The sequence below is a fragment of the Nomia melanderi genome, chromosome 4, assembly GCF_051020985.1.
Source record: "Nomia melanderi isolate GNS246 chromosome 4, iyNomMela1, whole genome shotgun sequence".
NCBI lineage: Eukaryota > Metazoa > Arthropoda > Insecta > Hymenoptera > Halictidae > Nomia > Nomia melanderi.
In genome coordinates, this window is record NC_135002.1 from 3,265,771 (window position 1) to 3,714,540 (window position 448,770).

The 448,770-nt window shown below is 42.8% G+C and overlaps 23 protein-coding genes and 1 long non-coding RNA gene across 47 annotated transcripts; 10 read left to right on the plus strand and 14 right to left on the minus strand.

The window, feature by feature from the left end:
- The first annotated feature begins 4,026 nt into the window (after positions 1-4,026).
- Positions 4,027-18,795, plus strand: verm (LDLa and CE4_CDA_like_1 domain-containing protein vermiform). 2 transcript variants are annotated; one of them, XM_031993988.2, is made up of 6 exons: positions 4,027-4,274; positions 6,872-7,004; positions 8,795-8,907; positions 14,101-14,250; positions 15,222-16,144; positions 17,709-18,795. In XM_031993988.2, exons 1-6 carry the CDS (start codon positions 4,226-4,228, stop codon positions 17,940-17,942), a joined length of 1,602 nt encoding a protein of 533 aa, XP_031849848.1. In that variant the 5' UTR covers positions 4,027-4,225; the 3' UTR covers positions 17,943-18,795. The 2 variants fall into 2 exon arrangements, with proteins under 2 accessions (XP_031849848.1, XP_031849847.1); XM_031993987.2 differs by lacking the exon at positions 8,795-8,907 and adding an exon at positions 8,593-8,723 and having other exon boundaries at positions 4,029-4,274.
- Positions 18,796-19,920: 1,125 nt separating this feature from the next.
- Positions 19,921-22,741, minus strand: LOC116434960 (guanine nucleotide-exchange factor SEC12). The gene is made up of 4 exons (XM_031993939.2): positions 22,341-22,741; positions 21,876-22,255; positions 21,092-21,786; positions 19,921-21,009 (listed from the first exon to the last, which is right to left on the minus strand). The coding sequence occupies exons 1-4, from the start codon at positions 22,476-22,478 to the stop codon at positions 20,924-20,926; spliced, it is 1,299 nt and encodes a 432-aa protein (XP_031849799.1). The 5' UTR covers positions 22,479-22,741; the 3' UTR covers positions 19,921-20,923.
- A 272-nt stretch (positions 22,742-23,013) lies between these two features.
- Positions 23,014-25,353, plus strand: ND-51 (NADH dehydrogenase (ubiquinone) 51 kDa subunit). The gene is made up of 7 exons (XM_031993937.2): positions 23,014-23,264; positions 23,446-23,513; positions 23,606-24,274; positions 24,351-24,583; positions 24,655-24,858; positions 24,938-25,138; positions 25,246-25,353. Exons 1-6 carry the CDS (start codon positions 23,216-23,218, stop codon positions 25,128-25,130), a joined length of 1,416 nt encoding a protein of 471 aa, XP_031849797.1. The 5' UTR covers positions 23,014-23,215; the 3' UTR covers positions 25,131-25,138; positions 25,246-25,353.
- A 186-nt stretch (positions 25,354-25,539) lies between these two features.
- LOC116434958 (pseudouridylate synthase RPUSD2) lies at positions 25,540-290,940 on the minus strand. Of its 2 annotated transcripts, XM_076366768.1 has the most exons (8): positions 290,780-290,940; positions 289,237-289,452; positions 126,210-126,314; positions 112,501-112,588; positions 77,856-78,078; positions 40,236-40,323; positions 30,429-30,605; positions 25,540-30,292 (listed from the first exon to the last, which is right to left on the minus strand). In XM_076366768.1, exons 2-8 carry the CDS (start codon positions 289,417-289,419, stop codon positions 29,543-29,545), a joined length of 1,614 nt encoding a protein of 537 aa, XP_076222883.1. In that variant the 5' UTR covers positions 289,420-289,452; positions 290,780-290,940; the 3' UTR covers positions 25,540-29,542. The 2 variants fall into 2 exon arrangements, with proteins under 2 accessions (XP_076222883.1, XP_076222884.1); XM_076366769.1 differs by lacking the exons at positions 289,237-289,452; positions 290,780-290,940 and adding an exon at positions 236,288-237,143.
- Positions 290,941-291,138: 198 nt separating this feature from the next.
- On the minus strand, positions 291,139-293,300 carry nesd (SHC binding and spindle associated nessun dorma). Of its 2 annotated transcripts, XM_031993895.2 has the most exons (5): positions 293,154-293,300; positions 292,181-293,098; positions 291,911-292,115; positions 291,579-291,842; positions 291,139-291,503 (listed from the first exon to the last, which is right to left on the minus strand). In XM_031993895.2, exons 2-5 carry the CDS (start codon positions 293,083-293,085, stop codon positions 291,246-291,248), a joined length of 1,632 nt encoding a protein of 543 aa, XP_031849755.1. In that variant the 5' UTR covers positions 293,086-293,098; positions 293,154-293,300; the 3' UTR covers positions 291,139-291,245. The 2 variants fall into 2 exon arrangements, with proteins under 2 accessions (XP_031849755.1, XP_031849754.1); XM_031993894.2 differs by having other exon boundaries at positions 291,139-291,842.
- A 163-nt stretch (positions 293,301-293,463) lies between these two features.
- Positions 293,464-294,636, plus strand: LOC116434937 (ADP-ribosylation factor-like protein 2-binding protein). Of its 2 annotated transcripts, none has more exons than XM_031993896.2 (6): positions 293,464-293,612; positions 293,751-293,858; positions 293,915-294,021; positions 294,093-294,178; positions 294,268-294,364; positions 294,438-294,636. In XM_031993896.2, exons 1-6 carry the CDS (start codon positions 293,594-293,596, stop codon positions 294,525-294,527), a joined length of 507 nt encoding a protein of 168 aa, XP_031849756.1. In that variant the 5' UTR covers positions 293,464-293,593; the 3' UTR covers positions 294,528-294,636. The 2 variants fall into 2 exon arrangements, with proteins under 2 accessions (XP_031849756.1, XP_031849758.1); XM_031993898.2 differs by having other exon boundaries at positions 293,918-294,021.
- LOC116434935 (nuclear pore complex protein Nup93) lies at positions 294,555-298,073 on the minus strand. Of its 2 annotated transcripts, XM_031993893.2 has the most exons (8): positions 297,802-298,073; positions 297,357-297,537; positions 296,313-297,276; positions 295,916-296,240; positions 295,501-295,851; positions 295,314-295,431; positions 294,823-295,148; positions 294,555-294,757 (listed from the first exon to the last, which is right to left on the minus strand). In XM_031993893.2, the coding sequence occupies exons 1-7, from the start codon at positions 298,026-298,028 to the stop codon at positions 294,837-294,839; spliced, it is 2,478 nt and encodes an 825-aa protein (XP_031849753.1). In that variant the 5' UTR covers positions 298,029-298,073; the 3' UTR covers positions 294,555-294,757; positions 294,823-294,836. The 2 variants fall into 2 exon arrangements, with proteins under 2 accessions (XP_031849753.1, XP_031849752.1); XM_031993892.2 differs by having other exon boundaries at positions 294,555-295,148.
- A 281-nt stretch (positions 298,074-298,354) lies between these two features.
- Positions 298,355-303,056, plus strand: CYLD (ubiquitin carboxyl-terminal hydrolase CYLD). Of its 3 annotated transcripts, none has more exons than XM_031993906.2 (12): positions 298,355-298,546; positions 298,769-299,109; positions 299,204-299,345; positions 299,422-299,658; positions 300,204-300,379; positions 300,456-300,575; positions 300,647-300,870; positions 300,933-301,105; positions 301,179-301,475; positions 301,564-301,679; positions 301,746-301,962; positions 302,049-303,056. In XM_031993906.2, exons 2-12 carry the CDS (start codon positions 298,975-298,977, stop codon positions 302,237-302,239), a joined length of 2,028 nt encoding a protein of 675 aa, XP_031849766.1. In that variant the 5' UTR covers positions 298,355-298,546; positions 298,769-298,974; the 3' UTR covers positions 302,240-303,056. The 3 variants fall into 3 exon arrangements, with proteins under 3 accessions (XP_031849766.1, XP_031849765.1, XP_031849764.1); XM_031993905.2 differs by having other exon boundaries at positions 298,355-298,501; XM_031993904.2 differs by having other exon boundaries at positions 298,355-299,109.
- Maf1 (repressor of RNA polymerase III transcription Maf1) lies at positions 302,386-305,568 on the minus strand. Of its 2 annotated transcripts, XM_076366771.1 has the most exons (6): positions 305,410-305,568; positions 304,491-305,332; positions 304,255-304,404; positions 303,832-304,113; positions 303,638-303,757; positions 302,386-303,559 (listed from the first exon to the last, which is right to left on the minus strand). In XM_076366771.1, the coding sequence occupies exons 2-6, from the start codon at positions 304,571-304,573 to the stop codon at positions 303,490-303,492; spliced, it is 705 nt and encodes a 234-aa protein (XP_076222886.1). In that variant the 5' UTR covers positions 304,574-305,332; positions 305,410-305,568; the 3' UTR covers positions 302,386-303,489. The 2 variants fall into 2 exon arrangements, with proteins under 2 accessions (XP_076222886.1, XP_076222887.1); XM_076366772.1 differs by having other exon boundaries at positions 304,264-304,404; positions 304,491-305,484.
- A 50-nt stretch (positions 305,569-305,618) lies between these two features.
- On the plus strand, positions 305,619-311,556 carry Wdr59 (WD repeat domain 59). Of its 3 annotated transcripts, XM_031993902.2 has the most exons (21): positions 305,619-305,836; positions 305,961-306,010; positions 306,219-306,354; positions 306,420-306,633; positions 306,720-306,853; positions 306,955-307,104; positions 307,176-307,335; positions 307,403-307,482; positions 307,554-307,620; positions 307,690-307,898; positions 307,958-308,221; positions 308,302-308,452; positions 308,518-308,711; positions 308,789-308,922; positions 308,999-309,208; positions 309,490-309,616; positions 310,319-310,348; positions 310,447-310,485; positions 310,744-310,904; positions 310,985-311,238; positions 311,319-311,556. In XM_031993902.2, the coding sequence occupies exons 1-21, from the start codon at positions 305,783-305,785 to the stop codon at positions 311,456-311,458; spliced, it is 2,958 nt and encodes a 985-aa protein (XP_031849762.1). In that variant the 5' UTR covers positions 305,619-305,782; the 3' UTR covers positions 311,459-311,556. The 3 variants fall into 3 exon arrangements, with proteins under 3 accessions (XP_031849762.1, XP_076222881.1, XP_076222882.1); XM_076366766.1 differs by lacking the exon at positions 310,447-310,485; XM_076366767.1 differs by lacking the exons at positions 310,319-310,348; positions 310,447-310,485.
- Positions 311,557-312,226: 670 nt separating this feature from the next.
- On the minus strand, positions 312,227-315,773 carry Ahcy (adenosylhomocysteinase). The gene is made up of 6 exons (XM_031993915.2): positions 315,600-315,773; positions 314,806-314,996; positions 313,558-313,899; positions 313,157-313,372; positions 312,836-313,062; positions 312,227-312,637 (listed from the first exon to the last, which is right to left on the minus strand). Exons 1-6 carry the CDS (start codon positions 315,625-315,627, stop codon positions 312,340-312,342), a joined length of 1,302 nt encoding a protein of 433 aa, XP_031849775.1. The 5' UTR covers positions 315,628-315,773; the 3' UTR covers positions 312,227-312,339.
- A 99-nt stretch (positions 315,774-315,872) lies between these two features.
- LOC116434948 (leucine-rich repeat-containing protein 23) lies at positions 315,873-317,198 on the minus strand. The gene is made up of 2 exons (XM_031993916.1): positions 316,720-317,198; positions 315,873-316,626 (listed from the first exon to the last, which is right to left on the minus strand). Exons 1-2 carry the CDS (start codon positions 317,083-317,085, stop codon positions 316,003-316,005), a joined length of 990 nt encoding a protein of 329 aa, XP_031849776.1. The 5' UTR covers positions 317,086-317,198; the 3' UTR covers positions 315,873-316,002.
- Positions 317,199-317,428: 230 nt separating this feature from the next.
- LOC116434945 (protein claret segregational) lies at positions 317,429-320,296 on the plus strand. Of its 3 annotated transcripts, none has more exons than XM_031993913.2 (5): positions 317,429-317,797; positions 318,107-319,083; positions 319,159-319,456; positions 319,532-319,806; positions 319,876-320,296. In XM_031993913.2, the coding sequence occupies exons 2-5, from the start codon at positions 318,107-318,109 to the stop codon at positions 320,294-320,296; spliced, it is 1,971 nt and encodes a 656-aa protein (XP_031849773.1). In that variant the 5' UTR covers positions 317,429-317,797. The 3 variants fall into 3 exon arrangements, with proteins under 3 accessions (XP_031849773.1, XP_031849770.1, XP_031849772.1); XM_031993910.2 differs by having other exon boundaries at positions 317,432-317,809; XM_031993912.2 differs by having other exon boundaries at positions 317,432-317,722.
- On the minus strand, positions 319,130-321,891 carry LOC116434949 (uncharacterized). Of its 2 annotated transcripts, none has more exons than XM_031993917.2 (3): positions 321,753-321,891; positions 321,456-321,693; positions 319,130-321,389 (listed from the first exon to the last, which is right to left on the minus strand). In XM_031993917.2, exons 1-3 carry the CDS (start codon positions 321,889-321,891, stop codon positions 320,843-320,845), a joined length of 924 nt encoding a protein of 307 aa, XP_031849777.1. In that variant the 3' UTR covers positions 319,130-320,842. The 2 variants fall into 2 exon arrangements, with proteins under 2 accessions (XP_031849777.1, XP_076222885.1); XM_076366770.1 differs by having other exon boundaries at positions 319,130-321,392.
- Positions 321,892-323,877: 1,986 nt separating this feature from the next.
- LOC116434953 (uncharacterized) lies at positions 323,878-324,533 on the plus strand. Its single transcript, XM_031993928.2, has 2 exons — positions 323,878-324,045; positions 324,115-324,533. Exons 1-2 carry the CDS (start codon positions 323,878-323,880, stop codon positions 324,529-324,531), a joined length of 585 nt encoding a protein of 194 aa, XP_031849788.2. The 3' UTR covers positions 324,532-324,533.
- Positions 324,534-324,612: 79 nt separating this feature from the next.
- Positions 324,613-325,502, minus strand: Coa8 (Cytochrome c oxidase assembly factor 8). Its single transcript, XM_031993921.2, has 3 exons — positions 325,353-325,502; positions 325,081-325,278; positions 324,613-325,006 (listed from the first exon to the last, which is right to left on the minus strand). The coding sequence occupies exons 1-3, from the start codon at positions 325,443-325,445 to the stop codon at positions 324,806-324,808; spliced, it is 492 nt and encodes a 163-aa protein (XP_031849781.1). The 5' UTR covers positions 325,446-325,502; the 3' UTR covers positions 324,613-324,805.
- A 79-nt stretch (positions 325,503-325,581) lies between these two features.
- Marf (Mitochondrial assembly regulatory factor) lies at positions 325,582-331,048 on the minus strand. 3 transcript variants are annotated; one of them, XM_031993908.2, is made up of 13 exons: positions 330,868-331,048; positions 330,303-330,385; positions 329,615-329,900; positions 329,346-329,472; positions 328,886-329,279; positions 328,703-328,810; positions 328,016-328,169; positions 327,799-327,937; positions 327,410-327,723; positions 327,049-327,344; positions 326,766-326,933; positions 326,498-326,694; positions 325,582-326,411 (listed from the first exon to the last, which is right to left on the minus strand). In XM_031993908.2, exons 3-13 carry the CDS (start codon positions 329,790-329,792, stop codon positions 326,207-326,209), a joined length of 2,280 nt encoding a protein of 759 aa, XP_031849768.1. In that variant the 5' UTR covers positions 329,793-329,900; positions 330,303-330,385; positions 330,868-331,048; the 3' UTR covers positions 325,582-326,206. The 3 variants fall into 3 exon arrangements, with proteins under 3 accessions (XP_031849768.1, XP_031849769.1, XP_031849767.1); XM_031993909.2 differs by lacking the exon at positions 330,303-330,385 and having other exon boundaries at positions 330,819-331,048; XM_031993907.2 differs by lacking the exon at positions 330,303-330,385 and having other exon boundaries at positions 330,868-331,046.
- A 632-nt stretch (positions 331,049-331,680) lies between these two features.
- Positions 331,681-332,618, minus strand: LOC143174158 (thioredoxin, mitochondrial-like). Its single transcript, XM_076366773.1, has one exon. The coding sequence runs from the start codon at positions 332,616-332,618 to the stop codon at positions 332,181-332,183; it is 438 nt and encodes a 145-aa protein (XP_076222888.1). The 3' UTR covers positions 331,681-332,180.
- On the minus strand, positions 332,615-334,169 carry LOC116434952 (uncharacterized). 6 transcript variants are annotated; one of them, XM_031993927.2, is made up of 4 exons: positions 334,063-334,169; positions 333,139-333,343; positions 332,847-332,996; positions 332,615-332,763 (listed from the first exon to the last, which is right to left on the minus strand). In XM_031993927.2, the coding sequence occupies exons 2-3, from the start codon at positions 333,337-333,339 to the stop codon at positions 332,856-332,858; spliced, it is 342 nt and encodes a 113-aa protein (XP_031849787.2). In that variant the 5' UTR covers positions 333,340-333,343; positions 334,063-334,169; the 3' UTR covers positions 332,615-332,763; positions 332,847-332,855. The 6 variants fall into 6 exon arrangements, with proteins under 6 accessions (XP_031849787.2, XP_031849784.2, XP_031849782.2 ...); XM_031993924.2 differs by lacking the exon at positions 334,063-334,169 and adding an exon at positions 333,897-334,053; XM_031993922.2 differs by lacking the exon at positions 334,063-334,169 and adding an exon at positions 333,763-334,051.
- Positions 334,164-337,481, plus strand: Nsun5 (Nop2/Sun-like domain containing protein 5). Its single transcript, XM_031993914.2, has 6 exons — positions 334,164-334,437; positions 334,671-334,935; positions 335,805-336,061; positions 336,133-336,248; positions 336,318-336,490; positions 336,562-337,481. Exons 1-6 carry the CDS (start codon positions 334,312-334,314, stop codon positions 337,362-337,364), a joined length of 1,740 nt encoding a protein of 579 aa, XP_031849774.1. The 5' UTR covers positions 334,164-334,311; the 3' UTR covers positions 337,365-337,481.
- Positions 337,482-342,791: 5,310 nt separating this feature from the next.
- DCX-EMAP (Doublecortin-domain-containing echinoderm-microtubule-associated protein) lies at positions 342,792-369,022 on the plus strand. 2 transcript variants are annotated; one of them, XM_031993890.2, is made up of 17 exons: positions 342,792-342,968; positions 343,988-344,210; positions 344,939-345,500; positions 345,950-346,127; positions 361,030-361,263; positions 361,538-361,654; positions 363,003-363,234; positions 363,493-363,788; positions 364,117-364,281; positions 364,358-364,453; positions 364,531-364,668; positions 364,807-365,067; positions 365,139-365,396; positions 365,515-365,677; positions 365,771-365,953; positions 366,105-366,200; positions 366,300-369,022. In XM_031993890.2, exons 2-17 carry the CDS (start codon positions 344,075-344,077, stop codon positions 366,566-366,568), a joined length of 3,384 nt encoding a protein of 1,127 aa, XP_031849750.1. In that variant the 5' UTR covers positions 342,792-342,968; positions 343,988-344,074; the 3' UTR covers positions 366,569-369,022. The 2 variants fall into 2 exon arrangements, with proteins under 2 accessions (XP_031849750.1, XP_076222832.1); XM_076366717.1 differs by lacking the exons at positions 342,792-342,968; positions 343,988-344,210; positions 344,939-345,500; positions 345,950-346,127 and adding an exon at positions 360,343-360,931.
- On the minus strand, positions 350,067-350,979 carry LOC143174425 (uncharacterized). The gene is made up of 3 exons (XR_012998367.1): positions 350,817-350,979; positions 350,618-350,713; positions 350,067-350,435 (listed from the first exon to the last, which is right to left on the minus strand). It is a non-coding gene; the product is annotated as an uncharacterized LOC143174425 (long non-coding RNA).
- Positions 369,023-369,174: 152 nt separating the features above from the next.
- On the minus strand, positions 369,175-375,884 carry LOC116434940 (7SK snRNA methylphosphate capping enzyme). Of its 2 annotated transcripts, none has more exons than XR_012998331.1 (5): positions 375,396-375,883; positions 373,504-374,803; positions 373,207-373,425; positions 370,586-373,125; positions 369,175-370,219 (listed from the first exon to the last, which is right to left on the minus strand). XR_012998331.1 is itself a non-coding variant. In XM_076366507.1 (5 exons), exons 2-5 carry the CDS (start codon positions 374,791-374,793, stop codon positions 370,180-370,182), a joined length of 2,436 nt encoding a protein of 811 aa, XP_076222622.1. In that variant the 5' UTR covers positions 374,794-374,803; positions 375,396-375,884; the 3' UTR covers positions 369,175-370,179. The 2 variants fall into 2 exon arrangements, 1 of the variants encoding a protein (XP_076222622.1); XM_076366507.1 differs by having other exon boundaries at positions 372,239-373,125; positions 375,396-375,884.
- Positions 375,885-376,828: 944 nt separating this feature from the next.
- On the plus strand, positions 376,829-378,865 carry LOC116434941 (uncharacterized). Of its 2 annotated transcripts, XM_076366508.1 has the most exons (6): positions 376,829-376,954; positions 377,032-377,458; positions 377,758-377,958; positions 378,045-378,238; positions 378,307-378,414; positions 378,494-378,865. In XM_076366508.1, exons 1-6 carry the CDS (start codon positions 376,829-376,831, stop codon positions 378,806-378,808), a joined length of 1,371 nt encoding a protein of 456 aa, XP_076222623.1. In that variant the 3' UTR covers positions 378,809-378,865. The 2 variants fall into 2 exon arrangements, with proteins under 2 accessions (XP_076222623.1, XP_076222624.1); XM_076366509.1 differs by lacking the exon at positions 378,307-378,414.
- The last annotated feature ends 69,905 nt before the right edge of the window (positions 378,866-448,770 follow it).

Here is a 448,770-nt window from a genome sequence, read left to right on the forward strand (position 1 = left end):
TTCCATCTATCCTGAACCTAATACACCTTCTTCAATTATCCACGTATTTCACCAGCTTTCTTTCCGCTCGAGCGCGTCCAAAGAAGCAACTCTAATTTTATTCCCATTGTTAATTAAATGTTGCGCGGAAAGATTTAGAGATTGCGTTCCATTCTATTCACAAATTAATTTATACAGCTGTGCAAGATGATTGTTCATTACTGCAGGAAATTCTGGATCTCGGATCTGCTTAAACCACTTCGGAGAACGATGATTTTAATATCATTCATTTTCTCAATTTAATCATATATTATATCAAATATTATTTAACAATTTACAGTGAACGTACAATACAAAATTATTATTATAACTACATAATATTTCAACAAATATCTAAAATATTAGCCAAAAATTATAAATACACTGCTTCGCAATTAAAAATACATTGCTTCACTTAATGTATTCCCTAACTTTACATGTCTCCCATGTTTCATATTCCTAATTATTACAAACTACATTTCCCAATTATTCCAAACTCCACGTTCACAGCCATTCGCAATTCAAACCAACCAACTCCCCAATTTCTTTCACACATCGATACAACAAATCATTTAATCACTAAAACAGTAAAAACTCAGCACTTCCCTTTCTTTCTATCGTTTAAGCAATTCATACATAATTAACTTCATCTGTTAAAAACGTAGAAGAAAGAGAATTTTATTAACAGTATAATTATTTCTTGACAACTCACAATAAAACTAAAACAACGCACACACTATTTATATACTCAGATGCTCTTGTCTCACTCAACACTTTCTAGAACATTCATTACTCATTAACTTCACATATATTTGGAATATCCTAGATTCATAAAAAAACGAACATTAATAACACATAAAGAAAATCAATATAATCTCTAATATTCCAATTTGAACATTCATTCAAAACGCGCACAGTCGCGTCATTCATCTGCACGCACATTCACTCATCAATATATTCACACACTCAAATGCATCCATTCCCACAAAAGTGTACTACATTCCAAAGAATCTTCTTGGGGTTAAACCACCCCACACACCCCGATTTAATCAAATCATCCGCATTCTCCTTGTTAATCACCGAAACCGCTCACGTATCAAACTGCATCCATCACGCACATTTATTTCTATTTTACCATTCGTTCTCTAACGTTTGAGCAAGTCGCCCCGAAGCGTCGAAAAGCCGCGCGATGTATTCATAGCGCTGCGCCAGGGATCGAACACGATACTGTTATTAAGCATTATCTGCAACAGGTTCGTTTTATCTCGGAATTTATTGATATTCCCGGCGAGCGTCGGATAAAACCCGGCCGAGTCCTTCTTCCCCGGGCATTATTCGTCGTCCGTGGCGGGGACGTGTCAAGATAAAAGTGAAACACGACCCCGGGAAACCCGACGACACCGTGCCCGATCGATCTGGACTGTTGTGGGCTCGTCTACGCAAATTTTTTCGTGTCGCAACGGCCGAACGCTATTGGGAACGAGCGTGCCGTGAATCCGTTTTCCCGGCGAGGCTTCGCAGAAATTTCGTGGACGTCATCGCGACGCGAAGAAACTTGCTCGTTTTAAAATCATTCCCTGGAGTCGTTCTCTCCGCTTTGCGCGCGGCGTGGAATTTTTGCGGAATTAAAACAAAATGCGAATTACGACATCGATGATTCATCGGCGTGGTTTTGTAAGGACGATGAGTCGAAAAGAATCACGGTTTGTTTGCGAAAGGGTACTTCTTGATGCTAGATGATCCTGGTTACGGTTTTCGCCAGTCATGCGATGAAACACTTTTGACAGATCATGGAGGAATGCGTAGTCGGGCTGCTTTGGGTTTGGAGTGTATTATTTAGAGGAAATTGTTATTGAAATCTTGATATATTTTGAGTAGAAAGTAGTTTGAGAAAATTATTCGATTTTCCGCACATCGAAATTTTGTGCTAAGAAGGAAAATAATAGATCGAAGAAACGTCGAGTGCAAAGGGTTAATAGTGTCCATACCCAAAAATGTTATTTCTTTTGATATCAAAATAATTATGAAATACTACATATAGTTAGAAATAACATTAACAACAGCATTCGTTAAAGAGTACTATCGTTTCCCGAATCATCGCTCGCATTGTCTCCGCGACTGTTCGCAAACGCGAACCGATAACAGCGGCGTCATTGCGTTTCCCGTCGGATTGTGGTGTTCTGACGCAACGGTCCGTCTCGCAGAAGTTATTTCGCCGGCAACGACGACGACGGCTAACCTTTTACCGCGTAAACCGCAAATTTATCGGCCACCGGGTGCATCCCGGCTGCTAAGGCTCGAAGAAATGAACGCGAGTTGCGTAAAACGCGCGGCTGAACGACAAAAGGGTACGACAATGGCTTTTCATTTCCTCGAAACTGCGCGCTGGACGCTCGCCGTGAATAATTCACGCACCTCCGTTCACACCGGGCTTAAAGGGGTAGTTAAATACCTAAGTAACTCGCAAAATATTATCAACTTTTATAAACTCTTTCATAACAAGCTTATTTCACGCTGAAACTACCGCACCCGACAAAATGGCGAGTCCCAATTGTCTTACTTCGCAATTATTGATATCTTTAAAGTGTTAAACATCTAAACTGACTTTGAAAATTAATAGTTTCAATTAAATACTGTTACAAATATGTGAAGAAACTGAAGAAAACCTATTGCAACCATTTTTATAGGGATTACGTATTAACTGTATTAACCCTTTGCACTCGACAGGCGCCTTTCACTCGCCATTTGATTCAACCCAACGAAATTATAAAACTTAAAATTCAATAATAAATTTTCTATAATCTACCAACACATGGAACATCGAAATAAAATAGTTTCGTCACTTAATTTGCGCAAGGTGTTGTTTTATATTAATTGTAACGAATACCATTGATATTTCGTCAGAATATAAGGAATATTTATTGCGAAAAATATTCTCGAGTGCAAAGGGTTAAACGCTTGGTGATTCTAGTGTTACTTAGTAGCTTATTTATTGTAGTTCCTTTTTAATTCTCGCTGTTACCTTGTTCAGAATAAACGTGTCTTCGATGCAAATGGTCGAAGCATTCAGAGTGGATGAGAAGGAAAAAATCAAAAATGTACTTAATTAAAATGATATTTTTATGATGAGTTTATTACTGTCTTTTCATTAAGAAATTATTGGAAAAGAGACTCTGCAGTGCGCAGTTCTTGAATTCCGGAAGAACGATCGATCGAAAGGCAAACCGCGATCGAGCGGTCGATTCCCTGTCATCCTAGATTTCTTCTAATGACAGGGACAAAGAAAATCGGCATGTAGAAGAAACGTGCACGAGATCGCCACTAGAAAACTAGGGGAGCCGAAGAAAGTGGAACAAAAGTTACAATATTCGGGACACGGGGAATTTTTCTCCGTCATTTCGGATGAGCACGGACTTTCTCGACGATCGTTCCAGGATCGCTTCAATCACGCAGTGGATGAAATAATACGAAACCGTCTAAAACCCAAATAAACGTCCTTCAATGCTAGCATAATAAGGCGCGAAAGTTTTACATAACTTTGCATACGCATAAATTAAATTGACAATTAATTTTTGCAACGCAGCTTTCATCTAATTTCCATCCGCAGCCACCACTAATTACATAGTCCTTGGAAACGTGTTTCTGCACAATGCTACAATCTAGTAATTCATTTTTCATATTGCGTCCCGGAAACATTAACAATATTCGATCTACTTAATCGTCTAAATGTATCATATAATTGAATATTTTAAAAAAGAAGTATATTATTAATGTTCCAAAATATTAAATATAGAATATTGAAAGTAGAATTTTTAGCAGCAATACTTTCGAAGATGCTGAAATTTGCAAAAAATCGAACAAAAGAGTTAATCACCCGCCTATAAACATCTCGTGGCTAACGCAGAATTCCAGCCGTCAACTATCGGGAGTCAACAGCGTTTGCTCGTTTTTCTGCGCAGAGGGACAAACAAAGATCGAGATAAAATGGAATTTATCGAATGGCACCAGTGTTGGTTCGAACAGGGGCCGAAGGATCGGTCCGTTTTACGACGTGGAAAAGATGGCAGCACCGTCCGGAAGGTGAAAGTCCTTCGGCGAAGAGGAAGGAGTGGTGGTGCACATATAGAGGGGCGAGAGGGCGCGGCTTGTCCAGACACTCTTTGTCCCGACGACGACGACCACGGCGACGACGACGACGACGTTCACCATGTCGCCGAAGTTCCTGTTCCTTCTTGGATCCCTATTTCTATTCGCCGGTGAGTACAGACAAACATTCTCTTCCGTCTTCCCTCTCGAAAAAATTCGACTTTCCAATTACAAACTTAACTCCCGCGATCGACTCTTTCTTCGATCCACAAACATCTTGAACATCTTACCTCCGAGCGAATCTTTCTTAGACGCTTCGCGTTAAAGTCTACCGCAATTCTCTGGTAGCCGATCTTCAGCTAGTTTTACGAGACTGCGTTCAATGATCCAGATTTTCTTGAAAGTTTCGAGGTAAAAGGCCCCGTTCACGTAGGAATGTAATTCTTCAGTGAAAGTCATCCGAAATGATCGGGAATTCGTCTCGATAGAGACGAGTTCTCTCTCGAAAGACGTGTTCTGGTTCCGATCCGGTGTTTACTGGCGGTGAAAGTTGTTTTCGACGGTCTGGAGTGCACGTTTACCGGGAGCATTCGCGGTATTGAGGCAAAGTTTAGTTTTGAGAAAGGATTCTTCAGTCTCATCGACTCTTTTCCTTTCGTTTGGCGAGTGTTCTACATTGCTCTAAAATATGTTGAACTCTTTTAAATAATACGAAGGTAACGTGCATGGTATGCTTGAAAAGATAGTTGAGTTGTTGGAGAAGTGAACAATATGCACGGAAACACCGAGACACTTTTGTAGTAATTAACTCAAGGTTTTGAACGTTGCGACGTCAGGCGCGCCGCTAGAGGCCCGGAGACTTCAACGCCCGGACAGGCGAGCAACCGCGGAACGCCGCAGCGGCATTTCACGCGTTTTCTTTCGTTCAATCACAATTCACCTCCATAAAATCGATATCCTTTCAATATTCAGTCCGTTCGGAATCGTTCCATTCAATTTTCACCATTTAAACTCCACGGAATTCAATCCGCAACACTCGTTTTCTTCTTTAATCTCTGTTAATCCTCCGCGAGTCTATACAGGGCCGATTCGACGCAGCTGTAGAATTTATTCGTCGAAGCGATTATGCATGTATACAGTTAGCCATACATCCGGTCTATTCAATGGGAAATCTGAATAAAAGTTCACGCAGAATTTCATTGTGCTTTGCAATCGCTTCTGTCGGCAGCGGTGAATACCTAACCTCTCGATGAAGCCTTCGCGAATAAAAGGATCAATCAACTGTTTTCAAATTTACAAGTAAAAGAATACGAATTTCAGAGTTAACCTTAAAGAAACAAGATTTCCTTTTAAAATTGAACTTGAAATAGAAATACAATTGAACTCGGATTACTTTCTTTTCAAAATTAAACGTACAATGACAGAAGTTCTTTCCAAAATTAAACGTAAAACAAAAATTCCTTCGAAAATGAGACTGAAAGAGTTAAAAACACTTTTCAAAGTTAAAGTCGAAGAGGCAGAAGGCTCTTGTCAGGAGTTACCGGGGCCGACGCGAAAGTTCATCGAAAGACGACGCGTCCGGCGGTCCGGAAGCGGCGATCACGATCGCAGATCACGATCGCGGGACGCGCGCGGGATCGAGAAAAGGCACGCTCGGCGTTTCAGACGAAGTTCGGTCGGCCGTATGTCTCGACGAAAAGCGATAAGGATAGGAGGGACGGGGCGCGGGGGGAACCCACTTTGGAGAACCGGCGTCGCTTCCCTCCCCACCCCCGCCCCGTTGCCCTGACATTTCCAAGACTTTCTACTTCTACGGGGGTTCACCGACCCCGGCGTGTTCTCTGTCGCTACGATCTCCCGGGAGATCGTGGCTCTCGCGGCGATCGCGACATTTTCCGCGGCAAATCCCACCGCGCGACGAGAGCCTGCCCTTTTTATTCAAATGTCAGAAACTGCCGCCGCCGCCACGATTGTCCTTTGGATCCTTCGCTTCGATCGGAGATCGTTCGCTTCGTTGAGTTTCATAAAGATCGGAGATACTCCGCGGCATTCTTGATCGTTCTCTGTTCTAAATTGTTAGAAGTTCGCGTCGGAGAAGGGATCGTCGAGGAAAATCGAGCGTACAGGTGGCTTTATTCGAGGATTTTCTGTTGTTTAGTTGTATGATCTCCTATTTTGTGGTGATGGGTATTTTAACGTTTAATATTCGTGTTTTGAAATTTTAGTCGATTTAGAGAAGGTGGTTTTTAGAGCTTGTTTCTGGGATTTAAACAAATCAGATTTGTTTTCTTAGTTACGATTTAATATGTTTCTGTGATTTAGAAGACGATTGATCGAAGCTGATCGTATTAACTTTCTTGATATCTTACTCTTGATTTTATGTTCGTATACTGTCAGGGAAACCGGTTCTGTGCACGTTCATCCAAGAAAAAGAAAGAATCTAATGCCTTTCGAAATGGAAGGAACAAATTATCGGCGTCTGGTCCAGAAACTTTTTCTTCAGGAGCGTAGAAAGGCGCGAAGGATATTGATTATGCGGTCATGTTAGAGATCGTGCTCGTGAATCGAGAGTCGTTTATGTAATCGTGGGTAGAAAGTACGTAATTGTCGACTGCGGGGATAGGGAAATGGGACGTTCGCGTCTTTCCTGTGAACGATTAATTCCCTTCGAGAATTAATTCTTCGGGAATTAATTTAACACTGTATAGAATGAAGATGATTAATATTACTCTGTTGTGCATCTTCTGATGGTGTTTATTGGTTTCAGGCACACAAGTGAGAGCTCAAGATGACGAGGGCGCCGACGGAATCGACGCGAACGCTGAAGAACTGTGTCAGGACCGGCCAGGGGATGAATACTTCCGGTTGAACACTGAGGGTGACTGTCGCGATGTCGTAAGGTAAATTTTAGACCATTAGCTTCTATTCTCAGCCCTTCTTTTAATCCCTAGTGTTGGATGATCGAGTCGAAATCGCTTGATGAAGATTTTGAGTTAATAAACTTTGGAACTTTGGAACTTCGTAATTTTTTAAGTTTGTAACTTTGTAACTTTATAGCTTTGTAATTTTGTAATTTTGTATACTTGAAACTTTGAAACGTTGAAACGTTGAAACTTTGAAACTTTGAAACTTTGAAACTTTGTAGCTTTGTAACTTTGAAACTTTATAATTTTGTAAGTTTGTAACTTTGAAACTTTGTAACTTTGTAACTTCGTAACTTCGCAAATTCAGAACTTCGTTACTTAACAACGTTGCAACTCCGTAATTTCTTCAATTTATAATGACCACGCCAAACAAGCGCCCTATTCATTAACTAATCTTCAAAATAGTATTTAGCAAATTTCACATATTTTCCAGCGAAAATTATTAAATTTTCTCAAATATCAGGACAGTACACGCACGTTAAAGAAACGATAGTTCTCAATATCATCATTCCAACTGGTTAACTCTTAGAATCTCTCTTTCCGCTGTAACCCAAATACCGTTTCCCGATCAACGAGCAATCGGCTCGCGGTGAAAGGGTTAAAAGAAGGGTCGCAAGAAGTCCGAGCCGATTCAGGCCGCGATCGTGTCGCGCCGCGGTAAAAGTAACCCTGAAGGACGTCGTTGGAGAATGAGAAACGCGCGAGTTAACGGTAAAGCCGCGGTCCGACGAGCGAGTCAGGAATTAAAATGGCGAATTCCTCCGGTTCCTCGCCGATCGAATTCCGCGTCCGAAGGTTCAAGGCGAGCCTGATACCGGATACAGGACTCGCCTTCCAGCTTTAATGGCGGCAGACCTGTGCTATCCTGACTCACTCGGATGGATAGAGCGTGTATTTCCGTCATCAAGGACGCGCCGACGAAAATATCCTACGAACAAGAACAACTCTCGACGATCCTTGCCGGCGATCCTTCGGTACGCTGCTCGGAATCACCGAGAATGGATCTGCTTCGTCGAAGTATTTTAATTCGAATGTTGCTAACTTCTAATTTGAATTCTTGATCGGGGACATAGAGTTTCTAGTTTATGCTTCAGTTGAGTATTGATCTCTGTGTGAAGCAGTCAAGTAATTGTTTATTTCGAGCAAGGAATTGCTATATAATTTTGATATATATTCTAGCATAATTGATAGTTTTATCCTACTGAATACATTTCAAATAGATATTTCTAATTATAGACAACTATTCATTCAATTTATCTCAATTTCCCCACTTCCTTCTGTGCAATTCAACTTCGTAACCTCTGGTAATCTCAAATTAAAAGACAGATAGTAACTCTTGAAACGTTCCATTAAGTTCGTTAAATTCACGAAAATACAAGAATGGCAGAACAAAAAAGACCAGCCTTGAACAACATTCGAATCGCTCTGAGGGAGCACCTTGAAAGTTAACAAGGCCGCCGGGCCACCTTGAAAAACGAGCGAACCGTCGCGAAACGGGCGGAGAGGAGTGGAGGAAAGGGGAACAGGCAGGAAAGACAAAAACCGTGCGTGAAATTGACCACAGATGCGACAAAGCCACCGAGATCGGCGTGACCAGGTTGGCGACGGTGCGTTGCCCGACCGGGCTGGCGTTCGACATCGAGAGGCAGACCTGCGACTGGAAGACGAACGTGAAGAACTGCGAGCAGCTCGAGAGTAAGCACGAACACGTCCGACCGCATTGACTAAAGAACGCCCCGTTTTTCTTTCTGTTCCGGCTCGAACAGGTGCACGAAGTCCGGCCTGAAGCAAATCACGTGCCCCAGCGGACTGGCCTTTGACTTGGACAAACAGACCTGCGACTGGAAGGGCAAAGTCACCAACTGTGACAAGCTCGAGAGTAAGTCGAGATGCAACGACCAGGCCGAACCGGGCGAACGATCTCCGTTACCGGCGCTCTGTTCCTCGTAAATCTGCGTTTATCGCCTGTCCTCCCAGAATTGACCGTGATTTAAGAGCGACTACCGTTTGAGAGATTATATATCGATATAAACAGTTTGCAAAGGCTTTTGACCAGTTAACTGTGGAACTTAGTTGGAGAAACCTCTCGTTCTGCGAAATAAAGTCGAAAAATGGAGCGTGTACTCGTCGAACGCAGGACGAATGCACGTAGAGCATATTTTAATGAAAGATCGAAGCGAATCAAAGAATTACGTGTTTATGTGAAAAACATAATACACGTCAAACACAGTTAACTGGTTAACGAGTTGTTTTTGAGTTGAATTCTTAAAATCGTGAGAGATAGTTGAATTATGTAGTTCCTTTTAGAATTTTTCTGTCTGATATCTTTATTTTCAGTGTATTATCTCAATTTCTTCACGATTTGTCCATTTGTTTTGTTTTTATTTGGATTGAGTATTCGTGTTTATTTGGATTTTAGGAGACGTTTTGGAAATTTTTGATTGAATGATTTAGTTTTCTGAGAGATTGAAGGAGTTTGCAGAGGTACAGGTTTTACGAACGCATTTACTGGGAAGAAGCGCTGTTGCCCGGGCATTGTCGCTGCATTTTCAATTCGAGGATGCAGCGAAATGTCGCGGGGAAGATGGAGGAGCCCGGTTCCTTCGTAGACTCGCAACGTAGCTCGCACCATTCGTAATTCTACTAACGCACGATTGTCCTGATGTATTTATTTGAACTCATCCTACGCTCTCGTCTCCTCGTCTCGCCCCGATACCGTCGACGTTTACGCACTTGTAGCTTGTCGACGAATTTGATAGTCAGTACAGTAAAATTTCGTCGATGAAGTTCGGTAAAATCTCTGTTTTACTTGGATCTACACGAACGAAGCTTAAAAACATCCGTGTGATTTCAATTTCTGTGTATTAATCGATGAAAATTGTATACCTACGCGAACATATGCAGCTGTTAGATATTTCAATTGGCTTTCTTCGTCAGAATAATGATTTCCTTAATGAACTACATTTTATACGCTGTATTCGACAGTTCCTGAATTGTTTTCGATACGTGTAATCCAATTTCCTGTACTGACTTCGCGGCGTTCTCTCTTTTTTACGTCGTACCTCGCTGCAAGAAGGTTACGCGACCGCCGTAAAAATGGCCGCCGCACGCGCGACTCGAGCGTAAAGTGAAAATCTGCCGACGTTGCGTGTTCATAATTATTCGAACGAACGGCTCGTACGAGCAGTAGCTCAATTACAGCTTTCTAGATTTCCTAATTAACAAGCTTACTCTCGGAAGATAAATATGCTTCTTCTTTCCTGAATCTTTTTGTATTTATTTAAGCAAGGTGAAAACCTTTGATGCGGTCAACTCCGCCATTTCGACATAAAATACTTGCTCCCTTCTCTTCAGTAATCTGATTAAATTCTCGATTAATGTTTAATTCTTACATCGAAATATTCAATATTAAAGACACTAACGAAAATTAATCTATAGCAAAAATTCTTCATCCTACTCGTTCGATTCTTTATAACTTCATTCTCCATGTTCAAAATTCTACTTTCTAAAGGTTAAACCTTAAAGCTTCTTTATTAATCTCCTTACATTTCCACAACTGAAAAATTAAAAAGTTATACTTATAATTAAAAATACCGTTTCTACATCAATTTCTCAACGTATCAAGTCACGAGGATTTTACCTACTCCCTTCAATTAAAAGAAACTGTTGAAAAGTCGAACAATTCGATTTCGGTGATAGAATTTACGGTTCTGGTTCGAATAACTCTGAACAACCGTCGCGCACGGCGCGAGTCACTTTCGAGAGACGCTGTAACCTCCGGTCCGGCCACTTTCGATTCGCCGGTCGGAAAGGACTGGTTTCGATTTTGAGCGAAAGTGTGCACGGCCGAGCGCGGGGCACGGAGACGAGAAGCTCTCGAGCGGTCGCTCTCGAATTATTCTAACCCAGTTTCGAAGCCACCCACCTCTTCCTGCTGCCCGGCTAGCTCTCGGTGTTCCATCGACTCACCTTGCTCGACTAACAACCGTGAAAATGTGAACACACGCACTCACCGCTGCGATCCGTGGAAAACCGCTTCGTCGATCCGTTGTATCGCTTGCTTGACTCTCGAACGATCGCGTGCCGACGTCGACTCGGAGAACACATCGTGAATTCATGGAGCAACGGGATACTTTTATATTTCACGAATAAATTTCAAGCTGAGAACTTGATTTTCCAACGTTCTAGCCAGCAACAGTTCGAAGATCTCGATTCTGAAATGTGAAGGGATCACGTTTACGCAACTGTTTCCGCGGAATTCGCACTTTTTCGCGGACTTTCGAGGTTCCATATGTGACCGCTAGTATTCTCTTCAATATCATTACTGCAACGCGTCTTCGATTCGATAGAGTAGAGTTTCATATCTGAAAAATCGGCAATCCACTAAGAAAGCTACGAACATCGATTATACTTCCTTATATCAGTCGAATCAAAAAGAAACCTAAATTTTAACCGAGTCGATCAACAGTTTTTCTGCATAACTCAGTGCACACGAAAAAAACAATCCCAACAAGACCAAGGAAAACACCGTAGAAAAAGTCCGTAGAATTTACGAAATCCCCGTGTCGCAACGAGCGCGCCGCGTTTTACCCCTTTTTTTCTCGAGCGAGAAAAACCCGCCGGCTCTCGAAAGTATCGTAACGTTCGGCCGTTTTTCGCTTCGGCAACGAACAAAAGGAAAAGTATATACGTGCGTCGTAAATATTGCTCCACACGGTGTTCACGCCGGTCGTTCTCTCGTAATCGACGCTGGCACGCAATCGCTGTTTAGCTTTACAATAAAATCCGCTCACACCTGTACAGATTATTGAATACACGCCCACACACACACGTACACGGACACACACGCGTACGTCCATACGGAGGCACGCATACGCGGGCATAATACGCGTGTAAAATTCTTTTCTCCTCGCTCCAGGTACGAGGTAGCACGTTCTCGATCGCTGATCTTGCTCCTTTTTTTTCTCTTTTTCTTCTTCTTCTTCCACCTCTTCTTCTTCATCTTTTTCTCTCTTTCATTTTACAATCTCCGCCTCTGTCCCATCTGTTCTCTTCGCTGTTCGCTGTCTCTCTTCCGCCGCATCTAGATCGGTTTCGCTTCGACGATCTGGCCTCCTTTACACTCCGAGCTCCCTTCGTTGCCTCGGTCGAGGCTCGTTCGCTTTTGCCGCGAGTAGTGCGGCGCGATCGATCATTAATCTTTCTCACCGACTATCTCTTTCCTCCTTTTTCATTCTGTTTCTGTTTCCCTTTCCCTCCGCCTCCGTCCTTTCTCACCGTCTTTATTCCACTCGCTCCCGCTGTCTCTACGTATTCCAATTTTCATCTCGTCCTCGCAGCCATCATCCAGCCGGCCCGTCACAGGCTTTTCTCATCACTTCTCTCATCACTTCTCTCTTTCTCTTCTGTCGGGACCTCTTTCTCACGCCTAGACGAAGAGACTCGTCTATTTCAGACGTTCACTCGTTCGCGTCTCGATTCAATTGCTCCAATTTGCTCGATGCGTAATGAAAGCGTTCCGCTGTAAATATTCCTCGGTAAATCTTGCGCGTTGTTACTGTAGAACTACTAGTTTGCTTACATTGTTCTTTGGTACATTATTTTCACTTAATTGGAAAGTTTTCGAAAATCCGAAGCACCTGCCATTTTGAACACGAGTAGAAGATTAGTGACCTACTTTACCGATAGTCGATAGTTGCACCTCCATTTTGTGTATTCCGTTTATAAAGATGAAAGTTCAAAACTTAAAACGACAAAAAGAACGAGATTCTCGTCTAAACGAATTAATGCACACAACGACGTTTAATTGTGTTTACTAATAATTAATAAACAATGAAAAATCGGAGCAGTTGAGTCCTGTCCATCCACTCTCTACGCAATCGGACCCAAACGTTTTCTGTTCTTTAAAAAACGGAGGAGAATCCGTGTCTCTCGAATTCTTTCGCTATCTGTTCTCGCCTCCAGCCAGTGTTCGTCGCTATCATTTACCAAATCGCCTAAATACTGCCACGCGTTCGCCTGCGTGCGAATCGTTGCGAGCCCACGAAGAGCCGATCGATCGCACGATCTCGAGGATACAAGTTTCCCTTTCATCGAATTCCGAGTCGTTCTTCGGAAGAAGAAATCTCGAATTCTCGCTCCTATCGCTGGATCGTTCAGCATCTTCCCGTCGCAAGCTGCCAAGCAACAAAGCCAAATTCGTCTCTGAACGAAAGGAAAACGGGAATCGTCGAGCAGACAAACATGTTTCTGGGGCAGTGGCGTAGGAACAGTTGAATCACTCGATGTATACATAACGCCAGGTTGACGAAAGAAGTCACACGTGTATATATAAAGGTTTGCGTGTACATATTAGATGACACAGCCGGTCGACGACAGATTGTAATTCTCCCCAGGAAACGTAATTAGTTTGATTACTAAGTATTTGAGTTGAATGGTACCGTAGCTTTGGACTTGGGTAAACATTAATTCAGCACGACCACGATTTTAACCCTTTGACAATGCTGCAGAAATCTTTGATTCCGAACGTTGATCGTCGTGATCATATTAATTGGCGTTGTGATTGTTCTCTACAAGGACTGTCCGTTGCAAAGGGTTAACAACGTTGTGTTTGAGACGAGTCTCGTGATTGGTATAAATTATTATGAATTCCTTGGAAATTAAAAGAAGCGAACAGTCAGATAAACATATTAATTCTTAATATTTCAAAGAAAATTGTCATAATTATTTTTGAAAATTCCTTTTCTTAATACTTAACACTTATATAAATTAAACATCGGCATTTCAATTTTGAGAAATAAAAAAACAATTGATATTTTAGAATATTCATTTGTCTCTTTACTCTGTTCTATTTTTATCGTTTAATTATTTTTATCCCGGTCGCGTGGCTCGTCCTTCGATCCAGGTAGATTGTGGTTCCTGCGCCGCTGTGTAATCTCTGTATATAAATTGGGGAGAAATGAAAGTAGAACTACGACACCCTGCGGTAAACGTCAAACGGACCAGTAGTAACGATGTGGTTGGTGTATCGAGGTCGCGGGAACCGGCCCGCTAACGAGTATTACGTTTGCAGAGCCACGTAAGGTCTTGCCCATCCTGAGGACCGACGAACCGGTCTGCCCCGAGGGGAAATTGTCGTGCGGTAACGGCGAGTGCGTCGACAAGGAGCTCTTCTGCAACGGTAAACCGGACTGCAAGGACGAATCCGATGAGAATGCCTGCAGTAAGTACTACTACCATCGAATCGATACCCAAGAAGATCCAAGACTCCTAAAGTCCTCATAATTATAACACTTAAGGATATCGGAGTTCAATGATTCGATGATTTAAGAATTTAGGAACCGAAGGATCTCAGTCTTAAAGAATTGAAGTTCTAAAAGTTCAACGCCTTTATAATCTAATATCTCAATGATCGAAGAATTCTATGGTTGAAAGCCTCCAAGGTTTAACAATTTTATACTCCAGTATCTCAAAGGTCTAAGAATTCTATGGTTCAAAGTCTCCAAAGTTTAAGAATTTTATACTCCAGTATCTCAAAGGTCTAAGAATTCTATGGTTCAAAGTCTCCAAGGTTTAAAAATACTATACTCCGATATCTCAAAGGTCCAAGAATTCTAAGCTCCAGAGTCTCAAAGATTCGTTACTTCTACAGTCCACAGTCTCAAAACTCTAAGATACTATAATCTAATATCTCAATGATCCAAGAATTCTATGGTTCACAGCCTCCAAGGTTTAACAATTCTATGCTCCAGTATCTCAAAGGTCCAATTCTAAGGTCCAGAGTCTCAAAGATTCGTTACTTCTACAGTCCATAGTCTCAAAACTCTAAAACGTTATAACCCAACATCTCAAAACTTAAATTCTACACTCCAGTATCTGAAGAATCCAAAAATTCTAAGGTTCACAGTCTCAAAGGCCTGAAACTTCAACAGTCTGGAGTCCCAAAACTCTAAGACGCTATAATCCAACATCTCAAAACTTAAATTCTACAGTCCAGTATCTGAAGAATCCAAAAATCCCAAGGTTCACAGTCCCTAACTCCTAAAACTTGTACAGTCCAGAGTCTCAAGAGTCTACCATCTGAAAACTTAAAAAATCCTGTAGTCCCAAGCCAAAAAGGTCCAAAAATCCCGCAGTGAAACCCAAATCGGCACTGCCGAATGACCCGAAACTGACCAGCATCTCCCATTTCAGCCGTGGAAACCGATCCGAACCGCGCGCCGGACTGCGACCCGACTCAGTGTGTCCTGCCGGACTGCTACTGTTCGGCGGACGGCACGAGAATCCCGGGCAACATCGAGCCCAGCCAGGTGCCGCAGATGATCACGATCACCTTCAACGGTGCGGTGAACGTGGACAACATCGACCTGTACGAGGAAGTGTTCAACGGGCAACGTCAGAACCCTAACGGCTGCCAGATCCGAGGCACCTTCTTCGTGTCGCACAAGTACACGAACTACTCGGCCGTGCAAGATCTGCACCGCAGAGGCCACGAGATCGCGGTGTTCTCCTTGACCCACAAAGACGACCCGCAGTACTGGACCCAGGGCACCTACGATGACTGGCTGGCCGAGATGGCCGGCGCCAGGCTGATCGTCGAGAGATTCGCCAACATCACCGACGGCTCGATCATCGGGATGAGGGCTCCTTACCTGCGAGTAGGGGGCAACAAGCAGTTCGAGATGATGGCCGACCAATTCTTCGTCTACGACGCCTCCATCACCGCCTCGCTGGGCCGCGTCCCGATTTGGCCTTACACTCTGTACTTCAGGATGCCGCACAAGTGCAACGGCAACGGCGGCAACTGCCCGTCCAGGTCGCACCCCGTCTGGGAGATGGTGATGAACGAACTCGACCGAAGAGACGACCCCACGTTCGACGAGTCGCTGCCCGGTTGCCACATGGTCGACTCCTGCTCCAACATCCAGACCGGCGAACAGTTCGCCAGGCTGCTCAGGCATAACTTCAACAGGCACTTCAACAGCAACCGTGCCCCGCTTGGTCTTCACTTCCACGCGTCCTGGCTGAAGAGCAAGAAGGAGTACAGAGAGGAGCTGATCAAGTTCATCGAGGAGATGCTCGCCAGGAGCGACGTGTACTTCGTTACCATGGTTCAGGTTGGTTTTCTGAGTCTCGTTTTATTTTTCCTCTGTATTCTTCCTTTGCTTCTGGTGAATTTTATTTGTATCAATTCTGCAGGCTAGGAATCAGTACTTGCCAGAGAGAATGAGATGTCTTTTCCTCTGTTTTCTGTTCTTTTTTGTCTAGCGTTTTGTATTTTTCGTGTTTATTTAGTAAGTGGAACATGTGTTTGTGGCGGAAGATATTAATGTCAGTTAGAGAACGTTTCCGTTCCTCGAGGTTGATGAGAAATTACTTTGTCCGTCCTTTATGAATGATATTCCGTTAATATTTCAGTTTAATTGAGACCTAGATAAATATAGGTTCAGGAGATTTGCTCATCAAGGCGGTTCCCCGTCCCACGTATCGCTTCGCTGGAACTATTACGACCGCCTTGGATCATTTCAATTTATTTCCGCTGCACAATCCCGCCGCATCATCGCGTTTCTCGTTCGTGAACCTGTCATAACCCGAATTGTGGTCTTATTTCCCTTTACATCGATTTATTTTCCAATCTGACCACTCATTCTCTTCAGTCTCTCTCTCTCTCTCTCGCTCCGGCGGAATCCATTTGCTCGTGAGCTCTCACGATCAGCTCGTGATTCATCAAGATTTCTTCTCCATTTTTTATTTCTCAATGGAGTTTTTGTTCTATTGTACGCCGAGACTGAGAAACGATTAATCAAACTGCTGTTGTAATCGTTTCTCTTGTAATACTGATTGTTGACACAACAATCGTTACTACTTATCATCTATTGCGGCGATTAACCCTCTTAAATTCAAATAATTAGTACTCGCATGCCCTCGAACTTCATTCGAATGTTAACATTCATCTAGCCAAATATTCTAATCATTACTCGTCATTCTTTAAATTTTTCAAATGTACAGACTACAGTTCAAAACTAATCACTTCCAAAATACCTAAATTAATTACCTCACATTAAATATTCCGTTCAAATAAAATTCACAGAACCGAACAGAGAATCTCTACTCCCACGAAATAAGTTATTTACAATTAACATTAATTAACCCTTTACAGACGATTCTGTGAAACATACGAAACCTTTAAACGAAGCTCAATTATACATCAGTTCCTCAGATAATACAAAAAAGGAACTATGTGATCTCAATCTGAATCTCTCCTAATTAAATCATTTGTTCGTAGCGTTTCCTAAAAATAGGAAAAATGCAAATGCCGTACTCCGAGAACTACCGTCCCAGTCAAAATGGCTGCTTTCGATTCTTTTGTTTAGCAATTATTGATATCTTCGAAGCATTGAATATTCGAAATGATCTTGAAAATAAATAGCTTCGTTTCAGTACTATAATGAATATCTGAAGAAACTGAAAATAATTTATTGTTACAATTTTTATAAGGATTACATATCAATCATTTAAATGCTCGGTAGTTCTAGTGTTAAGATCCATCAAAATATTTAACATTCTAACCGGTGCAATATTCAAGCCTACAGAGTTCAAAGGGTTAAGAATCCAACATGAAAAGATCAAACGCTCGCTCGGAACGTTGTCTGACCACACGCCTTCCCGTTCTACTCGCAGGTAATCAAGTGGATGCAGACGCCAACCGAGCTGTCAGCCCTGCGAGACTTCCAAGACTGGAAGGAGACCTGCGACGAGAAAGGTCAACCGTACTGTTCCCTTCCCAACGCTTGCCCCTTGACCACCAGGGAGCTGCCGGGCGAAACCCTCCGCCTGTTCACCTGCATGGAGTGCCCGAACTACTACCCATGGCTGCTCGACCCCACCGGCGACGGGTTCACCGCGAACAAATGAGCGGCCCGTACGATAGATCGGTCGGTCGTAGGTCGCGCGGACTCTAGGAAAACGCGCACGTCGGCCGCCGAGGAGGATCTTCCATTGGAGAGAAACGCGGGGCGAACGTTTCGCGACGCGCGATCGTTTCTTGCCAATGGGGTTCGGGCATCCCTCGAATCGAATTCTGACGCGAAATCGGCGGATATAAGAAAACAGGATACTCAACCAATACTCAAATGGATATCGAAGAAAGGAACACACGAACACTTTGGAAAACAACTAGACGTCTTAGGAGTCAGCTAGAATAGCTCAATACTTTTTAGAAAATATTTAGTTGACATGTTTTTCCCTCAATCTTAGAATCTTCTTGGACTACGAATTCTAGGATCTCTACAGAATTTTGCTAACGTTTTAATGAAGTAGAATGTTTGAAATACTCAGAAAATAGGATCATTGAGACAGATTGATAAATTAATGAGTCACATGGGATTATTAATCGAAATTTCTGGAATCACGAGTAGAATGAATTATCAGTTTAGTCGTAAAAGAAAGGATTGATTGTCGCGTCAGGATCTCCCGGCAGGTGTTCGCGAAACGTTTCGATCGCCGGTTGCGAATGAGAAGGACTCGCTTCTTGAGCGGAAGGGGCGAGCCCTGCGAGAGGACACTCGAACTTTGTACATAACCACCGTATACCTTGCCCTCCCCGATATCCCCTGTCCCTGCAGAATTCCGGCGTCGTCGGTGGATCCCGAGGATCGATCGTTGCCTCGAAGGATCGAACACTCGGAGGACACCGTGACGCCGGGTCGTCCCCTGGTTACACGTTTAGCGATTAAGAGGCGCGCGAGAGGTTAACGTAATTTCTAGAGTATTTCCTTAAAGTATTTCTGAATAAAAGTTTTACGAAAGAAAAAAGAGAACGTCACGCTTGGTGTCCCTTCTGCCTTCATCCCGTCGAACAGGTTACGGAACGAAGACATTGGAAGCTTGGATTACGTTGGCTACTAGCTTTGCCATCGACGAATATCAATCTCGAGTCAACGAGTAATACCGTGGGTGTAACAGTCGGAGTTTCTACGAGTTTATAGACGGCAAATATTACGTCTGACGAAAGTTCCGTTTAGAGGGTCGTTAATGTTCAAATTAAAATGTCACGCGCATTGAATAACCACGATTCGACGAGCGACGGATTCCTTTGCCCCCGGTGAATTACCGGGGAAATTTTCGCTTGAACTTTTACTTTCACTTTCACGAATCCCGATTTTTTCGCGTTCGCGTGGGGGTTCTCGAGCGAAGGAAGTGGATAAGAAGCCGAGAATTAAAGTTTAATTGCAGGCTGCGCGGTTTTACGCTCGGCGGTGTAAAAGTTTGAAACAGGATTCGACGTTGGGGGACTTTCCATCGGCGTATCCTGCGCCAGGATGGGGCAGGCGCGAGGTTTTATTATTGCCTGTCGGTAGCCTTGAAAGCAATCGACAGGCGCCGACGTTTGGCTCGTAAAATGTCATTTCTGACTCGTCCCCCGTTGTATTCCGTGGCCTGCGGGCTCCTTTCGATTTCGGACGGCATTCCTTTTCGGCCACGAGGCCTCATTCACCGATCGAAAAGGCGGGGGACATTCCTTGCACTTTCCACGAGCGGACTCGCGACGGATCCTGCTCGACCGAAAGGCTCTCGGCATTGTTTTAGAGTTGCACGCGTTAGAGTTTCGAATGAGAACGGGAAATAGTTTGGGAAAATTCGTATTTTGATGATTAACGTGGACTTTTGGAGGTGATGGAGATATTTGAAGATGATGGAATGTTCAAATTTGGAAATGTGTAAACTGTCGAGCTTTGAAATTTAAAAATCGTCAATCCTTCGATCATTCGAGCGTTGATATTTTCAAAATTCAGAGATGGTTGATGATATTTTATAACTAGGTGATTATGGACCTAATTTCATAGAAATATCGGAAACTTTCGTGGAGACGCTGAAATGACAGAACAAGAAATTCTGAATAGAATTTACGAAATGCGTGTGCACTTGTGAAAGGTCTTTAATGTTCTCATAAGTTACAGTTCATTTACGTTAACAAAATGTACATACCTACTTATGTCCCTATATACAACCCGTCGTATAAGTTTGATTTACGATTCGGTGGAGCAATTCCATTAACGAAAGCAAAACAGAGTCAATCAGAAACACACAGGTACTACTACAATTGTAACAATATCGTATGGCATTCTCTTCCCCTGTGGAAAATTCTCGTTTCGTTTCGCGTGAGAAAAAAAGAAACGACGAAACGCTATGTACCGTACGAGCGTGTGCAGTTTATACGGGACCGGTTCACCTTGATCTGTCTTTTTTAAAAACAAAATCCGACGACTTACGATAAAACAAGGGATACAAGAAAAAGGGGGGGGGGGGGTAATGGAATAAAAACGGAGGTAAACGTTTAACGTTAAATAATGTACATAAAGTGTAACGTATAGTTGGCTAAATTCTGTACACGGAAATATCATACAGAGTAGAATTAAATAAATGCGATTGCAATAGCAAGACAAATTCTCAAACATATTATACACGAAGAAACTCGTACAAATTGGTCTCGGTGTTTGTCAAAAAATAGTCTCTAATACACGGAAAACATTGAGCTCCAGACATCGGGGTCTAGGGAATTGAAAAAATTAATAAAAATATTCTATTTACAATAATGCTTGCCGAACGGTGCAATGTAACTGTTTATCACAGCAGAATTAGGTTCAACGTTGTTTAAATAACGGGAGGTCCGAGAGAACGATGCTTGCTGCCTCCTAGCTGGGAAATTGTAAATAATTATGTGCAGATGCGTGCACGCGCGTTTCCATATGAACGAACTACTCCGTCTTTTCCCCTATAAGTAATTTTTACGACCTAGGAAAGGCATGTGAGAAACTTCGATGTTCGATCTGATCTTAGGTAACCCTAGAGAAAGTATTGCTTCTCCTAATTGTGTCAAAAATATACGTTTTGGGTCATATCCCGAGGTAACTGCAAAAAATGAATGCACCACAGATACTTAGGATGATCACTATAATGACGAACCAGAATGGCAGTGTGTCTAAAAAGAAAATATATATGTTGCTAATACTATATTCCTCCATCTTTCTTAATCTCTAATTTAAAGCATATTAATTACTCACGTCTAAAAGGTATACTATGTATGCAGATTTTGTTGTCCACGGATATACTAACAACAGCAGTCTCTGTGTTACTGGTAATTGCTGGGCCGTCCAGTTTAGTTGGCAAGAACTCTAAACCAGTTACAAACATGCTGTGTGCACCAGGTACGTGCAAAGCTCTCCTCAAACTGAAGGCAACATAAATGTCAACGGTTCCAGAGAACATTGTTCCAACTGCCAAGAACTTTCCATCGTCTGATACTGCCAAGGCTGATAAAGTTTCCTTGTAGGGAGCCATTTTCACTATAGCCCCTGTATCAATGTCCCACATCTGTAGGAAACTCAGATTCTTCCCAACCACTGCATTGGAAAGCATGAACAATTGTGTTTTTGATTTGACCTCCTCCAATTTCCGAAACCGACATCTTTTATACATATATTTCAATGCATTAGGAGGTGACCATGTCAGTTCTTTTTCCTTATTCCCACTGGACACGTTCCATATGAAAGCTTTGCCATCTTTTGCAATGCTTGCAACTAGCGTGCCATCTGGACTGAAATCTATATCATCAATTTCTTTAGTATGTGCATCTAGATCATGCAATTTATGTAACTGTGGAAATTTCCATAGCCTGACATGACCATCTGTTCCACCAGTAGCCATGAATTTTCCATTTAAGCTTATTCTGACAATTCTTTGAAGAGGCTCCTCTTCACTGTTATTAAGAGGGGAAATATAAAAGTTATATATTTGTATACTTTAGAATGCAAAGAATAACATTTGTATTATAAGGGTAATAACTACCTAAAATCTGTCTGTACACTGTCAGCAGGCTTCACAATCAATTGTAGCTTCTTGTGTTTAACATTAGAATTTTCATTCTTGATCTCTTCTATTCTATCTCTTGTAGTATTGCTTTCCTCTACTTTCTCTGCACTTTTCCTATGCTTGAGACCTTCCCTCGTATTATCACTAGTTTCTTTAATGATTTCTCCATTCTCTACAGTGACCACTTTAGTATTAACATTATACAATTGACAATGGCTCTCTTGGCCAGCAGTGATCCATGTTCTTTTGCCATCAGTGTAAGCAGTGCAGTTCATTACAACACTGGGACCGGTCTCGTGCCTAGTAACTTCTTCTGCCACAAACTGTGATCCATTATGCGACAACTCGAATATCTCCTGCAACAACATGATTTGACACATTAGTAGTGACTCGTTAATTTGATTGTTCTTTCAGTATCAAGAACTCCAAAACAATACTCACAAATCCATTAGCCACACCTGTCTTCGAGGAACCTCCACCACCACCTACAAGGATGTGCCTGTTCGTTAACATCTGCAGGGTGTACAGGGGAAAGTTCACCCTTGCCAGGAGACCACAGTTTTTCCTCCTGGATGGCATGATGTCAGATGAGCTTTTCTCGACCTACGAACGTTCCCGCTTTCTGGCCACTGCTCTTCAGATAAATATCTATTGATAGCCAAGTACCATGACCAGCTAGAAAAGCGGGTTGCTGTTGAGTTTCCCCATCACGTAACGAGAAATCTGTTTTCACCAACCATCGCACAACGTTCAAGGTGCGACAGGCACAACCAACGGAAGTCGACACGATCCTCTGGTGAAATAAATGACAAAACAGCGATGAACACGTATTCAATCTCGAAGTCTGTTTTAGATTTCCACCACGAGATGACAGTATCGTTGTGTTCTGTGTTAAAGAGATCTTTACGACGAGTTAATTCCATGTCATCATTCCACATTGATTATTGAATCTATTTTGATTCAATTATATTGAATTTATTATTAAATTGTTGAATTTATTAACCAATATTTAAGAATTTAAAGAGATGGTGGAGCTGAACACATTATACTAACTCCATCTAACAACATTGGTGAAAAACTAGACAAAAGACTTGAGCACTTTACCATCGATGGCGCCACACCCTTCATCAGTTATATGTTTTTAGTCATATAAAGTAGGATTTATTAACTTATATTGTTGTAATTAATAATAGTTATTGCGCACAATTGGTATAAAAACCTTTAAAACTATATAACGCATTGACATAGGAAATTTATTAAAAATGAAATACTAGAGATTTGCAACGAACTGTAAGTAGTCGTTCGCTGACGGCAAGATGGCTGGTGCCATAGTGCGTTGTTTTCAGGTTCCGAGGAGACAATTGGGTAAGTTTTGACGTTAGTGCTTTGTTTTTAGAATATAAAAAGTGTTTCAACCACATGAAACAATTGACAACTTATTACACATTAAATTTTCATTACTTCTTAACGCTTAACGGGGTTTTCAACATTTTATACGAACGTTGATGCAAGGTTATGTAATTAAAGGGATTCGCTGATGTTTAAGGTCTCCTTGGACCTGCTTTAGCCAACCAGCAGCAGAGAACGTTAGCCGATGCCGCGCCAGAAGGGAAGGTATGGTTTCTTTCATTTCCACATGTGATTCTGTCATTATACAATCTCTTGACATAGATTTGGATGTACCATAGTCTTGCTTCCATTTGTAGAAAAAAGGTGGCCCACTGGCTGACCAGGACCGTATCTTCACCAACTTGTACGGCAGACATGACTGGAGATTAAAGGGTGCTCTAAAGAGAGGGGATTGGTACAAAACCAAAGAAATTATAGACAAGGGTGCAGATTGGATCATCAATGAGATAAAGGTTTCTGGGTTGAGAGGCAGAGGAGGTGCTGGTTTCCCATCTGGCATGAAGTGGTCTTTCATGAATAAGCCATCAGACGGAAGACCAAAGTATCTAGTAGTTAATGGAGATGAAGGAGAACCCGGTACCTGCAAGGATCGTGAAATTTTACGTCATGATCCCCATAAGCTTGTCGAAGGTTGCCTCATTGCTGGTCGTGCAATGGGAGCTTGTGCTGCATATATCTACATTCGTGGTGAATTTTACAATGAGGCATCTAACATGCAAGTGGCCATTGCAGAAGCTTATCAAGCTGGTCTCATTGGCAAGAATGCCTGTGGGTCTGGTTATGATTTCGACATCTTTGTCCAACGTGGAGCTGGAGCATATATTTGCGGGGAAGAGACAGCTCTAATAGAGTCTATCGAGGGAAAACAGGGAAAGCCTAGATTAAAGCCACCTTTCCCAGCTGATGTTGGCTTGTTCGGATGTCCTACAACTGTTACTAATGTTGAAACAGTTGCTGTGGCTCCTGTACGTATTTAGCATTATTCAGGTATAATCAACATACAAATGCTGTTGTTTCTATAATTAAAATTCTTCTGTATAGACTATTTGCCGGCGAGGTGGAGCTTGGTTCGCGTCATTCGGTCGTGTACGTAACCACGGTACGAAATTGTTCAACATTTCGGGCCACGTAAACAAACCATGCACGGTAGAAGAAGAAATGTCCATTCCTTTGAAAGAACTACTCGAAAGGCACGCTGGCGGGGTAATCGGTGGATGGGACAACTTGCTTGGTGTGATCCCTGGTGGATCATCCACTCCTGTCATTCCGAAAAGGTACTTATTTTCAAAGGTACTTATTATTGAGAAATGACTAGAAACCTTCAACTACTTAAACAACATTCCAGCGTTTGCGACACAGTATTATTGGACTTTGACGATCTCGTGAGAGTTCAGAGCTCGTTCGGTACAGCAGCTGTGATCGTGATGAACAAACAGACGGACATCATCAAAGGTATCACGCGTCTACTCAGTTTTTACAAGCACGAATCCTGCGGGCAGTGTACACCGTGCCGCGAAGGCGTCAGCTGGATGCACAAAATCTTGCAAAGGTATAACCTGATCGTATATTTGAACGTCAGTGTTCATTGTAAACTTTAGAGAGATACCAGTAAAGACAAACTTCTTCAGATTCGTGGAGGGGAAAGCCGAGGAGCACGAGATCGACATGTTGTGGGAGTTAACCAAACAAATTGAACTGCACACTATCTGTGCTTTAGCAGACGGCGCCGCGTGGCCTGTGCAGGGTCTGATCAGGCATTTCCGACCAGAAATAGAAGCGCGCATTAGACAGCGCAAACAAAGCGCTGCCGCTGCTAATTGAACATACAGGTAGTGACTAGACAAATCGAATTTTCCAAAGTTTATTACGCGCCGAACCAACGGAAGAAAGAGAGTGCGGATTCTATAAACCTGTAAGATTTTATATTTATTTTCAGTGTACATAGCGAATCCACTGTGCGGTGTAGTCGCGTATCCTATGTAATTCCGCCGGACTCTGGTTAAATCTAAGTGGTTCGGTGAATAAAACATGTAGAAAAATTGAAGTTAATCTCTTCTTTTCAGCGTGACTTAATCCTTTACATCGACTAACGTAAATGTATGCATGAGAACTTGTATAATTCTCTTCACTTAGATTCATCAGAAACATTTGCAATGACACCGCGTGTTCGAATTTTTTTAGGAACCCGCCGTGTAGGACACATGGAAATAAAACTATCTGGCGAGGGATATACCGAACGATACTTTGCGTTTATTCGTCCATTATACAAGAAAAAATTCTCTAGCTCTAACGTTCCGCTGACTACGGTACAGATAATAATGTCGCTCGGATACGGTACAATGTGCGTATACAATATATATATATCGTATACAATACAAATATATATATGTATATACATACAAAAGCGTTCGCTCGATTTACAGACCGATGATTTTCATACGTACACACACATGCGCGCGCGCGCGCGCACACATACACACGCTCTGTCGCTCTTTCACTCTGTTTGCCATTCTAATCGGGACTGTCTTTTTTTTTTAATAAGGATATCGTTCTCCTTTTCTATTTTCTTTTTTTTGTTCGTTTTCTCGTGTATTTTTGTAATCGTCTTGCTCTCTCCGCCTCTGTTCCGTCAATGTCAAGTTACTTTTTACTTAAATAAAATTAAGCTAGCCGTTACATTCGGAATAACTCTCGACAAGGTATCCCGGGTGAGTTAGTAAGCGCACACACTGTCTTTTATGATAGGTCCATTGTTACGTTATCTCCCTCCTACCTCTATCTATCTAAAAATCTCTTGTCCACCGTTATTTCTCTCTCTGTTTTCGCGTCTCGCTCTCAAGGACCCACGGAGTGGCGACGAGAGGCCCCAGCGCGCGGTTCAGCAACATCCACCTGACACGCCTCGGATCCGGGAATCAATTTTTATTCTCTTCTAAAGGCTCGTTCGCAACGGTTATACACAATTATTACAAAGCTCTTATATAAAAGGAGGTTTTTGTTCCCTTCGCGCGACGCAGACGCAATCCCGTTACGTTTCGCAGATTCGAATCACCGTTCCCGACCGTTCGCTTATCACCTATGTAACCAGAATACATACAAAATCGCAAATTTCGTATTACAATTAACTAAAGAACGCTGGAATCATAAACAACTACAAATGTGATCGGGAATCGAATAACGATTCCTCGAAGGAGAAAAAAAAAACAGGACCATTGTAGAAAGGGAATAGGATAAAGGTATAACGCAAACGATTACTGGTCTTAAATTACCGATCGCTGTCACAGAAGTAATTACAAGTCGGCGGATAAAATTAATCGACTTCTCAAGGTCCCAAAAGATTTGTCCCGGTGGTGTTCACCGTAAAGGTTCCCTTCTCTCGTTCTCTTATTTAACCAGACTAATTGAAACAGCTAGCTAAAGAGGATCCTCTAAATGAGCACCACCAATCCATCCCTACCACAACGCTCGACTCGACTGTGCGGTGGGAGTAGATTCAGCGACCTTGAGCAGCGTGTCTGTTTTCGAGCGCAGTTATAGAGAGAACTCCCGTCGCCTTTCGCGGTGTATCCGTCGCACAATAAAACCCTCTATGTCATTCGGTGCGCGGCCCTGCTAGAGGAGACGCGCGTGGCTCGTAGCAAAATAATGTACGACGTTAATCTTGTTATTTCACATGGTTCGATTGTACTTGTCGCAAGTCCTCGCACGGACACGTCGAAACAAGGTACACGTACACGATATGATTGAAACGAAGCTCTCTCTCTTTCTCTCTTCCTCTCGCTCTCTCTTTCTCTCTTAATTTCACTCTCTTTCTCTCCTCACGGTTCGCTCTCTCATTCTCTCTCACTCTCACTCTCTCTTTCTCAATCTCTCTCGCCCTCCTTCTCTCTCTCTCTCTCGCCGGACGCTCGCGTTCTTTGGCATGATCGTTGGCTATCCCTCTGGCAAGATCACGCTTTTACAATCGTTTTCGGAGACCCATGCCGCTGGACCTGTGCCACTATTTAGTATCTTGTATCATGTAATTAAGTATATATATATACTGTATTGAATATATAATATACAATATATGTATATATAATCAGCCATAAAAATAGACGCGATTCTATTGCAGTTTCCTACGTCAGCCCCCTTTCGCCTGCGCGGCTCTCGAGGACGATCACTGAATGCCAGTCGGCGACGATTCACCCTCGTCTTTCAGAATCATCCTGCATTCTCTCTCTCTTTCTCTCTTCCTCTCTCTCTCTATCGCTCTCTCTTTTTTTCTCTCTTCCTCTCACTCTATCACTTTCCCTTTCTTTTTCTCACTCTTCCTCTCGCTTTCTCTTTCTTGCACTCTCTCTCTCTCTCTCTCTCTCTCTCTCTCTCTCTCTCTCTCTCTCTCTCTCTTCCTCTCGCTCTCTCATTCTCTCTCTTTCTCTCTTTCATCTACCTATCTACCTATTAATCTATCTCTGATCGCGGGAAGATGCACGGCTGGTTTCGTCTTCGATGAGTTGAACAAGCTGCGCGAGGTCTTTCGCAAGAACCTGTTAACCGGGACAGACGCCGCTTGTCTTTTCAATTGTACAATGATCTTTCGGTTCCCATTTTCTTCGTCTCTCATTTACATAGGCGAACATCCTTGTACTCGATTGTGTATTGTAACGCTCGCATACCCTGTCCGCGCAGTGTTCGCGATAATACAAATAGTTCGGTTAACAGGAGGACGCGCGGCTCGCGGGATCTTCGACCCGCGCCATTTTGTTCTCGTTAGATCGGCCGAATCGGTGAAGAGCGGGCGGCAGCAGGTTTTCTTTTTCCTTGACGGATACCAGGTCAGCCTGCAAGCTCGCTCTACGCTAATCCTTCCTCGTGTCGTTAAATTATTATAGATTTTGTTAAAATTATCGAGATTAGCCGGAAACTTGCAGACCGACTCGATACGTAGGCAAAAATACGTAAGGATATTGTCCATCGACTGGTACAATAGAGTCAATTCCGGTTCTTAATTAGAAACGAAGTCGAGAAAGTACTGTAATTAAAAAAAACTGAATGACACGAATTAGATAATCCATTAGACTTTAACACGTTCGCTAGCGTCACATATTTGTGGCCGTAATTCTATGTTTTACACAATGAAAACGAAATTGATCCTATATTGTTATTAGAAATGGTAAACTACGACATTACATTTAGGAACTCAACGACTGTTTAGATTTATTAGATCGAAAATATGCAATAGCGAACGTGTTAACCAATCTCCGCAGTGGTGAACAACAATTCTGACTCCATTTATCAGGATGACACGCCGAGGAATCGCGTGGACGAGACGAGGGTCCTAGAAACAGCGGATCCAAGAGTGTCAAAGAGATCACGGACACGGCGAGCAAGCTTGTCCCAAAGATTAGAACCCAATTCCGTGCTCGATGCCATCTTGGAAATACGAAGGACCCGCGGTCCCCGTCATAAATCAAGGAAACGAACGATGCGGATCCATCCGGGCTACCACGGCTGACGGTTGCATCAATCTTCCCTCGCGTGCTCCGATGGCAGTGACTTCTCGATCCGTTTCCATACAGGGTGTCCTTGTTTCGCACGAGAATCGCACAACGTCGGACACCTCGTGCAACCAGCCCAGGATCGTCCCATTGGTACAAGCCGTCATTCCTCGAATCTCGATCCATCAGGGACGACGCCTGATCCTCGGTTCCCCCCATTCCTTCCCACCTACATACCCCATAATCCATCGACAACTTAAATTACCAAGAAAAGTTTCAACCGTCTTCACAGCTGCCTACGACTCTAACCTAGAAGGACCCGACGATCGGCTAACAAAACAGAAACCGAAGGCCTCAGAATCAGGATCAGCGCTAGACCTCGTCTAGCAGCTAGCCCAGACGTCGTCCCCTAGGGGTTCAACCGCGCCAGAGCCGCAATCCTAAAGTAACTCTCTCCGAATCTGCCCGTCGCAGCGTCCTGAAGAAACCCTCGACTATTAGGGGGGAGGCAGGGTGGACACCTGGCAGGCTCGTCGACGGCACACCGACGTCCCGGGTGTCCCGTCGCGGGTCCAGCGACCCGGTCGCGAGGGGGTTTTACAATTGTTTCTTTTTCTCTTGGGTACATGTACGATGGTCGAGATCGCTCGCTGGCGGATGGAAGGCACGGGGTAAGGATATCAAAAAGGGGTACGAAGGGCGATGACATCTTCTGTTTCTCCGTCGATGGTGCGGTGGCTGCGGCGTCGGGAACTATCGTTCCTCCTCGGCCCAGTCGCTGGCGGCCCACGCCGGCAGCGGGGTCTCGTACTCCCAGCCGGGGCCGCAGTAGCGCCACGCGTGCAGATACATGACCAGGTCGGATGGCTTCGGGTCCCTGTACTTCACTTTGCACTCGTAGCAGTGCGGGTCGACGGTCATCTTGTCGTTCGCGAAGCTGGAGTCCGGCGGCTCGGACCCTGTCTGCGTGCCCACCGTCACCTTCAGCGACTGCTCCTGCTGCTGCTGCTGCTCCTCCTCGCCCAGGCCCGGAGTGGAGGACGGCGAGCCGTCCTTGTCGTTGCTCAACACACGATCCTCCATGTCCAGCTTCGGCTTGAACAGGCTCATCTCCGAGTCGCCGTCCATGCCCAGCCAGTTCTCCGCGTTGTGGATGCTGATCAGATCCCGGACCAGCTCCTGGTCCGTCTTCTCGATGTTCCCGCCCTTCCCCTTCTGCGGCCCGAACACCACGTGGTTGTAGAGCGGGTCGTTCACCACCGGGTAGCCCAGGTACTGCAGGTGCACGCGGATCTGGTGCATGCGACCGGTCTGCGGCTTGCACAACACCACCGAGGACTTGCCGTTGTAGCTGAGCCGCTTGAAGCGCGTGATGCAGTCCTTCCCCTTCTCCGACACCTTGCACACGCCGATCTTGTAGGACACCACCTCGATCGGCTCCGAGCACACCACCTCCTCCTCGGGGAACTCGCCCTCCACTCGACAGACGTACTGCTTGTGCACCTGAAATCGTGATGACGAGTTTTAGGGGATGCTCCTGATTTTGGAACGATTCTGTGCTCGATTCTGTGTTCATGGCGCGACGAAGATGGAGAGCGAACGAGCTTCCATAAAAGATTGAGAGAATTGCGACACGAACCTGCCGGTTTCTTATCTGTTGCTCCATCTGCCTCGCTTTCTTCGGCGTCCTACCGAAAAGGAGAATACCGCTGGTCAGTCTGTCCAACCTGTGGATCGTCCTGAGGTTCTTCAAGTTGTACTCCTTCGCCAGAATGAATACCACGGTGTTGTGCCGGTACCGTCCGCACGGATGCACCTGTAACCCCATGAGCAATTCTAGTTAATAATTGTAACGTGTGAATCTGGGATTCGAAATGAACAGAGGAAAGGAGATTGGGGATTACTGAAAGGTTAGTAAATGGATAAATAGTGAATCAGAAGATATTTTCACCTCCAAAGAACCGTTTTCACCATTTCACCTATGAAATATGTATCCAATCATGAATTTCTATCATGGTTTCACCAATATTTCATCAACTTTAACCAGAAGCTTAAACCTACAGCTTCTTTAACTCTAAAAGCCAAATTCTGCCAATTTCTAGCATTTCGAATGGTTTGTTTAATAACAAAGACAAATGATATTGAACAATAATTAATGATTTAGTATTAAATTAGTCGTATTACGCTATGATCTAGCTACGTACTAAATATTTTTATCTACATTAAGTTCGTTGTAATTGTTTCTCAGCAATTTGGAAGCTCTAGTCATCGGTGACCCTCGCAGCAGTCAACATCAAACGAATATATTTTATAACTTTCTAGTTACAATGACGTTGAACTTTCACACCTGAGCGTATAAAAGTTCAAGTTTACCGATTACTTAATTTTATTCACTTTCAGTGCAAAATTAAATAAATCAACAGGATGCCAATATACTGATATGTGACTTTAACGTTACATGAGTTTACAAAGGGCTAAAATTGATTCGCAGTTGCTGAAAGGTGACATTAAAAATTGTTCGGAGTTAAGGGTTAAACGGTAGACTAAAAATCCATTGTCGCCGGCGCTCAATGTGTTAATCCGTCTACAAAAAAATGGTTTCTCAAACAATTCCGTACACGAGGCACCTGTACAATCTCCCTAACAGCAACGTAAGAAGTCCGAAGCCAATTATGCCGCCCAGTATAGCCGCCATTAACCCCCGTCCCATTTCCATTCCATCAAATCAAGGAACAGCAACGGACACCCTTAAAAACCGGGCAAAACGACCGGTCGGAAGGCCTCACGCACGCGAACGTTCGACCATCCGTCGGGGACAGGTCGACGGGTCTCGCGTTAAAAATGGCATTTTGTAATAAAGCGCCTAGGGGAGTGGGTGGCGTGCGCTGGTCGACCAGCAAAGCGTCCGAACGATCGACCGTTCCCGACGAGCTTTTTAAATTAAAAGGCGGCCGCCGCGCTCGTTTCTCTCTCGGACGAGGTAGATCCTAGGCACCGGGCAATTCCATCGGGCCATTAGAATATTACCGTCGCACCCCCTCGGCCTCTCAACCCCTTCCTCGAGCCAGTTTCGCTCGCAAACCGGCGCGGAACACCGCGTGACGAGCGAACACGTGCAGCGCGCGGATAAAATACGGCTTTAACCCTGCCGCGGTCTTCGGGTCTATTTGACCCAATCACTTTCCCATTTTTCTTTTACCACCGATCCGTCCGGTTATGCCTCCACACGTCAATCGTAGTCTCGTTTCCATCGCGATCATCTGAATTTGAGGGGCGAGAGTCTGGAGAGTCGGGGATTTTCGGAGCGTTGAGAATTTGGAGAATTTTCTCGAACTCTGAGAGCTCGGAGAATTTTTCGAACTCTGAGAGAACTTGGAGAATTTTGAGAATTCTGAGACAGCTCGGAGAATTTGGAGAATTTTCTCGAACTCTGAGAATTTGGAGAATTTTCTCGAACTGAGAGCTCCGAGAATTTTTCGAACTCTGAGAGAACTTGGAGAATTTTGAGGATTCTGAGAGAGCTCGGAGAATTTTTCGAACTCTGAGAGAGCTTGAAGAATTTTTGAGAATCTTGTGAATTCAGGGAATTTTATGGAATAGATGAAATAAATTGAGAATCACAGCAGCGTTGAACAGTAATTATACTTACACTCGATATTTCACTTCGAATTTTTTCGAATATTTTATCCATTTCAATCTATCTTCGTTGCAAATATAAAGCTTTCAGAATCCCTGTTCAAACATTGATCTAGTGAAACATTGCTACGCTAATTTTTACCAACAGTTAGAATAGAACTGCATCAATATCTTCCACTGAATTCTACAAAAGCTGCTACAATGTCGGATATTTCATTAACCCTAATCGGATGCGACTTTGAGTGACATTTGAACTTTTTACTGAAATCTTTTGATTATTTCATATTGCATTTCCAAAAGTTTTTGTGCACTTGAAATTTGTATATAACATTGTACACCGAAAGAATTTGTTCATTAAGGGGTTAAGTAACACAGTAATCTCAACAATCAATGTTACGTATAGTGACATAAATTGACCTCAGTGAAAATTGCCATTCGCACGATTCAGTTCTCCGAAAATTGGCCGGCGCGATTAGCGTTAATATTCTCCCGCGCGTTTCACGCGATTCGCCACTCGAGTCCCCCATAAACGCATGAAAAATCCGCAGTCTAATTATCAATCTGCGAGCACGTGCACACACGGTTCGCCGGCACGTGCAAACACGGCACGCGATTCCGCGCGACCCATTTCTCCCGGGTCGTTCGGAAACGCGGCTGGAAATAAAAACAGGGTGCACCGACAAAGGAGGAAACGGTTCCGGCGGTGGCCGCGCGGCCATGTTTGCGCGGCCGCTCTGTGGACAGACCGCGGCTGATCCGGAACAGTCAAGCCAACCCCCGAAAAATACGCCAACTATCCCTGTCCCGCGCCGCCGATCACTCTCCCCCGACCATGAACGGGCTTCCGATAATTGTTTGCGCTGCCCGGCACTGGGACAGGAGATTTAACGCGTTGTTTGGAATGTCGCACGCCTCTCGGCCGCGATCAACCCCGATACAGAGAATTATTCTTGTCGGCGATTTCACCGATCACGGGGAACCGTTTCTCCCGTGGAAATTCGTTTCTTTCTCGACACGTGGGTTTTCGGAAATTTTTGGAGATGAGGTAATTTTTGGAAGAGGGATGGAGAGAATTTGTAGTTGGGAATTATGTGGAATCGTTGGATGAAGGTTTTGAGTTTGAAGGTTGGGGGATGAGTTGATTTTTGGAAGAGGGATGGAGAGGATTTTCGTTTCTTTCTCGACACTCAGCGTTCTAGGGATGGAGAGAATTTGTACTTGGGAATTATGTGGACTGGTTGGAAGGTTTTAAGTCTGAATTTTGGGGGATAAGTTGATTTTTGGAAGAGAGATGGAGAGGATTTTCGTTTCTTTCTCGACACTCGGCGTTCTAGGGATGGGTTTTTGGGAATTTTGGGGCATGAAGTGATTTTTGGAAGAGGGATGGAGAGAATTTGTACTTGGGAATTATGTGAAATCGTTGGATAAAGGTTTTGACTCTAAAGTTTGGGGGATGAATTGACTTTTGAGCTACGATTTTTATCTTGTAATTTGGAAGCTCTGGTCATGGGTGACGTGGCAGTCAACGTGTTAACCCTTAGCAGTCCTATGCCGATTCAGACTCTCTATTTTATTGAGAGTTGTAAAATTGTACCATTTACAGGTAACATTTCAATTGCTCCCAAATATTGAATAAATAAATACATCATATTAAGCTATAATTAAATCAACTAACATCGACGCGAACCTAAAACTGAGAAACCAAAAGCACCTCGTACCGCAAAGGGTTAACCATCGTTCACAAAACAAAATAATTCCACCAGCAACAAAACTACACCCTCCGCCAGAAACCCCATAACCCGTCCAACGATTCTCGAACCCGTATTCAAAACTTCCTCCCGCCATAATGCCGCGCGCCCTCGAAGTTACAAGCATAACTTCCCCCGACGCTTGAAACAAGCGCGCGAGCTTGTAGCTCGGAGTTTAATCGTCCCGTAAAAAAGGAGCGCAAGCTTGTGACGCGACGCGAGCGTTCTCTTCACGAGGGCCGGGATCGCGGCGCAATAAAGGACTCGTTCGGACGTCCTCGAAGGTCCTCGGACGTGTCGACGGCCGGACATCGCGGGGAACTGTTTAAGGCGTGAACGGCGTATAAACGGGATAATAAACAGGAAGTAGCGGCTCGTAAAGACCGGCTGACAGCCGAGCTGACAACGAGTGGCCACTCGATTCCCCGGATGATCCTGTTCACGTCCCACCCTCCAGCTTCCGAACGCTTGACCCGATCGCTGACAATCTCCCGGACGAGTCTCTCCAACGTTCCGCCACCGGCCTGCCTCCTCTCGGGTCAAACTATATTTTTTCCGAGGTTTTATTAGGCTAAGAGGCTTTCTCCCGGACGGACTTATTTTCTGTAAGGCGATCGGGGAACGCTCCGTCGCTCGCTACTCGTTTTATTTCCGTCGAACGAGATTTGTGGAAGTTTCTTCGTTTGTTGAATAAGGGAACTCCAGGGGATTCGGGGGAATTGGGGTTGCGCGGTTTTGCCAAATTTTCTGTGGGTAACAGGAGATTTTTGGATGTTGTCTGAGGTTTTTTTGAACTGTGTAATTTTGGATGTTTTATTGGAGTTTGTTTAATTTAGTGCTTGAGTTCTGAAGTTTGTGGTTTAGTGATGATATTGGGGTAGTTTGAGAGTGTTAAGATTCATTGAAACATTTAATATTCTAATTGATGCAATATTGGAGCCTACAGAGTTCAAAAGGTTAACACTGGAACTACCGAGCATTTAATACGATTAACATGCAATTCCCATAACAATTGTAACAATAGATTATTTTCAGTTTCTTCAGACATTCATTATGGTACTGAAATGAAGCTATTTATTTTCAAAATCATTTCGAATATTCGATGCTTCGAAGATATCAATAATTGCTAAACAAAAAAGTCGAAACCAGTCATTTTAACTGGTACGGTAGTTCTAGTGTTAAAGAAACTACCCTAAAATCATTCGATTTTCCACAGTCCGAATTTTTTACTAAGAAGGAAAATAAAAGATCAAAGAAATGTTGCATTTCTAATCTTCGCTGGGATACTATAAAAATTAGTTGCAGTTGCTGATTACAAAACCATCTGTGTATATCGTGTATTATTATTATTATTTTAGATTCAGTGGGATTTTGAGTCTATCGGAAGTGCTGGTGAATAGGGCAGGATTATACTGCAGCTTTTTTCAGTGAATACTTTTCGAAAAGATTCAGCGATGTGAATGATCGTGATGTAACAAGAATAATTATGATAATCTCGCCTCTGGCGCGGACAACGGGACAAAATGTGTTCGATGGAGAGTGAGGAGCTTGAGAAACAGTAAAACGAGAGTAAAACGAGCAATGCAATGTGAAAGGTGCAGAGAAGAAAGGAGTATAAATTAATTAGTAAATAAATGAGGTGAAACGAAGTGCCAACGGGGACTGTGAGCTTCGGCGAATAAGCGCTCTTATTAAACCAAACACGGATATAACTCGATAAAAGTACAAAAGGCGACGTGAGAGACGCAAACAGAGAGTTTTAATAAACCAGAGGAAACAAGACACCGATGGTTCCCGTCTAAAAACGGAGAAGAATGGATAATAGAAAGAAAATAAAATAAATTTTGTTTATTCTTTATTCCTCTTACGAATATTACCATTAATCTCCTGGATTTCCGAATTACTACTACGTGGTTAATGGCAATTAATCCCGATTATAACAGAGTAAATTAAAAAAATTCGCAGATGAGAGTTAGTGATATTCCAATGAATTTAAAGCACCAGTATACTTTAGAATTAAACTGTGTTCGACGTGAAATAAAAATTACATTATTTCAATCAGTAAATTTTTATCTTGAAAGATTGGATGTTCCAATTCGAATTACGAAGAGAAAAGAAAGAATACAGTAGGTTTCCTGATTCCTTACTTGTTTTACTTTTCTATCGCGACACTCATCTGTCGCCGCCACTTTCCTCAAACTCCATTTCCATAATTTCAATATTTCACGATTCTCGCGAAAATAATCGTTATTTAAACACCACGCTAGCAACTATTCGATTCGAAACTGACCAATTAATTCTCTTTCAAAAACATTCCATCTCGAATATTTATTCCAACAACCGAATCACGTTCACACGATCGTCCATCAAAACATCGAACCACCAAAGAGACCACCCAACTTCAAAAATCACTAAAAAACGTATTAAAAACCAATGCAATAAATAAAATTCCTCAAAGAGTAGCAACAGTAAACGGTAAACTGTTACAGATCTAGGCATCAAAATGGCGCGGGTTTTTCAGGCGAGCCGACACAAAAGCGCGGGAAAACGGTGGCATTGTCGTTCCCCTCCGCCAGCGTCGCGGGCGCGTAATTAAATGATCGTTTCGCGGCGGCGAGAATGTTTCTGCAGCGATTAACTGAACGGGCTGAATGGTAATTAAGCGTCGTACGATGTTTCGCGTAGTTTCTCTTTGGCGTCGGTCCGCGCGCGCGACGCGGGCCCCCGTAAATTAAACGGAGAACGCGGAACAAAAAGCCTCCGGTTCCCGGGCGCCGTCGAACGGATGGAAAACCGGCGGGCCGCCGTGTAAAGCTCCCTGTTGTTTCCCTCGTCCACCGGCGAGTGTTTCAATTCATTAAAAAATAATTAATCCCTCTGTTGAAAGCAGCGCCGACTTCGCGCGCCGCGGAACGTAACGAGCGGGACCGCGGGGAACACCGTAAATTAGAAATTTCTGTTTTCCGCGTTGCCGGCATTCGGAAGTAACGAAGCTGTAACGCTAGATTCACCGACGTTCCCGCTGCACGTTACCGAATAATGTTTATAACATTCGACATAGGTCAAATTAACTCGTTCCGCGGATCTAGTATCGAAGGTAACGAACGCTGATTGGACGCTGTTTATTGCTGTTTATTTGTTATTGGGCGTGCAGGTTTGGCAGTGATTTATGCTGACGTTGATGATGAACTCGATTAACTAATCCCGTTTGATCAACGCTGATTTTGACTTTAGTTTATGAATTCTTTCGGTTGAATTCATTTATTTAGTTGATTTCACTTAGTAGAAAATTTGGTGAATTTCGAAACTTTCGTGACTTGAGTCGAATTCTTTGGCAACTGCACTCATTAAGGTTTAGCGTACAAGGAAATTCAATTAACTTCGAAACCTTCACCTGTCACTTTTCGCGAAACCGTATGTTAATTAAAATTATTCAAATATCAAAAATTTCCAAGTAACCGGTGATTTCTTAAATCTTCCACGCACTTCTATAACATTTACTAAATTAAACAAAAATCTCAAATCTCAGTCATTATTTGAGCAAAGCTTCGAAAGTGAATTGTCCGCCATCCATCATTTCCGAAACGAACGTCGAAATCGAGCTTGTTAATCGATTACCGTACGCAACAACGATACTATCATCGTCGGCATCGAATGAACTCTCGTCGCCGGTTTGCGAAACCGTGAATACCTTCTCCCGTTGACATTTCCAGTGGCTGTCAGCCGGCCGGAACGATTTGCCACGGGCCGAACATAACAACGCGTCGCCGCCATTAATCCGTGCCCTTTCGAGCGGCTCGGCGATCGCGTCCCGCCTCCGCGTAATTCACGCGAGGCCTGTAATCTTTCAATTATAACGCGATTAAGGCGAAAGGAAAAAGGAGGAGGAGGAGAAGACGAAGAAAAAGAGGAGAAAGACGGCCGTGCAAACAGGGGTAACGAGAGTCCATTCTGCAACCGTTGCACGGTTAATTTGCCGCCATTATCCGCGATGCGTTCGCCGGTCGTTAACGGTGGAAGGACGCCGGATGAAATTTATCGAGAAAGAATTATCGTTACGCCGTTGAACGACGGAACGGCGAACGATAATATAATTCCCGTTGGAATTCACGGAATTAGAATTCGTCCGATCGATTGGTCCGCCGTTTCTAGTCAGTTTTAGCATCTAATTGACATTTCCTGAGAAATAGACGATTGACTCGAAGACGGGAAGAAATGACGAGGTTTACTGAAATTTTAGTGGAATAAGGTTGATCATTGTCAGATATTACTGACACTCTAGTGAATAGGAACTGTTTAACACTAGGTTTACAAGTTATAGACACTATTTGGTATATATTTTCGTCGAAATTGATTCATTTGATTGATGCAATTATATCAATATGTACTTTGATTAATTATATTTAAATCTCAACTTCCAAAATCCGAATGGACGAAAATGAATTTTTCTAGTAGTAGAATAAACCGCACAGTAAATGTAAACCTAGTGTTAAGGTTAAATAGGTTTACTTTATGTAGTAATTTACTATTTAATTTCTTAGGCATCGAATGTTTAGAGAATTATATTATCGAAGACTTTATAGTAGTGACGTTATATATTATAAATCAAATATGGCCGCCGGGAAAACGGTTCTTTCTCTGCTAGTCTACAAAGATTTCGTTCGAATAAATATTCTAAAAGTTTACTATATTTTTATATGAAATAATTAATAATACTTTAGGTGTTAATAATCGAGTCCAAGGATTTAGTTAAAAGAGAAACGGCAATCTTACGTTAATGAACACAACGACGACCAGCGCGTCGGTCGAGGAATAAACAAAACTCGAGGAAGAGAAAGGAATCATCAGCGGGAATGATTAGCAACCGGACAAGAATAATGCGTGAAGCGTGTTAAACCGGAGTCACCGCGTAAAAATGCATTGCAAAACCACGAAGGTTAACCGCGATGAGTAAACGGTTACCGACGTTCGGCCTCGAGGATGCTGGAATAAGAAAAAATTTCGTTGAAATCCATCCGCGAGGCGCGTGCGTGCGGTTAATTGCCAGCCAAAGAAACGGAGACTTACCGTGTAGAGAAGACGTGAGAGGGGAATAGTGGGGGGGATTCGGACGACGATTGTGCGGGCGGCCATCTTGGACGCTGTGGTCTTTAGAATTGCTTTCTTTGTGTTGAAAGTTTCATCGGTTGTCGAGAGCTGATCTCGAATATTCGCGGGCGAATTGTTGGAAAGAAATAAAATATTCGGAGGGAGAGTTCGATTACGAAAGCGAAACTGGTTGGGAAGTCGTTTGAAAATTGATCGTCATGTCGGAGATTACGATTTTTGAGTTTTAAGGCTTGAATAGTTACGGATTTGGAAGTTTGATAGCTTGATAGTTTGATAGTTTGATAGTTTGAGAATTTGGTAGCTTGTAAACTTTGAGAATTCGATATTGATAAGATATTGATAAGAATTCGGGTTTGATAATTCGATAGTTTGAGAATTTGGTAACTTGTAAACTTTGAGAATTAGATATTGATAAGAATTCGAGTTTGAGAATTTGGTATCTTGAAAACTTGAACACGAAAGTTTGAAAACACTTGAAAGTACGAAAACTTGGAAACTTGGAGCTTGAGAGTATAAAAGTTTGAAAATCCGAAAAATTCGAAAACTCGTGAAATCAAAGACAAATTCGAAAATGCAAAAGCTCGAAAGTTTAAAAATTCGAAAACTCGGTAGCTGTAGAGCTTGATATCTCGAAAATCTGGAAATTGCGAAGCTCAAAAATTGATCAAGCGAAATATTGAAATCCGGAAGGTAAATTTAGAACGATTAAAAATAAATCTGACAAATTACTGGCAAATCGGAGGATCGACGAGACATCGACAACCGAACGCGAGATCGAAGCCAAGGATTCGAAGCGAGCGCGTGATCGCGGGAAGGGCCTTCGGTACCAAAAATAAATCGGTCGGCGCGAACAATCGCCGTCATTCGGACAATCGTCGTCGCCGTCGGAAAGCAGAGGCGATGCGACAAGAAGAAGCGTTTTGGCAGTACAGTCCTGGCAGTACACCACTTACAGGGATGGAGGCGGGCTTGTTGACCACGACGACGTCCTCGTCCATGTGTATCACCGTGATCGGCTCCGAGGTGACAGGCACCTCGTGTCTGCAACACACCAATCGCAACCAGCTTAACGTGGCTTTGTTCTTCTAACGCGTGTCTCCCTTCTTTCTCTCTCATTCTCTCTTTTTTCTCTCATTCTCTCTCGCTTTCATAGACACGCACACACACGCACACACACGCACACACGTTGACACAGAAGTGTCCTAGATGAAGCTTCTAATACTATAATCGGAAATAAAGTAGAATTTCTTATAAGAAACTTTATAGAGTATTTCAGGAAAGATTGATACTGAAGATAGAATCAGTCGTGTTCTAGGAAACTGATTTGTATCTTATTCAATCGACTATCGCATCGATCGATCAGATTTCGAAATTTAAATGTGACGAAGAGAAGTCAAACGAGTTTTGTTCAATTGTAGCTTTGTGTGACAGATGCAAGAAGTAACGCGATGTTAATGATTTTATTTTGATAGTCGTTAGAATTCGTACAGTATCAATTTTTCATAGAAAGAATGTGGTTCAGGCACATGTGGCGATACGGTAGAACAAAACTTGATTCATTTGATGGATCGTTAATCATGGGAGCGTATAGTGCAGCTCGGTTTGAAGTACTGTTGCGTGAGCTGGATTGTTAGGCTGCGGGTATTTTTATGCATCTGTTCTGTTATTATCGAAATTATGCATAATAAGAACTAGAAGAGATCGCGATAAGGAAGCAGTGAATTTATGGTACCTTTTTCTTATCTTCGATCGGAGTTATGCGTTGCCTAGAACCGCTTTAACGAACGAGATTCCATTGAATGGCTCCGTAAACGGACAACGATCGTGCCCCTTCGATTATTAACGACGTTCATAAATAGCTGGATCTGTTTGCCGCGGAATCAACAATGCTACATCTAGACGGCTGAGAGCTATCGACGCGCCGCACCGTTAAAATGGCCGCTCGACGGCATCGGCTCGGCGCGTGTAATAGAAATAAAACACGCTCGTCGTTCGCCCCAATTTCATCTGTGCGAAGCGTATAAAGTAATTATATTTATAAGGCTATTCTTGATTTCTTTAAATACACCGGAATCGTTCGAAATTTCATTAAAAATTGAGAGTTGTATTTATAGTGAATGTCAATAGCTGAAATACTAAATAATAAACTATTCACGAATGTTTCACGACGGCAAACGGAAAATAAATTCCAAAAGATATTTTCATTGAGGGGAAAGATTAAATCACGAGAGACTAATAATATCCAAAGTAATATCTAAAGCATCCAATTATCCAACCTTCGATTACCCAAAGATCAATTCTCTTCCTATACTGTAATAATCAAATACAAAACCAGATCATTCCCTTAAACAATCATAAACAAAAAATTAACCCTTCAGTCAGCAGCAGTAAAAATGGTTTCGATTTTTGTTTCACAATTACTACTATCTTAACATCTAACATTCGAAATGATCTTGGAAATAAATAGTATCACTACAATGAATGTCTAAAGAAACCGAAAGTAATCTGATAGAATTTTTATAGAAATTACATATCAGTCGTATCAACCCTTTGCACTCGAAAGTTTTTGCCTTAATATTCAACATTTTCCAACAACAAGATACAGTCAGCATCGTTCGAAACTAATTCAACAATAATTCACAGATAAGCAACAAAGCTTATCTCAATATTTCACATTGCAATAGAAAGTTTCATTTAAAATACTAAATATTCACTTGATAATTTTGCAGTATCGAATGGTGACTTAGAGTCGCCTCTCGAGTGCAAAGGGTTAAATCCTCGGTAGTTCCAGCGTTAACGCGAAGGAGATTCTCTAAAATATACGAAAGCTTCAGCAGATGAAGCCGAATTACTCAACTGCTTAATTAATATAAAAAAAGGAAACTACGTACTGATCCTTGCTGTTCGAGTAATCAAATTCGTCCACGACTCAGTTCTTTAAACACGAAACTTTCATCTCGCCGAAACGTAGACATTCGTCCGCGAAGGGTTAATCTGCTGCTCGTTCCGAAAGTCATCGATCCGCTGGCAAAAGGGAAGGACACCGTTCCGAGAGCGAAAGCGCCGAACGAAAGTGGAGACCGCGGTCGCGATGGAGCAACCCTTTTACCCGGCAGGAAGCTAAACAGGTTAATGGCGAAACGCGGTCCGCCGCCGCGCGGGGAGCGGGGGCGGGGGAGGCGCGGAAAGGGGTTGCGAAAGAAACCACCGAGGAACGGGACAAAGGAGCGAGAGACGGAGACGCAGAAACACGACAGGTGGCTACGTACGTGCACGCTGCGACTCCAATTACACGTTCCATCTACCTAATGCATTCCACTCCGTGGAACTGCAGTCGTCGCGATGCACGAGCATTCTCTCTCCTCGCGGACAATAAGGAAGCCTCAAACCGTGGAAGGCCGGGAGCGAGAGGAGAGAGAGAAAGCGAGAGAGAGGAAGCCTCGCCGCGGCGACAGCAGCGAATTTTCGAATGCTTTTCTTCTTCCCTCCTCGCCGGCGCGCCGCCATTTTCCTCTCCGCTTCTCGTCGTTCGCGTGTCTTCTTCCTTTCTTCGACCCCTGTCGTGTCCGCTTCCTTTCTCTCGCTTCTTCTGATTTTTTACCCCTTCGACTTCCTTGCTCGAGGACTCTTACTCTAGAGGACTTCTGATGATGGATGCGGAGGGATGTCTCTTGGGAATTTTCTTTGGGATATTGTGGATTTTGGAGATCTAATTAGTTTGGGTTCTTTAGTATTTGGTTCTTGATTGGTGGTTTTTGTTGTTTGTGGATTGATACGGGGTGTTAGGATTTTATTTAATTGCTGGAGTTTAACCAGTTAACTGTGTTCATGTTTTGAATAAATATCTAATTATTAAACTTAACATTAGCGTTAACGTACCAATAAATAATATTATAACCATGTTGAACCTCTTGGCTACTGTCGGCTAAGGGTGCTTGAAAAATTTGGTTTCTATTTTTCATTATCAACAATAATCAAAGCTCGCCTAGACCTGGCGCGAGTGAATCTTAATTCAACGATTACATCTTCAGTCATATATTCTATAAAAGTGACTAATGTTTAGCGTATGTTAGGGTTAGACGTATAGTTTAGTTCCTGGTGAATATTTCGGAGATTTCGAGAAATCTGTCAGGGGTTAATGAAAGTGCAAGGCGGAGAGCAGCTCGAAGTTATTACACCAGTCCCGCGGCCTTGGCGGGTACAAAAGGAGCCGTTGAAAGGACCTCGGGAGGTCCTCTTCTTGCATTCACGTCCAAAATTCGAGGAGCTTGTTACGGAATGTACCTGGCCGTGTAACGAACTTTTTTCGGGATGCTCGCAATGCGACCGAAAGAATTTCTGAATGTAATTCGCCTTTTCGCTGCGAGAAGAAGAAGAAGAGGAGGAAGCGAGGAGTTCTTATCAGTTTCTTCCGGGGATGTTCCAGATCGCGAGGTTCCCTTTCGCAAAATGAGTTTCGCGATAGTTCCGGGGAACTTCGGTGGAAATGATTGTGACGAGATCGTCTGATAAAAAGGAACAATAAATGGTAAAAGAAACGTGGACGAGCGGAGGGGGGACGAGCCGGACAGTTCGGAGTAAAGTTTCCATCGCCGCGGAGGATCCGATAATTACCCGGCTCGATATTAATTGCTGTTATTATTAATCAGGCGAGAGGCCTCGGAGAAGGAACTTTTTCACCGTAACTTTCGGATCGCGCGATGCTGGAACAAACACCGGGTAATATACAATTAAAACTTCAATTAGTTTCGTTCCGTGCTCGGGGCTGCGCGGCGCTTCGAATTCTTGCCTAAACATGGAGGGAGATATAAATATTCTCTTGGAAAAATATGTTGCTCTTGATGAAGCCGCTCGTTGTGTTAATAGGAATGATTGGAGGTATGAAACATTGATTGGCGAAATTCCTGTGGTACTTAATAACTGAATGATCGTAAATTATTACAATCTTAATTACGAATAATTGATAATTTTAATCATGGATTAATAACCTTAATTATTACATAGATTCAATGTAATATCGATAGTTTAATGTCCAGGCAACCTTGACAGAAAATTACATTACCGGGTAATTTTCAGGAAACTGTAACGATGGCAATTTTCAGTGAAATCAATTTATATCATTATATATATGAACAATTCAGATATATTATTATGTAATATATTTTAATCAATTTGAATCGAATTGAATATTATGCTATGGTAATTAGCAAAGTTACATAGCTAGTTTTCATAGAAAAACGAGATTTCTCGTCGCCAGTACGGAAGCTTTCCATCACTTAAAACTGTTTAACTTAAAATGATCTTGAAAATAGTTTCACGAATACTATAATGAACGTCGGGAGAAACAAAAATACTCAATCATCACAATTTCCACAGCAACTACACACGAATCCTACTAAACGGTCGGTTCCAGCGTAAAATCCTCGAAAAAATCAAATTGCGAACAACTCGCGACAGCATTCAATCGAAACAATTCATTTCGAAAATCATTTCTTTTTCCAAGACAGCAATACCCGACAATCCTTCAACGATCCCCCATCAATATTCCAATAACGCGCCGGAAACGCGACAAACGAGCCCAATAATCCGAAAACAGAGGAACACGTTCATCGAATCGGTCCGCGAACGAGGATTCAAAAAACGTTTAAAAATAAACGCATGTCCAGAATTCCCTCGTTACATTAACTCCGCGCCGGCTGTTCCGTTCGGCGGAGTGTCGCTTTAATCGGCTGTGGCTCGATTAGCGTGTAATTCGAGCAGAATCAGCGGCCAGGCTCTGTTTTTATCGAACGACCGACCGACCGACCGACTGTTTCGAGGCCAATTACTATGCGCGACGCGATCTTAATGACCCGCGTCGACGCTGTCGTCGCCGCCGCCGCCGCCGTCGTCGTCTGGATTAATAGTGATCCCGGCTGAGCCCCCAAGTTTATAGCGGGGCCACTATTATTATAGATATTGAAAATGTGGATCTTCAGTAGAAAGAGAATCAGGAAACAATATATATGTATTTAACGAGATAAAGAAACAATATGGACGACACGTGAAAATACAACTTAATACCACGAAGGCCAACACGACTCTATCACGCACAAAAATGTTCTTCTCGCACGCATTCCCGCTCGCTTTTAACGCACACCCCCATTCGCTGTCTTTCTCACCCTTGCACCCTTCTCGCTCGCATCTTTCGTCCATAGTCAAAATTCACGCAGTCGCATGCACGCTTTCCTCGCGGTCCTCTCCAGACACTCTTCCTCGTATTCTTTCAGCCACTCGAGATTTTCTAAACGCAGTCGCACTATTTTCCAAACATCCCGGCGCCGGTCCGTCGCAGTACGACCTGGTCGCCCTTACGCACGCGCAACGAACCATTCATCCTACAATACTTCAACCTACGCTAAATAATTCTGGACACTACAATTATATCCGCGATTTTTCAGTGGACGGGTTCGACCGGGATTTCCGCGGGCTAAACAAGCCGGCCGTGGAGTAACTTCGACCGAGGATTTCGCGGTCCGCATTCCTGTTATCCGAAGCCCGTAAATCCGCCGGCCGAAGTTTCACGGGCCACGGGAAAATAGAAGAGTTCACTTGGCTGCCCTCCGTTCACGGAGCATACTTCCCTTCTACGGAGATTGCTTCTCCTCCTTTTTCATCGTTCCTCCTCGTTTTTCTTGCCGGCTTTTCGTCTATGTAGGTCTCCGCATCGCGGGTGTATCGTTAACACTTGGACTACCGCGCGATCGAATCGATACGATCCGATTGTCGCGAGAACTTATGAGTATGTGCTGGGTTTTTCGAAGGACCACCCAATGGTGGGAATAAATGACTGATTGACTGATAGATGAGCTGATTCTCAACTGAGTCTGATCGAAGCCGAGCTGATTCTCAACTGATTCTGACTTGATTCTAAACTGAAAGGCTGTGCTTCTCGAAAATTGCGAAATTCGATGTGTCCAGTTTTAGTGAAATTTTTGTTATTGTCTTGTGGAAGTATTGTGTTATTAGTATTGATTGTAGAGTAAAGGTAGAGTTAGAAAACTGGTTAACACGTTGAGTGCCCCAATCAAATCGACTTAGTTTAGTTCGCTCAATTAAACGATGATTATTCGGAAATATTTCCATATTATAAATAATGCCATCGAATCGTGTTAAAACCGCTCGATTGTCTGTTCTTTTAGAAAAATCGAACGCTAAAAGTGACTGATGCTTCCATTCCTCTGTTTCTTTAAGAAAGATAGCTATGTACTGATCAAAATCATGAAATTATTACGTAGATGTTAATCAAACCGTGTTAAAGAGAATAGCTCGAAGAACACCTCGAAGAAAGTTCTACCTAACCTCAGCGAATAATTCCGTCCAATTTGGTAATCTCGCCGACATCGAAGATAAATCACGTTAACCAATGTCAGAGCAACTTCTTAAACGGCTCGACGGAGGGAAAAAAAGAGAAAAGGAAACGGCCATTCAGAGATCGTTGCGCAAAAGACGCTTCGGGGCCAGACGGGCGCTCGTGATTCTAGGACGAGGAATCTCGGAATTATTTATAACAACCGGCGTTACGCAATCGAAGCATGGACAGAGGAGAGATTTGATTCGATACGAACGCGCATTGTCGTAACGGGCTTGTCTAACGAGCGCAGGCTTCCGTCACGCGTCACACTACCAGCCAGCTAAATTAAACGGCGAAGGATAATAAATAAGTGGAACTCCTTCCGAGATCGCGCCGCTGCCAAGAAGCCGACGGGCCAAACCCCTGGCTCGCCGCGATCTCTGTTTCGCAGAACTATAGAAAATTATTGTTCGTGTTTACCACTAAAATTCTCGCCTATGCAATATTCCGACGAATCACCGTGCGGTGAATTATATTTTTCGAGTACTCCCGTATTAACCTCTTAAGCACGAGGTATACCCAATTGTACTACCCTAATTGTATTACTAATTATTATTCTAAACTGTAAAGTATATTTGTTGAAGAAAAGAAATAAGTAAAATAGCGATAGGTACATAGATAGGAAATAGCATAAGATAGATAAACATAGCAGAATAAATAAATAAGTAAATATAACGAAAAAAAGATACAAGAAAATATATGAATAAGTATCACAGAGATAAATAAATGAATAATAGCAAATAGATAAATAAATGAAAATAGTCAACAGATGCGTCAACTATTGTACATCCAATGAAAACCAAGATCAAGCAGGAGCAAAACTTGCAAAACAAAGATCACAAAATGTTGATGTCAGCTTGTCTATTCATCTTCCGCGAATACTGTTCAATATCGAACACTTCCACATATTTCGAGGGTTCGCCGTGTACAGGATTTCACGTTAGCAAACGCAACGAGATTCCGGTGTTTGTTTAAATAACAGTGGAAATTGCGGCGTGTTTGGAATCTGAATTCCGGGGAGACCGTCGCGTCGTCCCGGCCCGAGCGACGGAGATAAAAGGGCGTTCCGGAAAATCCTGCCGGAATATTACAACGTTTTATGCTCGCGGCTGCACACGTGGTACGTGCTTGTAATGCTAGATTGATGTCTTGATATCCGGCCGAGATGGATGGCCGTAGGATACGATAAAGTTTCCAGCCGGTGAAAGTTGTCTGTCGCATCGGCTTCTGACCGGGGAGCACGTTTTTTCTGCTGCACGGGACTCCGTGGAAAAATAAGATTCCCCTCTCCCCCTTTCCTTCGTCGATCGTTGGTAAAATATACTTGAATAACAGGGAACGTCTCTTTTCGCTAGCGTTTCACGGAAAAAGCTGACGCGAGACGGACTCGATCGTAATTTCTGAATTCATTTAACCCTTTGCACTCGAGAGTATTTTTCTCGATAAATATTCATTATTTTCTGATGAAATGTCAATGATATTTTTTGCAACTAACTCACAGAAATACCTTGTATAAATTGAGTGACAGAACTACTTTATTTTGAAAATTTAATATTGAATTTTAAGTTTTATCGTTTCGTTCGGTCAAATCAAAGGGTTAATACTAGAACTACCGATTTAATACGATTGACATGTAAAATTGACATTTTCTCTATAAAAATTGCAATAGATTATTTTAAGTTTCTTTGGATATTCATCATAGTACTAAGTGAAACTATTTTCAAAATCATTTTGGATATTCAATGCTTTAAAGATATCAATAATTGAGAAACAGAAAAACTAAACCAGTCATTTTGACTGACACGGTAGTTGTAGTGTCAAGTGCGAACCATTCGTAAGACTAACATTTTTTTGATACTGTGTTTTAAGAACCGTAGTTAGAATATTTGCACAAATCTTTATTAAGATGAAATATTAATAGAAAAGTTAACATTCGAGATCTTTCTGCGTCTAATCTTTTATCGATTATCGTCAACTGTGTTATACTCTTCTATATTCATTCCTTTGTTTATCTGAGTTTTAAAAGTGAATCGTGAGAAAATCGTTAATTTTCGAATTTCGGAGACTAGAAATTGAGAGATTTCGATCTGTCAACGTTCCAAGAAGTTTAGTTTTTAAGAAACGCGTGAAATTTCGTGATGATGGGACGGAGCGCTCAAAAGCGGTGTCCGCCATGTTGCCTCGGGGCCGCCATGTTCTTTCCGCGTCTGTTCGATCGAGGATCGTCCATTATTTCGCGCGATATCAACGGGAAACCGGATCACCGAGCACACCACCGGCCCGGGAAATGATAATCGATACAACGTAAACGGGCCAGGTGACCTGTTTCAGCCAGAATTAAGGAGATCCGAATATCGATGACCCGGATAATGATAAATGCGTTTAGCGATTTCCACGCGGGTTATTCCCGCGACGATCCGCGCCGTTCGTTTTCAATCGGCGCGCGGCAAATCGTCCCCCCTTTTTTCCCCGTTGTTCCTTTATTTATTTTCGTTTTTAGAAAAAAAAAACAAAAAACAGCGGAGCGTAAAACGCTCGGAAACATCGTTCGATTTATTCGAGTGTGCGATCTACGGCGGCCATGTTGGACACGCTCGCGGCGGAATAATGGGTTCCGGCTTGGAAACAGCTCTCGGATTAATATCAACGATGCTTTTAACCGCTGGTTCTTTATCGGATAAGTTTCGACGGGGAACGGGCATTTTTATTATTAACTAAAACACGGGTTTCGGTGGCGGTTTAATGAAAATTCTCTAAATACGCGCGTCAACGTTCGAAGCTGACAGTCGGAGGATTAAAGTTTCAAAATGCTGGCTAAAGGGAACGAAAGATTGTCAAAGAAGATATCGGTCGACGTATTGTTAAATAAAATATCTTTTCATCAAAAACGCAATATTTCTCAATTCCGCGCGAAACATTTTCGCAAAGTTATAAACGGTCCATTCAATTGCCGAGGAGATTAACCGAAACGAAAAATACAAATATTCCATAAAACTGCGTGTATGAAGAGCCAATAACGGTAAAAAAAATTTCGAAATATTCAAAAAGCTTGGCGAGTCGTGCAAACCGTTGCTGTAACTATATAATTCACTTCGCACAACTCGAATCAAATCTGAACGGAAAATCCCCGTAGCTGCAGTTGGAGTGGCGAGACGGGTCGTACTCGACCCGGTCGTCGGTTGACCGAGGATCAACCATGAAATCCTCGTTGCAGATGAATTATAATCTAATATCGCGGCCGAGCAACCAGTTCACCTCGTAGATTCAGCCCGTAAGCGACCCGGCTGGAACAAAAGCCAAGCAAACGCGACATCCTTCGCGCGATATTGCGAGGATATTTCAAGCCGCGGACTTAGTTGACAAACTCGCGCTCGTTTTCCAGCCCCGTGGCCCGTCGCGGAATATATATCGCGAGACGCTGCTCTCTATGATAAAGCTATGATAGACTGTTACGAGCTCGGATCGGAAAACGCGACGCTGCGGAAACATTGGACGATTCTTTCGTAGAACAACATTTTTACGGTACTCTCAACGTGAATTATTAATAAAAATCGGAATAAGACGAAATTACATTCGTTTCATGTCGATTTCAATGCCTGAACAAACAACAAGCTAAAAACTAATTAAACCCCATGAATTTCAACGAAATTCACCGTTTTCCCAGACGTTGCATTTCATGAATCCATAAAACTCCACGAAATGATCATCTCTGGAGACAGAGAACCAGATTTTTCGAGCACCGTTAAACGCCCCAGTAATTAATGATCGAATTTCGGAAAGTCTTCTTAGCGAGTCTTCGTCACGAACAGAAGCTACCGTCGATATTTCATGTTCCGAGCTTCAGCGAGACAGTCAAGACGTTTCTCTCACATCGACAGTTGACAGTGAAAGACCGATAAACCTAGCGATAAGCTTGCCTCGAGGAATTTGACTGGCGACTGAAAGATTCTTCGATTTCAGATAATTTAGTGGTCTTTGGGTATATTTCTGTTGAAAATCGGAATTCATCCACGATTGGCTAAAGATTCTGTAGGACCTTTCCAGAGAATTAGATCCCTTCTAGAAATTAGATCGTAAACCTAGCGTTAATGAAATCAGCATTGATTATATTTTCCGATTGAGAAGCTTCGGTCCCGGTAAGCACGTTTTGATTCGAACGGAGATTGAATGGGGCTCGGAGGATCACGGGTAGGAAACCGGGACTAAGCGCGGGACTGTCCTCTGATTTAGCCCAGCGAAATGCGTTTCTAATTCACTGCTAAAGGCTACTCTTGTGCGAAATTGCGCGACGTGTCCGACGGAAGTGGATCGTTCGCCTACGGTGCCGCTTCCAGCTAATAGAATCATCCTACCCAATTTCCCGTGTCACCGGGGACGCGCACGAGGACGTCCCCGGATCGACGATCCTGCCGGGATGCAAGCCTTCCAACGGACAGGACCTTCGCCCACCCGCGCCCCCCTTGAATTAATGTTTCTAATAAGCCCTGAATCGATACAAAGGAATCGACTCGAATTATTCCTACCCCGGCGAGGGGGACGCGTAACCAAATGACAGACCATTATCGTGTTATCCATATTTATCGTGTCGTTTCGAGGGTAATTTCTTCTGACTGACAACTTAAGTGTTCGATTGATGAACAATTGATGAACGTCTCTGATCGTGAGCATTGCTATTTTTATCATTACTGTTATATTGTTTCCTAGCGTTCGCTTTTATCGTTTATTCATTGAAATTGCTTCTTTTCGCGACGCGCTGAGCTTTTACGGATAGGAACTTTCAACGCTTTGTTGTAAAACGAACTCTTTCGATAACTTAACTCTTGATCTCAAACAATCGAATCTATCGAAAACATTCCAGGAATATTCGAATCAACTAAATGTTGAGCTTCAATTTCCAAGGAACATCGGCGTCTTGAAACTTCCTGCGTGGATTTTAATTAGATCGATCTCGTAAGTGATTTCTAAAGATTGATTGTCCAAGGAGCACACGATGCTGTTTGATCTCTGAATCCACGAATGATCTATTGTTAAGTGTCTCCATCGCGTAATGGGATCTTACGTCTAAAGCTATTAGACCGTGAGAATTATATATCACCGGAGAACGAGCGGCAAAGAGGAAGTTATGGGTCTCGGACCGGGTCCAAGGGATCCGCGCGGATTGCCACCCGGGTCCGGGCTCGCGATAGAAATACAGAATTTTCATCGAAGCAAACATTAACCGGTCCAGACGGGCACCGTGCGCACGCTGACATTTGAAAAGTGCAACACTCGGTGCGGCCGCGACGGCCGTGCACCTTCCAAATTTAACGCGGGTCACATACCGGCGTGACACACATCTCCATTGAAATGCCCGCGTGCACGCCGCGCGGACCGAGCCGGACAGCTGCGGAACAGTGATTGCCCCGAGGAAAAATCTGCATTTATACGAAAAGTAAAAGGGAAACCGGCGGATCTAATAACGTTCGCGTTTCACTGACAGACGGAAAATATCAGGATGTTACAAGAGATCTCTCGGAAACTGTTTGCCTCTGAAATGTACGTTGTTTAGAAAATTCTGTTGTCGAATTACTGTTTCAACCCTTAGCAGGTTGTTTTGTAATCTATCAGCAACTGCTAATTTTTATAGTATTCCCAGCGAAAATTAGAAATGCACATTTCTTCGATCTTTTATTTTCCTTCTCAGTGCGAAATCTGGATCTATGGGAAATCTAATAATTTTAGGGTAGTTTTTTCAAGATTCATTAAAATATTTAATACTATAACTGCTGCAACATTGGAGCCTACAGAGTTCAAAAGGTTAGATGTTTGATGATTCAGTAGCTTAGCAGTAGCTAGTTCTCATGGAATAGAGGAACATGGACTGATTCGTATTAATTAAGACGAAGGTGTAACAAAGTAATTAATATCCGATTGTTATAACGTTTCACAGATCTTTTATTTTCTTTCTCAGTGCAAAATTGGGATGTATGGAAAATAATTTTAGGATAGTTTCTTTAAGATTCATTAAAATATTTAATATTAATGTGTAATATTGGAGCCAAGAGTTCAAAGGGTTAAAGGAAACATTAGAGTCTCAGGATATAGAATTCCATTCTTCCCCTGTTAATCAGTAATTTGCAGATGATCGTTGAATGGCATGACTAATTTATTAAATTGCAGTTACAGTAGGCTTGTCCGAGAGTAAAGACTGAACAAATTGTTTCTAAAAAGATCATACAATCATCTTCCTCACTACTATCAACGATACTTCGCTATACCATACAAACCACACGCAGTTCGAGTAACGCGTTATTTTCACCTGTGACACACCCCTCGCGGCGCACCCTTAAAACAACGAGGCCACACGATTCTACAGTTCCTCCCCTATAAAACACGCGCTCGTAGAAGTCGCGGCCATAACGGTGGCGCTCGACAAAACTAAAACGTAGAGTGCACTCCATCGTTTACGCGCGGCATCGCCGATCGTTCGCGCGACTTTTCTGCTTCCTTCTCGAAATAAAAACTCGTAGACGGTCTCGTTATCTTTCTACGCCGAGTCCCGCCTCGGTAGAAGTTGCACCCGAAGTGTCCGAGAAAAATTGCGATTCATAGTTGCAGCGATCGAGGCGGCGCGTCTGCAACTGTTTACCGAGCTCCCGGCATTCTCGTCCGATTTTCTTGTTCCCCGGTTGTCGCCGGCTCTCGCTCGATTTTTAACGATCCAATAACTCCGAAACTCCGCTCGAAATCGTCGCGAGTCCGCGAACGGGCCACCGGGTTCGATTAGTTCAATCATAACTTGAGCAATCACGAGTTGCGGCCGGGAAGGACCTCTTCCTGCTTCGCCCCTTCTCGCTTGACGAGCGACCGAGGGTTGAAACTTGCGGAGATAAGGGTAGCTCCGCGGTCGATTCCTCCGCGGTTATCTCGAGTCGGTGAATCGGCCGGCCAGAACGTCGCCGAGGAATCGTGTTCTACGGGCACGAACGCTGACCCGTACGGACACTCCGGCGTTCACGAGCACGGGTTGATTAGGGGTGGTTAGGAATATTCGGTTAGGGGCTGTTATTTCCTCGGTGATACTCGGAGGTTGATTCTCTGCGACGGAATCCTTCCTAAGTAACGATCGAATCTTCGGAATTCCGATACCCCGCTGGCACTGAGGATTCAGACACCCGGTATATACAGGGTGGAAATTATATAGCGTCACAGTCGAATATCTCCGAAAATATTGATTATACGCAGAAATGTTTCAGACGAAAGTTGTTCGATACCGAGGGGACATCACGTGGAACTTTTATCTTTCCTGGACACTCCAAGGTGAGGTGAAGGTCATCTTACTTTTTTTAACCCTTTGCACTCCGTTGGCTCTGCTATGGAAATCGACTGGTATGGAAATCGAATCGGAAATAACACAAATCCAAAGTAAAATTCACAAAATCGAATTCCTTATTCTCTTCCGTAAGTTAGAAATTTTGTTTTAATCGATGCTCAAAAATATATCAATATAACCACCAACGCTCGCGTTTTTAGTAGCTGAAATTTAGCCGGCGTTCAATGCGTTAACACTAAAACTACCGGACGGGTCAAAATGATTCCTGATTCCTTCTTGCAGATGTTAAAAAGATAACAAATGCTCTTCTGAGAAATTATTAAAGAAATTAGCAACGCGCGAACTGAATTCTAAATCAAGTTCCAATGGATACTCTCGTAATTCCTACACACAAATTTCAAACCGTCAACCTATCTACTCGGTTTCAGTGTTAACCTCATTATAACACCCCATTCCTCAAAACCACAAACTCCTAAACCCCTGAAACCAAACAAAGAGTTTCCCCATCACAAGATGTCCAGCTCCCAGCGTCCAACCATATCAGAGACCAACGACCCAGCAAAAATCCGAGGCGAGACGAAAACCGATCAATTACACGCGCATTCCTGAAGCCAGCCATCAAGCAGCAGATGGCCACCAGAAGAAAGGTTAGAGTCCGTCATCCGCAGCTCCGGTTCCGTTGGAACTAATAATAATTTCATTCTCAATTTCCCCGGGGGCCGATCAAAGCGATCGGCCCGCCAGCGACGAGCGAGGAGGACTCTCGCTTTGTCCCGGCGAGTCGTAATCCTGTGCATTTAATTGCGCCCCGACCGAAGGATTCTTTATCCGGCTCAATTACCAGGCGCAGCGGCTGTCCAATTACCCGTTACAACGTTTCGGAGCATCCGGAAGCTACGCGCGCGCGCTGGTCTTGTTAAGGCGAGTCGAGAGTTCCTCCAAGTGGCCCTCTTCCTAGGGAGATAACGGTCGATAAGAAAGGAATAAAAATAATCGGCGTGCAGCCGCCTCCGCGTTTCCCAGCGCCTGGTGTTTCGTTGCCCTCCCGGCGTTCGGCGATCCCGGAATTTTTAATCTATCCGCCGGCTCCGTGTTCCGGCGCATAAATAATTGGGAGCCTCCTTCCAGGCTCATTTTCATGCGAATAAAAATCGTCCGTATCCCCTTTCAATGCGCAAGGGTTCTATGGGTTCTCAATGGACGCTGCCGCGGGATAATGGAGACGCCTCGAGCTAGCCAGCTCTGCGTCGCGTTGCGTTATTCATCGGCCGATGCGTCGCGGGACTTAGCTTTCGGTTTTCTTGTGTAAATCGCGGACTACGTTTAGGGAGCGGCTCCGTTCGGGACTTCGGCGAGAGGTGGACGGAGGGTGGGAAGCTTCGTAGATACCGTGGAATTCTGGTTCTCTTTTGCTGATGGGCTTCTTGCGAGATTCGTGGCGGTTTCTCGTGTTTCGTCGTTGGGATCCTTGTGAAGCTGTTGGTTTGTAGATTGGTTATTTGATTTTATGGATTAGGTAGAGAAGTGTACTCTGGGTTTAGAGGTCGTTGGAAATCGGAGGTTGGACTGGTGATAATTTGGGGTTTGAGATTGCTTGAGTTGATCTTTTGTTTTGCGTTTGTGGTAAGAGTTACTGGGTTAGATTAGAGATTACTCGTGAAGAGGTGTTGTCTGTTATTGAGCATTTAGGCAGAATGTTGCGTCGACGCGTATTTGTAAGAAAGTGTATTGAAACCATGAAAACAGTGAAACTAAATTCAACTAAGCTAGATTAATTACTTTTATAGAATATATGAATGAAGATGTAATCGTTGAATTGAGATTCACTCACGCCAGATCTAAGCGATCTTTGATTATTGTTAATAATGAAAGATAGAAACCAAATTTTTCGAGCGCCTTTAGCCGACAGTAGCCAAGAGGTTAAATATGGTTATAATATTATTTATTGATACGTTAACGCTAATGTTAAGTTTAACCCCTTGCCCTATGATTTCTTTCTCAACTCTGATCGATACGGCTACTTCGTCATTAATAATTTCTTAGAAAAAGAGAAAAATTCTAAGCATATGTTTACGTCCTTTTAAGTATAATAATTGATTACAGAGGAATAATGTTTACTTCGAATTCGAATGCACTGAGTAATACATATATTTGTTGAATCACGTTGAAAATCTTCACGAGTCTCACTCGTTGTAGGACAAGGGGTTAACGTTCCATGGATAGACTGTTTCAAAAGTCTTCGTCTAAACGAAATGGAAGTGTTGCTGTAAGGAAAATGGTATTCTAGGTCGGTTGCACACGTTTGTCAGTCAGGGAGCTATCAAAGTCTCTGGTCGTCGTCCGAAAGTCAAACAGGAGAGCCGTACTTGTTGCTGGAATCGACGAGGGCGGATCGGCGACAGTGTTTGGCGACGGTGGCTGCCAAGAAACACAACGGCAAGACGAGGAACGCTGTTCGGACAGCCTGCGAACCGTCGCGGAAGCGAACTTGTTGCTGAGTTTGGCAGCGGCTACTGGCAAGAAGTTACGCGGACGTTCGGTTAGCTGTTGCTCCCTTAAATTTACACCCCGCCGGCTGTAACTCAACCGCGCGCACTGGAAATTCGTCCCTGGACGAGAAATTGCGCTCGTCGCCCGTGGAATTCCGATGAATCTCCACCGTACCCGTGTTTATTGCCTTCGCAGGCTTACGCCGAAACTCCGTCTGCTCGACAATCTTTGCTTAAAAGGCACTGGATCGCAAGGTTCTCGGTTTTGCATTGATCCTGGGATATTGCTCAGGTTTATTTGAAATTTGGAGAACTTCCTTTGAGGATTGATCAAGTGAAACATGAAGAATAAGGTGTTTCAAAATAAAAAGCCACTGAATCGAAAGGTTCTCAATTCAGAATTGATCTTGGGATCTGCCTCAAATTTATTTGGAATTTGGAAAACTTCCTTCGAGGATTAATCAAACGAAATGTGAAGAATAAGGTGTTTGAAACTAAAAAGCCATTGGATCTCAAGGTTCTGAATTCAGCATTCATTCTGGGATCTTGCTTGAATTTATTTGGAATTTGGAGAACTTCCTTCGAGGATTAATCAAACGAAAAGTGAAGAATAAGGTGTTTGAAACTAAAAAGCCACTGGATCTCAAGGTTCTGAATTCAGCATTCATTCTGGGATCTTGCTTGAATTTATTTGGAATTTGGAGAACTTCCTTCGAGGATTAATCAAACGAAATGTGAAGAATAAGGTGTTTCAAAATAAAAAGCCACTAAATCGCAAGATTCTCGGTTTACTATTGATCCTGGAATGTGCTTCAAATTTATTTGGAATTTGGAGAACTTCCTTCGAGGATTAATCAAACGAAATGTGAAGAATAAGGAGTTCCAAAGTAAAAACTTCAAGACTTATTGAATCGAAATTATCTAGAACAACTTAAAGTAGAACTCGCAGTCAAATCACAATAATTCTCCTAAGGACAATCCAATGAAAATGACATCGTTGCATCCACACAATGAAAAAGTTCCGCGAAAACAAACTAAATCTCACCCCTCACTCAGTGAAACTTACAAACCGAAATAAATTAAACCGTCCGCTAATAAAAAATCGCCCCATTAATCTTCCCCGGAGTATTATAGACAGCGCCACGTTTCTCTCTCCGCGAATAATCCGACGGTTTGCATTACACGGCCTAATAAATCCCTCGCGCCGGCCGCAACAAACGGATTCCCAGGCCGGCCGACGCACAATCGCGCAACAAGAATAAAACAAAAAAAGAAGGACGCGTAAGCCCGCGCGTTTCCCGATCCGCGGATTTCATTCTTCCCGGCAGCTTTCCCGTCCCCGTTCGCCATTCCCGGCGATCGATGCCTCGATTCTGTCTCCGCCGGTTTCCACGAGATGCGGGAACAATGCCGCGCGCGAGAAAAGAAGAGAAAGAGAGATACAGAGAGAGAGGAGGAGGAGGAGGAATGGAAGAAACCGGTGGAAATTAAGGGGACGCGCAAACGCGACTTAACCGGAAGAGAAATCAGCCGCGGAACGAGTCCCGTCGAATACTCTGTAATATGTAAACCGGAGGAACGAGAGGCAAAAAGCTGGAGGAAAAGGAACAATCGTTTCTGTCGAGTCCCTTTGCGGATACTCCCTCGCTTCTGATGATTTTCAAACATCGGAACGTTGCTGGGAAAATAATGGACGGAATCTGGGAGGATCCTCTGAAGAAATGGAGAGGAAGCGGCTGTGACGAGAGGACGTCGGATTTATTTTAACGTCTCGCGATTAACGTACTGTTAATGTTTTCCGCACTGGTTGGGAGAAATATCGATTTGATGTGGAGGCTTAGCTGTGGAATTTTGATAATTAGCAGAGTATTGAGAAAAATATTCGATTCTATTATAGATGTTAACCCTTTGCGGACGAAGATTCTTTATAGTATACGAAACCTAATGCAGATCCTGTTAAATTACACATCGAATGCTTAATCCTTTGCACTCGCATGTTTTTCACTAGAAATATTGAACAGTTTCCAATGAGTTACAGATGATATTCTTTAAGACGAATTCAACGAGGGAACGTACATAAATTAAGAAGCAAAGTTACTATTTCAATATTTCAAATATTCATGGATTGTAAGAAGCTTAATATTATATGTAAGACTTTATGATTCTGGTGTATCAAATTGTATGGTGACTGAGAGTCGCCTCTCGAGTCATCAGAAAATAATGAACATTTGTCAAGAAAAATATTCTCGAGTGCAAAGGGTTAAAACAGGTGGAGGTTGCAATAAAACAGAATGTCGAGTCTGACTCGACATAGGACTGCTAAGGGTTAAAGTCGTTTTGACCTCTACGGTTCGCGAGAATTTTAATACGAAAAAGTTACCACACGGTCGCGAGGAAATTCGCGGTAGGCAATGCGTCAGGCAGCCAGACGCGACGGCGAGAGAGACTGATGCAGGGTACGTGCGAGTCGAGTTAGCTCCGCGAGACGGCAAAAATATTTGGCTGATGGCGCGGGGTTGGAGGGCGGTTGAAGGGTCGTTGAATTTTAGATGGCGAGATGTCGGAGCGGGCTGATTCGGGCCCGATAACAGGAATTGGATGGCCGGGGTAATAGTGTGAAGGGGGCTTTCTTGTACGGATACTTTCGGGGTGGGAATTTGTAGCTTGTGGTAGTCGCGATTGCGGAATCTATGGGGTGAAGTCTTCCGTTGCGAGGTATTTAGAAAATATGTCTTTACGTAATCAGTCTTATATAATTTAATACGTTCGTTTCATATAAGAATTTAATGCATTAATTTAGTATATTTACTGTATTTATTACTGAATTATTAAATTATTATTATTACTACTACTGAATTATTAGACACATTATTTGGAATAACCGCTTATCAGTATCACTGTTCCAATAGGAAAGAAAGGTCATAAGAATCTACATTGTTAATAGAAATGAAAGATTTTCTTATTACTTGCTAACGCGATAAACTTGCATTAATTAACTACATTCACTATATTTGATAATTCAGTAATACAATATCTAACCTCCTTTCATCAGTATCATTGTTCAAATAAAGAAAAATCAAAAGAACCCACATTACCAATACAAACGAAACTAGCCTATTGCTAACGTGATAAACCTACTAAATCTAACAATTCAGTAATACAATATCTAACTTCCTTTCCTCATATCATCGTTCAAATGAGGAAAAATCAAAAGAACCCACATTACCAATACCAATAAAACTAGCCCATTGCTAACGCGATAAACTCTGAAACGCTTCGAACGCCTTCGAAGCCGCAGCTCTCACGGCTAAATCCTCGAATCCCCTAAAACCTCGGCGGAACAGCAGCTCGCCGAAGATCGCAAGAAAATCCAAGGTGAGGAACGGGAGGTGACGTAACAATTTGCTTAACGAAGCCGGTCGGCCGGCGTCGGTTAATCTTCGGACACGTAACGGCTCCCCGCTCTAGCCGGCTTAGTTATAGCCGTAGGCCAACAGGGGGTAGCCTAGGGAACAGGCATAGAGGATAGACCGCGGGGCTCGCACGTAAGTGTGTTGCGGGTCGAGGGCGAGCCTCGGCGACAGGTTGATTTATTAGGCTCGGACCTGCCACGCGATAATATCAGCAAGGATCGCGAGTTGTTTTTGGGCTGCGCGCGATATCTGTTACAGTCGGAAGGCAGGCAGGCAGGCCGCCCCCTGCGGATCCCGGGCCTGACCTTTCGCGCACGCAGCGCTGCACGCACCCACGAGCTGAGTCCCTGGGATCGATCCCCTCGTCCCAGTAATTCCGTTCCGGCGTCCTCGATTAAATTCCCGCGATATTTCGGCCCTCGATCCGCCCGAGAACGGTCTTCGGGCTGCGACACAACCGGCTGGAAAGGTTAATTATCAACGGGATGCTCCGAGGGTTCAACGGGAGACGGTTGACGCGCGAGGGAATTGTTTCTTCTTTAACCCCTTGTACTATGATCTTGAGCGACTGATAAATCTACGTTGTTATTGATAATTTAGTAAATAGAGAATTCGTTATTTTGTTTATTTTAGTTTTCTCTGGTATTTAGTATTTCTTTAGTTATTTTAAAATTCTTTAGTATTTAGTATTTCTTTAGTTATTTTAATATTCTTTAGTATTTAGTATTTCTTTAGTACTTCTTTAGTTATTTTAATATTCTTTAGTATTTAGTATTTCTTTAGTATTTCTTAAGTATTTTAATACTGTATATCAACTCTACCACCGGTGATACATATGTGAACGCGTTAACGGCGATTTTTTGGTCAAATTCGGTTGTTCGGTGTTTATTATTGATAGTTATTTTTTGACAATTTCCCAGCGTTAATGAGGTCAACTAAAAATTATGACGCTTGAGAATAAGATCACAATATAGAATTCACAGTATAGGTCTATGGGATTTTTTGAAAGAAATTTGAAAATACCGTGGAACGACTGTTGTTCACTGATAATCAACTGAAGTATTCCCAACTGACACAGTTCCGTGTGACCAGTCGCAAATGTGTCAACGCGGACCCGGTGCACTCGTAAACGCGAAGGTAACGGCGGCGACAAGTGGAAAATGATAAAAATATAACGCTAAAGCGGCGCCGGTGGCCAGTTACAGGACTCGTAACGTGCGGACTGCTTCTACAAAATGGCGGAGCGTCGTCGGAGTCAAACGGGCGTCGTTCGACTCGCTGGAAGCATTAACAGGAATGACAGGGGAACGCGAATATCAGCGGAAAAATGTCGCGCGAATTTCTAGTTAAAGCGGATCGATGGAACCTGGAAAATTGTCTCGGCGCTCCGCGCGTTCCTCGTCGGTTCGAGTCGATCCGAAGGGAAATTCGAACGGAAACGCTGCCGGATCGCGGGATACTTCGCCTTTCACCTTTACACTTTGTCCTGTGTACTCGAATATTTTACCAGGGAAATGTCTAAAATAATGAGAACCGTGCAACGATGATTTTTTAATGGAAACTCGCGTGAAAATAAACGAATCTTCCTTATGAGGAAACTTGAATTTATTTCGTAAGAGAAAGGGATGTTGATCGATTGGTTGTTAACCCTTTGAACTCTGTAGGCTCCAATATTGCACATTAATATTAAATATTTTATTGAATCTTAACACTAGAACTACCGAGCATTTAATACGATTAATATGCAATTCCTATAACAATTGTAACAATAGATTATTTTCAGTTTCTTCAGACATTCATTATAGTACTCAAATGAAGCTATTTGTTTTCAAAAACATTTCGAATATTCAATGCTTCGAAGATATCAATAATTGCTAAACAAAAAAATCGAATCATTTTGACTGGTATAGTAGTGTTGAAGAAACTACCCTAAAATTATTCGATTTTCCACGCATCCAAATTTCGCACTGAAAAGGAAAATAAAAGATCGAAGAAATGATGCATTTCTAATTTTCACTAGGAATACCATAAAAATTATCAGTTGCTGATAGATTACAAAAAACCTGGAGTGCCAAGGGTTAAATATTTGATCGGTAGATCGTCCTGCGAGTACGAATTTCCGAAAACTAATTTACTCAACCTGGCAGCAAATAGAATTCCGTTGATCGTGGAGTTCCATTAGTGTTGGTACCTCTCAACGTTTTTACCATATTGTTGGGATTCGTTGAATATTTGTAGAAACTACAGATCCCTGAGGAATAATAATAAAGTAAGAATATTGAACGCAACGTTATAAGTCTCTGAAAGTTTCCGAGAATTCGAGCTGAGAATTAATTTCCAATGAAACGTTGCTCGTTTCTCCGGCTGCCGATTCGATCGAGAAATATCGAGCAAACGAAATCAGGTCGAAACTTTTGAACGATCCGGTAGTTTCACTTTTCCCGGGGGTTTCTTCGTTTCCCAGGGACGTCGCTCCGCTTTCTGGAGCCGCTCGCCGATATTCAGATCGCCGGCCGCGAAATCTATAAATTATGAATTATGCGCCTCGCATCGGAAAACTGTCGGCCCGGACTGTATATTATTCTCGACGAGACGCGGCCGCGGGCTCAATGGATCCGCAAATATTATCTCGAAGCCCGGCCGGCTCATGGTACATTTATTTTTATTGCCAGAAAACTCAGCCGAGATTCCGCGCGAACGTGTTTAACGCACGATGTCGCTCTGTAAGTTCGTAACTCGTTACAGTGTCAGTCACCGTTATATTACAACGTAAATATTCTCAGTGATCCATCTGCCAAAGTAAATTCGAAATAGTTCAGAGTTTGCGGTACAGTAATTAACCGGTTAAGTGTGTTTGACGACTATAACCGTCATGGAGATGTGGCAGAATTTTGTGTCATGACGACTATAGACCAACTACGAACTCAATGGAACCGCAACATTATGAAATAAACAAATATCAATCTGGAAATTGAGAAATTAGAAAATAATATTTCCAAAGTCCAATATGCGTCGATTTCAACTTTTCAATTTTTTAACTTTTAAACTATTAAGGCTTTGAGGTTTTAAAGTTTTAAGGTTTTAACGTTTTAACGTTTACGTTCCGTGAACCTAGTGTTAAGATATCGGAAATTTAGATAAAACACATCAGGAAATTTTGGCAATTAGAATTAGAGTCAATCATCTACGAAATTAAATTCGGAAGAACTGAACGTTTGTGTGATACATTAAAATATTGTGAACTAAAAATTAAATACTAAATTCGAAGCTCGCGTTGCAATGTTGAACTCCGATATAAAATCAAATTTCATAATTATAATCATTAATAAACATTCTACTCCTTTGTTCCTCTGTTCCGCTATGAGCATATCCTCAGCGTAATTGATTCCGCAGTCGCGATTACACGCGTTTCCGGCGGGGAGGATTTTATTAGCGGAAGTACTTCCGTAAAAGCGATTTCCCTCTTTCCATCTCGTATTTTTCAATTCTATGTTCGAGTGGAACGGCCGGGGATACAAAGCGAAGGTTTAGAAAGACAATGCAACAGTCGGGGAACGGATCAAAGGCTTCGATGGAACGGAACGGAAAGGAGAACGAATTGTTCTTGATTTTTTTTCCTATCCCCGGTAAAAGGGGTGGGAAGGAATACTGGAAAAGCTTCGAATAATTTGACGCGCAACACTGGTACGCTCCCCGATCCGAATTTAGCGGTCCCCGGCTCATGAATTGGATTGACCCCATAAAATGTGGCTCCCCCCCCGCATTTACATACTTTTATCGGAATCTATTGCCCCGGCTGAATCGGTATCTTTTTTTTTTTCCTTATCCGGATACAACCCCCGCTCCGCTATTTTGCAAGGGATTTCGTCGAACGGAAGCGAAAGCATCTTACGTTTTGGCGGGGCGCATTGAATTAAGAATTTAAGAGCTGCGGCAAACGTAAAACAGATGAGCCACGGCGTATGCACGTACGCCGCGCGGAATAGAGAAAGTATTCTGTACCGAAATTCTCGGGAATGCATTCGCGTACGAACCTTCTGAATATATTATTCGTCATTGTACACTGTTTTACATACGTCCGCGGACGGAATGTATTTTTATGCTATCGGTTATATTAAATGCAAGCGATGGAATCTAGAATGAATGCGGATCGGAACGAGGACGAGTAGTGAATAGAAAGTGCAGTAAGCTTGCAATGTTTCTTGTTGTTTCACTATTACGTGATTCGGTGATTGTATGGGAATATTTTATTGGAAAGCTAATTGGGGAACACGATTTGAAGCTTTGGAATTTTGGAATTTTGGAACCTTAACCCCTTGCTGTACAATGACGAGTGAGACTCGTGATGAAGATTTCTAGACTAATTTGACAACAATCAATGTTGTTCATTATCCACGAATCAAAGCGCATAGCTATTTCGCTATTATCAATGTGTTGCCTTCAAATGAAACTTGCACTTGAAGTAGAATGGAAAATTTTGCTACTTTTCTTCTAAATTGGCGATAGTAAAATGTTACACGAGCTTAGTAGCGGAAATAAATTGTACGTCAAGGGGTTGAAGGGTTAAAACGTTGAAACGTTAGAATATTAAAACGCTGAAACGTTAAAACGTTAAAACGTTAAAACGTTAAAACTTTAAAACTTTAAAATTTTAAAACTTTAAAACTTTAAAACTTTAAAACGTTAAAACGTTAAAATCTTGAAACCTTGAAACCTTGATACGATAAAATCTTGAAACGTTAAAACGTTAAAACGTTATAACTTTAAACCGTTAAAACCTTAAAACCTTGAAACCTTGATACGTTAAAATCTTGAAACGCTAAAACGTTAGAACCTTAAAACCTTAAAACCTTAAAACTTTAGAACCTCAAAACCTTAATATTTTAAAAGTTAAAAAATTGAGAAGTATAAAAGTTGAAAAGTTGAAAAGTTAAAAAATTGGAAGGTATAAAAGTTTAAAAGTTTAAAAGTTGAAAACCTTAAAACCTTAAAACCTTAAAACTACAGAAGGTACTCCACACTTCAAAAGATCCACGGAACACCCAGTTCCACGACCCAACATAAACGCAAAATTCAAAAAAGAAACAATCAACCCCTATCTCACGAAAGACATCAGAAGCCTCCAGACTGTTGAAACACTGTTGAAGCAAATACTAGAAAATAGCTGCACCCAGGCGGTTCGCCGCATTGCTAAGTCGATTAAAAAGCCCGAAGTAACACGACTCGGTTGTTCTCCGAGCTGTTCCACCGCGGAATCGGCCATTGTTCCGAAGTAATTTGCATTTCATCAGTACACCGAATTAGTTTCCGCATATATTAGGCGTCCGTCCGATGGACACACGACACCGCGAGCGGAGACGTCGGCCAGGCCGCACGGACGACAACCCCTTCGCAGCCAACTTGGAATTACGACGTACCCCTAGCAAGATTAATTATCCGGCCGGTGAATTTATTTATCCCCCCTCCGCTATCGAGATTTTGCTCTCTCACGGATGATAAATCGCCGGCGTCACGTCGTTGACGGAATCTCCGCGCGGATGATTCCTTTCGAGCGCGTTTCCCTCGAACGGATCGCGATCTTAGAGACGTTACACCCCGTGCACACGGCCGAAAGAAGCGGCCAATGATATTCAAAGCGCCCCCAAAGACCGCCGAGCGACTATTGTTGACCAGCTACGTTTCGGAGTATTGTGACGAGGAGACGGTTATTAATTGAACCGACGTCTGACGAGGATGTTCTACGGAAGCACGAGCTGGAAGCGAGTGAAAGCTGGTGTTATCTCTGAAGAGGAATTCTGAAGTTCTTAGGAGACTTCGGAGTTCGAAGTCTTTTATTCTCCTTCTTAGTGTAAAATTTGGATGTGTGGAAAATCGAATAATTCTTAGTTTCTTCAAGATTCATTAAAATATTTAATATTATAACTGGTGCAGTATTATCTCTGAAGAGGAATTCTGAAGTTCTTGGGAAACCTCGGAGTTCGAAGTCTTTTATTCTCCTTCTTAGTGTAAAATTTGGATGTGTGGAAAATGGAATAATTTTTGGTTTCTTCAAGATTCATTAAAATATTTAATATTATAACTGGTGCAGTATTATCTCTGAAGAGGAATTCTGAAGTTCTTAGGAGAAGTTTTAAGATCGTCGGGTTTGAATATCGGAGCATTTTAGGGAGCGGGAAATGTAATAAGTGGAAAGCTTCGGAGCTTGAAATTTCGGGAAATTACGGAATTTCGGGATTCGGGGAGCCGTGGAAGCGAGTATTTGGGGATTTGGGAAGTTGAAGGTCTGGGCGCTTGGGTGTGGAGATTTGGCGATGTGCGAATTCGAAGATTTGAAAATTTGAAAATTTGAAAACTTGGATATTTGAAGGCTTAGAAATTTGGATAGTTGAAAGCTTGAAGATTTGGAAATTTGGATATTTGAAGGCTAGAAAATTTGGAAATTTGGATATTTGAAGGCTTGAAAATTTGGAAATTTGAAAACTTGGATATTTGAAGGCTTGAAAATTTGAAACTTTAGATATTTGAAAGCTTGAAAATTTGGAAATTTGAAAATTTGGATGTTTGAAGGCTTGAAAATTTAAAAATTTGAAAACTTGGATATTTGAAGGCTTGGAAATTAAAAAATTTGAAGACTCTACAATTCAACTCTTCGAATACTCAAACAAAAACTCATGCTTCATCAAAATATCCAAAAACCCAAAAATCTGGAAAACAATGATTCCAAAAATCGAACGATCCTACTCCCAACTGCAACCCCTAAAACCTTCAAAGCTCCAAACCGAAGAAATCGGAAACCTCGTAGCGTCAAACAACAGTCGAGTAGAAAAATTTCGATCCTGGAAAACCGGGACAACGGTACGCCGATAAACGCGGAGGAGTTGAAGTCGACAGCAATTAGAAAGACGAGGCGTAGTTTCAGTGTTAACAAAACTCTATCGGCCGTTGAATTGCTCGCTCGTTAAACGTCGCTCGTAATAATAACCGTCGAAAAACGGGTCTCTAATAAACCGCTCAAGGAACACTCGAAACGTGATTAAAGTGCAGTTGACGTTTCGCCGGGTCTTGCACCTGTAGCTCCGCTCTGTTTCCGGCGGCGGGGGGATAGGAGGAATTCGTCTCCAGCCCCGGAACCTCCCTTAAATGCACGGAATTAACGCGACCCTCTCGGTACACAATCCTCGAAAACTTCAGTCGACCGATGTTCGACAATTCCTTATGCAGCCCGTCTACGACCCCATGAAATCCGTAATGCAATTACGTGAAACGTTTCGGTCGCCGTGAACATTCTTTTTCCCTGTGATTGCTTCGATGAACGAGGGAGAAATATAGTTCGCTTAATCAGAAGCTTTTCCGCACCGGCGACGGTCTATCCTTTTTTCCCCTCTTATACCCGGAGGTTTTTGTTCGTTTCACCTGTGAAGCCGATGTAGTGCATTTATATTACAAAGTATTGCATTACAGAGTAAAGTTCAAAATAGAATATTTCGATAAAATTAGTATTGCATTACAAAGTAAAGTTCAAAATAGAATATTTCAATAAAATTAGTATTGCATTACAAAGTGAAGTTCAAAATGGAATATTTCAATAAAATTAGTATTGCATTACAAAATAAAGTTCAAAATAGAATATTTCAATAAAATTAGTTGCCCCTAGTTAACCCTCTGTAGTTAACCCTCTGAACTCGAGAGGCGACTCTCTGTTACCATTTGATTCGATATAATAAAATTACAAAGTGTTACATATAATATTAAGTTTCAATATGTGAAACTTTTATATGAAATAGCTTTGTTTCTTAATTTACGTATGATTTCTGATAACTTCGCCTCTCTTCAGACAGTGTCGAATATTTATATTGGAAAGCTTTCGAGAGCAAAGGGTTAATGGATCACGAGAAAATTACTTTAACCCTTTGTGGACGAAGATTCTTTGAAATGTAGCAAACCTTCAACAGATAAAGCTAAATTCATCAATTGTATAATTGATCAAACAAAAGAAAACTGCGTGGTTCTCTTGCTATTCGAGTAATTGAATCATTGCTTAGTTACTTAGTCTTCGAAATATGAAAATTTAATCTCACCGGAATGTCGACATTCATCGTCACGATACTGATATTACTAAACTTCCAATTTGAACATGATATTCATTTTTATATCATCTTTAATTAACTTAAATTCTCTCTGGTCGTTGAAATCTATTCGCAACTTTTACCTTGCACTTTTTCACTTTATTCCCCTCAGCTCTAATAAAAATTCGCGTTAAGCTAAAGAACGATGAACCAGAGCAGACCGGGGGAAATATGGAAGGTTATAAAACGTCACATTTATTTTTCCAGCCAGATGAATTCTGGCCGGGTGTACGACACGCGAAATAAAATGATCGCGATTAAAATTCACCGTCGGAGGGACAGAAGCGGCTGGTAAGTCGAGGAAATTAACGTCGACCGGAGCCCGCGTAACTTTCGCCGAAAGTTTATCCCGGCCGGTGGATGTTTGACAATTCGTTACGTAAACGACGATCCCCCGTAGATTCCCACGACCGATTTCGTCTGGAATATCATTTCCATAATTTCCAGCGGCGGCTATGAAACGTCGCGCGGCCGGAACGTGATCGAGGCATTACCGTCGAACTTTACGTAACGTAGATCCTTCTCATTTTTTTCCTTCCCTCTATCTTTTCCTCTGTGTTCGTTTCCACCACTTTATTCTTTTGTTCCTTCTTCTCTTTTTGACAAATGGACCGACGCTTCTTAACTTTAATAACTTAACTTATAATATTGATGTATAACATGATGCAATACGGAGCTGGTGATTTTCGATTAAATTTAGAATCAGATTCCAGAGACATTGAATTTTGAAGTTTGTTGTGTGTGCAGCAAAAGCAAATTATATTGAATTTGATTAGATTAGGTTCTGGTATTTCAAACTGTATTTTATTAACATTCCTTTGGAACTGATGATATTCAGTAACGTATAACGAATGGTTAAATATTCCTGAATACTCTACTAATTTATCGTCTGAATTTCAGGTTTATTGATCGCAAAGTGTTTTCTGTTTCTCGATCGCAGGTCCTTGGGTATCTAGGATGGCCGCGTTAGGATCCGCGCCGGTATCGGCCGTAAAATATTAAAACGAACCAGCTGGCAGCCTGTCAAGAATCTGAAACGGAACTCTCATCGCGCGGCATTACGTCAAACGGTGCACCAAAGTCGGGCAACAAAAGCCTTTTGTCGCTGGGTACAGATGTTGCGACGCGAAGACGTCTTGTTAAAGATACCGTTCGATCGATCAACGGAAAGATGGCGTTATATCAGCTTCCACTAGCAATCAGCATCCTCGAGAGTAATCGATAGAGTAGAATTCCATTTATTCGAACCAGATTTATCTCAGTGAAACTTAAGTATCAGTTTCCATTAATTTTCCAAGTATTCATTTCTTCCAAGATTGAGTTGTACTATAAATAATAAAACACGTTCGATCCTGATATCTTTCTTATTCAAATCAATTTGGAAGACTTCGTTAAGTGACTGTTTTTACCAATTGTTTCATTAAATTCATATTTCTTGAGTTTTCGTTATTTCGAGCTTTCAAATTACTTCACAATAGTTATAATTTATATAGTTATAATAGTAGATTTTTCTTTATTTCATTTTCTATGAACATCTTCAGTTCATTCACTAGTAGGAATTCATATAAATGGAATTCTTCTGGAACTGTAGATCGAACGAAGATTTTCTTCGACACGAGAAACGTAGAAAACTTCGTTCGACTTCCTTTGACATCTATCGTCATGTCCTTCTCTCCGATTTTGTAATTCCAATCTTTTCCACTATATTTAGCGGAGAGAGAGACCTGTGCCGCAGAAGTTTTCAACGGCGAGATCCATTCAGCAACGGGTAATTTTAATTCTGGCGAGTTTGTTTTTCTTGGAGGGTGAATCGAGTTTTATCAATTTCTTGCAGCTCGTCATTTGTTTAGAATCAATATTATGTGACAACGTTTCGGTTCTTGTTTAATGGATTTTTTGTTTGAGTATACTAGTTATTTTCCTTCTTTTTCCGTGACTGTCTTATTGCTAGATATAGTTGTGAACAACATTCAAATATGAATTCAAATTTTTAAACAGCATTCAAATACGAATTCAAATTTTTAACCCTTGTAGCAGTCCTATGTCAAGTCAGACTCGACATTCTATTTTATTGTAAACACCTCTACCTGTTTCAACAATTTTTTCTATATTTATTTATATAGTATCACAATTGTACCATTTAAAGGTAACATCTCAGACTCCCAAATATTCTTGAATAAATAAATAGACCGTCATATATTAAGCTGCCACTGAATGAACCAACGTCGACGTGAACCTCAAAGTGAGAAACCAAGAAACTTCGGAAAGGGTTAAAACAGCATTCAAATTTAATTGAAAAATACTTTTTAATTTACAAATATAGAATTCAAAGCCACGATCTCAAGGAACTCAACAAATTCGAAGGAAAAAACGAGAAACAAATATTCCCTGGGCTCGAACCGAGATCCTGTAGATTAGAAATCGAACTCCCTACCGACTCCACCAAACATACTTTACAGCTTCACTCCTCTATTTCTAATATACATACAAAAATTTCGATTCTACGAGCCTCCTAACTTCACCCAATAAATACAGCTGTCTCCCTGAATAATTCCCCGAGCTACTAACACACAGGAATCCTTCGCTTCCGCGACGATACACACTTCTCTTCGAAAAACCGTATTCCGCGAGTCTCCAAGAATCTCGCGGCCGGTTCGACAGTACGAATTAATTGAATCACTTAAGGTAATTCGTACCGGCAACTTTTTCGCAGGGGCCCGCATGAAATTCAAAGTTGCCACGGGGATTCCGGGAACGTCCGAGCCTGCTAGCGGAGATTAAGAGACTGACTGGATGGCATTAACTTCGCGGAGGGATATCAAGTTCGGCGCGCATTAGGCAAAGAGCATTAACGGAAAAGAATATGAAATTAAATTTCATCCCGCCGGATAAGGATCTGCGAAACGAAGAGCTGGAGAATCTATCGACTTCCGTCTACGCGAAAAATCGACAGAGATACGCGAAATAAACTTTCTCCAAACGGAAACGTGTAAAACAGAATTTTTTTCATGTTTCAGGGTAAAATTCGAAAAGTTGAGCACAGCAGTTATCGAACTACTAACGAGGCATCGAATAAAAAATATTCTACATTTTTCGCTTAGTTTCTCATGCAGAAATAATCTATACTGTCTACGTTAAATATATTTAATCGGTGTAACTGGGAAAAATTGTTTCTCGTTCTTTGTTCATTTTTTTGCAGTTAGAATTATGTAGATGAACTGTCTATGGATGTTTGTAACTGTAATTAATTATATGCTCGATTGAACCATCAGTGACACCTTGTAGATCGAGACAAGTTAATATAATTCCGTATTGCCCGAAGGACTATCGCGTTACCAAGTTTTCCTCGGCCTCGTGCCGCGGGACCCAGCAATTAATTCAAGAATGCCACGGCAAATTAATCCTCGTTATCGCTCGAAGACGATCTCTATCGCGGCTGACGTAAGCATCCGCGTTTTATTGTTCACCGCCGGTAGGATCACGGGTAGGCTGACCCGAATGATCTATCCGTGCGCTCGCGACCTTCACCCGCGGGAGCGTGTTCTCCGTTGCAAGATTGTTGCTTGAACAGATTCTTATTACACGGAGATGGCGAGTTGGTTGGCTAGTACGCACTAGTAGAGCTTATGTGTTTACGAGATAATGGGATGGTTACTAGAAATGCTTCAGATTTAGTATGATAAGATTCATTAGATTTAGAGAATTATGGATATTGAATCTCACGCCAGTGTTATTCTTTATAGTTGCTATATAATTTATCGGTGCAACTGATGTTACTATTAATTGCTATTAATTGGAATTTCAGTTATTAGTTACTATTGGTTGTGATTTCAATTAGTAGTAGTTGTATTTTCAGTTATTATTAGTTATTATTTGTTGTGATTTTAATTAGTAGTAGTTGCAATTTCAATTACTAGATAGTATTGGTTGCGATTTCAATTAGTAGTAGTTGCAATTTCAATTACTACTAATTACTATCGGTTACGATTTCAATTAGTAGTAGTTGCAATTTCAATTACTAGATACTATTGATTACGATTTCAACTAGTAATAATTGCAATTTCAATTATTATTAGTTATTATATGTTATGATTTCAATGGTTAGCTATAATGTCAATCATTACTAGTTACCACCATTTACTACACAACATTACAATTACTGTTACAATAACGAATAACGATCAGTTACAATCAAAACGGTGGTGTCACTGTTGCCGTAACCATGCAATCGGCCATCACATCTGACCTATTCCCTTGCCCCTATTTTTTCAGCTCGGCGACAGTCGATCAACTTTTCATCTCCTTATAATACGTCCTTCCTTCTTCTCTTCCTTCCTTTCAGCGCTGCTAGAACACTACTGACCTGGATATTATACGCGATCTCTGTTTTCTCTCTTTTTATCTGTTTCCGACTCCGATCGACGGAATAATTTCAATGTCACGCGGGAGAACGAGATTCGCGCGCGAATATTATGCAACGGAACGATGGACGAGCGATCGGAGGCGACGCCGGGAGAAACCGGGGCCGCCGAAGGCTGGCGAAAGAGTTAATTGACCGATGCGATACGCTAATTGGGAAGATTCTGGCGCAACGTTGTTGCGCAAAGCCAGCTGATCGTTCAGGAGGATCTCCTCGTTGTGTAACTAATATGCGCGTTCCTGGATTTCGTGTTTGACCGGCGTTTAACGATGGAATGGACGATTCGAACGATCGCGGGGAGGTCAGCTCGTCCGCCATATTGATCCTAACCTCTACAAGACATTCTCAGCTTCTCGTGAAGAAAACTCGCAATAAATTCACTAAAATCAAACAGAACCGTAAAACTAGAAATCTGTAAATGTTCGAGTCACATTCTTAACAAGCTTTGGAGATAAAATATACATGCCGAATAATTCAGAAAATCCTGGATTCATATCTCATCCTTTACACGGTTATCCATACATCATTCTCGTTCCATTCGTTTTGAAATATAGAAAATCGTCCTTGAATCGTGTCGAAACACAGAAAATCAGAGCATCTGTTTTCCTGTTAACTGAAAATCATTCTCGCTGAGTGTACTCTTGCCAAGTTTCTCCTACAAAAGAGTGCAACTGGAATACTACCGAAAGAGGGAGGACACTATCGACGATATCCTTTCGATCTAAATCTCCTCAATTCCGAAACTATCCTTGAAAAACAAAGGTAACCGCTAAAAATAGAGCCGATCGAATAAAAAGAGTCCCCGCGAGCGGGACATTAAATTCTTCGCCGTGCATCTATTACTCAACATTCAACGACGAGGGGTGGGCGAGGGGAGGGGGCGGAAGGAGCAATAAAAAATAGCGAGTTATTTGTCGTTGTCGGCTAATGCACGACTGCGACAATGGGAACGCTGTCGGCGGAGCCCTGGGCGAAAGGTATGCGCATAATTCGCATAATAAAACGCGGCGGACGTGTTAACAGGTTCAAATTCACGGAAGAGAATGGACGTCTTCCGGAAGCCGCGTCGGGAGAAAGAACGTTTTTCTATGGTGGGGCGGCCTTGGAGCCGACGGCAAAAATCGGGAGCCTTGTCCCGGTAAACGATAACTGCGAGCTGATAAAGTTGCGGTTCTACTGGATGCGTATTGCTACGAGCTGCCACTGGCGGTACTCGATACGACGAGGAAATCAATTATGCATGTTTCTGATGGTGTGTTTTTATTGGGTGGAAGAATAGAGTAATAGGAGTCTATGGAAAAGTATAGGCAAGTGAGAAGTGAGAACTGTAGGAAATTATGGAGAATTGTGGAGAATTATCGAGAAGTATAGAGAAGTATAGAGAACTATAAGGAAGTGTAGAGAAGTATAGAGAACTATAGAGAAATATAGGGTATAGAGAAATATAGGGAACTATAGAGAAATATAGAAAACTATAGGGAACTATAGATGACTATAGAGAACTATAGAGAACTATGGACAATTATAGAGAACTGTGGAGAATTATGGATAACTATAGAGAACTATCGAGAACTATAGAGAACTATAGAGAATTATAGAGAACTATAGATAACTATAGAGAACTATAGAGAACTATAGAGAACTATAGAGAACTATAGAGAACTATAGAGAATTATAGAAAAGCATAGAAAACTACAGAGAACTATAGACAACTATGGAAAATTATAGAAAAGTATAGAAAACTACAGATGACTATAGAGACCTATGTAAAACTCCAAAGAACTATAGAAACCCCTAGAGTACTACAGAGAACTACAGAAAACTACAAAGAACTATAAAAAAATCTCCAAAACCATATGAACACATCTACATTTCATTTGCATTCAATACAGTTTTATTTACCTTACATCTACTACTTCCCAGAATATAATTTCCTTTCTATTCATCACATATTACACAGCGATATTCAAATATTTCTTCATTACAACGTCAGTTCGTTTGAATAGGCGACCAGCGTAACCACAAGCTAACGCGTTCGCCAACCGGCAGACGACACGTTCGAACGACGACGATTCCACGAGCACGGATTCCTCTGATATCCGTGCCAAGGATATCGCAAGAGACGCGCGGTTCCTCCGTGAAGGCGAGGATAACGGGAGCCCATTGTCGCGGGTACTTAGAAACACTCGGCGCATACAGCCGCACGGGAGTTTTACTCTAGAGAGCTTATACTCTCCAGCTCTTTCGATCCGATATTTCCTGAAAGTGGTTCCTTGGAAGCGATTCTGTTCGATGTATCAGGCCCTAAAGAGGATCTACGAGCATCTCGATTGTTGTTCAATTTGGAAGAAGAGATTGTCAATGGAGGATAATGCTTTTGTTTTAGTCCCTCAACGAAATTTCAAGATTGCCGATTTCTACGCGACGAGATGCCATTTTTGTGTCAACGTAGGTTTCCTGTTGGTTTTCGGAAATTTGAGAACTAAGATCATTTCGCTTAATTTTGGACATTTTCGTAGTGTTTCGATGTATGTTGTGACACTGCGAATTAAGTTTGATGAATATTTGAACGTAGAAAGCAATATAGCACTTCGAAGATAAATGCGAGCTATCGAACATGTTTCAGCACAGTTGCTGCATTCGTAGATTGATTTAATCGTGGTTCAATTTCATCGTTGTCTAATAATAACTCCTCTGTACTATGGATTGGTAAAAAGTATCAAACAAAGTGTCGACGTTCTCGTTTCGCTTCGAATCTCAAAGCAAGTTCTTTTACGATACCATTATCTAAAAACCTGTCCATGGAACCGATGCGCAAAAACCTTCGGTTTAATGTCTAATTTATGTGTCTCGCAGTGACGTTCAAGATGATAGGGAAAAACTACTTGTATAAAGAGAGAAACTATTAAGACATAAATAGTACGTCTATTAACATTGCTGTTATTCGTCATTCTATCTTCGTTCGATTTCGAGAATCAGTAACTTCCGTTTCATCCAATCACAAGTAATGAATAATGGATAACGAATAACTAGCTAATCGACTGTCGTGAATTTCAATTCGTGTGACGGTTATCTACCTTAACACTAGAACTACCGAGTATTTAACCTTTTGCCTTTCAGTCGCCATTTGACCCAAGAAAATTGTAAAATTGAAAATTCAATATTAAATTTTATATAATGTACGAACACATGGAACATCAAAATAAAATAGTTCTGTCACTCAATTTATGCAAGGTACTTCTTTATGTTAATTGCAAAAAATATCATTGACATTTCATCAAAAGATAATGAATATTGAGAAAAATATTTTCGAGTGCAAAGGGTTAATACGATTAATATGCAATTCCTATAAAAATGGTAACAATAGATTATTCTCAGTTCCTTCAGACATTCATTGCAGCACTCAAGTGGAACCATTTATTTTCAAAATCATTTCGAATATTCAATGCTTCGAAGATACCAATAATTGCTAAACAAGAAAATCGAAACCAGTCATTCTGACTGGGACGGTAGTTCCAGTGTTAAATAACCACTTACGCGAATGCTTCTTTCAAGTTCTCCGCTCGATTGTTTACAACAGCAGAGAAACGATCCCGCGAAACTGGAACAACCAACAAACGATCCATCCAAACCCGCGGGAACCCGACGGCGGCCGAGCATTTTCGAAAGCCGAGCGCGCGACGGGCGTAAAAAAAAAAGCGTCGAAGTTTACAAATGGTAATTTCAAGTCCGCGCTCGCGCGCGCGCGCGCGGTGACACAAAAAATCAACCCTGTCCCGCTTTCGGCTTACATATCCCCGCGTTCGCGGCGTATAAATATTACAACGGGAAATATTGGCTGTCACGAGCGCGCGCAGCGGTTCTCATTCACCGATGAAAAGCAAATAACGGGGAAACAAAAGCGACGAACGGAAACAAATAAACAATGAATTCCCTCCGCAGATGTTCGATTCTCTGGCGAGGGAAGCTTGCGCGGGAAAAAAAAGGAGAATATTTCGAACGCGTTTTCCAATGTTTTCGGCCATCAGCAAACGTCGAAATGAATGGACCGCTGAACGAGGACCGAAGGATTTCCGAATCGCTGTGATTCGCGACGAAGAAGGATCTGTAGATTTGTCTAAAAGTAAAATCTTCGTTCTGATATAGAATACAGTGTGAATTTCGGAGATGAAATTGATGATTTGATTTAATTGCACTGCTTCGGACGAACGGCTTTTGTGATTTCAAGGGAATAGTGCGAAGGATTTTCGAATCCGATTTATGAGGAAGGATTTATAGATTTGTCTAAAAATAAAATCTTCGCCCTAATATAGAATAAAATCTTAGCTTCGAAGATAAAATTGATGACTTTATTTCATTACACTGCTTCGAAAAATTATCTTCTATGTCCCTAAGGGAATAATACAACGAAAAATGCACAATTTAGGGAATTCAACCAGAAATATATACTTTTATTCGGTACTTCCTCCGAGTGCTCTATTTTCCGTCCTCTTTTCGCCGATCCGGATACCAACTTGTGAATCCAGGATCTCGAAGGCCAGCAGAGTGCAAAGGAGACGCGACGCTGCTCGACTAGAGCGGAGGATCGTGAGTTTTTGGTTAGACCCTCCCGGATCGATCTCGATCGGCTCATTAGGCGTCTAATTGCCAGTGAATAATTCGATTGTTCTTTTCAACGAGGACGCCGAGTCCTCGATCGACGCTTCCGATGGTGAAATGAACGGGAAGAGACACACACATCGAAAGAAAATATGAATGAAATATTCAATCATTATAGATTATTTAAACGTCGGAATTCTTTCCAAACGTACCGACACCTGGAAAATGTGACGAATAAAACTATAAAAAGCAGACGTTAGACGTGAATCGTTACTATCTACGTAATCGGTGGACATTCCTGTTTCTCACGAGTCAGCGCAAAGACGATCAGTTTGGCAGCCGACCGACAACGTACACTACGTACAGCCACCGACAAAAGTATTCGAACGATATACGTGCTTAGACACGATAAACCACAATTTGTCTGCACACTGCTCAATATTTCTTTAATTCTATTGCATTCGTACACCACGAATGATTTTCAATAAATAACAGTATACGGTATACAAACTATTCGACACTCACCATACCAGTCAAAAATCGATCAAAAATCGGTTAAAAATCGGTAAAGAACTCTAAATTCCGCGTTTTCTATACACTATACTATCCGATTAATCAGTTTCCAAATCATCGTCTGTCCTTTACTTTCCACTGAAAAGAATTCGTCACCTAACGTGTTCACCTTCATCCTGCAGCCAGTTATTCGACTGATAAGGAAAAGTGCCGGCGCGGTTAGCGTTAACGATAACGCATCTCTCCCGGCGGCGTTCGATTACTTCCGTCGCCGACTGTACACGCAGGTCCGCGTGATTCCCTCTTACCTGTGAACAACGTTCGCCAGCAGATCATTGTGCCGCAATCTGTAATCGACGTCCACCTTCTGGTAGTTCACCGTCAGAGTCCCGGCCCGGATGCACCGTTCGTACTCCTCCGCGGGGTGCGCGCGGAACTCCCTCGCGAACACCTCGAGGATCTTCTCGCCGACCCATCTTCCTTTCGTGAAGGTGGTGAACGTGAAGTAGTAAGGGTAGACTTTCCGCAGACCTGCGAACACGAGGACACGCTCGCGATTAAACTCCGTTTATGAGCCCCCGGGAATTTGTCCCCGTTTTATTGTTTCCCGTACGCAGAGGGAAGACGCGGTCGCTCGTAAACGCGACAAGTTGTAGCCGGAGAACGCGGAACTGGCGATTCGAACGGTAAAACGAGAAAAACAGTTCGTAGGAATGCTGTCAATGAGAGGTAGAGAAGTAGATCATCGAATTCTGGTTTTCATTGGCAAGTAACATCGTTTTGGAGGAATCATTGAGGAACTTACGGTTGAAGGTAGGATATAGGTTTCCGAGAGGTACTATGCGTTGCAGGGAACCTGGCACTTTCGTCTGAGTGGTCAGACGCGAAGACGCACGCCTTCTTCGCGTGAATATTCGGTTCTGGTGTATGATTGGCTGAGGCGCTCGCGCGACGGAGTGGGAGAGGCGGTTCTAGACTCGCGATTGGAGTTCTCGAATGACTGTCTCCGCCTCTGTGACGTCGAAAGTGCCAGGTTCCCAGCAACGGTAGATTTGTTTCAGTTTCAGTGAAATAGTTTTAATTGACTAAAGTAGCTTCCAAGCGATTGATATACAATAATTCCGTCGTAGACAGAAGTACACGAATTGAGTTATAAACCATTGAATAACCGAATAACCCGAGTCGCCTAATTTCCAGCCAATCAAGATTCCTAGCCGAAGAATGGAATTCCGCTTCACCTGCTCGAGCCGCTTCAAGAAATTCCGATTTCGCGCGAACGTCTGCGCGGCATAACTCACGGCGAACAAATCTGCGAGTCCGAGTTACGGTGACGATAAAACAAGCGAGGCGGGCCGGTGTGCGTTCTAAAACGAGCGACGAAGAAAACGACACAATCGTTTCCCGCCGTTTAAACCCGTCAATGCCCGGCGCCACTCGCGCGCCCGCTTATCGCCGCTTTGCGCGGCCGTCACCCGGCGTGTATTAATAAACAAATAAATTTATCGCGCGATATATAATCGGCGTACGCGGAACGCCGCGGCCGGCTGACGTGCACATTCGTCGCGTCTCCAGCGGGAACAACAGGTGCAGCGCGCGCGAGATAATAAATCGCGAGCATCGCGGACGAGTCCGCGCGTTTCGCTCGTTTACGTAAGCCGAAAGCGGAAGAGGGACATCTGGTACGCGCCGGGGGAATACAGAGAGAGAGGGCACGGTGCCGATTGCGCGGAGGGAAAATGTCGGGAGCATTGTCCTCGAGCTATAATCGCGATAAGAAGATTAATTGTTCTATTAATCGCAGCGTTTGACAATGGGGATCGCGCGTGAAACGGAGATTTCCGAGAGATCGTCGTTGTATACACTCGTTGAGTCTTGATAATCCTTTGGAGGATTTATTTTGTCACGATGGTAGAAGAGTTAAGAGTAAGAGTGACGCAAACAGTGTTACTATTTGTTGAAACTACGTAGATTTAGGGGGAGAGAAAGTTTGATTCGTATTGACGATTATAAACACTATTTGGTAAATATTTGGGATTTTGATGTATACAGATATAAATCCGACTGGTCTGCTTTTGAAGCTATAATTTTCAAGATCTATAGGGACGAATATCAATTTCTCTGCGAACGATTGGATACAGTGTACAGCGACTGTCCGCGGATCCAGCGTTGAAGATGAAATGCACAGGAAATAATAAAGCAATCCCGGTTAGCCATCCAAATCCTGGCGCGTCCAGCGATCCCGGCGTCACGATCTTTAAATAGGGTCGCGTGGCGTCGTACGCGCGATTGTTTCGTAATTAATTACAAATTGGCACGGAGTCCGCGCCAGCGGATCGCGCCCGCCCGAAAATAAGCCGGGGGATCGCGCCAATCGCGCGGATCCGCGATAAATCCAGAGGAGACCGATTAAACGGATTTTTCTTCGCCCGCCGCCCCGGCTCTTGGCCGACTACCAACCTCGGGAACTCGTATTCTGGACTTTCAAGGACGATTTATTGCTATTATTTATTACTATTATTTATCCGACAGTCGGGCAGAAACGCCCCGCGCCGATGCTTATAATTAACACCGCAACGCGGAAACGGCTCCATTATGTAATTATAGCGGTATCGTGTTGGAATAAAGTGGCCATTCAACGGGGCGTCTATAACATGTTGCGATACGGCCGCCGAAGAGGCGAGCGACAGTTGACGTTGATCGATTCTTACGGATTAATCGAACGTTATTGCGCTTAATTATTCGATGCAACGACGCAACGGGAACCATTGGATTTTGATAACCGTTGTCCGGTGATTATTCGTGTCGTTGATAATTGTTCCACATCGGGGAATGAGGATATCAATCACCGTTTACCACCGCGAAATTGTATTATGAACTTTCAAAGGCGACGTGTGGATTTTACTTATTTATTCGTTAATAAACGAGACGCCTTTGTGCACGTCCAATTATCGGAGTAACGCAGAAATTGAATTTATTACATAATTACAGCGGTCGCGTTGGAGCGAAGCGTTTGCTCATTGTGGCGCCACCTAGTCGAGTATAATCATCGACAAGATGGCCGACGGTTGCGGGTATCAGTCAGGCTTTCGGGTGAAATAATGCTTCGTTCGCACGCAATACGTAACATTTATGATTCTTTCGGATATGAAATATGTGATAGAAACATTGGCCGTTATTTGATATGCAAAAGATCGATATTATACACGAAATAAGAACTTCCAAGGGTAAAACGCACGTCCGTCACGATGGAGGCCGAGTCTCCAAGAACCGAGTTCCACGGATTTATTTTTAAACGTCCGACCAATGTGAAAACGTGTCTTAAAACGAAGTAATTATTTAGGTACCTGCAAACGGGGGGCGGCTTAAAGTAGAACGTCGTTCCTCGAAGTCGGACCAACGAAGGATATATTTTTAATTGGAACGATTCCGCAACAAGCGCGACGGGCGCGACGAAACAAAACGGCGAAGCCCGTCCAACTGTACGCGCCGGATATTCAGGTCCGCCCGAAGGAATTCCTATTGTCTCTTTCCGTTTAATTCGTCGCGGATCGTGAAGACCGTGCTCTAAACGCCCGGGCAATATGCGAAACGAGATTTTAACCGGCCCGCGGATGATACTCGGCGGCGAATTTTCATACGTAATTTGATTATGTTCCATGTTAATTTGCGTTCATTAAAGCCCACCCTCTTAATAGGATTCGTTCCCGTTTCGATGCGGAAGGCGGGCGAGGCGGGGGCTCGTATTTCATTACAACGATATTTCATCAGAAGCTTGTCAACAGTTTCGTTCCGTGTAATCCCAATTTCACGACGATACCTCGCCGCGCGACAATTTCGCAAATTGCGTGGGCAATAAAGTGCTGGGATAAAGAACGCCGCGATAGAATTACGTCGCTCGCCTTGCTTCAGCGGTCTACGCTGGATATTTCCCTGTATAATATTCATTTTTCTAATCGATTCGCCTATTTCTCGGAGAGAAAGATTATATCCTCTAACAACGTTCAGCGTCTACAATTTTAATCACGCGGATTCTCTTTTATCTTCCTCGATTTGTATAAATCAACTCTGTCCGATGATCCTCGCGCGTTCGCGTTATACTCCAATGAAACAAATATGACAAACTATTTCCACGAAGGATAAAAATCGACGGAACACTCTGCGCGCGTTTAAATCAAATAAAAGACACTATCCGCGCCGACACCGTCAACGTTCACCTCCATTTGCCCGTCAACCGAACGAAATGAAACGTTTCACGCATCCGTGTCAACGTCACCGCTCGATTCCCAATGAACACACCGAATGAAACAGCCTGTACAAGAGATATTACGTTTCGGCGTGTCACTCAGCCAACAAAACGGGAACTGTCGATCGTTTTAACGCTCCAGTTGCTCGGGCCGCGGGAAAAACGCGGACGGACGCGTCCGCGCGCGAGTTCACGCGACGCCGAGCACAGCTCGCCGCGTTTGGGGGGGGTGAGCGAGGGAAGACGAGGGGCAAGAAAAAAGGAAAAGATAGAGGAGGCTCCCGGGCGTCTCCCGAAAACCTCGCCGCGCGAACCGACCGTTCTTTCGCTAACGATTCGCGCACCACTGCCGCCCGGAATCTCCGCCGCGGTGGTTCCCTTTCGCTCGGGGCTTGAAAATTAATCTGACTTTTCGGAAGATCATCCCCTGCCAACCCTCAAACCCGCGGTACACGCTCCAACTACGCTCGGAGTCGGTTTGAGACGAAGATCGGATGGGATGCTGGAATCCACCGAGTCGATCTTGGGCTCTTTTTTCCTTTGCGTCTTTGAGGGAAAGCTGCTTCCAGGGAAAGTTCCAATGTGTATAAGCTTCAAAGGTGAATGGTTCGGAGATCTGTCCGTGGTGTTGGAGTTTGCTTCTGTTTTTTGGGGTGGAGGGTCTTCGATAGTGGGAATTCGGTGATTACGGAAATGGAGGGTTTTGTTTGCAATGGTTTTTCAAGGTGTGAGACATTTTCCGGTGAAATTTGGTAGGTATATATAGTATTCTTTACTTTTCACTCGTATACTCAGGTTTTACTCATATTTGATGACTCTTTCGTACTATGTTTCCAGTCTTTATTCAAATTCCTTGCACTATCTACTCACATTCTTTCCACTTTCCACTCAAATCTTCCACACTTCTACTCGAACATTCATTATTCTACTCATATACTCTCATTCTTTTCTATTCCATTCTACTTACACCTTCATTCCCCACTTTTCCGTCGCCTACTCCAATCTTATCCTCACACATTCCTCCCCTATCACTCACACGCCTCCCAACTCTTCCGCACACTCTTCCCCCGAAGCACACAACACTCCCTGAACTCTCCCATACGACCAGGAATTACCGTACCCCATTAACCCCATTAAGCCCGCTGAAGGACCAGTTACTCAGGCCAAGGACTACCCGAGTTTCCCGCGGTCCAGGGCGGGCAGGAGGCGAGCAAGAAAGATTTTCCGGTAGCGCGGACGTTAAAGAGCGCCGACTTTAAAACGCCGAGCGGCCGGCAAAACGAGCAGCGAGCCGAGAGCGTCTTGTTACGGGACGACTGCGTCTCGCCGGTCACGGAATCGAACGCTTTCAGCCCGGGCCGCTCCCTCCCCCGTCCGCAGTCCCATCAAGGGATGAAGTTACAAAGGGCCTCGGAATCCGGCGAGTCGCTCGACTCCATTTTCGCAATTAAAATCATTTTAATTAAACATCTGGATAGGTTCGATCGGCTCGGCGAGCCGGAACGTCTCGAAAAGACCGCGCGGATGAAAGGTGACGGGATGAGGGGCGGGAGCGGGGGCGAGCGGAGGGCGTGTCGGGGGCGCCGGGCTTTTTCCTTTTCACCGAAGAAAAAGATTACCCTGCAATTTATGGAGCGACGTTCGAGAGGGTGTGTCATCGAATCGAGAGCGTCCGCGCGATCTTTAAAGCGTGAAAGGGACGGGGCGCGGCGGGGACGGCGGGGGGCGAGAAGATTTTTCTTGGCCGCTGCAAGCGGGAGAGCCGGGCTGCTCTTGATCGACGCTTTAATTAATTGAAACGCCGCGTCGAGATCCTGCGAGCGCGCGACACGCCGCCGTGATTCTTTTCCTTCGATGTTTACGGATCGCTGTTTCGCCGTTTTGGCAGTCGATGTCGCGAGTAATTGGGACAGTCGGGACGCGATCCTTTCTGGGGAATTCTCGCTCGCCGCGGGACGGCCTCGGGGAATGGAGAATATTGTGACTGACGGGGTTTACCGTCGGACTGCCGCGAACTTTGGTCATGAATATTAATTCGCGTATCGATCGTTATAAGTATTAATTTCGGTGTCAATCATTATGAATATTAATTCGGATGCGAGTCGTTATAAATATTCATTGCTATGGAAGTGCGGGGGCGATTCGCAGGTGTTTAGTGAACTTTGGGTTTCTCGGATAAGAGATCTATGAGGGATGAACATTTAACACGATGACAATTACTACGCATTTTCCTCCATCGATACCCTCGTTCCAGAGATTCAAAAGCATTTTCAAAACATTTTTTTAAGAATCAGAAAACTGTGTTAACCCTAAACCTACCAAAAAACCCAAACTATTCCTGGTTTTTTCATTCTGCAATTATTACAAAGGCAACAGATATTTCTGAAGAATGATTAACCCATTCGAGACCGATTGTACACCGTGTGTATAATAATAATAATGAGCATTTATCAGTTATTCTGAGTACAGTAGTCGAGATAAGACTTTTTTTAAATTAATAGTGTCTGTAAAGCACAGAAAAGCAAAATAAACATACTCACCAGCAGTGAGTGAGAAAATCTAGTGAGAAAATCTATGCAGTGCAAAATTAATAAATATCCACATATTAATACGAATCAACAACATATTCAATAGTTTAAATAATTTCATCGAACAAATATATTTTGTAACTTTCAAGTTACAACGACGTTAAACTTTCACGCCTGGGCATATAAAAGTTTAACTTAACTGATTACTTAATTTTATTCACCACTTTCAGTGCAAAATGAAATAAATCAACAAGATGCCAATACACTGATATGTTACTTCAAAGTTACACAGGCCTACAGAGGGTTAATTGGAGAACCCCGTGGCAGAATTTCGCTCCTTCGAAAAAGATCGCCGTCTCGAATGGGTTAAAGGAGCCGATTCAGTGATACGCGAGGTGAATTATAAATCTATTAAAGTCTCAACGGATGCACTCTTGAAGTTTCCACGGAGGAATCTCAAAGGGCCGAGTTACATGGCCGGTAGTTTAGACTCCGAACACCGAACCTCGAAGCATCGAACGTTTCCCGTATCATTTCCTCGTTACCCGATACACCGTCCGCCGGAGGAACCGACTCGCAGCCGGCGTATGCCCCGGAAGAATCCCCTTTAATACACTGGAAAAATTCTGCGCGGGTCGAACGATCTAATTTGTTGGTTCCAATCGATACCGGATGGGATACGAAACAAGACGAACGGCGAGGAAAAAGGAGGAAAGGGAAACTCCGACGACGACGTCGAGAGAGAGAACCAGAGTGGAAAGGGTGAAGCTGGAGGGCCGAGAAAAATCGAAGGGAAAGAAGCCCGGAGATTCCTCGGCATTCCGGTGCAATCGTCCACGGAATTGCAGCGATCTGTGCAACCAGGAATTACTCGCGGAAACCAATCGGCCGGTCCCTTTTAGCCGGTCACCCGATCGCCGGGGATTCCTGCTGAATTAAAGGGAAATCCTAACTGCGAATTTCGACGGGCCTGCAGAGAGGCGACCCCTAAAACTCGCCGGGACGTGAAAAGCCGCCGGGAGGGACGACGGGAAGGGAATGAAACGAAAGGACGATCGCGGGGAATAATGCCGAGCACGCTTTTCTCCTGTCTCCGTCCGTTATCGCCGATTCTCGATTCCGTGCTTGTTGTTGCCGCCTTTATGGCAGTCTCTTGCGCGCGCAATGTTCAGTTTAACCTTCCGACTGCGTGTTTTCGGAAGGGTTCGAGGCTCGAAGGTTCGAATTCTCGCTCGGAAACTTTCGGAGATTTATGAAACGTTAGCAGGGATCTGTAGTTTTTAGAAATATTCAACGATTCGAAACGAATCCCAACAATATGGTGGAAACGTTGGAAGGTCCGAACGCTAATGGAACTCCACGATCAACGGAATTCTATTTGCTGCGAGAGTAGATTAGTTTTCGGAAATTCGTACTCGCAAAAGGATCTACCGATCAAATATTTAACCCTTAGCACTCTAGGTTGCTTTGTAATCTATCAGCAACTGCTAATTTTTATGGTATCCGTAGCGAAAATTAGAAATGCTGTAACATTTCTTTGATCTCTTGTTTTCCTTCTAAATCAGAAATTTGGATGTGTGGAAAATCGAAGAATTGTAGGATAGTTTCTTTAAGATTCATTGAAATATTTAATATAAATGGTGCAATATTGGAGCCTACAGAGTTCAGAGGGTTGATATGGTAAAAATTATAAGATGGGACTTCGATGTTACGTTGGAATGGAATTTAAATGAGTCGATTTGTCGGACTTGGTTTAACTTCTTGGCTACCAGTAAATGTCATAGACAATAATTGCAGCGAAGTTAGATCTGTCGTGAGCGAACCATTCAACAATTACATTCCGTTAGTGATATATTATATAAGTGTGATTGCTTTACATTGATTTCCTTTAGTTCAATTCAGTGATTGACGGTTTCTGAAGAATTTCTTAGAAATACGCAACATTCGGCTGTAGAAAGGGTCGAAGGTTAAGTTGGAAATAAGGGAGGAAACGTGAAAAAATTCGTAGCTTTGCTGTGAAAGTGCTTTAAGTATCATTATTGTTATTATCATTATTAAATTTAGTGAACAGCATAGTTATCTTAGCGTTCTGTTCCTACGACGATTTCGCTTCCTTTCTTCTCGCGAACCCGTGCAACTCGATTCCAAGCTTACACGTGTTTCAATCTGATCTTCGCGTAAGAATTACAGAATGAAACGGGAGCAAATAATTCTCGCGATTAAGATCATTTGGCGTTAAAGAAATATGAGAAGGTATGAGTAGTGTATGCCGAAGATATGGTAATCGGCGGGACAGAAATAGGTGGCGGATCAGATTAAACTATTAATACGGCTCTTATCTGTTCTTTATATAAGGCGAGTCACGCAAACACGTCCGCATAAATATCTCTGTCGCTTGGAGTCTGATTTATAATTTCGAATTTACTTCGAATGGAGTCGAAATAAAGCGGCCCCGCAGAAACACGTCGAATACTTGTTCCGCGGTGCCGCGAACGAAGAGGAGATTTATACAGTCTTATTTAACGCGAACTACATCATACATACTCGCTGTTAAGCATTATTATTTAACGTTATACCAAGAATTACGATCGGCCCGAGCGGACTGGCTCGTCGTTTCACCTTCCTTGCGAGACCACTTGGCACAAAAGCCGCTCGTTTCGTGTCACGAGCTCGCTCGCTACCACATTATTGTTTTCGTCTTCTCTTAAATCTCTCCAGCCGACGTAGTCTTTCGGTTTATTTTTCAATACGGCCTTCGAATTATAATACTACACGGATTACTGCCAACAAACCTGTAAACCGGCAGATGGCGGAAAATTATCGGACAAAATCTAGAACAGAACAGCCGAGTAAAACGTAGTTCGCGAGCCTTTACTCTCTTAATCGCGATTCATAAGCGTTTCGACTCTTCTCGCGTCCATAGACTCATTTCCCATTGTTTCTACACGGTTCCTTTGAACATTTCCATAGTTATTTTCCCTTATTTCTACATAGCATCCACCATTCCATGGAAAATTCAATCGTCAAACACTTCCAAACATCAAACCACTATCGTCTACCAAATCTTTCCAATACAATTCCCCTTAACAATCACTGTATCTCTATCACAACACCTAATCCACGAACTCCAGATTCCAAAAAGAAACCTGACACCTAACCAAAACCTGTTCGTAGCCCAGAAACCAACGAGATCACCCGAGGAGCCGAAAAACCTCGACCGTCCCATCGAACGATTTCCCGGGCGTACCCGAAATTCCCGGCAATCGACGGGCCACCCTTCGCCGCCGCCTATCCGAGAACAAAAGGGGATGATCGGTAAAGGAGGACGAGTTCAAATGGCAGAAGGGATCGCGAAAATCGCGGCCGATTCCGGTTAAGAAGCCTCGCGGCTTCTCTCGCGAAATAAAGGGGCAACGGCGCGGCGGCCGGGGGAGGGGGCGGAGCGGTGGTTAAGAAGAAAAGGGCGGCGGCGGCGGAGGGGGAGGGACACAGAACACTCGAGGGCCGTGGATCTGGATTACGCGGCGAGCGTGAAACGTGCCAAGAGGCGCAAAACCGACGGCAGAGGTGGCGAAAGGGGATTCCGAAGGTTCTTCAGAGATCGTCGGAAGGTTCCTCCTCCTCCTCCTCCTTCTCCGCCGCCCCCCTCCCCCGGCCCTTTTGCAACCACGCGAACAGGGGGAGAGAGATCGTCGAGTAGACAATGCGTCGTCGTCCTATGTGACGCGAGTTTAAGCCTCCTCCGGAAACTTTGTCAGTTTCCTCGATGAGGGCGAGGGGCGAGGCTGAAGGGGCGGGCTGGAAAGGGGGTGGAGAGGAAACGCTTTTCGCCAGCGAACGGTAAAAGGAGGTCTCGACGATTTGCCTCGTGCTCGATTTGGCCTGCATTCGCGAAATTCATTAGCGGGGGAGGGACACGCCGGGATCCTCTCGGCGATCGATTCGGCACCGTTAATCGACGCGCGACTGTGTCTTCGAGCGTTTTGTCTCGGCTGGGTTTTGTTTGGCAGAGTGAAAGGAGATTTGTTTCTTTTTTTAGTTTCTTGTTTGGGGATTGTAGACGTTAACCCTTTGAGGACCGAGAGCTCTTCACCGATTCGTTCCAGCAGGTTCGCGCTGGATTCGCAAGTCGCTTATCCGCTTGGTAGCGTTTACTTTGGAAAACATTTATGATTTTACTAACGTAATGTACTTATATAAAATAAAATTGTAAAGTTTTTTAAACGTTGACACAAAGCGATGTCGAGAAAAACAAGACATAGGACCGCGAAGGGTTAAGGGGTGAATGTGTTGATGTGTGTTAGGGTTTTTATAGATGATTTAGTATTTATTGAGTTGCATTTTATTTGTTTTTTAATCTTCTTGTGTAGGTTTTACTGTTTTCTGTATTGTAATGGCAGTAATTTGTTGACAATGGTAATCTCGTAGTAATACATTTTCAACGTAGATGTATTAAAACCTAACAGCCAATTTTAATTTGCACCGAGCAAATGTTTACCGCACACGCGTACCGGGCATGTACTTTTTTTCATTTGGTCATTCACGGAGCCCGAGGTGTTCTACGCTAATTACATTTTAATTCAACCCTCGCCACTCCGCGAAATAATAGACTGTCCCCTAAGGACCGGAAGCTTGTTATTCTCGAGCAGAAAAATGAGGATGATTCGCCGACCCCTCAATATCCGAGCGACATCGTTACTCACTGCTTACGTAAATGCGTTAAATCACGAAGAAACTGTACATAACTCTTTCCAGTAGATGAATAATAAAGCGGAAAAGTTTCGAAGCCTGTTAATAGGTACTTTAAATTCAGAACGTTCTCCCTTGTCACTGGTTTTCGTAAAAAAGAACAGAATTGCCCTGGAAATTCTACGTTCACCGGGAATTACAGTGAAACACAAGTCATATCATTTATGTAACACTATTTGTATCATTATTTATATAATATTATTTGTATCATTATTTATATCATTATTATACACTGGTTTTTGTAAAAAAGAACAGAATTACCCTGGAAATTCTACATTCACCGGGAATTACAGTGAAACACAAGTAATATCATTTATGTAACACTATTTGTATCATTATTTATATAATATTATTTGTATCATTATTTATATAATATTACTTGCACCTAAAAATGATAACTACAGCATTATATTACGACAAAGAAGATTATATTGCAATAAAAGTGAAAAATAGTAAGCGAATAAAATAGATTTTCTATACCTCTATTTCACGTGTAATTTACCTGTCAGTTACACAATGAAACGAATATTCATCAGAAACCAGTATATTACCGTACACCATTTACCACGACAACAATAACTCGCCACCCTGTCCTTTCTTCCGTTAAAACCACCATATTGTACACACGCGAACTTCATAAAAAATAACGAACCACTTTCCGTTAGAAAAACAATACAAATTCCCGTATTCTTCTCCCTGTTACACAATCCGGCCATTGTCCGGGCATCGGAACCAAAAAAAAAAAAAAAATTCGTTAGAAAAAAAACAACAATGGATTACGTTTCGCCAGATGAACAATATAAATCGTTCGCATACCTCTCGTTTAATAAATCCCCTTTCCCTAAACCCGCGCGCTAAACGAAAAATCCACCGTATAAAAAAAAGAGAAATTCGAACTCTCCACTGTCGACCGTATTCGAAAAATAAAAAACAAAACAAAACAAAACGAAGTCACCAGAAAGTGGATCGAGATCCGACCCCTGTAACGTTCCTAGCGGAGGGACCGTTCGCGGTTCACGCGAGAATTCGTTTTTCTCTCTTTTAACGGACAAATTTCTGTTATTGCCTGTACAACATTATTTGAAAGTTCCGTTTTTTGGAATTTAACGATCTCGTAATGAGACTCCCGGAAAGAGTTTAATGACTTTTCGCCTGTACAGTTTCGATGGGACTCCGGAATCTAATATTTTCGAGGGTGTAGTAATTGGAACATTTGTAATTATATGTTCTATAATATTGTCACAGTCGGAAGATAATGAGAAAATGTTGCAGTTGAGAAAGTTGAAACTCTCGAAGTATACTCTACTAAATAATTGTCTAGTAGGAAAGCTAGATAGTACCTATCAGAAACTATAGACTATTAACACTAGAACTACCGTACCAGTCAAAATTACTGGTTTCAATTTTTTTGTTTGCTAAATTATGTATTAAACGTATAATTGATAGAACAAAAGGAGACTACGCGCTGATCTCTTGCTATTCGAGTAACTAAATCATTTCTTTGCGATTTAGTCCTCCAAATATGAATGTTCCACCAAGAACAACACAGCAAAGGGTTAAACGAAGGAACTACTAACCACCGAAGTTCACACCACTGAATATAATCCTCGTGTCACTATTATTTACCCACCAGCATCACGGAAACCGTTCCCGGATTCAGTCATCTTCCCGCGGCAGCCCGAAAGAAACGCGAAGAACCGTTCGTCAATGATCACCGGGGCGCGACATTAAATTTCCATGATCGTTACGAATTCAGCGAGGGGTTCGCCGATGAAATATGCCGCGCGGCGGCCGCGTTGTTTCGCCGCGGACCGAAAACCGAGCCGGGCGCCGCTGAATTATGCATCGGGAGCCGCGCGGAAAGCGATCCGCAACAGGCCGCTGCGGAATTCCGGGCGATTTGCGGCCGGTCCCGGCCGGAGAAAGTTCCCGCGCGCTCGTGGAATCCCGTTATCGACGAGACGCGGGAACAAAACTGGCTCGATCGGCCGCGAGGGGTGAATTCTGGCCGAAGGGGAGCCCCGGCGAGGACAATTACCGGGCGTAATCGATGGATCGCGGCTCCGGTGCTCCGCAATTACCGGTCGCGCGGCTGTTTTGAGCCTCGGTGAATTTTCATCGGAGTTCGTTACGCCGGAATCTCGCGGAGTTTGACGGCCGACGTCTTCGAAACGGAAATCCTCCCCTGTTTCACCGGTTAACTGTGTTTCACGAGTATACTCGTCATCTTAACCCTTTGCACTCGAAAGCTGACTGTCGGTCACCGTTAAATTCGATATACACGATTACAAAGTGTCGTATATAATATTAAGTTTCGTATAATGCATCGATGTGTGAAATATTTATATAACATAGCTTTGATTCTCGAGTTATGTTTTCTGATTCGTTAGTTTCAAAGAGAGTCGTGTATGTTTTATCGGAAAGCGTTTTCTAGTGGAAAATTTCCGAGTGCAAAGGGTTAACACATTAAAAATGTATCGATATAACCACCGACGCTCGCGTTTTTAGTCGCTGAAATTTAGCCGGCGTACAATGTGTTAAAACTCTTAATGGTTTTTCAATGATGGATTATTTAGTTTTTCAGACGAACGTGTACTTCTTCTTCACTTCGCTTTAGTTTTTCATTGGGATATATTTTACGTGCATTTGGCCTGCATTTAACGAGTATACACTTCATTATTTGATTCTATTGCGTGCGCGATGACTGATGAGGGTTTGGATGAATATTTAGGTTTCATCTGGTTTGATGGATAAGGGAGCTTGACGTTGAATGGACGGAGGTTTTGTGGATTTTTGTTTTTGGCTTTCCTTTAGAAGTAGGGATGATAGTTTTTGGACTGAATTGACCAAGGGTAGGTTTTTGATCATTTCAATTCTTTTGCACTAGTGTATATTAAAAGGTAAAGAGTTCTTTTAGATTATACATCTAATTTAGGCAATAGAATCTAGCAAACAAGAATAAGAATAAACAATCGAAAGAACCGATTCCAACCACTGCCAATACTAAACAATTCTTAAAAACATTCTAAACCCTACGACCAACAAATCCGGAATATTCTACAACCGACGCGCGGCGATCGAATAATTCTGCATTCTACAATACCCGATAACTGCATACTCTACAATATCCGATAATTCTATACTGTCCGACATCCAATAATCTCATAACCAAAACTCCATTCAGCCCCCCCGAAAAGCCGAATCCCCGAACTTCCGTTAAAAAGAGAATCCGCCACACTCTCCGAGCGAACTTCAAAGACAAGCTCCGAACAAAATGCGTCGGGGAAAAACTCCGCGGATGATAAATGCGCGGCCGCGAGCGAGCGAGAGCGTCCGACGGAAAATCGATGCGCGGCTCGCGCGAATTTCCTCTCCCCGGGCACAATGGAAAATTCATGGAGGCCCTAACGGTCGTCGGGAATTGTTGGCCGATAATGTTGTCGCGGGCCAAGGGGCGACAAAGACTCGAGGAGAGTATCTCGGAGCGGAATGCACCCGGCTACCGGGTATGCAATTAACACCCTTCCACCGACGCATTGTTAACACGCCCATCTAGATTGTTTCGCCATGATAAATGACCAGGTGTCTAAGTCGTGCGCCGCTAAACTATTTCAATTTGTCCGTGAACAGCCCCGGGGGTGGGGCGGGGGGTGTCCGGGCGTGTTGTGCCGCGGAATTGTGAGATCAGCGCTGACGACAACGCCGCGAGAACAGAGGAGCCGACCGGTCGAATGGGACTGTTAATTGATCGCTTCATTGCTCGATGAGAATATTCCCTCTTCTCTGGGGCTGGATCCTATCGGGGGTAAATTCTTGATGATTTTGTTGAATCATTTACGGGCGTATCGACGGCTCTTTAGAGGGGCTTTCGTTGAGCCGTGAAGGGGATGTGATTTTGAATGATATATTGGTATGGAGATCGGTATTCTGAACGTCGAGTGTAGGGATTTTCTTATAGTTTGTTATAGTGATTGTTAACCCTTTGATTTATTAAGATCGTTGGAAATGTACAGAACCTTTTGCAAATTCTGCTAAACCCTTCGACAATATTTTTCATTACAAATATTTATTACTTTCTGACTGAATATTAACGATATTTTTCGCAACTAACGCGATTGCCTAAGAGGTTAATTGAGAGAATCCTAGTGACTGAATTTGGGCGGGGGTCACCGGTGACCCACGGCATTCAACGCGCTAATTAAAGAGAAATCGAAAAGAGGGAGACACCTGTCACACCGAAGCTCGAAAAGAAACTCAACGTTCCCCAAAGCTATTCAACGGCGTTCGAGGCGTCAATTAGGCCGTCGGAGTTCCAGGTAGCGGTTATCAGCGATCTATTCGCGGTAGAGGGTTGTATCGAGTCCGAAAGCGAGTGGATAGATCGTCGCGTTCGCGCGCGAGTCCCGGGACACGCTTTACGGCTCGTGACGAACCTTCATTGGCCGGCCGGCGTTGCTTTGAATTTTATTCCCTATCGATCTCGCCGCGCGCGTACGCGTACACACGCCGGTCTCGCCCCCGTCGCTGTCCCATAAAGAGGGAAATATCGCGGCCGCGGTAGGAAAAAATTGCCCGGCTTCTCCTATCCATCGACGAAAGGAACGGAGAAGGGAAACGGGGGCGGAGAGGCTTCCCCCGGTTGAAAAATTCAGTTTTATCGCGGCGGAGCCTCGTCGTCGCCGGCAAAGCAGCCGCGAGAATTTATCCGCGGCTGAATTTTACAGGGAACCGTCGACTTCGACCCTTTGCGATCGTGTAATCAGTTTTATTCACGGCCGTGCTTCTTTGTCGAGATATTCGTAACCCTTTGCGTTCATGTTTGGAAGGCGCGAACGAATGATTCGATGATGATAGGACGAAACGAACGTATACGTGTATAAATGTAAGATGTATCGAAGTATGCACGCATTCGGAGAGAGTATTCAATATACAAAAGTGTAATAATAAGTGTAATAATAAGTAAAATAATAATACTGTTATGTAATGTATCTTAACCCTTTGCACTCGAAAGTTTTTCACTAGACATATTCAATATCCTGCGATAAGATACAGACGATATTCTTTGAAATTAATTGACGACAAAACATATATAAGTTAAGAAGGATAGTTATTTTATTTCAATATTCCACATATTGATGCATCATGCAAAGCTTAATATTATATACAAGACTTTATAATTTTGCAAATCAAATCAAGTGACTAAGAGTCATCTCTCGAGTGCAAAGGGTTAAGTAGACAATCAATTCGAATGAAATTCAATATTTCTCTCAATACTGTGGTAATTAGCGAAGTTCCATAGACGAGTGTCTCTTTAGAAAAACGAGATTTCTTGATACCACTATATAATGCGTTAAATTCGTGTATTTGCGCAGACGCAAGGCTAGGAGACCCTTCGAATCTCAAGGAACAGTGTTGTTCCAGTTTTCATGAAAGATTCGAAATAAGTGACTCTAATTGCTGGGTAGTTTTAGCGTAAATCCGACGAAGAGCGAGCCTAGTCGTCTGCAGTTCGGAATTTTTAATAACCGTCCGAGAATTAATTCGTCCAGGTTTCCCTTGACGACGACGATGATGTTGCTCGCGTTTATCGCGCAGCGAAATTGTTCTGTTAATTATTCCGCGGATCATCTACGGAGATATTGAGCGAGTATTATTAGCAGGCGGGATCGTTGCCGGGGCGCTTCAGTTTTGTTGGAATTTCCTGCGGTAATTGGCGCCGCGACTTTTAAGTATTGGCTTCGATGAAGCGCATTATGACTTGAAAATGGAAATAATGGATAAATTGCTATGGAGTGTTCGGAACACGTACAATAACTTCGTAATATGAAGTTATTTCGGCGTTTCGGCGCAGCGAAGTTATTCTGAATTTTTCTCTGCGCGTTACAGGGGATAATGTAAATTACGGAACTATCGGGCTCCCGCAACCACAGGAATTTTATTTCGAATTCCTAGTGATACGCGTACTGTGAATTGAGAACTAATGTTATAAAGAATCCTTTATACGAGATCGACTTTTCTCTTGGTTTAATTTTTAGGCGATGGTTTGTAGGAGGAATAAACCTAAAGAACAAGATAAGGAGGTGAGAACGAAGTCATCTGCTCTAGTTCCTCCACAATAATCCAAAAACGTTGTCAGAATTCAATGAAATATTAAATCTTGCAATCGAGTCGACTTCAACAATTGAATTTAAAAATATCGAAAACTAATTGAATATTAATCGTACAAGAACAAAATAAGGGGATGAAAACGAAATCGTCTGTCTGCATAGAAATTGAATTTAAAAAATCAAGAACTAATTAAGAATTCATCACACAACTAGATAAGACGGTAGAAACGAAGTCATCCATCTGCTCCAGTTCCCCCACAATAATCCAACGTTTCCATAAAAATCGAATGAATCCTGCAATCGAGTCAACTTCAAAAATTGAATTTAAAAAATCAAGAGCTAATTAAAAATCCATCACACAATTAGATAAGAGGGTAGAATCGAAATCATCCATCTGCTCCAGTTCCCCCACAATAATCCATCGTTTCCATAAAAATCGAATGAATCCTGCAATCGAGTCTTCGAAAATTGAATTTGAAAAATCAAGAACTAATTAAAAATCCACCACACCCCTAGATAAGAGGGTAGAAACGAAGTCATCCATTTCCTCTAGTTCCTCCACAATAATCCAACGTTCCCATAAAACTCGAACAAATCCTGCAATCGAGTCTTCAAAAATTGAATTCAAAAAATCCAGAACTAATCGAAAATTGATCGGGCAAGGACACACGTCGAGACAAGGGGTGATCGCGAAGCGTTCGCGAATGCTGCTCGAGACCGCGTCAACCCCTCGCGGCCCGCCGAACGAGAATAATCGTCTGCGTCTGCGAAATTCATGAACAGCCGCGAGATATCGTTAAATATTTGTGCCGGGTGTTATCGAGATGCCCGTGAACGCGCCACTTTCTCCGTTCCCCGCCCCCGCCGTCCGTCGTGCAACGAGAATTTCGTATATCTCGCCCTCCACCCCCGCCCGACCCCTTCGCCAGACAGTCTGCTGGCGAGATAAAAAAGCCCCGAGGGCAATTTGCATTCCTGTATATTTTACAGGAAATTTTTTCTTCTTCCGTTCCTCTTATTTGCGGCGACGCCAACGACGTAAGGTACACGCGACTCGTATTTATGATAATGGAAAATTAACATTTATTTCCTGGAAGAGCGTACCGTAAGTTTTACTGCCCTTCGGTTTTTACGGTGCTGTCTCAGAAGCGACGATTTAACCCTTTGCACTCGACAGTTTTCCACTGGAAATCTGCGATATTTCACGATGAGATGTCAACGACGTTCTTCAATAACGAAAAAACGTAGGTAAATTAAGAGTAGCTATTTTTTTTCAATATGTCGCATTTCGATAAATTGTAAACTTAATATTATATATATAACACTTTGTAATTTTGTTATATCAAATGAAATGGTGACTGAGAGTCAACTCTCGAGTGCAAAGGGTTAACATCTTAAAAACATTGAATATTTGAAATGATTTTGGAAATAAATAGTTTCACTTGAGTACTATGATGAATATCCAAAGAAACTGAAAATAATCTATTGTTACAATTTTTATAGAGATTACATATCAATCGCACTAAATGCTCGGTAGTAGTGTTAAAAGTTCGAAGTTTGGTTTCCGAAGTAGACTAGTAGGATTCTTCGATTTCCAGAAGGGATCGCAATGAACTTAGCACGGAATTTTATAAGAACAAGGAAATATTCTCGTCGGAAGTAATGGAATTAGAACTAAGTAGCTTCTTCGTAAATTACTGCGCCGGATTAACGAAGGCTAACGAAGCTTGCATTTCACGCGGAAGAATAATCGACAAAGTTAATCATCGTTTCATTTTTATCCCCGAGAATAAAAATTTTTCATCAATACAATATCACCTGTTAATTAACTTTCAAACGCGCCAAATATTCTGAGTCTCCCACAGTGCAAAACCAGAATCTGTTCAACTCTCGGTCCTCCTGAAACTCTTGCACGCCGGAACTATAATTCGAAACTCTCGAATCTTTGAAAAATAAGCCGATCAAACGAAAATCCCTCGCGAGAGAGGGCGAGTTGCATGAATAATTCTCCCCGCTAATTCCCACGGAGTCGTTCCACCTGAAAGGAAGTTTTATTTTTACTTGCAGCGTGCACTGTTCGCCGTCGCGCCATTATCGCGGCGGGTTGCATTATTAACCCGGTGACCGCCGCCGCCTATTCAATATTGCATTTTAGAATCGTGCCGCGCCGCCATCAACGGCCGCGTGTTTGCCTGGAGGATCAGGAGGGGAGCGGAGGAGCGTGCGGCAACAGTATCGATACTGATATCTACTAAAACAAACTCGGAGGACTTTTCACCGGCGCCGCGCCGAAGCGTGTAATACAGGGGTGGCCAAACCGCGGCACGCGCGCCGAACGTCGATTTTTAGGCGATTACGAGTGGCGCATTGCATTTGTTTATTATATATTTATTATTTTCAACACTTTGCGGATATTAACACTAAAACGAGCAATTGACTTTTGAAAATTTCGTTATAGAAACTCCAAGCGCAGATTTTAACACTAAAATTACCAGAGGGGTCAAATGACCCATGCCTGATGTCTTCTTTGTGGAATGATTAGAAAGGCAACAAATGTTTCTCTGAGGAATTATTAGAGAAATTAATTTACTACGCACATTGAATTGTAAATCTATTAAAGTCTGAATAGATGCACTCTTGGAGTTTCTATAGCGAAATTTTCAAAAGTCAATTGAAGTGCTCGGTAGTTTTAGTGTTGATTGATTTATAATTCAATTTGCGTAGTGTTAAATGAATTTCCTGAAATTATGAAGTTTGATGTTTAATGCTAAACTTTGTACAACGCATCACTATGTGAAATATCAAAGCAAAATACTCTTATCCCTTAATTTATCGATTAAATTATTCACATTAGTCTCAACAAGCATCGTCTAGATTTTATCAAAGAATGTTGAATATTTCTAGGAAAAAACTTACGAGTGCAAAGGGTTAATTTGCGTATATACAAAAATTAGAAAATATCAATTTGACTGCTCTAATTCTAGTGCTAACATCAACTCGACTCATAAAATTCTATCTTGAATATAATAAAAAAAATATATAAGAAATATTTAATTATTTATATATAATTATATATAAGAAATATTTAAAAATATTATACTCTATATTTTCATTACTTTAGCATAGAACTGTTGTACTTAGATCAACGTGTCAATTACTACAGCGCCGTCGATCCTAACATTTCATCTATCGTGTTACCTTCCCTCGTTGTCTAATAAACTATTCATATTCCCACGTTGTCTACTCAATTTTATCTTAACAAATCGCGTACCGGTAACGAGAAGTCTCGTTTTCATATAAAGTCTTAGCCATGCAACTTCGTTAATTACCATTGAAAAAAACTATAGAATTTAATTTGAATCGATTATCTATTTATGGTATGCAAAAGGTTGGCCACCCCTGGCGTAATAAGTTCGACCCGTCGTAAAACTCGTGGATTGCCCTGGGATGAACACGTACCCGGCGCAGACCGGCCCGCTGGGAAAGTGAATTTGAGTACGGCTTTAAATTTCAGGCGAGCACGGATCGGGGAACATTCTTTTTTCCCGGAAGACGATTTTCGATCTAATGTAACTTTGAGCAGCTGCAGAATTTTATCTAAAAGGCTCTTCTTTTATTCAAGCCCGCCGCGGATCGACGCCATTTTCTGGGAGCACGTCGCCATTTTTATATACCCGTGTTACGACAAAACGCCGCCACTTCTTCTAAGTGTTTCGTTTTTATTTCATTCTGTATGTTTGAAATGTTGTTGACGCGTTGGTTGCCACGGAGAAAATAATTATCATTTATTAGACAACTAATGTCGAACACGAATGTTCAAATAATTAGACGATAGTGTGGGAATGGATGTATTCGAGTGATGAATGTGTGTGCAATAGATGAATGACGCGACTGTGTGTGTGAAAGCGTTGGAATATATTCTAGATTATATTGATTTTCTCCATATGTTAATGATGTTCTTTTTTTTAAGAATCTAGAATATTCCAAATATATGTGATGTTGATGCATGGTGATGAAAGAATGTTCTAGAAAGTGTGTGTAGTTCTAGTGTTAATACAAATTTGATTTAGCGAATGTGGAAATATGGGAACCTGATTTTATACTTTGGAGATTGAATGCATCGAAGCTGACGAAATTTGAAACGGATTAACCCTTTGCGGACGAATGTCGACACTTCGGAGACATGAAGTGTTCACATTTGGAAGACAGTCGCAGAGGAATGATTTAATTACTCTGACAGCAAGAGATCAGTAGTTTCCTTTTTTTCTATTAATGAAGTAATTGATTAATTAAGAAATATACAGAATCTTCAACAACTGAAGTTAAATTAAATATTTCAAAGTATCTTCGTCTGCAAAGGGTTAAACTTCAAGATTGATTTAATAAAGCGTAATGATGAAAGTATGAGTGAATCCAGATTTCAACTGATACTCTTGTTAACTCGTGCAAAAATAGGATTAGAAATGGAAATTTCATTGTTCGTTGCTTCTATCGTGAGATTCAAGGACGCGATCTATCCAGTTAGGATCCACCGGCAGGCAATCGTTCCAGCAAGTGGTACAAGTCAGCCTGACGTCGGACACTAGTTCGATCGCTTGTTTTCAGCCGGTCGCGCTGGGAACTATAATATTTACGAGCGTTGTTTATCGACGGTCTTCTCATACGCTACACCGGAGGAGCAAAATAGGACGGAGCGACGGATTCCCTCGGAGACGATATTTTTCTATTCCCGCTCGCGACAGCCGCGGGCGCTCGCCCCCCGGAAATCTGGAATCGAGGCAAACAAACGTGTCCTCGAACGCAAATTGGAAATTGTGTCTTTAGAGGTGGGTCCACATAATTATTCTGCTATCAGTGAAGATATTCCTGAAGAGGAACGTCATCAATGACAATAATTCTCAGTAACGATACTTGCTCAATAGTATATAACAGAATATTGAAGTGAAACGAGGTGTTCCTTTGCATCGTTTTGCGTTGTTTTAGCTGGAAACTTATATGTTTTTTCCATAATTATTTAACACTGGATTTAGGGAACACGTCAATTTGACGCAAATTGGAAATTGTGTCTTTAAAGTTAAAATTTTCGTCACGTCTTATACGATATTGTAGTATGTATCGATATGTTAATGATTAATCAAAGAAAAGTAGTATTTAATTTATACCGAGAAAAATATAAATAACACTTAGATTTCTCGAATTCAGTTCAAAATTCTCGTCACGAGTTTGATACGATATTGTAGTATATCGATATAAATAACATAAAAATAACGAAAAAAATATAAATAACACTTAGATCTCTCGAATTCAGTTCAAAATTCTCGTCACGAGTCCGATACGATATTGTAGGTGAAAGGGTTAAGCATTCGATGTGCAATTCTCCAGGATCTACCTCAGTGTTCGTCTCCTAAAAATAATCTTCGTCCGCAAAGGGTTAAAACGTCGTAATTATGAATGCATAAAGTTACCCGATCTCCGCGTCCGACCGCCATTACCAGCGATATCATGTTTCATTCGGAATCGTTTGATTACGGAGTTGGCACGGCCGAGTCGCAGTCACGTGGCCATTAATCACCACTAAAATATCACTAGATAAACGTTATTTAGGGACATCGCTGGGAAAATACGTCCGCCGGAATCCTTCATTGAAACTTAACGCCGGCACGAGCCCGCATCTAATTTATACGTGCATATTTAAAATAGGTTACGCGACCAGATTACCGTCACGTGACCCGGCCAGCACGCGGCCGGCGCTGAATGTCCCTAGATATCGGCGATCCGAGGGACACGCGACAGGATTTATTCTCTTTCGCCTGTTTTATCTCGCCGCATCGACTCGCGGGGCGACACTCGCGTTTCGTTCCCTCCGTGTCCATGGATTTCGACGGCAAACAAACGCCGCACATCGAATTACACGGGGTCCTTGTAAAGGGGAGATCTCGAGCTACAAATCCGCGGCGGATTCGGTTCGAGAAAAAATTCGTCGACGTTCGTAGAGACGTTCGAATATGAAAAATCGGGGGAAAAGATCGAGAAAACGTACGTTCACTTGCACACCTGTTATATGAAGGAAAATCCTTGTAGGGAAAAATGGCTTATGGGGTGTGAAAGCTGAAGCTGCACGCTTTAAAATGAGGTGAAAGAAAATTTGCTGCGACTGTTTATTGCAGAGTGACGGAAGTTCAAAGGTAGATCTTCCGATTGAAATTCCGCAATTTTTCGATTTTATCGAGCTATGCATTTTTGTAGATAAAGTCATTATTTAATCTCCGTTAGAATAAAAACATTATTCGAACCGTTACACATTCCCAAGTTACTACTTTTAACCCTTTGCACTCCAGAGGCGCCTCTCACTCAAATGACTTTTGATGATAAACTTTGTACAATGCATCAATGTACGAAATAATGAAAGAAAATGGTTCTCTTCCTCGACGAATGCGAGATTTCTCAACTCAATCTAAGAAAATGTCATCTGTATCTCATTAGAAAATACTGAGTATTTCCAGTGAAAAACTACTGGAGTGCAAAGGGTTCAATTCCTCTAGAATCCTCTAAGAAATGAAGGAAATTGTACGCTTCATTGCAAAATAAATTGGAAACCATGTGAATTGTAATCATTACACCTGCAAGTAAATTACAATGAATAATTCTACACTGTGATCACTGTGAGATACCTAGATTCACAAGAGAACCCCGGGAATTCTGAATATTCGACGCGAATCCATTACACATTCACAAGTTACTACTTTTAAATTCCTCTAGAATCTTCTAAAAAACGAAGAAAATTGTACAGTTCATCGCAAAATAAATAGGAAACCATGTAAATTGCAATCATTACACCAAGTAACGATTACAATGAATAATTCTTCACTGTGATCACTGTGAGATACCCAGATTCACAAGGGAACCCCGGGAATTCAGAATATTCGACGCGAATCCAGCGAAAGCATCGCGCAGGGATGAAATCGTTGATTTTAGCGCGCGTTATCATCGGATCGTAGGAGAGGAGAGACCGGCGCGCCCCTCGCAGCGTATCATTAGGAGCCGCGGGACGCTAAATCGCGCCGCTCTATCTAGCCGGCGGCGTCTTGAACGCCTCCCCGGCCGACCCTAATCTTATCTGACCGTGAATTATACGCGGCGGACAGAAGCCACGAATTTACCGGGCGCCGTCGAGATTACGGGGTCTCGCGTGAGCACCGGCGACAGCGTTCCCCGCGTGACAGTGTCCTCTTCGCTGTCAGGAACGCTGTCGCGGTTAACACTTTGACTGCCGGGAGAATCGCACGCGGAAGTTGATGCACTCCTGGATGTAACTTGGAAATTGCGGAATGCAAGTTTCGGCGGGGTGTAACTGTCGGCGAATGTTTGAACGGGGATGAAGCTTTCGCTGTGTGGTTGGAAACGAAGTTGGTGTATAATTATAGCGTTACCATTGTAGTATCTAGAATTTTTACCGGCGAATCCATAATCCAGTTCGAATTAAATCGCACGCGTGCCAATCGCGTTTTTCTTTCTCTGCGTTTATTAATTCTTATTCATTTCATTAATTCTTATTCATTCGACATATTTCAGTTACACCTGTCACATTAATTGTTCACCGTGCCCGACGCGTTAGGAATTCACAAAATTCCAGTCCGGCGATTACGCCAGATCTACTCCGCCGTGAATAATTCAACCGCGGGTGAAGGAGTTACGCCGTGCAAATAAAATATTAATTTAACAACACCCGCGAAGGTTGTAAATTGTTCAAAATGAAATATTCGCCGTCGCCGGCTGTAATTCCTCCTCGATTTACGCGAACAGAATATCCTCATTCGTTGAACCTCGCTCGACCTCGGAATCGCGAGTTTAATTCATTGGTAATTTAGTAGTAATTTAAATTCGATCGCCGGCGAATTACGATCGGACCACAACTGAACTCGATTACAACTGAACCGCGATTAAATCACGACGAAATTATAACTGAATCGCAACTAAATCGACAAAAAATTAACGTCAACCCCTTGATTATTGCAAAGGGTTGAATACTAATATATTTATTCTTAGCTCTTAGGGTTAATTCATTCTCAAACTAACAAACGCTCAATTCGAAGGGTTACTTTATTCTCAAACTAATAAACGTTCAAATCAAAGGGATAATTTATTCTTCGACTAACAAACGCTCAAATCAAGAAGTTAATTCATTTTCAAACTATCAAACGGTCAAATCAAAGGGATAATTCATTCTCAAACTAACAAACGCTCAAATCGAAGGGTTACTTTATTCTCCGACTAACAAACGCTCAAATCAAAAGGTTAATTAATTCTTCAATTAACAAACGTTCAAATCAAATGGTCAATTCATTCTTCAACTAACAAATATTCAAATCAAAGGGAAAATTCATTCTTCAACTAACAAACGTTCAAATCAAAGGGTCAATTCATTCTTCAACCAACAAACATTCACAGAATCCTCCAAAAACCGGAACAAATATCAAAGTATCAACTAAACCACCAATCGAACCAAACGACAAAGCAGAAATCGTTCGAGACGAGTAGCCGGATCGACGAACACTAATTGCTGAGCGTTCGTGGATCGCGTCGTGCCTCGGGGGTAGAATAATCGCGCGCTTTGCCGCGCCGGGGACAAGCGTGCCACGTCAAAGGGAAGAATCGGTTGAAAGGGGGGTGGGGCGGAGGGGCGCGGAGGAAATCGTCTGAAATGTAAAACCGGCGGACGAGTTCGGCGAGCATCTGTTGAAAACTGGCCGCAAACTCGTCGGATTGTCTACGGTCGCCCGAGGAGGGATTCGCCTCGAATGAAGACGACGATAACGACGACAACGATGCTCGGGGAGGAGAGCTTCCGGTGGCACAATAAAACCGAGGCAACGATCGGCGCGGCCGGAGAGACTCGCGGAAATAGTTTTCCATTTTCGAGTGTCGGTAAGCGCGGCGGAAAAACTCGACCGTCGACGAGCGGCCCTCGAATTCGATGAGAATCGTTTGTTTATCTGCGGCTCGGCGCGATAACGACCGCGCCGCCAGCTTCGAAAGCGATCTTCGGATGGGAACCTCGAAAACGTGGAAGAGTTTTTAGGATTATCGGAGTTGTTCGGGATTTTGGCATTGTTGGAGTTTTTGTTGGGGGTTTTGGGATTGTTGGAGTTTTTGTTGGGGATTTTGGGATTACTGGAGTTTTTGTTGGGGATTTTGGGATTGTTGGAGTTTTTGTTGGAGATTTTGTGATTGTTGGACTTTTGTTGGGGATTTTGTGATTGCTGGAGTTTTTGTTGGGGATTTTGTGATTGTTGGAATTTTTGTTGAGAATTTTGTGACTGTTGGAATTTTTGTTGGGGGTGGTTTTGTGATTGTTAGAGTTTTTGTTGGAAACTTCGTGATTGTTGGAATTTTTGTTGGAGATTTTGTGATTGTAGAAGTTTTCGTACGGAATTTTGTAATCGTTATTGATTAAAACATGTCCGAAATTTGTTTCTAAGTATAGTACGCTGACCCAGGCAATGTTCTGTTCATTTCGCTAATACTGGATGTCAGTTAATATTAATTACCAACATTCGAATAGTTAATAATATTCTAATGCTTAATAATACAATAATATCTAACACGGTTGAAATTTCCAGCATTCGATTATCCAGTTCACGATTATTCCGAACGAAATTCTAGCGCGCCGTTTCAGAAATTAATCCGAATTCGAATTTCACGGCGGCGAGAGCTGAACAAACGTTTAAACTCGAATTTACATTTGTCGGCTAACATATGAATTTAAATTTCAACGTTGGCACGTAGGATCGGGCTTATCCGTTAGAACGTGAATTTAAATTCGAATAAGTCCGTTACCGATTTGAATTTAAATTTGAGCGCCGCCGTCGCGGTATAAATTCGACGGTTAAAATTTGAATATAAATTTGCGCGCTAATGGATGTTAAACAAATGTAACGCGGTCGCTATACGTGTAAACCGTTTACTTCGACAAAACAAATTTAAAATGTTACATTACAATATTCCGAAAAATTTCGAAATTTCAAAATATCAAGTCGAGTTAACTATAAATCAAATGTAACTATTAAAATAACAATAATAATAACAACATCGTATTATTGATGAATGTTATCATTATTCTTATTCGATATAGCAAATCGCTTCAACTATGAACATTCGATTGAACGAAATTTATTAGAAGATTAACACGCTGAAGAAATCAAATGTAACTGTATTAAAATAACAATAATAATAACAACATTTTATTATTGATGAATGTTATCATTATTCTTATTCGATGTAGCAAATATCTCCAAGTATGAGCATTCGATTGAATGAAATCTATTAGAAGATTAACACGCGAGATTAACACGCTAAAGAGAATTTCAACAAAACAAATGGCCACCCGGTACATTTACAGCCGCAGACAAGCCCGTCACAGTTTTTACGACGTGTGACGGCCCGTTGGGCGCTCGCCTACCAGTTCTACTTTAATAACAAGAAACGGTCGGAGGAAAGAGTCTACTTCGCTTCATTGTACCCGGGTTTACAGAGAAAGTAATAATGGCGGGAATCCTTCCCGCGGGCCACATAAAAAGATACATTAACGACACAGTTTCCGGCGAGATTAAGTGCTGGGAATTAACCGAAAAACAGAAGTACCCGTCCGCGAAACAAAGAATAACAATGCTATCCAGAATCATCTGACGAGCCGGGAAATACTTGAAACTTTAATCTTCTCGTCCGGTTCGAAGGTAATGAAGATTATTCGGGATTGAACGTGTTAAACATTCTCTTAAATATTAACATTGTATATATTATGTGTCTAGTTTTCAATGAACCTGATGGAATATCAGGAATTTCGAGAAATTTCTATATTATTAATTAATTAGACCAAGTGAAATCTGAATAATTTCACGCTTGTAGCTTTTAGAAAGAAAAATTAAATGGCTGGATTAAATGCTCGGTAGTTGTACTGTTAATATTAATAATAAAAGAACATTTTAGTTCACTGGTAATAGAAAAGTGTTCTTTCCCTGTGATTCCTTATTCTCCGCAGAGCAATATTCAAATTCCTCGAAAGTCGATTTAAGAATTTCCGCCGCGATGTTGCGAGAGAAAGGGTTGAACGTAACTCCGGACCCGTCCGCGGGAATTCGACCTCCGATTCGCCCCGTTCGGGGCGACGTTCAATTTCCCACGACATTCGAACATCTTTAAGATCCGATGAAAAGAGAACGAGGGAGTCTCGCGGCGCGCCGCCCTTAAAATTTCAATTCCGAAGTTGCGAATTCAACTTGAACCCTGACCCGATACCTCCGGCTCGAGAATCTTCCGCTCGAGGAAATGAGGATAAATAAGACCGAAGATCCTCGAGGATCCAATAAGATCTTCGACCGGGTTCCCCGAAAATGCCCGCGAGAACGCGAGGGAGGAGATCGCTTTCGATGAAACGTAAGAAAAGGAAAGTCGAGCGCGCGTTGTCCGCCGTAAGCGTTTCGACACGTGCTGCAATTTGATCGGAGGTATTGCAGAGGATCCCTTGGGGATACATAGAACCTAACATAGAAGAAACCTACGGTATTAATTCTGAGAACAATTTCTAATCGACGATCTTTACCTCGAACTTAACATTTCCAACTTTTCGTTTCAATTTTTACTTAAAATTTACAATCTTCAACTCTTCATTCTATAAACGAAGAGGTCACGAAGGTTTAACCCTTCGCGGACGAAGATTCTTCGAAATGTACAAAACCTTTAAGAGAGATAGACAAATTATATATCAATCGCTTAACTAATAGAAAAAAGGGAAACTACGTGCTGATCTGTCGCTATTAAATCTTTTCTCTGCGACTTGGTCTTCCAAATATGAACATTTCATCTCGTCGAAACGACGTTCGTCCGAAAGATTAACAACCTTCAGCCGTTTCAATCTACACTTAACCTTTCCCAATTGAAACCGAGTTCCAAAGAAACTTAATTATCGAAGCCACTAACATTATACACCGTCACCTTCCCTATAAGCAACATCGCAACACCAGCAGGTACCAACAACGCAGCGAAATCACACGACACCGACACCGGTTGAGAACCACTGTCAAGACCTCTCTCTGGCGAAAACTAGCTCCAACGAGCCATCCAGCCCGAGAACCTCGTTCAACCTCGTCCAACCATCGAAATCCCGTGAACACTATAAACCAAGGATGCGAAGAACCGAATAAAAAACGCGGAACTCCCGATCAGCCTGCTAAATCGGAAGCCAGATCCTGAGGAGAGGGCTCAGCATAAGGAAGCTTGTTTAAAAGGGAAGCCAAGAGCAGGACAGGGGGATGAGGGGCGAGTTGCTGGTAGTTAGCGGGAACGAGAGAGCGGAACGCGAGAAGAGGATCGCGAGGGGGGCCGGCGGGGACGGGGGGAGAGGAAGTATCGTGAGCCAAGGATACCTCCGGCCAATAGCACACTCTTGGCTCCTACGGCTTCGAGATAGGATCGGATCTAGATTTGAATCACGTACAAGCTCCACCCACACACCGTTCCCCTTACGTCCCGCGGCTCACCGTGGCTGTATACACGTGTATCAGCGATGTCGGGGGTCTGATCGGCGTGGCAGGGTATGTATGAAGCTCCCGGCGTGCGCGCGGCCGGCGTAAACGGCGGACCGACGTGGCTCAGATAACGGGGGCCGCCGGTTCAATGCGACCGGTTACGAGCCGCGCCGATCGATCTAATTGTCCCGCGAATCCCGCGCGACTAGACGGTTCCGCGTACCAATGCGAGCAGATAGCAGCCGAGCTGATCCTCGCCGAGGACTCGCGCTTCTGCTTGGGATTCGGCGGACGGGAACGGTGTCGGATTTACGGTTGATTTTAACACGTTGAACTCTGTAGGCTCCGATATTGCACCAGGAATAATATTAAATGTTTTAATGAATCTTAACATTAGAACTACCGAGCATTTAACACTAGAACTACCGCGGATTTGAAACGATTGATATGTAATTCCTATGAGAATTGTAACAATAAATTATTTTCAGTTTCTTCAGACATTCATTATAGTACTCAAATGAAGCTATTTATTTTCAAAATCATTTCGAATATTCAATGCTTCGAAGATGTCAATAATTGATAAACAAAACAATCGAAATTAGTCATTTTGACTGGAACGGTAGTTCTAGTGTTAAAGAAACTACCCTAAAATTATTATAGGTTCACCGTGTGAAATCAAGTGGTGAGTGAGTCACCTCTCGAGTGCAAAGGGTTAAGAAAGAATTCTCGTCGGAAATTCTCTAAGTGGATCAATTAAGAATACCAGAACGCGTCGTTGAATTATTCAAATATTCCTTGCATTCGTTTCTTTTGACATTCTTACTGCTATTCTTTGAAACCTTTCACTTCCCTTTTTATAAATTCGAAGTTCTATGAAGAGGAATCGTTGGTCTCGAGCTCACGGGTCACCCGGTGTACACCGACAGCAAGCGAAGGGTCAGAAAAACAGACAGTCGACGGATATCGCGCGCCGCTTCGATGGATCGATCTAGACGGCGTTGTTAAGCGGACGCCAGCCGAGGTCTGCCGGTTATTACAAAATCCAGCGAGCTTAAATTAATATCCCGATGGAGACTCGCTGCGACTCGATTTATCGGGTGTCAATATGTCCTGTAATTAAAGTACAACCTCGCGGCGACGCGGCGTTGCGTTCCGCGCTTCGTGCCGCGCGAGCTATCGACATTCCGCGAGATTCCTTTTAATAGCGACTCCGTAATTCCTTCGAGGTAAAAATGCCGACGAAAATAAACAGCAATTTAATACTGTTCCCCGATCCTCCATCTTCCATCTACCAGCAATGCAAATCAAATTAAGCGTTACTTCCTCGAAGAACTTACTCTGCGAGACAAAAGCTTATAATCATGCCTTACTAAGTAATCACGGCAAAATGAAGCGTTCCTCGTTACGAAACGGATGATTCTGAGAAAATTCCGCTTCCATATTTCAAGCGAAGAAGCTTAACCCTTTGCGCTTCAGAGGCTCCTCTGTCAATAAATGATTTGACACAGCAAAAGTAAACTTTGATATTTAATACTAAATTTTCTATGATGCATCAATGTACTAAATATCGAAAAATAGTCCTCTCCCTTAATGCACGTGAGATGAATCTGAGAAAATGTCATCTGTATCTCATTAGAAAATATTGAATATTTCCGGTGAAAAACTTCTGGAGTGCAAAGGATTAAACTCTAAAAAATAATCGTTTAATCAGTTAAGTGTGGAATTTAGTTTGAAAAATCTCTCCTTGCGTAATAAAATCACTTAAAATATATCGTAACAAAAAACTAAAGCGAAACGAAGAATTACATGTTTGTCTAAGAAAATAAATAATCCATCGTTGAAAAAGTTAGCAGCATTAAGAGTTTTAACACACTGCACGCCGGCTAAATTTCAGCTACTAAAAACGCGAGCGTCTAACCTACGGAAAAGAATAAGGAATTCGATTTTGTAAATTTTACTTTGGCTTCGTGTCAAAGATATTTAAAATGTTACATTACCGTAGGATCAGCAATCAAACGATAGTGTTAAGATGACGTGTATACTCGTCAAACACAGTTAACTGGTTAAGAAAGACTGAAATATTACAAAAAGAGTTACCCAACGGGACACTCGAGGAACCGCGGAATCCAAGGGAGCCGGCACGAAAATCCCCGTGCAAACATCCCCGCCGGAAGTAAGTTTCCAGCGGCGGGAATCGGCCGAAGTTCCCGCGAAGGAGGTTCGATATACTATCGATCGTTTGGAAGTTCATTATTGCTGGAGTTCAGAGTCTCTCTTGCGCGGCTCGCGATAACGGGGGAGTCAAAAGGAACGCGGAGTAAGGAGTCGGTCTCCAAGAGAACAAGCTGACAGAGGGAAGAAGAGGGAGGAAGAGGAAGAAAGAAAGAGAGAGAGAGAGAGAGGGAGAGTGGGATCGAGAAGGAGGGGGTGGAAACGATAGGGGCGGTAAAAGGGGAAGAGGAAGAATCGATCGAATATTTAGAGCCGGCGTTCGACGCGTATCGACAACCGATATCTGCTCCACATTCGAATAATAGACTCGCACGGCCGCGCGACGTGCCGCCGGGCCATCCTCCCCCGCCGAAACAAAGGCCTATTAATGCCACTCGAAAGACACACGCCCCCGACAGGGCGCGCGAGACGCGTTCCCTTCGCGCGAGGGAATCGCATTCTCATTACTGAGATTCCGAGGCGAAAGAAAGCTGACGGATGTGGGCTTGTAGACGAGGGTTGGAAGATTCTGGGAGAATCAGGGGGTTGTTGTAAAGAACTGTCAGGTGATTATTGGAATCGTCTTGGATCGTTGTGGTAAGCATTCCAGAAAATTTAGGGAAAATCGAGGTTAATTCTGTAACGAGAAAACGGGAGGAAAGGTGTAAAGAACGGCGAAAGAAAGAAAGTGTGGAGTTCCTAGGGGTTGTTTTTGGAATTAGTGTGTTGGGAGAGGTGGTAGTTACTAGTTAGAGGGCTAAAGATTGCAGAAGGTTTCTATTTGTTCGTGGTATTCGGTGAATGGAGGCGGAATCGTGTTGGTTACAGTGGAAATTGGAGGATTTAGCTATCTTTAGAGGGTTGCTATTATTATGTAGCGAAGTATACGCGAAATAGACAGGGATAATGGAGTAGGTGATAGAATTTTGAGTCAGAAGAGTGCGCAATGAAAGCGAAAGTGCAGGCAGGAATTCTGGAAACGATTTTTCCCATCTTCCCGTTCGGTTCCGCTGGTACGGCGTGACGAGCGTTAACTACGCCGCCGAGCGCGGAAGGGGCGAGAATCCTCGTCGGATTACCGGCCGGATCGCGCCCATTCACGGGATTATCCGCGATTACCCGGGAACAGTGCCGGCAAACCTGCAGTTACCGGTGTAAGGTCGACGGGAACGGGGATGAAGCGATCAATGGTGTCGCGGGCGCGCTCGTTCACCCTCGTTCCTGTTGCTAAACACTTTCACAGCGCGGCAGATATCGGGGGAGCGAACCGTAGACCGTGATGAGTTCGTTGGTAACGGTTGGTAATTATGTGCAGTCTGGTTTCAGTGGAATTCGGAGGTTTTGGTCGCGTTTGGGGAACAGAGATAGTTGAGATTGTTCGCGTGCGGTTTCGGCTGGTATTTCATTTATTAAGCAGCACTGTGGAATCATGGTTATCGGTTTTTAGGAATATTTATGTTATGGTGGTGCGGCTTTGTCATGATCGGTGGCTCTACGATGTGTAATTTTGCAAGATTTTCTGGAGATATTTCGGGACTTTTGGGCGGAGCTTACAGGTGGGCGGAGTAACCGATCGATGGAGATAGAATGAGAACGCCAGGTGATTCTTGGATAATATTCAAAAGTTCGGGGAGAATATTCCAGAACCGCGAGCGATATAGTCGAGAGAGGAAGGAAGCAACAGGCTGGCCGAATGGAGCAATAAAGGAGTAATTCCACGAACGCCTCCGTCGCGTTTCAAGATTAAATATTGTTTCCGGAAGTCCTTAGGAGAGTATGATCCACAGGTATTCGCTCGAGTTCTTCAGGAACACAATTCTTCAGTGCTAATAGGCGGCGCATAGGAAAGAAGGGCGGAGCATTAGCAAGAAGGGCGGTAACGGGCGGAGCTAAGAAAGAAACAACACCGATTGCCCAATAGATCCTCGAGATCTCAAGAAAACAATCTTCTCACAATCAATAGGACAAAAAGACTACAAAACATCAAACTCAACGTTCCAAAATCCAGAAACACATTAGTAGGCGGAGTTACCCAATGGGCGTGGACAACAAAAGCAAAACACGCCCACTACCTTTCCCTAAATCCCACCCAACTATTCATTCTCCAACAAATTCCCCAAAAACCCTATTCTATCTTCAAACAAACAGAAAGAATATCCTCTTACAACCCTCCCACACCCGCACACAGTAAAACAACCCTCTACGAAGCATCACAGTCGACGCGAATCGTGTCCGACGTCGATTCAGGTGACGGTCCCGATCGGGCCGACAGCGGATTCTCGATTCCCCGGCCGAAAACAGGTCCGTCGGCTAATTGGCCGCGAATGAAGCCCGGCCGGGCGTGCCGATGATCGATCAACGATCATAAATCCCGCCCCCCTTAACCGTTAATTGCACGTGCACGTCAAAACGTAACGTAACCGCGCCGGAGGGAGAGGCGCGGCCCGGCAATTTTCCGCGGGACAATTTATCGGATAATATCGGGCGCGCGCGTGTCCCGGGGATAACCAGCGGCAGCTCCCAGATTAAACATAAAACGATTCCGCGCGGAGGAGCCGCCGCCGTCTGGCGGGGGTGGATTATATACTGACCGTTTTCTACGTAATAGCTGGTCTCGTTGTACCGCTCGTCCGTGAATCCCGGCCTCTTCGCTTTCAAGGCTTTCGTTTCCAATTTCGCCTGGAACAAAGGGAGCGATAGATAAGTGAACGGTGTGCGTAGTCCCGCTGGCCGACCGGCCGGCTGACACATGGCTGAAATGGCGGGAGAATCTGGGGATTTAACGGGATCCAGCTGGTCAGAGTATTCTTTGATCGTTCGGGGGTATCCAGTGATTAACATTTCTGGAGATACGGGGATTCCAGGGGTTCGGGGATCATTAGGATTTCTGGGGTATCAATGGATTAACCCCTTGTCCTACAACGAGTGAGACTCGTAGCGAAGATTTTAAACAAGATTTAGCAAATATATGTATTGCAAAGTTCATTCGAATGCGAAGTAAATATTATTCCTCTGTAATCAACTATTATACTTAAAAAGAATAATAAATCTCTCTTTTTCCAATAAATTATTAACGACAGAGAAAAATTCTAAGCATACATTATGCCTATATTTCCTTTTAAGTATAATAGTTGATTTTGCCATTAATAATTTATTGGAAAAAGAGAAAAATTCTAAGCATACGTTATGACCATATTTTCTTTCAAGTATAATAGTTGATTACAGAGGAATAATATTTTCTGGGAAACGGAGGCCCAGTGTTGGAAAAGCCACGTTTTTCATTTCTAGATAGAAGCAGTCACGGATAAAAATAGAACAAAAAAGTATCAAAACTACAGTATCAAAATTATATAGGAAGACCAAACGTCAAGAGCAAAAATTAGAAAAATTATATATGAAAATTGCACAGTCGTAGAATTACTTCGCGTTGGAAAAAAGTAGAAGTAGTCACGGATAAAAATAGAATCGCCACAGAAATAAGGTTACGTCAGCGATAAGGCGGTCGTAATAATTTGGAACGGCATTTATCATCGACGGTTACTCATCCAGTAGATAGTGACCGATGTGGTCAGCCGCGGGCTCCGCGTTCCAATGGCCGGTCGATACGGCACGGTGAACGGCAGGGAAAAAAGTATCGGTATCAGACGCAGTCCCGCGGTAAAAGGAGAACTTCCTCGAACTCGGCGTGCACAGGTCTTTTCATCTTTTTCCACGTTCTCGTTCTGTTTGCAACTTCGGAAAGGGCGACAACTTTGATTGCTTCCGAGGAAAAAAACCGTCCAATCGAACGCTAGAGGAAGTTGACACATTGTTGACCGGTGACGAGTTAACTCGTGTTCGCACTGGCATCGGCTATTTCAATTTTTCAAGTGCAGTGTAGAATATTCCAAAAGCGAAATGTTAAAATTTGTTTAAAAGATATGCACGAAGTTTCGTTTCAATTCATTACGTACAATAATGATATATTGAAGATTATTCAGATTGTTTCACTTTCGTATTTAATTACGGAATAATAATAATATACTGTCAACAATGTGTTAAAAGGGACAACTATTTAATACAAATATATATTCAATTTATCATATTATGACTAATCATTCCTTTCCTAACTGAAAATTACAAGTTCCCATTTTCTAAACAATATTTTACACTAATCACGCTAAGAATATTATCATATCAATAATATTATAAATATAGTGAAAATGATATTATACAATATTAACCTAATATTTGAAAATTTTCTGACGAGATAAAGACGATATTTTGTGAAACTAACTCGAAGAGGAATTAAAGGTACATTAAAGAACAAAGCTATTTTATTTCGATATTTCCAAATTGGTGCGTCACACGAGGTATAATATTAAATATCAAATTTTATAGATGCTCCTTAATAAATGTTTCAATTGCAATTCAATTTCAATCGCATCAAAATAAGAATGATCTACAACGTACGAAAAAGTAAAAACCTACATAGCCACAATTGCACTCATGAAACGTATCTTTCCTTTGTTTCGCGATATACAAATTACACAACGGTGGCGCATAATGCGCTTCTGATGCAAATGGGTTAATAATTGCTCCACTATCTCTCCTATTTCTCATACACCCAACAAAATTGTCGGTTCAGTCGCCAAGAAAATGAATGTCCAAGTTCCTACGAGAAACGGCGTCGCCCGAATTCGCGTGACGGCGATCAAACCGTAAATAGCGATCTAAGTAACATTGACGGATAAAAATGAAATATTCAGAAGAAACGGTGTCGTTCCTCCGCGATAAGCGATATTTCACCGGCGTGTACAGGAACGGCGCTCGACGAGCGAAACATCGAGCGGAGCATCGACAGCGGAACATTTCGACGACTCTTTCACCGAATTTCCTGCGAAATTGTTTGGACTGCGAGCGCCAAGCGCGCCGCCTATCACCGCGCGAGCGACAATGAAAGAATTATTGGCACGGGATCGAAGAGAGAATTAGTGTCAGCGGTGGGTAAATTTATTTTGGACGGCCGAGCGACGCGGCGGCTGCTATAATTGAAGGCTGGCCGCGCGCGCGGAACACTGGAAACGCCATCGCGCCGCTCTGTCCGCGGCAAACAAAGCCAAGATTGTTCCGTTCGGCGCAACGATTTGTGTTCCTTCGACCCGGAAATGATCCCGACGCGTAACCGTACAATCGATCCTCTTCCAGTATTTTTTCCCGTTGCTTTCGCCGAGGAATTCACCGTTCGACGCTTTGATCGTTTAGTTGTCTTGGTTTTCTGTGAACTGTTGTTCGAATCTCGATAATTGTAACGCGTTTGTGTTGTTGATAATTGCGGCACGATCTGACATGAGAGATTAACCCCTTGCACTCGGGAGGTGTGTCACCAGTTGATTTCCTACAGTGAAGCTATGAAATTTATTTAATATTATACTTCATATGATGCATTAATCTGAGGAATATCGACGTAAAATAGCTTTGTCCGTCAATTCACGTGAATTTCTCGTCGAGTTGGTTTTATGAAATATCGTCTTCATCGGAAAATGTTGAAATATTTCCAGTGAAAAAGTTCGGAGTGCAAAGGTTAAGGAAACTTAGAGTTTGTTAGATCTTTGTGAGATTAAGGTATTTAACACTAGGTTTACGGGCATTTACTGTACACTTGATTCTATTATTCCTAAAAGAATTGATGCTCGTTTATTTAGATTGTGGAAACTGGAGATTCGACAGTAGGTAATTGGGCTCCTAATTTCTAAGATCTAAACGAATGAATATTCATTTTGCTAGGAACAACAGCATAAACCGTACAATGAACGTCCGTAAACCTAGTGTTAAAGATACGAGAAAGTAAATTAAATATACGACAGTCAAAATTGATAGATAATGAAATTTAGAACTATACTATCTTATCAATCAGTCGATAAAAATAACATCATAATTATTGGAATCTAATGAATTTGATTTATTGAAGCACTAACTGAGGCTCTGAATTTCGCCTCCACATTGTCTCTTCGAAACCAGAATTAAAATGGGAAGAATAATCGCGTCTAAAATGGTCCAAAGATAAAAATATTCTTCATCAATTAAAAATAAAATTATCAGTTAAAAATATTCTTAGATCACGAACACCTCCAGAAAAACGAAGGAAAAGGGTGGAAGATCGAAATACAGCTCACGAGGAAATGAGAAGCTGATTGGGTTGAAGGAGACCCGAAGAACGCAGCGCAGTTGAAATTATTAGCAGTTTGCATAGCTGCCGCGAGCTCGCGGCGAAAACAATTTTAATTAGACCGTCTTCTAATAAAGCACTCTCGCTGCGCGGCCGTTCGTAGGATCCGTTCCTGCCGAAAGAACCTATTAAACGAAAGGTGGACGAATTCATTTAGGATTTCCCCTGGAAAATAACGACACCGAGGGGACACAATCCGCGTTAATTCGCGAGGGTTCGCGTGACAAACACGATTAATTAACGTTCCGCTGATTCCAATTTCAAGTGTCCCTCCCGCGAGATGCTTAGCGCTCCTTGGCTTTCCGCGCGAAAAACCGGACCGTTTTTCCATTTCGAATTTGCATACTCCGCTGCAGCGTCTTCAACAGTTTCAATTACTCCGAATGAAGAAACACTTAACTCCGTGGGGGAGGAACTATTAAGCTGGTGATTTGATAAAGTCATTCGCGAAATGAAAAATAGAAATGTCGATGAAATTGTATTTATAGATGAAAAAGGAATCGAGTGATTCAAGAGAAAAATTTGGAAAAATATTTCACTGTGTATATCGTGAAGTGGATACTTTTGTTTATAGAAGTAATGAATAATTATTATTACTGATTTAATAGTAACCTCTTGAAACTTGAAAAATTATGAAATTTAACGCTGTTTCTACCGAAGGTGTCAGAAGAGACTTTCGAAATTTTCGTTTGAAATTATTTTCTCATTTTAATAATCTTTCCTCGATTAAATTTTCGACGTTTCCTATAGTTAATTCTATAATCGTTATTGGAAAATTCGACAGGTCGATTCTGAGTATACGAGGTAACTTGGGGAAGAATTTTAATTGAAAATTTCGGAAGATGTCTTTTGACAGCAAAATAGAAATAGTGTTAATATTCAATATTAAACTTTCTACGATACATCAGTTTGTAAAATATTCAAACAAAATAGTTTCTCGTTAATTTCTAGAAACTTCATCTCATCAATGTGAAAACATTTCTATGAAGCTTCCGAGCGCAGATTTTTGCACTCCAAAAATTTGTCATTAGAAATATTCGGTTTATTTCTATGAGATATGGATGACATTTTTTTCAACTAACTTAACGAGGAATCTATTCACAAAATAAGGGAAACAATGGTACTTTATTTCCCCATTTCACGTATCGACAGATTACTCAAGACTTAATGTTAAATACGGAATTTTACAATTTTGATGCACCAATCGAGTGGCGACTGAGAGGCACCTTTGCTGAGATCAAACTTCCATATTTAGAATACCCAGTTGCGAACGAATGATTTAACTGTTCGAACAGCAAGCAATCACTACACAGTTTCCCCATTCTCTAAGAATCAAGCATTCATCGTTTAACTTAGCAGAATTTGCAAAAGATTCTGTACACTTTCAACAATCTTCGTCAGAAGATTAAACTATTCAATTTTGATTTGCTTAATGACCCGCTCAGTTGACGGGCCGGGGAAACACGCGTTAAACGAACAAAACCCGACGCGAATTAATTGGTCCACGAAACGAATAATTAGTTTCGCCGGAAACGCGATCGGTTCGTGATTATCGATTCCATCGAAATGCCGGGATCGCGTGGCGTCCATTACGGGGAACGGAGGAAAATTACACCGGGAGGATATTAATATCTGTTAATCATCGCGGATAATTAAAGGCGCGAAACGAGACAGCGGGACGGCCGGTTCTCTCGCGCGGAAACGCTGGCCCCCCGGTCGCGCAGTTCGCCGCTGGTTGCGTTAATGGGCCCTAATATCTCGCCGCGCGCCGCGCGTTTTAATTAAGACAATAATCAGCCGAAACATCGGGGCCGAGGGCCGCATGGAAATCCGATTGAGCCGGACGCGTAACACGAATTCGCGACGCGCGAACAATTCCTGTCAAATCGATCCGGCCGCGGAGCGACGGCAACGGCTGGCAAGGTATTCCAGTTGAAACGGGGATATCTCGATCGTGCCGGACCAGGAATAATTAATACGCCCCCGCGTAAACGGGCCGGAAAATGGTTAGAAGGCTTCGAACCGGATACGAGGCGCGGTGAGGCCGAACGGCCGTGTTCTGCGGAAAACTTTAACCGTTTGACTCTCGAATCAAGCGTAGCATCTAGTCGAAACAATGTTTCGTGAGAACATTGTTCGCGTTAGAACTACCGAGTAATACGATTAACCCTTTGTTTCACCCGATTAACGGATGTTTCTTACTAGAAATATTTAATATTTATTTGCGAGGCGAAGACGATCTTTGAGACTAATTCGAGGAGAAATCACCGGTACATTGAGGAATAAAGCTGTTTTATTACAATGCTTCACGTATCGAGGCATTATGCAAAGTTTAACGTTAAATATCAGATTCTGTAGTTTTAGTGTGTCAAATCAAGTGGCGACTGAGAGTCACCTCTCGAGTGCAAAGGGTTAATTTTCGAGAAACTGAATTGCGACTGGCAATTTTCAGTGAGATCAATTCACATCATTATACACAGAGAAACTCAGATATATTGTTATGTATATATTTCAAATAGATAATCAATTCGAATCGAATATTTCTTTAAATGCTCTGGTAATTAGCAAAGTTGCATAGCTGAGTGTCTTTATTAAAAACAACATTTCTCGTTACCAGTACGCAATGTGTTAATGTGTTACTCTTTTTGTATGTAAGTAATCCAAGTAATACATTTTGTATCTCGTTGTTGCCTACTGTAAATTGGAATTACTGTAATTGGACCTACTGGAATGATTAGCATTTTCTATTACGAAATCAGGAGACGACGAAAGGAATTAGAGGATGGTAAATGAAAGGTTTGGATTGATCGATTAGAGATAATTGTCCGATGTAAATGTACAGTAATGGCTGCATATTAATCTTGTATAATTAAGGACAAGATTGAAGGTACTTTCAGTGGAACAAAGACGTCGCGATTAAACTGAGGAAGAATGATCGACAGCTATTATACTAATATCAGCTTAGCATTCGAGCTTGTTACGCCTGAGAACTTTGTCCTTTCACGGCTGAAAGGAAGTTTCGGAGAAAGGACCCTCGAGGACGCGAGCCTAAATGCCAGGACTGCCGGGTAAAGGTTCTGGTGTCACGAAGAAACCTTTGGAACCGAGTGAATGCTTTTCGACAAAAAGAGAAATGGCACATTGAAAATGATCTGGAAAAAGTGATGAAGATCCAATGATGCGATGCGGCGATATTTGATTAATCGAATTTTCTTAATCAGTTTCAACTCTGTCAGACAGAACCAACCTTACAATTAACCTCTTAATGTCGTGTCAATCTAGTGTCGAAGGTTTGAGAATTCAATTTGGTAAATGTGAATACCATCGACGTATATATTATTTAATATTCTAACACAATAGAGGATATTAATTATTCTAACATCAATATTTAACGTTCAAGGTGAATGTAGACGTTCAATGTCTATCAAATTTCCTTCGACCTAATTTCGACAGGAATCCAAAGAAATTCACGTGTTGTTAACCCTTTGAACAAAATGATCAAATTTAGAATTGAGTATCAAATTTTATATAATGCATCGACACATGGAAATAAACTAGTTCTGTCACTTAATTTATACAAGGTATTTATGTTAGTTGTAAAACATATCATTGATATTTAATCAGAAAATAATGAATATTTGTCGAGGAAAATATTCTCGAGTGCAAAGGGTTAACTTATTAATCGCCCACTTTTCACTTAGCAACGTATAGCGTTATTCCTATTGTTGTTTAGCAAGTCTTGAAGTGTAGTGATTTTTCGTTTTTATAAAACAAAGTTTTTAACCAAATCAATTGAATAAGCTCAATTGAAGATAATGGGAGAGGTTGTAGCTACAGTTGTTTTTAGTTTGCCTAAGTGTTGATCATTAAAATCGTGAATAGAAGAAATCTCGAAAGCTTGAAGTTTTCAATTGTATCCTCTACAATTCGACTTCTAATTCTACTAAAATTCCTATTCCTTTTTTCAGACTTCCAATGTCCATTCCCAAAATCCCTTCGCATCAGTCCCGAATCGGCAAATCAAACACACTCGATCAGCTTGTCACGTAGCTCCAAAAATTGGCAAAATTCGGGCGACGAGTGTCCGTGGCGGAGCTAAAGTGCCTCCAGAAGTTCCGCTGGTTTCCCTCTTTAGGAGGTGGCCACGAAAAACGAGGCGATCGGATCCATTTGCGGCCAACAGAAGAAAAATCTCATCAGCCTGAGCGAGCGGCGAACCTCGAGCTAAGGGCCAGGGGTTAACTCCTTGCTGACCATTTCCTCGGCAGTATTTCGGAGTCTTACCAAAACTACTTTGTCCTTAATAATCAGCCAAGAGAACAGGAGTTTCTACATCGATAGTACATCTACGTCTACTTTGACTGTTAAATATTACTAAGCAGACAGAGAATTTTATTTGAATCAAACAAATGAACGCTAAACGTTAGCAAACACACTGTGGAAACTCCAACATAACTCGACCTCGTTACAAGTTTAAAAATTCCAAGCTCCAAATTCCAAATATTCACTTTTCGTTTTACTTTGAATTTTCCAGGCCTGTCTTCAGAACAGAGCCACAAATCAGAAATGAAGTTATTCAGAAATGAATTCTAATAAACACTCAATCTTAACCCTTTGCACTCGAGAGGTGACTCAGTCACCATGTGTTTCGATACAACAAAACTATGAAGCTGAATATTTAATATTTCAAATTAAAGTTTGCATTGCTACGTGAAGTATTTAAATAAAACACCTCTGTTGCTTAATTTATCTATGAATTATTAAATTAGTTTCAAACAGTATGACCAAGAATCGCATTCTACATCTGATACAAGGGGTTGAAGGTGATCGCGGGAATAAAACACCCCTGTTAATCTATGAATCATCGTTAAATCAGTTTCAAACACTATATCTCGTTGAATATTTCCATTGAGAAACTTTCGAGCGCGGGTTAAGTTCAAGAATCGCATTCTACATCTGATATATGGCAAAGGGTTGAAGGTGATCGCGGGAAGTTCGGAAAGGAGGCACCATCGACTGGCCAACGGCAACACACCGTGACTATGTAGCCAGGGTTGGCGGCGCAGGGTGAGGGGGAGGAGGACGAAGGGCCGGTCGATACAGCCGAAAGTCCAGAACGGGGTGAGCGGCGCGAAAATTCGTGCGGATGGAAACATAAGTCAGCCTCGCCGGGCAGGGGATGGCGAAGCGAGGGGGTCGCAGTCGCGTGGAACGGCAGCTAGCCGAGCCGAGGGGTGGTTTCTTGCTCCGTTTTTTTCCTCTGGCCCTCTTTCCCCCGTTTATTTTCAGCCCGCGGAGTTTCGACGTCGTGTCTGAACCTCGGAACACTTTATTCCGCGCGATCGAACCACCCTCGTTCGACCCCTCCCTCTCGCCCGGACGTCGTCACCCTCCGAAGACGGGAAATATTAATGAAGTCGGCCTGCTCGAGTGGGACTGCAGCTCGGGAGCAAGGTTTTTTGGAATTTTCGGGGGATGTTTAACCCTTGCACTCGAGAGGTGACTTTAGAACACTTGATTTCGTGCGGTGGAACTATAGAAGTTGATGTTTAACCCTTTGCACTTGAAAATTTTTCAATAGAAATGTTCAACATTTTCTGGCGAGACATAGGTGATATTGTTTGAAACTAGTTTAATAATTCATAGATAAATTAAGCGACAGAGGTGTTTTATTTAACTATTTCACGTAGCAGTGCCAAATTTAATCTGAAATATTAGATATTCAACTTCATAGTTTTGTTGTATCGAATCGAAAATTTTCCTATCGAAAAAGGGTTAACATCTTTTGACGAGATATTCTTTGAAACTAACTCGAACAAGAATCAAGTATATTGAGGAACAAAGCTATTTTATTCCAATATTTCACGTATCCAAGCATTATACAAAGTTTAGTGTTAAATATCAGATTTTGCAAAGGGTTAATATTGAACTGTGGTCAATATCATCTATGTGTACATTAATTTATTTATATTTAATTATTACATTTGGTCAATTTCATCGGTGCTTGAAATTGTGAGGAAAAAGACTGTGTTCCTGAATGTACTTGTGACCTCTTTGAGTCCATTTCGAAATATCGTCGTTGTCTACTTAGAAAATGAGATTCTCGTTAGATAATCTTCAGGAATGTGAACGTTTACTGTGTGGATGGTTATGTTTCGAGAACTGAGTTGATTCTGGAGGATCGTCTGAATGTGGGTTTCTAAGGAGGATGTTACAGAAGCTGGAAGCATAGTTTGTATACTTTAAGCTTGTTCAAGGTTCAACCTAGAGCGCATAAAGATTTGCTAAACTAGATGGAAGTTTTGAGTGAAATTTGGAACATGGAATTTTTATAGTTTCACGATCGTAAATTTGAGAGTACTCCCGTGTACGGCGTCTAATGCATCGGGCATAAATCTCGCAGCTCGCTGCAGGGCTTCTCGCGCAGATATCTATGTAGCGATCGAAACGTATTTATTAAAGGAAATACTGAAGCGATCGTTTAAACTGAGCGGTAAAACTTTACGTTACGTCACAATAAAGACTACTATCACGATAAGCGCTGGCTAGTGGAATCACGGAGGAGAGCGGTCGTCAAAGTAACAAGATACGTCGTAAATGGATCAAATCCACATTCCAACGATAACGCGTTCTCGTTGCAGGTTCTCGCTGTAATACGGGAAAATTGCTAAGTGCACTGGCTATCGCAAGCTCCTAAAATTCGTTGTACCATAAAGATTCGTATTACTTTTCATTCTATTCGAAACTATATAGAACAATGTTCAAAGAAGATGATTCCATCAAATTACGCGCACAGTTAATTGCACAGATATTCAGGATTAAATCGTCCTGCGAACAGATGAAATTACGAAATTAACTGTCAACCGGAGCATTTTCGAAAGCAAAAACCCATCGAACTATCATCCCGGGGCGAAAATCGGTGGCGCTAAACATCCCAGAAACAGAGGCGACGAGTGAGGGCACGATGACTACTTGACCCGCGGCAAATTCGATTTAATGTATTCGCGCGACCGTAAATCAACGTCGTTCGTCCAATTTAGCAGAACGCTAGCCTCGCCGTCGTGCTAATGACGTTTAAACGGTAATTAAATTTACATTAACGAAAGAGGGAGAACAGTTAATAGCCAATGACACGCTTGTCTCGCGGACCATTCGCGTCAATCCGCGCGCCGTTCGGCCGAAAAACGATTGATTCATTTATTTACGAAGAATCCGCGCTCGTTGCAACGACCGGGACCGTCAAAGGATTCCATTAACGTCGATTCCCGCGGGTATGCAGAAAAATTAGCGCGTCGACGCCAGGCCGCGTATCGTTTTCCATGTTTGAGCGGCCGCGGTGAAACTGGTTTCCCTCCCGCCGCATAAACTCGCGAAAACGCGCGAATATTGTTTTCGACTAAACGAATCCAATCGGACCGTTTTGATCAAATATTTGCGCGCCGCGGTAATTGATAGCGACGACGCAAACAACATTGAAACGGGAATGCTTGATGTTTCGACGGGAATCGAATTTGCACGGGAATCGGCGGCGCGCGCGGCGGCCATTTTGTCGGGTTATGGCTCCTTCGCGTCGGTACAATCGAATATTCGATTTAACGAGATTTAAACGAGGAAACTCTTGTCGAACCGATCGAAACGTTTGCGGGGAAGCTTCGTTGATGCGATAAGACTGTTTTGGCGTTGAGAAAAACGTAGGAGCTTTGTTTATAATTAAGAAACGGCGCTGTTACGGGAACCGTGGTAATGGCGGATCATTTCGAACGCGAGAGTTTCTTGTCACGGTGAATAAAGAATCATTTATATCCTTTTTTGCTGATGGTTGTTTATCCCGTTTTTTCGATACACAGCGAGTTCGCCATGTTTCAACTCCACGGATCGACTTGAAATTAATTGCTCAAGGTGGCGCTTAAAGTCTTAACTCGAGACGGTTCCGGCGCCATTGTTAATCCGCCATTAATCTACGGGGAGACGCTCGGGAATTCGAAATAAATTCGTCGCCGAGGAACAAATACGATTCTGATGGCACGTTCAATCTTGTTCATTGATGTTTATTGCGAATTTCAATTGTTGTTCTTCGCTCTGACTCTTAATTACGAGGACGATCGCTGCGCAAACAGGCGATATACAGTTTAAGGAACTTCCGTGCTTTTCGACGAGGCTAGTATTTTATTTGCCGAATCGTCCGACTTCGATACTCTTCGAAGAGAGCGTGAGAGGCAGAATTTTTCTCACGAGGACGCGAGGCATCAGCAACAGGCGGCAACAAACAGCCGAGTGCTGCTCTCCGAGCCGAGCGTCCTTTGATCCCGCGAGTACACAGGATAAACTCGTAGCCATAAGTGTTATAATTCCCAAAAACAACTAACGCAAAATAAACTTCTGTCCCCGCACGAACTTCATAACATCCGCGCTAATATAAAAATACGAAACTAAACGTACCTTTCTCTACGCCCGAAAGACAATTCGAAGAAAGTGTAAAGCATCACAAGAAACGAATCTCAGAAACTACCGATGAAAATTCTCGTTTTCCAAATTCCACGTTCCACTCTGACGAAAAGCAGACTTTCAAGCGTCGTTGAACTTTTGTGAAACATGTTCTTTCGCTGTTTAACCTCTTGCGCTGCAAAGACGCTGCGCAAGACTTTGTCAAATCTCTAAATTTCCAGCGCAAGTGGTTAAATTCGACAGGGGGGAGAGTCAGCGAGACGAGCGACGAAAAATGAAGGAAACGCGCGCGGAATCGTTGTTGGAAACGGAGGAAAACGGAGGCGAGGGCTGGCGTCGAATTTCGAAAGGTAAGCGGGCGTTTATTCCGTTAATGACGACTGGCCCGTTCCCCGTTGGATTAATGAGAACGTGGCCCGTGACGGCGCCAGGATGCTCTCCGCCGTCGAATATCGACGAGAACGACCGAGATACGCGACAAGTGGATGAAATACGCGTTCCGTCTCGGACCTGTTCCGCCGATTTCGCCGGCTAAGGAGCTGGCATCGGTTGGCCCCGCGGTTTCAAAATAGAATTTCGAGAGGCCTCATACACGCTCCATTCTTTTTTCTTTCCTTCTTCAACGCTCGGACGCGCACCGTCCGCCTCGGACACGGTTCTTCTTACATAACCCCTTGGCCTATGACTTCTTTCTCAACTCTGGTACTGCTGCTTTGTCGTTAAGAATTTAGTGGAGAAAGAGGAAAACAAATATATATATTACTCAGTTCATTCGAATGCAAAGTAAATATTATTCCTCTGTAATCGAGTGTTATACTTGAAAGAAAATATAGGCATAATGTATGCTTAGAATTTTTCTCCGTTATTAATAATTTATTGGAAAAAGAGAAAAATTCTAAGCATACGTTATTCCTATATTTCCTTTTAAGTATAATAGTTGATTTTGTCATTAATAATTTATTGGAAAAAGAGAAAAATTCTAAGCATATGTTAGGTGCTTTATCTAAATTTCCATTTGAATCTCTAATTTCATTTTGTCTGTCACTGAAGTTTAATTTCGCTCGCGGATTAATTTACGCGAGTTTGTATTTCCTTACACGCAGTGTAGCAGCAATTACGTTCTTATCTGCGCGACAGTTCTTCTAGTAATCGTGTCTAGGATCTCCCGGCACTTTTTGAAACGAGGCTATTTGAATTTGTATAATTTACAGGCATTCTGCTGGGAAGGAAATGTGGGATTCTTCCATTTAGCGTCGTTCTCTAAAAAGAAAGCACGCAGCTCGAGAGAAGAGCAAACGCAGAATGAATTACGTATGTTCCGGTTACCGTTCCTCGGTACTGAGTGAAAATATTCTAAAACGTTTCCTTTTCACGTTCTTCCCGCGCGGTTCACGCCACTTTAACTTCTCGCCTTGCTGCGTCCGACGAGACTCGCGGGGAACGTTTCCGATTCGATCTAACAAACGCGAATACCACTCGTTTATCATAAATTTATATTTTCATAAATTCATCCTGAAAGATCTTCGTGTCTCGATCAATTATTCCGCGAGTTACAATATTGATTCATTTTTTCGAGGAAATTTCCATGTTTGACGGTGGGAGTTTCTAAGGAAGCTGTTCGTTAATTGTTTATCTCGTGGAACTCACCTTCTTCAAGTCCTTGCTGGCGTCGGCTTCCTCGGCTTTCCGCTTCTCCGAGATCTTCGGCGTCGGGACGGCGATCGTCGCCTCTCGCAGTGGTTTCAGATCAACCTGAAACAAGAATGAATGAACGTTAGAAGATATAATTAACCAACACGTTCCGTCTATAACAGTTCGTTTCCAAAGAGAAATCGGAATCTTTCTCGCAAATGAAAATTAACTTTAAATTCAACAGCTCTAGTCTTCTGAAAGTATTACCAGATTAATTCTAATCTTAGATAATATTCATTATTTCATTCTGACTGGTAGTTCTAGTGTTAAAGAATTTACATTGATTCTGTAAATCTACTGTTAAACAATTATAGAAAAAACATGTAACAACGATTGCACTGTAGTTCCTAAAACACAACGCAAAAAGACGCAAAAAGATGCAAAGAGACGCTGTGTCTCGCGAAGAAAACTACGAAAAAGGTCCCCCAAAGTCTCTCAACCGAGTCGATATTTTAATTAAAAAGAAAAAACAAATAACAACGATTCTACAGTAGTTCCCATCTAAAACACAACGCAAAAAGATGAAAATAGACGCAAAAGGACGCAAAAAGATGCAAAAAACCCAAAGAGACACTGTGTTTCACGAAGATAACTACGAAAAAGGTCCCCCAAAGTCCCTCAACCGAGTCGATATTTTAATTAAAAAAAAAAAACAAATAACAACGATTCTACTGTACTTCCCACCTAAAACACAACGAAAAAAGACGCAAAGAGACGCTGCGTTTCACGAAGAAAACTACGAAAAAGGTTCCCCAAAGTCCCTCAACCGAGTCGATATTTCAATTAAAAATTAACAGAGCAGCCCGCGAGCGAGGAGTTCGAGACGAGTCGGAGCTCTAATATTGACAAGACGTCGCATTGTCGTAAACGCGGCCGCGGCCGAAGGGGTTCCGCGCGCATCGATTCACGGTAATCGGTTTAACTCGTCCCTGCTTTACGCGCAGCCCCGCACATGCTAATTTCTCGTTAGCGGCGCTGGTCAAATAGAGAGAGAGTGAGAGAGAGAGAGATGAGAGACGAACGGACGGACGGACGGACGGACGGACAGCGTGTGGAGAGGCACGGGCACCGATTTACCGGACGCTCGGTAATTCGGGCAGCGGCGTAATGGCGTGAATCGGCGAAAGGCCCGGTTAATCGATGTCGCGCGACCCGCGTTAATATAATTAGATCCTTCGATCCCGGCCCGTCCTTGCCTAATCACTTTACGCAACCGCCATTCATGAGCAATCGCTGGCTACAGTAGATCCGTAAGACATCTGATTATTCGGAGCCTCTTTTATTCGATGGAGGAATTTTTGTTTCAATTATTTTCTTTGGTTCCGTTCGATTTCATTGAAATGGGGATAATGGTGTATTGATTGGTTTGTATGTTGAAAGGATTTTAGAAGGGTTTGAGAGGATGTTGGATGATTGTTGTGTGATAATTTGAGGGTTGCAGAATATTCCTAATATTTAATGTTTAACTTAATGATAGAGATATTGCAATCACATATTGTTTAAATATTTAACTATTTATTTCAACGTCACTTGAAAGAATATTCGAAAGCAAAGATTCTCACAGTACATTTTAAGGGTTGCAGAATATCCCAACTCAAGACTCCGATAAATTCTGAATTATTGAAAAATAATTTCAATGCGCTGAAGTTAAACATTTTATTATATATTATGTTATATTATATTATTATTATTACTATATTATTTTTTCTGATATTTAAAGAGCGAAATAGCAAATCCGTTGAGGGCCACGCAGAAGAATCCCGAGCCGGGGGTGCTAAAAAATAGCACTCTGACGCACTAAGGGTGTCAGGGAAGAAAAAGTTAGCACCTCGCCGCAGCGTGGAACGATCGGAACTTCTAAAATTATTTCGCAGCTAATTACATTGCAAACGATTCTCTAATTACATTGACGAGCACGGGTTTAAAGGGGACGGGGCGGTGAACTCTGATCCCGAAAAGTGTAATGGCGGCGAGCCGGGTCGGATCGAGGGGCCCGATCGAGTCCGATTTACGACGCGGACTGGTTTCCTGAAAAGTTCCACGGGCCGCGAATGCCCGGTAATTAGGTGTCGAAGTTTTAATGGCGCGTTAAGGCTTCCTTTGGACAAGAACGGCAAAGATTAATGGATCGAAGATTTAACAGCCAGCTGGCTGGCAGGCCGGCCGAACGGCCGAGGCCAAGATTAAGCGACTGGATATTAACTCGGTTATTAAAACTCAGGAAAACTGCGATCCCGTTGCTTGCCACGGCCCAGTGAAATCTTCATTCGTGAACCTGCTGATTAATTGGTCGACCTGGCCAGTTAGTGGAACGCAAGTACGCGGTTAATCGTGTTTTTTCCGGAAGTTTGTTCGCAGGTTACGTTCTTGGACTTAGGGGAGTTTATGTTGGGGTTGATGATTTTACCGTTGACTGGGGTTAAGTGATTTCGGAATTGTTTGCGATATAGTAATTATATTATCGTGATTATTGGAATTATTGGAAGATGATTATATATTGTACACTTCTAACTAGAATTTGAATGATTTCCAAGTTTCACCAGGTTAGAATTAACGCATTGCGTAGTGGCGACGAGAGTAATCGTTTTTATATAAAGACACTTAGCTATGAAATTTTGCTAATTACTGTAGTGCTTGGAAAAGTATGAAATTTGATTCAAATTGATTATTACATAACAATATGATATCTGAGTTTTTGTATGGATAGTGATATAAGCTGATCTCATTGAAAATTTCGCTAACCTAATGAGGTTAACCCTTTCACTCTCAGTCACCACTTGATTTTATATAGCGAAACTATGACACTGAATATTTAGTATTTTAAATGAAACTTTCCATTACTATGGGAGATATTTAAATAACATTACTTCGTCGCTTAATTTAAGGGTTAACGAAGTTACTCGGAATTCCCCATAGTTCGCAATACAATCCACTATCCGCAATCCCGAAGTTCCGCGCACCAACCAGAAACACGAACGCCTCGCGTTGTACGATTACACGGATCGATGGAAATTAAAAATTCCGTTTGACACGGGTATCCGCAGTCGGCGGGATCGCGGATGACGTCGGTCGCGCCGTCGCATCGTCGCGCCGGTGGTCCGGCCGCGTCGTCGTATCGTTTACGACGAGCGGACCGTTCGTGTTTACACGCAATCAACTCGATTCTCCCGACCGCGCGGCAGATTACAGGATTTTACCGTGTCATTACGGGACCGCGCATCGATGACTCCGTTATACCGCAGCTTTCCCCTGCTCGGATTAACGCGTTAATGACCGGGGACGTCTTCGCGTGCTTTGGAAAGCGACACGGTTCGAATAAAGCGTACGCCCATTGTACGCGTTATTGCATTCCGACGAGATATTCGAATGTATTAACCCTTTGCGGTCGAAGATTCTCTGAAAGGTACAAAACCTTCGGCAGATGAAGTTAAATACACCGATTGCTTAATTAACACGTTGAGCGCCGTGTCAGTCACTGGAGACTGACGCTTCTGAATGACTAGTGCAAAGTACTCCGATTGTCACGAGCACTTTTGAGTATACGCTGAGTTTTTCGAAGGACCACCCAATGTTGGGACTAAATGACTGATTGACTGATAGCTGAGCTGATTCTCGACTGAGTCTGATTGAAGCTGAGTTGATTCTCAACTGATTCTCACCCAATGTTGGGACTAAATGACTGACTGACTGATAGCTGAGCTGATTCTCAACTGAGTCTGACTGAAGCTGAGTTGATTCTCAACTGATTCTCACCCAATGTTGGGACTAAATGACTGACTGACTGATAGCTGAGCTGATTCTCAACTGAGTCTGACTGAAGCTGAGCTGATTTTCAACTGATTCTCACCCAATGTTGGGACTAAATGACTGATCGACTGATAGCTGAGCTGATTCTCAACTGTTATTAAAATACGTGTAAGTTTATTTGTAATGAACGTAAATACGTATAATTATAATTTATTAACACGCCAAATGTATGAACAATGCAGGAGTTTTCAAAGGAAACACATTATGAGTGAAGGAAATAACTGATGATACTGTTACTCTTGCTTTCCCTTCCTTGGATCAACACATTAATGACCTGCGACGTCTTTATACGTCTTTAGAAAGTGATACAATTAAAATCTGCTATATACAGGTAACCCCTTGCGTAACACAGGTACCGTGTTACAGGAAACAAATTAACGCAAGAAAGTACCACGTCCCGAATACTTAAAGAAAACTAGACTATTTTCATTCCGTAATTAAAAGTATTATACACTATAAAAGTATTATAATTTTTGACACAAAAAATCTTCTATCCCCCTTTAAAATTGTTATTAATTATAAAATGCTTTACGAAGATCGACATGCTGCTTATCAAGTCGAAATATTTAATCATTTCCAGGAAATCAATGCAGAATAATATTAACAGTTTGTAACTAGTTTTCAGAATGTTATATAATGGTATCACAAATTCTGTAAATAATCATTTATTATAATTTACTTAATTACGTGATTAATTTAATTGCAAACATAATACTATAGTTACGCGATATATTTATTTATTCATTTAAAATTCTGAATTAATCAGAAAAATTGATTATATCCTTAAAAAATATTTCGCAGTAAATTCACAGAGTGTTATATGAAAGTCAAAGTGAACACATTCCAATCGAAATTAACAATCTACATTTATTCTGGCACGAGTTTCTTAGCGTCGACGATTATGAAAAATCGTCGACCACTTTTAATTCCCTCTTTCACCGCCGCGTGAATTACGGATTGTCGACGTACCCTGACTAAGGAGAAACGGACGGTTCGTGGTCAGACCTCTGCGTAGGAGGAAACGTAACTGGGTCAAGGTCCGTTTTCGCGGATTCGATTAATTCCGCGTCGAATGACGTTAATAGCGATCGTCCCTTACCAGGTGTCTCGTGAAAAATGAATTTTCGTACGTCTCTTCTTTTCGCTGAATGACTATTAACGATCGAGCGATGAACGATAAAATATTGAACGATTAACACTGGAACTACCGATCGTTTAATACGATTGATATGTAACCTCTATAAAAATTGTAATATTATTTTCAGTTTCTTTGGATGTTCATTATAATACTCAAGTGAAACTATTCATTTCCAAAATCATTTCTGAAACCAGTCACTTTGATCGGTACGGTAATTCTAGTATCGAGGAAGGAAACTTTAACTAAGATGAAGCTAAATTATATATCAGTCACTCGAACAACAGAAAAATAGAAAACTATGTGCTGATCCCTTGCTATTGCAGTAATTAAATCATTTGTCGACTGCCAAATATGGAAATTTCATCTCGTCGAAACGTCGACGTTCGTCCGCAAAGGGTTAATACAAAAGTTTAATTACATCACTATGATGTTAAAACAACGTTTGACTTTAGAAATAACGTTCGTTGACTTTTACGGTTGGTCGAGTCCACAGCAATTAGTCATTAGAAACGTTCTCTCAATCTTCCAAGGAACGAAGATTTACAAACGAAACGTTGCAAGAACAAAGGCAACATATAAAAAACTTCATATCCTACTTCTCAAAGTTAACGCGAAGCCATTCCGCTGCCCATTTATCCAACGACCATTGTTTCTATATTTCATTGTTCCCACGGACCTGAGACGATAACGGCGAACGATCAATTGTTAAGAACAACGTATACGCAGAAGCATTTTTCCCGTGAAACGCGGGATGCCCGAAAGAAATCGCGCACGGCGAAAGTTCGATTTTGCGTGATCCGAATTACATAAGGCCAAGGTTTACATAAATCGATCCCACGAATCCATTACGCCTACAGGTTGTGATGCAACCCGTAAATCCCATTACACGAGTGCTCCCCATACGCGAAAACCACTCGAAACGTTTTAACGACGATCGATGCCTTCGATTGGACCTCCCCTAGAATTTGTTGAAAATTATTTCTTCAATTACCGTGCATTTAATACGCTTAATATGTAATCTTGATAAAAATTGTAACAATAAATTATCTTCAGTTTCTTCGAACCTTCGATATAGTATTAGTGAAGCTATTTTCAAGATCATTACGAATATTCAAAATTGTAACAGATCTTCAGTTTCTTCGAACCTTCGATATAGTATTCAAGTGAAGCTATTTTCAAGATCATTTCGAACATTCAATGCTTTTACAGTATCGATAATTGCGAAATTAAAAAACCGATACCAGTGATTCCGACCGGTACGGTAGTTCTAGCGTTGATTCATTGCGATCTCCCAAGCGCCGATCTCCACCTTTGAAAATTTCGAGTCGAGCATTAATCGCGCGATCGTTAACGCAGATATTTATTCGAGCCATCGGTCGCGCATATTCCCTCTCAATTATCGCCTGATTACGTGTAACAATTCAATAACACTTCAATCAACGCTAATCGTCGAATCGATGAATATTTCCGATCGGCGCGTCGATTTATTCCGCCGCCGGTTAATCCGTTCGCGCGCGGCTGCGATTATAACCAATTTATCGGCGCGGCCGCCGCGCAGCGTTGTAATCGCGAGCAATTATCGTATCGCGGCGGGCTGCAGATGCGATTCACCGATTCGGTGCGCGAAGCGATCCTCGACGATCGCGCGACGGGGAAGAAAACGTACGGCAACATGTGCGCGCGTCGCGAAGGAAACAACACGGGGGGAAAAAACGGGGAAAAACGAGCGGAGTAATAAAAGCGAACGTGATTAACCTGCTTACAGCTCCTATAATTCACCGGGTCGCTCTTGCCGCGTTCGCGTTTCGCGTAACACGCGGATTCCTTTTTAGAAAATCGGCCGCGCCGATCAAAGACCCCCCGGCGTGCCACCAATTAAACAGCTGCGCGAGATTTATCTTTCTTAACGAGTCTGTTAACCCCTTTAACTTATGACGTCGAGCCGAACCGGTGGAGGGCACTTCCAATTTACGCTCCCAGGGACGAGCGTTCGCGAGATTATTCTTTTGTTCGAGGTATTTACTGTTTTCTCAAGTTATTTCTGGAGTGTGGATATCGGAGGTTTGTAAATGCTGATAATTTGTGATTTTTTTGGGTGAATTCGAGAAGGTGAATAGTACTGTTTGTGGAGTTACTTCGGGGTTGTGAAGATTGAAGGTTTACTATGAATCTTATGTTTATTTGTGAATTTTCTGTGTAGTATTGTTTAACGCTAGAACTACCGAGCATTTAATACGATGGATATGGAATTCCTATAAAAATTGTAACAATAGATTATTTTCAGTTTCTTCGAACATTCATTATAGTACTGAAATGAAACTACTTTCCAAATCATTTCGGATATTCGATGCTTCGAAGATATCAATAATTGCTAAACAAAAAAATCGCAACCAGTCATTCTGACTGGGACGATAGTTCTAGTGAAGCGATATTTTAGAGATGTGAGTGTCAAAATTTTAGTGAATCTTCTGTTGAATATGTGAATTTTTGTAACGATAGATTTTATTTATTGATATTTGATAATATTGTAATAGCGATGAAATAACTATCATCGATTTAATTAAAAATAAATTGGGATAAGACCGATTCTTCTCGACATTCTTCCCGAGACATCGAATACAATTTCCATCGCGGATTAAGCGAGAAAGGGATACTTAACGCGGGGAAGTCTGAATTACCGAGCCGACTCGACAGGACGATCAATATCGAGAATTCGGATCGTCCAAGTGAACGTCTACGATATTTTCGTCTACATTCCAGTAAGCGATACCTTTACCCCCGTATGTTCGAGGTTAATAATACTCCACTAAAATTATTACGCGTTCCCTGATTATTCAACTTCGTCACGCACAATTCCATTTTACTTCGTTCACATTTCCATCGTGCCACAATTGTTCTACCAATACGGAAGCCAACAAAGCGACATATGAATTTCCACGTAGCAATTCAACTCAGAAGTTTCCAATATCTCAATATTTCACATGAAATTCCAGCATCTATCTTGCTTTCGAGTCAATAAAATGTCTGTAATTAAAGAACAATCTATTTTGAATGATACCACGCCTTTCATATATATTTTCTATAATATCCCAGTACATACAGAAAAGTATTAGTAGATTTCCAAGATAATACTAACAATTACAACGATAAAAAAATGAAATAATAATTAACAAAGAATATTCCATAATATTCCAGTACTTTCGGAAAAGTAACTTTCTAAGAGAATGGTAGCAGCAACGAACTATCTCTACCATTGTTATCATAAATCACCGCTTAAATCGATGAAAAGAGAAGTGTATCTAACGCGCAGAATGAATAAATCGTTAAAAAATTGAAACATAGGAAGTACTCTCTCCTATCTGACTGGAATCAATTAATTCTACACCGTAATTGTTCGAATCCGGGAGCGTCGAGTAGGATTTGGTCACCGGTGACCCAGTGGCGCTCGGGTTCCCGTCCGTCTCGGTCTATTTATACACCGGCTACTACCTTAACAATATATAATGCACAGATTATCGGGACCAGTTTATTATTGTTTACGGTGCCGTTATTAATATTCATTCGGCGACCGTTATAATTAACCCTCGGCGAAGGTACTTGTTACACAACCGGCGGACCGCGGCGAATTTGACCCCGATGGAAAGAGAACTGGGTGAAACACGCGGCGCGCGCGCGCGCCGCGCGCTTCGTTCGGACCCGGCGCATACAGAGACAACGAAAATCGAGCAGTGGTTACGACGATCATCGCGAATAAACTCACCGATTAACGACGAGCCCGGTTATCGACGGGAGCCGGCGTTACTGGGACGCTACAATTTTTCGATGGGATTCAACCGTTTGGATGCTAAACAACTTTTGTGGATATTTAGCAAAAATGAAGTGATTGGGTTCCTACAGTCAGCAGTCAACCGACCCAAAACAACAAACAAAGAAACAAAGAACACCTATCACTAATAGCAATCGACCCAAAACAAGAAACAAAGAAACAAAGAACACCCATCACTAATAGCAACTGACCAAAACAACAAAGATACAAAGTACACCCATTACCAACAGCAACCGAACCAAAACAACAAAGGTACAAAGAACACCTATCATCCATAACAAGAAAGAAAGAAACATCAGAAGAGTCCCTACAACCAACAGTCAGCTGATCCAAAACAATAAAGACTCCATGAACACCTATCATCCACAGCAACCGACGCAAAACAACAAACAAAGCAACAAAGAACACCCATCACCTACAACAAGAAAGAAAGAAACATCAGAAGCGTCCTTACAACCAACAGTCAGCAGATCCAAAACAACAAAGAGCCCACGAACCCCCATCACCCACAGCGACCAACCCACAGCAACAAAGAAAGCCCAAGAGGCTCCCCTGCAACCAACAGCAACCGGCGCAAAACAACAAAGAAACAAAAAAAACACCCATCACCCCCAACAAAAAAGAAACATAAGCAGAGTCCCTAAAACCACCAGCAACCGACGCAGAACAACAAAGACCCCACGACCCCCCATCACCCCCAGCAACAAAGGAAGCCCAAGAAGCTCCCCTGCAAGCAACATCAACAGAAGCAAAGCAGCAGAGAAAGAGCCACGTATCGCCAGCAGCAATCCGGAGCAAGCAAGACAGAGAAAGTGGCGGCGGTATCCAAGCAACAGATATCATTAGGCGGTAACGCAAGCCAGCAGGGAGAGACGCAGACTGGCGTCGACGGCGTCGACGGCGTCGGGCAGGTGCACGCGAATAAAGGATTCGCGTTCCTTCGAACGTCGGGGGCGCGACCGGCGTTCCTCTCCCCCTGCGCCCTTTGTCGGAGCGCCGGTTATGGTGTGCAGGATAACGCAGCCTGGGACCTAACCCGGTGCCGAGGGGCACCGCAATGCAGGCAAGGGCGTTGTCAGGGGCGACCCTAGCGACCGTAAGACCTGATTCGCGCCGAACTAAACCGGCCCTGGGCTCGGTAGAGCGAGGCCGGCGGCGCTTTCCCTCCCCCTCTCTCTCTTTCTCTCGCTCTAGCCGCGATTCGGCCGCGAAATAATAGCCGACACCGGCCGCACCGGCATATTGATCCTCGATTTCGACGACGATTCGAGTCGAGTCGAGTCGAGTCGAACCGCCGCTCGCTCGCTCTCGCTCACCTGGACGAGCGAGCCATCCCCGGTGATATTCGTGTTTCCATGTAGGAGCGACGCGGCACCGTGCTATCCGATTCGCTGCCGGGGTATTACCCAGTATCCTGTGTACACCGATTCCAATACGGTGCGCTTGGATTTGGCGGAATATTGTTGGCGGTTAATGGATGTTTTTTGGCGATTGTTCTCTTGACGTTCGGCTTTGCTTGTGATTGATTTTTTAGGGTGATCGATGAAGGGTGTTGGTTGAGGTGAATTGGGAAATTTGGATGTTTCGGATGGTTGTGCGAATAATTAGTATTTTTTAACCAGTTTACTGTGGAATTTAGTTGGGAAAACCTATCGTTCTACGCGCAATATAATAAAAAAAATGGAGCGTGTACTCATTGAAGGACGAATGCACGTAGAGTATATTTTAATGGCAATGCAAAGCGAAACAAAGGATTACATGTTTATGTGAAAAAATAAAGAATTATTCGCTGAAAGAATTGGTATCGTGTCGAGCTTTACGATGCCGTGTATACTCGTCAAACACAGTTAACTGGTTAAGGAATGTTGTATTAAAAGTATTTGTCTCTTTTGTAGAAATAAAGATTGATAGCAGAAGAGATATTAGATATAAAGGAGCGTCTTCTTGCTTTCCCTATTCCGTTATTTGATTTTCGATTGAAAATATCCAGCGTGGATATTGCACTCCAGATGTTCTTTCTCTTGAAATATAAATGGCCGGCGATCTCGGATTTTCTGTAATGCCATACGCGCTGAATATACAAGGATCAGTTGGTCTAGGTTTAACCCTTGAAATTTCATATTTGGAAGACGGTTGTTTTGTCATCTATCAGCAACTGCAACTAATTTTTATAGTATTCCTAGCGAAAATTAAAAATGCTATAACATTCTTCGATCTTTTATTTTCCTTAGTACAAAATTTGGATATGTGGGAAATCGAATAATTTTAGGGTAGTTTCTTCAAGATTCATTAAAATATTTAATATTATAACTGGTGCGATATTGAAGCCTACAGAGTTCAAAGGGCTAAATCGCAAATGATTTAATTACTCGAACAGCAAGAGATCAGCGCTTAGTTTCCTTTTTTCTTATTAATTAAGCAACTGATATATAATTTAGCTTCATCCATTAAAGGTTTCGTATATTTCAAAGAATCTTCGTCTACGAAAGGGTTAAAAGGGTCAGAAAACTTCGCCGACATTCGGCGAAGGAAGTCCACCGAAACCCAGCGCATCCGGTGAACTTGTTTGCCCTGGAAAGGAATCCGGAAACTGCAACGAAGAACAAGGAGAAACATCCACTCGTAATGAAAAAAAAGTGGGGGAAACGGGATCTACGGGTACACGGCCCGGGCAAAAGGTGCTCCTCGAAAAAGTCCAACTTGTCTGGAACAACGAGGACTTGATAACGAACAGCACTCGTTAATTTCAGCGTTCGCAGGAAGCAACTTTCGCCGAACAAAGAAATCGAAAATGCTTGTTGTTCTGCGTTGCAGGGAAACGCTCGGGGAACTTGCGATTCGAAGTTGGAAAATTGTAGATAAAAAATAAATAACCTCCCGAGTTTAACCATTGTCACACTGACGTTGCACTAATGCAGAACAATCGAAAATTATTCTGCAATCACCGAGTCGCTTTTTTAACCCTTTGCACTCGGAAGTACTTCGCTAGATATATTTAACACTTTCTAACTAGATGAAGACGATGTTATTTTAAATGAACTCGAAGAGATCACAAGTGAATTGAGGAACAAAGCTTTTTTATCCCAATATTTCACACACCGATGCATCATACATAGTTCAATATTAAATATCAAATTTTATAGTTTCGCGTCAAATCAAGTGACTCGTTACCTCCCGAGTGCGAAGGGTAAATTCGCAACGAAACAATTTCATCCACTCGTCAAATAAAACCGTACGCCGGGAACACCGGCAGGAAGCGTAAAAAGAGACGTAAACAAGAGCGCGCTGGAAAAAACGGAGGAAGAAGGGTAACGGGCCGCGTAACGAGCACGGCGACGCGAAGTTTTCGACGCGTGTCCCTTTCCGCGGAGCGGTCCGCGCCGTTACGCTCGGAAATCGGCTGGAAAATGAGCAGTAAAAATATCCCGTTCGACCGTGTTCGAATAAGCGCGGATACGCCCCTGTTGCCGCGGATATCCTCTTCCGTTCTCCGTTCCCTCCCCTGCTCGCCCGTAACTTTCCCTTTTCCCCATCGAACAGGTTCCCGCGGAGGACTCCGCGTTCGGTCCCGTCGCTCGGAATGGTAATGGCTCTTGATTCATCTCGCGCTCCGCGAAGATCGAACTGGAAATGTTGGGAACAACGTAATTGGAGAATCGGAAGAATCGGACTCGCGCCCGGCTGCCCGGTTTCCCGACACTTTCGCGCCGCTGTCCGATCGTCGAGTTTGCTTGTAATTGACTTACGTCGGCGACGGTCCACGGTGATTCGGTAATGTCGGACCGACGGGTACGAGTGGAGTTTCGTTCGATTTAGTCCGTTGAGAACGAACGGTGATTCTTGAACGCTGTAGATCGACTCTGTTTTATTAGTATTTATTAGGAGTTTTATTATTAGGAGTATAATAAGTTCCGTGTAAATTGGGATTGAATATTGATGTACTCTTTGTGAATTTCTTCGATGTCGCTGCTTCCGAGTTGATAGAAGGAATGGTATTATGATTATTCTAATCTTCTTCGAACCCTGTTTCAAATCGCATATACTCTATCATTCTAAATTCTAACCAAACAGCCTATATATATATTATTCCAAATATATATTCTAAATCAATACAAGATTTCCAAATATATATTATATATACTATATATATTATTCCAAACAGCCTATAATTACTTAACACGTTGATCGCCGCACGATTTCATACAGCAAAATACATAAAATGGAAAAAATATAATATCAAATCATTTCGTTGAATTGTATTATTATAATTATACGTTCATCTAGCTGAATGTCACAGTATTATGTAGCATTATTTATAACATAGAAATGTTTCATATAATCGTCGTTTCACCGGTTTTTTCACCGGCGACCTCCATGGCATTCAACGTGTTAATACAGAATGTTCATTTTCTAACTACTTTTCTCCACTCCCTTTCCAACGAACGCAATTCAACGGTGCACCAGGAACAATCAACACGAAGGAATAATGAAGAAATAATGAAAAGTGTAAGAAAACATGCAACGTGCGTATCATAAGGATATGCGAGTTTTTGAATGCGTTGTTCTTGAACGAACGACGAAAAAGAAAGAAAGGAGCAAGGGCAGTTGGCGATGAGCATTTACATCAAGAAGAACTTCGTCGACGAAATAAATTATTATTGACCAAATAAGTCCTTATAAAAGTAACAGAGAATAATAACGTAGAGGGTTCGCCCTTTCGCTTGTCGATACTTGGGGGCCTGAGAGATAGTCCAGGCCCGTTGACAAATTTATGACCAAGGGGACCACCATGACCCAGGTCACCTACGCTCTCGACTGAGTTTTCCTTTTTGTCAAAGCAGCGGAGGAACATCAATTCCTCCATTCCTCGTTAGAACCACGTCGCCTAGTGAATATACTTAACCCGACCACGGACTTAGTTTTCATTTTAATAGCCCCACAATAAAGAACAATAAAGAAGAACGGAAGAACGATAAAGGAAACGTACAGCGTACTCACGAGCGACCGATCCATCATCGCGCGCCCAGCAGTTTCATTTCGCGGACAGTTATCGGGTTCAAATTACGCGCCCTTTGAATTCCACCCTGTCCCCGGTAATGCGCGCGGACATTTATCCGGGACGGAACAACCGCAGCAGTGTGTCACCGAGAAATACAGCCGCGGAACGCTCCGCGGACATCAACCGACCCTCGTTTAAGCCGCGCCACCCCCGTTCGCCCCACTTTTTCATAGCTCGTTCCGCGGCCGCCGCTCGAGGGCCGACATAAATCGAGCCGCGATACAATTAATCCCCATCGACGCGACAATATTCGGACGGTCGTCGCGCGCTCGTTTGTTACCCGCCGCGCGGAAATCCTGGCTCGAACCGCGTCTTTGTTTCCGGTCGAATCGACACGCGTTACTGTTAACGCGCTATCGTTAACCCTAGCGCCACGTGTTCTTCCCCTTTGAACTCCGTAGGCTCGAATATTGCACCGGTTGTATCAAATATATCAAGAAATTGATACGCTATTTTATTACTGATATGAAACACATTTTCAAATTTTACTACCTTTGCGTTGTTTATATTACCTATTAAAGTATCGTTTATTTTACCTTTATCTCCTGTAAGAACGTCTGTTATAAAATTGCAAGAGCAGTGCTTCTCTGCTGAAGAAGTGATTATAGGCATCCATTGTTTTAAATTCTCTTCTGCATCTTCCTAAGGAAATCAACGTTGAATATCGTCCGTTCCTTCGAATGTTCGTTTTATTGAATTATAATTGAATTATAACTCAATAGCTGTATTCTTGGAGTTCCTATACGAAAATTGGGAAATATCAGTTCGACTGCTCGGTAGTTTCATTGTTAACATCGATTCGATTCATAAAATTCTATCTTAAGTGTTCCTCGACTATAGAAAGGAATAACAATACTCGTCTTCGATTTTACGCATGTGAATGATTATGCACGATAATATACGTGCTTTCACCAAGAAACAACAGAACTTTGCCAACGACACCACCAACGATAAATGGCAATAGCTTCGCATAATACAGGCTTGGCGGCGAATGTGTTAAGTTATCGAGTTTCATCGAGGAAAAAAAAAACGGCCGCGCCGCGTCCCCATTGCGGATCAAGTCAATTTTCAAAATGGCGGGCGGGCAAGAGTCGCGCGACGGAAAAACAATATTTATCGACGCTGTTGGCCGAGCCGTGATAATTAATAGCGCGGGTAAATTGCCATTTCGGTGCGGCGGCGATTATTACTCCTTCTTCGACACCGATTTATCATGTCCGCGTGCGCGCGTCACGCGCATCGTTAATCTCCGGCCGCGGAATGGAAAAGAAACAGCCGGGCCCGCGCTCGCTAATTCTCCTAATTACCGTCCGGCAAATATTAGCTCCGGAATCGACAGCGAGTCCTCCCGTTCCGGCTCGCCGCCCCTGTCGCGGCTCGATCGACACTCAACTTAATGATTCAGACTGCGGATCTTCGTGCAAACATATAGGGTGTTCGCAAATGATCCGGCCACTTTTAACTTGATTAAAAAGTACGGTAATGTATAGCGGTGTATTGGTAATTTGGGGAGCGTTGTTGTGTTCGTTGATTGGAACAGTTGGTCGTTGTTTGTATTGATATTTGGAAAGCGGATACTTCGGAGGTATAATATTTCGGGTATTAATATTGGTAATATTGTGAGTATTGTTATTGGAAGATTGTTTGTATTGGAAGTGGTTACTTTGTTATTTAAACGATTTATTATGATTTGTATTGATATCGTGAAAACGGAGATTTCGGAGGTATAATATTCCGGGTAATAATATTGGTAATATTGTTAGTATTATTATTAAAAAATCGTTTATATTGGAAGTGGTTACTTTGTTATGTAACAATAAATTATTTTCGGTTTCTTAAAACATTCATTATAGTATTCAAGCGAAGCTATTTATTTTCAAGATCATTTCAGATATTCAACGCTTTTAAGATATCGATAATTCCAGAACAAAACAATCGAAACCAGTCGTTTCGACTGTTACGTAGTTCTAGTGTTAACACGTTGAATGCCACGGGGGTCACCGGTGACCCGCAACCAAATCGAATTACTATAGTTCCCTCAATTAAACCACGATTATTTGAAAACATTACTATATTATAAATAATGCTAACTAATGCGGTGACTTTCCGATGAACCTGCGATAATAACATTCAATCAAATGATTCAATATTATATTGTTTCCATTTCAAGTATTTCGTACCACGAAATCTTGCGCGCATTCAACGCGTTAAACTGTTGCTTTTCCTTCAGTCCACGTTTGTTTCTCAATATTATCTGATACGTACGAGGATCGAATAAAAGTTCGCTTCTTTCCAGGGGAAACGTTTCCCTCGGAATGTCTCTCGTGCGCCCTTAACTCGCGGGAACGGGTTGCGCAGCGAAAGAGAGTCGCGTCACGTAATAGGCCGCGGGAAATTCATTAAATATTCGTCGCTGTAACGGCGGGACAAAAGTGGAGCGCTAATGGTTACGAAGTTTATGCATCTTGTTACATTATATCTTCATGGGGGCTGGTTTTTCCTTAGCCATTAACGATCGCCCGACGGAAACTTCGTAGATTCCCGGTGAAACGAAACGTATCGCTCGATCGTGAGGCACATACTGCGAACAGTTGTCCGAACATTCACCGATCCCTATTTAACCCTTTGCGAGAATATTTTTCTCAACAAATATTCATTATCTTCTGATTAAATATCAAAGACGTTTCACAACTAACATAAAGAAATACCTTGTATAAGTTAAGCGACAGAGCTAGTTTATTTCGATGTTCCATGTGTCGATAGATTATATAAAATTCGATATTGAATTCTAAATTCGATCATTTTGTTCGATCAAATCAAATGGCGGAAGTTTTTCACTGGAAATATTTAATATTTTATGATGAGATACAGACGACATTGTTTGAAATTTAACGATCATTCACGGATAAATTAAGCGACAAAGTGATTTTATTTGAATTTTTATTTAACATTCATCTGATGAGATACAGACGATATTCTGTGAAACTAACTCGAAGAGGAATCATATGTACATCGAGGAACAAAGCTATTTTATTTCAATATTTCCAAATTGGTGCATTATTGGAGGTATAACATTAAATATCAAATTTTATAGTTGCACTGTATGAAATCAAGTGGTGAATGGCAGTCAAGAGTTAACAATGAATATTTATAATTTTCGACTAACATTGCGTAAAGTAGACTTAAACTTAAACATCAGTGCTACTGGATTATTTCTTTACTTCATTTAATTACAATGTAACCTTAAAGGTGAAGCAAAGTTTAATTCAACCCTTAACACAAAGACTATCCTTTAATATCTTGATTACACTCTAAACTAAAAAAATGATCGTTTCAACGTACATTCGAAGATTCTCCTAATTAACCATCTGTCGAAATGGATTATCAATGTTTATTAGTGAATAAATAGTTTCGTTAACTACGGTATTAATGGAATGAAATTTTAAATTCGATTGAATCGTTACTCGGTTGGTCACGTTGGATCGATTATTGAATAAGGGAATCTATCTTGACGTACATTCACGTCGGATCGACGTACATCGGGGAGCGCGGAGACAACCGACATCCTTACCTCCCTCGACCGTAGGAAAAGGGAAGGTTCGCAAGGTAGAAAAGTTCGGAGAGGCCGAGGAGTTCCGGCTATAATCGGATTGGTTCCAGCCGAATCTTCGAGTTTTCCAAATCTACCATTAGCTCGTCCGGGGTATCCGCAAACTTTTCAAGAATATTAGTTTCCGAAGAGACCGCAACCTGTTTATGGCACTGGGAACGTCTCGCGGATTTACGGCCAATTTCGAAACTTCTCGCTCCCCGCCGGGATAAACCGACAGAAACTATCGAACACGTATTAAAAATAGAAACTCACCGATGAAGAGGAGGATACCAAATATACCGTCGAACGAAGTCCTCCGGAGTGCATCCTCTAATCATCGGAGAGCCCACCGGTGTCGAAAGTAAAATACGAATCGCACTGAATCGAATAATTCCGTAGAAATCGAATCGAACTGAATCGAACTGCCAACGTCGAAACTATAGAAGAAAGAGAATTTGATTGGAAACAGTATAATTATTTCTGGACAACTGACAGTAAAACGTGAGAAAGATCGATCTCTAGAAAAGTCGAACAAGCTAAAAAGGAAATGAAGATTATTTAACCCTTTGCACTCGAAAGGTGACTCTCGGTCACTCGATTTGACACAGCAAAACTACGAAGTTGAATATTTACTATTTCAAATGAAACTTTGTATCGCGATGTGAAATATTTAAATAAAATAGCTTTGTCGCTTAATGTATCTGTGAATTATCGTTAAATCGGTTTCAAACAGTGTCGTCTTCGTCTCATCGGACGACGTTCAAATATTTCTACTGAAAAACTTCGGAGTGCAAGGGGTTAATCTCAACTGGAAACTGTCGTCGTACCGATTTCCATTGAACCGAATCGGTAACGATTAAAGCTCGCAGCGAGAAATCATCGGGAATCGGCGAACCTCGTTCCCGAGAATTCGCGCGGAAATCCAGCTCGAACGGTACGCGAGGTTCTTCGGCGCGGCGCGTTTTTCAGCGGCGCGGGGAGCAATCATTCTTGTTTATTCGAAAACAAACCTAATCACTCGCGATTGTCGCGGCGGATCGATCGAGCCTAATCGGCCGAAAGCCGGCATTGAAATCATCCGGGATTCCGGGGGCCGCCATTGTTCGCCGGGCCTGCCGCGGAATACAAATCGATCGTTAACGCGATCGACGTTTCGCGCGTCGCTCCGCCGTCCTCGGAATCCCGCCATTCAATTTCGACTAATCGCCGCCGAAAACGCGGCGTCCTGCCGACAGCGTGACGCGTCGCGGCCGGAATACGAAACAAGAAAATCGCTGACTCCGTACGGAAAAAGACGGGGAAACAATGGGGGAAGAAAGGACTCCGCGATCAAAGGTGTTCCGTCGACTTCGTTGTACGGTTGCGTCTCTTTCCAGTAAAAACTTTGAATCTGCTGTTGACCATTTGCAGTCGAGAGGTGACAAGTCACCACTTGACTTGACGCGGTAGAACTGTAAAATATATTTAACCCTCGGCGGACGAAGATTCTTTGAAATGTAGGAAACCTTCAACGGATGAAGCTAAATTATATGTTGATTGCTTAAATGATAGGATAAACAGAAACTACATGCTAATCTCTTGCTGTCCAAGTAATTGGGTCATTCGCCTGCGACTCAGTCTTCCAAATGTGAACGTTTCATTTCGCCGAAATGTCTGAAAGAGGGGAAAGTGTGCGACTAAGGAGATTAAGCTTGCGAGAAGTGAAAGTTGTTTTGAAATGGTCTTGGAAATTGAGGGATGGAATTTATGGAGTTTGGAGAAGGTTAGAATGTAGAGTATATGGAATCTGGAAGATTTTCGGATTTGGAAATTAGGGCTTAGGGAAGCTTGGAATTCGGGGCATACGGAATTTAGGGGAGATTTTGGGATGTATGAAGTTTTAAATAATTGCGTTGTTATCGTTTAGAAACGTTCTTCTATGACAGCACTCGAAATCGAGTTTGTCAATTTATTTTACAGTCGTCGGTATTCATCGAAGTTTAAACGCGTTATAAAAACGAGATTACTTCTCAGTTATTGTCAAATTAATTGTCGAGTAACAAAGTATCGAAGTCCCACGACCGCGATAAACTCGACACAGCGGTGCCGCGCAATATAAATCAACGATTCCCCGGTATTGAAACATCCACGCGCCGATCGCGACAGGAACAGAGCCAAACATCTCGTTAAAATCGCGTTCATCCGGCGCCGTTCGTTCTCCGTATGCGTATAAAAATCAATAGCCGTTGTAATTGGTCCGCGGCAGTATTTCCTCGGCCGGCGAGATGAACGCAGGTGGCGTCGGGCCGGAAAGTCGCCGGGAAAAACGAGCGGAGGCCGGCCAGCGGGCCGAAATTGCGAAATTTTGGACCGGAAAACGGGCAAACAGCAGGAATTACGGGCGGCGGAATTAAAACCGCGTCGTTCCGCGGAAAACTTCATCGACGAGCATCGCCGGACAATAGGGAGCGGGAAAAACGGGCGGGAAAACCGAAGAGAATTTCCTTCGAGCGATTTCGCGAGGCGAATGCGATAAATTTCCATTGCAAACGACGATCGGCAACGATTCCGTTCGCGTAGCGCAAGTGGAAAATGGACGACGCGTGGCTGCCTCGGGAAAACGTAACCCTTCGTTAGATCGGTCGCAAAACTGAAAAGGAACGGGCAGAAAAGTGAACGGAAGTGAAAATTCACGAGATTGGGAAACTCCTCTCTTCGTTCGCGTGGTTTTTTACTTTACACTTAACGGACCGGCCACGTAAATTTACGTTTTCCCATTGTGACTTCCTGGGATGGGCCACGTAGATTTACGGTTTAACCCTTTGCACTCGAGAGGTGACTCTCGCTCACCATTTGATTTGATATAAAATTACAAAGTATTATATATGATATTAATTTTTGTACAATGTGAAGTATTTATATAAAATAGCTTTGTTTCTTAGTTTTCTTAGTTTCTTGTTTTTTAGTTTAGTGAAAAGCTTCCGAGTGCAAAGGGTTAAATATACCTAATATAGGCAAATAAATTTACCCCAAATATACCCGTGAATTTTGTACAATGCATCAATATGTGAAATATTTACATAAAATAGCTTTGTTTCTTAGTTTACGTATGTTTTCTCACTAGTTCGTTTCAAATAATGTCTACGTTTCATCGGAAAGTGTCGAATGTTTCTGGTGAAAAGCTTTCGAGTGCAAAGGGTTAAATATACCTAAAATATAGGTAAATAAATATACCCTAAATATACCCGGAAACTGGAAAAACAAGGTAGATTCGACTCGTCCGTTAATTCTAAGTTCCTTTTCGCCCGGTAAACGATAAAATTACATACTCAATCAACTGTAAAACTCTTTAGGCGAACAACAATACCATTCGCGTATTGTTTACAGGCAATAACAATTTCCGCGATCGGAATCACAGTATAAAGACGTTTACACGGAATAAGATTCTCTTTTGTTCCCCGGAATATCGTTGTTACACCGTTTTATTCAACTACACGGAACAAACGCGTGTTCCTGAAACTTGCGCCAGCTTCTCTTTCCAATATTTTATTTTGCTTCTCCAGCGATACACTCTATTTTCACGGTCTCCATTCGTTTCAAACGAACCCACGCGAAATGGATACTCGGCGTAAACGAAGGGACGGGCGCGCGCGCGTACCTTTTTTCCCGTTCGTTTATTACCGGCCGTTAATAAACCGGGAAAGGGACGCGACGATGAATAACCGTCGCGGGAAATCGGCCGGCGATTCGCGTTCGGGACGGTATCGGCCGCGGAATCAACGCGGAATCATATTTTTCCGATGGCACTCTGGGGGGAGATTCGTTTGAATGAATAAAAAGAGAAAAAAAAAAAATATATATATATATCGGGGCAAGCGGAAAGGCCGAATGATTCGGTTCACGGGGAACGGGATCCCATGTGCCGCGTGGCGGCAATAAATACGCGGGAATGGATATAAAACGCGACGGCGAACTTTAAACGACGCTCGGATTACTTCGCGCGAAACAATCGCCGCGAAGCGGCCGGGGGAACGCCGACAAAATGGCGGAGATAAGCGGCCCGTTCGACTCCCTGTTGAATTTACGGCGGAACTTCGTCGAACCTTCTACCGGGCCGGACGATAAAACACGGGGACACGGAGATGAATTCTTGACGACGCGGGATTCCGCCCTCGGGATACGAGTGGGCGGACATCTGTAACTTTTGTCGCAAATTCGGTTCCCGTTGCCGGAGCGGTCCGACGCCGTTCGGTTCGCCGAACACGATGTTTTCGGGAGTATGGATATTATAGTGTTACTATATTGTAGATAATTCGTCTGAAACATCTCTGCGTGTAATCAACATTTTCGGAGATATTCGACTGTGACGCTTTATAATTTCCACGCGGTATAATTTATCTCTATCTCTTGAAGTTTCGTACATTTCAAAGAATCTTTATCCGCAAAGGGTTAACCCTTTGCACTCGAGAGGTGACTCACGGCTTGATTTCATACAGTGAAACTATAAAATTTGATATTTAATATTATACCACGTATAATGCACCAATTTGAGAAGTATCGAAGTAAAATAACTTTGTTCCTCGATGTACGTGTGACTTCTCTTCGAGTTAATTTCACAAAATATCGTCTCTATCTCATCAGCGAATATTAAAGTATTTCTAGTGAAAAATTGCCGGGTGCAAAGGGTTGATAAAATAAAGCTGAAGCTATGGTCAAAATATAAAACACGTAAAAAGTAGTTTCACAGCATGTCGTTCACTCACACTTACATTCACTCTTTTTAAAAATACCATAATCTGCGCTAAAAATTCCAGATACTACAATATCTGCGATTTCTCTTCGGTTACGGTCTTCTTTGTCCGTTAATTCGAGAAATTGGTAAAACGTAATCAATTTTCATTGTAAAAATGAAATTATTGTTCGTTTTATTATATAGAGATATTGGTTGACTGCAGGATATAGAATTCATATTGTATTTACGACAGTGATGTGTTAAATAAACGAATTATCGGAATCTCCATACTTTTCTGTTTTCGATTCGGTTCATGGCTGATATTTATTTCGTTCGGTTATTTGTTTATATTTATACGCGTTCGACAATATTTTATTGGACCGTTTCTGAAAATAATATTCTACCTGCGCGATGCGGAACGTAATCTGATCGAGTTAATCACATTTCCCGGCGATACATTGTTACCCGGAGAAATAAAATTTAAAAACTGACGTCACCGGATCGCTAAATCATGCCGAGCGTTTATTCCTGTTCGTTACGATACGCAACGCGACAGAATAATTTTGCAGCGTGAATATAAATCGAATCGTGCAAATGCGTCGCTTCGATATTTTTGCAGATAGATTGATCACGGAAAAAAGTATATTATCGCGATGTCAGAGGTGACGCGCAATGCGACGATGTCGAAAGAATGTTTTAAATAATTCTCTGTTATGTTTTACGAAAATCTACCTATAGTAATTCGATTCGGTTGGGGGTCACCGGTGACCCCATGGCATTCAACGTGTTAATCTACGCTAAAAACTCTAGATACTACAATATCGATATTACTCGGTAATTCTAACGTGAACAATGTTTTCACCTGCGTGCCCCTGAATCGTCGGAAACGGTCGAAACATCGTTTCGATAAGAGGTTACGGTCGATTCGGGGTCAGCCGAGCGAGAAGCATATTCTTCGCCCTCGGCGGACGTCGTTTGTCCGTCGCTTAACGGCGGATTCGATTTAATTCCGTGGGAGTGTCGTTAATTCGTAAATCGTTCGTAACGGTCACCGAGGCGGGACGAGAAAGAAGCGAAACCGACGAGAGCGATGGCGAGGAAGATTAATGTAAACGCAGAGAAAGAAAAACGCGATTGGCACGCGTGCGATTTAATTCGAGCGGGATTATGGATTCGCCGGCGGGACAAAGGGAAAAAAGATTGCGTATAAATATTTATGAACGGTTAGAGTCGGGGACACCGGAGGAACGTTGCCGCGAGTTTCAAGGTGAGCTGGGGAGAAACGTACCGCGGAAGCGAGGAAAGTAACTTGGGAAATATTAATGAAAATACGGGGGCGAAATTGAATGTACAATGAGCGAAATTAGAATCCCGGGGAGCGACGGGGCACGCTCGCCGAGCGAGTGGGACCTGGGCCAACGTAGAAGGAGGACTGTAATGGAGTGTGGAGGGAAGTGGATGCCGAGTAAGAAAACCAGCGGAAGAAAATATTAATAACAAGGGACTGCTGGCGAAAACACAATGGGACCGAGGAATAACGAAAAATCTCGGGGAAAATAGAGAAGCGGGTCGAGGGGAGAAGAATCGGATTAACCCTTTGAACTCTGTGGGCTCCAATATTGAACCAGGAATAATATTAGATATTTTTATGAATATTGAAGAAACTAACCTAAAATTATTAGATTTTTCAGACATCCAAATTTTGTACTGAGAAGGAAAATAAAAGATCGAAGAAATGTTATAATAATTGGATATTAATTACTTTGTTATACCTTCGTCTTAATCAGTCCATGTTCCTCTATTCCATGAGAACTAGCTACTGCTAAGCTACTGAACCATCAAGCATCTAACCCTTTGAACTCTGTAGGCTCCAATATTGCACCAGTTAGAATATTAAATATTTCAATGAATCTTAAAGAAACTACCCTAAAATTATTAGATTTTCCACACATCTAAATTTTCTACTGAGAAGAGAAATGAAAGATCGAAGGAATGTCATAGCATTTCTCATTTAATGTCATTAAAGACACTTAGCTATGCAACTTCGCTAATTACCACAGCATTGAAAAAAATATAAAATTTAATTCGAATGGATTATCTATTTAAAATAAATTACATAACAATACGATATCCGAGTTTTTCTACATATAGTGATATAAGTTGACCTCAGTGAAAATTGCCATCCGCACAATTCAGTTTTCTGAAAATTAACAATGTGTCACAGCGAAAGACAAGATCGTACAGCATTTTTCATTTTCGTTAGGGATACTATAAAAATTAGTAGCAGTTGCTGATAGATTACAAAACCATCTGAAGTGCCAAGGGTTAAAAGCTGAAAATACGAATACAAGAACAGGAGGAAGATGTACAGAAGCGAAAGGATTCGTGCGTGTTTCGCGATTATCGAAGTCAAGCGGCACTCCTACCGCGCCCCAGTTTTAGGATGGGTGACCTCTGGTTTCCATGACTCGCGCTTTGTTGTTCGGAATTTCTTGCGTGTCAGCTTTCTATTATATCGCGTTAGTGTGATGCTACGAGTGGCGTACAAGGGGATAGAAAAAAGGACTTTCAGGGAAATCCCGGAACCAGAGAACGAACAAATAAGTGTTGCGAGAAATCGCAATGAAAACGCGATGGAAAAAAGGAGAGAAGGGTGGCTAAAAACCCGGCGAGGACGAAAACAAACAAACAAACAACAAACACTGGCTTCTAAAGAGGTAAAAAGGTTGGGAATAAAAATTCAAAAGAAAAAAAACATTGTTTGCGAAGAAAAACCACGTGAAAAATCCCTGCGGAAAGAGAAGAGCTCTCTCTTTTCCCTATGTCCCCAGCATCAAAAAGCACAAAAATCCTCTGCCGAAACTCGGGAAAACGAACGCGGCGAAAATTACCAAAAGCTCGGAAAACGAAACAAAGGGGAAGAAAACGAAAAGAAAAACCAAACATCGTTAGCAAGAAGAAGAAGGGGAGAAGAGGGAAGAAAAAACCAACCGACACGGAACAATTTACAAAAAACGTAAAAGAAACAGATGCGCCAGTGGGTGGCGAGGGGTGGAGTGGGGAGTGGCTTGTCGTCGATGTATATGGGGAGAAATCTTTGTAAGAGTAAAGAATAATGGCGAGGGAGAGGTGAGAGAGAAAGTCAAGGGAGAAAATGCTGGCGAGTGAACGAAAGAGGGAAAGGAGAGAGGTAGGGCGAGAATACTGCTATGAAAAAAGCTGGAGGACGCGAGGACACCGGTGAAAAAAGGGAGCAAGAAAAGGGCGGAATGGAGAGACGGCGGCGCAGCGCGCAGGGTTGTGAACTAGGCGCACGGAAACGGGCCGAGAGTAATTCCGCGTGGAGGAGTGCCGCGCCGCGCGGCCTCGGCGGTGTCGTCGGCGTCGTCGGCGTCCTTCCCCGGCGGAATTTTGCGTCTGCGAGCACGGTAATATTTCAGAACATCGTTTTCACGGTAAATTACACGAGAATAATCAAAGAGACCTTCGCAGCTCGTCTTGGGACGCTTGGAACACGAACGCTCGGCGACAACTTCGGCCGGAAAGAGAGAGCACATCCGCAGGAAAGGAGAGAAAGAGAGAGAGAGAGAGAGAGAGAGGGAGAGAGGAGGGTTGCTTCAAGCGTGTACCGGGCTAAGTGCAGCATTGCCACTCTAATGGAAACGTGTGCCAGCTTGTGTGTTCCTTGACGTCATACGTGCACGGTTATTACTCCGCTACCGCGAATATGTCTCTTTCCGTACTTCCGACTCTTCTTTGCCTCCGCTCCTATTTTTCCTCGTTGACGTTCGCTACTGGCTGCGGTTGCTTCACAAAGAATCAAGAATTTCGACGCACGTCTGGTGAATTCTATGAAATTATTTCTACGCTTTCGACGCTTGAAGGAGCGCGTGGCTTTCTGTCTTTAACCCGGAAGAATCTTCGAGGTACGCAAAAGCTTCGGCAGATTAGGTCGAATTTCGTGTGTTTAGCACTAGGTTTACGGACACTGTGCGGTTTATTCTACTACTAGAAAAATTCATTTTCGTTCATTCGGATTTTGGAAGTTAGAGATTTAAAAATAGTTAATCAAAGTATATATTGATATAACTGCGTCAATCAAAGTCGATGCAAATATATACCGAATAGTGTCTATGACATTCAATACGCGTCAAATTAAATAATGTTAAACAATAGAGAAAAGGAAACTATGCACTGAGAGATGATTCTTAGACACCATTTGATTCGATACAGAATTATAAAGTCTCGCGCAGAATATTCAGCTTCGTGTAGTATATAAATATGTGAAATATTGAAATAATAATTTTGTTTCTTAACTTATGTGTTCTCTCGTTCAGTTTGAAGGAGTATCGCATATAACTCTGAGAAATGTCGAATATTTCTACTCGAAGGATTCCGAGTGCAAAGGGTTAAATCCTTCGTTCGCAGCTCAGTATTCGAAATGTGAAAGTTTGATCTCGAAGACGTCGACATTCGTCCGCAGAGGGTTAAAAGAGAACTGCGCTAGAGTGAAGTGTATTTGATTTAAGTGTAATTGATATATAATAATATATAATAATAATAATAGTAATTGATTGAAACACAAATATAATATTGAAATCTGTGCCACGAGTCTAATTCTCTAAGTCGAAGAGCTGAAACAAAGAGTCGCGTCGACTTATCGATTCTCAAACCCGTCCAGGCGAACACCGAATAAGGTAATTCAGGTGCACGGCGAAATTTAATGGGATTCGAATGGGAGAGACCCCGCGCACTTAATTGAATAATGACGGGATAAAAAAAAAAGGTGGAGCAACCCTAACGATCTCGCGACACGCGATGGCTCTGATCGGTTACACACCCTCGGCCGGCGTGCAGATTAGATTAGGCGCGGGGGGAGGGGGAGGGGGAGTCCTCGATTCTTGAATCAATCCCCGGGCGTTCTTGAATCAGCTTCTGCGCTGTCGCGAGGAAACGCTCGCCGGGAAGCGCGATTCGAGGCACGCCGGCCGGCAATCGAATTTCCCGCCGTTTCCCCCGGTGTCCTCGCGATCCCAGCCCCCGTCGTGATCGAGTTATATTCGGGGCGGCCCCGGTGAAATCCCGGTTAGTCAATTCAATTAGGAATTTCGTTTGCCCAATTTTCCGGGATCACCGGCGAAACGTAGAAAATCCGCGGGGAATCCAATTAGAAAGCGAAACGCACGCCGCGCGGCCGGCTCGCGAAACGAACGGAAACAGCGACAATCCTGTTTGGGGAAACCTTCGGTGGCGTCGGGCGAGGGTCCGGCGCAACAAGGTTAACTGAAACGAGACGCGGCCGGAGCGGCCGGAGCGGCCGGAGCGGAGCGGCGCAGAGCAGAGACGAAACGATCGAGCGACACGCGACGTCCTTTTGATCGGCCGTCCTCGACGCTCCACCCACGCGACGGAGATCAGAGGGTAAAAGGTTGAGGGAGCCTCTTTTATGGCCGCCTATCGTGGCTATTTCAACCGGTTTTCAGCGACGTCGAGAAATATTCATCCGTCGAAATTTCCAGCGTCATTATTGTATCGTGGACGTTGCGGAAAATGAAATCGGATAAACGTTCGAAATTCCACGCGTCGAAAAGATCTCGTTAATCGTTCTCTTTGCATTCGGATTTCGCGATTGAAATGAAATTTATGGTTTAGTAGTATCTACACTGGTAAATTTAACCCTTTGCACTCCAGAAGTTTTCACCGGAAATATTCAATATTTTCTAATGAGATACAGACGTTTTCTTAGATTGAATTAAGAAATCTCACATTGAGGAAGAGAACTATTTTCTTTCAATATTTCGTACATTGATGCGTTATACGAAGTTTGATATTGAATATCAAAGTTTACAGTTTTGCTGTGTCGAATCATTTGGTGACAGAGGCGCCCCTGGAGTGCAAAGGGTTAATAATTCACATTCACATCGGTGAGTTGAGAACTTGTCAAATCAGAAGTGAAAAAATCTAATTAATCACTGTTAATAATCCATAATAAATTCGAATTCCATGATTAGGTTACCGTTGTCAATTTAGTTCATCATACACTTCGTTCCAAATAAAGCATCTAGAACATCTGAATTTTCAAGAGAAAAGAATTTTCACAAAAAAAGTTTTGAAACAATAATGTCAATGAAGCATTAAGTAATTACGAGCACTTTCGTCAATCCCAACGTGAGACGTCGGGACCACAAAAACGAGATCAGAGTTAACCGAGAACAAACTAGGGGAGCAATTATAGTGAAAGGAGTTAATAAACCAGTGTTCACGTGAACTTCTCTGCCCCATAAAGTTCCGACCGTATAAACGGTCCAAAGGTTCTGCCCCTATCGCGGTAATCGCTTCGAAATCGCGGGATCTCGCTCGTGGAACTCCGGCTCGGCGCGGAGGGGGCCCATGGAAGTGAAGGAAAAAACCGAGGAGCTGTCGTCGAGTGGAAGAAGGAAGTTCCAGGCGAACCGGAGGCAGCCGAGCAGTTTTTCCCCGGGAAACGAGCATTCGAAAGAGCCTGATATTCGCCACGAGGGCACTCGTGACTTTTCCCGGCGAACGCTGCGTCGATATCCTTTCTTCGAGCGTTTTCCCTTCCAGTTTCCCCGTGTACTTTCCCGTTTCTCTCTCCGCCCACGCTCGCCGGGTGATATATCGACGCGGGGGTGGATCACGGACGAGCTTATAATTAACACTAAAAGCTGCAATCCGATTGGAATTTAATTTATTTTAAAAGTTCTATTTGAAAATAAATCTAATTTCAAAATTTCATTTAACACGTTCCAAGGAAACTTAACCCCTTATTAACCTTCACTGTTCATTAAAATAGTCATTGGAAATACATACGTCTTTTACTAATTAACAATGCTTCTATGTAGATGTCACCGTAAACTTTCAAATGAATTTGTTTAGAGTTCCATGACGATATCCTAAATTTTTCTTCAATTCTTTCTCGTAATTTCATATTCGATCATTTGTTACCAAGTCATTGTATCGATAATTCAAGGTACAAACTTTACACGATATTCTCGATTTCTGTATCTAACCACCGATTCTTTGTACAGTAACTGAGTTCGTAACATGACTATTCGTCAAACACAGTTCACTGGTTAATTGTTCAGTTTGTTTATTTATTTATTTATTTATTGTCTAACTTCTGTATCTAACCACCAATTCTTTGACCAGTAACTGACTTCGTAACATGACTACTCGTCAAACACAGTTAACTGGTTAATTGTTCAGTTTGTTCGTTTGTTTATTTATTGTCTAACTTCTGTATCTAACAACCGATTCTCTGACCAGTAACTGAGTTCGTAACACGATTGACTCACGTTGGGCACGGGTACACACAAAGCGGCCGTACGTTCAGTGTTAACTACGCGGGCCGAGCGAGCGTTTCGCGGAATCCCCGACGATATGCGTGGCTTTTGATTTCTCCCCGTCGCGCGACCAGAAATTCCTGCCGCGATCGGAACATTCCGGCGGTAAAGCCCCGGGAGTCCAGGAACAAGGGCGCGAGTCGACGGCTTATTTAATTTGTAATTAACCGCTAACTCCTCCCGCTGTAACAGAGCTCGGACACCGGCAAGTATCGACGAAAAACTGGAGTGTTTCGCTGGGCGGTTAATTGAATTTACCGGCGCTATTATCGGCACGCATTTCACCCCATAATTATCTCAATTATCCGCGGTCGCGTAATGTGTGCTAATGACCACCGTCGACTATCTATTACACCGGACGAGATAACTGTGAGCACGGAGTAAAATTATTCGTATTTAATTCGTTAGTAATGACCGAAGAAATATTTGTCGCTCGGAAAATTATTATTTAAACGAACGGTCGTTTCTTTGGAAACGATTCTAAATTGATGACGCGAGGCGCTGATTAATTCTCCTAGTTCTAAGTCCGTTCCTTTCTTCGCGTTCGGCAGAATAAACTTAGAGACGTGTAAACGTCGGTCGCTGGGCGAACGACAAACTTCACGTTTATTTCGAGAAGTTTCTGGAGCTTGACGTCACCCATTTGGCAACGTCAAAGATCAAAGAGAGGATTCTAGGGTGCAGTAACGATACAACAGCGCTTCGAGAAAGGAAGCGGTTTCTAACTCAAGACCGATGTAAGTGGATTCAACCGGTGGTGAATAGTCAGACACTTCATTCTGAACGGTGTTGGCTTGCTGTCTCAGAGCAAATCACTTCTCCTTCCTGTGTACTACTCAACCCACCTCACCCTGTTCACGTTGCGATAGTTCCACCAGAACAGGTACAAGAGTGAAGATTTTACACGTGTGTATCCTCTTAAGGGGAGGCGAAGAGATTAGATCAACCCTCCCAGGAACGCACGCGAGTCTTCCCGACGGAGTTGGTGTGACTCAACGGAGGGTGGTTTGGTTTTCACCCAACCCTCCCCTCAACTCCACCTCTTGACAGGCTTACACGTGCGCGTGCACCAGCTACCGGCAACCGTGCCGAATTAATTAACGTCGTCAAGTTACGCGCGCACCGACGCTGTGCAGTACGTCGCGGCACTTTTGATCGCGACTATACGGCGGCACGGCATATGTTCCAACTGTTTCCACTGTTGCAGATACTGTATGGTTGTTGGTGGATTTTTTGCAGTCACACTAGATTCCCTTTTATGGCAGCTTTCAAAACGACAATATTCCTCTATGAAAATCTAGGACATTTTACTGGAACATCAGCAAAGTCTGAATTAGATTTGGATTGTACTCTTTGTTTTCCTGTAAGGAAAATTCCCTCAATTTTTCTAGAGTCAATTTACCACATTTTCTCCTAGGACTCATCACAATAAGTTACCAGTGATAGAAACAATGACAGGAAAATGCGGAATGCGAAGAAAATTCTGTAAGAACCAACGGGAATCGAACCTGGGCCCACTTAGTAGTAACCAGACGCCCTACCCTCGTCGCCGAAAAAACAACACAGTGACGTCTCCTTTCTTCGCTACATATATAACCAACCCACCTCCTCGACGAAATAACTGCCGATCGAATTCCCCGCTATTCCTCGCGAAAGCAGAATATTACATTCCATAATATCGGCATCGATACATTCATATTTACATCTCGAATCTCGCGGGCTACAATTTCATACCTTTTCGCCGGGGATGCGTCGATGGTGCTTCAATTAGAGGCCTGTCCTTCTCGAGTCCCGCGGGAGAGGCGCATCGGGACAACATTATATCATCGAGAATATATCAAGAGGCGGTGCAGGCGACGGCGAGCGGTATTGAAAAACTTTTTAATTGCCAGCTTTCTCTCGCCACCTGCCACCCGCCCGCCGCCTGCACCGTGGAACCGCATGCAACCTCCGGTTATTCCGTCCCTCATTTTTTACCCCTCTTCTCGCGTTCATTTCTCTTTTTGAAATGAAATTATCAACGCCTGTCCCTAGCTCGTTCCCGCTCGTTCTGTCCCGGCGCCCTCGAAAAGCGCCGGAAGGGAGCGTTCTCCGCGAGAGGACGAGGGAATTAATTAAAGTGCGTGGTCCGCCGGCCGGGGGACGAGGAGGGGAACGCCGGAGGAGAGGAGAAGGGTTTGAATTCTGTCCGGCGGAGAAAGAGGCGAGGAGAGCCACACGGCGGAATAATCGCGGCAGAAGGCCGCTGGAGGAAAAAGAAAAAAAAGAAAGAACCGCTCTTGTGCTCCGGGAAAACTCGTGCAAGTCCGCGAGCAACCACCTTGCACTCGCGCCCGCGCCCGCCCGCGCGCATGCTCTCGCCCCACTCACGTTAATCGCTTTTCCTTCCCGCCGCTTCCTTGCTCTACCCTCCACTCACCGCCGTTTCCCTGTGTTTCCCTTAACTTGGCAAAATTGTTTCCCCAGCGAACTTGTACGCGAATTTTCGGGGGAACTTTCGACGCGGATTTACGAGCGGATTGGAAGTTGAGAACATTTTTGTGGTTCGGAATGATGTGGTTTCGGATTTTTCTGAAGGATTAATTTCGGATAGCGAATAGTGTTTTCTGTTTTTCTTGGAGGTAGGGCTTCTAAGTTGAGACGCTCGCTTTGCTTCTGTCGTAGGGCTTCCAACCTTGAACATTCGCTTCACTTGTCTATATCCCTACGCTTTGGACACTGTCACATATTCAACAATTCGGAAACATGGTCTATAAACGCTAGTATATTCTAAAGAGCTTGATACAAGTACGAGTGGGTGGAAGCCCTACCTCGAGCTACGTTTCCAAACTCGGTTCACGTGATTCTAACACGAAACTTAACACTAGGTTTACGGAACGCGTGAAATTGACGCATATTGGATTGTAGAAATATTATTTTGTAAATGTTTACGCCGATTTTTATTGATGCGATCACACTGACATGTACCCCAATTATATTCTTCATAGTCTTCATTGTAGTTAGAAAGTGTTAAATATTTATAGCGAAATACTTCCGAGCGCAAAGGGTTAAAAAGGCGACTCGGTGATTGCAGGCAGAATAATTTTCGGTTGTTTTACATTAGTGCAACGTCACTATGACAACGGGTAAACTCGGGTTATTTACAGGTGCGCCGTCGCGAAGGGGTTAATAAACGACCACCCCAATTTCAGCCCTACGCAACAAGAAACAACGGTGATCAAAGCACTCTCTCCAATCGCAAAATACAAAAAACAGAAAAAAGGGGAAACAAGAGTGTCGAAATTTTCCCGGAAACGAGAATAGAGCCAGCTGCCTCGAAAGCTTCATATCCGGCCGGCAGTTTCCATTTCCGAAAAGAGGAAGCCCGCGAACGGCGGGGAGCAGGGGGAGGCGTGCGCGTTTTAATCGAATCCCCGGGAAACGCGTGTCGCGGACACGCCGCCGAAAGCCAGCTATCGTCCCAGCGAGAATAGAATTACACCGCGAATTAGCGCGGCGCGGTGCAAGGCTGGAGAGCACACGCCGGAGGTCGCGGCTAAGCGACGAAATTGGCAAACGGAGTCGAGCGGACAGCGGCGGCGCGACGACCGGCTTAAAATATCCGCGGGCCGTGTCAGACGAGGGCCGGCCGCGAAGTCCGCGGGATAAACAGATAAACAGAGCGGATCCGTTATTTTACGGGCCGCCCTGACGCGCTAATCACGCGGCCAATTGCCTTACTCGGCTCGCGGAACCGGCGACGTTTTTACGGGCCTGTCTGCTATTGACTTGTTGCACGTCACCGCTATTGACTTGTTGCACGCGTAGACTCTTGGTCGTAGAATACGCTTGACGGAGGGTTGGTTTCTCAACAATTTTTTCCGTCTTAAAAATTAATTTTCTTGGTGACGTAACGAACTGAACTTTAGATGTGTTAAATATATAGAGAACAGTAGGGTAATGGTTATGAAGAATTTTGACCTTTTAGTTTGTTTTATTATGAAAATTGTTTTGACGTGGAGGTTTTGGTTTATTTGGCGGTCAACGTGTTAACCCGTTGATGCATTAATTTCTCAATTAAGCTCGTGTAAGATTTTACAAGTGTTACAGAGATTTCTTTCGTTTGTAATCCAAGAATTATGAAATGCGTTGTTGGTTATTAGAGAACGATGTGAGCTATGGTATCTTGAAATAGAACGCGTGCGACTTGGGACGCACTGCTTTGCAAACCGGTGTATTTATGTATTCTTTTGTTCTGTCAGAATGGTCCGATACACGTCCGTGAAGTATTTCGGTACTGCTGTTTCGCGTGGAAAGATGTTTAAAGGTAAGGTATATTGAGTATATATGAATTAATTTAGTATATGTGTATACACAGTGACTCACGAAGTTGATCGCATAGTAATATCGTTTCTAGGTTTCTTGAAATACAGATTTCTTAGAGGTAACGGCTAAACAAAGTTAGCTACATTGTTTGTTTACTTTCGCAACTGAATCGGGAGAAGTCGAATCGAGCTGACGCAATGTTCAACAATCACCTCGTAGTTCAACGATCCTTTTCCTTAAAATACAGATTTCTTAGAGTTAACGGTCGAACAAAGTTATCTACATTGTTTGTTTACTTTTGCAACTGAATCGGGAGAAGTCGAATCGAATTGACGCAACGTTCAACGATTACCCGTAGTTCAACGAACCCTTCGCCCAACTGAATTCCGAGACGACACACGAACACGTCAACCAAGGAATGCAAACTACCGCTATCAGCTAACGAACGCGCTATCACTTCGGCCCAACATCCGGTATACTTAAACATTTACTCGTTCGCTTCCTCGTTCGCGGCGCTGCACGCGAAAGCAAACGAGGAAATTAATAATGAACGAACAACGGGATTCAAGGAGGAGTTCCGGCCGCCTTTCGAAGTCGCGCGGCTGAACAGGGAACGCCGGAAACAGCGTCGAAAATTTCCCGATGAACGCGGGACGATAATGGAGCGGTAAACGGGTGGGCGAGGGAAACGCGACGTAAAAATGAGAAACAGCTGGACAAGCTTAATAAAGGGCCGCGTTAATTTCGCGCGGCGCGAAGCAATTAACGGGCCGTGTCTGCTGGCGACCGGCGTGCCGCGCGAAAATGAGGAGCGAGAAAGAGAGAGAGGAATAATCGAAAAAAAAATTGATGCGCGACCGCGCGGACAACTAATAATAAACTAATAATGCAACTCGCAGCCTGCGGCCCGTAACGTTTGTCTATTTGTCGCGGCGAAGTTTATTCTTGGGTCGCTTGGGATTATCGGGTGCTCCTATGCGCGCGTTCCAATGTGGCCGCAGACGATCCGTGATTCTCTAGATCCACAGTGAACGTTTGAACTCTGCGGCTCGCGCGAAATTGACTTGGTGGAGCTGCGGTTTCTTTGATTTTCTGGAAATCGATGTTACAAGCCGTGGATTATTGTGGGAAGGTGAATGGTTTGGTTGGATGATTCGAGAACGAGAAGAATTGAATTTTGTTTAGTGCGATGATAGTTATAGGTGATGTTCACTGTAGATATATTAACCCTTTGCGCTCGAGAGGCGCCTTTCAGTCGCCATTTCCTCTGACCCAAGAAAATTGTAAAATTGAAAATTCAATATTAAATTTTATATAATGGAGCACATGGAACATCGAAATAAAATAGTTCTGTCGCTTAATTTATGCAAGGTATCTCTTTATGTTAATTGCAAGAAATATCATTGACATTTCATCAAAATGAATATTTATTGAGAAAAATATTCTCGAGTGCAAAGGGTTGAATATCAAAAGTTGTAAAAAGAAACAATTGGAGAGACAATATTTGTATTAAACTAACGTGTGAGGTAATTAAGATAAATTCTGGTGATGAAAGTATTACAGTTCCATTATTATATCGAAACCTAGCAATTCGAAGATTCTATACTCCCCAATCTCTGAACAAACACACCAATCCCCTCCACTAAGAGAAATCTCCAAGTGGGCGTGACTGTCCCCACTCCCGCTACAAACCGCAACAGCGATTGGCACGGATAGGCGTGGCATGAATAGGCGTGGCGGCAGAGAATCAATCAGATCGCGGCAAACTCTCGCATACCCGCTTACGATCGTTCTACAAACCTTCGACAACACACCAGCGAAAAGAGAAGCACGATACAGAATCAAACTACAGAATCCGATGGTCGATTTGGAATTTTCAAAAAGTTCCGCCGTTGTAATGCAAAGGTACACGAGCGTAGAACGAACAATCGCGGTTTGCATCGCGGTCGGTATCGCTCGGAACAGTCGATGCCGGTGAACTAGTTCGGGAACAGCCCCTGAAAAGCGGCTCATATATTTACGAGGTTGTTCCGCCGTTATGTAAATGCGTTCTACGTGTCCCGCGAGCCGAAAATCGGAATTTTCGCCGCGGCGCCGGAAGTTCACCCGTCGAGAGAGGCGGCGGCGGTTGCGCGGGACGGAAACACCGGCTGCTGGAGAGCGTTAATGAACACCTCCGACCAGTAAGTTTAAACAGGCATTGTGAAGAAAATTAATGGCTGTAATATAGACGCCATTAGTGACGGGGGAAGCCACCGGCGTAATTTCGCAGACTAATTTTTCGCGCGGCGTCGTCGGACTCCATCGAACGCGTCGATCGAACGTGTACTGTAATAACTCATTGTTCTTTGCAGAACCTTGGAATATTGATGATTTTTCTATTAACACGATGAATGCCATGGGGGTCACCGGTGACCCCCGCCCAAATTCGGTTACTGTGATTCTCTTAATTAAACGATGATTATATGAGAACATTCCTATATTGTAAGTAACGTTGTCTAATGCGGTGACATTCAGCAAAACAAACCTGCGATAATAATAACATGTATATTACTAAATATATTGAATAATTATATATATCACTTTAACTCTTTGCGAACGAAGATTCTTGAAAACATTCAAAACCTGCAGATTCTGCGAAGACACATCGAATGCCTAAATAAAATAGAATAAGAGAACAATGTACTGATCCCCTGCTATCTGAGTCATTGAATCATTTATTTGCAACTTAGTATTACATGATAGTTTCATCTCAACAAACCGACATTTGTCCCCAAAGTGTTAATTCTGTTTTTCATAGTTCAACGTCGGATTTAATTTAGTCGAATGTTTGAGTCAAATATTTGACATCGCGGTGGATGAAATTAATCAGATTTCCAAAAGTTTGCCAATCTTTCGAGCAGTTTAACGTTTAACAGGTCGATTTCCGAGGAAGCGCGGAAAATCTGGGTTACCGGGAAAATTGGAATTTTTAATAATCTCGATGGAACGTTTGCTTGTTACGTAATTTTTGTAATATTCCGTGTATTCCCGGACACGCGTTCGGCCCGAACGGAACGGGAGTATTATTAGAATCGTTATAAAAGGGAATTGTTTGTACGGCGACTCGGTTTTCGTGAAGTGAAATTTTTTTAAATGGATCTCGAACTCACGCGACCGCGCTCGTCCGCGAGAATATAGGCTGGAAGTAACAGCCGGCAGTCATGCGACTGAATCCCGCCGCGTGTCGAGTGCTCCGGCGTTCTCAAGAATTTTTCGCGGATTAATTCCGCGGAACGTGTCACCCTGGAAGACCCCTGATCAAAGTTTAACAAGCATACAATCGTGAAATCAATCCGCGAGTCACGTGAAAGAAACTTAACTCTGTTTCGGTGCTCGAAACTTCGAATAAAGTGAAAAAGAAATATGTTGTAGATTATATGCTTGATACTGTGCATTACGTGTCATCTATTTTTGTAGTAGAGCATGGGAAACATGTATTACAATATTCTCTTCAAATAAATTATTGACGATAAGATAATAATACCAGTTCCATCTGTTCAGTGCTTGGTTCCACTGGAAACTTCGAATAAAGTGAAAAAGAAATACTTGTAGATTATATGCTTGATACTGTGCGTTACGTGCCATCTATTTTTGTAGTCGAGCATGGGAAATATGTATTACAATGTTCTCTTCAAATAAATTATTGACGATAAAATAATAATACCAGTTCCATTTTTTCAGTGCTCGGTTCCACTAGGAACTTCGAATAAAGTGAAAAAAAAATACCTTGTAGATTATATGCCTGATACTGTGCATTACGTGCCATCTATTTTTGTAGTCGAGGATAGGAAACATGTATTACAATGTCCTCTTCAAATAAATTATTGACGATAAAATAATACCAGTTCCATTTGCGTAGCACGATAACATTGTAATGAAGTAAGCGTAACAATTGCAGAGTAAGTGCAGTGATAATAATAGTAACAGTAATCTTAATACTCGAATAATTACAATAATGCTCCAGCAACAGTAACAGCAATACCCAAATAACCACAGATATACAATAATAATAATACCAGTTCCAATTGTTTAACACAAAATTGTAACGAAGCAACTGTACCATTCACAGTAAACGCACTGATAATAGTAACAGTAATAGTAATACTCAAATAACTACAATCGTGAATAAAAATTCAAGCCATAGAGGGTATTTAAATATGCGCGTATCACGCCAGCAATCGCAAACACAAAAATGATAAAACAAAGACTGAACTCCCTAAAAGTCAATCAGCAATGCGACTTATTCAGAAACGAGCAGTCGGAAACGCAGAAGCGAGCCGGGAAACTGTATCCCCGAGGGAAAACGATTTCAGCCCCTCGGGTGGCGAAATCATCGATCGATTTCGGTGAAAATCAGCGATCAACCGGCTGGTCGGGAACGAGCGGATCCGGGCTAATTAGCACGTCCAATTAACCTCTAATTACTGTCACGAGCAAGAACATAATTTCATTAATTACAGGCAAAGAGCCGTCGTCCCCTTATCGGCCGCCGTGCCCCGGCCTCCATTTTGCCCCGATACTTCAAGCTGCGAAAGGCGGGGACGAACGACTCTGTTTATTCCCGCGCATCCCGGAGAGTGGCCGTGCATTTAGAAATTCCCGGCGGCGACGGTGTCCCGAACAAAATAGTCGGCGGTCCGCGACCCTTCAAATCTCTCGTAATTAATGCGGCAACGTTCCGCTCGAGTATCGGCGAGAAAAGAGAATTCCCCCGGTTGCTCGGCAGACCTCGCCGAGATTCGGGGAGAGACGCGCTGAAAGAGAAGAGAAGCCAACGTTTTCTAAGAGAAATTCGGTCCACGAAGATTTTCATGATTTTCATGATTATCATCGGAGATCGTGGAAATTCGGATGATGGATCTTGATGTATATTCAGAGACTGGGATTTTATTTTTGGACGTAATCGAATTGTGTTTATAGATATTTTCGAAAAATAGATTTAGATTTTAGTTGTATTTTATGCTGCTGTAATTTTTCACGCTCGAATATAATCGAGAATTGAAAATAACAAAGTGGAAGCAAAGGAAAAAAATCGTTTTATTGATATTTATCATTTACGTGGGATTGTAAGCTATAACACTTATTTATTCGAGAATAAAATATAGCCTTTTCCCATGGAACAAAAGTGCAGTGTACTTGCAATGTTACGCAAAAGTATATTTTTAATAATTTTTTAAAATGAATACTAGTATTATTATTTATGTTGTAAAAGTTTAGGATCGACCACTGAGATGACTACTGTCGAATTCTTCAGAATATTCTTAACCCTTTGCACTCGAGAATGTTTTTCTCAATATTCATTATTTTCTGATGAAATGTCAATGATATTTTTTTCAATTAACATAAAGAAATACCTTGCATGAATTAAGTGACAGAACTATTTTATTTCGATGTTCCATGTGTTCGTACGTTATATAAAATTTAATATTGAATTTTCAATTCTACAATTTTCTTGGGTCAAATTAAATGACTGGAAGGCGCCTCTCGAGTGCAAAGGGTTAATCTCCCTGAGATGCGGAGAAAAGAAATTTCACGGGACAATGGAAATTACGATAGGCTGAGGAGAGACTAAAAGAGACCTAAAAACCGATTCCAGGAGATTTTCCGCGGAGCCTCGACGAATTCTCGGCGGAGGATTCCCGAAATTCCTGGGAAACCTGCTCAAAGATCCGTGAGCGGGGAATACCGGCGCAAGAATTGAAAATTCCTCTATATTTGAAACAAACCGTCGTTAAGAGGATTCCCCGGAAGAATTTCTTGCCGGCGGCGGGAACACTGACGGATTGTTCCGTATTTTCGACATCAAAAGAGTCGTCTGTAAGGTCGAATTGAGACGACGTCTCGTTAGAAATCTAATGCGAGAATACCGGGCCTAGCGGGAGAGAGGCAACCGCTGGTACTCGTTAATCAACGCGCCTCTGCGCCGAAAACACAAAGAGAGTGAAAAAGATTCGGCGGGGAAACAGGGAAACGGAATCATAGAGAAGCGGAGAGGTGAAAAGAGAAAGAATGAAAAATGAGAGAGAACATTCCTAGATATACACGGTCCGATGTAGAAACGGAAGCAATGAAATGTAATCCGATTAACCCCTTCACTGTCGATTAAAATAATCATTGGAAATACATATGGCTTTTACTAATTAACAACGCTTCTATGTAGATGTTAACGTAAACTTTCAAATGAATTTTTTTTAGAGTTCCACGATGATATCCTACATTTTACATTACAAACACTGCAAAGTATTATCTACATTAGAAAAATAAGAAATACAAATATTTTCTCACAAACATTGTAAAATATTATCTACATTAGAAAAATAAAAAATAAGAATATTCTCTTACAAACATTGTGAAATATTATCTACATTAAAAAAATAACAAATAAGAATATTCTCTTACAAACGTTGTGCTAACGTACAGAAACGAGGGAACCGTGTCTCCCGTTGCCCACATAAGACACGGCTCCGAGGGCTAAGGGGTTCAAGGGTTAAGGGAGAAATTCCATTGGGTTCGCTTTCGCTTTTCCCGCTTTGCCCGGTCCGTCCGCGTCCGTTTTCACCCGCCGTTTGCTCCGGGCCATCCCTCCGCGCTCTAATAATGGCTGGAGAACTCGACGACGGCGACCCGGCCGCGCCACCTCGGCAAATAACTGGGCGCCCGTGAAAAGCACCGGAAGAAATGAATGACGCGACCCGCTAAAAGAGCCTCCCCGAAAAACCAGATAATATTAACCCTGCTCCGCGTTCTCCGGGTCTTTCTTGACCCAATAATATCCTCGTCCCCTTGACATCGTTACATTTGTTCCACCCTTTCCTCGTCAGTCGCGCGTTCGTTTTTCCAAGGTCATATTTGAATCGTCCAAAAATGAAAATTTCAGTACTTGAAAAGTGGAATCCTGGGAAAATTCTATGAACGAATTTGAGAAACATGGAATTTCAGAATAATTCGATTTTGTTTCTCCAAGGTCACGTTCGAATTGTCCAAAAATGAAAATTTCAGGAATCCTGGGAAAATTTTATGAACCAATTTATTGATAAACATGGAATTTCAGAATGATTCGATTTTGTTTCTCCAAAGTCGCGTTTGAATCGTCCAAAAACGAAAATTTCAGTATTTAAAAAGTGGAATCCTGGGAGAATTGTAACGAATTCATTGAGAAACATGGAACTTCAGAATAATTCGATTCTGTTCGAAGATCATTTAAAAAAAAATATTCTTACTGTGTTTCTATTTTTTCTAATATTTTGAATGTAGATAAATTAAGGGTTCCAGTGTCGTTATGTTAATATCTCGTAAATTCTGGCACAAAGAAAATACTCGGACCGGGAACGCTATTTACTTAGCGTTGACACAACCGCCCCTACAGAAGGGCGGAAAGGAAAATAGTGTGGGGAAGTTCGCGGGGAAGTCGAAGAGCGAGTTCTAGGAACATCCCCTGAAATTAGTAGATTCGTTCCAGTAAGTAGCGAAATCGAGGGTGAAGTTTCAGGGGTGAGTTTCCCCTGGAATGGGATTGTTACATAACAATCGTTATACCGTCGAACTACAATATTTTTATCCGCGTCAGTGTTTCGATTCGTTGCCGTGTCTCTAGGCTTTTTTTTTCGTCTATTGACAAAAATGTTCCTGGATGTCGAAACAAGGGATTGTACGAGCTGAGCGCGGCTCATCCCCTACGGTTCTAATTACGATCGTTATTTTCGTGTTCCCGCTGTTTGTTTCCGTACGCGGCCGCCACTTGTTTGTAGACTGCTGACTCTATACAATTATAACGTACACGACCGGCCGAAGCGCGGCATAGCAAAAATTTTAATAAAGCCTCGACGAGGTGCGCCGCTCTACCGGTAACCTGCCGCAACCCTTAACGAAGCGGCTACATTCTCCAATTAATTCCAGTTTCTATAAATTACACCGACTGCGGCACTGTGTAATTATCTACTCAGACGTTTCTCATTTTTTCAACAGGCTGTACCGAGTATACTGTTACCTTTGATAATAGCTTTGGTGGTGGTTTTGCAACGATGAATGAAGGAAGATGTTTAACTTTGGTTTCGAGTTACGAGGGATTTTGCCTCTTGCTTGAAAGCTGATCGCACAATTAAGCCAGTGAACAGAGTAATAAATACAATCTAGAGAAGTAAAGACAAGATATTCAGAGATTGTTCTCTTGAAACTTTTGCTACCTGTTCGAGTGGCAAGCGACGCCATCTTCTTCGCTACGCTATCCAAAAACCTTCATAGCTTCACATTAACCCCTTGGCGTACTATTTCACTAAGCTTATGTGCCATTTTACTATCGACGATTTGAAAGAAATGCAACAAAATTGTCCATTCTACTGCAAGTGGAAATTTTATTTGAAGATAATACAATGATAATAGCAAAATAGTTTCTTCGATCCGTGGGTAATGAATAACATCGACTGCTGTTAAATTAGTCTAGAAATCTTCACGAGTCTCACTCGTCATTGTACGAGGGGTTAAGTCATCCATCGTTTCCTTCTGTTTATTTATACTCTTATTGTTACCCATAAACGAAAAATATCTATCGATCGTCCATCTACAATCTTTCTACAGAAAAACAGAAGACCCGTGACACTAAAACGGTTAAAGAAGCAAAACAAAAGACAGCAAAGTAAAACAAAACCGAAGCCAAACGAACCAAAAGGAAGAAGCGTCTAACAGCGAAAGAACAATTCCCCAAGAAGACGACCCTCTCGGCCTCTCGCCCCCAAGGAAAAAATTCCCCATCGATTTTCCGCGGCTATAGCAACGCTGCGAAATCCCCTCGAACGTGAAGGGTCGGTTGTCCTTCGGTGTCTGCGAGACGCTCGTAAAATCAGCCCGAAAGACGTGGCCACCCTTCTCCGCTGTCCCTCACCCACCCCCTTCGCTGAACTCACCCGCCTCATTTCAGTTTCCCTTCGACCCCGTCCCGCGTCCGGTGGCCGCAGACACCGCTGCGAGCAACAGGCCCCCCTTATCGACCGTGTTCCGCGCGTTTCCGCCCTCGTTTCCCGGCCAACCCCCCTCCAGCGACCCCTCAGCTGTTCGATGTCGCCTCCGTACACCGCCATCCGAGGAATCTCTCGGATCGCCGCCGCTGTTCCCTGATCCGAGGACCATCTCCTCCGTCTCCTTCCATTTCGCACGGTGTTTTCGTGACTCCGGAGGGTCGTTGCGGTGCGAGCGACTCCTTTAGGGGTGCTCCGCGGCGGAGAGGTTCGATTGGTCGTTGGCTAATTGTCTGACCCTCGGTGCTCGATAAGGAATGCCGAGGGTCGGGATTCTTCAATAAGTTGCTCGGGGGTGGACCATTTTTCTGTTGGCGTGAAGGGGTGGAAGGAATTTTGAGGGCTGGAGGAGTTCGGTGAACGTTCATTGATCTTTGGTGTTTTGTATGCTCGGTTCTTGAATAAGTTGCTTGGGGAGACGATTTTTGTGATGGCGTGAAGGGGTGGAAGGAATTTTGAGGGCTGGAGGAGTTTGGTGAACGTTCATTGATCTTTGGTGTTTTGTATGCTCGATTCTTGAATAAGTTGCTTGGGGAGATGACTTTTATGATGGCGTGAAGGGGTGGAAGGAATTTTGAGGGCTGGAGGAGTTCGGTGAACGTTCATTGATCTTTGGTGTTTTGTATGCTCGATTCTTGAATAAGTTGCTTGGGGAGATGATTTTTGCGTTTAGGGATGGAAGGAATCTTTGCTGCAATTATTGTCAACACTTTATTGACGCCTTTAAAACGTCTTTAGGAGGGTTAAAGTTAACTCTTTACACTGGACAGATGACTTTCAGTGGTAATTTGGTACAGAGGAATGCCAAAGTTTAATATTTAATAAACTTTGTATAATTCACCATCATATGGAATATTGAATAATTTCTATACAGACCATCGTTAACATAGCTCTAATAGTCTGTCTACGCCTCGTCAAATGCTAAATATTCCTAGCGAAAAACTACCAGTCACCATTTCATTTGATATAACAAAATTACAAAGTGTTATATATAATATTAAGTTTTGTTAAACGGTCAACCCCCATACAAAACTCCAGTTCATTCAAACTGAACCAGAACCCAACAACACAATTCCTAATCAAATGAATTCTATCCCTAAAACAATTCACTTCATCCCTATAAAAACTCACTCGATCAAAAAATCCACGTTGAACTCTCGTCACCTGTTCAACGCTCTTAACACTTAGGCGGCTCCTCCATTACCTTCAATCGAACTCATTCACTGAATTCGGTTAGAAACTATTTTGTAAAAACAAGAACCGTTCACGAATTACAAATAATCCCACTTCAAGCCTTACCAAATAACCAAAGAAAAGATACACAGAATGAAAGGCAAATAATTTACTAAGTGAAAACTGGGAGATCTCCCCATTAGGTTGGCTAAGTGTTAACGCGTACGCCTAACGGAACAATTAGCCATCGTCTCGAAACTCGATTCTACCAGCCGGCGAGGACTAACTAGACTAAATCGAGTAGATCGCTAAAAGCCGGCACCGTCTTCGTAGGCAGGAATATTCTAAAGGCCGACGTCGCCGTCGCCGTCGCCGTCGCCGCAGACTAATAAATCGTCCCCCTTTTCCCACTCGCCTACTTCATTTTCGTTTCCCTTGTTTCGTCGACCTCGTCGGGGACTCCCCGGGTTTTACGAGCGTCTGGGATCCGCAGGATCGGCTCCCATATCGACGGGACAACGAGCCGAGCCTCGCGGAACAGACAGAGAGGATCGGGGGCGCGATCCGCGAGGGTCAGAGGTCGAGGGACCCTTCTTTCCAGGATCGATCCTCCGCTGGAACCGACCGTGCCCTTCCTCGCTCTTCCCTCTGGCTTCACTACGACTTTCTCTCTTTCACCGACGATGCTCTCCGATGCCTCGCGACCCGCTGTCTGGCGGACGCCACGTGAAAGACATTCGGCGACCTTTCGCTTTCGTTTCCAGGCGAAACTTTTCTGCCATTTAGCGGACTTGTGACATTAGGCTCTCCGTGCGAGTTCTCTGCCTTTCCTTCGGTGGTTTCGGTGATATAAGAAGTTTGCGCGGATAAGAGGTTAGAAGGGTGTTTGTTAACCCCTTGGCTTATGAACTCTTTCTGAACTCTGATCGATACGGATACTTTGGGATTAATAATTTATTGGAAGAGGAAAATTCTAAGAGTATGTTACGCTTGTATTTCCTTTTAACCCTTTTCACTCGAAAGTTTTTCAATGGAAATATTTTCTGACGAGATAGAGGCGATAGTGAAACTAATTTAATAATTCGTAGATAAATTAACTCTTTGCACTCTGAACAATTTTTAATATAACTTTTCAGCAACTCCGAATCAGTTTTGACACATTGACTCCGTGGGATCCTTGATGTTGCAATTGATTATTGCTTAACCCTTTGGCTACGCCAGAATTTTGCACGTGTTTTTGAGAAAACGTGTTGAAACCGTGAAGACACTGGATTGAACTGAATTAAAGTAATATAATTAGATTTATGTAATGTATGACTAACGGAGGGTGTAATTGTTGCATTAGAATCACTTGCGTCTGATCTAAGTCTCGCTGCAATTGTCAATAACATTTTACAGCCAATAGTAGAGCGAAGTTAAATTTTGAAAGTGCCTTTAACACTTCTGCCGAGAAATCAGAAATTATCAAGTTCCTTGCAATGTCTTTGAAATGATGTTCGAATGCCCCGTTTCTAAATCGAAATTTCCAGCGGAAGTCATAAATTCCTAAATAATACGCTTATGATACGATAACTTTAACAAAGCACAAACATTCTCGAACGCTCAGGGAAACATCGCATTTCGAAGAATGATACGTTAAAACAAATCTGAAACTTTTCAAAAGCCGTTGCTTGGGAAATAGCACTTGTCGATGTACGCGGCGCGATCCACGAACGTATTAGTCGAAGTCAGCTCTTTCAATGACGCAAGATGTCGATCCTCTTTCGCGATCATCGATCGAGCAACAGCTCGAGAGAGAAAAAGAGAGAAAGAGAGAGAGGAAGAAACGAGCCTCTAAATGACGAAATTTTTTTCCTCGCTTCGGCTGCGAGCACTATTAGTCTCAGTTCGTGTGCTATTTATACGGTTGCGTCACGTCACCTGCGGGAACTACAACAATAATCGCGTTGCGCAATCGCAATCGTCTTCGATCCCCGTGCAAAAGTGATACAAGCCAGGATATTAATCTTCATTGAGCAACTTGTGTACACGGGCTTTCTTGCGCGGCCACTTTATCCTCCGCAGAATCAATATTTGTCGAATGCGGGAATGTACTTTAATACTTCTCCAAGAAAAAGAGGGAGAGAGAGAGAGAGGAACCGATGAATCAAGAGGAAAAATTTACTCTTGGACGACATTCTTTACGTGAAGTCTGAGCTCATCCATTTGCGGATGAGCAAACGGAGAATATGCAGATATTTTATGGCGTTAATCTTCTTGCTTTAACAGTGAAACTGCGAGACAGGTCGAAATTACCCGTGCTTGAGTACTTTTCGCAATTATTGAAAAGATAAGATCAATTGAAGTCTGCATGGATGCACTCTTGTAGTTTATAGGGGAATTTCGAAGAGTCAATTTAACTCGAGTTTAGTGTGGATGAATTATAATATAGATTAGCTTCGATTTTAGTCAATATTATATTTTCCATTATTATATTTAAATATATTATATTTAACCCTTTAACTGTCGACATTTCGGAGAGATGAAATTTTCATATTTGGAAGACTAAAATGATTTAGTTACTCGAACAGCCAGAGATCATCGCGTAGTCTCCTTTCTTCACATTAATTAGGCATTTGACATATAATTCAGCTTTATCTGCTGGTCTCGTATATTTCAAAGAATCTTCGTCCGCGAAGGGTTAAATGCGAAATTTTACAGTTTTGATGCAATCGAGTGGTGACTGCACCTTTGTAGTGCAAAGAATTAATTCGATATTAAAATCAACAACAACAACAACAGTGAATCGATAAAAATGAAAAGAAATCTCCAAGAGTTTCGCGATTCACAGTGAATCGGTGCTGGTCTATTATCCAGGATCGATTGAATAAACGACCTGCACCTTTCGACGGGTGTCTGGTTTCACCTCTTGCTCAAGTGGACGCATTATCCAGTGGCCAGGCAGCGGAACGATTAATCAGCCTCCTGGAGAGAACGATTACCGACTGCGAGTCCTCTCTCGTAGCTCGGGGATTTACGATCTCGGTGTAATTGACAATAATCCGGAGACCGATTACAAGTCGATACGGCCGGCGATCGGAGGCGGAATCGACAGAACTAAGGATCGCCGATCGGATCGGATCGGATCGGATCGGATCCGTTACACGTGTCCGCGGTTAATGAATCACGGTGACCGGCGACGCGCGCGCGCCGATCGACATCGTACACGTGTCGGACAGCCTCGCTCGAGCAACAATATCTGGAAGACAGTCCGTCGGACATGTTTGAATTGCAAATCGTCGCAAATCACCAGTCATCGACGCTCTCGCCGGGGAGAGATCGAGGCAGACATCATTGCAAGTAACGAGCCTATTCTATCAGCGCGCGATATGTTTCCTATCTGCACAATCACGCGATTGTTTAGTTAGTAAATGAATGAGGAATTGTCCAACGTGGAAATATTTAATAGAATGTTTAATGGGGATATAGGCTGTGTTAAGGGTTAACCCTTTACGAAAATTCTTTATGGTGTATGAAAGTTAAGGCAGATCCTGTCGAGTTACACATCGAACGCTTAAATAATACTAGAACTACCGAGCATTTGATACGATTGAAATGTAATCGCTATAAAAATTGTAATAATAGATTATTTTCAGTTTCTTCAGGCATTGTTTATAGTATTCAAGTGAAACTATTTATTTTCAAAATCACTTCGAATATTCAATGCTTTGAAAATATCAATAATTGCGAAATAGAAAAATTGAAACCAGTAATTTCGACTGGTACGGTAGTTCTAGTGTTAATAGAGAAGAAATTAACTCTCTATGGGCCGAATTTTTGTTCATGATTATAACAAAATCTATGCAGTACAAAATTAATAAATATCCATATATGAATACGAGTTAACAATGTACTCAATAGTTCCAATAATCCCATCAAACGAATACATTTTATAACTTTCAAGTTACAATGACGTTAAACTTTCACGCCTGAGCGTATAAAAGTTCAAGTTAACTGATCACTTAATTTTACTCACCACTTTGAGTGCAAAATGAAATAAATCAACAAGCTTCCAATATACTGACATGTGACTTCAAAGTTACATGGGCCTACAGAGGGTTAAATTGTGCAACTTAGTATTACAAAGACGAGAGTTTGATCTCAACAGAGTGTCGACATCCTCAAAGGGTTAATCCAGGAGAATCGAACGATCGGATCCACGATAAGAGACTAAACCGGCAACAGTTTCATCCGACGTGCTACCTAAAAGTCGCTCGCGCAGGGGGAACCCCCGGCATCTCGTGAAAATCTAATTTGCAATAAAGCATTTATGGAGTTTCGCAGCGCCTCCGCGATTCCCTATTCCAGTCGGTCTCCCCCTCTCTCTCTCTCTCTCTCGCTGGTGCCTATCAGGCGCACGGTTCCCGAAGGTCGATTTATCGGCTTTGCCAGGAACAATAAATGCCAGCCTATATCCCTGATAGACAGGGATTCCCGCGAAGGCAACGTCTGTACCCGGTTTTCCCAGGCTACCAATAAGACCGGTGTTCAAGACGAGACGTAACCATCAATCCAGGATGTTCCTGTCGCGGGATTGCGGACCGGTCGACTGATTTTATATTCATGAGACGCGTTTGTTCCGTCTAAGCGCGACCGCCGGCGCGTTTGACGGGCCTTTGCACTCTGTAGACGTTTATAGCGTTACGTTTATAGCGTTAAACCGTTGCACTCCTGTGTCTAGTCGGACTCGACATATTTCATTGCAACCTCTAACTGTTTTAACTATTTTTTTCTATATTTATTTGTAGTATCACAATTGTACCATTTAAAGGTAACATTTCGTGGATAATTTTGTTATTAGGCTTGGTTGAGTCGTTCTTGGAGGGATGAAAGTATTTTTTGTGATTTTAGATTGTGAACTCACGTATGATTTTGTTTTGTGTATATCAATGTATATGAAAAGCATCGGATATTCGTGGATAATTTTGTCATTAGCCTTGGTTGAGTGGTTCTTGGAGGGGTGAAAGTATTTTTTGTGATTTTACATTGTGAGTTCATGTGTGATTTTGTTTTGTGTATATCAATGTATATGAAAAGCATCGGATATTGGATATAATTCTTCAGAACGTTGGATCTCAGTGTAAACTTTAAATGGCCGATGAATCGAAAGGTCAACATTTGCATGAACACCGTGTGTATAGCAATAAATAATAATAACGTCTATACAAAAGCGATGGAAAAGGGCGAGCGCCGAGTAAGACGATTTTCCGGAATGTGGCTCGCGCAAGAATCCCGTCCGGTCGCGCGGGATTCTGCAACAACTTCGAAGCGGGCAACGATTACCCCGACGCGTCGGGTCGCGGAGATTGCCTGCGTTAAGGATTACGCAACGCGGGTAAAAATCCTCGCGGCGAACCGCTCAAATGTGATATAATGAGGTCCCGGTTGCTCAATGGACTGCGTAGAAATCGTGTACGTGGCCGAGGTCACCGGTTCCCCGTGAAAATTCCGCGGCGACTTTCTCGACCCGAACGATCTTCTTGTGATATGGCGACGCGTGGATACTTAGACTATGAGGACGAGAGTAGAAGTTGCTGTTTGAACAATTATGGTAATGCGATGGCTTTTCTGCTGAATTTCAAAATTTCAAATGTCAAACTTCGAAGTTTCAAATATTCGGAGATTGAAAATATGAAGCTCAAAAGATAAAAAGTTTCAAGTTTTCAAAGATTAAAAATATCAAACTTTAAGTTTTCAACATTTAAAATCCTAAAAGTTTCAAATTTTCGAAGATTAAAAATATCAAAGTTCAAAGTTTCAAAATTTAAAATCTTAAAAGCTTCAAATTTTCGAAGATTAGAAATATCAAAGTTCAAAGTTTCAAAATTTAAAATCCTAAAAGCTTCAAATTTTCGAAGATTAGAAATATCAAGCTCCGAAGATAAAAGGTTTCAAATTTTCAAAGATTAAAAATACCAAAGTTCAAGCTTTCGAAATTTAAAATCATAAAAGCTTCAAATTTTCGAAGATTACAAATATCCAGCTCCGAAGATAAAAGGTTTCAAGTTTTCAAAGATTAAAAACATCAAACTACAAGCTTTCAACATTTACAATCCTAAAAGCTTCGAATTTTCGAAGATTACAAATATCCAGCTCCGAAGATAAAAAGTTTCAAATGTTCAAAGATTAAAAACATCAAACTTCACGGTTTCGAAATTTTAAATCCTAAAACTTTCAAATTTTCGAAGATTACAAATACATAACTTTAAAGTTTCAGATTTCCAAAGATGCAAAGTTTCAACGTGCCAAATCTTAAATTTGTAGCTTACCGAAATTATTAAATTCGACAAACCAATTAGTATACTAATTATATGAATAATGATATTTCCGTGCGAGGAAAATGATTAGTTGGAAACCAGCAGCATCTCTGTTATCGCAGTTTATCAAAACACACGGATCACAGGAGGAAAATCAAGCTGCGCCAAACAACAACCGACCGCGGTCCAATAATCAATTTCCTTCTGCGGATTCGAGCTTCATTGAATCGGCCGAATAAATTCCTGGTGGTCGAGGCTACGCGGGCTTCTAATTTCGCGCAACAATGCCGCGGTACGAACAAATCGAACGCAGGAGAGCACGCTGTTTCCGTCGCGGAGCAGTTAACACGCGACATTTACGTGGAACAGCGAACAGGTCGCGCAACGGTCACTGCGAACGTGAATTTCGGCGTTTCGACGAAGCCACGCTTCGACCGGTGACTTTAGTTCCCACCCGATCGATGACAATTATATCGAGCAGCAATTCAGAAACATTTTGCTCTTTGTTCTGTTAACACATTGAATTGCCGGCGAAATTTCAGCTAAAAGCGTCGGTGATTATTATGATACATTTTTAAGCATCGATTGAACCAAAATTTCTAACTTACGGAAGAGAATAAGGAATTCGATTTTGTAAATTTTACTTTGTGTTACACATATCTACAATGTTACATGAACGTAGGATTAGCAATTAAACGATAGACTAAAAATCCTAAAAGTATCAAATTTTCGAAGATTCAAAATATCAAGCTCCGAAGATAAAACGTTTCAAGTTTTCAAAGATTAAAAACATCAAACTTCAAGGTTTCAAAATTTGAAATTCCAAAAGTTTCAAATTTTCAAAGATTACAAATATCAAGCTCCGAAGATAAAAGGTTTCAAGTTTTCAAAGATTAAAAACATCAAACTACAAGCTTTCAACATTTACAATCCTAAAAGCTTCGAATTTTCGAAGATTACAAATATCAAGCTCCGAAGATAAAAAGTTTCAAATTTTCAAAGATTAAAAATATCAAACTTCAAGGTTCCAAAATTTAAAATCCTAAAAGCTTCAAATTTTCAAAGATTAAAAATCCCGCATTATCGCTGGGCCGGCGCTCAATGTGTTAACGTTCATCGGGCAACGAGTTCTTTCGACCAAGCAACCTTTCACCTCTTTTGAAACCACCTGTGGCTCAAAGGGGTCGCGGCTCGCTTATATTGTACCATGGTTGAAAATGATTATCGGCAATTGCAAGCAAATGGTCGTGCTTCTAATAATGTCCTTTGTTATCGAAGGGTTTTTAGTAATTGTCGGTTGACTTTGCGTTAACTTTGATGGGATTTGAAGAAACTGGGACATGAGAGTTTCCTGGCGGATGTGTGGAGTTTAAATACAAGGAGGAATGAGAATATTCATGATCTCGTGATAGCGCGAAACTAACGTCGAGGATTACCATGAGAATGATCCGAGTTCGAGTCTCGGAAGGGGGGAACGATGTGTTTTGGTTTTTTCGGTGGACTTTTAATGGGAAATGAGAATACAGTGCTGCTTTGGATATGTGTATTATGAGGAAAATCAGACAGCTTTTTCAAAACCTCTGGGATGTGCATTGTAATTACAAAATTTCGGAAAAAGAAAATTTGAATGATGGATAAAATGTGTTTGTTTATCGTATTACAGAAAAGACTGGAAATTCAAACAAAATTTCTGAAAGAAACAAAAAAGTGCTACACAATTCAGATATAAAGAAGAAAATTTCACTAGGAAAATGAGGAAAGATGAAATATGGTAGCATTATTATAATGAACATATGATAAATATATTATTATAATGAACATATGATAAATATATGTATAGAAAGGTTGTAGGGAAAATATGATATAAAATAAAAAGGCTACAAAGAGTACAGCAGAAGTGGATAAGGAAAATTCCACAAAGAAAAATTGAATGTATCAATTATTATTATTATTGTATTATTATAATGAACATATGATAATATATGTATAGAAAGGTTGTAGGGAAAATACGATATAAAATAAAAAGGCTGCAAAGAGTAACAGCAGAACTGGATAAGAGAAATTCCACAAAGGAAAATTGAATGCAGGGAAAACAGATGGATCCAAATCCAAACAAAATTTCCTACGACTTTTCACGAGCAAACGCAGCTGTATTATTAAGGGAAAATCAGGGATCACGGGGGAAAGCTTCGAAAAAACTATGCAAAGCTTCAAGCTCCACAAAATAAGGAAACTCCTGCTATCGCGCGAAGAAAAACTGTTGTTCCCCCACCACGCGGAACACCATAAACAACCAAGAAGCCCCCCATCATCCATCCAGTCCTCCAGTTCCTCGGTTGTGGTTGTCTTTACGACTCCGCCGTCGCGCGCACGCTGTGTCTTCCAGATAAAATGTAGATGAAACGCAAATGAAATTCTAAGCCGGAAGAAGGAGACGGCGAACAACAGAAATTTCTCCTCTGTCTTCGAGAAGAGAAATACCCGCAACGTCGTCTCGCGCGAGGAATATTCAGAAGAGAGGGAAGATGAAAAGGCGGCGGAGAGGACAGCCGCCCGCGCGCGGAAGCTGCGACGCGCTCCGTATTCGAAATACGGGGCCAAAGTTGGTTGGAAGCTGGGTACTTCGTTACGGCGTCGTCCGAGACTCGTTACCGGCTTGTAGCAGCCAACTTTGTTAGAAGCTCGCCCGGCACCCATTGACGTCACACAGCGAACAGCTCTCTTCTCACAGAGGAGAGGATCTTCCGTCCGCGTAACCGGATTAATCGTTATCCGGTTCGCGGCTCGTAAGATAAATTGGCCGAGATCTCCTCTCTCGTCAACTTGAACGCCCGTAGCCACCGCCGCTGCTGGGTGTCAAGGTAAAGGGGACACATAGCAGGCACCGTCTTTCCTGTGGGATTGCGTAACCCTATCCTCCTCCACGTTCACCCACGTTCCTGAACTGACATCGACACTGGCGGCGTTCGAGTATTCTCGGTGACTTTGATCTTATACTTTGAATCAAGATGACTCTATTAACGCTTCCGAATGTTATACGATCTTGTCTTTCGCTTTGACACGTTGTGCGCCGGCACCGCGATAATGCGGGATTTTTAGTCTATCGTTTAACCGGTTAACTACTACTACCCTAGAATTATTAGATTCTCCATACATCCAAATTTTGTACTGAGGAGAATAAAAGATGGAAGGAATGTTATAGCATTTCTCATTTTCACTAGAGATACAATAAAAATCAGCTGCAGTTGCTGATAGATTAAAAAACCATCTGGAGTGCTAAGAGTTAACACATGAATATTCATGTTAAACAGTACCAATAATATTATCTACTAGTAATACAGATACTATCAATAATTACCAATAATATACTAAAAACAATAGGAATACATTATCGATCTCAATCTTTATCTTCTCATAAATCCTCTTCCCCTCCACAACTCCAACGAAAATACTCGATTCAGCCACTTAAATCGCGTCCATCCTAAAGATCTCATTCCGATGATATTGGACCAGTGAAAAATATCGTCGCCGTCATAACGTATCCCGATAACGTCCAAAGAAATCCCGCAGCTCCATATTTTGCTCGTTATCGCGGTATTTAGTCCGGGGCTATCGTGAAAGTAAAATTTCCGACCGCAACCGGCCCGGTAATAAATTATCTTTTTCTCGTATCTGCATTCTGGCCGAGAGAACACGATCAGCTGATCGATGACGAGGGAGAGGACGAAGCTGGATGGGAAGGAGGTAGGACAACGAGCCTCTCAGGGAGCCGGAAGCGATTACTTCCGAGCACTCTCTTGGGCGATCGGTAATTCGCTAATCGAGCACTGGCACTGATTAGTCCGCGTGATCGAGCCTGACCGGTACAGCTGTCTGGTGCACGGTAATTCCGAGTGAGACGGGCCGACCTCGTTTAACACATTGCGTGCCGGTTAATTCTTAGAAAATTGGCCGATTTCGAAATGAGATCGACTTATAAGTTCGTGATATATCACTGTATGAAAAATGTTCGAGTATCTTATTATTTCGTAAGTATTAAATAAGTAATCAGTGGAGTTCAGAGCTTCGAGGTTCCCAAATTTTGAGAGTCCAAAACTTCTAGAGTTCAAAGCTTCTAGAGTTCAAAGCTTCTAGAGTTCAAAGCTTCTAGAGTCCAAAACTTCTAGAGTTCAAAACTTCTAAAGTTCAGAACTTCTAGAGTTCAAAGCTTCTAGAGTTCAGAACTTCTAGAGTTCAGAACTTCTAGAGTTCAGAACTTCTAGAGTTCAGAGTTTCTAGATTTCCAAATTTTGAGAGTCCAAAACTTCTAAAGTTCAAAGCTTCTAGAGTCCAAAAGTTCTAAAGTTCAGAACTTCTAGAGCTCCAAACTTCTAAAATTCAGAACTTCTAGAGCTCAGAACCTCTAAAGTCCAGAACTTCCAGAGTTCAGAACTTCTAGAGTTCAGAGCTTCTAGATTCCCAAATTTGGAGAGTCCAAAACTTCTAGAGTTCAAAGCTTCTAGAGTCTAAAACTTCTAGAATCCAGAACTTCTAGAGTTCATAGCTTCTAGAGCCCCAAATTTAGAGACTCCAGACCTTACAAAGTCCAAAACTGTTAGAATCCAAACGACTAAAGAACTTAGTACTTTGTAGTACAAAGCAGCATTGCGAGCAACCGAGTCAAATGAGAACCACCGCTTCGATCGTTCTCTTTCTCTTTTTCCCTCGATCGTCGTCTAGCCTCCGCTCTTCCCCTTTCGGCGGAGATAGCGGAAACGAATCATTGCTCGTTACCAGGGATCACGTTAAATATCGGAGGGCGAAACTTCGAGGTATCGATCGCGCGGGAACCGGGGAAAAATACTGAAAGGCGAGGGCTGCTCCGTGGAATATCGACGTACGCGTCGGGGATGATACGTGGCAGCTGTGATTCGATATTTTTTGCGGGACGCGGCTGGGAATTCTGAGCTGTGCACTTTCAGCTAAGCGATACGGGTCGGTGTAATTGAGACACGAGAATTGATTTTAATTATTAACGTCCCGGAAAACGAACGCTGAAGATCGGTGGAGAGGGTACGCGATTCTTCCGCGTGCTCCTGCGAGAACGGAAGCAAAGTCATTTAGAAATCGGAACAGTGCTCTTCAAATATCACGCGCACCACAATTTTAACCCTCGGACCACGATGTGATTTTAAATAACATTCGAACTTTTTATTGAAACTTTTTGATTATTACATATTGCATTTACAAGAGTTTCTTTAGACTTAAAATTTGAGCTCTATACACAAAAATAGTGACGTCTTAACCATTTTTACTTTCATAAGTGACTGAGAGTCATTTCACAGTATTCGTTATAAAAACACGAACTTGTCATTGAAACTTTTTGATTATTTCATATTGCATTTACAAGAGTTTCTTTGGGCTCAAAATTTGAGCTCTATACACACAAACAATGACGTCATAACCATTCCTTTTATTCTCATAAATGACTGAGACTCATTTCACAGTGTGATTCGTCAGAAAAACACGTGGTACTCACGGTTAATAAAAACTTGAATAAACCTAGAACTAGGAGTACTCGTTCGAACACTTAGAAGTTTCGCAAGGAAAGAATGAAAGTTCTCTGTCCCGAACAGCTAAATTCTACATCCATTTCTAATATAACAAACAAACAACAGATAAATTCCACATCCAAGACACGAAGCAACTCAAAAACTTCCAAATTCCTACGCTGTTCGATCCGCAAAATTGAAATAACTCGCGAAACTCGTAAACTGATTAAAATCCAGCCGAGACAAGATCGAGCGAAGACGAACGCTCGCCGAGAAATCATCGCGGGATCCCCTAAAGCTGCTGGCAGAAGGAGATAGGAATAATATAAGACTGTCCGTATAATCTGCTGCGAGGAGGTCGACTCGTATTTCGAGGTTTAGCCGCGCGATTATCGGACCGGTCGAGTCAGCGCTGCGAGAAATGAAATTATCAGCAGCTTTTCAAGCATCCCGGCCCGAACGATCCGAATTCACGGCCGTTCGTCACGTCCGCGGCCGTCCGGGACGGTTTTCTTCCTTTTCTCCTTGTACATGTTTTTTTTCCTCGAGGGTCTCGATCGTTTTCTAAGCAGAGAAAAAACGAGGAACCGTCGCTGGAAAGCCTCGTCGAAGATACGGCAGAGCCCGAGCCTCCGGGAGCCGAGAAACGATCACGTCGTTAGTGCCCTCGTCTCGACGAGCCCTTTTCCAACGGAATATCGACCAAATCCCCGGCCGCTACCCTCGAATTCACGACTTCCGATGGAACTGTAACCTCTGCTTCGCGTGTTTTTTTTTCTCTCCGGTCGACGCTCGGCTGCGACGTGATCCGCGGTCGCGACGACGATCGCGGTGAACCCGCGAATTTGTAGCTCTGGTTGAGATTTCGATTTGTTCCACCCCTTGCCTTGCAGTAAGTCAGACTCGTGGTGGAAATTTTAACACGTTGAGCGCCACGAAAATCTTAAACATTTCATCGTTGTTAAGAATACGTACAATTAAGCAATAACCCTCACCGTCCCGTTTGCGTTTCTATAGTCAAGGAACACTTAGTTTTTACAACAACAGAGAAAAAGGCTCGGACACATTAAATAAAACCCTAGCCATTCGACACACCGTAAGAAACAAATTAAGACATTTTCAATGCACAAAGGACGGCTCAGCTTCGCGACTCTTCTTGAGAATTGTCCGCCGAATTAATATTGGACAATTAAAATAAAATCCCGACTGATGGACTGCAGTTCCCGAAATTGAACCAGTTAACCGTGTTTGACGAGTACACGTCATCGTAAAGTTTGACATGATACTGAATCATTCAGCGAAGAATTCTTTATTTTTCACGTAAACATGTAATTCCTCTTTGTTTCGCTTTGATCTTTCATTGAAATATACTCTACGTGCATTCGTCCTGCGTTCGAATTTTACATTTTATATTTGTACATTTTAATAGACAACTTTGCAGAAACTTCGGTGGGCAGAGAAGAAAATTTTTGTGAACCATGGGGACGTGAAAGTGTTAAACCAGAGAACCATTCCTTCGCAGGATTATCAGCGAAGCCCGAGCTCTCCAGGTGTCCAATAGCAAACCCACCGACCCGGCCAGGACTCGTCACGAGTGCTCGAGCGGCGTAGCAAAGTTTCCCTATCGATAGGTCGCGGCGGGACTTAATCGAAAGCTCGTATCGGATCTCGGTAATCGCGGTGAACTCCGTCGCCCCGTCTCGTTAGAAATGCGAGTTCCACGGGGATAAGATCGGGGAAATGAGTTTCAGCTCTACCGGCGTCCCGCGGGAGAAGGAGTTCCTTCTTTCGGCCGAAAGTCGAAAGGAGAGTCATTCTTCCCGTCCGCCGGTCGATATTTCAACGGGGCCTCGACGACGTTGCCGCACACGTACACGCGAACGACGCGGGCCGAGCCCGTGAAATTTATGCCCCGGCCAGGATAATAAAACCGGGGAACGAGGATAGGCACGCCCCGACGCGAGCGAAGGCTCCGTTCGATTTTTTAGGGCGCCGATTAAGTCGCGTATCGGACACGTGGCTCGCTAAATTAATTCTGCGCTATTGTCCCGGGACCTGGCCTCTGCGAACGCCGAAATTGCTTTGCTCCGTGGCAATGTCGAGGAGCTGATGGACTCTGGGGATTCGTATACCGCTGGCGAAATGTGGTCGTGTACGATGTTTGGCTGGATCGATGCGGCGATATGTAATAGATTTGAGTTGTTTTTTGAGGGATGAGGAACTGTTGGGTTATTGAGCTTCTGTGAGTGGAAGGTGTTAAGTGGAGAGTCGTAATGGAAGTTAGAGTCTGATGGAGTAGAAGATTCCTGGAGATCTTGAGGTTCTAGGTTGGTGTGATGCTTGAGATCCAACGGTTCCGAAGTTCTAGAGTTCAGAGATTCTGGAGTCCCAAATTTTGAGAGTCCAAAACTTAGAGAGTTCAAAGCTTCTAGAGTCCAAAATTTCTAGAGTTCAGAACTTCTAGAGTTTAAAGCTTCTAGAGTTCAGAACTTCTAGAGTTTAGAACTTCTAGAGCTCAGCACCTCTAAAGTCCAGAACTTCCAGAGTTCAGAACTTCTAGATTTCAGAGCTTCTAGAGTCCAAAACTTCTAAAGTTCAGAACTTCTGGAGCTCAGAACTTCTAGAGCTCAGAACCTCTAAAGTCCAGAACTTCCAGAGTTCAGAACTTCTAGAGTTCAGAGCTTCTAGAGCTCAGAACCTCTAAAGTCCAGAACTTCTAGAGATCAGAGCTTCTAGAGCTCAGAACCTCTAAAGTCCAGAACTTCCAAAATTCAGAACCTCTAGAGTCCAAAACTTCCAGAGTTCAGAACTTCTACAGTTCATAGCTCCCAGAGCCCCAAATTTAGAGAGTCCAGACCTTACAAAGTCCAAAACTGTTAGAATCCAAACGACTAAAGAAAGCTAAAACTCAAATGTTCCTAAATACACCTTCAACCGCTCTTAAATCAACACTGCGAGCAGTAAATCACCGAAACGCGACCCAACAGAAGACCGGCAGCCCAGTTTCACGGCACGCCATCCACGGACAATAAATTCGCTTGTAATATTGCGCGTGCTGTTTACGCACGTGTCTCGTAGTACAACAAGCGTCGAACCTAGGCAATCGGTACACGGAATCGGCGATAATTTCGATGGATAGACGGCGAAATTAGCATTGTCGAACGAGAGGGAAATTCCGTCCGCGGGCTAATTAACTTCGGCCCCCGACGTGAGTTAATTACACCGTCAATAATATTTCTCGCCGGTCGGAACGACGCGTCCCGCGTCGAATAAGTTCGTCACGGGTGCGCGTGACTGGTGTTTGCGGACTCCGGTACAAAGTGTTCCCTAATTCGCCGTGTTTGCCGGCCTCCGGTTTATATCGAACAGTCCATAATTATGCCTGAACAAAGTTTAATGATTCCTGCATTCGGAACGTGCGCCGCGATGCGCGCAATTATCAAAGATATCGGGTTCCATAATGAGCACCTCTGTTTCGCGAAATCAGAATACATTTGCAATTCGTCCGGCTTGTTCCCTTCCATGAAAAATCATCTCTCTCTTTCCATTTCATTTCTCGATTTCAGTTCTTCGTAACTCCATTCGAATCCTTAACGAAAACTCTTCTAAGGAAAAATTATTCGTTAATCCTTAAATCGAATTCCAACAGTTAAAAATTCAAAACTCTTTCAACTTTAACCCTTTGCACTCTTTGCGACGCAAACATAAAATTTAAGAGTTAAAATAAACTTCTAGAGTTCAGAACTTCTAGAGGTCAGAACTTCTAGAGTTCAGAGCTTCTAGATTTCCAAATTTTGAGAGTCCAAAACTTCTAGAGTTCAAAGCTTCTAGAGCCTAAAACTTCTAGAATCCAATTTGTATAAGATAATTAATTGTGTTGCTAAAAATATCGTTAATATTTAGTCAGAATGAATATTTTTAATGAAAAATATTGTCGAGTGCAAAGGGTTAATTTCCGTAATTCTTCGCTAGGAAACGACCGAAATCTTTTATCATCATATCTTTCTCAACAAAGTTGCTTTTCTCTCTGAATTTCTCTTTACAATTCAGAAGATTCGACAATAAGCTTTACCTAAATGCCCATTTTGAACGACTAAATCGTTCAACTTATTCACGGAGGATCATTCATCGATCCTTTACAGCCGAAACTCTCGCGAGCAAGATTCAACAGCCGCCGATCCAAGATTCACCAGATTCCAGGAGGTAAAACAAGCGAAACTTCCGCGCGATGTTCGACTTATCGTCGTCCCGGGAGGGATGCCGACCGAAATGTTGCCGAATGGTTTTGAATAAGTTCCCCGGAAACTAATTTAACGGTATGTTAAATTAGAGAACCGGTTGCCGGGCGCTTGAATGCCGACGTCGCCGTTTTGCACGCCACTTTTCCGCGATCTTCCTTAATGTAACTAAACTAATTTGCGATTGTTCAGTTTGCCGGCTGCTGGAGGAACGGAGAGAGCAGAAAACAGTGTTAGAGAGAGAGTGAGAGAGTGAGAGAGAGAGGAAGCGAGCAGCGAGGCAAGTTTCGAAGTTTGTCGCGGCACGGTTAGCTCCGAGCAATTACGGAAAATTTGCATCGATATTTCCTGGCTCTCGAATAATTAGGAACGCGGGAAAAATGAAGCCGTGAGCAGAGTCGATGCTAGTTACCGACTAATTTCGCGCCGCGATATTGTCGTCGGGAAATTTGCGGGCAGATCATTTAGGATTATGTAGTCTTTGGAGATGATTGTCCTGGACTTTCGAAGAAGAATTATAGGCAAAGGGTCGGAGGTTCTGATTTGTTTCGATTTTGAAGGTGCTCGGGGTAGCAGATGAATTGGTATTTTGTGGTTTTCGGTAATATTGATCTTCTCGTGATTTTTAGAAGAGATTCAAGAAAAATGGTGTCGAAATTTATGTCAGGAAAATTAAATATCTTAATTCACGTTAAGGAAAATTATAGGCAAGTAAATATAGCAGAAATATATTCGAATTATATTAAGACATTGCGTACAGGCTAATTTTCAGAAAACTGAATTGTGATGGCAACTTTCACTGAGAAAAATTTATATCACTATACATAGAAAAACTCAGATATTGTTATGTTATATATTTTAAATGGAGAATCAATTTGAATTAAATTTTATATTTCCTTCAATGCTGTGGTAATCAGCGAAGTTCCATAGCAAAGTGTATTTATATAAAAACGAGATTTCTCGTTACGCAATGTGTTAAATTACTGTTAATTTATTACTATTCTTTTCAACGACATTGAAGATGATAGACAAGTAAACCGAAGAAAATTTCGAGGTGTCCGGCAAACCATGAATTCACTCTCGGTACTCAAAATACCCGAAATACCCGAGGTAACCAGTTAACTCGGTGAATCGGCTGAGATCGGAGGAAAAACGCTCGGCGACGAGAGAATTCAGACGTTTTCCGGCCGTACGTTCACGGCGAAAGAGGCAAGGGCTATCTACGAATCAGAGACCAGCCGATAATTTCCGGTCAACTGATGATATAGTGTATTAATCAATCACGATAGACGGCGTTCCCCGTTCCACCGGTCCACGAGCGATCCTCGTTTCGTTCCGGTCGACCGATGAAAGGTCCCGATAAAACGTAACCTGACGGAATTGCGCTGGAAAGAGACGGCGCGAGAGAAACAGAAGAAGAGGGAGAAGGGAGACAAGGAGAAATTGAGAGCGAGCTTGAGGCAGTCCGAGACAAGAAGGCGGAACGAGGAAAAGAGGAAAGAAACATATGCATGTGAGAAGCGAGAGGACAACGGAATGGAAGAAAGCTTGCGCTTGAAAATGAAAGTAGTGAAACGTGTAAGAAGGAGAAAGTGGAGTCTGAGAGGGGAGTGAGAGGAAATGAGGATGGAAGAGAAGAAATCGAAATGATGGAGTGAATAGGAAAATTGAAGATGAAGAGAACAAATGAGAATGATGGAGTAAACAGGAAAATTGAAGATGAAAAGAGAAAATCGGAATGATGGAGTACAAAAAAATTGAACAGGAAAAGAGAGAAAATAGGAATGATGGAGTAAAAAATAAAATTGAAGATGAAAAGAGAGAAAATGGGAATGATGGAGTAAAAAGGAAAAATGAAGATGAAAAGAGAGAACATTGGAATGATGGCGTAAAAAAGAAAATTGAAGATGAAAAGAGAAAATGAGAATGATGGGAGTAAAAAGGAAAAATACAGATGAGAGAGACAATGAAAGTGAGATTGTTAAAAATGAAAACAGAGAACGAGATATCGTAAGAAAGTCTGGCAAGGAACAAAGAAAAAGATGGACAACATTTGAAACAGAGAATTAGAGCAAACAAGTGAAAGAAAGAGGAAAAAATAGAGGTCGTAAGAAAGTTTGACAAGAAGAGCAAGAGGAAGACGGTAAGAAGGTACGAAGAAGAAGAGAAAACGAAGGAAACACAGAAGAAGAGAGAGCAGAGACGAGATTCGTCGAAAGGAAGGACCCTGAATGGAGCCAATAAATTCGCGCGAAACACGGCCGACGGCGGATGAAACTAGCCGTGGATGAGAATCGGAAGAATCGCGTTCCATTACGCGCATTCATCCGCGGAAGGGGGTCGTCTCCCGATGAAAGATTCAAGCGGGCGAATGATAAATTCACCGCGATAACACGGCCGATCGGGCGAACGGAAGTCGAACCGAACGGAACGAAAGCTTTCGAGGGAAATCAACGGACGACGGATTGCACTCGATAGAATTTTAATAAACAGATGAGCAAATTAGAGAATCCAGCCGAGAAACAAGCGCGGAAAAGAGTGTGAAAGCGAAAATTGTGTAATATGGCACTTTTACAACTGGTTTCGCTATGATTCGAGAATCGGGGGCAAAATCGTCAAGTTACCGGATCATTGACCAATGATATTATTTCCCAACGCGTTGTGCTTTGACCTCTTCACCCACTTTGTTTCTGTTTATCTTGTTTTCTTTATAGTCGAGTTATAGGAAAGAATTATTACTACTGAATCGTGATTTACTACGTCTTCTGTGCGTCATGAAAGTCTCAGTTTTCCTTGGTTTTAATGTTTCTTAAATAACAACCTTATTCGATGACTCCTTAACACTAGAACTACCGAGCATTCAATACGATTAATATGCAATTCTACAAAAAACTGTAACAATAGATTATTTTCAGTTTCTTCAGACATTCATTATAGAGAGTCGTGTGTTGGCCTTCGTGGTATTAAGTTGTATTTTCACGTGTTGTCCATATTGTTTCTTTATCTCGTTAAATACATATATATTGTTTCCTAATTCTCTTTTTACCGAAGATCCACATTTTCAATATCTAGTAATAATAGTAGCCCCACTATAAACTTGAGGTCTCTTCCGGGATTACTATAATAATGTTCGTTCGTTTTATGAATCTAGAATATTCCAAATATAGGTAAAGTCAATGCATGGTAATGAATGTTCTAGAAAGTGTGCGAGTGAGACAAGAACATCCGAGTGTATAAATAGTGTGTGAGTTGTTTAATTGTTTTATTGCGAGTTGTCACGATATAATTATACAGTTTCAAATAAAATTCTCTTTCTCCTGCAATATCCGACGAAAGTGTTCGTACACAGGATTATTCCTAAAGATGGATTTCCTTCGTCGCTCGCGGAGCAGAGGGAAAAAACGAAGCGACGGCCCGGCGAAACGAAATCGGCGATGTAACAATGGCCGACTAACGAACAGCCGCGGGACTACGCGACAACTTTCGCAGTAAGTTCTGTTCCCTGCTCTCCCTTGGGCGAAAGAATCGGACAACTAATGGAAAAGTATCCTCTTCGCTTCCGATCGACCGCTCCCGCCGTTTGAATCGGCGGGAAATCGCGTCGATTTACTTACGAGTGGCGGGATCTGGGAAACGACGAGGAAACCCACGGAAAATGATGAATCATCTTGCGAGCTGATTTATTGTCTTGCGACGACGACGCGCGTCCGTCACTGTTCACCGACGATTCCGAATAAAATGATCGGGACCGCGTCGCTATTAATCACGCGATAAAATTATCGCGGCTCCTTAGTGTACGGTCAGTTGTTTATTTGCTCGCCACGCTGGAATTTAGCGAGTCTGTGTTTGTTCACTTGGGATAACGATGGAAGGATTTTCTTCCTGATTAATTCATTAATCTGGAAGATGGATTGAAAGTTGGATTCGAGGTTTGAATTTGTGTAGAGGATGTGATTTGTAAGATAAGAATGTAAGGTGGTAGATTGTGATGTGTTTATTTGGAAAGTGGACGAGGAAATTGTTTGAATTTTATTTGGATTAATGGTTGAAGATGGTGCGAGTTTTTAGTTTGAAGTACAAAGTTTTTTTATTGAAGTTTGAAAGAACTGGAGTTTGAGTTTGTGAGATAAAATGAATGTAAGGTATCGGTAGATTGTGATGTGTTTATCTGGAAAGTGGATGAGGAAATTGTTTGAACTTTTATTTGGATTAATGGTTGAAGATGGTGCCAGTTTTTAGTTTGAAGTAAGTATGAAGTTTTTGGATTGAAGTTTGAAAGAATTGGGGTTTGAATTTGCGTGGAAGATGTGATTTGTAAAATAAGAATGAAAGGGATATATTTATTTTGAATGTGGACGAGGAAATTGTTTGAATTTTATTTGGATTAATGGTTGAAGATGATGCGAGTTTTTAGTTTGAAGTACGAAGTTGTTGGATTGAAGTTTGAAAGAATTGGGGTTTGAATTTGCGTGGAAGATGTGATTTGTAAGATAAGAATGAAATTGACATATTTATTTCGAAAGTGGACGAGGAAATATGTGAATCATTGTAACCTGATTTGACTAAATAATAGAAGAATGTCGTTCGAATTGCATAGGGATGAATGCAGAAGTTTCCTTGATAGCATATAAACAGGGAAATTGTTGGATCACAGTTGAATTGAATTATGGCAGGCTATCTTGGTCCGCTCTCCGCGACGCGATTTACGTCACAGTATTTTCATATTCACATTTACTTATCCCACTTTTGTCCCTGCGTCGCATCCCGTTTCTTTTACAACCCTGCACTTCGCGGTGTAATAAAGACGCGCCGTTCTTGTCATCATTATCATTACCATACAGAGCCGGGATACTGTATCTGAGGGGAGAATAACTCGCCCTTAATTAAAAAGTATGATAATTATCACGAGGAGAGAAGCGAGAAACTGATGAAGGGCTAACGAAAATCTCCGAGTGCGAGGAAGAGGATTTAACATTATTTCGAATGAAACTCAAAAAAGTGGTTACTAAAAACAACCCTACTGAATTACTTCTAAGAACATTCACAGCTATCAAAAACCATAAACAATACTACCTTTACTCAAAATATCAATGTCCCAACGAAAACTCTCGTCGAACCTTCAAAAATTCCATTATTTTTCTCATTATCCTCTACATTATCGTATCTTTACTTCGTTCAATTCTTTAAAACACTCTCTTGAAAATATATAAACATAAATAAAAAACGTCGACAATATTTTTCTCATTATCTACATTATCAAATCCCATTTATTTCAATACTTCGTTTCAAATAGCGTCGTCTACGTCTCATCGGAAAATGTCGAACAGCTACGACTTATTTCTGTTCAGAGGGTACTAAATTCAACAGTGATACACATTCCTTCAATTGTTTTATAATACTAAAAATATAGGACTGCTATAGACGTCATTTTCATCTACAAGCACACGCAATGGACGTCTGTATACGTCATTTACGTCAACGTTAAATTCATTTTAAAGAATCTTGCCTACATCTCATTAGAAAGTACAGAATACTTCAAGTGAAAAACTTTCAAGTGCGAAGGGTTAACAATTTCGTCCATGTCTCATCGGAAAATATCGAATGTTTCAATTGCATCGCATAAATAAAGAACCAACGTCTACAAAAATGTTATTTTCGACGAAACATCTATTTCCTCCAGCACACTTCATCCAGTATTCCCAGACACCCGTTACACTCCGCGTAGCATCGCGCGTCCGCCTGGCCGCGAGACAGCTTTCATCGCGTTAGAAAAAGGTTCAAAGGATTCGCGCGTGGGGTGAGTCTAATTGATTCCCGAGGGCCGCGAGCATCCCCCGCGGCGTTGCGGGGCCGATCCGGCGCCGCCAGGAATCGGGATCGACAGGCGGAACGGCTCCGCGGAGGACGCATCGAAAGCGATCGCTTTGGTTGGCCCGAAGAAAGAGGCACGGCCATTCAAACTCTCGCGCGCCGTCGATCCGACACGTCAGCCGCGGCGCGAACGTGACGTCGGTGCCCGAGGATTATTCGCATCCGACGACGGGATCACGTTCGCCGGGATTACATGCGTCCTGAATCTTTCATCGGCCGAGAAACATCACAGCGCGGTGATTTCCGAATGGACGCCGGCCGTCTTCGGGACCGTTCGAGATTGAACTGACGCCTCGAGAGGGAAACGCGGATAGGGGTGGGTCGAAGGTGTTTGCGGGTGTTTATGCAAATGCGCGGGTCTTCTGGCGTTCGGGGAGGTTGGAGCTGGAGGTATTATTGGAGAGAGTTTGAAAGGGATGAGGAACTTGAGGGATTGAGTTGACGTTGATGTTTTTGAAAGGTGAATTTGCGGATGTGTTGGTGTTTTAGTGTTTGATGTTTGAGAGATTATTCGGGAGATTTTGAAATGGATGAGAAAGTTCGTTGAGAGATGAGAGTTGACGTTGATGTTTTTAAAAGGTGAATTTGTGGATGTGTTGGTCTTCTGACGTTTGGGGGTGTTTGAGAGATTATTTGGGAAATTTTAAAATGGATGAGAAACTTCGTTGAGAGACGAGAGTTTACGTTGATGTTTTTAAAAGGTGAATTTGTGGATGTATTAGTATTTTGATGTTTATGGATGTTTCAGAAATTATTGGGGAGATTTATAAATGGATGAGAAATTTCGTTGAGAGATGAGAGTTGACACTGATGTTTTTAAAAGGTGAATTTGCGGATGTGTTGGTGTTTTAGTGTTTGGGGATGTTTGAGAGATTATTCGGGAGATTTTGAAAGGGATGAGAAAGTTCGTTAAGAGACGAGAATTGAAATTGATGTTTTTAAAAGGTGAATTCGTAAATGTATTAGTATTTTGATGTTTGGGAAGTTTGGAGCTGGAGGTATTATCGGAAAGAGAGATTTTGAAATGGACGAGAAACTTCGTTGAGAGATGAGAATTGACATTGATGTTTTTAAAAGGTGAATTTGTAAATGTATTGGTCTTTGAGTATTGATTTGATGTTGAAATAGAGATTATTGGAGCGAGAGAGATTTTGTTATTTATATTAAAGTCCTTGGTTTGTTTAGATACTTGGAATATTGTCAACAACGCAGGAACACGCGTCATAATAATGACTCCCTCTAGTTTCCCCGAACTCGATCTTTCAAGATAATTACTAGCAAAACAATCTATTATCATTCTACTTACAGTCTACAACGGTTAACTGACGAAACCAGCATTCTCGACTTACCTGAAACAAACGAAGAACAGAAAGAATTAAATAATCTGTCTGATACACATAAAACTTGTAAAAAGATTTAAAAAATTCAAGTGTCCGTTTCCTTTGTTACTTCCCCGTGAAGATGAGGTAAAATGAAGTTGAATTATAAAAGTTTCATTCGGTTCAAATGATATCTTCAGACATTTAATTGCGTTTCGTCGTCGAGGACGATGAAAATTTTATTGAATCCGTCCGAGCAGATTCTACTTTCGAGGACCGCGTCGGATCGTTACTCTCGAAACCAAGTATTTTTCCGGAACAACGATTCCGGTGGCAGAAGCTTTCTTGCCAAGCTAATGCAACGTAACATTTCCGGGCACCGAGCCCGGACCGACCCGACCCGACCCGACCCGCGGCAACGACGCGGCGCGGCTGATTCGAATCGGATTACCGTTGAATTTCAACAAAGAACGTACAAATCGGATCAACGGCAGGATCGATCAACGCTTTCGGAGCCTCGGATCCGCGCGCCTGTAATTTAATTGAAAGAATTATCATGTCAAACGGGCCGGAGGTTCACCGTGCCGTCCCACTTCGCGTCGCGAACCGATTTTTCACCCGGTAACCACCTATCAACCGTCTAAGTGTTCGGACAAGCGAACATTCGTCATCCAAAGACAGATATCTTCGAGAATATCATTTAAAATTTCATTCCTTTCGTTTCCCACCCGAGATTTATTCTGTTATTCGAATGAAATCAAGATGGATGCAACGAATTTCAAGGATTATAGGAACTTATACTCAAACTAAATTGTATTACTGAAAATAAATTGCTGGTCGAAGTTAATTAAGATTTAATTCTGTCTTCGGAAGATTTAGAAATGGAAATATCTTATTTCGAGGATTATAAGAACTTCGTAAATCGATTTTTCTTGCTATAATCATTGATCAACCGAGTAAACGTTCAAACAAACGAACACTCATCATCCACAGAGAAATCTTCACGAAATTCTCAAAATTTATTTTGTCTCTTAAATGAACCTAAGATAAAAGTATCTTATTTCGAGGATTATGGGAACTTCGTGAACCAATTTTTCTTGCTGTAATCACCGATCAACCGACTAAAAGTTCAAACAAACGAACACTCATCATCCACAAAGAGATCTTCACGAAATTCTCAAAATTTATTTCGCTTCTCGAACGAACCGAAGATAAAAGTATCGTGTTTCAAGGATTACAGGGAATTTGCTTGAATATTTTCCATCGAACGTTCGTCTCAAAGATGAAAGAGAGCGGCTAAATGCCGTTGAAGTCGAATGAAAGAGGGCAGATCGAAAACGAGACGCGAACGAACGCGCGTCACGGCGTTTGCTTTTCTTTCCATCGCGTCTGCCCTCGAATCAGTCTCCATTCACCGAGCACTGACAAGACAGATGTATCTTTTAACCGGGACTCCTGGATGTCTAGAATCTCAGGACTGCCCGGAGAATTCCCCGGAATACGATCCTCCAAGATCCTCTAAAGGGATTCCCCTGCGAGCCTGAAGAAACATTGCTCGAGATTACGGGCTGTGGTCCAATTGTATTAATAATCGGCTAATTATTCTTGTCTCCGCTGCGTATGTGAAATCGTCGGAATTATGGTGCTGTTTTTCCTTCGATCCAACGTTTCTATAATAATTCACTCGTTTACATTAACACTAGGTTTACTGGCATTTATTTTACACTTCGTTCTATTATTCCTAAAAGAATCGATGCTCGTGTAGACGTGTAGGTCTTGGTTAGATATTAATTATAAGAAAAAGATATTAAAAAAAAACGAAGTTTGTGTTGACAAGGAAAAATATATAGAAATTGTCATCGTTTAAATAAACGTCTATACTCGTTTATTTAGACTGTGGAGACTGGAGATTCGATAGCAGGTAATTGAGGCACATGTCAGTGTGATCGCATCAATGAAAATCAGCGTAAACATTTACAAAATAATATTTTTAAAATCCAATATGCGTCAATATGACGCGTTCCGTAAACCTAGTGTTAATCCGTGATAAACGTAATAAATGAATATTTTAAGGAGTACAAATAATTATAGAACGAAATAGATGATGCGTTATTATTTAACGGAACGCAAATTTTCCGTGAATTTTCTGAAGGAATTGGAAGAGGATATTTTGGCTAACTGAATGCAACCATTGAACATATTTACGAACCATAATGTGCACCGATAATAGATTACCGAAGCTATTTCGAAATTCGTACGCGACAAAACGTGGCAAATAGATAATGCCAGTAAATTTCACGTGTATCGGAGTCGCCAATAATTTACCGGGCACAGATTTTATTCAGCGATACGCACCAACAAAATATTCTTTGAAGTTAGATTTAAATATAGATACCGAGTTGACGAGTGAACGTTGGCCATCTTCGCTGGTAGCAGCCAATCAAACGTCGGCCCGATAAACCAACATCAGCGGAAAATTGTAAATCAATCCGACGCATCAGAAGATGGTCGGAGAATAGTCCCACTGTTCCGCCGAGTTCCCGAATTAAACTTTTGAGGACGACTGTCGCCATGTTTCGTATTGAAAATAGAAAACTGCGAGCACGCAATTTAATTAATCCATGTACAATACACATTCCCGTAATCAAATTCTTGAATACCCAAACAATTTTCATTTGCAAACGATTAACTAAAAGATAATTAAAAGACATTTGTTTCTGACAACTGCATAATCAATGGTGCTTGGGACTATTTCATTTAATTTTAATTCTCTAGATAATCTTCTCAATTTACGTTATATTATTCTACATCAGTTTCAGAGAAATTTTCACGTTAAACCTGCCACGACCAATTAACATTGCGTACCGGCTAACTTTCAGGAAACTGAATTGTGATGGCAATTTTCAGTGGGGTCAACTTATATCACTATACATAGAAAAACTCAGATATATTGTTATGTAATATATTCTAAATAGATAATCAATTCGAATCAAATTTTATGTTTTCTTCAATGCTGTGGTAATTAACGAAGTTGCATAGCTAAGTGTCTTTAATGACATTAAATTAGAAATGCTATAACATTTCTTCGATCTTTTATTTTCCTTAGTACAAAATTTGGATCTGTGAAAAATCGAATAATTTTAGGGTAATTTCTTTAAGATTCATTCAAATATTTAATACTATAACTGGAGCAATATTGGAGCCTACAGAGTTCAAAGGGTTAACACGAACGCCACACGATTTCGTAGAGCAAAATACACAAAATGGAAAAAATATAATATCAATTCATTTCATTGAATTGTATTATTATTATTATTATTCCACTATTATGTAGCATTATTTATAATATAGAAATATTTTCATATAATCATCGTTTCACTGAGTGACCTATAGTAATTCGATTTGAGGGGTCACCGGTGACCCCCACCGCAGTCAACGTGTTAATAGCAGCGATAATAATCAATCGATCGATCCCGATCAAAAACGCGTCTCGTCGATCCGGCGCGCGATGCGGGTCCGCTCGAAAAACGAGTCGATGGTCGTCCGAGATAGTCGCGGCCGGGTCACGGCCCGAACATTTCGGCTCGCGGATCGCGTGTGTGTACTTGGCCCGGTGATATCGTCACGTGCAAACCGTGCGATAGGTATAAAGGCCTCCCTTAATAAGCGCAGCCACCCCGTGGGCTGCCGGCCAAATGCAACGGTTGCCCGCCCGCGGAAGACCTTACGCGCGCTTATTTTCGTCCCGTTTCGAGAGGCCTCTCGGTATTGCGTGGATGGATAAAACTACCGTTAACTCCCTGCCGTACAATGACGAGTGAGACTCGTGATGAAGATTTCTAGACTAATTTAACAACAGCCGATGTTATTCATTACCCACGGATCGAAGAAACTATTTTGCTATTATCATTGTATTATCTTCAAATAAAATTTCCACTTGCAGTAGAATGTACAATTTTGTTGCATTTCTTTCAAATCGTCGATTATTGGAAACGAACTAATGAGAAAACGTGCGTCAATTAAGGAACAAAGCTATTTTGTATGAATATTTCACACATTGATGCATTATACAAAACTTAACCCCTTGCCGTACAATGACGAGTCAGACTCGTGATGAAGATTTCTAGACTAATTTAACCCTTTGCACCCCGTAGGCGCCTCTCAGTCTCCAATTGATTTGACACAGCAAAATTATAGAGTTTGACATTTAATATTAAACTTTGTACAATGCATGGACACGTGAAATATTAAAATAAAACCGCCTGTTTCTTTAATTTATGTACGATTTCTCGTTAAGACAGTTTGGAAGAATGTCATTGGTATTTCATTAAAAAATGTTGAATATTTCTAATGAAAAACTTCTGGAGTGCCAAGGGTTAAAGTAAATTGTTAAAGTTAAATTACGTGTATCATATCATTGAGAAATTATAATTTAATCATCACAAACTTCATTTTAATGTACTCGCGTAGAGAACAGCATTGTCTCAAATTCAGCCGTGTCTAAGAGGTTAAATCATTTAATTAAATTGGATTATTATCATTGCGCGTTCATCAAACTGAATGTCTCTGCAATGGATATCATTATTTATAATATAGAAATGTTTGCGAATAATCATCGTTTAATCGAGTGAATTATAGTGATCCGATTTTCTTGGGGGTCACTGGTGACCCCCGCGGCATTCAACGTGTTAACCAGTGTCGGGCAAAAGTTTCGAGATAATGGACAGTGAACGAGTAAATTGAATCTGACTTTGGTTTGCGATTCGCTGCGACATTGCCACGCGAATAAATTACTCGAATAAAACGTACATGAATAATGATTAATTTATCCCTGATTGTTATTTACGTCAAGTTTTATTCGAATAATGGGCAATGTCGTTGCCAACCGTAGCCACGCGCTGCGTCTTCTGACCAGATCCAACGGGATTGGTGTCCCTAGAGAAACTTGATCGTGTGCCACGTGTGTCCATTGCAAACATCCGAATTACCAGGTGATACCACAAACGTTTCAGTGGGAGGGAAAGTAGACATTTAATTGCTCCTGAGAGAGAAATTTGAAATTACAAATTGTTCGATGTTAGACAGATCTTGTATAATGAGTATAACGGGCTGAGAAAGTATGTAACGGGGATAGTAAAAATATGGAGAACCATTGAAATAGTAGACATCATTTAACGATGGGAGGATAAAGAGATCCTAAATGTTACACGCCTCCAGCCGGCGTAATAAAGTTGCAGCTATTATTGTTATACGTTTCACAGTATCACGAGAGAAGTTCCCGGGCATTTTCCAAGAGTAAAATTAATATCGGAGAACGTCTTACGTGGTAGCGCGGAATCGGGCTGAAAAAAGTCGAATATCCGGTCGCCACAAAGAGTGGCGGAAAAAACGAGACCAAGCGGTCCCGACATTAATGCACAAAATTAATATCGAACACGGAGGCCGAGCGCGTTTTGACCTAATATTCCGTCGACTCGTTGGAATATGTAATCGGCTTTTTTCGGCGAGCAACCGGCTGGCTTGCTTTCACTGTCGTTTGTCCCGTAGTTAATAACAATTTCTTTTTTCGCCAAGTGTGTCCATAAAGGCTCGGACAGAACTCGCGAAGGATTGGGGATAGTTCTATCGGCGATGTTCTCCGAGCGAGACGTCGACGGGGAAAAAGAGAGGAAAAACGATCGGATTTTCTCTTTTCCTCTCGGTGAAATTGTCCCACGCTCCGAGAGGCATCGCGCGTGCTGTTATACACACCGTTTCTGCTCGATTGTTACTTCACCGAGAGAGCGGCATTATTACATCGCGGAGAACACGTTAGACCCGTATGGCGTCCTGGAAAATGTAGACCGGAAAATCTCGCTTTCAGCGCGCAGCCTTTCTCTCTCTCTCCGCCTTTCCTGCTTTAACCGCTATTACGACTACTACTACTACTACTACTGCCCCCTCCCCCTATTCCTAAGAATGATTCCTGGAGCGTGCACGACGATCCGACGAACGGATAAATCGGATTCCGGAGCAGGTCTCCGCGAGACCAAGCCGAGAATATTTCTCTCTCCTGCATTCCCGCGCGCGCTTACAGGCCAACTCTCTTCCCCTTTCTTCTCCTTGGCTCCTGTTTTTTTATTTTCCTAGAGAATTCCATTTTCCTCGACGAACCGCTCTTAGAATGAGACGTGAAAACTTTATAGAGCAGCAGGCGCCGGCCTTCTCTCTCTGTCTCCCGTTTTTCACCGACCACAGGTTAATTTTTTTTAGGTGGAAAGCTTTATTCTCTCGGCGCTTTTCACTTTAAAACCTTTTTTATCCTTCTGGAATTTTCCCACCCTAATTTCCCGGTGACTTTTCCCTCGCTTTCTAAGATCTAGGGAAAGTCACGAGGAAAATTACAAGAATTTTCCTGTATTCGCATATTTGCATAGAATAAAAGGAAATTCATTTTGTACTACACGTCAATTTATTTTGTTTACAGATATGGTAATAACAAACCTTTTTATCATGTTTTATACGATTCAATCATTTCGTTGGAAATCAATAGAGTTAATAAATTCGATAGAACCGAGAGAGAAAAATCCGAGTGGATGGAATGAGGGGGATACGAACCCGGATCACTTTGGTGGAAGTCAAGCGAACTACCGGCAGAGCCATTAAGACTCTACCGGATTACTCTTATGTTTCCAGTATATATTTCACCGGGGAAGACGTAGGAACGCTGAACTACTACAAATTTCCATAAACCACTTTGTACAGTTTCTTAAACTCATATTCTTCCCTCGAACAACTTAACTCCACTCTTCCTTAATCCCACGACTATCTCCTTATTCCCCAATAATCTTCTGTTCTACAAGAAAGTTGAAAACGAAAAATTCCATTAAATAAATAAAAACGCAACAAAACCAGTTATCTGTCCACTAAGCGAGAAAAGCGTCACGACCACTGCTCCCTATGATCATTAACAAATACCGAGTGATCATTAATCCTTAGCAGTCCTATGTCGAGTCAAACTCGATTCTATTTTATTGCAACCTCTACCTGTTTTTACCATTGTTTCTATTCACAATTATATAGAAATGTTGTACAATGTAGTCTTCAGTTCGATACGTCATTTCTTGTTCACGTTCGCTCGAAGACTACTCACTTGTCTTCGTTTACTCTGACCAACTCCTTAGCGACATAAAATCGTCAATATCAATCGCGTTATCATTGTCTACGTTTTAATATAAATCACTCTCCAAAATACAATCTTCTCTATCTCTATCTCTTCTTTTCTTTATAATGTAAAACATTACAATAATTGAAATTAATATCGGAGTTTCGAAAATTCGCGATTGAAAATGACCAAACTCGATCATGTTATCATTATTATCTACATTTTAATACGAATCACTCTGCAAAGTACAATCTTCTCAATCTCTATCTCTTTTCTGTTATTTCAACCGCCTTCAGATCCTAAGGGTTGACTCAACCATGCTAGAGGGACAAATTCGATACATCGCAACAGTTCGATGTATCGCAACAATACGAATACCAAAAATGAACGCCACGACGTTCAAAATAAATTCCAGGCGAACGTCGAGTTCCTAAGGTAGCAATTTTCAGTCGTAATTTTTCGGCCAACACCGGCGATCTACGATTTCCCTCCAGCAAAATGGCCCCCGGATGGAGGTTCCGGCGTGGGCCGTCGAAACGTTCGGCACGCAACGGTTCCCGGGACACGGAAGAACAATCCTCGGCGTGGATTCGGACGGAAGGACGAGCGGCTCGGATTCCGAGGGAACCGGGCCGAGGTTCCATCTTTGCGCTGGCCTCTCCCTTAGGAAATCTTACGTCACCCGGACAGGTCCGAGAGGTGCAGCAACACACAACAGCTGGCCTAAGGTGCAGGACGCGGCCGACTCATCGTCCTAATGCCGCCATACGTCTGGCGTGTCGACTTCGACCCACGACCTCCCCTCTCCGCGCCCCCCGCCCCTTTCCAGCCCGTTTAACCCTTGGGATATGATAATGGTGGTCTACCCTCCGCTCGCGACAAGGAAAACTTCCCTCGCCCGTTATTTATGCGAACGGAATGACCTGACACGGACTCGGAGCGACACACACTGGGTGTCTCCGCAACGAGAAGACACCGCTGCCGTGGAAACCTGCGGGGCGCGATGATGAACGGACTGCGGAACTTCGTGCGGAATTGTGGCACCTTGTTTTCAGTGATTTTTAGAGGGGAGAGGGTTGTTGAGGTTGTTGGTAGTATTGTTCGTTGTGCGGAGGAAGTGTTGAGCTTTGGAGGTAGCTAACAATGATTATAGGTGGGAGGAATTGTAATTATGGCACCTTGTTTTCAGTGATTTTTAGAGGGGAGAAGGTTGTCGAAATTGTTGGTAGTATTGTTGGTTGTAAAGAGGAAGCGTTGAGCTTTGGAGGTAGTTAACAATGATTATAGGTAGGAGGAATTGTAATTGTGGCACCTTGTTTTCAGTGATTTTTAGAGGGGAGAGGGTTGTCGAGATTGTTGGTAGTATTGTTGGGTGTGCAAAGGAAGCGTTGAACTTTGGAGGTAGTTAATGATTGTAGGTAGGAGGAATTGTAATTTGAATTCTGATGTTTGTAATTGTAGTTTTTTGAAGAAATTTTAGTTTTTGGAAGTGTGACTGTAATTTTAGGTTAGATGTTTGAGGTTTAGATGCAAGTTTTGAGCACCTTGTGGATATAGGTGTCGAAATTTGTTTGTATTATTAACCCTTTGCACTCAGGCGCCTTCCAGTCCAGAACGAAATAAAATAGTTCTGTCACTTATTTTATTTCTTTATGTTAATTACAAAATATCATTGACATTTCATTAGAAAGTAATGAATATTTATTGAGAAAAATATTCTCGAGTGCAAAGGGTTAATAGTAGAACAAATATATTTGGAAATTTAAGCTCTCTTCGTTAGGAACACCCGGTATACACGCAAATTAGACACTCGTTTTAATCACCCTACACATCCAGATGTTAGAACGGAGATTTACTTCTACCATTAACACCAGAAATTCAATGTCCCATTACTCTTGGTTCAAACGACTCCGGACATAATCGGTTCAATCAAGACACCCGTTGTACACGCGCTTTCCGTTTCCCGTTTCGCCTCTTGGCTCCGCGGGGCCGCAGTAACACGTGAATTCGCGAATCGATTTAACGTGACGAGGGTTGCTTTAAACTTGATACACGCTCGATCCACAGTCTCTGTTTATCCGACTCGATTTAAATGAACAAATCGTACCCTTCATCCCTGCATTAATTACAAAACTCTCTTGGATACCGTACACGCTAATCGGTAATGAAGAAAATTAATTAATTCACCGTACAACACCATCGGAATTATAATTCTCCCTATGTTTCCCTTTTCTGTAACACGTACACATTACAACGGTAATTGGAATCGATGTTGAAATGAAATTACCGATTACAAATTACCGAACTCGATCGTGTTATCATTATTGTCTATCTTTATCTCTTCTTCTATTTTTAATGTAAAACGTTACAACAATAATTGAAATCGATGTTGGAGTTTCGAGAATTCACGATTACAAATTTCCGAACTCAATCGCGTTATCATTATTTCTACGTTTGAATATGAATCACTCTGAAAAGTACAATCTTCTCTATCTCTTCTTTTCTTTTCTTTATAATGTAAAACGTTACAACAATAATTGAAATTAATATTGGAGCTTTAAAAATTCGCGATTGAAAATTACTGAACTCAATCGCGTTATCATTGTCTACGTTATAATATGAATCTATCCAAAATAAAATCTTCTCTATCTTTTTATTTTCTTTTCCTTTTAATGAGAAATATTACAACAACAATCAAAATCGATGTTGAAGTTCCGAAAATTCGCGATTGAAAATTATTGGACCCGATCGCGTTATCGCCGTCCACGTAAAGCCGGCCAGGAAGCAAAAGTGACGGACAGGCCGGCGGCCGTCGGATCACGCAATGAATAAATTGAATTTCGGGCACGTATCGCGGGACACATTAGAATCTCAACATTAATCCTTATCACGGGGTACACGATGTACTGATTCATCGTCATAATGTCGCCCATACGTCTACCTTGTCGGATACAGCCCTCCGCCCACCTTTCCAACCCTGTTTAAACCCTCAGGGATATGATAATGCTGACCCGGCCCGAAGAAAACTCCGCCTCGCCCTATATATTTATTCTGCGAAGCTGACTTTCGAATCCCGGACGATTCGACGCAGGAAATGGAGATCGGATCGCCAGGAAAATCTTGTACAACTTCGAACTTCTGTACGGCGTGATTCGGAACATATTGTACTCCCTCATTTGTACCTTTTCTTATTTAAAACTATTATTATCGCTGTTAGATCTACATTTCGCGAACACGAATCTGTTTTACAAAACCTCGCAAAGCCATCGTTATAATTTCAGTGGCAGAATAAAAATTCTGAAGTGATTCATTTCGATTCTGGTAGCTTCAGTGTTAAAAATAATTCTAATAAAAGTAATATAGTACATAATGGAATATTATATAAATAAATATATTCTTCAAAAGATATGTGATCTCTATAAAAATTATAACAATAGATTATTTTCAGTTTCTTTGGATATTCATCATAGTGTTAAACTGAAAGCTATTTATTTGCAACATCATTTCGAATAATGCTTTTAAAATATTAATAATTCTGAAAAAACTACCGAGCATTTGATACGACTGATATGTAATCCCTATAAAAATTCTAACAATCGATTATTTTCGGTTTCTTCAGACATTCATTATAGTCTTCAACTGAAAGCTATTTATTTGCGAGATCATTTCGAATGCTTTTAAGATATTAACAATTCTGAAACAAAGAAATCAAAACCAGTCATTTTGACTGTTACGGTAGTTCCAGTGTTAACCACGTTGGCTTCTAAATATGAAATAATATTCTATATTATATTAATACAATATTAATCTAATATTATCAGATTATACTAATCTAATCTAATATCCTCATACACCATCCTTCACGGTGCGACAAAATGTACACAGAACGCCGTAGAAAAAAGCATCGCGACGAGCACTCCACAAAAGCGAAAGCAAAGTGGTGAAAACTAGCTCGCAAAACAGCTTGCCGCCGCGAAAGGGTGGAAGTTAAGCAATCAGTTCGGACACTCAGGCAAATGAAAATGATTTCAGGGTGGAATGGCGCGCGGAACGGGCCAAGCCGTAATAATTGCCAGGGACTTCGTAGTAACCGTGTAATCACGAAGCCTACAATGCGGCCAGCTCATCCTCATAATAGCACTATACGTCTATCCTGTCGGTTACAAACTTCTCCCGTCCAACGGCAGCCCCCCGCTCCACCCCCGACTGCCACGCGCCCCATTTAATCCAGCGAAAGCGATGATGGCGCCTGGCCGGCGAAAAAATGTTGTTATCGCGGCAGAAAGAAGCCGTGAACGGGCCTCGACTACTCGTTTCGTCGAGGAACAGCTAACATAATGGCTGCCCCCTCCCCCTTTTCACCTTTAATTCTCGTGCTTCCCGATAGCCATTGTGCTCCCCTTAATGTGCTTCTTTCGCCCGATGGTTTCTCAGCATCCTGCGCGAACCGCAATTCGTTGATCCTCGTTCGCGTGGAAAAGATTCCGACAATCGCGTTCGTGTCGCTTTGATCACTTGCGCTGGAAACGAATTTGGAGATTTGACAATCGCGCGATGAAGTTTGTTTTTACCTGTTTTACAGATGTGGACGTTAACTTCGTTTGTTGATCGTTTTGTACAGTGATACATTTCGAGATAATTCGACTCTTTGCGCTCGAGAGGTGACTCTCAGTCAGCATTTGATTTGACACAGTGGAACTATGGAATGTGATATTTAATGTTAAACAGAATTTCCGTCCATTTTGAAACAAACGTCTCGACTAACATCATAACTCTAAGTATTAACCCTTTGAACTCTAGACTCCAATATTGCACCAGTTATAATATTAAATATTCTAATGAATCTTAAAGAAACTACCCTAAAATTATTAGATTTTCCATGCATCCAAATTTTGTACTGAAAAGGAGAATAAAAGATTGAAGGAATGTTGCATTTCTCATTTTCACTAGAAATACTATTAAAATTAGTTGCAGTTGCATCAACCATCTGGAGTGCTAAGGGTTATTTAGCCGGCGTTCAATGCGTTAATGTATTAATTAATCTTCGAGCTAATTAAAGTATTATCGAAGGATATTAGTTGAGTTAGGAGAATGGTTTGAGCATCGAGCTTTTAGTGTACAGGCTGTTGAAGGTGTTTTTAGTCGAAATCGTGTGTTTCGTGAGTGAAAGGTTAGGATTCCGGTGTAAGATTGTAGAACCGATTCCTGGGACACCAGAATGCCCGGAATTGGAAGGTAATTGATACAGGTTTTGAAACAGAGCATATTATTCGGTAAATTCAAGTTTCATTCGAGTCGTATAAGTGTTCGTTTGTAACGTTGCGTTCAAAATACAGAGATAATCTAGAAAGCGGGAGACAAGGAGATCTCGTAAGAAGTAATGTACGATTTTATCCGAAGCGACACAGGAACAAAAGAGTAGTATTATTCTAATCTGAGTACGGTAGAAAGTATCCGGGAAATTCCCTGCTCCACGGATTCCCCAAGTTCTGCCATTTTCCCGTAGCATTACCCTGTCTGGCGCGAAGGTTACAAGCGCCCTTTCTTGCCATGCCGAACATCTCCATGGAAACTATAACATCTTCCAACGAGACTTGTTACAAAGATGGTGGGCCACCCCTGTGTTCTGGGTCAGGATTTCTCAGCCAGCAGCATTCTCAGCCCCAATATTCCTGAATCCCCAATCCCTACTTCAATATATGTACGAAACTCCCATAAATAAAGTTCTCTAAAACTCCATAATACTTCGCACAAACAGATCCAAACTGTTCTATCCAGAGAAGGAAGATCGCAAAATAAAAATAAACTATGAATAGACGCTCTCTAACAAGTAGCCTCGACAAAATAGATATTTCACGTAGCTACCGAAGCATCCCAAGAAAGCATACACACTCCAAATTCATAAACAATTCAATGTATTCTCGAATTAGCGTAAAATTGTCCAAGAAATAGTAATAAAGGAAATCCTAATTGAAACCTATAAGACCTAAGTCTAAATCTGAACCTAAAAGATCCGTTCAAAATGAAATTTCAACCACACCATCGAATTTCCCAAGTCTACGATCAATATTTCAAAACAAAACGCTAAGAGAAGGATTCTTTAAAAATTCCTAAGACTCGAGATATCCTGCTTAAACGAAGACGATTCTTCGCGAGCAAGACAATCAAAACTGTACAAGAAATAGTAATAAAAGATATCGCAATCTAAACCAAAAGATCCATTCAAAATGAAATTCCAAGCCCACCATCGAATTTCCCAAGTCTAAGATCAATATTTCAAAACAAAACACTAAGAGAAGGATTCTTTAAAAATTCCTAAGACTCGACGTATCCTGCTCGAACGAAGACGATTCTTCGCGAGCAAGACAATCAAAACTGTACAAGAAATAGTAATAAAACAGATCCCAATCTAAACCAATATATCTATTCAAACTGAAATTTCAACCACACCATCGAATTTCCCAAGTCCACGATCAATATTCCAAAATATAGTTCATTTCAATTAAACGATTATTTGACAACATTTCTGTATAATAAACAATGCTTCCGAACACGGTGATAATAATAATAATAATAATAATAATAATAATAATAATGCGATTCAATCAAATGATTTAATATTATATTTTTCCCATTTTGTATATTTTGCTCTATGAAATCGTGCGGCGTTCAACGTGTTAAAAATTCCTAGGACTCGAGATATCCTGCTCGAGCGAAGACGATTCCTCGCGAGCAAGACAATCGATACAACCTTCACCCTGTTCCAGGGGACGGAAACAAAAGGGTGGAAAACGAAGCCGCGATATTACGGCGGATATCGCGGGGAGACGCATTCGCTGGCACCGCGACGAGGCCGGGCGGTAATCGCGGCCGGAAAACCCTCCAACAACGTTAATCCGCGGCGCCGACCGCGCATCAGAGCTTTTCCACGTCGATGTCAAGCTTCGCGGCCGGATAATACGGGGGAACTCGCGGCCGAAAGCGGCGAAGTCCGACGAAACGCGGTCGCCGGGGCCTACGGTTTTCATATTTCGCGACGCGCGAAGCCAGCCAGCCGACGGAACTTCCGTCGGATCGGAAACTTTGCCTATCAACGGATTTCGATCACGTGTTCCGCGTTTGTTCGCTTGTTACGCGATGGTTTTCACGTTTTTTTCTTAACCCTTTGCACTCGAGAATATTTTTCTCGACAGATGTTCGTTATTCTTTGTAAAGAAAGTCGCTTCCTTCGCTAATTCTGAATGAGGAAAGTTTTACTCTTCTATAATTGGCTTGGGAGACTACCTCCCGATTCTTTTAAGGTACTTAATACTATTTTCTATTCGAGAGTTTAGAGCGACTTATTTAACTAGAGTCTTGAATTTTTTGATAGAAGATGAATGAGTTAATAAAATAAAATAAAACCAGAAAAAGAGCAGTTAGTCCAGAAAAATAGAGTAAAATAATTATGATAAAATAGATAGAGAAGTGAGAGATAGAATCATACCGGAGTTAATGAATGAAACCATTGTCTCATTATTCTTGGCCTTTAATTTGAATGGAGAATATTTCTGGATAGGACAGATCTATGGTTTCGCAGGGCAGTCCCGTTGGTTCGCGATCGTCAGAAAAATTGTTGCGAGCGGCGGCCTTAAATTTAGACCCAGTTTGAACCAGTTTCTCTTTCGAAACTTCGTTTACTGGGTCACAATAAATAGCGCTAATTTCCCCGCAGCCTCGATTCACGCTACACCGCGAAGAAGCGCCGACGACAAATCGAAATGGGGTGAAATTAGCATCGCGCTGTCTCCGCGGGCTCGCTTATTTCCCCGTTGGCAACGATCGAAGCGATTTTACGAGCGGGCACCGAGTGCCTCGTACCGCATGGAACGTTTACAGTGCCATTTTCGAAATAATACAATTTACGAGAATATTCGACGGGAACTTCTTTTTTGCATTATACGCTCTTACGCTTTACACATTTTTCTATGAAATCGTCGCGTCAACACTGAACTAGTATAATGTTATTTTCTAAATAAAATTTACAAGGATGTTCAAAGAGTTCTTTTTTAATCATATGGCCTTCAATATTAAGATATTTTTCTATAAAACTGTATCAACACTGAACTCATATAACACCATTTTCTAAATAAAGTTTACAAGAATGTCCAACAAGAATACATGCTCCAACATATTACATATTTCCCCATAAAATTATAAGATGAATATTGAACGAGTTCGGTGTCATCTTTCGAACACGTTGAGACACGTATCCGAAATATGTTATAGATCAAATAACCACGTCCCCTAAACGCAATACGCGACGCATCTGAATATTCGACAGTGTTTTACCGTTTCTTCTCCTTCTCCGTGAGCGCACCGTAAAACCGTAGAACGTTACGTCGGCGGTAGAGTAGCGAGGAAATCATAAAAAAGGGTAGAATGCACGAATACATGTGCCATAAAAGGGAACCATAAATAACGAAACACTCATATACACGCCTTCGCCCTCTGCCCTTTCACTCGAGTTGACGCGCGCCCTCGCAGGCGTCGATATAAAAGTGACATTACAATTGAAAAATTCAAAATAAGGGAGAACCTACGCGATGTCCTTCATAAAAACGGGAAAACTCAGTTGAAAATATATTTCGCCAGTTGCGCTACTATAAGCAAGTTCCTCAAAGACAAATTTCATCAAAATAATCAAAGATTTGCATGAAGACACCATAAGCAAGTCTCTCATCATTGTCTAATCTAAAGAAAAATAAAACATCTGACAACACAAAGAATACTCCATCAGCTTATCCACTTCAAAACACAATAGCACACAAAACCCAGTCAAAACAGTGAAAATGGTCCCAAATTCGCGAAGAAAAGCGCTATTGAAACGTTGCTCGCGTCGCTAGCTGTTATTCTAAACAATACCACTGAAACAATAGCCAATTTTCGATCAAACTGTGTCCCCTAAAAGCATAACGCCAGTTGAGAGCAAAAAATGGTAACAATGGCCGCAAAGTTCGCGCGGAACGGCGCCATTGAAACGTGTCGCTGGCTATTAATGCATTTATCTTCAGAAAAGCGAGGGAAAACAGCGTGGAAAATGGAATTAGCAGCTACGGGATCGTTAAGGGAGGATTTCCACGGGGAGATCGAACGATCGCGACTGATTTCCGATCGGCGCGCGCGTAACGGCCGCCACGGTTTTACGCAACGAATATTTTGGCACCGGCCAGCGAGCTACGCCTCGCCGTCGTTTCGCAATCGCGAATTCGCCATTGCGGGCCGCCTTTATCTCGGCCAATCTCGTCGCCCGGAAGGCAGATCCCGAATAATTAGTTGCGGGTCAAGGCGCCCGAGGACGCAACGCACGATGACGACACTTGAAAATAGTGTAAGGCCCGCGGTGACGCGATCCGCGAGAAACCTTACGACTTTCTGCTAAATTTCTATTTTATTTGTGTTTCGTTTGTTGATTTTTACGGATAATATCGAAAGTTTTTTATTTGTTTTATTTTTTTTTTATTTGTCATATTTTTGTGCTGAGATAAATGGTGAGATATTATTGTATTGACCCTTTGCACTCGAAAGTTCTTCATTGGAAATATTTAACATTTTTCGACGAGATGTAGACGACATTGTTTGAAATTAAGCGACAAAGCTACTTTATTTAAATACTTCCTATAGCGACACAAAGTTTAATTTAAAATACTAAACATTCAACTTCAGTTTCGCTGTATCAAATCGGTGACAGAGTCACCTCTCGAGTGCAAAGGGTTAAGAAAAAAGTTGACAGAAATTCAGATAATAAATGTGAACTGTAAGTCGATTACTCAACCTTTAACCAATTCGATTCCTCCATTTTTCGAGGTACACGGTGCATTCACCTGGTCGATGGAATTCTTTAAAGAATATTTTCAAAAGGAAACGTGTATTTCATAATTACCGTGAGCATTTTAATATAGAAAGAATTCTTTCCGCGATAAAATCACGAAGGCATCGGGCTTCCGACCATCTGCATTCCGATTTATTGAATATCCATTATCGCGATTAATTATGCCGGACAATTAGCGGATTCTCTTTGTAACGTGGATCCCTTTATTAAATTTTAATGAAGGAATTTATTCTGTTTGAAACACATACGTTAAGCCGGCAGATGTAATGGAATCTAATTTCAGGAAACCTCGAATGGCAGCGGAAGCCTTAGTTCTCTGCTCTTATTGCCCCCGTGTCAAAGAACCTGTGCCTGATTTCGCCAAGTTTCGACGAATAAACGATCTTAATTGTCCCTTATCTCCCTGTAAATTCTCCGCATTCCGTCGGCGAAGATTTCTCTTGCCGCGGGCGAGACGGCAGCGTCGTCCATTATCCCCGGCAGAATGCGCTTTCTGATATCGTAACCGAATTCCCGATTCCGCGCCGCAAAAAGTTCCCATCTCCGCCGAGCACTGGCTCGGAAGTCGATTTTCGTCAACGAACAATCACTTTTTCGTCTGCCGGCTTCAACCGGCCGTCGAGTTAAATACCTCTCCGCTAAGTACTTCACGGTTTCGGCTCGCGATCTTCCTTCGAGCCCTTTTTTCCCGCTTCCCTTTATCCCTGGGATCGTTTGATTCGTCCGCGTTAACCAGTCGCTTCGCGATGAACGGTGAACGTTTCTAACTGAATTTCGCGAAATTCCCTGTTACACGCCGCGCGTGCAGTGAAACGAGAGCTTACTCGGCTATTACGAACAGTCGAACTTCAAAGAAAATCCGCAGAGGGAATTATCAGCGTAAAATTTCATTTGCCAGCTTGTCTCCTCGACGAGGATTAATCCTCTTATGCTCTACATTCGCCACTTTATTTTTAATAAATACCGCACGACGAATACCGTGCATTCCATTCATTTCCGATCGTCATTTCAATGATTCGCAACGTATCCACCGTATCGCGTAAACAATAAAGCTCCTCGAGCGGTCCCGAGTCGGATATGCAAATAATTTAATCCAAGCAATTCAGAAATGCTGAATTAAGCAGCGGGATTGAGCAAGATCAACGGAAATTCCGAAACGAGAACGTTTCGGTTCGATACTAAACGAAACTTCGAAAACGATTAAACCTAGATTCTACGGTAAAGCAACCTGGATGTTCAATTAAAAAAACCGCGTAACAACGTTATGCTTTAATAGTCTCCGCTGCGATTATTCGTAACAAACAGTATCAAAGCTTCCGAGGCGATCTCGGCGCAGATATGCAAATAACATAATCCGAGCAATCGAGAAATGCTAAATTAAGCGGCAGGGAAATTAAGCGAGATTAATGGAAATTTCGCTGCAGGAAAGGAGAACATTTCCGAGACCAAGGATCGCTAACAATCGAGTAATTTACCGATCGTTGTCACGGAAAAACTCGCGAGCCGAGGGATTAGCGTCGCGCTGTTTCGAGTATTATTTAATGCGGCATGATAATTTCCGTGCAACCGGCTAATTACCGTTCGCGGACGCGAGGAGAGCCCGCCGGTCTAACGATCCCGCGACAGAGGTACCGACCAACTGCGCCCCGGCTGAACCTATAATAATAATAATCCAACTAGCCCGGCCGCATGGTAACTAGATCATTATTACCAGCGAAGGTTCCGCGGCCGAACTCCCGTGTAAATCAAGCCAGAAGCAGTTGGAAGCGCCGGCTAATGAACTCGGAGTACGGAAAAAATTGTATTAAAAAAAAAACAAAAGAAAGGGAATGTTTCGCTTTTCGCGGCGGCGAGAAAGCACGCCATTATCGCTTATAAATCAATGTTCCAGGCCATTATTCCGGTTCGAGCGCGATCCTCGCGGGATCCGCGGCCGACCGTACAAAAGGATCTCGATGAATCCTCGCTGTCCGGCGACTTCTTCGGGAAAATTATGATTTTTGCATCGCGGGAACAAAGGCCGGCATTGTTCGAAGACGTACCGGCGGCGAGTTAGATAATTAATTGTGTTGATACAGGGAACAATGAGAATCGGATGGAAATTCGTTCGTCTCTCCCTGCGCGTCGAGAATTTCGGGATGGTTCTTTTCCGAACCAAGTGATTTACGGTTAATCCGGGATATCTGAATTGTATGATACACTGCTGAATTAGCGTCAGAAGCTACCTAGCTTCTACAGTACACCGATTCTTTTATCCTGAGTTTAGAACAATTCGTTCCTCGTTAATACAGAAAGTTATACGAAACTCCGCAAGAAACTGTTTCCTGCGGTGTTCGCTCGACGGAGGTGTTAGCCGTACGAGCGCGACACAATGCTGAACGCGTCAATCGTCAACAGTTCAAGGAACACGAAGAATGCGCTCTATAATGCTAATAGTAATCCGACAACGACGCGGGTCACGCGTTTGTCGCCCACTGGTAGATCTGCGATAGGCAAATAGAGGGAGAGATTAAGAGAAGGACAAACGGAGAGGAACGGAGAGGAAGTACGAGGAAGGATGAAGGAAAATAGAAGCAGAGAGAAAGATCGAGAGAAGGCGAAGCGGAGAGGAAAGGGGAGAGAAGGCAAAAGGTGAGTTCAACGCCGCGGAAGGAAAGAAACGGGCCAACGCTGGCGTGACCCGCGCCGCTCACGTGTTCTCCGCCACGCGGGTGACAAATGGTATCTGCAATCGCGGCGCGGCGCCGCGTGCTTACACGGCACCGGCCGACACAGTCGCCCGGCGAGGGGCGAGGGGGCGGGGAGAAGGAAAGAAGGAGAGACAGAGAGAGGCGGGAATAAAACTGATTAACCCAGAATATTATGCGACCGGCTGTATTTCTGTCCGAGCGTAGAAAAACGGACGGCACCAATGCCGTTTCCACTCGCGAAATCGGCCTCGCGTGAACCGCGCGGCTTTATCCACGCGACATCTACGTATGCATCGCGCCGCCGGCGAACGGACCTGTTTCGTATTGTCATCTCGATAAGCATTCGTACTTTTTGCTTCCTTTCAATCGACGTTACTTCCCCTCTTGCTCCCTTTTTCGACTGCGCGGATGGCGACTGCGGGACTGCGGCAGTCGAGGTTTCCGGGTCTTGAGTAATTGATCGTTGGCTTTCAGCGAATCATTCTCTGACTTCGAGGGTGACGGTTCGAGATTGGGATTACTGAGATATTCGTGATCAATGGGTTGCGCTCAATGCGTACTGGAAACCATTAGTGTCTAGATTCTATGCATTTTTGGATATTTGTTTGAAGGTTTGGACGTTAACTTCGCGAAAGTACGAAGATGTGTTATCAAAGTGGAAATTCTGGACAAAATTAGCTTCCGAGGGGTATATAAATTATTTACGATGTACCGTCAGCCGCAACCGGTACAGCGGAAAGAGCTAGAAAAATCGTCTATCGCCGAGATGAAAAGCGGATTTCGTATCAAAGATCAACTGAGAACCGCTGCATAGTAGCCTGAAAAGAGCGCAAACCCAATATTTTCCCATTAGATCATCGGCAAGAGGCTCGCGAACAACGAAGCCCGGCAAGGAGGATACAGTTCCCCGGCCCTGGTCCATTATTCGAGCGAAATAGTGGCCGTGCCGTGGACGCAGAGAGCGGGAGGCACAAAGATCCGCGTGATCCCGGTGTTCCGTCAAAGCGGATCAAAAAGGGGGGCGTTGCGGAGCCGGGAGAACACGCGGGCCAGTCAAACGGCAAGAAAAATAAGCTACAAAGTGAACGGTCGTAGAAAACGCCGCCGCTGCTTACGCTAGGAACCAGGTAATTACGTAATGGGATCTAGAAAGGTTCGCTCGGAGTCGGATCTAGAAAGGTTCGTTCTGAGATCTATCCTGCCAGTCGAACTTTTGGTACTATCAATTCATTCTTTGATAGAGACTCGAACGCGGCGAAAGATAAATAGGCGAATGGAGAGATGGGAAAAATGCACGATTAGAAAAACAGGAGCAGGAAGTTAACCCTTTGATCCAAATTTCCATATTTGGAAGAGTAAGTCGCAAACAGCAAGAGAACTGCGTATAATTTTTCTTTCTATTATTTAAGCGATCGATACATAATTTAACTTCATCTGAAGGTTTCGTATATTTCAAAGAATCTTCGTCCGCAAAGGGTTGAAGATACGAGATGAAGAGAGAGAGTAAATAAGTAAATACATAGATCGACAGGAAATACATATGGAGATGCACGAACAGCAAGAGAGGTCTATAGATAGACCATCTCCCTAGACGCACAGAGAAACAAAGAAACAAAGAAAAGTAAGGAGACAGAAACCGAAGAGAAACAGGGAGGATAGAAATGCGAAAGAGGTTTCATTGCAAAGACATGGATAAAGGGGAAGAAGAAAATCAGAAGAGAAGCGGAAAGATAGAGGGAGATATATGAAGACAGGAGAAAGGGATGAAGGAAATATCCGCACAAAAGCGAAAACATAGGGCAAAAGGAAGAAGAGAGATTAGAATACACCTGGATAGAAATAGACGCCGAGCTAGATAAAGAAAAGAGACAGAGGGGAGTTGCGCGCGTGTTCAAAGGAGTCGCGAGGTACGAAGGAAAACGGGGCCTAACAGAGAGACCGGTCGGTTCCTGGCAACGCGGCGCATCCGCATTAACCAAATGAAATTCCGTTTATATTAGATAGATGTAGGCGGTCCCTCTGTATATTGGCTGGCGCAACGTAGACCAGCTTGCCGCAATATGCAACGGGCCGCCTTATAGTCGGGGAACCGTGTCACTCAAACGTCTCCCGTCTTTACAGACACCACCCGCCGCCCAACGCCCCAAACTGCCGCCCGTTTCGCCTCTTTCCGCCTCCACCCGCGCCGCTCCCTTCCCCTTCGGCGAATCTTCTCCCGGCGGGAATATGCTTTTTCGAGTCCCCGGCTCGCGAATTCTCGTTTCCTGGCACAACGCTCGCGCGGTTCTAGTCGACGCGCAGTCGAGAGCCGGGGGGAAGGAGTTAAGGAACAGCCGGGGATCGTGACGGAAAGGGTTGATCTCGCGTGACACGTGCCAAGAACCGAGTTGACAGATCCCAGAACCCGGACGCCCTCGCTCGGAACAGCTACCAGTGTCTCTAACCAGGCCTGATTGCTACCGGGATCGGATTCTTCGGATCGAGCAAGCAAGCTGCGCTCGGGGATAGTTCGGTTACCGGAGGTTCTGTCTGAGGGACTATTTTTTTAGCGGAGATTGCTGGTAGATGTATAGATTATTGCTTCCATCGGTTGATCAGTTGTTGGAGGATTGTTTGAGGATTACAGTGAACGACTATTCTTGTGGGATGTGCAGTGGTTCTCAACCAGTCCGCTGTTCAGTAATGTCGCATTGAGATTTATGAAATACAATAAAGGGAATGTAGCTTTGTTGGCGCGGATTGAGGAAAAATTGTGTTTAAGCGTCGAATAGGCAATGTTTAGTGTGATTTTACTTTGTACGTGAGCATAAGCTTCCTTTTTTCACGATGGCTATAATAAGACGAAGCGGTCAGCCAGAGCTTAGCGGACATGTTTCTAATTATTTAATCTCTGCAGTCTGCCGACGATTAATATAGACTTAGCGAGAATCCGGCGTCCTGCGTGTCATTCACGGTTATGATCCACGCCGGATATATCATCGTCCGTGGGTAACGGCTTCAATTAAACTGTAACTATGTTGCTGACCGTCGGTCGACATCCGAAGTGACAGCGTCTTACGTAAGGGAACGTGGAAAACGGCGGAGGCGTCAGGGAACCGACGTCGGGAGAGAAAGAAAAATTAAAGGAACACGCCAGAGGTCCATCCAATCTCTGTTTGGCAGCCGATCAAAGTCGGGGCCGGCGGGAGAGTCCGACATCTGCCAACAGCCGGGAACTTTATTAATTTCATTACCTAAAAGCGCATCGACGTCGATCGACGACAAGCTGCGGCCGGAAGTAGCAAGGAACCACGTGAACCTTGCCTTCCAACCTACCGGCCAGTCGTTACAAGAGAGTGTACCGTGTACAGGCTACGTCAAAGTTCACGGACCACGCTAATATTGCAACCGAAACGCAGATTCTACGCTTTGGCCATTTCTTGGGAAATAATTCCAAGATTTTCATTAAATAATTACTGATAATAAATGTTGCAGAATGAATTATATTGAAAGCTATTACTAAACATTAAACACTTCTACCTATGAAAACTCTCTGTCTACGTATTCTCCGCTAACAAAGCGCTACGACTGCATTAACAAAACGCCACACGAACACCACAAGCGTCCAAACAGCTCGACACAACGTTTAACCAACCCGTACAAACAATAAAAACCCCATTCCCCTGGAACTTCCAATGAACGGTTAAAAATCCAAGTTTCGTGACGAATGGTTCTCACGAAACCGCAGTGGACAGAACTGTTTCCGCTAATGTCTCTTATATCTCCGCTTAGTTTCCAACCGCGGCGCGCGTGTTTTGACAGTGCCTGTAGGACGGTCGGGCCAGAGACCGCGCGCGTGTATGCATGGCTCTGACACAAGGAACATAGTTAAACCGAGAGAAACTCAGCCCTGGACGAGGAACTAACTTTACTCCGGGTCGTACCGATGAGCACGAGCATAACGTCGCTCGGCAAGGTGAGGGGGCAGAGGGCCGGCCGCGGGGTCGGCGGGGAGGAAAGGGGAGCCAGAAGGAGCAATGAGAAAGCGACGACGGAATGGTAGGAAGGAAGGAAGGCTGGTAACAGAAACGAGAAATAGACCCAGCTCTAAGTAAGCTTGATACGGGATTTTCTTGCCGGCGCGCCTCTATCTGCAATTTCTCCTACGGCTCGAACGACGAAACCATCGAGAATTATTAACTCCGCGTACTCGCTCTGTCCCTCTCCCCTCTCTTTTCGGGTCGTATCGTTTCGAGGGTAATCGAGCTCGAGTATCGGAACAAGTATATTAGCGGAGTTCCGAATAACTTGGAGACTTTCAGCTGGATTCCCTTTGTACCGGAGATCTTCCGATTTTTTAGATCTGGAGAGGATGTTATCTTTGAGGAAGAGCAGGAAAGTAGGTTTTCTTTCTTTCGAGAGATCGGTAAGTGCATACTGTTTTCAAGTGAATTTTGTAGTTATTCGTCTAGTTTTCTAAGCTCTAATGTCTCCACACCTAGCAATCCTGAGAAACTCCGTAAAATGACCCAACGAAAACAGTACCATAATCTCGAGAAGATACTTTGAGATATACAAAGTCGTCAACAAATGAAGTTAAATATCAATTACTTAATTAATATGAAAAAAGGAAGCTACGAGCTGATCTTGCTGGCAGAGTAATTAAATCATTCCTCTCTTAGTCTTCCAAATATGGGCACTCCATTTCGAAGTGTCGACATTCGTCCGCAAAGGGTTGAACATCGAAGCAATTTCGCAAGAGAATGATCCAACAATCGTAATTTTCGTCAATGAGTCGAAGACAAACAAACAAACAAATTTTCAACGATCATTACGTGGCTTCCTAGAAACAATCGAACGGGAAGCGTTAACCGGCAGCCGGCTCTCGCGAATTGGCGAGTTCGGGCCCGAATGAATGGGGCTAGACCGGTAATTGGAAATGTCAATTAGCGAATTTCGGGGATAGTCGGCCGCTAGGGCGGCAGAACGCGGAAGGGGCGCCGTGTCCGGCGGGATACGTGCCTGGGCGTATTTCAGTCTCAAAGCCCCGTGTTCCCCGACAATCCACAATGGCGAACGAACTTAGCCTCGACTTGGCCGTTTAGCCGAAAGGGGGGAGGAGCAGGGCCATTTGTGCCCTGGCCGCGGCGCATTCCACGAACTTCGATTCTCGCTGGGAAATGCGAGCGTCGCGACGCGGGGAACGCGGCGTTTCCCCTTTTCTTCCTTTTGATAACCGCCGACGATCCTTTTTTCCTCGATCCCCCTTTCACGGACTGCCCGACCGCTTCGATCTCCCCATTTTTCCGATCCCGCGTTTCATCTTCGCCGGGGAATTATCCGCGGGTATTTTGCGCGACCCTAGTGAGACGAATGGCCCCATTTCGACTGGAGATTGCTAATGATCGTGGGTTTTAAATGTTTTTCATCGGTGCTTGGGGCTTCTATTGAAGAATGGATCGCTGGATTTAGAAGCGAGATTGGAGAAATTGCGGAAATGTGAGGATAATGGGTGGATAATGTGAGACATGTGAATTGCGAATGATTGAGATCTTAATGGGTTTGCGATTGTTGGAGAATAATTGTGATTTCTTTGGATATTGAATGGATGAACTTTTTTTCTTGAATCAAGGAACGTGTAGTTTTATGAACTTGTTTGTACCGAGTGTAATTAATAGATCAGTTCGGTTTTAGGTATATTCTAGGGAGTTGTATTAAATATTGATGATAGAGCAAGAGTGTTGTATCAACATAAATGTTGAATAATTCTTTGAGAAGAAGCTACGAGATCTCTGAACGCGAGGAAGAGGATCTCCAACGCAAGTATTTCGAGTAACCAACTGATTTATTCCCTGTACAGGTGAATAATATGAAATTCTAATGCAACGATACGACCAATTACTCGATAATGTGGTGAATTCGAAATGCGACAAGGAATCATTAGTATGTACCGTATAAACGAGTTAAGGAACAGTAAATGATGCTTGAGCATGCTCGCCTAACGACGCGAACTCTCCCGTCCGAGCTGAAGCATTAATTGCAATCGTTACTTTTGCCGATGGAATACACTTCGACGTCCTCTCCTCGTCTTCTAATAGGCTCTTGTAATCATCTTATCGAAAAATGTCTTTTGAATTAACCCAGATACACCCCGGTGGACTCGGACGAGCCCGATGCAAGTAGAACGAGTGCGCAATGATCAGACGTCCGCGATCTTGCTGCGAAACGTCGAGATATGCGATGGAAAAAATTGTTTCACTCTAAACTCCGTAAGGGAATATTATTTTCCTTACTGATTAACTTTGCAAACTACATTCGTGAAAACATAGAGCAAGGAAACAATCTAATAACAGCAAATTTCGTTTACAAAAATGCGAAACAAAATCAATCAGCAATCTGACGTTTCAATTTATGCAATTCATGAGCAATTCGATGCAACTTTTGCAACTTACTTTAACCGAAAACATAGGTACCCTAAAATGGTAATTTTCCATAGTAGAACCTAGCCTCTAAATATAACGGCTATTTCCTCCGAAGAAGATTCTCTGAAATGATTCCGTCGAGACGGGAAAGACATTTGATAATCGAATAGAGCGTTGATTGACGCACGCGTGAACGCGTCGTGCTATTAACGGCGAACAGAAAAGTCCGATGTTTCCACGAGGCTCCAGGAAAATCATCGATGCCGCCGACATCGCGATCAATCATCTCGATAACGTCCAGTCGTGGCTGGCGAGCTCGAAAGCTCGTCGAAGGAGGCCGTGTCACACGTTTTCGGTATATAAATATATACATAGGTATAACCTCGGCTCGTCTGCCAACCGAGAAGACAGTTCTGTCATCTGTCAACGACGTGGAGGTCTATGGATTACATAAGTCGCTCCCTCTTTCTCCTCGCTAGCGTCTCCTCCTGCCTATCTATCTCTTCTCGCTCTATGATTCCTGTTTTCATTAGTCTCTGGTGCTCCTCTCCTTCCGTATCTGTCTCTCTCCCCTTTTCTTTATTTTTCCACTATATTCTTCTCTTCGTTCCTTTGCTAAATGCTTCCTCTCTCTTTTGCTGCCTCCTTCTACCATTATCTGTGAATACTCCTTCCCAAAAACGTCTGTATTTTTTGGTCTGTATTCTTTTATTCCCTTGGACACTTTTTCCTTGCATCTCCCTTTTCCTGTTACTATTCTCTTATTACTACTACCTTCCTTTGCTGTTGCAGCTTCCATCCCTCTCGTTTTCTCTCTCATTTGTAAAATCCTCCATTGTTCCCTTCCTATTTCGCTAGCTTCCATTTTTCTCTTCACTTCCCTCTATATTTTACTATAATATACAACCCTCATTCTCTGCTTACTTCCCCGTCTTTACTAGTACCTTTTGCAACCATCTCTTTACTTCCCTTTCCTGAAAATTTTCGTTCCTCTCTGTTTCTTCCCTTTATTTCTAACATTCATCCCTCTCTTAATTTCCCTTTATTTCTAACATTCATCCCTCTCTTAACTTCCCTTTATTTCCAACATTCATCCCTCTCTGTTTCTTCGCTTTATTTAAACATTCATCCCTTTTTTTACTTCCCTTTCCTGAAACTTTTCATCCCTCTCCGTTTCTACCCTCTATTTCTAACATTCATTCCTTTCTATTTCTCCCCTTTAATTCTAACATTCATCCCTCTCTATCTCCAACTACTTTTCATCCCCTCTGTTTCCTTCCTTCTCACCTACATTTCACCCTTTTCCCCTATCTTCTTAGAATAATACTTTCATCTCCTTTCCCTTACTCCCTTCACTTCCAATTTTCCTTCTCCCCTCCTCTTCAACCGCTACACCCTCACTCCAACCCTCGTCTCCTTTGACTCCCATTTCCGTTGTTTTTTTCGAACGGTCCGATACGCCGCACGCCGCACACCGCCGCAAAATAAATGCCCGCTCCGTGTCTACCGATCGAGTTATCGCGCGCGCGGATAATTACGCCACCGGAATAACCGCAACGCCCCCGCGCGCGATCGCTCAAAGGGGATGAGAAACCACGCGGGGGTTCAAACGGCGACGCGACACACGTGCCGCACAAAGCGACCGAAAAATTGGAAACCGCGCGACTGGGCTAATTCGATCATCCAGTTAATCGTCCTCTGTCGTGATTCGGATCCGTTGATTCCTGCTGTGTCGATCAAAAATTGCCGATCTCTATTGAAGTATTTTTATTCCCGTCGGATCGTATCATTATCGTCGAGGATAATCGCATTCGTCGGTTAACTGGTGATATCTTCGTATCGACAATTTCTTTGTATTTTGTAGAAACTCGTTGAAATACGAATAAATGATAGTTGTCATTTGAATATTCATCATACCGTGTAATTTATGTAGAAAACCGATGCAGTCCATTAAGGGTCCTTTCTACGATCGACATTCGTTGAAACTTAACCCTTCGCGGACGAAAATTCTTCGAAACATGCGAAACCTTCATATAAAGCTAAATTACACATCAATCGCTTAATTAATAGAAGAGGAAACTATGATCTCTTGCTGTTCGACTAATTATCATTTGTTGGCGAGTTAGTCTTCAAAACATGAAGACTTCATCTTATCAAAATGCCGACATCCGCAAAGGGTTAATTAAGACAGTTAACTCCGTTGCGAAAAGTTTCCACAACGACGAACTGTCGAATACATACATAAGAAAACAGATATAATTAGTATCGGAACTCTGACTTGTAATCGCAGATCCAGTTTCGTTTCCACAAGTTCAGAGGGTAATAAACATTTGATTAAAAACTATCGCACGGAAACCAGAGAAACACGAGTCTCTTTTCCGAAGCAGAATGATCTATATCGTTCTATTATAACAACAAACATGCCATTTCTGTCGAGCAACAGCCCGCGGCGAAAGTGTCGCAAGACCGCGTCGAAAAAGGGAGGACAGTGCATTATTCATTATCGTCCGCTACCGGGTGGACGGAAATAAAAAGCGCAGCGAGCCCGAAGCGCCGGACAATGCGCGGACAGTTAATTTTCCTGACGGGCTGTAAATTTCAGTCAATTAAATAAGCCTCCGGGGGCCTGGCAGCCCGAGGCTCGCGGATCGCAAATGCGCCGCGGAGAAGCGTGTCACGTAAAATGTCAACGATTCCGCGTTTGTCTTTGTCCCGCGACGCGTAAATTATCTGCGTGGAAGCGTGCAAACCGTCGCGGTCTCGGCGCCGCCGGGTATATTTAAATGGCTGTCATGAGTTAATCTACGATTTTTGTTCGGCCCGCCGAATTTATCACGCTACTACGCTCCCAGGATGGGCGGACAAACGGCGGAACTTCGATGACAGTAAGCTAAACAATCCCCTATTGTCCCTCTGTCTTGGAATTTATTTTCTGGACGGCCTACTAGCGCTCGAATTAGCGTTCGTTGTTTGCCAGGGGAGAAGGAATTAAGGATTTATGGGCGTGCATAGGTATTATTTGTGTTGAATTGTGAATAAGTAAATAATAAAGTGGAGGGAAGGATATTAAATGTAATAATATTGAAATTAAAATAAAGGATATTCTGTGGGAAATGTTGATATAGTGAGTGCAACTGATATAGTACTGTATTTATATGATTAGTGTAGATATAGGTAATTGCGGGTAATGATCGTGTAATTGCAATTGTAATTGTTAAAATGCGGTTTTAGTGGAAGGAGTTCAGTGTTTGTGAGAAATAAGGGATAATCGTGTTTGTTTGGTTAATTCAATTGAAGGTTTTCGAGAAACATTTCTAGTTGTGTAAAAGATAAACGAAAGTGTACTCCGAAAGAGCGTTCTGTAAAGGTGAGAAGGATGAGAAAATATGATAATATTGCGCCACAGTGAAAAGAGTGTTACGAGTGAGAGACGTAAAATTCCCGAGGAAAGGGAGAGAGGATTCCTTAATTAACTCGTTAATCTCGCTTGAAATACTACACTTTAGCTCCCGCCATTTTCCCAACAGTAAACCCAGAAACTAGGAACTAATATACCACGCGATGAAACGATGATTGGAAATTTACGACTTGTGACTACGATTTCCTGAATGAACACACTGTGCATCATGATGCAATACACATACAAATCGAAAATTCCAATCGTTTACTATGATGATCTACAACTTTCCCCTTTATCTGAGTCTACGTACGAGAATGATTATTCAAACAAAATCTAACAAATTATTATTTAATTATTCACAAATATTATTTAACTAACAAGATATTCCATAATTCTCCTTTCCTCCGGTATTTAAAAGTTCACTGCATAATTCAGTTTCGTTCGTCGAAGATTTCGAATACTTGAAAAACTCTTTAATCACTTGGAAATAAATTCAGAAATTTTGTAAAGTCTCCTGCGATGAATTTTGAAAGGTGTTTCGAAAGGTGACTTTGGACACCTTCGTTAGAAATAATATCACATCTCTCACCAAGGTATTTTTATTTTATAAAATATCAATGTCCCCTTATTACCCCAAACTTTCACGACACGTTCAACCCTTTGCACTCAAAAAATTTGTCACTAGAAATATTCAATTTATTTTTATGAGATACAGACGACACTTTCTCAGATTGAATTAAGAAATCTCACATGCATCGAGGAAGAACTATTTTCTTTCAATATTTCGTACATCGATGCATCATACAAAGTTTGATATTAAATATCAAAGTCTACAATTTCGCTGTGTCAAATTATTTCGTGACTCAAAGACGCCTCTGGAGTGCAAAGTGTTAAAGAACATTTCAACGACAGTTCGGCAGAACGATCCGCGAGGTGTTGCAACCGCAGAGGAATCCACAGAATCCGGGGAATCCCAAAAACCGGAGGAATGTCAAAGAGTTCGCGGTTGTCGAGCGGAGAACGCGCGGGAATGCAAATTATTTCGTTGTCGATTGAAATAACGAGCGGCTGCCTGTTGTTCCGGGCTGTAATGAAATCGAGGACGTTACTCGATCGGGAAAATAAATATTCGAATGGCGTCCCGGCCGACTACGGGAATAATGCGGCGGGGAATTTGAATGGGAGTGTTCCGCGGGAATCGAGGATATTGATGCCGCTATCGCGGCAGGTGTCGAACAGGCGTCGTTGCGTGTCTGTTACGCGGTGGAAACGAGTCACGCGTGCATTACCGGCCGCGCGCGTTACACGAGTGGACGGAGGGATCGAAGAAAATTCAGGTTATATTGATACGGGGCCCTGGATTCGCCGGATATTGCGTTTAGTCCTGCTTTTGTCGCGGACGGCAACCGATGCTCTCAATTTTACCCGTGTATACATAGACTGGACTCGATTATTCGCACTTTTATTTCTCGAAGAGGATTTATAGGACTTGTAGGGGATCGTTCTTCGAGTGATGAAACGTAGTGAAAATGGGGCGCGTCGAAGGATACTCTTGTTCTGAAGCTTGCGAGAAGAATGTTAGTTATTCCATAGGCGTTCTAATTCGAGAGTATTTTTATATTTCTATTGATACATCTTGAAATGGATTCTTGATGTAAAAGATTGTAAGGATCTCGCGGATTAAACGAACAACTGAATTAACGGATGAACGTCTCTGTGTCGCTGTAAATGAAACCGTGCTGCATTAGCAGATTGCGTAACTTCGCACAGAGTCTTCAGTCATAGAATACAGACTTTAATTAAACTTCACGCATCAGCGCTTCGCTTTTCATTGACCGAAGCTATCTGATGATTAATCTCGGTTCCCGGAACGCTTCCATAAAAGTGTAGAATCACAATCTGTCGTAGCTCGTAGAATTCAGAGAACCTTGATTCCGCCGAGCACGTTCGCGAGCTGACCACCTTTCGAATTTGAAAATGTTCAACCGAAAAATCTCGGTCGACGGGAACCGCGCGCGTCCCCGAGCGACGGATCATCGGTTTCCCTCGATTCTCGTATCGCCTTGAACGATTCCACTCGTCGGCCATTTTCTTCGGCGGATCCGTTCACGAAAATCGTCGATCGGAGTCCCGGGGAACCGCGAGATTTCCGCTCGACTCGATTTTCCGGCAGAGAGGACACGCTCGATCGGCCGTCCCGCAGGATCGACGCGATTTTTTCCCGTGTTTCGCGAATTACGGTAATGCGGGCGCCGCGAGAGAGAAGCCGGCTCTGAAAAGCGGAACGACGGCGAAGCGATGGCGAAGTGCTCGTCAAATTATAGGTATGCGACCGGGGAACGTTTACGACGCGGCCGAAAGGGGAAAGGGAGGGGGGATGAAGAGAGGGAAAGAGAGAAAGAAAAAAGAGAAGGAGAGCTCTCGATTCGAATTTCCCACTAACCGACCGACGCTTTTTAAGATCGTTCGTTTTAACGGCGCCATCTTTACGGCGCTGCGCGCGCGAGGAACGGCCGGCCGGAATCGGCGAACTGGTTGTTGCGGCCGGAAAACGCGGTACAAGGGACACGGTTAATTTGTTTCGGCGATTTCGGGGCTTCCGAATCAGAGAACGAGGACCAGGGAAACGTTCCGCGAGCTTTTCGGCTTTGCGCAGTGATTTCTTCGTGTTTCTGTGCGTATTATATACGCGGAATGTGATATTGCTTGGCGCGGAGAGCTTCACTCTTTGGTTCTGCGCTTGTTTGGGGAAGTTTGAAGTTTCTTTTTGGAATTTTGAATGTGACTAATGAGTAATCGATTGGTTCATTGAAATTGAACTCAGTACTGAAGGAGAGACGAAATTAAATTGAAAGGAGAGACAGGGGAGAAATAGAGAAAAATTCGAGTTAAAAGTTTCAAGTTGAAATTTTGTGCGTTGACGAAAGGTTCGAGATTTCACATTTAACTTGCGGTACAATAACGAGTGATGAAGATTTCTAAACTAATTTAACAAGAATCAATATTGTTCATTACTCACAGATCAAAGCAAACTATTTTGCTATTATGAATGTACTATCTTCAATTGAAATTTCCACCTGAAGTAGAATGGAAAATTTTGTTGTATTTCTTACAAATTGTCGATAGTAAAATATTACACGAGCTTAGTAACGAAAGTAAATAGTACGCCAAGGAGTTAAGAACAAGAAATTTCAAAGGTTCTCGTAGAAGAAATCAAATTTCAAGTAGCATTTTCACAAAACCATTCCTAAAACTGGTGAATAGAAATAGATAAATCCCAGAGCAATCCGAATTGAACCAAATGAAGAAGTAAATAATCCGCGACCCCATCTTACTTTTGTATCGTTCGCAGCGCGCTCGGCAGGACGAAATATTCATCGACTAGCTGCTCCCGAGGATCGCGAGGATATCGACGCCGGGTTAGCGACTCCATAACCGTGCGCGCACGAATAGTTGTCACGCCACGTCTCTCAATACACGCGACGAGCAATCCGCGGGGTTATTTTCGATGCATTCGCCTCGACTATGCGACGACTACGCGCATTTTCGCGACGCTCGCCTCGCCTCGCCCCGCCGCGTCGCGCCGCGGCGGCCAGAAGGGAATCGGAAACGCGAATTTCAGACGCTCGAGAGCTAGAATCCCTCTAACCCGTTAACCGTGGAACCCGATCCGATCCGACGCGCGTCTCTTATTCAATTAAACGATGATATTTCCCCGTTTCCTCGGATTGAATAATCAAGCAGAATTGGATAATGCATCCAATCGTTGCGTTTCCTGCTTCATTTTTTTATGTAACGGAGAAATTTAATTGGCCGATTACGGTCGTTGCAACGATTAGATCGCGGATTACATGTGTTTAGACGTTCTAGGAATGCTCGAGGAATACCGGGGAATTCATAACATTGTATAACGCGAAAAGGCGAACGAAAGTTTCGATGTGTTTTCAGTTAATCGCCGACGTTACGCAGCTTTAACGCTAGCACGGGTGCATACGAATATTTCCTAGAGGAAATTAAAGCTGTTCGTTCGAATTTACTTTTCTCCTTAATCGTTTATCAGCGATTCGACTGTTATTTATAACCACTGTTTCTCAAGGAGAAATTAATTAACGTCGAGGATGAAAGCGCGACATTTTCCGAATCACGCCATTAACGGCCATCACACCGTCGATTTCCCCGTGTACGGTAATATTAATAAAAATCCCGCAATTTTCGCGGGAGGCCGTGCGACAAGTTGTGTCGATAGGTTCGTAAACTCCTGTGTAACCGATCGGGCAGGAATTTCTGCTATAAAAAGATAGCTCGTTTAGCGGGTTAAAGGCCGAGCGGGGTTTCCCCTCCGGAATACGTTTCAGCTCCTCGATCGATCGATCTCTCTCGCCATCCACCCCCGGTGCCTATCCGCCTTCGCCCCCCGCCCCCGTCGGCCCCCTCATGTTAAATTACTTTTATCGAGAGGATAAAATGGAATACGTCTATGGCAAGCGTCGGCAAATATTTTGCCCCGCAGTACGGTACTAATGGAAAAGTATAGTAGCCGGTGGCGGCCATTATCGCCGGTTATAGTTGAAAACACGCGTCAAGCTGTTATTGTATTCGAGACAGGTAGAGAAACAGGAGGATGGCGGGAGTGACGGAACTAAAGCGGGGAGAGAAAGTGACAGTGGAAGTGAGGGAACAGGGAAGAGAGTGAGAAAAAGAAGCAGGGAAAATAGAAGAAAAGGAGAAAGAGAAGTAGAAGACATAAACTAATAGGAAAAGAGTAGGAGGAAGAGTAAGAAAAAGAAGCAGGAAAAATAGAAGAAAAGGAAGAGAGAGAGAAGTAGGAGACATAAGCCAATAGGAAAAGAGTAGGAGGAAAAAGAGAAAATGAGTAGAAGACAGGAATCGATAGAAAAAAAGAGAAAAAAAGAGGGGAAGTGTAAAAGACAGAGCAATGGAGCGAACAAGTACAAGACAAAGAAAGCAAGAAAGTTGAAGGGAGAACGCGAAAGGGAGAGAGACAAAGCAAGAGGGCAGGGGAAGAAAGAAACGGAGTACAGAAAAAAAAATGGCGGAATGTAAGAATACGAGCGGTGACCGAAGGCTTCTCGACGTTCCCGTTTGCAGGTTCGCGTTTCGTCGTTCGAACGAGCGGATTTTTGTAATACCGTAAAATTGAAAAACTTGTGGAAACGAGAAAAGAGGATTTGTAGTGCGGCCTGCCCTTTTCTACCCCCGGTGCCGGTGAAAGATGAGGAACAAACGAGCGGACGTTTCGCTGCTGCCTGATAATTACCGACCAAGTAACGCATGGAAATCGTATCCGCCACGCGGATTAATTAGACCCCATTCTTTTTCTTCTTCCTCCCTCTCTCTCTCTTTCCCCGCCTTTGCTTGTTTTCTGTTGTGGCTGTTTCTCGTCATTATTTGCAACACAGTTAATTTTCAGCTGTGAAGTGAGTTTTTTTTGCTTTTGACGGTCTGGCATTGTCTGTCGTCGGGATAGAGACGTTATAGTTCTCTAGTTTTTCATTTTCTCCGCGAGAGAGCTATAGATTCTCCCCGCGAGGGAGCAATTTCTGTCTCTTTCGAAGAGAGTAACTTCTATTGCCTGTAGGAGAGCGATTCTCCTGTTCTCCACGAGAGAGCAATTCTCCACGAGAGAGCGACTCTCCAGAAGACATCAATTTCTGTTCTCCACGAGAGAGCGATTCTCCAGAAGACAACAATTTCTGTTCTCCACGAGAGAGCGATTCTCCAAAAAACAGCAATTCCGGTTTTCCACGAGACACCAACTCTCAATATCCACAAGATTCTCACGATTCTTAATCCTCACAAGAAAGCAACTCCTGTTCTCCACGAAGAAGCCAATTTTCATCATAAAACAATTACTCCTTACGAGAATCGTATTTCTTTTTTCACTAAAGAGCTACTTTCCTCCGCAAGAGAGCAACTCCTGCCCCTAAAATTCACTCAGTTCCTACAAGAAAGCGAGCGAGAGAGAGCCATTTCTAACATTTCCACGCTGTAAACCGAAAATCGCTCTCCGGCGGAGGGAGAGCTCGCGTAATGAAAATTGACAGGGAGGTGAGGCAAACGCGGCACATATTTGCCTACGTTCCAGAACCGTTGGATCGAATCCGCAACATCTAGTTCGCATGGCATCTACGCTATTTATACGCGTTTGTCCAAAAGCGTTTCAATAGGGACACGAAAATCGCAACGCGAGCATGAAGTCGGGGAGACGCGATATCATGCCGCGTTTCTCCGGTACGCGGATTGCCAATTCCTGACGCGATGGAAGACGATGCCGGTCGGAAAACGATAGCAGCAGGTACTGTTCGCAACAGAAAGGGAAAGACAAATAGGCGAAGGGGCAACGGAGGGTGGAGGCAGAAGAGAATCAGGTGAACGAAGAACACGCCACGGTTCGCAAAACTTTTGCGAATGCTGATCCATTCGTGTGACAGCGAATAAAAGTTTGCTGACGGGGACGACGTTAAATGTCAGCCGGAGACGGTTCCAGTGACGCGATTAAACGAACACCGCTGTTATACGAGTTACCTTGAATATCTGTTTTTATGCTAATAACAAAAGGGACTTGGGCGCACTGCTTGCGTTTGTCGCGTCCAGTTACGAGTGATTTGGTTTATTCATTCGCAACTGTTAGGTATTATATACTAGTAATTATATAATTACTAATTATTGAGGAATAATCAGTGACTTCGATCATAAGCGTGAAGCAAGTCTTAAAACAATCTCAGTTAATTCAACTTGAATAAATCGAATTAATCAAACTTCATTAGAAAAACCTAGAATTGGTACCATTGTTATATGATTAGCCATTTCTCTTATTAACTGTTACAATTCTCTACGAAATCCAAATATCTCGCAAATATTTACAAGAGTAGTCTCAAACACTCTCTCGTTCGCAGTGAAAACAAAAGACCAAACTGACAGTCTTTTAACTCTTTGCACTCGAAAGTTTTTTACTGGAAATATTCAAGATTTTCCGACGAGATATAGACGACGTTGTTTGAACCTAATCTAACGATCATTCACGGATAAATTAAGCAGCAAAGATATTTTACTTAAATATTTCACTATGAATACTATAAAAATTAGTTACAGTTGGTGATAGATTACAAAACAACCTGAAGTGCTAAGGGTTAAAGCATTCTCCACGAAATGAAGAGGAAAATTCGAGTTCCAGAGTGTTGTTCCTGAAGATAAGCGTTCGTCGATCGCGAGGAAGACACGTGTGCCGCGTGCCTTCCCGCGAGCGTGTCGGCTTCGCGAGTATTTCACGCGGTATCGGAAGCGTTCGCTTCCCGCCGAACGACCACCTATGCAGACCATAAATCCGCGGGAAAGAAATATCCGGGAAAGTGGAGGGACACCGGAAGGAGCGCTGCCAGAACAATGGATAATGGCCGAGCCGCCGATCGGCTTTAAATCAACCCTCGCCGCAGGGCCAACTGCGCGCCGGCCGCGATACTCGCGTGAATAGTCCATCGGCCCCCGCGACCTGTTCTATCGTCCGCACGAAATCTTTCAACATAACGCACACCCCTGTCCCATTAATTCCGCCCGCTTACGAGATGATACCGCGTCGATTTTGTAAATCAACCGCGCCGGCGTTCATACAAACGTCGATTTCTTGCGGGCTGATTCGCGAACCTGTTCCGCTTCGGTTTTTCATTGTTCATCGATTAATTCATTTGGTAAATCGACTGTGTTGAGTTTCATGGGAAGTTTCGATTTCTTGCGAGCTGATTGCTGAAAGTTTTCCTGCTTCATTTTTAGATTTTTGTCATTTGATCTTGTCAATAGGCTGCTCTGATTTTTACGAGGATTTTGAATTGTTTCGAGTTGATTGCTGGAAATTTTCCTGCTTCATTTTTAAATTCTTGTCATTTAATCTTCTCAATAGGCTGCGCTGATTTATGGGAATTTTGAGTTGTTTCGAGTTCGGTGGAACTTTTTTCCTTTGTATTTATTGACTATCATTTGTTGAGTGTGAATTTCAATTTTAATAGAGTGATCTTTGAGACTTAGTCGAAGTTTGGAAGGTGAAGGTAAAATAGTATTTGCGTTTAATAACGTTTGTATTTGGTAAATTTATATTGTATTGGGATTTAGGAATATTTGATCATTTGATTGATCGATGAATTTCATTAGGGTAACGAGCGGTGAATAAGTGCCTCGGGCTTATGCGCTGTTAATGCTGACGGAAGTTCGTGTCTATAAATCACTGACTTTTTCTCGGTACATATAGCGAACAAACTAGAACAGTAGCCACATTCGTCGTATTTACTATGTAATTTCATAGTACATGCCTGACACATGCACGGTCACCCCGTTAATAGTACAAATTTTCCCCGAAACCGCAAGTGGTGAGACCACAAACGGTTCGACCGCAAACGATTTGACAGCCATTCCGTTTAAATAAACAGCGAGGCCACGTGTCACCGTTTGCCGGGCGCGAAACACTCCTGGACGCGTGAACGCGTCCCCGAATACTGAAAAATTCCCCGAAGCAATTCCGACGGCCACAAACTGGTAACCGAATATTCCTAGGCCTACGAATATTGCACATTTAAAAAGTGAACATCGATACCTTGTAATTTCAACGACGAAGCCCATGAATTACATTCATTTTCGTTCTCCGATACATCCTACGAAACTCGATTATTAATTCAACGAAACATTGTGCGGTGCTATCCGCTTCGCGATTAAATTAAAAACATTTCCGTTATCGCGATACGATATTCATTAAACCAAAAATACTTCGATCGTATCGACAGATTATTCACCAAAGAGTTCCCGGTGTTCTCCGATGAAAAATAGAGACAAAGTTAAAAAATTCCACGTGTTCGGCTGCTATTAACTAATCTACAGAATTAATCGGGGATCTTGTTTCCCGGGTACCGTCCGCTAAATAATTCAAACCGATCTCGAAATTAATCTCGAACGTTCACCAATCTCCGGCCAAGATCGCGTTCATTCTTCCTGTGAAATCTCCTGGGAATTCGTTAACATTAAAACTACGACACGCTTGAGTTGACTAGTTGCAGCTTTTTTTCAAATAGAAACGATAAAAGTACGTTTATTGAAATTTGCATTGATTTGTACTTTAGTTTCCTATGTCTGCTATATCGATTTTCATCGATCGTTACTCATCTATTTGAGAAAGCTTCTTAGAAACTTTAGAAAAGTACATCTTTTCTAATGTTTAAACAAGAAAAAATCTTTCTCATTTTGATTTCTATATCCTAAATCAATTTATCCGGTAACTACTTATCACTTTTATTTATATTATTATTATATGAATCACTTGAACAATAGAAAAATAAAATTTAAAAAATAGAAAAAATGGAATTAATCCTTCGGCGAGATCAGATGTTCTTATTTGGAAAACCAAGTCGCGAACGAATGATGTAATTAGTGAAACAGCAAGAGAGCAGCGCGTGGTTTCCTGTTTTCCTATTAATTAATTGATATTTAATTTAACTTCATCTGTCGAAGACTTTATACATCTCAAAGTATCTTCGTCAAAGGGTTAAACCATTTATTTATGACTCAGTCTTCCAAACATTAAAATTCCATCTCGTCGAAATGTCGACATCCGTCAGCAAAGGGTTAACCCTTTGAACTCTGTAGGCTCCACTATTGCCCCACTTATAATATCAAATATTCTAACGAATCAAAGAAACTACTAAAATTATTCCAATTTCCACATCCAAATTTTCCACTGAGTAGGAAAATAAAAAATCGAAGGAATGTTATTTTTCATTTTCACTAGAGATACTATAAAAATTAATCGCAGTTGCTGGTAAATTACAAAACCATCTGGAGTGCTAAGGGTTAAATCATAGAGAATAAGGAAACCATGTACTTATTTCTTGCTGTTCGAACAGTTAATCATTTGTTCACAGCTTGGCATTCCAAATGTAAAAGGTCTCGGCAAAATGTCGACGCAAAGGGTTAGTTCCTCAGAAATCCACCTCGTAACCCTTTGCCTAACTCCTAGATAAATCATTCGCGCCTTCCCAACGACTAGAAGAAGAAACACGAAACGGTGCGTCTCGACGCATCTGGCAATGCTAACGCCAACTACGCAGTTGCTAGACTGTTTTTCGTCGGACAAAGAGCAAGTAGACGGAAGGAGCCTCTGAAAAGGCAGAAACAGTCGGCGATCACCGTGCCAGGCGACCGATTAATCGCAAACACCTTCTGTTTGCCTTCCGTTCGCCGGCGAAGTCGCTCGCGAAAACGAAAGGAAAAAACTGACGCGATAATCTTATTCGCGCCGCGATATTTGAGCGCGTGAGTCACCTTTACGTATTTCATTGAACGCGCTCTCCCGCGAGAGGCCATCAATTCGCGAGGCGACCGGAATACGTATGGAGCATTACGAGCCACCGGCAACTTCCTGCGTCTATTTATTTTCCGCATCCTTGGAAAGATGATTCCCGCGCGGAGAATTGATTGTACAGGGTGTGCGCCGGGCAAGTGACGGCGAAACCGAAAATTATAATCCGCGCCGGGCAACGGGCGCATTGAGATTGGAAATTAATGGCAGTTCGGAATAATATTACATTCTTTAGAAACTGGAAATTGGATTTTCCTTTAGAAACTGGAAAGCGAATTTTCGGTAGAAATTGGAAAGTGAATTTCCCGTGGAGATTGGAATGAAATTGTTAGAAATCGGAAAATGAAATTGTAGCTCGTGAAAAAGTTAGTTGGAGGTGACTGCATTTTGCAGGCAAGCTTCTAGGGAAATTTGAGAAGATTTCATTGGTGTTAAATCAACGTAACGTGAAATTATTAATTTGATGTCTTGAGAAGTTGAGATTTTTCTTAAGGAGAAAATCCTTGAAAATTAGATGATTTTAGGTAAAAATCGTCGAAGAATTTCGCGTCGAAAATTTCTGAAAAATGCATGAATATTTGTTATGAGAGAGTATATTTAAACAGGCTGAAATTCTTCGATACGAAAAACAAAGAGAAGTTTAACGAATAAAGTAGATTGTCTGTTTTTCCACAAAATTTTCGTGTACAACAGCAGTTCTTACATGCGATTTTTATTAATAGGACTCCCTGTATATTTGTTTTACGTGTAGATACAATTTCGAAAATATTCAGCGTCGATCGATACGCACAGCGCGCCACGGATTGCGAACGGCAGGCCGTCGACGAATTTCGTCGCAAATAAAACATTATATAATTGTTGACAACGACACCTTGAGGTACGCCGAGGCGTGAAACTTTTACGAGCGGCGATAATTAACGCGCGGCGAGACAACTGTTGGAACCCGATTCTCTCGAACCGTTGACTGCATTGAAAAACCTTTTAAATCCTCGATAAGAATCTAAAATAAACGCTGTCCATAAAACGCATCGTACAAATTAATATCGTGAACCACATAATGAAAAGAACGGTGAAAAATCCTTTTCCTATTAATTATCGGATTTATGAAGCTTCCATAGCGATTATAGAATTTATTCTATCACAGAATGTCTAAAATTCTCCCGATAATTAAATTCATAAAATTTTCCTAATTGCAGAATCCATAAAATATCCCTAATAGTAATACCATACTAATAATATATTTATACAAGTCAATTTCGAAGCTTACTTCCACCTATAAAATTAATTAAATCACGAACCTTGAAAAATCCAAAAAAAGATTATATTCCAACAAAAATACTTATGCCCCTAATAGTTCGATTTCTAGGGATTTACTAGTAAAATCGAGCTAGTAATATTTCATAGCAGTAATCTGAGTACACTCGACGCGGTAACATGTGCGGGCAAGGTGTTCGCAGACGGCTATAGAGTTCCTCGATTCTAAACCGATGGCGTTCCGTAAGTATATAATAATTATTTATCGTTAAACCGGGCACTCAAAATATACTGATAATACGAGCTAATGGTTCACCGGCTCGTGGCTAATGTAAACCAATAAAAGTTTCGTTTACGGCGAAGGTTTACGGCGGCGAGCGTTTACCCCCGTTTAACCCTTTACGATCGGCGAACTCCGTACGATGAACTATGCAGTTTTAATCAGAGTTCCGCGAATGCGGTCGCGGCCGGGTAGAACAAGTAATTCCACTGTTTAGTAGAAAACAATAAAACGATACGCGCGTTTCGCGGTGTTTCCAGCCGTTGGCTCTTCGGACCGCGCGCCCCGCTCTAACGTTGAAAATGTTCGTCAAAGCCGTAGAAATGTTTTTCCCGGGCGCGGAGTAAGGTTCTCGCTTGAAAGGGATCGCGTTTCGAATATTTCGCATTAAAACGATGAAGTGGTTTTCAAGGTTTAATTCGAGATGATGCGAAACACATCGAGTGGAGACTCGATGGGGGCTGAAATCCCCTTTTACTTCGGGATGCGGTGAAATATTCAACGCGGGGAATTTCTACGGATTCACCTCTGTGAATTTAAGGTTCGAGGCTGTTAGTGTTGTTGAAAAACTATTGGTTTGATGATTAATGGTGGAAGCGTGTTATATAAATGCAACGCTGTTAGTACGATCAGTGATAGTTGATGGGAAATTTAATCAGTCTTCATATCATTGAGAAGATCGATGCAAAAATCAATACTTGAAGGGGTTAAGAAAGATAAACTAAAGGTACTCGATATAAGAACGCGAGTATCTAATCATATTAACCAGTTAACTGTGGAATTTAGTTTGAAAAATGTCTCATGCGAAACGAAGAAGAATTACATGTTCGTCTCAAAAAATAAATAATCCATCGTTAAAAGAGTTAGCACCATTAAGAGTTTTAAGGTGACGTGTATAGTCGTCAAACACAGTTAACTGGTTAAATAACCGGAAACCAAAAATTCTGAGTATTTAAACCATTTATTAGCAACTTTGTCTACCAAACATGAAACTTTCATCTTGTACGAAGTAACGTTCGTTTCTAAAGGGTTAACCCTTTGCCCTCCCAGCTCCTGTTACATTTTCTCTTCGATGAACCAGACTTCTGTTCAAAGACATTCTACATAGTGCGAAGGGTTAAGCAGCATTTGCATTTCGCAAAGACAGTACATTCCATTTCGTAAAACGCAGCCACGAAGTCTTCCGTTGAAACAAGTATATTCAACATTGGAGTTCAAAGAATGAAATAGCATCTGCATTTCGCAAATGCAATAAGTTCCATTTCGCAACCGCTTAGCTTTCTACACGAAGAGACGTAAACAACGAGCAAGAAGAAGGTACGAAGGAGCCAGGAAATCGACTAGATCTCCTACCTTTCTCGGTTCCGGCGCATAGATCCCAGGCAACGGCGCCAGCAGGTGCAAGCCGGGGTTCGGTATGCCGGAAGGGGGATGTCCAGGCGGGATCTGCAGCGGCACCAGCTTCAGCCCAGCCCAGGGTAGGTACCAGGGCACCGTGTGGTGCATGATCGCGGCACGATCGTCGACGATTCCACTGTACGGCGAGAACAACGCGCCAGGATGCGTTTCGCCGAGCGATTTGAAAAAAAAAGAACGACACTCGACGACGGTTCCGGGGGTTCGTGGCTGCGCACGGGCAACGAACGGGGCAAAATTCGAGTACTCCCGAAGCTCTTCGAATCCTCGAAAACCAGTAGGATATCAGCCTCGAGGCAAGGGACCAACGAGATCGAGGCGAGATCACCTTGGCATCTTCTACGAACGCGCCCGTTTATTTCCTCTATCCCCTCGTTTGCTTTCTACTCGCCACCCCTTGCTCCCCTATCCTCCAATCTTTACTTTCACCAAAATCCGATCGACGACTCGGATCAATCGAAACTCGATCACACGCGCGGGCACTCGGCGCACACTGATGTCATCGTAAAAGTGAATTCTCTCTCGCTTGTACTTCGGTTCGCTTCGGACTCTTTAGGGGATGGACGACGATGTGTCTCTCTCTCTCTGTGTGCGTGTAAGTATGTGTGTATGTGTGTCTGTGTCTGTGATTTATCGTTGCGTGTTACGATCGCGGATCTACGGAGACGTACGGGACGCACAGGTACAAGCGACACGCGACGTAGCCACCGGGAGCGCGCGGCAACGACTGATCGCCGATCGAGCGTCGACGCGCGAGCACATGGCCGCGTCTCCTACTACCCCCACCACGTGACGCCGCGATCGAGCTGCTTCTAGGCCGACAGACGTTCCCTCGATGGTTCAGCCGCCACCAACGCCAACCCCGCGCACAGACAGCCACCCTGTGCCACCGGCTTTCCCACCGATCCACGCCGCAAACGTTTCATACGCTTGACTTTGCCTACCTGACTCCTACACCTATTTCTGTCCCTTTCTAGGACGTAATGGCTGTTGTACCGACGCCGTTCCTACCCCTTGCTACCCCCGCATTTTTATTGCTGACGCTCGCGAGGATGTACGCGCGCTTTGATTATTGGCTTGGACTTTGTCTTGTTGTTGCATATATGGGGTTTGGGATTTTTTGGGCTTTTTAGGTTTTAGGTGTTCTGGGGTTTCTTGAGACTTTTGGAGATGCGGGGTTGAAATGCTGCGATTTTCTTGTTGGTTTATGGTTGTTTTTGGGGTTTTGGGTTTTAGTTTGTATATTGTCTGACGCTGGTGTTTTGGAGATCTTGGGACTTTTGGAGATGTTTGCAATGTTGCGATTATATTGTTGTTGGTTTATGGTTGTCTTTGTAGTCTTTGGGTTTCAATTTATATATCGTTTGAGGCTGGTGCTTTGGAGATCTTGGGACTTTTGGAGATGTTTGCAATGTTGCGATTATATTGTTGTTGGTTTATGGTTGTCTTTGTAGTCTTTGGGTTTCAATTTATATATCGTTTGAGGCTGGTGCTTTGGAGATCTTGGGACTTTTGGAGATGTTTGCAATGTTGCGATTATATTGTTGTTAGTTTATAGTTGTCTTTGTAGTCTTTGAGTTTCAATTTGTATATTGTTTGAGGCTGGTGTTTTGGAGATCTTGGGACTTTTGGAGATTTGTGTTTGAAATGTTGCGATTATTTTGTTGGTTTATGGTTGTCTTTGTAGTTTTTGGATTTTAGTTTGTATATTGTTCGAGGCTGGTGTTTTGGAAATGCGTGTTGGCAATACGGCGATTATATTATTGTCGGTTTCCTCATTTCTGTATTCTCGCGAATTTCAGTTTCTACATTTCCACGAAACCTATCGTGAAGAACGTCAATAACACTGCGTCTCTTTCCCTGGAGGAAGAAACTCGTATCAGAAATGAAAGTTAAACCGCAATCTAACTCGTATCCTGCGAAGGACACTGCTGCTGGTATATACATCGGACGAAGGAACCTTGAAAATCTGCGCGACACAAGTTCACGAATTATGAGACGTAAACACCGTTCCAACTTTGTCCTCGGCCGGCATCCGCTCGCGTGTGCCCCGGACGAAATGAAAATCACCGAAAAGTGAAACTCCCTCCGCACCTCATTCACCGGAACATTAAATTGCAGTTACCTTAACAATCATTAAACAAAACTTGCAAGCAATCCCTCGTAAATTTACGAAGATCTTCGTAAACTATACGTTCCACTATAAATGAAAACCCGACAAATTATCAATACACAATAGATCAACGCACGATAAATTAACATTTAGCCAGCCGAATGAGGAGATCTCCCACTTTTCACTTATTTCCTTTTATTCTGTTTATCTTTCTCTCGTTATTCAGTAAGTCTCGAAGTGGGATTATTCGCAGTTCATCAGATACGGTTCTTGTTTTTACAAAACACAGTTTCGAACCGAATTCATTGAATGAGTTCAATTGAAGATAAAGCCTAAGTGTTAATATTCCATAAAAACACATAATCCAAGATAAACTGCTAAAGTACCTCTGCAAAAATTTCCTGCGAATTCCCTAGGGTAAATTCAACATTCCGATAATTCCAACGTAAACCGTATCACTCGCAATTATTTCTCCTCTCCGTAATTCCTTGCTCGGAGTAAAGGGTAATAAAAAAATAAAAAGGCCCAAGGAAAAAAGAGAAACGGAGCACGAAGGAATCAGTGTAAACGACACCGGTGATTGAAACCCAATCCGAGGGCCGCGAGGGGGTGAGAAGACGTTGAAACCCGGTTGAATTATTCCCCGATTAAATAACCGCGCGCGAGCGTTTACGATTAAATTGCGCAACAATTTCCAGCGGATCGCGGGGATCCCCGCGCCGGCGGAACGAGGGGAACGGGAATTATTTACATTCTCGTTAAATATAATAACCGTCCGACGGGTGCAATCTAAAATTGGGCATACACCGGGGGGATCTAACTGTATCTAACTTCGCAGCCGGACGGATACTCGTAGACTATCAAACGAGATCCCATATTGCTGGCCGCCTCCCCCGGCGGATTATATATTTATCGGCAGTGTCGGTGATACAGCGGTGTTGGCCGCAAACGAGCTCGGTTAAAATGCCATCAATGAAAAAGCGAGCCATCTCGCGCGGAAAACACTTGCCACCCCTTGACATTCACCATTGTAGGACAGCCTTGCATTCTTCGTTAATATTTCGTTCGGAAATGAATTCTGTGGTCGTTTCGCTTCGATTATAAACGTTGGAATGAATGTATTTAACCCCTTGTGAACGAGGATTCTTTAACAGATGAAGGTAAGTTATATATCGATTGCTTAAACGATAGGAAAACAGGAAATTAGGTGATTTCTTGATGTTCGAGTAGTTAAATCATTTGTTTGCGACTTAACCATTTGCACTCGACAATATTTTTCATTAAAAATATTCATTCTGACTAAATATTAACGATATTTTTCGCAATACAATTGATTATCTTATATAAATTAAGGGACAGAACTATTTTACTTCGATGTTTTATGTGTCATTACTTTCTGACTAACGATATTAACGATATTTTTCGCAACACAATTGATTATCTTATATAATTTAATAGACAGAAGTATTTTCGATGCTTTATGTGTTGATACATTACACGAGGTTTAATATTGGATTGAAAATTTTATAAGTTTGCTGCGTCGAATCAAGTGGCGACTGTGAGGCGCCCCTCGAGTGCGAAGGTTAATCTTCCAAATATCGATCTAGTAAATGTCAAAATGTCCGCAAAGGGTTAAACGTTTCCCCTGATGTTTTGGAATTTGTTGTGTGAGGTGATGTGGAGTTATTGGAATAATTTTTGATTTTCTTTGTGAACAGATGATAGATTTGTGTTGAATAGACTCCATGTTTGTTTCTATTCCTAAAGATAATCAGGATTATAATGTTACGGTGATGAGTAAGTACAGTGTTAGTTAATAATGCGTAATATAACTGTAAGTACAATTGTAATACAAATTAATGAGACATTCTCTGATGGACTTGCGTATTGTTGGAGACTATACTGCACTTTTAATGACAACGATAACTCTGAATAGTGATCGTCAGTTTTTCCCGTCCACATTTAGGGAAAATTCTGGGTTAGGTCTGTGATGCGTTGTGCGCGCATCGCCGTGTAGCCGGGCAATTTCATTTCTTTTTATACTTTAATGCACCGTTGCAATATAGAATGCGGGTGAATAATTTACCAATTGGCGTTATCATGCACGGATCGGGGAAACTGGGATTTTGGTTGCTTGAAACTGGTTTTAAAGAGTGAATAATAGAACAGAGCTGTATTAAAGTTCATAGAATGTACACTTGACTTTCCGTCAGATTCGCGGCGCTTCGAACAATTTCATTGAAGAGGAGAAAACTCTATCGTCGAAACGGAACATGCGTTTCTAAAAACTTCTGTTCAATATTGGTTTAGTAAGCCGAGGTATTGGAGCGTACAAGTTTGCCGAAAATATCCTATGCATCTATTCGAAAATTTCAAATATCGAAAGAAAATCTGAAGAGTCACTAAAAGTTCCAAATATTTAAACACAATCTAAGGAATTACTGAAAGTTTCAAACGTCTAAGCAAAATCTAAGGAATATTCAAACGTTTCAAACGTCTGAACAAAATCTATGGAATATTTGAAAGTTTCAAAGGTTTAAGCAAAATCTAAGGAATATTTAAAAGTTTCAAACGTCTAAGCAAAATCTAAAAAATAACTGAACGTTCCAAATATCTAAGTAAAATGTAACGAATACCTAAAAGTTAACACTAGAACTACGTATCAGTCAAAATGACTGGTTCCGATTTATTTGTTTAGCAATTATTGATATCTTCGAAGCATTGAATACTCGAAATGATTTTGAAAATAAACAGTTTCACTAGAGTACTACAACGAATGTCTGAAGAAACTGAAAATAATCTATTGTTACAGTTTTTATAGGAATTGCATATTAATCGTATTAAATGCTCGGTAGTTCTAGTGTTAAATTGCCCATCTTCCAAAATGGTTCTAAAAGAACTTCCCACGAAGTAAGCAGTGTCATTCCGCCATAACCAATAAGAACGTCGTTTTTATTGACTATCCCAGAATCAGTTCTCGAAAACGCGTGCTGACAGACGAAAAATGTAGCGCCAGGACGGACATAAAAACCGGGAAGATTGGTAAACGACGACAAAACGACGGCACTTCGAACTGTGTTACAAACGGACGGCCATTCGAGTGTGTCTCGACGCCATTAAAACCAGCAGAAATGAGAGGCGTCGGTAAACAGTCGGCTGCATCGAGCGGCCGTATGTTAAAGCAAATATTGATGGACAAACGTTCGGCGGTTCGCACGGAGACGAATGTCGAATATTAATATTAATGCGGCGTCATTACACTTGCTGATCGTGCCAGCGCTTCTCGCGGAGATGATCAGCCTTTGGCGAACCGTTCAGAACTCGCGGGACTTCCGGTCGATATTTTTTCTACATTGGCACACACTATTATTCGCAATGATCACAATTGTCAGAAATTACTCCAGATGTTCAAGTGTATAATGTATATCGTCTTCGCCTCGTCAAAAAATCTTAAATACTTCTAGTGAGAAATTTCCGAGTGCAAAGGGTTAACATTTTGAAATTTCCAAACGAAGAGCAACGTTGAACAAATTTGAAGTCGACTGCAGTAGACACCAAGGATTCTACTAAACAGATGCTAAACGAACTCGCCAGACATTCCGAGTCACCGTCTCCTTTCTTAATAACATTAAAAGCGATACCGCGTTAACTCCGGGAAATCAGTTTAATACATGAAGAGTCCGATTTCTCTGACGAAAGTGATACAAACGCATCCTCCAGGCAAAGGCAAAAATATAACTGGACGAGAGGCGAACGGCGAATCGTCCGGTTTCTCGATTACTTTACAAACAATCCGACGGAATTAATCGGGCGATGTAACCTGTTCCCTTTTATCGCGATCCAAGGAACACCGTGAGACCCGCTGCGACCGTCGCCGAGGAGGGTAGAATTGAAAAATTAGCAAACAGCGTGCCGGGGAAGGCAACTAGACGCGCGGACGACGAATCGTAAACAATTTGTCGCGCGGTCGTCTTCCAGAAAACGACAGAAAATTTTTCAATTACTTACGAGACCGAGGCGAAGGAAAACAGAGTCCGAGGAAGGTAAATAGATCCTCGCCTTTTTGATTGTGTACCGGGGCACTGGCAGCGGCAAGAATTTATTGGGACGCCGGTGTATAAAACGAGAGAATCCTGGGAGTTACGGATGTTGGATACAAATATTTCACTTGTACCTTTGGCGACAAATATCATTGAACAATGATGGTAACTTTGTTGCAATAATGAACGTTGCGGCGCCTAAACGGGATGATTATTCACTCGCACTCTAAATGTGACTGTTCTACTTTAACACTTTCACTGACAAGTAATCACTCATCAAAACAATGCAGTCGATATATTTGAGGAAATTCAAGATTCATGATTCCTCTGCTGTTTTTCTTATATTTCGTACATTTAACAGAATTCGGTTAGTTCGATGCATTGAGAAAGTTAATGGTTCAATTTATGTGAAAAATGATGTCACTTGAATTTGGTGACGTGGCAAAGCGTTAAAAAACCAGCGAAATAGAATTAAATGCCAGCAGTTTTTCAAACAATCAAACACGAAAAATCAAACACGAAAACTAACACAAAAGCAACGGAAAGACCGCATAACTGTATCTTCCACGCTAGACAACGGTAAAGCCGCGTGTCCACGCGACAGCAGCCAACAGGGTGGAGAACGCGTCGAGCGCGGGGTGTGCATTCACTCGGGGAAAACTCGCGGCCGAAAACGCGCCACGAAAGCTCCATTAATCTCGTGGAAGTTGGTTTGCATGGGGACCAAGGAGGAAATCGTTAAGACGTGTTACAGGAGCCGTGCACCGTTCCCAGAAGCTGGAATTCGCCTGTCCCGAAACTTTGCTTGAAAGTTTCGCTAAAAAATTCGATTCCCGGTCGTCTCTATCTTTCTTCCACCTTCGCAATATCATTCGAACTTTTTCACCCTTTCGCATTAGCATTATAACCTCCCCTTTCTTTCGCACTATCGCTCCGTCTTTCTGCCACTTTTACGATATCATTTCACCTCTCCTCCAGTTTCATACCATCATGCCATCGTTTCACATCTTTCACGCTCTCGTTCCTTTTTTTCTGCCATCTTTATTCTATCGTTCTACTTTGCCTATCACATTATCGTTCCAGCTTCCTGTCTCTCCTTAACTCTATCATTTTATTCTTACTCTCTTTCACGCCGTAGTTCTTCCTTCTACTTTCACGTTATGGTTCTTCTTTCTCCTACCTTTGTACTATCGTTCTACTTTGCCTCTCACATTATCGTTCCAGCTTCCTGTCTCTCCTTTACACTATCATTTTATTTTCTCTCGTTCACACCATCGTTCTCTCTTCCTTCTACTTTCACACTATCGTTCTTCTTTTCTCCCACTTTTATTCTATCGTTCTACTTTGCCTCTCTTGCACACCATCGTCCTTTCACTTGTATTCTATCGTTCTACTTTGCCTCTCTTGCACACCATCGTTATTTCACTTTTATTCTATCGTTCAACCCTTTTCTCCTTCTCACGATCGTCCTATCCTTCTTCCACTTTCACACTATCCTTCTATCTTCCTTCTACTTTCACACTATCGTTCTTCTCCCACTTTTATTCTATCGTTCTACTTTGCCTCTCTTGCACACCACCGTTCTTTCACTTTCATTCTATCGTTCAACCCTTTCCTCCCTCTCACGATCGTCCTATCCTTCTTCCACTTCCACACTATCCGTCCATCCTCCTTCTGCTTTCACACTATCGTTCCATCCTTCTCTTCCCCGCGGCCGATGGGATTACTTTTCGCGGCTCCCTGAAATGGAAGGCTTCCCCGAGTCTGCTTTGTACGCGATACGTATCGCGTTTACAGGGATTGATTGCTGGCGGGGTTCGTTCGTTCGTACGTACCTACGTACGTCGCCGGAGCGTGGGTGGTTTCTTTTTACCCGGTCCTTTTGTTCGATGTTTCGGTGTTTTATGGGTTGGCTTTGCGGCGGTGCGGCGTCGCGCGCGGTTCTTGGATTTCGTGTTCGGGAAACCGGACCGCGCGGGATAAGCCAATTTTGGACAATGGAGCCGTTGAACGTTTCCGGTGGTAGGAGTTTTTCGCGTTAGTTTACGGATTTTGTTCGACGAAAATTTGATCGACGCGCAATCCTTGTGTTGGATTTCTTGAACCGTGAATTTGTAGAAAATCCTGTTGTCTTCAGAGTGAAATAATCTAATTATAATAAATTAATCGGTTTCAGTTTGAAGTTTAACCGTTTCATTTAATAATAAAGTGAAGCGTCCTTGAATCTCAGATAATTCTCAGAATATTAACCCTAAGTATTTAATAAATTTCATAGTAAAACTATAAAATTTGATATTCAATATTATACCTTACATAAATCATCAATTTAAAAAATATTTCAATAAAATAGCTTTGTCCCCTAATGTTCGTATAATTCCTCTTCGAATTATCTTCACAAAACATCATCTGTATCTCATCAGAAAATGTTCAAATATTTCCAGTGAAAAACTTCCGAGTGCAAAGAGTTAAGATCGTTAAACGACAATGGAAGTAATGGAAACTCTTCGTATCTAATTCAATAGAAACTTAACATATTTAATTACTAGTCCTACCAATTCGCATTTAATCTAATAATTTCATTAACCCACAGCAATCGAACACTTTTCTGCTCCGAATTCCCAGCGTCCCGATCGCCTTCCCTATTCCGCAAGCGTGTAAATCACGGAGAGACGTATTTCCTGCGGTAACAGGTTCCGTTATATCTAAGATAGAACGGTGATTCGATAAAATATTACAAAACCTTACAGCACATTGGGCAGCGACTGTTCGCGTCCGGTGTAAATGCACAAATATCCGGAACCCGGTGATAAGCCGGTCCATTGTGAAACTCTCGGCTCACGGATACTAATGCGATGCCGATTAACGCATTCTCCGGCGAGAGCCGATAAACCACGATGAACAGATAAGCATTCCTCCTTTGTGCCCCGATAAATTACGGCCGCCCGTTAAGTGGGGGACTAATGAGAATTCAAAATATCCCGGCCGCGCGAAAGAACGAACGGCCGAAACCTTCGGGCGTTTATAGGGATCGGTTTCACTTCTGTTAAGGTTCCGACCCTGCAACTTCGATGGGACCAGGTGAAAGGACTCGCGTGTCAGCGCGCGAGACGCGAAACAGCATAAAAAAAATTAACTCGAACACCGTACTTTCACGTTCCCAAAAGATTGCATAATGCGGTGCGCCAATTAACTTTTGCCGATTCGACCTTCGAATTTAACTCTGACTCGAACCTTTGAACGTTTCTGACTCGAACGTTTTTCAGTAGAAGCATTCATCGATGTTTAACGAAATACGGATGATACTTTAACGTATAGATGTTGATTTCGATATATAATATTGTGTGAATGGACGTATTTGAATGAGTGTGCGATAGATGAATGACGCGACTGCGTGTGAGCGTTTTGAATGAATCAAAGCATTGGAATATTTTGGATTATATTGATTTTCTCTGTATGTAATAATGTTCGTTTGTTTTATGAATCTGGAATATTGCAAATATATGTGAAGTTAATGTATTGAAAGAATGTTCTAGAAAGTGTATGAGTGAGACGAGAACATCTGTGTATAAGTAGTGTGTGCGCTTGATTTGGTTATTGTTTTATTGTGAGTCAAGAAATAATTATACTGTTTCAAATAAAATTCTCTTTCTCCTACAATATTTAACAGATTTAATGTGTAGATTTATAAATGGTAGTTGAAGAATTACAGAGAAATCGCATTAACTTCATTTCATTGTACATTAAGGAACTACTTGAATTCATTATTTCACATACCGGTGCACTGTAAGAAGATTAATATTAATCTCAACATGAATCAAGGGCGAAGGGTTGAAAAATTCTGAAACACATGGAACTCGAGCATATTACTCCCAGTTACAGGAAAGATTACAAGCGGAAATTACGAATGCCGGCAAATTCTCAGGATTAATCTTCCCAAGTACGAATTTGTTAAAAATACACGTAGGTAATTTGAATTTCTAGTTAACTACATATTACGCTTACGCGAGGCCGGGTAATAAAACAAAAATATTGTCCGCATGCGTGACCGGCGAGCTTTAATATTAACTTAAAATTAAATGTACGTTTCGGTAACCTCGCCGGGGCGGAATCTTAATTGAATTTTTAAGCGCGGCGAAGAATTTAAATGAAGAATTTAATTTTCAATTATGACCGCCGTTCGACGTTGACACGCTAACAAGTCGATCGACATTCCTTTTTTTTCCCCCCCCGGATAAGGGAAGATCGTTATAAAGATCGCTAACGACGATCGCTCGAAGATCGACGCGCGAGATTTCCAGTCATTGACACGGGAGGGGGGACTCGTCACGCGAGTTTTTGCGCAACATGACGACGTAACCCAACGTAACGCGGCGCGTTCGATACGGTGCATATATACACGCGCGTGAAATCGTGCCGCGAATCGAGAACGCCCCTTTTGCGGTTCTGTCGATGGGAACCTTGAATTTCCCTTGAAAACGTCTCCCAGGCCGGCGATGATAAATCGAAGTGTCAACGGTTTTAATTAATAGAAATAACTATCAATTGAATGAAATTAAATAAACTCGAATTGGACAGAGTCACGTGAAACTGAAATTAACTAGATCTAAATTAAAATGGCACTTATCTCCTCTTACAAAAGGAGGACAATTTTGATACTTGGAATGTTGGTACTTTTGAAAATGACATTTCTACTGACATTTCGTTACGCGTTCATTTTCGACGGAACTCTTGGCCAACCGCAGCCAAGAAACTTTTCAAGCTTAACAACACCCTACCAGATCCCTTCGAGAATTTCCTCTGTTGCACGAATTTGCACGCGGAGCTAATTTTGCAATTAGCAGAACAACTTGCGAACAACCGTATCGGACGTGTGTATAAGTGCATACAACGCGAGCCGACTGACTGCGTCGCCGGTTCAGCCGACTAGTTTTGTAAGTTGTTATCTTAAAGAACTTTGTTGCGAACTGAGCGTGTAAGTGGGTGCCATTTTCTTGGCATTCAGAAACCTGTTCAGTCCTTGCGAATTCGTGCGTCGTGTGAATGTCTCTTTCTGCACTCGCTTTTGTTGACCACTGGGTGATTCTCACGAATAGCAATAATTAAATACCTTCGATATCCAATGGCTTTATGTATCCTGTAATCTATTTTGTCAAGTTCGCTTGAAAATGTGGCATTTAAACCAATAAACGCTTCGGGAAATTAACCCGTTGCACTCAGAAGTTTTTCAAAGGGTTAGAACATTCGGCAGCCGCGGCGCGTCCGCCATTTTCCCGGCGGAGAATGCGTCCGCAGGCTTAAGTGAACCGGATCAAGTGTTTTCCAGGAACACCTAGTGGAAACGAGCGGCGGGAGCCCGAGGAACGTGCGAGGCGTCGCGATCAAAAAGGAAGCGTCCTTTATTCCCGGGGGTTGCGGAGAAAGGCAGGCTCCGGGGTGAAATATACAGTCCGCCGCGTATCTTCTCTCCGCGCGTCGTCGCCATCGCCGCGGACAAAGAGCCCGGCCACTCCAGGCTATTTGCTCGACGCGATATTTGTAAGCTGACCGACGCTCGCTCGCGATCCGACAATGAGAACGAACGATCAACCGCGGTCGCTCCAATTTTATTTTCCAATCGTGCCGAGATTGACTTCCTTGAAGCTGTGCCGCGTTAACCCGTCGCACCGATACTCGGCTGGGCGAAAGTCGGGCTGTAGGATATTTTTGTTTGCTTCGAAATCGCCGCCTCCATTGTGACATTTCTGGCAGGAAGTTGCGACGAGCGAGACTCGTCGGACAGAGGGTTAATAAGTAGAGGATCAATGATCGAAGAAAATGAGAAATTGTGAAGATTTTGTTAAATAAGGTAGACTTCTGATGCGAATAGCAGCTAAGAGAAGATAGACTTTTTGCATCGATTACATCGACTTTTGAAAATTTCGCTACGGAAACTCCAAGAGCGCATCTGTTCAGATTTTAATTAATTTACAATTGAATTTGCGTAGCTAAATGAATTTCTTTAATAATTTCTCAGAGAAACATTTGTTACCTTTCTAATAATTGCAAAAAGAAGACATCGGGCACGGGTCATTCGACCCCTCTGGTAGTTTTAGTGTTAATTAACGAATATGACGGAAATATCATGACGTACCAAATATTGCGAATTTATCAAGTAATTAAGAAACTTCAAGTAGACTGTATGAACTCCAGAGAGGCGATGTTCGCAGCAAAGACGAAACGAATTTCAAATATATCAAATTAACTTCGAACGGAATTAATTATCCGTAGCTAAATTCTCTTTTTTTGGAGATACTTCAAGGATCTGCCAGCGTGTTCACAAAGGGAACATCCGATACTGGCAGAGCATGTCGCGGAGGAAACGGTGGAAAGAGGGAAAACTCGTCGAGTGTTCCTCGAGCGATTGTAGTAATGGATACCCCGAAATTAATGGCTCGATTCGCCGACCAAAATTATCCCCGCAATAAACGTCCGGGCCCGTGTCTCGTGCCTGCACACGGAATCTCGCGAGACGCGGCACTCGTGCGCATCATTTTACCGCGGGAAAATGGAACGGCAAAATGGCGACGGATCGAGGATCCGCTCGCTCGCCCGGCGAGGCGTTAATTGAACGGAGGAATTATAATTTCGTGTAAGTACGCGTTTCGGCGGTTTTCTATCCAGCTGAAGCCTCCGTTTTTCGGGTTTGAATGTACCTTTCGAGCGGGTAAATTGTTCCGCCGGCTGAGGATCGATCCGGCGTTCGATTCGAATTTAGCGAAACGCGAGAGAGCTTTCGTTGTTCCCAGAAAAGTGAAGTGTAAAAGCATTGTTCTAGATTTTTCGACTTCTAGGTACAGTTGTTGACTACAGTAATATATTTTCCTACATTCCTTTCTAAATATTGTACAGTTATAGCGTAATATTTTCTAATCAACTCAATGATTCCTACCTAATCACAAAATCCCTATATTCACTACTACTACCACTACCTCTTCCTAGTACATCTACCATTAATTACTTTCAAACAGTATCACCTACTAATCAAAAGCTTCTCAATCATTCCATCACAAAACCGTTCCCAACGCGGCTGAGCTAAATACTTCAATTCAATTATCGAAACCACTCACGAAATCCCGAGCGCAAACTCCGCCTCGCTCCAACTGTCCCGAACGCAATCCGAAAAAGGCGTTTGATTAGCGGCGAGCGTTCCTGAAAACGAGGGGATTCATTACATAAAACGCACCCCTTAAAAGGACGTGCGGACGGACACGAGGAGAAGGAAGTCGGATAAAGCGAGAGAGACGCGAAGGGGCCGCGATCGCGCGCGTTACATAAGTCGGACGAAATGGTACGTGGAAGTTGAAACGTCGCTGCCCGACTTTATGTGTATCGCGCGAGGAGAGGAATTCCTGGTGGTGCATTTATCGTCCGCCAATCACCGCGTCGCGATCGCAGCCCACAGACAGCGTCCATTATGCTCGGGAGCCGGTCTCTCTCGCATAGCCCGCGATAAATTATCCGTTCAGCTATGCCCGCCGCCGAATGACAAATCGTCGACAGGTGGCTCCACGGAATCGTCTTCCCCGACGGCGACGACCGAATCCTCTCTGATTGCCTGCGACCGACCCGGTCGCCGATTGTTCTACGTCCCATCCCTCGTTAACACTGCGACAAAAGATCTCCCCCTCTCCGTCCCCGTTCGCCTGTGCGACGACAATAATAATAACAACGACGTTGTTTATTGCTCCCTGTATGCTCGACAAAAAGCGAGCGCGCAATTTTCGAATTAATTACGGGGGTGGTTAAATGATGCGGAAACTGACGGACCGCTCGGCATGATGTGTTATGCCGTTAACGACGTTTCAACGGCCTCTGAGAATTAAATATTGTACAGCGGTTTTCACCGAGACAATCGCGGAGATTGATGGAAACGCGTAATTGAGATTGGTTATTCGGTTTTTCTGTTTGTCGTTTGAGTTTTGTGTACTTGGGGGTTGGAAAGTGGAAGGTATTAGGGGCTAGATTTATTTTTACCAGTAGAAATTTCGTTATTTGAGGTATACAGGTTTTGTGACTTGAACCTAGATTCGATGTGCAGTAAGACTCGGAAGCGAAGAGTCCTCTTAAAAAGTTATTGACAATAACGTTTCACGGTATAACTCACTCGAATATGTTAACAAAATTCTCATTGAGGCCTAAATCAAAGAGGACATTTCTAGTGAATACCCTCCGCTTAATATTCCTGCAATACTCTAGTAATGAATTGCCCAACGGATAATACCAAGGTGTCTGAGCTAAGTCCATTGATCCCAGCAGACAACAAACGATATGTCTTTGGCGAACGGTGCAGTTGGCAGAACTGTCTACCGAACTATAGCTAATCAAATGTGTAAACGAACTTTGTCATCCGATCGTCGCCGACGATCGAGCTCTTTCCTGGGGACAAATAAGATCAAAATCTGAGTCGCTCGGAAGCCAATGCGGTTAAAATCCGGAGAAACGTCTGTTATCTTTTTAATAATTGCAAAAAGAAATTAGGAATGGCAACTTTGACCTGTCTGGTTTTAGTGTTAATCGATTTGCTCGTTGAGAGGCTGACATGGCGACGACACGGAAAATTTCGCGAGCCATCCGTCATCTTTCACTTTCCGCGCGAACTTTCAACTTCGAGGCGAACTTCTCCGAATAGCCGAGTCTCGGAGAATTGTCTGGAAAATTTTACTTGGATAATGTTTACGGATGCACTGAGTATCACCGCGATAATTTATGAACAGGTCGATTACGTGTAAGTGCTCGTTACGTAAGATAAATTTCAAGCGCGCGCATGCTCACGCTAGGAAATGAAAGTTAAGAAGATCGGAGATCGTATCGATGATCTTTTAGATAGTCGTTGAGTTGAGGTGTTTGGATGGATCGTTGACGGATTGTTGAATGGTAAATTTGAGTTCGCTAGATGATTCGTTGAATACCAGACTTAACTCTGTTGGTTAAGAATTAATAAATAAATTTGTCGAATAGTAAACTCGAATATTGAATCCCTTCAAACTTGTAATATTTATAAACGTAGGTTTATTAATATTATCAGCTCGCATTTCTATTTTGTTATATGACGGATTCCAAGATTGCTTTGCTCGAATAGATAATTTTCTCGGACCGATTAATAAAACTATTATTCGCGAGGTTTGCGCGGAATGGTAGAAATTACGAAATAAGAATGCACAATGAGCGAACAAGCGATTAAACAAATCCGAGGGAATCACTTGCGCAATCGAAACGCCGAAAACGTCGCGAGCGAGACGCCGCGTCCGCGCGGCATCGGTTTTTAATGAGTTAATTACACCGTGAACGCGCGAAGAAAATCGGACGAGGTATACGTGTATCGATTACCGGTGCGCGCCGTGTAATCGTTGCACGATAAATCCGTGGAACACTTGTTATTATTTAACGCTGTTTGCCGTTCGAATTTTAATGCATGATTAATGGCCCGGCAAATGGGGCGCGCGAATGTAAACGCGGGATTCATTAAGGAAACAATTTTTCGTGTTTGCACGGGACCTAATTGCGATGCAAAATTAAGCGGGCTCAACGAGCCCTAACGCGGCTGTCTCGCCCTTAAGCCTTGTTTCTATGCATACGAAGGGCGAGCCGGGCATTATTCAAGAGAACAAACAACGCCCGGAGACTCGCGGACTCGGTTCTGCGGGGAAAAAAGGTGCCGTGGCTAAACGTCCGCCGAGTAGTGTCTCTGTAACTGAGACTTCTTTGAATAGTACGGAACTTACAAAAACAGCGAGCCAGTAAAAAGTCAGAAGAAATATTGGATCCAGCTGCTCGACGGTCAGCGCCGTGTTTACATAGAAAACAATGAATACGATTTTTCAACGATTCGATCGTGTTCGAATAGGGAATAAACTGAAAATTCATTGAACCGCGAAACGGTCGACGATGCTGGTACCCGAACAATTGACATCGAAACAATGGAATTTCGCGTCGATCGCGAAAGAAATTGTACAAGTCCGACGGTGGGACCTTGATCGATAAGCTCTCCTCATTTCGGTGAACGAAACACGAGCCTAAAGGTTATGGATTACCGGTGCGCTCTGTACGCGCTAGAGGTGCTATGAAAAATTAGGGTATATTTTAGGGTGAGACCTATCACCGGCTGACAGCGCAACTGTTTTCAATGAACGATGAGCGGCATTACGGACGTCGACGCGGGCGTTCATTCTGATCTTAAAATCGCGTGGGTGAAAGCCGGTTCCCTTGCACCGCGCTAGAATGGGAACGGGGAAACGGCAATTAGGGTAAAATGCCAAAAACGTCGGGGCAACGGGGGTGTCATCCATCAGCGCGCGCGCTGAATTATTGGTAGGTATCGCGCACCGCCGAATACGTGATTAGGTGGGACTGATTATAAATCATCCCGTGAATCATTTATATCTTTCCCGCGTAATTGTACTAAATATATAATTGTGGCGGGCCACAGGCTAGAGTTCCGGGCGAATCTGTCTGACAACTGAGAGGCCGGTTGGAGGAGGCTAGATCGGTTTATTCTCAGGTGGAGATCATTTTTCAACAAACTTGATCGTCATTTCTGAATGATAATGATAATTGTCTTCGTAATAGAGCGCAGTTAGGAAGACTCTGAACGGTTATGGAAGTTCAGTGGATCTAGAGACGGTTGAAGGAGGCTAAATCGGTTTATTCTCAGGTGGAGATCATTTTTCAACAAACTCGATAGTCATTTCTGAATGATGATAATAATTGTCTTTGTAATAGAGCGGAGTTAGGAAGACTGAACGGTTATGGAAGTTCTTCAGTGGATCTAGAGACCCTTAGAGACTTCGTAGATTTTCCAGAAAATTTTGAAAGACTCTTGGACTCTTTTAAAGAATTCTTTCGAAAGATTTTAGAGGATATTTCTGAGCTCTAGAGTCCTTCGAGGAACTTAGATGAGAATTTAAAGGTTCTGTGTGATCTTGAGAGAAATTGGATGGATACTCAGGACTTCCGCAGTCTTTCAATGATCCTCAGCGGCCCTGGAGACCCTTTGAAGCCTAAGAATGGACTCTCGCGTGCTCTAGAGTCCCCTAAAATACTTAGATGCATTCTTAGGGACTCTAGAAGTTCATCAATCAGATTAGATGGACTCTCAGGAACTCCGAGGGTTCTTTCGCAAATAGCTCCCTGAAGAACTCGGAAAATCGTTTAATTAACTTCATCAGACTCTCGAGGATCCTTGGAGTCCTATAAAGGATCCTGAAGTGTTCTCAGCAGCGTAAAGAAGTCTTCCAGAGATCCCAAAAATCTTGTTCTCAGATTGCTTCGAAGGATCTCCAAGGGATCCTTGAACTTCTGGCCAGCTTTGAACGACCGGGAGGATATTTCGAAGCTCTCCCGATACCCTAAGACACTTCGTGGCCTGCCGTGATCGTTCGGAAATCCCGGATACACCGTCGACCTCTTCGGATTCATTAATCTTGGAACGCGCGGCGCGAGGAGAACACGCATAAACAGATCGGAATTTAAATATCGCGGAGGTGCATTGAATTCGATCATTTTTCACGTTCGCGCGGATCACGGCGCGGAGCCTGAAAGACGATCGAGGAAATTTACGAGGTCGCGGAAGATGAATGAACTGCGCGCCGATGATTTCTTTGATGTGTCGCCCGGTTCGTTTTGCTCGCGCGGTCTGCTTACACGACGCGGCGAGACGCGAAGTTCCAGCGGGTAAAAGTTTCCAACGTAAAAATAACGCGGCCATGCTGCAGCCAGATGCTCCCGTATCATGACCTACCCTCAGCCGTTCATACGCTGCTCTTCCTCATTCGTCGGCTAGCTTTGCATCCGCGTATTCTACTTTCCGAGCTTCCGACGCGCCGATCGCTGCGTCAAGTCGATCTAGACATTCCATCGTATTTTTAGAGAATGCAGAAACCGTGCGAACGAAGCGATTTTGATTGTTTTAATAGATTGTTAATCAATGGAGGGATTTTGACAGGTCTTTTGACGAGTTTCAGAAGTCGTTCGACTTCTTAATTTTCTTTCTTTTTCTCTTATTTTCTTGATAACCAGATTAAAATAATCATCGATGTTGTATTGTTGATATTACTGTTTAAAATATCTGCTTTATGAGAGCTTCGTTAAAAATATGTAATCATTGATAATAGAGAGATAATATTCAGCTTTGGATAAAGGTAATATTTGATTTTAATTTTTCTTAAGTCGAAAGAATCGGATATTTATATCGACGATATTCTGCTTGAGATTTTTATCGGAAATACAAAGCAAAGGATTAACCGCGCTTTAAAGATCGATGTTAATTTTCAGGCAAACTCGATAGAACGAATAGATTAGAGAAGCATAAGATTCTGAATTACCTAACGATAATTTTCTGTAAAATACGATTTTCAATATTCTAAGCACCCGACCCGCCGTCCGGATCGATTAATCCTGCTGTTTCAATTAATCGGATTGGATCGGAGCGCAGGTCCCGGGATCGTTAGAATTTTTAATTAAAATCGGGGCGGCTAGGGACACCCGGAACCGACCTTACATTATAACAGCCGATTGTTCATCCCCGGTCGCGTGAAAGGGGAACGAAAACGAAGGGAAATGGAAGTCGTAGTTAAAAATAACAAAGACCCTTTAAATCAAATGCACGGCGCATGTGGAGCACGACCTGCTCTAAATCGCGAAGATAAATATTATCGAACGGCGCCTCGATTCGATCGCGATGATACTTTTCAGGTGTCAGTTCGAATCTCGTTCCTGAATTTCGAACTGCAAACCGCGTAAAATTTCGAAACGCTCGAATTCTGAAGAGTTGATTTCGTTTTATAAGAAGAATGGCTATATTGTTTATTTTAAGAACTGAATTAATATTTCTACGCAGATCTGTAATGACCATAAGAAAATCTAAAGGAAAAGGTGACTGTAATGATTATAAAGTTTAGTTTTAAATATAAACACGACGAGTTTCGAGTCGCGGAAATTTCGAATTCTCGAGATTCGAAAGTTTCTTGTGTTTCTTTAATCCCCGACACTTTTCTTGTTTATCCCTCTCTGAATCCCGAATTTATCGGAATTCAAAGTCAACAATATTTCCCTTGTCGCTCGCGAAGATCCTATAATATTAAACCTCGGCTAAGCTGGCAGGAGGATGATCCTCTTGGAAGTATTTTCGAGGAGAGGCAAAAAGAATCCCGGGAAATACCGAAAAAGGGGACGCTCGCGAGTTGCTTTCAGCAGTTTTGGAAAAACGACGTCGACACTGGCGTCGCCACTTCAGAGGATCTCCTGACGCTCCGAAGGGATCCAAAGCGGAGCAGAAATTTCGAGGATCAGCTCTCTATGTTCGGGGTGTCCTGTTTCGTTCCACTTGTCACCGGTTAGGAAGAGGGACACTTTGAACATCGTTCTCGGTAAGTTGAAGACGATCTTCAAGAAACTGAGGAAATTATCATCGTTGGGGCTGACGTTGAATAAAGTTTCGCTTCTCTCGTTAATGGTCTCAATTCGACGTGCAGCGAGTTATGTTGACCTACTGAAGATCTGCTGCTCCAAATCTTCATTAGTATCATTAATATAACACAACCTACTATAAACTACGGCATTTAAACTAGTTATTCAATAAACATAAACATTATTCAATCCTTCAGAATCAAACCGAAATATTATTTCCACATTCCTAGCATTCAGCGTCTAAGCTAAACGTAGGCCTCTAGAATTCGCTTCCATCTCCCAAACCGCTGACAATAAAACGCTACCACAAAGTACAATTGCAAAAGACTTCACCAGAAATCGAACGAGCCGCGGAAAAAGCCCTGCGACCGAATAGAACCATCGATACCAACACAACAACCCCAAAGAACTACCCCGCAGCGCCGAACTCTGAAGGCCAAACAAATCGAGTCCCGGTAAAAACGCATAGCAAACGAGATCAAAAGCGCGTTGCCGCAGCACGGCACGTTTTCGAGGAGCATGTGCGACCATTCTGCGGTCGGGGATTCAATGTTCTGCAATGCAGCACGGGAACAGGAGGCGAACGCGCGCGAGCTTAGCCTGCCGTTTATCCGCGCGGCCGCGACCGCCATTTTTCATCGTCCCGTTAGGCGGCCGCGTCGGCCAGATTTCGTGAAATCCCGCAACGGACGCATAATGATAGCCTTGCGGCGGCAACGACGAGTTTCGCGGTGAAAAATCTGATTCCTTACGGCCGGCTTCCTTCGATCTAAATAACGCCGGCGACGGCGGCGGCGGCGGCGGCAGTCGACGGAAAATTGTTGGCTCGTTCCGACCCCCGCCCCCCGCGCGCCGCCAACGCCATGGAAATGCATCGGGAACTTAACAATGCGGCCGTTCGCGAACGATTTCAGGCAATCTTTCCCCTTATACCGCGGGATTTTAAAATTCTCCATTAAGTGGCGTGGCCCCCCGCGGTTTACCATTATCGGTGTTTCGCTTCGCGAAGTCGTTTCTGCGGTAATGGAGCTAGAGGCAATGGAAAATTCTGCGGGGATTTCGATGGTGCGCGGTGACTTTCTTTTTTCGCCGATCGGGGGAACGTTTTTTGCCATAGTTCCCGGGGATCTTGAGTTTTGTGTTTGGTTTCTCTTTCGAATGGTAATGCGGTGCGTACTGCGGGGATATATGGAGCCTTCTCGAATGAATCGCGACAGTTGGATAATAATGAATATTAGTAGCTTGGCAGTTGGAATTTTAGTTTCTTTGGAAATAAATCTATAGCTTGTTGAGAAAATATTAAATCACTTCAATATTAAATTACGGTATTAGAAAAATACCGCGCTGTATCTAATATTTAATTGGGTACCTAATTATTAGTAAATCCGATAGTGCACTAGCTTAATTTCCATCTAACAGCTTCAAAGATCTAAGGAAAATCTACAGACAGTACTTCCAAACAGATACCACACTGCCAATTCAATCCTCTCTGAAAAATCCGACAATCGAATCTCTCGATCCCACTTCGCATCTCCAAATCATCTCCAATTATCTCATTAAAACACAGTAGAAGTCGTTCCAGCGCCTCACTCGAATTACTCAGAACACAGTGTACCTCTCCAAACCGGCAGCTTCCCTCCCCAAACTCGAATCGCCGTGCTCAAACAACTCCCTCTGATAGAATACTAAATGCGGCGTATTCTAAGAAGCTCGCCGACAAAATGGCGGGACGCGTCGAAACGATCAACTCCTCCGAGCTCCCTCGGAGACACTCGGCTCCCCGGGAGCCGTCGCTCGCACTTCCACGGCAGAACCGGCCGAGAGGTGACAACTGAAAAGAGTCAAACTCTCGCCCCCGGTTCAGGGACTTGTCTACCTTTCCGCTTTCCCGCTTAAGACACGCTCCCCGTCGTTTCCCCCGTAGACTCGTAGAAATAACGGAGCTGACGCCGCGAAATTCGGGACGTTCGTCGAACAATGTTCGATGAAATGGGAATTCGCGTCCTCCGCGTTCCCCGCTTCGCCCGGCCCCTTGCCCCGGTGTTTCGGAGGATCTCCGTCGAACATTGAATGAAAATAGCGGGCGAAAAGCGGGCCAACGGACGAGCAGGAGATCGAATGCACCTCGTGTACGCTTGATGAAAGAATCGTACTGCGAGCCGAGAGATGTGCCGAGGATTTCGACTTGGGCAACGTTGGCCTTCGATCGGAAGTGAGAAGTTGGGTTCTTAACGCTGGAACCATCGGATAGATCAAAGTGGAACACTTTCGATTCGCTCCTTTACGATCGTGGAAAAGCGTGCAGATACTTTGGGGAATTATTGAAGGAGATTCGGTGATGCCTGAAGCGAGATAGAAGTCGATTGGAATCTTAGGATATGTCGATTTATAGTTTCTGAAGAGGAATTTGGGAAAGTGTTTGGTAGTTTTAGTGTAATAATTGGTTTTTAAGTATTGTGTTGGTGAAATTAGTCTGATCTACCCAATCTCTTAGAACAAAGACTCGATTGATAGTTATTTCTTCGTTTATTAAATAAGTATCCATTGTAGATCTCAATAAGAAATCTAAGAACGAAAAGAAGTGGATATAAAGAAATATTTAAATATGGAACTCTCCTTCCCTCGTCCATCCTAATTTCCAAGCCACCCTCTACAGGCACCGCGATGTAACATATGCAAGAAAAACAGGAGAAATCTGGGAACTCGAAACTCGCGAATCCGAGTAATCCAAAAGCCGTAACGTCTGGACCGTCACACACGAGGCCGTTCCAAGAATCGCCGGGACAGCTGTTCTACCGAGGTCCAAGAGAGAGTATCGCGATCGTTGACCGTGCCGAATAAGACCTGATTCACATTAGCGGCGAACGGCGCGGTTAGATCAGATCGAATCCTAAACGGTCTTGATCGTTGCCGACGTAACAATACGTGATTCAATGGAAACGTTCACTTTTAGCGGTACAGTGACCAAACGAAATTTGTCGATCGTCGAGTCAACGTGCTACCGATCGAAGACCACGGTACACTCAGCTTTGTCCTGATCAACTTTGAAAGATTAACGATTAAAAAGCATCCCGAATAATCAGAAACTAATATAATTTCCTCGACACAACATTCTAATTAAAAGATACTGTTCCTTTCCCGAAGCAACAAAAATGACAGATGAACCCAAGTCTTTCACGCAAGATTTCTACATAACAAGATCACCTGAACTCTAAGAAACAAATTTCTCCGCTAATCCGCTTTGTAGTGAACCATGTTACTTATTTCCTAAGTTTGAAGCCGATATCTATTCTTCCACAGACACGATGGACGTTTTTTACGCGAGTCGGATCAGTTACGCGAATACAGGATTGGCTATATATCAGCGCGTTTCCATTGTTTCCGACGTTGCAAGTGAAAGCCTCGGCATAATCCTTGATCGCGATTGAAACTGATGCAACAGTACGATCAGCCGTCAGTGTGAATCGAGCTTAACCCTCCGAAGCGGCGGGTTCCGCCGCTTTTCTCGCGTCTTCTCTCGCCCTGTATTTTCATGCGTGACCGGGCTAACGCTCGGTCGCGGTCCTGTTCGCGGGAGGGCATTTGCAATTGGCAAGGGAGACAAATGCGGCGGGGCAGAAATTGGCCGTGGCATGTCGGAGGAGCCGGACACGAGAAGAAGAGGCAGAGAAAGAGGCAGAGAGGGAAAGACAAGCGGGAGGACAAGCGACGACTGTAGAGCACGTCTGTGGCAGACTACCAAGTTATTCGCATAACCGTCCTCCTACCGTTGGCCTCTTTCCTGTCTCTCTCCTGCTGTTTGGTTCTACACGCCTTCTGGTAGAACCGAAGTCGGCCCAGTGTTCCTTGGGAAATAGATTCGAGAGCGGAAACGTTAGAGAGGAGAAGGGAGCGGAACGGAGAAGATTGACTGAGTGTGAATGAGTGAGCGAATCAGAGAAACATCGAGAAAACAGGGGAAATGAGAACGACTGAAAGATGGAGTGATTTAGTGAGATAGAGATTGATAGGCAGATAGATAGGTAGACAGAGACGAAGAGAGAAAAGAGGGAAAAGTGGAATTCGAGGTGGAAAGAGAGAGAAAGAGAAAAGATGGAGAATAATTAAATGAGTGAATCAGATAGAATTGATGAGTGAACGAAATGGTAGGTAGATGGGTAAATAGACAAGGGAAGAAATTAGATCGAGATAAAGATGAAGACACGGATAAAGAGAGAGGAGAATAAAAGAGTAATTAAATAAAGAGACACGCGAGGATCACAGGACTAGCCAGGATTGCGGATGTTTCGGCGTCCCGACGCTTTCACCGGTTAATATTTGGACGCCGATCTACGGCGCAGCTTTGATGTTCCTGCCGAGTAAGGGAGCTTTCCGAAGCATCCACGGAGACTATGGACCCGGTACACCCGGTCATAATTAAGACCAAGATCGCGGTTTATTAAATTTCTTCTTTACGACTTTTCGAGCTACCAGCTCCTCGTGTAATCACCGGTACGTTAAGAATTGTTATTGGAATACCTACTTTTACGCTCCATCCTCCCGCCATTGTTCAGTTCTCCTCGCGGAAAAGAAAAGCGTTCTTTGATCTTTTCATTTTTAAGATCTCTAAGACGTTTTTAATCTGTTAATATTTAAGACGCCCTGAGACATTTTTCTCGTCGAAATACAAGATTAAAGCTTCACTCTAACGATCATGCTGCAGAGAATAGTCACGAAAATGTTATTACATCCGTTTAAAACGCTAACTTGAGACGTTTCATAATTGAATATCCACTCGTCTAAAGAACCTCGAAGCGGCGGGATTCTGAAAAATCCGGGTCAAAACAGACCCAGACACGCAACCGCGAATCCTCTCGACTAAAGCCTCGATTCTCGAACATCCTCGACCCGAATCAACATCATGCCTCTCTAAAAACCTTCACCGAGCCCCGTCAAGCATCGAATCACCGTTCGAACGGCGGATAGATGGCCGGTGAATCCCGAGTCCACAAAACCAAGAGCCACGCATTAGCATCCGGACGACAAGATAAATCGAGGGAACCGCGGCGAATACATCAGGCTGTCACCGGCCGTCCCGAATCCGCATCCGAAGTCCCGCATCCGAAGCGTCCACCGAAATATCCGGCAACCGAGGAGGAAGCCTACGCTCGTTGTCATTGAGACATTGTCTCGCGGCCGTGACGCATTCCGTCGCTGCTGACGGATCGGGGAACGCTAAACGAGGGAAGACGGAAAATCCGTCCTTTTCCCGTTTTATCGGCAGTTCTCTGTCGTAAGCGATTTAACGCGATGATCGTCGAGCTAGTCGTGCGAGGGTGATGATAATTTTTGTTGTCGTTAATTTGAGAGTTGAACGGTTGATGACTGGTCCTGTGATATTAATGCTCGGCGTGTCCGTTGCGACGTGTATCTTATTTTAGTTTTCTCGCGGAAAGAAGACTGTGGGTGAGGGTAATAGATGCGTTATAAACGTTGAAACTGTAGGTTTGATGAATGATTAACTCGATGAATTGTAGATCTGACGAATGATTCAATCGATGAGTTCTAGGTTTGATGAATGATTCAATCGATGAATTTTAGATTTGATGAATGATTAAATCGATGAATTCTAGATTTATTGAATTGTAATTTTGATGAATTATTAGTTCGATGAATTCCAAATTTAATAATTTCCAAATTTGATAAATCGCAATCTAGATGAATTAAGATATTGGTAAGTTAGAAATTTAATAAATTAGAAATTCGATGAATACTATATTTGGTGAATTGTAATTCTGATGAATTATTAGCTCGATGAATTCCAAATTTAAGTTTCCAAATTTGATAAGCCGCAATCTCGATAAATTAAGAAATTGATAAATTGGAAATCCGATATGTCAGCAGTCGACGAAATAAAAATTAATAAATCACAAAGCAGAAACCAACTTACACCTAAACCATCGCCAGAAGTTACATGCAAATTTGTCACGAGGTCGATCCGTTGAAAGCGCAATCGCCACGGAAAACCTCAACAGTTGATTATCCGCGTCATAAAATACGAATCCCCGATCCCATAAATATTTAACGAGCGCAGTTTCAACAAGTCCGCGTGCCGCGTGAAAAATGAAGATTGCTAGACGAAGGTGCCACGTCCGCGGGTTGCCGTCGGGAACTGGGACGCGAGGGCTAATTCAATACGCATCTGTCGCGTTCCAACGGCTCGCGGAGAACTTTCTCGCCCTCGAACCGCAGCGTGAACACCCCCGGGAAGCCGTGCCGGCAAATTTATCGGGAGCCGCCGGCCGGTGAACAACCGCGGACGAAAGTTCCATCGGATCGGCGACAACCAGCTCCGTCACCTTGTCGTCCGGTTATGAAAACCGACGCAACCCCGTCTCCCGGAAACACCCCTCCGCCGCCCCCAAATCTACCCGACAGACGCGCGGAATTCAATAAACCAGACCGCGAAGAAGTTTTTTCGGAAGGAATCCCGCGGAGGGCGACGCTGTCTTCGAGACGAGTCGAGGAAGTTGCGAGGCAATTAAGGGTTGAACGGGGATGAAGAAGATCTTGTCCTCCCGGGTTTAGGGGATGTTCCGGGGCGTCTTGAGTTTGTTCCTGACGTGGTTAGACGTGGAAGAAGTGAACAGGAGTTTTGAACTGGTGTTTAAGGGGGAATAATGTAGATCTCTTCAGAATATATATTGATAAGGGAAAAGGTGAATAATCTGTAGATTTAGGTAATTTTATATACGTAAGGTCTTAATAATTGGACTGGACTTTGACTAAACATAGGATTGTCTTAACCCCTTGCCTTATAAATTATGAATATTACTTAATTTTTGTGAATACAAACTGAATACTACTCTTCTGTTACGAGTTATTATAGCTTGCAGCAAACAGATGTAGAATATCCCTAGGATTTTTGTCTTTTCCCAATGAATTTTTAATAACGAAGCAGGTGCGTCGATCGTAGTTGAGAAAGAAATCGTAGGTCAAGGGGTTAATTTTGTGAATGAAAGAAACAAGCTTCATATATATTGACCACTTGTCTCTTTACACTATACTCAAGAATTCCGATGAATCGAATACCATCTCCAAACCGTCTAAACTTTCCCCATGCAAAATTTCCCAAATGTTCCGATTCCATAAAATACAGATCAGTTCCTTGAAAAGCCGCAAAGTAAAGCATCATCTAACTCTTGTTATCCCCGAGTTCCTTCCACCACACATTTCACGAACGCTGGAACACCAGTCTCCGAAATCCCCGCACTCTATTAACGACAGACGCGAGCAGCTATCTTTCTGTCCAGACGCGACGATACGCTTCCGATACAGGCTCCAACGAGGACGGTAGGTGTAGCGGAGCGGGGCCGGAGGGGGGAGACAGTAGCCAGAGATTATATTTAGCGCGAGCACGTGGCCGGGACGCATCCCCGCGGCGAAGAAAAGCTTATGGCTGCGGGTGTGTGGGTACCTGTTGCCCCTGGGGACGCCCAGGCGCCTCCGCCTCCGCCTCGTTCACCTTCCGCCGCCTCCGCCTCCGAAATCAGCAGAAATCCAAGCGACGGAACGCCACGGACCCTCGAGCGACCGAGCCCTGGCCCGACGCCAAACCTAGTGCCCGGTTTCCAACGGGATATTCCGCCGAAGCGAGGATGCTCGGTCGATTTTTATTCGGAAGTTATCGACCACGAGATGAACGCGATCCTGTTCTCCCCCTAGTTACGCTTGTTGACACGGTGGGAATGGACGATGGAGGGGGAAGCGCTGAGAAGTTCGTTTGGAGAGACTATAGCTGAGTATTGGGGACGCTGCGGTAATTCGACTGTTGGGAGTTTGGTAAATGACGGTTTGTAATAGGGGATTTTGATTGTAGGCTAAGAGAGTTTTGAAGCTGAGCATTTTGAGGGTGATAGTGTGCGAGTTTGTTGAGTTATCTTTAGGAAAGGAAAATAGAACTATGTGTTTGGTAGATAATTGAAATTTAGATGATTAGGTAACTCGAATGTTTGAGTGCAGTAGTAGCTGGGAAATAATTGGTAGTTTTCTTGAACTATCATTAAGGAAATGTGATTGATGATGCTGTTACTTGAAGTGACTAGTTGATTTACGGTAATTATTATTGCTGTTGGAAGATTCATTAAGGAAATTTTGACGGTTGGAAAGTTTGAATCGGAACCCGAGGATGTATTTTATTCAGGCGACGAAAAATTTGGTTGAAACGCATTCGGTGACACCCCCCGCGGATCGTGTACCGCGGGGGATGATGATGGATGAAATTGGAGATGATGGATCCCTGATTCACCGGGACACGGACCAAGTGTCCTGGAACGAGAGAACGTGTCCCCGGGTACATTGACGTTTTCATAAGTAACGCGGGGGAGTAGCTTTTTTCTGGGCGGCCGGGGGACGCTCCTCGGTAAGTTCTGAAGAAGACGAGGCGCAGTGAGTGACACCGCGCGGAGATGATGATGGATGGGACCGGCGAGTGTTTTGAATGGTTTCGGAGAGAATGAACCGTGGGAAGAGAGTTGACTGACGGATAAAACGGAATTCTTTAGGCGTTCAATGAAGAAGTAATGCCTCGACGAGCCCATAAATCGAGGAACACGAGACGAATGATCTTTTCGCGTCTTACTTAGGTACCCTATCTGAATGATGAATAGCCAGGTGAAAGTGAAATTTATATCGTACCGTTTCTTGCCGATAGACGTGGGAGATCAGATTTTTCTTGTAGTCCCTCGATGGAACAACTTTGAACGAAAGCATCGTCGAACGACAAAATTCACGCATACTCAAAGATCAATAAACAGGTCAAACTTTGAAACTCGTGTATCAATCCCTTATCTTTGAAAAATTCCTAAAGATCATACTCTACAACACAAAAACTAGGAATACAAAATTTCTCTTAACACATTGCGTTAATGTAACATTCTAGATATCTATAACACAAATCCGAAGTAAAATTACAAAATCGTATTCCTTATTCTTTCTCGTAAGACAGAAATTTCGATTTGAATGGTACTTGAAAATTCTAGATATCTATAACACAAATCCGAAGTAAAATCACAAAATCAAATTCCTTATTCTTTCTCGCAAGTTACAAATTTCGGTTTGATTGGTGTTTAAGAATGTATCAATGCAATCACAATCACTGGTGGACAATTAAGATGTTCTTATAAAACCGTGACTCCCAGAATCATCGCAGATCAAAAAATTCCAGCACACTGAACTATCGACAAGCGAGCCCACGAACTCCAAAACTCTCGTCCGAACGGCATCGTGAGAGCAAAATCTGAGATTCAAGGAAAACTTCGAGATCGAATCAAAGTGGCCAAGAGATCTGCGTGCGCGTTGCAATAAGAAGGCGACAGTGGACGTAGAGAATTGGACCAACACGTGGCGAGTGGAGAGCAACACGAGATAGCCGAATGAGCGGAAGACAGAGAGAGGGAGAGGGAGCCAGAGAGAGAGAGAGCTAGAGCGCGATGCACGCGCGATGCCAATGATCGATGGCTCGGCTGGTGGTTTCTGGTTCAAGGCCAGACCTGTCCTCTCCGGCCTAGCCAGGAGCAAGAAAAAGAGAGAGCAGGTAACGGCGAGCGCGATTGCGCAAGGATCTCTGATGCAAAACGACCCGGCGAGGGGCCGGAGGGGAAGGGGGACGTTACGCGAGCCGCGAGATGCCCGGCCAGCTGACTAATTAAGTGAAAGTAATCCCCGCGTTCCGGAGATAAGAGTGAAACGAAACGAGGCGAAGCAAGGCGGAGCAAAGCGGAGCAAAGCGAAGCAAAGGTGATGGATCCCGGCACCCTTCTCCTCGAGACGAGCCCGTTACGAACGCTAAATGGTGCAACGGACGCTGAGAACTTAGGAAACTTATGATTCGAGATCTCGGCTTAATTGCTGCCTTTTCTGGATTCAGTGGATCGTTAGCGTTCTAACTTTCTTCTTGTGTTTCTGGTGGTTTTCTGGCCTAGGAGTTTGGAAATCTATGAACTGTATTGATGGGGAGAGAGTTCATGGAGTCTGGGACCATGGATTCTAAGTGTTCTCGCGGTTGTGGAATTGTGGAACTGTATGTATGAAATGAGCGTCGATTACAATGTACCACTAATCAGTTACTGTCGATATTAATATGAAAGTGAGCTGAATTTAAAGAATAATTCATCACTTACTAAAAACTAATACCCTAAACTTACCTACAAATTACCAAACACATTAGCTCCGAGAAAGTGTATCAGAAATAAACGATTACCGAACCAGTCCACATTACTTTGACATAATCATATTACACAAGCCTCTAACTTCGCGCAGCCTTCGACATCAATCTCCCTAGATTAATATAGAAAAATGCAACCAAAACAGATTACCATCGATTGAACCGAACGCTGCCAGTTTCTGTGTCCCGGAGTGTTCCTTTGTCTCGCGACAATGTGTTCCGCTATCAGTCGCTAGAAGCGAAGCCAAGAGGCAGCTTCGAGGATGGTCAGTTCGTGGGAAGATAGGATCATCGTTATGCCAGTTTCGCGGTTGAATTACCTGGCCGAGGAGCATTCGCTTCCGCTCGCCGGTTTACGAGTGGCCATACCGCCAGGTGAAGAATCCAACGTGCGCGCCGCGAGGGAGCCTATAAACGACGAGCCGTCGTTCGCTGAAAGGCTGCCGCGATATCGTTAATGCCCCCCGCAACAAGAATTCGCTCGCCCGGTGAATTATTTCAAGCGCGAAACGCCTCGGTGCCATCGCCGGATCACGTTCCGGGAATACTGGGCACTCGCGTCGCTCGTAAAAATGATAATCGCGCTATTTTTTCGCCGCCAATCGGTCAAGAGCATCGGCTCGAGAGTCAGCTGGTGCTTATCGACTTACGACTGGCTCCTGCAGTTTTGGTTTTTAGGGTAGATTTATTTTAAGAATTTTAGGAATTTCAGGAATTTTCCTACTTTCGGTAATTGTGATTCTGTTAAGTTTATTAACTGCGATTTTGTTCATTTTGGTAACTAATTTCGTTAATTTGATCGATTGCATGTTGAAAGTGAATTTGGATATTTTGTGAATTGAGTAGAGTGCGATGTTCTTGTTAAGATAATGATGGAAATCATCTTGGAAATGAAAATGAGAATTGAATGTCTTAGGAATTTAACTTCGATAATATTATATTAAAGGACTAGCACTAAAATTTCATAATTAGAGGGAATTCTGGGTTGCGAGTTCTGCAGCGATAAAATAATATAATCCGTTGAAATCTGCATTTTATCTAGTACGCCCCTAATAAAGGATTCCACCCCGGAATTCAACATTGAAAACGGTAACCCCCTGTCAAAGCAAATAATAAAATTCTACGGAATTACGGTTCCCACCGTTCGGTCCGCGAACACAGGAAATTTGCATAAAAATCCGCAGTCCGTTTATCAAATCCCGCGTAACGGAAATTCACATTTCCGGGCCGAACATCAAGCACAGAATTCGGAACACTAAATCTCCCGAACTTCCCCGAAAATTCGAATAAAATACATCTTCCGCTGTGATCGATAAACCGCGGATCTTCGTATAGCTGAAGCGTGCACGTAAAAATTTTCCGAAAATAATAAAAAAAAAAGATAAATAAAACCGAGCTTCGATAGAATTTAATAACATTTCTGGCGGTTTTATTTACAGTGAAGTTTCGATTAAAAGGGAAAACAAACATGCTGCCGGTGATTCGAGGATATATTCCAAATTGAAAATCGTACAAATGATTGATTTTTTGTCGAATTCCTAGGCGCAAAGGGAAATGATCGCGTAGACGCGAACATGTCTGCGATTAAAGCGGAATCGAGACGCGTTATTTTCATCTGGTTAATTCACGCGTCAAATTCCGCATCCTCAAAACTAATTTTCGCGTTTCAACCCCCGGGATCAAGCCAAGAATTTCGTGCAGTAAATCACCCGGCAAAGGAGCATCGATTCAGTTTGCTCTCGAGCGAGGAATACAGCTGTTTAACCGGACACGGTACGTCCCGTTAAACAGCTAATTTATTGAAACCATCGAATAAATGAAACTACACCAATTAGGCTCGAACATCTCTGATAGGACGAAGTTCCAATAAAACTTCGATATACGGTGTATCAATAACAAGACAAATACAATCAATAATAAAACAAATAATACAAATTTCTAGAAACATCTATCAAGTATTTGTTAAATTCCACTCTTACAAACCAACGTTAAAGTTTCAACCCCTAACCATTACATCTAAAATTTCCAACCCAAATTTAACTACACAATAGAATACCGACACTCTAAATTTCCTAAAATCCACAAAATCCCAAATTTCATATCTCAAACTAAAAATACACTTTCAACCCTTGAACATCGATAACGATAAACGAGAAAATAAAACATTCCAAACGCTGAATCTCCGCAAGAGAGACCGAAGGAAATAAAAAAAACCATCAAGAATCTTCTGCAAATTCTTCGTGCTCGCACGTTTCAGCCGCATTTATATTCCAGAAAGATTGCAACATTGTTCGAGCAGACATTGTTCAGCCACGAGGCATTCCACGCTCGATCCGCGTGATTCCTCGAAATGGGCCGCGTCGGAAGGATTCTCCGTCGGCGAAAGGAAAATGGCGAGCGGAGGAAGGAAAGCGACGATTCTGTTCGCGGCGCTGCAATTAATCCGGGCCCGAGGGGGGCGCGGGGCGGGGCGCGGGCGCAGCTGCGACGAAAATAATTGCCCGATATTGTCTCGCCGCCGATACATTGTTCCCCGCGCTCGTTGACGTCATTATTTGCCGAGTATATACGCGCCTTTGTCGCGTCGGCGTAATCGAGACTCGATGCGTTCCGCGGCGAAACCCAATTTTAGAACGACCGGAAACGCTTTTCTCGCTTCCCGCCGCCGCGGTCGCGATCGTTTCCCGGATCGCGCGGATGGAAACGATTTTCCGCGAGGAATTTATCCGCGAAGGATTAAACTTCGGCCTGCGCGTTCGCGTTCCTCGGGATTTGCACCGTGGAAACTTCAATTCTAAAGTGAACTGCGAAAACTGGTAAATCTGAAATTTACTTTAATTTTTCATTGTTCTGATCGGTGAAATCGGTTCTTCGTGTGTTTTCTAAAAAGAACATCTTAAGAGTGTAAGAAAATAGAAGAAACTCGAGCGAAGCAGTGTAGAATTCACCGACATTCAGCTGATAAAGGGAAATAAGATTGAACTGAATAAATCGAAATTAGCCTTCGAACTCCCTTAGCGCTGTCGATAGAAAGAATGTACACCAATACGAATATACAATCGGTTCTTGTAACATTCGTCAGAAAAATCCATTTTCTAAGTAACTGGCTAGCCACCGGCGTCGATATGTTAAATTGAAAATAAAGAACGAATGGATATCGAATACCGAAGACCATAATAGTTTCCGCTAGCCGGTGAACTCGTTCCGCGAGCTTGCTCGACTGTTTAACCCCGGAAAGATTGGAAATCCGTTTCGGGTCGTTTCCGGGGCGAGTTTAAAAGGTATTAGGGGTTTTATCGCGGCGAGCGGCAGCGGCGCCGAAGAATTTATCGAGACAACGACTGAAGAATCGAGCCGTTCGCGGACGGAAGGCGAGAAGAGCGAAAGGGGGCGCACCTGCGACGACCGGGAAAAGTTAAACAGCCGGCGAACTGCTTACGGGAGGATAATAATTCTTACGCGCGGCCCGGTCAACTGATTTACGGTGTTCCACGGTTTCCGGCGTGCTGTCTGGAACTTACCGGCGTTGTTATCGCGCGTTTAACGACTCAGGCGCGGTGAACTTACGAGGTTTGTATCCACCGCGGAGAGCACCGATTAGAGCTCCCTTTCGTCCCCGGGGAACCGGAAACTGGAAGAATCTAAACGATCGTTCGACTACCTTTGATCGTCGTATGAAAAGAATCGGCGCGAAGAGTTTGTTTAATCGAATTGCGAGAAATTTTCGAAACGAGAAAGGGAAATCAGGGAAGCGTTTGGTTTGAATGTTTGAATTTATGTGACCTTTGGTATATCCTTAACCCTTTGCGGACGAATGTCGACATTTCGAGATGAAACGTTCATATTTGGAAGACTAAGTCGCAGGCAAGTGATTTAATCACTCGGACAGCAAGAGATTAGCGTGTAGTTTCTGTTTTTGCTATTATTTGAGCAATCAATGTATAATTTAGCTTCATTCGTTGAAGGTTTCCTACACTTCGAAGAATCTCCGTCCAAAGGGTTAAGTAGTAAATGTTTGTTAAAGAGAGAACAGGGAAATTAAGGAAACTGGAGGAATTAGAGAAGTTAGAAACAAGAATTTTAGAAATCGGAAGATATAGAAGATTAGGAAAATTAGGGAAACTGGAAAGAATTTTAGAGATTAGAAGAAAATAGAAAATTTCATCAAATCGGACACAGTTCATAGTTCGTTCTCGATGCGAACGTTGCATCATTCGATCGCGATTGCGTGGAGATTAGGTGTTCTTCGGTTGAAAAATGGATCGTTGCGCTACCGTTCAGTTGCACCTGAACGAGATTCGTGAACTCTGGGCCCAGTGAAACGCAACGTTCCAAACCGGGACCAGCCGGACCAGTAAAATTTTTACCGGTTTTCCGTCGCGCTGACCATTTTTCGCCCCTTCCCCCCGCCGCTATTTCGAAGTTAGACCTACCTGGTCAACCTTGCGGCCGGTGCGTCACAGGTGAAAGTGGCCTGAGAGTGTCGCGGTCCAGCGATTTCTGCGGATTTTTCGATCGTGCACGCGGCCAGGTTGACAGGATACGGGGATCGGGTATCGTGGAAATTCAGCGAACACCCACCCTACTTTTCATACATTTCCCTGCGTCACACGGTGCTACGCAGCTCGGAACGGTAAGATACATTGCACTCGAACGCAATCGGTGAGAAGGTAAATCAAGAATAACGACGCGATAAAATCTCGTGTTACCGACGTTTCTTAACATTAAAACTACCAGACAGATAAAAACAACCTGTAATAATGTCTTCTTTATGCAATTATTGAAAACATAACATGTTTCTCTGAGAAATTATTCGAGAAATCGATGTAACAACACGTGAACTGAATTGTAAATCAATTAAAGCTTTAATGAATGCACTGTTAGAATTTTTATAAACGAACTTCAAAATGTTTCATTGCTCGGTAGTTTTGATTCTAGTGTTAAGAACATACGATCTTCGAGCAAACATGTAATTTTGCTTTGCTATATACTGAACAGACAATTTGAATTAGTAGCGACTATAATTCTCATAATGTAATCACAAAGATTACTCTTCCGTGTCAAAATGGAGGTTCTCACGAAGAAGTACAATGAAATTGAAAATAAATCCGGAAATATAAAGTTATACAAATATAAAGACACATGAACAGAAATACACAGGAAAACTGAGACACAGTGACAAAGAAGTACAAGAACACAGAAACCCAAATACGTAGAAATACAAAAATGTATTTAAAAAGCATAGAAATGCAGAAAATAGAGGAGAGTACGAAAACATATGAATCACGATCTGCAAAAACTGGCGAAAGGAAATGTTCATTCGAAATTCAGTATCAAGGTGAAACGCGAATGGCGAAGGGGAAATAGGTCGAAATTCCCTAGCAAGGATCGCGAGGGTGTACAAGGCGATAAATAAATCGGGGCCGGGGTGTGTTCATCACCGGCCGGTTTTTCAATTCCGCGGGCCGTTTCGGAAGCACCGATACACCGGCTATATAGACGGCCACGTATTTTATCAGTACTTTCGCCCCGATTCCCTACTTCGCGAGTCACCGAGCGGGCGCACGGTTAACGGCCGATCGTTTCCCCGGCATTATCGGGAAGGGAAATCGCAACAGGGACACGAGCATTCCGCGTGTACCGGCTGATAAGACTGGATTTATCGCCGAACGACTCCACGAACGATTGACCGGCTCGAAACAACCCTCTTTCAAAGCTGCATCGACGCGCAGGCACCGTTTCCAACGCGACACTCCTTGTTGCTTCAGATTATGGGCTCTGATACGAGGATCCTTCGATCTTTATTTATTCTGTTATCTACTTCAGCTAGATAGTTCGTAAACAAGCGACGTATTAATTGATAAGAACAGAAGATAAACCTATAAAGGTAGATACGAGAGATTTCAGTGGGTTCATTTGATCAAATTTTCTGTAAATGAGGAATATAGAACCTACCCTTGTCTATGACTTAAATCTCTTGAAATTTGGAAGCCCTTTGGAAGGGTAGAATGTTTCTATGAATATTATCGTAGGTATTTTGGTGAATTTTCTATAGACTACATTTCCTGTAATTCGATGTTAATTATACACAGTAGTCGGCAAGGTACGTAGACGAACGCGAAGAGGCATTGTTCTAATATTAACCGTACAAGTGTCCAGACCGAGCGCAATGGATTTTTAATGACCAACAGAGTTTTTCGAGACGCGAACACTGCGGATGGTAGGCGGTAGCGTTACCAATCTTCACGTGTTAGATAATCCCCACATTGCCGCGCGGAATACTAATGACCTTTCAAGTTGTCAGAGTTAATCCTGACGATCTCCGTGTTGTCAGAGCAGGCAGTGACGGCTTCCGTGACTTGAAACTTGACACTAATGAGGCGAATGTGGGTCAAATAAAACTAGGATGTTAGCGTCAATATATTTAACAATGCAAAAGTCAATATGACCGGGGGCGCGGCGACGCGCAACGGAACGTGTTGCGACGACGCATCGTTGGTCGTAGGGGTTCGTCTGAGCTCGAAGGAGGAGGAACCTGATGAAGAACATTGAAAAGAGCGTGCGAACGATTTATCAAGGATAATCGAGGACTTGCGAAGATCCGATCGATTGTATACAATTGCACACGGTAGATTAACCCTTAGCACACCAGGTTGTTCTGTAATCTATCAGCAACTGCAACTAATTTTTGTAGTATTCCTAGCGAAAATGAGAAATGCAACATTTCTTCGAAATTTGAATGCGTGGAAAATCGAATAATTTTAGGGTAGTTTCTTTGATTCCTTAAAATATTTAATATTATAACTGGTGCAATATTGGAGCCTAGAGTTCAAAGGGTTAATACCAATTAGTACACAAATTATTACGCGCACTGACAGTTGTTACACTCACTAGCAGATAAATAATAGATACATGTATACAGAAGTATATTAAAAGAGTCAAAGAAGGACAAAAGTGTATGGAAAACAAAATCAACTAAAACAAAAATCTTTCAGCGACTCCAAGTCGTTTTTATTATAAGCTACCAGCTATTCCAGTATTCACAATGGTACCAGCATGCCTCAGTGAAAGATTACCTGCTTCGTCATTAAAAAAAATGTTTGATTTATCTATCAAAGAGTTGATAGATACTTCGAAAAACGACACAGAGTGACGGCGAGAATTCTACAGCGAAATGAATCATGGCCGGGAGAATGTTGATAGAAAAATAAGTGAATAATTAAGAGGGGTGAAAGGAGGCTGAAAGAATCTTAATGCAGAAAATCGCTAAAGTTCCGAGATAAGTAAATGCACTTAGCGAGTCGCGAGTGCACGGAAGCAGTCGAGGTCCGCGGCAGTCGATAACAGTCGAGAAAATTACAGTTTCCCGTTTCTTTCACGGCGGCGACGTTGTTCCGCAAATTGCCTGTCAATTATCGCGAGGAATTTCGCCGGTGGTTTAGTTTCATTTACACGCGACCGGGCGGCGGGATATTACGCGACCCCGAAACGCAATATCTGGATCTGAAGTGCCGTTGAAATTCGCTAATCCGATTATCTTCCCAACTGTGACCAGGAGAGAGTGCTCGCGCCGCTACCCTCGCGAAGCCCCATGAACCGCGTAAACTTCGCGTCCGCCTGTAAAGCGCGAAATAAGTAGCGCACCGGCTCGTTCTATTCCCATCGAGAACGGCCCCCGCCCCATTGTTCCCTGACCTTTCGACTCGCCGCGTTTCCATCGGACCCGATTTCTTTCAGCGCAAGCTCCTATTCATCACCCGATCGGAAAACCGAAAGGCGCTCACTCGGCCGCTTCGAGCAAAGGTTGCCCGCATCTCACGTCTCCGTATTTAATATCCAATTGTCTCGGTGACTCACTAACAATTTCATTTGCCAGACAATGCGTCATTCTCAGCTGTAACTGGGATACAGCAATTTTTAGCAACAACGGGAAGGCCTGAAGTTTCCGATTTCCTCGGATAATAATGACAATTTCAGTTTCCTTAATCCCTCTGAACCGTCTGTTACCGTTCTCCCATGAAATACAGCAGTCAGAGTGACAGAATGCAACAGAAAAGGGAATTTTTATGGCAGGTATTCGATTACTTTCACCGTTTCAAAGCGAAGAGGCTGAACCAACACGACCGGTACCGCGCACCGTTTCCGCGCAGCACGTGACTCTAGAGCAGCGATGGTGGGGGAAGCCTCGCGCGCCACATAGAAACGAGTCGTTAGAGTCTAACGCACGGCGTCGTGTCCGCGGCGATAATTATAAACGCGGCTCCCGACAAAAGGTACCTACACCCTGCGGTCTATTTTGCGCCGAACGGAACATTCTTTCGCCCTCGTCGCGGTACGGGCCGTGAATTGACGTAATTAACGAAACGCGGCCCTCCGCGCGCCCCCGTTCGCCGAATTCGCAGCCGGCCGGCCACCTCCTTCTCGCCGTTATTTTTAAGCAGCAGCTGATTCCTCACGTATGGCAGCGGTCTGGACGGGATAGATCGAAGCCAGAGCACTGGAATGTCTAACCCATATTCTCCTCGGATCGACCACCCCCGAGATCTTCGACCTCGGCGATGAGGGGATTTCTTTATGCCGCTCGACCAACAGGTGAAACGTAAGGTGGCAAACTAGTTCGAAGGTTCGACGGAATCTTGCACGAAGAATTTCGTGTTTACCAGTTTCACACGGATATGTACGTTAACTTTGTCAATGATTTCGTATAGAGTGAGCCGCTTCGAAGCGATCTACTATGTGTAATGCGACGAGGCTATCAACGAGTAGACGTCATCGGCAATTTTGGTCTGACGAGACATCCTTCCAAGGAAGAGGCTGAAGCTGACTTGACGGAAAACCGCGGTATTGAGAAAGTTTGGAGATGTTTGCTGACGTTTGAAGAAGTTTGACAAGGTTTGGCGAGATTTTTCTTTTCGTTCGGAGGGTAATGGAAGCTTTAATGGGATAGCGAAGGTCTGGTTCAATTGGGATTCGAGTAAATCGGTCGAGATGTTGAGCGTCTTCTTGTCCGACCGGTATTTGCCGGACCTGATAAGAAACCTGCGTCTGCGTAAGCACCGTCTATCCGAGAAGGGCTCGCCGGTCTATTTATACGAATTTTCACGCTTCCCTGGACGTTTCTGAACAGCCGAGCAACACTTTGATCCGCGTCGACGGGGAGCCATCAGAAAGTAAGCCACGTTAGCTCCTCCCGCGGCGGCCGCCGCACTCCCCCGAAAATACACGGTCCGCCGGTACTTGTTCATAAATTAGCTTTCACGTTGTCTTCCATAGTTCGCGGCCGACACGCCGGGCCCCGGTGCCAAATTATTCGAAATGCGGCTCGTAAAATTCTGCCCGATCTCTGGACACTCCGAGTTTGGAGCCGGCCGCGTCTATTTCCATCCGCGTCGCGCGCGGACGCTGATCTTCGCCGGCCAACGTTCAAAACGGCGACTAAGCGAGCTTTGTTTTCTAACGGGTCGGAATTGAAAAGCTGATATTCGGCGGAAAGATGTAGCATAGTCAGTGCTCGGCGATGTTGATGACAAAATTATAATTCGAACGGGGTTTGGAACAACCGCAGGAGGATGCTAATTTGGATCGTTCGAAGAGCGAAGCTCGGAGGTTTTTGGATTTGATATGGGATAATTTAGGCACGGTTCCGCGAAATTTCAAGTGCACGAAAATTTATTGTTCAAGGTAATCGCGGTTTTGTAATGTCCGGTAAAATACCGCGGTGGTAATTTAAACGTTTTCGAAATTCTTGAGAGACAAGAGACTTCTGGTTGAAATTTCGTTTTCGAGATATGAACGTTGGAAACGATGTGGCGTTTTGCGGACTTATTATAAACCCGAGGGGAACAAGAGGAAAAACGATTAACGGGAAAACCGACCGCATTTCCGAGGAAAATGTCGAAAATAAACTCGACACGAGCTGACAGAAATTCTTGGGGAAAGCGATTGTCTCCGCATATATTTGCGCTCGGGGATAACGGATATTCTGCTCGTTAAAACTTGAATGATTAATACCGAGTCGCTCCGACGGTGTATTTATATATTTTCTTATTTGTACGTGTGTTATTGCGTAATGCAAATTTTACTGTAAGTCAAAATGACCATCCGCCGTTCGACGATTACTGAAACGGTCGATTTTCCAAGGAAATATTATGCTCCCGTGTTGATTTTATTCCACGTTGAATTTTGTTATTTGTTCTCTGTTATTTGTCGATGGAATCTACGCATGGAATAAAGATATTGTTGTTACTGTTATTACGTATTATTAAGTGTTACACTGCATCGTTACAATGTTCCGCGCGAGTCCGATCGGTCGCGAAGAATACAGACAGAGGCTGGAACAGTCGGACCAGTTGCGTGTGTGAACATATTATAAATGAGCAGCATGCGGTCGTGAATGGTCCACGCGCAGATCGTTCACCGTGTCATGTTCAGGAAATGGCCTGGGACTACTTTTTACTGTGATTCGTCGACGCCACGCGCCAAATCAAGCGTCCGACATATATTCACGTCCTGTTGAAGCGGATCATCCCACGAGTTGCGCCATTTTCCCTCCCGTTCGCATCATTGATTCCAATAATTAATTTCTCTCGTTAACTATCGAATATCTTACTTGAGAATATTAAATTATTTTTCACGTAACCCGCGAAGGACACGAGTTACACGCTGTAACAGGTACGAACATTATTTTCGAGTTATCCGTTTTGTAGAAGGCACGCGAATTGTGCTGCTCGGCCACGCCCATCGAACACCACGCCACGCCCACTACAACGTGCGCACACGCCCACCGGTATAATTTTCCAACGAAAATGAACAGCACTAATTTTCGAAGAACTGCGAATCATTAATCTCCCGGGCGAATGTAAATTCCGTAGAAAGTACAGCGAAACACATCAAGAAACAATTTCAGAGGCAGGCGGGAAGCCCCGCCCCGCGTCGGAAGTCTTTCGAACGTGGAAACATCGACGTCCAGCGTCTGTAATCCGGTGTTTTACTCCCGCGCTTTTATTGCGAGCCCGTGGACGTGCTTCCGGCTGTAATTAACTTTAATTACGCGCCGCTTTTACGCCGTCCCCGCCGCGCCGTACGTCCCGCCCCCGCCGCGCCGCGCCCCGCGGTCCATTTACGATTCTATTTTTGAATTAGTTACCTTTTACACGGCACGGCAAGTGCGACTTATGAATTATTTAACGCGTGAATTATTCATGCGGTGAAAACTCACAATAAATCAGTCGTAATTGTACGCCCCGATACACAAACGGATAAAACCGGACGCGGTCGCCCTTATCGCGAGGACCCGCGGCATGTCCGGCGAAAATACATCAACCGGGAATCTGACGCTCCTCCCATATTTCTCGTTTTTCTACTTCTCCCTACGACTCTATGCTTCTCCACGCGATGGACAGCGACGGGCGCAAATCTGGTTGTCAATCTTTTCGGAATATTCATTCGCGGGATTGGCAAATAATCGAGAAATGGAATGCTTGGAAGTTGTCCTTCGAGCGACTGAAAATTGAAGAATTAAACAGTCGGAGCATCGCAGAATTAAATAATTCTAAAGCTACACAATTGAATAATTGGAAAATTGAAACGAGGAACCCTCGGTGCTACTGATCTCAGAATGCAATTCGATCTATTTTTCTCTGATTATTATTTCCCGTTCAGATTTATTTCGTTCGCTGTACCTACATTCAATTTCGCAAAATCCTACCAAGCTGGGAGACACGGAGCTCGCCAGAGACAAAACGAGAGTCGCGAACGAAATTATTTTTATGCACACGTGACCGGTTTCACGGGACCGAAAGTTATCGTTATCGACGCGAAACGCCCGGATCGTTCGAATTCGACGATATTTCAGCGGCGAGCGCATCGCAATTCATTGAGGCCGACGCGTTCATTCATACGTTACGCCAGGCGTCGACGCTAAGACAAACAAATTTCCCGCTGGTACAATTCCAGCCCGCAGTAACATCAATAATTATTTTTACGGTGTAATCAGGGTTCACGTGCTCGCACGAACCGGGAAAAGAATCGATTCTTTCCGGCCGGGTTACACAACGACAGCTTAACGTCGGAATGCGATCGCAAAATCCTCGATTTAATTTTGTTTGGACGTTCGAGCACGAACTGCGAGCTACTCCGTTGCTGGAAATGCTGTCTAAATCGAAGTTTCAAGCTCGCTTTCGAGTTTCCTCCTCGAAAGTGCGTTCAAATTTGAACGGGAATCATCCTATATATCGATCTATCCTATATATTCTTTTATTTTTTTTTATTATAAAGAATATAATATTAAAAATATTGATCTACCTATACCTAGTTACAGAAGAAAACAAACGAAATCAATTGTACACGAATGAATTACACGGATATTTCGAAAGTGGGCGGAGCCAAGGGATCGGAGGCGGGATAATAGACTCCGCCCAATGACCTTCAACGGCCAATTCATCTCGTATTAAACGGCGGGGTCTGTTCGAATCGCTAGAGAGGCTAATCTGAATTCCAATTCATTGTGTGATTACCATGTAGCCTCTCGCAGACGTGGAAACTGGCCGAATTAAAACGTTTCCGCGAGGTGTGCTGCGACGGATAACGACGCCCGCCCAATTTTCGGTTTCACCGTCGAGGCAGCTTGTTCCCAGTCACCGGTGACGTGGATCGGTTAACGAAGTACCACGGGCTCGACGATATTACCCTGCGCCCGATCGACCGAGCCAATTTCCAATTACACTTCTTCCCTTTTTTGTCAGTTTCCCAGAGTGCAACCGTGCCTCGCGGACGTACCTCGATCGGCTTCGATCTCGCAGAATTTGCGTCGACCATTTCGCCTCTACTGCGGTCTATACTTCAAAGTAATAATATAATTCTTCAATGAAATCTCAACAGACCCCTTGATATTCCTAATTTCCCTAAATCAAAACTAACGAACGTCAGACCGTAAATCACCGATCTATCCAACATATCTCCATCGAACGGATCCTATTCGCCTTTCAATTTCTCTTTGCCCCTCTTTCGATTTTCATTTCCAACGCTCCGCGGCAGCGAATCGTCGCGCGCGGCAAAAAAACAATGGCATTAACGAGGAAGCGAGTGTCGCGAACCAAATAGGATTGTTTCCAGCGGATTCGCGCCGGAAGCCGGCGCGCACGAAATCGTATAAATTCAAGAAATTAGCGGCTGGGACAATCGATATCGCGCCGTCTCCGGTGAGATTCCTCGGTTCGTTAACAATTCGTTAACGTTCACCGGCGCAGCAGTAAACTTGTTTTATTTACCGTCCGCTGTAACAAGGCGGGCCCGCGCGAGCTGCGCCGAAGTTTACGGGCCAATAAATAATCTATTTCTTCGGGTTTTAGCACGCGCGCGCGCCGGGTCCCGGGGTTTTAGGTGTCTCTTGCGCTTTCCGGGGTCTGTCCCGGTCTTCCCGAGCTTCTCGCTTCTTCCCGGATCTTTATAGGCATTCCCTGCTCGCTCCGCGAACCGTTTCTTGCTCTCTGTAGACACCGCAACGGTGTCTTATTCTCTTTTGATCTCCGCAGACGTCCTCGCGAGATGTCTCCGGATCTTTTTGTCCTCTTTGAAACCCTGTTAAACAATATCCCCCTATTTAGACTGCTCTCGTGATCTTCCCGTCTCTCTGCACGTCCATCTTCCTCTCTCTTCGCATCCCTAGAGGACTCTTTCAGACCTCTACCCCTTGCTTAGAGCTACTGGGAGCATTCTTCCTCATTCTGTTAGAGCGACGTAGAAATCAGTTTATCTTCGGACTGGTAGGAAAGTCTCTGTACACCTCAATCTTTGCGAAACTGCTTCTGTAGTTCTGGTATCTATCTTGCCTTAAACTTCCCTCTCTTCTGCCGTACATTCACAGAATAATTTCGCGATCTCTCTAGCTTCGCGCGGTATCTAGAGTACAGTATCCCCTTTAAACAACGGTACACCTTTCCAGCTACCTCCAGCCACCCCCGAAGCCTCCGTCTCCCTCGACACCCGTGAAAATCACCGCGGAACCATCCTAATCGTTCGAGATTTCCATAATCTTCCCCGATTCCCGTTTCTCATTCCTTCATCCCGCAACCTCAGCTCCCGGCCCTCCGCGGATCCCCGCAGAACCATCCCGTTCATTCCAAGCCATCGCAAATTCATCCCACTCCCTTCGAATCACCGCGAGATCCCCCTCCCGCCGGTAGCCTGGATCTCTTTAGCTCCTCCTAGACATCAGCCGTCCTCCTCAAATCTCGCCGGATCCCTTCCGCCTCTCTTCCGAATCTTCGCCGGGACTATATTCGCGTCTCGACGCCAGATCGTCGCAAATCTGTCTCGCCCACTTTCCAACCACCGTAGGTCTTTCTCGCTCCCTCCGCATCCCCGCGTGATCTCTTTTGTTCGTTCTAGACGCGCCTTCGGACAGCTCCTGTTCCCTCTAAATCTTCGCCGAGGCGCTCCGTCCCGCTTCCTCCCGCCGCCGCCGCCGAGCCTCCAGTCTCGTCTAGCCCGAACCCAGGCCTCCAGGCCTCTCTAGATCCCTCTAGACCTTTCTTGTTCTATCTAGCTGCGTCTAGATCTGCCTCGGCCGCGTCCCCCCGCCTCGGCCTTTTTCGGCGTTCGCGCGTTAGCGGCGGCTCCGGGCCCGTGCCGTGGCATCCCGCGGAGCTAAGGCTCGAAATAAGCCGCAGCTGGAGCTGTCTAGCCGGCCTATTCCCTCTCGGTGGCATCATCGCCGCCTATTGATTTATCTTTTGGCAATAGCTCGGCCGCCGTAGCTCGCGCTCGACGCACCCGCGCACCGGCGCGGCCGTGCCAATCCGCCCGGCATGATTTACGGCGCCGCGGATAATTGTCATGTCGAACCCGCTGACAATCGAAGTGACTTACTGGCTGCCGGCTGCCCGGTTCCACGAATCCGGGGAGCTAAGGTGCTAATGCTAGACTGCCGGGTCTGCTGAGAGTGGAGTGCTGTCCTCCAATGACGCGATTAGAAAATTATTGGGAAGTCACAACGTCGACAGGGATGCAGCGTGGCAACTGAATCCGATCTGGCACTCCCTCCACCCAGGTTTTTTCAATTGTTCACCTGCCCAATTAACCCTTTGCACTCGGGAGGTGACTCTCAGTCACCACTTGATTTGATACAGCAAAATTATGAAGTTGAATATATAGTATTTTAAATTGACCTTTGTATTGCTACAGGGAATATTTAAATAAATGTGAATTATCGTTAAATTAGTTTCGAACAATGTCGTCTATATCTCGTCGAAAAATGTGGAATGTTTCCAGTGAAAAACTTTCGGGTGCAAAGGCTTAAGAAACTAGTGTAGGCTGTCGACCTAACCCGATAGTCTTTCTAGTGACTATCACTGATAGTGACTCGGAATCGGGAAAGCGGACGAATATCGCAAAATAACGAAAACGCGGGAATGACTGCGAAAAGAAGTTGTACGGGGTTTTACTGTATTCGGAATTTTCTTGTACCAATTTTGAGAATACGTTTATGTCGGTTGACTTAGACTTTAGTTTGCACTGCAGGATGAAAGATGTGAGATCAGTCGATAGAGGAACGGTCGCAGTGTGTTGGTTGATTTCTCAAACGAGAAGTAGGCGTAGATATTTCTGTGTATCGCGTGATTTCCTTTAATTATACGGGGAACAGTTCGAAAAATGAACGTCGCAGATTTAAACGAAGCATCGTAGTCATCACGTGCGTTTAATTTATTTCACTCTTGACGCAAGATAGCTGGTGGTAATTGGGCTTCGGAATCATTAAACTGACGCCCTGGCTGTGTAGCGGACAGAGAAGGAGATAGCGAATGAATGAAAAAATTGAGTAATTTTAATTGCACCTCCGTGGCGGAGTTCGTGTTCAATTTATCTCACTCCCGGCGCGATAACTGGCGGAAACCAGGCTTCAAAATCGCTGAACGAACACCGCCGCCGTTTAGGAGCGGTGCCATTTTGGCGAACTTCCTTCGCCGCCTATACTAAACAAATTATACGTCACTCCCCGGCAATCAGGAACTACTTAGACGAAATAATTCCGAAAAATTGTATAATTTCACGGCAAACTGAGGCGGCATCACGTGTGATTCAATTTATTTCACTCTTGACGCGACAGTCGGCGATAATTGGGCTTTAAAGCCGTTAGACGTGTGCTAGTGGCACTTAGGAATGGTGCCATTTTGGCGTATTCCCTTTAACGCGTACCGCTGACAAGGCGCGCGTTAGCGGAAAAATCAGGTGTAGCGTAAAATGCGAAAGTTTCGACGACGATTCTTCCATCGAATCACCTGTCGTTCAATTTATTTCGCTGGTGGCACAATGGCCGGCGATAACTGACCGTCGGAATCATTAAACGAACACCGGTGTCACTTAGGAATGGTGCCACTTTGGCAAATTTCCTGCGGAGTATATCGTTGAACAGAAGAAAAAAGAGGATAGCAATTTCGAAAATAGGAGAAAGGACAATTTTACTTCCGCGGGGTCACGTGTCACACAATTTATCTCACTCGTGACACAATGAGTGGTGATAATTGGGCTTTAAAACCATCAACCGCGCATTAGTGCCACTTCGGAACGTTGCCATTTTGGCGGATTTCCTTCGCAGCCGGCAGTAAATAAAACATGTACAAACCTACGAACGGATACAAGCCGCAAAGGGAAAAAACGATGCCCCGTTCGAAAAACGATAAAAAACGTACAACTTCACCAGGACGTTACCGGCGTTTCAATTTGCTCCACTTCTGAAAACGATAGTCCACCGTAATTGGCCTTCGAACCCATTAAACGAACAACGCTGGCACTCGGTAGCGATGCGATTTTCGTAGTCTGTCGTGAGCGGAATACACGTTGGCGGGAAAATCGAATTCGAAACCGAAAAGCGAAAGATATACGTGGAAAAAGAGGAAATTAGAGAAACAGACAAAGGGAAAGATGCACGTAGAAAAAGGAAAACAGGCAAAAAAAGATCCAGGAAAAGAGAGAAACAAAAGAAGCAGGAAAAGGAAGAAACAGAGAAAGATACACACGGAGAGGGGGCGAAACAAAAAGAAAAGGAGAAAATGTCCGTGTATTTTTCGGCAGCGAGGTAAAGCCGTTTGTACCCGTTGAATGGAAGATGGCTGACGCGCGGGCGGCATGATACGCGCGAGCCATCGGCATTGACGTGACCCGCATCAGGATAATTCACGATATTCACAGTCGAGCAATTTTCGGTTCGGCGAGGCGAGGCAATTTAATTTTAAAAACAAGGTGCTCCATAATATATTATCGAAGCGAGCGGCGTCGGCGAACGGAAGACAATGCGGACACCGGTGTGCTGCCAACGATAATGCGGCCGGCAGCGCGTTTGCCCGCTCGCTCGAAACTAGTTGATCCAACTATTAACGAAAATTCCGACGTGGATGAAATATTTAATCGCCGCGTAACAGGTGGAACGCGCCCCGCCGCCCTTCGCCCGCCCGCCGGATTTTATAAGCCGGAATATGCACGGTTAACTGCGGTGCTCCGGGGAATGGAGAGGATCATTGTACATTGCTGGAAAAAGGATCGCTGAATCGACGACATTTTCGGAAAAAGGAGTACCGAATCGAAGACGTTTCGGGAAAGAAACTTCTAACTGGTTCTCAATCCTGCTGCAATCCGCAGTTCATCCACGAATTCGAAACATTAACCCCTGACCTACGAAATCGCGTAAAACGAGAATGTTCTTTAGTTCTTAAAATATAAATTAAATATTACCGTTCTATTAACAATTAGACTTTTGTATATCCGTAGAAGGTATACATATATGTTTTAAATATATTAAACGGTAAATAGAATAAAGTATATTATTTTAGGTATGCGCAGAATGAGTATAAAAATTGTATCTTTCCCTAATAAATGATTAACATAGTTGTATCACAGGAAACGAATCACATGGCAAGGAAAAAAGCAGAAACGCGCAGCCAAATAATCTTCGCGCTATCCTTAAAGCTGAGAATACTCTCGAAACGAGAACGCGACGAGACCGAAGGAAAGCGAAAGAACGAGAACGTTGCTCTGAAAGTGAGAGCGTCGGGTCAAAAAGGACCCGGAGATTGCGTGAGCATTAGAGCGAAGGGGGACTGAGAGTAAGAAGGACTTAATGTTCCTCGTAAATCACCGCGGCGAGTCCATAAATACAGCGAGGCACTGTTAAATTTGATTAAAACCGCCGCGTTACGATCGTCCGGAGATTTTTACGCGCTATAAATGCGCGAGGCTGCGCAGTCCGATAATCAGTGATCGACGCGTGTCTAATGCGCGAATTTAGCGCGCGCGGCACGAGCGTTTAACGCGTGCCCGGTGTATCGAGTATCATTCGAATGGCCGCGGCGCGCGGATGGAAACGAAGCGAAGAAGATTTCCCGGCGAGGCCGCGCGCGCGTTTTAATGACTGCGCGTGCAACGAGGAAGGATTATTATGATTATCGCTCGGCAAAAGTGAAGACCGCTCGCTAGCTGACACGCGTCGCCGTCGCGACGTCCCATCCCGGACAGCCCGAGGGGTATATTTAGTCGAACAGACGCGTCCCGAATGGCGCGAGAGTTTCGCTAGAGCTCCGCGCAACAAATGCACCGCAAAAGTGTCCGAATTAATGGCGCGCTATTCCGGGGGATCAGCGATACGTTCTAGCTGCGAGACTTCGGCCTGTCGTGGCCCGTGCGATCATCACTCCTACGGTTTGTATTCCCGTCGCATCCCCTAAAAAAGACGCCTGGCGCATTATTCGTTGAACAGATAAATGTTTCTTCGGCGACAACGCGCGCGAAATCCGTTTCAGCACGGACTATCCCCTAAAATGCTAGATAGGTCTACGCAGGGTCAAGACAAATTTTTTTTGTGATTTGATTTGCAAAATTATGAAGTCTTATATATAATATTAAGCTTTGCATGATGCATAAATGTATGGAATATTGAAATAAAATAACTTTCCTTCTTAATTTATACATGTGTTCTCATTAATCAGTTTCAAAGGACATGTATCTCATCAGAGAAGATTGAATATTTCTAGTAAAAAACTTTCGAGTGCAAAGGGTTAAAGAATCTCGTCGAATTTAGGAGAGCCTTGGTGATTAATTTCACTTTGTTAAACTGAACTTCGTTGGATTGTACTGTTTGGTTAATCGATTTGTTCGGTAACTTGCCGCTGTCTCTCGGAGATCGAAATTAGAACGTCTATTCGTGTGTCACGGTATCATATTCGGCGAACCAAAGACGAAACTCTAGGTTCAATCGAGTGTGTAGATTACTCGGTAATTAACCTTTTAGCCACGGCAGGATTTTCCGCGACATTGTACCTGCGACAAGCTTCAACGAGGACAGCGCGAAACTGTATGCGACGGTTCTTACTATGACGTTAGAAATGTTGTTTACGCGAAATAAATGACGAGAGGTAAAAGGTTAAGAAGAGAATTTTGCCCGTAAGACGGAATAAAGAATACTTTATCATTCCGGAATAGTCGCGTCGAGGATTGAGGAGAGATCTAGCCATCCCCTATCCTCGAAGATCGGATTCCAGCCACCGAGGAAACTCCCACCGCGGAATGTACTTACTTATACACCTCGAGCGGATTCCCGAGCGTGGCTGGCTCCTGTTTACGAGTACCCCGCGGTCAGCTAAACATGATAAATGAATCCGCGACGATAAAACCGGCGGGGTCCGGATAAAACGAGCCCGGAGGAGACACAATATGGGCCCGCGGCTGGGAATAACTTCTCCGCGCGGTGGTCAGACGCGAGTGGAAGCGGGTATTCTCGTGGAAAACCGGGAAAGCAAAGGGCAAAGGAGCGGGTCACGAGGAAATGCGAGTCGCGGCGCGGATTTCAGCAAGAAAGGGAGAAAGAAAGAATGGAACGCCGGAAGGGGTGGGTTTATTATGCCCGCGAACGGAGTCGAGGGGCCGGCGACGAGCAATTTTTACGACAAAGCAAACAATAAAGCGTATCCGGGGCGAGAAGTAATATAAACCTGTCAACGGGTCGACCGTTTTCGTCGGCGATGTTAATTGAATGAATTTTCGAAGCGAATTTAATCAACGGAAGTTCTTTGCCGTGATCCCGGGTTTATCTGTACGTTTGAAATATTACTGGAAACCTGGGAACATATGGTCCAGCGACAACTTGTCCTGTTTCTAATTGAAAAATGTTCTCGATGAACTGAGGGCAACGAATTGAAAAAGCTTGAATAAACAAGATGGAATCAGTTGCGTAATGCTATAATTCAGATCGTTCTCTAAAGAACGAGTATAGATAAGAAGAGGAGTGTATCTCGTTCGGAAAACAGAGAAAGCATTCGCCTATCGATATTCTATCTCCTCCTTTTTCATTCGACACGCTTATCGAAAGTGGATCGAGCAAGGTGAACGGAGGAGCCGAAAGAAGGTCGGAAGCGGCACAAACAATGAATTAAAAGCGTCGGCGGGAAGGGGGCGGCCGAATAAATAAGAGCCGCGAAGGAGCGATTAACTCCGCGCGAGGAAAGAAAGAATGATGGAGGTGCGGCGTGAACGGAACGGTGAATGGAGCACGAACCGGAGGACAGGAGGGGTTGGAGCGTAAACAACGATGAGAAAGAAACGCGTAAGAAGGGGAGAGGAGTCATAATTCACGGGGCCGTGTAACCGTGAAACGAATAAAATAGAAGACGCGGAGGAGAGGAGCGAAAATGGCGGCGCCGGGGCTCGCTAAGATGGCGGCCGGCCGGAAAATGAACGCCGCGGCGGGGAACAATTAAAATTAGAAATCATTTCCACGGGAGGCGGGACGGGCGTGAAAGGTCTCGGCGAGACGGAAGTCGAGAAAAAAATCGTAACGAGAAGACCGAGGGAAAAACAGAGGTGTGGAAGGGGTGGGGAATGAATGAACGACGAGGAGACGATCAGTCATTCCGGAAGACACGCCGCCGCAAATAACTCGCGGGTCAAAAGCATCGGCGGATGTGTTATGAGTCGCTCGCCCGTGTCTCGATCCTTTTTCTCTGTCCTCTTCCTCTTTTTCGCCGGGGTCTTTAGCACTTTGACTGTCGAACGTAAAATTTCGGAAATGGGAAACTATAATTACTTTGCCAACCGTTATACGAGACAGAAACGTCGTCGGAAGAACTTGTGGAGGACGAACGTGGTGGAAGAATATTAGTTTATAATGAATTGATGGACGTTGCGCGACTTTTTGTTAGAAAGCTACTGCGTTTCAAAGATCGGCAATTCTGAATGTAGCGTTTGAATCCGATGGATTGTCGGAATTTTCAGAGAAGTTCGTGTTCTTTTCGAAAACTACGGAAGCAGAAATTTAAGGCGATTTATCTCGATCCGTCTGGTAGTTCAAGTGTTAAACAATAATTGAATGAAACGGCGTTGACGCAAGCTCGAAAGCGAAAAACGAAGAACACTTCGGGCCGCAAAGCATTAACCGGTCCGCGAATAGACGAGAAAGAACGGATCGAGCCGTTTTACGGCGCACGGGAGGCAAGGGGGGATGCTGGCAACCCTAAATTAGCCGGGCTCATTAACGTCACCGTTACGGTTTTTGCACTTAATCCTTTCTCCGCGAGCCGGTCCGCCCGGCAACAGATTTTTGAGCGCGTTAAGCGCAGACGGGGAGAGCTGGAACGGTGAAATACGGCCGGGCAGTTCGCACCGACCAGAACGATCAGGGAACAAGTGCCGATTGTATTATCGGACGAATATCCGCTCACTCGGAACGAATCGCGTTGTTATTTTAAGGCGAACAGCTGGGAGACGCGCGCGGAGGATTAACCGCGGGAAGATGATATCAATTAGAACAGTTCGCGGCAGACTGAAGACGGTTCGGGGCTCGCCGAGTCGAGTTAGCGCTCAACGTCGGGACAAGGGATCGAAGTTAGAACTTGGTATCGAAGTTCGATGGTGGAGATTCGAATTAAAGCTTGCGCGGGAATCGGGGGGAACGGAGACCGAAGTTACAGCTCGAAATTGTAGTTTACGGGTAAATTGAAGCTCGCAGCGGTGTCTCGGGAATGGGACACGGGGTTTACAGTGCGAAGATTTAAATTGAAATGAAAATCCGAAGATGAGGATCGAGGTTCGTACGCGAAACCGTAAAGCCGGTGTCTGTGGTTAAAACCGAATGACGTTGATTGAAGTTAACCCTTGAAGTTCGAGACGAGGATTAAGACTTTGAAACTTCGGGTTGATACTCGTAGGTTGAAGTTCGCGTGCGAAGATTGATGTCGGTAGCTCGCATCTGTTGTCGAAGCTTGATCGTTCGTGTACACGGTGCTCGAGGACAATCCACGCGCGCGCAATTTGCCAGTGAACGTTTATGCTCCGCGGAACGCGGAGTAACAGGAACATAAATTTCAAATCGTGCGTTGACCGACAAGGAATGCAGGATCCCGATAACCCGGGAACAGCGAAGCCCGCGAGGACTCTTCCTTTCTCTTTTCTTCGACGTCGTCCGATGATGTTCAGGTTTCCGCGGTGGGAGAGCGTGGGCTCCGACGCACACGGTGAAAGTAACGGGTCGGGACGCGAGGTTGCGGCCAAGGGATGTAATTAATCTAAACACCGGTGCTCTGTTCAACGTTGGCGCTCCTCGCGCGCGCGAATCGGTTACGTGGGCACTTAGAGAAATCGTTTGCCTCGGCGACCCGCATCGTTCCAAGCGTATTTGCACAACGATCGTTCTTATTGTCGGAATTTTCGTGCCGGCACAGTCACGCAATTGGGACTGATTGTATCTAGAGTTCGATGACGGATAGCGCCGCATTGTACGGAAAGGTCAGTTCCCTGCGACTGACGCCGGTTTAACGAATTCAAAGACGCAACTGAGGAATTCGAACGCGTCCTTTCGTTGGACGAGATCAAGCGTTCGCTTCGTGTAGATCCATTCCTTGGTGTATTCGTGAAACGGCGTGGGTCATAAATCGTTGAGCGATCAACAATTAGCGAAGTACTCGAGGTAAGTTAGGGGAATTGATAATGGGACTTGCAGATGGCTCGCAGGTCCCTGATCTTGATGAATTGTTAGATTGGTACAAGGGTTCCATTAAAAAAGGAATAAAGAGAATTGAAAGACGAGATCGATTCAAGGACTTACCTCTTCTCCCTCCGACGTCGGCTCCTCGTAATCCGATTGGGTGCACTTGAAGACGAAGATGCTATCCGACGGCTCCAACTGGCGAGCGTTACCAAACTGCGTCTGCCTGTCCGACAATTGCTTCGATGACATTGTTTCCACCATGGCCACTCTCTGGACCACGACTCCAAGCAAATGGTTCATGTAATTGCTCCCTTTGACCAGATTCGTGCGTAACTGCAAATATATCATCCATGTCAATTGGTTTGCTCGGACACCATTAGACTGCACGCGAATTGTTGGCTACGTCTACGCGAAACTTTGAACGGAAATTCAACTCCTTTTATAAACGAGTTTTAACCCTTTGCACTCGAGAGGCGAATCCCAGTCGCCGGATGATTTGATCCAGCAAAATTATAAATTTTGGTGTTTACCATTCACCTTTGTATATTGCATCAGTACGTGAAATATTGAAAGAAAATAGTTTTGTTACCTGATTTATGTATGATTTCTTGTTAAATTCATTTTAAAGAATCTTGCCTGTATCTAATTAGAAAGTATAGAATATTTCAAGTGAAAAACTTTCGAGTGCAGAGGGTTAAATATTTTTAATAATATTTTACTATTCGCACTCTAATAAATTCTTGGTCTGAATAGACCATTGTGTTCAATTTTCTACTAAATCAGAATCAAATTATAAATGAAAAGCATATTAAAAATGGTAATACACTAATATTCCTATATAATACTACAATATGTTGACACTATTTATTTCTAATTTACAGTTAATATTCTTCAATATTCGTATGCTTTTCTTTAAAAATCTGTCGACATTGATAAAGGAATATTTTATTTTAAAAAAAGTATACGATTCTGGCAATGCGAGCGGTACGCCATTTTTTAAATTTCAAGATGTCCTTTTGTTGCATCTATTTCCGTATGTAAAGAGGTTGAAGACCTAATTGCAGCCGGGAAACTGATAAACATTATCGTTTCTGAAGGATTTTCATTCATCATTGGAAGCACGGATATTTAAATCACGATACTTCATTGATCCGGGTGCACGTGACACGGCCACATGGCCAGATACTTATACCTTCATTTATAGACACCGAGCAAGCCCACGGTCTTAAACAAATACGGCGGTGAGAACGGTATGGATCAAATTATCGTTTGCGTCACGGCAATGTACCGTGCACGTGCGACGCGTTATCTGTTTCTATATATACAAACGTCAACATACACGAGCGTCACGTAACAGGGAGTACACGTAACTGTACCGAACGTAGTTTCTCATTTGATTCTTGCGCGTTTCTAGGTTAGGTGATCCGGCTGATTTAAAAATGTTTACAAAAGGAACGCTCGATTATGGAAGCGGCAAACAACGGAGGTATCACGTGTACTGATTGATTCGAGAGGTTCAAATCCGAAAATCCATCGCTCCTAACAGAAAAATATGAAGAAAGACTCGGTTAAACTTGGTAAGGTTAAAACACAAACGTGCATTTTTAACAGAGACTCGTTTGAAACAATAAATGAAAGAAATGCATGAATAAAAACTTACGAAACGATGCTGCGAGTTCTTCTTCCCTTATTCAAGCAGACTTAACCACATTCGAATTACAGTTAATGTCGAACACCACACTTTTAAATCGCGAAACGTGCAATGACAACAATCCACGAATCCGAATGGTGCTGCCATCTAGCCGCCAAGACTGGAATTAAAACGTGATTTCATGAAAATTTTCCCGCCTATTTTTCCAATCGACATTCTTTGATTGACAATTACAACGAGAATGTTTATGTATTTTGAATATCCAATGGGATGTTTTTGTACCATAAACCAGAACATATCCATGGAGGTACAATGGAGAATAAATCGGTCTCTATTTGAACCTCATAAAAATTATAAGATAGGTAACATGTAAAAAAAAAAATACTAGATTTATATATTTCTATAAGAGCACCAGTACATGCAGTTCGATATTAAAAGTATAAAATTACTAAAGTTTATGTAACTCAGAATTACTTTAAGTTTCCGTATTAACAGTCCCGTCTTGTTTCATCGAAGCAAATGCTGTCCCTGGTTTCAGAACGACGTTTCCTTTGCCATTATCAGCAAAATTGCATTCCTTGAGTGAAATTCCAGATATACCCTCTAACAATTCTGTACCGCCACATTTACTTTCCATCCCTTGCAAATGTTTTTGTGTCTCCAACCGCAACGCGTATTCTTTAAACTGTCCTAGGAAGCAACTGCTTGCTACCAGTTTTGCACTGTCATACAGCTGCATAAACAATACAAAAGTACAATAAAACTGGTAATTCAATAAATATAGAAAAAAAATAGGAAAATGGCACACCTGTACACCCTCTACGCAATTCTTAAAGCTACAATTATTCATGTACACTTCTCCTTTATTATAAATAACTACGGCTGTTCCGAGGCCGTCGAAAACAGTATCTTCTATGATCAGTTTCGCATTTGGCAACACAACAACACCTAATTTAACTATACTTTGATTTGACGCACATATTACACAATTAAGGATTTTTGTAATTCCAGCTCTGACTATCACAACAGCTCTAAGGTCTCCTGCATCTATTGTAATACCTTCTAATAGAACCTGACAAGGATAGTTTAAAAATAAATCAAATGAACATCAGTTGGAAATAATTAGGTAAAATGGCTTACTTCATTGCCAGAAAAGTCAAGCAAAGATGGTGCAGTTTCAGTATCTTTTACAGAAAGAATAGTCTGCTCTGCATTACAAACACTCTTAATTGTACCTCCTTCTTCTAAATTTCCAGCACTTTTTATGTAATGAGTACCTTCTCCAATTACAATTATGTCCCCCGCATCACAGACTTGTACAGTCTCTTGCAAAGAACCAGATATTCTAAATATAAAATAGCATAATTAAATGTAAATTAATATGCTGCTTCTGAAATTTGTAAAACATACTTAAAATGTAACCCAGAGGGCAAACCAGCTTGCACTCTAGTTATAGCTTCTTTCATTTCTTCTAAAGTACCACCAAGCCACACAAAGTATCCTTCTGTACCCTTTTCCTTACTGTCTTTTCTCTGTGACTTCTCATTGATCAAAGACGTTGTTCGATTTTTGACAAGAATCTCTCTCATGGCAGGATTTTCAAGAACCTCCATTTCTCTTTTAATTTGTTGTAGTCTAAAATGAAGTTTCATCAATTGACACGCTGTTCCCCCATCAACCACTTCATGAGTGTCCTCTTCTTCACTGATGGTGTCCTCTAATCTTGATATCTTTTGTTGAACTTCTCTACCTTCTCTTATCAAGCTTCTTATAACATCACTGGTGTCTTTACTAACAACACCCCTCTTCATGTCAAAGAACAACCTAATTCTAGTCTCTAAATGTACAGACACCCAATCAGTGTTATCATCATCGTCTATATCCCAAGGCATCCATAAGTAATTATAAAAAAATCTTAATTGATCAATGCAACTGGCAGTGCCCACCATGTCTAATGCATTATTCTCTTGATTATGAGTCGGATAAAGTTCTATAAGCGGTACATCATACTTTTCTGGCAAATGAATTTCATCTTGAACAGCAGTGATTTTAACTAGTGCTGATAGATCAGCAAATTCAACTTGTTCTATTTCTACCACCACTATAGTGGGATAATGGATCTGAAAATCTTCACATACTAAGCGTGGTATTTTCCATAACGCTTGCCAACCAACGGGCTCTATTACAAGCTCCACATGATAAGACCATTCTGCTTGAATTTGAGAAGCAGGTACGACTTCACCTCTGCTGGATAATATCTCTGTTAATTCAACCAGTCTTTCTTGAAGACTCTTGTCAAAAGTATATACCTCCATTGTTACATGCGACCTACAATATAGAAATAGTTCATTATAAAACTCCAACTACATATGTAAGTACTTACCTTTTAATCGCGAATTCGCTTTGTTTAAATTTTTACAGGAACTAAACTAAAATGAATATATGAAAATCACAGCTTTTGCAACGTTTCAATCGGGCAACGAAATACGCTCGTTCGCTGTTTTATCAAAGTTTTAAAACTACTGTACAGTATCTTCTAATAACTTCTAATTTAAAAGAGAAAATCATAATATATAATTAAATAATAAAGTAATGTTCTTTTAAAGATTTAAAAGCACATTTTAAATTAATTCTGTCGCCTACGATACTAAACATATCCGTAAAATATTTGAACTGCAACGTCAACGACCCTGATTGGTTGTTCCTCTTTCGATTCTCGTTTCCAACAACTGTAGATCTATCGATAGATGTAGTTCTGACAAACAATACAATCATATCGTCCTGTAAACAAACAGTGCCTTATTTTCATGATTAATTAAAACTATGTCCGAAGAAATATTAGGTAAAAACAATTATCAATATATTTGATCTCTTAAATATTACTCAATTTGCATGCGTTGTTACGTTGACTACTAGATGTGTAAACAAACCAATATAAACGCAAATGAATTTCAATTAACATATTAATATGATCTTATAGATAATTGCCTCTTAAAAGGCGAGGGCGAAAATACGGAACAGAGTTCGAAAAATGTAGAAGATAAACTTTTCGATGAGATTATTGGGCACATAGAAGATATTTTGTTAGGTATGTATTAAAGAGACTGTTCAAAACATTGTGGTATTTAAAACAATTTTTTTTAGAAGATGAATTTCATGGCATTCAGAAGGAATTCTTAGACCAATATTGGGATGTCTTTGAGCCTGTAGAAGAAAATAAATTAATTTACACAGACATCTTTGATAAATATGTTAGTGTCTTAAAACAATGAAACAGTTTTTCATGAAAAATGCAAAAAATTTAATATTTCTATTTTTACAGAATAAAGCTGTGGAAAATTATATTGTCAATTACTTACGAAAAGTAATACCACACTTTAACATAAACACATTTCTAGAACTTTTAAAGTAAGCATGAAAATTTAATTCATAATATATATAAAAGTCATACATGAAGTTAATAAATTAATTTTCTTTAATATTCACACATGTTTCAGTAATAGGCAAAATGAATTGGAAGGTGAAGTATTTGAAGTATTATCGACATTCACAGATTTCATAGCCTTCAAAGAAATGTTTCTCGATTATAGAGCTGTGAGTATTAATACTTAATAAATATACAATTAAAAATACAATGGAAATAAACAAGAATAATGAATATTTTCAGGTAAAGGAAGGGAAAGTCCAAGATCTCAGCTCTGGAATATCCATTACATGTCTGAAAACATATTCAATTGATAATGATTCTCCAAGATAAATTTTTGACATTCACCAAAGGAACAAATTATGAAATATTTATTATATTTATTCTGTAATGTTTAGCTGTAATTCTTAGGAAACAATACATTTATTATGTTTACAATGTTCTTTGCGTTTACGTTATGGAAGTACAAAAAAAATATATATATACACTGCATTCATAATGCTCCAAGCATGAATAAAATAAAACACTGATTTGTTTTCGTGCTCCACAAATTCAGTAGGTACCTGCATAAGTATCTCTAATGCATTACTCAAAATACTCTCTAAAATAAAGTAATAAAAAAACACACCGAAGTTTTAATGTTCAGCACATAAGTATTTCCATTTGTACAAGTTTACTGTTAGTCTCATTTGGCATTCGATACGGAAGCGTTCCAGCAAAACTCGTTAACGCGCGCGCTTGTTCTCGGAGATCTAGAAGTTGTTGTTTCCTTGCTTCTTCATCGCCGGGTTCTCCGGATCGTAACTTTTGGTACTGACAATAGAGTATAGTCATAGTTGCCAAGAGAACATCTGCCAATGTACCAGCCACTTCTGGCGATACACGCCGTAAAGCATTCACTCTTTCATCAACTTCTTTTACATTTAAAGGTAACAATTTTGACTCTGCGATAGTCTGCAACCAATTAAAAAATAACCAACCTATTTTTCTAGCTCGTAAAATCGTAATTAGGCTACATCTTGCTTACAAAATCATATTTCTCAATAACTAATACTACTTTTATTAGATATTATATTTATTCTATATTATTTCCAGTATGAACAACCTCATATTTCTTACCCTAAGAGCACTTTGGTACTGTTTATTGTGAAACTGATCAAAGAATACCATTAGATGCTTTAAAGTATGAAATGCGGAGACTAATTCAGACGACGCCTGTATCTCGATATTCTGGTACCTGACAACAAAAATTTAGCACATATGACAGTGGAAAAACCAGTTGCATTTTCTGATTTTCTAATATTACCTTGTACTTATGTCATTAGAGGTGACTTGCAATCGAGATCTCAATGCAGAAGAGCTTTGACTAACTACTTGCGCCAAGAGTGTGCACAATAAACTAAGAACCTTCTCGTGATTACCGGCGAGATCGTACATTGTTACAGCATCTTCTAGAAGACCTTTCCTATATAACGTATCCGCGCTTATGTTTATCACGTCTTGTGTGTTAATTTGGAATTGATCTAAAACCCCTGGTACCCAACGATTCTTCTCTATTTTTCCAACCAATAGAGTTCTGTTTGCAGGTAAATCATCGACGACCATTTCTGCCGCTGATGCAGCGAACATGTTGCGTTCATGTGGATCTTTCATGTTTCTACGGATACAAATGTTAAGTTAAAATCTCAAGCCTGTAGAATTTTATATTTCTGCGTACAAACCTCAACAAGAATAAGTAGTGCAAGCATTCCTTCGGATCTGTGGAATCAAATCTCTTCACGTACAACAAAATCAATCTAGCGAAGTTCAATCTTTTCGCAGGTGGTTTATCCGCAGGATCAACGCTTAACAGAGGCGCTAAAACACTCTGACTAACTCCTAGTAAATTGTGTTCGTGCATGGCAGCCGCTAAATGCACTGCATGCGCCAAGTGCCTTGCTCCAGCGCCTCTCGCTAGAAATTCTATGGCAGCTTCGAACTGACCAGTTAAGAATAGCATTGAAAAATACACGAACGGTTGCTCATGTGCATGATAATATGATTCCCCTGCAATGTTAATGCAATTAACATATCGTATTTTATCATTGTTCTTTGATATGAGATAGAAATTTCAATTACCGTATATTTCTGATATCGTGGTTTGTAAATAATCTAATTTTAATTTATTTTCAGTGTCCGGCTGATCTTTAACTTGACATAATTTTAACCATAAATAATCATCTGCTGTACAAATTACATCCGAATGCAAGTCATCGGGTTCACAAGGAACCAATGCACAGTATGCTACTCTTTTATATGGATCAGTAACTGATCTGACATGCTTTCTGTAATGCAGTTTTAGATTTGACTCTGCATAACTGCCAGGATGTCTTTCCGGATCATTACAAGCTTCTTCCAGAGCAACTTTAAACTCTGGGAACTCTGTATTGCACTGATTAAGACATTGTAGTGCAGCTTTATAATCGCCAACTCTCATACAATAATAAACTAAAGGCCACAATGGTTTTCCTTCTACCATAACATCTTCTAGATCTCTCAAATTTTGTACTTTAACGCTTACAAAACTTTTCACTAGTGGCACAGTGCCTGGAATACCACCTCTCTTAGCCTGTGCCAAGTTTTCACTAATAACCGAAGTCATAAATTCCCTGTATCTGTTTTCTAAATATTTTCTAGCCTGTAATACGATTTTTTTCTCAACAATAGGAGTACTTCTAGATTTAATTTGATCTTCCCTGGGAATCGGTGGAATGTCCACCATATATTTAACCATTTGCCAAAGGTCTACAATTTTTTTATCATTGAATGATTCTGCTGCCTTGCAGAATGCATTGAATAGACTTGGTCTACTTATTCCTCTAAGCACATGATCATTGTAATTTTGTAATTCCTTAACATAAGCTACTTCCACACTGGACAAGCCACTGACCATTGATCCAGCTAGCTTAGTGCGTTGAGGAGTACCTCGTAAATCTACCAGCTCCCCGGATGGAGCTGTCATAGCATTAATTATTTCAAATCGCATTTGCTTCCATTCCCCCAGCATGTGTTCCATTTGTTGAACTCTGGTAAGTTCAAATGTCTGAAGTGTAAAATTATTAGCTTAAGGTTTAACATTTAAAAATATAATTTATAAGATGAAATAAAAATAAAAGTCCTTACATCCTTGTGAACTTGTTCAATGATCGACAAAATAGCATTTTCCTTTTCATTTCTAAGGTAACTTACTATATCTGTATCTGCAATAGGATCTAAAGGCTCAAAAGTACGTCTAGCACTAAGTGAACTTAATTTTTGTGATATCTGAGGTAAATCAACGCCTCGTGATCCAAGCAGGAGATGCCTAGAAGTATAAAGAAATTGAATTTTATAATATCTACAAAAAATATGCTGTAGCTGTTATAAAAATAATTATAATCATAATGAAAAATCTAGTCAACCGATTGATGTTTCGCGCCAGAAATTTCTGAAAGGCCAAGGTTATGTTACGTTAATAACTCTCATTATAAACAATTGAATAAATTTCTTATGTAAACATAGATTATCACAGAAACACACAACAAATGTTTCGGTACTGTATAATTGATAAATTTGATAATAATCTTACGCCTGAACTTGATTATCTTGAGTGCCGGTTTGTGTGACACGAGACCAAAGTTCATTCGAGGCTTCTAATATTTGACGAAGGTTTCTCTCAACTTGAGGAAGTTCTTCAGTACCTTCAACGGCAGCGGATAATTGTTCTGCTGACCGTAATAATTCACTGAAGCCAGTATCTCCTGACACCCTCGAGGAATCCGTGTTCAACATATCGGTGTGTCCAAAATCGTTCATATTTAAAACACGATGTCCATGAGTCTAGAAATCGCGGGATGAAGTACATAGAACTCCTAGGAAATTTAGATTTCGCTGTCAAAGATTGAATACGTACTGGTGGTATTTTCATTGAATTAGAAAATAAATAATACTAATTTTTCAAAGATTTATGTAATTAAAATAGTAAAAGAATATAACAATAAATATATACGAATAAAAATAATTGCATTTATAAATATTAGTTTGTTTTTAAATTACAATTAGTTCTCTTTGCACATGAAAATCTGCCTTACCATCAAATACTACCAACATCGAATATCAATTCTATCGCGAACAAACTCCCCATATAAATTGACAGTCAAGGTACAATTTTCTGCTTGAATTTGATTGTCCGAATGCTGTGAGTGTGTCCATGACCAATATTTCTTCGGATAATTCTATCGAGTTGTACATCGTTCTCGTGAACACGTTATGTGACACAAGTTCTCTAGGTATCTAATCTTCGTTTTTCAAACAAAAACTGAACTATGACAGAGGTAAATGTTGCATTTTGTCCATGTGGTCTGCGTTCGTCGTGGTTGACAAGTCGCTTTATCGCAATGATGGCTCGTGATTAATCATGGAAAAGCGAAATGTTTGCAACAAGGAAGACCGTCAGGTCCTCCAGCATTATGTTGCCAAACAAAATACCATTCTAATGCGTATATCCGGTGAATGCGACAAAAACGTCAATACGTTGCGTCTTGGTATGCTTGTAGAAGCAGTCGAGGATTTGGGAGACAGTGCACTCAGAGTGCGTGTTACGGACACAACAGGATCAGAAGTTTGGCGTGGCACGGAATGGAGATGTCACAGGTTTGACTTAATTCCTGTTTCATCAGATGTCTGGAAATTTCTTCCAGCTGTGACTGTGCCCCAAGAAAGGGTTCACTTGGCTAATCATAAGTCATTATGCAAAGAACTAATGAATCTGATGATAGAGGATACCATTTGGTACTGTCCTGATCCTCAGGGATACATCAAGTATTTGGCTGTAATTAAATATATTGGACCTGTGCCACAACTTGGTCAAGGATATTACTTTGGTCTGGATTTATTGGTAATTTTATATAATGTTCTTTATTTCTTTATACCTTTAGCTGTTGTGTATCTGTACACATGAAGTAATATATCTATTGTATACTGTTTAACAGGAAGGAAAAGAATCGTCTAAAACAGCTTTGCTGAGCAAAGAATATTTTGTGTCTACTCATTCCGAAGGAAGGTTTGCTACATTGAGCCACATTTTCCCGTTGAAGCCTGAGGGTCCTACTGGTCTTGGAAACCCAGATAAGAGTAAAAAAATAAATGTTTTATTCTTATTTTGTTTCTTGTAATTTCAATTTTATTGACACATTCTCTATTGTTTCAGATATTTTTTTAAAAACAGATACTGCAACCAATCACACGAATGATAAGAAAAAGTCTATATTGGATTCTACACCACCTGTCCTCTTGGAAAGATTCACCACCTATGATGATAACAAAAACAATAACAGAGATCAACGTTCTCTGCCAAAGGAGTACCTTCAGTCCAACAAATCGATAACACTTGAAAATGATAGCAATGTAACTAAAAATACAAATGTCCATTCATACACACAATCTGGTAATAAGAAAAATGTAGAAATAAATTATCGGCTTGGCTTTTTGGTTAATAGAATACTTTGCTAACTTTGCTAGGAATTGAACATAGTCTGTTTGTATTCACTCGTTGCATGTAGAGTGGAGGGAGTTAAGAATAACTGAGGCAGTTATAAATAGCCATAATCTTAGCTTGTCTCAGTAGTGCCGGCAAGTCTTTCAAAGCTGAAAACCTGTTATATTTTTATTGTAAAATAACAGCAATGTTGCAAAACATTCCTGTTTTTGTACTAGAGCACAAATGGAGTAGTGACAGAGAGTCAAATGTGTACAGTGATATAGAAGAAACATTCGAACATTTTAGTCCATTAGAACATTGTAAGAAAAAGCAGGCATTCATAGAAATTCTATTACACTTCCGCATTTCGTATTTATATAGTCCGTTGTGTCGATTCACGCAGCTTTTCACGTGCTTCTTTCTGTTGCATTAGTTTCAAATAATACTAAACTATTACTTTCTTTTCAACTTCCGTAAACGGATATAAATTTAAATCGTCGCTATTGTTGTAGGTAATACACCAGAAAAAAATGAAAATAAGAAATTCGGACGAACAGAAACGCCAGATTTAATTGTTGGTTCTAATGTAAAAGTGCTTTTGGATTCCGACGTGCACTATGGAATCATTCGTTGGATTGGAACACCTCCTGGTATTACTCCTGGCAAATTAATGGCAGCTGTAGAATTGGTATGTACAGTAATTAAAAGTTTTCTAATACAAAATGATATTTAAATGATAAAATATTCATTTATTTTATATTCAGGATGACAGTCATCCTTCTGGAACTGATGGAACATACAAAGATGTAAGATATTTTCATTGCCGACCTTACAGGGCCATTTTCAAAGACCTCGACCAATGTTCTCGTTACGATGGAACGACTGTAAGTGACAGCTAGTTGAAAGTATTTTTGTTCAACAATTGTTTTTCATTAAAAAATTTATGTGATCACAGTCAAAAAGCGACGGTCCGGCGTCACCGATAAGTACCGACAATTTTGGAAACATGGAAAGTTCTGTGATAGTTGGAATGGTACGACCTATCTCTGTTAAAGGGAATCTGGAAAGTATTTGTGGAAAATACAGAGGAATTCAAGGTCATCACAATTCCTGTTACTTGGATGCCACACTTTTCAGCATGTTTACATTTACTAGCGTATTTGACAATCTATTATTTAGGTAATAATTAAATTTACCTTAAATTTATTCTGACCTACAGATATAAATGTTTCATTTTGTAGACCGCCAAATGAGAAAGACTGTCCACAATATGAGGAAGTGCAAAGGGTGCTACGTGAAGAAATAGTAAATCCACTTAGAAAAAATATGTTTGTTAGAGCAGATCACGTAATGAAACTTCGAACGTTGCTTGAAAAACTTTCATCGGTATCTGGATTGACCAGTGAAGAGAAAGGTTAGTGCAATACATATATATTTAAATCTCATATGTCTTTTAAGGTGAAATTTGTTACTTTGAACTTCCTCAGATCCTGAAGAATTTTTAACTTCATTGGTTGCTCAAATTCTGAATGCTGAGCCATTTCTCAAATTAAGTTCCGGTCAAGATGCCTATCACTATCAGCTTTTCGTCGAGAAAGACGATCATTTGAATCTTCCTACAGTACAACAATTACTAGAACAAAGTTTTCTAACGAGTAATATTCGATTAAAAGAAGTTCCATCTTGTCTTATTATACAAATGCCTAGGTTCGGAAAATCATTCAAAATGTATCAAAAAATTCAACCAACACTATTGCTGGATGTGACGGACATAATTGAGGATTGTAGGTATCGTTAAAATATTGTGCTGAGTTCATATATCACTGCGATATATTGTTCGTAGTTTACTAATATCTAGTATTTTATTTACAGCCCCCAGGCAATGCACGGTTTGTGGGAAACTAGCAGAATTTGAGTGTAAGGAATGTTATGGACAGTGTGGCGTTGGATTAGAAAGTATTGCTTTTTGTTTACAATGTTTGGAAAAGGTAAAAGTGAACATTTTTTTACATTTCTGTATAAAGTCCAAGCATATTTAGAATGTACTATTTCAGGTACATCGCCACGAACGAAGAACAAATCATGAACCAAAGAAGCTCGTGGTACCAATGGAATTTGCTATTTTACAAGAACATTGTCCTGTTCCACGATTATACTTGGAATTGTCAGCAGTAGTCTGTATTGAAACGTCTCATTATGTTTGTTTCGTGAAATGTGGTTCTGGATCAGAAGCGCCATGGTGTTTCTTTGATTCTATGGCCGACAGAAAAGGTATTACTCTATTACATTATAAATTTCATTAATTAAAAAATGCGACAATACGTACAAGTGATGATTGTGTATTTAATCATCTCCAGGAGAACAGAATGGTTACAACATACCAGAAATGGTTCCCTGTCCCGACTTCCCGTATTGGTTAAGCGAAGAAGGTGGAAACTATTTGACTGAATTAACGGATGATCGTCATTTACCTGAGCACGCGAAACGACTCTTGTGCGATGCCTATATGTGCATGTACCAATCTCCAGATGTTATGATGTACAAATAAGTACAATTGCCTATTAACTTAGGTAAGTTAGGTATTAAATTATCATTTAATGAATTTAAGCATATTGTTTGTGCTTATTACAACGTATCGTTTGATTTGCACAAATCAATTGAATCTTGTAAAAATAACTAAAGACAAAGATGGTGTAAACGTGAATTATATTTATTCATAAACATCATTGAAAAGACGACAGATAAACGTGTAGGTAGTATTAAAGGAACTAAACTTATTCGTACGGTACAGAAATTATCTTAGAATCACTGTCTTCAATTGAAACCTAATAATCTAAGTCGAGCATACTGCTGAGTTTCTTTAAGGTCATGAGACATATGTATACATGTATATATTCATCGATGACATAAAATTAAGTTTTTATTCTACGTAGAAATTCGAGGAAAATCTACCATTCTATCGGAAAATTTATCTACCGCACCATGTATTCATAAATTCTCCTTTTAATCCATTGAAAAGGATAGACATTTCCACAATATTTTAAAAGATAAATATTTGTGTATAAATACAGAATGTCGTGTACACTTTTTTAAAGTTACACGTTAAACACAGAGAAGCACAGTTTTCATACTGAATGTCATCAATATTTTGAAAACATTTGACGATACATTTATAGTAAATAGTTATTAACAGTTTACAAATTTTTTGTAACATAAAAGTTACAATGACTAGGATTCAGAAGTTAATGCTGCACTTTTAAGTTTACTTCTGTTGCTCTAATAATTACTTTTATCATTATTTCTGTTGCTAATAAAATAATCTTTACAAGATCGGAGCAACTTAGTACAACATCAATCTAGAAATCCGTTAATCTTTGCGATTTTTGTTTTTAAATAACTAACAACTTTTTCATTAATATTTCAAATCTTTGATTAACGTTTAGCTATTTTATATATTTAAAATATATTAATGAATAATGGACATGTACAAATTATTTAATTAGGAAAGAAACAATAGAAAATGTCAGATACTTGTTCTTCTGTTTGATTCTTCGTTGATTACAATTAAACGTTAATGATATAAAAAAAAACTAAAGACCATTATGGTAGATTTTTCTGCTAGAGATAATGAATCTGAAAACAAACATCACTGCAAAGGGAAATACATGAACTAATTATGAAAATTAATTGTATCATTGTACATAATAAAAATTCTATGTAATAGGTGATATTGAATATGCCTTTGTATGGCAGAACTAATAAAGATGGGGATAAAGTTTGTAAGTGTGTATTGTAAATTTAGTATCTATCTTCATCTTCATCCATGGCAAAATCACTACCAACTCCAGAATCTAGTACGTAGAGAGGACTATAAACAAGAAAAAAAAAAATAATACTTAGGTGGATAAGTTGAAAGAAATCGATTTATGAAATAGTTCTTACTTACTTTATTGCTCTGCATGTGAAAAACACAATGCGTTTCATTTTCTTATTATAGAAGAAATAATTAAAAGACCATAAGCATCCATCTTCTCCAAATGGATCTGATACAAAGTCTGGATTGTAACTAAAATAATTTCATACATTTAATTTAACTTGTACCGTTCCCGTATATGTTTTCGAGTAATTCGTATGTTTTACCTATAAATATCACATTCGTTTAATGATATCTCATCATCGATGGCCGCCCAAAGCGCTGTTCTAAGAGTACGATAATGATCACCCGCAGTTGCACTCAGATTGCTGTCTACTGCATTCATGACCCAAGTTAAACTTGGTTCCTTACTAAATTCATGACTCTTAGCATCAGAGAAATCATAATCCGGGTGAAAAGCTGAATTCAAAGTGGCAATCAAATAGAATAATGTCTTTCTACTGATTGTGTCGCATAGTGGACCATCTTCATCACCAGAAACGCTGCGGCTGCAGAAAAAAAGTATATAATAAATATAGGATAACAAAATAAACATAAGATATCTTGAACTTTAATATTGAAGGAGAAAACATTCATAATCATATATTTATAGTTCCTAATTTTTCAGTTTAATCAACAAATCATGATACCTAAAATACCTTTGAGCAGGTGATGTTCCCAGAGAAGTTTGTGGTGGTGATAAAGCTTGAAGATCGTGAGGAGCAAATCCCTGTTCCGCATTGAAACGTTTGTATAACTGTTTATCATTTCCAGCCATTTTGCAAGAGTAACTCTCTATTCTGAATATTGAAAAGACAGTAAATATAAAACATTGTTTCACAAAATTATACAACTGATAGAAGAAATATAAGCCAACTCGACCTACCGGCCTATTATTTTACTGTCTCCGGTCTTGATGGACAAGGCACTGTTGATAGCTTCGAAACGTGTACTCTCCAACAACTTCATTTTGTCATTAACAACGGCTTCCCTCTTACAATGTATAAAAGCAGCGGTTCTGGGCTGAACACTCTTGATGCATCTCCTAGCGAACTGCTTCTTATGTCATTAACACTCCGTTACATCGGAGTTGATGACCTGTTGGTGTTATTCTGGCAAAAACTTGACCTCGTTTCTCAGTCGCAACGGCCAAGGCGTTCAATACAATCGAAATGTTAAAAAGCTTCTTTGACATCGAAGACTTATCGAGTCCTTGTACATCTTTCTTATGGGTATGAAAATTCCTTTCCTTTTCGAGTGTACAAACTTAATAGCGGACGTGATGATTTTTCCCGCGACGCCGAGCTTGTACATCACAGATTCCTAATTAAAAATATCGAGACGGAATTCACGTCCGTGCCTAGCCCGATTTCAGCAATCGGTGGTTGAATTAAAGTTTCAGCCGTGACGGAGTACTCGGTTGGCTTCTCGCAGCCGCAATCAGTGACGTACCAGCTGAAGAGAGGGAAAACGAATCGCGAAGGACAAAGAACCACCCTTGAGAAACAAAAGATGCTGTTTTCTCAATCAGCAGAAACCCACACTAAACACAAAGTTCTTTAACAGTGCTGCCTCAATAGATAGAGATCTCTTATCGGGGAAGTCAGCTAAACAAAGTGACTAACAAACTTCACAACATTCGCTACTGGTGAAAACAATCCATAATCGCGGACATTGTTGTTACTATCACTTGAATTACCACGGTCACTGGACGAACAACTACAACACCTGAAAATTCAATGAAATTACGACTGGCCCGATCAAAGGTCGACCAAACTTGAACCCCTTTTGCTCTTGTTTCGTACCGTGTTTCCAATTATTTGCGCCTCGATGTCAGGTACGCTTGTATGCAATAACGATATATGCGTCCTACGTGACAGAAATAGCACAGCGAAGCGTCTTGAACTTCCCTCTCTCTTGCTCTTTTTACCTCGTTACCTCCCTCCTCTTGTCTTTGTCGAACTCGTGGACATCTGCTCGTAGGGGGGATGTATGTGTGAATTTCAACTGACCAATCGTAAGCGCTTCTAATAAGAACAGGTTTGTGTGCAACTTTAGGACGCCATGCAGTGCGTTTGTGTGCGCGTATGGTTGCCTGTACGCGCCTAACTACGGTCGCGTATTCGGTTTAATTCTAACCTCACAGAATGCTGACAGGAATTCGAATTTATTGGTAAAATGTCAAAACGTTGGGGCAGCGACTATGTGGTCACAGAGCACCGAGATTTGCAGGTATATTATCTTGCGTTGTTGATCTACGTCCAAGACTCGATTCTTCTCTAAACTTGAAATTTTTATTTTTAACCGTATAACTTCCGAATATTTTTCACTTCGAAAATATTTTTGTCTGTTTCAGGCTAATAGTATGGCCGTGGATGCGACTGGCAACTACGTGTTACTTGCCGGGTAAATAGCGACACATATAGACTCTGTTTACACCAACTTTTTTTCTTGAGTTTTGTACCTGTATTTGCTGCTAAATATTTTGGTCAGTTAGGACATTCAAGGAGTAAATCGTACTATGTTATACAATTCTTCTACTGTTTTGCTTACAATCTATTTTTTTTTCTGTAAGCTATGTTTCATTTATGGTATTGCTTTCACATGTTTTTAGGCGTAAATGTTTCGCTGTGAAACATCTCGACGAAGGTGCAGATACTTTAAGGAAATTCCAGAGGCAAAGCAAATATGAAATTGGTGCCACAGAATGGAATCCCACGAGTCAAAATTCTCATATATGTGCTGTCTCTGTTAGTAATTAAATAATATACATTTTGATAATGTTTCATATTGTTTAATCAACTTTCAATTGTAGAGTAACACACGCATAGAAATATTGTCACTCTCTGGAAGTGGTGGCTATGACTTACAGACAACAAATAGTCTTAAAGCACATACGAGAGTAGTTAGTGACTTAAACTGGCATCCCAAAGAACCTGACATTATAGCTTCCTGTAGCATTGATACATTTATACACATTTGGGATATAAAAGATCAAAGGAAACCCTGTTTATCTTTGTCTGCAGTTGGTAGGTTCAATCAGTTAAATGAAGAAGTTGTTTAAGAAGTATTTAAATATAGTGGAATATATCTAAATATATAATTGAATTTGCAGCAGGATCTTCTCAAGTGAGGTGGAACAGTTTATCCCCTAACATATTGGCCACAGCTCATGATGGAGATATTAAAATATGGGATCAGCGAAAAGGAAATAGCCCTGTGCAATATATAGCTGCTCACCTGACAAAAGTATACACTTGTCTTGAATTTAATGGAAATATTTACGTATTTATATACTTCAATAATTCATAAATTGAATAAGATATTTATAAAGACCTAAGTTATTTTAGATACATGGTTTAGATTGGTGTCCATTTCAACAAAATCAACTGGCCACTTCTAGTCAGGATTGTACAGTGAAGATCTTTGATATTAGCAATCCACGTAGAGCTGAAAGTATTGTGACAACAAACTCACCAGTATGGAGAGTTAGATACACGGTAAAGATAATACTCTGTTCAATAAAATTCAAGGTTGTTCATGTTCATAAAATGATACAATCCATTTACAGCCGTTTGGAGAAGGATTAGTAACGATAGTGGTACCGCAATTACGGCGAGGAGAAAACAGTTTGTTATTATGGAATACTACAAATCTGAGTGCACCAATTTACACTTTTTCAGGACATACAGATGTTGTCCTCGAATTTCAATGGAGACATCAAAAATTAGGTATATACTTTACGAATAAATTTTTCTATGAAACAGAAAAAATATGAAATTTGTTCATAATTCGTAGAAAATAGCGACTTCGAATTAATTACTTGGTCAAAGGATCAATGTTTGAGGATATATAAAATTGATCCAATTTTAAAGAAGGTACGTGCGTGTTCATTAATCGATAAAGTGTATTCGTCATGTGCATTGAAATAAAAGAAATACTTGTTTAGTTGTGTGGGCATGGCATGGATGACAGCGCATCTATTTATACACAGTACTCGGAAGATAATAATATGAGTATGTATGCCTTACTTATGAATGAAAGAAGCATTAAGTTTCATTGAACTAACAGATGTTTCAATATAGGAACACTACAGTCCATTCAACAGTTACAACTCAATGATACTCAAAACGACCGTGAAATGAATTGCATAACAACAAAAGCAGATGAATCTACACTGAATTATGAATCGGATACGTATATCGAGAATAACAAAGAAATATCGTCCCCAACGCAACCGAAGACTCTGCAACAAGAATTTTCTTTAATAAACATGAACATACCGAACATAGAGGTGATATACGCAAAGCTAAACCAAAGCTTCATAAAATAAAAATTTGTCTAATATTTTAGGTCAACGCGATGGATGCTTTAGAGCGTAGTTGCACTGTAACAGCGTCCAACAAAAGTTACAATGTTATATTAAAAGTCAATTTCCCTGCGAATTACCCGTACAGCGCGCAACCGACATTCCAATTCTGCCCTGGGACAACAATCGACAACGCAACGATGGCGAAGTTGTTAAAAGTGTTAAAACAAACTGCTCAGCAACGGGTTAAAAAGAACAGATCCTGTTTAGAACCGTGTCTTAGACAATTAATTGCGACTTTAGAACAAGTAAAGAAAGAAATACTCATTTTTCGTTCTCTTATGTTAATCTTCAATAATGCTCAACCTATTTTCTTAATTCTTTGTAGACATGCAAAAAGGACGAAAACGAAACTAGTCACATAGGATATGACATTCAGGATAATGCAAACTTTTTAAGTTCCTCTAACATGTATACAAACTATCAAGATGCCTATATACCATTTCCTAGGACATCAGGAGCCAAGTTTTGTTGTGTAGGTATGTAAACAAATAGTAGAATACAGAAGATCTGTATACTAGAATTCAATGCAGTGTTTCAATAGGTATCCTCGTGTGTTTTGGTCGTGCGTCTTACACTAGAAGGTCATCGATGAAACCGGAAAGTACGACACCTAGGGCCCTATCCGCATTAGGAAACGGAATCGGGAATGGAGAACATTTTATGCACATGTATTCGAATTCATACGTAGAATCGAATGACAACATTCCTATTAGTTCCTTCTACTTCCAAGACCGTGTAAGCGAATACATTTTTCAATGTTCGCGATATAAGATACTTATGATTTTTATTAACGGTCGATCTGGGTTGTTTAGAAAATGAATCGCGGATTACATAACACCAGCAGAATGACTCACAGATCGTGTTGTAAAAATTATCACTTCATGGTAATCACGTATGATGCTTCGTCATTATTTTTCGTTAGCAAAGAATTGGCTGAGAAATACGTGTAAGTGGACTGATAACATTCCTATGCGATTCCTGTGTTAATGTACATTAACCAAGCAATCTTGTTTGACCTACAGAATTAATATCACCGATATCCCGGCGATGTGCCAATACAATGCAAACGTTGCTGCGCAATTAGAACGTCCGGATTTAGTACAAGCATGGTGTTTAGCCGCCCTTGTGATATCTCAACCGGTTTCAAGCGTTGGACAGAATTCTTGTCAATCCCCTGATATAGATGCTCCATGGCCACTGCATCCTTTCGGTCAAAATTTGATTCATTCTTTGTACGTCGTAATTGAGTCAACATTACATAGTATTACTTCTTAACACGTTTGCGAACAGTAAAAATTTGAACGAGCTGCAAAACTACTCAGTACCGAGTTGCAGAACTCTGAGGGTTAAAGTGCTATATAGAATTAAATGTATGATAATATAGCTTATAAATTTGAATGTTATGGCGTTCATGTCATTTTGCATCACATTGAAAATGAACGTTATAGCATTCACGTCTGCAAACGTGTTAAGCCACAGAAACAATATTATACAAGAATTATTTTTTGTTTAGGATACAGCATTACGCCAACCAGTCAGACATTCAAATGGCGGGAATGCTGAGCTGTGCGTTTAGTTATCGTTCAGAGAATCTAGATGTTGTTCAAAACCGGCTAAGTAGCAAATCCGTTAACGTCAGTGTAAGTATGATGCAACTGCTTTGGTGTGTTAATCAATGTGTTTGGAATGGCCTGAGATAACCATGATTCTTGTAGTATCATTCTTATATGTCTTGATCATATCTTGTCTTCTGTTCATAAAATTTATTAAGAATGCTTTTTAAGTACAATCACTCATAACTCATGTTTCGATATTGGCTTTTCTGAAATGCAGTATATCACATCTTTCATAATCAGCGTATATTTGTTTCTGCCGCTGCATGAATAAATACGTTTTTAGAACATACGTGTAATCCTGTACGATACAGCGGTGTATCAGATGGCTAACAATGTAGTTGATTAACACTAAACGTACCGCGACCGATCAAATGGCCGGTTTCAAAATACGATTTAAAACTGTGCATTTTCTTTGGTTCATTTCACTTCATATTGACCCATATATTGTTGGATTAAACAGTTTTTCAGTTTTCATCTTTCCCCGTGTTTCTGTTTGCATCATGAAAAATTTACTGTCTAAGTTGGTTACTTCTGTTTTGTAACCGATTATTTGACTGGTTACAGTAGGAATTGGTACATACAAAGTGCCAGTACGTTTAGTGTTAAAAATATCGAAACGAAGGATAGATATACTGTACCATTGTACTGCAGACTTGTTTCGTTTCAGTATTTTTTATACTATTTCGAAAGTGCGAGATAATTGATGTAATATTATCTTTGTTATAGAGGCTTTCTACAGGAAAATGGTGGTTGAAGGTAAGGCATGGTTTCTGAATTCTGTATGATTGTGCGTGTTTGAAACACAGTGGTTCTTAGGATTCTCTATCATGGTGATATTTGTTATTGTCTTACAGCATCGGAGTGGAAGTGTCGCGATGCCTCAGAGCATGCAGGTTTGGCCATGCTTGATTTTAAAATGCCAAACGATTCAATTATAATTCGTAGTAATTAATCTAATACATATATGTGATGTACTGTCTGTTGTATTAACGCCTACAATTACTTGCACAGAAGACAAATGTTTTTGTGTTGAAAGTGATCACAGACATAATGCCTTTTTTTCACGTGTTAATGTGTATTGTATTTACATCACTGAAATCACATTTACCAACCAAATCATAGTTTATGTGATATTCGTTGTATATTTCTAGCCTGGCGGTTCGCCGTACCATACGATACATCTAGCCGATACCACGTTAGAAGGATGGAATTTTCAAAATTTGAAGCAACACAGATCTAACTCGTGGTCTGACTCCCTTGACTATTTAAAGTTCATTCAGGATTCTCTTGGCGATTCCGTAAAAAGTATTAGGTATCTAATTTAATATATTTGCTTTCTCAGAAAATAAATTTGCACATACTTCTATGAGAATATTTTATTTGCTTGTACAGATTGCTCGATGAAAAATACACTACTCTTTACGATGGGTACAAGAAATCATATGCGGAAGTGTTGCACAGGTGGCGTCTATTGGATGCTCGAGCACAAGTATTAAAGCACGTTAGCACGACACCTTTGGATACGCACAAAGGCGTGGAATTCCAAAGTGAATGTCAATTGTGTACTAAAGTTAGCAGAGGTCCTCAATGTATAAATTGTAAACGGCTCGCCTTGGAATGCGTAATTTGTCACATTTCTGTGAGGGGTATGTAGATCACCAATTATGAATCAGTTCCCTTCGTAGGTTAATAACGTTACACACTTATTTCTTTATAATAAATTCAGGTCCAAGTAATTTCTGTATATTTTGTGGTCATGGAGGACACACACAACACTTAGCAGAATGGTTCACTAACGAGACATTGTGTCCGACAGGCTGTGGATGTTGTTGTTTACAGGAGAGTTCTACTCTCTTAAAAGTGTAAATAGGACAAATGAAAATTTGTATATAGCTGAAACAGTATGTATATACATATATATATAACTGATGTTACAAAAAAATAATAAATGTTTTTTTCTGGAATATGATTCGAAATTCTGAGGGATTGTTACATTTACAATGAACTTTTTTCATGAACTTATTCACTGGGGGAATTGTAGCTTCGGTTTCATTATCTTTACCCTTTTATTCGGTTGACACTTAATCAACTGCTTCTATCTCATCAGTTGAAACAGTTCCAAGAAATATTCTTTCGAGTTCTCTCATTTCAACTATAAAAGAAATACGACTCGTAGAAAAGGAATTAACTGTGAAGAATAAATGATAAATACCAGCATTACGACGATGTTTTTCACGCGCAAGATATTCTTCTCTTGCAACTCTATTTCTCTCTCTATATTCTCGCTGCAACGTTTCTACTGCTGTGTTTTTTCTTCGAACATCAAAACCGTAAATTATACCAGCAATTAAACTTGTCCATCTGAATAACTGAAGATAAATATTATTTCGCGAGAATGAAAGATTTGATTAACTAATAATAAATAATACCTTTATCAGAGGGCTAACTTCTAAAGGAATTAAATTAATTTTCATCCCCGCCATTAAAATAAACTTCGCCGTATAATTAAACCAAATTTATTTAAAGACAGTTAAAAACAACTTAAAATATTAGTATGAAATACAATTATCCTTTTAACGGATCTCGATAAGTTAGACGCAATGTTTGATGATCAAATTAAAATTAACAAATGAGTAACTAAAAGGTCAGTAACCGACAAATTCAATGAAAACCATTGTTGTCGTGTTTTTATTGTTATATTGGAAATGCGTAGAAGTACATAGGAGCTTCTGAATTCTTAATAAGAACTAATATCTATAATGATCAGCCTTGTAAGGTCCTTCCACAGGAACACCAAGATATTTGGCCTGCTCTTCTGTGAGTTTTGTGAGCTTCACACCGAGGTGATCCAAATGTAGCGCTGCAACTTCTTCGTCCAGTTTCTTCGGTAACATGTAAACATCGACTGAATATGACTTTGGTTTCGTCCACAACTCTATTTGTGCCAGCACTTGATTCGTGAACGAATTACTCATAACGAAACTCGAGTGTCCCGTTGCACATCCAAGGTTAACTAAACGACCCTCAGCGAGGAGGATAACATGTCTGAAATGGCAGAACCTTATGTAAACTGGGAGAGAAGGGTCTGATTCTCACTATCTAATCTCAAAAATGGTAAGACGATATTATAATCAACTTGAAATATTTTTCAACTCGTGAGTTGTCAATTATCTTAATATTCTTCTTTAAAGACATTTTTAGGCTCAAAACTATAAATAGGAATGCTACTATGTAACTGCCCACCTGCCATTCTTCAACTGGTATCTGTCTACTTGGGGCTTAATGTTCACTTTCTCAACCGCATTCTTTTCAAGCCAAGCGACATCTATTTCACAGTCGAAGTGGCCAATGTTGCAAACAATAGCATCTTCTGGCATATTCATGAAATGCTGACCCAATATGATATCCTTGCATCCAGTGGTGGTAACATATATTTGTCCTTTGGTGGACGCTTCTTCCATCGTGGTTACCTAAGAATTACAGGTACAAGAAGTTCATTGATGTTCTTCGCTATTCTTTGGAAATATTCTCGACACTCTTTCTTCCTGGTGTTACAATAATCACCTCGTATCCTTCCATAGCTGCTTGAAGTGCGTTAATGGGATCGATTTCTGTGATTATGACACGACCACCCAGTGCCCTGAGACTTTGAGCGCATCCTTTGCCAACGTCGCCATATCCAGCCACTATACAAACTTTCCCAGCAATCATTACATCTGTAGCTCGTTTTATGCCATCGATCAATGATTCTCTACATCCGTACAGATTGTCGAATTTACTCTAGTTGGAGAAATGAAAATTTGAATCGTACGAAATTCCAAATTCAACGATAACGAAGATGAAAGATTAGAGAATAGCTGACATGTACGGGACAGACCGTAGTTGTTGGAAATACGTGTTGGAAAATTCGTAAATGATCAAGGTTTAGGTGAACAACTGGATTATTAACTATGCATCGAACGAACCTTTGTTACTGAATCATTGACGTTGATTGCAGGGACTTTAAGAGTTCCTTCTTTCAACATACGATACAGATTATGCACACCGGTGGTGGTCTCCTCTGAAAGGCCACGGCACTCTTTTAAATATTCAGGAAATTTGGTGTGGACCAGATTGGTCAGATCACCACCATCATCGAGAATGAGATTCAGTGGTTTGCCATCACTGAAGACAAGAGTCTGCTCTATGCACCAAAGATATTCTTCATTTGTTTCACCTTTCCACGCGTACACAGGAACACCTGTTTTTGCAATAGCTGCGGCTGCGTGATCCTGCGTGCTGAATATATTGCATGATGACCACTGAACCTAGTGAATTAATAGGGTCGGTATATGTTTGAAATTATATTGTATGCAGAGTGGTCTCATAGATATTATTTTATTTGTAGTGTTGGTAAATTTCTTAAACAAATGTTGTATCATAAATTTTCATCATTGATGATATGTTGGTGTGGGTCTTTAGAAGTAAAAGTCTATTCGTGTATGAGAGATAAATATATTTTTAATATTTTAGCTGAAGTACCTAAGCCTAATCATATATAAAGTGAGTAATAAGAGTGTAAGTGACAGTGATAAGTATTAGATTATCACAGTGTTGCATAACAAAGAAGCAAATTTGATTAACTCATAAATGTTTAAAATAAAGTTTTCCATTTTGAACACCATAAAAATAAGTTCCATCATAATAGTAGTATTATGAATACTTTCTTATCTGATGTGATCCTAATCTCAAGTCAAGTACAATTTAAAAGTTTCTTAGTGTATTGTACCATTGTTAGAGGATCTTGTGAAAGATGCAAGGTCATGATCTACTTCAGATAAGTACACATACATATGAAAATGCAAACTATTTTTGACGTCAATCCGTCTTTCATATGATGTTCCATTCTTGTTTTTTTCCGCTGATATATTTTTATAACATAATAGAATACAACTCATAAATTTAACAAAAAGAATAAGCAGCATTCAAATTACAAATTGTTCCCGCCATTGCATCATCAATATTAAGATTTTTTGTTTATAGTGTAATAAGAGAAAAATTATTAAATTAATGTTTTTTTTCTTCGGTAAATAATAATTTTATTTACAGATTCGCTTGTAAGCTTTATTTTCGGTTTATTTCGGTAATAAATACTCATGCCAGAACTCCATTTTACAGTCACATGCGATCATACAAAAATGATTGAAATATGAAAATCCTTTAATCCAACTTACCTCAGCTCCGAGCTCAACAAGGGTTTCAATGAGAACAGCGGTTTGTACAGTCATATGCAAGCAACCCGCGATACGTGCACCTTTCAAAATTTTTTCAGGGCCGTATTTTTTCCTGATTGCCATGAGTCCTGGCATTTCGTGCTCGGCTAGGGTGATTTCTTTACGGCCCCATTCCGCCAAGGACATATCGGCTTTAACGAAAAAAAACGAATTATTTATAAATCACAATGAAATAATTATTATCAATAAAACCGTTTTAATTTCACTGCATTTGTTACTGATATTTCCATGTTCAACCAATATTCAAAGCATCGGCTTTACAATATGATACATTTAAATATTTAACTTTTTTAATTGAGTAATATATTAAAATAAATACTTTTACATTCATGGAAAACCATTGCAAATGCTGAAGATACATTACATATATATATTTTAAGCACTTCACGTTCATTTAAATCAACAATGAATTGCGACATACTTGCAAATCTATTATTACTTCATTTCGGTACAATGTTGCCTCAGAATGGATAGTTGCATGTTCAGTATTTTTATTATTTGTATAAATGAAAAGAAATAATAATTCCGAATATTATAAAATAAAATGAATAGTTTAACAAACATGTAGCCATGTAGATTAATCGGCGTACAAACGTTCTGTAATTCTATCATTATCCGTACACGAAGAGTACTGTGTTTTAAATACCATGAATGGAGGTTATAGATTTTGCTCCAAAATAATAACCACGTGTCTGACTGAAGTAACTCTAAATTTGATTTAATTCTTTACTTACCAACGCGGTATGCAGGCTTGGTAGTCATTTTGTCGGACAGATCTCAGCCGACTCACAGATATCAAGTTACGTTGCGATTTCACAGAAAAAGAAACACACGTTTTCGTCGACGAGTTGCGGTAAACTACGGTTATGAGACGTCGACGATCTTCCTTAAAACGATGCCGCTAGATATAGTGACTACTAGTTGGTCACGTGACATATCTTTAAATAAGTATATAGTAGAAAATAAGAAGAGTTCCATTTTCCCAATGGATGGTAAGTTACCGATACATATGTAGATCGGTAAAGTAAATACCTGACTCACGAATCCATATTAAATATGCTCGTAAATGACAACGTCATTAAGTTTTAATATTTGTATTTAAAATATAAGTTTCTTTTAACAATACGTTATATATTGTTACTCGGGGAAAGGACTAATGTCAAAATCAGTAAATTTCGACCCATCGAGAATCATCTGTCTACGAAATTCTTGAGCGTCTCTTTTCTCTTGATATAATACTGGATCTTTATCGATTCGCATCAGATTAGGTAACATTGCCAATACAATTTGCCTGTACACGCTTTCTTCGCTTTCTTCTCTTTCAATTATCGCAGGATTTTCCAATATTATCAGGGTTTCTAGTCCAGGCAAACAACGTAATTTCTCCAGCTCGGAAATTTTCATGATTTCATTGTCCCGGAGGTTCAAATAATTAAGTTTGATACAACGCGAGTCAAATCCGTCTAAACTCGACAACTTATTGCTCCTCAGATGTAGAATTTTTAAATTAACTAGGATCTCTAGATTCTCCAGCCTTTCAATTTGGTTTTCCGCGAGGTATAAAGATATTAATCCAGGGAAAAATATTCCGTTCGTTGTGGTTAATATGTTTCCACGTAATTCGAGACTTTTAAGGTTCTTCAGGTCATAAGGATTCAGAGTGATCTCCTTAATGTCATTGTGGTTTAATTCTAGATACTCCAGATGGTTGTGAGAGATGCCTGCAGTGCTTTTTAACTTATTATTGTTTAAAGTCAGCACCTGATACGATTAAAAAGTAAAATAATTATCTTGAGCAATAACATTGCTTTTGAACGTAAACGAACACTCATTTTGTACATGATTATCATTAACCTGCAAATAGGACATGGGTTCCATTTCTGCGGAAGATATCCTATTTTTATCAGCTTGAATCATTAAAAGATAAGTCATTTTTGTGAGAACACAAAGAGCTTCCATAGTTAAATTGTTGCCAGAAATATCCACAAAGAGGACATATTTGAATCTTGGTATAATTTGAATATCCGTGAGGCCTCTGTTAGAAGCGTTCAAACCTAAATAAGCATAACCTAGACCTGAATCACATTTTCCTAATGTGTGGAGACATTCTCCAGCTTCTGAAAATGTTAAGATTCGCGAAACATCTTCATAAACTTTTTGGGTATCTTCACTTGACTGCTCTTCATATTCTCCGTTTGCTTCTCCGTAATCGGCTTCCATTGATTTATATTTAATTACAATTTCTCACCATTTTCATATAAATTCTGTTTAGTAAAGATTGTCGAATATTGCCTTTTTAAATTAAGATTGAATTTCTTATAAAATAGTGCAATTCCAATAGTACCAACTGAATGAAAGCTTGATGACTACGCCGTAGATGGCGCAATGAGCATAATTCAATAAACACATTTATATATAAATATTGAAAATTTAAAACTATGTATAATATAATACTTCCAATCGATTTTACAATACCGTGTAATTAATAAAAAAGATATTATCACATATGTTCTTTACTTTATTGTCGTTAACAGTTCTTTAATTTCGTGTTTGTAGGTAGCACAATGAAAGCGGTATAATAAAGAGCTGCTATTGGCCATAACTTGTATAGCCTATCAGAGATTGGTTTCCGCTTATGCAGTTTATCCCGATTGGCTGAGACTAGCCAAATTCAAGTTCAAATAAATGTAGCGGATATTGTTTAACCGTCGTTTGACCGCTGTCGGAGTGTAAAACTTGTAACAGTGTTCTTTCAATTTATACCGGTGAATTCCGATCGGTTTGTTCTTGCGCTCCCTCTAATAGACACCATGTGTCCACGAGCAAAATAAACACTTTATTGTTATGAGAATATTAGGTAATTTTGACAATAAACATTTGACTTCGTAAACTGTTACTCGTGTGTCTGCGAGGGATTTGATATTGTGTTATTGTGAGCAAAGAGGTTTGTTTTATAAAATTGTCACTGTCGTTCGTATACATTCTTCTATTCACGAACAACATACTCTAAATGTTATTGAAATCTGGTTACAATTGACACGACCTTAAATGATTTCATAAACATTTATATTTGAAGATGCATGAATGGTGGAAAGGGAATAGATTCATTTGATAAAAGTTTGATTGATGCTATTGTTTGGTTGATATTTGAGTAATGCATGTGTTGTTGCTTGAACTGAGCTTTTGGAAGATTTATTAATTATTATTGTACTTGTATGAACAGTACCTTCTTGTTTTGTAGATGGAGTCACGCTTACCAAAGCCAAAAATTCAATTAGGAAACTCAATCAGTGGAACAATTACTAACAACATGAAAGTTAATAATCAGAAGATGACAAAAGACCAAAATGTCCTGCCACAATCAAGTTCAAATAGTACTTCAGAGACACTGAAGAAGGCTAAAAGTACAATAAACATAAATTCTAAATCTGCAAATGAAAATAAGCCTCCACCAAAACAAAATCTTGTTAGATCGAAAACTATGTCGTCCATTGTTACAAAAGGAGTTAAGAGACCAGCTACTGGTACTACAATGCACACAGAAGCCAAAAAACAATTTACCAGGCCTGTAAAGCCAACTATACAAAGAACTGGCACAATGTTAACTGGTAATACAACCAATAAGACAGTACAAAATGCAACAGGTAAAACTGCAACAGCAGCTGGAGCAGCTAAACCTTCTAAATGGGATTTGAAGGGTCGTTTGGCTCATAAAAGTAATGAGTTATCTAATATACAACAACTGTATAAAGAAACTGCATCTAAGTACAACATTGCTCAGGAGAAGTTGAATACTTTAGAAACAAATGTAAATATGTATAAATCACAAGCAGAAAAATATGAGAACCTGAATAAGATATTAGATACTGAACTAAGAGAAGTTAAGGCAGAAAGAGAGGATTTAAGTAAACGTCTAGAGATATCAGAAGAATTGTTTAAAAATGCTTCGGAATCATTAAAACTGTTTAAAGAGAAATGTACTATGCAGGAAGCAATAATTTTAGAGCATAACTCTGAAGTAAAAGAGTTACGGACAAACTTAGATCTTCAGAAACAAATGAATGACGAATTGATGACAAATAAAAATGAGTTACAATCTTTGGTTCATACAATGGACAAAGATCGTAGAATTCTACACAATGCTATTCAAGAACTGAAGGGAAATATTAGAGTATTTTGTAGAGTGCGCCCTAGAACACCAACTGAACTTGGGAAAGTGTAGGTACCTTTTAGATAACGGGTGCAAAAATTTAATTCAATAAAATATAATACAATCGCATTTATTATTTACAGAACATGCACCATGAACTTTGTAGATGAATGCACCATTGAAGTAGGCAAGTCAGATGGTTCCGATTCGCTCAGTTGCAGTGGAAAAGTGAGGGGGACACGTCAGGAATTTTCTTTTGATAAAGTTTTTCCACCTACAGCTAAACAGGAAGATATCTTTGAAGAATTGGCCCTTCTAGTTCAATCTGCTTTGGAAGGATATAATGTTTGTGTATTCGCTTATGGCCAGACGGGTTCTGGTAAAACATATACCATGGAAGGTGTACCAGGCATTGAAACAGAAGGCATGATACCTAGAACGGTATATCGTCTAGATTATTTATAGCTAGAAAATATTTTCCAGTAGTAAGAAACTTAGTTCACTTTACATACTTAGGTACGGCATATATTTCAAGAAATGAAACAATTTCAATTACTTGGTTGGGAATATCGAATAGAAGCCAGTTTTCTTGAAATTTATAATGAGCATATCATCGATTTATTGGACTCTCAATCAAAGACACATGAGATCCGAATGGCTGATAGTAAAGGACATGACTTGTATGTTAGCAATCTAAAGATTGAGGAAATACATAGTCCTGAAGAATTGCACGAGTGTCTTTTAATTGCTCAGCGTAATAGAGCAGTTGCGGCTACTCAATCAAATGAGCGGTAAATTATATCGTATATATTAATGATAATAATAAATTTATGAAATAACTATGGTAATAAATTTTTTAGATCATCAAGATCGCATTCAGTTACAAGGATAAAACTCATTGGAGTACATAATACGAAAGAAGAGATTTCAATTGGAAACCTAAACTTAGTCGACTTAGCGGGTTCTGAACGATTAAAAGGCGAGGAATCGGTTCGAATGGCAGAAACGAAAAATATTAATAAATCGTTAGCGAATCTAGGTAATGTTATTCTTGCCCTTCTGAAAAGACAAGAACATATTCCCTATAGAAATTCAAAGCTTACCCATTTATTAATGCCATCCTTGGGTGGCAATTCAAAGACTTTGATGTTGCTGAATATATCGCCTTTAGATGAATGTTATAACGAAACGTTGAACTCGCTAAGATTTGCTAGCAACGTGAACAATTGTAAAACGGGCAATATAAAACGAACACGAACAGTTTTACAAAATTCTTCGTGAATCTTATCATATGAGATTATGTTGTTGTACTTTGCTAGCTCGATTAGACTCCTAGATACATTTTAATTGATAGTTCATAAAAAAGATATTTTTTTAATGTCTGATCATTTTTTTTTTAAATCGTACAAAATAGATGTAAATATTTGAATACCAAAAATATTTTTAACATTGAAACTGATAGTATTTTGTTTCCTTAACTTATTAAGAAGTATTATTAGGCATTCAAATCTTCATGTTAGTTATTAGATGTTTTAAGAAGAATTTCAACTATTTTATAAAATTTGTATGTATTTTTATACGTTCTAAACTTCATTATTATACATATCACTTTTAACATACATTAATGAAATGAAAAATTATAATCTGACTTAACCATTCATTGACCCATGTATGGAAGTATGAATGTGTAAATTTAATATAATAAATATAAGATTTAATCGAAGGAATGCGTTTTGTATCTTGTAGTATATTTCGAGTTAATAAAGTATTAAATGAAAATGTTCGTGTAAATAAAGATAGTTTATTTAAAACAATATCGTCTCCGACTTACTTATAAATCAATTTTTTACGAATAACGTAATTCGCAGACATTCCTAGCATACAAGGATAAAAATTTCGAGATCGTAAATTCGCTAAGAATTTTTTAAATTCCGGAGAAGAAGTAATGATACCATTCTGTAAACTTTTCTTTATATAAATATTACTAATTTTTCTATTGTCATTATTTAAAGGTAATAACTTTGTTTTCGTATATTCTGATTTACAAATTTCTGAATATTTCGTCAATAGATTACAAGCAGTTTGTAATTGTTGATTGTTTAAAGAATATATTGTATAGCTATTAAAAAGGAAGAATGTGTAACGACTAAACGTAATTCCATTTTGCACATGTTCCTTCAAAATATATTCTTCTAATTTTGTGTAACTGCATTTCTTCTGTAAATACTGTGCACTTATTTCATAATGTATAATCAATTTAGATTGTAAAATACAGTCACTATTTTGTGTTACTGTTCTTCTTTTAATAGCATAATTACTTTGATCTCTTGCAATAGTTTTTGAATATAAGTCAATCGAATGTATGTTATATATTCTGCTGAAAACCACTTAAATTGAAATAAGAGCATCAAATATTTATGCAAAGACATTTTTTACTTACATATCATTCAATATTTTTATACTTTTTCTAATATGTTCACGTATACATAGAAGTATTAATGCAAAGCACATAGATATAGGAACATACATATATTGCAGCACAACTTTTAATGGTAGTATTGTACTACACAAAGTGTAATTTGTTGCTGTAATGTATGTCAAATTTTCCACAGGTTCTGTTTCTATCATAATATTGTATGTGAGAGTAGGATTCCAGTTTTGTTGAGAAATTAATGTAGCTAAACAAAAACATTCATTCTGAATAAATATAATATATGATTCTATATGTAACAGTTACCTCTTGTCGTTAAAATGTCTGAATGATATATGTTACTTGTGCATAAAGCTATCCACAATCCAAATCCCCAGAGGAATAAAATATTCCATGATATATAACGTTGTTTTTTCTGCTTAATAAATTTGAAACAATGCACCATTGCTTGATGATATTATTTAATATTTCATTAATATTTTCTGTTCCAATTCTATATTTTTGAGTGAGGCTTATAAATATATGATTAAAGTAAATTTTGCAGCGATAGACTAATAATAAATCAAAAGGTTAAATGAGTAAAAAAAAAATAGACAGTCTACAAAGATAGTGACAGTATCAATTGTTTGCACATTTTATTGCATGTGCTTATAAAGTGTCAATTTAAATTTAGTAATCATAACACAATCATACACTGACATTATGACAAATGTTTTGGAAATATTGAGTAAATTTTGGAATGTACAGTATTACAGCCCGACTTGATACTTTAAATCAACAGCTAATGACTATTTCTAAATTGCAAAAAATGGAAGAGGATTTTAATGTGTGTTCTTATCCAATGTGTAAAAAGGTAAATACAATATATTGTACATGAGCAATTTGTAAATGAAAGTATGACTTATACAGTGTAACAAGCAGAAGAATAATTTTGGTCGTCTGTGCCACTGTGCTCATCATGTTTTATCTTTGAAAGAACAGTGCAATAGACTTAATTATGTCCAAGAAAGTATTTCATGTGAAAACACTAGAAAAAAAACAACATGCAATGCGAAAACATGTAAAACACGAAAAGATACTTCATTAAACGAAGGTATTTTTATTTTGTTATTATATTCAACAAATGATTAATTATTAATGTAAGGTTTTCTTTCAGTTGAAACAGATCTAACAAACGATGCACAAAAATTCAGCACTGTTAATACTGTAAGATTTTTGGTACACCAGTTAGTTTGATCAAGTATACATCAATCTTTTACAGATAAATAAACCTTACATTGTTAATAATGCAATTGATGCGTACAATGAGAAAAGTGAACAAATTATTCCTACGAAAGAAGAAAATTTTCATACTAAAACAGACGCGGATACTTCAATTACGAATATAATAGGATCTAAAACTACATTAAGTAAAGAAAAAGTTCAAAGGAGAGAAAACGAAATTACTCAAGAAATTAGCAATTTAAGAGATGTTAATTACAACACAGAAAACGTACCAATAAAGGATGACAAAATATTTGAAAGAATTCAAAAGGTTTTAATAAAATTCAATTAACTTTATAATTATTTGCATACATTATAATAATATATGATTTGCAGGACCTTTTAAATGAAAGAAAATATACTAAAGAACTTGAAAAAAAATTAGAATCTTTGACATGCAGTATAAATTGTTTGAAAGAGGACAGTGAACAAAAAGCAGCATGTTTAAAAAATGCATTAGAGACAGCGGAAGAACAAGCTAAGCTTGCTATGGACTTAGTAAAGCAATCAACAAATCAAGTAGATTTAGTCAGAACAGACAGAGATGATCTGTTAAGCAAGATTTCAAAATTACAGGTATAAATATTATTCATTAGTATCATTCTAAGATACTGATTGTTAGGGTAATTATTATTTTAGAATCGAATAGCTGAAATTACAATTAAAAACGTGGCTTTAACAGAAGAACGAGATCATTTAAAACATAAATTAGACTCGTTATCAGAGGATGAATCTAAAAGGTAATTTTTGTAATTGTTGAATGAATTTCTTGTTTCCAAACTGTAATATAAAAACCACTTTAGATACTAAATGCATACTTCAATCGTACAAGGTGTGAAGAAGTAGAGCAGGAAGTGAATAAAATGAGATGTGCTGTAAAAGAAAAAGAAGATGCTCTAAATAAAGAAAGAGTTGAATTCAAGGGTATGATTTCCGAACTTACGAATGTGATAAAGATTCAGAAAAGAAGAATATGCAAAGTAACAGATATATGTATCAATCAACAATGTCTGCTACGTGAGAAAGATGAAGAATTATCTCAGAAAGTAAGGTATCAATTGAAAAAATATAAATTATAATTTTACATTAATGCATAATACATTCATAGCATACTGAATTGTCAAAAGTACAAGATACAGTGCAGTCGTGTAGTAATGTACATAAAGAAATGCTAGAACAAATAGAACATTTGAAACAGTGTTTGTGTGAGGAAACAAAAGCTTGTCAATGTGTGAAACAAGAATTAGAAATTCTAAAAGAAAATCACTCTTCCGAATTGAGAATAAAAGATAAAATTGTAGAAGAACAAAATAAGACCATTACAAAGCAAAAAAAGGTGGTTCATGTACTTTAAACTTTTATTGAAATATGTAAAGTGAATTCATAAAATACTTTTCCTTTTCAGTTATTGTATGATAGCGAAAAAATGGCCCAGCAAGTTGCTAGTGAATTCAATGAACTTAGAGAAGAATTGTGCCAAGAGAAAGAGAAATGTAAGTGTTTGGAGATAGAGTTGAATAAAACTGATAGCAAACTGAACAAGGCACATTCGTTGGAATGTGAAAAATGTACAATTCTGAGATCTGAAATTAATTATCTGAAGAATGAAAAACAAAGAGCATTAACAATTGCGAAAGTTGCTTATCAAAAATTAAATCAATCTGTGAAAGAATATCAAAAGCAGTTCAATTATCAAAATGAACAGCATAGATGTATGAAATTAATAATTGAAAGAAAAGAGCATGAAATATGCTGTTTAAAAACTCAAATGTATCAAAATGGTTCCAGATCCATTAAAAAGTTGAATCACTATGTTATGTAATACAGATACAGTAAAATTTGAATACATTGAATTTTCATGATCATAAAATATACAATGTTTGAAGTAATTTAAAGTCTGAAGTAATTTAAATTCAATATAATTCTATCAATAAATATATCATAACATGTATGACATACTATAATACATATATTCTACTATGGATATAAATATAAATGTACACTTTACATACACACAATGCGTTACAACATTTTCATGGTGATAATGTAGTTGGAAAACTTCAATGTGATCTCTTGTCAAATGCAAGTTGAATAAATTACTTAAATTTCAATTTAGATATTCTTACTCCGATTTCTAGAAATAGTAGCTTAACATTTCTCTTGTACCAGGAAATATTATAATTCAAATGGATTTTCCAATTTTTATCTAAAAATTGTTTGTAAAATACTGACATATCATCTGCTGTAATTGAAGTCTTCCCTTGAGCCTTTAGCTTCTCTTGGAAATGTTTACGCTCCTACAAAATAAAATACTCTAAAATACAAAAGTTTTTTGGTAACAACATTGCAATATAACATTTTAGAATTATACTTTTATAAAGCTACTATTGTGTGTCGTCCAAAAGTTTTGGTTCCAAATCTGTGTAGCTTCTCTAAGTTCCCTGTATTTCTTCTCGAGATTCGTTTCATTCTCAGGTTTTGCGAATATTATTGGCCGCAAGTTCGAAACTGGATCGGGAGGTCCTATTATGTCAGCTTGTGTCGGTGTTGTTAGGTTAGAATATGGTTTCTGATTAAAATGAATGTTATGAATATATGATTAAATTGTGAAATATTAATGAATACAGTGAATGAGGGACTTACTGTACTAAGTAGCCTGGCTACATTGTTATAATATTTTAATTGCATATAATTACATACTCGAGCCATTTCATAGGCACTCACATCTTGTGTCATTCATACATTTTAGGTTAAACGTAATGGATTCGATGCTCAATACACAAGACGTAGTTTGTAGATAACATATCTAGATACTGAATTAGATATGAATTAGACTAAGTACATTGTATGAATTGGAATAATCATTCGCAGATTTAATTCTTATTCAACAAACAACCGTTTATTAATATAGTAACATAAACTCTTTTATAAATATAATCTAATAAATCTAATAGTGACATTATTTCATTTACTACATAAATAAGATTCCTCCAACATTGTTAATAGATTCTGATAGAAATCAATCGTTTATGCGTTTCTGATGCGACACTTCTGTAAAAAAGATCGCAATTCCATTTTCAAAAAAAGTTACTCCTCTATCACGACTCATCTCACAATAATTGATAATTAAAATCAAAAAAATTATTCGAAAATTCATGGACCATTTTTGTGTGTAAGATTTCCTGTGCTTATTGTTTTAAAAACAAAAAAAGAAATCATCGGTTTATATAAATGGCATTAAAAACTCGATTCCACTGATTTTGAAGAACTTCTGGTTGCTTGCACTAAGACTAGAGTTTCTTTTTTTGTAAAAACATTCCTTCTGTATGCACAAGTAGCTGCTCATGGAAACGCGCAAAATATTTCGTTATTAATATTCGATATCGGTTGGTTAAATTACTGCAGCATACGAGGACATATTTCCCAAAACGATTAACGACGTTCTCGAAACATCGATTCTTTAATATTTATGTCACTTCCTAATAACGACGCAATATTTAATTCAATGATTTTAAATACGCTGCATTGAATAAATCGAGTTCGTTCGTTAAATAATTAGCCTTATTTCGTAATACTTTTGCACTACTGGTTGCTTCTTCGAGCGTTCGTACCGTACTTGCTATATTCGTTAATTCAGTGTTCATTTCGGAAGTCGTTTCATCCACTAAATGGCACAGACGTGCAAAAGTGCTGGACAGCTCCCTAAATTAAATTAAAATTTTCTATAGAATATATCTAAGATGTCAATTTAGATATATTAAAACTGACATAAAACAAACGAGACTTACTGTTGCACTTGATGACTACAATTTGCAGATGTGAGATCTACAATCAATTTCAATTTCTTTGTAGCATGATCCACATACTGACGTTTAAATTCACGTTCCTTCGCTGAATTAGTCCACGTTAATCGCTCGTAAAGATATAAAGCACCGTATATAGTACCAGTTACAGCTATAAGTCTCCAACCAATAGTTTTCAACATCTAAAGCAAAATACTTTAATAGAATGGAACTTGGTGATATTTAGAGAAATATTTTAAAAAAATGATCTTACAAAACCAGCAACTATAAGACCACCCATAGTGCCTTGAGACGTTATAGACGCTACTGCTATTTTTGTAACTAAAGACCAATCATCACATCCCGTTTGACAATTAGGAGTACTCGACACAAATTTAACAGAATCCACACTTTCCGCGGGTGACATGATCGCAGGTGGTATCTAAAAACATATATTAAATTTTTTATCAAGTTATAAATATTTTTCAGTATTATGTAATACATAATTATATAAGTAAGTATAAGAGCAGAACGATTTATTCGATAGATTCACTTACGTCTTGTGGATAATTAGCAATAGCCATTCGTTGACCATGTTTCCCTGCGAATCTATTAATTATAGCCGTAATTCCCCATGAGAATCGGAACTCTAGGTCTTCATGGAAATCCGCGCATAAATTGTCACAATTTAGTCTATACAAAATTTCGAATGGCTCCCTTCTCGGTAAAATGTTTAATGACATTTGCCGCTTAGTTTCCGGTAACAAGCTTGCCATACGTTCGGTCATCTCTCTTTGCGAATTTTCAATGTTCATTGCTAACGCGGTACTAAGTCTTGCTCTTAAATTAGAGCCTGTAAAATCACAATGTTAGCATTTCTATAATAAATTATACAGATAATGTAAATTCACATATTACCTAAACCATGTTCCACGTGCGTATGGAGTTCTCGCTTATATACATTTAGGACTAATGACTCGGTATGAAATGGAACATTGAATTCGTCAACAAGTACGGCTAATCTATGAATCTCTTCGCTCAGAGCTTTAGACACTCTTTGTTCAACATCTTCCACCATGTGATGGATTTTACTCTTCATTTCTTGAGTCAACAACAACAATTGTTGTTCCGTGTAATTTAATTTGTCAAGAACTTCCCTCTTAATTTGCAATTGTTCACCCTTAGTTTTCTGTGTTCTCTCTAATATTTCATCCAATGTTTGTCGAATTTCGCTGAAAAAAAATTATATTTGGTATATCGGATTATAAACACTAATATGTCAGCACAATTATTTATAAGATTCTTACGTCGCAATATGTTTTCCCCGTTGAGAATGCTGTTCGAATTTTGTTTTCACCGCAGACTTTGAAATACATTCCTCGAATTTTCGTTCGAAATCTTGAAACTCGAAATATCGATTTTGAAATCCTTCGGCTAATGCACCATCTATAATGCAGTTTATATATTTATATATTAATTACACGCTGTTTGTGCAACCACGGAAAACAAATTTAGAGCTCTTACTGTGAGCTGGTTGGCCACGTTGTTCCTGCATACGAGCTTGAAGAGTTTCTTTCGCTGAAATGAAGAAAACGCGTTCTTCAGCATCCTTAGGGGTGTAAACTTTCAATTCTCTGGACAGAAAGTCAACAGCTCTTTCTTGATGTTGTGCCCTTACCTACACAGACACGAAAGTTGAATGAGTATGATTCATATGGTAGAGTCTTAACAATAGTTTAAGAAGCGAAAAGCACACTGTGAAATTTTTACCTTCGTTCATGCGAAAAATTAGTGCACAGTGTACATTGAGTAGTGCATTATGAACTTTATTCATAGTTACGAATAAATATTAATAATGACGAAATTAAATTTATAACTGCGATATAATTAATGAAGTAAAATAGATTAACTTACTTCTTTTTGCTCTTTGACCAGCTAAGAGATAAAGGGGGTATTACATGAGTTATTTGAGTAAAGCTGCTACTGCATAAGCTAATGATTTAGAGTCTGTACTCTAAACGTATTTTTTTCAATAATAAATTAAGTAATATTCATATAAAAAAAATCGCGAAGTGATAATATTAATATGTAGTACCAGCTTTAATAAATTTTATTTCGTATAAGATTCATTCATTATTGAGAAATTACTTCAATATGTAATTTTTCAAATAATTAGATACACTATAAGCTTAAATTCAATATACGACATACCTGCTCAAAGAATTCTGGTTCAGAAGCAGATGCATCCCATCGATTATTTAAAATGAAGATATTGGGCTTTGATAATTTTGTTGACACTTTGTGGAAGAAGTTTTTTTCCTGTAATTATAATTCTTCCCGTATACTGTACGTTTATATAAATAAACATTTAACTTACAGATCAGAGATACTTACAGTAACCATTAAAGTAGACTCAGCATTAGCTACCAAAACAAAAACATCTGCATCCAAACAATGTTTATCAATCCATTCATCTAAATTTGGTGTTACATCCACTCCAGGACTGTCAACAAATACTACATCATCTCGTAATAATAAACATTTTTCCTTTGGCCAAAATATCCTGACCAAGTGGCTTTCACACAGCTTCTCTTTGCAAAGAGCATGACCCAATTGACCTACTGACTGAACTGGTTGCTTTTCAGTAGATCCCTCAGTAATGAGATATGCTTCTCCATTGTCTGAACCTTCAACTTGCAAAAAGCAGTTTGTTGTGTGTCCTATTCCACTTGGTAAAATTTTATCACGCAGCATTGCGTTAATAACTGTACTCTTCCCATTACTGGTCCTAAAAAAAATATACAAGTGTTAAAAATCATTGTAGTTGGTACTTAATGTTAAGATAATTTCGTACCTTCCGAAAAAGGCAACTTTCATGTGATCCCGCTTAAGAACATCCCTAATTCCATGAACTTTATCGACATAGCTTGCAATTGTTTGTGCTTCTTCAGGTGTGACAATGTTACCTTCGCTTTGCAGTACTATAAAAATAATTTTAAAAGTTATTAAACATCACTCTTGCTTGTATTGATGAAAATTAAGAAGAGTAAACCTCAGAAACTATGAGATAAGAAACAATCTTTTCAGCTACCATTGTTAGATACAGTATGAAAGATTATTTACATTTCATAAATCCAACAGTATCCTGCACATAATCTTCAATTTCCACAAATATGTCATTGATCTTTTTCTTGGCCTTAACGAAAATCTGAAGAGGAGAATTGTCAGTTCGTAAATCTGTTGACCGCAAGTGACTGTCTGCTCCAATCATGGACATTGTACGATTGATGTAGGCAGCCATGGTTGTTTATACGTTTATGGTTTACACAGTGGATTTTAGCAAAGTAAGAAAAATATGGTGCAATACGTTAGGCAGAACGTTGATGCAGTGCACAGCATGCAGGACCAACTGAAATCATAAAAAAGCAACAATTAAATACTTTCTAACAACGATATCGATCTACAAGGTGTAACATATAAATTATTTAAATACAAATAAGTACTTAATAAACAAGTATGTATATAAGCGCACTTATATTAAACAATCGTTTATATTTCTTTGTATAACCAAAACAAATTACATATAAGGAAACCAAAACTTGAATCACAGAAACAAATTTTAATATATTAACAATAATTAGCTATCAACATATGAAATACATGACTTAGATAATTTTTATTTCAAATGAAATGAAAATTGACATATTTTTAAACTCTCACTGTGAGTGCAATATATATATAAGTGATTAACTATAAAAATGCTATCACATGTAGTAAGTACTATGTAACATTAAAGACAATATAATAAAACCTTCTTGTCTTTAGTCATTGAACTGTCCTTTGTCACAATATAAACGAGTTGCAACTTTGAATATCTTCTTTACTCCGAATCTTCTAAAACAATTTATTGGAATATCAGTAGTCAAGACCTCTACATTATTCCTATTTTTAAATTATATTTGGAATATTGTAATTTGAAAAATATGCCAAATAAAAAAAAATATTATACTCTATAATGAACAATACCATGTATAAATTATATTTTTATTTGCATTTTTTTGCCGACCGAAGTTATGTCATTTATATCGACTGAGATATTTATAAATTCTGACAAACTAATGTGTATGTTCTCTGCAAAAAGATTGCAACAGAACATTTTGCGTCTCTAAATTTCCTTTTAGTAATTAACACGTACATTGACCCACGAATTAACTGAATAACGAACATCATCTATTTAATTTCGGAATATTCATATATATGGAAAATAAAATCTGTGTAGTAAAAAAAAAATTAAGAATACACTTTGAACTGTTCGCCGAAATCTAACCTGTATAATAACGCAATAGTTCGCCTACTGTATAAGCTTGTGTCCTTACCGAACAATCACTGTTTCTTTATTATCATATTTTTAATATAATATGGATTGAGTTGTGCATAAAACAATATACAACATTTCGCGGTTCCAAAATACTTAAGGAACTAACAATTAGATCGACGTACATTAAAATAAATTCATGTGTGAACTGATTGGAAGTGATGCAAACACGTGACGTTCGAGAAACTAAGGCTAATTCTCAAGTGTTATGAAATCTTTTCTTAAAAAAATTTGTAATTTTATATAACATTAGTATACCAAATATTTTCTATAAATATCAAAATATATCTAATTAAAAATAATCATTCTGTTTTGATTAAAATTGAACAGATTATGTAATTCCTTCGAGATTCATTTAAATTGACCGCCAAAGGAATGAAAATATATACACGCAAAAATTTTGTAGGTTGTTTATAGAATTATTGATATCTTTTAATGAAATTTTTAATTTTCTATTTAAAAACAGTTTTTTCATGTTCCTAAATCGAACTGCACAAATAATCTGGTGCACATATACATATGCATGAATAAATTAGAAACGGAGAATATAGCTTAACAAATTATTAGATATAAAAAATACAACGCAAAAACTTCAAGAAAAAGTTTATGCATCTGGGAATAAATGATAAGAAATTATCTACTCTCTTAACAAACTTAATACATTAAGTACTGATACTGATGATCCATAAATTTATTTGTGTCATTTTTTAGTATTAGTACAAACAAAACAAAATTTACTTCACAAAAAACTTAAGTTGAAATTTTGATAAAAAGATTAATATGATACAGGTACTAAATTAATATTATTTTGAATACATTTATTAAAGAGATTGCACTTTTACAGATAGAGAAAATATTGGATTGTCTATTACATTAAAATATTATAAACTATATTTAAATAATAAATATTGTATACTATACAATTTTTTATTATCGGAGATATTATTTTTAGAATCAGAAAGTATGGTCGAAGTTATTTGTTCAATAGAACAGCATTTCAGAATGATAGATATTTTAGAAATAGTGGGATATATACAATGATTACTTGTAATATTCATTATTTGTAATTATTGTACTTCTTGGACTCAAAGTAGAGCATAATATACTACAAAACTTTAACATTAATTAATTTGTAACAAATTCGAATCACAACCTATAGATTCTAGGTTGACTAAATAATTGTATCAGATTGGTGAATAGATTTTTTATAAACCTCAGATGAAAAAGAATTTATGCTCACTAAATTTTGAAAACACATTTAATTAAACTTATTAGAGTCATTTTATATGATACACATCAATAGTATGGAGATCTTTAAGTTTCTCTCCTATCACCTTCAGAATCTGAAGGGGGCAGTACATTTTGATGAGTAAGTTTATGTATTAGGTCTTCTATCGTCTTGATATCAACTAAACCTATAAATTTATCAATAACTAGTCCACTGGAAATTACTACAACAGCAGGTACAGCTTTTACTTCAAAGATGTGTACTAATTCTGGATTTAACTCTAGATCTATAATGGCAAGATCTAATTTATCCAATGGTTCTATGAGATCTATTAACTTAGGTGTGAGTATTCTACAAGGTTCACACCAATGAGCATGAAAATTCACAATAACTGGTACTGAACTATTCATTACCTTGCTAACAAATTCTTTGTTACTATTAATTTCAAATTGTTTATTCTGCTGTCGAGACAGAGAAACACCGCGTACTAATATTGATGCAAGCTTACTAGGATGGCGCAACATCTTCTAGCGTTTTAAGTACTGTCTGTATCACTAAAAAGATGAATTGGTCAGAAATAAGATTGATGTACTCTTTTTTTAATCACTATACATGATCAATAAAAAGTAGCAATTATGTTTTCCAATATTCCTACTTCATTAAAAATTTCTGAAATATATATAGAAATGAGAAGAATTAATTGTTTTTAATACATCATCATCTTACGTAGAAATCAGAGCAAAGATACTTACTATAAGTATTTAAGATACCCAATTAGTTATTCGAAGTGGTTTAACAGATTCTGTTATAGCAAATTTAATGTATCCTATCAATCCAATGATGGATGATATAATTAATAGTACAAGTAACAGAATACGCCAAACAAATAAATGATCATATGTCTGCAAAAGAGGAGTTACTTTTTACATAATTATATAACCAATTAAAATCTACACTGTTTTTTTCATGATGTGTACAAATAATGATATTAATAATATTATTTTACATTAATATTATTGGTTGGCAAAGTAATTATTTCCATACCTTTTTCTCAGCAGAAATAGATTTCTCGGTTGCTCTAGGCAAAGCAATTAAAATAATTGTGCATATGCTCACAATCAATATAGCAATTGCACCGATTTTCTTCTCTACTCTTAAAGTAATAATAAATACAAATAGCGCCAGTGCCCATAGACTTAAAATAAGGAATAATCCTACGCCTATTCCAAATACCAAATTAGTCATACCACTAGAAAGGAAAAATGTAGATATATAAATATTTCTTACAATTTATTTATAATTTTTAATTAAACGACAAATTCTATATTACAAATGATAAAATGATTGTAAAATGAACAAAGGGTCTAATAGAAAAACATCTAAAGATAAGAACTATATTGAGAGATAACAGAACCACTCCAAAAGTAGATTTCAAGAGTAGATAGTCAATAAGAAATTACATGCTCTATTAATATATACATACGTATTTATATAACAAATTATTGCTCTTTATAAATGAAATATATATATATATATATATAGAAAATATAATTTTTATATTTTAGAAATATTCTTCTAACGAACTTAATTAAGCTAAACAAGGTAAGCTTAAACAATACTTAAAAGTCATACATTGCGCTGTAATCTACAGCAAAATCATGCATATACCGTTTAAGTGCAAACTGTTGTAAACGTATTAACGGATATCAACTACACATTAACCCTTGATTGGCAGTGCCCGGATCTATTTTGACTTAGATTTGTGAAAGTTCCAACTAATTTCTCTGTTTACAATATCTTACTTAAATTAACAATTGTTTACTGGTGAATACATTACGAAGAAGCGTATTGTAAAATATATTTAGGAACAAAATTTTACGTGGGTCCAATTGGACCCAGGGATCGCCGCTGATCGGTCTTCAAAAATGTTCACCGGAAGGGTAAAATTTTAATGAAATTTACGCCTACATCTTCCAACAGAGGGCCACGGATGACAGTCGGTTCTCGCAAGTTCACCAAAAATGGGATTTTTAATGAAATATAGGGAAGTTCATACTATCACCAGAATTTTTTTTATGTTCATAAAAGCATGATTTTACTCTAAACTGGTTTGCACGAGGCGTATACGTCTCCACGTGACGTTCGACCGATTGATCCGATATTTTGTGATTATAAGTAATTTCATTTTTTACGAGTAATTGTTTCTGATGTAATAACATGTCTAACGGATTTGTACACTCCGTTAAAGTCCCAAGACTTTATAAAACTGCATCTAAAATTGTTCGAGAGGTTCGTGAAAATGGTGCCAGTCTTAAGACGATGATTTATGAACAAAAACATCCTGTAAGTAATTTAATTTTGCTCAGAAGTACCGGTAATTAACAATGATGTAGATAAACAATTTGTAAACATTTAAAATATTTCAAATAATTCGACATACTCGGTGCCTTTTATTATTATTTCGACTGCATTTTTATCACGTGATTTTTATGCAAATTTTTTTCATGAATAATTCTTAATTTATTTCATTATAATATTAATTGTAATTTTCTTTTAACTTTTATTTCGTAATGTAGAATATCTCTGCAATATATTCTCTGTGCCTTAATACACTGCAAAAAGAAGCACAGTTGAATTATCTTTTAAATCAAACTGGTATATTAGAAAATGAATCCCGTATGGATCCATGGTTGGCAAAAATTCTCATAACCGAACTTTTTTGGGGAAAAAAAGTCATAAAAGCTGATTGCAAACCTGTTCAGTCTATACTCAAATATAAGGAACAACTACGGGAAAAAATAAACGAATATAGTGATGTAGAATCACTACTTAACAAAACAGGTAAAAATGTTATTGTATTCGTATATTAATAAGTGTATATTATTTTTACAGAAATGAGCAACTCCTCTATAGGGGAATTAATAACGAAGTCAAGCGACGCATTTGAGATGTGTTAAGTTATTTCCTTTGTGTGAGGCATATTGAGCAGCTGGATTGATGGTTTTAATCATCCGCAACAACCGTATTCTCAGTAGCCGGCAATCTAGAATTAATAAGTTTCTATCTTATGTGCGCAAAGATCGGCAAAAGTCGTATGAGAAAGATATACCCCGCAATCAGAATAAAGAAACACCAATTATGAGTCTCGTAGCTGTATTAGGGACTTTATTCCTCTATAGCATCGCGATGTTTACATTACCGTTTGCTGCATTTTTTAGTGTACAGCATATTATGAAGGCTGAGCTCCATGTAGATAGATTTGTAACAAATTGCATTTCTGTATTTGCAGCTGTGATTACAGTAAATTTAATAATAGCTTGTTATGCTTATCAGGCTCTTCATGAGCCTGATGATACTTCAGAAACTGAAGAAATTGTGAATCGACCTACTAAAGAAAGTCTTAATAAAAAAATGGAATAAATAGGGATTAAGAATGTAACACAAACATAATTATTATATTACATTTACAATATAGATATACATATACATATATTTATATACGTACAAATGTAATAATTTTGTAGTTAACTATAATTAGTACGTTTGTTTATTATTAATATATCATTATTAATATATTTTTATATTATAATTATTATGCTGTGTTCAACATAATGCCAGCATTAAATATAATTCAGTATGTATTTAACAATAAATAGATTAGTCAGAGAGCATGACTTTTAATTTACATCCATTATCTATTTATTTTTCAGTGCGAAAACCAAGATATGTTCGCGTCAACACTTTATTATTACCAATGAACAAGGCAATATCTAACTTCATGGAAGAAGGATGGTTGATGTTGCCAAAATGTTCGAATTATATGGAGCATCTTAAAGTCGTAAAAGATTTAAGAAAACCAGAGTTTATTCAGGACTTCCATATCCCAGAATTACTTATTTTCCCACCTGACACAGTTTTTCACGATCATCCTGCATACCACAATGGAGAAATTATTTTACAAGATAAGGTAATACATACTGTAAATGAAGACAAGCAATTTTTTGTTGTTTATTTATCTTCTGATATCTCTGTTTTCAGGCTAGTTGTTTCCCAGCCTATTTATTACAGCCGAAACCTGGCTCCGTAGTACTTGATATGTGTGCAGCGCCAGGAATGAAATCGTCGCATATAGCTGCTCTGATGAAGAATTACGGGTACGATTTTTTTGACTAATGTATCTATGAATTTTTCAATTGTAAATAAATTTGCTTATATGCTTGCAGAAAAGTTTATGCAGTCGAAATTGATAAAAGAAGGTACACTACTTTATGTGAACAGGTCAAAATTACATGTTCTTCGTGCGTGGAGACTCTCAATGAGGATTCGTTAACATTAGAAGGAGAAGATTATTCTGATGTGGAATACATTCTTGTAGATCCAACTTGTTCTAGTTCAGGTATAGTATTTTACTTATAAACAGACATTCTAAGGATTCAGAGTGTAATTATATGCAAATCTTTTTCACAGGCATGTTGTTTGGACAGTTAGTGAGAGGAAACCAGCAATGTTCACCGCAACGTTTAAAACAGTTGCAAGCATTTCAAGTGTTTCTCTTGCGGCATGCTCTTATGAATTTTCCAAACGTGAAGAGAGTTGTTTACAGCACATGCTCTATCAATCCAGAAGAAAACGAGCAAGTGGTAGATGAGGTTCTTGAGAATGTCAAAGGTGCCTACAAGTTGGTATCGATTAAAAATATGTATAAGGACAGTTGGGAGAACTACAGTTCTCAGAGTTATAAATGCTCTGATAAGTGCCTGTATGCTCGTCCTGAAGAAGATTTATGCAACGGCTTCTTCGTTGCTGTATTTGAAAGAAATGTCAACGTGCCTTTGCCAGCGTATAAACGAAAAGGCAGCAAAGTAAATAACGAGCAGTTGGAGAACAGTGAAGGAAACGAGGATCAGAATGTGGCGGAAACGAGTTCAGGCCGAAAAAGGAAGAAACGTGCGAAAAGGAAGAGCACGAAAACGACTCAAAATACTTTCTTGGCTGATAACTTGAATACGTCTTCTGATTCGATTAAGATCATTGCTGAAATATGTAACGACGACGAAGAAGATAATGCAAGCGACAATGATAATGAAAAGAATGATACTGACGAAAATGAAAAAACGAATGAAGAAAGGAACGAAGACAACGAAGAAAGCGAAGAAGATCCGCCACCGAAAAAAGTGAAAAGAAAATTAAATCGCAAGAAGAAGCAGGCTGAGCATGGAATTCCGTTAAAACGGAAACAAGTTAAAATGCAAAGAACAAAAAAGAAATAAGAATGGAAGATCGTCTAATGAAATAAGTACCGTCTGTTGTTATTACATAAAATATTAGAATTTTGTACACTGATTCAGCGGAAGTACCGAATACATATTAACGTGAATTTAGCAAAAGGTTGTCTTTACTCTAGCGTTCGCTCTGCCTTTTCATTCCCGTTTCGTTCGTTGTTCGCTAACGCGATACTTTCCTCGGCTATTTTTACCGTTATTTCGGATAACATCGGCGCCTTTTATCGGCGTTGTCGCGCAACTTCTAGGTTTTGACCACGACACGAGATCCCCGACATGCACGGCATCAAAGATTTTAGAGGTTTATGTCCTTCAAGGCTGAAATGAAAAAAAGCAAGCTCAAATAGAGCGCTCTTTCGAATGTGTTTATAATAATATATCATCAAACGCGGCTGTTTTATAATGTACGTATGTTTCATGAATTTCAGGTAACAACTTTTCATAAGAGAACGGTGAGTTTATAAGGAAGCATTGCGCTCCGGTGAACGGATTAAAGAAATCGCGGTTGGTAATGTATTCGTGTTTAATTTAATATTATTTTCTTTCAGTTTTCATGGGCTGACGGCACGAGAGAATCTCGTTTCGAGGGCGAAAATCAGGGACCGAATATCATCGAGAATTTCAGGGAGTCAAAGGTGATCCTTGAAACCGTTCTGATAGTCCTTATGATGTACATGATGTTTCCTCGATGAGCGATGAAAAATATTCCCTTGCCACGTACTCGGGGTCTTATCAGTGTTGCTTGCAATGAAATGCATTTGGCATTACTGCTTCCACGGTTTGTCGCGGTGACGTGCAAGGTCTTGGATATCTGCTGATAAAGTGCTGGCCAAGCTCTAGATCATAGCCGATAAGCCCCGCACTTATAAATCGTTGTAATATTCGCTGATAACGAAGCAATGATAATTATAAACGCGCGCTTATGTCGTTAATGGGGTTAGTGGTAGCAAATCAATCTCCACCCTTCACGACTTCTTCTTGCCGTGGCATTAGCATTAGCATAAGTATGATAAAGTAAAATATAATTCTGAAACCGCGAGTATGATGTTTAGATAAGGATAGCCAGGTGGTTCCACTGGAATCAGTGTGTATAATTATGTAGACCAAGCAAGGCTGGCTCTAACCAGTAACTAGTAATTCAGATGGAAATTCCTGTGACTCATTTTTTATAAAATATTACTATTCCCTTAGTTTTCCAACAAAATGATCCACAATCCCTGTAACATAAATGTCCAAAAAAAGATGCTAATCAGCTCTATACTGTCTATAGATCCCAAGCACTCTTGCATCTCACAATTTTCTTAGCTTCAAAATACATATCATTGTCAAATGTCCAAAAAAAGATGCTAATCAGCTCTATACTGTCTATAGACCCCAAGCACTCTACATCTCAATTTTCTTAGCTCCAAAATACACATTGTCAAACATTCTACCAATCTCTGTACAAAAACGACCTTGGTAACAATTTCAAACTCAGTTATTATTTCAAACGTCTGCCCAGCAACGTCAACGGTGTTACACAGGGAAGCCGAAGAAAAAAGAGTGAGGAATCCGTTACGGTTGAACGTAAGAGGGCGGAATCGATGAAACAACCACAACAAAAGAAGTCCGCGGAGCAGCCGGTCAGCGAGCGTCGATTATACTGAAAATTGGAGACACGCGGGCTTCGTGACACTCGCAGGGGGAGCGTGGGGCGTTATCGGATAGCGTCCAGACTTTTTATCTCCATCGGGAACGACGCCGCCGTACGCGGCTTTCTCGAGCTGTAAAAGAAAAAGAGCGATCAAGAACGGGCTTTCGGGCAACGGCCCCTTCCAGGTTTATTGCAAAGTCGATAGCCAGCGGGTGGTGTTCACCGTTTCCTCCCTTCCTCTCCCCTCCTGTCTCCTCCGCGCTGGCCGGAGGGAAAAGTCGACGGTATCACGTGGAGTCTGTCAGAAATGACCGGCACACGCTCGTGCGTGTGTCCGGCCGCCAATGGAGAGCTGCTCCTGTCCCTTGATCGCTCGCTCCTTTGACTCGGCTGTCGGTACTTCCGTGACAAGGAACTCGTTGACCTCCTTGGTCACCTCGCGACGGTTCACGGTGATTTCAAGCGTCCGGTTCATTCGTTGTATCGCACCCTTTCCCCTCCAAGGAAGGGAATCGCGTTTATGGAAAATCACTGTGCTTTGTTCGAGGACAAAGTGTGGATTCCATGGCTTTGGGGCGTGTCGCTTTAGAATTTCGAATGGATTAATGAGATTTTTGTGTTCGTTTTAATTTGTTCTGGTACAATTGTTAATGGAGAAACTGTATTTTCATTTGGTTCCCATTTTCAATAGGTCACGGGTTTTTAACACGTTGAATGCCATGGGGGTCACCGGTGACCGCCAAGCGAATTGAATTACTGTACTTCACTCAATTAAACGACGATAAACATCTCTATATTATGAATAATGCTACCCATTGCGGTGACATTCGGTTTGATGAACGTACAATGACAATAATCCAATTCAGTCTAATGATTAAATATTGGATTTTTTCCATGTTGTGTATTTTGCTCTATGAAACCGTGCGGCGTTCGACGTGTTAAACGAAATGTTTCCAAAGCAATTTAAACTGCTCGGTTTAACTGACTTGTAATTAGGCGATGATCGCGAAGTACTCACTTGTATTCAGAATGTTTTAAATATTTCCGGATTATGGGAAAAGTTTATTCCCGAACCGTCAGGAACCCGAAGAAATTCGACGTTTCAGAAGCTGAATTCGCGACATTGCTTCAGCGATTACCATACCGATTACTTCTAATTCTCATCGAATTTTCATTACGCCTGGTCATCTTTAAAATATTTTCTTGGCGCGGCGAATAGTCGATACTTCGGTAGGGTTTGCGTGTTCACCGTGGCAGCTGGCTGACCAGATTCGTTCCTCGACCACTTAAGTAATCGAGCGGCCGAGCGGCTCGTATATCACGGTAAGCGTGAATCAGCAGGATTCGGCGTCCACCGAATCCGAGCTATCCCTCGGAATTGTTCGAGTCCGAATGCCGGTTGATTTTTTCCCAACGTTTCGCAACCCTCTCTCGCTTTCCGATTCTCTATAATCAGAAACGAAGGGAAACGCTGGAAAACACGACTGTCCACGCGTACACTCCTGCTCTCGTAACTTTCAATGGCGAAGCGGACAGCGTTACGGTAACGGGGAAACCCAGAAAGCTTCTATAGCCGGCTCGGGCATTTTGCGTGCAGGAGATTGCCGTTTCCCAGAAGCGTTTCGTATTTAAACATTTCGAGCGTACAAGCGTGGCGCATTTGCATAGCCGGTCGGCGAAGTCTGTTCATAAATTTCAAACCCTACGGCGCCAGTCAATTATAATCTCGTTTGAAAGGTGCGAGCCGTGAAACGCACGCGTCTATTCGCGGGAACGTCGACTCGGGTCGCGCTTATTAATTCAACGTGATAACCGTGCCCGCCCCGAGGAAAATGCCGAACAGCGAGATAGAGAAGAAAAAAAGAATTGGTTCAACGAAAACCGAGCCGGGACGATTATTAAACGCAATTACTGTAATAACATGTCCGCACGGTAGCCGAGTTACGCTCCCCGCTTCACGCAATTCGTGCTCCACTTCTCTGTCAAGCGTTGCGCCTTTTTTTCGTTCCCCCGCAAACGATCCCTCGGCCACTTGAATTTCTCCGAGCAAGAAACCCCTTATCGGAAAGCGACTAGGATGATTAGCTGCATGAAGCCCAAGAATTGCAGAACGCACGATATGAATACAAGACAAACCCGGTCGACGCGAAGGTCGAACGTCGCGGGCCGGCGTTCCGCTGTTCCCGGCATTATATAAAAAAAATTTGCAATTGAAACGATCGGTCAACATCGCGGGAAGTGGCGCATTACATCGTTTCCGTCGGCCCTCGTAAATTTTCCATTCGGCCGCCCCCCCGCGGATCCCGGAAACCTATTTTTCATCGGGTGGCTCGCGGTTCTCGGCACGCAATTAAATATTTCTTAACGACATCGCCAATCGATCCTAAACAATACAACCGCACCCCTGCGCCGCCGTTCGCGAGTGGAAAATCAGGGGTCACCTTGGGATCGATGTAAATCAAGCACATAATATCAAGAGCGCAATATCGCTCCCTTCGTACACGAACCTCGTATAATATTTCCCTTTGGAATAATAAAACGCGCGGTTGCTCTCGCCGAGTACGTCTGAAGCTAAAGGAAACGCTTCGAATTCATTGAAGCAACGTTCAATGAACTCGATCCGATGTCCGAGCGTTTCATGGACTACCGGTTGATTCGGATATTGACGAGTACGTTCGAATCTAAGGAATCGCGGACGGTAAGGGAGCGTTGAACTCGAAAGATCCGTGTTCCGGACGACGTCCGGCGACCAGAGATCGAAAGATGCCGCGGCGATTCTGGTGGAGGACGAGGCTTGCGCGCAGGGGTCCCGGTCAGTGCAACAAGTTCGGTGCTCGTTTCGCCGGCGTCGGTTCACTGACACGGGCGTCGATGCCGGCAAACGTCGTCCGGCAGGTGAACAGGGACGTCGACGACGCCGACGACGACGACCACGACGACGACGACGACGACGACAACGACAACGACGGCGGCGCCGGGGTAGCATGGTTCGTTGCTGTCCCTCGGAGAGCGACACACTCGACGTCGGGACGCCATCGTCGAAGGACGCATGAATATGTATACCGGCCGGCCTTATCTCGCGTCCGAATGAACCCTCGGTGTCACTGGACGATCCACCGTCGTGTTGCGCGCTACTTCCATCGTCGCCGACTCGTCGTGCCCGCCGGACGGTCATGCCGGAGTAACACGGGAACGGTTTTCGGGAACCGGAGGCACGCGATTTCTCGTCCGCGAGTGCGAACGCGACGTTCATTCTTCGAGGAAACATGTCCGGCCTGCCACCGGACTCTAGAACAGTGAATTCGAGAGCTTCTTTCGGCGAAGGAGCTTCGCGGATCTCCTTGTGACTAGTTCCTGCGAGCGTCGAGTTGACTGTTCGTTGGAATGCTCGACGATTGAAGAGGAACCCTCTCGAATACTATTCGGTGAACTCGGTTCAGCCGGTTAATGGGTGTTCGTGACCTTAGCCTTCTCCGATCTCGCGTCCCCTTGACGAATCTGTGAAACGTTTCGAGTTAGAGAGGTTTTCCCGGTTGAAATTTAACTTCGCGTTCGGTGAAGCGGTTTTCATGCGAACCGGAAGTGCTTACTGGTAGGAGTACAGGGGTGGTTGGAGCTGGTGAATGTGGAGAGATCCCTTGCGTCAGAGACAAGATGAAGAGAGGCGATCGATCGATCTGCAGTGAACTGCAGTTATAAAATAAAAGTGCATCGTAAGCGTGGAGCCTCCGATCGATCGGGAATCCCCGGCAATCACGCGACACGTGGACGTTCCGCCGGCGTGCCGGAGCGCCGTTTTTTTCCGCCCCGGTTCCGACGGGCGACGGCTCGCGCAAAAACCCGGGGGACCTTGAATCTTCTCAAGAGGAGGAATTCTGGAACGATCCATCAACGTTTTGACAGGCTTCGCTGAACGGACGGACGATCTCGTGGAAGGGAGCCTTCAGTTCACCATTGAGGTACGAGCGAGCAACATCCTCCACGCGAGAACGTTGATTGGAAATTATTTATCGCACGACTTCGATTTATAAATTATTCTTTAATTTCCAAACGTCTCTTTTTGTTCTCTTTCGTTTGTAATCGTTTGTGAGATTAATCCAAGTCCTGGTAAAATTAACAAATTCTGGATGTGCAAGAAGTTAGAATAAATGTAAAGGAAACTACGTGTAACGATGTACGTGAAGTAATATTTTTGCATGTATTGTGCACGGTATACGATTGCAATTCTACGTAGTTGAGGATCACTTCGGAGTACTTTGCGTAATATTGTTGACCAGTAGAACATCGCTTTCGTCGCTTCCATTAGATATACATCAGCAATGTTCTTGTGCTGATTGAGCTTCATTCTGCATTGATTCGCGGATTGCAGAACGTGGCTTAATCGATAAGTTCTTTGTATACTTATCCACAGAACTGATATACATGTACACCCGCCTCCTGAAACAAAATGAATAGACTGCGGATATTTGTACAAATATAGATTTCCGGAGACCAATTAACGGATACCGAAATCGGACGGAAATTCACTGGGTCTACTGACCTTGCTATGTTCATTACGCGTTTTCCAATCAAGCTTCCAAATCTTCAATGATCTACATTTGTCAAATATAAGAAAGTCTTTACGAATGTATTTCCTCAAAACTAGAACTGAAACAAAGCAAAGTTTTCATTTCTGACTGTTCTTAACTCCCGACTCGCGCAACAAAATACTTTCAACATAACAACCATACCATCCTGTGCACCTTTCAAATCAAACTCGCTTCCAGCGTATCAAAACGAAATTAATTTTCACTGAACGATTCCACGAAGCGTCCGGTATATGACACGTTTCATACGTTGGGACTGCTGGGTGCTTAATCGTCTCTGGGATTGCTCGAACGGGTCCGCCGCGGAAGTTGTCAGTCGCGGAGACAACGAGAGCATCCCGGAGACTTGAACGCATGGCAGACGCTAATCTCTACCTTGTCGTTTCTTCCAGGACCGCCTGTCTGATCCCGGGACATCGTGATCATCCGTGCGAACGGGCAGAGGGGCGAGGGAGGCGGAAGGTGGCGGCCTTGCGCCGATGATCGCCGCTGAAAGTCAGTCGAGTTTGCGTGCCGGCTCCAGGCTGGGGCAGTACGAGGAGTTAGCGGGCGACGGAAGCGTGGGTGGCGGCAGCGAGGGCGGTGGAGGCCCCGCAACCACTACCTCCGAGCCAGGTGAGAGAGCTAATTACCTGGGCGAGATAGGAATCATCGTTAGAAGAACAACACACACGAAAAACCAGATCTTCCGGCTGGATACTGGCGCTAAAGTAGCGGGTGGGGAGACGCCGCCGACGCGTAATAATTACCCGCCGCCCCCGACGCCGTTACGGAACGATGATTAAATTTTGTTTAACCTGCCGCAATCGGAGCTGATCGCTCGACGATAGCTCTAAGGCCAGATCCGCGGGCGAGTTTAACCGGTACTCGGAGAAACGACGGTTCCGAGCCGGCTCTGTTTACGGTTACATCGGTCTCGCCGGGTTCCACGTGTTCGCCACCCGTGGGGCGTGGGCATTAACGCAGCTTATCGACGTCGTTAAGCTCCGGATTTTATCTTTGATAATATTAGCTTAAGAGGAAGCGGGCATGGCTCGCCTCGGAAGCTACTCAAGCCATTAAGCCTCGTTTCCATTTGTACAAGCGACCCGGTAGGCCGTTGATAAATTGACAAGCCCAGGCGTACACGCGAGATGACTTTGGTCACGGTTATAAGTCCCGGTTCTCGCGAATCCGCTTAAGAATACTCGATCACTCTTCTTCTTCTCTCGAAGAAGAGTGAGTTTACCTGAAACAATCGCTTCATCTAAAACACTAAATGTTCAAGCGTCAACGACGATTTCATAAGAATCTGAAACATCCGTTCGAAACGTTGGCCAGCTGAGCAACCCTGAAACCCGCAGGTGTAATGAGCAAAGAGGAGAAGGAGGCGCCACGAAACGAAACCTCTCCGAAAGAGTCCGTCAGCGCAGCAACAGTAACTACACCTAGCGGCGTCCCGACGACGGCGTCGGCCGCTGCGACCGTCATCGGCAACGCTACAACCACCACCACCACCACCGTTCCCAACGCGAACAGCAACACGACGCCGACGACGATGCCCGGTGGAGGCGCTCGGAGTGACGATGAACAGGAGGAGGAGGAGGCGGAGGAGGCCGAGGAGGAAGAGGTGGAGGAGGAGGACGACGACGAGGATGGAGTGGAAGTGGAGGGTGGAGCGGCGCAGGAGGCGGTCGGTGGCGGTCTTCTGGCGAACGAGGGTGGGGGTGGAGGCGGCATGGCCGGCTTCTGGAGGCAGAGCAGACCCTCCAGTCCCCGCATGCCGCCTCCGGAGCAGCCGGAGCACAGGCCTAAGAGCCGACACGAGCCGGCGCCCGCGAGATACAACAACCTCGGATACTGGAGGGCCCGTCGTGTCACCTTCTACAAGAATGGCGACCCGTATTTCCCCGGCATCGAGTTCAGGTGAGCTAATCCGCAAACCCGTCGCTCCGACGGGGACGTTCCGCATCCGCCCGCTGGCCCTAGTACCCTGCCAGGGTGCAGGTGGCGTGTCCACGCTCCGTGGCCTTGATTTCGGACTATGAATGAGATCCTCCTTGCGACACGAAAGACACCGGGGATCTATATGATCCCTCGAACGCGTATCAATGCACCGCTACACCCTCGCGACACGCTAAAGTTGATCCTCCTGCGAGGTGGCTTCTTGCTTCACCTCGTGCGCACTGTTAGCGGTTACCTGGAATTGTTGTCATTGTTATTGTGTCAAGGAGGATTTCAGTAACGTAATAATGCGAGAGTCGATGTACTTGGAAAGTATGATTTGTTTAGTTGCATGAGGGTAGTCTTTAGTCTGATGTTAAGTGTCCTTGATTCAGAGGATGACAATGATCTAAACGCTCACGAAATTGCAGGTTCAAGCCGGGACGGGACATCGGTTCCCTGGAGGCCCTCCTGGACAGGCTGTCCCTTCGCATGGACCTGCCCAGAGGGGCGCGACATATCTTCTCCATGGACGGCGACAGGAAACTCACCCTCGACGAGCTCGAGGACGGCGCTTCTTACGTTGTCTCCAGCTACAAAACGTTCAAAGTGAGTCCTCCTCTCGTTATATCCTACGAATGATGCTACCATTGAAGCTATTCGGTCGTAAACTAACGTCTCACGTTCCACCGAGAGAATGTACTGCCAACGGAAACGGGAAGACTCGGTTTACGAGCCAGTATTTTCGATTGCGACTGAACCGACCGGATTCGTATCCTCCGCACGAAAAAGAGAGGCAGCCAATGCTCGTAGGACGACGCAGGGTTCGAAAGAAACGATTCCACCGCTGAAACAGAGAAGTAGAGAAGTCGTTAGCCGCCGCGCCAAGAGGAGAAGTATAGATTTTCGATCGCATTATGCGTCCCCCGGAGGAAATTGGCCGGGAAAAAACGGGGGTCTTAATCGCAGCGGCGGGAAAGTGGGTCGTTCGATCTGATACATTGCACGAAGAAGAAATAAGGTCCTCGGGACACATTGGATCGCGCGGCCGGCCGCGTGTGTGTACACAGATCGAATCGCAGGTAACAATCGCCACGAGGTCCGAGCCGGCAGGGACCGATCTGGTTTAGTGGGCCGTAACTCAGCGCGTGCAAGGACTTTGTAACGCGTAAGGCAAATAGTTCGCTTGCCTGATTCCCTGTAACGTTTCGTATAATTAAATGGCGAACGGGGCGCGGAGGGGGCAGCGTTCACGGTTAATATTCATGAGGGTGCGAGGTCCGACCAGACGTAAACCGCGGTTCCTACGAACGTACGCCGACATTCCTGGGACACGCATACAACGGCGCACATCGATGCCGAGTTTAAGAGGGTCGGGGAACACCGATTTATAAGAAAGCTGCGTACATTGCCGCCAACGATCTTTGTGTATCTGGCCCAGATCAAGGCTCTAAGCGGGACACACGCAACCGCCCTCCGATTGGCTACCTAAAAATGCACATAACCGACGATCGGACGCCTCTCGATCATTCTGAACGGTACCGAGCGAAATCCGATGGAACTGATTCGTCGAGACCCAGAGAGCCTGGCACGTTCCAACCCCTGCAACGTAAATTAAGCGAAACTTACCTCGTAATAAAATGGCAACCGTAATAGCTGCTCATTTTAGATCCGTGTTTTAATAACAGCTTGCGATAAAGATTCTTTTTACTTTATACCCAAGTCACACGGGTACACTTCGTGTTGAACGCGTTGATCGTCGCTGGTTATCGGAGCTGTAAAATTAAATAGACATTTAGCTTCTTTAACGGTAGCTTTTGCCGTTTGCCGAGAAACAAGGTAACGTTTAAGCGTCGATGCTTTTTAATCATTCTACGAATCGAAGTGCATCAGGTTCTTCCGTGTGTTGCTCCGAAGGGTGGCAAACATTTAAATCAGAGGTGTCCGGTTGCTCTTCGAATCATTGGCTCGGAGGTGTAACACGAGCATCCTCGAGGCTTGGTTGTCAGAGAAGTGGTCCAATTAATGGCCGACCCTTTTAACCCGGTTCCGCCGGCGGGGCGTTCATTATTTTTATGATGCTGCTGACAGGGGGGATCGGTTTCAGCCGGTGTTGCGTCATCCGTTAAGGATGGCCCACACCCCAACCTGATTTCCAGGTTTTAGGGTGTGACGGCTCGTTACATGCGCGACGTGTTCATCGTCATACGTTCCCGGCAGTACGCTCGCCTGTGTACGATCCGTTATTTCGATCGGCGCGGTTCTCTCGTGCCGGGTCAACCCTTAATCCGGCAAAGTGGCCGAAGCTTATGCACGATCCTATCGTTCTATGGACTTTGCATGCCGATCGTTTGGATTAGGGTCCGCGGGAATCGGCGGCCGCGGATCCCTGACCCATATTCTTAACGAGAATACATCGCCGGAACGCCTTGACCCATATCACGGATAGAGTAATCGATACCGAGCGGCTCCGCGATTCATATAGTCCACCATGCGACCACTCTCACCCCCTGTAATTAAAAGAAAAGAAAAATGATCGACGCGAAGCTACTCGCGTCGCTCTGAACGCGTCGCGTCGCGTCGCAGTCGGAAGATCGAAACTTTCACTGGGAGCCGAGCGTTTAATAAAGCGTCCAAACCGTCAATTAAAGTTTCTATAGAACTAGTACGCGCGCTTGGTTTTTTATTGCTACCTGCATGCTCAGTTGACTTGAATATCCTGTACCTTTTGTATTCGCGATATTACGACTATTCCTCTGAAACGTAGAATTAGATGACATAACAGTGAGAAGATACTTAAACAGAGCAATAATGATTAAGTTCGACGATTACGTAATAAATGTCAGTGATCGTACAGCAGAGAGAATATCAATTTTCCTTCTGCATCTCAATCGAATCCCGGCGGAACGTTGTTTTGTTTAGGAATTATTCATGGTCCATCGAGTAGTCGATACATCGGCTAAGGGTGTTAAAAGGGTTAAGTAATTCTGGCATTGTTTACCAAAGCCACGTGGCACCGAGGATCGAGGTCTCGAGTAGGTGAATCCTGCGTCGAAATGGTGGGGATCGGAGCGTTTCACTTGGTGGAAAAGAGGGAGCAAGTATTGGTACAAGGAAGGAGGGGGCGAGGAAAGGGCTGGCCGCGGTTGCGCGCCAGCCCCTTGCTTTCCCTCTGCTTTCGATCCTTCCCCTCCACCCTCCGGCGAAACGACAATCCTATAGCGTTTTGCTTGACGCCTCATAATCGTCCACGCTTACTGCTCATCTGCATATTTTTCGCCCTTCCACACGTTTTCCACCTTTCTCTCTCTCTCTCTCTCTCTCTCTCTCTCTCTCTCTCTCTCTCTCTCTCTCTCTCTCTCTCTCTCTCTCTTTCTCTCTATGGATCGCGATAAACGACGCCGTTAAAGGTTCTCACGTTTCGTCGTATTGCATCGCAACGACCTGAATTTCTTTATGCTGTCATTAAAAAACTTATCCGATCCAGAGCGCCGTGGAACCGAATTAATAAGGGCGGGAAAAGTGGGTTGGAGGGTTAATTTGCACTTTCCATGTTTCCTGCCGCGTTCCGACGCTGTATTAGCAACTACGATAGATCTGGATACATTATAATGCGCTGGCAGCCGGGATCGCATGAACCAAGAGAATTTTCAGAACTTCAACGTTTGATTTTCAACAGAATTTTCTTATCAGTGGACATTCTTCAGTACTCTTCCGTTCCCTGCCAAACGTGCTTCTTCAGTTTCTCGCAGCCAAATTGTATTCTTATTTCTCATGAAATACTTGCACACTGAAAAAGAACAACTATAATTCTTGATATAATTAATGAAACATCTTTGCTCCTCTTTACCCCTGGTCACTCGAAGTCTTCACGCGAATCAGAGGCTACAGACAGGCGCAGAGACTCCAAGATTGAAGCCTGGCGTTGCCCGTGATTTTTCAAATTTGTCCACCGCTGATTTTCCATCTCTCGAAGCGTCCCCCAGGAGGCATGAATCACGAAGCAGCGTCGGGAGTGGTGGGACGGCTCGTACTTCCGCCAAGGAGACCGATGCAGGGCTCCTAGCCCGTAGGGCGGCGAGCAAGGGAGAGACCGTATCTCATTGACCGTTGGTCAGCCCCGCAAGGGATCAATAAACACCAAGTTCTCCGCACGGACGATTCACAATCCCGTTTCTACTACTGCCTTTCGGGGCATGACGAAATCGGGTGGGCCGACGTCATTCCTAATTTGCATTTCCAGAAAAATCAGCACGTCAAACCGAGCGCGCGCACTAACGTGGTCGTAGAACAATTCAGAAAACATCATCCGTGCCGTCGCTTTCTTGTCCTCGTTGACGAGAAGATCGATCTTACAGACGCTACGATCCGTCATGAAGCGGTGCGTACTCTGAAATCAAGATTGACCGATCACATTCGATATCGACAGCATAAATTGACTTTTAAATTCGAAGAAAAATCGTGTCGCCTGTATATAGCCGACAGGATCACGAAGACAGAATTGGTAACCGGCGAACGAAGACAGGAAGGAATTAAAGGAACCGCTGATTTCCTATCGGCGAGCATCGTTTTTCTCGAGCACGTGCCGGAAGCGTGGAATCTCCGATGGCACGGAACGCGTTCGCCGGGGTCGGCCAGTTCAAATCAATAGCCCCCCATCGAAGATACTGGATGAACGTCGCCGGCGTGTATTATGTACGCTTGTGGCCGGGGTTTGCAGTAGTAATAAACTGTTACTTCCGACCGCAGCAGTAACACCGTTCGCGAGAGACGGCCAGAACATAATTGATTGCGTCAACTTGCAGCCGCCTCTGATCGGTGCTATATCTTCGACCGGTTTCTCGTCACTTCCGCTCCTCCGCAACGTACATTTTTCACCGTATTATCGGTCCGGCCCGTCGCCTCGCGCCGCGTTGCCTGCGCAGCGATAATATTCAATTATAATTTAACACGTGTGCACGACGTCGATCGGCCTAGAAACCAAGTCGCCCGCGGGCCACTCTGCCTCGCTAATATTTCTGTTTTACAATGTTATCTTCAACCGGCTATCGCCGGGCACGATCTTATTTTACGTTGTAAAATATTAATGCAATAGTTACCTGAGTTTACCGGCTGCGCTCTTAGATGAAACCGACGACGATAAGGTTCTGCGACTATCGTAATTGGCCGCTTTAGCTGAAGTTCCCATGTTGGACCTTTCCAGTTAGATATCTCTGTTTCATTGAATAATGAAACAAGTGTTGCGATCTTTTAGATATTCCGCGGTTAAATTATCGTTCAATGTAATTAACGGTGTACCTTTTAGCCGACTCCAATCAATGTAGAGCAATGTAGCGTTGAATTATTCAGTGTCCGCGCCGTTAGACCGTCCAGCTGGCCACGTGACAGTGACACGGGGCGACGACGCATCGGGCATCGATGTCTCCGAGTTTGATGCCGCCCGCCGTTCGCGCCGCTGTAATTCACGGGAATGTAATATTCGGAGAAAACAATCGTTCGCGAATGTATGAAATACGAAGGAAAATATCAGCAGGTTCACGAAACGCGCCGCCCCTTGCCGTGCCTGGAAATTCTCCTGCGTTATCGTAACGACCTTTATTTCATTCATTGTCACTGCACACACCCTTCGTTATCGAGATCGTAAAACAGGGCCCGGCGCAATCGCACAACGGCTCTATGCGTGAGTCACGGGAGCCTCAAAGGAACAGCAAACTGCCGGAGAACGTTTAACTTCGATCTCGCGAAGTTTCCCTTATCCGCGCGATCTTAAAATCACTGGCGACCCTTGCTCGATTCCGCGATCACGAACCGTTTCGCGTCGCGTATCAGAAGAATCGCCGTAATTGCCGAGTAATCGGAGACTCGAATCCCTCTCGCCGCGGATACGCTCGTTTTCTATTACCTCGTCGGCTATAACCAATACGGGATCGTAATTAAATACAACGCGATCCATCAACCGAGCGAGCGCGTCGGCGAACCGGAGGAGCCGCTCGAAACGGAGAAAAAATACAGGGAAAAGCTTTTACCGTGTTCCTTCTCGCACGAACGGCTCTCCGGCGGCTAATTACGAGCGTGATATACATATAAAGGAGGGGCGTGCTAATATAAATTGCTATCCTTCGGCCCCGCGTCTTTACACATGAATAATCGTCGCGATTGTTTCTTTCTAATCGGCCGGCCGGGCGTATTTCGATGCCGGGACGATCCGTCACGCACACGTTACATGCGCCGTTCTTCATTTTCATATCACGACCGGTCTCGGCCGCGCGCCGCGATAACGAGTCCTCCTTTCCCTCGGCTCGCCGCGGCCGGCCGGCGAGGAGGTCATTCGTTTCCTCCCGCGCCACGTAAATTCATAAGGATAACGCGCGGGACCCTCGTAAGCGGCTCTCCAAAGAAAATAACTGTTGACCGGACTGAAATTCGTGTCGGCCACCTCCACGCCGATTCGTCACGAAGGGACGAGACAGAGAGCGGCTGGCCGGCCGGCCGGCCGGGACACGTAACTGGCCTACATGCGTCACGAGATCTCGTTGCTCGGCCTATTAAAACAAAAATGAAACTTTGTTCGCTTTAAAATATTCCCTGTTCGTGTCATTCCGCGGTAACGCGAACGCCGCGGGACTTCTGCTCCTTCCTTTAGCCTTAATAATCCCTCGCCGAGGAACAGCGAGGGATCCTCGCGCGTCCGCTCTAATTTCCGCGCAACGTATGCGGCGGGAAGCGTTCGACCCTTTCGAGACGGCTGGCGTAGATTCGTAACACTGTACTTTACAACGTGTTGCAAAGTCGAAGTCGCATTGTAGACGGTTCGTATCGCATTGTTCATTTAAAGCGGGAATTTATCCGGAATTGACTTAACGCTAAGAGATACCGAATTCACAGGAGTGACTATAATACTTAACATGTTCATTGTAAATACTACAAGAATAACCGATGAAAATAATAAAATCATTTTCGCCGGCATGTACGCGATGCTCGAGTGAAGCCGCTTCGAAGGGTCGCACGAGAGAGCGTTCATTCCAGAATTCAACTAACCGCTAGACCGCGGGTTTTACGGTCTCCTAGCGTGCGCGGTCGCGCGAGAAATTCATTCCATTCGGGAAACTGAGTCGGGTTTAACGAGGCTCTTACGTTATTCGAAACCGATTGAAACTCTTAACGGTGCGCGCGGATTTCCGTTCGATCCCGGTATCGGCCCGCAAAGGTCGCCGCGTTCGCACGAACAGCCGCAGTCGGCTAATTGAATATTCGAAAATCCGCGCGACGCTCGCGAGGGCTCGGACGGCACGCCGATAACGCGCGCTCGTTGCGTTGATGTATTAATACGCAATCTCGGATCTCGTCCACCCCCCCTGCGCCCCGCCGGAACGAATGTTTCCGTGTCGTAGATTCCCGATCGGCGATAACCGGGTAAATTTAGCCGGTCCGCCGATAAAAATGTAACTATTCCGAGTACGGGGGCAGAGCGTGCAAATGGTCAGCCAGTCCCGGTGCCAGAAAAGTTTGCAAACAGCGTGTGGAAGCGTGGCTGGTTCGAATCAGATCGAGCGGCCGCGCAATTATTCGATAATTCGGTGTGTATCGCCGCCAGGATCGACGTAATAATGTCAATTAACGTCGACCGCCGCCAGGCGTGCGCCTCGTCCGCCGTTTAATCCCGCTACCGCTCGCCGGGGGACGGCTCGCCGACGTCGCTGGATATCGCAGAAATTTACGAGCCCGCGGGGACCGTTTATCGGCGCAAATATTTTTCGTCCACTCGGTCAGCCCGAGCTTGCAATTAATCCGCGACAGCCAGGCATGCAACGTGTTCCCGCCCGCCCCGAAGGCCCGATAAGAACACGATGAAATTTGGGGCGCGATGCGATACACAACGAACCGATAATTATTTCTTTTGCAAACGGATCACGTGTCGCGGGGCCTGCACGCGGCGTGCATCGATAAGCAATTTGTTCGCCGTAAACGTTTCTCGGCCTGTACGTTTGATACGAGCCGAAGAAAGGCCAGGGAAACGCTGATCCAGCTAGCCACTTGCGAAACGCTGTTGTCTCTTGTCACGAACATTTCCAGTGAATTCTGCTCGTGTCCTCGCGATTGGTATTATGATTTCAATGGAGACTGAAGATGCACTGCAACATTTTAATATTAATGATCGGTAATCGTACAACTACGCGATGAAAAAATACTTATCACCGTTAGCTGCATTCGTCGCTACTCCAGTTTCATATAGGATGATTCAAAGCGAATTTTTCAATTAATTTCCAATACGTCTTCCGGGAATCAGCATAAACTTCACGAACGACTAGGAACGCCTGGAAACGTGAGGTCTATGAAGCTTCTTAAAAATATTCTACTCCTAACTGCAAGTATTTCTATCGATCAGTCTTATTCTCACTCCCCTCGAGCAATTCGCAAGCGTCCAGTATCGTTAACCGCCGCGACAGTGAGAGCATTAAGCATTTTCTTCAAGAGTCGCCGCGGAGACAACGAGCGGAGACAGGTTTGTGTGTTTCGCGGGGGTGGCTCGGTTCATTAATCGTTCTACCGCGATGAATATTCATGGGGGGTGAACGAGACTCGAAACGAATGAATTTTCGGGCAGATGGATCGCCCCGCGGACGCCGGCCGTGCTTCCCGAGGAACGGGACCGGCTGTCGGGACCTGTTCGGTGCGTATAGAAACGTGGTCACATGACGTGTACCGATCGACGATATGTAAATCACTGCGGCATCCCGTCTGTGTGGCACTCGTTGCCTTTTATCCCCCCGCGCGCGGCACGCTTGTCGCAGAACGCTCGCAGGACGACCACCCTTGCGTCACACTCGGTCGCGGCACGCTCGCTCGTCACGCACCCCCCGTAATATATGTCAATTACGATCCCAACCCTTGCATGCATAAGCAGCCGCCCTGCCAACGCTGCCTGCGACCACTTTCAAATGAAATATAATCCGTCCCGAGTCGGCGAACGATACCGGCCATGTTGGGGAACCCGTCACTTCAACGGGGGCTACACAGTTCTTTTTATTCCCGGCCGTTAATCATTTAATTAGTTCAGCCACCATGTGCCGACTTGGAGGCGCGACAAATCCCCTTGGTTTCCTTTGGCAAAGAACGCAACGCCATTTTTCTTAGACGTCTAAAGGGAACGAGCTGAATTGAAAGTTTTAGGTTTTCGATTATCGGTAAAATGACAGTGAAAGTGGACTTAGAATGATCGTTGTTTCTTTCGTTTGTTTTATCTGTATTCCCTTCTACGCGGTATTGTTCTCAGTATTTTTATCGATTGTTTCTCCAGTGCATTAAGTAGCCACCGTTAAAGTCGGAGGATTGAAATTCTCCCGCACGGGTTCACCAATGTATTCCGCGCGTTTCCGTCGCAAAGGTACAATAACTCTCATCGCGGGTTCCCGTGCAATTTTTATATTAACGCCTCGACCCGGCACGAAACTAATATTAAGCACGATCGGCGCACGTTCGTCGCGGGAAATCAGGCACACGTGGACGGGCGGAGGGAGATCGCGCGATAGCGCGAATGGAAAGAGAGAAAAAATGTTTCGTGTTAATAGGCCCGGCCGAATTAACCCGACGATCTCGCCGGGAGCGGCTTATCGGCGCGCCGAGGGCCTTATCACCGACCAATTATTGCGGCGCGCGCGTGCATCGAATGGCGTGTAGAAATTCTGTCGCGTATTTCCTCGCTTCCTTTTTCCCTTCTGTTCGTTAGAAGTTCGATTACGTATCGCCGCGACTCGACTTTCAACGCTGTTCGACAAATTCGTTGTATTTCTTTGATATCGAGTCACGTCACGGCTGCGGAACGAGGATGATCGGAAGCTCGATTGATTTCCTCCGCGAATTGATTGACGACTGGCCGGGAGACAGGGGAATCGTCCGTGCGAATGATAATCCATGGTCAATGACCCGCCCCGTCAAAGGTTAAGGGTGGAAGTACAGCGACGCGACCTTTCGCCGGTCTCCGGCTCTCTTATCATCGAGGTAAACGGTCAACAAGGATATTCACCCTCGCTTCGTCGACTGGCGTCTCCATTCATTGAAGAAGCTTCTGATCTTCGTTGCGTTCTGATCGTATCAACCGAGTAGAATCATCGTTATCGAGCTTCTCCGCTTCTAGGGGGTCGAAAGTATAGTCGTTTCGTGTTTGTAAACACCTTCTCGTATATAACAGTAAATATACACAGCGTCCTAGAACAGAGGCATTAGTTAGACGTCCTGCAAACATTTCCTCCTCTTTTAAATAATTACTCGTTTCTTTTAAGGACACTTTTATCCAACCCATTTATTTCTTTCGGCGCAAGGCTACTAAGAAACGGCGACGATTGAAGGTCGCCATTGATTCATGATGCATAGGTAAGTCCGACTCGGCTGACCCATATAAAACAGTCAGTCGAAAGTTTCCAAGTTTCTGACGTTTCCATTCTTCTTTGCTAAGAGGCCACGTGTCCAGGTGTCGATATTAAAATCGTTCGTATCCGTGTCTCCTGTTGTAAGGAGTAACTGCCGTCAGTTTCGGATCACCTGGAACGACGTCGCGAATAAAATGATTAAGGGAAGAATTAACGCGAGGGGTGCACGACCGCGTAAATGCGTGAAAAGGTTAGGGGTTGTAGCACCCATGATGAACTCAGCCTGTGGAGGGTGCACCCACGCGTACTTTCGTTGCACTCTCCATTCGATCGGCGGTGCATACCATCGGCCGGGAAGATTGTTGCACCGTGACCTTGGCCTTGCGCCGAGGACATGCATCGGCTCGCGCGTACGCGCGACTGCGGATCGTAATTTACGAGGCTGTCCTCCTAAATTACGGTGCGAACGTTCTAGACTCTGTGAATGGAGTCCTGCGACTTCCTTCCTCCTTTTTCCGAACCGTTCTTCGGCCGATGGAAACTTTCCTAGGAGTTTGACGATGATTCTTGGCGAACCTGAAAGCAGATGGGGTGTTTCAGTAAAAATAAAATAAGGGTTGTAGTTGAATCATAGCTTCAATGATATTCTAAACTGAAATAGTTCTAGAGAAGAATTAGTGTATTTTATGAGTATCGTTATTATTAAAATAATTGGTATGTTAAAATAATTGATTGATATCTCGGCGAAAGTTGGTCATTTCTTTCCCCTAAAATTATGGTAATTCATTTGAATGCCGCCTTGGGTTCTGACTTGGTAATAGACTCTTATGCATAACTTCGAGGGTGTAGTGGACGACTCCAGGTTTAGTGGTCATTTCTGCTAATCATTGGGAGACGTTATTTATACCTCGGCCGGGTGTTTAGCACAATCTAAGAGGGCGTTATCTGATAGCAATATACTTTCGTCTTAATTATTGTTCCTTTTATGGAGCACGTATCCGAGCGTGATCTATGAGATTTGTAGAACACTACCGGGTTTAGTGAACAGCGGCACGCAATATTCGGTGAACGACGCCGAACTCTAATTTTTTGTCCCGTATCAACCCCCATAATTATGACGAAAATCGTGCGATTAGATAGGGAACGGCACAGTGCCAAGGAATTACACCGAAAGTACGTTAAGCCCTCGCGGCCCGAGATCCGCGATAATTTTTATAAGAGCTGTCGTAGGTCACTGTTCAGTTATAAATGCACGGTTCCAGCGAAATTGAAACTGAAGCGGAGATCGAGAGAGATTCGAGTGCTTGAACCGTGGATATCAACGTCGACGGAAGTAACGGTGAGTGGTCTCGCTCACGGAACAAGCGAGATTTCACCGGACAGTATCTCGGATTCGACGAAAATCTCGCAATAAAAAAATCAAGTTGGATCGCCTTGAATCCCGTACCATTGGTGACTCAAAGGAAAGCACCTCGGTCGTTCGAGGGAAGTCGCCGTTTCTGTGGAACGCAACGGGGCGAAAGTCCTTCCAGATAGTTGCAATAAAGAGGCCGGTAGCCTTGGACGGAATTCACGAGGCTCGTTAAGGGGCCGGCACGTGATTTTCACCGGCGACGCTGGAATTTATGCGGTATTTGTTATTCCAACGGAGACAATTTGCAAACCGAAGAGACGGAGCGATCGTTAACGCTCGCCGATTCGACACTGGCGAATATCAAAATCGGACGCGCTGCCGAAAAAGTAAAACTTCAGCCGTGTTCGACGTTACGCCTGGAATCGAACGACCGCCGGACTAATAAAATACCTCGAAGCCGTTCACGTTTCTTTAGACGAGCGATACTCGTAATGCAACGTCCTTCCCCGAGTTGTTCTTCCGGTTCCGAATTACCGTCAGGAAGCGTGTTTTTTCAACGGTGAGATGTCCCGTTTCCACGACTCGTGCCTCGAGTCCATTAAGAGACAGCCGCATGGCCACTCGGATTATATTGTCATGAGTACTTATTAAGTCCTGCCAAGCCCTTCGCTCTGCGGTACCGAGAGTCCGGGAAATGTCCATTGTGTTTATTTTTAGAGGAACGTCCGTCACGGTTCGCGGCGACTCGCCCATCCCTTCGCGCGTGGAACAGAGGAAATGTATTATTAGTTACATCGGAAATCAAAGGATTTGATGAAACATCGCTCTGATTGATTATGGGAGGAGTGCAAACAGTAGAGAAAGATAATCTACCTGATTATTATTGTAATGTAGTTGTGCTCCACGAAATAGAGAAATCCACGATTCTTATTATTCTGACCGAGATTCCTGTGAGACAATGTTTTCGATTAGCGAAAATTGTTAATCGTAAGTAGAGTATTAGAGAGATTTTGAAGGATAAATTAACATAGTTTCGATAGAAAGAAAACAAAGGCGACCTCAACAAGGGTTAAGCTTACGTCACACAGAGGATAGGCTGCCGGAAGGGTTGCTCGTGTGTGTGAGGGGGTGGTCTGACCTTCACCCTGTGTTAATCTATGCTTCCATTATCATACCAATCCCATCAAAGCTGGCATAGCTTCGCGACTGCACGACGATGAATCCGGTTATTGGTCGGCCGAACCATTTTTCAATGAATATACCGTTTCGGAACTATACCTTCGACTTCCTCCGCAAACTGGAAACAAATTCTCTTTAATTCGTGCCACCCGCGAGAACTCTTCGAAATGATGTTCTCGATTACAAAAGCTTGACAGTACCATTTTTCCATCAAACAGATCCACTGCGATCCCAGCGCAAATTGCACTTTTAATCTGATTATCGTCAACCGTGAAATGTCGCATGCAACGGTTTGAATTTTTATAAATTACAAATGAACCGTTGATAAATTGCCAACAGTTATAGTAACCGACGGTGACAAGGTCATCGAATCCCCGGGCGCGCTGCTTCGGGAACGTGCGTGTCTCGAATTCATAAGTCGCTTTATTAGACTATTAGCCTCGGTTACATTTTTTTCCGCCCCTCCCCGGCCCGCTTTGAATATCGATCCCATTTAACCAATCAGCGTAATTGGTCAAACGCGATGCCATTTTCCGCGAACAGGAAATTCAGGAGTCGAACTGAACCCCCGCGAAAGGGGCGTGGGCATCCTTAATTCCGAGGAACGCTTTCAGGTCCCTAACCAACCCTCGTTACCGGGTGTCCATCAGAATTTCCAACTGCCAATCACAATTTGCTCCTTACGGCGGTGGATAGCGCTGAAAGTATATCCGGGTCGATCCTCCTGTCAATTTTTGGGGAAGCTCTAAAACCCATCCCTCGCTGTCCAATTGGGGACGAGAGTCGTTAGGTGACTGTGCTGTAAAAGATTGATAGTCGCATCAGTAAATGGGGATGATATAGTGCTTGGTCTACCTCTAGGCTGGATAAATAAAAATTGGACCTAAGTTAAGTGTGGAATTTAGTTTGAAAAATCTCTCCTTGTGCGCGCTATAAAATCAAATAATGAAGTGTATACTCGTTAAATGCATAAATAATGCATAAAGCGAAACGAAGAAGAATTACATATTTGTCTCAAAAAATAAATAATCCGTCGTTGAAAAAGTTAGCACCATTAAGAGTTTTAAGATGACGTGTATACTCGTCAAACACAGTTAACTGGTTAAGAGATACGAGGAATAATCGCAATGATAAATATTGACTGACGACTGACTTGTTCTGTACGTCAGACAATCATATTAACCATAACGGACCGGAAGTATTTCATACCGCGAAAAAATACCATAACATAGGTGACAATTGGAAAGAAATTCACAAAAGTGACCTAGAATAATAATTAACATGTTAATTGTAAATATTACAATAACAATGGTAAAAATAAGTAAAATTACCGTGTCGCTTATATGGCATTGCTCCGTTAAGGGCGAAACTTCGAACCGAATATACCCCAGTGGAATAATAACCAACTAAGGGTAATTTTCGGAATCCCCCGAAAGATTCTGCCGAGAGACTAGCAGCCCAAAAATATCCGCAAACCTCCAGAAATGTCCATGGGTCAAACTTGAAAATTCTAAAATACTTCGGCAACCCTGTCATTCGAGCTATATTCGTCTACAATGTAAGGCGGGAGAACGTCGAGAGTCTCGTTACACGAAGGAAATCTTTCGCGTAAGGTCATCGCGAAAAACGGTGGCGGGTGGTTACGATAAGTCGGTCATGAAACGCTGTTTACGACACGCGAGAGATAAAAAGGTGGAAGTTCCGCGGCGGAAAGGGGGAATGAAAATTGGCGTCATTTCGAAATTTTCGGCCGGGAATCTTGTGACTCGGCCAACACCGACTCCGGGCAAGGGGTGGGCGGGTGTTTGTCCTTGAGACACGATGGCTCTCCGCGAAAGCGGGGATGGAGGGTAGGGGATGTTGCAGCCCGGGGGCTGGTTCTCGAGCCGAATGGCACACCCCGCCTCCAGTTGTCCATCGAACACTGTCGGGGGTGCACCTAGTGGCCACAACCCTCTCCGGACAATCGTATCCCTTCGACGGCCACGTTTTCGATCGGTTCCACGGCGACTCGTCGGATGGTCAACGTTCCCCGGCGTTAGCCAGATTCTCTACTCGAAACCGCCGCTCTCGAACAGTTCCGATCGGTCCGAAGTCTTCCAACGCGAGTTTCCACGATCGAGGAACGGCAGACGACGACGATTCGCCCGGAGTATTGGGAACGCCGTTCGGAGATCGCACGAGGTGGTCGTACGACCGAGTGATTCGTCGTGATACCAAGTGAACGAGAAAATGTGAGATCTGTGATCGGGCTTGCCTTGGCAACTGATCGTCGGAGTGCGTATCGTTTCGCGGGGGGCAAACAGTGATTTAGGTTCACCATTGAGTCGGCAAGTTCCTCGTCCCGCTCGGACCTGGAGCCGGACTTTGTCGCCGGCTGCGAGAAGGCGGACTCCTTTACCGATTCCGAGCTAGAATCCTGCGGCCCCGAGTCTTGGGAGGGTTGCGACAGCTTCGTCGTGTTAATGAGCGACTCGTTTGAAGTTATCTCGCTGCCGGCCGATATGTTGCAGGTCCTCCATGTCCTCCTACGATAGTACACGTTCGGTAGAGCATCCCTGTTCGAGGCTTAGCATTAAATTACAATTGTTTTCGATTCGAATACCAACAGCCGGCCAGCTACGGGAAGAAGAACAACACTTGGTACACCAGCCCGAGTGGCGGAGGCAGCAGGGGTGGAGCAGGTGTCGGCGGAAGTGTCGGAGGCTGGCAGAGCAGACCGCCAGCAGTGGCGAGTCTCAGCAGGAAAGCTTCCATCACTGATGAAGCACCACCCCCTGGAGGTGGAAAGCCTTCCTCCGGACGCGTCATACGAATCGTCAACAACCACGATCACACTGTCCAGGTGATTGGAAAGATAATGAAAATGTTGCAAGTAAAACGAAAGCAATCGATTTGTCGGGTGGAGGAATAGAGCCTAAAGCTTTCATTTGGAATACAAAGTTGTATGTTTGAAGTTACTTTTAGAAGATCACTAGTTCTTTGATTGTTTAAAGAGAAATAACAAGGATATTCGTAGAAAGATATTGCAATTATAGAGTGTAGATTGATCATTGTCTTTAGGAATGCAAGTATGAAAGGATCGCTGTTTTACTGAATTTTTTTTTACGAATTTCCAGTGCCGCGTTCTGCTCAACCTCCGCACCTCGCAGCCGTTCGAGGAGGTATTGGAAGACCTTGGACAGGTGTTGAAGATGAATGGGGCCAAGAGGATGTTCACAGTTTCAGGTCAAGAGGTAAACGCATTTCGATTATTCAGGTATCCCTCGCGCGGCTGAGACCAACGGGAACTAAACCGCCCTCCATTCCGGCGGCGCACAGCCGCGGTGCTCGGGTGCTCCTAATTCGAGTCCACCTTCGAAATCGTCCAAACAAGTGACGCAAGATTATGATCGATACGTTCGTACATTCGTGGACGACTCGAAACGTGGGCGACTCGAAAGTTTATCAGTGATTTATGCAAATCCGAAGACATTGGCTCGGCATCGTACTTATAAAATCTGCTTGAATAATGTTTGTCCATAAATATGCATGGGCCGGCGGGGGCAGAAGCGTCGAAACGAAGCGTGACGATATCGGGGTCGACTTCTTGACTCTAAATGGAATCGGGTCGCCGCTTAAATCTCCCATGAATCGTTTTGGATCGTTCTACCCTCGTTCGTGGCCGCTAAAACGAAAACGTTGAATCTGATATAGAAATTCGTTACCTATTGAACGGTTGAAATTTATTTAGAAAATAATTCTGATAGCGAGGAAAAATAAGATTAATATCTTTGTACTAAATAGTTTATTAAATAAGATTTAGAAATTATTTCTTACCAGAGTAAAAAATTAGATGAAGCTGGAATATCCTTTGTACAATCACAATGGAAAGTATTCAATGAGAACGTAGTTTCTGCTGTTTCTAAGTCACATGTTCGTTTGAATGTCATCGCAATTAATTCCCTGATTGAAATTCTCAGCTTGAAAACCGATTACGCGATTACACGTTACGTTACATGATTTGGGGGGCGGTTTAACCACAAGTGGGTCGGAGGCCCCCGTGAAAAAGGTCAGAGATCCATCTTTTCAGGTCACGACCGTATATGAATTTCAAATTGGCCAATTTTCTCTAGCGAGCATTCGGCTGCCCTGTACATCATCGTATACGCCCAGCTATGTCTACGTCAACAGTGACGTTGGCGATACGATCCCCTGCATGAAGAAATGTCTTGGTTCATTCATTTTAACACCACTGCCCCTCGCACTGCCTCCTTCTATTTTTCTTTGGTATACTATTAGTCATGCACTGATTACATCTGCAATATTCGAAGGAACCGTTTCTTGCCACCTCTTTATATCAACCCCTGTCAGACTAGAGTAGCTTCTCTAGCTTTTCAGTAACAAAGCATTGAGGACGTTACATCTGTAATCAAGATTATCATATAAGAATTCCAGTTTAACAGAGATATTTATCAAAAAGGCCAGTCTCTCTAGGATTATTATCCTCAAAAATCATCAGTCTTCATAGCTCCACGTAACATGTATATAACAATATACAAAGTGAATTGTCACGAGAATTTCATGTTTCTCAACTGCCACCAGGTAAGGAGTTTCTCTCAGTTGAGGAACGAATTCGCGGACGTGGACACGTTTTACTTGGGCACCGGTTCCGGTATAGGGATAGTTGGTACAGTCACGGCGTCCCCGGCGAGAAGATCGAGGTCGAGGGGTCCACCCACCGTCGTCGAAGACATAGGTCGCCAACGACGAGCGCGTAGCAAGAGCAGACCCCGGGCTTTGTACGCCCCTGACTCTGACGTCGTCCGAGTAAACGGTTCTCCATATCATTCGTCTATTCGTTACATGAAATTAACCCCTTCAGGCTCTGCTTACATTTCGATACTAAACGATTAAGATCAGAATAGAATGTTAAGTAAACTTTCGCCAAAATTGACGTTACGTCTCATTGTATTTTGATAACGATCTAACAGTGAAGCGGATATGCCTAAATGGCGATCAAGGCTAGTCCTTAAGGGGTTAATATTCTACGTAAATCAATCGATTGACGAACGTATTCCTCTCGCGTGAACAGATTACAGCGTCGTAGAGGTGCTACGCGACGAGCCAGCAAGGGTGACGATCAGAGGCCTGAGAAGGTCCTTCTATCCACCCTCTCACCTACCCCCGGTGGACAACTCGCCGCCGGACAAGAAGCTGCAACTCGAGTGGGTTTACGGGTATCGGGGAACCGATACACGGAGAAATCTCTGGGTTCTGCCCAGCGGAGAGCTTCTCTATTACGTCGCTGCCGTGGCTGTTCTCTTCGACAGAGAGGAAAATGCACAACGGCACTACGTTGGCCACACAGAGGACATCACGTGCATGGAGGTAAATAGGCTGTCCTTGAATTGCCGCTGTCCCTGGAGAAAAGATTGTCCGTTGAATCCGATATAAAAGTAGCAGACACGAAAAGGTTATTTCGATACTTTAAGCGAAGAAGAATAACAGAAGTTTTTGGAAAGTTTGTTCAGCTTACGTCGGGTGCCATTCTGTTTAAAATTAGTGAAGGGACTTTCAATGGCCAACAGATGAATGACTGTTAGCGCTAGCGCTTAGTTTGCTCTGTGGAACACTGATTGCTAGCTGTAGTACCATCGCCTTTTGTCAAGATGAACAAGCGAGTAACATCGTGTGTATTTAACACGTCACTCGACAGGTTCACCCAAGCAGGGAGCTCGTGGCGTCGGGGCAAAAAGCCGGCAGACATAGAAAGGCGCAGCCACACGTTCGCATATGGTCAACAGAGACCCTGCTCACCCTTTACGTGTTCGGGATGACTGAGTTCCAGATGGGCGTCTCAGCGTTGGCGTTTTCACAGCTGGTGAAGTATCGTGTCCGCGTGCACGCGACGTATCCGAATAAAAGAATCGTTTAACGTTTCACGTGTTCGCACACAGAACGGCGGCAGTTACGTGTTAGCGGTGGACGCCGGCAGGGAGGCGATACTCTCGGTGTGGCAGTGGCAATGGGGCCACTTATTGGGCAAAGTAGCGGTAAGCTCTTCTGAAACGAATCGACCGATTTAAATCTCAAATGGGACTCTTGATGAATTATACAAATTCTACGACAGACCATGCAGGAGGATCTAACCGGCGCAGCGTTTCACCCCCTCGACGATAATCTCTTGATCACGCACGGTCGAGGGCACTTGACTTTCTGGAACCGACGGAAAGACGGTTTCTTCGAGAGGACTGATATCATTAAACCAGTAAGAGTTAATTGATCGACCTGCTCGCATCGCTATCTTGCTGTATACATAGTACTGCATTGGTTTAAACAAAGCAGAAAATCGTCTATCGCTATAATTGCGAGTAATTGTATCACTGGTAATTAATTTCTGTTTAAGCCATCCCGTACCCACGTCACGAGCATCCAATTCGAGCAAGACGGGGACGTCGTAACAGCCGACAGCGACGGTTTCATCACTGTCTACTCCGTGGACGCGGATGGCGCCTACTTCGTTCGAATGGAGTTCGAGGCGCACAATAAAGGCATCAGCTCTTTGGTGATGTTGTCGGAAGGCACTCTGCTCTCCGGCGGAGAAAAGGATCGCAAGATCGCCGCGTGGGACTCTCTACAAAATTACAAACGTATCACCGATACAAAAGTATGAAATTCTTGAACACAATGTTTCTTGACGCTTCCACTCAACAGGGATCTTAATTAATATATTTTTAGCTACCGGAAGCTGTCGGTGGTGTGCGTAGCATCTATCCCCAGCGACCCGGACGAAACGACGGAAATATATACGTAGGCACCACGAGAAATAACATCTTGGAAGGCTCTCTTCAGAGAAGATTCAATCAGGTCGTGTTTGGTCACGGTAGACAGTTGTGGGGACTCGCGGTGCATCCTGACGACGAGGTGTTCGCCACGGCCGGTCACGACAAGAACATCGCTTTATGGAGAAGACATAAACTTTTATGGACGACGCAGGTAACGTGTAATTGGTAGACTGAATATAGATAAGAGTCAAAGAAGATATCCGCAGTGCAGAGTCACCTTATTTCCTCCATACGCTGAATAAAAGTCTGAACGTTATCGAATCTTTCAGGTGGGTTTCGAGTGCATTTGCATAGCATTTCATCCCTTCGGAGTGGCTCTCGCAGCTGGATCCTCCGAGGGTCACCTTCTGGTGCTCGCAGCGGACACCGGAACGGCCGTGGCTACCCTAAGAGTCTGCGGATCGCCTTTGTCTTGTATTGGCTACAATCCAAGTGAGTCGCTACTTCGAAAAAGCATTCCTCTGTCTTCTGCGATGAATAAAACAACAAGATGATCGATCGTTTCGCAATGTGCCTGTTCGACAGCCGGAGAGATAGTAGCGATGGGCTCCCAGAATGGCAGCGTGTACCTCTTCAGAGTGTCTAGAGATGGATTCTCGTACAAGAAGAGCAACAAAATCCGGGGAACGCAGCCGTTGGTCCAGCTCGACTGGAGTTCGGACAGCAGGTTCCTCCAGACGGTGACCCAGGACTACGACTTAGTCTTCTGTAATGTCCTCAGCCATCGGAGTAGAATCTACAATCACGCCATTAATGAATACACTGCGGACATGCATCTATTGTTACAGCATCTATATTTGCATGCTTATCCGCAGTCCACGGACGAAAGAGTAAACATCATGGAAAATGTTATTTACAGGGGACGTGAAGGCTTTATCTTCGGAGAAGAGTCCGTTGGTGATGAAGGACGTGAAGTGGTACACTCACAACTGCATGGTCGGCTACATGGTGTCCGGTGAGTGACAATCTACGCTGGGATGCTACTGCTGAGTGAATGAAAATAATAATATTCAACGAGTGCTCGCACGATTTCGCAACGAATTAAATTTCACAGGAATGTGGAACAACCGCTATTATCCGCTAACGACCGTGTTAACCACGTCGAGCAGATCGGCGGCCCACGACATGCTGGTTAGCGGTGACGCGGAGGGATACCTGAGACTCTTCAGGTACCCGTGCACCAGCGCGAAGGCCGAGTACGTCGAGGAGAAAGTGTACAGCTCGCTGGTGGCGTGCGCCAGGTTTCTCTACAACGATCAGAACGTGGTCACAGTCGGTGGAACCGACGCCGCGCTGATGCTCTGGGAACTGGTCGACGAATAGACGCCCGAACACCGTTCCGACGGAGCCGTTCATTCGTTCAGGTCTCAGGCAGACCGTTGATCGCCGATCGATCCACGATAACACGCGACAACGACATTTTTCATACCGACGATCTAGCGAATTGTTATCTTATCGCCGCGTCCGGCAACGCTTAAGGACGCGTCACGATCCCGAGGAGACGCTCGCTCGAAGGAGCCGCCTCTTTCGTAAGAATCCGTAAGAATCCGTAATAACGGGCGCTGGAACTGTTTAGCGCTTTTTGCACCGTATTGTACAGCCGGTGACATTTCACGTATTCCCGGCGGAATCTCGTGCGACAGCCGCGCGATCATCGTTTCCCCCCCTCCCCCCATTGTAGCCGTGAAAGCGGACCCCGATACCCATCGGATAAGGTAATTACTGTTTTGACGAAGGGAAGATACGATCTGCTAACGAGCACCGTTCAAGCGGTCGATTATCTTCGCGACGATACTTTCATTTTTTCACTGTGGACACGACCGCCCGCCGCGTATTTGTGACACCGTTGTTCTCGCGACGCTGTTCGGGCTTTTCGGAAGATACACGTATCTTACAGGTAATCGGGTAATCATAGAAATTGTTGTCTCTCCCTCGTCGTCGCGTGTCCCGCAAACCGGGACACCGACGATGGGAGCAGGACGGAGTCTCTCGTGGATTACGTTAGCATCTTCCATGCTAAATTCGAGTTTTCACATTGAAACGACGAGAAAACGGAATTTTCTATTTAGCGGAACGATATTCTGGCTATGGGGATAATCGGATAGACGAGTTGTCGAGAGAAGAAAATCGGGGAGAGACGATTAGACAATATTGACAGGATATTGTGGACGCTGTTCGCGGACGCGAGGCAGCTGAGTCGTTCGACAGACACGGAGAACAGTGGTTCGCGGAGTCCGCGGCTTCTTCGGAGGCCACGGGCTCGTTCGCCGAGGAAGATAACCGGGGGACAAGAGGATATATCTTCCCTTCTTGTTCTCCGCGATGGGCGTTTGCCGCGATAGCGCGTTATCGCACGCCGCTATGGACGCGGTGCACGTTGGGAGCCGTTCGATGGTAACGAGTACGATGTAGCGAGCCGCGTGACACGCGCGTTTAGAGACAATTTAACACGGAGCATTTAAGAGAGACACGCGCGTTCAGGAGCGCGCGCGATCGGGGCGCTGGCGCCCCTTGGTAGTCATTAAGCGACGAACAATAGTTGTGATCCCGGCGCGACGGGAATTATTTAACGGAAGCGAAACAAAAAAAAAAAAAGACAAAACTACAAACAAACCACATTCACGCACCCATGTAAGGGCACGACGGTTCAACGTATTTATTCTTCAGACGTTTTTTCGAAGATCCTAGGGAAATTGCTGTTGCGGGTCAACGCGCCTCACCGTCGGTGCCTCCCCCTTTTGTTCACCGTTTCTAGATGGAACAGACGCGGACGGAGGATAGAGTTATACAGAGTTTAAGCGACATGTTACTATAAATGAGATAAATATGTAGACTTAGGGACACAGAGGACACGAGAATCTTGTCATGTTAGTCGCGGTAGGCCGTAAACACGGGATCGTCACTGCCAAGGCATCGAATTTCGAAATTTCTTTCGACACGTCGTCCGTGTTCTAATAACGAGCCTCCTGCGAGCGACGTTGGCTCAGCGGGACCGCCGTCGGAGCAGGATTGATCTCTAGTTCACTTTGATCGATTGAAGATCGCTCTACAAACCGAAGTCCTTCGTAAAGATGATTTCAAGTTACAATATTTCAGGTACACTTAATTACCAGTGAATCGTTCTTCCCATCATTTTTCGAACATTGTTAAATTCTTTCAAAAAGTAATCACCCGTGCTTCACAGTAATAAGCATTCTTCTTCAACTTAAATTTCTAACAGAGAACCAAGGGATGGAAGGGCTGTAAAGCGACCGGTGACTAGAAGTAGCTTTGCTCCGACCGCAGTCCCAACTGCCGCACGCATTGTTAGGACCTCCATTTTTTACGTCCGACGCGCAATTTTGTAAAACGGGAGCAGTCGGACCGGAGGTTGTTCGTCCACGATCGATATCAAAGCTTCGCGCCGCGCGCAAGTTAGCGAGCGATTCGTTAAATCGTTTGCATCATCGCGTCTCTATCCCGCTTGTGTCGCCCGGGCAGGCGACGCGCTCGGGGAGTCCCGCGTTTACCGGAAGCACCGTTTACCGACGCGTTTCCCAATTGTTCGACGCGTATCTCTCCCATGACGTTCTCGCGTCGCTGATGCAAACGAGTTAACACGAGCGGAGAAAATCGCCGAACGTCGGGCGTCGCAGGCAGGACTGAATTTTGCTCTTCGATGCACCCTGAAAAACAAAGAAAAAGAAAAAACATAGAACGAGAACGATTCAAACGATTCCCCGTAATCTTTAGCGTAAAGACGTAAACAGTGTAGAGAAGCTATCTTACTACAATAAATTCTGCACATTAGGTACACGACGACTTCATCTCTCCCGCTGTTGTTCCTTTGACCCTAGAAAAGTGATCAGAACAGTTCCTGGTGAAACGAAGAAGGTCGAGGAGGAATGAAGGGAGTGTACAGAGGTATAAAGATCATTCCCCAAGATCGATTACCTTAAACAGTAGATCCGCGAGAGACGGCTGAGTGACTCAAAGCGATTCTTTATTAATAATCTGATTCTTTTACACTATGAGTGCTCCTGGTAAGCGCCTAAGTGGTTCAACTCTCATCCGTTCCACGCTCTCTTGACACCCACACGCACGCATGCACGCACGCACGCACGCACGCACGCACGCACGCAACATGGAAAAAGTGAATCGCACCCGGAGTCGATTTGTGCTGCTTCCCTCGACCGTCCGCGTTCCCCGCCGCCCCCGGACTCTTTCATCGCGCGGACGATCGACGCTCGAGGAATGGAAATAAAAACGCGTCAGACGGTAAGAGGAGCAAATAAAAGCCGTGTACGTTGAATCAGTCTCTGGGACGGCGCGTGTCGCCACGCCGTGGAAAAGGAACGCGGCCCGAAGAACCTGGTTAGCTTCGTTATCGCGTTTTCTCTCCATTGTTCTCCCGATCGCGCCGGTCCCGTTCGTTATCAGTCGGTTTCGTCGTCGTCGTCGTCGTCGTCGTCGTCGTCGTCGAACTGCAACAAAGAAGGTGTGCAAAGGAAGCGGTCGTCTGACGCGGATTTGCCCGATAAAAACGAAAAAAAAAAGAAAAAAGAGAAAACAGAATGAAACAAGTGGAACCATTCGAACAACGCGCGAATGGTTAACGACGAATTAAAACATCGGTGAAGTCCCGGAACCGAGAAGAAAGCTCTTCGCTACCGTCGTTCCGCCTTCGTGACGCGCACGGACTAGATATCCTCCTCGCGATCATCCGTTCCCGTTTTCTCTCTTCGGTTTCATTTGGAAATTGATCGACCAATTCGGCGAGGAACTTTTCTGCGCGACCGAGCGCGAACAAGCCAGTAGGAGAAGATCTTCCCTCTCCTGTCGTCTCAGTCCTGTTCGTGCCCCTGTGCCGATCGCGTCGCGCGAACGCGAACGGGGATAATACTTTCTCGACGACTCCCTTTCCCTCGACGCTCGTCCCTTTTCCTTTCTTCCCGTCATTCTCTGCGACCACGCTCTCCCTCTCTCTCGCACTCTCTATAAATAAATAACAACTATATGAAACAATACGCTCGGGTACTCTAAAATTACACAAATTTACAGGTCTACAGTCTAGGAGTCTTTGACCGATAGTTCGCCTCTCTATACCTTCTCGCGTCACACGCAGACCCACAGCCACACACCCACCCACCCATTCACATACACGCACTCTCTCTTTCTCCCTCTCTCTCTCTCTCTCCCTTTCTCCCTCACACACACACACACCCTCTCTCTCTCGCACTCTCTCACCCTCGCTCACTCTTTCTCTCTCTCTATCTTCCACGCGATCAAACAAACCGAAATAATAAAAAGGAAAAGAAGAAGAAAAGAAAGAGAGAAGAAAAAGAAAAGAAGGAAACCTACGATCGGATGTATGTGTACTGTACTCCCTCCGACACGTTCCGCAGGCGACTGACGGCGATCGGGCGATAAGGGGGCACGTCGTCCGCGGTTTCGTGCGATCCTTATCAAATATTCAACGGGGGCGGACGAGGTCCCCCTCGATCGATCGATTAGAATTAATTAGAATTTTCGTTTCCGATGTGGGACCGGTCTCCCCGAGGAGAACCGTCCGCGCCGGTTGTCCCGCTTCGTTTCGGTTTTCAGTTTTCTTTTTACAGAGGAAAGACAAGTATGGCAGCGGCAAGACGACCAGCGCGGAGCACGGTTTCCCTTTTGTTTTGTTCCCGCTTTGTTTTTTTTTTTTTCATCTCTTGTCTTTTTACATTCGAAAGTCGCGGTGAAGCCGAAAAGAACGAGAACAAGAACAGGTCAGTCTATTCCGTCGACCGACAAACTGTGCCCCTCGGACAGTACGTACAGCGAACAATGAGAAAACGCTCTGAATTAGGCACGGCACTTAGAATTTGTTTCGCCCATCACCTTTTGCCCTTGTCTCACGTCAGACACAGCCTGGGGTAAAGCACGCCCTGTCCTCTCGCTATCACAATCGTGCTACGTAAAGCGATACAATTTCTATCGTGTACAGTACTTGATTTATGTTTCTTGTTATCCCCCCCTCCCACCCCGGTATCCTCCCCACCGCGCATTATCTCTCTAATGGAGCATCGCAGTGCGCCGTGTGTGTAACACGTACGACTCGGTTGGAGCAAACTTAATTGGCTATCGCGAGGCCGTTAAGGAATTTTCTGTTACACCTATCTTCCCGCTAAAACGCTCGGTAACGATCATCCGTTCTACAAGGTGGTGTCCCGTCGATCGATGGTACAACTGGAATTAGGCTATATGAAAAATTACGTCGAATTAATACGAATAATTCTTTTGCGTACGAGTTGTTTTCGTCGAGGAAATTGATTAAAAACTTGCCCGACACTTGGTGTATAGTCGGCGCGTAATTGCTCTCATCTTATACTGGCAGCAGTGGCTAAACTAACCGGTCAAGGTCATTATCCCCACTCCGACGGTATTACCCTCTTCCCTGTAACATCCGTTACGCGTTACAGGGAAACAGCTCCTAGGCCAATTGATTTTGCTCCAACTATAGTCTCTATAATATTCGAGATCGATTTCAAACGCACCGATACAAAGACACTGAAACTCTCACCAGGTATTCTAAGGGGACACCTATCCGCTTACTCGGCGTAACTCGGTTTTCAATGAAATAATAAAAATCGATTACAAAATGAGGAGAGGAGAGACGAAACGAACAAACGAAACTGTACGGGTGCGCGTCCAGCGACAGGGCGCGTTGGAACGCTCAGAAACATTCGTCCCGTTCGCACGGTACAAACAATGAAGACGGATCGAGTTTCAAGTTCGTCATCGTTGCCATTGGAATCGCTCGACGCACGAGATCTCGATGGAATTCCGCGTCCGCTGCTTCCATTTCAACGTGACGTAATTCATACGAATGTTTACGAGATGAACAAGGAATGGAAGGACAAGAAAAACAAGAATGAAAAACGATTGGCCAAGTAAATGGATAACAACCAAACAGCCAGAATTTGATAGCACCGCTCGTTTTCCACGCAAAAAGCGTTCAGAGTACTAATTTACGTGTTGTCCGAGGTCAGTTCGCCGCGCTGCGTTCCCGTCTGTTCTTCTTCACAACGACTCCTCGATCCGTTGTCCTCTTCCTTTTGATCCACGATCCTCGAATCCTGTTTGTCTTCTATGCAATCCTCGGAATTCGAAACTGACTTGTCCACTGCCGGTCGAGCGTTTAATTCGTTGTCCCCTTTTTGTTTTTTTTCTAACCTACACTCACTGTCGTCGGAAACCGTCGCCCGAGGTGCTAATTCTTTGTTGGCTTCCACTGGTTTGGTCTCGACCGCCTCTTCCACCTTTTTAGGACGTTTTGCGTCTATCGTAGAAAGATCGTCAGCCACCGCATCCAAGTTACGCTTCCGCGACATAGTTTCCGTAGAGGATTCCGTAGTCTTGTCAGTCGCGTCTTGGCTCTCCAACTCTGTTTTGTCGTTTTCCATATTGACGTCCAGGTAGCACATCTTTGAGGCGTCCGGCGGTTGACTGTCGTTGTTGTAACCCGGTGTGTCGTAACACGGTGTCGCGCTGGGTGCGTAAACATTTTCCAATTGATCGTACTGACTCATGGACTCATTGCTTTGTTGGCTGATTTCCGACATGTTCCCCTCCTTGGTATTTCCTTTCTGGAACAACTTCTTTTCGTACGCTCTACGCTCTATTTGCTCCTTCCTCTCTTCGTTTGTCCGCTCTTGCCGTTTCAGCGTGGAAGTTTCTGTGTTCTCTTGAGATGATCCCGGCTTCGTGAACAGATGAATCGGCCGTTGAAAGCCCTTCGATGGATGAGGGGGAATAGAGAGCACTTCGCACTTGGAGAAACCCACTTCGGGCGATAGTAAATACTGCGTAAAATTGTGCGGTTGAAACTCGATATTCTGGTAATTTTTATATATTCGTTCCTGAAACACGAGAGTGAATTAATATTTTTGAATGATAAAGCAATGTGTTGTACGTTCACGTTTTAAAAAAATTGTACTTACTGTAAGATTCTTCTTTTTGGTGTAACTGCTCCAACCTTGGGATTCCAAAATAAGAACTCCACCTGGACGAAGCTGAGCGTACATTCGTTTAAAGGCTTGCTTGAGTCCCGCGTCTCCGAAATTCAGGTGTATCCACTTGGTGATGGATAAGCAGAGGATCGTATCGAACTGCGGTTGTTCTGTGCACAGAAGGGCGTCATCTTCGAGTACGTAATTACCCTAAAAGAAAAAGTGTTTAGATTTGTTGCATTCTGTATACATAATGTATTAAATGGAATTTTTAATTTGATAGAATACCTGCACAAAAGTAACATTATAAGGAAAACCTTTGTGATTCTTGTTCTTTGTGAAACCTGGAATATCAACCGGTCCATAATTGATTGGCATAGAGATCGGGAAGAAGTTTACATCATGGTGATCGCTGTCTTCGTTACCAGCAGGGGACTGTACACAATTGACATAGTGTTTGATATTTTTTCTAGCAATAATGATGAGTGTTCGATCAATGTCAATACCAGTTACACTATGAGCTGCCAGGTCCCTTGCAACGGACAGAGTAATATGGCCAATATTGCAACCGATATCCAATACATCTTTCCCAATGAATAACTCTTTGCGTTGTGCAAATACTGTCAGTCTTGTGTCTACTTCATGATGAGCATTACGATAGCCATAGTACCTATTGTAGTTGCCATACTGATAACGTGCATTTTTCTCTCTGAAATTTGGCATTGTTTGCTTCTTTTTCTTATCCTGGCTAGGCCGGTGTTGTGGTCTAGGTTTCCATGCTCCGGGTTGAGGAATCACAGGGCTAACAATTTTATCTTTTACATCAACCTTCCGTAATCGTTTATCTTTTGGTTCTTCTAAACCTTTTAACCGTAGTTTATTTTTATCTTTCTGTGGACTTTCTGGTTTGGATTCTTTAGGCTGATTAGGTGGTGGAGAGTTTAACGGTGCACACTGCTGTGCTGTTTCAACTTTTTCTGGTGCAGCCTGCTCTTCAGGTTCTGTAACATCAGTTATGTCACTCTCTTTAATTTTCAATTCGGATGGATCACTTGCATCATCCTTCCCAGAACCTGAAGATGCTCTCTTTTTCTTTCTGTTTCTGCGTTTGGAACCTTTTTTTGTTGGAGAAATCAGCTGTTTTTCATATTCATCGTCATCACTGCAATTGCACAGATTCAGTGGATCACAAATATTAGGAGGTATAATAACTTCGATTGCCTCTTTCTTGTGTTTAGGTGTGGGCAGTGGGCTAGACTTAGGTGTAACAGCATTCATAGCTCTATTTATTTCCTCGTCTTGCATACTGTTTAAATTCAACGGATCACATATGTTGCCACCAAGCAGAAACTTTGTTGGTGGTATAATGACACCTTCCTTCTTTCTGCGTTTATATGGTGGAAAGAATTTACCATTACTAGTAAAACTTTGCAGACGTTTACGACCAAACTTAAAATGACGACCATCTTCATGCTTGTGCTTCTTATGAGAGGAGTTAAAAGTCTTCCTTGACTTCTCATTCTCTTTTTTATTGATCTGACCCACTTTTGTGGGACGATCAACTTGTGCGGATGACATTTTGTGGGATCTGAAGAAGGAAACCAGTCGAAAAATATACTTTCCTGTTGCAATAAAAACTTCTTATATACAACAATATAATCACAATTTGAAAAAAAAATGGACATGAATATGTAACAAAAAACATATAATAATTACAGAATGCTTAAATTATAGGTATCAAACCATATGTATAGAAATTCTGAACGCCAAATAAGTAATTTAATAATAAGCTTACAAGTTGACATAAATTTTAATTAGCTGAAAAACAATATACAAAACGGTGTTATATAGAAAAAGACATTACTGGTCACTTTTGAATTAGTTCGTTTCGCTCCATGCAGATGTCAAAATAATATCAGCGCGGTAATATAAGTTGCAAGCATTATCGCGTTCTCGTTCGAAATTCTAAATACATCAATTTTTATTGAGTAAACCGATCATTTGTCTCGCGGGATCTTTACGATCGTGAAACGCACGGTATTCTACGTAAATTTATCGTTCCCGCGATCGCGCATGCGCAGAAAATGGTTTATGCGTTCTGTAAACGGATGGTCGCCAATGCTCCAAGTTTTCCTTCCGTGTTTTTTCCCTTAGATACCAAATTAGTTGATCAAACTTACCCTCGATCGTTTCACAGTCGGTTCCAGTTTCACCTCGACGTACTTTTTGCTCGCATTAAGCACAAAAATACGGGTTAATCACTAGATACACGGCGCAGCCAGCTCAGGACCCTCGTTGTGCGCCCATCAACGATGGCGAATAGCTGCTTCGTTTGCCTCGCTCAAACTCCATTTTCTATGTGACCACCCGAGGGAGCCGAACGTCACTTCGGCAATTTTCGGCCGCGAAACACAATTTGATCGGGTCATGGCAATTTTCCGAGCACGGTGCGAATAGAAAATCATTGAGAAACCGTGGAAATCTTCGTAACAAAATTGTTAGCCGTGTAAAAGGGGAATTATGTGCATATGTATGATTGGCAAACGAAATTCTGTACAAGCGTATACAAACTGATAATTGATACACCTTATCTTCTTTTGTAAATAATAAAAGTCGACACATTAAAAATATTGTGTTTAATGACTCATTACATTTTTCTATGTTTACATTATGCTTCGGGAATGGTCGTATTGTGTCATTTCTAAAAATAATGTACAATATATTTATGGGACGAGATGAACAATGATGTAAATATGTTGCACGCATATACATACATATTTGCTACCATGAAAAATGATTCGTTACGCATGTAAATGCATTCATGCGCTTCTAATGTTAATGGCAATGATGCAAGCAGTCATCTTTAGTCAGCAATGATGTTATTTCATTAATGGAGTGACGAAATATTAATTTATTTAATATTTCGTTTCCACTAATTATTAACATCAGATCGAACCCTAGAGTGTCCTCACACTATTATCATCTTTAAATTAATTTTTTTAAAAGTCAGTTATTTCTAACGTATTATTTTTTAATTTACAACGATTATAATCGTTGCTTTTTTGAATCGCAAATAACCAATCGAATTGAACCAAGCGCGATGTAATTTCCACCGGCCAATCGCAGCTCTGGCGGTAATTACAACGCTTTAAAGATTGATAGTGATCCTAACGTGAAGTTTATCGTCGTACAAAATATTTATACGAATCGTTCAAACACAGGGAAATATAATAGTAGCGTTAAATGCTCATATAAACAATATAGTTTTCAAATGAATATTTAAACGACACACTTTATGCGCTTATCGTTTGTTATTAAATTCAAATTTTCATTGGTCCCTGCTGCCGTGCAAGAAACGCCCTGCGGAAAGTCGTGTGGACCCCGTTATAAACGCGGCGGGTTTATCGTTTACTCGGGAATTTTCTCCTTCGCGATTTTTTTTCGTAACAAAATTGCGCAGTTTCCCTATTTTGATAGAGTCTCTTTGTTAGTCTTTTTCCTCTAGTGTTTTCCTTCCTTGTCGTGCTAAAATAATTGTTGTTTGCCTTCAGCCTTTATTTTGCATAAACATTCGATAAGATTTTAATTTTCACGGATTCAATACGGACGCAATATGCAACGTAAAAATTGTCCTATCCAACGGCGGGAGCTGAAGCAACAAACACCCACGATGCTGTTCAAGAAATCGGAATTCGGTCAGGTAGAATTGTTAAACGCATCGGCGAGTTTGTTGCCCCAGGTAATTTATGGAAGAAAATAACTGAGTCCCCTTATTACAACAGAATTGTAATTCTTGTTTGCGTTTGTACTATTCAGTTCAACTTGTTCCATAAACGTCGGTTTGACGGAGATTCGTGTGACTCATCGTTCAAGACACCACCGATGGAAAAGAACTCTGTCGTAACGCCGAAAGCGCCGATAAAAAGCAAAATAGTGTCTAAGAGGGTAGACCTTAAGCCGAAAAAGTTGCAATATACCGAGGAAGAGTCGGACATTGCCAATGTCGTGTATAAAGACACTGATATCGTGTTTGATCAGTCAAACAACAACGCATTAGGAAAACGAAATACAGTTAACAATAACAGGCCCGATATCACGCAGAAAAAGACCACTAGATCACATACAAAGTTAGACAAAATTAAGATACAAACGATCGATAAAGAGAACGATAGGAGCGTAATCGAAAATAGATCTAAAAACACAACAAACATTAGCAATAATGTTACAGAAGTATCATCTATAGGTAGGTGTATAAACAATGACGAAAAATGCGCGTTCGCGTCAAGAAAGAAAGATAGCAATGCCAGAGACAAATTGACCTATTTTCGTCTATAACAGTGTATGGTTAGCTGTTACTTTAATTACAAAAGTATGTTACCATTAAGGAAAACATTGTAATAAGAGAGATTGTATGGTACAATGATATTTTCTAAACTGATGAATTTGTAACAAGTAAAATTTAAGCTCGCTTGGAATTACATTGCATGTTTTACTTTAGTTGTAGTATGTGATATATAAAATAGAATCTTATTTGTTTTATAGTATTTGATTCGAATACTGAAGTGTTGTCTCAATGCGACAATAATCTTACTTGGGAAAAGAAGTTACATTGGTTACAGAAAAGAAGAGACACTGGTCTCTGGGTTGAGTGTTGTAGAGCTACATGTAAGAAATGGAGATATGTTGAAGAATATCATGATCCAACAGATGTGCCAAAGATATGGTACTGTGAAATGAATTCTGGTGTGTAAACATTTTAGTAGATCTTCTTTGAAGTTTTGCCTTTATATGTGTTCTTTGTGTTATAATATTTTTATTTGATTTTATAGATAAGTCAATAGCATCTTGCACTATACCAGAAATACCTAAGACACCTGTCATTGAGGCTGATTTAATTGAAAATGAATATAATGCTGGTAGCATTGTATGGGTTCGTGTGTCTGGCTATCCGTGGTGGCCTGCAATAGTTAATGATAGCCCTGAAACATGTTCATATTATATTTTACAAAACTCTCAAAAACCAGTAAGTTTCAATGTTTTTTTTTTTATATGTGTTTCATAAGGAATGATAACTGTACATATAATTTCTAGATCAAATACTACGTCACATTTTTTTATGATAAACTTGAATGTATGTGGATTAATAGGCGCAACATAAAACCATTTGTGCAAACTGATTATCGCACACTTATTAAAAGGGTACTTGATCTTTCATTTATAGCACCTACACGTTCCATACCTGACAGTAATTTTTATCTCAACATAATTCTTATTGCAGACAAAGTTTCGTGGAATTGATTACAGAAGCTCCTTAAATAAAGCATATGAATTAGCTTCAAGGGCCCTTCAATTATCGATCTCCGAAAGATTACAAAAATTTAGTTTCCTAGCATTATACGAAAAAATGTTCGACATCAACAACAACGCACTCGAGCCTGTTAACATGCCTGAGGTAGAAATGGACACAAATTCGGACGAAGAAGTACCTCCTTCGAATCCGTCAGACTCCATTTCGTTAAAAGATTATTATTTGACAGTACTGTGTAAAATACCTCATACCCGATCCTCTCATATAACAAGAAGTTTAAATTAATGAAACATTTCAAAGTTAGGTGGAATTAATCACATAAAATACCTAGAACCACGTAAATACACACCGGAGTATAATAAATATAATACGGAAGCAGACATTTTTTAATTTTTCTGTTTACTGCTGATATCAACTTTACCGGAAGTGATAAATTGACTGTCGAAAATGTAGTACACTATCTGTACGATCGCTTACCGACTGAATAGTCGACACAGTTTTTTAGTACAGCCAATTTCCGTGCAGAGACAGCACCAACACTGTGCACATCCATAAATAACTTTCATCTCTGAAAAATGTTTATTTATATAACGAAAAATATTTTCAACATATTTTAGCCGCTTACATTATAATCATTCTTGAACTTCAGAAAATTATTTACACATATACACGCATAGTCAATGCATTCGAGTTGCATGCAATCCAATGCATTCCTTATCTACAACGAGAAAAAGTCGATAACCAGGACATATTTACGTTCGTTTTTTCACAAACCAGTATCTCGCATCCTGTACAACTTTTTCTAATGTCCTAGTGCCTCCCGCCCATTTTAAGTAGCAAGGTTACCAGTATATCTTGCTCGGGTCAGCAGATAAGAGACGGAGGCTAGATAGTACAGTTTTATTTTATAACTATTAATCCTAGATTTTTTCGTCCTTCCTAAGAGACTGAGGTTCTTTTATGCATTTATAGCAAATACTACTGAACAAAGTCCCGCAAAATGAATATATCAACATTCAATATCACTCTGTACCAATTAACTGTTAAACGTAAACGTTTCACTATTTATTCTACAAGAAATTCCTTTGGCCTCGTAATGAATCATTCATTAACGCTTCGAGTGCCGCGTCTTCCAGAAATAGACCACATTTACTTAAATAGGGACTATTTTTTAAACACAATGTATACACATTATTTCACAAAACTGAAACAATTGCTACATCGTAACCGATACATTGCCAATCTTTGAAACCTAACTTCGCCATAAAAAAATCGTGCAACATTCTACCTCAACTCCTCGTGGAGCATGAACCTTCTACTTTCGCATCGTATAAGCTATTTTTTCCAATATTTTTGTCTTACGTAACAAGCAAAGTAGACATAATTTTACATAGTAATTCAATTCTCGAGCTGAAGCGAAGGAATTCGAAGGGAAACGAAGAACTCTTTCCTCGAATTTGATTCGCATCTTATACAAACGATCTCTCGCATTTAACGAGATATTGGAACTACCAAGATCAAACCAGGATCGAACGTCCGCGCGACGTAACGAAAATCGGGAATCCGTCGTGGACCCGGACGATACCGGTTACCAGGCAGCGTTTCGTCGGCTGACGTTGACCGTTCGACAGTTCTCCCAGCGGAAATCGTGCGTACATAAACGGCTTGTAAATCGGCATGTTAATGCAGTGCAAAGTTCGGCCGGGGTCTCCGGGTCAGCCCGACGTCAGCGGATACGGAGACCCTCGCCGGCAACCGGCGAACTCGCGGCAATATTTGCGTGTTCCGTGTCCGCCGCCGATATATTCCATCGGCGATAAATGGGCACGGGGCCCAGACCACCGGTTCCCGTTGTTCGGCCTTCCACGGAAACAAATTCGCGCGGATAGGAAGCGATCGTTTGTCTTTTACGAGCCTGCTCGGATTATATGGCCAATAAGAGAAAATATTTTTATTATAGGCCCCTCGTTAAAAATCGCGACATTGTACGTTTAAGGACTCGTTACCGGCGAAACATCGAGTCGTTTCGGTAATATAATTCCTTCGGCTCCCTCCTACCGCCACCCCTCTTTTCTCTTCTTTTTTGCACGGGTTTCCTCTTTTTCGTTTTTTTTTTTGTCGTTTTAAATATTCCACGGGTTGGAACGAAACGAATCGGAATTGGTTTGCCGGCTCTTTCGATGACCCAAAGGCTCCACGCTCTGATCCTTCGCAGTTAACGCTCCCCGGCCCGGCTGTCTCCAGAAAGAAAGAGAGAAAAAAAAGAAGAAAACGATAACCCCAGATACCGAGGCGGGCAAGTATGTACGTGGCCGTTATCGTCCTCGTAATAGTCGGACGATCGTGTTGCTAACTGAGTACCCGGGTTATCTGCTCTGTTTGTCCTTCTTTACAATTTCGTTATGTTTCCTAGCGTTTTTCCACGAGTTCGCTCGCACGTTTGCGCTCGCGCGGACGCGGACGCGGGTACGTCGGCTATTAATTCAGGGCTGTAATCATCGACAATTACCGATCGTTACGGTTTCCTCGGTTTTTTGTTCGTTAGGCAAACAGGGAAATAATGTTTGCCTTGATTGCTTTCGCGTAATACGTTCCTGTTTCCCTTGTGTTTGTCGAGCGGATTCACCGCGATCGAGCCAGGTGCCGTTAGTACGCTCGGGAATTAAAACGGAGGACAGGACTGATAACGGTTTCTCGCGAATAGAACATAAAATCGAATTTCAGTACCGTTCGAGGTAATCTATTTTTTTCTTTTTTTTTGAAAGTGTTTTTAGGTTTCCGTTCGGTGTCAAGAATGTTACCTGTGAACCGAGGCTGTCCGAGAGGGTTGCCTCGATTAACAGCGACGAATAATCATTCACGTGGGACTAACTCGGATTGTACGTACCGAAACTATTTCGGTGAAGCCTCGTGTAACCGTCGAAACGGGGGGTCCGTATATATTTTTAATGCGCCCTACGTGGCTGCGCCACTGCCGCGAGAAATAACTCGGAAAACGTTGAACTCGCCACGTGGAAATTCTATTTCTTTTGCGCTCTTGATTGCGCTCTAGAACGGTGTCGTTGGAAATCCGCCGTAAATAGACCAGCTTAAAGTTCATAATTTCGGGGTCTCACAGGGCAGGGCTGTTTCATCACTGATCGAGATAACGTTATGGGACTCCGGCCGTGGTCACAAGAATCGGTCCATTTTTTTCCTCTCCTCAAATTTATGTCCTTCCACGTCGACGGCCTGATAGGGAGTTTCTCAATCTCGTACACCCGAAAGCATGGCGGCCGATATAGTTCAAAGGTCGGAAAACGCGAAGGGTAGAAACGGAGCGTGACGTCTGCGGAGAGGTGTAAAATCCAGCAATCGATATCAATGTAAACTAAGATGCTTTACGATTCATTACCATGCGAGCCGATAAAAAATTTATTACTCTCTTTTAATAAACCCGCGAAGCAGTTTACACCCGAAGGACTTTAAACCTTGTTTATCCTTCGAAATGCCGGGATATTATTAACCGTATCCTATTTTAGTGGTTATGGCCTCTGGCTCCAGAATAGAAGCTTTACTCTTGTAAACAATCGCAAGGAAACGATCGATCTCCAATCGAAAATATACCATAAGTAACCAGACCGAATCACTAATTATTTCTAATACTAATCTTTACTACGACGAGATAACTAGTATTACATAGAATCCTCGAAATTCTATTTCGCCAACCAGTTAAACGAACGAAAAGAGCGACACGTCGGATTGCTTATTCATCGAACGCGTCCGGCGATCCAGCATTAATTTTCCTCCGCTGTGTATTCCCGGAAGATTAAACCGGAAGCGCGACGTACATGTGGTTCAAAGGCGAAGGAACACATAGGCCACGCCTAGGTAGAAAACGGAGCGTAATACATGCAACACTGGGCAGAAAGGTCGAGTCAGGATATAATTCTCTATCCCCCGTCCTTTCTTTTTTACCATCGACCCAATACAGGCCGCTCCCATGTTTGTCAGCGACATACGCCCCCATTGTTATACGGTTCCTATATCCTAGCTGCCACGAAACGATCAAACCGGGCAGAGTTCGTCCGGGCTTTCCAGGCCCGCGAGGGGTCGAAGATACAGCCAGCATGCCTTTACGGCCAATAAATGTCCGTTTTACGAGCCGCGTCCCGCATACGGTCCCGTGTATTCATGCCCGTGCGGAGGAGACGCGTTTCGCTGGCCGGCCACGCTCATTAACGGTAATTAAAATGGCCCGCCGTTACGCTATCGTCGCGGGGGAATTGATTTAAACGACGCGGCTGACCGATACGTACAAGACCCATGCCGGTCGCCATCATCCTCGATGGGTCCACGGTTTTATCCCGCGGTGTCAATTTACGGCGACCCCGCGAGCCTCTGTTCCCTTCGTTATCCCCACGGGATCGCGTTACGAAACCGATCGCGCACACGTGTCGCCGTGTTGCACACTCTTTTTTTACATCTTTATCTGATACTTATTATTAATAACCAGCTGAGGTTGTCCCTGCCGCGCTATCGGCGTTATCTCGGATGTATTTGCCACGGAGTATCGGCGTCGTCCGGGTTTGTTGGTAGCCATGGGCATTCGAATCCCAGTTTCGATACGATTCAATGGTTTCTAGATCGTCGTAGCTTGGATCACTGTGAATGGGACTTGATGTACTTCATCTTTCGAAGATCAGAGTCGAATTCAAGACTTTTAATGCTAGAAGTGTGGGGTGGGTCAGATTGAACTACCTTAGAATTCGTGTAGTGCAAGTATTTGAATTATGAAGATGATTTTGGGAGAGATTGGGGAATAGTGTATTTCTACAGATACGAGAGACCCTTCAAGTTTCGAAACATATGTTGTTCTAACGTGTGTAAAATATTGATTTACAAGTCATTCTAATTGCTAGGTAGTTAAGACTCCGAGACTCTCGAGACACTCGAGTCCCAAGCTACCGAATCCTGTTTCAACTGATTTATGCTCGAAGCGATTCGAAACCCTTGGTAATTCATCAAATTTCGCTGTTCATCCTTATTTATTGGATAATGGTTATTTCCCTTTCTCGAAGGACCGTGTTTATTGTCCCCGTATACAGCCGGGGGCATTCCCCGATGGCCAGCAATTAGCAGCCGAACGCAGCGGACCCGGGGCTTGATCCCACCGAGACAGAATATTGAAAATTTCCTGACCCACAAATCGCCCGGTTTTTCAAATGTAAATGCATCTTCCTCTTTTCTTTCCGTTCGCTGCGTTTCATTCGAGACGTCATGAATATATGGAAGCTCGTGCTCCTTGAATATTTACCCGCGCGACCATTGTGCGCGCGCGAAACGCATTAGTATGCCGCTTTCCTCGTTACACCGTTAGTAGAAAATTCGTGGCCCTCCCGACGGTACTGGCGGAAAGAAGGAGAACGAAAATAAAAGGATAACTTTCACGCTGGCCTAGGAAACACTCGTCTCCCCGCGTGGAATTCGCTGCGACCGGTTTCTCTTTTTTGAATTTCTAAAAGGTAACTGGAGGAATTCTTGACGGACGATCATCGGAAACCTCGAACCAGTCGCGAGTGTTCACCCTGCCGTTGAAAATAAAACGTCGAATTCTTCTGTCTGAAACTCGACTCGAACGATCCTCGGCGAGTGATGCGAAGGGGATTACTTGTTTTAAGGAACGTCGCGCGTTTTTCGATGGTGCGAGACAAAAGGACGTGGGCAGACGCTTACGAGCGGCGGTGAATGGGTAATTAAAATAATCAGAATTGACCGTTACGGCGGCGCGCCGTGTGAATACGTAAAATCTCTCTGCGATAGGCAGAAAGGAAAATTTGTGACGGAACGCGTCGAGCATAAAGCTTGATTCACACTAACGGTACGGTTAGATCACGATCACTCGCGATCAAGGATTTTACCTTCTACTTATCGATATATCTTTCATTCCTGTTCGTTTCCTAGAGAAAGGAATAATGTTTTCTGAAGCAAGCTCTGATAACCTTTTCAAAACGAATGTAGTCACATTAGAGACATCGAACTTTCATATCTAAAATCCCAAGGTACAAACAAGTCAGTTCATTATTTAGATAACAAAAGATGAATCTTATAGTTTTACAGTTTTTCTCTAGTTATATTCAAGTACCCATCGTCGACAAACATTTAATTACTCATCATCCACGATCCTCTTCGACCGTCAGTGACTGTCCCAATCGTACGGTTGATCATAAGTGTGAGCCAGGGCTAATGGTCCCCCGAAACCCTAAGTCTCGATACGCGAAAGAACGCGAGGCAGCGTCATGGTGCACCGCGTCGTTCCTAAATGTGTCCACTGAAATGCGTCCCGGTGATGTTCTCTAAATGCGACTTTAACGACCACCACGAGGAACGAGTAGAACGGGGAACGACCTGCACAGATTCGGGCGCGGTCAATGCCGTCTAGATGCTCGCTATTACTATCCGGACCGCCTGGTATTTTCGTCATGGCCTACTAATACACTCCGCAAATTCTCGCCCTGCCACGGGGGACGGTGTTCAACGATGACGTGGTCAAGGAAATATGCCGATCGCGGCCCGTGTCACTGGCCCTGATGGCCAATTCCTTTCCCCTTCGTTTTCTTTCGTTTCTCGTTTTACTCCTTGAAAACGAGCCAACCGCGCCCGACGCATCTTACCAGGAGCTAACTATCGGTACGCGCGTGTACTATCGTCCATACTTGATCGTTCCGGGGAAAATGAAAACTTCGATCCTGCTGCTTCGTTTTATCCTCGAGCAGGTCTTGGTATGCTTAGAAACGATTCCTACGAGATTTCCTTGAGACGTTCAATCTCTTCGAGAACTTTAGAAGTTGTTACCACAGAGATGACTCTAAATTTCAATTAGATGTTTTCGCTAAGATTTGAACGGTTGAAAGGAAGATAATCGTGAACGTGTTACAGAAGAAAACATTTATCGAATACGACTATAGCCGACAATAGTAATGCGACTACCGATTCATTGCAAATTCAAATCGACCGTGCACACGTGCGACGGTATGCCTAAAGAAGTAAAGATCGTCCTCGGAGTATGCATGATTAATTAATTCATTCGAATATCCGATGAAGTGATGCAAGATTTTGTGCAACGCGCGAAGGTCCGTTCCGATTTATCCGTGACCGGCGCACGCGTGTTGTAAAATTAATAACCAGCGGAATGGCGGCCGCGTAAACAAAACGTCGTTCGACAAGATGGCCGGTGATTTGGCGGGAATGTTTAATCCCCGAGCGGAGCAAGTGCGGCCGATACGAACGGGGCGCATCTCTCGTCGGTCACGATGATTTTACGAGCGCCAGGACGAAACGGGACGATGATGCAACGGGGAACGTATTCTTACGGTTTCGCGGCGGTCGTCCAGGCGACGCACGGCTGGATTATCTGTTTCGACTGTTATTTATCGATAGCGCGCGGCGGCCTATTTCGTAAGCGGGATCCCGGGAGCGCGGGAGAGCGGTTGCCGCAAGGTTCGATAAAATTTTTTGAATTTGGGACATCGAGAAAACACAGGGTCGCCGGGTCGCACGGCGGCGATAAGATACTGGCTCCTCGCCTGGAAATATAAGTGCACTTGGTTACGTAAACGTAGATAGAACACAGCCACGGTGGAGCAGGGTTGAGATCTCATGCGACGATGTAAATCATCGCTCGCCTCCGCTCGGAACCGGGTATCGTCGAGCGGGCAATCGAGCCAGATAAAGATTCGAGTGTCGTAATCCCGGCTGCTCGTGATACCGGCTGATAATTAATCGACCATTTTTTCCTTTTTCTTTAGCTCTCTCTGTCTTTCTCTTTCTCTCTCTCTCTCTCTCTCTCTCTCTCTCTCTCTCTCTCTCTCTCTCTCTCTCTCTCTCTCTCTGTCTCTCTCTGTCTCTCTCTCTCCCTTTCTCGCTCTCTCCACGTTCGCGCCATCTTCTTACTTCCCTTTCGCTCGGATCTTCGCCATTCTTTTTGCCCGTTCTTCTAATGGTTTTATTTAGAATACCAAATATAGCGGGGTTCACGTGGTAGAACGGGAAAAAAGAAGGAAAGAAGAGAGATAAATGCCAGAGGCAGCGTGCAAACGAGGCGTTATCAACGTGCGCGCGCCTTGAACTCGGTGACGAAGCGTTCTGTCGCGCAGCGTCGTAAAATACACCAATATACGCGCATATTTGCAACTGTTACGCCGTCGCCTTCGACCGGTAGCGAAGAATATGAATATACGCTGGCGGCCCCGAGGATTTACAATGGCCGACGTTGCCCCGGAACGTTATCGGGAGCAGGGAAAATTGCCACCGTGGAAAAAGCAAATAAACGATTCATTTATCGAATTTTAGGTGCCGGCCGCGCGGTAAACAGATTTTCACTATCGTTGGGGACCGAGGAGATACGCGGCGGCTTGAAAACAAAAATACATTTCTTTCGGTGAGGCGATTCTTGAATTGTATCGGGGACGCTAATTGTTCGCCGACAACGAACGCGGGTAATCTTCGTCTTTCGAACAATGGGATTGCTGTGCTACAGCGCAAAAATATTTCATCAGCCATTGCGTTCAGAGGCTAGAGAGTAATAACAGGAAACTCAATCTTTAGTTGTTGTTTCATAATTATCGTTGGACGATTTCTCTTCAATCGAAATCTGAGGATCAATTCGTAACGGTAATACATCGGGGGGCATACGGACATTATGCTTGGTTTTCAAGTTACATTAATTATACCATTAATACGTTCGAACCCCCAAATCCTCTTTAGCTTTCCCAAACGCTCGTTATCGGCACGATGATTTCACGGATAACGTGTCAACGTCCATAGTGTCACGAGTGAGTCAAACTCCAGGGAAAGTTATACTCATTTGAAGCTTACTTAAACTTCTTTCAAAATATTTAACCCCTTCCGCTCAAGTGACCTTGTGAATTTATGTAGATTTTCTCATTACTTTCAAACAATGTCGTCTACGTCTCACCCGTAAATGTTGAAGATTTCTACAGAAAAACTTCCCAACGAAAAGTGTGTCTCTCCTAGGCAAACTTCCTAGCCGAACAATTAAAAAACGATTCAAGCCTGAGTCGCGAAGCCTCGAATACCCAAGCTTCCCGGAATTCTAACAATAACCCTTTAAAGTTCAGCCTCGGAGCACCGAGACCTCGAGCTTTTCCCAATGCAACTTGGGAGCGTTATTTGCAGTGGCGCGATCGGTTAAAGAGTTAATTAACAGAAGACGGTAGCGATGCGCTCGCGCAGTCATTGTCCGTGCCCGCCACCTGCGTCATTCACGGGGTGCGTTCGGCCGCATCCCCGCTCCTGGGCTAACCCCCATCTCCCCACTCCATCGCCGGTGGAACGCACTCTAGCGCGCGCCTCGTTTCTACTCCCACCACCGAGGCCGGCGCGGTGGTAACGCGCACCCGTGACTGGCGGAGCACTCGTCAGCCTCCGCGCAGCTCAGTTCGCGTCGCTCGTTCCACTAGTCCGGATGGTCGCCGGTGTTCGGGTAGTTCCGAGTTCGCCTCCGAACGGAGTACAACGATCGTTTCTCTGCTCCCGTTCGTCAGTCGACGTTCCGATCTCGTGCCGAGAAGTTACACTTTGCACCGGTCGTCCATGGGGGACTTCTACACTGGGAAACGAGTCCTCCAAGCGAGCACGATGGTGTAGTAGCCGGTCGGTCGGTCGGTCGGTCGGTCGGTTCCAACCATTCCAACACGCGGCCGCGAAGCAGGAAGGAAGTCTAACCTAAGCCTCTCCCTAGCCCCCACCATGCTCTTCCGGTATTCCTCAGTTTTTTTCTTCTCGCCCGGCATGGCCGTCTTTTCTCCACGTTAACTCCTCCGACCTTTTCCCTTTCCTCCCCTCCTCTTTCCTACTCCCTCGACGCTCGTCCGCGATCGTGTGCCACGCTTCCGGCTGACAGTGCGGTTTTCGGGCCTGCGCGACTCGACGGCCCATACTCTTCTTCCTCCTCTCCTGTGCGATTCTCAGTGATGTCTCTGCGAATCACCCGGTTCGCTACACGTCCCTCATTTTTTTCTCTCCCGTTCGTTTTTTCTTCTCTCTCTTTTTTTTTCTTTTTTCTTTTATTCCCTTCCCTTCGAGCCTTCCCCGGCTAGAACGACGGAAGGCGGCGTCGAGTCATCGTGCACTTTGCTCGAGAGTGTGCGTCACGTCTCGTATCTGGAGTGGTGCACCGGTTCTTCCTCGCCGCCCTCTACGCTGCCCCTCTTTGCCGGGGAATCGATCGACTCCGGGGCCTACAGGACTTGCCCGTGAGGCCGCTGCGCCAACGGATCGTGGACGCTGCTCCTGAAGCCGTCTACGTGGGGTAAGTGAATTATTTTTAATTAGACTATTTCTGCCGGCGATCCTCCAAGCGAACACGGTTCGACTGCTACGTTGGCGCGGGCTAACTCGAGAGTTATTAACGAGCTTGGCCGTTAACCCTAGGAAGACTAGAGGTTACGGTTCTCGAGCCGGTTACAAACTATCGAAAATGGATTCCAAATCGCGTACAGGTTATTCGAGAAAATTGATTTTGCCTTGGACAATTCCTATTGGAAAATCGTGTTCAGTTCGATGAAATTTCCGCGAAGAGAAAATTATTGGAGTAATATCGCTCGATCGTTTTAGGGTTAAATTCTCCTCGAGATTTATCGATAATCTCGATCTCAACGGAACTATCGCGCGGATTATGTAACCCCGCGTAATTTGAACATCGGATGCCACGTGTCTACCGTTACCATGTTCGTATTCGAGTTTTTTTTTCGCCCGTCGCGAAGCGAACAGCGTGCCTTACGATCTCCACGTGTAGAGATTGTAGCGATCGACGGGATCACGGTGACTCATTGTAGGCAAACTTTTCCTCGAATTTCTCGAAAACAATGTTCCGTTCGACGCGCCTTCCCGTCTCGCCTAATCGCGCACGAGGAACGCTGGAAACGGATAGGCGGGTGTCGTTGGACACGCCCATTGGTCGGGCTCATCGTCATCGGTCTGTTTCGCGATGCTTAATTAAATTAAACGCTTTGGAGAGGTTTTTCTAAGGTCGCTCTCTCGGTCGCGCGCCATATTTGGCCGTCCACGCAGCGCGTTCCGCTCTCCGCGGATTCGCGTTTCGATATTTCTTTTTCTTTTCCGCTTTTTTTTTTCTTTCTCCTTTCCGTACGTTTCTCTCTCAATTATTCGAGGATGATCCGGCGTGGCTATTATTAGAAGCGTCCGGGGGTGGGGAAGCATTATCGAGAAGACCACTGGTCGAGAATTAATTGTGTCCACGCGTAGTTAGCCGTGCTGAGTCATTAATGGACGCCGAGAATTTTGGAGTAACCGAGGGAACGAAAAAATGTCTCTACAATTTCCGGTAAATTGCTCCATTTTTTTCTCTATCTAGCATACCGAGTGCTATCAGGTTACCGGTAGCTCGTTTGCAAAACTCTTCGTGGTACTTTTTCAATTTCGGTTTCACTTGATTTAAAATTGTTACTATCCACAGTTAACGCGCAGAAGGAAGAATAACGGATACAATAAATTTGCATCGTTAATTAACACGCACCGGTCGGATCGCGACTAACGAGTCTAACGAGCTAGTCTAACCTACAAATTTTCCAACGTGTGCATCGGTGTAATATAGTTGAAAATATTTGAAAGTCGAATGCTGTGGAGTCTTGGCAGTTTAGAATAATGCCGGAGAAGATCAGAAGGTTTCGAATCGGTTTTGAATTATTCGAAAAAAAAGGAAAAATACGTGAACGTGGGAATCGCGCCGGCGATCGTACTCGTCCCGCCGAATGGAGCGGACGTTCGACGCCAGAGCGCGTTGCGTCTTGTATAGCAACGCGTATAATATGCAACGGTGCATGCGAATAGTCTGGCGCCAGCAGGTGCAGTTAAATATAGCTTATGCAGTGGGTATCCTCCTCCTTTCATTCTTTCTCTCTTGGCTCTCGAAGCTATCCCCCCTCATACCCTCCGCTCTTTTTCTCTTGCCCGTCTACCACTTCCCCCGAAAACGACACGTAAACAAATACTGATCGAAAAACGTTAAAGATACGTTCGTTTTTGTCGCGAGAGAATTAAATTGCGACGTTCCGGAGTTGTTTGTCACCCGAAAGAGGAAGAGGGAGAGAGAGAGAGAGAGAGAGAGAGAGAGAGAGACAGTGAGAGCGAGAGAAAGAGAATACTTAGCGCGCCTACATCGAGCAGGGCCGTCTTACGTGATGAGCACCGTAACCTGTGTCCACGGTTTTTGTAAAAAAATGTACGAATTTTTTTATAAAATCTCATAAATTACAAACGTACAACTAATAAATTGAAGTTAGCTGGGACAGTTTAAATAGCCAAGATTGGTGCGTACAAATCATCCAGCGTCACCTTACACGATGGGCACCTTAATCTCAGTTGACAATTGTTGCAAAAGATTAACAAGTTTCTCAAGAAATTCCCATTTTACGAAAATACGTTAATATATCAAGGAAGGTAGCTAGGACGGTTTAGTGTGATTGAAGATGGGTCGAATAGAAAAAAATTACTGGGGCCTATGATCGCGGCGATGCGTCCCTGACCGCGTGCGCATCAAATTAATGCAGCCACCTTGTTTACACCCGTTCGTTCGCGAGGAGAGAGATACCGAGTCCCGCGTTTCATAATAAGTCGACACACCACCTTGTTTTTCTACGTTCGCGCGAGGGGGCAGGAAAAACAGAGTGTCGAAGGTTCTCGAGAAACACGAGAATGCAACGGTAGCGCTCGCGAGCGCACACGAGCGGACGCGTGTACATAAAAGCGAGTCCGCGCGCTCAACGGATCTCGAGTAAGGGTTTATTTCTCTTTTTTTTTTCTCTCCTTACGAGCTTCTTCGACCCGTTCCCACTTGACGACAACAGCATTTTCGTTGTTGCGCTTCGCGCCCCCGTATGCGTGAGATCACTGGACTGTGGATCCTCGAGCGGGTTCGAATTTCTGCGGCCTACCTTGATCAAATTTAGGGGAACTCGGATAAAATAAAACTCGTATAGCGGTCCGCAGTCTTAATAGTCCCCATAAGTTAGGGCCCGGATGTACAATTTAGCGAGATTGTATCAAGTTTCGGATCTTAAACGGGGACCGAACCTTCCTAGGGAACTTTTATAACCTATAAACCGGCGAGGAGCCGCGGCCCGGCAATTTACAATCAATAAATTCATAAAAATCCACGGTCTACTGACCTATAATCCATAGAATCGGAAACGTTCACGGCCCAGCAACCACCTGATCGCCGGCTCGGCAAAAAGTAAGCTCGTCAGGGCCGTAAATCGGCATCCGAAAATCCGAGTCGGCCCCGCGTTCGTCGATTACGGCGCGATCGTTTCCCCAGAATTCGAATGGAACCGACCCGACTGGCGCGGAAAGATTGTTGCGAACGTCCCCGGGTCCGGTCGCAGAATTTCTCGGAGGAGAATTCGCATTCCCAAGGGAGTAGCAATTAAATTTTACGGCGTCCCATGAAATTGCCCCGTTGCGGCGCGCGGAATAGCGTAGTATGGTATCGGGAATCTTTTCTTTCTTTCGTTTTCTCTTTCGTGTTCCTCGTTTTCTCGTCCCGCGCGCAGAAACGGGAGAGAACAGGAGAGAAAGAGGGAGCGAGAGTGAGGCGGCAGAGGAGGCGGATGTTTCTGTTCCCGGGGAACGAGACCGGAGACGCGTCGGCCATCTTGAAAAAGACGAAAAGGGGGAAAAAAACAGATTAATGCTCATTATGGATATTAGCCTTCGGCCATTTGCATAAAGGCGGAGACGTTGATACAACTGGTCGTGCGATAACGAGCGACGGATGGCATGGCCGGTCGCGAGAGAGAATCTTTCCTTTCATCTTTCTCTTTTCTCCCCATGTTCCTGCGTCGGCTAGCGCGCGACAAGGAGAACCAGATTCGTCACCGATCTCTCTCCTCCTCTCTTTCTTCTTCACGGTATTTTTTCGAGGATTCGGTCGTCCCATCCTCTCCCCGGGAACTTTTGCATAACAAAAGGGAATTGCCCGATAACCGGATATTACGTCGCGATCTCTATTTTCGTAACCGCTGCACCGACCACTTTTTCCGTTGGAAACGCTCGTTCGTGTCCGCTTTTTCTTTTTTTTTTATTTAATTCGGAAATTTTTGTTTCCCCCCATATCCGTGCGTACGCTCCGCGAGCACCGTTAATCGCGCGGACCGAATCGTTTGAAGCGTTCGTCGGCTCCTTTCGGTGTATCATTGGTCACACGGTGGGGGCAGAAGTGTCGGGGTGGGGGTGGGGACGATATATCTCGTAGAGAAAAAAATTCCTGCTTAAGTTGCAAGCCGTGAGCCGCTTCATGAAACCGGTTGCCAGATACACGGAAATGTAAATTCACCGGAGGGGCCCCGAATACCACGAAAAAAGAAACTTTGTGCTCAGGTTTGAGCTGCAACCCCCTGCGCCCGTCGAAGCGGCGTTGCACGGTTTCGTCGGCGAATGTTTGTCAACCCGTTGACCTGGTGACTTTTCAATGGTGACCTGTTGATTCCTGTTTCATCGTCGGCGACAAACGAATCTGGACACAAGTTAGTTTTATGTTCTCGCGGATGCTGCAACATGATAAAGTCGAAGATTTATTGACCTAGTAGGGAAGGAAATTACAAATCTGTGAAAGTTCGTAGTGCGAACAGTTGATGTTTCTTTTAACTAAGTGGAAGGGGATTAAAGAATTAACTCGTCGTTTCGAAAGCGCCTTAAGGCTGGCTCGCAGCCATAGCGACCGCGTGCGCGGTAAAATTGAATTTCGCGAGGCATCGAAGCATGGGAAAGGACAGGTCCTGACCTCGACTTTTCGACGGACCTCGGCGACCACACCTGCATGTAAATGCGCGCATTAGGCAGACGTTTTTAATATTTAAAGACATCCGCGGGGATGACGGGAAGATGGATGGACGGATGTTTAACATCGGAAGCACCGAGTTGAAGCTGGCATGTAACTTCTTGTGAAAATCACTGGGCTGCCTTTCGCAAGATTCACAGGGAAAAGGCGACAATTGAATGATTTCGACTTGGTGCTTCCGGTGTTCTGTTAATTTATTGTTTTACTCGAGCAAATTGTGTACTGGTGGCATGCGTGATGCGTTTGATCCGAAGGACTCCTTGAACCTCTTCAGAGACAGCAATCTATACAGTAATTATTTTCCTCGTAGAACTCGTAACTTCATTTACCTTTCGATCACTTGAAATTTCACGTCGCACGTCTAGCCAGAAACTAAGATCATCTCCGAAGAATTCGTCCTCGAAGAGGTTGAAGCCTGACCTTGGATCATTGAGAACAACAGAGAGGAATGGATGCGTTCGGTCCCCGAACAGGTTGTGCGGAAAATATATATATTGTTATACGTATTAGCGGGAGAGTTAAAAGTTCGGGGAACCTGTCGCGCGAGGAGAGGGAGGGTGGGGAGGAAAAAAAAAGAAGGAATGTTGCGTTGTCAAACAGTGCGTGCAACGCCCATGCGTGTGGCAAAAGAAGGGTGGAGAACGGAGGAGGAGAGAATGAGAGGGATGGTCGAGCGCGAGCGAGATGGAGAGCGAGATGTAAGAGGCAGACGAGGCACAGCAAGATGCCTTTAGGTTCGAGTCTCCCTGACGGCGTTTATTTATTGCCAGTATTAATACCTAGCCCCGCAGAGTCGGTTGGTGATTACATAAAACTTGCTTCGCCCCTCCCACCATCGTGGGCAACCCCCTTGCCACCATCTTGCTCGCCTTCTATCCGAGTACGATCTGCCTATCTGCTGTGGTAATGGGGCCTGGCGAACGAATCTATTCGACGAAGGGAGAGAAAGAAGTAGAGAGCGGCAGAAAGATGAGGAAGGGAGGAAAAGTTACCCCTTTGCGGTCCTGTGTAGAGACATTGAATTTTATTCGAATAGTTGCTAATTTTATGCTGCAATTATTCGTAATGTAATCACGTATAGCTACGGTCTTAATATCTCCCAGATGTTTTGAATAAATGATTAACATTCAACTGTAATTGAAGTAAACGACGTCGATGTTTCACAGTGGAAAACCGAGAACAGTTTGGACTGTGCGAGGTTGATGAATAAAGGGAAGGGAAGTTAACGAAAACAACTGAACGAAAAGAGATAAGGGGTTGAGGAGAAAAAGAGGACCCCGCTCGAAGCACTCCGACCGAGGTGGTTTCCGCGCGCAAAAGGAACGAGGCTCGCAGCCATAATCGCATAGTTTAAATTTTATGATGAACGCCCTTCACGTTGCGCGCGCAGTTGACCCGGTGTAAAACGTAATTAGGGGGTTACCCGTGGCGTACGAGTTAATCGCGGGGTATGCTCCGGGAACGCACACGTACCCGCCGCTTTCCGCTTTCGATAACACACCCCTTCACCTCTAATTTTCGTTCGATCGTTTCCCAGTTTTCTCGTAATTATTTGCCGGCTCGGATATCGCGAACGCCTTTGCACTCGTTTAACCTGGGACCTTTGACCACCACCCAGGTGTAGCTGCCAATTTTCCATTTTAATCGTTTTTGGGCACGCATTGTAGCGAGTGTTGGTAATTATTGAAAAATTAAGTTGTAACGGCAGTGGAGAAACAATTGGTATGATGATGGAGATATTGGTAGCGAAGTTGTTCGATTGGAGTATAAAGTTGGAATTTAACACTAGAACTATCAGATGAGTCAGAATGGTCAATCACATTATTCCTACGACGATTATTGAAGAAACCGGGATTCTTTGGGAAACGATGGAACCAATGAATTCATACTGCCCGTTCTAGTGTTGAATTCGAGTCCGAAGATCCAGCTGCGTTTCTCAGCGACCAGGTTTGAGTCAGAATGAAACGCAACGGATTATTCACGCGCTGACTATGCCGTTTCCCGTAAACTGCTCAACCTGACTGCCGTATCCTTATTGCTCTCGCTGTCCTTTGTCCGCTCTATTGTCCGTTTACCCTCGATCTATTGATCCTTTGTCTACTCTTTTCTCCGACGTCTAATCGATCCCAAGCGACTAATCGCTCCCGCGCAAAGAGCCCCACAAGGTTCTTCACACTTTTTCACTTTCCTCTCCCCGATTCACCTGTTCTTCACCTCTGACCGGTTTGCTCTTTCGAATATAGCGTCACGCCTCGAGGACACAGCCGCAACAGCTATTAGCTACCTTTTAGCATAGTTGTTTAAGACCTAAAAGGACCACAGTGCGGCTCTGTCCTTGGAGGATCCGCCACCATTTTGCACGTCGCAGACTGTTTTATCGACTGACCAGCGACCTTTGGCTGTTTCGAAAGAACCGACCGTTCCTTGGTTCCGGGAATTTAAGAATAGGGACTGAGTGAGCGAGCGAATGAGAGAGTGTGTAGTTTGAGAATGAGAAAAAAGAAACGAGCATGAGCAACGCGGCCGAAAACGAGTGGACAACGGAAAGATAAGGCGGAAGGGACAAACGAGGCACCGTGGATTAAAGCTAACGCTCATCGGACGGAGTATCTGTTCACATCTTACCGGGCAGCATTAGATTGAAGTTGAACCTTCTAATACTGTCAGGTAAAGATGTCGTCAGGATTCCGAAATCAACGGCATTACCTGGGCTGGGAATAATCGTTGTCTTCGCTGACCCTCCTAAAAAAACGAATCTGAACGTCGATAGAGAGGAGTGTGTCCGCCGCGAAAATGGCGGTCGGCGCGGCGTCGTGATGTCACGATCTCGCGGACAAATTTAGAGGAATTTGAATTGAATAAAAATTCTCTTTCATTTGTCGGTACTTCAGGTAAATTGACGATTGAATGATGATGTATGAAATTTCGAACGAGGCTTGCGACTTAGAACTTTTCTCGGTCTGGCGATCCGGGATGTTCAACCTCGAATTCAGTGTGTATCGCTACGCGTGCAAGAGTGATCCGACGAAATAGGAGAACCGTTCGAGTTTTGAAATACTCGAGCGATTTTAGGGCGGAACATTTTAGTCGGATTCGCGAGAGTTTCTTGCCCTCGAAGGAACTGTCGCTCTCCGAACCTTTCTCGTATTTCGTAGAATGTGCAGTGCGTGCGCAAACGTCGCCGTATTTGTAGCGGAAGAGGCTAGAGGCTCGAAAGTGTAATCGAAACTTAGCGACCGGCGACCAGGAATCCGCTTTCGTGCGGATTGAAGGATTTTAATGGATTCACAACGGCGAGTTTCTCTAAATATTATCTCCATGCTTTCTACGTTTCGCGCTGGAATTCCGAGATCCGGCTGGTGGCGGTGTATTTTTGTGGCTCGCGTGACCGGGTAGGCTAGAGGCAGCGTACTCTGCCCAAGCCATAGCTAAAAGTAACACATTTCCACCTCCAAACTTGACAAAACCCACGAGCAATCGTACACCGTGTTTCGCACAGTCCGATTCTACAACAGAACCCGCACCAAAGCTGTCCAATAAACATCTTCATACAACCCTTCGTTTTCAAGAGAATCATCCCCAAATTTAGTATCCGTAACAGCGCTTAGCTACCCTCGTTCGAGCCATCTTCCTCAATTATCTCCGAAACAGGGACTCCAATCGAAAAGCCCCAAGAAACAATTTGTCTTCGTTGTCCCCTGCAGTACCATCCACGACTGAATTAAATCCCGTTATCCCTTATCGAGGCGCGCGATACGCGATTTCCGGCTCGGCCGCGCGGCGGCTATCGACTCGGGGTATCGGGCCGGCGGTCACGTGAGACGAGGAGGCCAGTTAATAATTTGCCATCGGTGAAATTATGCGGTGCGTGCGGTGCACGCATAAATCGAGCGCTCGTGTAAACCGCGGACTGCGCGTGTATGCGCGCTGCGTTTTTCCCTGTTGCGCTGCTCCCTCTTTTTCTGTCTTCGGGGCTGGCTCGCGCTCCGATATTCGGAGCAAGCGTTGCCGGTAGGAGGTAGAAAACGAAGCGTCCGAAGTCGCCGGGCCACGGTGCCCCGGAGCGAGCGAGTGTGTAGGCGCGTCAGGAATGTAATGCCTCGAAAACGGTGCCACGATCGTAAAGCATCGCGTGGGTCTTTTCGTGGACCGAGGCGAGGGGTGGCGGGACTCGAGGAAATAAATTCATTCGCTTGGAAACGGTCGTCCCTTTTTTTCTGTTTCTTCTCCTCCTCCTTCTTCTTCTTCTTCTGCTCTTTTTTTGTTTCTTTTCTGCGCCAACGTCGATCGTTCGGGGTCCCCTAACGAGGCCTAGGGGGTGGATAATGAATTCCTGTGGCTATTAACGCGGAGATGTTCATTTCAGCGTGATCATTCGAGCTCCGTTTTGGATACAATTTGTTACTGGAATCGCCTTTGACCCTTGCGTCCGCAACCGTGACGTTTGCGGTTGTTCGAATTTGCACGTTGTTATATTTCTGTCCGAGGAAGTATTCAGAGGCTAAGATTTGAAGTAGTTTCACTGAATTTATAGGGGAATGTGGTAAATCGTGTGGAGGGGAATAGAAAAATAGTTGGGTAACCGGTTGTTAACGTAATAGAGGATATAAGTTTCTATAAACTGAAATATTGTTGGCTCTTGAACTATATAATGTTGAATAAAGGTGAATGGAAAGAATTGTATATCTAGAATTGCCGTAGAGGTATTTGTTGTTACGTGCGTAAGGTATATTCTGTAATCAGAATATATCTTATCAGTGTCTGATCAGCGAGGAAAATTATGGTTTAAAATTTATATGGATTCCAGTCGCCGTGGAAAGCGTGAAAATTGTTGACGTTACGGGAAACCGGGAATACATATTCATTGGACAGTGAATATTCGCGGACTTACGGTCCGCTGGAAAAACAAGCAGCAGCGATGGTTCTAATAAATTTTCATATATGTTTTTTTATCGGTCGGAATACGTTGGGACTGTTTATAAAAAGGATATAAATTTCTATATGAAGCCGACCTTTGCGAGGCTCGCGCCTCTAGAAAAACCGGGAATTGCATAAACGCCCGTCCGCGGCGTCGGTAATCGTATACAGAAACCGAAGTTTAAAAACTATTCAATATTTATGGATTTTCAATTTACGAGAGAACTAGTTTCGAACTACAGTGTGTGCGAAGGTTGCGCAAACGGAAATAACGTTGGCGCAGATGTCAAGGAAAGTGAGGTGTTCCTCGTTAATGCGTAATGGTTCCTCGTTAAGAATCAACCACGATTTAATGCCATCACTTTCACTAATCGCTTTAACATTAAATATTTCTCACGGTTTCAAACAATGTACCCATTCTTCTACACGCACATGCATATTCGCGTACGCATGCATAATGCATAACTTGCGTAACGAGACTAAAGAATATTTGTATTAAATCCATTGTAAATCAACCGAAGTCTCCGCGCAATTAACGATCAGAATTAACGTCGGAGACCGTTATAAATCCATCGATCGGAGGAACAAAGTCGATTGCTTACGAACGATTAAATTCCTAAAATATTCATCGAATAATAACGTCAGCGAGCATCAGCATACAATTCGAAATCCACCGAAGTCCAAGTTCTTCGCGCACGCTGTCGGAATACTTTTCCGGGCGCATTATGCGGCGACACAAATGAACCGTAATTTTATTCGAAACATTAACATTGTTAATTCCGCGGAGCCTTGAGTAGCGCCCCCACGGGGACGATTATCATTCCGAACGGATTCTAATAACTCCGGGGGAAGATCGCGGAGGCTCACTCGGATCCCATTAGATCGCTAAAAATAAAAACGTAATTTTATTCGCGTCCCAGGGTCCTTGGCGGTACAATATAACCGATAGTTAGAACCTCGTCGTCCTTCCTTCGTTAAACCGGGAGATCCTAGCGATCGGGTGACGATCGTTCGGCGGAACAGGGACACGGGGAGGAGGAGGCTTCGGACTTTATTCGCCGGTTTTCAGCTCGCCGTTATTATTTCGCGAGGAAAGCACGAGAAATCCGGTTCTCGACGGTCGGAACGGAATCGTAATGGCGCATGACTGGCAGCGCGTACACGCGTTTTACATAGAGCCGGCCGATAAAAAGAAGAGGAGGAAACGAAAGGAGGAAAAAAAGAGGGGAAAAAAGGAGACGAGAATAAGCCTGTCCTTGCCGGCGAGCCGACCGGCCGCGTATAGATATAGGAAAAACATAAGTAATTGAAATAATCGTGCAACGAATGCGCATCTTAAGTGGCCGCGGCGATAGTTGCCGGCGAGAACCGTGTGCCGGTTGAATTATAAATTATTATGCAATTATTGGGAGCCGTTGGTTACGAGTGGACCTTGTTGCCCGGATCGGTCGTGCACGGATCCGTCGATTGCGTTTCTGGAAATATCGGAGGAATTTGGAGTGAAAGTATTTTCAGTCGAGTATTTTGGCGCGTGTGGATGTACGCTCCGTGGTATTATTTTTGTAACATTCAGAGTGAATGTGTCTACGTCGATACTATTTATTTATAGTAATTTTTATGACTACGCGAGTCGATGCAAGATTCCCTTGGACTTCATTCGTTACAAGGTGTACTGTAAAATATTTCGTAGTACCAAAGGAGTTGAGATCTTTTACATTTACAACTTTGAAGGACATACTAAATGAATTCTAAGGAAGATACTGTTCAAGTAGAATTGACAAACTTGTATTACAATGTTTAATCCCCGAATTCTAGAATTATTCTAAACTACTTCTGAGAGATTACTATAGAAATCGATTTAGTAATAAAATTGAATTGTAAATCGATTGAAGTTCGATAGACGAATACTCGGAGTCTCTGTAGAGAATTTTGAAAAGTCGATTTGATTGCTCGGTACTCGTGTTAAGATCGGATAGCAACTGGAGGCCTCCGAGACGTTCCTCGGAGAGTCGTCTCGAGAATAGAGAAGGCTCGTGACTTTTCGAGCCTGAATCATCCCCCACTTACCCCGTCGGACGCCGTCGAGGCGCGTTCGAAGCAGTTTGGCCGGTGGCCAGATCAGTTTTAGAAAGATATCCGGCGGGATCGTTGTCGGCTCCGCCGAGAATGTCCTGCGTCGATGCCTCTCGAAAACAACGGACCGTTTGTCCACCGCTCGATTCCTTCCAGGAAGCGACATTATCCGTCGATAGAGGACGCATTGTCTGCGGCTGTTTCAGAGGGGGAGGGGAGGAGGAATACCGAGGAAAAAGAGGAGGAAAAAGAAAAATTGAAAAATCATCGGGTTTCTCGGCGCGGAGCGGAGTGGGAAGGGGAATTTTCTTGCGCCGACGTGGCTAGTCGCGTGACATGCGATAAAATTACAATGAGCCTCCGTAATTAATATCGTCGTACAGCAGGAGAATCTATCGTTCCATAAATATGGAAATGAGAGCTGCTCGACGCGATACGAGTCTTATGTAATTGCGTGCGCGTTTATTGCTTCGTTACCGGTGAATGGGACTCGCTAATCAGACGGCGCTCGCGATTCTTTCGGGAACACCTGAGAAGCCTTTATTCGGCTGGGAAAATTCGAGCTCTTGGTATTGTTCTTTCGGGAGAAGTTGGGGTAATTTCGGAGTTTAGAGGTATTCGAAGCGAATGAATTCCTTTATTAAGTTTCGAATTACGTTTGAAGTTTCTTAGGAAGTAGGTGTTCGTTAAATTTCTGTTAAGCGAAATTGAGAATAAAGCTTGTAACTTGCTGAAAGTTTCAAAGTCTGTCTTAAAAAGTCAAATTGCACAATGTGATTCAAATTGTAGTGTTCCTAAAGTTTCGTTTTTAAGAGTATCATTGAAAAGATGTACGAGATATCGATAGTAAGTAGTCGTAACGTTAAGTACGATTTCGTTTCATGAATCTCGTGACGGATTCCTTTATCATAAAATGGAAACTAGTAACAAGGTTCAAGTACTGGAAGATTCGGCGATTGGTCGGAACTATGTTGCCTTCGAAAATTAGGATAGTTATCAAACGAACTCGATGGTCGATAAGATTATATTTCGGTTTGATCGAATCCTGGCGCACGTGGTTCGCTCACATGACGACGAGTCGATAATGAGGCTCGGGTTCACGGCGAACATTCGTAAAAGACCCGTAGCGAACGGTAAAACGGAAATTTTAGTGTCTCAAGCTCGGTGTACGCTTGGAAACATTCCAAACCACTTTTACTCCGTCGTGGAAAGGTCCGAAAAACCTTACGCATCCTTTATTAAACCACATTGAACTCGAAAACAATTTTTGTAAACCCTGAAACTAAATTTGTCCCACGAAATACGCTTAGCAATAAATAACACTTGATTGCTTCCATGATATTTAATCATAGCAACTTTATTCATTATTGAATAGTTTGACAGGATTAATTTTCTTAGTACCCTGCGATTTTCCATGGTCTTGACAAAAATACCCGGATAAATATGCGATCTTGATAACATTTACTAAAGATATAATTTTCTTAAAAATAAAGATAAATCTTTGCTTTGTAACACTAGATTAATATGCAATTCCTATAAAAATTGTAACAATAGATTATTTTCAGTTTCTTCAGACACTCATTATAGTACTCAAATGATATTTTCAAAATCATTTCGAATATTCAATGCTTCGAAGATACCAATAATTGCTAAACAAAAAAATCGAAACGTCATTTTGACTGGTGGTTCTAGTGTTAAAAAATTTTATTATAAAATCCACGAGGCTCATGGGTGCTAAGAGCGTGAAATATCGATTAGAAAAATTTCTCAGTACAAATTCCCATCGACAACCTATCCAATATCGCTTTTCGAAGCGTGAAACAGGCTTTAGCGAGCCGACTCCGCCGGTCGAATGATTCTTGCCGTTCCTAGTCGCACGGCTTGCGGTCCGCGCGGCAAGAATCATCGCCCATTTTCGTCACGTAATTCCTTCCCGCATCGACCGGTTGTCCTCTCGTTAGGGCGATTGTATACTAATCGAAGGTAAAAGGTGTCGGCACAATGGGACATCCGTTATCAAGGCTCTGCCCGTAACCTACACTATGAGAAAACTCCATTGTCCGCAGGGCTCATTGTTCGGGCATCTTTTAATAATCCCCATTGTTGCCGAAACTAAGACTAATTTCGTGATCGACGGTAATTATTGAAAGAAATTCCGGCCAGGAGATGAAAAGGGAGACGAGACGGTCGTTCCGGAAAGACGCTCGAACGATCTATCGAGTTCAGATGCGACGTTTCGTCGGCGTTGAGGGAATGAAAAAAGGTTTGCGAACGCGTTCGAAACGATTCACGCGCCTTTTCTGCGCGTCCGGGCTCGTCACGCCGGTAAACGCTTCCCACATGATCGCGCCATCATCTGGTTAGCCCAACGCATTAATAATTGCCCGATTGTGTAATAATCAAAGGCGAGAGGGACGATATCATCCTCAATCGAGAATGATATAACGATCGTTCGAGGTATAAACCTTGATCCTCGCGTTTTATGGCGTCTCCTCTGACTGGGTTCTGTGTGTCTCTCATTTTTTTCCTCTTCGTCCATCTCCCCTCTCGCCCCCCTCGCCTCTCATTCGTTTTTAATCAGATGCCTCGGAAACTGAACAGTTTATTGGAAATTCTACGTCGCTCCACTTAACTGAATCGCACTGAACGCTTTCGAAAGCCATCCGCGATCTGCCGGAGTCTCCGTAACGTTTGCAACTTTTTACCGTTTTTGGAATTCCGCGGAGTATTCGAGGTATTCTAGTTTTTCGGCCGAAGGGCGAGGAGGATGCGGAACCTCGGGAATGTTGAGAATTTCAAGAATGAACGTCTGTTAGGACGTTTTCACGAAATGTTGCTGCGTCTTGCAACCGCGCGCGCCGCGAGGGGAAAAAGAAAAGGCCGTGGTGCATCGGCAAGACAAATAAATTGGCGCGGAGGTGTGCTATAAACCAGACTGAAAAATGTGGAAAACAATAATATTTTTCCGACGGTCGGACAGGCTTCTGGTACGAGTTCCAGAAAAAATATATGTATATGTAAAAATAGAGCATTAAGAGGCGGGAGAAATATTTGGGTGAAACGTAATCCCTCCTGCGAGCGGTCTCGTTCTCTCGCTGGAAATGTTCGTCGGATTCTCGAAGGCATTCCTGTGGAAAAACACAAAACGACATTTGCATCTAGCTTATTAATATATTTATCAGTACCTTGAATATTAGAAATTTGATTCGAGAAAGTATATAAATCGATCGTTACAAAATTTGAATCGAATATTAACCCCTTGCACTCGGAAGTTTTTCCACTGAAAATATTTGAATATTTTCTGATGAGATAAACACGATATTCTGTGAAACTAACTCGACGAAAAACCACACGTCGAGAAACAAAGCTATTTTATATCAATATTTCTCAAATTGATGCATTATACGGAGTATAATATTAAATATCAAATTTTATAGTTTTTCTGTATGAAATCATAAGGTTAATGTCTCATTTCCGAAACTAAGGCGTGAAACATACATTTTACTTTGATCTTAGAAAAATTATTTACCATATCTTAGAACTCCTAGCAAATACCGTATTTCAAGAATCCAGAACTGACTCCACCCTTCAAATCTAATTCCTACGATCGAATAGTCGATAATTATTTCACATTGCGAGGCGTAAAGTATCTTCCGAAATGCTCGAGTAACAGGTTCTACGCATGGTCGCATCGCTATTAACGATAAAACGAAACCGAACGACCCGCTAAGTGGCGAACGATCGTATATTATCGGGCTGGAATACGGAGCTCGAATAACAGCGCGAACGATTTCGATTCCCAGCTGTATCGTTCGGTCTGATCTCCGAATAGAGCAGAGATAATGGTTTCTAGTAGTATCTGGGCTCGTGACAAAGCCAGCGGAGCACCTGTTTCGACAAATTTCGACGGCGTGGCAGCCCCACGGGCCGTTTATCGGCTGGATTCATCGGCACGCCGGGCCGCAGGTCCAATCGCGGCTGATTAGATAAGAAACGCGCGAACCAGACCGGTCTCGGGGCCGTGTTCGTACACGCGCGGACAGTAAGCAATCTCGTTTTTATCTACCAACTACCGTCAGCCTCCATAGTGTAAAGTCCCCTTATCTCCTCCCCGGCGAGTACACAACCGGAAAATATTCGGCCGAACGAGGAAGTGCTTCTCATCTTTGAATTATTTTTCTCTCTTTCTCTTTTATTTTCCCCTCCTCTCGCTCCCCAGGCTTTTACGAACCGGTGAAATTTATTATTCGTCGCTTCGGCTGCCTGATATTCTATATATATTAAGATATTCGCGATAAAACGGGGCGGAGTGTTCGGAGGGTACTAAGAAATCGAGGAATGTTTGAACTCGATTAACTTGAACTGGATTTAATTCAATAATTGGAGAAATGGAGCATGATTGATCCTTGTTGTATTTATGTAATTTAATGTTTCATTCGTAGAGGAAATATTGAATTATTGTATAGTTTATATTAGTTTGATGGATTAGAGACTGTTTGGAGACTTGTTGCATTGGAGAGTTATCAATTATTTGCTCTTCGAGTTTAGGTGTAATATAAATTCGCGAATCCCATCATCCGCTAATTACCAAGTAGCAGTAGCGCGGGGATTCGCAGCGGACTCCATTATCGCGTGAATGATGTATCTGGAACGCTCGTTCGCGGAATTTATTATTGCTCCGTTATCAGCGTTATCGCGCCACAAATCTTTCTCAAAAGATTTCGCTGCTCCCAGGGGGGATTGTTAAGGAACGCCGTATCAACACAATTGTTGAAGCTTTAATCTGTATCCCTATTAAGTACTTAAGCAGTTTTATACTCGTCGAAACAATATTTAATTGGATTTGCCTCGGTGCTTCCCTCGGTGCACAACAAAGTCGTTATTGTCGTTGTTAATGTGTACGGTTTGTTGCGCCTATCTCGAAAATTGTTTCCCAGCGTTGTACGCGTGTTTTTCGGTAACGACGATTAGTATTTTAATTGAAAGAGAGGCGGCGGACGATTTTTCTACCGCGACGCGAAGCGCACGGTCTCTCGGCGAACCTGTGCGGCCCTGAATTTTATTTCTTCGACTCTTCGGCCCTGAACACTCAAGCAGGCGCATCATGCCACGACGTAGACATTAAGTTACACGCCACGAATGTTAATCCCTCCGATCGTGTCTCCTCTATTCCCCCCTTCCGTTTCGTAGATCCACGCTACGATCTCTCCGCGTCGAATATTCTGCTGTATACCGGGTGACGATTCCCGTTGGGCGACTACTCCGTTTCCGAGGTACACTGGACACGTGGAAAATTGTACTCGGTCTGGTAGACTGTCGAATATATCGAATCGAAATCTTGTCCAGACTAATTTTGAAACGTAGAGGAACGGAAGTTCGAGAGTTTGATACGTGGCGAGGTGTAAAGTGAGATCTTTTAATTTTGAGAGATGTAAAGTGAGATTTTTTAATTTTGAGAGGTGTAAAGTGAGATTTTTTAATTTTGAGAGATGTAAAGTGAGATCTTTTAATTTTGAGAGACGTGAACTTGAGATCTTGGAATTCTGAGAGATGGAAATTCGAAAATTTGAAGTTTACAAATATCGAGAGACGGAAACTTGAACGAATCATTGACCAATTAACCATTACTTGACTAATTTAATAGACCCATTCACTCGAAATCCCACAATGTCTCGAGCATAGCAGATTCAGCCTGAAAATATCCAAAGATCTACACGATCCCCGCGGAGCTCTCCCAATCATAGCCCATGCCAGAAAGCGGGCCTACAACATCCATCGAAAAGAGTGTCAGTAGCGAACGCCTAGAACACCGCAAGACCGCTGCATTCGAAGGACCGCTTAAATAATCGATTCGTGGATTACGGCCAATAAAAATCTGCCGGCGTCCCCAGCGCGCCGCTTGTCCGTGCCAATAAAAGCGGATATTACTAAAATGAATTGAAAGAAATTACCGGTAAACGAGTCCTCGAAGCGACAAGTAAACCAGTCCCGGACTAACGAGTTCAGAGCTCTCTCGGTGTCCGTCGGATAATTCGCCGGGAGATTCCATCGGATCTATTCCCGCATCGAATTTCATCTTTGTATCCAAGAACGCCGCGCGATAAATCCGGCTAGGTATTCTCATTAATTTCGGGGCTTAATTCGGCCGGGTAGGATCGAGCCGTGGCGTTTCTCATCGAACCAGAGAACTCTCTCTCTCTCTCTCTCTCTCTCTCTTTCTTTCTCCCTTTCTCTTCCTCTTTCTCTCGTCCAGCGAGTAAAGTCCTGAAAATAACGAGGCAGCTGCGCGTATCCTGCCGAGCCTCTCGTCCTGCGGCCCATCACATGTTTCCAGCTCTCTCTCTTTCTCTCTCTTCCTCTCTCTTCTCTCTTCCCCCACTATTCCCCGCCAACCGTCCTCTCTTTTTCTTGCTTTTCTTGTTCCCTCGGACTTCGTCGTCCCTTTTCTCGTTCTCTCCGTCCCTCTAGCCGGGTACGCCTTCCCCTATCGTTTCTTGATCCTTCTTACGCTTTTTCCTCCTTTTCTTCTCTTTCCTTTTCTTTCATACCGTTCTCCTTCTTTTATTTTCGTGTTCCCTCGCATCGCGAACCGCTTTCTTCCTTCTGCTGTTTCCTGTTCCTTTCAACCCCCTTCGCGAGTCCTCCGGTTTCTGAGTTCCAGAAATGCTCGGTGCCACGAGCTTCTCGTCTTCTGCGGGTCTAGGTGTCTAACCGTTGCCACTAGGATTGTCAGTGCTTCCGTGAAAGTTTATTTCAAATTGTTTCCAGGATTGTTGATACCTTTGACTAGAGCTGGGACGCTTGAGAGATGGGATATTTATATTTGTCGCGAAGATTTGACTTCGTTTGGATCTATTACGTTTGATTGAATGCTTCATTAAGGAAATGTATTAAGATTCGAGTGTCTAATAGGAGTTTCTGATGGGAGAACTTGTTTTAATAGTTCGGCGTTAATTCTACACTTGGAATGTTATTAATAGTTCTCCCCGTTGAGTAATGGGATAAACTGTTACCATCAATAATCAATCTCCCGTTGCTTCACTAAATCAAGCCCTACTTTATTTTTCTTCTATTTCTCTTCCCGTTTATGTTTATCAACCTATTTACTCTTTTTAATTCTAACCTCTTAATCTTGCTGCCCGAGGAACCATCCAACGTTCTTCCATCACTCAACACCATGCAGCTCGCAGCTCGTTCCTTTGTCTGCCCCTTCAATTTCTTTCGGTGTTCCCATCTCTTGGTCCCATCCAGACTCCCCTGGTTTCTCGTTTCCCCTACCGTTCTTCATTTTTGCACCTTTCCCTCTTCTTTTCTTGCACGGACCAGCTCTCTCCCTTGATCTCTCTTCCTCGAGCGTTCGTCGTACCGCTTACTGGTTCTCCTCAGCAAACAAAATACCTCGCGTTTCATCCTGAAACAAAAATCTCGAACGAGTTTCCACCAAAAAACACTGAAAAATTCTCTCTTCCCTGCTCTGCTCTTCAAACTTGCTCTTGGCAGCCTCGGTTTCCCACCCTGTCGCTTATTGCCGAGCAACCCCTTCTCGGAGGCAACGTTTTCGCCGAGCGAATGGAGATTTCGAGTGTCGGACCATTTCATTGATCCTTATTCCTGTTTCAAACTCTTGTACCATTGAAACTGACATAGCTAGAGATTACAATGATATATATTTTATATAACTATACATCATTTTATATATTACATAGTTTACATCTGTATCTCTTGTAACTCAGAAGTTTCAAACACCTAAAGTCTGAACCACTTTTTCTACCTCACATTTTCCTGTATGCACCAAAATTGCATCATCTATAGAAACCATAAAATAATTATTAAACTACAATTCTCTATACCATTTTAAACTTTTAACAATAAAACTAGAACAGAATTAATGCGGACAATGGTTTTCCATAACGTATATCCTAAAAAGCACTGCCCTTTCGATATTTCGTATATTTTTCCGTGTTGTGTGCATTTTATACAAGTTTGCCAAATTCACAGTCCATTTAATTATATTACATCGTTACTTCGTTCGATCAACATATAACAGAAACCCTCCTTCCACTCAGCTTTCGTTCTGAACACCGAACACCGTCTTCCAGCCTCGCTCGCTCTGTCGGAACAGCACTCGAAGCGTTTCGAGGCCAGTAATTACGCTAACGAATTTATTAAAATTATATTACCGCGCGCCGGGTGCATACGCATCGAAATTTCCCTCTCCCCTTTCTTTTTCCGTTTTCTCGGAGAGGCAGGTTGCGTTACGCAACGGCCAGATACGGGGGACTTTCGAAAAGCGGCGACGCGTCGCCGAATCGAAATTTATTTCTACGACGGAGGAAAAAAAAGGAGCGTACTCGCGCCCGCACGCGAGTTTATTTCGAGTTACGGGTAGAAGAGAGGCGTCTCGCGGCCGACGAGACAGATTTATGGGAGAATTTATGCGGTCGCTGTTGCAAGACCTGCTTGACGCTCTTTCATCGACGAGATTTTTACGAGAGGAATCGCGGGATATTGTTACTGGGATTATGGGAAATTCTGCGCCGACTTTTCGACGATTTTCGAATGACCTGGATTAACCCTCTGCGATCAGGTGTGTTCTTCGCGTAGATCAGCATTAAAAATTGTATTTTTGTATTATTATGATACGAATAATTTCAAAGTAGAGTTAGAGGGTTGATAAGTAACTATTCAGATGGAATTGAGTGTTGAGTTTGCTTCGATATAGGATTGCAAAGGGTTAAGTTGCCTAACTTCCACCAAGTTGCTACCAGTTAAAATTACAATTGTTATAAAACACTTTAGTACAATGAACGATTGCTACGCTAAACAATTGAATATACCAAATTTCATGTAAGAAATCATTCCAATCGACAAGTAATTTGGTAGACAGACTCTTTTCGAAATTAGCAATCCGAGACGGTGACACCGATCCCGCTGAAAAAGGTCACCCGGTACGTCGCGGGCCAGTCCTAGTCACCGGACACCGGCGAAAGCCCTATCGGTCGGTGTATCGGTTGAATTAAAAATAAATTATACAAAGAACTACCATTTTATTATGCGCGGGACTCGGAGTTCACTGCGAGTGATATAATTCACGATAAACCAGAGAGTTCATGGTGACATCTTGAAAGAAATTCAAACTTTCAACGGATATGTTGATCGTTGAACACGCGGGAATACCGAAATGATCCTTGCCGTCGGACCCGTAATCCGGCCATTTACAAGCGGCACGAATTATTACGACGGTACCCGCGACTTGTAAAGCGTAGAATTTTGTTGTCCGACATCGGACTTCTTCTCCGGAGTTTCAGCGAGTCCCTCAACGCGAAACGTGCCGTGTAGTTAGGCTGATTTCATACGACGATTCACGTACATCGCGACACATGTGTGCACACGTATCACCGGACGGTTGACGGAACGATGGCAGCTAAAAGGAACACGGTCTAATTGGCCGGACCGAAAGGCACGCCTCTCGCGCGGAATTTCGAGAGTTAGGCAAAATGTAACCTGTCTAGATCGTGGATCTTCATGGACATTCGAATTTTCGAGAATATATCCAAGAAAACGTGATTACCATAGAAAACGGTTTTCCCTGATGAACTATAAAAGGTTTCCCAGAAACTTTATATACTTCTTCGAACTCCATTCTGCGATTTTCAAGTGTCCCACGGGTATATAAAAATCAGCAGTCTACCGAGCGCCTATTACCGACGACGATTCGTACGTAATAGTCGACTCGATAACGTATCATCTTCTGTGATCTTCAACTGTTACTCTACCATCAAAACCGAGACGACCGCGGTGGCCTCTAATTAACAGTGACACAGAGTAACTCGCCATCAACGAAAAATTGCATTTTAATGGTCTCGACGCATTCTGTGCAATTTGGAGTAATGCGCCATTATTCTACACGGTTGTTTCCATGATAATTAATAATATAAACAACTCTGCGTGTAGTGTGCGATGCGCGTTTCTCTCGTGCGAATAATTCGTGAAGCTCGAGGAGGTAGGAACGGTTTCTTTGTTTCGCGTGTACCGTTGGAAGACGACTCGACGTCTAATGGTTCGTTTTGCTTATGGTTTTAATTGGTCACTCGCGAGCGTATCGACGAATAACAAATTGGCGAAGTAAGCGAGCCGAGGGCCGACCAATCGGATCGACATTCCTCAACCTCGCCGTCGAGCGATCTGCCAATGGTAATACATTCGACATCCATCAGGCGTATCGTCGTGTGAAAGCAGCCTTACAGTGTAGTTGTCTCCGCGAGGATGCCGGGAGGAGAGAACGTACAAGGTGTCGGGAGGAAGATAGTTCGCGAGCGAGTCCGAGCGACGCGACGGCAGGTGCTAATTAACCGAGCCGTGGCGAACGTTGCACGTGTGCACGGAGCTCCGCTGTAAATCGAGCCGGGATCGCCGCGGTTTTTTCTTTAATTAGCCATAATTTATCGGCCGATCCGACGATAACGGGGCACCGCCACCTTCCCTTCTGTCCGACGTGTTCGTCAAATTGCTCCGCCGCCGCTAGAGGACGAATAGATTCAATGAACGATCGAACTCGCTCGGTTGGATCGACGGAAATTACGTTGGACGGTTGACTCGAAACCTGCAGAACTTTCTAGTTAAACTGTGTTATAGATTCTTTTCACCTGTGCGTAATGTAAATTAACACTGGAACCGCCGAGCAGACAAATTGACCTTTTCCAGTTGCTCCGTAGAAAGCTCGAGGGTGAGGCTATTGAGATTTTAATCGATACGCAATTCAGTTTGCATATCGCTGAATCAGTTTCCTTAATGATTTCTCGGGGAAGCATCCGTTAGCTTTTCAGTAATTGCAAAAGGAATCAGGGACGGTCCTTTTGACCTGTCTGGTGGTTCCAGTGTTCAGAAATAAATAACTGGAGATAATACATGATTACCGATTTTTTATCGATACCTATATAATAGTAACTGAAATAAGAAAGAAAAGTTTGGAAACCTTAGGAACTTCCTTCTGGCAAATTCAAATTTGTAGAAATATCGTCAGAAGCATATAGTTATAATGTGAATTCCTTCCTTCTAACAAATGTTAGAAAAACCGTTTCGTTTCGTATATTTCTTCGTATCGCGTGCGTTCGCAACTGCTCCCTTTCGAATTTCTTATAAATGCATCGTAATCCGCGGTATACCGTAATATTCATGGATTAGTGGAACGAGACTAAAGATCTCGGAGACGTCATAACGGCGTGCTATATTCGATTGAAGGAACAGTTGAAAATGAAACATTAAACGACGCTGGAAGCGGAGAATCGAGGTTGAGCGGGGACGCGTGTGCTCGGAGCTGCGAAAAGATTTGCGGCAGCACGGCCTCCTCCCCCCACCGACCCCCGGTAACCTGTCCCGGCCGACTAAATTTACTCGAAACGGAGTGTGACACGTGGGAAATCCTAGCGACCACCGGCGTTAGTCACACACGAGCCACAAATATAGGTGTACCTTTCGCGCATCAGAGTCCGATTACGATACGTCGGTTACGAGGATTTCCCAACAGTCATTGGATTACTGGCCGGGAGCCTGGTTTTCCGTGCACCGTCGACCACCGAACTCGACTATTATATTCCAGAAAGACCGGCAATTGTTACGAAAATAGGCGATCGCTTTCGAAACGTTATCACCGCTCGTTATCGCGGCTAATCGGAAGACGAAGATCGACCGTTCGATTCGCGGTCGTTTAGTATCTCCGTGTAAAATTTATATCTTCCTGTGAATGATCGATACGCGAAAGATTGGCATTTTCGATACATTTAGGTGAATTTTATAGTTGTATAAATTTTGTTTGGTATTAAGAATTTTTGGTATTTTATCAGGGAATTGTTGTAATTGATTTATTGAGAGCTTGTGGTATTTCGTTTGGATAGGATTTTAATGTGTATCGAATGTAGCGAATGTTTGATAGGAATAATTTAATACTTTAAGATAACGTGCAGGTGTAAGAAGAAAGAATAAATGTTGCTATAGGCGACAGTGTTAAAATTCGTTGATTCGTCGTTGGCAACGAGCGGTACTCCCATTCGAATCCACACTTTAAGACCTGGCGCGGACATAACTTTAACCGAGTTTCACCTCTCGAAGCACGGATCGATCAGGCACATCGCCGATAATTAAATTATTCCCCCATTGCCCGCACAGATCCATCAAAAGAGAAATCCCGGAGACGGTGCGCGCGTCCACGAAGAATTACAACTTCTCTGTTACGCGTCGAATATAATTACAGACTTTCGAGACGATCTTTCCTTAATGGCTCGCCTCGGTCAAGCCCACAAACGACAGACTTAATGGCGCTAGACAAAAATTACGGTATTCCTGAGGAGTCGTAAAGGTGTTGGGCCGCGTGAGCACTTTAACAAGCGTTTTCTCCACCGTGGCCAGTGGGGGAAGGGCCGAGCTTGATGCTCCTACGCTGCGTCTTCACTTCGGGGATTGTTCTAACTATTTTATTTGGGAAAATTATTATTTAAATACGATAGTTTCATTTTTAGTAATGAGTCAGGTATAAACAGCGCATTCACTGTTCTCCGTAGTGACGTAGTTGGTTCCAACTTAGGGATCTATAAAGAGGGAATATTGTTATTGGTCAGTTTTCGTTAATTGGATGTTAACGCTATTGGATACAGTACTGAGAATAATTTGAAAGTTTGGATGTTTAGGAGTTTGGAAGAGTTAAAGGTTTGAGAATTTGAAAGTCTGAACGTTTGAATACTTAAAAATTTAAAAGCTGATATGTTTGAATGTTTGAAAACTTGAAAATTTGAAAGCTGAAATGTTTGAAAATTTGAAAATTTGAAAGCTGAAATGTTTGAACGTTTGAAAATTTGAAAGCTGGAATGTTTAAACGTTTGAAAATTTGAAAATTTGAAAACTGAACTGTTTGAAAATTTGAAAGTTTGAATGTTTAAACGTTTGAAAATTTGAAAGTTTGAAAACTGGAGAATTTGAAACAATCCTAATCTCCAATAAGGATTCCAATCTCATCTAATGAAAATGTATTAACGACAAGTAAGTTTCAATCACTGCAAAGTACTTCCCTATCACAAAAGACAATTCCAATCGTTCCCACATTCCACGAAACGTATAGTGGACAGGCAGCATAATCTTCCGAGAGCTATAGGTCCACTCTCAAGTCGACACGTAGCATTACGCGGTCATCTCCGGTATCGGGCGAATCGCGCGCGACCAAGCAATTTATATACACGCAGAGTCGCACGCTCGTGTGCCTTAAGGTCGTTCCACACGAGGGAGAGGACCGAACGGCGACACGTGATCCTCTTCTTTCCGCGTGGAGCGTTCGTACGATGTAACGCTGGCTGGCAAAGATATTAACCGTCCCGATGCACCGTGAAAAAACATTGTTGCAAATGCTCGCTGCAAACTCGCTCGTACATCATTCTCCTCCTGCATTGTGCAACGGGTTTTTGAACCCCAGGAACCAGCTTATGGATTATACCGGGTCCTCGAGGATGCTGGGACTTCTCTTTTCCTTTTGGGGAACGGTTATTAGTGTCGTGAGGCTTTAGTGGATAATGTAATAGTTTGTTCCTGGAACAACTTTCGTATGCGGATGGTTTTATATCTTGAAAATTGAAACAGATCCGATAGTTGAGGTGATTTGTTCTATCCGTACTCTATTAATGGTACCAATGGTACTTCCTCGTTTCATCAAAGTTTCTTATAGTGTAACCGATATGCAAAACGTTGATTGAATAATTAACAAGAATTAGCAGAGTCAGCAAACCTCGGCAAAACAGTAAAATTCTCCGTTCCCAGTAGTCGGTGCCATTGGCATAACACTTTCCTGCTCGTGTAGGTCGAAGATCGTAACGTACAGACGGTTGTCCATTACATATTCACGTTGCCTCAGAATTTGCGAGTTTAACAGTCGTTGCGTCACAAGTGGCGGAACAGGTGACTGGCTGGTGATGATCCTTCATCCAATGAAACTCCATCGCGGAGACCATTCACATATTTCATAGGCTGCTACCGACACGTCCCTCGTTCGCTAATATTTCAAGTACGCCGCGATGCCTGGTGGGTTCATCGTTCAGTCCCCCATGCGACGGGAATCCATCAAGTGAATTTATTGACACTGAATAAGGAAAATTGAAAAACACGCTTTCAACCGCCACTTCACTTCGAGCTTAATCCTCTTAAAATCAATCTCAACGGCCATCGTATCTCTCTCATTAACGATCAATCTCATTCAGGCTCTACTTCATTTATCACGTGCATCGCTGAGAAACATAAAATTCCTCATTTCTCTTGCAACGTCTACGTTTCTGTAACATTTACCAAAAGTGACACAACAGTTCGAGAAAATAAGTCTCTAACACATGGATACATACTCTTTAATCGTCGAAAAGAAAAAACAACCGCAAGGCTGGATGACAATCTAAGAGTAGAATTATCGTAAGCATTCCTCGATAGCGGATACTGCCTTTAACTGGTCAACGCGGTGTCCACTTGGGAAAAACGTTCTCGACGGCGAGTTACGGTATTTCCACTCTCAAATGAACACGTACCCGAAGGTTTCATTGCCCCATAGTCGGTCGGAACGCAGTGTTCCCTCGCGAAAAACATTCTCAAGATCAACTTACGACGGTTTACCTCTCAAATGGGCCCGCGCCTTAAGGTCGATTGCCTCGGAAACCGCGCGGCTCGCGCACGATCGCGGATTTATCGGCGCGCGACAGTGTCGCGCCGTGTGTATCCCGCTTAAGAAAGTCACGGCGGTCCCCGGGGCCGGGATATTGCCTCTTGTACGTTCTGTGTAGGTACCAGCGTGCAACCTGCAGTGCAACTTGTCAGCCAACATCATTATCGATGCTGGCTCGGCTCGATGCGGCCTGGCGCGTTTATTGCGACTTCGTTATTTATATCTCGGGCCCCGCTCGGCCAATAACTAATAGAGATCCTCGCCTTCTCGCTCCGTGCGCTAGGCAACAGTCAATATCACGGTTCGATTGCTACCCGGCGCTGAGCGGCGGCCATCTTGCCGGCGCGCCGCGCGCGTCGCGCTCTTCCTGCGAGCTTCGCCGATCCTTTCCGCGATTCCGCCTCTCCACGGTTCCTTTTTCTGGTATTTCTCGTTTCGACCGGTCGTTTACGGCCGGCCAGTCCGCGACGACAGGGAAATCGGTGGGTTGTAACACGATCGGACGCCGCGCTCGTTTCAATGTCTCATTCCGGCGGACGTTTTCTTCGAGAACTGTTTTCTGGTTTCCAATGTGTAACGAGATAGACCGTATTATTTTACTTTGCGGGAAGCGTGGAGGATCGCCTGTTAGAGGGTTCGCCGTTCGGGTTCTTTTTGTCGATTACGGGCCCGAGTTCGGTCTGCCTGGCGCGATCTGTGGTCGAGGAATGTAGACGGCGGGGGCTCGATTATTTGAGGGAAGTGTTAATGGAGAGACTGTTTGGTAGTTTTATGAGTCACCCGATACGAGTCATTTGTTTGTTGCCGAACGTCTCGTACGAGGAGCACTAAATAATCGTTTCAGTCACCTGAACTACTCTGGACACGAATGATGAGCCACAGAACTGGCCACCAACTTCTATACACTTAGCGTCCACAAAGTTGAGGATACAAAGTTTCAAAGCATTCACTGGTACTACCAGTCTCGAACGCAATCGAATTCTAAACTTCAATTTCCCAAAATTCCCACTGAACAATATCTACAAAAGAACGAGCTCAACAAAGGCTGCACCAAGAATCGCCCAACACTCGGATCCCCTAAATCATTCTGCGAGAACCTTCTGGCTATCGGAAGAAGTAGCTATTAGTCGACAAGACAGTAGGTGTCCCGGCTAGAGAATGAGAAATAGAATCGAAGGAAAGGAGACACCGGAGGAGGGTAAAGGACCCCCGGACCGGGGACGCATGTGGTTCGCACGTGTTCCATCGGGAAACGTCTCCCTTCACCCTAGGGCGACGAAAAAACGCGAAACGCGCCTCTCCCTCCCCGGTTCTCGCCACGGATCGTCTTGCATACGCTCATGCACGTAACACACGCGCGTCCCGGGCTCGTTGCACCCGCCATATGCAACGGCCACAGGGCCTCCAGACAATATTCTCTAATTGCACGTTCCGAGAGACGTATCGGACGATTTTTCGTATGGCAGCGACGACCTACTCGTCCCTTGCAAAAACCTTGCTCGCTCGTTCGCCCGAGAAGCGGGTCTCTCGTCCCTTTCGGTGGTCGGGCTTGGCCACTTCCTCTTCCTTTTCGGGAGCCGGCCACGCCTTCCCTCGGGCGGAGAGCCGCGCAACCAGGGGACGCGGGAGAGTCTCGCGATTTTATACGGGGCCCCCGATAACGACCCGCCGATCCATTTGCGGAACGCGATACGCGGCGAGGCCTTGATCGCCGGCCGGGCGCACCGTTTTCGGGTCAATTCGAAGGCGAACCTTTGTTTTGTCGCGGGGATATTATAAATTCGCCCGATACCGCCGCGATCCTGCCGCATATTACGGCCGAGCCTCCGATAAAATTTTCCCCTTAATTGGCCGTCAATTTTTATCGGACCCGAGCCGGGAAATATTAACGCGCACGAGGAGTACACGAGGGTTAATTGAAAGATAAGCTGGGCCCGGTTAATTGAAAGTCGGTGTAGAATTGAACCGTTAGGAGCGTGTTCCGCGGGTGAATGGATTGTGCCTGAGATAGCGGGTTTGGGGATTTGTTCATCGCACCGGTAGCCGAGTCTGTTTTGACCCGTGATCTCGGGAATCTGAAACTCGCTGTGGAATAGCTATTGCGAAGTTGTAAGTACAAATTGGGTTAGTTGCAATAATATCCCTAGAATCTGGAAATCGTAAAGATAGTATCTTTCAAAGGAATCATTAGAAATTGGAGGGTCACAAATCACTTTCTTCGCAAGAAGCTCTACGGAGTCTATACGATCCTTTATGTTAGCCTCTCGTTGATCAGTCAGTTCTATAAAAAGAAGAAATCTAATCAATGACGAGGGCAGATTCGATTCATGCAACGAATCTCATCGGTCCAGAGTCTCGCAGTAACGGTGAACACAACGACGAGCCACGGAAAAAAGAAATGTACGCGATGACGAAGGAAGAAACGATTAGCCCGATGAGTCTCGCTGATCCGGAGTTCCGTGACGGCGATTAAAACGCGAACGCGAACGCGAACGAAAAGACCACCAGAAACGCAGACGGGCGCCCGCCGGTTCTTTTCGGCGCAGAAATTGGGTTGCAGTTGCGGTTTTGCGGTAGCCGAGAAAGAGGTCGTTGCACACGCTCACGCGAACGGCCGGCGACGCGGCGCGATACCTGTGCACGTGCACGGTGCGCCGGTAACGCGGATGATTCTCGCCGCGAACGACCCGGCCGCCTTGCGCCCGGAGCGGTAGGAATCATATCAGACCTCGGCGACGCGGTGTAGGCAAGAAAGAGGTCGGACCGTCTGCAACAGGCGAAGTCCGATGAATCATCCTCTCCCGTGGCAGTTGCTTTCACACGAGCCACGTCGGGCCCCAAGTAGCGATGGGTTATCAAGACTCCGAAACGCCTCGAATTTATGCACTCGATTCTGCAATCGTTCTTGTGCAGTTAACAACTTGCCCTGCGATTTGTTTCGCAACTGTGATCGATACAGCTAGGGAAAAGGAGAAACGCAAACTCTGTGTCCGTCTCTAAAGTACAGTAACTGATAGGAGAGGAATAATTCATTTCGAAAGGAATTGAGCAGTGTTTATGCTTGTTGAATTCTGAGACCTGCGTTACAGGGCTGACGTTATTGTGAGGCAAGGGGTTATTAATTATAGGAATAATCGTGGTAAAAATGAACTTTGTTGTTTAAATGATTGCGCAAGAGATGTTTAGCTTTGTAATAGAATATTCGTAATGGTAGTTTGACGTTAAGTCAATTTCTAAGTGCCAGATTTTTGGAAACAATGTTTGTCCAGTTTTCCTAGAGTTTCTTCGATGGGATTCACAGGCAGATCGCTAGGGGCCTGCTACTGCTAAGGTAGGACATCAAAAGTTTTTAAATGTTCAGAGGAACACATTGGCGAACGTTTCTACCAGCGATTCGAAATCTAATCAAAATGTAGGCACTTTGATACCAGACGCAATAAGTCGCTAGAACAGTCCCCTAATCGTCTCCCGGACGAGCAATATCGCCGGGCTCGATTTCTAATTAAATTTCTGCCCGAGAAACGCCCTCAGAAAAATGAGAATCGGAGAGGCGAGCGAGGTGAACGTGATCCTCGAACGATTCTTTCGTGGCTTTTTTTTTCGCCGGCACGGAACGCTTCCTCGTGAACGAGACTATGCACGGCATTGACCGCGGGCTGCGTGGAGTAGTGACGGGTTTAAGTCGCTTCGAGTAAATTTGCTCTAAACGGAACCTCGCCAACTCCGCTCGAAACGAACGTTAATCGATCCTTCAAGGAAAACTAAGTCAAAAATGTACTATGAACTTTCTCGTATAGGTTTTCGTTTCCGAGAGAATCGTGTCTGAAAGCATTAGCGGAGCCACGTGGTAAGCGCAACGCGTTCAGACCAAATTTATCGAAGAACCGACAGTCGTAGGGAAAAAATATAAAGAACATTTTCGACGTAGTTTTTTCCGTAGAATATGATGACACCATGGATGTTCGAAGGAATGGTAAAAAAGAGTAAGAAACTTTTATTACACACTTTTATTCGATTTGTAAAAGTGGAAGCTAGCCATCGCTGACCGGCTCGCGTGTGCGCTTCTTTCTTGTTGGCCCTGTTCTTTCTCCTGGTGCTCCACCGATCCGTCTTAATATTCGATCCAACGTTTCGTATCCCAGGGGCCGGCGGTTTTCGGTCGCGCGACCGCAAAACTGCCCGTGATTCGCGGGAGAGCTCGTGCGAAATTTATACGGGCGGATCGTTAATTAACGTCGTCAAAGGGAGGAGAGGAGAGGGGCGAGCCGAGCCGAGCCGAGCCGAGCCGGTCTCGGCGCCGCGGCGTATTGGCTCGAGCGAGGAGAATGAAGAAAACCCGGCGAACAGCCACGGGCCACGTGAAGCGCAAGATGCATCGATAACGTCAGGAGTCGTTTGCCCAATCGCTTCCGCTGATCTCGAAAATGCCCGGCTCCTCCCGCCGGAAGATTTTCAGCGCCGACGGGTTCGGTTGCGGGGCACCGCTTGTACACGCGCCTTTACTTTTACTATCTCCTTCAAAGGCGTAGCGTGTCTTAATGAGTGTCGGGTAACCGAGGCGATCAGCGGAGTTTAAATTAGATTTTCCGAGATATAGATTTTCTACAATTACAGCTCAATTACTCACGTTGCGAGATAGGAAATATGCTAAATAATACATCGAAAATAGCATTCCGATCTGTAAAATAGTGACAGACCGGAAGTTTCAAACGCCTCAGCAAAATTCCAATACAATTAACTTTCCCAAGGAAACTGCATTTGGCTCACCCCATAAATTAAAACCGCATTCACACCGGCGTGGTGTAACCGAGCGATAAAGTTGCGTGTTCATTTGAGTGTAAAACTATGTCGCAATGTTCTTTTGCCAATTTGCATTCCTAACGCGATAGGTTAATTTACCCGATACTGCCGATTTGCATGATTTCCCCGAGCGCAGTGTCTTTTAGAGAGACACGGGGTACAAAGAGCGACTGACGGTTTCATTTTGAAACGGACACCCAGCCCGACTCGCTGAAAGGGTGCGGTACACCGGCATCTCCGCCAGACGATCGCGTATCGCCGCGACACGTCGAAGAGGCCGGCCGGGCAGTTAATTGACCCGAAGACGGCAGGATTTCCCGGCTGGTTCCGCGGGTCTCGTGCTCGGCCGGGAACGCGACGCACGCGACGACAATTATAGAGCGTTTAACGCGTATTTATCGCGCGGCATCGCGCCGGTATCGGGGCCTCGGTACGGGCTTCGTTACGTCTACGTCTCAATAACGCCGGAGACGCGCGGAGGAACGAGCTAGCCGGCCAGCAGCTATGCGGCCGGCTCGCTCCGGCACAGCTGGCAAACACTTGTATTTGATTAGGCGGACGTCGGCCACGTACTCGCGGCTAATACGTGTCCCGGCGACTGATTCCTCCGTGGCGCAAATAATGGGACATCTTGTCACGCCGTAAAGACCTCTCTCTTTCTGCCGTCTCCCCTTTGATCATCCTCCGAACGCGGCTCCTTGACGCGTGATCCCTCGACGGAACGGGCAAAAAGGAACGAGCCTCGGTACGACTTGTCGCGCGGTGGATGTGTCCGGGATCAGCGCGGCGATCTCCGGCGGCCTCTCGGGGAACGGCCGAGTTGCGCTAATCCGGGGCGGGATCGCTGGATTAATCCGTGACACACGTTCCACCGTGTCGTCCGGCGGGGCGGAAGGGTTTGAGGTGGGGTCAGGAGGTGGAGGATGTTTGGGGACGCGGAGTCGGAGGTATTCGAGTAATTTCGCTTCTTACCCTAATGAATATTGGATTATTTGATATTAGCCCTTTGCACTCGAGATATCTTCCCTGGAAATGTGCGACGTTTTTCAATCAGTTATAAACGACACTCTTTAAAACTGACAAATGAGAAGACGTACATAACGAAGCTATTTTGAATATTTCACATATCGCATTATATAGAGTATAATATTATATAAGACAACAATTTTGCTATGTTAAATCTAATGATCTGAGAGTCACCTTTCGAGCGAAGAGACAAAGCTATTTTATTTGAATATTTCACGTATCGCATTATACAGAGTATAATATATATAAGACTACAATTTTGCTATGCTAAATCTAATGGTCTGAGAGTCACCTCTCGAGCAAAGGATTAAACGCAATCTTCATGAAAAATTCTAACGTTCAATTTCTATTTTGTTAAGGGGATTGTTTAATTATTTTACGCGTACATAGTCGATTTATTAAATCTAAATAGGCACAGAAGTAAAAGCATCGTGGAGTCTCATAGACACATGTCTAAAATATACTAAGGAATAGATAGAAATCGTCGAAGGGTAAAAAATGCTAGCAAAAAGAAAAAGAATGAGGATCAGTGTCGAAAACCGGGCCGATCGATTTCCATGATGATCGACCGCCACACCCGATCGCGACGGATTCGTTTTCGCGCTCAGCTGCACCCGCCTCGGCCTAGTTGCATCACTTGTTACCATCTCGAGCCGGCCGATTGCGCCCGTGTAGATTTTTTTACGCGCAGCCGGTTATGGGATCCCCATGGCACGTGAGGTACTGTTACAACGATCTGTTCAACCGACCCGACGACCATCCACGGTCCACGATCGGCCGGCGACAGTGCCGTATCGAGCTGAACATTTTTCTGGGCCCGCGCGGTCCCTCGAGGCTGGCCCGGTGATGCAACTCGTTCGATTAGAACGTTCAGTCCTTGTACACGAAATGTTCGCTCGGCTGTTACATTATCGTAAACGATTGTACCTCGATAATCTCGTTTCCAGCCGATCAGCGAAAGTCGAGTATCAAACGTTAATCCCCGACAACAGAACAAACTCCAGCCTACACCCTTCATTTCCCCGAATTAGTGAGCGGATGTTAAAAATGAATTACAGAGGTGTGAATTCGTGTAAACATCCACCGTCGGATCAGCGGACGGACAGCTAGCTCCCGGAGCGAAGTTTGCATAACGCATTTCGTTGCTAGGAATTAAGTCCGCCACTTCAACAGCTTGCAGCGTACGGCATTATTTTCGATTTCGAAGCGACGCGTGTACTCGTCGAACGCGGTCAACTGGTTAAACGCCGCGCCGATGACGAAACACCCTTTCACACCCCTACCAGAAGCTACCTCGCCGGAGTGTCTCAATGATAGTCGGGAAAACTAGGCGGAGAAGCTAGGGAAGGGCCAAGGAAACCGAATTGGGAAAGCCTCGACGGAGGAGGAAGGGAGAGGAGGACGTGGGGAGGGTTTCTTCGTTCGTGGCAGCTGGTCAAACAACTCCGAGAAGCCTGTTCGGTATTCGGGGCCACATCTTCCACGGATCCAAAGGTTGGTCCGCACGCATGTACACGAGGCCGGTGGACTGGCGTCCGACCGTGCCCCTACTCGTCTTCGTGGTCTCGGCCACGAAGTTTTAATTACTCGGCGGGGTATCATCCCCCGGCTGAACGAGGTCCTAGGGTCATCGAACCGATCGGAGCCGAGAAACCGACGCGAGCATCTTGAAAACGTTTCGAAGCAACGAGTTGGAGCTAAGGGACGCTAGAGTTAGACTTAAACGGAAACTCGGTTTTGTCTTTGACTTGTAACCTAGTTTTCGAAGAAAGAGGTTTCAGATCGAATGCCACTTCGGTGAGGATTCACTGATAATTGGGATAGGGTTGAAACATGAATCACTAGATTGGTTATTGCAAGAAAGGAAAGGCATGGGTGATTGTAGCTACTGTAGCTTTCATAGGAGTTATTAATTCGTCACCTAATCATTCAAGAAAAAGATTCTTCGAATATTCGAAGTCTGATCTAAGTTTGGATCTAGCTCAAAAGCTAGTTTCGAAGGAAACTTCCAATCGACTTGAAACTTCTCATTACAATGAGAGACCTGATTAAAGAAGACATTTGCTACAGCAGGGTAATAGCATCAGCTGAGATTCCAATGAGGTCATTATCACTTCACCCGAACCCTTTCTTGCGGAGAATATTCACAAGCAATCCCCGATGTCCCCCGAGTGGAAGATTTTATAGGTCCGTAGGTAGGAAATGAAAGGACCGAAGGATCAAGAGTCAAGGATTTGTTGCCTGCCCTCGAGGACCCTTCGGAATTCCACTCGATAGAGGGACTACCTGCGAAAGGGACCACCCTCCCCATTAAGGTGACTCATTCACCTTGGAGAGTGGATACTTTCCCCCCGCAATTAGGAAGCTTTTAATGTTCGGAAAGCCCCCGGCCGGGGAAAGTGTTGCTGGCTGGATGCACGAATAAATGTATAAACGGAGTGAAAGCAGTCGGCGCTTCGAGGAAAGAATATGAAACACGTTTCGTGCACTGATTTCGACTGCTTCTTGGACAACGCGATACGAATCTGAACCCTTAGTAGTCCTATGTCGAGTCAGCCTTGACATTCTATTTTATTCCAATGTCTACTTGTTTTAACAAATTTCTCCGTACTCATTGGTAGTATCGTATTTGTATCATAAAGCTGCCACTTCAGTGTTTCCAAAGTGTTGAATAAATTACGAAACTATGAAATAAACAACGTCGATAGATGCATCAGCGTAGAAGATCAAAATGTCGAAGTGCGAAGGGTTAAGTAAGGGTTGGGTCATCGGATGCATCACTTTTGTTTTGGCGCCCGACTCCTGGATGATTCAGTCAAAGGTCGAACGACTAAAAGTCAACGTCGGTGTGATTCAGTTGTTATGGTACAACTTTTTTATCGTGCTTACCGAATCACTCTAAATAGAGACTGGTCATCCGACAGTGTTTCGGGGAACGGGGCTGGCAGTCGGGAACGGGCTAGGTGTTAACGAGGCTCGTTTGTTGATCGGGAATTAATACGCCCACGATGATTTCCAGCTTGGCCGGCGTGCGGCTCTCGCGGCTCGTCCAAGCAGTCGTGAGTCAAGAGGTACCGCGAACGGTACGAACGAGGAAAGGGGAACCGAGGATTCACGCGGCACGACGCTCGCCAACCGTATCATTTACAGTAATAATTCCTAGCCTCGCGAGGAAAAGAACCGTCTCTAATTATCCCCGGACGCCGCGGAAAGTTCCCGGCAGCCCTTTTCATCGTTGGCCTGCGAATCCCCATTTGGCTAGCTGAATACCGAGAAAGTGGATTAAAACGAGCTCTACCATGGAAATAGCCACGAATGATAAAGGATAACCTAAAAGTGCGTCGAGTTTCATTGATCTTGCTTTCCGTCCCCTATTCCCGCGAAAGTCTGAAGACTGCTTCGAACGCTATCTCAACTCAACCCTAATCAGCGTTCAAAACATTCAAATCCTGTTCATTCTACTCCAACTGCCTCTTGTTCCACGAAAGTCGCGAAGTGGGACGCAAAAGCAACCCCCAAGCTCCAGATAACAAAGCTTAATCACCCGACAGGCCCCACGAAACCTAGGATCCAGTCCGATCAACCGGCCGATCTTAGATCCCAATTCCAAGCCCTCCATCATCCGAGGGTTGTAAAGTGTACCTAATTAATCATTCGTCTCGAGGTGCAGCGACCAATAATTCAACGTTGCTTATCAACGGTCGCGGCGCATTCGTCAAACTAATTGGATTCTAATTCACGTAATCGTCCACCCTCGGCTTGACGAGTTCGCGATTTAGAGGACTTCCTCTTCTCTCGAGTCTCGAGATCATAACGGATCCATGGTTTCAATCTCGATCGCGGATCGGTCTCGCGAGCCGCGCTGTCGAGGCACCCCCGTGCTCGTAGGTTGGGCCAAGGGTGCCGGCCGGGGGTTGGCCGTTTAATGCGCCGCTATCACACCATGTGGCGTGACGGTCCACCACCACCACCCTCTCATCCGCCTATAATATCGCCGGGCAGCAGCGCCGATCCTGGCTATCGCTGCCACCCCCTATCGCTGTTACTCCCGGCTCCTGGAGCACCGTCGAGATCTAACAACGCCCTGCCAGATCAATCCTCTTTTCTTTCTCGTTGGTTCACTCGCTTCTTCTCCCCGCCGGGGGTGGCTTATCGAGATTGTACATTGTTAATGCACGCCCCTTTTAACCGGTTAACACTTGGCTGCCAAGCACACTCGCCGAAACTCCTGTAGTCGAACGGTTTTCTAGATACAGCGAGAAGTAACAAGTGAAGGTTATCAAGGTTATATCTCACATATCCAACGTGTTTGACGAGTATATCCGTCAGCTTAAGATACAGAATAATACTGGTTTCTCCGAGAATTAATTTATTCATTTCTTCAAACTAACGTGACATTATCTTAATATGTATTAGCTGAATCTGTCCTGCGACGTGTACTCGTCACTGATTGATCTTATTTCATCACGATAATTTGCGAAGTGCGCTTAACAGGTTTTGTTTTGGCAAAAGCTTATCTTTCCACTGTAGAGATTAGCGTGGAACATGTAATTTAATATGGGTTATTAATTAATATTCAGGAAACGGAGTTCTGTTGAATTCCAGGTAAACTTTCCAATCATTCGTAATTACATGCTTCGGTAATCCCTGAGACGATACGGTGATACTCCAGGCAAGATTAATTTCTGCGAAACAGCTGATCACGGAGTTTAAAAATAATTAATCCCTCGTTCTGCCACATTGTACGTATTCAGAGTAAGCTATAGTTCGATCCGCTATCGTCCAGTGGAACCCTCGACGTGGTCGCCGGTGAGCGCTAACACCCTCGCAGGGCGCGGCTCAATCAATTACCTACTGCGAGCAGGGCGCGGTCGTTTCTGCGCGAGTTCCACCCCTCGCATGGCAACAACCCCTGGCCAGGAGCCACCGATCCGCGTGCGTGTACCTTTTCCCTCTTTTTTTTCCACCCTTTCCCCCTTGTTATTTTTCTTCTCTCCTTTAACCCGTCGTCGCTTGCAGCGTTCGTACGGCGTTCGACTTTTTCCGCAGGGAATTCGGATCGGTGTCGTTTGAATAATTAACAGAAACCGGGACGATTAACCTTGAACCCGTTCCTGCCGGTTCCCACTCCCTCGAGTAATCGATCAGTTTGGTGTAATCATTTCGACGACGTTCAACGGTGGACAGGAGATTTTATGGATTAACGAGAACCAGTGAATAGGATATAAAGCAGGGAAATGTTTATTGGAATTTTGTCGTTGAGAATGTTTACAAGAATTAAAAATATCGGTAGCTCATTTTCATTTTATTAACTCTTTGCACTCCATAGTCGCCTCCCAGCTGCCACTCGATTTGGTATAGTAAAATTATGAAGTATAATATTTAATGTCAATTTTTCGTATGATGCATTAATATGTGACATGTTCAAATAAAACAGTCGCTTCCTTTAATTTATGTATGATTTCGCGTTAAGTTAGTTTCAAAAAGTCTTGACTATATTTCGTCAGGAAGTTGGGTATCTTTGGTAGAAAACTCTTGGAGTGCAAAGGGTTAATAATCAGTAGTTACTTAATCCTTGTTTCTTAAGAATTTTAAAAACTTTGTTATACTTAGGGTAAAAGATCTCTTCATAATGTGCATACCTACTTTACAGAGTTGACATAATTTCAAAGGTTACAACACTTTGTAATTTCAAAGATTTCTACACTGACACGAGATACAACAGCGACCAAACATCTGGTTCCCATTGTGCCAAGGGTTAAATTTTCTTTCCGATCGTTCCCGTAGATAAGGGATGAAATAAAAAGTTTCGGGTACAAGTACACTCGAAACTCGTCCCTCGGCCGGTCACATATTTCGAGGGGTTAAAGGACAGGGTGAAATAAAAATCGAGAATTTAGCACTAGCTGAAGCCCACTCCGACAAAAGGTGTCCCCGCGAGAAAGGGATACTTACACGTGGCGCGGCGACGTCTGCGTCGCGGAGAAAGAAAAGATATATAGGTGAGTGGCCCCGCGGCGCAGTGATTCACGCGACAAATATAATTTATTGCCGAGTTCCACGCCTCTACGCGAGCTTCTTACGTCGGCCACCCCCGTCCCACCTTCTATCTCCTCTGCAATCCGCGGCACATTAACCGGCGCGATTTTAACGCTGCTCCGGCCAAATTAGCTCAAAAACTTAAATACCTTCTCGCAATTCAAATGATTCGCCGCGGAACTCGCATTTGATTATTCCGCGAAGCTTTCGGCAGCATTAACATCAAGTTTGCCGAAGCGATTCACCGCGCAAAGTAAAAAGTCGGAGAATCTCACAAAAACGAACGTAATTGAAGGTTTTAAGATTACGGCTATCTACACTCCTCGTCCTCGGAAGTTTCTCGTCGGGAATTATTCAACGTTTCCCGGTGAGACGTATACATATAATACTATCTTATTTCAATATTTCAACATTAAATATTAACCTTTACGCTTTTACTCTGTCAACCCAAGTGACGAAAAGTTACGTTTCAAGTGCAAAGGGTTCACGTTTGAGAACGCTTGAAAAGTAGTAGTTCCTTCGGAATAATCTACTACGGTCGAGGAACAGTGAAAAAAAGTAGCAGTCGATTCGGTTTCCAAACAATTTCACTTGAGCGGATTCCGTTCGTCTTAGCCGTGCGCCTTTTTCGTTCTCCCTTAACGAACTCATTCGACACAGTTGCGGGGACAAATGAAGTTTCTCGAAAAAGAGAATCGAAAAATAATTGGATTAAGAGATTCCGATTTTGCGCCTGGAGGCTTGGTTTTGCGCTCACCTTGGGCCACGTTCAAAAATAATAATTTCCAAGGATAAATTATCCGTGTCCAATCCGATCCCCCCGCAGTTCCCCTCGGCCCTCGACGGCTTCTTTCTCCAGCCGCGGCGATCGCCCGGGTTTTTCGTCGTCCGCAGGCTTGATTTACACGAAACAAGTGTCACGGCTGGATATATTTAGACGTGGCGTCGTCAGGGACCGATTCTTCTGTCCCTCGCAGTGTATCATCGCGGGAAGAGAAAGCTTCGAGAAGGAAGCGTCACCTCGTTCCGTGTCTTTTGTGCCCTATTCTTTGATTCGGATACTGTGGTAGCTAACCTTTAGGGGGTGGATTCACCGGCGAACGTTAGATCAGGCCCATTCATAGGCAATTCCGAACGATAAGTGGGCGATCCTTGTCATGCTAATTATTCTTTGTACTCCGTTCGAACGCAGCTGCGAAGAGAGACGTCGGGTTAAACGTATTTACACGTGGAAATTCCTTTAAATGTCAAATTTTCCACCGTTGGAATTAATGATAAGTTCTATTCTTAAGCTCGACTTCTGGTTATCCAGTTCTACGATATTTCCACCTTTCAAAGTAACAGCGCGTTCTAATTGCAGGCGTTGATAGTCGATATCTCTAACTCCGGGCTAAACGTGCATTTTGCCACTCATTTGTCACGGGTTTATGATAAAACGTCTGCTTACCGAATGAGAAACGATCGTTCGATATTAATTTCGCGGATATAGGTAATAAAGAATTTTTTCCAGCGGGTATATACCGGCCGGGAATCGACTGGCTTTTGATTTCGTGTTGCAACTGGTTGTTCCCGCGAACCTCCTTGTAATTATTCTAATTTAATATTTATTGCCCAATGCAATTTTATTTTTCCGTTCGCGTATCTCACGCAGATATGCAAACGCGCAGGAGCGAGCGTGTAACATTCATAAATTAACGTTCCGCGTCCGTGGAAACTGGTTCAGCGGTGCCTAGGCTCGGTCGAAAACAAAATGGCGGCGGTAGCGGGACAAGCCGCGCGCGTTCCGGGGAACTCGGCGCCGCACCGGCACGGGCCGCGTAATTAATTCGTCTGTTTAGTATTCAATGATCGAAAAGCCGCTTATCGAGCTGTCCGACGAGCAAACTATCGCGACGAATATAAGACTCGTGCATCTGTCCCGTGTTTGTTCAGATGAATCGATCCTTCGAGGAACACAGGCGACCGTGGCAATTAAGGGAAAACATCTTTCGCTCGGTAAACAGCGGATACACAGGATTTTATCGTCGCGTGAACATTCGGAAAATATTTGATCCGCTTCCTCGTGTTCCTCGGTCCTTGATACGTGTCCATTTTCTCAATAATTCGCTCTCCTCGACGATAACAGAGGCAAACCAACAAATAATCCGAGCGATTAGGAGAGATCGAAGGTGAATATATCGGTGGACAAACAAGATAAACCGCGTAGGAGCAAGGAAACACGCGTATATCGGTATTTTCCCACGTATCCGGCTATCTTCCGGCGTTATCTGAAGAAGAACGAAAGAAGCCCGAGGATCCTGAGGGTAGATCGCGTCTGTTGACTCTCCGGGGATGGACGATCATCGATCAACCGCCTAAACTCACCGTCCGGTATCTCTCCACCGAGACCGCTATCTGTCCGGCCACGGTGTGTTTGCGAAACGGCTCGTCGGAGATAGTCGTCGCTCTCGCCAAACGAAATTCTGCAGTTCGAGCCGTTCCTTTGTCCCTTTTCCTTGCGGATTCGTAGACCTGTGGGCTTATGGATCCTTCATTTTTGTGTACTTTGAATCCTTGGACAGAGTAATTGCACTGGAGATCGATGAATAGATGTTTTGGTTACTTGGATTGTTCTTAAAATGGGGATTAGATGGCATTAAGTGACCATTTGTTGGATTAATGAGGGAAATACCTTAAGTATCTGGGAACTTGCATAGGAGAATTACAAAGGTTAATCATTTGTGGCTTTAGGACGTGCGAAATATAAATATTGAAGGTTGATGCTAAGGGCTTTGTTTAATGACCACTGTTATGGAAGAAATTTGTTTAGGTTTAACAGTTCTTCGAAATAATCTCCAATTTTAAATACAATACTCGAACGATCTACAATCAAAATACAATACCCAAATGGTCTACAATCTTAAATACACACAATATTCGAACGACCCACAATATTACACAATATCTAGAATCAACGTGTCGCCGAAAAATCTCGAATTCCGGCTAATTTTCATAAACAATCCGCAACAAAATCGAAAATTCCACGTTCAAAGGGCCACCATCGCTGCGCTCCGAGTCTTCGGCGATCCCCCGTTCCCGTTTCTCGTCCCATAAATCATTCGGATGCCCGCTGGTGTCGCATTTCCATATCCATACGCCTGCCTATCGAACGCTTTTCTCCTCTTTACACCCCGGGTCGCGATAATGAAAGCGATTTTGGTCGAACAAGAAAAAGAGACGAGTGGAGGAGAGAAAAAAAGGATGGAAAGGAGCAGAAGAGAGATCTTTTTTCAGTGCGACCGGAAACGATGTCGAAATTGTTCGAGGATAACGTGGCCCTGGGTGCTCTATCTCTCTCTCTCTCTTTCTCTCTTTCTCTTCTCGATGCTCGATAGCATCCAGACGATCTATCGATCAGCCGTGGCACGGTCGAGATGCATAAGCGATCACCGGCCGGTTCCCGTTGTCTCTGATACATTATGTAACCTTCGCCTTCGGCTGAGGGTTGCACCCGGCCGGAGCTTTCGTTCTTCATGAATACAGGGACCGCATCCGCAATGCGCGGAATCGGTGATCGAGGACTCGCGTCTTTCGACGTTAATCCTTCGGGCCACGATCGCTGCGATAACGCTCGAGGAAAAAACCATGGGTCGAACGATGAGGCGCATGAGTATTTTAAGCAATCATTATTCGCTATTAAACATTGCGCGAGGCACAGAAAAATTACGTCAATGCAATCGAGATCGGTGGCGTAGGTGGTGCTAAGTAATTTTTAATATTTTCACGTTATCTCACGTATTTTCGAAGAATACTGAATACTACATTTTGAAATCTATTGGTAAGAATTAATAATAGTTTTATCATGTATTTTGTATATTCGTAAGATTCATACGTCATGCGTTGATATAATCGAAGAGGAATATTTGGATTTAATTTTCTCGTGTCTCTGTATTGTGCGTTGATATTAATGGAGCAGTCGAGACTGTAGAATACTTTTGATGTCGCTTAACGAGTTTTTAACCAGGCTAATAAGTTTAATAAGTTTTCGCAGTTTCTGTCGAACGTAGTAATTCAGTAATGGAAGAGGCTGAACGAGTTCTTACCTTTTAATTTCGGCGCGATCAGCGTCGGAAACGTTGAAGTGTGAACAACGTTTTGCATATTGGGGAACGATAAATTAGACGGAAACGTCGCTGGATGATTGGAATATACGAAAGCAATCGATCGTAAAACGTGATGGATGAATCGTAAAGAAGGGTTAATAATAATTATATGTAATTTTCAGTCGTTTAATTTTCCATAAAGTGAATAACGTTGTAACCGCAAACGAGATTCGCTCGGACTCGGCCGGGCGGGAGGCGGCGAGCGATTTTCGAGTGAAAACGAAAGAAAATAGTCGGCTGTCGTTTATTTGACGGCGAACAAGGGGGCGACGTTACTGGTTGACCGGCAACGGGGCCCTGATTCAATATGCCGATGGTAAACGGAGAAGTTTGAAAATAATTGGAACGTCTCGGGTTCTGGCCACCGTTAATGGTTCCCGTTACGGTCGGCCGTTAATATAACGTGTCCGCGGGCAATTAAAAGCAACGACGGGCAATTAGCAACGCCCTTATCGTTCATCGGCTCTCTGGCGACCGATCGTTCGATTCGATTGGACGGCATCGGGACCGAGATAACGCCGTTAACTTATCGACGATGATCTTGAATGCGACGCCGGGAAATCGATCGAGGTCAATGATCACCACCGCGATCGTGACTATCCGATTTCGCATTGATTAAAACGCCCGCCGTTAATTAAAATTATCTCTCTATTGACTGGAGAAAGTGACAGGCATAGAGTACGTATATATGTCACGGTATGGAAATGAACGATCGGTTTCGAAATCATTTTTCGTTGGCGGAATAATTATCTTCGTATTGTTCCCTGCAAAATGGAAGCTAGTGATACTTTTGAATCTTTGAATTTTTGAGGTCCCTAACTATTGATATTTGCTATAGTTCCCTAACATCGTCCATCATTTTTATAATAGAAAAGAGAAGTATAGAAGTCATATTACTCCTCAATAATATTTCATCACTCAGAGTAATCTTGTCACTTAAAAAAAGGGGAAATAGAAAGCCTACCTATTGTACAATATTTAATTTACTATTTTTATACAGTAAATTTCTGATTAATGCTGCAGATACTTGGTAACACTACTAACACTACCGGACTGGTCAAGATGACCCATTCCTAATTTCTTCTATTTTCAATTATCAAAAAGATATCAGATGTTTCTCCGAGAAATTATTCAAGAAATTCATTTAGCAATACGCAAACTGTAAGTCAATTAATGTCTGGATAGATGTACTGTTGCAGTTTCTGTAAAGGAATTTTAATTTAACTACTCTGTAGTCTTAGTGTTATCTGTACCCACAGAATCACAGACTTCGTAAATTTCTTGGACAGTCGTCGATGACACATGTCTGGAACACTCAGGATTCCAACATGGCGGTACACAGAACCTGGAAGGATTCTATTACTTCCGGCTCGGGGACTCTTATCGTGAATCTCGGCTAGCAGAATCCGGCGGACGATCGTATCTCCCATTGGTCTCTCCGGGTACATTGATTTTCCATAAATATAAATGTGATGCTAATTAGCTGCCAGTTGCACTTGACACGCTCGTTTCTCGTTGCATCACATTGGTCGAATCCTCCTTGAGCGGACGAGATGCTCCGTTCGAGTTTATACATTCTCAGTAGCCTTAACATTCGCGTTCGAACATTATAATATTAAATATTTTGAATCTTGCTTATTCCAATCTTGACATTCGCCGCAATACTCCTCTCAAACTCCTTGCTCATTATTAACACGACTATCAATATTACTATCATCAAATAAATCCACTAAAACCAATATTCAAAAGCTCACCACAACTCAATGCAATTTCAAAGAAACCACTTTCCAAGTTCCAGAATCTCCAAAATTCCGCTGCTTCTCGCATTCAAACTTTTCCACCCCCATACGATACAAAATGGAAGACTATTCCATAACTCAGACTCGGTTCCACCGTCTCCTTAAAAACAAAAAAAGGCTCCACCAAAGTGCACTCAAGCCATTAATTTTATTTTTTCGAAGGAAATCCTCAGCTGGAAATTCGGCGTTCAGAAAAAATCGACCTTTCACTCGGCCATCTACCGGAGAACACGCTTTGTCTAGCGTTTCCGTTTCGCCAGTTTTTCTGCCTTTTCCCAGCGGTGTCGGGTGAATGTTTGAGCCGTGCGGCGGATAAATAATTAATTTTCGTTTCCCAGTTGCCCGCCAATATTTACGGGGCCGGTTCGACGGCTCTGGGGGGTCGATAGAACGGATCAGGCTTTTCCACGAAGGACTTCGGCCCGCATTCGTCACGCTCTCTCGCCTCGAATTTCCAGTGTTTTTCTATTTCTATCCCCGGCTAGCGATTTCCCTTTCGAAGCGTCCCCAAAGTGAAACTCCGCTTATCCGTGAGATCTCACCCGCGGCTAACCCGCCTACAGGCAAGCGGTTTCCGCGTGGATTTCCATTTGTCATCCCTTCGACGCCGTCGCCTGTGTGTGACCCCGTTCTCCAGTGGTCTTTGGGATCCAAAAATTCGATTACCGTTGAACTCGAGGAGGACAGTGTTAGTTAGAGTAAGGGAAGTGATAAGATACTGTATGTGATGGATTTGGTAATTTATTTTTCGGTAGAAGGGATGATTGTAACGTTTTGATGATGTTCGTTGGAGTTCTTCAGCGGTCTTCGGGGTCTAAAACTTCGTTCATCGTTAAAGTTGAAAATATCAGTGTCGAGTAGAGTAAAGAAAATGATAAGATATTGTATGTGATGGATTTGGTAATTTATTTTTTGATAGAAGGAATACTTGCAGCGTTTAGATGATATTTGTTATATTTCCCTAACATCGTCCATCATTTTTATAGTAGAAAAGAGAAGTATAGAAGCCATATTACTCTTCAATAATATTTCACCACTCAGAGTAATCTTGTCACTTGCAAAAAGGGGAAATAGAAAGCCTCCCTATTGTACAATATTTAATTTACTATTGTTATACAGTAAATATCTGATTAATGCTGCAGATATTCAATAACACTATTAAACCAGGAAACAACATTTTACGTAACAATATCACTGATGTTAGTGATATATTCCATAGAAACGTTGATTTAGACAACTTTTTCGACGCAAATAGATAACCGATCCAATTCTATCCGCACACAGGAAGACGATTTCAGGAAGAGATATCGAAGCAGTCTCGCAGATCGTTTTCGGTTTATGAAACGGCGGCCCAGCACGGCAGATGATTCTCGCCACTTACGACATCGCGGCTCGATCGTTCGAGTGTGCTTACGTCGAGGTGGCGACTTATCGATCCGGTCCTTATGGCGCGTACACACTGTACGTAACACCGAGAGGTCGGGGCTGATTTGCATAGACCGCATTCGAGCACTTAAGAAACTCTATTCATGAAATTCCGTCTCGTACTCTGTAATCCTGTTTCGAAACCTCGCATTCTGTACTTCTATTTTTGTGCCAGCATCTATTTCGGCTCTTGTGATCCATATTTCACTCGAAATCCTGCATAAAATTCAAAAAATCGTTACACAATACAAGAATGCTTAGAACTCACCGATCTGCAGCTAACGCTGCACCTTTTTCTACCTCTGTATTAAACATTCAACGCGAACCAGAGACAAATTATTCGCAATTATCACGCCTATAAATTCTATGTTCTGAATAGTACATAAAATCACATAAAACTATGTGCCTAACAGTATCAATACTCGAACATTCTTCAAGGAATAGATTACCAGCTCCAATTTCATAGAGATTTATCACGAAATTTCGATCATTCCTGTCGCATATAGAATTCTTTACTTTCTTCGGAATAACTACTAAAAGTCACACTTGTTACCATTCCTACTACTACATCCGTTACCATTGTACCACGAGAAAATTCCAGAAACTCTGAATTTTCCTACGAAACTCACCTCGGACGCTAGTAAATTCCAACGGCGCAGTTCAGGAAACTTGTTTACTCTGTAACAAATTTCATATTCTATATTCCAGTGCCGTATGCGCTCGCCTTTAGCCTTTGCATATCGTAGATACCGTACTCTAATAAACTGGTCTCGGGACGGCTGCACGCGGGAGAGTGTAAAAGCAAAAACGGTTCTATCGGCGTGTACTGTTCGCGAAAGGAATTGTTTCCAGGATAAAACGCCTGTTCCCCGTTGGCCGGGGCACGGCGAGTGCTTTCCATCGCTTTAGCACGTTTCTTCTATAAATAGATGCGTCGCGACGCAGACGCGCGATATTATCCGCGACTGGTATCAACGTCCTGCGAGAGTGACACTCTGCTGTGCATATGCTCCGAATATCGCGCGTGTCCGCTCCGTTCGATCCGGAATACGCCCGGCGGAATTTATTTCCTATTATTCCTCGACCGGTGGACGTTGGCTCGCGACGCGAATTCGTTCGAGTCCGTGAAACATTTTTGGATACTTGTTACGTGTATTTTTGTTTTTCGGGAATGAAATATCGGTGGTAATAGTAATAATGATAATGGTAATAGAATATTAACCCTTTGCACTCGAGCGACGCCTTTCAATCGCCATTTAATTTGACCGAGCAAAATGATGGAATTTAGAATTCAATATGAAATTTTCTATAATGCATCGACACGTGGAGCATCGAAATAAAATAGTTCTGTCGCTTAATTAATGCAAGGTGTTATTTTAGTAGAAAATAATTTGTTGAGAAAAATATTCTCTTTGTACGGTGCATCGATATATGGAATATTGAAATAAAATAACTTTCCTTAATTTATATCTGTTTCCTCGTTAATTAGTTTCAAGGAACATCATCTGTATCTCGTCGGAGAATATTGAATATTTCTAGTGAAAAACTTTCGAGTGCAAAGGGTTAATACTTTACAATATTAAATAAATGCTAACGCAAATGACTGACCAATGTGATCTTTAATTAGGAATTATTATTTTCCAAGTGTTTTAACCTGAATATGTCTTTTCCTTATCATTTTGTCTGTTAATTCTTTTACGCAGTCGTAGGAGCATTTTGTCGAAGATACTTCAGAATTTGGGAACAGTATAAGAAAATCATGATCGAAAATATTCACGTGTTCCCCAACAGCAAACAGAAGAGAATTAATTTAGCGAATATAAATACTCAGTGGCCATTAGTTTAATGGAAGTGCTTCATCTTATAAATATTTAACTCTTAGGTTAAAGTAATTGTTATATTCCTAGACACGGAACAAATTACGAGGCAAGGGTTTTGGGTAACCTGTTATTATAAGCCCTCCGTATCTTGATAATCTCGAGACTTTAATAAAGTCTCCTGTCGACTGAAACTTGTACAGGTTGTGGCGAATTTCGGGCCAAGAGATTTCGATCTCTATTGCATTCTCGTGTGCGCGCGCGCGCGCGCTCGCTCACGCGGGCACGCGAGATGGGATGCTCGGTCGATGACCACGGTGAAGCTGAAGGCAACGACAGCCTAGTTGCACCGATACCCACTTGCGTATTTGCACTTGGACCGACTGCAAATTGAGAGTTCCGAGAGTGTTGCGTGGCGGAAAGGAGCGGACGAGGCGTTCGGAGGTGAGCAGGTGAAGATTCTGCTGTGTTTGCACGGAAATCGGGACAGGATTGCTTGCGGGACGCATCGGTACACGCATCGATTCCAAAATGGCCGCCTAACGACACCTCAAACCTCCTCCGACATACTCCAGGCTAATTGCGCACAGTAAACTCTTGAGAGGAGTGTGCAAATTTCGCTTTACCCTTTACATCTTCGAGATGGCTTAAAGTGCCACCGTCTTGCGTGGATTTATTTTTAATTTGACATCGGTTCACGGAAAATCCAAGAAAGGGAAGATACAACAAACTTTGAATATAGGGAATAATAAGTAGCTTAGGAGGCGAAGCGTGGGAATTTTATGAAATAAATGAAGACTTGCAATAGGACAATTTTAGTTGCAATAAGAAAATATCAAGGTATCATAGAGACCAAATCTATCCAAAAAAGTCATAGATCTCCAAAAACTGTCGTACAAACGAAATCCTAAAACCAGCAAAATTCTCCGTAAACTATCGAAGAAAATCCAAAGAAGATAATTTCTTAACCCTTTGCACTCCAGAGGCGCCTCTAATCCAAATGCGTTGACACAGCAACACTTCAAACTTCGATATTTAATATTAAACTTCGTACAACGCATCAATGTACGAAATATTGAAAGAAAATAGTTCTCTCCCTCGATGCATGTGAGATTTCTCAATTCAATCAAAGAAAATGTCGTCTGTACCTGATTAGAAAATATTGAATATTTCCTGTGAAAAACTTCTGTAGTGCAAAGGGTTAAAATACCAGGACCCCCTTTTCGAAATTACAATCCCACAGTTTCCATTCCATCCACCATCGTCCTGCAAGGTAACGAGCACTTCAGCGAAGACGCGAAACCACCCAGCCAACTTTCTTCCTCGAAGTGTACACCCGACGAGGACGGGAAGTGGAAGGATTGACGGAGACAGCCAGTCCTCTCGATCATCCGCTTGATTTTTCACCGGTCCAGGAACTCGGCCCGAAGGCGTCCCGGGGGCATTTTTCCCGTTTAATTTCCACCACCGATCGTCGCGTTCGCATTGATAAACCGTCCGGCCCAGGGACGTTTACCCTGGCGGGGTCAGTGTCACGCCATGGGTCCGCAGAGTTCGTTGACTGAGTAAGCCGAGCCAACCTCGGACCAAGGACCGGTTGGTCCACCCTTCGTCCCACCCTGCCCACTGACAGTGCCGGAGCTTTATCCCTTGTAGCCCTAAGTGCACCGGATCGTATCAACTACTTAATCTGTCGATAGACTGCTCTTTTTGGAGCCCGAGCACCGGCCACCTCCCGCCCGGCCATTTTGATGGAAGTCCCTCCTCCGGTGTGGCTACACCTTTCGCGCTGACCTTTTAACACGTTCACCGACAACGTCACGTGCCCGTGACGCGTACGCTTTGCACAAAGAACGTGGAATTAATACGGACGGTGTCCTTTAACAGTAGCCCCAAGGACACTCGTTCGGTGGAATACTCCTGGAAAAATAGACGCTCGTTGATTTTCACTTCGCGAAGAGGTTCACCGAGCGTGTTACGTGTCCCTTTAGAAAGCTTACTCAGACTCGGTCGCAATTCAGATCCACTCGGCCAATTAACGTGATTTTCTCTTGATACACTTGGAAGTTTGTCCTACTGAGTTTAGAGCACCTATTAAGACCGCTCGAAAGGTCAGAGATGTGATCGAAGATCTTCCTCGGTGCACCTTGCCGCGCCGACCTTTGAAGTTCAATCAGAACTAATGAGTAGACCATGCGAATCGAGGACGTTAAACTCGATTTTGTTAGGAAGAGAATAACGCGTGATTTCCTCTTTGGTCAGCGATCGTTAAAGTTCACCGAAATCAATTTCGTCTGTATTCTTTATTTCAGCAAATGTCACGGACGTTTTTGCAAAGCGATCGCGTAGGAAAAGGAATAACAATAACAGGCTGAGCGCGTCCAACATTTCCGAGGAGCGAAGGTTGAGCGTGCCGGTGGCGCGTCGGTCGCAATAGTTGAATCACGTCGGATCAATTTGCATCAGAGCGGATAGGTAGCGACGGGTTCTAACCGTGTCGTAGGAAGAAGACCGGGGACACCGTCGGCCGGCAAGGTTGCCGGTCGCCGATTCATTAATTTCCCGGTGCCCGGTCCGAGCAAAAAGCCGCGGCAACAAGACGGAAAGGCGGCGGTCGCCAGGAAGCCGCGATTAATCGACGATTCTTCTTCGTAACGGTACCCCATCCCTTTTATTCCCCGCGAACGACAAGCCTCGAGCCCCGGACGATTAATCCGTTCGGTTTTTGCTCTCCTTTTCCACGATCCGCGCCGGCCCCGCTCCCTTTTTTCCCCTGTTTTTGCGTGCGAATCCGCCGCGCGTCGCGTGGTTGCCGCGGCGATGGTAGCTGCGGACCGTGGATCCCGATCCGGGAAAAGAGGAGCGCGAGCGCGAGCGAGCGCGCGCACACCGCGGCCGGGATGGTAATTTGCGACGATAAACGGTTGAATTATCCACATGGTTCGGCCCGGCGGCCGTAGACGGTGAAAAAAGGCGCAACGTCTAATTTAGATGCGGCTAATGGTAACCTTTTAGCCGCAATCACGGGACGAAGACGACCTCGGGCTACTTCGTTCAATGGCAGAGTCGGTTGATTCAATCCTCGGGCCGGCCGGCCGGCCCCGTAATGCTGAACGAGACTCCTATTTAGCGGGAGCTTAATTGGACGACTACCAAATTAAAAGAAACTCCGTCTCGGCCGTCCAACCGATATTCCCGTACCGTCGAACGCGGGCCCGAAAGGCCTCGGTTGTTCCACGGAATTCGCTCGCAGGGATTTCACTTCTCCTTTTTTTTCCTCGGATTAATTTCTCTCTCTTCGTCGGTGCCTTTCGGAACCTCGCCTCGTCCTCCTCGGACAAATTGGAGGGGGACTGCGAGCTGTACGTTTCATTGGGGATTTAAGTGTGCTTCCACTCTCTAATTGTTTGACTTAGGATTCGGTGGTTTCGTGTTTGTCCGTGTTGCGTCGAGTGTCCAGCACGAGGACAGCATGTTTAGAATGACTATTCAGAATCTCCGACATTCTTCCTATTAGCGGGAAGATGTATCTAAGCTTTATTTGTGCAGTTGAATCTTCTATCGAAGCTGAATTTTCATAGAATCGATCGAACTTTCGGAAAGGGAACAAAATTTCCAATACGTCAGTTCCATTTTCCAACCTTTGATTCTTCTCCACAAAAACGACCGAACATTAGCACCTGCCATTCAAAGACTCGGCTACCTGAACCATTCCCCGAACCCCAAGCCGCTCTCAACGGCCGTTTCCTTTCCGTTTCCTCGCTTTCCCCTCCGCCGCCGCCATTCCACGGCGAGTGTTTCCCATACCGAGTTTCCAGGATCGCGGCTCGTTTTTCATGGAAACCGGCGAGTCATCGTATCGCCGGTAACGGGCGTAGAGAGCGGAATGGGCCACCGTTGTCGCACCTTGCGGCGATCCGGACGACGGGGGGACGCCTATGGGCACCGGCGATTAAGTCGATTGGATAAAGACCGCGCGAGCGCGAGATGGAGAGGGAAAGAGAAGAACCGGCGATCTCGTTCGCCGCGATGGCCCCGATGGATCTATAACCGTGCGCCCGCGATCATAGGCGCGAGTATTGCTGCAAATGAGAGCCGAGGCGTTTGCCGACTCGTCGAGCAACTCTGCCCCGCCATGCCATGCCATGCCATGCCATGCCGTGGCGCGGCGGTTCTGCATTCCTTTCTAAGCCTGTCCCATCGTCTCCGTTTGTTGTCGACGCCTGGCCGGACCAGACAGTCCCCTTTTCACTTTTCTGTCCCCCCTGTTAGAAAAATCCGCGTCGTTTGTGTTCCTTTTCATTCCAATTTGTTCCTCTCGAAAGATGCTCAGCTTCGCCTCTCTGCGAAGCGTACAAATAACCGTGCTCATCCTCTCGCTTCTCGAAGGACTTCCGGAAAGAGCTTGCGCAGGGCGTACGAAAATTGTATAGATTCACTGTAATAGCTTGAGAACCTATAGAAAAATCTCGTTTCGTTTGCCTGTGATTTGTCACTTTCGTTACCGTTTCTTATCAATGTAGATTCGGCTTATATCTAGGCTTTCCAGAAATTCAACCAGAAACAGTCGATTGCTGTTTCTTCATAAAATGTGAATGAAATCACAGTACCTCTACAATTTTCGCATTTCATCGCGAAGCATTAATCGCTTAGAACGATCGATTCGAAACCGAGCAGAGTTGCAATTTCAAAGCACTGCCGCATGGAATCTTCAAGGCCCCAATGTCCAAAGCACTAGATTCCGAAGACGACACGGTAACAGCAAGAAGAATATATTGGAAGACATATACAATCGGAATACGCAGCGAAAGAGTGGAATTATCCAGCACAGAAGGGAACAATGCGCACAAGCGTGTCGCAGCTAATCGCTGGCGCCAGGAGGGAAAGAGAGAGGCGTAGAGAAAAAAGGCGGCCAGATGTCCGCAAGGTAGCGGCAACGCGGAATAGAATCGCCGGCTAGGAAACGGGCGGCGGACAAACGCGGAAAATTACGCGGCTATTAATAAGCGTACCGGCCGGGCAACATTCTAAGCGGGTAGAAACGCGCGTTGTTTCGCCCGCGCTCGCGCTGGCCCGAGCCCGCGGAGCAGAACGAAGAATTTTAACGCTCCTTCTTTCCCCGCACCTGCTGCTCAGGCATTCAGCCAGGGACACACGCAATTACGGGTGTTTTTCTCTCGCGGGGCGATTAATAACGTGCCCGCGACACGCTCTACAATTACCGGACGGGTTAATGCGGGTCCGACGATAAACGGTGGTTTTAAATAATCGGGAGAACGACGAGATCGATCGGGGCATCGATCGGTAGGGAACGCCGACCGGATGGATCGGAGATCTTCTCTCGATGCATTGATCGTTTAATAATTCGACGCTCGAGCGTTTCGTTGAATTATCGGCGAAGTTCACGGCGACGTTTTCGGAAATTTCGAGTCGGATCGTGGATCTTTGACACTTCGACTGCCGCGTCACCCGAATTCGGGTGACATTATATTTTACTGAAACGTGGACGTTAATTTATTTCGTGACGTATCAAACGAACCGAATTTTATTGGATATATGAGATACAAAAAAGATAGTGGAGCAGTTGTTAAGAAGAATCTTGATTTCTCAAAAAACCGTTTCGAGTACATGGGAGTTTTGATGAGTGAACGTGGCAGTCAAAGTGTTGAGGGAGCTTTGGTGGAATTTAGAATGATTGGAGGTTAGAGGTTAGAGGTTTGTTCTATATTTTGTTCTATTGGTTCTAGAAAACTACGTTTATTTATATATTGCGAAAATTGTTGTTTCAACGTTGGAGTACTGCAATGTGTATTGGAGTAATTACGAATCAACGTTGACTGAAACTGTTAGTGAATGTTTAAATAATTCAGTACTTGTTGAATTGATGAGCTCCGTGGATCTAGTGTTAATATTGGATTAATGCTGATATTAAATTCTATTTGATATTTTCATTGGAGAGCCCTGTCAAAGTGAACTTTGAACTATCGAATGGGGAACTATGTAACAACTTATACATATCAATATTGTTCAGTTTTGTTCTGAAATTTATTCTGATAAAGCTGCCTCGCTTCTGGATGATTAACCGTTAGCTTTCTCGCTGCATATATATTTCCTACTGAAACATTGATTAACCAGTTAACTTTGTCGAGTATGCACGTCATCGTAAAGCTTGACACGATACTAATTTTTTCAGATGAATTCTTTATTTTTGCACAGTTGTTTCGTTTTGATCTTTCATTAAAATATACCCTACGTGCATTTATCCTGTTCGACAAGTACACGCTCCATTTTTCTATTTTCCACAGTTAACTAGTTAAATTTCTGATTGCGTAAAGTGGAAATAATACACGAATCGACTGAGAACGCGAGTCGCCTCACCAGCGCGACGAGTTAATACAACAGCGGTTGCCTATGCGTTAGCCTCGGTCTTAGCGGACGAGAATCCGCGAGCCGAGGAACAGAGAATATTATATTCCGTTCTCCCCGGGGATCATTCGGCGATATCCCGTCGCAATATTCGACGGAACGGTAGCGCGGGCCTCGAGCCGATAAACCAATGCGTCAAATTGGTAGGGCGGCCGAACGGAAGTCCGCCGCAGGAAAAGAAGATTTCAGCATAATTTTATGCGCATTCCTTCGCCGCGTTTACGCCCACGAGGAGGAAGAGTCGCGTCGTTCGCGAACACGACGATGCCAGGCGAAAGCCGCGGAGTTATTTTCAACGCGGAGAAGCACGGAGTTAGATATTCACGGGAGGACGTCGCTTCCACGGATTATTCTTCGACGACCGAGTAGTTTCTTGTTAATCGTTCGGGGAATCTTCGGCATTCGTTTTCTGACAGTCATTTCTCGAGGACCGCGCCGCGTGATTTATAAATGCGCCTAAATAGAGGGCGCAGCGTCGTCTGACAAAAGATCATCTGCATTCGTTACTGTAAAATCCTTCTACCGTTCGCTACACTTTAGGAAACGCTTCGTCGTTTATCGTCTCAATCGTTTCAACCAAGGCACTTCGACGTTTTAATCAGTCTGTTGCCATATCTGAGTTAAGTTATAAACTTCAACTCTAAGATAACTAATATCCATCGTGAGATTCTCAAAGTTCCAGTTCATCTTGTCCAGAGAATTAATTAATGTCACCGCAAGATCATTGAATTCTCAGTAACTAGGATATCAAAATCCCTCGAGAATGTCCAAGATCAATCTCTGATCCTTAAGGCATTCGCGAACTCTAGGACAAGATCGTCGAATAAATCTTCAACAGTCAAAGGCTCCGACCTTCGATGCGCAGCTGCATAAACCGAAACTGCAAGCAAGCCAAGGAAGTGAGTTGGGCGCCAAAGAAGGATCTCGTTCCGATTAAAACGCGGCGAGAACGGCCGAAGATCCTTGGTCCCTTGAGCAGAACCGCGGCGGACGGACACGCGCCGCGCGCTCGCCGTAAAGAGAGGAATCGAGAATTCCGCGGACGAAGCGCGCGATCCGCGAAGGTGCTAGGGCACAGGGAACGGGGCAGCTGTCGATAAAGGATTGCTTGCGGATGCGCACGGCAGATGAGCTAATAATAGACGCGAATCCGAGCGCGCCCGGCGACCGCGAAGACGAAGACGAAGACGACGCCGCGACGGCGTGACACGCGTCGTTACGTGTTTACGATCGCGCAGCGAAGTGCGAACCTATCGCAACCTTCGACCCAGACTGCCTCAGATTTCTCGCTGGCCGCAGGAACCGCTGCCAGCGTTGCGCAATATCGTCGCCGCTAATGTCGTCTCGTTTCACGGATGTTTGCCGTAGAAAAATTTGCTCGACACCGATACGCTGGACGATGTGACGTCTGATTCGGTGCATTGTTTACTCGAGGAGTGAAATAAAATGTGAGGTATCTTCCGTTTCGTCAGAGGCGAATTAGCGTATTTTTGTGGCTCTGGAAATGATAAATAGAGAGATGCGTACATGCGTTCGAGATCCTGAGGATTAGCGATTCGTGACTGAAGAACTTGTAGCTTGAAAAACTTTAACAATAGGTTTACAGAATGCGTGAAATTGATGCATATCGGATTTTAGAAATATTATTTTGTAAATGTTTACGCCGATTACCTACTATCGAATCTCCAGTTTCCACAATCTAAATAAACGAGCGTCAATTCTTTTAGGAATAATAGAATGAAAACAATAAATGCCCGTAAACCTAGTGTTAAGGAACTATTTGACGTTCCTATCGAAACTTGGTATAAATCCATACAACCGTTGACACCTCGTTTCATCCCCTGAATCCCTTGGTTACGACAATGTTGCACGCATTCCTAAAAAAGTGTATCGAAACCCTGAAAACACTGAATTGCTAAGTCAAACCAACATAAAATAATCAGTAATCGTTGAATTAGAATCACGTCTGATCTAAACGAGCTTCGCTGCGATTATTGAACATTTTCCAAGCGCCTATAGACGCTAACAGTACAGAAAACCAGATTTTTCGAGCACCTTTAAACGCCTCAGTAATTAATGATCGAATTTCGGAAAGTCTTAGTAAGTCTTCGCCACGAACAGAAGCTACCGTCGATATTTCACGTTCCGAGCTTCATCCAGTCAAGACGTTTCTCTTACAGTTGACAGTGAAAGACCGATAAAAAGCTCAAAGCGACCGCAGGACGCCTAAAAGCAGATCACCGCAGAGTTCCGGGGCAGCCTGGTCCGGGCGAACCGGAAGCGGCAAAGGCTGCGGCGAAGGTTCCGAAGGAAATCACCTTTGGTCGACGATTCCAAACGGATCCGAGGGAAAAAGGAGACGTCTCGCGCATTAAGCGCGATTTGAAAGTAAGAAGCGCGCGACCGCCGCGCCGGCGGAAGCAAGTGGCTCGCTGTCAATGAATATGTAGGCTGGCCCTCGACCTCGTGTCTCCATACGCGTACCCCCGGCCGACTCGCGAGCGGACGAGCCAAGCGAGCTTTAACCTTCGCGGCCGTTCGACGAGCTGGCACACGGATCCATCGATAAAACCCGGCACGATTAACCTCTTATCTCGCGTGGCCATCGCGTGTGCTCGTCCAATTCTTCGCCGGGCTCTTTCCTACCCCGCCGAGGGAATTGAATTTCCTCGCCGCCGCGAGGAGGGATTCATCAATTAACACCGGCCCGAGAGCCTTACCAGCCCATTGTTCGCCGCGCAACAGACCTCTGCCAACGGGAACGCTCCGATTCGCCGTTGCACGGTTTTTAGACTTAAGGACTTTCTTTTGAAGTTTCCTTTAACACTGGAAATACCGACACTCCATGTATACCTATTCCTACCGGTCGAATGACTGGTCTTTAGCACAACTTATATTGTTTAATATAGAATGAAGATAGCCAATTTCACGGTATAATTATAGTTTCTTTTATTTAGGAGTATATAATTTACATTTTATTCGTTTTCTCATTTTTTACGAATAGGTTTGTCGATTACATTTCCCACGCACGTACTTTTTACATTTTAGACAGATTTTGTTATTGTTTGTGCGATATCTTATTTGGCATGGTTAATGTTCGTGTGAACCTGTACTTGTGTTTTGACGGGTGTTGCTTGATTTTCTTTGCCTAACTCTAGTTCCTTTTGATATTCAATGGCAAGTTCTTCTGCCAATTGAAATAAAAATTCCTCGAAGTTTCTTCTCCCGTGGATTCTTTATATAAAATCCATGCATTCATCCCGGCTAAATCTGGGATATTGAAGAATGCCTGTAAAGGCCATCGACATTTAGATTTTACGTATTATGTAGCATTCTTTATAATGTAGAAGTGTTTTCATATAATCGTCGTTCCATCGAGTGAACTATAGTAATTCGATTTGGTCGGGGTCACCGGTGAACCTCATCGCATTCAACGTGTTAACACATTGACCCTCAATTCGAAATCGGTGATGGAGAATAAAGGAAAGCTTTTTCTTTTTGTTAATTAATTGATTCTTGGGGAGTTGAGCCAAGATTTTTTGGATAAGGAAGCTATTTTGTTTTGTAATTTGATACGTTGTACTTATTTAGTAGTTAACAGTAAATATAGTAATAACATAATAGTATTCATAATATTTCCCTTGTCTTAACACTAGGTTTACGGGCATTTATTGTACAGTTTATTCTATTGTTCCCGGGTAAGTTGATATTCGTTCATTCAGATTTCAGAAATCGTAGATGTAGAAGTAGACAATCAGGATTCATATTCGTGTAATTCGATCGACGAAAACCGATTGAAACATTTACCAAATAACGTTTATGAAATTCAATCCGCGTCAAATTGACGCGTTCCGTAAACCTAGCGTTAACGCTGATTTCCCCTTTTTTCGCGAAAGCGAAGCATAATTCAGATGATAACGAAGTGAAATGCCGTTGCCGATCGCGCAAGAACACAATCTACTCGTTTCCCGACAAGTGCGCCCCGAGACATTACGAAAATTAACATTTTTATAGAGGACCGTGCATAAAGGAGAACCACGACGGACGTGTCCCCATCAGATTTCATTAAAACTTTGTGTCTGTCAAGCCCCCGATGGGTTCTGTACGTCGTAAACGTATAATGAATCGCAGTTTAGCGATCGAGTATCGCTGACGAGCGGATCGCTCGGGGATCGAGGATATTTAGATGAAATCTTGAATAAATTTCCGGTGCGAGAAGGAAGACCCGGTAACGTTATCGATGTTTCGCCCGTGGAACGGGGCACGAGAAAGCTTTCTTCCAGCTCAGTGTCCAATTTCCAGAAAGTTCGCGGAGTAATCTCTCGCAAGGCTACCGGGGGACACTGTTCATTAAATTCCCGATGGGCAGATGGAGCAGTTCGTATATAAATTGATCGTAATCGCGGGGCCTCTGGAACCTGTTGCACTTCCCTAGCATCGATTAAAGTGAACCGGGACCATTTATCATTCCCGCGGACTCGTTCCCTTGTCGGGGACTCATGTAAATTTCAGATCGTTCCGGACAAAAGCGAGGCTCGCTTCGAAATCGTCCGACTCGCCTTTCGGAAATGGTACCAGGCTACCGAACGATCGCCGGACAAATATTTATTTATCGTTTGTGTACAAGGTCGTGTAATTGGTAATATCACTTGTTCCTTATACTAACTAACGCGAGAAATTGATATTAACTAGTTAACTGTGGAACTTAGTTGGAAAAACCTATCGTTCTGCAATGAAATCGAAAAATGGAGCGTGTACTCGTCGAACAGGACGAATGCACGTAGAGTGTATTTTAATGAAAGATCAAAACGAAACAAAGAATTACATGTTTATGTGAAAAAATAAAGAATTCATGAAAGAATTAGTATCATGTCAGTTAACTGGTTAGCCCTTTGAACTCTGTAGGCTCGAATATTGCACCAGTTATAATATTAAATATTCGAATGAATCTCAAAGAAACTACCCTAAAATTATTCGATTTTCCGCACATCTAAATTTTGTACTAAGAAGGAAAATAAAAGACCGAAGAAATGTTGCATTTCTCATTTTCGCTGGGAATACTATAAAAATTAGTTGCAGTTGCTGATAGATTACAAAACAACCTGGAGTGCTAAGGGCCAATACGAGTAAAGAAATTTCGATTGACATATTTTAGTCTGTACGTTGCCGAAACAATGTATTTAACCCTTTGTACTCTGGAGACGCCTCTCAGTCGCCAATTGATTCGACATAGGAGAATTGTAAAGTTCGATGTTGAATATTAAAGTTTGTATGATGCATCGATGTGTGAAACATAGTTTTGTTCCTCGATTTATGAGATTTCTTGTTAAGTTGGTTTCAAGTCGTCTGTTGAGAATCTCTAGGATGCTTCTGGAGTACAAAGGGTTAATAATTTACTAAATCGTTTGCGTCTCTTAAATAACTGTAAAGGAAGAAATCCGAGATGAGTGGTTTTGAAACATTTGATAGATCAGAAAATAGATAATCAGTAATTATTATATACAGGCAACTGTAAGAAAGAAAGAATTAGATCCTCGTGGCAGTCGCGTTACGTTCACCGTCGAAATCTCATTTGGCCGACACATTCAAAACGGTGTACACCAATGAATCAAATGGGACGTTTGGATCCGGCGTACTTTCTAAAACCTTTAACACACAGTGGACGCACCGAGTCCACCAAACGGTTTTCTCGTTTTCATGAATGTATCCCCCGTATTATGGCACGCCGATAAATGTACGATCGTAATTAATTTAATGATTATGAATAAATGAATGAGTCGTCGAGCAAAGTGGATAATATTGATGATAGTGTAATATATATAATTTAAGGTAATAAAGCGAAATTTATTTTCGTGCTCCTTTGGAAAACGAGAGGCTTTCTCATGGAGCTAGCGTGATAGTTGCGTGGAATGTCGTGATCCGGTTAATCACTGAATAATTCAACCCCTCCTATAGCATCGAGTCAGACTCGCGATGAAAATTTTCGATCGAATGTGACGGATCTAAGTGTAATATTACTTATTTCTTTTTTGCATCAACGAAACATTGCCTTTAACCTTTAGAGTACACGTAGACGCAGATTATAAACAGTCGGTTTATCTCGATAATTCTAAAGTTGGCGATCATCTGTTCACTGGAGTTCTAATTGAAAAGCGTGTTAACCGTACTCGGTCAGCCGACGCGATCGATCGGTTCGTTTCTCGTTTCAACGGTCTCCTCGAAGATGACGGCGTTTCG

What these genes read in the sequence shown, in the direction of transcription:
- Nsun5 (XM_031993914.2), top strand. Translation starts at nt 334,312, where the DNA reads ATGTCTAACGGATTTGTACACTCCGTTAAAGTCCCAAGACTTTATAAA. An exon ending in TTTATGAACAAAAACATCCT is followed by an intron (nt 334,438 to 334,670) that starts GTAAGTAATTTA and finishes TTCGTAATGTAG; the next exon opens with AATATCTCTGCAATATATTC. An exon ending in ATCACTACTTAACAAAACAG is followed by an intron (nt 334,936 to 335,804) that starts GTAAAAATGTTA and finishes TTTATTTTTCAG; the next exon opens with TGCGAAAACCAAGATATGTT.
- LOC116434940 (XM_076366507.1), bottom strand. Translation starts at nt 374,793, where the DNA reads ATGTCATCCGCACAAGTTGATCGTCCCACAAAAGTGGGTCAGATCAAT. An exon ending in CCAAAAAGAAGAATCTTACA is followed by an intron (nt 373,126 to 373,206) that starts GTAAGTACAATT and finishes CTCGTGTTTCAG; the next exon opens with GAACGAATATATAAAAATTA. An exon ending in GAACTGACCTCGGACAACAC is followed by an intron (nt 370,220 to 372,238) that starts GTAAATTAGTAC and finishes ATTTATTTATAG; the next exon opens with AGAGTGCGAGAGAGAGGGAG.
- Wdr59 (XM_031993902.2), top strand. Translation starts at nt 305,783, where the DNA reads ATGTCAAAACGTTGGGGCAGCGACTATGTGGTCACAGAGCACCGAGAT. An exon ending in AACTACGTGTTACTTGCCGG is followed by an intron (nt 306,011 to 306,218) that starts GTAAATAGCGAC and finishes ACATGTTTTTAG; the next exon opens with GCGTAAATGTTTCGCTGTGA. An exon ending in CGATGCCTCAGAGCATGCAG is followed by an intron (nt 310,486 to 310,743) that starts GTTTGGCCATGC and finishes GTATATTTCTAG; the next exon opens with CCTGGCGGTTCGCCGTACCA.
- CYLD (XM_031993904.2), top strand. Translation starts at nt 298,630, where the DNA reads ATGGAAAAGCGAAATGTTTGCAACAAGGAAGACCGTCAGGTCCTCCAG. An exon ending in TCTTGGAAACCCAGATAAGA is followed by an intron (nt 299,346 to 299,421) that starts GTAAAAAAATAA and finishes CTATTGTTTCAG; the next exon opens with ATATTTTTTTAAAAACAGAT. An exon ending in ATTGACCAGTGAAGAGAAAG is followed by an intron (nt 301,106 to 301,178) that starts GTTAGTGCAATA and finishes GAACTTCCTCAG; the next exon opens with ATCCTGAAGAATTTTTAACT.
- LOC116434948 (XM_031993916.1), bottom strand. Translation starts at nt 317,085, where the DNA reads ATGGAAGCCGATTACGGAGAAGCAAACGGAGAATATGAAGAGCAGTCA. An exon ending in AACCCATGTCCTATTTGCAG is followed by an intron (nt 316,627 to 316,719) that starts GTTAATGATAAT and finishes TAATCGTATCAG; the next exon opens with GTGCTGACTTTAAACAATAA.
- LOC116434949 (XM_076366770.1), bottom strand. Translation starts at nt 321,891, where the DNA reads ATGGTGCATTGTTTCAAATTTATTAAGCAGAAAAAACAACGTTATATA. An exon ending in AGACATTTTAACGACAAGAG is followed by an intron (nt 321,694 to 321,752) that starts GTAACTGTTACA and finishes GTTTTTGTTTAG; the next exon opens with CTACATTAATTTCTCAACAA. An exon ending in ATAAAAATATTGAATGATAT is followed by an intron (nt 321,393 to 321,455) that starts GTAAGTAAAAAA and finishes AGTGGTTTTCAG; the next exon opens with CAGAATATATAACATACATT.
- Coa8 (XM_031993921.2), bottom strand. Translation starts at nt 325,445, where the DNA reads ATGACACAAGATGTGAGTGCCTATGAAATGGCTCGAGTATGTAATTAT. An exon ending in TAGCCAGGCTACTTAGTACA is followed by an intron (nt 325,279 to 325,352) that starts GTAAGTCCCTCA and finishes CATTTTAATCAG; the next exon opens with AAACCATATTCTAACCTAAC. An exon ending in ACAATAGTAGCTTTATAAAA is followed by an intron (nt 325,007 to 325,080) that starts GTATAATTCTAA and finishes TTTATTTTGTAG; the next exon opens with GAGCGTAAACATTTCCAAGA.
- LOC116434935 (XM_031993893.2), bottom strand. Translation starts at nt 298,028, where the DNA reads ATGAACGATTTTGGACACACCGATATGTTGAACACGGATTCCTCGAGG. An exon ending in TTGAACAAGTTCACAAGGAT is followed by an intron (nt 297,277 to 297,356) that starts GTAAGGACTTTT and finishes TTTACACTTCAG; the next exon opens with ACATTTGAACTTACCAGAGT. An exon ending in CACTACTTATTCTTGTTGAG is followed by an intron (nt 295,852 to 295,915) that starts GTTTGTACGCAG and finishes TTGTATCCGTAG; the next exon opens with AAACATGAAAGATCCACATG.
- verm (XM_031993987.2), top strand. Translation starts at nt 4,226, where the DNA reads ATGTCGCCGAAGTTCCTGTTCCTTCTTGGATCCCTATTTCTATTCGCC. An exon ending in GAACTGCGAGCAGCTCGAGA is followed by an intron (nt 8,724 to 14,100) that starts GTAAGCACGAAC and finishes TTACGTTTGCAG; the next exon opens with AGCCACGTAAGGTCTTGCCC. An exon ending in ATCCGATGAGAATGCCTGCA is followed by an intron (nt 14,251 to 15,221) that starts GTAAGTACTACT and finishes CTCCCATTTCAG; the next exon opens with CCGTGGAAACCGATCCGAAC.
- LOC116434941 (XM_076366508.1), top strand. Translation starts at nt 376,829, where the DNA reads ATGCAACGTAAAAATTGTCCTATCCAACGGCGGGAGCTGAAGCAACAA. An exon ending in CGGCGAGTTTGTTGCCCCAG is followed by an intron (nt 376,955 to 377,031) that starts GTAATTTATGGA and finishes TGTACTATTCAG; the next exon opens with TTCAACTTGTTCCATAAACG. An exon ending in TACAGAAGTATCATCTATAG is followed by an intron (nt 377,459 to 377,757) that starts GTAGGTGTATAA and finishes TTTGTTTTATAG; the next exon opens with TATTTGATTCGAATACTGAA.
- LOC116434945 (XM_031993913.2), top strand. Translation starts at nt 318,107, where the DNA reads ATGGAGTCACGCTTACCAAAGCCAAAAATTCAATTAGGAAACTCAATC. An exon ending in CCAACTGAACTTGGGAAAGT is followed by an intron (nt 319,084 to 319,158) that starts GTAGGTACCTTT and finishes TATTATTTACAG; the next exon opens with AACATGCACCATGAACTTTG. An exon ending in GCTACTCAATCAAATGAGCG is followed by an intron (nt 319,807 to 319,875) that starts GTAAATTATATC and finishes TAAATTTTTTAG; the next exon opens with ATCATCAAGATCGCATTCAG.
- LOC116434952 (XM_031993923.2), bottom strand. Translation starts at nt 333,758, where the DNA reads ATGCATGATTTTGCTGTAGATTACAGCGCAAT. An exon ending in GCTGTAGATTACAGCGCAAT is followed by an intron (nt 333,344 to 333,726) that starts GTATGACTTTTA and finishes TTTCCTTTCTAG; the next exon opens with TGGTATGACTAATTTGGTAT. An exon ending in CTATTTCTGCTGAGAAAAAG is followed by an intron (nt 332,997 to 333,138) that starts GTATGGAAATAA and finishes CCTCTTTTGCAG; the next exon opens with ACATATGATCATTTATTTGT.
- LOC116434960 (XM_031993939.2), bottom strand. Translation starts at nt 22,478, where the DNA reads ATGCCATCCAGGAGGAAAAACTGTGGTCTCCTGGCAAGGGTGAACTTT. An exon ending in CAGGTGTGGCTAATGGATTT is followed by an intron (nt 22,256 to 22,340) that starts GTGAGTATTGTT and finishes ATGTTGTTGCAG; the next exon opens with GAGATATTCGAGTTGTCGCA. An exon ending in ACATAGTATACCTTTTAGAC is followed by an intron (nt 21,010 to 21,091) that starts GTGAGTAATTAA and finishes TTTTCTTTTTAG; the next exon opens with ACACACTGCCATTCTGGTTC.
- ND-51 (XM_031993937.2), top strand. Translation starts at nt 23,216, where the DNA reads ATGGCTGGTGCCATAGTGCGTTGTTTTCAGGTTCCGAGGAGACAATTG. An exon ending in GGTTCCGAGGAGACAATTGG is followed by an intron (nt 23,265 to 23,445) that starts GTAAGTTTTGAC and finishes CTGATGTTTAAG; the next exon opens with GTCTCCTTGGACCTGCTTTA. An exon ending in ATGCCGCGCCAGAAGGGAAG is followed by an intron (nt 23,514 to 23,605) that starts GTATGGTTTCTT and finishes TTCCATTTGTAG; the next exon opens with AAAAAAGGTGGCCCACTGGC.
- Ahcy (XM_031993915.2), bottom strand. Translation starts at nt 315,627, where the DNA reads ATGACTACCAAGCCTGCATACCGCGTTG. An exon ending in TCAATGATTCAGTAACAAAG is followed by an intron (nt 313,373 to 313,557) that starts GTTCGTTCGATG and finishes TTCTCCAACTAG; the next exon opens with AGTAAATTCGACAATCTGTA. An exon ending in TACCAGTTGAAGAATGGCAG is followed by an intron (nt 312,638 to 312,835) that starts GTGGGCAGTTAC and finishes CTGCCATTTCAG; the next exon opens with ACATGTTATCCTCCTCGCTG.
- LOC116434958 (XM_076366768.1), bottom strand. Translation starts at nt 289,419, where the DNA reads ATGAACCATTTGCTTGGAGTCGTGGTCCAGAGAGTGGCCATGGTGGAA. An exon ending in CTGGCGAACGTTGTTCACAG is followed by an intron (nt 40,324 to 77,855) that starts GTAAGAGGGAAT and finishes GGTGTGTTGCAG; the next exon opens with ACACGAGGTGCCTGTCACCT. An exon ending in AACAGATAAGAAACCGGCAG is followed by an intron (nt 30,293 to 30,428) that starts GTTCGTGTCGCA and finishes TCACGATTTCAG; the next exon opens with GTGCACAAGCAGTACGTCTG.
- nesd (XM_031993894.2), bottom strand. Translation starts at nt 293,085, where the DNA reads ATGGAGGTATATACTTTTGACAAGAGTCTTCAAGAAAGACTGGTTGAA. An exon ending in CCCTCTGGGTTACATTTTAA is followed by an intron (nt 292,116 to 292,180) that starts GTATGTTTTACA and finishes TTTTATATTTAG; the next exon opens with AATATCTGGTTCTTTGCAAG. An exon ending in TTGACTTTTCTGGCAATGAA is followed by an intron (nt 291,843 to 291,910) that starts GTAAGCCATTTT and finishes TATCCTTGTCAG; the next exon opens with GTTCTATTAGAAGGTATTAC.
- Maf1 (XM_076366771.1), bottom strand. Translation starts at nt 304,573, where the DNA reads ATGAAGTTGTTGGAGAGTACACGTTTCGAAGCTATCAACAGTGCCTTG. An exon ending in GACAGTAAAATAATAGGCCG is followed by an intron (nt 304,405 to 304,490) that starts GTAGGTCGAGTT and finishes TTCAATATTCAG; the next exon opens with AATAGAGAGTTACTCTTGCA. An exon ending in TTCACATGCAGAGCAATAAA is followed by an intron (nt 303,560 to 303,637) that starts GTAAGTAAGAAC and finishes TCTTGTTTATAG; the next exon opens with TCCTCTCTACGTACTAGATT.
- LOC116434953 (XM_031993928.2), top strand. Translation starts at nt 323,878, where the DNA reads ATGCTAGAACAAATAGAACATTTGAAACAGTGTTTGTGTGAGGAAACA. An exon ending in CCATTACAAAGCAAAAAAAG is followed by an intron (nt 324,046 to 324,114) that starts GTGGTTCATGTA and finishes TTTCCTTTTCAG; the next exon opens with TTATTGTATGATAGCGAAAA.
- LOC143174158 (XM_076366773.1), bottom strand. Translation starts at nt 332,618, where the DNA reads ATGTTGCGCCATCCTAGTAAGCTTGCATCAATATTAGTACGCGGTGTT.
- Marf (XM_031993908.2), bottom strand. Translation starts at nt 329,792, where the DNA reads ATGGCTGCCTACATCAATCGTACAATGTCCATGATTGGAGCAGACAGT. An exon ending in AGTCTACTTTAATGGTTACT is followed by an intron (nt 328,811 to 328,885) that starts GTAAGTATCTCT and finishes TTATAATTACAG; the next exon opens with GAAAAAAACTTCTTCCACAA. An exon ending in TGTAGTCATCAAGTGCAACA is followed by an intron (nt 326,412 to 326,497) that starts GTAAGTCTCGTT and finishes AATTTAATTTAG; the next exon opens with GGAGCTGTCCAGCACTTTTG.
- DCX-EMAP (XM_031993890.2), top strand. Translation starts at nt 344,075, where the DNA reads ATGATCGCCGCTGAAAGTCAGTCGAGTTTGCGTGCCGGCTCCAGGCTG. An exon ending in ACCACGATCACACTGTCCAG is followed by an intron (nt 361,264 to 361,537) that starts GTGATTGGAAAG and finishes ACGAATTTCCAG; the next exon opens with TGCCGCGTTCTGCTCAACCT. An exon ending in GGACTGATATCATTAAACCA is followed by an intron (nt 364,669 to 364,806) that starts GTAAGAGTTAAT and finishes TTTCTGTTTAAG; the next exon opens with CCATCCCGTACCCACGTCAC.
- LOC116434937 (XM_031993896.2), top strand. An exon ending in CATAGAAGATATTTTGTTAG is followed by an intron (nt 293,859 to 293,914) that starts GTATGTATTAAA and finishes AATTTTTTTTAG; the next exon opens with AAGATGAATTTCATGGCATT. An exon ending in ACATTTCTAGAACTTTTAAA is followed by an intron (nt 294,179 to 294,267) that starts GTAAGCATGAAA and finishes CACATGTTTCAG; the next exon opens with TAATAGGCAAAATGAATTGG.